This window comes from Camelina sativa, chromosome 2 (genome assembly GCF_030686135.1).
Source record: "Camelina sativa cultivar CO46 ecotype springtype chromosome 2, ASM3068613v1".
Taxonomy (NCBI): Eukaryota; Viridiplantae; Streptophyta; class Magnoliopsida; order Brassicales; family Brassicaceae; genus Camelina; species Camelina sativa.
Window position 1 is genome coordinate 2,003,832 of NC_141881.1, and position 449,379 is coordinate 2,453,210.

Here is a 449,379-nt window from a genome sequence, read left to right on the forward strand (position 1 = left end):
AAACAAAAACATTTTCTCTGCAATGAATTGAATGATAGAAGACAGTAACGACATTACAGGATTTTGCAATTTGTTATGAAGCTATTTTGCTCAAGTTCTAATGAATGAAACTTTATATAGTTAGATAGATACGAAAAAAATGTCATACAGACAAGACAAGCGAATTAAGTTGTTAACAGACATTCCAAACATACAAACAAAATAATGCTAAGGCTAAGCGACCGGTTTGAGTTCGATCAATATCCCAAATCAATAGAGACAGTCATCATACATCTCCATATCCTTCCAGAGATCTTCAGATTTAGTCACGAAATCATATAATTGATCAAGATCAAACTCTTGATTGCAGCCATTGAAGCTCCCAAGTATACCGTCGTTGTTTGCTAAGGTTTGTTCTTCATCAGTATTGTTTTGAAACCCTTGGAGATTCACAGTTAAATCATCATCCATCTCCAAATTTTCCCATAGAACTTCAGGTCTCGTCTCACGATCAAAGATTTGATCATCAACATCGAAGGTCCCACAAACAGCTAGGGTTTGTTGTTCTTCATTCACAGATACATCATCTACTACTTCAATGCACAGACTTGAAGAACAGGGTTGCTGATTTAGTGTTTGCTCCTGATGAGTTACGTGTGAACCACCCTTCTCATTCTCCTCAACGTCAATGGAGAAATCAGAATCAATGGAGGGTAAGTCACTGAAGACATCAGAATTAATCGCATAATCAATTAATTGATCAAAGTCCTCAAGCCCTTGGTTGCATCCACCCACGTTTCCACTTAAAGCATTGTTGTTGTTCTCCTTCTCCTCCACTTCCACAAGATCGTTCCTTTGATGAGTTACGTGTGAAGGTCCAGCCTTTTCCTTCTCCTCCACGTAAACAGGAACCCTTTGCTTGCTTTGCAACTCCTTGAGATCGTGTAACATCTTCGTCATCGAATCAATCGCGGCACCCAATTCCTCCGGATTCTCTGAATTGGCGACACTCTCATCTTCCCACCAAAACCCTAACTTTTCATCATCATCATCATCATCCCGAGAAGGAGTCTGATCCGCGAGGAAAGCTGCAACAACACGATCGACAGAGGAGTGGCCAAAAGAGTAGAAACCGGCGTGTGAGTTAGAAGAAACCGGAGTCGCTAATCGCGATCTGACAGTCGGAGAGAAGATAAAGCTCTGAGGCTTTGTTGAAAAGACCCTTACGACGTTTTGAGAAAGCAACCGCTCGTGGATTTTTCCCATCTATCTTCTTCCCTGTATCAATCTTCCTCTTCAACCCACCCATTCTTATTATGATGTCTTTTTAATTTTCACAAATCACAAACCAAGAGAACGATCGAGACGACTCTGTGAATTTTTTTTTTTTTTCTTGTGTTTGCAAAAGAATGCGATGGAACTCACTCTGTTTCTTCTAATCATATATATAGAGACTTAAGAAACTCAGCTTCTAAATTAATCCTTGTTGTTTTCCATTTTCTGACTCCACTAATCACAGTAATTAAACGATAAGTAAAATTGTTTTCCTTTTCTGGATTCTAATTACAGAAAAATCTCCTGAGACGAACCAAGGCTGGTTTGACTAAACCATCAAATTTATTTCCTGGGATTTGGGTTTTGAAACACATGTAAACCAAAAGTAAAATAGGGTTTTGGGTTTTGGATTTTGCAAAATCGCTTGCTGGGGTTTTGAGAAGGGTTCCATCAGAGACAAAGAAGACAACTTTCGAAATTAGACTCTCTCCCTTTCAATTTGTAGAAACTAGTATTTCTCACAATGAATTTGTTTAGAAGAGAAACAAATTCAATAACAATCTCTTAAAGAATTCAGATCAAAGTAAACAAGAAAAGAAGAAATGAAATCTCTTGAGAAACAAGTTAGGTTTTACTCAAGAATAAAGAGGAATTAGGGTTTTTGTATTAATAATTGGTTTATCTTACAATGAGAGGATTGCCCTCTATTTATAGGTATTCCAAGATCTACTGAATATATTCAAATATATTAAATATATTGACTTTCCTAATTACAGGCGAACTGATTAGGAAAGTCTTTCCCTCCTTGCTAGGTCAGCCGCAGGGCGAGTTGAAGTGTCGGTTCGTCACCTCGGCAGTGGACTTCTTGGTGTTATTGGGCCTTCAGGGATGAAGTCCAAACCCAGGTCGAGTTTCCGGTTTAGATGATCGGTTCTCTTAACGGGTTTAGATCGGTATGTTGGGGGTGCTAATTCCCGAGACTAGAAGACCTACCGTAGCATTAGATCATCACCTTTTATTGCTTGTAGCTTTTTTTTTTTTTTAATATGCACCATCTTCCTTGGGCGATATACCGATGTCGAATACTCTTTGAATGTGGCGAGATGGCAGACATGAATTGAAATAACAAGTTCTTTCAGGATAAAAGGAATCTTATTATTTTTCTAGCTGTGCCCTCAAAATCTTGTAAAAGAAATCAAGGGCTGCCTACGTACCCGAAATTCGGGATCAAGCCAGTCGTAGTTCGTAGTATACATACTTTCAAAAACCAAATTTAAGCAAATGGTCTAGTAGAAGTAACGTTTGAGGTGAACCGCGTTCCAAGAGTGTTTGATCTGCTTGCCTTCCATGGTCAGGAGCTCGTACACTCCTGGGCGAATTGCCTTGGAGATGAGATACGGCCCTTCCCAGCGAGCACCGAGTTTGCCGGCGTTGATCTCTTTGGTATTCTCGTACACCTCACGCAATACCAGGTCGCCCTCATTGAATCTGCGCTGGCGGACAGCTTTGTTGTAGTATTTAGACGCGGCGTTCTGGTAATTCTGGATCCGGATGAGAGCTTGATCGCGCAGCTCCTCGGTGAAGTCAATGTTATCGAGCATCATGCTGTCGTTGAGCTTGGAATCGTCGACCAGCATAGTGCGGCGCAATGTAGGCACTCCAGCTTCGGCTGGAGCCAGAGCCTCGATACCGTATGCTAACGAAAATGGAGATTGCCCCGTAGCTCTCCGAGGGGTAGTCCGGTAGGACAAAAGCACGCCGTCGAGTTGGTCTGCCCACGCTCCTTTCTTGAGTCCGAGACGTTTCTTCAGCCCGTCTATGATGGTTTTGTTGGTTGCCTCGGCTTGGCCGTTTCCCTGAGGATACCGGGGGGTCGAGGTGCTCAAGCGTATTCCCCATTTGCCTAAGAAGCGTCTGGTGATAAGAGAGGTGAACTATGTCCCGTTGTCGGTGACGATCTCGTAAGGGAGCCCATGGAGGCAGATGATGTTCTTCCAGATAAAGTTGGTGACGTCCAGTGATTGTATTTTGTTGAACGAGTCTGCTTCCACCCATTTGGTGAAATAATCAGTCAGGACCAAGAGGAACTTCTTTGACCTCGATGGGGGTAGTGGGCCGACGAGATCCATAGCCCAACGCATGAAGGGGTATGGCGCGGTGACGGTGTTTAGCAGCTCGGGAGGTAGATGTTTCATCTGTCCGTGGCGTTGGCAAGGTTCACATTTCACCGAAAATGCCTCACAATCGGCGACCATGGTCGGCCAGTAATGACCATCTTTCTTGATTTTCAACGCTAGTGCACGCCATCCGGAGTGGTTTCCACCATCGCCTTCATGGACCTCCGTCATTATTCGTTCTGCTTCCTCTCGATCGACGCAGGTGAGAAGGACTCCGGACGAATTGCGTCGGAAGAGGCTGCCTCCCATCATGGCGTAGTGTGCGCATCGAGCTTTCAACCGGCAAGCTTGCCAGCGATCCTCCGGGACCTTGCCATCCTCGATGTACTTCTTTATTTCAAGCTGCCAATCGTCTGGCGGTTGTATTACTCCCATGGGCTCCTGGACGGGTGGATCGACACCCATTGGGTCCGCGGCGTCGCTGATGGCGTATGCCACGTCGGCGTGGTCAATGCTAGGAGCTTCGATACACTTGATCGGGATCGTTCGCCGCAGACTTGGGTCAGAACAATTTGCCAGGGCGGCGAGAGCGTCTGCTGACGCGTTTTCGCTCCTCAAGACTTTGATTAGTTCGAACGAAGCGAACTGTGCGGAGAGAGTCCGGAGTAATTGGCGATATGCCTCCATGCGCCCGTTCTTAGCGCCGTACTCCCCACTAAACTGGCTAACCACTAGCTAGGAGTCGCAGAAAACTTGGATGCTAGTTACCCCTAGACCTTGAGCTAATCGTAGTCCAGCTAGTACGCCTTCATACTCGGTCTCATTGTTTGATGCTTTGAAGCCGAGTTTTATTGCTTGCTCGAGGACTTCGCCCGTTGGAGATCGGAGTATAATCCCGACGCCAGATCCTTAGTTGGAAGAGGAGCCGTCGGTGAACAACGTCCAGGGATCCTCCTTAGGTATGGTTTCTTTGAGGTCAGGGGATAGTTCAGTGATAAAATCTGCTAGGACCTGTGACTTTAAGCTCGGGCGAGAACGATATTTGATATCGTACTCGCTTAGCTCGATTGCCCACTTCGCAATTCGCCCGGACTGAAGGGGGCTGTGAAGGACCGTCCGGAGCGGCTGGTCGGTTAACACGACAATGGAGTGCGACTGGAAGTAAGGTCTTAGCTTCCGGGCAGCGACGATTAAGGCGAGAGCGAGTTTTTCCAAGGTTGTGTAGCGTGTCTCCGCATCGTTGAGAGCCTTGCTTGTGTAGAATATTGGTCGCTGGTCACCGCGGTCATCCCGGACTAGCACCCCGCTTACCGCCGAGCCGGAAACGGAGATGTAGAGGTATAGCGTTTCTCCTTCCTCGGGCTTCACGAGCACCGGTTGATTGGTCAGGTACTGCTTAAGCTGTCCGAAGGCAGCTTCACAGGCGTCATCCCAATGAAAGTCTTTATTGCCATGAAGAAGCTGATAAAATGGGAGACACTTGTCCATCGACCGGGCGATGAAACGGTTTAGCGCGGCTACTCGACCTGTTAAGCGTTGTACCTCTCGTTTGTTGGTTGGAGATGGGAGTCCCAGCACCGCTTCGGTCTGTTTTGGGTTCGCCTCGATTCCGCGTTCTGTGACGATATATCCTAAGAATTCCCCCGAGGTAACCCCGAAAGTGCACTTGGTGGGATTTAACTTCATCTGGAATCGATCTAGGATGTCGAAGCATTCGGCGAGGTGCTGGACGTGTTGTTCTGCTATAAGGGATTTGACCAGCATATCGTCAATGTAGACTTCCATCGTTTTCTCTAACAGATCGGCGAACATCGTGTTGACCAGGCGTTGGTAGGTCGCCCCTGCGTTTTTCAGGCCGAATGGCATCACCTTGTAGCAGTAGGTTCCTCTATCCGTGATGAACGTGGTTTTCTCGCGATCGGCTGGGCTCATCGCGATCTGGTTATATCCGGAGAACGCATCCATGAACGAGAGGAGTTGGTTACCTGCTGTGGCCTCCACGAGTCGGTCGATATGAGGTAACGGGAAGCAATCCTTGGGACATGCCTTATTGAGGTCGGTGAAGTCAACGCAGACTCGCCATTTGCCGTTCTTTTTCTTGACCACCACCGGATTGGCCAGCCAGTCGGGGTACTGTACTTCCATTATCTGATCGGCTTTCAGGAGTCGCTCGACTTCGTCCTGCACTGCCTTTGCTCGATCGGTGCCAAGACGCCGTCGTTTCTCCCAAACTGGTTTGAAAGTGGGATCGACATTCAGTTTATGGCATGTGACTGACGGGTCAATGCCTACCATATCTTTAGTGGACCAGACGAACGTTGAGGATCGCGATTTCAGAAACGCTACCAGCTAGGTTTTGAGTCTTTCGTCGAGTTCGGCCCTAATTCCAACCGTCCGGGAGGGTTCTGTTCCGTCGATGTTAACTTGTATGATTCGACATCCTGTGGCCTTCAGCCGATCTTGCTCTGGTTTATGGGGATCGACGGAGTGATCCTCACCCTGTAATTGCTATACGTCGTCCTTCCGCCTTTGTATTTCTCGAGAACGGAACAAGTCCTACCCATCTTCTGGTCGCTATACAACGTATAAATTTCCGCAGCCGTTGGAAATTTTAGGCACAGATGATAGGTGGAAGGAACAGCCTGCATGGAGTAGATCCAGGGTGAGCCTAAAATGGCGTTGTAGATTGGTGGGACGTCTATGACCACGAACTTGGTCTTACGTGTTACGCCACCAGCTTGGACTTGCAGCTTTACGTCGCCCATCGACGTTTTGGCTACGCCATCGTACCCGGTCAGCGTTCTGCCTCCTCGTTTGATTTGCTCTGGTGCGATACCCATTTTCTCCAGTGTTTGCGAGAACAGGACGTTAACCGTGCTACCGGTGTCTACTAAGACACGTTCTACGTCGAACTCGCCCATCCTGACTTCCACCACTAGGGGGTCGTTATGAGGGTGATGGATCCCCTTGGCGTCTTCTGCTGTGAACGCGATGGGGTCAGTGCTTAGTGCTTCTTCTTCGGAAATCGCCCGAACGTTACAGATCTGACGCGCTCGCTTTTTCAGGGCTCAGACAGAATCCGGGCATTCATCCGTCTGACCAATGATCATAGAGATACGACCCCGAGGTGCCGCTTGATCGCTCTGCTGTCATTTTTGACGCTTGGATGGTGTTTGGGGGACTTCCACTGGCGCCGGCGTCTGCTGCTCGGTGGGAGGTGGCTGCTGCGGAGTATCTGGTGCGCTATTGGATTGGTTGGCGCCCTTCTGACCTCGGCCAGGGTTTGATCGCCCGAACCTTCCTCCTCGACCTCTTCCTCCACGGCCGCCACGAGAAGCTTTAGGTTGATACACAGCTTTGATTTTGCCGGATAGTTACTTCTCATATAAGTAATTGGATAGGTGCTTGCACTCGGCTGTTGAATAGCCGCCGAACATATGAAAATCGCAGTATAGCTCCTCTTGTGTATCGGAAGAGGCGGTGTTCTGTCCGTCATCCTCGGATATCGCGTTGAACACTCCGCGCTTGGGGTCCCTTGGGTCGTGGTGCTTCCGAGGTTCCTAATAGGTTTCCCAACTTTTTTCTTTGGCCATGGCTGGGCGAGGAGGAGGGAGCTTATTGGCTCGTTTCTCCTCGTCTTCTTCAACGTAAGCGACGCGAGATCCTCGATGAAGGGCTTCGTCCAGGTCAGTGGCTTCCCTGATATTGAAATCCACGTGCAGTCGGGAGCCGGGAATGAGTTCTTTCTTGAAGGCAGCAATCACGACGTCCTCAGCGACTGTTATGGTGGCGTACTTTTCCTTGAATCAGGTGAGGTACTTCCGAAGGGGTTCGTCGGGCTCTTGGACTATCTCCCATAGCTTGGCACTGGAAGCGTTGCGTTGTATGAATACCCGATAATTCCGTAGGAAGGCTGTCGACAGTTGTTCAAAACAGTCGATTGTGCCCGGGGGATATGGGAAAACCATATCAGTGCATTCTCTACCAAGCTGTCGACGAACAGTTGGCACTGGCCAGCGTCTTTCTGCTCCTCAGTGAACCTAGCTTTGGAGATGGTTGCCATTAACAAGGTCAGATGCTGCATTGAATCCTTCGTTCCATCGTAAGTTGGAACTCTTATCTTCACGTTCGGAACGTACGTGTCCAAGATGCGCTGGGTGAATGGAGATTGCTGCGTGGCCTCGAACATTCTATCGATCTCAGGTGCCGAACTGACAGCTCGGTGGAGGAGGGACCCCATAGCTTTGATCTTGAGGTGCATTTCCTCCAGCTCGGGGCAGGAAGGTGTGGCCGGATCTCTCTAAGAAGGTTGCCCCAGCCGAGGCTGTGCCCCTGATGCGAGTACCGATGGTACGTGCTGGTTTGGGAACCAAAAAGTCGAGGACGGCGGGTCGCTGAACAGGCGGCGGCTTAGAGGATCGTTCCTCCGAACCTCCTGTGATGGTGCCTCGTTCTCTTGATGTGGCGGGGGTGCGCTGTGCCCCATCATGTCCAGCCATTGATTTGTTGTGGAGATCGCCTGGAAGAGGTCCTTGGAGATTGTTCCGAACATGTGACAGAGATCGTCCATGGTGACGAACTGGGAAAGTTGGGCGACTTGCGCGGGCGATCCCTGTCTATCGACAGTTCCATTGACTGGTGGCACCTCGTCGGTCTTCTGGCCCCCATGGTGGGGTATCTCAACCTCCTCCACTCTGTCGGAAGGTGCTGAGGAATCATCTGCTGGATTAGCCGAAGTGCGGCGAATACCCGTCCGCGCGTAGACGCGCGTGGTGGGTGCGGCGACAGGTGAATCCGCGGCGACGTCTTGAGAGTTGGTTACCCGGTTGGTTGGGTCATCTTGCTGTGGGGCGGTTGCGTTGGTGGCACCGTTGTTGGAGATTGAAGACATGGTATTGGCTCTTGCTTCTTTGTGATGAGATCTAGAAGAGAAGTGTTTTATAGAACTTAGGACCCCTCCTTCTAGCGCCAATTGTAGAAACTGGTGTTTCTCACAATGAATTTGTTTAGAAGAGAAACAAATTCAATAACAATCTCTTAGAGAATTCAGATCAAAGTAAACAAGAAAAGAAGAAATGAAATCTCTTGAGAAACAAGTTAGGTTTTACTCAAGAACAAAGAGGAATTAGGGTTTTTGTATTAATAATTAGTTTATCTTACAATGAGAGGATTACCCTCTATTTATAGGTATTCCAAGATCTACTGAATATATTCGAATATATTAAATATATTGACTTTTCTAATTACAGGCGAACTGATTAGGAAAGTCTTTCCCTCCTTGCTAGGTCAGCCGCATGGCGAGTTGAAATGTCGGTTCGTCACCTCGACAGTGGGCTTCTTGGTGTTATTGGACCTTCAGGGATGAAGTCCAAACCCAGGTCGAGTTTCCGGTTTAGATGATCGGTTCTCTTAACGGGTTTAGATCGGTATGTTGGGGGTGCTAATTCTCGCACCAACACAATTTAACTACAATTTAACTACAAAACGCAGCATTTTAAGGAAACGTAAAACACTGCGTTTTTGGGAAAACAGAGTGTTTTGCTCCTGATGAGTTACGTGTGAATCAATGGAGGGTAAGTCACTGAATAAATCAGAATCAATGGAGGGTAAGTCATTGAAGGCATCAGAATTAATCGCATAATCAATTAATTGATCAAAGTCCTCAAGCCCTTGGTTGCATGATCCACCCACGTTTCCACTTAAAGCATTGTTGTTGTTCTCCTTCTCCTCCACTTCCACAAGATCGTTCCTTTGATGAGTTATGTGTGAAGAAGGTCCAGCCTTTTCCTTCTCCTCCACGTAAACAGGAACCCTTTGCTTGCTTTGCAACTCCTTGAGATCGTGTAACATCTTCGTCATCGAATCAATCGCGGCACCCAATTCCTCCGGATTCTCTGAATTGGCGACACTCTCATCTTCCCACCAAAACCCTAACTTTTCATCATCATCATCATCATCCCGAGAAGGAGTCTGATCCGCGAGGAAAGCTGCAACAACACGATCGACAGAGGAGTGGCCAAAAGAGTAGAAACCGGCGTGTGAGTTAGAAGAAACCGGAGTCGCTAATCGCGATCTGATAGTCGGAGAGAAGACAAAGCTCTGAGGCTTTGTTGAAAAGACCCTTACGACGTTTTGAGAAAGCAACCGCTCGTGGATTTTTCCCATCTATCTTCTTCCCTGTATCAATCTTCCTCTTCAACCCACCCATTCTTATTATGATGTCTTTTTAATTTTCACAAATCACAAACCAAGAGAACGATCGAGACGACTCTGTGAATTTTTTTTTTTTTTCTTGTGTTTGCAAAAGAATGCGATGGAACTCACTCTGTTTCTTCTAATCATATATATAGAGACTTAAGAAACTCAGCTTCTAAATTAATCCTTGTTGTTTTCCATTTTCTGACTCCACTAATCACAGTAATTAAACGATAAGTAAAATTGTTTTCCTTTTCTGGATTCTAATTACAGAAAGATCTCCTGAGACGAACCAAGGCTGGTTTGACTAAACCATCAAATTTATTTCCTTTTTTTTTTGTTTTTCTGATAACCCCCTAATAGGTTTAGTAAAAACGTCTTAATTAATTTATGGTTTTATAGCTGAATTTTGAAACACATGTAAACCAAAAGTAAACTAGGGTTTTGGGTTTTGGATTTTGCAAAATCGCTTGCTGGGGTTTTGAGAAGGTTCCATCAGAGATAAAGAAGACAACTTTCGAAATTAGACTCTCTCCCTTTCAATTTAACTACAAAACGCAGCATTTTAAGGAAACTTCAAACGCACGTTTTTGGGAAAACAGAGGGTTTCCCGCAAAGCAGAGGAGAATGAAACAGTTTTAACATATGATTAGGAGTCCTAAAACACAGCATAGCAGTCTCAAACTGAGCCACTAAAGTCAACATTATCGTTTTAAAACTTAACAAGTGGTTTCAAAAGTTAGATGTAAGAACTAAGATGGCACTTTCATCAATGGTCATGAACGTGGTGACGTTGATGCCAGGGTGAGGGTTACGTAGTATGGAACCGTAGTCGGACTCTCCACAAGGGTTGAGATCGAAAATAGCGTTTGATGGGTCAAGGTCCTCCTCGTTGTCTTTCTTGAGCAGGAAGAGTGAGTGTGTGAGTGCCATGGCAGAAGTGTAGTTTACCTCCGGGAACGGGAGCTTCAACTCGAACATTTCTTCAGAGAAGTGTTGTCTCAGTAACCACCAGGCGGTACCGGTCTTCAAGTTCGTATCAACCACATGAAAGTGTAGTCCGAAGTTTCTAGCATATTCCACAGCTTGTGCGTACGCCTCAGGGTTCCAAACTTGGTTATTCGGAAGTCCGTACTGATGTCCTGTAGGAGGGAGAACTGGGACATAACGTGCCTTATGAGGGAGGTTAGTGATGTTGACAGCGCCGAGTTGTTGAATTGCAAAAGCAAATGGTGCAACGACCACAGGTAAGTCGTCCGTGATTCCTTTTGGCCTTTTGAGGTAAGCTGAAGTGTACCTGTCAGGGAATTCAGTAACTATAAGAGCACGTAGTTTGAGATAAGTCGCAACACATGCCCCAATAGCGAGTTGATTCGAAACTTGAGTGATTCGATTGGTGATATTGTTGTTGCTAAGCTCTGTCTTCTTCGTCTGGAGTAGGTGAGTCATGGATTCGAAAATGGTGGAAACAATTCCATTGTAATACGTAGTCACGTTGAGGGTGACAGCTATCGGTCCCCGACAAGATCTGGCCCTATCAAAGAACAACCCGAGTCTGCCTTCAGCTTTTAGTTCAGCAGCAAAATCTGCATTACCCACACTTGTGTTGTTGTTGGCCACATCCAATTGAGGGAAAGCTGATGATGGCCATATAAACTGGTGCGTCATTAACCATGATTATTACTATTTCTCAAATGGTAAACAATCTAAAAATATTAGTTACCTTGGTTTGCAAGATTTCCTGCCGTCATAATCTTAACCGGAAGCGGCGGTTGTAACTGGAACAGAGATCCTGGCAGCTTCGATCGATTTCGGGAAGAGTCCGTTTATTGTAAGAAAACGGAAATCACTACTTCCTGGACAAATCCATTAGCATGACTACCAAAGTACCAAATAATGGCGAAGATTAGAAGAGGAAGACGAAACGATTCAGATTCTTGGAGAGATGGAAGATATATGACGTTTGGGAGACCTCTCTGATTAATAAAAGAAAAAAGGGGGGCCTTTGTATATATATCTATAAAACATAGATTCCCTCGTATAAGAGAATAAATAATACTATAGTGTATTATGGACTTTGGTAAACTTGCAACCACATAGTGAGGGTCTCAAACTCATTATCAGTATCCACATTGTCGTTTCCTAACTTAAAGTGGATTTATAAAGTAGTACATGTTAGAAACAAACAACTATCTGTTTTGGCACTTTTCATCAAAGGTTAAAGATGTTTTCCAACTTCAGAACTCTCTTATTAGCAGCAAATGCTCCTCCGCTATAACAAAAACTACTGGGGGTGAGGATCATGGTGAATGTAAGGTCTGGTCTTTCAGCTCTTCTAAGAAGATAACTATTACTCGTTATTGAAAAGATTAACCTGGTTTGCCAAAAATGTGAGAATCTCTTGTCAAAAGCCTGAAGATTCCTTGATCTTCTTCCTCACTCATAGACTATATAAGTCATAGTGGTTTCGTCCATCTTCGTCTTCTATGAAGCTAAAAAAGCAACAGCCAGGCTGATCCTATATCATGAATCACAGACCTCCTTCAGATTCCGAGTAAAATGCAGAAGAATCGGAGCAGGAAGCTGCGGCCATTACTGGAATAAAGATTGTCGCAGCAGATGAAGCAGTTTGAATGTTTCTTACTTTTGAAGTGATCGTGTTTCTTCGAGAATTATTAGAAAACGGATTACATGAATTCTTGGACAAATCCATTAGCATAACTACCAATTAATGGAGAAGATTAGGAGGAGGAAGACAAACTATTTAGATTCTCGGAGAGAATGAAACAATATTTGACTTTTCGGAGACCTCTCTGGATACCCCAAAAATAAAATATAAGGGCCTTTGAACTTATGTAGAGTCCACGTCGTAGTCATGCTCCTCCTCGCTGCTATTACTAGAACTCCAGAAAAGAGGGCTATCGCTGCTAGTCTTAGAAGTATAGGAAGAGCTGCCCTCGGAATATACCTCCTCTGAGCTAAGATATTACAAAAACACAACCATATAAAAATCCAATTACTTAAGGTATTAAAAAAATGAAAGCCTAATAAACACAGCTAGTTATTGATGAACCTTGATGATGATGATTGTGATTCAAATATTGCCACAAATGTTACATCTGGTCTCTGTTTTTTCAGCTCCTCGATAGGAAATCTACAACAAACAACAGTATATATATGTAAAAACAGATCAATTATGAAAAAAATCGTGGACAAAAGAAAACTTTAACAAATAAGTCAGTTACCTTGGTCCAGAAGAACTACTGCCTTCATCATCAGAGACTAAACCTTGGTTGTTAGATACGTCCTATAGAAGAAAAAAGAAGAAGACATTAATTAAGATAATGAAAATTTACTTGTGTCATACGCAAATTTATGTAAAAACTAGCAAATTTCCTATAAGAACTTACGATAAGTCGAATGGATTTGAAGTCTCCGTCGAGTAAAGAATTCAAAAACAGCAAAACTTCTCTCTGAATTCCAATGTGCGGTCAAAACTCATGACTGTGACTTTAAGAATGAAGTACAAAACTAAATAAATTAGTTGTGTTTTTACCTCCTTTAGAGAATTGCAGTTGCACAATATTAGAGTCTCCAGTGGACTATCTTTGCAGCAAAGTCCCAAACCCCTACCACCAAAATCTTAAGCCGTAAATAATTTGCTAGGAAACCCTTAATAAAGATATCATTAACATTTACTCAAAAGACATTAACCTCAAAAAGCAACCACTAATTACAGGCGATCTCGACAAATTAATGTGCTTCAGGTGACGAAAACCCTGTAAAAACATCACAAATATAATTATTCCGGGTTTGTAGAAATGTATTAGATGGTATCAAATGAAAAGAGCAGAAATAACAATAAAACCAGAGGAGCCATACCTTAATTAATTTTTGTGCTATTGCGTCATTTAGCCGAAAACATAGGAGTGATAGCGAAATTAAGTTGGGGAAATTATCCCCAAACTCTAACAAGCTTGAATCTGTTATACGGCCTATACTCCCAGTCACAAAGTAGGTAACTTTGAGCAAACACTCAAATGAAATACAAAGGAAAACTTCATAGCACAAACATTTACCTGCTGAATTATATATCTCTATGAACAGGTTCTCTATCAAGCGACAGTTTCTCGTGAGTAAACCTAACTGCTCTAGTGGATTTAACCCGCGTCCTGAAACACTAATTAATGCAAAAATATATATATATCAACAAAAAATCTACCAAAAAAAAATACTCAAAAACATAGAAGATGGCGTCTCGAGGAAAAATAAAACAAAGCAACAATGAAATGGAGAATTCCTGAAGTTCAGGGGATCCAAGCCAGCTTACAATCCAACAATCTTCAAATCAGTGAGATTTAAACAGGCTGACAACACAGGAGATAAGGACTCGCCATCCATCATTCTGAGATGGTAAAGGTGTAGACTTCTCAAATAACCCCTAGTTGAATGGAAAAAGTTAGTATCACTCAATAGATGACACAGATGTTAATTAGACACCAGTTATTCTATAAAACTGGTAAAATCCATTTTCTTTATCTAGGTGTTGCAGACAGCACAAATCAGATTAATATAACAGATTTGATACATAACATTCACTTGTATATATTGGTTATAAAGCAGATACCCAGCAAAACCCTGACTAAAAGTTAGTGGGGTAAGACAGGATCTTGTGAGCAAAGATGTAGATCCAGCTGAGGGATAAATAGAACCAAGTTTGAGGGATCTGCAAACATAAACGAAACCTGAGAGATGATTTCATAGATACATAGACCAAGCTCCACCACAATATAAGATAACCCAGGCAGAGGAAATTTCACCTGAGTTCTTTTCCTGCCCGATGGATCATTCTACACACAACTCCATTATCAACATGTTCGGCAGCGGGTGTTAGGTCGATGTGAGAGTAACATACACGATCCATGGCACACTTGTTGAACATCGTGCAGCATGCAGAAGCTTGCATGAGAGACTTTGTGTCAAGCATTGAAAATACCTGAATATGCATAAGAAAACATATTATGCGAGACATCACTCGAGAAAACACATTCCATGAACAAATTATAATTTAACTTAAGCATTCTTAATTTGTAACATGCATTATGAGATCAGGCGGGAAATACATCCCTAAAACACTGTCTACAGATTCAACAAAGCGGGTAGAGAAATAGCGCAATACTTTCAGAAGTAGATACATGATATGAGAATGTTGGAATTAGTTACCTTAATGGTTAGTTCAGGGAGGAGAGGCCACGATATGGAATTTTTAAGGGTGGCGCGTTTTCTGATGCAACGTTCTGTGGACTTGTAAAGAACCGATGCGAGTTGGAGAGTACGATCCAGGAAACGATCCTGCTCGAATTCATCATGGGAAGTTCCAGCTGCTGAGGGGATAACTTTATCAAGCACTCGATCAAAAGAGCATCCAATAGAGAGTGGTGAGGCGAACAAAGGCAAGTCCGACAATGAAAGGAAAGAAGAAATAGTCATATCGATGTTGCTTTGGTTGAAACCTTGAGCACTAGGGAGGGAACAAGGGTTTTCTAAGGATGAGGTAACCGGAGGGGCATGGCAAGGTCGCTTGGGATTGGGAGCGTCCATGACACAGAACGCAGAAAAGGAATTTCTTAGAAAGGAGTGAATGCAAGACGAAAATTTTCTATCCAAAGGCTCTAATTCATGTCTAAGCTTTCATGTAGAACGTGTTTCACTTTCACAGTAAATCTGCAACAAAGTCTTCATCCCTGAAGCAAAATCTACAAACACCAGAAATGGTAAAATACATGTCACTATCACCATTCACACCGAAAGACTAATGTTTGCTCAAAAGAAATGAAACTCAAGAAGTGATCACTGATACTGGCAGAAAGCCAAACAAGATCTACTGAATAATCAAAATAAAATAAAAAACTTCAAGCTCAGACTCCGCGAATTTCAGTTATTAGTCACAAACTTTGCACAGTCTGGATCTGATAAAGGGTTGTTCTTTGAATCTCACATATTAGGGATGCTTTCAAAATAAGGATACTAACAAGTTACAAGTAATCAATCTTCAGATCAGTGTAAGATATACGGACAAGCTAACCATTCGGGGCAGTTTATTTCTCCTCAGTAATCTACAAAGGTGTAGACTTCTCACGAGATTCCTAGTTGAATTAAACAAAGAAATTTGAAAGCCAACAGGTATTAGATGGAGAAAAGCACCAAGTCCAACTGATCTTTGCTGCATAAACGAATTCTTAAAGAAATGTCTAAAAGAGTACTAGTACGAAAGAAACAAAAAACAATAGAAGCCACTAATGTAATCAGACTTTATCCCATTACTTGAAGTTCCTACTGGATACAGTAAAATTTACAGACCATTACTTGCTACTTGCTAGCATCTAGAAGAATTGGTAAATATTAATATGCAGGTAATATGTGCAGTTAACCCAAGTGAAGTACTAACTACACGAACTCTAGCTAAACCAAGTGCATATTCCTAAACAAAAATTCTATAACGCACAAACTCATCAGCAACCTCTTCTCCATAAGACTTTGTTTAGTCCATGTGGGAGTAGCATAAACAGTCTATTTCATACTCCCTAGTCCCTATAAACACTCGAAAAGATCTGAAGTCAAAGAATCAATATAAGACTTCAAACTTATCCTCCACAGGGAAGAACAACACGCTCTTAAACATAGTCACAGTAGATTGAAAAACGCACATAACGAAATAGGTGAACAATTTTGACACCTATAAGTGGCTTACATTTATAATAACACCAGAAGAGATGAAAATTGTGAACGGAGACGCGAATCCACACCACCGTTTGCAAAATCGAGAAGCCCGCGAGCCGAATTAGCGAGGACGATTAACAAATACGGGGAAATAGCTCCGTCGAATGTGAGTCCGAAACGGAAGGAACACTCAGATAACAAGGGAGATGTTGTTCTTGTTGATTATGGCCACGGGAACCATTGGAACTTCGCTTAGGGTTTTGAATTGGAGAGAAGAACACTGAATGGGAGAAGAACACTGAACAAGATCTACTGAATAATCAAAATAAAATAAAAAACTTCAAGCTCAGACTCCGCGAATTTCAGTTATTAGTCACAAACTTTGCACAGTCTGGATCTGATAAAGGGTTGTTCTTTATATGTCACACATATTAGGGATGCTTTCAAAATAAGGATACTTACAAGTTACAAGTAAAAAATCTTCAGATCAGTGTAGGTCTGTAAGATATACGGACAAGCTAACCAATTGGGGCAGTTTATCTCTCCTCACTAATCTATAAAGATGTTGACTTCTCACGAGATTCCTAGCTGAATGAAACAAAGAAAAATAAGATCAGATGAAAAGACAGATCCTCAAGCACACAAAAACAAAAAAAATACAGTAGAGCCATTTGCTAAGAATGTTAAATCCAATATTAAGCAATAATAAGTTAGATAGGAAAGGTCACAGTAGAAATAGGTAATTAAGCGTGCATGCAGTAGTAGACACAGACAAGAAATTTGAAAGCCAACAGGTATTAGATGTAGAAAAGCACCAAGTCCAAATGATCTTTGCTGCATAAACGAAATGTCTAAGAAAGTCCTAGAACGAAAGAACCAAAAAACAATATAAGCCACCAATGTAATCATTGAAGTTCCTACTGAATACAGCAAAATATTCAGAACATTACTTGCTACTTGCTAGCATCTAGAAGAATTGGTAAATATTAATATGCAGGTAACCCAAGTGAAGTCATAACAACACGAACTCTAGCTAAACCAAGTGCATATTCCTAAACAAAAATTCCTATAACGCACAAGATCATCACCAACCTCTTCTCTATAAGACTTTGTTTAGTCTATGTGGGAGTGGGAGTAGCATAAACAGCCTATTTCATACTCCCTATAAACACTTGAAAAGATCTGAAGTCAAAGAATCAATATAAGACTTCAAACTTATCCTCCAAAACAAAGAACAACACGCTCTTAAACATAGTCACAGTAGACTGAAAAACGCACAGAACAAAGGAATAGAAATAGGTGAACGATTTTGATACCTATATAAGTGGCTTGCATTTATAATAACATCAGACGAGATGGAAATTGTGAACGGAGACGCGATTCCACACCACCGTTTGCAAAATCGAGAAGCCCGCGAGCCAAATACGGCGAAATAGCTCCGTCGAATGTGAGTCCGAAACGGAAGGAACACTCAGATAACAAGGGAGACGTTGTTCCTGTTTATTATGGCCACGGGAACCATCGGAACTTCGCTTAGGGTTTTGAATCGGAGAGAAGAACACTGATAGGGAGACGAAGATGATGTTACTGTGGGTGGGGTTTCAGGTTTGTGTTGTTGTGAGACGATGATGATCGGGGAATTTAGGATCCGAATCTTTAAACCCGACCGTTTGAAATTGAATCTTTGGGTTTAATTAGTTGGCCCACAATAATTATCTTAGCCTTAAATTTTTCTACTCAATTGGGCCTTCGAAGCCCAATACTAAACTGACGTCAATAGTCCGGTTTTCCAAAAAAATTATTTCGTTGATTTCGGTTTAAAGTTAAAGCGTTACGAATAATCACAATGTTTTTCTCAAGAGTCTCATAAGAACAACAAAAGATATCACATAGAAGAAGAAATATTAAAACATAAGATCCATTAAAAATTAACAATGAAACATAGTCATCATCACATGCACATAGTTGTTTTTATGTTTTTGATTTCACCAACTTACAAATCATAACTTTGTTTGCCAGTAAACTTAACTTCAATGGGACTAACATTTTTGCCAATAGATCTCATGTTCTGACCAACACCTTCTCTTCCCGGGTTAGCCTTCTCTGGGTAAACACCATCTTTAGGATGCAAATACTGAACCTCACCGTTGGGGAACACTCTGTAGAACTGGTACTTGATCTTGTACTTGGATCTAAGCCTTGTCCCCAAAGCTAAACACTGTTCTTTCCTAGCTAGCTTCAGCAGATTCGGACCTTCCCTCATGATCGCCGCACCTCCTGTCGGCATCTCAAAGATCTGTTCTTTCGGTGAGTTCCATGTGATCACGTAGAACTCTTCCACCTGTGCTTTCCTTAGGAGTCCACCGGTGCTTCCCGCGAAGATCGGAGACGGTGTGTTTGGGTCTAGCTCCGGTGGCGTGAATCCCACGGGAGCTTCTTTCACGGCGGGGGTGGCTGCAGCGGCGGCGGGGGCGGCGGCGGAGGAATCTTTTTTCTCGGCGCGGATCGAGGTTTTGGTGAAGGAGAGGGATTTGGGACGGTGGGTTGTCGTCGAGAAAAAGTGGAGTTTCTTGGCGCCGGAGGTTGCGGCGGTTGTTATGGCGGAGTTGAAGATCCCGGCGGCTTGAGTTGCCATGTTTTTTTTGTGTTCTTTGTTGTGTCTAATGAGCAAATTTGGGTTAATGGTATGTGTTGGATGAGAAGTAAAGAGATAATATTGTGAAATGAGAAGCTAGAGTTTGTTGGATTAAGTGGATAAGGTAACCAATAGGATTCAACCTTTAGATTTTTCTCTTACCCATCTTTATTCTCAGCCTATCTGACGTCGTTTTGTCACCTTTAGATTTCTTCTAACAAAGGTACTAGTAGTATACTACTGGTGGAGGTGTCGCACCAGATTCTTTAGACTTCTTGTTTTTCCTTTTTCTTTTTTGTTTGGGTCAATTTTAATTCAAAGCCCTGAAGCTAATCCGACACATCATTGACCATTTATATGTGTTGGGCCATGGGCTTACATAACTGGAAATTTGGGCTCATCTTGTTATAAGACTTGTTTCAGGAAGTACATGATATAGAGGTATTTGAATTTCTCTCGTATACTAACATCTTGTAGCAAAAATGAAAAAAGAAAAAAAAAGGCTGCTCATTAACGTTATGGGCAATTTATTAGAACTTCAATTTTCATATATTGTTTGTTGATATCTTCAAATCTCAATCGTATTGATGTTGTTGTAAGCTTGCAATAACTTAAGGATAAAGATAAATATATTTATTAGGAGAATCTAAATATACATGAGATAAGGATTAATATATTTTGGGAGAATCTAAAATATATTTTAGTTGTACTAATCCTATTGGGTTTTCGTTTTGTGTTTTTCTCTATATAAGGAGGTGCTAGTTTGTAGCACAACTTATGAGTTTTTGAGCTTAAAGTTTTGAGCTATTTTCCTTAAGATTAATAAAAGAGTAATTCTTATTATAGCACTTGTGTTCTGTCCTTGTTTCTACACGTGGTATCAGAGCAAGAAACAATGGCGGGAGAAGATGTGAAAGCGTTGACAGAAGGTGGAGAAGACAAGACTTTGATAACAAGAAAGGATGACAACCTCGGTTCATCTGAAGGAGGAGGATCTTCGTCTATCAAGTGCCCTATGCTAAACTCAAGCAATTACACAGTATGGGCTATGAAGATGAAGATCTGTCTCAGAGTTCACAAATCTTGGGAAGTTATTGAGAAAGGAAACATCGATGAGACTAAGAATGATTTAGCAAAGGAGATGTGGGAAGCTATACAGTCAAGACATGTAGGAGCTGATATGGTGAAAGAGGTGAGACTACAGACACTGATGGCAGAGTTTGATCGTCTAAGGATGAGAGAAACTGAGAAGATTGATGAGTTTGTCGAAAAACTTTCTGGAATTTCGACAAAATCTGCAGCTTTAGGCAAGGAGTTAGCAGAACCTGTACTTGTTAAGAAGTTTATGTCGAGTCTCCCTCGAAAGAAGTTCATCCATATAGTGGCTTCTCTTGAGCAAGTGCTCAATTTAAACAAGACAAGTTTCGAGAACATAGTAGGACGCCTAAAAGCCTATGAAGAAAGAATTGGAGAAGAGGAAGCAGACCAAGATGATGACCAAGGCAAACTCATGTTTGTCAATACAAACTCGTTTGGAGGATACAGAGGAAGGGGACGAGGAGGTCGTTCTTTCAGAGGTAGAGGATGTGGCAGGTTCGGTTTTCAGCAGAAGGATAAAGAACAGGATCTGTCTCATATCACTTGTTTTCGCTGTGACAAGCAAGGTCATTATGCCTCGGACTGTCCAGATAGGCTACTCAAGCTTCAAGAGATAGTGGAGAAAAATGATGAATGAAGTAGTCTATCTGCAGGAAGACAAGGTGAAGCCGAGTAATTTTGAAACTGATATTGATACCGACAATATATGGTACCTTGATAATGGAGCAAGTAACCACATGAGTGGAAACAGAAGGTTTTTCTATGAGCTCAGTGAGGATGTTACAGGAAAGGTTCGGTTTGGAGATGATTCTCGGGTTGACATAAAGGGTAAGGGGTCCATAAGGTTCTTGCTTGAGAATGGTGAGAAGAAAGCTTTGCATAACATATACTATATATCAGATCTAAAAAGCAATATAGTGAGTCTAGGCCAAGCCACTGAAGCAGGTTGTGAGGTACGAATGTTAGATGATAAGTTGATGCTTTATGATCGAACAGGTAGACTTATTGTAAGAACAACAAGGTCCAAAAACCGACTTTACAAAGTAGTGATGGAAGTCGAGAGTGTCGAATGTCTACAATTGGTTTCGACATATCAACACACACACGATGAAGCTAATGATAAACAGAGATTTAGTTACTGGCATACTGAATATTAAAGTTGAAAGACAGACATGTATGTCATGTTTACTCGGTAAGCAAGTGAGGGATCCTTTCCCGAAGGCATCTTCGTATAGAGCTAAGCAGACTCTGGAGCTCATACACGGTGACCTCTGTGGGCCTATCACACTGTGTACGCTAGCTCAGAAAAGGTATATCTTCGTGTAAATAGATGATTATTCACGCTACATGTGGACAGTTATGTTGAAAGAGAAGAGTGAAGCATTGGATAAGTTCAAGAAATTTAAAAGAATAGCAAAACAAGAGACTAAGTGTGTGATCAAGGCGTTCAGAACCGATAGGGGTGGTGAGTTCACCTCAACTGAGTTCAACTCGTTTTGTGAGCAAAATGGAATCATTCGGCAGTTGACAGCTCCGTATTCACCTCAACAAAACGGAGTTGTTGAGAGGAGAAACAGAACGCTCTTAGGGATGTCAAGAAGTATTTTGAAACATATGGACTTACCAAATTATCTGTGGGGAGAAACCGTAAGGCACTCAACTTACCTGATCAACAGAATTGCGACAAGGTCATTGGTAGATAAGACCCCGTATGAGATGCTGAAAGGCGTGAAACCAAACCTTGATCACTTAAGAACTTTTGGTTGCATCGTGTTTGCAAAAACAGAGTCTGTGGGAAGAAGAAAGCTGGATGACAGGTCGAGACTTCTGGTAAATCTGGGAACTGAACCAGGCTCAAAAGCCTATCGTTTACTCGATCCGTCAAGTAAGAGAATCATTGTGAGTAGGGACGTGCGGTTTTATGAAAGCAAAGGTTGGGATTGGACAAAAGTCAAAAAAGAGAAACATGAGGACTCTACAGACATCTCTGTTAAGTTCGGTGAATATGGGAACAGAGGAGTTCGGTTCTTAGACCAAGCTAGCGAAGACGAAGTTGATGGTAATGATGATCAAAAGTTCACAGAAACAGAACAGTGTCAAGATCTTGATGCAGACAAAGATAGCGATGAGTCGAATGATGAGGACAATGTTCAACTGCAGTCGAATTCGACGCAAGGAAGACCTTCAAGAATTAAGTCACATCCGAAGTACTTATCTGATTATGTCACACATGATGAAGACCTTGATCGTCTTCTTCTGTCCATTAACGAAGAGCCCTGGGACTTCGTAGAAGCCTTTGTTTCGGATGTTTGGATAAAAGCGTGTGAAGATGAACTCACGTCAATTGAGAAGAACAATACATGGAACCTAGTTGAGCTACCTTCTGGAGTAAAGCCTATTGGACTAAAATGGGTTTTCAAGATAAAGAGAAACTCCAATGGAAGCATAAACAAGTACAAAGCAAGATTAGTGGCTAAGGGATATGTTCAAAAACATGGGATTGACTATGATGAAGTCTTCGCTCATGTGGCTCGAATGGAAACAATCAGGTTCATCATTGCTTACTCAGCTTCAAACGGATGGAAGATACATCATTTAGATGTAAAGACGGCGTTCTTGTATGGTGATCTTAAGGAGCGAGTATTTGTTCATCAACTGGAAGGTTTGTGGTCAAGGGAAGTGAAAGAAAGGTTTATAAGTTGCATAAAGCTCTCTATGGCCTAAAAAAAGCACCAAGAGTGTGGAATGATAAGCTGAACAAAACTCTGATCGAAATGAGATGCTCTAAGGAGCCTTCCTTGTACTATAAGAAGGTACAATATGAACTTTTGTTGGTAGCAGTATATGTGGATGACCTGCTAGTCACTGGTTCTTCTCAAGCTTCGATTCTCGAGTTTAAGAAAGCAATGGCTGAGAAATTCGAAATGAGTGATCTTGGATTGCTTACGTACTATCTAGGAATTGAAGTGAGACAGCTTGAAGAGGGAATTGTTCTGAAGCAAGAGAGATATGCTCTTAGGATTTTGGAGGAGACTGGAATGGGAGAGTGCAATCCTACTCATATACCGATGGATATGAATTTGAAACTGTCTAAGTCGCAAGGAGAACTTGCCATTGACGAACAAAAGTATCGAAGAAGCATAGGCTGTCTACGATATCTGATTCACACACGACCGGATCTTGCCTACAGTGTTGGTGTTTTGAGTAAGTATATGCAGGAGCCTAAGGTTTCACATGGAGCAAGTTTGAAACAGGTTCTTAGGTATCTTCAAGGAACAAGCTCTTTTGGTCTGTTTTACAAACGCACGAATGAGGTACGGCTTGTGGGTTACAGTGATAGCTCTTATAATGTTGATGTTGATGATGGGAAAAGCACCACGGGTCATATGTTTTATCTTGGTGAGTCACCGATTACTTGGTGTTCACAAAAGCAAGAGATTGTTGCCTTGTCCTCTTGTGAAGCAGAATTTATGGTAGCTACTGAAGCAGCCAAACAAGCAATTTGGCTTCAAGAACTACTCGATGAGGTAACTGGACAAAGAAGCGAGAAAGTGGTCATTCGGGTCGACAACAAGTCAACTATTGCGCTCACCAAGAACCATGTGTTTCACGGCCGCAGCAAACACATATACACTCGGTTCCACTTCATACGAGAGTGTGTCAATAATGAGCAGGTTAGTGTTGAGCATGTTCCTGGCAGTCAACAAAGGGCGGACGTTCTGACCAAGGCTCTTGGAAGGATGAAGTTTAAAGAGATGAGAGCACTTATGGGAGTGTATGAAGTAAGTGAAGATGATAATTCCAAGCTTAGGGGGGAAAATATTGTTGTAAGCTTGCAATAACTTGAGGATAAAGCCAAGTAAGTGAAGATGATGATTCCAAGCTTAGGGGGGAAAATGTTGTTGTAAGCTTGCAATAACTTGAGGATAAAGCCAAGTATATTTAGGAGAATCTAAATATACATGAGATAAGGATTAATATGTTTTGGGAGAATCTAAAATATATTTTGGTTGTACTATCCTATTGGGTTTTGGTTTTGTGTTTTCCTCTATATAAGGAGGTGCTAGTTTGTAGCACAATTTATGAGTTTTTGAGCTTAAGGTTTTGAACTATTTTCCTTAAGATTAATAAGAGAGTAATTCTTATTATAGCACTTGTGTTCTGTCCTTGTTTCTACAATTGATTCACGTATCCTTCACATTTACGGTTGAAACGATTCATTTTGTTTTTTACTTCAGGATTAACCATTTTCGAATCAGGAAATAGGGAATTCAAGATTCTAAGATTTTTGAATGTTGAACAGTTTGTGTGACCTGATCTGTGCATTTTGCGTAGATTAGGAATTGTTGAGTGTCAATCAAGTTTTGACGTCGTCGTGTAATAATATGATTAAACAAGTCCTAAGATTGTTTAAGTACTAATAAAGAAGTATGTGGTTTTGCATATCTTTTTCGAAGTATTTCTCCATTCTAGTTATTTGACTAAGACTATATGTCTATATGCTTTAGTTAAGTGGTTAATAATGGGCTGAGGCGTTAAGTAATGAATGAATATAAAAAAATGAACTAGATCCTAACTAAACCTTTTAAAGAGTTAACTTGTGGAGCAAGAAAGGCAGTATACATGGTAATTGTTAGGCAAACAAAGTATATTGTTGAAACTGCAATGGGAAGGACCTACATGTGAATTGTTCAAGAATGTGAAATGGATGAAACTGATGTATTAATCTGGATTTAGTGTTCTGTATGGAACATCAGTTCATGATTGGGAACGTGTTTAGATATATTTTGCTTAGATTCCATCATCTTGACGACCTTGACGAGACAATGCTAGACTCGGAATTTGCTCCCTAAGCATCACTGCATCAGATAATGCTGCATTATGTTGATTTTGATTAATTCAAACTAAGCAAAATTATTCAACCGTAAATATTTTTCATTTAAATTTGGTGTCTTCTTTCTTCTACAACACCTAAATCGACCTAATTTTTACTTATTTCGAAATGTAATGATTGAAAGCATTTATTTGATGGAGTCTCTCTCTCAAAACACTTAACTTTCAATATCGCTAATTCGTTTTTTTCTTGCAGTCTCAAATTAACTAGCCACCATTATTATGACGTCTTGCAAGCCTTAAACACTCTGCTTCACCAACTTTTTACACAAATAGTTAAAGTACTCTACTCTTTAGTGTCGAGTATTTGGTGTATGGCCGTACGTTAATAGGGTTTAAAGTTTAAGGTATTAGGTGTATATGGCCAAATCACATTATATTTGCATATATCATGGGTGCAGCAGGATGACGAGTATAATAGTACTTTTCATGAAAGATTTTTAAAAAACATTGTTTGGTCAGGGAAAAAACATGTTATCTGTGCGATGTGGCTCAAAAAACATTTTTGATCCCACATGTAATATTCTTACTTAGATGAAGATCAAAAATCAAAAACTTAATTTATTATAGTTACTTTCATAATTCCAATTAAATACAAAACATTTCATGGTGACCTAGGAAAAAAAAACGTACGTTATTATACGCGAAATAAATGAATAATGGCTGAGAAGATAAAGTCCAAAACTACTTCATCAGTTTCAAAGAAAAACAAAAACAAAAAAGTCCAAAACTGATATAATTTCGAAATGTAAAAATTATGTGTGTAATGTCTCTCCATTTATGTATTGGCCCATACTTTTGCTATATTTGACCATCAACTCCAAATTGCTTTACACTCTTTGCCTATTACCTAACTTTTTTTAGCTTTGTCTCTTGGGGTCCCAATTCAAACCAAACATGTCAATCGCACTATGTCGAGTAATTCGGTTTGGAATTTATTTATGATTACTAATTTATCCGTTATCACAAATTGTTCAGAAAAAAATATATACAGGTTATTAGGGCAGGGGGTGTTCGATTCAAATTTAACTAAATAAATCAATCTTACTTTACCTTAACACCATTTTGGATTCTGCTTATATTTTTACCAGTTGAAGAAATTTTTTCTCCTGATTTTTATTTTATTTTGGTTTCAATGTTAAGTCAAACATTTTGTTTCTTTCTTACGCTAATACTGTTTATAAGCAGGCATAATGTTTTTTTTTTTTCATAGTTGTCTAAAGGCAAAATTACTTTAGTCCAACATCAAGACTCTCATTCGTTACTTTTAAGCTCAATATCCTTCCCACAAAATTAGTAGTCCCCTCCCCAAAGTGATTATATATTATTTCAGCCCAACGAGAGAATCTATCTACATAGATATCACAGTGTCTTAATAAGTTGAGTGTTTGATGTCCAAAGAAAAGAGAACAAAACCTAGTCATGATCAAGATCATGTGTTCTAAAGTGGAGCTTGTCTCTGCCACACTAAAATTCCTTTTCAAAGGCATGCAAGCCACGACAAACGAAAAAAAACACACACACACACAACCAAAAACAAAAGTAAATTAATTAATCTCTAGAAAAGTGAGAGGTCTTTTTGACATGACAAGTGCATGAGTCTTTGGCTCTTATTAACAAACCCCACTATAATCACTTCCTATGTTTCTTCAGCAAATTAAATCACATTAATTTAGATTATGGCCACTCATATATAACTATTTCTCTAGAGTTACAAAAAATTCCAATACTTTTATAACAAGAAATAAGATTACATATATACCACTACAAAGGAAATCATAACTTTTGAGCTCATATTCATAGGTCAAATTCTGGTGAATCTTTAATTTATAACTTTTTTTTACTATAAAAAAATATAGATGGTGCATTCTTTTCAATCTTGCCCAAGACTTATAAAACGTTGGACCACTCTAAACTAGTATTTAAACTATATATAAAAGTCTGAAACTGATCAAAGCAAAATGAAGAAGTCAGACTTTAGATCATACGTTGCATCTTAGAGTCTATATTAAGTAACACAATATATAAAAGAAGAGGTTGGGCTATTAATTCATATATGTATAAAAAAATGGAGCCGAATAGGTACTCCAAGGTTTCATTTGTACTGTACATATGATCTAATTTTTTCCTCCTTCTCTACATGAATATAACTCAGTTTTCATGCATCTATGAATACACTAATCCACTGATTAAATTAGTGAATAGATGATGATGATGATGTTACAAGACTTTTTGAAACAAGACTTTGGAGATGTGAGTTTGGAGATGATCGCCACAGGTAGCAGAGTAGTAAAATGCTTTTGCTACATCAAGAAACGTGATGCCGACGTCACGGAATGTGTCACTCTCCGACAATGCTAACTCAACCATTTGCTCCATCTCCTTCTCCATACTCTTTATTATTGTCTTCTCCTTCTCATCGTTTCCCCTTGACTGCATTAAGACAATTAATAATTGATTAGACTCTAACCGATAACATCGAATGGATCATCAATAATGAACCAGTAACATCGAGTAGACCAATCCTTCCAATTGATAATTTGTTGGTCCGGTCCACCGCACAAGGAAACAGAAAGTTGTGGATGTGTATTATTCTATTTAATTATTCGACCGAATTTTAGAAGAAAAAAAAAAACCGAAAGTAATCAATTAAAGGAATTAAAATATATAAAATGAGTAAACATTTTACTATCACAATTATTTCAAATAACTTATATGTTTGAAGTTTAAAGTTAAATTACTAACATAACCATTACTAACCTTAAAGTATTGGCGAGGAAGACAGATACGATTGATGATTTCCGCGAGACGAACGAAGTGAGGATGAGAGAAGAAGCTAGTTTGGTCATTGCTGTTCATTAGAATTACCATCTTCACCATGAGCTCTCCTACTTCTCCTTCATCTCCATTTATTTTCCATTTCTCCATCCACTCTCCCCACTATACATAGTAAGTTAACTGATAAATTAATCATACACTTAATATTTATAGATGCATAAATATCGAACATTTTTTTTTTGTCATAATGATATACCCTAGGCCCTAGATATACTCTTCTATTTGCTTAATTTTTTATATATTTTATTTTAAAAATACACTAACCTAAAATATGAGAGAAAAAAAAAGAGAGCGAGACGTACCGATTGATAAAGGAGATTGCTAGCGTCACGGCCATGAGACATGAAAAGATCAAAAGACATTTGATTCAAAGTTCCGATTAAGATTCCGACGACAAGTCGACTCGCATGAACCCTTCCTGGTCGGTCCAATCTCATGCTCCTGATTTTACATCCATTTATAATATAGACAAATTAGTCAATCAGCTGTTTCTACCAGAGCTTTCTTTCTTCTCTAAACTTCCCTTCAATTTTAATTTTTTTGAAAGATATCTATTTTTTTTTTGCTAAAAGGAAAATATTATATTCTACACACATAAATCTCAATTTTACTTTTTCGTTCGTGGTATTGGAACTTTCAAATCTTACAGTTTCGAGCCTTTCGGCCTCCAGATGTTTTTTGTTTTGTTGTTATACACGTCACCTATTTTGATCCTTATCGAATGAGAGAATTGATATCTTTAATCCTAACCAATAAAAAATAAATATATTCTAGTGAAGTTATATATCTATTTGGCAGAAAATGCCATATATACTGAAAAAAATTGTCTGCACATCACCAGTGCGATGAAACTGACAGTTTTATTTCTTCTAAATTAGGTTAAATGAACTTATCTTTTTTTTTTAAATAATAATTAACTGACGATTGTTTTTTTTTTGTTCCACAGCTTGGTTTTTTCTGCCGCAAAACAAACAGTAACCTAACGAATAGGGTTAAACGTAAAACCACTAGAGTTAAAAATTTGCAATAGCTGCTCAGTGGTTTTACGCTACTACAAATTTTTTTTATTCACATTGATATATATATATATATATATATATATATATATATGTGTGTGTGTGTGATCCTAGCTAAGCTATATTATTAAAAATAATTAAGTAAGAGAAAATATGTAATTTACGTACCTGTCATTGAAGTGATGATCACTTCGTCGAGCATTGGCAATATATTTATGAAACTGGTCGGAGAAGCTTCTTCTGGAGTCGGAGGATTTTCCAAAAGAAGAAGAAATGGCTTTAACCAATACACTTGACTTAGCCCAAATCATTCTCTCATGTGACCTTTCTGATTCAAAGATAGTTGCAGCCGCTAAGTAGTAACACTCGAGAAGCTCACTCCTGCTCACCCCACACTCATTTAACATATTATCTTCATACCACCTGCGTACAAATTTACACTATATTATATATATATATATATATATATGAAGATGAAAAATAATATAAATGTGTGTGGTTTCTATTGAAGATACGTTTACGTGTTTTCAGCCACTATTCAAATTGACATTTTATAAAAAAATATTGCAGTATCAGGCAAATCAGTGTGCATTGTTGTTCCAATTTATTAACGTAATACTTAGCAAAAAACAAAAAAAATTAACAAACTAATTAACAATATATCCAACAACCATTTAGAGCCATACTTATCAGAAAAAAATGAAGAGTGAAGATGGTATTACTTTTGGAATGTGTCCCATTCGAGCTGATGCAGAGCTTGGCAATTGTTGTAATCTTGTTTTGCTAATTCCAGATATTCATTATTGTTCACGTATGGCATCCTACATTGTCCACCATCGTTATTGATTAGATTAATGTATCTAGCTCATAGTTAAATAAGAAACAAAATAAAGATTACAACTACCGAATTTTTTTTGTTAAATACAGAAAAAACACACCAACATGTAAGTTAGATATTTGCAATTGATTTGCTTCATATCCAGATTAAACTCACCTAGGTCTTTTAAAAAAGCAGATGACCAGAATACCCTTATGTCCCAAAAATATACATGGTCAGCTCATGCATGCATTTTAACATTTAGTGCAACTGTGCAATGCATTTTGTTTTGGATTCATATGGTCCATATATGCAAAATTATTTAGTTTTTCCAAAATCTAAAAATAAGAAGTACTGTACCTATAGAGGGTCTTGCCAATCCAAACGTCGTTTTCTCCACCATATTGATCAATATAGAATCTCGTCTCTACTCGAGGCAAGCTTGCGTACCATGGAATCTCTAAGGCAAGCCCAATCTATCAGGCAAAAGAAAAAGAAAAAATATCAAGATAAGAAAACCAAATAAGCAAAAAAGGCCAAACACGCTTTGTCGTATTGCGTCTCCATCAGACGAACCCAAAACGGCATGCAGTGCGTATGTGTTAATATTAATGTTTTTTGGAATCATTAGTAATATAATGTGTGTTTTGGTCTTATATTACATGTACGTACCTCGCCTGGTAGGTCTTTCATTATAATCCACTTATCAAGCAACTCGTCTCTCTCTCGTTTATCTTGTAGATAATTATAAGAGAATTCTTTGGCGTTTTTCAATATCTCATCCCTTGGAAACGCCAATTGCGATGCCCGGTACAGATTGAACATACCGGTCACCGCTTGGTTTGATTGCCCCACAAAGCAGAAAAACTCTCCTTCTTTCTCGAAGTTCTTGAATACATCTAAAATTCAACTTTTGTCAGGAATTTCACATTATGAAATAACGTTAATTTGTCTTGGTTAAGAATAAATAACCAATTAAAAAATATGAGTTTTTACCTGCGGAAACTTGGTATCCATGAAGTCTTAAGAGCCTAAATGCCATGGCTGTATCGTCGATGTCTTGGACATGGGAACATCTAGCCCAACATATGCCTTCGTCTGTCCAATATCTGATATTTTAATAATCATCATCATTAGAGTTAAATAGTTTGGTATACAAATGAAGTTATATATATTTATACGAATAACGTTTTTAAAACCTGTGAACATAGTCAAGACACTCTTTAATCTCTTCTTCAAAGTATCTCGATATCCCTAACCGTTGTAGCCGATCCACTATCCATATGTGCTCGAAAAGATCCACGGGGAAGACATTGGGAACTGAACAAAATAAAAGAATAATTTAAATATAAGTAGTAATAAAAAAGTTTACATTATGCTGTACCATGCGCGCACGACATACTACTGTAAAGTAGATAACTTCATAGATAATAATAGGACTAGTTAACAAACCTCCTCCATTGAAACGTTTGACGGCATTTCGTAAATACCCGAGGCAGTTACTGTCTCGGGTCTGCATGAATGCGAAAGCCGTAGAAGAAGGAGAGAAGAGGAAAGACCCGTCTTGAGATTGAAGTTTTAAGAGCTTCTCCCAATCTAAGTCACACATACCCTCCAAACTATGCAACAATGTTGTTGGTATCTTGTGCATTATCTCTTTTGGTATCCTACAAAAAGATCTCACACGTATGTCCAAAATCAATTCATATCCATATATATATATATATATATATATATATATATATTACGTATACAAATATATTATCGTATAATTCCTTTTTGGCGTTGAGTGAAGTACATTGGACCCATATATAATATACTCTCAAATATATTCATAAAAAAATAGAATGTTCAATTCATATATATTTTTTTTGATAATAATTCATATATATTTTTGGGGTAACACACGAACCTTGTTAGCTTTAGCTCTTTCTTGGCGTATATATCTTTTAAGACGGGAGAATCGTACGGTACATCAATGTCTAATTCTCGAGCTATCTCAAGTAACGATGGGAATGCTACTTCGAATCCGATAGGCATATGCTCATCGTCTTCTTCTTCGAGCTTCCCGATATTATCCCGAAAAAACGTGATTCCTGAACTAGCCATTGATTATATATACATCAAAACCATGCATAGTTAATATAAAAAAAAATGTCAAATAAGTTGCAACCTAATATTTTTGAAAGTTTAAAGGAAAAAGAAAAAAAAACCTTTCAACAAAAGATTGATGTTATAACTCGACTTAACTTATAGCTATTTAAACAACAACGTATACTTTCTTTTTAGGCCACTACAAAAAAGTTTGATTTTTGCATAAAGTGAAGATTTTTTATCTTCTTTTTTTTTGTGTGTTTCTTGTATTTCGAAAAAAAAAAAAAAATTTAACCTTTGTGGCATTGACGAGGAAAGAGATTCCATGATCTTAGAGCAACGACGCATGCAAGTGTATTGATGAGACGATCATGATAAGAGAAGAGATAAGGATCACCCCAAGATCCATCAGAGAGTTGGTTACCGGCGATCCATTTCACGGCAGAGGGAAATGCCGGAGTTTTATCTCCGGCGTCTATTAATGCAACCCAAGCTGTATCATAAGCCGATATCGTAATTTCACCGTCATTTAAGTTTCTCAAAATAGATTTCACACTCTTCACTGTTTCTTCGATTGCATTATTCTTACTTCCAATAATAATCTACAATTTCAAATTCAAGAAAGAAAGAAAAAAGAAGTAATCAGCGCATACTATATATCATGACAGTCTTTGAATTCAAACCATAATATGAATAATTTCATGCGTGTATATATATATAGTTTGTCGGTGAAAACATAAGAACTATTTTTTGATGGAATATAAAGCCATAACTCGGGGTAAAATGTATAAATCAAGGTAAAAATGAATAGATAATTAAGAATTTAGCAAAATTCATTAATGTGGTTGTTTGTAATTATTAGTGACAAGAACACTATAGCAAAAGAAAAATGATATTACCTGAGGAGCATCTCCTTCTTGAATCTCTTGCCACTGTATTAGAGGTAGATCATGTTGAACCTCCTGATAATGAACGTATTCTAGACACACATACAAAAAAAAAAAAAAACATATAGTTTTAAGTTTCTTATATAAAAAGACTAGTATTAAAAAAAACTTGAGATTTTATAAAAAGTAGACCTTGAGTTCGAAGGTTTGAAGTTGAAGAATATATAGAACCGCTTCTGGTTTTGTTTCTAGCGACATTGAGAGGAGACCCTGTTCAAAGTCAGGAGGTCAGAAAGAAAAAAAAAAGTATTAATTAATAAAATAATTTGCTTACTACTACTATGTTAAAAAAAAAATATATATATATATATAACTAGTTTGGTCGTGAAAACATTAGTTTATTTAGGCTTCCAAAGGAGATCTTTGTGTGTATGTGTTGGCTATAATAATAAATAATAAGATACGAGGTCAATCCATTCGCTAATGAGTACTACTAGATTCTCTAAACGTACGTTCTTTATAGTATAATAGTAAATTAATTCATATTGAAAAGCTTCTTATATCATCATCATATAATATAAAACAGAGTAACACACATAAATAGGAAAATTGTACATTCTTTCGAAAAAACCAAAATGATATTGTTTTGTTTTTGTAAAAGATTTACTTATTTTTTGTAAAAACAGAGAAAAGGCCCCATTTTCGTATTTGAGTCAAAGAACCCCAAATTTCGAAGAAAAAAAACAAATCGAATTTTTGGGAAACAAAGAAAAAAAAAACAGAGAGAATTTTGGAGAGTAGTTAATGATTCTATAATGCTTTGGAGAAAGAGAAAAGAGAGAAGAGGAGAGTTCATTGATGATGATGATGATGATGATGATGAGACATACCTCACGCGTGTGTACTAAGACAGAACATAAAAACAGAGTCATCACTCTCTCTATATTTGTTTTGTTCTCTAGGGAAAACCAAAAAAAAAAGGCCCGAAATCAAAACTTTTTTTTTGTTTTATCGAAAACTCAGTCAAAGAACGGATCATGATTAAACCCACAAGTGAAAATTTTGATTACTAAACTCATCAGTAGATAACAAAAGTTTGAGACTTGGATGATAGATAACATATATAAAAACGAAAAAGAAAACTCTGTTTTTGTGCGTGTGTGATGATCGTACGTGACTACTACTGACAAGAGAGAGAGAGAGAGAGAGAGATGACTCACCTGAGATCTTAAGGAAACAAGAAGAGAGCGAAGACCAAGTAGAAGATATTGTTGTTGTGTTACTTGGAAGAGAGTTAAGAGCATGATACTGATGAAGAGACGACATACTCTTCCCTCTGTTTCTCTCAACAGACTTAGTGATGAAGAAGAAGAAGAAGAGAAAACTTAAGTGATATAGATGAAAAGAAGAAATTGAGATACTACTAGAGAGAAGAAAAAAAAAGATTATTGTAGTATATTGGTGAGAGAGAAGGAAGTCTTGATTGGGTTATATATATATAGGGACAGAACCGACTTCCCATCAGAGATTGTGTTTGATTTTTAAAGTCTTGAGAAAGAGAAGAGAGAGATTTTGTCCAAAAAAAGAGAAAAAAAAAAAAGAGAAGATAGAGTATTACCAAATATTAATTATAGTTTAGGACACATATTACAGTATTACCAATGAAAATGCTCTAATGCATGGAATGTGTTTTTGTGGGATAATCTTTCCATATCTATGGCCTTGAAGGGCAAACTTGGCTTTTTTCTTTTAGATCCCATTCTCTTGTATTGTATGTATATCAGTATATACTTTTTTTTTCTTCTTTTAAAATGGTATTATTATAGGTCGACATCTTCCAAAGTACACATACGAAGTGCTTGTCAATCATATCATATCACACAAATTATATTTTTTAAGTAACAATATAAGTTTCTATTTGCAAGAAAAAGCTGAGTATATTTTTCGTATGACAGATATAATGTTTTATAAATGGTAATTATCTTGATAATAACAAACAAAAAAAATGGTATTTGTCTCGGTGTCAAGGATAATAAAAAGAGAAGCTTTGGTACTTATCTCACTCGTGTCGAACGGTGTTAATCTTATTTGTAGTTTCCTATTTTTGTCAAGTTCAAGTTACCTACGTTTCAAGTACCCTTAATCTCACGATTTTTTTTTTTCCTTTTTTCACATCTTAAGATTCTATTTTCTCTCTACATTTTTTTCAAATATTCCTTACTTGTTTATCATTTATAGGATAAAAATGTTGATAAGAGCAACAATTTCCCTCTATTTGAATTTTGATCAACAATATTCAGATAGAATATTCTCGGTTACGTGACACGTAAGATTTACATTTGCTACATATGTTTAACTTTCATTACTTTCATCAAATTTTGAAAACAACAATAGATAACCAAGATAATAGTCATACTAATCATTAAACTATACTGATATACATAACTAAATTACTAATTTAATTTATCAGTCTTGGTTAGTAACCTAGAATATTCTTCATAACACTGATGAACATTTTAGAATATATACTTAGTGATAGATTCTATCACATTTTACTTAATATGTTTATATTCTTCTAGAATATAACTATATTTTTATCCATAAACAGTAGGGGGTGTTATATATTATCAAGATAAAATAGGTAGAAATAGATCATGTCTAATATGAACATAATTAACACGTATCTAAATTCTAACATCTTATAATTTGTTTTTGAGAAAACAACAACTTATATTAATATTTAAATGTAATTAAACTTATCACAAATTAATTTACTAATCTTGGTTAGTAACCTAGAATATTCTTTATAACACTGATGATGAACATTTTAGAATATACTTAGTGATAGATTCTATCACATTTTACTTAATATATTTAGAATATACTTAGTGATAGATTCTATCACATTTTACTTAATATATTTAGAATATACTTAGTGATAGATTCTATCACATTTTACTTAATATATTTAATTAATATTTTTCTACAATATAACTATATTTTTATCCATAAACAGTAGGGATATTATATATTATTAAGATAAAATAGGTAGAAATAGATCATGTCTAATATGAACATAATTAACACGTATCTAAATTCTAACATCTTATAATTTGTCTTTGAGAAAACAACAACTTATATTAATATTTAAATGTAATGAAACTTATTATTTTAGTTTGGTGCGTAACGAACATGTCTAATAATAATGAATAATAATTTAGTACCGTATGTTCATAAAATATAATACTACTGTATATGTATACTATCTTGCATAAGATTTTTGACATATAACTATATATAAGCATGGCAAATAGCAGTAAAAAACAGGTAAATATAACGTTTGTAAATGTTTCAACCTTTTCAAACACCATTTGCGAATTGATAAAGTATCATAAAAGTAACCATCTGATTCGGCTACACTTATTAACTTCATGCATTTACAGTTTAAAAATGAAAAAAATCGACAACTCTCTTTGTAAAATTGCGAAAACTTTTTAGCAGGGATTATTGGTTTGTGATTTTAATAGAATATTAAAAACTTCAAATGTTATGTAAAATCTGTTGTTATTAAATCAAAATTTTGTGTTATTAGTTTGTGATTTGTAAAAATTCATTTAAAATCTAAACAATTTTGGGTTATTGGATTCAGACTTTTATAAAGTCAATAAGAGTTTTGTGTTATTCAGTTAAAATAAAATAATCTAAGATTATTAATGAATTCAATTATTATATTATTAGTTCATGATTTTATATATTTTTTTCTACAAAATAAAGTCATAAAAAGTATTACAAAAATACAGAAATTATTTAAATTACTCAAACTATAAAATACTCTCTAGCCATCTTTAAAAATCTTTCGTTTATTTACTTCTGATAATTTTGTCGAAGTTTTTAAAATTCGGTCTAAGCCTTTTAGATTATTGGGCCCTAAGAGTCTATTAAAGCCCATGAGATGTCATCGTAATAGCTACAGATAGATATCTAAAAAGGGGATAAGGGGTTTTAGAATTTTTAATTTCGTAATTTAACTTTTTGTTTCTGTATCGGAGAGTTCATCAGTGATGTTTGCACAGTTAGCGCCATCGCCGTCTCCTTCTCCGGCGAACCTAAGCCACTTCGTTCAAGGTCGAAGCTTCCGGAAATGTACTTACGCCGTCTCCGCTTCTCTTCCCACTGCAAATTCTTCTCGTCCACCACCAATTCAGGCAAAAAAACATACTCCAATTCAATTGTACCTTCGTGCTCTCTTCTTCCTTATCTGAAATGAAATTGAGAAAATTTGGAAACTTTGGTTTACAGATTGTTGGAGGAAAAGATTCGAATTTGGATGTTACAAGAAAGGATGATTCATCTGGGTTCAAATTAGAAGCAAATGAGGATGAAATTGATTGGTTGAATCTAGAATCTGATATTCGTCTATGGACTAGAGCATTACGTCCTGTTCAGGTATTATTATTATATCGAAAAGTTTTGTTCTTTTTGGAAGTGTGAATTCGTTGGATTGTTGTTGTTTACTCTGTGTGTGTGTGTGTGTGGCTGTTGATTTTAACAGTGGTATCCAGGACACATAATGAAAACTGAAAAGGAACTTAGGGAACAGCTTAAGCTTATGGATGTTGTGATTGAAGTTCGAGATGCTAGGATTCCTTTATCTACCACTCATCCAAAGGTTAGTGTCTTCGATCCGGTTTTTACTTTTTAGAGTATGTTTGTTTTGCTAGTTATCTTGCTTCTTGTGGTGGGAAAGCTAGAACATGTACACTTATATTGGTTAAGCATTGTTTTCTTGAGTGTTTCAGTAGTGGAGAGAAGCGGATACTTGAGTGTTTTCTTAAGAGCGGAAGTAAAAGAATTTTGTGTCTCCCTACGAGAAGCTTTCATTGGAATAGTGTTTTATAGGAGCAAGTTAAGTCTGTGACTAAACATTTGTGTGCCTACTTTTGGGGTTATATTTTGTAGATGGATGCGTGGCTTGGGAATAGGAAGCGGATATTGGTATTAAATAGAGAAGATATGATATCGAACGATGATCGAAATGATTGGGCGAGATACTTTGCAAGGCAAGGAATAAAGGTCATTTTCACAAATGGCAAACTTGGGATGGTATGGTTTCTATAAGTTTAATCTTTGCTTTGGGATTGGGATTGATCATTTTTTTTTCTTGGCACTGTTGGTTACATAATCTCTGAGTGATGGTTACAGGGAGCTATGAAGCTAGGTCGGTTGGCAAAAAGTTTAGCAGGTGATGTAAATGGGAAACGTCGAGAAAAGGGACTTCTCCCTAGATCAGTGAGTAAAGTGTATCATGATCCGTTTTTCTCTGTTGCAACATTTATGATTTCAATTTAAAGTTTATATATCAAATGATGCAGGTTAGAGCTGGAATTATTGGATACCCTAATGTTGGAAAATCATCTTTGATTAATCGTCTATTGAAGCGCAAAATTTGCGCAGCAGCTCCTAGACCAGGTGTAACTAGAGAAATGAAGTAAGAATGTCTTTTAAAAAGCTTGTGAGACTCAGTTTTCCAGACACATTCAAGATCCTTATCCTAATCTCTGTCACTGGTCATTTTTCTTGTCTTACTGGAAACAGATGGGTCAAGCTTGGGAAAGATCTTGATCTTTTAGATTCACCTGGAATGCTTCCTATGCGTATCGATGATCAAGCAGCTGCTATAAAGCTTGCAATTTGTGATGACATTGGAGAGAAAGCTTATGACTTCACTGATGTTGCTGGAATCCTTGTGCAGATGTTAGCACGGATTCCAGAAGTAGGTCAGTTTCTGAATATTACCAGTTTTTTTCTATATACTTTTCTGTGCTTTTCTAGTCAAAGATGAAAAACTCAACATTCTCGTCTTTGCTTTTCGTCTTGAACAAATAGGCGCAAAGGCTCTTTACAACAGATACAAGATCCAGCTAGAAGGAAGCTGCGGTAAAAAGTAATGATTTTTATTTTGCAACCACTCATTTCTTTGGGCAAACACCACTGTTACTTCATGGATTGTTATTGAAATCTCTGGTCTCTCTCTATCCCTTTGGCAGATTTGTGAAGACGCTTGGGCTTAACTTGTTTGGTGGAGATAGTCATCAAGCTGCATTTAGAATACTGACGGATTTTCGCAAAGGTAAATTCGGGTATTACTCGTTGGAGAGACCTCCACTCTGATAAACTCAGTAAGAGACTACCATAAACATGTGTTAATTAATATGTATCATCATGTATGCATATTTGTGTATTTCGTTGGGTGCGTAGAGAGGACATGTTAAATCCTAGATATAGAGAAACCGGATTAAAATCCTACAACAACATCAGTGTCAGTCTCGAGCTCTCGCTAACCATTGTGCTCTTTGGCCCAAATGTATGAAATATATTCGTTTATGTAAAAATACGAGTTTAATTTTTTTGTCTGTATATTCAAAAAGCTTCTAATTATATTAAGATGTCAGCTTTGTTGTTGTTGCAAATCTTATAAAAGTAAAATGTATTGACATTCCACTCTTGTTAGAGAATCAACGGATAGTTTTGATTATCAGATTAGTGCATTAAACCACCTAAGAATGGATAGTGTTTTGATATCTCACGATTTGTTGAATCTTTTAAGTCACATTTTTTTTGACAATCCTTTTAAGTCACATTTGTTTCCATATGTTTACTAAAACTGGAGAGATTATTATAGTAAGAGTTTTTGAGAAACGACCGTTGGATAAGAGAAAGTGGGACCTAGTGATCCATCCATCCCTAGAAACTGTAGAGATACTTTTTGGGATGCAGTGAAGAAGTCGTCGGACCAAAGTCCCACTTCTAGATCTACACTTTTGTCTCTTTTTTAATTTGATCAAAAAAAAAAAATAGACAAGACGAGTTATAGAGAAATCAGAACGTTGGGCCAGAGAGTTTCACAATCCTATTTAAAAGTCTCCTTCTTTCCATAAATCTCTCATCTTTAATAAACTAGCCGTTACACATCTCTCTCTCTCTCTCTCCGTCTCTCTCTCTCTTTCTTTCTCTAAACCTTCATCAATGGCTGCTTCTGTTGAAACTCAATCACCTAATCATACTAACCAGGTAACTTCTTCTTCTTCTTCTATTCCGATTGGGTTCGGTTCGATTCAAAGTTGAAAATTTCGTTGAAACTGTTTTTTTTTTTCTTTTCTTTTAAATAGGAAGGAACAAGCTTGAACATGGTTTCTGCAACTTGTTTTGGTTCTTCTCCATCGATTGTTAGTCCATCTTCAGACAAGCGTTTATGGAGTAATCTTCGTAACAGGATAGATGTTCTTCTCGAAGAAAAGAGCAGAGATCACAAACCCATCGCCAATTCGATTACTACGGGAGAATCAGAGAGATCAAAGAGGTTTAAGAACGATTCGATGCTTCTGCTTAAAGGGTTTGATTCGGTTTCTCATACTCTTTCTCTGCTTTCTAGTAACCTCGACAATGCCCTTCAGGTAAACAAAAAAAATCTAAATTCTGATCTGAAAATTAGGTTTTGTCCATCCTTCATGGTTGATGATACAAAAGTGTTTATTGTAAAATCAGGGAGTAAGAGAATTAGCTAAACCACCTACGTTATCTGAGATACTCCACTCGAATCTTCAAGCTGATCAGATACAACGACAACAGAAAGAAGAAGAAGAAGAAGAAGAAGAAGAAGAGAGTAAAGGGACGAAGAGGAAACACGAATCTGACGTTGAAGAAAAAGATGATTCTTCGAATGAAGAAGAGAAGAGACCAAAAGATAGGAAAATCATGAAGAGGGCTAAGAACGTATGTGTCTTTAAAGTCTTTGTTTTTTTCTACTTTTATGTTTGAATCTGTCATAAAGTTTCAATCTTTATTTCTTGCAGATTGCGATATCCATGGCAGCGAAAGCGAATTCACTTGCAAGAGAGCTTAAATCCATAAAATCTGACCTGAGTTTTATCCAAGAACGTTGTGGTTTGCTTGAAGAAGAGAACAAGAGACTCAGAGATGGGTTTGTGAAAGGTGTTAGACCTGAAGAAGATGATTTGGTATGTTCAATACTCAAAAACTGTTCTGTTTCTGCTCTGTTATGCTCTGTTCTCTATCTTATGAATTTTGATTTTATGAGAAACAGGTGAGGCTACAATTGGAGGTGTTGCTTACGGAGAAAGCTAGACTAGCGAGTGAAAACGCGAATCTGGTTAGAGAAAATCAGTGTCTTAACCAGATGGTTGAGTACCATCAGATCACATCTCAAGATCTATCTCCTTCATATGAACAAGTCGTTCAAGGTTTATGCTTAGATTTCTCATCCCCTGTTCCTCAATTCGATGATGATGAAGAAGAAGAGGATGAATCAAGATCTCATCATGTCTCGAAAGCTCTCAACGAAAGCTTTGAGAAAACAGAAGAAGAAGAAGAAGAACAACATTGATCAAGACAAGTTTTTAGATTTTCTGTGTTTCGTTCTAAATTTTTCCATAATTGATGATTAGGTTTTGTGTGTTTCGTTTTGACTAGTCTCTTGGTCTCTAAGGCATAAAGTTGTAACACCCCACTGTTTGTTGTAATAATTTGGTCACATATTACGTTAGATAAAATCGCTAATGGTGGATAAAATCGCTAAAGGAACTTGACGATTCGCTTAAGGCTTAAGCTACCACCAGGCACCAGTTTCACGAATCTGAAAGACGAGGCCGCGGTTTGGAGCTTGAATACATGCAGTTTCATAGTCTTAAGTTAAATACATGCAGTTTCATAGTCTCTAAGATATAAAATTGTAAACATCCCACATTCCCCCACAGCTTGTTGTAACAATTTGGTCAGGTATGAAGTAAATCAAACAGGCTTAATATGCTTTTGATCCTCTTAGCTGGTTACTGAGACTAACTAGTACTGCTCCTAACAACTGCTTTGTGCTTGTTTTTGGACATTATACGTGAACAACTTATGTTTTTGTTACTAATCCGAGATGTCCCTTTACTCCCTTAATTTGACATTAAAGATATAATAGGTTTCTTTAATCTAAAGAAAAACCATATACGACTTTATTTCCTAAAAAGAATAGTTCTCTAATCCAGAATTTGCAGAATAAAGTCTTACTTAGTGCTTACCATTAGATTATCAATATAACGACCGTGATTAGTTTTTCTAATTGAATTCACAACTTTCAGCTAATTGACATGTCTCCTTGATGACCCAATCTTTAGTGTTGTTAAAACATACGGATGAGAGATAGTCAAAAGTTAGAGAAAAGAATATTCTCAGTTGACATGTTTGTGTAAACATGTTAGCGATTCCTCCTTACTTTGTTTGTACTAAAAGGTTATTAAAGCTGAATAAAGACTTAAGAAAATAACACAAAATTTTCTGAAGGATCTTAGCTTTTGATTTCTCCTTTGCATTATAATTTTTCAGGTCAGCAGTGGAATGTTGATGATGCAAAAGAATCCTCCTCTTCTTTTCTCTGATTGGGTTGGACAAATCTATAAAACACCAATAGAAACAAAAAGATTTAAAAGTAGAGATTGGCGAATGCGACATTCCAACGGTTTATGGCTCATTGGAGAGAGGAAGAGAATGGTATATATTCTTCTTAGCTTTTATTTTTATACTTACTTAGCATATCTATTAATCCATTTACTCAGCTTTTAAAACCATTAATATATACTAAAACCGCTGTTTGTGTAACACATAGTCTTTCAAAAGTTTTCTTCACTTAAATTAGAAACTTCTTTTGCCATAATATAGTTTCTTATTAAATCCAACTAGTTACGTCGACATGATCATTACTATAATATATACTTTCTCATAAATGCATTAAGTGTTTTAATAGGCGTTGGTTCAATATCTAATACTAGTGTACAATTTTATTTTTAATTGTTGTTACATATATAAGCCAGACTTTGCAGAATAAAGTCTTACTTAGTGCTTAACACTAGATTATCAATGTAACTTACGTTCTAATTGTTCTTAAAAAATAAAACATACTCCCTCCGTTCTAGTTTAACTGTCATTTAAGGTTTTTGCACACAAATTAAGAAAATTATTAAATTTTATGTTTTGCTCTTCATTAATATATTTTATAATTTTTTCATTGGTTGAAACTTTAAAACAGCAGGGATAACACTACAAAAAAAATGCTTATTAATAGCACATTAGGATAGCACTATTTTCGTAACTGCTATAAATGATAGATTTTTGATTTTGGTTAGTATTAATAGCACTAGGAAAAAGCTATGATAAAAATTCATTAAAATGTAAACCTAAAATCATTTATTTTGTCTATACTAAAAAGAAAAACTTCACTTGAGCCTTGTTCGTATCTAAAAGTTTTAATTACCCCTATATTCTTTTCCCTTCTCTATACGATGAACAAGAAAAAAAAATCCCCAAACTGAAATCTAGGTCTTCAGTCTTCTCGACTCCACCACAGACTCCACCGTGAAGCTCGTCGCCGGCCTCATTTCGCATCCATTATATCAACTCCGAGCCTAAGACTGAAGACGCCAATGGAGACAACACCAATTGGGACAAAGATCGAGACTGAGATTGAGATGGGGACCGAGTACGTGACCGCGACTGGGAGAATGATAGGGGTGAGATCGAGATTGCGATAGGAATAGAGACAGAGAGAGAGAGAGAGACCGTGAGCGTGAATGCGTAGGTTCGGATTTTGTGAAACAATCAAGAGTTTTATGTTCTTCTTATTCGTCCAAGTGCACCCGCCAGGTGTTTGCTTTTATTTCTTACTCACAATTTAAAATTTTAATTAATCGAGCTTAAAAATTTCTTAGCTTTGGATGTTTGTCTGAATTTAAGATTGTTTTGTTCTTTTGGTTATTAATCGAGCTTGGATGTTAGTCTAAATTGAAGGTTGGATGCTAGTTTGAAATGAAGGTTGTTCTGTTCTTCAATTCTTCTTTTCTATTTAGTTCTTTTGAAGAGGACTTTGAAACTTTGAAATTTGGTTTTCCTAATCCGTTCTCCTGTTACTGTGCTATGTTGGGGGTAACTATTAGATTGTGTATCCATAAAACCCTGAGGTATTTTTGATGAGTTGGTTGCAGATTGGTTCTACTACGATTGAAGTAAAGACAAAAGAGGGAGATGTTCTTGCAGTCATGAAGCGTAAGGAGATAATAAGAAGGTTTGAGAACTAAGTCTTTTTGTGAATTTTTTGTTTATCATTTTCATGTTTGGATGTTCTCTAAACATTTTGAATCTCATATAAGAAAGAAGAAGGCTGTTCACAAGACCATTACAACCAATGACAAGTTTTGTTGTCCCTTCTTTCGATCTCCCTTGCTCAAACTTTGTTTTCGTTGAGCTATTGTTTTTATTCTCATTTTTTTTGTATAGAAAGGAGATAAGAGAGCCAGTCAGCCAGAAATTCTAGGCCACAAGGTTAGATTTTTCGCTGTTATATTGTGTTACTGTTACTAAACAAGACCTTGACACTTTTGGTTACAGAGTCCACTTCCTACCAATTTGTATTGCTGCATTTGGTCTGACATTTACTTGAATGTGCAAGTTTCTAAAATACTTTCATGACTAGCAATTCATCTAGTGTCTTGTCTTTTTTCTGTCCATTACTAGTTTTCTCTGTGAGTCTTTCTCTCTTTGCCTCTATGATCTAGTTCTTAAACTATATGTTTTTTTTTCACTTCGTGTGATTCTTGTCTCTTGAAATCTGTTATAGTGTCTCATTCTCTTATTCATTTGTGTTTTGGTTATAGGCTGAAAAACAGATGATAAAGTTATATCCTTACTTTTAGACTTCAACTTATGTGCTTTGTGTGAGAGCTTGCTTATAAACACTTATAATCTTTCTTGTTTCTGTAGTGTGTGACTGTTTGGAGTTTCCAACATGAATAAAGAGTCTGGCGCCTGAGCAGAGGTAACATAAGAAATTATTTTCAGTAGAACCCTCCTGCAAAGATTGTGGAATAGCCTGAATCTGGTGAGAAGCCCATACAGAGGTAATTATATATATCTTATTACCTTTCCATTAGTGGATGTTGCATGTTTAGTTGGATGTTACCCCATCTATTATCATTCTTATTTGCACCATTGTATGGATAAGCTGTGATAGCTGTTTAAGAAGGGTGAATGCTTTGTTTTGATTATCAGAATGGTGAATGCTTTGTTTATCTGATTCTCTACTTGTTTTATAGAAAACCTTAATGTTGATTCTACTCATCCATAAGTCTCTCATATTTGAGTTTGAGCTAAAATGTCTTTATACTATCTGTCAATGTTTTGGATTCGTGAATATCTTTCTTTACTTTACCACAAAAGCACCTTAGTTTTGTGGATACACATGATTACAGGGAATATGGATGGGAATGCTAACCGGAACAGTTCTTCAGACATGTGTACTGCTTTTGATGGGAAGGCGAAATAGATAGAGGAGAAGAGACAGAAGATATCGCAAGTTTGTCTCAATCCTTATAAGTTTTAATGTTAGTTTTTTTGGATAAAACTTGGCAGCATAGTACAAGACTTGTATGATATGTAAGATTTGTTTAAATTAATGTTATGTATGTTGATGATATTTATGAAATAATTTTTTTTTATATCAATCCATTTAAATAAGTCTGCAAAACTGGGGTCAAATATATAAATTATAAAAATCAAATTAAAATTAAAATTTCTCCATATAGCAAAATAAAAATGCTATGACATAATATAAAATGGTACAAAATATGTGTTACGGAAAACTATATTATATCATTTGATTAGTGCTATAAAAGAATGACATATAATAGCACATGTCAAAAACGCTATAATAAAGGTGATACCTAAGATAGTTGCCGATAACATAGTATTTATGAAAACGCTATTAAACACATACGATAGCATTTATCATGTGCTATGAATATTGATTTTTCTTGTAGTGTAAGATTGAAATATTCATCAAACATCTGCATTGAAAATCTAAAACGACAACTAATATGAAACAAAAATTAAATCCTAGAACGACAACTAAATTAGAACGGAGGGAGTATATATAATCATTAAAAAAAAATCAAAAAGGAAAAAAAAACGTTCTGCCCCAGCTTTTTTGTTTTCGTGTTTGAAATTATTGATTAACTAATTGTAGTCTTCATCTCACAAATTTGATGTACTTACAAAACCCAAAAAAAACATATCGAAGTTTTAAATTGTTTGGACTCGTCGTTGTTCAAAGTCTTTCTTCGATGTATAGAGGTTTGTTTAATTCTTGTATGACTCAACTCTCACGAAACAAATTAAAGGCTGTAAAAATTCTCATGTATATCCAATAAAGAATAATATATACGCGATCTTTTATGCTCACAATTCTTGTCCTTGATCGAATATGAGACTTGAAAGTATCGATCTGATCATTCCATGAAATTTGTGGACTTTGAACTCTTGTGGTATCTTGACTTGATCAATTATAAGATAAATATTTACTAATTTACGTATTACCAGAACATTTTTTTGGAGTCCAGCTATGTTATGGGGTCAAAATAAAAATAAAAAAAAATAATTACAGGCGTCAATTTTTTTATCAGGCAGCGGTCAATTTTTTATATATATAAAAGTTTAACTAATTTTGAAAATGTGATCAGGGTCAATTGTGTGGTTGTTCATTTCATTTCTCCCTGACTCCAGCTAGCTAGCTAGATACAACATCTTCTTTCTTAATGTACTCAAAGAAATTAGATAGATATTGTATTTGAATCTATACAACCAAATAAACTTGTAAATATATTCTTTAATAACTTAATAAACCATTATTTGTAATTGTGACTTGTGAGTAAGGATCTCTTGAAAAACATTTTTTTCATCTTATATACAGCATACTCAAAAATTATTTGTAACTTTTTAAAAAGAATAAAGGGACAATTTCTTCTATATATGGTTTAAATAGAACCAAAATCCAATCTACGTCCGGCGAGTGTTAAACTTCAAAGACGTCGATGCATGAACTACTTTTTTTTTAGTCTGGCATCTACCAAGAACATTATTGGCTGGTTCTTGTTTATTTTCCTTATATAGAAAGTTATTCTAATTATAGACAATGAGAAAGTGCTTTCTTTTTATATTTTATTCATGTGAGCCACTACAATACTAGTTAACATTTTTTTTCTTGTGTTTTTCTTATAATAGCATATTCTATTATTCAACTATTTATTTAACATATCGTTGACTACCACTTTTAATTAATTCATTTATTTATTTATTTTGATATATATATATATATATATATATATTTGATTTGTATGTTAATTAAGAATGAATAAGAGGGTAGTTCTTCACATTCATCTTTCCAAAAATTGGATATATATATATATATATGCGTAATATATAAAATATGTGGTTAGGACTTATGAGAATGATCATGAGAGAAAGACAAATTAACAAAAGAAGAATCCTTTTGATCAATTGATCTATAGCAAAATAAGTTAGATTGTGGTTCAAAGTTTATGTTTTATTTGGTGTGGAGCTTTTGATTGGACCAAAAAAAAGTAAAGGATAATTTGGAAAACAGAGTATTATTAGTCCACGGTGCTATATTGCTAATTAGACGAATATTCGTCCCTACCTTTACTTTTTGTTCTAATTAACCAATATTAAATATTAATAATTCGTTGACATAACAAGTTCTTTTTCTTAAATTTTTTTTTTTTGAACCAACGGATCAACCGGTCGACACGATTACATTAGGGTAGTCATGCTCTAAAGTCTAAACTCACTATAATAGAGCACTTAAATATATATATTTTAACAGTACTTGTTTGGATGACCAAACTTTTAGTTGTTTGTAGAGGTGTGTTACTGTACCTCCACTCAAGTTGAAACTAGACTCGCAGTATAAATACACACCCTACTCATCCTTTCTAGCTCCCCTTCATCATATTCATCCCATCGTTCTCTTCCTCTCTCTTCTTCTCTCAGTACTCACTCTTCTTTTTGTTCTCTATACATAACACAAAAATGTCCGCAATATTTGGCCAAGCTTACCAACATCTCCCCAAGAAGCAAGTAAGCCAAAATGCTGACTCTGGTGGATGGAGTTTCCTACAATGTCTCTCTGAAACCAAAGGCATTTTCCAAAACAGAGAAGACGACGTCACAAAGAAAACAGCTTACGTCCACCCAATCGAGAAGCGTTCCGTAGCTAAACTGAGCCTTGAGATGTGCACAGAGAGCCTTGGGACAGAGAATGGGAGTGATAGTGGAGATGAGATCTCGTTACTTGCATTTGAAGGCACCAATACTTCAATAATGAGTCCTCATACTGCGAAGCCTCAGAAAGAAACCAACCTTATAGTGACCCGTGAAAACAGTTTTCCTCCACCTTTAAAGTCCGTCAACGGATTCAACAATAGGCGTATGGTGAGGTCATATAAAGAAGACGGTCGTCTTGTTGTTCAAGCGATTAGGGTTTGTCCACCACCTCGTTGCTTTGTATCTGAACGTTGTGAAGGAAGGCTACGTCTCTGTTTATCAGAGAATTCATCACTTAGCCATGATGGAGATGAAGATCAGTTTGAAGAAAATGAATCTGACATCGAAGCTCATGAAGAAGATGAAGATGAAGAGAAAGGAGAAGAAGACTATGCAGAGGATGAAGAAGAAGAGCAAGAGGAAGAGGAGGGCATTATGGGGAATAATGACAACTTTGAGGTTAAAACTGGAAAGAAAAAGTTTAGTAGAAGGCCAAAAAGGAGATGCCATGAGAATGGATGTGAGCCAACAACGATGCTTAACTGGAAGCCGAACCAATTTTGGGTGACCACTTAATAATGGGCAAACTCGACGACTCACCAAATAAATTTATTTCTAAGACAATAATAATTAGTATTCTGGCTTTTTTTTTTTTTTTTTTTTTTTTTATTTTATTTATGTTATGGCAGAGAAGTGTTTTCTTAGTCCCATTGTATGACTACGGCTTCTAATTATATTTATAAACGAAAGCGTGACTTATTGCATAAACATAGGTATATTTAAACCTTCGATTCATATTTCTAGTACAAACTTATGCGAAGATTGTTTACACACACCAATACTTACATACACATAATACATAACTGCTTTTTTTGAATCTGGTAATATGCAAAAACATTCATTGACTAACTCGTTAAATTCTGTTTTTATAAAATCTGAAAAGTGAGGTCCGATTTTAGAGACTCTATGACAGATCAGTAATATAGTGCAACCAAACAGAAGTAACTATAATACATAATCATAATTTGTATTTGAACATTCTTCTCAGGAACTACAATAAATATCCAATATTATACATTCATAATAATTAAAAAGACTTTGATGTATATAGGCGACAAATTCCAACCTGCACGACCACCAAAGCTATTGAACATGACCTTTGTGGCTTCACCTTTGACAATGAACAACAGAGCCGGAGCAAACGAATCCGGCAATCGTGTTAGAATCAACAATGCCTATGATTAACAATGCTTCCAACCCGCCATATATACTCACTTAATTATCATAAGAAACCATTCCATTTTAAAATAGTAGTCAAACTAACTAGAAGAATAAAGTGATAAAAACCAAAAAGAAAAAGAAACAATGATAAAGTGAACCAATTATATAACTTAATTACTCTGTTAAAACGAAAATGGAGTCCAGCCCTTATCATAAAACGAATTTTAAATCTGAAACCTAGGGGTTTTTATTTAACGATTCAATATGTTAGATCAATACATTTATTCAACCATGAGTCCATGACAATGTCAAATTATTTTAAAGAAGAACTAAATATTGAGTATGAGTACGAGTAAGCTTTACACTATTATTGCAGACCAAAATCTTTGTCACGTGTGCATAAAAGTAATAGGAACAAAAAAACTTTGTATGTCCTTTAATTTGTACACGATAGATATCTCTATACTAATTTCACGATATTCTTCCCCTCTGTCCTCGACCAAATTCGTACTATTATAAATCTCGGAATGATATCAAAATAGATTGCAAGTATATGATTGAGCCAATGAGAAGCAGACAACAATACGAAGTATAGTGTCCAATCTTACAAATCTGAAGAGCCATACACTCACTTTGTTCTCTCTGCAAAACGAATAGATGATGAGGATTCTCTACATATGATCCACTTGACTCCGCTTATTATTGACCGAGATCTTTAGGAAATCTCTTCATGTACCCATCCTTTTTGGTATATATATATACATATCAATCATTCATATATATATATATATATATATGTTCGAAAATTATGATATTATATATTTGTATTGAAATACTAATTAGTGACAATATGAAATTAATTTCATTTATATATGTATGATTTGTGATCTTAAATATCATTTTATCAATTTATCTTTTGTTTTCCAAACAGTGTCGTTTGCTATCTAAAAAAATTTATATACTTTTTGTAAATACATGAAATAATTTTCTGTGTATGATTAGTAAAGTGAAGTTTTATTATATAAAGTTTGATGTCAAAATTACTAATTAACAAGATTGTGATATGTGTCAATTGTATCATTCAGATGTTGACACATGTCAATTTTAAATTTATTAAAATTATAAAAAATAAAAATGTTAAAATTCAAAACCTACCATAAAAATATTTTATATAAAAGTAAAATAGAAAAGAAAACCCAACTTTATTTAAAATATGTAAACAGTTTTAACATTTAGAATAAAACCATTATAAGGAAATTATATATATATATATATATATCATAAAATTCGAAAGTATAATATTTTTTACTTATTTTAATTTTAAGTTGCTAATTTTACAAGAAATAATATTACTTTTTATATAAGAAAAAAATGATTGTGAAAATTATACAATTAATTACTGTTTCTAAACAAATGTAAATACTCACCTTTACACAAAGAAAAATATTGTTGAAAAGAAAACGTAAAAAAAATAGATTGTCTCATATTTTTTTCACCAATCAAATCTATATTAACATTTTTGAAGTATATTTTGTGTTACGTTGCTTATTTTAATTTTTCTTTACAACATTAACCCCTAAAAAAATTCCACAAATAACATTGCAGAGAAACTCAAATACTAAACTTTCTTAAATTGACCAACATTTGTTACCTTTATTGCCATAAAATCTTAACAATATTTATACATTCCGATTTTTCCAAAAACAACTCTACCCATGGAAGTTTTAATCCCATAAAATCACCAAAACTATCTTTAGAGATTTTGTTTGTATAGACTTTCTATATAAATTTTTGCTTTACATATTTTGATTGTAAAATGTAGATTTAATTATCTACATTATTTGATTTGAGGTACTTAGGGGTTGATTCCTCATATTTCTCACATTAAAATAAATAAAACTAAATAATTATCCCGTGGTGTTTCTTTAAGTTATACTTATTTACAAAGTTAATCCTTAAAAATTGCACATACAAACAGAATCAATTAGATTCCTAAAATGTCTCTACAAATTTGGTTTATAACTTCCTAAAATAATTTATATATTAAGAAATTTATTACACTTAATAACATATGCCAAAAATATCTATACAATATTTTCTTATTTTAAAAACTCTAATATTCAGTAATAACTATATTGTTTCATATGAACAATTAAAACTTTAATGGTTATTAATATGCTGATAAAAAATGCAAAAATTATTATTTCACGAGTTAAATCTAATAAATTAGAGTATTTATAATATAAATTAATATGTGGTATACTGCATAATAACTTTTATGGATATAATTCTTTCACGGGTTAAATCTAAATAACTTCAAACTTACGGATTAAATTTAAAAACACTAAAAAATTAAAAATATATTAATATAAGAATAATTTTTTCACGGGTTAAATCTAAAAAGCAGTAAAAATTTATATATTTATAACCATAAGAAATTCGATACGGTACAAATGTAACACTAGTATAAATAAAACTAATTAATTGTCGCGTGTTTGCGGTATACAACTGATCAAATTTTATAATTAACAGTTAAAATACAATTATACAATCTTAAACACTAAACAAAATAAACAAAATTAACAAACAAATACAATTTTTTAAAATTTAACTTTTTTTTTGTTGTAAATATTGTCCCGCGGTGTACCGCGGGTTAAAATCTAGTAACATATATAAATTGATTGCTCTAGGAACATTTTCAATTTTCAAAATTCAAAGTTCAAACTCTTTTTTGCTGATGTCAATTTTATTTTATTTCTTGTAAACGTAATTGGGTTCTATATTTAAAAGTGGGCCGAGACTAGGCCCAACACAACTGGCTCTCATCATGCCAACAGAGTAAGCTAATGACTATACTCCGAAAGGCTGGTCATGTGAACACTCAGCTCTACAATTCTTTATTACGTACTTACGCTAAAGCAGGCGAAATGGCACTCATAGTTGAAGAGCGTATGGCAAAGGATAATGTAGAATTAGATGAAGAGACTAAGGAGCTCATAAGACTAACCAGTCAAATGCGTGTGACTGACATCTCCTCCACCATTTCCTAGCCTAAACGCTGCAGAGTTAGTTTCGGTCTGCAATTTCCACAAACCGAGGAATACAGAAAACATATCTGGAGTGATCCATGTTGTTCTTTTGGCAGTATTGAGAGAGGAGAGCTGATCTGTTTGAAGAATAACGTTCTCTCAAGTCCTGACCAATCTAGATACTTGGCTTGAAGCAGTAATATTCCACTTGCTCGGAGAATTATAGCTTGAAGAGAGTAATCTGCCCAAAAGCTGCAAATGAATGAAGTTGCTTGCAAAGGTCACTGTGAGTTATTCCTTTGTTTTTTGTATTATGTTTTCTCAATTTAATATGACTAAAAACTATTTTGTATTGTGCCAATTTTATATTCTTGGTTCTCTAAAGTAGTGATGATGTCAAATGATCTTTGAGAGGTTGACTAACTGAAAAACCTACTTCAACTCGTCTTGTTGGGTAGTTATGACTTGTGTAAGCTTCAAAGACTTGTGTCCAAAGTGGATTTGTTCAGCTCCAAACAGTTAGTCAACTATTTTAACCATAAACCCATATCCATATAGTTGCAAGTAGGAGCTACAAATCTTAATATTTTTTTTCTAAATTTTGATCTTCTACCTAAATATGATTAGTATAGGACTCTAGCATTTATTAAGCTGGTAGGTAAACTACATTTGTGTACCCATAAAACCTTAGACTTGGGATGTGTTTGAATCTGATTCCTCTGTTTATTTTTAATTGAAGTACATGGTTAATTGTAAAACTATGATTGGCAGGTTAGAGCTAGCAGAATTAATAATTACTTAAACTTATCTCCAAGATTAGTCATGTAGTCTCACGACTAATCTTGATATAGAGCCCACTTGAGGTAAAAGATCATCGTAAAAGAAATTCGAAGAACTTGGGATGGTTGGTGAAGGTTGTTAAGAAGAAGTGGCGCCGTTGGTCATTTGATTTTCCTAACTTTTCATTATATAAAGATATGGATTATGGGATAGTAGATGACTTATAAATGATAAAAAAAAAAAAAGTCATTACTTTTTCTTCTGCCCATTTTTATAACATACTATAGTTTGCTCTGAGCTCTTTAAATACAAAATTTAACGCATAAAATTGGCTTCAATCTTGTGGTTTAGGTTTCTTAACAAAAGAAAAAAAATGGAAAGTAAATCTGTAAATGGGCGCCTATAAATAAGGCGATGATGAGATGTACAAGAACAAGTAATGCGAAACAAAAAATCACAAAGAAATGATAAATATATTAGTTTGTAGTTTAAGTAAAACCCTTGTTTATTAAGGAACAGTTTGAATTAGATCATTAAACATTAAAAATCGAGGGTAGGCGTTTACTTAATACAACTCAACCCACTCCCCGACATGACCTCCTCAATCTTTCTTAGAAACTATATAATAATTTAACAATATAACAAATACTAATATAAATTACTTATGCGCTCGGTTTTAAAAGTTAACTCTAAATGGAAATTAAATAATTAATAGTAATAAATATTTTGTAATCTAGTAATTATCTATTAATGCTAACGTGTTACCCCACGGTTACAACGCGATTTATGTGAATAATCGACCCAAAAAAAGGGCTTTCCAATCCAAAGTAGGAAACCGATAATGATAAATTTGTTTTGGTTTGAAAATTTGAAACGAAAGCGTGTGTGTAACTCTCGTTTTAAACCTCGTCGTAGTAATGATGAAACCCAAATTCAAACAATTTCGTCTTTGTGATGTCAACGTAATAATTAGTTTTCTATAAATAAGAAAAATTGAAATGGCGGCATTAAAATGATCTTTCTTATTATAAAATAATTAGCATTGCAACCAATTCGTCATCATCGTCTGTTCCTCTACTTTGCTAACCCCGTAGTGAGTAATATTTATAGTTAAGATTCAGGTCAGAAGTTGGGGGAAAAAATCAAAACCTCTTCTCTTCTTTTTTCTTTTTTTTTTTCTTTCTCAACAAAGAAAACTTTTCCATTGAGACTCTTCCTTAATCTTCTTCTTCTTCTAAGATTGATTCAAAGTGATTAGTATATTCGACAATTTCAAATGGGTGAAATCATCGGTCACAAGGATAGGCAAATATGGTCACCCTCTCATGTTCTTCAAGATCCTTTATTTGATCATTCCAACAAACATCAGGTTTGTATATATATCCTCTAATGGATTATTATCATGTTAACTTTTGTTCTCATTTGTATATATGAAAGTTGATGGTAACATTTTCATATAGTTGCACAAATCTGTCAAGAACCATCACCACTACCACAACCACAACCACGGTAACGGTGGATTCCGCCTGCCCGGCGCACCTCCTCTTAGAGAAACCTTTTCTAAGGTAATTTTTTTGGATTTTTTTTTTTCCCAAGCGATTTGGAGAAATATCATTATTGAAAATTTAGAACTAAAATAATGTGTAAATATTTTGTGTGTGTGTTTGAAGAACTATAACTCAAGACAAAAGCAACAAAGTAATTGGCAAAGGAGCAAAGGAGAGGACCGTATGCAAGCATTTTTCTTGGTTTCCCCTGGCCGTACAACTTCCGGTACCGGAGTTTTTCTTCCGGCCACTGCTTCTCATCCCCCTACAAAAAAGAAATCAGGTTATTTATTAATTAATCAACAGTAATTATCTATGAACAAAATAGTGCATATTGTTTTCCAAGAGTATTAAAAAATTTTACCATCCCGAGGTCTTCAACATTTTTTTTGATTTAAACTCATTAAAACATGATTTGGTGTTACAAAATTTTGAGTAATATTGACAATAAAAATGAAATGGTCACAGCTTGTTCGCCTGTGCTTCTCCCGACGCGTGTAGTTCAAGCACTCAACCTCAACATTCACAACAATGGCATCCATATCTCTCCTCCTCATTCAGGTTTTTTCTACTGACCATTAACTTTTTTTTTTTTTTACTTTTTTCCTCAATGCCATATAACCTTATAGTTTTGAAATGCATTATCTGTTGAAATTGTAACAATTTGTTCTCTTGTTGTTTGAATGTAGTAGATATTCGAGAAAATAATTTGAAGAAGAAGAGGGAAATGTTGGTAATGCCTATGAAAATTGAAGTTGAAACTCCGATTGACTCGCCGGAGAAACTTCTACCGGATGAATGGATTTATTGATGACCCGAACCAATCGAGCCTAGCGTGGTGTGCCATTGACCAACTTTACTTACTAATGTGAACAAAGTAGAATCAAACAAAACAAAATGAATAAATATCATTGGATTATTATGTGCAGTGTGCTGTATGCTTTGTTACCATTGGATTAGTGATAATATCCAAATAAGATCAACCCGTTTTGTTACTGTGCATATCCTCCCTTCTATTTACCCTTAATAAACTTGCACAATTTAGTTAGTCACACACAATTTCTAATGGAGTTGAATACAAAACAATTTGTTTGACAAAAACAAAGAGGAATACTAAAAAATTTTAGATTGACATTATTCAAAAAATGTGATTGTTAAAAAAAAAAGTGATGCTAAGATTTCAAATCAAATTATTCAAGTTATTAAGAGGTGAAAAAAAAGTTTTTCTTCTCTTTAGGGTTGTTTTTGTTGAATAAAAAAGTTGAGAAGGATGTTTTCGTTAATTTAAAAAGAACCGGGGGTGTAACCAAACATTTTGAGAAATAAGAGACCGTCGGTGTTAAAAGAATAATCTCTATAATAATTAGTAATTTTAGTTAAAACATAAAAAAAAATCCCCAATTCCTTGCTTTCTCTTCCTCCCGCTCTCTCGCTTCTTTTCGCCATTGCTCTTTTCCTCAAAGCCCTAATTTGCGTCTCTTCATCGTTCTACTCTCACCATGAAGCTCGTCAGGTACGATTCCTCCTTCTTTACTCTGTGATTCTCTCTTTCTTCGGTTTTGATTTGACTTTTGCTTCGAAACTTTTGAGTGTTTCCTTTGTTTCCTTCGCTGTTTGATTTTGGTATCGGGGGGTTTTTGTTTTTTCGCAGGTTTTTGATGAAATTGAACAACGAAACAGTTTCTATTGAGCTTAAGAACGGAACCATTGTTCATGGTACCATTACAGGTACGTTTCTTCTTTACTCCCATAGCTCTATTTAGGGTTTTGCTTAGAAAAATCTGCGATTTTGCTTCTTGTAACATGGACCTTTATTCACAACTTCTGAGGTGTAATTTTGAGTTTAGCCAGAGTGTTTGTGCCCTAGTTATGATTTGTTGGTGTTAACCGGAGTGAGACTTGGTTGAGTCAGATGCAGATGAATACACTAGATCTTCCTTTGGAGTTGAGGTTTATGACTTTTGTTTTAGTTCTTCTTCAAACTTTGATTACCCATGAGCTATTTTAGTTTCTCCTTTGATGGTTTTAACTACTGGAGTTCACGAATTTACAAATTCTGAGGTGTTGTTCTGTTATTAGTGATAATGCCTGACGAATTTGAGTTACGCCGAGTCTTGATTTTTGACCTGGAGATGCACTGTGGGTGTTGACTCTCTTGTTTGCAAGAACTGAATGATACTGGTCTAGTGAGTTGCAGATGATACATTAGATGCTGCTTTTATAGTTTAGGTGTATGAAAATGCTTGGTTCGTCTGAAACTATGGTCACTCCTAAGCAGCTTTATCCCAGAAGAAACATGATCAATGTGTAAACTTAAGATATATCAAAGTCGATGGGAAGGAGTTTTAGCACTTGAGAGGCCCTCTTCTTTTTTTCTTTCCTTGTAAAATTGTCTCGGAATCTTTCCAAAACAGTTATGCTCTGGCTTTTTTCATCTTCTCATTTAGTCTCATCAACTGGTTGATTTCCTTGTCCAATACAAGTGTTATGTCGTGTTAATTGTTTTTTTCGTATCCTTCTCTGCCATCATTTTGTATAGAATGCAATTATCAGTCACCACTAACCGGTGTTATATCTACTTGTGATGATTTAATGCAGGTGTTGATGTTAGTATGAACACTCATTTAAAGGCTGTGAAACTCACTTTGAAAGGGAAGAATCCAGTTACATTAGACCACTTAAGTGTCAGGGGAAACAACATTCGCTATTATATTCTTCCAGACAGTTTGAATCTCGAGACTTTGCTGGTTGAAGACACTCCAAGAATCAAACCCAAAAAGCCAACTGCAGGTAGCAAAACATTTCTGTCTCTAAACTATATGCATGTGTTTTCTTTTGCCTATAGACTCTCATATATTTTATTGTTCGCTTTGGTATCAGGGAAGATCCCAGCTGGTCGAGGACGTGGGCGTGGAAGAGGTCGTGGACGTGGCCGTGGTGGACCTGGTGGTCGTTGAGCATTTTGCAGTTACCAAAAGCTGGGTCTTCTTTTTTTTTTTTGTAACATCAGGATTGTAAAAGATCTATCTTGTAGTGAGATGTGGTGTCATGAAGACAGTTTCTTGCTATCTCCAAAGTTTTCATGATTTTGAGATTTGATACGTTATTGCCAAACTTACAGCACTCAGTTCGTTTTATTATTGACTCTCATCATCACTTTATTACAACACTTAGGGAGTTCGAGAAATCAAACAGCCAAAGGTTAAACTAAGATAGAGCCTTTCATGACAGTCACAGCTTTCCCGGTGAGCGAGACTCTCTGCTTCTCCTTATCATAATGAACCTTAAGTGTTCCACTTCTTCTTGAAGCCTAAAAAACAAATTTGTTGATTCAGTAAAATATGTGTTGCTTCTTCACTTCAAAATATTAGGTACTTTCAGAGTTAGAGGAATTACCGCATAAGCTACGAAATCACACTTGTTCATCTTGATGCTCCAGTAATGTGCTAATGAACAGTGTGCACTTCCACATACAGAGTCCTGGAGGAACATAAGCACCACAGCAAAAGAGGTATAAGTTTAAGACGTTGGTGTTATGTCTGCGGCTACGACAAGGAGAGTTGATCTCATGAAATAGCAGATTAGTTTCTTAACCTCATTGAGTCCTAATTTTGGAGCAAAGAGTCGACTGCAGAAATCAAACGGAGATCCTTGGGGAGCAGCAGCGGTAACAATCATCACTTTGCCAGGGCATTTCATTAAATCATCCACTCTTGGCTTCAACTCAATGACAGATTCCCAAGATGAAAGCACAACCTGTAATCAGATTCTATAAAGAACAAGCATATAATATAAAGTTCAAAAAAGTAAAAATAAAATATGAAATGCATACCATGATTTGATCTGTTGAAGTTGTTTTGGAAGCTCCTTTCAAGGGTTTAAATGTGAGTTTATCTGTTTTAGTGTCTCGAACATCGACGATGGTAGCTCCGTCCAAGACTTTAGAGAAGATGGAGACATCACTGGAGCTGTACTCAAAAGTTGTGATCACAGGGAAGTTCACTTCGATCAAGAAAGATCTTCTTGCATCACAATCAGAGAGCCTTTTAGCAGTTAGAATCCCCGCGTGGGTCGAAAACTCGACCGTATTAGAAGAACTAGCCAAACTGTTTGAGAAGATACTGTGAGCAGATGCTAATGTTGCATGACCACATATATCCATCTGTAAAAAATCAAATAAAGTAAAAATAAAACATCTTATAATATGAAACAGAGGGAGGAGTAGTGTAATAATATGCAAGACATACCTCAGCTACAGAAGTGAACCACCGGAGAAGAAAGCGTGGTGGACTGGAGCCGATGATCGAAGTAAGAAAACAAGTCAAGGGAAGGTCAAACTCAGCAGCCAGAGACTGAAGCCATGCATCGTCTTTCTCATGCTCCTCTTCAAGAAAACACACTGCGGCTTGGTTCCCCTTGAAGGCTAACTCAGTGAATGCATCGACCTGTGTTTAGCAATATTCACTAATAAAGTTACCAAAAGAACATTCATTGATAACACAAAGAAGGAAGAAAGATACAAATACCACAAAGTACTTCACAGGCAAATTCATTGCCATTGATGTTTTTGTGTCTGTTTTTCCCATTGATGTTTTTGTACGACCAAAGCTACAAATTTATAACATTTTTAAAGGTTACAAATTCCTAATGTCACTTTATCATTTTGGAGTAAACAAAATCTTGGAAAAGCGAAATCATTAAACTTTTTTTCTGTTTAATTACTGTTACATATCTTGGCTAACAGTTGAATTGGACTCGATCATTATGGAAATCTGCATAATTTCAAAACTTCAATTTTATAATGAGGAAAAGACAGATCACTAATAAAGTGACTACACTAAAAAATAAGAGCACTTAAGTATGGCATGTTGATGGTTTATTTCATTATTCTTATGCTAATTGTTATATTAGATATAGGCAAATAGACTTAAGTTGTTGTCAACAACTACAAAAAGAAATGAAAGCTGAAAATTATGTGACGCTACTAGATGCCAAGCTTACCACTCATTACTCATGGTTCATGTGTTCCACGTCCCATCTACAGAATCTATTCCAAAAGGAGTTGGAGACCGAAAAGGTAAAAATAATTGATTGGTAAAAATAATGTGGGAATACAACTTTTTCTTTCAATATACCCATACCTTTCTCCTTTGTCAACTCATCAACAACAAATGTCTTGTCTATGAGAGGTGGTCAAGGCAAAGACGCGGCACCAGAGAACGGTTAGATCATTGGATACATCGGTTTTTGACCTTTTTGCGTTAAGATGCAGTTGTACTCTTACCTCATTTATCTTAATCTAGGCTCTAGTGATGTGCCAATGCACAATGTTGCAGATCACATCAATCCACCTACAAAAAAAGAAGTGATATTTTTTCCATTGAATGATGAGGAGAGCAATTGAAGTATTAAAGAATGATGCAAGACCTCGATGAAGCAAGTATGAACCACGGGAAATAGAGAGTATTGGAGCTGGTGATCGTAACGAGAAAACAAGTCATGGTAAGGTTGAACTCGGCAGCGCAAGGGACTGAAGTCAGGCGGCGTCTTTCTTACTTTCATCATCAAGAAAGAACACTACTGCAGGTTTCCCCTTGAAGGATGAATCGATGAATGCAACCGGATGGTGATAAATCCTACATTAACGTACATCTATACCTCTTCTTTTATTCCAAGTTGTTATAATGTCCATGTGGATAGCCTAACTAAAAAGGCTAGCACACGGGAGCCTATTCTCTTAAAGCTTAATATACCCATACCTTTCTCCTTTGTCAACTCATCAACAGCAAATGTCTTGTCTATGAGAGGTGGTCAAGACAAAGACGCGGCACCAGAGAACGGTTAGATCATTGGGTAAATCGGTTTTGTCCGTTAAGATGCATTTATACTCTTACCTCACTAATCCTAATTGAGGCTCTAATGTGCCAATACCAATGTTGCAGACTTGCAGATAACATAAATCCACCTGTAGAAAAAAGGAAGTGATATTTTTTCCATTGATTGGTCAACATTCACAGGCTATTATAATACAGCTTACAGATTTACAAGACTGACATGATTAAGCAGAATTACAAGTACAAATATGAAAGCGTCCACAAATTAATTGGCAAGTTTCAACACATTAGATAATCTCAGATCAGACCAAGACATGACCTTCCATCACAGTCACGGATTTGCCTCTAAGGAGAACCCTCTGCTTCTCCTTGTCTAGATGAATCCTAACTGTTCCACTCCTACGCGAAGCCTAAAGCAAAATTTCCAAAAACTCAAAATCATTCACAAGGAAGCACTACTAAACGCTACACAAAAATTTAAAGAGATAAGAGAGATTACTTGGTAGGCTAAGAAATCACACTTGTCCATCTTGAGGCTCCAGTAATGTGCCAATGCACAATGTGCACTTCCACAAACAGGGTCCTGTACAACATTCAACACAGTTCAGTCACAAACGAAATCATATCCTTTGGTGTTTTGTTTACTCGTACGATGCAGCTACTCTTTCACCTCATCAACTCCGAACTTGGGAGCAAAGTATCGACTGTAAAAATCATAGGCCGATCCTGCAGAACCAGCAGCTGTAACAATTATGCCATCACAGGGGCATTTCAATATATCATCCATTCTTGGTTGCAAATCAGTTACAGATTCCATAGATGGAAGCACAACCTGCAAGCAAGTTGCATAAAAGAGTAAATCAAAAAGTCATACACAGATATTACAACGCAATGCTCGAAGTAGAATAGGGAAAGCTTACGAGGAGGTTGTTAGTTGCAGTAAGTTTTATATCAACAATGGTAGCACCGTTCAAGGCCTTAGTGATCATGGAAGAGGAGACATCACTGAGATTGACATCACAAGTTGGAACCACAGGGAAGTTCAACTCGATGAAAAAGGATCCTCCTTTCACTTCACAATCACTGAGCTCTGAAGTAGTATCATCCAAAATACGCTTAGCAGTAAGAATCCCTGATCTTGTGACAAACTCAACCTTGTCTGTGTCAACTAAACCATCGGAGAAGAGACAATGAGCAGATGCCAAAGTAGCATGACCACAAAGATCCACCTAAAATTAAAAAAAAAAACAGCAACTGATAAAATAAGCCTTTGTAATCATCACAATTAGAAGAATCAAGATAGACACAAATCAAAAGGGTCTCTCAAACATTGAGTGAGCAATCTGAAGTTATTAAAAAAATTAAAACTTTGAAAAGGTCAACCTCGGCTAAAGGGGTAAACCAGCGGAGACTGAAGCGAGTGGTGGTGATGGGAGTAAGAAAACAAGTTTCGGAGATGTTGAACTCGGCAGCGAGAGACTGAAGCCACGTGTCGTCTCTCTCGTTGTTGTCGTCGAGGAAACAAACCGCAGCTGGGTTCCCTTTGAAAGCCAAATCAGTGAAAGCATCCACCTTTATTTTTTTTATTTTGTATAAGAAAAAAAAAACAGTTCTTTCATCAGTGAAGTGAAGAAGAATCTGAAAAAAAAAAATACAAAATTGGAGAATTGAGAAGAGAATAATAAAGTAAGTACCACGAAGTACTTGACAGCTTTCTTCTTCTTCCCCATGTTATTTTCAGAAGAGACCCGTAGAGTTTTTTTCCTTTCTCAAAATCAATTCTTAACAACAAGTCATATGCTGTATCTGTAATTTATTATTTTTAATAAGGCCCATTTATAAATTAGGCCCATATTTTAAACCCAAAAATATGGGCCTAATAATCCAAATAAACGTCGGTCTAAACTGAATAAACAAAAAAATTGCCTTCTACGAAAATACCGAAAGTACCCTTATTGTTACTTAGCATCGTAAGTTTCCGTCTTGTTGCTCTGCTTTCTTTATTATATTGGTTTTTGGTTTGGGTCCTCTCTCTCTCTCTCTCCAAAGAAACAAACTCTCACAATTCCCGAAAACGAAAAAATATCTCTCAATCCGAATTTGCGACTTTTCCGCTACCTTTTGCTCTGTCAAAAACGTAAAAATCTCTGAAAGGTTCGTTCGTTCGTTCTTCTCTGATCTTTTATTCCTTCTTTTCGATTCTTAAGATTTGAGAAAAACAAACCCATCACTGACACCCTCGAGGTTAATTTTGATCAAAAAAACCTCTTCTTCTTTCTTGTTCTGTTCTGTTCTGTTCTGTTCTGTGTTGTTATGTTTCGATTCCCAAATCTTTTTCACGTGATTCTTATGGTGTCGTGTGTGTATATATATCTCTGGATCAAAATTAGGGTTTTAGTGTCATTGTTAAATCCTAAAAAACGCAAAATTGATTCTTTGATGCAAAATATGCAATCAATATTCTCTAGTGTCTCCAAGTAATCCTTTTGGGGTTTTTTTTTTTGGCATTAGTGTTGTGTGATGATACTTCTCTTAAAAGTTATTGTCTTTTTCCTTTTTCTTTCTGTATTAACGTAAGACAACCCAGTAGCTGTTGTGCCATTATAACGCAGGAGGCATAATCGTTTGTTTGTTTTTTTTTTTGCTTTTTTTTTGCAGATTTAATTGATCTTGTTCAGTGATGGGTTACAAAGAGGTTTATTCAGCTCTTGCGGAATTGTTTCCACAGGTTAAAGCTCTTATCTTTATCTCCTCTCACTCTCAATTTGACTCGTGGTTTGTGATTTTTGGTTATGATATTTTCATTAATAAGCAATTGTGTTTTATAAAGTTAAGACACCAGTTGTTTTGTTTTGTTTTGTTATGCCATGATTGATCAAGTACTCTTTTTACTCGGTAGTTTTGTTTTGGAACCAACTTGTATCTTTATCTAAAATCTGATTTTTCTACAGATTGATGCAAGGCTTTTAAAAGCTGTTGCTATTGAACACCCAAAGGATGCTGATGAAGCTGCAGCTGTTGTTGTTTCTGAGATTGTTCCTCTCTTTTACCCTAATTTGGCTGATGATACTTCTACACCACCTGACAACAATTCACCCGCTCATGTCCCCAACAAAGGTACTTGTTCTTTGATATGATCAATCAGATTTTTCCTGTTCTGTTATTTGGACTTTTTGTACATTCGTTGTTTGATGTGCTGATGAAGTGGCTGCTGTTAATGCAGTAGAACGTGATATGCAAAATGGTGCGGTGACTGTTTCAGAGTCTGGTGCTTCGTCTTCAGGAACCATTTCTCTGGCTGTTCATTGTGACCATGAAACAAGGGCATCAGTCACTGAATTTTATTCTAGTAGGAACCAGTTAGAAAGTGTGTTTCCAATTGGTGATCTTGATTTTCATAGCAAAGCAAGGATCGGGTTGAGCGGATCGGTTGAGCCTAGAGTGGTTCCTTCAGAAACCCCTGCCTTTGTTCAGGTGGGAGACAAATTGACTAGCGATGGTTGCCAAGGTGTTGAGTTTCACCTTACAGGTAATCAAGCAGAAGCTAGCACAAGCCGGGATGCAGACGATACTATGCATAAGCTGATTTTGGAGATGACACAATCACCTCGTTTTCAAAGTAGAACTGGGAGTTCACTTGACTTGAACGAGGCATCAAGTGGTTCATTGGCTGTTGAAAATAGTGATGCAGAGTTGAGTGGTTCAAATCTCGTGGACGAGACATCAAAGGGCGCTTTGGCAGTCGGAAATGGTGAGCTAGAGCTGGGGGGTTCTTTTAGCTCTGTTGTTAGCAGATCAACTCACGGATGCAACATTGCCCACCTTGAGCAGATCATTGAAGATGCCAAAAGTAACAAGGTATGCTATTGTGTATTTTGGACATTTTATAATTTCAGGGAAATAGATTATTATGAGGTTATATTTGCTGTGGGGGTGTTTGCTTTTGCGATATTTTAGTATCATGCTTTTCTTTTTGATTTTGTGATGATGTAGAGAACCCTGTTCACTGTGATGGAGTCGATTATGAACCTGATGAGAGAAGTTGAACTTCAAGAAAAGGAGGCAGAAAAGGCGAAGGAAGATGCTGCTAGAGGAGGCTTTGATACTCTTGACAAGGTTGAGGAGCTGAAGAAAATGCTGGAACGTGCGAAGGAGGCAAATGACATGGTGACTTTGTGTTACTTATATTGTACTGATACGTGCTTGTTAATGTGCTCAGATTTTTAATAGCGAACTAATCATCTTTATGTCACAGGATGCTGGAGAAGTTTATGGGGAGAGGTCGATTTTGACCACTGAAGTTAATGAGCTTGAAAATCGCCTGCTCAACTTGTCAGAAGAACGTGACAAGTCTCTTTCTGTTCTTGATGAGGTACATGCTCGTCACACGATTTAGATCCAACTTGATTTACTCAGTATTTCTATTTTGTTAATTTGCAATTCCATCAATCCTTCTTAACAATACACTGTTAACATCCGTTGTTTCATACTGTAAGATTTTGCTGATTGTCTTATTATTTGGGGTACTTTTAGATGCGTGGAGAACTTGAAACAAGACTAGCGACAGCGCTGGAGATAAAAAATGCTGCTGAGCAAGAAAAACAGGAAAAAGAAGGTTCTGCACGCAAGGCATTTGCTGAACAAGAAGCGATCATGGAGAAAGTTGTTCAAGAATCAAAGCTTCTGCAGCAGGAGGCAGAGGAAAATTCAAAGGTAACATCACTGCCTTGAGGTTCATGGTTCTGAATTTGAAGTCACAATGTTATTAACTTATCTTGATCTATTTCTGCAGCTGCGGGAGTTCCTTATGGAGCATGGTCGGATTGTTGATTCCTTACAGTAAGTCTGTTTTCCTGACCAATAAGGCACATCGTTTGGAATCTGTTATATATTTGCTGTTTAAATGTTCATAACCTCATGGTGAATCTTGTCTGGTTAAATGATTTTAACTATTCTTTAATCTCTTTGTACTTTGCTTGAACAGAGGAGAAATCTCAGTGATCTGTCAAGACATCAGACACTTGAAAGAGAAGTTCGACAACCGAGTGCCATTGAGCCAATCAATCTCCTCAAGCCAGACTAGCTGTAAACTGGCTTCTTCCGCATCATCCATGAGAAGCTTATTACTGGAGAAGCCATTGGAGGCATCTTATGAAACACCCGAAGCCTCGATCAGCGACGACGAGAGGCTAAAAGCTTTGGTTGATGATGATAAGAAAGACGAACGTAAGGAGCTGCTGGAAGATGGCTGGGACATCTTTGACAAAGAGCTAGAACTCTAAATGTCTTGTCTCTAGAGAAGATTCAATCTCTTTATAGAAATAAAAAAAATCGGTGTTAAGAATAAAAGAGATATGAAAGAGCTTTTGGATTCTGCGTCTATTGTCTTCTATATAGAGTAAAGCTTGGATCTTTGAGCTTAACCTAGCAGTAGTCTAAACATCTATTGAGCTTTCTTTTAAACTCTTCTCAGTGTACAGTTTGCTTTTGGTGTTTTCTTGAACTCTCTCTAATACTCCAAACTCAAAAGTTTTGTCATAGAATTTTGAGACTTTATCAGTACTAGTAGTATTCAGGTTCACAATCTTATTATCTGACTGACTTAATGACTTGATAGACAATATACATACACTCTTCTTTTCTATTTCGAGAGAGAAGCAGAAAAATTCGGAGAATAAGATGAAAATGTCGTTGGAGAAGGAGAAGGAGAAGAAGAAGAATGACAAGAATGTCCTATTGTATTCTTCTTCTTCTTCTTCTTCTTTCTCGAGACCGTTGGTTGATTCAGTGATATGAGTTCGTTCACAGAAACCTTCAAGGCGCCATATTCTCTCGTCTTCTCCTCTTTTCTCGGAAAATTTCAGTTTCTCACAGTCAATCGCCAATTCCATTTTCCCTGGAAACTGTCAGAACCAAAAAAAAAAGAAAAAACAAATCTTTTTCTCCCTCTCTCAGGTAGCTTTCCCTGAGATTTCATCTTCTTTTGAATGTAATGCTACAAAATTGAAAAAGAAAGATTAAATTTTTTTACTTTTTTTTTGTTATCTCGTTAACAACAGGATTGAGAACGTTTAACAGAAGATGGCTTCTATACAAGATATTGGACTCTCTGCAGCTATCAATCTCATGTCTGCATTTGCTTTCTTGTTTGCCTTTGCTATGCTGAGGCTTCAGCCTGTTAACGATAGAGTTTACTTCCCGAAATGGTACCTCAAAGGGATACGAGGAAGTCCAACTCGTTCTAGAGGAATCATGAACAGATTTGTGAATTTGGATTGGACTACTTATGTAAAGTTTCTTAATTGGATGCCTGCTGCGCTTCAGATGCCTGAACCCGAGCTTATCGAACATGCAGGGCTTGATTCTGCTGTCTATATCCGCATTTATCTTCTTGGGTATGTATGCCATTGATCTTGAACACGTTCTCGTGAGGCACAAGCATGTTTTGAATCGTGCTTCACGCTAATATTTTGTTCTTGTGTTGCAATGCAGTTTGAAAATGTTCGTCCCAATAACACTACTTGCTTTTGGAGTTTTGGTTCCTGTCAATTGGACAGGAGAAACGCTAGAAAATATCGATGATTTGACATTCAGTAACGTCGACAAGCTGTCAATATCGAATGTTCCACCAGGATCACCGAGGTATTTAAGTGACATGTTTTCACATATTTCAGTAGTGCTTCCTTTCAGCTCAGGGCATATATATGTTAGCACCTTACCAAGTTTATATCAAGTGGACTGTTTTCATCTAAAAAGTGTTTATTTTTCATCGAAGTGTTGACAATAATGCTTTCTTTTTTACAAAGTGTGTGATGGTATCAACTAAGACGCCTGGAAGTTTCTTGGTTCCAGGTTTTGGGCACATATAACTATGACATACGTGTTTACACTCTGGACTTGCTACACATTATATATGGAGTATAAGGCTGTGGCTATTATGAGACTGAGACATCTAGCAGCAGAAAGTCGTCGCCCTGATCAACTCACGGTGAGTTATTCTATCTATTGCACTTATCTTTACTGTTCTGTAGAAACTTACTTCTCTTTTCCTTGCTAGCTTCACCACTCCTCAAATACAGCTTTGAACAAAGATCTTGAAAACATATTATATAAAGCATAATGTCTTCTATGTATGCTTTATGGAAAATGGTTCTTAGTGTTCTTAACATTAACAGCTAGGGCCAGCGTTTTACATACCCCATAGGACCTGCTTTTTGCTACTCCTGTTTGTTCTTTGAAGTATTGCCATCTACGCTTTTGCAGGTACTCGTGAGAAATGTTCCTCCAGATCCTGATGAATCAGTAAACGAGCATGTGGAGCACTTCTTTTGTGTAAATCATCCAGATCATTATCTTTGTCATCAGGTACGTTTCTTTAGCTGGCATGAATGGTAAAGTCATCAACAATAAGTCGAAAACCAATTAAAAAAACTATATGGTTTCTTCCCTTGAGTATGTCATGCGTTTTCTTATTTGATGTTCCCAGGTAGTGTACAATGCAAATGACCTTGCAAAACTAGTCGCACAGAGAAAAGCTTTGCAAAATTGGTTGACTTACTACGAGAATAAATACGAGAGGAAGCCAACAAATAGACCAACAACAAAGGTACCTCTGTTGCAAGACTATTTTTAACCTTTGAACACATAGCTATGGTGTAACGTTTCAGCAAAATGACTCTTTTGAATTTCATGATTTGAATTCTCGTCGGTAGTTATTTAATGTATTATATAGACAGGTTATGGAGGTTTTTGGGGAACAACAGTTGATGCAATTGACTTCTATACTTCAAAGATGGAGGTTCTGGCTGAGAAAGTATGTACTCTCACACCTTTAGAAGTACTCTTCATACCATTTACATCTTTACTAGAAGTGCATTCGTAAATCTTTTACATACACACAGGAAGCTGCAGAAAGAGAAAAGATCATGAACGATCCAAAGGCTATCATGCCAGCAGCATTTGTTTCCTTCAAATCACGGTGGGGAACAGCTGTTTGTGCTCAAACGCAGCAATGCCACAATCCAACAATATGGTTGACGGAATGGGCTCCCGAACCACGAGATGTTTTCTGGGATAACCTCGCTATTCCATACGTTGAGCTCTCTATAAGAAGATTGCTCACAACAGTTGCACTGTTTTTTCTTATTTTCTGCTTCATGATTCCTATAGCATTTGTTCAGTCTCTTGCCAACCTTGAAGGGATCCAAAAAGTTCTCCCTTTCTTGAAGCCCGTTATAGAAATGTTAGTCCCCATTTCTTTGTTCTTGACCGTTGCCTTGGAACTTTGATCTCTCATGCCATTCATTTATTGACTGCTTAATATATGCAGGAAGACTGTGAAGTCTGTAATCCAAGGGTTTCTTCCAGGAATAGCGTTAAAGATTTTTCTCATCATACTTCCGACTATACTGATGACAATGTCACAAATAGAAGGATATACATCGGTTTCCTATTTAGATAGAAGATCAGCTGAAAAGTATTTCTGGTTCATTATTGTCAATGTCTTTCTTGGAAGCATCATTACCGGGACAGCGTTTCAGCAGCTTAAATCTTTCCTTGAGCAACCACCAACAGAGTAAGTACTTTGGTGAGATGTTCCCATTGTGTCAAATTTCCAACCTGATAAACACAACAACGACTGATCTCCACTTTTCTTTACTTAGGATTCCAAAAACAGTTGGTGTGTCAATCCCAATGAAGGCCACATTTTTCATCACTTATATCATGGTCGATGGTTGGGCTGGCATTGCAGCTGAGATACTCAGAGTGGTTCCATTAGTCGTTTTTCATTTGAAAAACACGTTTTTGGTAAAGACAGAACAAGACAGGCAGCAAGCAATGGATCCAGGTCATCTTGACTTTGCAACATCTGAACCACGGATTCAGTTCTACTTCTTGCTAGGCCTTGTATACGCTGCGGTTGCGCCCATTCTTCTTCCATTCATTATCGTTTTCTTTGCTTTCTCCTACGTTGTTTTCCGGCATCAGGTACCTTAAAAGTATTATAGTATTCTTCTTGTAAAGCATACCTACAATATATGTCATTATGTCTTATCTTCTGGTGCAAGGTTATAAACGTCTACGACCAGAAATATGAGAGCGGGGCTAGATACTGGCCAGATGTGCATAGACGTTTGATCATATGTCTAATAATATCACAGCTTCTGATGATGGGTTTGCTCAGCACAAAGAAGCTGGCAAAAGTAACAGCTCTGCTTCTCCCTCAGCCTATCTTAACCTTTTGGTTTAACAGATACTGCGCAGGACGGTTTGAATCGGCCTTCTCAAAATTTCCCTTACAGGTGATTAAGTCAAAAACTCTTGAAAAAGGAGACCATTTTCATATAACTGTTTTAACTGACTTTTGGGACCTGGCTGCATTAACAGGAAGCAATGGTGAAGGATACACTAGAAAAAGCAACGGAACCAAACCTAAACCTAAAGGAATATCTGAAAGATGCTTACGTGCATCCGGTTTTTAAAGGCAAGGACTTTGACCGACCACGAGTAGTTGATGAGGAAGAAAGCAATCCTCTAGTACCAACGAGGAGGACTTCTCAAGTTACAAGCCGATACAACTCAGAAGCTAGTAGCTCTAATACAGCCACTCCAGTAGCCAACAAGCACACTGGCTCTCCCGGGTCAATGTAGCGAGCTGTGCTTCGGCTCTTTTCACTGTTGTAACGGTTCAGACATTTTTGTTATATGATGTTAGAAAAGATAGAAAGCTTCATTGTTGTAGATGTTGGGGGAAAAAATTGGTTCCTTCGGAAATGTAATTGTTGTTTTATACATATTTGATTAAACAAACTCTCAAGACTTGTGCTTCTCGTGTGTACAGTTTCAGAGCTTAATATACACAAATACGTCGACGTTTTATCAGATAATCTTGTATACAGTAGATTCAAAACGAAGAAAAAGAAAACTTTAATTAGTTAAGAAGTCAAAAGAAAATATATAGAGCTACTCAACTTAAGCAAAGTACATTAGCGTAAAAATGTTAATGTACAAAAAAGAAGCAAAATTTTTTTAATTTATATTTGCATTTCTAAATAGTAGTTAACATAAATAAGTATTTAAAACTCTAAAATTCAGTAATTACAATTGGTTGACTATATTATATTATTATATATTTATGCAAAATTGAATATTAATAAGTAATTTTTTAGATTATATACTATGAACAAATTTTTTATTGCAGAAAGAAATAAATTATATTAAAAATGTGAGAAAAGCACAAATTTTAGTTTTATCCACAATTTTTAGACGATAAAAATTATCTAATTGTTAATTATATACAAGAGAATAATTATGGGACATAAATTTTTTTCTAAAAATGGCTAAATCAACTGCTCCTCCAGAATGACTGGTAATACCACTTAAGGGACGAGATATCTTTGTCATTCTAAAATAGTTACGCGTTGGTTTAATATGTGCAATTGTCCAAACTAAAACTAAATTAAAATCTGATATTTGCATTTAGTATCTTTAAGCATACGACTATCGTTTAAAAACTGCAAAACGATCATTTTATATCTATTAGCGTACAAAAGATTAACGATGTCTAAAAAATGTACTTATCTAAATATATTTTTACATTTACCATGTAAGTAAACCAAATATATTATTCAACACTATTTAAAATTTTAAAATTATAAAAAATACATAAATCAAAATATTTGATGCATTCAAAATATAAATATATTAATTACAATATGTGTCATCTCGTTATGTATCACCTAGTTAGCGTATTATTTTGCAAACCTTTACAAAAAAAAGTGATTCTTGTAAAAAAAAAACAATTACACCATATATAATATATCTGTTATAATTTTCAAAAAAAAAAATTGGAAACTAATACTTTTTCAAGAGATAAGATATTTTTAAAAACTTTTAGTTGTCAATGATATATTTTCAAAAAATAATAAGATTTTCAATTTTTTTTTAAAAGAATACATTTTAGTGTAGATAAATACTTGGGGGTATAATTTATTTTTGATATTTGTTTAGTCGACATATAATATATCTGTTAGTAATTTTCAAAAAAAAAAAATGGAAACTAACACTTTTTCATGAGATAAGATATTTTTAGAAACTTAGTTGTCATTTTCAGAAATTAATATAATATTTCAATTTTTTAAAAAGAACACATTTAAGTGTAGATAAATACGAAATACTTGGGGGTATAATTTATTTTTGATATATTTTTGAGTCGACATAATAAAGGGCGTCAAAGTAGTTTTGGTATTTGTTTCTTTGGGTCGACATAGAGTCGTCGGGTATAAGTTATTTGTTAAGTGCCTAATTGGAATAAATCTAAGCCTCACAAAAAATCTTAAGAATTCTCAGCTGTCTTCTTCTTTGGTCCCTGCCAAAAATCCAGAAGATTCTTAAATCTCGTTTCTGCGGCGTAGGTGAAGTCTTAGCGATAAGCTTTTTTGTATCTTCATTACATTACTTACCCATACCCCCATCAATGGCTTTCTGACGAAGAAGAGAAGAGAAGAGAAGGACCCAAGTTTCCTTCGAAAGGATTAAACTTTTGTTTCTTTCTCTTCACTTCATCTGCAACCAACCAACAACAACAACAATGATCAAGCTTTGCTTTATGAATTCTCATGGCTACTCAATCCCTGGCCTTGGTCTTCCTCATGAGCTCTGTAACACCGAAATCATCAAGGTAAACTAATTTTCATTCTTCACAAGTCATCATTTGAATTTCGTATTTGATTTGATAAGTTGGTTGCTTCAGTTTATCTGGGTTCGTGTTAATTTGATGTGGGTTCGTGTAAAAATTGTGTCTTTCGTCTACATCTTGGTGGATTTGATGATTTGTATGCTTCAGTTTATCTGGGTTCATGTTAAGTTAGCATCTTTGATTCGCTTTTGGTGTCTGCATCTTCGATGACCCTGGTTTTGATTATGTTATTGTGATTGAATAAAGCAGAATAGCAGGTCTTAGCTTGTGAATCCCGGAGCAAGACAAGAGATCATACCTGGAAGCTCCTTCAAGCTGAATCCAGAACCCTTGGAACCATGGAAACCGGCTTCTTCTTCATTTAGCCAATTCGTGGAGATTGACTCTGCCATGATGAGACCTTTGCTCATGGATGTTCATGGTAAGCTCTATTGCTTCTGATTTATTTCAAGTTGGTGGTTAATGGACTTTACTGTCATCAAATTTACATGAACTTTGTTTTATGGTTGATGCAGAGACGGCACCAGAATCTCTGGTTTTAAGCTTTGGAATCGCTGACAAGTTTGCAAGACAAGAAAAGGTGATGGAGTTTCTTCTGTCTCGGTCAGAGGAGTTTAAAGAAAAAGGATTCGACATGTCTTTGCTTAACGAATTGATGGAGTTAGATGCTATGAGATCCTGTTCTCAGCTACGACCGTATGATACTTCCTCTGTTCTTTACTTGAATCAAGAGTTAGGGAAACCGGTTTTGGATCTTGTTAGGGATATGGTTGATAATCCAGAGTTCTCTGTGCGGTCGAATGGTCACGTTCTGTTCTCTTCGAATAGCAATCCTGAGTTGAATGATCTACTTTCTATTGCTTCCGAGTTCAATTTGTCAAGGAATTCAACAAGATGGAGACAGCTCTCACCGCTCATCCCACACTTTCAGAGGTAAGATCTATCGTACAGACTCTACGTTCATTTGTGTGTGTTTTCATTTCTTGGTGTTACATGCTTTCCCTATTTCTTTTAAGCAGGTTTGAAAGTGAAGTATTAGCACCGGCTAAGCTGAAAGCAGTTACAGTGCTAGCACCTTTGAAGAGGTAACCTAATCTCATCTTTACTTGCTTCTATAACTACTTCACTTTTGTGTTGTTAGTGTTCTCATATTCGTATTCTTTTTGTTTTGGTTCGAACAAGTCCTGAGAAAACTAGGCTCAAGTCACCAAGGAAACACAACACGAAGCGAAATGCTAAAGAGAGGGACCTGTACAAAAGAAACCATCTCCACGCTTACGAGAGCCTTCTGTCATTAATGATAGGCAATGATCATCAGCACAAACACGCAACAGTAGTCTCTTTACAGAAATCATGCGGAGAGCTCTCAGAACTTCTGACTCAGTTTTCAATCAGTGTTGCTGGGACTGGAATCGCTGTGCTCTTCTCTGTCGCATGTAGCCTTGCTTCAAGGCGTGTACCCTTTTGCGCAAACAAGTTTTTCGACACTGGGCTTGGTTTCAGTTTGGTAATACTAGCATGGGCTGTGAATAGACTCAGGGAGGTGATTGTTCGTGCCAACAGGAAAGCAAACAAGCCCTGTTCAAGTTTGAAAGATGACGAAATCATAAACAGTGTGGAGAAAAGCATCAAGGAGGTTTACTTCAGAGCTGCCACGGTAATCGCTGTGTTTGCGCTTAGGTTTGCATGTTGAAAAACTCACGATGAGAGGTTAAAATCTTGATTTACTACTTCCATGGGAAGCTTAAAAGGTCGTTTGTAAATGACTAAAACTTGTGTTAGTACCGAGCTGTAAATGTGAAGATGATATTGTGTTGTAGAACCTAAGATTTAAGTAAGAGGTCACGAGTTTTGAAGAGAATAAATGTTCTGCAAGAATGTGTTTGATAATCTGCCTTGACGGATTCCGATTCAACAATTAAAACTAATCAGGAGAGCTTTTGCATAGGCTCCAGTAGTCATATTCTGAAAGGTTTAAGTGATTCACTAATCAGAAAATCAGAATTCTGATTCAATAAATGACAAATAAAACACATTTAATCATAACTAGGTTTAGCCCCACGCACAAAATCCTCCTTTTCTCGCCATAATGCGTGTGAACCTCGTCTGTGCGAAACCGGCCGAAGGGTAAAGGTAGAGCCTTGGATCAGCGTTTCAATACCGTTAGTTAACAAACACGAGTAGACCCGAGTAAGCAATCATGGCTCCATTGTGGATACAGTAGCGGTCATCCGTTGCAAATATCTTACCGTCACGTTCAGAGCACATACATATATAGTCCTCAATCCTCATCATGTCACCCATAATTATAGCGAGTGCTCGTTACACCGGACACCACCAACTATCAAAACTTGTCACAATGCGCCATTGCTCATTCCGTAATCTCAACCAACGTTCGCAAACAACTTCATAATTGTATCAATGGTGCTTCAAGATCAATGAAAGACTGTTGAAGAAGAGAGAAACTGATGACTTGGAAAGAAAGGTTCCTCACAAATCGGTTTTGATTATTTTTATATCATTTGATTTCACGCATTTATCAGATCGATGAGAATCTATACTATACTATATAAAAGGAGAAGGGGCTCTCTTCTGGCCAGACAGGTCATCCCCTTTCCAAGCCACATCATCCTAAATTCAACTGAAAAATGGACATGTTGCATTTCCATTTTAGACTGCAATATATAAGCTCCTCAAACAAACTATTGGGTACACAGATATATCTCCTTTATTCTTGCATTTTAAGTTGATAATATTCATCTTCTCGCCATTGCAATAAACATTTTGCTTTTTCTTTTTTTGGCTTATCTTATGTAGGACATAGGAGAGACATCGTAATTATCTAGGATACAGAACAGATGAGAAGGCATCGAAAAGAGGTGTTTTCTAAGCAAAAATGGAGAATGAGCAATATTTCTCTACGTCTCAGATTATATAAATTAAGGAATCAGGTAAGACAATCTTATATAATATGAGAAGGTTTTTTTTTTTACTTTGACTTACATTGCGACATTTGGCACTCTCTTTTGGTGACACATGTTCTCATTTATTTTCATTTAGATTTTTTTTTTTTCAATGCATAAGTTTTACAAAATTATGTTAATATTAATTCCAAAAACACTAATTTTGGTACATTTGACATGTTATTTTAAATCTAATTTTCTATATAAGTTCTTTTTACCGAAAATATTATCCATTTAGTATTGCATAATTGATATAAAAAATTCCGCACAATTTTTCTACATTGTATTTGATTTGCTTTTCATTATATAAAGTTACAAAATTATCTGACTATTTTATAATAAAATTTACTATCACATAATTGATACATCTAATTAACATTTAAAACATCAAAAAGTTTTGTAATTTTTATAAACATTAATTTTAACACATCTGTAAATCATAGAACCTTTCCTTTCATTAATTGAGCAGATAATTCAATTAGTCAGCTCCATTAAAATCTTTTTAATTTAAGAAATTAATAAAATATTAATTATGAAATAATATCATGCACTAAACTCTTAGTAACTTAACTCATTTGTTTTAAACAGTATTTTTTTTTTTAATCCATAAGTTTTACAAAATTATGCTAAATATTCATTCCAAAAACACTAATGCTGGTACATTTGACATGTATTTTTAAATCTAATTTTTTATGTAAGTTCTTTTACCGAAAACATCATCCATTTTCTAAAATCAAAACCATTGAAATTAAAGAAAAAAAAAACATAAAAGATCCATTGATGTAAATTGACTGACTTTGAAAATGAAAACTTCTAGAAAAACTAAACAAAATTATGTTTGATGAGTGAGGCTGGTGAGAATGAAATTTTTTCATTTGGTACAACTTGATATTCTATTTGTATTAAATTTAATCAGTACCACAAATTATTTCTATTCATTAACATTTTTAACATTATATACACATCAAAACTGTCTTAACAATTAAATATGCTAATGAATTAATCAGTTCCGTCGTGAAATTTTATCCATTTAATACACATTTTACATTTTACACACTAAGTTTAAAAAAACCAAACAAATGAAATTGAAGAATAAAAACCGTAAAATATCCATTAATGTGAATTGACTGACTTTGAAAATGAAAACTTCTAAAAAAACTAAACAAAATTATGTTTGATGAGAATGAAAATTTATCATTTGGTACAAGTTGATATTCTTTTTTATTGAATTTAATCATGACCAAAAACACTAATGCTGGTACATTTGACATGTATTTTTAAATCTAATTTTTTATGTAAGTTCTTTTACCGAAAACATCATCCATTTTCTAAAATCAAAACCATTGAAATTAAAGAAAAAAAAAACATAAAAGATCCATTGATGTAAATTGACTGACTTTGAAAATGAAAACTTCTAGAAAAACTAAACAAAATTATGTTTGATGAGTGAGGCTGGTGAGAATGAAATTTTTTCATTTGGTACAACTTGATATTCTATTTGTATTAAATTTAATCAGTACCACAAATTATTTCTATTCATTAACATTTTTAACATTATATACACATCAAAACTGTCTTAACAATTAAATATGCTAATGAATTAATCAGTTCCGTCGTGAAATTTTATCCATTTAATACACATTTTACATTTTACACACTAAGTTTAAAAAAACCAAACAAATGAAATTGAAGAATAAAAACCGTAAAATATCCATTAATGTGAATTGACTGACTTTGAAAATGAAAACTTCTAAAAAAACTAAACAAAATTATGTTTGATGAGAATGAAAATTTATCATTTGGTACAAGTTGATATTCTTTTTTATTGAATTTAATCATGACCACAAATTATTTATATTCTGTTACATTTTCAACATTATATACACATTAAAACAGGCTTAACAGTTAAATAGATGATGTTTAACAAGAATGTGCAAACAATTAAAGATGATGGTGTTTAACAAAATTGTGCAAACAATTAAATATGATGAATCCTAATTTTATTATTAATTATATATGAAAAAATTAGTTGTTCTTAGTACTTGGAAATAATTTTTATTGGAATCTTTTCTTTTTAAAATAATTCCAGATTTTAATATATAAACTTATTTACTTATATCAAACAAATTGAAACCCTGAGGCTATTTTTATCAGTGAAATATAGAGGTTCATAAATTATTTCGAGAAAATAGTATTTGATATATATCTAGACAAAATAAAGGTTTGTGCATATTTAAGAAAAAGTATATACATATATCTAAAATATATTATAAATTGTAAAGTGCATTGAGAACTTTTAATTTTCAAGAGTCTTTCTCACCTTTCATAATTTATAATCATGTAAACAAATAACTTAAATTGTTTTCAAAAAATTTATTACCAATTGTATGTACATTTCATATATAATTATATATTCAAAATTAATATTGCATGCATAATCCATGCATCGCATGGACGATTTTCTAGTATATATATATATATGAATGAATCTTAAAACTTCTCAGTTATTAAATAAAAATAGAAGCAAATGGTTTAGAAACTAAACCAAATGAAAATACGTTCTTCAAAAGATATTCTAAGCCAACCACTTCCACAGTTGTTTTTGCCCTAAGCCAAGTACCTTAACGTCTCAGGATTCTCCATGTCCCTCTCCAAATAACCATTTTCTATTAATCTCTCCATACCTTTCTTGATCGCTTTATTATCAGGCTGCAACAAAATCATAAGAATCCACAATTGGTTTCATAACCTCAATCACTACAAGCATCCTCAAATGTGTATGTACTTAATTTACCTTGAAGCTTCGTTTAGTTTCCTCAACGCACTCAGAAATAAGTTGTTGATATCCCAATACTTCCCTGCTCTTCGTTTAGACAATCTTATATAATATGAGAAGGTTTTTTTTTTACTTTGACTTACATTGCGACATTTGGCACTCTCTTTTGGTGACACATGTTCTCATTTATTTTCATTTAGGTTTTTTTTTTTTCAATGCATAAGTTTTACAAAATTATGTTAATATTAATTCCAAAAACACTAATTTTGGTACATTTGACATGTTATTTTAAATCTAATTTTCTATATAAGTTCTTTTTACCGAAAATATTATCCATTTAGTATTGCATAATTGATATAAAAAATTCCGCACAATTTTTCTACATTGTATTTGATTTGCTTTTCATTATATAAAGTTACAAAATTATCTGACTATTTTATAATAAAATTTACTATCACATAATTGATACATCTAATTAACATTTAAAACATCAAAAAGTTTTGTAATTTTTATAAACATTAATTTTAACACATCTGTAAATCATAGAACCTTTCCTTTCATTAATTGAGCAGATAATTCAATTAGTCAGCTCCATTAAAATCTTTTTAATTTAAGAAATTAATAAAATATTAATTATGAAATAATATCATGCACTAAACTCTTAGTAACTTAACTCATTTGTTTTAAACAGTATTTTTTTTTTTTAATCCATAAGTTTTACAAAATTATGCTAAATATTCATTCCAAAAACACTAATGCTGGTACATTTGACATGTATTTTTAAATCTAATTTTTTATGTAAGTTCTTTTACCGAAAACATCATCCATTTTCTAAAATCAAAACCATTGAAATTAAAGAAAAAAAAAACATAAAAGATCCATTGATGTAAATTGACTGACTTTGAAAATGAAAACTTCTAGAAAAACTAAACAAAATTATGTTTGATGAGTGAGGCTGGTGAGAATGAAATTTTTTCATTTGGTACAACTTGATATTCTATTTGTATTAAATTTAATCAGTACCACAAATTATTTCTATTCATTAACATTTTTAACATTATATACACATCAAAACTGTCTTAACAATTAAATATGCTAATGAATTAATCAGTTCCGTCGTGAAATTTTATCCATTTAATACACATTTTACATTTTACACACTAAGTTTAAAAAAACCAAACAAATGAAATTGAAGAATAAAAACCGTAAAATATCCATTAATGTGAATTGACTGACTTTGAAAATGAAAACTTCTAAAAAAACTAAACAAAATTATGTTTGATGAGAATGAAAATTTATCATTTGGTACAAGTTGATATTCTTTTTTATTGAATTTAATCATGACCAAAAACACTAATGCTGGTACATTTGACATGTATTTTTAAATCTAATTTTTTATGTAAGTTCTTTTACCGAAAACATCATCCATTTTCTAAAATCAAAACCATTGAAATTAAAGAAAAAAAAAACATAAAAGATCCATTGATGTAAATTGACTGACTTTGAAAATGAAAACTTCTAGAAAAACTAAACAAAATTATGTTTGATGAGTGAGGCTGGTGAGAATGAAATTTTTTCATTTGGTACAACTTGATATTCTATTTGTATTAAATTTAATCAGTACCACAAATTATTTCTATTCATTAACATTTTTAACATTATATACACATCAAAACTGTCTTAACAATTAAATATGCTAATGAATTAATCAGTTCCGTCGTGAAATTTTATCCATTTAATACACATTTTACATTTTACACACTAAGTTTAAAAAAACCAAACAAATGAAATTGAAGAATAAAAACCGTAAAATATCCATTAATGTGAATTGACTGACTTTGAAAATGAAAACTTCTAAAAAAACTAAACAAAATTATGTTTGATGAGAATGAAAATTTATCATTTGGTACAAGTTGATATTCTTTTTTATTGAATTTAATCATGACCACAAATTATTTATATTCTGTTACATTTTCAACATTATATACACATTAAAACAGGCTTAACAGTTAAATAGATGATGTTTAACAAGAATGTGCAAACAATTAAAGATGATGGTGTTTAACAAAATTGTGCAAACAATTAAATATGATGAATCCTAATTTTATTATTAATTATATATGAAAAAATTAGTTGTTCTTAGTACTTGGAAATAATTTTTATTGGAATCTTTTCTTTTTAAAATAATTCCAGATTTTAATATATAAACTTATTTACTTATATCAAACAAATTGAAACCCTGAGGCTATTTTTATCAGTGAAATATAGAGGTTCATAAATTATTTCGAGAAAATAGTATTTGATATATATCTAGACAAAATAAAGGTTTGTGCATATTTAAGAAAAAGTATATACATATATCTAAAATATATTATAAATTGTAAAGTGCATTGAGAACTTTTAATTTTCAAGAGTCTTTCTCACCTTTCATAATTTATAATCATGTAAACAAATAACTTAAATTGTTTTCAAAAAATTTATTACCAATTGTATGTACATTTCATATATAATTATATATTCAAAATTAATATTGCATGCATAATCCATGCATCGCATGGACGATTTTCTAGTATATATATATATGAATGAATCTTAAAACTTCTCAGTTATTAAATAAAAATAGAAGCAAATGGTTTAGAAACTAAACCAAATGAAAATACGTTCTTCAAAAGATATTCTAAGCCAACCACTTCCACAGTTGTTTTTGCCCTAAGCCAAGTACCTTAACGTCTCAGGATTCTCCATGTCCCTCTCCAAATAACCATTTTCTATTAATCTCTCCATACCTTTCTTGATCGCTTTATTATCAGGCTGCAACAAAATCATAAGAATCCACAATTGGTTTCATAACCTCAATCACTACAAGCATCCTCAAATGTGTATGTACTTAATTTACCTTGAAGCTTCGTTTAGTTTCCTCAACGCACTCAGAAATAAGTTGTTGATATCCCAATACTTCCCTGCTCTTCATGATTCTGACAATGGCAACTTCAATTTCACGGCTTCTGTGTTTCTGGATAAATTCAGCGACTTTCTTCTCATCAACTGGTGGAGGAGGAGGGATCTGTGATGCAAAACACCGAAGTTGATGTTAGTGATTAACAAATATGTAAAAGAAGAGATGTGGATTGACAAGAGATTTGCGTAATAACATTAATGTCACAAACCCTGATTCTGCACATTCTATCGGTGAATTTGGAGTTGAACTCGACGACATCACTGTGGGAGATAGTCTTGGTGCTTGGCTCCTTGAGGAGAATCTTGTACTTATCACATGACAAAGAATGAAGCAACCTTTCTAAATCTCCATGCCTTTGGTCCAGTTGAGTCAAGATTTCGGTGTAACTCAATTTGTCAGTTGCGTTGAAGAGTAGAAGCACAGCAGCCTAAAAAAGATAGAGAATGTGGCATCAGAAGCCAATTAAAGATTTAAATAAAATAATCACCAGCATTTCTGAGAAACAAACGGCACCTGGTAAGTAGACATAATTAACTCGATGGGCTTCTCATCAAACATCCCGTTGATGTGACAAGTTCCTAGTGAATGGATCCAGGTAAGCTTCCTGCGTTCTGTTTTCGTTTGATAAAACCCTTTGAAGACTTTGATACGTGATCATGGTTAGGTAGATTAGCGTATGGTTAGGTAGATTAGCGTATGGTTTAAGTATTTTCCATTTATGCATTAGGGTTTTGATTAAGTTGTATCAAGACCTATATAATGGTATTTATTGATTAATGAGAAACGAAGCCCCAAGAATTAACCTTAATCTCTAAGAGAGAATTAGGGTTAAGAGGGAGCTAAGCTTTCATATCTTCCTTAATTCACAAGCAAATAGTTGGTTCATAACAGACTTCAACACACTTGATCTGAAACAAAGAATAAACGAATTTAGATCTATCTGGAGCAACGTCCTTTTTCATTTCCAAGAAAATAAGAAAAACAATAGAGCATTTACCATTTCACTAGGTAGTTTTATGTGGAGTGATTTTTTAATTGGCCATAAACAAGTCTTAAGAACAGTGACGGTCAAGTCAATCCCTGGGTTTGCAGCAGGGTTTTTGCCTAGATATTCCTCGAAACTGTTTTGGTCTTCTCTTGCCAATGTCAAATCCGTAACCTGTAACCAACAGATTAAATAATATAGAAAGCATAAACAATCAGAGCAAGTACAACTTAGCTAAGAAACACAGGGAAACTAACCATGCCCTCCATCTTAGAAGTAAACTTTCCACCATATTGTTGCTTAAGTTTTGTAAGGATACTTCTCTCGTGATCACTAGTAGCACTGCGATCAGACAAGAGTCTACGGGATAGCATCTTCCTGCAATCAACCATTAATAAAACAGCTTGCAATTCAGTAATCCAACTTTATGTCAATCTAATACTATGTTGTTGGTAGGCATTTCCACAAAAACGTAGTATAAACAAAAAAAATTTGCAAAACAAAGATCAGAAGCCAAAAAGCCGGATTTACAGATCAATCAAGACTGGAATGGGAGATAAACCTGTAGAACTCGGCAAAAATATCCTTGTCACTTATATAAGCGAGCAATTTGACAACCTGTAACAACATAATAAAATTCAGGACCGATTTCAGGGGAGCAGAAAATAGATTAGCAAAAACAGTTTGACACAAGGTATACCTTCTCAAGCGTATCTTCAATAGCTTCATCACTCAGCTTTTCACTTCCCCCCTTCTTGAGAATATTGTGGCAAAATGTTGCAAGTAATTTAGCACTTGAACCTTCAGCGACTGTTTTGTTACAGAAAATCTCAAATGCCTCTCTCAAAGCCTATAATATGTTTCCAAAACCTTGGTTAATTACACAACATAAACTTGAATAAGATAGACAGATACATAGAAACTACATCAGACCTCATCGAAGAGGGTATGGCTCTGGAAACACTCGGTGACATAGACCATGTATTTATCATGAAGTTCAATCACTTTTCTGATGAGAACCTCCTGGATACAGTGAGAAGATAAGTGATAGTAAACAGTTTTATCCCCCTCCAAAAACAAAAAAATGAACGACCAAATTCCCAAATATCTAAACTACTTTATCAGTTTCTAGTTTTACCTGTTTTTGGACGCTAGTAGTATTTGCAGCCTGTGGAATAAAAAAGATCTCAGCACTCACAAGTGAGGCAGACAAAAACAGAAGAGTTATCTGAATGTAACAAGTAAAATAATATGAACCTGATTAGCTGCTGCGTCTTGGACTTGTTTTATAAGGGCATTGCCTTCTGCAGTCATATGCTGTCATGTAGCAAAGTAAAAATGAGAACCAAAATTTATGTCATGAAGAAAATTAACTAGTAATAAAAACCTGCGAGAATATGTCTGAAAAAGCTTCCAGCCGGTCTGGAATTTCATGATAAAGATTGTACAATCTGGAGAGATCATCCACCTGAAAGTATATAGCAATGATCCGTTGAAAAGGGAATTTGAGATAATAATCGGTTAACAATATACTTATAACACACAAAAACTGGCTTTCCTTGTTATTTTTTAGCAATGCAAGACACCCTGAGTGCTCTTCTTCTTGAAGCTCTTTCGGAGCCATAACCAACAATTGATTTAGTAGTACCTGCATCATTCAGAAATAAACAAGCAAGCCAATCACTATCAGTGCTAATTATGAAATACGCTTGTATCCCGTTCAAAGTACTGTCAGAAAATAAACATATATTCTAAGTTAAAAGGCTGAAATTTTCAGCAAACATTGTAGATAACGTATTATAACTAACCTGAACTAGCTTGGGCACAGTGCTAAAATGAAGGTAGTGAATGGCTCTCTCGCTCTCCTTCTTAAGGCACTCCTCAGTCTGCATTATAAAATTACTCACATTAATAAAAACATACTTTCCTGACATCAAATGAAAACACAATCCTGGAGACTTGCCTTTAGCATGTAATTAGGGAAAGAATGTTCCTGGTCTTTGATCCAGCTTCTCGCCTTTTCAGAATAGCAGTACGCTGAAGGAAGAAGCGCTCAAAATCCTGTCTATATCTGTCCATCTTTCCCATCCCAATCTCACATCTAACCCGTCTTTCAGAAGTGCCCTGTCCATCTGTTTGTCCTCGCGTTCTTTACGAATCTGATGATACAAATTGTGTTAGATAGAAACTGAATCTGGTAGAACCAGAGTTATTCAATTAATTGCATCACAGATACCATACACTTACAAGAGTTAGTACAGCTTTTGTAGCCTTTTTCTGTATCTTATCGTAAACCTGAAGCAAAAAATAATTGCAGGGACTGTTATAAAATACTTTGAGGCAATGCAAAACAAAGAGCTGCAGAGATGCATGACAACAAACCCGGTCACGGAAGGATGCCATGCCAACTTCCCTCACCCTTGGAAGGGGTTTCCTTGCAATACAGTGCTGGTCCAAATAGGAGAGGAAACGGTATAACCCGTTAACCTTAACTTTGTGAGTAGACCACTTCAGAACAAGGTCTTTCAGGAGATTTTCACCCTCTTTCTCAATTACAGAGGGCAACACCTAACCAGAGTGAACATGAGTCCTTGAAGAATAAGGCCAAACGCAAAACATTGACAATTGTTGAAAAAATCTAATAACTGACCGTTTTGGTACAATGATCTTTCATTGCTTTGCAGTACCAGTCATACAGCTCCTGTGAGTAATCATTAGGAGGATCTTGGTTGCACATATTGTAGATACTCCTGTAAATCACATAAGAACCACAAGTATTTTGTACAGAAATGTTGTAAAACAATCAATACTATATAAAAAAAACTTACGTGTAGAGACTCAGATGCTGTTCCAAGTGATGTTGTGGTTGAGGATCTCCATCAACAATCTTTTTTAGCTCAGTAAAGATGGACTCCATATTGAGATAATCCTTTTCCCCAAGTGATGTTGTGGTTGAGTCCATCTTTTTTAGCTCAGTAAAGATGGACTCCAGCTTCTTGCCTTTTCAGAATAGTAAAGTTCGGTACGCTGAAGGAAGGAGCGCTCAAAATCCTGTCTGTATCTGTCCATCTTTCCCATCCCAATCTGAACATAGACATCTAACACGTCTTTTATAAGTGCCCTATCGATCTGTTTGTCCAATAGGTTCTCACACCCATCAAGTATCAACACTTGAAGTTGGATTTGGCTAATCAGTTCTCCACTAACAAGATAGCCCACAGCCAGAAAAAAAAAAAAAAAAAAAAAAGCAAAAAAGAATTAGAAACTTCTATTAAGAGGGAACAGCTGAAACTATATAGATGATAAGAAAACTCACTTTAGAAAGCTCCTAGTAAAAGTATATGATCTGGAGAGATTGAGGCATGCAAGATCTTGCATTTCTTGCTGTGTACCAGATCTGTGCACATATGGATATTCCTCTCTAACGTGTTTTAAAAGATATTTTTGCTTGAAGCAAGATGGACATACATTAAAACAAAGTTAAAAAGAATAAATAAATTATTTTAACATAGTTTTCATTAGATATGAATTGTATTTATTGTTGTAATATAATATTTTCTTATTGTAAGTAAGTACACAAAACCTTAAAAGAATAATGAACTTTAAAAAAGATAGCAATTTGTGATGTGTATTAGTATAGTTCTACGTGTTTTATTTTAATGAATGTAGTAATATGAGAAAAAAAATAGAAAAATTAGTTTGTAGGAATGATTTTTTGGTTAATTCATGAAAATTGACATAAATATTACTTATGAAATGACAACATATAGAAAAATAATATTTTGGATATTCTTGGATTTCCAAAAATTTTGTGGATGTGTTAATTGATTTTTTTACTGATTATTTTTCTATTGTTAAATTAAAAATACTAAACAATATACATATCATCTCATATGATGCTCATATTATTTTTTTTATTAAATTTTAACTCTAATCCATGAAGAATTGAATTAAAATACGATTTTACGATGAAATAGATAGTTAAATGTGATTATCAAATTGAATATCTAACAATGAAATTTATTAGTAAAATCATTTAAAAATATTAATAATTTTTATATTTGATTTTATAAATTTCAATACATGTATTTTTGTAATGCATACGTCAAAACATAAATTATATTTTAATAAGAATAAATCTTCATTTTTTTTATGAGAATGTCTCTATATCTTTATATATGTTTTTATTTTAAATAATGTTGATTCATTTTTTGCTAAATATGTTTTGTTAATTTTTATTTTTATTTTCAATTTTAACAATGATATAGATTTGATATGATGTATTAATTGTGTTTGGTATAAAATATTTAGTTCTATGCATTAAGATGTAAAACTTAAAATATGGTTTATTATGATGGTATAGATATTTAAATTGTATTTCCTCTGTCCCATTTTATAAAAGTTTTGGATTAAAGCACAAAGAGTGATAAACAATAAATATTTTGTCATTTATAAAACTTCAACAAATAGAAAAATATATTGCATAATTCAAATAATCATAAATTGTTAAATTAATAAAAAAAAATTGTGTATAAAATTTTGAGAAGTACCAAGTCTTCTCAATATTAATAAAAATTCAATATATTTATTAATTTTGCAAGGACCAAGTCTTGACCCAAAAACACTGTTATTTGATCTACCCGAAATTTCAAAGAAGTGAAAACATTAAAAAAAAAAAAAAAACATCTTATCATTCCTAGAGAAAAAAGGTTGAACAAAGGAGTAGAATGTGCTTTTTGAGTAATTTAGCTGTCACTTTTGATACAACACCAGCTCCAACTGTTCTACCTCCTTCCCTTAGGGCAAATCTTTGACCTGTTTCACAAGATTAAAAAAATAATGTGAAGAAAAATCGGAAAGAACTTGTTATAAGTACCAAAAGAGAGTGTCTGTAAGATTGGGACATTCAAAATCGGAAAGAACTTGTTATAATGTGTTCCACAATTGGGACGACCTCTTATCTTGGATTAGGGGGTCCTCTTGTACCGCGCCATCTGCTCTACGGAAACTTGTGTCGCAGGAAGTCATTTACCAAACTTGGAAGCAAAGGAATAATGTGTTTCGCAACTCTCAGCTGACTCCTCCGGAGACTATATTCAAGATCATCGATCGCCACATCCTTAACTCAATTCACGCAAGAAGGCGTCCAAGAAAATTTAAGGACCTTATGATCCTTTGGATGCGTTGAAGGTGTCTGTTTGTATCATCTGTTACTTCCTTGTCTTTTCTCTTTTTTTCGCCAAGGAACTAAGCTTTAGGTAATCAATATGTAAATCATAAACTCTTTCATTTATATGATAAAAAAAAAAAAAAAGCAAAGCCTTTCTCTATGAGCTTCAGAGATTCCACTACTGTTCCAGTTGCAGCACATGCTTGAGAGTTAAAATAAAGGTTCAATATATTTATTGCAAGAACCAAGTTTTGAGCCAAAAACATTGTTATTTGATCTACCCGAAATCTCAAAGCAGTAAAAAAAAAGAAGCATGATGGATTCCTAGAGAAAAAAGCTTGAACAAAAGAGAAGAATGTGATTTTTGAGTAATTTAGCTCATCACTTTTGATACAACACCAGCTCCAACTGTTCTACCTCCTTCCCTTAAGGCAAATCTTTGACCTGTTTCACAATATTAAAAAAATAATGTGAAGAAAAATCGGAAAGAAGTTGTTATAAGTACCAAAAGAGAGTGTCTCTAAGATTGTTTTTACCTGTTTCGAGTGGGACAGGCATGATTAGCTCGAAAACAGCTGTGACATTGTCACCAGGCATAACCATCTTCACGTTTTCGGGTAACTCTACTTTGCCAGTGATATCAGCAGTCCTCAAGTAAAACTGAGGCCTATAGTTAGAGAAAAAAGCAGTGTGACGTCCTCCTTCGTCCTTTGTGAGCACGTAAATCTCTGCTTCAAACTTCTTATACGTCTTGCATGAACCAGGCTTAGCAATCACCTAATACATAACCGTAGAGGAGTTAACTTCAGTAAAGTTGGTTTTTGGTGTTATTATTCAATCATCCAGTAGTCATAAGGATGCCTAAGCTTACCATTCCACGCTGAATGTCTTCTCTCTTCAGCCCACGCAACAGAAGTCCTACATTATCACCAGCCTAGCAAAATAGAAGCCATGGGTTGGGTTTAATCAGTCTCTCACATGACCAGAACTTGTCTTTGTAATCTCTCGATATTGGCTTTACCTGTCCATTATCCAAAATCTTCTTGAACATCTCAACCCCAGTTACAGTCGATTTCATTGGAGGTCCCTAAAAATCAAATCCGCAGATTATGGTTTAGAAAATGCTTAATAATAATAGCCCTCAGTAATCACCATGTTGGCAGTACAAACACAATTTTTATGCACACTTACATCTTTTAAACCCAATATCTCAACTTCTTCTCCCACTTTAATGACTCCCTGTTCAATACGACCGGTTGCCACTGTTCCACGTCCCTTTAAGAAAAAGGAAAAGTATTATAACTGATTCTCCAAATAATACAAATATTGACTTAACAAAAATAACAACAAAGATGTAGAGTAGTATACTTGAATTGAGAAAACATCTTCAATTGGCATCAAGAAAGCTTTGTCAAGCACACGAACAGGGTCAGGTATGTATTCATCAACAGCATCCATTAGCTTTAATATAGCTTGCCTTCCAATTTCATCGTTGGTGCCCTGCAATGCAGACAGAGCAGATCCCCGGATGATGGGAATATCATCCCCAGGAAACTTGTAGAAGCTGAGAAGTTCTGGATGGAGACAAGAGCTGATGTCAGAAAGCTTGTACATATTTCATATGCTGAAAGAAAGAATTTTTGTGACATTAAAAATGTACAAACCACGTAGTTCCATCTCGACAAGCTCCAATAGCTCAGGGTCATCCACCACATCAACTTTGTTCAAGAAGCACACAAGTGATGGAACGCCAACCTGTGGTACATCACATAGTTCAAATTGTAGCAGATAACCTTACTCAACTAAGTAGCTTCAAGTGTTCATATTGTCATAATACGAACCTGGCGTGCAAGTAGAATATGTTCCTTTGTCTGTGGCATGGGTCCATCTGGACCTGAAACCACAAGAATTCCACCATCCATTTGTGCAGCTCCAGTAATCATATTCTGAAAGTTAGTGACTCCAGCAGTGAGGCTCAACGGTTTATCAAAGTATTTCTAAGGAAATCCGTATACTGATGCATGTTACTCCATGCATATGTACTAGAGTATATACTAGAGTATGATGCATTTCTAGAGAATAATCCTTCTAGTAATAATAGTTCAAAACCGTGATCAAATAAGTAATGTCTGATCAACATGCAAATGTGTAATGCAATTGGGGTCAGAGTCATGCAAATGTGTAACTAAGTAATGTCTGCAGCGTTAAGATGTAATATACCAAGGAGCATACTACTATACTGTTAGCAACACCTATACGGCTATACCATATCAAATAAAAAGAATGTTGGCATCTTACTTTAACATAATCAGCGTGCCCAGGGCAATCAACATGAGCATAGTGACGCTTGGCAGTCTCATACTCCACATGAGCCTACAAGAGAAGAACACGGTAAAGTAAAAAGACTAGTAAAAAAAATATTGACTTGGAAACCTACTAAGTAGGTATGATACGAAGAAGATAACACAAACCGTGGCAATAGTAATTCCTCTCTTTTTCTCTTCAGGAGCTTTATCGATTTCATCAAAGGCAATAGCTTTAGCTTTGCCCTCCTCAGCAAGAACCTAAACATAAGTAGGATCACAAAAAAAATATCAACTTTAAAAAACAGGTTCTTTAACAACAATTTTGGAAGTTTCATGTGACCAAAAATACAAAAAAAAAGGAAGCACCTTTGTGATAGCAGCAGTGAGAGTGGTCTTCCCATGATCAACATGCCCAATTGTTCCAACATTTACATGAGGTTTACTGCCACAAAGAGCAACAACATACTATTAAGGTAAGCATAGAATCAGAAATCAGTCACATTCACCAAACAAATTTTTCAATTTTCCGATCTGAAGAGCGATAGATTAAAGAAAGGGGAAGAAAAAAAAAACTAACTTTCGAGTAAAAGTGGCCATGGATCTCCAGAAGGAGGTACCGAAGCTAGTAGAGGAAGAGAGATCATCACCACCGATTGAATGAGAGATCGAGTAAGAGGAAGAAATGGAAGCACCGCAACGAGAGTAGATCTGGGAAGTGAAAGGAACAAGGCGCTTCGAGTTAGGGTTTCGAAGAACAACGGACGCCATTTTGACTTGCACAAGAGAGAGAGAGAGAGAGAGATGGCGAAAATGAGATTTGGGGTTTTAGTCGCCTGAGCTGAATCAGTAAGGGTTTCTGTTGTAAACCTCGACCCTCATTTTTTAACCCGACCCGACCCGGAGTAAGCCCATTTAGTATTTTGCTATTATTGGGCCTTAGTTCAGTAAAGCCCACCTTCTTCATCAAATTGCTTCATAAGTGTTTTTAAGAGTAAATATAATGGGATCCAAACTACAATTAATAATATACAAATAATCTAGATGGTATTTTAACTGACCATAGATCTATAATCTAACTTTTTTTACTAAAATATACAAATTTTGTCAATGACATGTATCATGCATATATGAGTACGAGTGGTGACACAATGGCGGCACTATTATGAACAGTTATATTATAAGTTATGGTTCTTTTTATATATATGCTCATCTAATTTTTTTAGAAGATTATTTTCTCTAGTTAAATTTAAAATAAACTAGTGTAACATCAAGATCTGATTAGCTCAATCAATTTTAAATTAATGCTTTGATTGTTTGGTAATACTGGCTCTAATACCGAAGACAACTACATTTTGAAGAAAATATGTATTGAAATTATGATTCTGAAAATTTTTATATCAAAAAGTGTAGAACTCCCTAAGAGATTCTACTTTTTATTAAGTAATATAGAGTGTACAAGTTGTCTACAACTATATAGATTGAAAGAGGTCCAAAATATGATTAACTTGCGTTGTCTTGATAGACATTTATGTCGGGAGAGAAGTTATAAATCTTTGTCAAAACCATCTAAAATGTCACAGATATATTAATGTGTGTTACACAATTTCTTTGTAATTTAATTGATGTCTCTCTTATAGTCTTATGCTTTCGGAAGTAACGGTTCCCACTGATCCACGTCGTTGCATGATAGTGGTTCCTATAATCACATGCGTTGCCGTGGACCGTCTTGCTTTATTTCTTGATATATATATAGTCTATATCAATCCTATTATTTTCTTGACAATATTTATTTATTTATTTTTAATATTTCAGCCAAGAGTAACACAAGATGCCATTAACGATGATGAAGCCTTTTTACATGAAAGTTTTGAAGATCACGATTCTCCACCGGCTTATCAAAATATCATCAGCAAAGCATGAAAGCTTTTACGTCTCGAGAATAAAGTTTTGCTCTGAAACTCAAGTTCTGAAACCAAAAGTTTGATCATTTGACTAACAAAATATGAATTCACTTAAAACTCATATAATTTAGATTAGTAAATTTATGAACATATAACCCGTGATTTTAAATATATGAAATGTAATTAATAAAATCATACTATATAAAATTCCGGTGCATTAGTCACTCACAAATCTGTTTCATAGATACATAATAACTTTTTATAATGATCTATGTCAATTTCTTGTAAAAATTTTTTAACGGAAAATGCTTGTTTTAGCAATGTTAGTATTGAAAAACTTACTTGACCAAAATGAATTGTATATACTGTATTGAATACAACTTCAACGATTTTAGTTTACCATTCCGTGACTCAACTAAAATATTAAGAGCACTAAATATTGATGTGACCAACTGACCAACAAAAAATATTAGGCAATCGAGATAAACATTCTATGATTTTTGGGCTTTTTTGTTTGATGTTTTAAATACATGAAAACTTAACCTTCGAAAGCACGAAACAAATTATGATCACTAAAAATTGTTAAAAAAAAAAAAAACATGACTATAAATAGTAAGTTTTTTGACAAAAATACTATAAATAGTAAGTTTTTTGACAAAAATACTATAAATAGTAAGTTGAGGATAAACGATTAATGTATAGTATTTGATTTGATATGTGTATGTGAGATGTTTTCTCTAACTATGTTTATGAACATACATAGTACAGAATTTGAGTGTTAACCCGTCACAGGGTATATAGAAGTTCGAGATTATTACAACTTACAAGTACCATCAATGGACTAAAACTATAGACACTTTCAATCTATTTTTCATAATCTATTTGACTATATACGGTATTTATATGTTTACGTACGTTTGCAACATAGAGAATACTACACAGTTGCTGATAAATATTCCAAAAAAAAAAATAAAGGGAACTTTTGTTTTCCGGACCACATGGGAATGTGTTACCAACTATCTCCTTACTTTGACATGTAAGATATGTTAGAATCTTCTTAAGGCTTTGAGGCTCAGAAGACGAGAGCATATTTTCCATTTATCGTACCTTTTGACGGCAAAGAATATAACTTTTTCAACTTTAATTGGTTTATTACATATCATTATATCGCTAAATGCATGTTTTTTAATTAATTTTGCTATAACTGAAGTTTTGTGACTAAAAGCCGAATTTTGGAGGATTATATCCAGTAATATCATCGTACGTTAAACTATGTATATCAGTTATATATATGGTTAAAATGGGTTCTGCAGGATACAACAAATTATATTTATCATAGAATCTAAAAATTATAAAACTTTTCACACCCAAAAAAGGAAAGAAATTAAAAAACACCTAAATTTATAAACAATTATTTAACATGCATAATATATGAAGTTAACTGTTGTCCGATCTATAACTACAAGAGATTATACATGATCGTACTCAAATATGCAACACATTCCAAATACATTTGCACTCAAGATATACAAAAAAGTTTACATAATAAATTATAAATCACAAATTAATGTTTCTTTGCACCACAAAGGTTAGTGTGTAGAGTTTATAATAAATATCTATAGTTATATGCTGTAGAAAAGCTCGATACATAATTTATAAAGTCATTGGTTTTTATTCCTCATTCTCGAGATAAAGTATTCTTAGCCAATTTACAAAAAGCGAGAAACTAACTATTCTTCTATATTTTCTTCTTGTAGAGCCGATGGCTCATATTCCATGAATAATATATAATTATAAGCTTTACGCCAATCAATACTTAATGATTCATAATATGAATTATTGTGTATGTATGTAAAGGTTCATAATAAACAAATATATAAGCTAGCTTTTTTACTTGGTTGGACCATTTTCTCACATGGAAGGAGTATCTCTATATATCGATATTCTATACACGAATAATGCGGTATTTACATTTACATATTCGACATGTTTAAAATATTTATATTATATGTAGCAATAATATATTAATGGGGGAAAAAGGCTACTTTAAAGACTTACTTCGTTTAGATAGCTATCTCCTAAAACGTCATTACAAGTCCAAACCATGTAACAATATTCTCTTAGAAAAAGAACTTTATTTCCTAAAAAGTGAATGTTTCATTTTCTTAGACGTACGTATATGTGCTGATCGTATTCCTCATAGCGTTGTAAATTTTATTAGAACAAAATAAAAATACATGTCCAACAAATTCAAACGACCTAAATTTTGAAAAATTCAGGAAACTGTCAACAAAAAATCACGGAAAAGAAAATAACAAATCGTTATACAAGTTAGAAAATGTTGGTTAGATAGTTATATATCTTATTTTTATTAAAAATTACCAAAATTTGACTATATTATATCGATAAATTAAACAATTCTGTATGGGGATATTGTAAGACAATTTATCATTCATTTGTGTGTATTTGTCGCTGTCCCAACAATTGAATCTTTTGCCCACTTACACCAACTCGACTAATTCACTACAAAGAAGTTAAAAGTCACAACATACACATACACATACACTCACACACACAATTTCCCATTTCTTTTTCATTTTGTACATTACAAATTGAATGCTTCTAAAGCTTCACTTGATAACATTATTTATAATGAATACGATCATTTAAAATTATAGTATTGTGAAGATAGAAAGAATTAAAAACAATTATAATAGTAAACAAATGGAAATTATAAATTAAAAGAGGGGAAAAAAACTTGTCAATTTTCTGCCGTGAGAAAAATAGAAAATGAAAAAAATATATTTTAAAATTAAATTCTAATGTTCAGAGGGTAATAATACAGACACAGTTAATGATGCACTAATTTGGACAAATACTCAAAAAGAGAAAAGAAAAATATAGCAGCGAATGCTTTTTTGTAGCTACACTAGATTTGAACCCGCAGTACACTGCGCGACTATTTTTGTTTTTATTCTGTTTCTAAAACATTTAAATATTTTAGTAAATATATGTACATTTATTTTTGAAATAATTATCAATAATATTAGTTATTTTTTTCTTTAAATATTTTATAAGTTAAAAGATTTATACCATTAAAAATTAATAAAATGTATATACTAAAACGGTTGCGGACATGTATATACTTTCGCGGGTTTCGTAGGATAGTTAATTATTTTGTGAGTTAAAAATCTATAATATATGAAATAAATTAATATTTTTAGTGTTAGTTCAAACCCGTAATATCAGGTCAGTTCTGGAACATATTTTTTTACTTTAACCCGCAAAAAAATATTCTGCAAAATCCATGGCCCCATGGGAGTATATAGTCTGCACCCATATGTCCCGCTTGAGTTTATAGGATTAGGATATGTGAACATTTTACTAATTCAATTCTTCTAGTTTTGTTTTAATGGTGAAAATGTGATAATATGTGTTAACCCGGCATGTGAGATCTGACCCGCAACAGATTTAATGATTTTAATCCGCAAAAATATTATTACATTGATTAAGAAGATTTTTTAAAAAAAATTTAAGGAAAATTATATTTATTTAATTAATTATCAAATTAGTATTTAATGCAAATAGTAGTAGTTCCGATTTTTTGGAAAGTTGGGATTATGGGAGAAATATTGTTTACAAAAATTGAAAATCTTATTATAATTTAATAAATTGTAAATTATAAAATATAAATATTTAATGCTAATGGCAGTCTTGTAAATAGGTAGTAACTTCAGGATTTATTTGCTAAATGTACTTGTAAAATGTATATATAGATATACAAATTTAGTTCGTGAACTTGCGTGATAAACTGATAATTTACCAGCATAAAGTTCATATCTATCTACATATAAGATCCGAATAACAAAACGTTAGTTAGCATTTCTTCATAGATCATGATTAGAACCTTTCTTATGATCACGAAAAACAATGAGCGACACTTTTATGGGTCACTACTAAGGGTTCGTGAGTTAACCCCATGCCTCTTTTGTGTGTGTGCCATAGGTAGTGGAAAAGGGAATCTACTGATGTTAGAGGGTGGAGGTGTTCCTGCGACCCACAAATCTGGCCGATGTAGGCCCTAATTTCACCTCACCCCACCATTTTGTAGACTTTTCAATCGGGTTCCACAATTTTACATTTCGTCGGTCTAACCTATCATTCATTTGTTCTAACCTCTTTTTTGACAAGGCTACATAACCTTTTGCTCTTTATGGATTTGTGATAATTAGAGTCACACCATAAATTCAAAAAAGAAAAAAAATGGTCAACACCATCTTGTTCAAGTTTTTTTTCAACGCTAATTAATATGAGAATACATATATTTTTGGATTTATCACTAAATATTCAAGTTTTGTCGAAAGTTTTCAACAAAAAGAAAAAATCATGCATGCAAAACAACACTTGGATCAAAACCTACTAATCATGTATGAGCATCGTCTCTCTTTTTATATCTTGTAACTGTCATAACTAAATGTTTTAATTATTAACATAGAAGGGATCCTTTTAACTATTAGTCGATTGACTTGTAAACAAAAGGAGAAGTCAAATGAGAACAACGACAATATTAGAAGGTCTTAGACTAATTAATATCTTCGAGATACAAATTTGATTGTTATTTTTATTTTTACACGTCATCTCTTAGATCATCTTCCACGGGCCTCATGGATATGGACATTGACATCATGACTCATGAGTTTGGTTGGTGTAAAGTTCAAACAGAAAAAAATACAATCAATTTATTAATTACATACATTTCTACGTATAATAACAGTTACTAAATAGTAAACGGAATAAAATATATTAGCTGCATATACCAATAATGACGAGAATAATAATAGCAAAACAAAAAATATATGGAATGCGATCCAAAATGGATAATAATATGGTGTATATAAGTTAATTCTTAATATGGAAAGAAAGAACGAGGCATAGTATAAACAACAAATATTAGTACAGTAGTATATATTACCTTTTCTATTTAATAGCAATTTTGAAAAAGTACTGCATAACAAAAATATATATGGAATGCGATCCAAAATGGATAATAATATGGTGTATATAAGTTAATTCTTAATATGGAAAGAAAGAACGAGGAATAGTATAAACAACAAATATTAGTACAGTATATATTAATTTCCCTTTTTCTATTTAATAGCAAATTTTGAAAAAGTACTGTATATTTTATTCATAAATGACCTCATTAAAATTTTAGATTAATGGTTAAACATCAGAGTCTTTATACACATAAAGATTCGTTGAAAAAGTTTAGGTATGCAACTAATTTATGGGCGTTTAGTGTTTGAAATGTTTGGAGCTATTGTTCAAATCAGTCCCACCGTATTTTCAATCCAACGTAATATACTAAGGGTTAGATTGAATTCATCTTACTTTAGAATCATTTGGTTACACATATATAGAAAACAATACTATAGAACCTTTCAAAATCAGAATAGATACATAACTAGAAGGTCATTTTATGCAATACGGCAAGATAACTCTCTCTTTTGTTCAGCGCCGTCCTTTTGTTGTCCGAAGGAACTATTGTGCGTAACATCAACCCAAAAAAAAGTAGACCATATCACAACTTTTTGAAAGGGCTAAAAAAAACTGACCTATACTTAAAACGAAGTGAATATAACAGAGCTTTATAACAAAACACTTAATTGCACTGCTAATTCATGCTTTGAACAAATGTAAAACATATCCCGTCGGATTCTGTCTTCTCTCTACATAAAATATAAAGTTTTAGTGGTTTATTTATATTTTTAACTATTCAACGTGTTGCATAAAAGTAATTTATAATTATATAGTTTTTTCTTTTAATTATAGTTGTCATGTGTTTTCATTCAATAACAATATCAATATCATATGTTCTTTATATAATGAAATAACAAACATCATATTTTGAACAAAAAAAATACATTACTACCTAGATTACATGGAAATGGAAACAGATACACATAAGCGAAACGTTTCAGAAATGGGAAACAAGTTTTTTTAGAAATTAGGAAATAGAATCGTTTTGGATACATATATATATATACACCAAACATAAAAAACATATTAAAAATAATATTTGTAACAACAAAAATTTTAAAAATAAATATTAAATAGTTGAACTAAAACACTATTAATATTATACATTTATATGTATAATAAAATTTTAAATTCCTAAATTATCAATTTATTAACTTTCCAACCTAAAAAAAAGTTTATGTCGTGTTTCCAAAACAAATACGGAGTTTCTATCGTATTTCCAAACAAAATTTCTTGGAATCGTGTTTATGTGCATTGTTTCCATGTTTATACAAGTTTCCGTTTCCGAAATTTTTCGGAAATGGGAAACAAACCTCAAAAAAAGTTTCATGCAACATACATTTACTAGTAACATTGTACTCCCTCCGTTCTAGTTTAACTGTCGTTTAAGATTTTTGCACACAAATTAAGAAAACTATTAAATTTTATGTTTTACCCTTCATTAATATATTTTATAATTTTTCATTGGTTGAAACTTTAATACAACAAGGATAAGATGATTGGAATATTCATCAAACATCTGCATTGAAAATCTAAAACGACAACTAATATGAAACAAAAATTAAATCCTAAAACGACAACTAAATTAGAACGGAGGGAGTACTAATTTCAGATAAATTTGAAATAGTACCATCACAACAAAATCACATAATTAAACCCTTTTTTTTTTGTTTTGTCCAAAAAAAAAAAAGGTGGAATAGTAAGAAACGGGCAAAAGAGGGCCAGAAGTTAAGCCACGTCAGCCACAAGAAAGAGCCACGTCATCTCCATAAGTCTCTCCCACCTGTACGGATCCTCCTCCCCACGGCTGCCCCCAATATATATAATTTGGGAGAGAGGAGAAGGAACCAAAAACCAAACCTCTAACAAAAACCTTCTCTCATTACACCTGCATGTGCTGCTGACCCGTCCCCAAACCCGACCCGACCCATATTTCTCAACCCGTTTTTGCCTTTTTTTTCCTCTGTTTTTAGCCGCCGTCGTTAAATCGTAGAAACACACACCGATCTCGAGTGACTGAATCTTCGCCGGAGTTTTAACGCCGATGACGATTGCGTCAGCGCCAGCACGCCAGACAGATCGATCAGCAGCCACTGGTTTCGCTACGACGACGGCGAAGGCGGTGGTGACCGTTCCCGTTCAGGTTCCGCCGGGGACTGTTGTTTCCGAAGGCTTAGGGAAAGATGCGTTGATCTCGTGGTTCAGAGGCGAGTTCGCGGCGGCGAACGCTATAATCGACGCCATGTGCTCGCATCTAAGAGTAACAACCGAAGAAGCAGTTTCCTCCGGATCGGAATACGAAGCTGTTTTCGCCGCGATCCATCGCCGGCGTCTGAACTGGATCCCTGTTCTCCAGATGCAGAAGTATCATTCCATCGCTGAGGTCGCGATCGAGCTCCAGAAAGTTGCGGCTAAGAAAACGGAGGATCTCAAACTGAAGAAAACAGAGGAGGTTGAGCAAGATCTGAAAGAAGCGGCGGCGGAGGAGAAGGAGGAGAAGAAGGATGATTGTATTGACGGCGAGAAAGTAACGGAAAATGAGATTAACGGAGATGTTGAAGACGTTGAAGATGATTCTCCGACTAGTGATATCACTGATTCAGGTAAGTAACACATACTTTACGTAATTTTCAAAAAACTACAAATTTTAAAATATATAATTTATTTTCTTGGATCCAGAATTTTTTCATAATATCGATTTTTTTCATAATTTGTTTTTTTTTTTTGTTAACATTATTGGTTTTTTTTTTTTTGGTTGAAACTTTTTAATAGTTAAGCATATTCGTTGAAGTTTGGTCATTTGATTCTCTCTCTGTTCACTGTGTAAACTGGCTCTCTGTGGTTGGTGACGATACCCAAAAAAGAAAAGAAAAAAAAAAATGACAACGATTTTTTTTTAAAAATATTTGTTTTTCAAAGAGGGAAAAAAAAATATTTAGTATAGTAAGAAATACTAATATACAGATTACAGACTAATTCAAGTTTCAAGATTTAAGTACGTGTTTCCCTCTACTGGATCCGAGATGTATTCTTAAACAATTTTGACTTTTGCATTCTTAATTTGTAAATTTTTTTTTTCCTTTTTTTTAATATATATATATATTTTTATTGTATCATTATGTCACAGATTCGATTTTTAAAAACAAATTTACTAAAAATAACCAGATTCTCTTTCTTAAGAAATAAATCTTTTTTTTTTTGGTTCTATAAACTTAATCACTCTCACGTCCTGATTTATTTTCATTTTTGAAACATTATTAATTATATCTTTTGTAATAGAAAATTAATATTTAGTTTAAGACGAATATTCAACTGAAAGCTAAGCATTCAGTATAGTTTAATTTATTTTGGGTTACTTTTAACGTGTTTGAAAGAGAATATTATACTATACTAGAAATACTTTTTTTATTGCCGGCTATTTAGTGGTTTTTTATAATAATATGAATAAAGTATACTTTTTTTTTTGTTAACTATAGTAGTAGTAAAGTAACTTTTGAAAAAATTAATTTTATCGTAAACTATTACATGAGTTTTGCAAGGATACATTAAAAATAAAAAATCGTACTACCTAACCCAGTGTTCAAGACCTTATTATTTACTAAAAACAAAAAAACAAAAACAAAATATTAACACAAACTTTCATGAAAATCGTACATAAGTACAAAATCTCTTGTAGTTGTGTTGTAAAAAGCACGATCAGAAAAAGTCACTCTGACTCTTTCTCTAACAAGGTTAAAAAAAAAAAAACTGAAAAGACCAGAAACGTCACGACGACGTCGTTTAGATTACAAGATATAGGGGGATTCCATTTCTCAATGTAGAGAGAGTTGGGTGTGTGTTACTACTATTTTAGCAACAAGTTTTGTTGCCTTGTGCTTTAGTTGATGATGTAACGAGTTGTAAAACGCATCAAAATGGGGTGGTGGTATCACAATCTCACATTGATTCGCGTGTGATGATATTTTTTTATTGCAATTCTCTTTCTCTTGTTTAAAAGAATGGTGGGTGAGCTCACAGCAGCCGTTGGATTTAACCAGAAACCTAGTCGTCATCAATCATGGTCCCCCACGATTTTTGCCGTGCCGCCCTTTATTTTTTTTTTCTTTTCTTCTCGTCCCGAATGTTCGAATCCCTCACGCCTCACGAGCACATTTTTTTTTTTAAATAACTTTTTAGCTTTTTGTTCACGGCCATAAAATGAGTCAGAAGTCTATAAAGATTACTAGTAAACTTTTTTTGTGAAGGATAGTCTTGATGTGTGTGTAAGTTAATTCACTTGTGTTAATAAAAGTCCAAGTATTAGGTAGAGACACGTGGACGAAGACATTAGACTTTGTTGTAGTCTTGTCTTCTAACATTGAAAGTCTCTCTGACTTTCTCTGATACATTTTACAAGGAAACTATAGGTTCTTTAACCTCTTTAGAATGGTCCATGAGAATCAAATCAAAGATCACATTGAATTGCCATTACTTTAATGAATCGATGTGTTTCTCTCTAAACCCAAAGAATCGAATCTCACATTAATTAGTTGATTTTTATTTTAAAAAAAAACACTTTACAACTAATATTGTGTGTAATGCAAGTATATGGCCAATTTTAAACATTATGATTTTAATGGGTTTTTAATAGGTTCTCATCAGGATGTTCACCAAACTGCTGCTGCGGATACTGCACATCAGATTATATGTCAGAGCCATGAAGATTGCGATGCACGTTCATCTGAGATCAAACCTATCAAAGGTTTCCAAGCCAAAGAGCAAGTGAAAGGCCACACTGTGAGTAATGTGTTGGATTTTGAGGGACGCATATGCATATATGATTTTATTACTTATAAATTTAATGTTGTGATGTTAGGTTAATGTTGTGAAAGGACTAAAGCTGTATGAAGAATTACTTAAAGAAGATGAGATATCTAAATTGATAGACTTTGTGGCAGAACTTCGAGAAGCTGGCATAAACGGGAAGCTTGCAGGTGACTATTTTTTCTTACGCTAAACACACATCATAGGGCTTTAAGAGTGTTTTCCGGTGCTTACACAAGATGAATGCAGGTGAGACCTTTATACTGTTCAACAAGCAGATTAAAGGGAACAAGAGAGAGCTGATCCAGCTTGGTGTCCCCATCTTTGGCCATGTTAAGGCAGATGACTCGAACGACAGCAACAACTCTGGTAAGGAATCGCTCTGATCCGCCAGGATTCAGTCTAAATGGTTTGATGCATGTGGATGGCTTTGACCGGGAGACTTTATTGGTTTGTAGTTAACATCGAGCCAATTCCACCACTTCTTGAGAGTGTCATTGATCACTTTGTCACATGGAGACTCATCCCAGAATACAAGAGACCAAACGGTTGTGTCATCAACTTCTTCGAAGAGGTATGTACATTTCCATGAGTCACCATTCCTTTACGTTTACGCTTTTCTTTTAACCTTCAAGATTACCTCTCTTTTGCAGGGTGAATACTCACAGCCTTTCCTCAAACCACCACACTTAGAACAACCAATCTCCACTCTTGTCCTCTCTGAATCAACCATGGCCTTTGGACGTATTCTCTCAAGTGACAACGAAGGCAACTTCAGAGGACCTTTAACTCTGTCTCTCAAACAAGGGTATATAACATCATAACCTTTTCCCTTAACTCTGAGACAATGTTGATGTCTCTTTATTAACGTCCCTCGGTTCTGATCTTTATAGGTCTATGTTGGTGATGAGAGGGAACAGTGCAGACATGGCAAGACATGTAATGTGCCCATCACAAACCAAAAGAGTAAGCATCACGTTCTTTCGTATTCGACCTGAAACATATCATAACCATTCACGACCCACAAGTCCTCACAACGACGGTGTAATGACAATGTGGCAACCCTACCAAATGGCACCAACTCCATTCCTCAATGGTTATGATCACTCAGTTGACATGATGCCAAAACTTGGAGTCCTACGTCCTCCAATGGTCATGATGGCACCACCACCAATTCAACCAATGGTATTACCAAGTCCAAATGTGATGGGAACTGGTGGTACAGGCGTCTTCTTACCATGGGCTTCTGTTAATAGCTCAAGAAAACATGTGAAGCATTTGCCTCCTCGCGCGCAGAAGAAGCGATTACTACCGCTTCCTCCTGCTGCTTCTTCTTCTCCAGCTGGAGGATCCACCTCTGAGCCTGTGATCAGTGTAAATTGATCATAATCCTTTCGACTTCTTCAGCAATACAAGCTTTGATCATCTGGTCCGTGTCTAAGGCGTGCTCTGTTTCTGTCTTCTCTCTTGAGTCTCTTTTGTTCCTGTTTCTTTTTTTCTTTTTCCAAATTCAGTTTAGGTTAACTCAGGGTTTATAGATAGAAGAATTAAGTTTGTTACATCCCCAGAGGCATGTGTTTTCTATTTTGTGTACGATTTTTATTATCAGTATATTTCTCAAAATGTTACATTTCTTTGCCATTTAAAAAAAAAAGAGATTAGAGTACAAATTGTTAGTTCATATTATCACATTTATAATACAGTACCAGAACCCAAATTTTGCATTGGTTATATTGCAAAACTGAAAAATACTAAAGATTGTAAAAATCTCTTTCAAAAATAGTAAATCGAGTTTGAAATAAAGAAAAAGAAAAAGAGAGCAAAATCATAACAATCAAGAAGAATCCATGGAAATAGGTCATTTGGTTAACGCATTATGAGGAAACTTTGGTTGCAACAAGTCCCAAGTTGACATATCTATATTCACTCTTCATCAGTCTCCATTGATTCACATATGGATGTGTACGTAGAGACTCAAAGAGGCTCACCATTCTCCATTGAAGTGGGTTACTTCGATACAGTTTTAGAGATCAAAAAGAAGATCGAGAAGTATCAACGTATCCCTATCTCGAAACAAACCCTTTTCTTCCAAGGCAAGGTTCTTCAAGATGATCTTGATATCGAACAATGTCAGATCCTCAACAACTCTCGTCTCCAACTCTTCCTCTCCTCTCCCGGTAACAACAACGACCAAATGCGCAATCAGAACCGTAACAATCAGGTGTTCCAAACCGAGCAAGATTCTCCACCATCAAACTCAACAGAACAGATCAATAACGGTCATCCTCAAGATTCGACAATGCTAATGATGTCGGGGAGTAACAACAACAGCAACAATCCCCTGAAGAAGCTGAGAGTAATGGTGCTGCCTAAATGCGGGACTAGGAAGATTCCAGTGGAGGTGAACGCAGGTGATAACGTTGGAGAGCTGAGGAAAGAGCTGGCTAAGATTCAACAGAGGTTTCAGTTAAATCTGCCTCAAGATGACTATTTCTTTATATACAAACAGAATGTAATGGATGATGACCGGTCTTTCCGGTGGCACCGTGTTGATCACGGCGATACAATTGAGATTTTCAATGGAAGTGTTTCCGGTGGCTCTTAATTTTTTGGATTAAGATTTTTTTTTTTGGCTAATTTTATTCCTAATTTCACATAATTTAGAAAAAAAGAACCTATGGTACATTATTGTTCAAATCTAATAAACAAACCTGTTCAAGACCAATCTCCAAGTAAGCTAAAATCTTAATCTAAGGGACACAAAAGCATCATACCTTCTTTTAACTCTCTGCAATGTCTTTATTGAAGTTTCTTGCTTAACACAAATTATACACTTCGGAAGATCTTAAAAGCTACTACTAAAGGGAAAAATATTTTAGATAATTCTTTTTTCTTAATGTGATCAGGTTCAGGGTCTTCAAATGGACTAAAACGCTGCGTTTTCAACCCGTTTCAAGAATGCTTAATGTAACCGTTGGATCAAATTAGTAAGGAGAGAAATTGACGGTTAAGATCAACTCAGTAAGTGATATTTAAACCAACTTAACGAGTAAACACTTTGGTCACAAATCATCACTTTCTGATCTCTCAGTATCTTCTTCTCTTCTTCACCAATCTCCACTGATCTTGAAACACCATTGATACGATTATGAAGTTGCTCATCGATACTGAAAGTGACTCATCGTTCTCCATTGATGTTGATTTGGTGGATACACTGTTAGTCATAAAACAGAAGATCGAGAAGGCTCAAGGTATCCCTGTTTGCAAACAAACCCTTTTCTTCCAAGGCGATGTTCTTCAAGAACACTTTAAGATACGAATTTGCCATATCCTAGGAAACTCTCGTCTCTTTCTCTACATCTCTCCGGACGACAACCCTAATCAGAACAACCACGATCAAACCGAGCAATCTCCATCACATCCAATTCATGGATACGTTAACAATCAAGATTTGCCTGTTGTGAGCAACAAAGACTCAATGAAAGGGTTCCTTGGGATTCAAGATTCGCCGCAGGGTAAGAACAACCAACTGTTCCATCAGACAGAGCAATCTCGATTACCGTCAAACTCATTTGGAGAGAGCAGTTACGGTGGGGATAGAGCTTTGCCGCCTAGGGAACAGGTCTGCAAGAAGAGCCAACATGATCGCCCTGTCCAAAGGATCATGGCAAGGAGAATCGATAACGGATCATCACGACCGTCGTATTCACTTGATGAGTTACTTGCCCCTCAAGATTTGCCGCCTGTGACGTTTGTTGGAAGCAAAAGAAACAGGAATCAAGAAGTGGTTCAAACCGAGCAATCTTCAACGTCAGACTCAGTCAAAGAGGTCATGAACATTCAAGTGCCTGTGAAGAAGATGATCAAGACCAGCCCAATGAAGCTAACAGTGATGGTGCAGCTACCATATGAGGAAACCAGAAAAATTCGAATGGAGGTTAACGCAAATGATAGAATTAAAGAACTGAGGAAAGAGCTGGCTGAGATGCAAAATAGGGGTGAGTTAGATCTGCCTCAAGGGTATTTCTTTGTTCACAAACAGAAACCATTGGCCGAAACTAGGACATTCTTCTGGTACGGTGTTGCTGAGGGCGATACAATTGAGATTTCTCGCTCAGTTGTTTATTCTTGACCTCTTTCTCTTTGATCATTAATGGAGCTTAAACTCTCTGCTGCAGTTTCCTACTTTTCTTATAGCTTTAATGTTTTCTTGCTTCGTTCAAAGTTTACAGCTTTCTGCAAATATGCTAAGACATGTATGTAATTACCAAGAAGAGAAACTAGTCCTTGTTGAGTTAGTTTAAGCTCTGTGCATTCGAATGGTCTGATACTTTAAAGATCTATGCATTACAGAAACAAGTTTAAAGATCAGATGTTGATTCTTTGTTGACAAAACAGGGCAAAAGACAGTAAAGTTTCTCGCTTTACTTATAAACTAAAACCCAAAACACTCTGCAACTTGGGCTATAAGGCCATCTTTATAGGCATAACACCAAGGGTGTTCTTAGTCCAAAAAAATTAGAAAAATAATGAATAGTGGCATAAGAACATCAAGATCAGTTCTTAATGTAGAACTGTTCTTGGTTCAGTTCTAAGCTGATGTGGCAAGCTGTGAATGAATACTATTTTTTGTAAACAATTCTTCACAAATTAAAAGAGGATTTGATTGAGAATATATAGAATAAATTTAGACATTAAACTATATATTAATTAAATAAAATGTTTGTGTGCTTTAATTAAGTAATATGTTTGTTTTTTTTAATGTTTTTTTGTTTCATAAAATTTTGGTATTGTATTCTGAATTTTAGTAAAAGTTTTATAAGTTTGCAATTTAAATGTTATTTTATAAGTTTTTATAATTATAATATGTTTAACATTATTATATTATTAAATCTTATGATCTTAAACATGTTCCCCCAATAACTAACTTTTTAACAAAAGATCTTAACTACTGATCTTACATTATTTTCATAATATATTTACTCTAAGAACACCCAAAATAGTTCCCCCTATAAAGATGCCCTAACACATTGCTCTCTGCAGTCTCCTCTATTTCTACAGTCATTTTGCTTTCTTCGAAGTTTGATCCTCTTAAAGCATTAAAAGCTGTAAATTAAAAAGAGGGGGACAAAAAAATGGTGGTTCAGCTGAGGTCGAACCAAGTGGCCATAGTGATTCTGGGCGGCGCGAGCTGTGATCCATCCACTGCTGTAAGCGGGGAGTAGTCGCTGCTCTGTGAAACCAGCCTCACGCATTGCCCTCCGACTTTATAACCCGCCTGAGCCAAGCCTTCGCTCAACCCACACGGACTACTCACAGCTTGGACTGGGCAGCTCAGAAACATGCCAACACCAGAACCGACCAGAGGAAACGAATCAGTGTCCCACCATCTTATAGTCCCCACTTGGGTTACAAGCTCTCGTTACTTAGCTCGACGAAACATACTCCATTTCGTGTCATATATAAACAAACACAAAATGAGTAGAGTGACCGATGTGGGACAAAAGACTTACATTAGTATAATAGTATTGATTCATGACTCATCATTTTTGGTAGGCCCAAAGCCTAATAAAAAGGCCCAATAGTGAAATTGAAGTGATGAAAAGAGCAAATGAAACAAACTTAATTTCAAGCTTTCTATATTCTCCTCAAAGGTTTCCACTTTCTAATGAAAATGAAAATTGAAACGTTTTGATAATCTGGCATATATATAAGAAGATGTACATAAGATCTAATTGTCTTCAATCACATGTCAATTTTTTGTTGCATAAAAAATGCAAAAACTTGTTTATGCCACCTACCAAGATTTGGGCGTCTCTATGTGGCATCAAAGGAGGATGCATCTTTTACTTTTTTTTTATAGAAGAAAAATAAATATAATCCTCTTGCAATATCAATAACAATAGGCATCTGTAACTATGGTACTTTGTTTAATATTATAGGAATATAGAAAGTGTATATATTAGTCATCTCATATTCAATTCACGCATAGAATTAGGAGCTATTAATCGTGTATATTGTTAATCTCCTTCAAGGTGGCTATTTCTTCTGGATGATATATGATCAGTCTTTCTGGTGGCACTTTGTTGATCACAACGATACAATTACCAAACAAAAGCACCATTACTTTTCACGAGCCATTCCGTCACATGAAGAATAGTGACGTACCATATAATTACATATGTCTATGGAATTATGATAAAATTGGTTAAACAATTAAAACGTATGTCAATAAAGCTTTTGTATTTGTGGATATGTTTTGGATAAAAGAAGCTGGAAGATGAAATTACCAATTTTGATTATGTTGAACGTTGAAATTTTTTGGTAATTTTCCCGTTAAAAATATGCTACGTAACAGGTATTTTCTTATATGTTACTTCTCTCTTTTTTTTTTTCTTTTTTTTTTGTTGTCTAGAATCTTTCATCTGTTGATGTAGTGTATGACTGTGCATTAAGCTCAAAAGGATAGTTTAAAGTTTGGTTATTAGGTAGCAACGTGTACTAGAGTCGGAGGGTTTTGATTGTTGAACTAACCTTAATAAAAATCCATGGATTGACAATATAATCTTTAAAAATAACAATAAGTTGAACTAACAAAAGCTCAAGCCAACCATACAGAAACCATAAAATACACCTACCAAAAACCATATATTTGTAATCCTGCCACTATATAAACTCAATCGCACATCTTTAAATTTCTCATCAGCACAAAGCAATACAAGTGAAGCATTTAGCCATAATCAGAGAGTTCATTAACACACCCAAAATGGTATCATACAAGTTCTTTCTCATTGCTTTTTTAGTGAGTCTCTTTTTCTTTAATACGATCAACACTTGCTCGGCCTCGCGAAAGCTTCTCCAGCAACAACCTCTTCCTCAAATTCCAAATCTGCCTCTCCCGACAATGGGACTACCTCCATTGCCGTCAACATTGCCACAACCAACACTAGTACCAACTCTTCCCACAATGCCATCAAGTTTGCCACAACCAAACTTTCCCACAATTCCCACTGCAATGCCTCCAATGCCAACTTTACCTTCATTTCCGACAGTAATTCCTTCTCTTCCAACTAATATCCCATCCATTAATATTCCATTCTTCTCCCCTCCGCCTTCTACAACTACATCGAGTCCTTGAATTATCACTCCATGTGATTGATGTATCTTTTATTATATTATTGTTGTAATGAGTTGTTTCACTATTCTTGTGTCTTTTGGTTTGGTTAGTTACTCATACCGCTGCTTGATGCTTTGTAGTTGTACCTTTAATTTTTGTTGTATTTTGTAATGTTTTGTGTGAAAGCATATATATATATATAACCATTCAAGGTAATTTGTTTGTTTCAGAAAAGATCGGTTGAGTAAATGAACCGAAAAGATTATGAACCAATCATAATTTCCCATTGCTTTCATTTAACCAAAGCTTCCTAGTGTGGTTGGACATACTTATATGATTAGTGGGGGTTACTTCCCAAAATTATTTTATTAAAAAGTAATAAAAAATACAAAAAAGAGAGAGAAAGGAAGAGAAACTTTTCTCAAGTTACTAGGGGAAGTAACGTTTCTCTCTCTTTTTCTACACGTGTCAATCTGTTATTAATTACATATTAATTTTTTTTTTTTGAGCAATGGTGGACGGTTCTCCACTAATGATGCTCTTAGCTCAAGATTTACATAAATATACTGTAATATAACATTTTTAAACCTTTAAACTTATAATATTTAAAATACATATTTGTTACACATAAATAATAATGTACTGTATATCTCAAACCCTAGCAACAAGGCTGCGGAAAAAAAAACAGGAGAAAGAAAACGTGATCATTGTGATCAATACCATATTAATGCGTAAAATTTTGTACTTTTCTCGTAACGTAGAAGCAGCCCATCAACTTCCACTCCCACAACGTGTCATGATTTTGCTATTCCAAGCTGAAATCGAAAGATTCGGCCACCAAAAGATATGTCTTCAATATAGCCCTATCCAACTTCCTAACATGTTTTATGCTGACAATATAAACAGCTTAAAATTTTCCAAAAATGGGAGAAACAAAAAAAGACTAGCCGTATAATAAAAATGGTAACAAAAACGCAAGTGTAATATTGTTTGAAATCCTCTCGGCCATTTTCTATTATATATAGATAGATGCACCCATCATCGAGTCAGGTGACATTGGCATCTATATATATCTAAAGTTGAAAGTATTTTAAGTCAATGTTAGCTTCATTGGGCTGGTCTTGATCCTCTTCTTCACATGGCAGTTGAATGTTGATGACCTCTTTGGCTGAGTCTGACGTTTGCTCGGTTTGAACCACTTCTTGATTCCAACAAACGTCACAGGCGGCAAATCTTGAGGGCCAAGTAACTCATCAAGTGAATACGACGGTCGTGATGATCCATTATCGATTTTCCTTGCCATGATCCTTTGGATTTTCACAGGCCGATAATGTTCTTCTTGCAGAGACCTGTTCTCTTTTGCATGTGGGTAGTTTATAACGGAAGTATTTCCGGTGGCTCTTAATATAGCTTTCATTTTTCATGACGAAAAGAGCGTTTAAAGATTCTGTAATGATCCAAATATTCTATTATTGCATGCATTATCATTATCTCGTTTAATCGTAACTTCTTCCCGTTTTTACATCAATTTTTTCTTTCAAAATGGCTAAAATATATGTGCCACATCTTCTTACATATTGATTTTTTTCCCTTCTTTTAGGCATATCATGTATTATTTTCTTGGTTACATTTATTTTAAAAAATTGTTCTTACATATATATATATATATATATATATATATATATTTAAAGTCAAGTTGAAACACAGCCACTAATCAAGTTATACTATACATTTTTCATAAATAAAGATTATAAAATATTGAAAAGGTTAAATAGATGAACTAAAACTAAGGCCATGGTTGTTGGTTTTTAAATAGTTTTTAGATTATGATTTTGGTTTTTTGATTTTTTGGTTTTTAGTTTTTACAATAGATATTAGTTTTTGATTTTTTGTTTCTATTTATAAAAGAAACAAAGAAATAGAGAAGAATAGTCAGTATTTTCGTAAAATCTCAAAATAAGTGGATTTTGGTTTTTTTTTTTTTTTTTTTTTTCGTCGAAAAGTGAATTATATTGACGAATTAATATAGTCTGAATACAATTGTTGCAGTAGCCAAGCAGGTGGTCTAAAGCATTCAAAATAAAAAATACAATGAATACATCCAAATTTAGCCAAAAGATGAGGAACAACATTGCATGATCTCTTACAAAAGTTATAGTGGATTTTGGTTTCTATTAAGAATTTTTAAGAAAACCTAAAAACTAGTTTTCCTATTTTTAATTTAGAAAATCTATTTAGTTTAAAATCAATGGAGAAAAATTAGGTCTTTGAAAAAAAAAAAACTATTGTAGAATGTACTAACATTCAAGACGTCCGTACCTTCAAATGGAGCAACTACATGGGCGGAAACTAATATTTTTAATCAAAACGCTGATTTTAAACCGATTTCAAGAATGCTTAAACTAACCGTTAGATCATATCAGTAAGGAGATTAATCGACGGTTGAGGTTAATTGACTAGAGGATTTTAAGTGACATTGAAACGAAGTAACGAACTTACGAATAAACCACTTTGGTCACAAATCATCACTTTCTAATCTCTTTGATCTTCTCTTCTTCACCAATCTCTACTGATCTTGAAACACCATTGATACGATTATGAAGTTGCTCATCGATACTGAAAGTGACTCATCGTTCTCCATTGATGTTGATTTCTTGGATACACTGTTAGTCATAAAACAGAAGATCGAGAAGGCTCAAGGTATCCCTGTTTGCAAACAAACCCTTTTTTTCCAAGGCAATGCTCTTCAAGACGAATTTAAGATACGATTATGCCATATCATAGAAAACTCTCGTCTCTTTCTCTACATATCTCCGGACGACAACCCTAATCAGAACGTCAACGACGATCGAGTGCCTCAAACTCCATCAAATCCGATTCATGGGTTCGTTAACCATAAAGATTTTCCTGTGATGAGCAACAAAGACTCAATGAAAGGGTTCCTTGGGATTCAAGATTCGTCGCAGGGCAAAAACAATCAAGTGCTTCATCAAACAGGGCAATCAAGTGCTTCATCAAACTCATTTGAAGAGACCAGTTACGGTGGGGATCGAGATTTGACGATGGAACAGGTCTGTAAGACGAAGCAACATGATCGGCCTGTGACAGTCCAAAGGATCATGGCGAGGAGAATCGACAGTGGATCATCACTACAGTCATATTCACTTGATGAGTTACTTGGACCTCAAGATTTGGTGCCTGTGCAGGTTGGAAGCAGAAGAAACATGAATCAGGTGGTTCAAACCGAGATATATTCACCGTCAGACTCAGTAAAAGAGTTCCTTAGAATTTTAGATTCTCCTGTGACGAAGAAGATCAAGACCATCCCGAGGAACCTGACAGTATTTGTGCAGCCATTTCAAGAGACCAGGATGATTCCAGTGGTGGTTAACGCAAATGATAAAGTTGAAGAACTGAGGAAAGAGCTGGTTAAGTTGCAAGAGAAGGGTGAGTTAAATCTGCCTCAGGAAGGGTATTACTTTGTAATCAGAGAGCTAACATTGACCGAAACTGAGTCATTCATGTGGAACCTTGTTGTTGACGGCGATATCATTGAGATAATCCGTATTAATCAGGCTTAAACTCTTTGGCAGTCTCCTCTGTTTCCTTGTAGCTCTTAGTCTTTCTTGAAGCCCTTGTACCAAACTGCCAATATTGTCTTCTTATACATAGAACAATAACACTATATGGTACTTTGTTGAAACCTATTATACCACATTTTTGTTACAGCTTTCAGTATTTTTCTTGAAGTTATGGGTTCAAAAGTTCTCATTTGTTAGGATGTTTCCAGAGCCATGAAGACTACGATGCACGTTCATGTGAGTTTTAAGTCTATCAAAGGTTTCCAAGCCAAATAGCAAGTGAAATGCTATCCTTAAATGAGTTCTCCTCATGGATATATGTGTATATGACTTTTTGTGAAAGAACTGAAGCTATATAGCAAAAACGTACGTACCTATGATTTGATTCTGTTTTTGCTCTGTTCCTCGGGATATGATTTTAAAAGCTCTGTCTTTTTGCGATTCTTGGACGCATGCATTGCAGTAGTTTGTGGATGAACAGAGATGTTTATAATATCAGCAAGCAATTCTTGAACAAAGATGTTTACATACACTTTTATAGGCGGCCGATATGATAAATAACCAACATGTGCAGGTCCTCATGGTCGGTGATTATATATATGAGCTAGTTTTATATGATAACCACCCAAAATAGTTTTTAGCAGAAGATAAAATAGCAATCTTTCTCAGGTTTCTATGGATATACGTACAACGTTTGTGAAAAAGGTCGGTCGTCTAATAATTGTTTGTAGATGTGACATAATTATGGAAGATATTATAGAATGATTAACTAAAATCTAAAAGTAATGATTTTGGAACATTTGTGCACACAATTATTAGCACTCTTTTTGTCCTATTAAGGAACATTTGTGCACACGAAATCAGTTGAGAATAAAAAGTACTTCACACAACTGCAAATTAGAATGATTAACTAAAATCTAAAAGTATATTTTTTGAGCTAAGAAGAGAAGCTTGTGTGTTATTTGACTGACCTCATGACAAAAAGAGTGCTTAAAGATTTCATAATGATAATGACCCAAATATTATATAATCGATCTATGCCTTTGACCCCATGAAATGCATAATCATTTTTTCATGTAATCTTAACTATTTACTATTTTTAGTTCATTTTTTTTCTTTCAAAATGGCTAAGAAAAAAAAGTATAGATAAACACAACCACTAATCAATACCCACGGTATAATATACATTTTTTTTTAATAAAAAGTTGATAATAAAACGTACTTAATACAAGTGAAAACAAGAATGATGAACTAAAAATATATTTTTTTTTAGATAGTGAAGAATTTTAAAAACTGCATATAGAAAACAATATAGTTTGATTATTTGGTTTTAAAATTTTTATGGTTTATTTGCAACTATGTTACCATTCTGATGTTGAAAAAAAAAACAATGTAGTTTCGTTTTAGGTGAAAAAACTTAAATGTTTTTACAATATATATATATCAAGCTCTTCAAATGATATTTTTAATCAAAAAACGCCGCGTTTTTAATCCAGTGGTTAATCTAACCGTTGGATCATATCAGGAAGGAGAGCAATCGACGGTTAAGATTCGTCAACTCTGTATATAAAAACTCAACTTTACGGTTAAACACTCTCGTCACAAATCATCATTCTCTGTATCTCTCTTCTTTGCTCCATTGATCTTGAAACAACAACGTTGATACGATTATGAAGTTGACTATCGAAACTAAAAGTGGCTCACCGTTCTCCATTTTTGTTGGTTTCTTGGATACAGTGTTAATGGTGAAACAGAAGATCGAGACGTCTCAAGGTATCCCTGTTCGCAAACAAAACCTTTTCTTCGAAGGCAAGTATCTTCATGACCAATCTGAGATACGATTACGCCATATCGGAGACAACTCTCTTCTCTTTCTCGACGTCTCTCCTGACGAGAAGCCTAATCAGAAGAACAACGATCAAACCAAGCAATCTCCATCAAAGCCTATTCATGGGTTCGTTAACAAACCATTCCAAAAGATCACGGCGACGAGAATCGACGACGGATCATCACGACCGTCTTATTCACTTGTTGAGTTACTTGCCCCTCAAGATTTGCCTCCTGTGACGGTTGAAACTGGAAGCAGCACAAGAAACAGGAATCAAGAAGTGGTTCAAACCAAGATATGTTCATCGTCAGACTCAGTCAAAGAGGCCGTCATCAACATTACTCCAGATTGGCCTTTGAGGAAGAAGAGAAAGATCATACCGTCGATAAAGATGACAGTATTTGTGAAGACAATTGACGAGACCAGGATGATTCCGGTGGAGGTTAACGCAAATGATAAAGTTGAAGAACTGAGGAAAGAGCTGGGTAACTTGCAAGACAAGGGTGAGTTGAATCTGCCTCAGGAAGGGTATTACTTTATACTCAGAGGGCGAACAATGATTGAAACTGAGACATTCATGTGGAACCTTGTTGCTGACGGCGATACAATTCAGCTCAAACTCTTTGTAGCCTCCTCTTACTATCTCAGTAATTGATTAAGATCACTCTGCAAAGAGTAAACACTGAGTGTGTATTAAGGTATGAACAAAAAGTTCTTATTAAGATGTTGTATCAAACTGGTGCTGCGGATACTTGACAAGTTCTCATTAGGGTTCAACTCTCTGCAGTCTTCTCTTTCTTATAATCTTTTGCTTTGTTCAAAGTTTGCTATCTGTTTCATAGCTTTTGGTCATTGTATGTGTTCTCTCTTAACGCATAAACCCTAACCAATCCCAAAACAAAAAGCATAATTGTGAATGGCTTAAAACGATGTAAATTTAAAAGAGGGGGAAAAAAAATGGTGGTTCAGCTGAGGTCGAACCAGCAGGCCATAGTGGTTCTGGGCGGCGCTGAGCTGTAATCCGTCCACTGCTGTAAGCGGGAAGTAATCGCTGCTCTGTGAAGCCAGCCTCACGCATTGCCCTCCAACTTTAGAACCCGCCTGAGCCAAGCCTTCGCTCAACCCACACGGACTACTCACAGCTTGGACTGGGCAGCTCAGAAACATGCCAACACCAGGACCGACCTGAGGAACCGAACTAGTGTCCCACCATCTTATAGTCCCCACTTGGGTTACAAGCTCTCGTTACTTAGCTCGACGGTATGCACTCCATTTGGTGTCATATATAAACAAACACAAAATGAGTAGAGTGACCGATGTGGGACAAAAGACCTACATTTCGTTTTAATTATATGACTTGTGAGTTAATGTGGGCCAAATCCAGAAAAAAAATTGTGTGTTACTGACTTACCTCATGACGAAAAGAGCAATCAATCAAACTTCTTCAGTTCAAGCTCTCTCTCTATTCTCCACAAAGCTTTAATTACAATAAGATTAAGATTATCAAAATAAAAAAATTTGAAACGCCTTCATTATCCTTGATTGATCTTATATAAGAAGATGTGCGTATATAAGATCAAATGTCAAAATTTTGTTGCATAAAAATACATAAACCTGTTCATGCCAAGCAAGAGAACTCACATTCCAAACACATTGGATGTCTATGTGGCATCAAAAGAGGATGCATCTTTTACTTTTCTAGGAGAAAAATAAATATTATGGAAATGCTGTAATCTGTAAGTAGAAATTTCCACATCTTCACTAAATAAGTAGATATAAATAAAAAAACCCTTTGCAGTCTCCTCAATAAAATACTTTTGTTCATTAATATCTCATACGGAGGGCTCAACTCTCTCCAATCTTTTACTTCCTTAGACCATCCGCATCCCAGCAACGATGAATCGTTGTATCGTTGCGCAACATAATATATTTTAATATTATTATATATTTAAATAAGAAATCTAAAAAAAAAAAATTAACTTATTAAATGCTGCCATCTGTCCAGAGTAACGATTCTTCATTTCCATGGGAAGCAACGTTACTTAGTTTTTTTCCTTTTTATTATTATTTTTAAGTTTTTAATTAAGAGAATCTCTAAGAAAACCACCACTAATGGTGCTCTTAGGACTGGGAGTTGCTGAACAAATTTCTAATAAATAAAAAAAGAAATATATTAAAAAAGTAAGAAAGAGAATGTAAAAGCATTATGTAAATCCTTGATTGAGAAACGGTTCCTACATTATTTGTACAGGTGGCCGTTTATTAGTGGTCTAATTTTAATAAAAAATGAAAATATTGTTATATAATTAAAATATTTTTACTTTTCTTTTTTTTTAAAGAAATCTTCCCATTTCCACCATTGGAGAAGGCCTTATAGCTACCACTTTTTATTAATCATTTCTTGCTCTTTTCAAAAACATCTTCTATATATTAAAAGAGAAACATTTTGGAGAAAAAGCTGACATGTCATCGCCAGAGAACTCCGTAGCCAATTTATTGTTTACCCTTAGTATTCCATAAATAAAACTGTGACTGCTATGTATATTTCTTTTGTCAACTGCCACTGATATTCAATTTATTTATATACACAATATTTTGCTCATATAAACTGGCAAATATTGTTCAGAAATTGATAAATATTATCTCTTACATATTTTCAAAATTACATTAATTTTATTGTGTATTGTAATATAATAATATAATTATATTATGAGATGTAAAAAAATATATAACTAAGGTGAAATAATAATACCTTTCTAATAATTTTATAAAGCTCTAATGGTGAAGTAATCGAAAATCATTAAATATATAGGGGATTTATATTAAATTTTCATTAGTATAACTAATGAATATTTCATTCAATATTTGAAAGAAATCTATACTATTAATTGGGGAATACACTTAAGAGTTAAAAAAAATTATATCAAATATCCATGCTGCCAAAATGATCCAATTTACATATTAAGAAGAAGATTAAACAACAGATTTATTATATTTTAGGATATCCTTCAAATTAGTTCCATAATAATCATGTTATAAGAATTTTGTGTGGGTATATTCATGTATGGCAAAATACAGGACGAGAATTTTGTGTGAGTATCTCATTCTAAAATATATACATCTAGGTTAAAAACATGAAATAAATGAAACTGAAACTGAATCCAAACTTGATTTAACATACTTAAACAAACAGTTGGAAATGTAACGGGTAATAATTTGGGTGTAACGGGTCGAGTAACGAGCCATATAGTAAAAAATCAATCCCCGATGCTAGGTTTTTACCACAAGTAAATGAATATAGTATTTATACATTTATTAGTATTATTATTCTTCAAAATGGTTAAATACCGATAACAGGTACACTAAAATCATTTTAATACATTAATATAAATTCACACATTTGCTAAGCAAATACAACCACTAAAAAACATGTCTATAATTTTAAACTATATGAATAATAATGTGAAATAAACTGATTACAAAATTATATTGTAAATTTTAAAAATGAATAAACTAAAAATTATTATTGCAATAAAATAAATTTATCATGCGGTGTACTACGGGTTCCAATCAATTTATTAATTTGTAACTAAAATAATGAGTAAATATAAGTAACTAACATATATAATTTTTAAACAATATCCACTAATAATAGTATTAAAATCGTAACATATTATTAAAATCACATAAATGGTATCAAAATTAATAAACAAACTCTTAAGTAAAGAACATGAAAAACAAAAAATATAATCTATAAATTTTTGTCCCATGGTGTACCGCGGGTTCAAACTTAGTTTTAATATATTTAGCATGACGTATACAGAACAAGACGAGTATCTCATTCTAAAATATATACATCTAGGTTAAAAACATGAAATAAATGAAACTGAAACTGAATCCAAACTTGATTTAACATACTTAAACAAACAGTTGGAAATGTAACGGGTAATAATTTGGGTGTAACGGGTCGAGTAACGAGCCATATAGTAAAAAATCAATCCCCGATGCTAGGTTTTTACCATGAGTAAATGAATATAGTATTTATACATTTATTAGTATTATTATTCTTCAAAATGGTTAAATACGGATAACAGGTACACTAAAATCATTTTAATACATTAATATAAATTCACACATTTGCTAAGCAAATACAACCACTAAAAAACATGTCTATAATTTTAAACTATATGAATAATAATGTGAAATAAACTGATTACAAAATTATATTGTAAATTTTAAAAATGAATAAACTAAAAATTATTATTGCAATAAAATAAATTTATCATGCGGTGTACTACGGGTTCCAATCAATTTATTAATTTGTAACTAAAATAATGAGTAAATATAAGTAACTAACATATATAATTTTTAAACAATATCCACTAATAATAGTATTAAAATCGTAACATATTATTAAAATCACATAAATGGTATCAAAATTAATAAACAAACTCTTAAGTAAAGAACATGAAAAACAAAAAATATAATCTATAAATTTTTGTCCCGTGGTGTACCGCGGGTTCAAACTTAGTTTTAATATATTTAGCATGACGTATACAGAACAAGACGAGTATCTCATTCTAAAATATATACATCTAGGTTAAAAACGTGAAATAAATGAAACTGAAACTGAATCAAACTTGATTTAACATACTTAAACAAACAGTTGGAAATATTTGGATTACATTTAGAATAATATAGACGTAATATCACGTATCTAAATTATATCTTGATTTTTTCTTATATATATCATTTATGCAGGTTTACATGAAATTTTTTTATTTTTATTATTAAAATTATGCAAAAATAACCTCCACATATGTGCGGGTCCGAACCTAGTATATACTTAAGAAGATATAAGACATGTAATTACCTATTTATAATAATAACAACTTTGCACCCCATGTAATCATTTTTTCCATTTTTTCCCAAAATGGCTCAACTTTTATTTTCTTGTACTACCTTTTTATTAAAAAAAAAGTTCTTAAATTGTATATTAATCTTTTTTTTTAAAGTCAATATAAACACAAACCACTAATCAATCTCCACAATATACTATACATTTGGATTTTTAAAAAAGGATAATATGAAAAATAAGAAGATGAACTAAAAGTATATTTAATTTGGAAAGTGAAACATTTAAAAAACTACATATAGAAAACAATTTAGTTTTTTTAGGTAAAAGAAACTAAGGGGCTGTTTATTGGAGAAGTAATTTCTAAATCTATATAAAATTGTAAATCATGAAAATCAAAACACATGAATTTTGAAATAACATTTTTCATCTTTGGACTTGAATCTTTTTATTTTACACTTTTAAATCCATTCAAATCCATTTAATATATGAAGTGGATTTTTGAAATCTAAAAATAAATCATTAAATAATTAATATGAGATTTTAACAAGTATTTGTAAATCATAGAACCAATAACACATAATTTTATTTTAAAATTAATAATTGAATAACACATGATTTGGTTTAGATTTCCAAATCTATTAAAATCATAAAACCAATAACTCTCTCTTAAATGTTATTAAAAATAAATGATCAAGGTGTTTAAATGGAGCAAGTTAATGTGCCGGATCTATTATTTTTAGTCCAGACGTTGCGTTTTCAACCCATTTCAAAAATGTTTGATCTAACCGTTGGATCATATGAGTAAGGAGAGCAACCGACGGTTAAGATTCTTCGACCATAGGCTTTTTAATTTTACCGATATTTGAACCAACAACTTAGGAATAAAAACTTTCGTCACAAATCATATCTTCTTCACCAGTCTCCACGGATCTTGAAACACCATTGATACGATTATGAAGTTGCTCATAGATACTCAAAGTGGCTCATCATTCTTCATTGATGTTCATTTCTTGGATACAGTGTTAAGGATGAAAGAGAAGATCGAGGAGTCTCAAGGGATCCCTGTTTGCATACAAACCCTTTTCTTCCAAGGCAAGGTTCTTCAAGACCCTCTTCATTACTTTGAATGCCGTATCCCAGAAAACTCTCGTCTCTTTCTCTCCATCTCTCCTTTCCACAACCCTAATCTGAACAGCAACGATCTAGTGCCTCAAACCGAGCAATCTCCACCAAATCCAATTCATGGGTTCGTTCACAATCAAGATTTCCCTGTGATGATGAGCAACAAATATCAAGTGCCTGGGAGAATCCAAAAGGTCATGGCGAGGAGGATCGACAACGGATCATCACGACCGTCGTATTCACTTGATGAGTTACTTGCCCCTCAAGATTTGCCGCCTGTGACTGTTGGTAGCACAAGAAACAGGTATCAAGAAGTGGTTCAACCCGAGCAATGTTCATCGTCAGACTCAGTCAAAGAGGTCATCAACATTCCAGATTCGCCTGTGAGGAGCAAGACCATCCCATCGATAAAGCTGACAGTATTTGTGAAGCCATTTGAAGAGACCAGGATGATTCCAGTGGAGGTTAACGCAGGTGATGACGTTGAAGAACTGATGAAAGAGCTGGTTAAGATGAAAGAGAGGGGTGAGTTAAATCTGCCTCTCGAATGGTATTACTTTATACTCAGAGGGCGAATACTGTTGGAAACTAAGTCATTCATGTGGAACCATGTTGCTGACGGCGATACAATTGAGCTTAAACTCTTTGCAGCCTCCTCTTACTTTGTATAGCTCCCTTAGTCTTTCTTGCAGCCTTGTACCAAAATTGTCTTCTTATAGATAAAAGGCGAACAATAACTATAACTGCTGCTGCCGATACTTGACAAGTTATATAAGCCAGAGCCATGATTCACTCTGTTTTTGCTCTGTTTTGGCCTCGGGTTTTGATTTAAAGCTCTGTCTTCTAGGGATTATTGGACGCATTGCAGCAGTGTATGGATAGGAGGAACAGTCTATTGATATCATGTTAATACATAAGACATGTAAGCAAACAGTCTATTGATATCATGTTAATACATAAGACATGTAAGCAATTTTAAGGAAAATACTATGCGTTGCTTTTGTGTGCATACGAAATCAGATGTTATAGCTAAATCCGTAATTTAAATAGACAAAGAAACATTATACAGTATTTTTAGCTGATGATGCTTGAACCGAGCTTAACTCTCTGCAATCTCCTCCTTCCTTATAACGTTGAGTCTTTCTTGAAGTTCCTTGCTTTTATTGAAATTGTCTTTTTCGTCTCACAGCTCTCTGTAAATAAGAACAACTTTGTTCAAAACGAGGCCTTTGATTAACTTAAACAACAAGTAACCAACAAGGTTGAAATTGTGCCAGGCCCAAACCTGACCCATTTGATACGTGAATCAAATGATATCTAAACCAAATTGTGAGGAGAAGTTTTCGTTACAAATCAGCACACTCTCTCTCTCTCTCTCTCTCTCTATCTCTCTTCACTTTCTTCTTCACGCATTGATCTTGAAACACCATTGATACAAGTATGAAGGTGACCGTCAAGAATCATGGTAATGAAGTCTGCGTTATCGAAGTGTTTAACTTTGATACAGTGTTAGCTATCAAAGAGAAGATAGAGAGGAATTTAGGTATTCCTGTTTCCAAACAAACCCTTTTCTTTAAAGGCAAGCTTCTTCTTCAAGACCACCTTAATGCTGCACAATGTAAGATCGTCAACAAATCTAGTCTCGAACTATTCTCCTCTTCTTACCGTTATAACCCTAATCACAACAACAACGATCAAGTTCTTCGTCAAACCCAGCAATCTCCAGCACCGTCAAACTTAACCCAACAGATCATTCACGGTCATCAAGATTGGCCGGTGATGGTGAGGAGCGACACCAATGAATCATCACTGCCGTCAAATCTGAGTGGAGAGTTACTTGGTAGTCAAGATGTTTTGCCGCCTGTGACGGTTGGGAGCAGCAGAAACAGGAATGAAGCTGTTCGAACCGAGAAATCTCCAGTGACATCAGATTCAGTTGAAGAGCTCCTTGGTCAAGATTGGTCTAAGATAACCCTAAAGAAAAACAACAATGAACCACTATCGTTACGTGAAATGGAAGAGTTACTTGGCGTTCAAGATACTTTGCCGCCTGTGCAATCTTCAACGTCAGACTCAGTCAAGGAGATCATTAACATTACAGATTCTCCTGTGAAGAAGAAGATCAAGATCATCCCGTTCCCGTCGATAAAGCTGACAGTATTCGTGCAGCCATTTGAAGAGACCAGAAAGATTCGAATGGAGGTTAACGCAAATGATAGAATTAAAGAACTGAGGAAAGAGCTGGTTGGGATGCAAAATAGGGGTGAGTTAGATCTGCCTCGCCAAGGGTATTTCTTTGTTCACAAACAGAAACCATTGGCCGAAACTATGACATTCTTCTGGTACGGTGTTGCTGAGGGCGATACAATTGAGATTTCCCGCACAGCTGTTTAACCATGATCTCCTTGTGGTGCATGGTCTCCTCTTTTCTTATAGCCTTTAATTTGTCTTTCTTCGTCCAAAGTTTACAGCTTTCTGCAATATGGTATGGCATGTAAATTACAAAAAATATGATGAGGTGAAAGAATAGAAACTAGTCCTTGTAGAGTTACATCTTGTCGAAATCAGCTATCAAGCTTCACTTTAGGCTCTTGTGCATTCGGATGGTCTGTTAATTGACATTTTTTTGTTGTTTTGATATTAGTTAATGATCTGGCATTACAAAAAGACAGTAAATTTTCTTACTTTTATTCAAAAACTAAAACCAAAAAAATCACAATACTTAATTGCTTAAAATACCCAGCCGAGAGATGTCCAAAACAAGATAAAGACTAGTTTTGGTACTCCTAAACCAGTTTCTGAATCAAGACTAGGATTTTACTGCGTGATGAGATTTCTAATCTTGATTTGGGTAAATACTAGAGAATATCTGGGACATATATTTTTGGGTTCTCATGGTTTGGGTCATAGATGGGAATTGTTACAGTGGAACATATAGGTGAAATGGTAGCCGATGTGAGATGCAGATGATGATGTTGACAAGGACAAGAGTGCATGTATGAGATAGAGCATGAGATACATAAAGCATGTATTACGTATTATGTTGCATGATCCATAACACATACAAAGCAACATAATACATAATACATAAATCATGTATTATGTATTATGTTGCATGATCCATAACACAGACAAAGCAACATAATACATAAAGCATGTATTATCCCCTACCAAAAAAAAAAAAAAAACGTGTATTATGTATTACTAGAAGTCATTCCGTGCTACGCACGGATTTAGCTTACATTTTTTTTTGTCAACGGATTTAGCTTACATTGTTGTTCAATTTTAGTAATTTGAATATTATTAGTTTTTATTTGTTTATTCAGTAATGGTTATTTTTGTGATTTTAAAAATATACTGATCATATTAATTTTTTTGGGTTCATTTGTTTGATGTTACATGAATTTTCCTTTTATATATAATACTATTAGAGTACTTTAACGCATAGTAGAGTGTTTATGGTTTTTTCACCCTTTTGATTTTCAATACATATTAGAGCATGTGCATTCTGAAAGACCCATTGAGTTTCTCATCATATAATATTATTGTTTTAATATAGAGAAATTTAGGAGCTTCTTTCTAATATGAGAATTTGTTAGAAATGCCATTTTTGAGATACTGTTTTTTAAAAATATATTTTTTCAACATTTTTATTTTTGTCCTCTTTTACAAAGATTACAATATGTTAAATTAATTTTAAGATTTTTTTTTTTAGATTAGGATTCTCTATTTTACATTTAGGATACAATTTTAATGGAGTAGGGTTTAGTATTTGGAGTTTATAATTTAGAATTTAGTCATTTTATACATAGAAAATATGTATTTTAAAAAATGAACAACATGAAAGTGTATTATTGAAAAGTGACATAAGAAAAGGGGTTTTTTGAAAATGTGCTATTTGATATTAAGATTCCTAAAAATATATGATACCAATATACCATGAGTATATACTACTCAAAACTATAGAAGTCAAATTAATCATATATAGTATAGAAATATGCAACTCATATCGTACCATGAGCTAAAAAGGCATCACAAGCTTAACAACATGGGTTTTTAGTAACATACAATTTTCTTTTTTTTATAATAGTTTAAAATACGTTTTTTTCTTAAAGATGAAGACTAATAAGAAACTAAATTTACAATGGAGAGACTCATATGCATCATCCAATACGAAAAAGTTTAAGCCTGCTTTACCACATGAATGCCCAAAAGAAAAAAAAATAGAGATTCTAAAATATAAGAAAGGAACAAAACTAACATGCTCAACATACTAAATCATGATAGTTCATTTTTTTCATGATGTAGTAATAGTAACACAACCAACAAACACGACAATTTGAAGTAAAAATAAAACATGGTTCAAGGTCCGACCTATAGTCCAAGCAAGTGAAGCCAAGGATTAGGGTATCAATTTTTCTGGTGCATATTTTAGGTTAAAAGTTTTAGGTCTTCTATGTAGGATAAAATAAATTATAAGTTCAGTTATTAGTCTTTTTTAATAATTTCGACAAATTTAGAACTTCAATTTTGTATAAGAAAACAGTATACTATTCATGTAGATATATCCAACTTACGTATGAAATTTTATTAGGTTTATGTGAAAACCTATTTCATCTTTTGAATTGTTGGAGAATGAGCATTAGATTAATGTTAATTAAACTTGTTGTTATTGAGATTTAAAGTGAAATTTAACTTAGAAAAAAAAATGTGAAACTCTAATAAAAAAAATTCCATATTCGAAAAGTTTGAAAACAATAATGAGTTATTAGGCAGTATAATATTTTTTTTTTATAAATGTTTAAATAAAAATGAAAACATTAAAAAGACATAGAAAAATGTGAGCAAGCAAAACAAACTACAATATGGAAATAATGAAAATAATTTTTTTATATTACTATTTTTATAATTTTACTTACAATAATAAAAAAGATTTTTTTTAAAAACATTGACGTATGGCATCCAAAATTGTCAAACATTTTCAAACATACATAAACACTCTGATCAATAAATACATTTGTCAAACATTTTCACATAATTTTTTTTTTGTAGTATTAATGCGAATAAGAAACATGATAACCTGCAAAAAAAAAATTCAAACTACTGAAGAATACCTATTAAAATTTGGAAAAATATATAAAAATAATAGAATTCTACATAAGAACCTAATGACTGAAATTAAATAATAGTGACTGAAAATTTGTGTTACAAAAAGAGTAATTAGGGATTGAATTCTAATTTATGGAAAACGGAATGAATTCTAATTTTATGGAAAAAGAATTGGTAAGATCTAATGAGGAATAAATAAGTAGGTAATTATCAAATTACTTACGAAACATCCCACCATTAGATTGTATAAGATTAAAGGCATAAACTAAGCAAGAATGGAAACCCAAAATCTTATATAATATGACAAGGTTTTTTCCAACTTTGCCTATCGATGCGACATTTGGCTTTCTATTTTTGCGATACATGAACTTTACATTAAATTGAAGTTTGATCTGTTAAATTTATTTATTTAGAAAAGTTTTTATTTCTTTTATCTTCATCTACCAAATCTTTAATTATTTTTGATCTTTTAATATTATTTCATAGCAAGAATCTATATAGTTTATTTTAGTAAAAAAAATGTTTTACAAGAATATATTTCGTCTGATTTAATTTATACGATTTGTAAATTCCTCACTAATGTTCCTTTTAAATTTCTTTACTTTTTGTCTACCAAATCTTTAATCATTTTTTTGTTTTTAATTTAGTGTTATTTTATAGTAAAAATCTCTATAGTTTATTTTTGTTAAAAAAAAGTGATCTATTTTACAAAATATATTAATTCTATTTTGTTTTTACAATTTCTAAAATTTTCACTTATTTTTTATCACAACCGTAACTTTATTACTTAACTATTTTTATCGGTTTCACATGTCAATATTTACTATATATTAAACTATAATAAAGTAGAGTTGTGAGAAATTGTCATTTGGCACCACTCTATTTTTTTAACATGTGTCATTTTTATCAATTTTAATTAAATAAAAAGACACATTATTGCTAATCTAACTAAAACTGTCTACACACATTTTTTAATTTGGGATATTTCATTTGTTCAATTTATTTAGATTACATTTACTTCTCTCAATGAGTTACCTTTATGACATTATCGGTTGACGTTTTCTTTTGTTCACATTTTGCAATAATGCATATGAACAAATTAATTACAATTACTATGTTTTATAACTGTATTTATTGCCATGAATGTGATTACTCAGAATAATATGTCAATGGAATTCCTTACAAACTCCAAACAATGTTTAGTGTATTATATAAGATTCAATGCTCACATGACTAATAACGAAGAAAACAATCACTCACCATATGTCTTTCTTTTCCCATCATTTCCCATGGTATTTTTTATTTCATTTTTTCTTATGAAGTTTTTTTAAAAAAACATGATGTCTTGCAGTATGATGATTAACATATTAATTTATCTATGACTATTTGAAGAAATCGTTTAAAAAGCCATGTCAATGTTTTTTTTTTTTTTGTATTAGAGTCTTGTCAATATTTATTAGCCTCTTTCAAAGGATTATGTTTTATGATAGTCATGATTTAAGGTTTTTGCATTGTTTTGTAATGTAGTTTTTTTAACTTTCAAACTATAGTTGGAAGTCTTAAGTGATGAAGATGAGCCTAATGCTTGATTCCTAAAGCACAATCTCTTTGGCTTTGAACATTCACTCATAATAACATAGTTGTAAGTCCCTTAGATTTCTCCTCTTAAGTCCTCTGATCTTCAGCTACAATATATTTCTAAGTTTATGTTTTGTACAAAAGCAAAACTACTTTTATATCGCATTGGTATTGTTTGAGTTACCAATCATACCTCATGTCTATTTTCCTGTAACCCTTACTCCATCCGTCATTATGCTGAAAGAAGCTTACACCATTTCCAATGGTTATCTATATTTTTTTGGTTTCAATTTTACTAATTATATTTTTTATAATTTTACTTACAATAATAAAAAAGATTTTTTTTAAAAACATTGACGTATGGCATCCAAAATTGTCAAACATTTTCAAACATACATAAACACTCTGATCAATAAATACATTTGTCAAACATTTTCACATAATTTTTTTTTTGTAGTATTAATGCGAATAAGAAACATGATAACCTGCAAAAAAAAAATTCAAACTACTGAAGAATACCTATTAAAATTTGGAAAAATATATAAAAATAATAGAATTCTACATAAGAACCTAATGACTGAAATTAAATAATAGTGACTGAAAATTTGTGTTACAAAAAGAGTAATTAGGGATTGAATTCTAATTTATGGAAAACGGAATGAATTCTAATTTTATGGAAAAAGAATTGGTAAGATCTAATGAGGAATAAATAAGTAGGTAATTATCAAATTACTTACGAAACATCCCACCATTAGATTGTATAAGATTAAAGGCATAAACTAAGCAAGAATGGAAACCCAAAATTTAAACTTTGAGCCAAAAATTTATGAATTGATAAGAGAATTTTGAGAACACTTAAACATCCCACAATCTAACATGATCTAGAATTCTTTCTTGCCTATGAATCCTTTATAAGATTGAAATCCAGAAGTAAAATTTATGCATAATTTAGAATCTGTTGTTGCCCCTGAATCATAAATAAGATTGAAACTCATATTTATCACTTCAAAATAAACTATCATCAGTTCTTTCCTAGGATGAAACCAGAAATTGATAAATTGTGGTTTTAGATCAGAAAGGGCCTACAATTGGTTCTTATTGAAGAAGGGAAAAAAGAAATGTTGAATTTTTTTTTGTTTGTTTTATGGGCCAATAGTTATTTAGATCCAAAGTACAAATGAGTTTAGTTAATTAGGTTCAAACAACAAAATAAGACAGGTGTTAGATAAATAATATGCCAAATGTCATCTCCTTAGCAAAAGTTGAGAAAAACCTTCTCATATTATATAAGATGTTGCTTTGTACATGCTTTGTATGTGTTATGACTCGTTTTCCCGAGAAACAAGTCTGGGATTGGTGAGTATGAGATACAAAGCATGAGTCCATCACAATATTAATGAACCATAGAAGCACTCAGATATGGATCATGAAAACACGTCTGGGATTGGTGAGTATGAGATGTTTCTAAACCGGTACACATTTGATTACTTAATATTATATAGTTTCCTTCTTTTGTCAAAATTTCTTTATACATATCAAAATATTTTTTATTAAATCTGAACCGCTCAACATTTTAAACCTAACTAAGAAACCTTATCAATCAAGAAACCACATCTCTCTGTTTCAATTCAAGAAACCATGGCTTCTTCGAAGCGTTTGTTGCGGTTTTTGCCATTTGAGCTAATAGAAGAAATACTAGTCAGGACTCCTGCTGAGTCTTTGAACCGATTCAAGTCGACGTGCAAGCAATGGTACGATCTCATCACCGACAAGAGATTCATGTACAATCACTTGGATCGCTCTCCCGAACGTTTCTTAAGGATCGATGATGGTCAGACGGTTCAAATCATGGATCCGGTGACCGGAATCCATAAAGATTCACCAGTCCCAGACGTGTTTCGCTTTCCATATTCGTTTGATTCTATGGTTCACTGTGATGGACTCATGCTGTGTTTGTGTAGTGACTCGAGTTACGCACGAGAAACAGACGCCAATCTCGCAGTTTGGAATCCGGTAACGAGGAATATCAAATGGATCGAACCGTTGGTCTGTTACTCTGAAACTGATTACTTTGGGATTGGATACGACAATACGTGTCGCCACAACTACAAGATCTTGAGGTTTTCTGGTCCTGTGTCTTTTGATGATCCAGAGGAGTGTGAGATATATGAATTCAAGTCTGATTCGTGGAGAACTCTTGATGCTAAGTTCGATTGGTGTGTTGATCCTACGTGCAAAGGTGTGCCAGTGAAGGGTAATATGTATTGGGTTACTGATCCTGCATATAATCAAAAGCAAGAGTTTATTCTAAGTTTTGATTTCACCATGGAAACGTTCAAGAACGTATGTGTTTGTCCTCGTACCCGGGAGACTAAACGATTAGGCTGTTTCAGTGGAGATAGGCTCTCTTTATTTCTACAAGATGTACAACATGGTGACGAAGAAGTATCAACTGAGATTGAGGTGTGGGTGACAAACAAGTTGAGTGATGGAGTTGTTTCGTTTACCAAATATTTTAATGTCACTATCCCTCAGCTTCCGTTGTTACAGTACCATACTGATATGGCTTGTCCGGGATACTCCATTGGAAATCACAATATTATCATGGTATGGTGCGAAGGATATGCCAAGGAAGATGATGATAAGTGGTTTGCTTGCATCACTTTTTACCAAATTGATCAAGGTGGGATCAGAAAACAAATCGAGACAGGACGACATGGATCTCACTACCGTGACCCGTTTATTTGTAGCTATGTGTTCGTTCCAAGTCTGATTCCGGTTCCAGACTAAGAAGGTTGCTTGGTGTTCTTAAAATTCTGTTTTTTTCTCTTCCTCTTTGTGTTGTTTATTGTTGATCAAGGATCATCCTTCTGTAGAACCAAGAACAGAACACAAGTGCTTTAATAAGAATTACTCTCTTATTAATCTTAAGGAAAATATTTCAAAACCTTAAGCTCAAAAACTCATAAGTTGTGCTACACACTAGCACCTCCTTATATAGAAGAAAAACACTAAAACCCAAAACCCAATAGGATTAGTACAACCAAATATATTTTAGATTCTCCCAAAACATATCAATCTTTATCTCATGTATATTTAGATTCTCCTAAATATACTTTGGCTTTATCCTCAAGTTATTGCAAGCTTACAACATTTTCCCCCCTAAGCTTGGAATCATCATCTTCACTCAACTCATACACTCCCATAAGTGCTCTCATCTCTTTAAACTTCATCCTTCCTAAAGCTTTGGTCAGAACGTCCGCTCTCTGTAGACTGCCAGGAACATGCTCAACACTGACCTGCTCATTCTCGACACATTCTCGTATGAAGTGGAACCGAGTGTGTATGTGCTTGCTGCGGCCGTGAAACACAGGGTTCTTGGTAAGTGCAATAGTTGATTTGTTGTCGACCCGAATGACCACTTTCTCACTTCTATGTCCAGTTACCTCATCGAGTAGTTCTTGAAGCCAGATTGCTTGTTTGGCTGCTTCCGTAGCTGCCATAAATTCTGCTTCACAAGAGGACAAGGCAACAATCTCTTGCTTTTGTGAACACCAGGTAATAGGTGACTCACCAAGATAAAACATATGACCTGTGGTGCTCTTTCCATCATCAACATCAACATTATAAGAACTATCACTGTAACCCACAAGCCGTACCTCATTAGTGCGTTTGTAAAACAGACCAAAAGAGCTTGTTCCTTGAAGATACCTAAGAACCTGTTTCAAGCTTGCTCCATGCGAAACCTTAGGCTCCTGCATATACTTACTCAGAACACCAACACTGTAGGCAAGATCCGGTCGTGTGTGAATCAGATATCGCAAACAGCCTATGCTTCTTCGATATTTTTGTTCTTCAATAGCTAGTTCTCCTTGTGATTTAGACAGCTTCAAGTTCATATCCATCGGTATATGAGTAGGATTGCACTCTCCCATTCCAGTTTCCTCCAAAATCCTACGAGCATATCTCTCTTGCTTTAAAACAATTCCTTCTTCAAGCTGTCTTACTTCAATCCCTAGATAAAATGTAAGCAATCCGAGATCACTCATTTCGAATTTCTCAGCCATTGCTTTCTTAAACTCGAGAATCGATGCTTGAGAAGAACCAGTGACAAGCAGGTCATCCACATATACTGCAACCAACAGAAGCTCATCTTTCATCTTCTTATAGTACAAAGAAGGCTCCTTAGAGCATCTCTGGAACCTCATTTCAATCAGAGTTTTGTTCAGCTTATCATTCCATGCTCTTGGTGCTTGTTTCAGGCCATAGAGAGCTTTATGCAACCTGTAAACCTTTCTTTCACTTCCCTTGATCACAAAACCTTCCGGTTGATGAACAAACACTCGCTCCTTAAGATCACCATACAAGAACGCCGTCTTTACATCTAAATGATGTATCTTCCATCCGTTTGAGGCTGAGTAAGCAATGATGAACCTGATTGTTTCCATTCGAGCCACAGGAGCGAAGACTTCATCATAGTCAATTCCATGTTTTTGAACATACCCCTTAGCAACTAATCTTGCTTTATACTTGTTTATGCTGCCATCGGAGTTCCTCTTTATCTTGAAAACCTATTTTAGTCCAATAGGTTTTACTCCAGAAGGTAGCTCAACTAGGTTCCAGGTATTGTTCTTCTCAATCGACCTGAGTTCATCCTCACACGCTTTTATCCAAACATCTGAAACAGAGGCTTCTGCGAAGTCCCAGGGCTCTTCATTAATGGACAGAAGAAGACGATCAAGTTCTTCATCATGCGTGACATAATCAGACAAATACCTCGGCTGTGACTTAATTCTTGAAGGTCTTCCTTGCTTCGTGTTCGACTACAGTTGAACATTGTCCTCATCATTCGATTCATCGCTATGGTCGTCTTCATCAAGATCATGAGACTGTTCTGTTTCTGCGAATGTTTGATCATTCTTACCATCTTCTTCTTCGCTAGCTTGATCTAAAAATCGAACTCCTCTGTTCCCATATTCACCGAACTTAACAAAGAGTTCTGCAGAATCCTCATGTTTCTCTGTTTCAGCTTTTGTCCAGTCCCAACCTTTGCTTTCATCAAAACGTACGTCCCTGCTCACAATGATCCTCTTACTTGACGGATCAAGTAAACGGTAGGCTTTTGAGCCTGGTTCAGTTCCCAGATTTACCAACATTCTCGACCTGTCGTCCAGCTTTCTTCTTCCCACTGACTCTGTTTTTGCAAACACGATGCAACCAAAGGTTCTTAAGTGATCAAGATTTGGTTTCACGCCTTTCAGCATCTCATACGGGGTCTTATCTATCAATGACCTGGTGGCAATTCTGTTGATGAGGTAAGTTGAGTGCCTTACAGCTTCTCCCCACAGATAATTTGGTAAGTTCATATGTTTCAAAACACTTCTTGACATCCTTAAGAGAGTTATGTTTCTCCTCTCAACAACTCCGTTTTGTTGAGGTGAATACGGAGCTGTCAATTGCCGAATAATTCCGTTTTGCTCACAAAAAGAGTTGAACTCAGTTGATGTGAACTCACCACCCCTATCGGTTCTGAACGCCTTGATCACACATTTAGTCTCTTGTTCTGCTATTCTTTTGAATTTCTTGAACTTATCCAATGCTTCGCTCTTCTCTTTCAACAGAACTGTCCACATGTAGCGTGAATAGTCATCTATTAACACGAAGATATACCTTTTCTGAGCTAGCGTACATGGTGTGATAGGCCCACAGAGGTCACCATGTATGAGTTCCAGAGTCTGCTTAGCTCTATACGAAGATGCCTTCGGGAAAGGATCCCTTGCTTGCTTACCGAGTAGACATGACATACATGTTTGTCTGTCAACTTTAATATTCGGTATGCCAGTAACTAACTCTCTGTTGATCATCAGCTTCATCGTGTCTGTGTTGATATGACCCAATCGAGCATGCCATGTACTCGATGGTGAGTTTACTGAAACCAGATGAAGACATTCAACACTCTCAACTTCCATCACCACTTTGTAAAGTCGATTCTTGGACCTTGTTGTTCTTACAATAAGCTTACCTGTTCGATCATAGAGCATCAACTTATCATCCAACATTCGCACCTCACAACCTGCTTCAGTGGCTTGGCCTAGACTCACTATATTGCTTCTCAAATCGGGTATGTAGTATATGTTATGCAAAGCTTTCTTCTCACCATTCTCAAGCAAGAACCTTATGGATCCCTTACCTTTAATGTCAACCCGAGAATCATCTCCGAACCGAACTTTTCCTGTAACATCCTCACTGAGCTCATAGAAAAACCTTATGTTTCCACTCATGTGGTTACTTGCTCCATTGTCAAGGTACTATATATTGTCAGTATCAATAGCAGCTTCAAAATTACTCGGTTTCACCTTGTCTTCCTGCAAATAGACTACTTCATTCATCATCAACTCATCAGCTATATGAGTTTCTTCATCCTTTTTCTCCACTATCTCTTGAAGCTTGAGTAGCCTATCTGGACAATCCAAGGCATAATGACCTTGCTTATCACAGCGAAAGCAAGTAATATGAGACAGATCTTGTTCTTTGTCCTTCTGTTGAAAACCGAACCTGCCGCGTCCTCTACCTCTGGAAGAACGACCTCCTCGTCCCCTTCCTCTGTATCCTCCAAACGGGTTTGTATTGACAAACATAAGTTTGCCCTGATCATCATCATGGTCTGCTTCCTCTTCTCCAATCCTTTCTTCATAGGCTTTTAGGCGTCCTACTATGTTCTCGAAACTTGTCTTGTTTAAGTCGAGCACTTGCTCAAGAGAAGCCACTATGTAGATGAACTTCTTTCGAGGGAGACTCGACATAAACTTCTTAACAAGCACGGGTTCTGCTAACTCCTTGCCTAAAGCTGCAGATTTTGTTGAAATTGCAGAATGTTTTTCAACAAACTCGTCGATCTTCTCAGTTTCTCTCATCCTTAGACGATCAAACTCTGCCATCAGCGTCTGTAGCCTCGCTTCTTTCACCATATCAGCTCCTATGTGTCTTGATCGTATAGCTTCCCACATCTCCTTTGCTGTTTCCTGAGCACCAATCTGGAGGGTAAGAGAGTCGGGAATAGACTGAACAATCAAAGCAATAGCTAAATCGTTTTTAGTCTCATCAATGTTTCCCTTCTCAATAACTTCCCAAGATTTGTGAACTCTGAGACAAATCTTCATCTTCATAGCCCATACTGTGTAATTGCTTGAGCTCAGCATAGGGCACTTGATCGACGAGGATCCTCCTCCTTCAGATGAACCGAGGTTGTCATCTTTTCTTGTTACCAAAGTCTTATCTTCTCCACCTTCTGTCAACGATTTCACATCTTCTCCCGCCATTGTTTCTTGCTCTGATACCACGTGTAGAACCAAGAACAGAACACAAGTGCTTTAATAAGAATTACTCTCTTATTAATCTTAAGGAAAATAGCTCAAAACCTTAAGCTCAAAAACTCATAAGTTGTGCTACACACTAGCACCTCCTTATATAGAAGAAAAACACTAAAACCCAAAACCCAATAGGATTAGTACAACCAAATATATTTTAGATTCTCCCAAAACATATCAATCCTTATCTCATGTATATTTAGATTCTCCTAAATATACTTTGGCTTTATCCTCAAGTTATTGCAAGCTTACAACACCTTCTACCATGTATTTTGACATCAACTATGTTATTATACTGCAGATGTTATTGACATAGACTAGTTTTGGATTCTCTGTAGTGAGCTTGACAAGTTTTACGTTATGGTCCATGTGTATCAGAATCACTCAAAACAGACATGTAAACTATTTGATAAAAAAACAAACTTCCTACTGAGTTTGGAAACCAATAATATAAAACTCGTCTAACTTTTTCTGGATTGGTACAGAGCAAGTCAATGTTCTCAAATGGTGAAAAACTAATTATCACAGTTGAGATCATACAAGTTAAACAATACAATGGGAAGTCTCTTTGCACTCTTGTCCTCATCATCATCATCTGCATCTCACATCGGCTACAAAATGGCGAATCCGAGGAGCATACCATTTCACCTTCTCTATATGTTCCACTGTAACTTCCCATCTATGACCTAAACCATAAAAACTAGTTATTCTCTAGTATTTACCCAGATCAAGATTAGAAATCTCATCACACAGTAAAATCCTAGTCTTGATTCATAAACTTGTTTAGGAGTACCAAAACTGAATTAAGTATTGTGATTTAATTTGATACCGTTGGATCATTTTAGTAAATTGGTAAAAAGATAGCTATCAACGGTTAAGATTCTCATCGATTTGATGATACTCGTGAATATAAAAACCGATTCCTGAGGAAACTTTCTTTACAAGTCATCAGTTTCTTTCTCTATTTCTCTTCTTCAACAGTCTCCTTCATTGATTTGACACCATTGATATAGTTATGAAGCTGTTCGTTGAGACTCAGAGTGGCTCATTGTTCGAGATTGAAGTGGATCACAAAGATACACTGTCAGAGGTCAAACAAAAGATCGAGAAGTCTCAACGTATCCTTGTTTCCAAACAAACCCTTCTCTTCGACGGCATGGTTCTTCAAGACGATCTTGACATCGAACAATGCCAGATCGTCCACGAATCTCGTCTCCAACTCTTCGTTTCTCCTGACCACAACCAAACCGAGCAATCTCCTCCACCGTCAAACTCAACAGAAGAACAGATCATCGACGGTCATGATCAAGATTTAACGACTGTGACGGTTCAAAACGATCAATCTCCACTGCCAAACACAACAGAAAATGTCATCGACCCTTATCAAGATTCGACTGTGCCGACTCAAGTGCCTCAAACCGAGCAATCTCCATCGTCAAACTCAGTCGAAGAGATGATCACTAACATTCAAGATTCGTCTGTGAAGGAGAGGATCCGGAACAAGAGGATTGTTGTATACGTTTCGCCGTATTCAGGTGAGAGTAAAGCTGCCAAGGAGATTCCGGTGGCTGTGAGTGTGAAGATGAACGATGACGTGAAAGAACTGAGGAACGAGTTGATTAAGATTGAAGAGAGGGGTGAGTTGATTCTGCCGGAAGAAGGTTATTTTCTTATACACAAAAACAGAGTATTGAACGAGAATCTCTCATTCTGGGTGGTTGGTGTTGATCACGAAGATACAATTCAGATCCTCCCTACACATCTTACTCGTGGCTCTTTTAACCTTGACTCTTAATTCACAATTCTTGGGGTGGCAAAAATTGTATTTCCATACATAGAAAAAATGGATATGGTACATTGTATAACCTATTGAAGGTTCAGCTCTCTGCAGTCTCCTCTTTCTTAAAGTCTCTTGATTTGGTGTCTGTTTCATAGCTTTGGTCATTGCACAAACTGAGTTTGTGTGTTCCCTCAAATCCCTCTTAACGCATGATCCCTAGACAAGCTCAAAACAAAAAGCTTAGTTTTTATGTGACTAGGCTAAAAACGATGTAAATTACAAAAGAGGGGAATAAAAAATGGTGGTTCAGCTGAGGTCGAACCACGAGGTCATAGTGGCTCTGGGCGGCGCTGAGCTGTAATCCGTCCACTGCTGTAAGCGAGAAGTAATCGCTGCTCTGTGAAGCCAGCCTCACGCATTGCCCTCCGACTTTAGAACCCGCCTGAGCCAAGCCTTCGCTCAACCCACACGGACTACTCACAGCTTGGACTGGGCAGCTCAGAAACATGCCGACACCAGAACCGACCTGAGGAACCGAACCAGTGTTCCACCATCTTATAGTCCCCACTTGGGTTACAAGCTCTCGTTACTTAGCTCGACGGTATACACTTCATTTTGTGTCATATATAAACAAACACAAAATGTTTAGAGTGACCGATGTGGGACAAAAGACTCTTACATTAGTTTAGATTCATGAATTTATCATTTGTGTAGGCCAAAGCCTAATAAAAAGGCCCAATAGTGAAATTGAAGTAATGAGACTTTAAAACAAGTATTTGAACCAATTCTGCCACTACTAGAGTGGCACTGATAACTTTCACACATGGAGTCTCATCAGTCATCACAGAGTACAAGGGACAAAACAAAACAAACGGTTGAATCACCAATTTATTTGAAGAGGTGTATATATCAAGACACATAAAGCTTTACATGATTTCGATCTCTAGTCGTCTTCCATGTCCCAAGTTAGGTCTTCAACTTCCATCTTTTGGGTGATACCTTTGTGTTAATCACAATGTGATTGGTGAAATCATTATTACTCCGAAAATTACAAACAATAACCAAGATGTAATGCTTCAAGGCGTTTACATATTTGGCCAATTGGATTTAGAAAGAAAATGTAAAAGTGAAACTCTTTTTTTTTTTTCAACCGCAATCAAGATGAGCACAATTACATATTTTCATGACCAATAAGACTCACTTGACTCGAGAATATCAAAGACTGAACATTCAATTACTTGCTGGTAACATCATTCATGTAAATTTCTTGTCAATTTACCAGCATCAACGTGTAGTGTCACAAAACCTTAACTATGATCTTACTATCTAAAGATTGTGCTAAGTTTTGGCCTCGGACATCATAGCTTTAAAGCTCGTCTTTTTGCGATTCTTGAAGGCATTGCTCATCCCAATAGTAAGGGAACTTCAACCTCGCAGCAGTGTGTGGCATAAACCAGTCATCATAGGTGAAGCTGTTTAAAAAATCGAGTGTCCATATGATTAGTAAAAGGACAGTAACATAAAATATTTATCTATAAGCCAATTTTGGGAGATGTTACATACACTTTAATAGGCGGCCGAGATATAATAACCAACACTTGCAGGTCCTCGTGACCCGTGTTCTTGACCTGTAAGAACCGTAGTAGATGATTGTGAGCTAGTTTCCCTATGATAAACCTAATAGAGTTTCTAGCATAAGAAAAAGCCACCTTTCTCTGATCTATATTCGTCTGTGACAAAGGTGTTCTTCTAATAGTGACATAAGACATTCAGCACATCTAATACACTTGAACCGTCTTAGGGAAATTACAATGAGTTGCTTTTATTTGATCAAATGTTATGTTAAGTTAACATCTGTGCATTCGACAGTGGACTATTAAAGGTCAAACAAACTAGGATATCAAAGTCTAAGACTCAAGGAAAGAGCCAAATCATCTGAAATGATGTGTGGGAGGTGGAAAGACATACCTGATGAGCATCATTAATGGGAATATGAAGAGTACTGTTAGCAAAGATAGGAAATTCAATTGGTTTCCCAGGGAAATTTCCATGTGTTTCAGCGAGATACAGAGTACCATTACCCTTCAGGACAAGAAAAACCTCTTCACAGGAGTGCCTGTGAATTGGCGTCTCTGAACCTGGTGCAAATGTTTGAAGCCATATCTCCACCTGTAAATCAGTTGCGCGATTCAGTGTTACTGTTTCCAACAATGGAAAAAAAAACAACAAAACGGAAACAGGAGTGGATACTAACGGACATAGTTTAAAAAAACAGCAATGGCTTTGATCATTCATTACCTCTTTCATTCCATGTAATACGGAACCAGCAATAGTCATGTGAGAAAGACCAGGTCTTCCATAGCTATCCTGAGGAAGGTCACTAATGTTCCTCAAGATTGGCAAGCCTAGATTCCACCATTCAACAGTCAAGAACCAATATCATAGAGGATTCAGTTCACCACTCAACAGTGAATAAGAAAACATCAGAATTTCTAAGTGTCTAAAAGCTACAGATCGATGAAATTGCAATTTCCAATATAGGTCGTGATAAGTACTAGAAGCAATTTTATGACGAGTAGAGGAGAAAAAACCGCGAAACTTACCATTGATGGGACAAGGAGCTCCTAGAGTAGTATCAGAGAAGTAGAACAGAAGAAGCGCGGCGGAGAATACGGCGGCGATCGAAGATGACGAAGCGGAACCAAACGAAAGTACGATCATTTTCTCGATGCTTCATCCAACGAAGCCTCACAACTGCTAAAATGAATTGAGATACTTCGAAATAGTCCCGCATCTTTGTATTTTGTCTTTAGAAACCCCCAAAACTATTAAAAGTATCATAATTGATCGCGGACGTATGGGTTAATGAGAACATTTCAGATAATTCGGGGATATAATGGGAACTATTAGAAAATAAGGGGCTTAGAGTGTCTATAATTCGGATAAATCATTTCAATGGAGAGTGATGAGGAATCTTTTATTTCTCCTGTGAAAAAAAAAAAAAACCTTACCCGCTCCTCTAAAACCCTCGTCTCCGGTGAGACTTCACTGTCAATTTCAATCGTACGTTACTCCAATTCTTCTTCTTCTTCTCTCGATTGATATAGTTTATGTTGCTTGCTTCTAATTAGGTTTTATGTGTTTTTGGTTCGTTGATGTTAACTACTCCTGAATTGTTTGAATTGATCCTGTTCAGGTTTCTGGGTTAGTACGAATTGGTATGATTTAGTGTGTTCTTCCGTTTTTTTGTAGGTGAAGGATGAAGATTAGGTTCTGTAGCGGCTTCACAAAACCTGGGTTTTTGCTAGTTCATTTTGAGCCACCGTCGTTTTTTCCCGTTAGATCTCGTTCGCTCTCTGATTCCACTTTTGGAAACTTATGTAACCACAAGAAGAGACCTGGAATTGGAATTGGTCTAACAGTTCAATGCGCTATTGCGAATCGGAGATTCTCTTCACGTTCTGTAGATTCACCGAGAAGAGAAAGGTCGTCTCGTTCTTCGGGAAGGGATAGGGATAATAAGGATAAGGATAAGGGAAGAGGTTCTCAGTCTTTGTATAGTCGTCCTAGTTTGTTAGATATGAATAAAGATAAAGCTGCTAACCGTGCTAAGGTTTATGAGTTCTTGCGTGGGATTGGGATTGTTCCTGATGAGCTTGATGGTCTTGAACTCCCTGTTACAGCTGATGTAATGAAAGAGCGTGTGGAGTTTCTTCACAAGTTGGGACTTACTATTGAAGATATCAACAATTACCCTCTTGTTCTTGGTTGTAGCGTGAAGAAGAACATGGTTCCGGTTTTAGATTATCTCGGGAAACTAGGTGTGAGGAAATCGACGTTCACTGAGTTTCTTAGAAGATACCCGCAGGTTCTTCACGCTAGTGTTGTTATAGATCTTGCACCGGTGGTTAAGTATCTTCAAGGACTGGATATTAAACCGACTGATGTACCTAGGGTGCTTGAGAGGTATCCTGAAGTTTTAGGCTTTAAGCTGGAAGGGACTATGAGCACATCAGTCGCTTATTTGGTTGGTATAGGTGTAGCTAGGAGGGAGATTGGCGGTGTTTTAACTCGGTACCCTGAGATCTTGGGAATGAGGGTAGCTCGGATAATTAAGCCTCTCGTGGAGTATCTCGAGGGTCTTGGTATTCCAAAACTAGCTGTAGCTAGGTTGATTGAGAAGCGGCCTCACATTCTTGGGTTTGAGTTAGCTGATACGGTGAAACCAAACGTGCAAATCTTGCAAGATTTCAATGTTAGGGAAACATGTCTTCCTTCTATAATTGCACAGTATCCTGAAATCATAGGAATCGACCTGAAACCTAAGCTTGAGACGCAAAAGAAGCTACTTTGTTCAGCCATTGATCTAAACCCGGAGGATATCGGCTCTTTGATCGAGAGAATGCCGCAGTTTGTTAGTCTCAGCGAGTCTCCAATGTTAAAGCACATTGATTTCCTTACCAAGTGTGGGTTTTCAAACGACCAAACGAGGGAAATGGTAGTCGGGTGTCCTCAGGTTCTGGCTTTGAACCTCGGGATAATGAAACTGAGCTTTGAATACTTCAAAAAGGAAATGAGAAGACCACTTCAAGATCTGGTGGATTTCCCCGCGTTCTTTACCTATGGACTTGAGTCTACTGTAAAGCCGAGGCACAAGAAGATCATCAAGAAGGGCATAAAATGTTCATTGGCTTGGATGCTTAACTGTTCAGACGACAAGTTCGAACAGAGAATGAGCTACGACACAATAGATATAGAAGAGGTGGAATCTGATCCATCTTCTTCTTCTTCTTTTGACATGAGTACATTGATGCAACCTGAAAGAGAGGAACCTGATTCTGATTCCGAGTACGACGAAGAAGAAGAAGATGATGACGACGAGGAGTTTGCGTAAAACCGGATTGAAGGAATATTATTATATCATCTGTATACTTTTGTATTGATTGATTCATTTTTGATCATGTTTAGTTGATGATGATGATAGATAGCAGAACAAAATGGACCAGAAGATGTAATGACGAAATTACCCTCAGGGGCAAATCAGTAATATTGAGTCTTTTCAACACCAACCCTTTTTGTAAAAAAAAACTCACGATCAATTTTGGTGAGCTCCTTCATCTTCTAGCCACGCACTTCTTCTTCTTCTTCTTCCTCCTTCCTTCACAGTGCCCTCTCGCTCTCTGCAACACTCTTATATTTATTTATTATTTATATTCATCGATCCTTCTCTCTCTCTTTGATCCTCTTCCGATCGTCTTTTTTTCCCGCGGTTTCGCCTTCCACCGTTTCCGGTCAGTTCACGACTCCGTGATTTTGTTTTTTTTTTTGTTGAATGATCAAATGGTTTTAGTATTAATCCAGATTCGATTGCATTCCGATTGAGCTGCTATGTTTGATCAAATCTTATCAGTCTCCGTGGGGGGAATTGGGTTGATTTGTTCTGGGGAATTTGGAACGATTGTATTGTAATTTGGGAATAATCGTCTCTGTGCCTTTGCATTATCACAAAGCTTCCTTGATTGTTTTATTGAATCTGTCACAAAGGATATGGTGTATGAACACTAATCGTTTTTGTTATAATCTCAGGATCTTATTGCTTAATGGTGGTTGTTGAGAAGCAAGAAGAAGAAATGAATGAGTGTGGTGTTCTCAATGGTGGCAAAGTGGTGACGTCTTCAGTGTCGTCACCACCACAAGAGAAAGGAAGGAAGAACAAGAGAAAGTTAGCTGATCCTTCTCCACAACAAACTGCTGGTTCCTTAACTGAGTTCCCTCGTTATGAGTTACATTCACTCAAGTCTCAAAACTCTTTATGTGAAAACGACTCCAACGGGCAGCTGAAAGTTGAAGAGTCTGAGTCTTTAGGATGGGATGATCCGTTTGCTTGTCAGCTCGAACAGCTTTTATCATCGAATTTGCATAACCTTTTCCGTAATGCAATGAATCAGATTATGGACTGTGGGTATAGTGAGGATGTTGTTCTCAAAGCTATTTCAAGCAGTAGGCTCTACTGTGGAGGAAATGATCTCGTGTCAAACATTGTTAATGATACATTGAGTTTTCTAAAGAGTGGGAAAAAAGTTGCTGGTTCGAGAGACTATGTGTTTGAGGATTTACAACAGCTTGTTGCGTATACGTTGGTTGAGAAGATTAGTCTTGTTAGGGAAGTTAGGCCATCGCTTTCAACAGTTGAAGCTATGTGGAGGCTGTTGATGTGTGACTTGAATGTTTTGCAAGCATTTGAAGTGGAAGGAGAAGGATTTGAGGGCTCTTCAGGTTCCAATGCGAATAAAACATCGGAAACTCAAGGTGCCGAGGGTATTCCTCCAAAATCTACTGACTCAGATAACTCAAAGTCCCCAGTGTCCAATACTCAGTGCAGTCACAGTGATCCAGTCAAATTTGGGAACTTCCCAAATGTAAACAACTCCAAAAATCCTCATGCTAGTGGAGGAGCAACACCTGGAAAAGAGGTATTTTCTGTTACCACTGCTTCTGCTGAAGGCACTAAAAGTGCATCCCTGACTTCTGTTTCTGATGAAAAATTAGTATCTTGTCGAAAAGGCCGCACCAAAAAAGAATTGGCCATGCTCCGGCAGAAATCATGCGTGGAGAAGATTAGAACTTATAGCAAAGGTGGTGGCTATAAGACGGCAAAGTTTGGTGGTTTCCTTGTGGAGAAGAGAAGCAAAGCAGCTTCTGATTTACTGTCCGCACAAGCAAGAAATTCTTCATCAAAGATTACAACAACAGAGGTTGTGAAAATTCCTTTAGCTGAGAGTAGTGGTAGCAGCACTCTCTCAACTAGTAACAGTACTAAGTCAGATACGCCTGCATTAGATGTGAAGGAGTATGTTACTGCATTACCTGCTAATAATGCTCCAGCAATAGTAGCTTCAGAAAAGAAGTCCAGTTCTCAGCCTGAAGAAAAAGCTTCTGTATCTACAAAGCCAGCACCAGATTACTATGCTGCGATCCCGTATGATGCATCTCTGGGAATATATGTTCCCCGAAATAAAAGAGATGAATTGATTCTAAAGCTAGTTCCCCGAATGAAAGATCTGCAGAAAGAATTGCAGGACTGGACTGACTGGGCTAATCAGAAAGTAAAGCAGGCTACTGTTAGACTTCTTAAGGACCAACCAGAGCTTAAGGCACTAAGAAAAGAGAAAGAAGAGGCAGAAGAGTTCAGGAAAGAGAAGCAATTACTGGAAGAAAACACTATGAAAAGGAGGTCTGAAATGGAGTTGGCCTTGAATAACGCGACCAACCAGATTGAAAGAGCTAACAACGCAGTTCGCAGGCTCGAGCTGGAACAATCTCTGTTAAAGAGAGAGAGGGATGCTGCTAATATAAGAGCTGCCGAGTCCGCTGAGAGCTGTAGAGAAGCAAAGGAGAGAGTGCAAAGATCGTTGAAAAATGCTCAGTCGTGGGAAGGGCAAAAGGTTTTGTTGCAGGAAGAGCTCAAGAGTCAGAGAAACAAGGTGGCAGAGCTGCAGCAAGAAGTTGCCAAGGCAAAAACCCGCCAAAACCAAATTGAGGTTAGCTCCTTGTGTAGACAAAAAAGCCTTTGCACGTTTTAGGTCTTCTCGTCTTCGGAGCTGTAATTTATTGTATGGTAACTGATCATATCCTTTCCTCTACAATTAATTTTTTCAGGTAACCATTTCATTCTTTTGGCTGGAATATTCACATTTTGGGGTTTTCCCAATGGTTTTCATTGTTTCAAAGGAATTAAGAGAAATTGGAGGAATAATATGTTCACATCCGAGATTTTGTCTTTTACATACATCTTGTGCCGTGTTCTTTAAATCAAGAATTAACCTTGGTATTGTAGTAGATACTATGTTTCTGATTAACAATGTAGTCGGTATGAAAAAAGATTGTATGGAAGTATTGATGAAGAAAACTAATGAAAACTCAATTGCAGGCTACTTGGAAACAAGAAAAGGCAGCGAAGGGGAAACTCGCTGCTCAAGCGGCTGCATTAAAGAAAGAGAGAGTGAAACTGGAAGAATTCGGAAAAGCAGAAGAAGAGCGGATCAAAACAAAAGCAGAGAACGACGTGAAATACTACATTGAGAACATCAAAAGACTTGGGAGTGAGATCTCAAAGCTGGAACTCAAGTCAGACGGCTTGAAGATAGCTGCATTGAAAAAAGGCATAGACGGTAACAAGAGCGGAATGAATCATACGACAACAACAAAGGCCAACACGATGGCAGGAGCAAAAGTATGGGAGAATAATCACGGGGAAGAGTCGAAAATCAAAAGAGAGAGGGAATGTGTGATGTGTTTGTGTGAAGAGATGAGTGTGATATTCTTGCCTTGTGCCCATCAGGTTCTTTGCTCTAAATGTAACCAGCTTCATGAGAAGGAAGCCATGGAAGACTGTCCGTCTTGTCGGGCCAAAATCCAGAGGAGGATCCAGGCTCGTTTTGCTCGCGGGTAAAAAGCTTTTTCTCCGCTCTGGTTTTTAATCCATATGGCAATGAAGGTTTTGTTTTGGTTTTGTTTTATCTTTGGACTGCTCTATTTTACATCCAAGTTATACACATCTTGTAAAGAGTGACTTCACAATTTGCTCATTTTCTATATATCCCTCAAGAATAAATGGAGGAAGCTCTTCCAACTTTCTTCTCTATCAACATCGTTGATTATTAATCGTCTGAAATTTTCATAAACCACCTAACACATGTTTCTCTGAATTTGCTTTGATTATAAGACTTTGACTTTTTGTCGGCATCCTTTCGTGAACCATTGCGTCTCCCTCTTCTCAGTTCTCACCACCTTTTAGTTGTGTTTCTTGGTCGTCATAATATACCTTATTGAATTTGTAATCTTCCTTTTTTTTTCATTGATCTACAATGCAAATCCTCCTCTAAAGCCTCTCTGAACAAAAAAAAAAATTGAAACCAAGATCTTTGGAGATTCCTTTTCCCGCAACGTCATAGTCTTTTTCTATTTCCACTGAGCCAGCGACCCTTCAATTCTCTACTCCCGCCGACGCTTCAATCGATCTTTGGTAAGTTTTGATGCGTTGGTCTCTTTTTTTTAGGATACAATTGTAGCTTAGATAGTGCTAGTATTTATAACGTCAAAAGAGATTTTGGTTCACTTGTGAAGTCTTGGCCGTTTGAGATGACAGGCGTGTGTATTATAGAGATAGCTCTGTATTAGATGTGCAATGAAAAAAATTCCAACATTAATAAGGTCAAAAGAGATTAGATTTACTCCTAAACTTTGGTCTTCCTCGTGACATAAAAATACAGCAGACTAAGATTACACAACTTCTTCATCATCAGTCAAAGACTCTCTAATCCTAAAGGCTTGTGCATCGGAGATATAATAGGTGAAGAGGCTCGATTCCAATATGGACATCTTTATAAGGGAATGAATCAAAATATCCAGCAAATCCTGGTTTTGGTGAGTTATGTATGATACTATGATCCCAGTAGACTCAGTTTCAGGTTAATGAGAAATGGAGATTTTAAAGATCCCATTAACAAGCAAAAAAAAAGACTAGGAAAAAAAAAAGCGTACCATGCACCGAAGCTGAGCCAGAGCCGATTGGTAGATTGAACTGTAGCGTTGGTTGTTGGATTTTATTGAGAAGTTTGGGTGAGTAAATGTGAAAACCTAATTAAGATATACATGCAATGAGAAGATGGACCAAAAGAAAACCTGAAAAGAAATTATACATCATGCAATGAGATCAACATGAGATGAGATGATATAAGAAACTTAATTGGAAGCATATAAGTTTTCAGATATTGAGAGAAACAGAACACAAAACCTTAACGGTGTATGAGTGAGGATCAAGTTTGGAGACAAGATGGGCCCACTCAATTGTCCCCCAAACCTCGCCTTCAGGGTTTCTCTTTAAGGAAATCTCAGCGCACCAAAGCTCCAACCTCTTAGTACCAGTGATAAGAAACTTGTGATGACTAGGAAATCTGTTCTCTTCGATTCTAGGGAGATACACCTTCCAGAAGACCACAATGTTCCCACGAGAGTTGCTGGTCACTCTGCTGAAACCAAAATCGGTCCAGTAAAGCTTCCACGCGGTATTAACGTTCTCAACACACAATTTGCCATTTAAACCAAATTTACACCAGTGATAAACATCCAAACCCATTACCTTCTTCCAATCCAACTCATCTGGCTCACACCACATTAAACTCCCGCGAGTACCTGTACAGTACAAGAGCCCCCCTAGGGCACACCAGTCTCTTCTGTTTCCCCGCTTCGAATCCCGATTACCTCTTCTCCATATACCTTCACGCGGCAGGTAATAGATGGTTTGGTCATCCTCGTCCACCGCATAAACTTTGTCTTCCATGACCACACTTTTGTCCATCCTACTTGTGTTCCTGAGTATCTCCGGATCCTCAGGTAACGGCAAAGTGTCCCAAGTTTGAGTCTTTGGATCAAAAACCTCTGCCCATTTGGAGGAATCAACTTCCTCGCAGCCTCCGAACACGTAAATCTTACCGTCTACCACGTTCGCCGCTGGGGAAGCGCGAGCTACTCTCATGGACCGGATGCGGCGCCACGAGTGAGAGAGACAATTGAGGAGCAAGACATCAGAAGTGGGGTTTCCGTGTATGATTCCACCGATTACATAGATCCCATAATCCAGCACCACGAAAGAGGATGATTCCGGAGGCTGATAAGGGTAGGATGGGATCGGTCTTAGCCTACGACTCACAGACTTGTTGGTGTCATCATCTCCACGAGTACGGCGGCGGAGGATGAACCAGCGTGGAGTTGAGTAAGGAGGTATGCTTAAGCAAACATACCAGTACTCGTCGGAACTAAAACCCATCAGCTGACGCGTGCGGTAGAGATCAGGCGAAACCACGAGAGAGCGGAGGCTCTTGGAGGTCATAGACAAGACCGCTCTGTCAAATCTCGAGAGGCGGGACAAGCAGTTCAGAGCAACATCGTGTGGTAGCAACGATAACCTAGACAGAGACAGAGACAGAGACGTCTCCTTCTTCTGCCTTTTATTGTGCGGCCGACCGGCGTAACTGGACATCCTTCCTTACAAATTTCACAAAGGACACTTTTCTGGTTGATTGATTGATCTCCTTAATTCAGATTTCAGTGTGTTTTTTTTGTTTTTTTTGGTTATCGTGTAAAACAAGAAAGGTTTAAGACAAGAAGCTCTTTTATAACTGTTTTTCAGATCCTAGACCGACTTTGATTTAAAACAAAACTTTAGTCTCGTACGTTCCTTTTACTAATCTCTTTGTGATTCTTTTTTACAATTCCCACCACGATATATATGGATTTCGTGAAACATAATCCTCCAAATTTATTAAGTATATCTTTTTGTATTTTGTATGCTAGTATTATCATCATATTCATATACAGTATATCTTATGGCTATATTTTGTAAAAATCTCAATTTGTAGAAAAATCATAATCAGCCATGCATCACTCATGTTAAATCCACTTGAAAACATTTACAGATTTTGCACCGTCCAACCACTACCAAGTACAAAACTAATTTTACATGATTCAACTACTTCTCCCACATTATTTAATTATCCTCTTATTTATACATTACTATCCGACGACACTAGAAAAATGTGTTTCATTCCTCATCTTTTCTTGACTTAAGAAAATTTTGAGGGTTCTCTTATTATTCTTCCATGGAAACCACCAAACACCTCGTAAATATAATAGGGATTATGTTTAATTTCAACTTTTTTATTTTTTTATTTGATATGTATTGTTGAATACGATCAATACACTAATGATTATGGTATTAACGTATCTTTTATTTATCTATATACCTTTAAACTTACATTTTAGCAACAAGTATACAGTATACTCTTTGAGTTTTAGCCACTATGACATTTTATATGACCAATTAATTATCCATCGGTGCTTTAAGATATGATTTTTGATTAATGATTTTTCCAATGGCAATGACTTCTATACACTCATTTTAGAGTTCGATAGTACTCTTTCTTTGTGTGTTTGGCCGAAAAGCAGGCAAAACGCATTATTCACGACATAAAATTACATTATTATAAGAGACGTATGTGACGCTTTTTATCATCACTACGTGTGGATGAATCAACCTTTTTAATAATTTTTCCTTTGTCAAAATACACAAATGGTTAAATTTTAATGCATGGGTTCATTAGCCTCGTAGGCATATGATTAGCCATTGAATTAAATGGTACAACCATGATGAAATATAGGATTTCATGAATAATATGTATTCTAAGCTGAAAATTTACTCCAATTCAAGAATTAATCATTTTAACTATATCGTTGTGATAATAATAACAACTAATACCTATAGGTCAAATTTGCACTCATTGTATAGCTAATCATTAGAAGCCGTAGTTTTTTTTTTTGGTTATGTATAACTATGGAGCATATAAAGAAATGAACAAGCAGATGGAGTGAAAATGACTAGTGATAGAGCATCACTAAAACATTCATCTCTATCACCACCATCATTATCAACAAGACAAACAACACCAACGTCAAAGATCTATTAGTTATAAAAACATTTTTTTTTTTGACAACTTTGGTGAGCACATCGGTGCAAATGTGATCATGACCACTGAGAGGGATACAAAAATACAACAAAACACACATTCCAACAGGTGTGCAAATTCTGTTTCGGTGGAAGTTATGGGACCATAATTTTGGAAGAGCTTATAACAATTTCTTCTTTGGCTTTGATCACTTGGAATTATCTCTCTTGGCTTCCTCTTATAGAATTAGAGATCCACCTATAATCGAAATGATCTAATACGATACAATAGCATATGGAAATTAAATTTAACTTATTACTGTTAAGTAATTAACTTGTGGTTGGAAAAAAAAAACAAAAAAAAAAACGGACGTGTCAACGGACAAAAAGCCTAAAGTACACACATGTCATGTGAGTTACGAACCCATCACCAGGAGTCAACAGAACCACTTTAGGCTCCTCTTACTTCCGAAGCTGCTGATCTGTCACTCCAAAGCTAAAGGCTCGGACAGCCGTTTTACCTGTTGCATATTCCCGACATAAAATTACATTTTCTTTTATTTTCTGACTGACACAAAAACGAATCACAAAATGTAAAAACCCACTTCTCTCACTCTTGTTGTAGCATTCATTTATGACTCTTTTCTTCTTTCTTCACAAACCCACCCAAAAAAAAAGTAATCTCAGAAACAAAAAGTAAGACGAAGAAGAAGAAGAAGAAGAAAGTTTTATTCCAGCGCTCTTGATTTCGCTTCCTTCTTAAGCCATTTTGATTACCTCTTTTTGTCTCTCTCACTTCTCTTCAAAGATACCTTCACTTCTTTATATATATATTCCTTAAAATTTCCCTCTTTTTTTCAAGTCATTTGATCGTCACCACTAGTATCAAAATCCTCCATTGAAGCTCTTAGTTTCAACCACATTACCTTCTTCTTTCTAACTCACTCTCACTACCCATTTGGAAGCTTTGTTGCGTTTTTTTTTTTGTTTATAAAAAAGTTTCTGTTTTTTTTTTTTAATAATAAAGCTGTAACGGCTACTATGAGATTTGCTACTCTGTTTTATGTTCTGTTTCTTCTTCTTCGATTCGGTTTAATCGTTGATGCGATCATCGTCCCAGTTGATTTCTTGGCTCTTCAAGCGATTCGTAAGTCGTTAGATGATTTACCAGGTTCTAATTTCTTCGATTCTTGGGATTTCACCTCAGACCCTTGCAGCTTCGCCGGTGTTTTCTGCGACGGTGATAAAGTAACCGCGCTTAACCTCGGCGATCAAAAAGCCGGTTCACCCGGTTTATCTGGTCGGATTGATCCGGCTATTGGAAAACTCTCTGCTTTAACTGAGCTCTCAATCGTACCGGGTCGGATCATGGGCTCGCTACCGCACACGATCTCCCAGTCGAAGAATCTACGGTTCCTCGCTATCAGTCGGAATTTTCTCTCCGGCGAGATTCCGGCGAGTCTCGGCGAGCTTACGGGACTCAAAACACTCGATCTGAGTTATAATCAGCTAACCGGGTCGATCCCTCCGTCAATCGGATCCTTACCGGAGCTATCCAATCTGATTCTATGTCACAACCACTTGAACGGATCGATTCCTCAGTTCCTCTCGCAAACGTTGACCCGAATCGATCTCAAACGGAACAATCTCACCGGCGTTATTTCTCCGACGTCTCTTCCTCCGTCGATGCAATACCTCTCACTCGCTTGGAACCAGCTAACCGGAAGAGTAGACCGGGTTTTACTCAGATTAAACCAGCTCAATTACCTCGATCTCAGCTTAAACCGGTTCACCGGCGCAATCCCCGGTCAGATCTTCACCTTCCCGATAACCAACCTCCAATTACAACGCAATTACTTCTACGGCGCGATTCAACCGGCGAATGAGGTAACGATTCCGAACGTCGATTTAAGCTACAACAGATTCTCCGGCGAGCTTTCGCCGCTTCTCTCCAACGTACAGAACCTATACCTGAACAATAACCGGTTCACCGGTCAAGTCCCGGTTAGCTTCGTGGATCGGTTATTGGCAGCGAATATACAAACACTCTACCTCCAACACAACTTCTTCACGGGGATACAGATTAGTCCGGCGGCGGATATTCCGGTGAGCAGCTCGCTGTGTCTGCAATACAACTGTATGGTGCTACCGGTACAGACGCCGTGTCCGGTTAAGGCCGGTTCGCAGAAAACCAGACCCACAACGCAATGCAACGAGTGGCGAGGGTAGAAACGTAATTTAGGCATTTATTTATCTTCGGTTCTTTTCTCTCCGGTTATTTTGTTATAACTCTTTTCGAGTTTCGGTCGTCGCAAAAAAAAAAAACGATTTGTTTATTCGTTGGTGACTTTGTGAATGTGGCGTAAATGATAATGATGATGGTTCGAATAAAATGAGTAACGCCTATATTATCATGCATGCATTATATTTTTGTTGGGTGGCTAAAACTAATTATTTTAGTTGGGAAGTGTAATAATGCCTTATAATGTAATGAATAAAAAATACATAATTTTAACTCTATAAAGTAATGTATGTAACCAAACCATGACAAAAGTGTATATAATTATTACTACATTTGCATACCATTCGAAACACATATATAACCTTTTAAAAATGGTTGGAGAAGAGAATGGTGTTTGTCACACACAACAAGACACTGTCCACACGCACACCAAAGCCTTTTTTTTCTAACTTAAAAGCCTTATTTGATGATTCTTACTTTGTGTTTATATTGTTTATCATCATCTTCTTCTCTACAGTTTTATATATATGACTTACAGAGACGATGTGTATGTGTAGATATAGATGCATCAGTAGTAGAAATGTCTCCTCCGAACCCTCTTCTTACTCATGATCGGTGCCTCACCACTTCCCGGAAATTCCCATCTCACAAGATCTCCGTCCCACGAAGAGCTTATAAGCGTTGGGTAATGCGGATGCCAATTACAGTCTCTTACAGGTGAGGTATGGTGCTTTAGCACTGCCACTTTATCTCCACTTACCTAAGACCAGATAATGAATCCAAGTTTGGTCAAAATAGAGTTGATAGAGACTCAGCACACACCAATTAGTATCAAACATAAACCATAGGGTGCTACACTTTTCATGTTATTGTCTCTAAAATGTGTTTATGAGGATTTATGGTTTACCAAGTCGTATATGTAGACAGAACTGTCGTTGGATCCTGTGTAGATGTACTTTTGGCCAGTACTGTAAAAAAAAAAGCCAAAACAAGAATTAGAGAAATATGTGAAGAGACTTATCCTTTCTCAGGCTTGGGATATTATGGAACTACAAAGAGACTGACCTATGCGCTGGAGAGAAGTAGCAACGGATGAGAGTACGCAACACTGAGTGACCTTTATATGTCGACACTGACTGATCAGATGGATGCTTTAGATCTCTTGCTTCAGTAGGATAATCCATCCATCTGTAATCCCATTCATAGTTTCTTAGCACCTCATGCCTGAAAAAAAAGAACAATCAGTTCCATCAACGAATTCCTTGTGAAACACCAAAAAAACAAGATGCGACCAACAAATGCTACAGGCTGTATACAGTTTTATGACGAAAATTGTTACCTTGCAGGTACACCTGAGGACATTTTTCTGATATCCCACAGTTTGATGGTTTGGTCTTTGCCATTTGATATGAAATAACGACCATCTCCACGGCTATCGATAAAGGTAACACCTTCGAGGTGACCCACTAAAACACCAGCTGGCTTATCTCTCCCAATGAAACAACGCCTATCCCACACCTATTCGTGTAATGAATTATGAACAAGATCCTGTTACAACTTTGCTAATAAAGGCCAGAAACTTATTGTACTATTGCAGCAACAAAAACAATCACCTTGCAGAGATTATCATCACTTCCAGATAAAATCAGGTGTCCACTTTCATCAGCAAAGCACACAGTATTTACATCAGACTGCATAAATGGAGAAAATGCTATCAGTGCTAAAACTATAACATCACCACTACTAATACACAGGTACAAATCTTAGGAGAAATTGACCCAACCGATAAAGAAATTTTACCGTGTGTGCAACTGTCCGGAGTGAAACTCGATTTGCTTCGAGATCATAAACATAGATGGAATCATCACTGCTCCCAGCAACAAGTTCTCGTCCATCAGTCGAAAATTTCACAGAGAATATTCCAAAAGAGTACCCTCCATCTTCATCAGAAGAGAAGTCTAATCCATCATGGATCTCCTGCAAAAGACATGGCCCTCAAAATTAAATTAACCACATTGATAAGATGTTGAAAACAGAAACTAAACATGTGAAACAATATCAAGCAGGGATCTGATCCCATAATAAAAACATTTCCCCTATCTAAACACTTCCTGTGGTTCCATACCGTAACATTTGCATGAGACTCGGTTGTGCCAGACCCAACATCAACAATGTGAACAATAGGTGACATGCTTGCGTAAACCTGCAATATCGAAACAATTCATTATTCTTTATTTTGGCAGATAAGCATAGAGTTTTGATCTAAACAAGAGACCATATAAAGATTAAACAAACCAACTTACTCTGTACCACTATAAAAGATATGGTCTGAATCGAGGTCAAACTTTTCATTTAAATCATATGGGAAAATTTAATCAAACATGAGCAAGTTGTAGTTGAAAGATACAAAAACTTGTAGTTGAAAGATACAAAAACTTGCCAGATTTCGTTGATCAGGAGATAGAGAAGTATCAGTAACGGTCCAACGCAAACTTTTCGCAAGAATATCCTTTTGAACTTTCCATCCCTTCTCTACATTATAAATCCGAATATGGCTTCCCTGAAAAATATGATTTGATTAATGCAAGGTATGCAGATTGATTCATCCAGCTTCTCGACTCAGGAAATGGAAAAAAAAAGGGACATGCCTAGACTCTAGAGACGTATCATCTGTTCCTGTACCCTAAACTAACAAACAATAATTACAAGGATGAAGGATTAACCTGAAACCCCGCAATAAAGAGAGAACCATCAGTTGAAAACTGAGAGACATATGCTCTGCTGTTCATTTGATCAACAAGCCAAGGACCTTTTACAGGCAAATATCTGCTAAGCATATGGCAACAATCAGCGGCGGAGAACCTTCCTCTTCCAGAGAAATTACTTTCTCGACCAGCCAACATCCTCACAGTAGACACAGGTAACTGATGTCTCCCAGGGACTTCACGGCTAAACCGTTGATGAGGACTAGATCTCAATTTAGTAACCTGACTGATTTCATGGTCTAAATCTGGCAGATGTTCACTTGATCTTTGACTACCACTACTACTACCAACTCCACAAAAGTCTTTCCCAGCATCACAAAAATCGGCTTCTATCTCAAGTCTACTCATTGCATAACCCATTTCATCAGCATCAATCTCACTTGGTCCAAAATACATTATAGAAGATAACTACCATTGATATTCTCTTCAAACCACAGTTTCATTCACAGTCACCTTGAACCATAGCTTGCCTGCAAAATGTTCAAGTTTCATCAATAAACACATTCACACACTAAACCCCTCTTTGCCATTTAAACCCAGTTATGCAAAATAACTAAATCAAAGAAAAACAATCTGAAGATCACGATACTACTACAACTTCATCAATCATCAATTTAACAATCAAAATATCGGAAATAACAAAAAACCCAATTCAAAAAAAGAATCAAAGTCATCGTCTTTATCTGAAACAGCATCAACCCTAATTGTTCAAGCATCGAATTAGAAATGCATACAAAAGTTGAAATCACCAGAGACATGGAACGATCGAAAGAGCCCAGAAACAGTATCACTCCCCCCAATTTGAGAGCTTTGACCCTAAATCGGATCGCGAATTTGCACAGCTAACAAAAAAAAAAAAAGGTCAGGTTTTTAAGCTGATTACCCCGTACTACGCAAAAATGTTGAATTTGTCGAAAAAACTTTTCGCCTTTTTCAATAAAAACTTTGATGAGCGGATATGGTTTCTTCGTCGACGTGTGTGTAAATGAAGCGTGCAAAGCTGTGTTGCCACGTTTGACTTTGTACTACATTGGGTTAGTAGTGTGGTCACTTCCTTAATCATTGAGTATAATACTCCTATTTTTTAGTGTATCTTGTTTGATCAACCTTCAAAATCTCATCTTAAATGTTTTAATACAGTTAACCACCAATGGAAAAATGATTTACACCTCATCACATGGCCACAATATATGTGGTACCACTCAATTCTGTGAACAAGTATGCAAATGCTACAATGACACATTACATACTACTTCTAGCTTCAATGTGTGGTCTGTATAATACAAACAAACACATCAATGTTTCGGTGATCAAATGGTAAGAGACTGTCTTGTCTGGTTCTATGATCACACTTGCTTACGGTCGGAAACTGTCTTTTATTATAACCAAATCTTTATATAAAAGAATAGTGAAGTTATTGCAGAATCTGTTGTTAAGATTCACAGTCAAAAAGAGATTCCAAAAGTCTTGGATTTGGATAGTATATGGGAAAACTTAACTTGAACTGAGAGAGTAGAAAAAGAGAACCTGCAAATGTTGCATTGTTTTGCAGCTAGAGCAATTTTATACAAAGCCATATTATAGTTTGTATTTACAATATAACAGAGAATACCCAAACATCTTTTTTTTTTTTTTTCAACCTGTACACAGATAATGTGGGAAGGATATGTATGCATACGGCAAAAGAAACAGACACGATACTAAACATCATCAGAGCTCACACCATGAACAAACAAATTTTATTCTAGACGATGTGATGAGAGTTTTTTTATAACACCTACTACAATCGGATGGTGCACATAACCGTGGTCCTTAAATCGAGTTGATGATTAAACGGTGGCTTTGTGACAACTGATCTCCAAGTTTTCTTCTTAGGATCATAGATATGAATCATCAACGAACCAGCATTCCTGTGTTGTCTAGTACCACCCCTTGTGTCCATCAAGTTATACCCATCCAAAAGAATCATAACATGTAGTTCACCGTTGAGCGCAACGAAACCAACTGGTTCGTCATAAAGAGCTTTCTTAGGCACACTTGACTCTCTTCTCCACCGATTCGAACCAATCTCATACCTAAGAATCCGATCCTTATCCAACATGAAAAACACCGGCTTAATACCACAATCAACAGCAACAATCTTCCCTAGCTTAGGTCTCTCTTCTTCTCCCCACATATCTCCAACAAGCCTCCATTTCTCACCACTCAGATCCATCACTGCAGCGTCTCTATAGTACTCATCAACAGGGAGAATCCCAGAAACAGTCCTTGATCTGCCATATCCACCCATCACCCAAAACTCTCTCTCTTTCTCCTTCTCCTTCTCATTCCCAACCAAGAAACCAACACATCCTGCTCTAAACCTAGGCAACTCATCCATCTCTCTCCACTCATCTTTCTCAACATCATACATCTCAACCGAACTCATTCTACTTCCCGCAGCACCAAACAACGTGTGCCGTGATCCTCCTCCCGCCACAATGATCCGATTATTAGACAAACCAGTCACCGCAGCACAAGCGAAGCTTCCTCTTGGAGACAACATCGGAGAGAGACGTTCCCAAATCGATTTCACGAAACTGTAACGGAACACAGTCGAAGTAGGCAAAGGCACATCGAGAGGATAAGACCTAGTATCGAAAGCAGAGCCGCCGAGAACGTAAACGCAGGGACCAATCGCGACGGCTACGAAATTGCAGAGACCGTAAACGTGAGGGTTACAAGGCAAGAGAGGAAGCGGTTTCCATGAAAGAGTGACGGGATCGAAGAGAAACGGAGGCGAAATCGAAGGATCTTGAGGGAAGATACAGAGGAGATGCGAGAGATTGTTGTTGTTTTCGCCGTCTGTGTTGTCTCGGCGGCTATGGCGGAGTGAAATTAGGGTTTTGGAAGAGAGGAAAGCGTACCATGATTTACAAGTGGATTTGAGACGAGAGATGTGAGGGTAAGGGACGAAGGAGAGGATCAGCCTCGCGACGTCGTTTGATAAGCCTGGAATCAAAGTCAAGCTAGGATCAATACGACGCTTAGGCCGAGGAAACGAAGACGACGACGACGAACACTGTAACCGTGACGAGAATATAGGTAGAGGCATGGTTGGAGAAGAAACTCCGGCGAGATTTGTTAATGGAATGATCGATTCAATGATGAGTGAGACAGAATCATCATCATCGGAAATGAGTAAAAAGACTGAATTCTGATTCTTCTTCTTCGGCTGAGGAAGAAAAAAAAAAAAAAAAGCAAATCTGATTTTAATTTTCAAGTTTGAAGGATCTCTCTCTCTCTCTCTCTCTCTCTCTCTCTCTCTCTCTCTCTCTCTCTCTCTCTCTCTCTCTCTCTCTCTCTTGTCTTTGTTTACTTTTCTATTATTTATTATTCCACGTGGATTTGTGTGATTGGTTAAAATATAGAGAAGTTAATTACAAACAATTACTGTAATAATTACTCTAATAGTTAAAACGTCAATGCAAAGATTTGTAATTAATTAAATGAATTGGAAAGCTCATTTATTCAACTTCGAAAATGCGTTAATTCAACAGTTCGAAATGTATTTAACATTTTGAATGATTGAATATCATAATCTGGTCGAATGTGATTAATGGGCCTAAGTTGGGCTTTTCTACGTAATAAATTAAAGTCCTTTTGGCTGTAGGTTTTTATATCGGGTGCAAAATTGGTGGTAAGTTAACAATTTTTCTCATACGATAACTATAGAATGATCTAATTGGTGAAATGAACGCAGTCTTGGACTTGAAGTTGGGTCTACGTCATACCAATAACAACATCGTACATCACAATACTTTTATCAGCATCATACCAAAAGTTACGAGAGGCGAGAAGTGAAGAGTCAAAAGCCATCTCTTAGGATTCTTTTTCCTACCAAAAAAAAAAAAAAATCTTAGGATTCTTTTTCATCCTTTTGGTTTATATGTGAGTAATCCCCTTTTACTTGATTAATTTGGCAATAGACAGAGTCACACAAGCATAGGGATTATTGCAAATATTTTCTATTGACTTAATATATAGATCAAGTTTCATTCAGGTTTTACTATGGCATTTTTATAAAGAGCGCACGGCAAAATAGATCAAGATTTCTAATTCAACCTGTATACCAGAAAAACCGATCCGGTTAACCAGCAAAAAAAAAACATATTTGGCCGGATCTACTTCCATCATTTTTCTATTAATATAATTAGTCTTATATGCATGAACTATTTTGGCATAGACCTAGATTTTTTCATGATTTTAAATCAAGTCCGATCCGTCCGTAACATCTTTATACAATATGGAGATGGATAATCCAGTTTACAGTTTAGTTCTTTCAGTTTTCTGGTTACAATAAATCTTAATTATAAAATGATCATGTACTTTGTTGATGTTGTGTTGAGATCTTTAATTGAAATGCAGGTCATGATCTTATTCAAGATCTGTTTTGTGTGATTGACTATCGGTTTAGAACTTGATTTTGAGTGTTTAGAGAGAGCATAATAAAAATAAAGCTTACTTCATTTTCCATGCTAAAACTGATTAAACATCCTTCTATTTTACCACAAGAGAGCTAAAACCATAATTAGCTCTAATTTATTGTCTAATTTTCACAAGTTAAGCAAAAGTGACTAAACTATAGTTACCACCAACTTCCTAATTAGCTTCCAAGAACTTGTTATTTTTTTTTGCTTCTTCGAATCCCTTTAGTGGTTTGACCACTTAAATGAGCATCGGTCAACATGTTCCCATGCCCTTTTGAATGGTTGATTGCCTCCTCCATGTCATGGAGTCATGTTAACCTGATAGGACGCAACATACTCAGCAGCACTAATTGTTTTAAGTCCCGAAAGTAGGTCAAATATTAAATTCACCTAAAGAACTCGTCGATGACGAGAATTTACTACTGTTCAAACCATCTTATACCACGATCAAGACAATTATTGGCTGAATTAATCCCGTGAGAACATTTAAGAGAAGTTCATTGGTATTTTTTATTCTAAAGCAGATTTACTTCGGTTCTTGAATTATCCGATCCACATCACTTCTATTGTTATTGTAACAACATAGAATCATAGATTCTCTTTTTATCTCGAAAAGGCCCCTCTCAATAATTGTGATTTTAGCGTATGGACAAAATACTTTCTAGCTCGTCCATACATTATCTTCGTGTGGTTGAGGTTTAGAGGAAAGACAAGGACGATGAAGATCACGACGAAGACTGTGACCGAACTTATTTATTACATTATTTTACATTTTCACGCTTTCATGATTAATCATACATACAATGATAATCCCTGAAAACATACACACACACACCTTATTATACAAACATAAACTCAACTAATCAAAAAGCCTTATTTCGTATATTACATAGTTTTTGATCCCAGTTGAAAACACGAAATGATCACACCAAGCATTTTTTATAAGCGGACGCATTTATTCCCCAGAGACGGCACAAAAAGCCTGAAGAGTAGATTGAGCTTTACGACCAGCTTCTGAGAGATAGAAGCTCTTAAAGTCGATATACTCAAAGGGTTTGTAGACTCGTGGATGCTTCTAGTCAACAAGTTCTTTTGGTGTATCTATGGTATAACCTTCTTTTGGAATCCCGAACAATCCTGCTGTGTATCTCGTCTTCTTTTTCTCTGTTACCCTAACTCGGTGATATGGAGAATGGATTCTACCATTCATAAGTGCCTGCAACATCACCAGGACCATGAAGATATTCTTTTTTCTTTTTTCTTTTTTAATCTAATAATTTAGGATAATGTTATTGATATGGCTCTGTTCCAATCATGATAGAAGAAAAAGAAACCTTATAAGTGAAGTGGGCCGGGGATGGGGAACATTGAAAATGATTGTTGCAAATTAAATCATAAATAATTTTTAAGGTTTGGTTTCAAGATAGAAAAAGCATTAAAATGATTGAAATAGACTTTGGTTGGTGATAGAGATGAAATGTCTTAAGCTAAATTAAAAATTACTAAAACCAATAGAAAAGTGGCATGTACGTAAAGAGTGTCTTTAGAGATGTCTTGAATGTTTTCCTCTAGACATTTTTTTCTTATCAAGAGGGTCTCAAATTTATGTAAAATAAAAATATTAAAGACATTCATAACATACCAATGGAGGTGGTCTTAGTGAGTTAAATTTTCTAGTTTAATTGAACATACTTACTATTTTTATTATTCTCACTTGTTTTCTTCTATTTTAAATCTATTTATGTTTTTTAAACGTAGTTTTACTTTTAAATATTCTATCAGTTTCCTAGATCATTTCACTATTTTTAGTAAAAAATTATGTAAACATACTTAACCATATTACGACCTTAAAACCTTTGTAAAGGTTACAAGTAGTATGATAGTTAGAAACTGAATATCATTAGTTCATAACTATATATTTAAATACTGCATGGATTGATTTCTTAAAAATCATATAATAATTCAGAAGACCTATTATTGCTTTCTTTGAAATATAAAGGTAAGAAAAATAATATTTAATTTGTTTTTTATTTGATTTATTATTAGGGCATAAAAGGACTAAAGTACTGTTTAAGATATAGATCCACATAAGTTATACCCTCGGATCTACTTTTCAGGACCATACGTCTGCAGAGCCACATGGTCAGATTATACTATAGTACTGAATTATGAATAAGAAAGAGTGTAAATATTTTTACTTGCCAAGTAAAATAAAGAAAAATTAAAACTTACACATAGAGAATCTCCCGCCATAACAATGAGAGTATCAGGAGCTGGTTTGACTCTAATCCACTTATCATCTTTGGTCTTCACCTCCAAACCTTCAATTTGATGCTGGTAAAGTATTGTGAGAAGGCTTTTATCAGTATGACAAGGTAAGCCTAACTTCGCCTCCTCAGCATCAACATTCTTGTCAACACCATCACTTATACCAATACCAGTATTAGCGTCAACATCACCATCAACAACAACACCAGCATCAACGTTAGCATTAACACCATCACTGGCATCAATATTAGCATCACCATTAATTTTAATACCATCAGTGGCAGCAACAATTAAATCGACACTAACACCAACATCAACATTATGATCACTAGCATTGTCATGAACATCATGAACAACATCGACATTAACACCAATACTAGTACCATCAGCCTTAGCATTAGCATCACCATCTGCATTATCTTTAGCCCCATCATCCTTATTGGCACCAACAGTAGCATTACCACCATCTTCAGGTGGTGCTATATACTTCATCAGTCGCAGACGATAATTCGTTGAATCTAAATGTTCATCAATGTGTTTTTCTATCCCATAGCTTTCCATCACCAATCTTCTCACCATCACATCCAATTCTGCTAATTTCTCAGCAAACGATTGGACCTTCTTACTATTTGTAACCCCAAAAAAAAAAAACTTGTAAGAACTCTCAAATAAAAATGATGGAAACGATATAAAAATGCATACCTGCCATAGTTGATTGGATTTATACGATATGAGTGAAATAACGCTTTCGAACAATTAATAATTAAATGTAAGTTATCTTCTTTAATTATTTGTACACAAATGTAGAAATAGAGTCACATGTCCAAGCTAGAAAAACAATGTAAGTTGTCGTTTGATTTTATGTACAAAAATAGAAATAGAGGGTCCAAGCCACCAAAACAATGCTGAATTTGAGCTTAAAAAATAGCATGCTCATTAGCAAGAACTCAAGAACTGTATGTTTTTTAAAAACTAATTATTAGTAGATTATACGACCAATGTATTTTTAAAAGTAGAGTTTTCACATATATATACCTGATACTCATGTTACCCTTTGGCCATAGTTGTAGAGTAAATTCGTAAGCACTCTCCAAAATATTAGCATCCTTGATCCCGAAACTCTCGGAGAGATCATTATGAGTTAAATATCCAACAAAAGGTTTCGTCCCCACATTTCTTTGTTTTGTTTCTGTTGGCAATGCGAAAAGCTCTTCCATGGCCTCTAAAAGCGACTCCTGATGCTCCATTGACACTTGATCACATTGTGCTTCGAAACAACCGTATTCTTCTAGAGCTTTACGCACATCACTCCTCACTTTAACCCTCTTTGAGCTTCCTGGTTTTAGGGTTTGCAGGTCCGAGAGACAGATGACTGGAAGTTTAGGACTGCATGAATTCATTTTCTTCTTTCTTTTTTTGGTGCAAACGAAATATATTGCAGATGTTAGATTTAGCAATAGATACAAAGAAAAAAAAAACAATCAAAACCTCATAAGAAACTTACCTTTGGAACAATTCAGTTGGTTTTTTTTTTTTAAATGTATTTTTCTTCCGTGCTGAAAAAAGAATGATGAAGGGTCACATTTATAGAGAAATGTAGTCACTTTTACCCGTGAGTTGTGTCTTTGCTTTTCAGTTTCTTTTGCTCTTTCCTTAATTTAGAGATTTTTTGTGAATTTAAACTTTAACTATATATATATAATTAAAAACGAAATTTAAAATTTGATAAATTAATTAACAGTGTAAACTAACAAATATTTTGGTTTTGAATTAGAAAAAGAAATTACAAACTGAAAAAGTCTGATAAGATTGTAAATTCATAATTTAAGAAACTCTAGATATATAAATATATGATTCCATTAACGTATATATATATATATATATATCATAACTAATAATTATATGAAATTATTAAATCAAAACTAGAATAATATAGCGAAATATGATTTTAGTTTTTTTTTTTAATTGCAATATTTTATTAGATGATCTATTATTGCATCAAAAATTTGTGATGTAACCGTCTCGAATTGCAACAAAAGTTGTGAAGATCTTAAATTTGTACACACGTAATGAACGATTATACACGTAAGATATTAACTATGTATATTACGTACCTCTAGTTAGAGTTTTTTAACCATTTCAATTATAAAATTTGTTGACAAGAAAGTAGTTGTAAAGATTTTTTCAACATGATAATTGTTTTCTTAAGTGTTTCTTCAGTTAAATCAAAGTAATGAGCCAGTTTTGACATACATAATAACATAATGCAAATTTACACGCATTCCGTACGTGCAAGCTTATTAGCTCGTCTGAAAATAAATAATATCTTTAATGTCGGCCACTCGTTTGAGGAAGTAACATAAACTAGCATTTTGTTGCTCATATGAGCTTTGTTTTTTTTTTTTTTCCATTTCTGTATGCAAATGCAATGTGGTAAGACTACATCGAAACTTGCTAATTAAGTACTAGTGCGTCGTCCTAAAAACAACAATATGTATCTTGGATTTCCAATAAGTTCTTCCTTTAAAAACGTTAGAAAACATTGAATCTAAGACAATGATTAGCCGCATAATTTTTTTTTCTAGTAAAGCGGTATAAAAATTATCAACGCTTACATTCACATATATTTAAAGGTGTCATAATCTCGTACTCTTAAGTTTAATTAAAATACAAGATAATACAGTCATAATTAAGTACTTCTTCTAAAAAGTAAAAATAGTTAATCTGCTCAACATGTATCAGTATCATTGTTGTTAAATCAATGACTCAGAGTATGGTGTAGACATTATTACTTTATAAAAAGTTTATTGTAGTAGGCAGAGAAGAAGGAAAGTTGGTGAATCCTTTATGCATAAGTTTAAATCATTTTAGTTAATTGGAGCATGTGAACGAGTCTCTCACCACCAGTCAGCAATATAAATAACCACGTGAGAATTGGAGAGCAACAGCAATGATGAAGATGACCCATGCAAAAAAGTTGGAAAGGACAATTTTTTATATGTTTTAGATTTATATATGGGCTCTGTACATGTCCAAACTAATATGTTGTTTATAAGCCTACACGTCGAAATGTTTCTGGAGAATAATTCAAGAGAGATAGGAAGTGGAAGATAAATAGATGATATGCAACGTCCTTTTATACCTTTTCCGATGATGAATCAACTTCGAAGTTGAACAACAACAACAACAACAACAACAACAACAAATAGGAAGATGAATCAATCAACTTCCGCAATCTATCAAAATTTATCACAACATATTATTACAACGTAAAAAAAAAATGGTTATATTATAAATTTATAAATACGAGAGATGAACTCTTTTAACTGTATTTTTTTTCTTTTGGTAAATTGTAAGGAACTCTAGCTCTTAATCTAAAATGGAAAAAAAAAATTAATTAATGATTATCTTCCATGACATTTTTCTTCTAATAGAATTTTTAGATTAAAATATATAGAATATTGGCGCTATTATACAGCAGGAACACCTTTCTAAGAAATCTGGCGAGATAGCTGTTGATTGTACCGAATCGTGTTGTTAGCCGTGAGGGTGGTGCTCTGTGTTAAAAGTGTATATGTTCTCATGGATTTCTTCCAGTGTGATGGGAACATTTTTCCCATTCACCATCTCGATTATAATAAGGGCTCGGCCGAAGTCATCACAAAAACTAGCCGTGACTATATTGTGCATTTAATTCGTGATGTGCTTTTGACATTGTACATGTTTGAGTTGTTTGATGTGGGCCATGTGACGGCTTATCGTAGGTAGGTACGTGCAATAAGAACTAACCAAACCTCTTTTGTAATGCTTATTACATGCTTATACTGATGAATTGGATACTGAGATTGAGGGAGCTAGAGAGAGCCAATGATAACACTGGTATACCGATTTTTAGAACAAGGGTTATTTATTATATTTTTGCATAATAGTTGCTAGTCAGCTAATATCTGTCATCACATACTACAGTGCCAGTAGAATTCGATTCCACCAAAGATTTTTTTGGTATTACAAAAACAAAAGAAACCCCAAAATTAATTCACAAAATCAAGAAATGGATTCAGACTCTGTTCTTCCACTTGCTATTTCTTTTCAGCTCCTAGTTATCGATTTCTCAGACAAAACCCTAAAACCCGTAAGCTCAAAGTGGGATGAAGTGAAGATTAATTGTTTCGAAGCTTCCTTTGATTAGGTGTTAGTGGAGCTTAAGAAGTCTGTTTTTAAAGCCATGGAAGAGATTTCGAAAGCTGCCGATTCAAACCAAACAGTGTGAAACGTGTCTTCGAAACCCTTCCCATGGCCATCGGTATCGTTCTCACAGTCTTTAGAAGAGTTTTTGGGATGTTTTGGACCTAATCAAAAGTGGACCTTTTGGGGAAGAGATTTTGCTACAGGAACAAATAAGAATCTTGGTTTACTTTTATAATTTCCGGTTAAGTTTGGTACAATTACAATGACATCAACCCACTAGGGTTATGATGTGATGCGCCGTATATGTAAGGCATTTTGCCATTTCTGGAATAATTAATCTAAGAACACATTTCCTAAAATCTCTCTCTTTACTCTATCATCTAAATATCATCATCCACCTGAATCCAGTAGCCTCGAGGTGATTTTCTTACATTCATATCATCTACTAGCCTGTATTCACCCTTATCTTGTCTTCTCGGTGAAGATCGATTTGGGATTTATCTGACCAACACTTTTACGGTTTCATTGGTATCAGAGCAGATTTCCTGAGGAACTATGGCCGACGGAGCACACACGCGACAAATGACACTCATCGAGATGACCCAACAGCTCGACGAGATGCGTCTGAAACAAACAGAGCTGCGGGAGGACATCGGAGAAAAGTTCTCGGAGATGAAGACAGAGTTGATGGGTATCCTCAAGGGAGCTTTCAAGCAACCGATTCCCGTGAGCCCCTCACCGTCAGCTTCACAACCGTCAAACGTCTCCCAGACACCCATTCTGTCGACGCCTAATCCACCAGATCCACCGGATACCCAGAGGTTTAACCAAGGATCTAAGATCCAGGTCACTCAAGAGGAAGAAGATGACGAAAGTCTCCCTAACGGTCTGTCCTCAAGGCTGACAAAGGTGGGTTTTCCAACGTTCAATGGTTTCCGGTTAAACGAGTGGGTCTACAGACGCGAGCAGTTCTTCGCTCTAGATAACACACCGGCAAACAAGAAGGTTCGTATGGCATCCATATACCTAGAAGGGAAGGCGTTGCAGTGGCATCACAACTATGTCCATGACAGGTTTGGTCGCTTACCCTCCTGGACCCAATACGTGGTAGATCTTTCAGCTAGGTTTGGAGAGTTAGTAAATGATCCTTTGGCTGAGCTGGTCAACCTTAAGCAAGCGGGAGACCCCGTGGAAGACTATCTCAAAAGGTTTGAGGATGCTTTGACTCGGATGTCGCTCCCAGAGACACACGCGTTGAGTATCTTCCTGGCCAACATGGATCCCCACTTAGCGCTGCATACTCGCCAGTTCAATGTCACTTCCATCCCCTCTGCCGCGCGCATAGCCAGACTACACGAATCTGCTCTACAACTCACACCCCACAAATATCAAAGAGCTCCCTTCAGTCCCAACCCCAAACAGTTACCTCAAATACAGTACAAAACCTCGAACTCTAACCCAATCATAACCACACCAAATACCCCAAAAACACCATCCACAAAACCCACCTACATACCTAAGACCAACACTGATAAAACCCCGAGAAAGTTTACCTATGAGGAGATGCAAGAAAGGAAGAGTAGAGGCTTATGCATGTTTTGCGATGAACCATTTACCCCTGGTCATCAGTTAAAACACAAGAAGGCCCAGATATACATGCTTGACCACGAGGATGATGAGTTTGAGGAGTACGAGGAACCTATGGAGGTGTTGGTGATGAAAGATACCCCTGAGATTGACGAGAAGAAACCTGTTGTGTCAATCCACGCCCTAAATGGTTCGACTACCTTCAACTGCATGAGGTTGATTGGTCATTCTGGGAAGAAGAAGCTACACATCTTGGTCGATCCAGGTAGCACTCACAACTGGATAGATTTGAGAATGGCGAAAGAAATGGGTTGTTCGTTAGAACCAATCAAAGTGATGTCGGTAGAAGCAGCTAATGGGACGCTCATTTCCAACTACAAATGCAGAGAGCTGAAGTGGAGAGTGCAGGGTTATGAGTTCACCGCAGAGTTTAGAACCCTGCCCTTGGATTGTTACGACCTGATATTGGGGGTACAATGGCTCGTTACACTTGGGCCGATCCTCTAGGATTTCCTCAACCTCAAAATGGAGTTCACGCTGGGAAAGATTAAGCATCTGCTTCGAGGAATAACCAAATCAGGGTGTAAGGTGATCAAAGGCAACAATCTTAACAAACTACTAGCTCAAGGTCCCCAAGTAGCGTTCCTCCAAGCTTTACCGGAAGAACCACAGTCAGCAGAGCTCTCCATGTTATCCCACATCTCTGTAAGCGGCTTTGAGTACTCCAATGATTCGGACCTCCAAGTTCTGTTGAGCTCATTTGCGGACATCTTCATGGAACCTACTGAGCTACCTCCTTTCAGAGAAGGTTTTGACCATCAGATTCCCCTCATAACAGGCGCCAACCCTATCAATCAACGTCCCTACAGGTACAACTCTCTCCAGAAGGATGTTATTGATAAAATGGTGAAGGAGATGTTGGATCAGGGGATAATTCAATATAGCTCTAGCCCCTACGCATCGCCTATTGTCTTGGTGAAGAAGAAAGACGGTTTCTGGCGTTTATGTGTAGACTACAGGGGGTTGAACAAGCAAACGGTGAAGGACAAGTACCCTATCCCACTGTTGGAAGACCTGTTAGATGAGTTGGGGGGCTCAGCGTATTTCTCTAAACTCGATCTCAGGGCAGGGTTCCATCAACTGCGAATGTCCCCGCCGGATGTGTACAAAACCGCTTTCAAAACTCATGCGGGCCATTACGAATACCTGGTTATGCCAATTGGCTTGACTAACGCTCCATGTACATTTCAGGGCCTGATGAACCACATATTCCAACATATCGCTCGCAAGTTCCTACTGGTATTCTTCGACGATATATTGGTATACAGCCTTAACTGGGAAATACATTTGACGCATTTGGAGGAAGTTTTCTCAGTCCTTAGGAGTCAACAGCTTTACCTAAAACCCTCCAAATGTACTTTTGGAGCGACGGTAATCGAATACCTAGGCCATTTCATCTCTGCAGAAGGAGTGAGCACTGATCCGGCCAAGATTACCGCAATGAAGGAGTGGCCTACACCAGTGTCACAAAAGCAACTTCGCAGCTTCCTGGGCTTAGCTAATTATTACAGACACTTCATCCGAGGTTACAGTGTCATTGCTCGGCCACTTTCAAACCTGCTGAAGAAGGATAACTTTGGTTGGGGTCCAGAAGCAGATGATGCGTTTAACCAACTGAAACATGCTCTTACGATGGCACCAGTTCTTGCCCTTCCTGACTTCAACAAGGATTTCATCATTGAGACTGACGCTTCCAATACAGGGATCGGAGCTGTTTTGATGCAAGATGGGCACCGTATCTGTTACATCAGCAGAGCCCTCGGTCCAAAGCATCAAAGTCTTTCGGTCTACGAGAAAGAGTTGTTGGCAGTAGTACATGCTGTTCAGACCTGGAGCTCCTACCTCACTCACAGACCATTCATCATCAAAACCGACCAGGAAAGCCTCAAGTATCTACTGAACCAAAAGGTAACCACCCCTTTTCAACACATGTGGCTTTCAAAACTGATGGGGTATACGTATGAGATCCAGTACAAACAAGGCAAGGAAAACCACGCGGCTGATGCTCTATCAAGAGTCACGGGCTCCCAGCTTTTGCACATATCACTGTCACAAGCACATGAGGGATTACTCGACTCTCTGAAACTGCTATGGCTAACCGACAAACATTTGCAGAAGATCATCTCGGACATCCAATCTAACCCCAGCTCTCACCCCGCTTTCTCATTCGTAGATGGTGAGTTGCGTCGCAAAGGGAAACTGGTTGTGGGGACTGATCCGGAGGTCAAACTACACATCCTCAAATGGCTCCATGATTCAGCTGTTGGCGGTCACTCAGGAAGGGATGCCACACTCCATCGTATCAAATCCCTTTTCTACTGGCCTAAAATGAGTTTGGAGGTATAGAATTATGTCAGGAACTGTTCAATATGTCAGCGGAGTAAGAATGATTTAGCTGCCAAGCCAGGTCTACTTCAACCTCTACCTGTGCCTAATGGTGTGTGGGAATCCATTAGCATGGACTTTATTGAAGGTCTACCTCCGTCGGACGGTAAACATTGCATTCTCGTGGTAATTGACAGGCTGAGCAAGAATGCACACTTCCTTGCACTATCTCACCCCTATACGGCTCTCGAGGTAGCTCAACTGTACCTTGATAATATTTTCAAGCTTCATGGGATGCCCAAGGATATAGTGAGCGATAGAGACCCTACCTTCTTGAGTGAGGTCTGGAAAGAGTTGTTCAGAGTTCACGGCGTCGATCTAAGATTCTCCACCGCCTATCATCTTCAAAGCGACGGGCAAACAGAGGTAACCAACAAAACTCTAGAAACTTACCTCCGCTGCATGACCTCTGATGCTCCTCAAACATGGAGTAAGTGGCTACCATTAGCCGAGTGGTGGTATAATACTACCTTCCATACGGCCATCAAAAGTACTCCCTACGAGATCGTCTATGGTCAGCCTCCTCCTATCCATTTACCTTACCTTCCGGGAGAAAGCCCCTCTGCTACGGTGGATCGAAGCCTACAAGCGAGAGAAGAGGTTATTAACATGCTGAAGTTTCATATCCTTCGAGCCCAGAACAGGATGAAACAGTACGCTGACTCTCACAGATCAACTCGAGAATTCAAACTTGGTGATTTCGTCTATCTTAAGCTCCAACCTTACAGACAGAACTCCCTCAAAGGCAAAAAGGTACCTCACAAACTCTCACCTCGTTTTTATGGCCCCTTTTGCATTCTGGATCGTGTTGGCACTGTCGCATACAAGCTAGCCTTACCTGATGGAGCCGCAGTACACAATGTGTTTCACGTGAGCCAACTAAAGCTATGCCCGAACCCCCCTTCAACACCCGCTACACTACCTCAATACTTGGCTGAAACTGGCACAACTAAAGATCCGGAAGCCATCCTCGATAAGAAAATGGTTAAGCGATAGAACAGAGCTGTTACTAAGGTTTTGGTTCAGTGGAAGGGTCAAACTCCAGAACAAGCTACTTGGGAGTTCTATCAAGACTTCATCGCCAAGCATCCGACATTCCATCCTTGAGGACAAGGACGCTTTCAAGCGGGGAGTATTGCTACAGGAACAAATAAGAATCTTGGTTTACTTTTATAATTTCCAGTTAAGTAATAATTCCGGTTAAGTTTGGTACAATTACAATGACATCAACCCACTAGGGTTATGATGTGATGCGCCGTATATGTAAGGCATTTTGCCATTTCTGGAATAATTAATCTAAGAACACATTTTCTAAAATCTCTCTCTTTACTCTATCATCTAAATATCATCATCCACCTGAATCCAGTAGCCTCGAGGTGATTTTCTTACATTCATATCATCTCCTAGCCTGTATTCACCCTTATCTTGTCTTCTCGGTGAAGATCGATTTGAGATTTATCTGACCAACACTTTTATGGTTTCAGATTTGAGTGGTCTCGATGATGTTAGGAGGTTGAAGATGAGCCATGGTGTTATGTGATTGAGCTTTGAGGAATGAGGAAATGAGTTCCTTTGTTTTATAAAGGAACGTGTTGTGTTGTCTTGAACCCACCGGGCAAGTGAAGAAAGCATATACAAACCTGTGAAGTGTTTAATTTGATCAGACTCTCTCTCTCTCATGGGCCCCAACCTCCACAACCAGCCAACCATCTTTATGTTTGATAAAAAAAAACATTTTTATTGGGCCTTTAATTATGATATGAAATTTTAATTGTGTATATGTATTTGTTTTTTCAAGGTAAAAATGTAAAATACTGAGAATTTAAAAGCCTAATAAAAAACATAATAAAGACCCAATAAAAATGTTTTTTAATCAAACATAATCTCTATTATACTCCCTCCGTTTTAAAATATAGGATGTTTTAGTGGAAACACGCAAATTAATAAATAGTTACTTTTAAAAAGTTTAACCAATAATAAACAAGTCTGCATAATAGAAAATATAAATTTAATACTAAAGTTACATAGAAAGTTGGAAACATCATATATTATGAAACAAAAATAATTCTCTAAACATCCTATATTATGAAACGGATGGAGTATTATTTAAGCAATGTTCTAAACAATTAACCCTACTCCCATGTGGTATATTACACAAAATACCACTGTATTTAATTATAAAATATAATAACAAAATCTTATTATTAATTTTTTGTAACCAGAAAATAGTTACCCAAAAAAATAGTCATTGAATAAATACATATTTGAGAATCAAAAATAAAATTATACAAATTGTTATACAAAAAATATTCCAGCTAAAAAAGATATCACCAAGAGATGCTCAGATTTTTTAAATATGCCAAATCTATAGATTAATACAGTTATTTTTTTAGTGTTTATTAATTGTTTTTTAAAAAAAATCAACTTAAAAAATCAGAAAAAATCTTAGTTTTTCAACAAATACGGGGATTGATGACCATAAATATTTTATAATTTTTTTCAACAATATTTTAGAACAATAATAAATCTTATAAACCAATTTTGTTTTTTATAGCCCAATATTTTTGAAATTATTTAATCAAAATTATTTTAACAGATTCCATCTATTGTTTCAGAAATCTTATGAAACAATAATAAACTATTTAGAACAATTATAAAACTAAGATTAAATATATGCATACCTAAATTGTTTAATAATGACATATATATTTTAAAACTAAAGATACAATATTGCTTCTATTTTAAAAATATAAAATATTATATCTAATTTATTAAATATTTGCTTGTACTGCACATTAACGCAGTGACATTTTATTAAAATCTAAAAAATCATAAATATTTTATTTTATTTTATATATAATATATATAACTAAAAAATAAATCAAAAAGTAAAATCTCGATTTCTAAACATGATTGCTTCAATACAGGTTTTGTTTTGTTTTTCAGATTTTACCAAATTTATGATTCACGGATTTGAACATTGTAATATATAGCAAAGACGGGTTAAAATCAGAGTATGAAACTAAGGGCATCTCCAATGGTCCTCTATTTTTGCCTCTATACTCTATTATAGAGTAATTTTTGTTCCAATGATACTCTATTTTTCCTCTATAAATAGAGGTGAACTATTTTATTTACAAAGTAGTCCTCTTAATCTTTAACTTCTTTTATTTATGACCAAAATAAATAAAATAAGTATTTTTAAGAACTAATAATATAAATTTAAGTATAAATATTTATTCTAAAATATTGAGACTACCATTTGCAAAAGATAATTTTATAAAAGTGTTACAAAGTTTAAAATAAAATGGGTTAGTTTGTAATTTTATAAATAAAAGGTGTTAATTGTAAAATAAAATTAGTATCTATTTAGAATATTATTTCATAGAGGAATAAATAGAGAAAACTATTGGAGTAAAACTCATCTCTATTATCGAGATCCTCTGTTATAGAAGAAAAAATAGGGAAAACCATTGGAGATGGTCTAAGTAAATTAGATGTAAAAGATTATAAGATGTATAGCACGGGTAACTATCTATACATTTCCATTTGCTAACTTTCTAGAATGAAATATTCTTCAATCAAGATATACTCAGATTTTTATACATGCGGGTTCTACAGATTAATGTAGTTGCTTTTTTAATTGTTTTATTTTTATTTTTCAACAATAATTTATATAATCTATTAAGAATTGTTTAAATTTTAAATAATGAAGAGGCTTAAATCATGATATAAACTGATTTTTTCCTTTTTTAAATAATGAAGAGGATTTGATATATATAATTTAAAATAATAAAATAATTAAGAAATCCACTAAATTCTCTATCATAAGAGAGATAATATATTGTCATGTCACACTATTCAAAACATATATATAAATTTTACGGGTTAACTTGGTTGATACTTATAAATATTCAAATTTTATGATTTTGCACTATGCTCGATGAGTTTTAGTAACCAATATATTTTGTTATACCTCATTCTACATCCCACTCATATAACTTACATGCACCTTAATTTATTTTTTACGTTGACTCAATACCGCTACAACTAGTAAATCGGTGTATACCCAAAACTTAATAATGGTAAGTCGTTAAGTTTATTGTACCGACTATAATCAAAACCGGATGAATTAAATTTATAAATGATAAAATATATAGAATAAATCAAATAAAGCAACTATTATTTTGTAACTAATAAATCAAAATTTACGTAAATTATCATCTAGTGCTACGTATAAAAATAGGCTTGGCAGTTGGCATACATAGATTAATGTTCATGTATCTTGTGCAGAACCGTGCTTATGGGCAAAAAAAGAGGCGTTTGTCTCAATCCGCACACCCCCTCCCCAAATATAAATGAATTTTAGGGCCCCCATATCTAAAAATATGGTGTACTACAATAGTTTACAGAGATTTTTTATTTCATGAATAACATTAGTTCGATGCAAAATGGATCTCCTGGATCTCTACTTGCTTAGATTCAGTCTCTTACGCTTTCCTCATCAATGGAAACCCTCAGGGTCAAGTTAAGCCTACTCGGGGACTGAGACAAGGGGACCCTCTTTCCCCTTATCTCTTTATACTGTGTGCTGAGGTGCTTTCTGGATTATGCTCAAAGGCTCAATCACAAGGACTATTGCCTGGTATCAAAGTCAGCAGAGCGAACCCTCCGGTCAATCACCTTCTTTTTGCCGACGACACTATGTTCTTTTGTAAATCCAGTGTGGCATGTTGCGAGACTCTTACTCAAATTTTGAGCAAATACGAAAAGGCCTCAGGACAGTCCATCAATCTTACCAAATCGTCTATCACGTTCTCTTCCAAGACCCCGGCTGAAGCTAAGGTCAGAGTAAAAAGCAGCCATGGTATCTCCCAAGAAGGAGGGCTTGGAAAGTACCTTGGTTTGCCGGAGAATTTTGGTCGAAAGAAAAGGGATATCTTTGCGGACATTGTGGATAAAGTTCACCAACGAGCGCATAGGTGGCCTACTCGATTCTTGTCGGGTGCTGGAAAACAAGTGCTCCTCAAATCTGTCCTCACTGCCCTCCCCATCTATCCAATGTCCTGTTTCAAACTTCCTGTTTCCATGTGTAAACAGATACAATCCATTCTTACTCGCTTTTGGTGGGATGACATGGTTGACAAAAAGAAAATCTGTTGGGTGGCTTAGGAGACTCTGACACAACCAAAATATGCAGGAGGGCTTGGTTTCCGTGATATAGAGCTTTTCAATGATGCACTCTTGGCAAAAACTGCGTGGAAACTCATCAACCAACCCTCCTCCCTGCTTGCACGTGTCTTACTAGGTAAATACTGTAACTCCTCTAGCTTTTTGGAATGGTCAGGTTCACCTAGAGTGGCATCTCATGGCTGGCGTAGTATTCTTGTTGGCCGGAGCTTACTTCTCAAGGGTGTAGGATGGGTGGTGGGAAATGGGTAAAGCATTAACGTGTGGAGTGATCCATGGTTATCCCTTTCTCAACCCAAATCCCCCTTTGGCCCCTCCGCTGCATCAACAACAGACCTGAAAGTCAAAGATCTCTTATGTCCTGAATCAAACGATTGGAATGTGGAGATTATCCGACAAGTCTTACCTCAGTATGAGGGTGAAATCAGAAAGATTCTTACCAGCTCAACCCCATCAGGGGACTCTCTGTTTGGTTACCTGAAAAATCAGGCTCTTACTCGACAAAATCGGGCTATGCACTAGCAAAAACTTTCCCCCACAAGGACGACTGCAACGAGTTCGATTGGCAGAAGTTCGTGTGGCAACCAAAACTGATTCCTAAACTGAACCACTTTCTCTGGAAATTGGTATCTGGGGCGTTACCGGTTGGATCAAACCTAGCTAAAAGAGGCATTCTTGGAGCCTCTACTTGCAAACGGTGTGGAGAGTTTGAAGACGAAGTTCATATCTTCTTGACGTGTGGTTTTGCAGGTGTAGTTTGGCGAATAGCCCCCTTTGCGACCAAACCCGACCATCGTGTGATCACCTCTATTAAAACGCTCCTGCACAATATTGTTAGAATGCCTTGCCTCCCCCCAGTTGGAGTCTCTCACACTCCTCTAACCCCGTGGATTTTATGGAACTTATGGACTGCTAGAAACGGTTATCTCTTTGAAGACCACCTTTACACTGCAAAAGATGCACTACTTAAAGCTATCCAAGATGCACGACAATGGCAAGATGCCCAACTGGAAATCACTAAACCTCACCCTCGAACCCTGACTCCTCGAACCATGGTTAGCTCCCCTGAAATTTATTCATGCTTTGTGGATGCTGCATGGTGTCTGATCTCAGGTATGAGTGGTGCAGGCTGGATTCTCCAAGACCCAGGTGGACAGATACTCGCTCAAGCGACTGCATCACGTCCCTATGTGCCTTCTGCAATTGTTGCAGAGGCGTTGGCGATCAGAAGTGCTCTGTTTTACATCACCTCGTTCGCTCATCTCTTTCCAATCTGATCCCTGAGGATCTTATCTGACTCCCAAGTTCTTGTCAAGCTGATTGAGACGGCTGGGAGCCTTAAGGAGTTAAAAGGTGTTCTTCATAACATTTACTGTCTCAAGAATTCTTTCTCTTCTATCTCTCTCTGTTTTATCCCTCGTTTAGATAACTCAGCAGCAGATATGCTTGCTAAAAACGCTCATCTTTGTGTGTTTTCAATTCTTCTGTTGGTGGAGTGTAACTGAATTCTGGTTTTATTATATAATCGATGAGGTTGAACAAAAGAAAAAGAATAACATTAGTTCGATTTTTTTGCTTTGACTTTTTAACATTAAAAAAATGTATTCCTCTTAAAATTGACAATTCAGTTTTAAACTCTTTTGTTTATTTACTTCTTTCCTTTAAAACCTGTTTTAGTGCTTCTAAATCTTGATTAATATACTAATTCATCTAACTTTGTTTATGAATTATGATTGTGAATTTGTGATGATTTGATATATTGTTTTTTCTTTAATCTTTAGAACCTAGATTATTAGCATTTAGTGAAAAAGTTTATTGTATAAGGAAGAAAGAATATGCTTTATTTTTTTTAGACTATTATATTGTTTTATTTTTTATTAATTTATATCATTTTGAAATTATTTTACATTTCTTAATTTAAATTTGTTTTAAGGAATATCCCAATTTCAATCTAGTCTTAAGCTCCGATTAATCTGGGCTCGGCACTGATGTTGGGATAAGGGATTATAGAACAATTCTTGTTCACTCGAGGACATATAGCATATATGATTGATGTTAATAATGTTAATGGGTACTCAAGGTTGATGCTATATATTATCGCTCGTAATTAATCAGAGGAAATGCATAAACGGTAATTAAAAAAAACACAAAAACTTTAAGAGTTCAGGCCTCCTATGTGGAAACCCTACATCTCGCCAAGGATTTTTATCCCGGAAAATCTACTATATCTCCTTCACCCGAGTTAAATAATAAAATACAACACCATATGCATATTTAGTATCCTTTCTCCTATATATCCTCAACATCGATTACATCAACTTTTTAATCCGCTTAATTATACTTGTATCTCCACCGGTTTGTGACGAATCCTTCACTAACCTCTAGTTGCTAGATCAATAAACTCAAAATTCCCCAACGCTTGAGCATTATTAGGATTGTCCACCATCATCATCGTATCATCTTCTTGATCCACGAGTTGACTCCAATCTTGAGCTTGATAAATCGGTAGCAGCAGTTGAAATCGCTCTTCTTGTTCGGTGACGTCTTCGCCTTCGTTATCTGTCATTAGGAATTCCTCAATGTCAAACAATTCTTGCCTCCACTTCATCATGACGTCGTCGTTGTTGTTGTTTTGCATCGGAGGAGGATTCGGTATCACTTCTTCTAGTTTTTTTTGTTGCTGCTGAGTAAATTCACGTTCTTCTTGTCCCCCTAGCCTCATCATGATGTCGTTGTATTTGTTGTTGTTGTTTTGCATCGGAGGAGAAGTCGGTATCACTTCATTGTTGCCGCTCTGCGTCGGAGGAGAGATCAGCATATCTTCGTATAACTGTTGTTGTTGCATTTGAATAACACGATATTTTTCTCCCTCTCGCATCTGCATCAGCATATCAAGCTCATTAGCAAGACCGGCTAAACCAGCCTCTTCTTGCACTTGTTGATTCGACGTCATGACTTTGTTGTTGCTGTCGTGGATTTGCGCCAGATGATGAATCGGTATCTCTTCTTCTCCGAGTTGTTCAGTAGCGTCACCATCTCCCTCTAGCATTATCGTTATGTCGACACTGCTCGGCTTCCTCTCCACCATGTTGCGAAGGTGAGACCTCACCAGCCCTAGATCATTGGGTACAAAACGTGATCCAACCGGATGATGATACGGTTTTCTCATATCGTGGATTTGAATAAGACCTAAGGTATATAATTCCTAGGTTAATTTCGCTATATATATGTATTGACCACATTATGGGCCTTCTACGGAAATTCTTTTTGTGGGTGATCAGTGAAATTAATCAAACATTGTAATGACATTATCTGATAATTTGATAATTGAGATATGTACATAGATAAAGTTAGAACCTAGAAGATATATCAAGATTGAAATCGATAAAAAGGAAAAATAAAAGAAAGATATGAGATATAATGCATGCATGCATGAAGCGTATAGGGCTAACTTCATCTTCTTCTTTTTTCCTAACACACACACACACACTTCTTAATTAATTCTGAGAATAAGCAATAATATCCTTGTTAATGTTGCAAGGCACTTTTGAATGGTCGAGTGTTTTGTCCATATCACCGAGTCATGATGATGGGAAAGAAGACAAGGTATTCGACTGCGCTGTTCTCAGTTCCAAAATCAGAAGTCATCATAGATTCACCAGAAGAGCTTGTCGACGAAGAACATCCGCGTATATTCAAACCCAATGAATACAAGGAGTTTCTTCACTTCTTGAGCACAGAAGCTGGAGGTAGCGCTAAATCAACTCTTCATGCTTTTGCTGCCCTCTGAAGCATAACTTCGTGTTTGTTTTTGCGGGGTTATAGACTAATTTATACCAATCCCGGCCAAAAAAAAGAACAAATTTTTATGTTTACTATTTTTTTTGGCTATCCTTACTCAATATGTCTTCACATGCATACTCAAGAAATTTTTTTTGGCTTATCGTCACTATAAAGAGTATTTTTTCTTTTAAGAAGAAAGCAACGAGGGAAAAAAATAAAAATACCATTCTCATTCTCTGGTGTTATAACGGGTTATATACTTATATATATTACACATGTGTGGCAGAGGATATGAACACTGCAAATTCTGAAACATAAAATCATGCTATACTTGTATAGAGTTGTACCAAAATCCAATGGTTGTGTTACTTTCATGAATTGGAAGCAGAAACCGGGAACACAATCAGATTCAAATGTATGCAAGCGAGCTTCTGTCAAAATCTGGCTGTGGCCTGCCTCTTGTTTTTAGATTGAACCTAACCGAATATATGGTCTCGTACATTTGTCCAAATTAATATGTTGCTTTTATGAGCCTACACGCCGAAATGTTATTGGAGAATAATTCATGAGGGATGACTGAACGTGGAAGATGAATAGATGATGCAACGTCTTTTATACCTTTTCCGATGATGAATCAACTTCGGAGTTGAATAATGAACTACAACAACAAAAAAAGATGAATAATCAACTTCGGCAATCAAATTTTTTATCACAACGTATGGTTATGAAATATTTACTACATAGTAAAACAAAAAACCTGGTTATATTACAAACTAGAAGTTGCTCCGTGCTACGGACAGAGCCGTCTCTGAAAATTTTAAGGCCACAAGCCCATTTTTTTGGTGGGGCCAATAGTACATTATCATTTTTTTTTAAAAAATTTGAAAACACACAAAGAAGACTTTAAACAGTTTGAACCATTGACCTTTGGTACTATTATCCTATCTTTTCACCAGTAGAACCAATGAAGTTTTTGTGGAAAAAGGGCCGAATATTAACTATATTATTTGAGGCCACAAGCATGTGCTTCACCTGCCTGTGTCAAGGGCCGGCTCTGCGCACGGATTTGTCTTCGTATTTTTCAGTAACTTTAGTTTTTAGAATATAATTATCATTTGTTTCATTGGTAATTTCATTTTTTACGTTAGATTTTCATATTTTTTTTTAATTGGGATTCTTTTTCTATTGATTAAAATGGTTTATTTTTATGGAAAGAGTCATGTATCTTAAGTAACTAAAACTACATCCTCATGTATAATGAATATCATTAATCATGTTTACTTTATCTAATAACAACATGTTTACAAGCTTAGACTGATTCTCTTCTGTAATTAGGACGTGTTGTTTTGCGGTGTAACCACTTTACAATACATTCATGGCAAAATTTGTGATTACAAAATAGATGATTTATGTAATGTATTTATAAACATTAAAATGATATTAAACATTAAATTGGTCGATCAATATTTATCCAACTTCGAGAAAATTTAAATAAAATAATTTTAAATAATATTTTAAGGTTTATTCATGTGTCTTTACTCTCTAATTCACCAAGAATTCAAACTTCAATAGTATTTTTTATTTAGATTTAATTAAAATCCAAAAAAAAATTGAGATTCCATAAAGAATATTTTCCTATATTTTCCGTATTTTAACAATATGTAAAATGCTATAATATTTATTTTTATTCACTGATGTAACTGTAACCATAAGTAGTAGTCTATTAAAAATGACCATTGTAAAGATATGGAATTGAAGTGATGATTATCCCTTTTGGAAGTACAATACTTGTTATACCATAATTATCCCTAATATCACAAGCACATTTTTTGTCCTGTCAACAAAAGACGAAAAATGATATGAATCCTTCCTAGCCTATTTAGTGGCTTTAAACAAATTTTAAAAAAAATAAAGATCACCTTTTGGTGATTTTATTCACTTCGACATTATTAAAGGAAATCCTCATCATCTTTGTCTTGTTGTTAAGTGAAAACATAAGCGAAAATTGAAATTAAAGTCCCATATCACAAGTTAACTGAAGTCAATTACAAATCACCTGGTAAATAAAAGGTTTTTCTTCAATGTCTTTCTTTCCACATGTATTAGAGATCTGATCATCTGTTTTAAGCTTTGAGTCTCCCTATCCGTAGTAGTAATCTTTAAAAATATCCTAGTTAGAATAACAGCCTAAATAAAAGAATTTATAATTAAATTTTAAACTCAAAAAATTCATTTTCTAAAGCAATTATACCTCTGTCCGGGATACATCTTAATTAGGCTAAGTTGCATTGTTTATTTTTGATAGATGTCATCGTGAAACTCTGGTAAAATCTCTGTGAAATTGTAGAACGGAAAGAATTCTTCCCTGTCAAGAAAAAATATTACAGATTCCTTTGACTTTATAAATATGTCGTAGTGTACATGCACGTAGGCTTCATTGTGTCTTCATGTCGTAATTAACCTTTACGAACTCGTTGAGCTAAAACAGACAAATGTCATTACACCTTACTCAATATGTTGTGAGGAAAAAGCTTAAGAGGAGAAAATCAGAGTAACTAAATTTTTTAATTGATTATTTGGTCATTCCGTAAAGGTTTTCTCCACCCCCTAACCACAAGTCCAGACTACTACTTTACATGCTTGCATAAACTTCAATTCCTTGTCCGAGATCTTGAATCCTCCGTTTTCATTTTAAAAAGAATTGTGCAATGAGCAGTTTCATTTACTTGATCTAAAGAAAAAAAGTTTCAGAGACATGAGACTTTCCTAGAATCATGACAATAATTTGGGTACGAAATAGAATACAATCACATCAAAAACATATTAAGGAACCAGCCAGTCAGCAACTAACTATAGTACGTAGGACAATTTGCCGGTTTTAAATTAATGGGACTCTACAGAATTTTAGATGAAGAAAATAAGAGATAAGAATATATATTTATGACTAAACAATTTATAAATGTATAAATGTAAACTAATTTATTGGGATTTAAAGGTGATAATGGGACGTTACTAAATATTGTTTCAATACACCAATCTCTTAGCCTTACACGGTTTATTGATCGACGATAAAGAAGTCAATATTAACCATGTTCTAATTTTGTAATTGTGAAGAATACATATGGCCCATTAGTAACATTAATTCAGTCGTAGGTCCATATATATTGGGTTTTTTAACACACTAAAACATTAACCAATTTATGGAAAGCAGAAGGTTGAAAACAATACATTTACTAAAGAGGGAACATGTGTCAAAAAAACAAAGTGCCACATGTCAGCTCGAAAGGAAAAGTTAAGTGAAACCTTGTCATATTATGTAAGATTTATGAATTGATAAGATAATTTTGAGAACACATAAACATCCTACAATCTAACATAATCTAGAATTCTTTATTGCTCATGAATCATTTATAAGATTAAACCCATAAATCAATTTTTTATATAATTTAGAATCTGTTCTTGCCCCTGAATCATACATAAGATTGAAACTCATATTTATCATTTCAAAATAAACTATGATCATTTTTTCCTAGGATTAAACCACAAACTGATAAATGGTAGTTTTAAATCAGCAGAGGCCTACAAATGGTTTTTATTGAAAAAGGAGAAAAGGAAATGTTGAGAGTTTTTTTGTTGTTTTTTTTATGGGCCAATAGTTACTTAGGTCCAAAGTACAAATAAATTTAGTTAATTAAATCTAAACAACAAAAGAAAACATGTGTTAGATAGATAAGATGCCAAATGTCATCTCCTTAGCAAGCTGAAAAAAACCATCTCATATTATATAAGATACGAGAAATGAACTCTTTTAACTGTTTTTTTTATTTTTTTTTTATTTTGATGAAATGTAAAGAAAACTCTTATTTACAAGGGAAATGAAAAAACAAACCAAATAATGATTATCGTTCATGACATTTCTTCTGATAGGACTTTCAAAGTAATTAAATAAGTAACATCTTTCATCACATAATGCAGTGCAGTACTAGTTATAGAATTCGATTCCACCAAATAATTTTTTTGGTATTAAAAAAAGCAAAAAAAAATACCCTCAAAATTAATTCTCAGAATCAAGAAATGGATTCAGACTCTTGTTCTTCCTCTTGCTATTTCGTTTCAGCTTTTAGTTATTGATTTCTCAGACAAAACCCTAAAACCCGGAAGCTCAAAGTGGGATGAAGTGAAGATTAATTGTCCGTATAAAGCTCTAAAAGACTATGATTATTTGAAAATGTTGATGATGAAAATGTTATCTAATCTCCGGTAGAGATTTCACATACCAAGGAATATATGGAGAAATAATCAATGATGAAATATTACTCCTGAAAGATGGAGAAATCAGATTGTACAAGATCAGATATTTCATGAAATTTCTTGAGGTTACAGATTTGACATCTGATGAAAGAGATGTTATTTCAGGATGCTTATATCATCTTACGTAGAAAAATGGTCTTGTAGTATCTTACCAAGAAGAAAAGTTGAAAGAGAAAGTTTTACAAGAAGATTATGAATAATAACTCCTATGTATAAGGTGATTGTTTGGAAGATTGTATGTAAAAGAAGATTTGGACTTAAATTCAAATAGATCTTCTATATGAAAGGGGTTCAAATGACTTGAAGTTCAATGACCCAGTAGATATGATCATATGATTTTGTACCTGAAAACGCTGTTTATAACAGTTCAGAAAAGATGATATATATGATCATAATGAATAACCTGAAAATGATGCTTTCACGGGGAGAAATATGATCATGTGCGTGGTTGTACTCTTTTTCTCTTATCATGGTTTTTATCTCATTGGGTTTTTCCATTAAAGGTTTTTAACGAGACAACAAAAAAACACGCGAAAGATAAACACCTGAAGAGGAATATTATGATTCCAATGGTGAAAGACTATCATCTTCAAAGTCTTTGACATATATTGATGAGATCGTGAGAGACGAAAAATAATGATCAAGATGAGTCATTTAAGAGACCAATATCCTGTTGAAGAATGGTGATGTACAATGATATATATGTCCTACAAATTTGTTCAAGTGAAGATTTGGCGAATCATTTACCAAGACGTTTCCAACCACTACTTTCAAGAAGCTACTTCATTATATTGGTTCGGTCATCTCGAAGATTTTTCAAGTGATGTACTCAAGAGGGGGAGTAAAAGCGCGCTAACTCTTTTTCCCTTAACCATGGTTTTTTCCACTGGGTTTTTCTGGTAAAGTTTTTAATGAGGCAGCATCTCACATGCGCATTGATACTACATTTTTATAATGGTTATCCAAGGGGGAGTGTTATGAATGATTATATTGTTGTATGGATGCACATTGTCGGTCCATTAGTATAAACCCTAAACCCTAATATTGTATCCCTATATATATGTTGTATCATATGCAATAAAGGAATAATACAAGAGAACAATTCCCTAAACTTATAGTTATAACAAGTATAACATTTTTTGAATTATTGAATTTTTAAATATGGTTGAATGTGATTCATGGGCCTAAGTTAGGCTTTTCTATTATGTAACAATTTAAGTACATTGGGCTGTAGTATATCTACTTCGAGTCCAAAATCCAAAATTGTGGGTAATAACTAAAAAGAATGAGTGGGAAAATAAATAGTTACGACTTAAAGAGTAATTAAGGCCGATCGATGAAACATATTATACCAATATTGTTTCCAAAATTGTTGGTAAAAGAATGAGTGGAACAGAGTCGTTCTCAGTTGAAATATACAAATCTTGGTTGAACGTTATAAGAAGACAATTTAAACGTACAAAAAGAATCTCAGAGTTGATATCATTAAGCCATATATATACACACATATACCTTGCAAGCAGCTGCGTAACGGTTGTTAATTGGTATATATGGTGGCCATATATGACAACACACGCAATAATTGCATAATTTATTAACAAGTGTATTGCATAATACTATATAGCTAGTCAGTCAGCTAACAACTGTCATCACATTCTAACTACAACACTAGTTAAAGAATTACGTTTCCTCAGGCCAATTTGGTATTTATGCAACGCAAAAGAACCCCTAAAAAAATATCAGAATCAAGAAATGGATTCATCACTCTGTTCTTCCTCTTGCTGTTTCCGTTCATCTCCCAGTTATCGATTTCTCAGACAAAACCCTAAAACCAGGAAGCTCGAAGTGGGATGAAGTGAAGATTGATGTCCGTAAAGCTCTAGAAGACTACGGTTGTTTCCAAGCTTCCTTTGACAAAGTGTCAGCGGAGCTTAAGAAGACTGTTTTTGAAGCCGTGGAAGAGCTCTTCAAGTTGCCGATTCAGACCAGACAGAGAAACGTGTCTACGAAACCCTTCCATGGGTATCTTTCTCACAATCTTTACCAGAGTTTTGGGATCGATGACGCTAATGTTTTGGACAAGGTCAACGGCTTTACTCAACAGTTATGGCCTGATCATGGGAACAAGAATATTAGGTATGAATGTGAAGTCAACCTTTTTATTATTTATTTATTTTGGCATAATAATAACATATTGATTCATAAACGCAATAATTCTCGAATATTTGTGTTACTGAAATAGCGAGACGTTACACCAGTTCTCGGAGAAATTATCGGAATTGGATGTAATGGTGAGAAGAATGATAATGGAGAGTTTTGGGATAGAGAAATACATTGATGGACATCTTAATTCTACATATAATACTCTTCGAATGATGGAGTATACAACACCTCCTCTTCTTGATGCTGATGACGAGGAGTCAAAGGTAGGTTTACGTGCTCATACCGATAAGAACATGATCACGATACTTCATCAGCACCAAGTTGATGGTCTCGAAGTGAAGACCAAAGACGAAAAATGGATCAAAGTGAAACCATCTCAAGATCATTTCCTTGTTATGGTTGGAGATTCTCTATGTGTAAGTCCTAACTTCATCTTTTTTTTTTTTACACACGCACACACTTCTTAATTAAATTAATTCGAGAATAAGCGTCTCATATCCTTGTTAATGTTGCAAGGCACTTTTGAATGGTCGAGTGTTTTGTCCATATCACCGAGTCATGATGATGGGAAAGAAGACAAGGTATTCGACTGCGCTGTTCTCAGTTCCAAAATCAGAAGTCATCATAGAGTCACCAGAAGAGCTTGTCGACGAAGAACATCCGCGTATATTCAAAACCTATGAATACAAGGAGTTTCTTCACTTCTTGACCACAGAAGCTGGACGTAGCGCTCAATCAGCTCTTCATGCTTTTGCTGCCCTCTGAAACACTTGATTTATCAGAAATAATCAATAATTTTACGAGTGCATAACTTCGTGTTTGTTATGCGGGGTTAGAGACTAATTTATACCAATCCCAAAAGAAAAAACATATTTTATGTTTACTATTTTTTTTTTTGGCTATCCTTACATGCATACATACACAAGAAATTTAATAACTCATCGTCATTATGAAGATTATTTTTTTTTCAAGAAGAAAAGCAACGGGGAAAAATATTAAAAATAAATAGTACTATACCATTCTCATTCGCTGGTGTTATAACGGGTTTATATTACACATGTGCGGCAGAGGATATGAACACTGCAAATTCTGAAACATAAAATCATGCTATACTTGTATAGAGTTGGTACCAAAATCCAATGGTTGTTACTTTCATGAACTGGAAGCAGAAACCGGGAACACAATCAGATTCAAATGTACGCAAGCGAGCTTCTGTCAAAATCTGGCTGTGGCCTGCCTCTTGTTGGAGTCGGCGGTCTCTGGATATTCAGCTCCTGCAACAGATTAAAATTGTGCACTTATTATGGGTTCAGTGTCTGGTTCTTAGCTACATAAACTAACTCTACTAGGACTGTCACGCAAAAAAAAGTGAAGATTTTTGGGGACTTTTTTAGTATCTGTGGATCACATAACTAACTACCAACTACGACTGAGTTGCTCAGTTAGTGGCCGAAACAAAGACATTATGCTACACTTGTACATACTAGGAAAATGCCTTTTACTGTTCCAGAACTATATGTGTTTCTCGTTTAGGCCAAATGTTTCTAGGAACAAGACAAAGACAGTCTCCTACACTAAGGTTTGTGGCTGAATCAAGTTTCAAGGCTTTTTGGGTGAATGTGTTCTTTGCGATGGTAGTCAAGGTGTTGATGTATGGATCTGAATTTACTTGGAACAGAATAAGTAGTCAAAGTGCTGTTACCTGCATCCAAGCATCGTCTCCAGAATGTTCTGGAGAATTCTCTGGAGATAATATGGGAGGTGGAAGAGGATGAATTAACTTAGGAACAATCACCAATCCTCTGCCAACCACCAATATAGCTCCCGCATTGTTCGCAGTTCCTGTTTAGAAAAAGTATCACAATGTTTTATTTCTTGCCTATCCAAGAATACAAACATAGATACAAGGTGAAGTTTTTGACGGGTTTTGTTTCTCCTCACCGCAGTAATTTGTGGCGGAGAAAAGCGTAATCAATTGTCCCTGTGCAAATCTTTCAAATCCATCCATTACGCATTCATGAGCCCTAATAATTAGCTGCAGTTTATTCTTCTTACAGAATTCTGTGACTCTATCAGGCTGCAATATAAAGACTACGCCATCAGTGACTGTCCCCCAATTATAATATTAATGTAAAACGACAATAAGAGCGAATAGTTTTTTTTACCCCAAACGTGACGAGACCAGGTCCTCTGGCATTTGGTCTTAAACCCTCGATACTATCGTTCTCTGTAGGATCAGACCTGTACTTGGAAAAATGATAGTATGACTCAGGGATGTAAGAAATAGTGATCCATATGAAAGCAGGACCAGATAGGGTGGATTACCATAATAAATCCATTAATACAAGGGATCCAGCGTCCATCGTTATGGGCCTTTCAATCTTCTCGATCTGTTCCACTGAACTGATTGACCTCCCAATTCCACCATGCATACATATAATTTTATTCTCAATAAGTGCAGCGAGAGGGAGATAATTGAAAAGTTGATTAAATCTTGTCCATGCCCAGATGCCATCATTCTCTCCCTGGTAAAAAAGAATAGAGCAGGCTTAGTCTAAGCAGAATAGCTAGCGACATAGAAATTGTATATTTCTACAGAGAGGCAAGTACCATTCTTTCTATGCATTCAAGACGGAAACCAAATAGTGCATTAATGTCAGCAGCCTCGTGATTTCCACGAATCAAGTGAACATTCTCCGGGTATTCAATCTGCACGGGAATATTTCAGAACAATAAAACCAAAAAGCACAATCTGACTGACACTAGTAATATGGGTGATGTGAAATTTGGCACCGTCTTGCCTTCAATGCAAGCAGCAAAGTTATCGTTTCCAGGCTGTGTTGTCCTCGGTCAACGTAATCTCCCAAAAATAAATAGTCAATATACCTGAAACAAGCACGTTTAAATGGTTCAGTGACTATTTTTGAGCAAAACTCCACATTGTTCAAATCATTTGCTTAGACTTACGTGATATCACCAGCTGTTGAGGGAAATCCATATTCATCAAACAACCGCATTAAATCACCAAATTGCCCATGGAGATCTCCGAAGACTTTAATAGGAGCTTTTAGCTGAAGAACCGTTTGTTCATGCATAAATATTTGTTCAGCAGCATAACAGAGTTCGCCAACTTCGTAAGAATCCAAGAAAAACTTCCTATTGCCAGGAGGTTTCCAGTTTCGAGGTCTCAACAAAGCAGAAATGACCTACAAACAACAACATATTAGTAGGTATCAACTGTGACAGTGTCTAGGTTGATGATAAGAGTGATACCTTTTTATGTAGGCCTTGAGGAGACTTTTGTCTAGTGAACTTCTTGGTGGGTTGTGGCACATCGCTATTATTCATGGGAACCATCCGCCGGCTCTCATTCTGAAACTGATCCAAGCTTAACTGTCTTACCATACCGCCCAGACTGCCAACTGTCTCTTTTGCTACCACAACCTATAAAAATGAGATACTTTGGTAATCAAATAGGTAAAAGACTAGATATAATCATATAACAGTTATTAAAGCATTCACTATGTTGGAAAGTATTTCGAACTAAGCAACCAATATGTGTAAGCCATAAAACAAACATTCCATAAGAAAATAAAATAAACACAAAGACAGAAATATAATTTTAGGGAATAACGTACAGCTCTTGGATGAAGCCTGACATCTCCTTCAGTTTCAGTACCATCGGTAGTAGATTCTACAGTTGGCGAGTTGGCATCAGAGGTAGAGGGTTCTTCATCCAGAATACCAGATCCTAATTGTGCAGCTCGCCAAACAGAGCTAGCAACCTCTGCTTCAGCTGCAGAAGCCTCCGTCAATTTCTCCAATGAATTTTCGTCCAAGCTGATATTGTTAAGGAGAAACGAAAGATAAGTCATGCTCAAACAACTAGACACAGATAAGCACAAACCAAAAAGAGTGTAAGAAATTGGATAGACCTCAGTCCCTCAGACATGGGGGTGGCTGATTCAAAGCCGGTAGGAGGTCGTGCAGCATAAGAAAACCTAGGAGTAGAGCTTTGTTGGGTTCTATCAGATGCTAGCAAAGGAGAACTGATGTCTGACTGGAATGTTGAATTTTCAGCGACTAGAAAATCGTCAAGCAACACATCTGTGCGGAAAGAAAATTACAGCAATCATCATATACTGAGAAATAGTTAGATGACTTAAGGAATTAACTTAAACTATGAGAAATGTAAGTGTACCAAAGAATCAATTTCACCAAGTTAGGAATCTTGAAACAACAAGACTATATGTACCGCAATAAACTTACGCATCTTGTTATTTTAAAAGAAAAATATCAGGCTAACCTCCTCTAAGACCACCATGCACATAAATACGGATGCCAACTGATGCGGCGCCATGGCGACAGCGTCGCATAAGTTCAAAAGACGGATCTTGATCGATTTGTCCCTTGTTGCCGCGTGCAGAAGTAACTTGCCCATTTCTATCCAACCATACACCGGCTGCAGTATCAAGCACTGGGAGAAGAAAGATTCCAAAACAGTTAGAAAGAGCAAAAATGGAGAACAGGGACCCTCATCTCCGGAAAAGGCTTGTGAAACAAAATCCACACAAAACAGCCATTGAGCATTACCAGCAACAGATGATTCAGCGTCTATTACACGGCCTCCTCTCAGAACACCTCCACTAACATGTAATCTTGCACCTACAAAAACCTGATAAGAAAAGCAATCAAGGAACTCATTGCAATGGCATTGTAAATGAAAATCAAACGTCTCATCAATCATTTCTTTTAGATGGAAAAACAACAGTCAACTCAGTTTCTAAAGCTACATTTGCAGTCCTCTATGATACTACAGTTGATCAACACTTCAGAAGTTAGTTTTCCATATGTTTCAAAACTAAAGCAAGATTTGGTTTACCGCTGCATGCTGATATCTTGGAGAAGGAGCTACACCTGGAGCCAGAGTCCATTCCCACTGACCATTTCTATGCATTAGTAGCCCATAAGCATCTCCCAGTGGCTGCACACACAGGAACTCATAAGGGAATATACCAGAATCATTAAAAAAAGAAATTGAGAACATAACATCTTAGCATTAATGCTCAAAGCAAACATAGGCAAAGCGCTTGGATTCGGGATTTATTTAGCTCTATGTTGGAAATAAAGAAAGTCTACGAATTTCTGCACAAGAGATTAATGGAGGATAAAAGTATACCGCTCCCAAGGTGTCTCTTCCACCGCAGAGCAAAAACATGCCATCAGAACGAGCACTGCCAGAAGCATACCTATGCAGAATATCAAATATGAAAAATCAGCAAAAGAAGAGATGTTCTGCAATAGCCATTCAAATCATTTTAATGACTAACATTCTAGCACTTGGTCGGTCACCGTCTGGGTTCAATCTCTGCCATACATAAGGTTTCTGAGCTGTATCCAGTGCCCAAGCGTCAGAAAGAGCTCGTTTCCCTGTTCCACAGACAGAAGGAAAAAAATTTGTTAGGAATTTTTGATTCTTTAAGAAACAAACAGAAGAGTGAAAAGTAAAAGTTTCCATATAGAAACAGAATAATGAAAACAGACATAGTCTTACCATCATTTCCAGTGACTGTAACAAGATACCTTTGAGAAACTAAATCCATAACATGGCCATAACGAGGGCCTGGACCCTCCCCTTGAACCACCACCCTGAATACGCATTAAAACGAAATAATTTTTTGACATAAATAACATAGATGATAGCAAAGAGAGACGGAACTAGGGAAATTTGCAAAGGATCTCTCACCTGTGCCACTTGAACTTATCATTAGTCATGTCAAGAACATAAAGATCATCAGTAGAATGCCCGGCCGGGCCAATGCCACCCTGTGTTAATAAGACAAACATAAGCACTCCCATAGTACAGTGACAACTTACCATAAACCTATATCACATTTACGCATTGCCAGAAATAATAACCTGAAAAACGACCATGGTACCAACTGCAGCTGCGGCGTGAGCAGCCCTAGGAGAGGGAGGCTCACCAGCCGGTTTAAGCCTACACAATTCCGGAAAGAGTCAATCTTTATGGAAACCAATGTGGATTTTGCAAGAAAACAGTAAAACCAAACACAACACTGAATCTGTTTTTTTTTTTTACCTTGTCCACCTCCTAGTCAGAACATCATAAGAATGCACGGAATTGGTAACGCCAGCTAACCCTAGAAAAACAGAACAACCCAAATTAGCAAAACAGCATCAGGCAACTCCAGATCAAGGCCAAAAAAGGGAAAAATTCAAAATTCAATTAGGGAAACTTACTGATCCCAGGAACGGAAGAAGTACTGCCACCTTCAATAGCGGTGGCGCCGCCAAAGAGAATAAGGCGAGGACCGTGAGTCTTGGTAGCAGCAACGGAGGTAAGAGTATGAGCGCATCTAGGACCAGGAGCATCTTCTTCATCATCCCAAAAGGTTTCTAGGGTTTTATACTGAGGAGCTGGATGTAGCCACGGTTTCGACCCCATGGAAACCAACAGGAACGACCAGAAAAAGAAAAAAAAAAACGAAAACCTAGAAAAGCGAAATCAAAAAAGGAAAGAGAGAATACGGCACTGATGAAAGAACTTGAGAGTAGAAAACTTTCAGATCGGACACGGAGGAATAAGAGACTTCACGGCGGACAACGGTGGCGAGTTACGACGGACTCTCTCTCTGTCTGTCTTCTCCCCAAGTAAAAACCTTTCTTTTTTTTTTCTATATATTTTTTTTTTGTTTGAATTAAATGAAAAAAAAAAAGAAATCTCCGGCGATTTAGTTTTCTTCGGATAGGAAAAGAAAGGGCGTCTGCGCTGAGCTGTTGTACTCTTTTTACTCTTCTCTTCTTTAGTCAACGGCTTTTTATGTGTTCATGAATTGATCACTCAGATTTCTTCTTGTACTAGTAGTGTTATACTTAACGTCTCTATTAGTAAATCTGAATATCTCAAATTTTTAAAATCTACAGAAAATTTCAAGAAAAAAAAAAACATTTCTATATTTTGGAACATTTTATTGAACTTTTAAAGTTTGAATTTTTTTTCTTTTTTCTTTTTCTTTTAGAAGAACATTTTATGAACTTTTCAAAAATTGTGTACTAAATTATAGTAAAAATTTGGAATTTACGTTAGCTTTAACTTTTTTTGGAAGATTTATAAATCAAAAGTACAAAAACTCAATTTCCAAAGAATTTTTTGTGGTAGTCGTTAACGAAAAAAACAGAAATCACAAACTTTTACGTTACATGCATGAGTCAAATTGTTTGAACAAAAGATAAATAAAGACTTAGTTTTTTCGTAACGTAAAAACAAAATTTGAAATTAACTAAATTATAGTATAAATTCTAGTAAAAATTAAAATTTATAAATTAAAAAATGTATATATACAAAAACTCAATTCCCAAAGAAATATTTGTGGCAGCCGTTAGCATAAACGACATAAATCACAAATTTTAACACTATATGAGTTAAACTGTTTGAACAAAAGATAAGTAGAGACTTAGTTTTTTTGTAACATAACGTATAAACAAAAAGAGACCACGTGGATCGCGAACCATTATTCAAGTGAACCACAACTGCTCATAGGAACTTGAAGTATATTTTAAAATCATCTAAAGACTTTCCGACACTTAAATTATATATATCAAAAAAACGGTGATACGAATACTCGACGAACTAGAATATATCAAGAAAAACACACTCAAGTATATGACATTACCCCAATAACAACATAGTAAAGATTTGTTGGTGGGTTTGTGGTGATACTATACTCATGAAAGACAATGAATGGTAGTATGTATCAGTTCAAAAAGAACCCCATACTATACTCACGCTCTTTCTCGAAAAAGTCGCAAAGACTTATGGGAAAGTCTACCATTTCTGGCAAGTGGATTTGGGGCATCAGCTCCCCATTGGCTTGCCTAATATCATGATGGCCGTAACTCGAGACCACCAAACAAACACCAGCGTTATACCGTCAATGATGACGTGGCCAAATAAGAGTGGACGTTCACATAAACCCCAGCCCGCGGCCGTTACTATAAACTTCTATTTTCCAAAATATACCCTCGATCTTACGAAGACGTTCGAGGATAGCATAGGTAATGTATAAATACGGATATAGCTTCTGGTCTAGAAAAGAGACTTGCTGGCTCAGTCGACGTGATTGTGGTGAATCCACCTTATGTGCCAACACCCGAATATGAAGTTTGAATGGAACTATGGAAGGTATTGCCTCTGCTTGGGCTGGAGGGGTAAATGGCAGGACCGTTATAGACTTATAGATAAAATCAGGACCGTTATAGATGTTTTGCTGTCAGAGAAAAGTTGGTTCGACTTAGTGACATTAACCTCAAATTTCCGAGCAGAGATTTGTCTGATGATGAGAAAAAAGGGTTACTCATCGAGAATTGTAGTTCAGAGATCAACGGAAGAGGAGAATCTCTTAATCCTCAAGTTCTGGAGAGACAAGGATGAAGAGAGCCAGGACAAGGAGATACCATCATCATCGTTTGTGTCACAGTTTTCAAATTTTATATCATCGCTTATGGAGAAACAATGGCGATGATAAGAGCATACTTCGTGTCAACTAAATGAGATAAAAGTCAAAGTCTTTCTTCTGTTATCATCTGCACTATTTAGTATTTACCCTCAAAGTCTCAACCTTTGTACCAGAGGGAGAGAGAGAAAGAGAGAGAAAGCCATAAATTAATAATCATTCAAATAAAGGACCCAACAGAGAATCTCTAAACAGTTAAATAAAAAAGAAAAAGCTACTGATCAAATTCACTGCAACTTAGTCTGATACTGAAGCTTACTCACATCCCAAGCCACTCTCATAACTCCAAACTTCAACGTCGCCTCTCCGAAAGTCCTCCCAACATCATCAGATCCATAAGGGATGATCATTTTGCTCCAATCATATGACCCACTAAGCTCCAATACATCAACTACGCAAACCTGGCTTGTCTCCAGGCTTAAACCATACCATTCACCGTCAGTTCTCTGCACCATTCCTTTCCCAATCTCGTCTCCTCTCTCGTCCATAAGCCTTACTTCTTGCCCTTGCTTTATCCTTTCTTCTGATGACGATGATGATTTCATCACATTCTCTCCTGTTTTCGGGTTTTGTGCAGTTTGATCTTGTAAGGAGGCTAATGGTTTCTCCTGCCAAGTGTTGTTTTCATCTCCAGGACTCTCTGGTAAATCCCCTGAGCTGTTATTGTCACGAGCTGGGCCTGTTTGCTTGTTTGCTCGAGCTAGTTTCGCTTTTCGGTTATTCAGCCTGAAAATAAACCCATCAATCAATGTCAGATAACGAGTAGTGATTACGAGATTCTCTTTGCAGTTGACAGAGAGAACCAAAAAAAAAAAGCAAGTACCAGTTTTTCAGCTGCGAAGATGTAATAACCTCCGAACCCTGCACATTGGCGTAAATCAACAAATGAGCGTTTGTAATATCAGTTGGAAACTAAAAAGAGCATAGTTCTTGAACTCACATTTTGACTTAATTTATCAGCCCAAAACTGTATCAAAGCTGAATTCCGCTGCATATCAGGCTCCTCAGCAAGCGCCTTCTCTATCATCACCATTTGATTGTCATTCATAATACTACGCTTCCGTTTCGCCCTCTGCTTCTCAAAGACCAGGAAGTTTTCAGCTTTCTCATCCTCCTTCAGCTCTCCTGACGCACTGCCTTGCAACAGCTGGCTCATTTTCTGAACCAACTCTCCATCTTCAAGCCGATCAACCAGACTCTTCCCTCTATTAGAGCTTGTATCTGAACCACTGGTCTCATGATTGCTTGCATCTGCATCGCTCTCTTTCAACTGTTCGACTGTTTCTATCTCCTCGTTCACACCTTGCTTTGTTATCACACCTTCAACTCTGACATCACAATTCTCTGATGCTCCTTCATTATTAAGATTCAGCGACTCTTTTCTCTCCTGCTTACCAGATAAATTTCCTCCCTTACCTTCAATATCCTAGAGCAACAACATTTGAAGGTTAGAAAAAGACTCGCCCTTCGTAGCAATTCGACATACAATGGAATTATATAAAACTTTGTTACAGCTACTTGTATCAGTGTAACTAAACAGATAATCGTAAACAAAACCAGATATTTGTAAAAGCAAAGTAGAAGAGAGCAACAAGCCTTTTCACCTTCACCTGTACTTGACTTTCCTCAAACTCGGAATGGATTAGCGGCTGCAACTGGTCACAAAACACCCTGCACAAGCAATATCCCGAAAAAATATATATCAATGGCGACATAAAAATGACAGCTTGAGAACTACAAATCTTCAATATAGTCATAGGTGAAATGTAGAATGAAAAAAGAGGCTTTCTGTTACCTCAAAAGCAGGAAGTCTTCCTCGTTGAGGGAACTAGGGATCAAGGATTCCGCATGGCGCAACAGAGAACCTACATATTAACAAATATCCATCCAACGAAATCAGCAAAACCTGTATATATAAGATATAAGTGTCTCGGGATAGAGATAAATACCTAGGTTTTTGCAAACACCAGTGCCTCTCTGTGCCACAGGAGTATATGAAGAGCCTGGTAACATCTTAATTAATATGCTTGAAGGATCTTTTCGCAATCCACTCATAACATTCTGAACGAAACGGTTCCTATCCTGTTCTGCGGATATTAACAGCAAATAATACACATAGTAAAACAAGAATTTAAACCAACGATATGAGACAGGAAAATGAAGAAGGCAGAGGCGGAAAAAAAATCACCTTGGCAGATGTTGGGAACGAAACAGTGAAGATTTGCGATCATTTTAATAAATAAGGATGTTCGTTGATGTGCATATGAAGACATGGTAAGGTTATTTTGTAAACTGAGCTTGAATTGAGGTATGACTGCTTGCCCAGAAGATGATAATAAACTTAAAACCCATCCGACTGACATAAACAGATCGTAATCAACATTTGCATCGTCCTCCCTTGAAGAAAGATCAGAAGAGCAGAACATCTTCAAGAAATCTCCATGAGAGAGACACAATACCGCACTGAGAACCATGCTCTGGAGATACGATTTAACATCCGTCACACATCAAATTACAGAATTTAAGAACTGCAAATAAATTATAACCATTCGAATGACAGGACAGCTCATAGATTGTACCCTGGATAAGGAATCATATGAATCATAAAGTTGATACTTACAAAATGTTCGGTGAAAAAAGATCGAAAATTTGAGTCATCCGTAAGCACATCAGCCAAGCGCATAGCGTTAAGTAGGACAAAACCCATCGGATAGTCAGGAGAAGCAGTAGCCATGGAAGCTTTAGAAAGGCCAAGCCTCAATAATATAAGAACCTACATTACAGATATATCGTCACTGAATAGGTCAACACTAATTTCACATAGATATACTTTCCAAGAGAAAATTAAGGAACAGAAAAGTACAATTTTGTCACTTTAACAACATATGCCAGTTAGGAAACTGTAGGTTTAAACTCTAGAGCAGTGGTGGTTATCACTATGTCAACATGAGCCTTTTGCTATGAGGCTTTTTTTATGACTAGTTACAACGTATCAAAACCCGTAAGATTTTCAAATTCTATAAGTAGCAGTGTCACCCAGTGATAAACCTTTGAAATCAAAAAGGAAAACATCCTATCGATTTTGGAAGCAGAGCTAGGACTAACCTCTGAGGCAATAGTTTTGGCTAAATGCAAGTTTCCTGCGTTTGCAACCTCGTCAAGGAATGAGACACTTTCCGCCTCAAACAAAAGCTGCAACTGCAGGAACATGAACTTTGGTATCAGTTGCAGACAGTAAATAGAGAAAACTTTGCTAAATTTTACTAGACTTACAATTGAAAGGACTTTTGCTTTCATTCTAGATGTGGAAGCTATAGTAATGGTTGCTCCAACAAATTCAGGTGTAATAGTTAGTGATAGTATCGATTGAGCTAGCATAAGGACGCCACCTTTTCCACATAGTTCCTGAAAGAAGAGTACCAGAAAACCTCATTCTGAGAATAGTCCTCCATAAATTTATCAATTTAGCAAAACAAATTAAGAACAACTCGTGATTATTGTACAAGTGACTAGAAAATCTAAAATTGATGCATCACAAGATTTAAACACTAAGCATTAGAGAAACCTTGTTCTTAGCGACACGTTCTCTAAACGGTTTTTGTTGGCATAGAGAATGAAGGAACTGCAAAGCAGCTTCAGCTTGTTGGCAGTGGAAGTTAACCTCCCCTAGAGAACTCGGACCCAACTTTTTTGGGGAATCAGTTCGTTGATACATCAACTTCGCTTTCAAAGACATCACAACACCGAGAACAGCTCCAAAAGCAGTGTCTAAAAACATATCAACCTAGATGAGAAAGACAAGAATCACATCAAACTTTCCCCAAGGCAATACAACCCAGATCTCAAAGCATAAGCATAACTTCTTTTCCTTTCTTTCTTTTTGCCTATCAAGAGTAATTTCATATGATCTATCCTTTCCTGACATTGGCAGTTCAAAGCAAATTATGATAAGGTCATAGTTTCATACCTTCGGGTGGGCAAGAAAGACGTGAACAAGATCTTGGGAGGAAGGAGAGATAAACACATGAAACAGGTGGAGAGCAGAAGCCACCAATGTGGCTTCTACTAATGAATCTTTATCTGGATTAACGCTTTCCTGGAAGAAAAAAAAGCAACATACATACATGAATCACAGCTCTAAAGAGAAACGGAGGGAAGAGACACAAAAGAGGATATTTAAGAAACGAACCTTTCTATAACGAGGAAGAGTTATCATCACAAAGATCAGCAGATCCATCATCTGTGCTGACAATTGCACATCCTCAAGCAAGAGCTATCACAAAATATGCAGCAACACAAAATAAGAAACAGACAGACATTCTCCTAAATACTGTTCCATAGAGACTTAAAAACACATAAAGAAGATGGAAGGAACCTGCTCGAGTCTAGCGTGACGAGATGTTAAGTCGCACAGCGTATGCAACAGTCTGATCCCACACAATATATATCGAGACTTGCCTTCTTTGTTAGGATTCATAAGCAACACCATGAGGTGCCTAGGTAACATTGTCACCATTTTCTCAACACTAATCTACAAGAGCTCCAAAAGAAAAATCAGTACTTTACACTACAAAAAACAAATTAAAACCCAAAAGAAGCAAATTGGGAATACCTTTTGCCGTAACCCAGCACCATCTTTAATGAAAAGAGAGAAATCTTCTCCATTATCTTTAAGCAACTTGTGTAATTCCACAGGCTTTCGCCAATGCAAATCTTTCACAGCCGCTACCATGACTTCAGGTTGCAAGTATCGAGGCATGGTACTCCTCTGCAAGCAACAACAGTGACCAAAAGCTTAAATTTTTCTTGGTGAAATCAGCGGACTAAGAATTGTGTGTCGCTGTGATCCCTAAGCGTTACAATATATGGGAAGGAGGAGAAGATAAGATAATCCAAGTGTACGGTGAAGAGAGGAGTGAAATCTATCTCAAGGGATTGTGGCATGACCGTAATTATGTAGTAACGGTAAGGTCAATTTCGTTGACGACACTGAGAGTTTGTTCATAGGAAAACTCAGCTATGTACTCTCTACTCTATAAGCTTTTCTCAGATAAATTATTTGGTTCCAGTGGACCGACGGACGATTTCAAACCCTAACATTACTTTTTCTTCCAAATGTCGAAACGATGAAGACAATCACGTGACAGAACACGTGACTTTTTTTATTTGGTCAAAAGTCGTTTTTTTATCAAAGCCCAATGCAGTTTTTTTCTTTTAAGAAAAGCCCAAATAAATTATATATACTCGGCCCAAACTCTTGGGAAAATTACTTACTTCATTTTGAGATGTTGGTTGCTCGTTTCTTTGAGGAACATGTATTGATGATGATGATGCTCTTTTTTCAGCTCTAGACATTGATCGAGTTATTCTTCGAACATCAGGTACCGATGATGGTGATGCTGATGGTAATGTTGATAGTAACGGTGATGATGATGATGGTGCTTTTTTTCCATTCTTGTTCAATCGTGACTAAAACCAAAAACATTATAAACCAAAATCATAATAAGAACCCACCCTACATTGCTGCACTGAAGAGATGTTCGGCACTTTCATCTTCAAGCATGCAAATAAAAACAGAATTTGTTAGTAAGTAAAGAAAATTAAGATCAAATTTTGACCATAACATTTAAATACTGCAAAGTGTTAAACATATTAGTTCTAATTAATAAACTCAATTTTGAAGATATGGTACCGATGATGGTGACGGTGACGGTGACGGTAATGTTGATAATAATGGTGATGGTGATGATGATGCTTTTCTTTCATTTCTGTTCTATCGGGACAATAATTAAATTCATAAAAAAATAAGAAAATAAAAAACTTGTTGATTAGTTAAGAAAAAATTAGATCACACCACAACATTCATATATTGCATGTCATTTTCAAACATATCTGTTATACTTAATAACTCAAAATCAAGATATAGTGAAGCATGAATCTATATCTAGATAACTAAATCAATCTTTTATACATTTATCCACTGGAATATCTAGTAAGCCACTACTATTTATCACCAACCAGCAATTTTAGATCTATGGTGATTTAGTAATTGAAATTTGAGGTTGATGACATGAATCTACCAGCTAAATTACCTCAAAAATCTAAACAGTTTATTTTACACCACTGCTATACAGAAATGATAGACAGATCTTTTGAATTGGGTAAGTAACTGAAAACAAATACAATCCATAAAAGATCTAATAAATTAACATAGTTTTAAGTTCATTATGAAATGTAAACAAAACAAACAGCTCACCGGAAGAGAAGATCTTGAAGGCGGCGACTTCATCGCACAACATACAACGAAAACCCTAGCGGCGGAGAACCTAAATGTTCTTTTTAGTGTGTGGTTATTATATACTTATCACAAATTTTTGTTAAACCGGTTTTGCTAATGAACTTTTGGTTCACCATTTTCACTAAAGATAAGAAAGGGAAAAAAAAACAAATCCACGTACCATAATATAATTGGTCATTTATATTACATGATGAAGGATTTTATCCTAACAGCACATTTTCCTATAAAAAGTTTGGTTTATTATTATATTTACTTTTCCAATATATTTTTTTTTTATTTATTACAATAGAAGAGAAATTATTAAAAGAAAAACAAAGCTAATCTTTCATTCTTGTTCAATCGAGACTATAATCAAATTCATTAAAAAAAGAACCGTTGATTAGTTAAGAAAAATTTAGATCAGACCACAACATTCATATATTGCATGTCCTTTTCAAACATATTTGTTCTAATTAATAAACCCAAAATCAGGATATAGTGAAGTATGAATATATATCTAGATAATGAAATCTTGAATCTTTTATACATTTACTCACTATAATATCTGGTAAGCCACTAATATTTATTACCAACCAACAATTTTAGATCTATGGTGATTTAGTGATTGAAACTTGAGATTGATGATATGAATCCACTGGCTATATTACCTCGAAAATCTAAACAGTTGATTTTACGCCACTGCTCTACAAAAATGATAGACAAATCTTTTGAATTGAAAAAGTAATTGAAAACAAACACAATCCATAAAATATCTAATAATTTAACATAGTTTTCACTCTATGAAATGTAAGAAAACAAACAGCTCACCGGAAGAGAAGATCTTGAAGGCGGCGACTTCATCGCACAACATACAACGAAAACCCTAGCGGCGTAGAACCTAAACGTTTTTTTTAGTGTGTGGTTATTATATACTTATCACAAATCTTTGTTAAACCGGTTTTGCTAATGAACTTTTGGTTCACCATTTTCACTAAAGATAAGAAAGGGAAAAAAAAAACAAATCCACGTATCATAATATAATTGGTCATTTATATTACATGATGAAGGATTTTATCCTAACAGCACATTTTCCTATAAAAAGTTTGGTTTATTATTATATTTACTTTTCCAATATATTTTTTTTTTATTATTATAATAGAAGAGAAATTATTAAAAGAAAAACAAAGCTAATCTTTCATTCTTGTTCAATCGAGACTATAATCAAATTCATTAAAAAAAGAACCGTTGATTAGTTAAGAAAAATTTAGATCAGACCACAACATTCATCTATTGCATGTCATTTTCAAACATATTTGTTCTAATTAATAAACTCAAAATCAGGATATAGTGAAGTATGAATATATATCTAGATAATGAAATCTTGAATCTTTTATACATTTACTCACTATAATATCTGGTAAGCCACTAATATTTATTACCAACCAACAATTTTATATCTATGGTGATTTAGTGATTGAAACTTGAGATTGATGATATAAATCCACCGGCTATATTACCTCGAAAATCTAAACAGTTGATTTTACGCCACTGCTCTACAAAAATGATAGACAAATCTTTTGAATTGAAAAAGTAATTGAAAACAAACACAATCCATAAAATATCTAATAATTTAACATAGTTTTCACTCTATGAAATGTAAGAAAACAAACAGCTCACCGGAAGAGAAGATCTTGAAGGCGGCGACTTCATCGCACAACATACAACGAAAACCCTAGCGGCGGAGAACCTAAACGTTTTTTTTAGTGTGTGGTTATTATATACTTATCACAAATCTTTGTTAAACCGGTTTTGCTAATGAACTTTTGGTTCACCATTTTCACTAAAGATAAGAAAGGGAAAAAAAAAACAAATCCACGTATCCTAATATAATTGGTCATTTATATTACATGATGAAGGATTTTATCCTAACAGCACATTTTCCTATAAAAAGTTTGGTTTATTATTATATTTACTTTTCCAATATAATTTTTTTTATTTATTATAATAGAAGAGAAATTATTAAAAGAAAAACAAAGCTAATCTTTCATTCTTGTTCAATCGAGACTATAATCAAATTCATTAAAAAAAGAACCGTTGATTAGTTAAGAAAAATTTAGATCAGACCACAACATTCATCTATTGCATGTCATTTTCAAACATATTTGTTCTAATTAATAAACTCAAAATCAGGATATAGTGAAGTATGAATCTATATCTAGATAATGAAATCTTGAATCTTTTATACATTTACTCACTATAATATCTGGTAAGCCACTAATATTTATTACCAACCAACAATTTTAGATCTATGGTGATTTAGTGATTGAAACTTGAGATTGATGATATGAATCCACCGGCTATATTACCTCGAAAATCTAAACAGTTGATTTTACGCCACTGCTCTACAAAAATGATAGACAAATCTTTTGAATTGAAAAAGTAATTGAAAACAAACACAATCCATAAAATATCTAATAATTTAACATAGTTTTCACTCTATGAAATGTAAGAAAACAAACAGCTCACCGGAAGAGAAGATCTTGAAGGCGGCGACTTCATCGCACAACATACAACGAAAACCCTAGCGGCGGAGAACCTAAACGTTTTTTTTAGTGTGTGGTTATTATATACTTATCACAAATCTTTGTTAAACCGGTTTTGCTAATGAACTTTTGGTTCACCATTTTCACTAAAGATAAGAAAGGGAAAAAAAAACAAATCCACGTATCCTAATATAATTGGTCATTTATATTACATGATGAAGGATTTTATCCTAACAGCACATTTTCCTATAAAAAGTTTGGTTTATTATTATATTTACTTTTCCAATATAATTTTTTTTATTTATTATAATAGAAGAGAAATTATTAAAAGAAAAACAAAGCTAATCTTTCATTCTTGTTCAATCGAGACTATAATCAAATTCATTAAAAAAAAGAACCGTTGATTAGTTAAGAAAAAATTAGATCAGACCACAACATTCATATATTGCATGTCATTTTCAAACATATTTGTTCTAATTAATAAACCCAAAATCAGGATATAGTGAAGTATGAATATATATCTAGATAATGAAATCTTGAATCTTTTATACATTTACTCACTATAATATCTGGTAAGCCACTAATATTTATTACCAACCAACAATTTTAGATCTATGGTGATTTAGTGATTGAAACTTGAGATTGATGATATGAATCCACCGGCTATATTACCTCGAAAATCTAAACAGTTGATTTTACGCCACTGCTCTACAAAAATGATAGACAAATCTTTTGAATTGAAAAAGTAATTGAAAATAAACACAATCCATAAAATATCTAATAATTTAACATAGTTTTCACTCTATGAAATGTAAGAAAACAAACAGCTCACCGGAAGAGAAGATCTTGAAGGCGGCGACTTCATCGCACAACATACAACGAAAACCCTAGCGGCGGAGAACCTAAACGTTTTTTTTAGTGTGTTGTTATTATATACTTATCACAAATCTTTGTTAAACCGGTTTTGCTAATGAACTTTTGGTTCACCATTTTCACTAAAGATAAGAAAGGGAAAAAAAAACAAATCCACGTATCCTAATATAATTGGTCATTTATATTACATGATGAAGGATTTTATCCTAACAGCACAATTTCCTATAAAAAGTTTAGTTTATTATTATATTTACTTTTCCAATATAATTTTTTATTTATTATAATAAAAGAAAAATTATTAAAAGAAAAACAAAGCTAATCTTTCATTCTTGTTCAATCGGGACTATAATCAAATTCATTAAAAAAGAACCGTTGATTAGTTAAGAAAAAATTAGATCAGACCACAACATTCATATATTGCATGTCATTTTCAAACATATTTGTTCTAATTAATAGACCTAAAATCAGGATACAGTGAAGTATGAATCTATATCTAGATAATGAAATCTTGAATCTTTTATACATTTACTCGCTATAATATCTAGTAAACCACCACTATATATTACCAACCAACAATTTTAGATCTATGGTGATTTAGTGATTGAAATTTGATATTGATGACAAGAATCCACTGGCTAAATTACCTCAAAAATCTAAACAGTTGATTTTACGCCACTGCTATACAGAAATGATAAATAGATCTTTTGAATTGGGTAAGTAATTGAAAACAAATACAATCTATAAAAGATCTAATAATTTAACATAGTTTTCACTCTATTATGAAATGAGAAAAAACAGTCAACTCACCGGAAGAGAAGATCTTGAAGGCGACGACTTCATCGCACAACATAAAATGAAAACCCTAGTGGCGAAGAATCTAGATGTTTTTTTAGTGTGTGATTATTATATATCACAAATTTAAACTTTTGGTTCACCATTTTGTTAATGAACTTTTGTTTCACCATTTTCACTAAAGATAAAATAGAAAAAAAAAAGAATCAAATCCACATATCATAATATAATTGGTCATTTACATTACATTACATGACGAAGGTTTTTATCCTAACAACACGTTTTTTCAAAAAAAAGTTTGTTTTATTATTATATTTACTTTTCCAATATAATTTTTTAATTTTTATTTTAATAAAAGAGGAATCATTAGAAGAAAAAGAAAGCTAATCTTTTTATTGCCAATCCAACAATATGTGCTATCAAACCTTGCATTCTTAGTTTTTTTTTGTTTTTTGTTTTTTTTTGGATCAAACTCTTAGTTTCTTTTTGTTATGAAATACAAAATGAGAGTATGTGGAAACAATGAAGTGACAATAAGAAATCCAAAAGCAAAATGTCAATTTGAAAAAAATCTAGGTGATCCATAAGTGAAACGCCACGTCAACAAGGATGAACCAATCAAATAGAGTGGCATTATAGTAGATTCAGAGAAGTTATCAGGGTAAAACGTGATTCCCATTAAAGCTCACATTAGATACATTAAAAAAATAATATAATAGAGGGAGAAAAAATTTGAAATGAATGGACCGTTGGTTTGAATTCCAACCAAAAAGACAAAAATTTCAAAAAAAAATAATTAAAATAAAATAAATAAATAAAAAGAATAAACCTTTTCGAGAATTTCAAAATCAAATTCACATCCAAAGAGAGAGAAGAAGAAGAAGAAGAAGAAGCACAAAGCCCAGAGTCAGACTGAGAGAGAGAGAGAGAGAGAGAGACTGCGAAATCCTTAATTGTTCTTTTATTTCTCGATGACGGGGCTTGTGATGATGACTAAAGGCGGAGGTTGCGGCGGCGGCGGCGGAGGAAAAGGAGGAAGGAGAAAATCGATGGCGGAGGTGGAAGAAGAAGAGGAAGAGCAGAATCAGCAACAACTATCTCTCGTTGAGTTTCTCTTAACAGCGCTTCGTAAATCCGTTGTATCTTGCCGTGTAGACAACCGGCAAGACGACGGCGGAGTCGGAGGCGGAGGCGGAGGGATTTCTTCCTCCACCGTTCATCACATGGAGATCGGATGGCCAACAAACGTTCGACACATCGCTCATGTTACCTTCGATCGATTCCAAGGCTTCCTTGGTCTCCCTCACGAGCTTCAAGTTGAGATCCCTTGTCGAGTCCCTAGCGCAAGGTAACTTAACTGTTCAATTGTTAAAATTTTAAATGCTTTTAGAAATCTGAAAACTAGATCTGATTTAAATTGCAGTGTGAGCGTGTTTGGTGTATCTGCGGAATCAATGCAATGTTCATATGACGAGAAAGGGAACAGTGTTCCAACTATTCTATTACTAATGCAAGAACGGCTTTATTCTCAGGAAGGTCTTAAGGTAATTTGGAAAATTGAAAATCAAAATTAACGATTTTGTTTTGATTTAGAGTAGTTTTTGAATTTGATTTGATGTTGTTGTTATAGGCTGAAGGGATATTTAGGATAAACCCTGAGAACAGTCAAGAGGAGCAAGTAAGAGACCAACTTAACAGAGGTATTGTTCCTGACAACATTGATGTGCATTGCTTGGCTGGTCTTATTAAAGCTTGGTTTAGAGAGTTACCTTGTGGAGTCCTTGATGGTCTTTCTCCTGAGGAAGTTCTTAATTGCAACACCGAGGAAGAATCTGTTGAACTTATAAAACAGCTTAAGCCAACTGAGTCTGCTTTGCTTAATTGGGCTGTTGATCTTATGGCTGATGTTGTTGAAGAAGAGGAAACCAACAAAATGAATGCTAGGAATATAGCCATGGTTTTTGCTCCTAATATGACTCAGGTAAAAATGTAAACAAACATAATATCGTCTAGTGTTTTTTACTTACTGAAGTTACTAACGTTTTGATTCTTGCTTGCTTTTTAACTATTATAGATGACAGATCCATTAACGGCTCTTATGCATGCTGTTCAAGTGATGAACTTGCTTAAGACTCTCATCACAAGAACACTAGCTGAACGGGAAGAAAATGCAACTGGATCAGAAGGATATTCTCCATCCCACTCATCCAATTCCCAAACTGACTCTGATTCTGACAATGCACAAGACATGGAAGTCAGCTGTGAATCACAAGGCACTGATTCGGAATGCGGAGAACTAGAAGGAGAAGGAGAAGAAGAAGAAGAAGAACATCTCAACCGCCGCTCTACCCATGAAGAAGAAACCGAGATTGGATCACTAAGCTCGATAGAGAAATGCTTCTTGAATCAGCTCAACAGCAATGCTCGAGTTTCAAACACCAGTATCACTGAAGACTGGAGCCCTAAAGGCTCTCCACTAGTATCATTCACAGATAACAAAAACAACACTTTGAGTTCAAGCACAAGCGACTAAGATGAAGCAAAATGATCGTCTAATTCAAAGCCTGATCTTCATTTTCCACGTTTTCACCGGTGAACAACCTCATTTCTATGTAGCTCTTTCCTTTTCTTTCTGCTTAATCTGCTTCTGCAGAGAACAAACAAGAAGGAAGAAAACTGGTTGTGTCTGTAAATCAAATACAGAGATTATTGTCCAATTTGATAGGGTCTTTAGGGTTTGTTTGGTGAGAAGTCTGATTTTAGGGTTCAACAAGGGCTGAACCTGTCTCTTGACTGTTGTTTGTAGTCCCTCTCCATGTTTGTGTCTGTGTCTGTTTGTGTTTGTTGTGCTGTTTGGGCTTTGTAGCAAAGATAATCTGATCTTTTTTTCTCTTTGATTTTACAACATTTATTCTAAAGACAACATCAGATCATTAACAAAATGATAGAAGAAAAATTCAATGAATTTAATGTTAATAGATCATAAATGACTACATGAATTTCAATTGATACGCATAAATTACAAATTGTTATTTGCAGAAGAAGAAAAAAATGATTAAAAAAAAAAAAGATGATTCAGTTTGCAGCTATGAGTTGATGGGACATTTTGACCCACAATGAGATTTGGATTTTATACAGATGCATCCAATTCAAGATCGACCCAAATCTTGAACCGGGTCAACCCATTAGCCAGAATGTTTTTTCTTTTTTTTTTTCTTTTTCTTTCTGTTATGAACTTTGAAGTTGAAGAGAGAAGATGGACTTCAGCGTCTTTAGCCTTTTAGGAGTTCAAGGAAGGATTACTACTCTGCTGGCCATTGTTATTGTCTCTCTTAAGCTGGACTTTCAATTTCTTACCGCCTAAATGACGACCATTCATCATGTTAATAGCGTTCTGAGCGGCTGCTTGTGAGTCGTAACTAACAAAACCTGCAACCAAAAGCAACAAAACAACAAAGGAATGATTTCGTTTCTACCTTCAGAATAGAACCAGTCTTGAAGAACAAAAAACCAGACAAAAGAGAGCTTACCGAAACATTTGCTTACACCAGTGGCTTTGTCTACAAAAACCTTGGCGCTAATAACGATACCGAAAGGTTGAAATGCAGCCGCGAGTTCTTGATCACCATATTCCCGAGGTATGTTATAGATAAACAGATTCGCACCTTCCGGGCCTGAAGAAACCAAAACAACGTTTTCAGGTCTAAAAGAATCAGAGAGAAGAGAGATGATAAGGTAGGTTATAACACTAACCTTCGGCTTGAACCACGGAACTCAAACCAATGCCTAAAGGTGTTGTTGACATGCCAGTGTTGCCAATGCCAGGTGATATAGATCCAGGGGAGCTACCTAGAGGGCGAGGACTAACAATACCTCTGGGATAAGCCAATGGAAAAGGATGACCTCGTACAGCAGGATAACCAGATCCCATGTAGTTTGCAGGAGGCATTGGAAAGTTTCTACGGGCCAAACGAGGTGGCACGGAGTCAGGCGATGTTCCTTGCAATGCGTTGTTATTGGGAAATGCAGCTTGGTTCTGAATTGGTGGTAGCATGTAACCATAAGTTCCAGGAGGCTGCTAAAGAAATAGAAACGAAAATATTATAAATTACAAGATTGATGAAGACAACTCCTATACAGCTTTGGACTAATGAAGTGTTATTAGGGTTTGCTTACATGATAACCATATCCATTATATGGTGGAACATAACCCATGGGTAAGGCTCCAAACAATGAGGGATTTGTTGGATCACCATTCCCTAGTCGAGCGATGTGAGATTGAGCCTTTTGAAGTCTTCTTGTGTGTCTTTCTCGTTCTGTGTCTGCCCATTTGACTACTAAAGGAACAGTCGAACCCTAAGAAGAGAAGATGATGAAATTTTTAACACTACACACAAGTCTGTGTTACAAATGGCAAGTTTTAAAACTAGCAAAAAGCAAATTAGTACCTCCATTTTATGTTTTCCGTTGATGGATTCCATGGCAGAAACAGCTTGTTCTTTAGTCTCATACTTGAGAAAAGCACAGCCTAACAACAACAACAACAACCAAAAAGGTCAAAACTTGATAAAAGCAGTACTAACAAAAACTAAAGATAACAGAGATGGATGTAAAACCTTTGCTTGTTTGTTGAGCACCTCTTAAAATCTGTAGATCCCTTATGGTCCCATACTTGGAGAATAAAGATTGAACTTCAGCTTCAGAGACATTCTTTGGAAGCATACCAACAAAAAGCTTATGTTCTGAATTGCATATTACAGTAAACAAATACATCCATCAATTGTGATGATAACAAAGGGTCAAAAATAGAGAAATACAGAAGCACTTGAAATCACTATATACCTAGCCTTTCCAACTCGCCATCTGCATACTTTACTTGCAATAGACTAGATGCCTGAGCAAAAACATTAAAAAGTTAGTCAGAAACAAGCAAGGATCTAAGCATCCTGAAAACGTTATCGACAAAAGACCGAAGAAAAAATCGAAACACCAATGTTCAAGATGTTAAAACATACACACACACACACACGACACACAGAGAGAAGTCATCCTAATAAAAGCCACACTCTCAACGTCGCAATTTTTCCCAAGATTTTTCAGGTTTTCATAAGAAACAAGTATCAACCTAACACTTTTGCTTCAATGTAAGTGTTTTTCTCTAGAGTTTACGCATTGATCACATTTCACCATTGATCGCAGTTTCTTGGGTTTGAAGGTAACATTACAAAACAATGTTCATAAAGATTCCAACAAAACTTGACTGTCAAATCAAAAGATTAGTAGATTCTGATTCGACCTAAAGGAAAAAAAATTAATGTTCACCTAAATAGAAAAGAAACGCTTCTTTCAAAACATGTATCGAAATCACAATTTGCCTATTCTGGAATTAAACAGAAACGAAGACAAGTACATATAATGCAGCACCAAAAATCAGATTAGTACTAATAGTAATCATTTTTAAATTTTTTTTTTCCTTTGAGAAAACCTCGAGATTCTAAAACCTGACTTGAAAACAAATGTTGAAAATTCAATTATTAGAGAAAACACTACAGAAACATCAATCACATTCAAGCATCTGAGAAAATAAAATTAAAATTCCAAAAAAAAAAAAAATGTCAGAGAAATTATTATTAAAAAAAAAAAGAAAAAAAGAGTTACCCCAGGCAATGTCTTCTTGTTATGGCAAGCATTGACCAACTTATCTGCTTCATCTCTCGATGGACATAGCAGAAAACAACATCCTATCCCCAAAGAAAAAACAAAACACAAAAATTAGGGTTTTCGAAATAAATTTCACGACGAATCACGCGGAATCAAACACCACATTCTCGAATTTTTTTCTTTAAAAAAAAAAAAAAAAAAAAAAGCTTCTAAAAAAAAAAAGAAAAAAAGAGAGAGAGAGAGAAACCTCGAGAGGCGCGTGTGATCTTATCCTTGATGATATTGACCTCGTCAACGACAGCGAACTCTTGAAACAATGTTAAGAGCTGAGATTCCGACATATGTTTCGGTATCTGTCCGACGAAAAGCTTTACGCTCTCTTCTTCTTCCCCTCTATTCTCCTCCTTCCCTTCCGCCATTGTTGTCTCCGTCTTCTCTTCTCCTTTCTCTCTCTCTATTGACAAATATGAGGGGTCGTCTCTTCGTCGTCTTCTCTGAGTTTCTCTCTCTATACCAATTTCTTTTTTTTTTTTGGGGTTTCTAAAAAATTTATTTATTTAGTTGAAAGAAGAAAAAAATCAATTATGGAGGAAGAAGGAAAATGGTGGAAATATGAGAAGTTGGGGAGAGAATTAAATTAAAAATGTTGACAATAATGGCCCATTCTGTTACGGTTTATTTACGGTATTTGCCATTTTACAGCTGTACATATTTTGGCAATGTGAGAGAAAAAAAAAAAAAGCTTTTACGATGCGAGGAGGGGGGGGGAACACTTCCGATTGTTTTGTCTCGTTATGGCAATACTTCCATCCTAAATGTCTATTTTACCCGCGTCTTATTTTCTGCTCTGTGTTTTTTTTTATTTATAATTCGAAAAATGTGTATTTTTTGCCAATCTTCTCTCAGATTTGTTTTGATAAAAATGGAAAGCTGTCAGGTTAATACATAATAATAAATTAGTGATGATTAGGCTAAGATTTTCAAACCTCTTAGAATTAATAACTAATTATAAACTAACAACAATATGAGGTGTTTGGGACTAAAAACATCCCATCATCTACTTATAGATTAAAAATTGTTTAGTAGTAATAGGTTAATAAGTGTGTTCAAAACTTAGTTGCCTTCTTCGTATATTGTGAATTATTTGTTTTTTTTGTTTATCAACATATATTTCATAACATAACACATGAGAAACTAAAAATGAAATATTAAAAAAAACTTTTTTCGTATATAATATACATAAAAATGTAACATAGTTTTTATCGATGTCTTATTCGAACTCGACAAATTCATTTAAGAGAACCGTTTCTTTACGTTTTCTTAGTAAATAATCAAAAAATTTCATTTGCTGGTCGTCGGATTCTTTTAGCCTTTAGATTTTACCATATTTGTCGGTTACACCATAAATATTAGTTTATAAAATAAGTACTTTTAGCCAACTGGTTAAAAGTCTTTTCTGCAGCTTTTTCCATCAAATCTCGACTTTGATAGATTACGTTACACGGCACATTATATGAATTGAGTTTAAAAAATTATTTCCAACATATATAAAAAAAATCATACAAAATGTTCTCTCATTTGTAATATTTCCATATGTTTTGATTTTTAAGTGTTTTCATAATTTTAAATATATATATATATATTTAAAAATAGAATATACTGTATTCTCAAACTTTGTAACATACATCAGAATTATAACCTAAAACACAGTGAAGCTTAAAATAAAAAAAGAACATTTAGCTTACCACGAGAATTTTCAACAGTGTTGTTAAATTTCTAGTTTTAAACACTATCACATGGAGTACAAAATATATATACACAAGACAAGAGACAGCTGAATAACGCTAATAACAATCAACTTCCACATTGCATTTGCATTATGTATCGGGTAGACCAGTCAAACCCTAGTATACTTGGCAAGCCAACTCTTTATAGCGTGTACTTATTAAATCTTCTACTAGTTAAGAAACCAACCTTTTTAAAAGTGAAAAAGAAACTCGTTTAGAAAACACATTACTAATAAATTAGGAAACATTAAAAGACTTTTTGTAAAATGGATAAACACGAAAAGAGTTTGACCATAGGATCGATCTATCAAATTCAAAACAAACAACGAAAGAGAAGCACAACCGAGAGGTCACTGTCTAATGGCAAAATGGTCAGATAAAAGATTGAATGGCAAAAAAAACCGTAAATAAGAGCGAAAACAGAGGGGCAAACATTAAGCATGACAGACTGTCCCGCCAACGCGACCATAGAAACAACAAAGACTCGAAGCAGCTCCCAACTTGCTCCTTTCTCTCCAACGCCACAAATTTTAATTCTTTTTTTTTTTTTTCTCTTTCAATTCTATTTCCAACAAATAGACCCCCTGAATTTTACTGTATTCAACTTTTATGTTTCGTCCCTACAAGTTTTTTTTTTTTTTTTTAACGTGCATGATTCATGAATGAATATTTACGGTCAAAAAGACTCAAAGCGTATTCTTGTCTACAACCAACTTCCACTATAACTAATCAGATCTAGTAAGACTTACTATTTGTTTTGGATAATTGGTTTTAATATTCAATTATATGAATAAAACCATTTGTATTCTTCGTGATGGAGACTAGTATAATTATTAGAGTGACACACACACAGACACTTTGAAATATACAAGTGATTTCGACATAACCACTACGTATATATAAGTATATATTATTTGGATAAATGTCACTTCAATTCAATGCCTATCCAATCTAATCAACAAAAAAGGCTCGTTTACATTACACTCGGATCTAGATGACAATCAGAACATAACAACTATAAGAGTACTTTTTTTTTTGTTTATATTAAAATTGATGAATCTAATTTCTTACTAATAGCAAAACCATACCAAAAACTTAATTCAATTGAAAAAATGTTGAATTACATCATATGGTTTTTCTATTCCTTGTCATAAAATGAGAGAATGATGAAATCATAGAGAATAAATTGGGAAAAATTGTACAGCAGATAGAAATTCTAACACTACCAAATCAATAATGAATAAACATTTTATTAGAAAAATCTCATCTAGTGTGAATTATTTTCAAAAAAAACAAAAGAATGGACAAGAACTTATCTGGAACCGGGCTAGCTTGGAACGAACCGGTTAGTGACTACATTGTGTGAAGTCCAGCGAGTGATCTTAGCTTCTCGCATAGTATGAACGTGATCATTGTTTGTGGCCCGAGTCGTGCGAATATGGCAAAGCCTCTGTATCCAGTACAAAAAATAACCAAGGAACGTTATTCAATTTATTTGTGTATTACGAACTATATGAATATATATCCTCAAGAGCTAGAAAGGGGTTTCTCTTTCTCACCCTTTGTAAAGTGCTAGAGGTCCTTCTTTCCGAACGACCTGAAGAATCATTACCCATTAACGTTCAGCAAAAGCAAACAAGCAATGTCCAGTAAAAATGTATAAAAGAAGGACTAGATCACATTACCTTGTAACCGCAGTGAAACCCGTTTCTGTAGATTCTGGTGCTTTCGGAACCTTGCTGCAACATCAAGCGGGTTTTAATCATGTCCATGGGCGCGGTTATCAGAGTGCTTACTACACCTGCAACCACACTTGAGCTTCATTCCTCAAGTGCTAGATTGAGTAAGTTTTGGTGCATCAATTGATTTTGCCAGACAAAGAAACAGTAATAAATGGCTGTTAAACTTTTACCACAAATGAAGATGAAACCCTTCTTCTAAAGAAGTTTGTTTAACCAGAATCTGCAATTACAATAAACTTTAGAAGCTGGAATGTTAGAAAGCAGCACCTTTATTTGAATCAATAAATAGTAGTCTTAGAACATTTACCCGTTTGGCTTCATCATATGTTGCAAGTTGTGAGGCAGTTAGTGCTGCAGCTCTGGCCATGGCAGGACCAACTCCTTTCCATAAAGCTCCTATGCCTTCTTTAGAGACTATTTCCCGCACTTCTGCAATGGGAACTGCGTTCGGATTCATCTGCAACCTAACCTAACGAAAGGCAAACTGATATGTGTCTTAAAAAACCAAAAAAAGAGATCTAGTACACAGAATCAAAACCGATAATTGAGGTTTCATCTTACCTTCACAACTTCAACAGGGTTAGTTAAAGCTGTAGCAAATGCCCCAGCGAATGCGCCTGACGCTATCTTGACCAAGACATTGGTAGACCCAAATGCCCAATCGAAAGAAATCTTAGTGGGTTCATATAATCCTAATCTGAGACCTCCGTAAAGCACTGATCTAGTGAGAGCAGGAGTCAACCCCAAGTATAACGACCTAGGCCCTTCATTCTTTATTAGTTGAAGAAAGGTTCCAGTCTGAACAAACAAACATTTTACAGAATTCAAACCAAGTTTACATTAACATCCCCAAAAACATCAAGAGGAGAATTATTACCATTCCAATCAAAGGAGCTCTTTGGCCAACATGCTGCATCTGCAATCTTACTTTCAGTACATCTAGATAACCAAAACAACGAGAAGAAGACATTTTTAAGAATAGTATGAAACAAATGCCACATTATAATACCACAGTAGTAGTTAAGCAGAGACTTATACATACACTAACCAACTACATACTGCTACATTATCCAAAGATCACTATGGAAGAACTCTCCTATGCAAATTGATGTGGAGCCAAATGGTTCTAGTTTCCGAAATTGGAGTCATAAAAACTTATGAGTGAAAGAAGAAGGCATCAAGGATCTAACCGAGAGGATGAGTCACGCCGGTGGCTAACGCGACGGAGACTCCGCTTGTGCCAAAGTGAGAAACAACCTTCGAAAACGGCGGAAGAATATTCTGACGCTTCTCCGATTCTTCATTCCCTTCGACAACTACAATAATCTCGGCGACAAAAATCAGTCAATAATTATCGAAAGATAATTCTCGATTCAAGTCAGAATTGGCGAAATCAATAGCTTCATGTTTAGACTATGCACATACAAAGCAAAGATTCGAAGAAGCTGTGGTTGAAAATTGCAAACAGCATAAATATACGACGAACCTGGGATTGAAGCTACCGGCGGGGAGACATCTCCGATCATTATTAGTTTTTTTTTTTCCTTCGTTCTTTTTTCCGATGTAAGTTCTTAAATCCGTCGTGCGAAACGACGTCGCTTTATCAGGGATACTTCTTCGGTTATTATTACCCGTTAGATATCTCGAACGAATCTGGGCCGTTAAATGAAAAATCATCATCTTTTTTTATTTATTAAAATTAGGCAAAAATAAAAAATTCGACTCTCTCTCTCTCGCACTTTCTCTTCTTCTTCCGAAAAGCTTCCGTCGTCTCTCTCACTAACTCGCAGGGTTCTTTGGAATCTTCTGAACGATGCCGAGGTATAGGGTTTTAGATCTTCGACGTTATATTGATACATAGATACTAATTCAGTTCGAGATTTAGGTTTTAATTTACTTGTTTGATTTTGATTTTTTCGCAGGTATTACTGTGATTACTGCGATACTTATCTCACTCACGATTCTGTAAGTCTGAATCTAAATCTTCTTCTTGTTTTGTTTCTATTCTTTTGTAGTAATTGAGAACTTTTTAGTAGTCGCTGGTGAATTGAAGTTTCGGCTTTATTAAAAATCAATCTTCGATTTCGGCGGTGTCAATTAGGTTTCCGATTTGGATTTCAGTTTAAAACCAGTATGCTATTTACATCTAGTACATGTTTATGTCGCACTGGCTTGGCTCAATTAATTGGTGTTGATTGAGAATCTAATCATGTTTCAAGGATTGTACATGTTTTCTCTTATCAGTATAGTCTTATATTTTGTCTATTTGCAGCCATCAGTGAGGAAGCAGCACAATGCTGGTTACAAACACAAGGTACATAAAGAGTCCATAATGATCTTTTGTGTTGTGTATACATGATTTTTCTTTTTTATGTGTTAAGAGTTTGATGAATTTCAGGCGAATGTGAGGATATACTATCAACAATTCGAGGAACAACAAACCCAAAGTTTGATTGATCAGAGAATTAAGGAACATCTAATTCATGGCCAAGCTGGAGGATATCCCCCACAGGTTGGTGCTGTGTTTAATCAGCATATGCTCGCTAGACCTCGCCCTCCAATGATGCTACCACCTGGAAGTATGCCTATGGGTATGCGACCTCCTGTTCTCCCTAGACCAATGATGCCTGGTCAAGGTAATATCTCTTTACTATAATTCTTCCCTGCTTGCTGCGTTAGAAAGTTTTAGTAGATAACTTTCATAGTAATATTTTGAAAAAGCCTGAAGATAAAAAAAAAGAGTATCATAAAGAACTTCATCCTGATAGGTGCTTTGAGATTCTCGACATGGCACCAAACTTTGTGTTAAATTGCACAGCTGATCAATATGATATTTGATTTGTCACTTGTTTTGCATTTCATGACTCCTCAGACTCTTACGAATAGTTTCCATTCAATTACACCTTGACCGAACATCTTACAATTAGTATGAAGTGAAATGTAATATTGTACCTTTGCAGGTTACATGCCGCCACCAGGAGTACCGCAGATGATGGCACCGCCTGGTGCTCCTCTACCTCCACCTCCACAAAACGGTATTCTAAGGCCACCAGGAATGGCTCCCTTACCAGGTCAAGGTGGCGGACCACCTCCCAATTATAATGGACCACCACCTCCTCCTCCTCCTTATCATACAAATCCAGCTGCTGCACCAAGTGGTAGTAGCTTCAACAATCCAAACCCCGGTGCTGAATCTCCTGAAAGCAATGAGTAGAGTTAGGTCTGATGGGTCATTTTTCTCTTGCCAAACATTCTCAGAGCTCTTGTTTGACACAGTATGTTACCTTTTCTAATTCAATTTACATGAAGAGCTTTAGAATTAATGTATGTGAAATGTGTCATTTTTATGTGGGAGATTTTTGTTTCCGTAGAATGTAAGTTAGAAAAGATCTTTCTTTCGGTTCTCTTGAAAAACAAGCAGGGTTTTATGAAAGATTGAATTAAAAGGCCTCACTACATGCACCAACCAGTATATCAGTAAGCGAACGTATTGCTGTAAACTTTGTGACGCTTTGGTTCCTTTTGTGTGCAATTTAGAAGAGACGATGCCTGCAACAACAACAAAGAACTGTTATGAGATTTGCGTTTGACCTATTTCTACTGTTCACACAAACTAGTATTATAAATTTATAACTTCCAAACCTGGCATATTCCAATTTCTGAATCACGATTCCATTCAGCAATAGCTCAGATGTGTAAACTACAGCTCCTGCATTACAAGTTTTTATGGGGAGAGTACAACTATTAAACCTTCTTTTTTGGGGACAAAAGAGTACAAATTAACATGAAAAGTTTTCTTTACTAATAATTCTGAAAAGTGTGAAAGTAGCATAGCTGTTACCATGCTTAATGAAAGGAAGACAGACTTCTTGATCGTCTTCACAAGAAAGAATCAATAGATCTTCTGGAAAGTTTCTATCCTCTGCAGCAATTATCTCACTTATCTCCACTACCTGATAAGTAACTCATAACCATTCTGAAGAAGTGCCAAGATGTCTATAGAACAAAATCTCTTAATCGAAGTGAGTTGTTCTTACCTGCCCTTGAGTCAACTTCACTAAGTCAGCAATCATACCCCTGCTTGGTTTAATGTTGGGAGTGATACAGACTTTTAACCCCTATGAATAAAAATGCGACTTATAAGATCGCGGATATATGTGTGAAGGATTTAATGAAGCTCTAATAAAGGCTCAAATGAGATAAATTGTGACCTTAAGAAGGGCATGCTGCTTCGCACGGGCCAAAGATGTAGGCATGCAGAACCCGTCCTTTTCCCTTTTGCTATCCCTTAAGATGTAATTCTTCTCATCTATCAAGAATCTTGTTTGTCCACAGCTCTCCAGCCATAGAGGTGTAACAACAGGTTTACCAAGGGCTATGGCTTCCAGCATATTCCTTGTCCGAGAAAATCTATCTGCTATGAAGTGTGTTGAATCTGATGAGGAAGATGCTGGAGAAATTCCAAGTCGAAGCATAATCTATGGAAGCAAAAAGCGTAATCCTGATAACCAATACGGTACATATAGATACGCTATTCAAAACTGATAAAAGGAACGGTATGAATTAAAACCTTCTTCTGCTGCTTGATTGTCTCATCATCCAGATGCTGGCTGAATAACACTCGAACATATGCCAAGTTTCTTCGTCTCCTTAGGTCTTTCCACACGAAGTCACCTAATTTTCCAGGTCCTCCAAGCCTCGTAGGATGCTCCTTACGAAGGAATAACCTAGGAAGATCTTTCTTGCAAGGGCTTTCATGACTTCGGTCATATATTTTCTTTGGAGATGCATGATTTGCAACATCCACGTCAATGACTCTTGATTGGCAAGAAGAGGCTTGTCTTGTCCCACTTAATGATACACGTAACCTGCTTGACAACATGTTGGTTTCGTTTATGTCTTTAACTGAACTAGCACCCCAAGATCTCCTTAATGGGGCGTGATGCCTCTGCATAAGACGCGATCTTTTGCCCCTGGGATGCGTCCATTCACATAATTTACGAAGACATGTCATGGCAGAGACATTTGTTCCGGTTCTCTCTTCCTTGGTGAATTTTCTCTTCTTCTTAGAGTTTCTTTCCATGTGTGGAGCACTAAGCGGACCACTCCAGTTGTCTCTATCAGATCCACTCTCAATGGTGTCATTGTTCCTTCTAGAAAGATTGCTAACTTGATACCTCATTTCTGATATCCTCCCTGGAATTGGGTATGGTTCACAAGCATCTTCTGTAGTGCAGGGAGTATACACTAAAGAACTCATTGCTTCAGCAGCAATTTGAGTGTTAACACCAATATCAATAAAGTCTTCCTCGGGTTCCGAGTGCTCCTTTGATCCCTTATCCTGCAACTGAGCATCATTCTGTGAGACAAACATTATTCCCTGATTCAAACCCGATGCTTGTTCCATCTTGTGAGGTTTTGCAGAACTGTTCTGCATAAGTCTTTGTGTAGAATGTGTTGAGACTTTTCTACTCGCACACAGATCCACCATAAATCCTTTCTTACCTCCAGGATCATCATCTGTAACATGTTCTTCTCTTTTCTTGTAGCATGTACTGTTTGCACGAGTGACCAGAGAGTATTGAGGGTCACGCACATCACACTGGTCACTAGTCCAATCAAAGACACTCATTTTCCTTGCTGGACTTCTGCTCTTGAGTCTCTTGGCTAGAGATTGACATCCTTTTGCAACTGATACAGGAGGTGACTTCCTTCTCCAACTATTTTCCCGTATAACCACTGGAGACAAATTAAGATCTTTGTCCATCAGAAAGTGGTCCACAAAACCAAGGGCATTTTCTTGTGATGCCTCTCCTGGTTCCTGAGAATCCAAAAAATCCAGCCCTGGACCATGACTATCAGCACTAATTCGAGAAAAACCTTGAGCTCCGGCCACAGTATCACAATTTGATTCTCGCTTTCCTTAAAAGGAAGAGATAGACTAATATTAATCTGAGTTGATACAATACAAAGAAGAAGATAGGTGCATCATAACAACACAAAGATATGTTTACCTATCTGACATTCGTGATCATTCGATCCATCAGACTCCAAAAGTATATTTGCAGCTATGGGGCTTCGTTCAAGCATACATGTTGTCAGCTCATCAGCAGCAACATCACCCGATCCTTCATCTTCATCCTCACTATCAACCACCAATTCATCGTCACCTACGACCTCCGTATCATCGTAGAGATTTTGTAATGGGGTTTCAAGCAAGGAGCTATCAAGTACTACCATTGCTTCATCAATCGGCTCAGTATCTTCAATTTCCCCATTAACCTCAAACCCTAAGAGAATCCAGAAACGAAATTCGAACAATAAATCTATTGAAACCTCAAAATCTACGATAATCCGGAAAAACAAAACAGAATTCGCAAGGGAGAATAAAGGAATCGTAATCTCAAAACTCACTATGATCCGAAGAAGCTGAAGGAGACTGCGAATCGGAGGCGAAAACTTCGGTTTCTATAAAATTGACCATCGGAACTCGAAATTACGAAGCTGTCTACGAAGAATCGAATTCGCAAGAAGCGCTGCCCAGTTCGTGTACGAATCAGAATCGGAGAAGAAACCCTAGAAGCTCCTCCATTGACGATGACTGGTGGTTTTTTTTACTTTTTAGTCGAGCTGATTGGCGGGAGAGAGACGAGTCGAGAGAGCTGTGCCGAGTGGTTTTGAAAAGCACAATTCTGAAAACCACACGATATACGTTGATATATATTGTTATAACGTGAGAGAAATATCAAAAATGGGCGTTTGGTCTAGTGGTATGATTCTCGCTTAGGGTGCGAGAGGTCCCGAGTTCAATTCTCGGAACGCCCCATCTTTTTTTCTTTTGCTTTTTTGCCTTACTTTTCATATTTCTTCTCAGTTCTTCGACTGTATTCTTCTCCCTTTAATCTTTCAATTCACCTATATTTAAGCAAAAAAACAGAGGAATATATATATTATGGCTTCTAATTTTCTAGAAGGAAACAAAACTAGGTTATTCGACACCTCATACATTTTTTTTGTTTTTGGACACCTCATACATGTTACACAATCTAATAGAAACTTTGTTATTTTACTACTCTTTTATATGCGATTGGGCGAAGAATCTTCATGTAAAAAACCATTAAAGAATGTCACGATTTATAGAACATATATGTCAAAGATTTGGCAAACACAATTTAGGTCTTACCAACAAAAAGATACGTACACGTCTTATTACGTACGTGGAACCACTCGGTAGGTAACAAATGAAGATAAATCGGTCGCCCTATGCAAATTAATGTCTACTGGATAATAGTAACGTTTGTCTACTACTGGATAATATATATCATAATGATAAATTATTAGCTTCCTGTCGGCATATGAAGAATGGTATTGGTAGGTACGTTCGTTGTATATAAGGTGAATATGCAATCATATTATACATTAATAGACAGCTCATAATAAGCACCAACACATGCCACCACAACAAGGCACAAGCATTAAGAGGTTTTTTAAAAAGTCCTTTGACGTCCCCATAAACTTTTTTATAGGTTGTAAACTAAAATCTTTCATTTAATCTAATAACAATCAGGGTTTATCAGAAAATATATATTATGGAAACATCAATCAATTATTATGATGTAACATATTTTAGATTTTATATTGAAGAATACATTCAGCCTATTAGGCTATAGCAATCTTGTTTTGGGAACAAATCACCACATGCTTAACTTTCTATGTTCCTTTTTGTCTTCATTATTTTTTTCTTTTTTAAAAAATATCTGATTTTACAAAAACACCTTTGCATGCTAGCTACTAGTAAGCTTCTGGTTCAATCACAGCCCCATTAGATTCTCTCTCTAAAGACCACACCTTTTTGTGTACCCTCCTCATATCTATTTAAGACGCAAACAACATGGAGCTTCAAAGACGATAAATTAGAAGTTAGAAAACGACAAGGACCGATCTATCTCTCGGAGCAATACACAAGCATGTTTCAGATTGGGTCAAGATCCTTCTCTATGCTTCTTCATTTTCTGCAGATTTAACAATGAACACTCTTAGTTCTAACTTTTCTATTTATGCATCTGAAATAGAAAAAACGCATTGTTCAAGAATGTGAGCAAGAACTTCCTTAACAAAGGAATCTCCTCATCCGCATCATCTTGTTCAAGTTCAAGGCAAGTCCCATCTCTTAATCCCACTCTCTTTAAATATTAGTAAACCAAAATCTGAATTTTGTAGAATCTAAACTAATACAGTAACAGATTAATATTAAAAACTTTTTGAGAAAGTTGAAAAGAGAAAACAAGAATATGCCCTTTTAAAGTCCATCATGTGTTGAAGAAAATATGATATTTAATTCAGCCAAAATATATTAACATTTGGAAAATATTGTTTTCTTCATTTCTTAAACATCTTGCAAAAACTCCATACAAAATTAATATGAGTTGTTTATAATTTAAAAATGAATATCCATGAATAAAGTTTTGTATTTTGTTGTGTTCATTGTGAGTTGGGACTTGGGACTTGGGATAAACGATTTAAACAAAGGCCATATTGTGCTTATATATATACGTCTACATGTGAATGACATATATAGAATAATTTGATATTACAAGTTGGGTTGCTTTTATTTGCCTTCTTCGACGAATCTTATCTTGAAGTTAGAAAAAGCATTTACTCTTTCTACCACTAAGAAATGTCAAATGTGTTATCAGAAACAGAAAAAAATAGAACGTGAGACAAAAATTATCTTCTAAAGCCACTAATTTTTTAAGTTCTATACTTTAAAATTATCACATTAAAGAATTTATAAATATGAGAAGTCTTATCTAATAGACTAATACAAAGGCCTAATCTTATAGCTTTTGATGTAAAAGGAAGTTAGAAGGCAAAGTAGCCCTCATCACAGGAGGAGCAAGTGGGATTGGCAAAGCAACAGCCGGAAAATTCATCAGCCATGGAGCCAAAGTTATCATTGCCGATATACAACCGCAGTTCGGGAAAGAAACCGCACAAGAACTTGGTCCAAATGCTGCTTATGTCCAGTGCGATGTGACCAAAGAATCAGACATTGCTAACGCAGTTGATTTCTCTGTCTCCCTCCATACAAAGCTAGACATAATGTACAACAATGCTGGTATCCCCTGCAAAACGCCTCCTAGTATCGTGGATCTTGATCTCAATGTTTTCGATAAGGTACTGATCTATAAGAACGTTTGCAAGAAAGGCTTTGGGAACAGTTATTAGTTTCATCTGATTTTTATAATGTTCTGTAGGTAATCAACACAAACGTCCGTGGAGTCATTGCAGGAATCAAACACGCTGCTCGTGTGATGATCCCTCGTAATACCGGATCCATCATTTGTGCAGGGAGTGTCACGGGGATGATGGGCGGTTTAGCACAACATACTTACAGCGTCTCAAAATCAGCTGTCATCGGGATCGTGAGATCAACAGCTTCAGAACTATGCAAGCACAGGATCAGAGTAAACTGCATTTCTCCTTTTGCAATCACAACATCATTCGTGATGGATGAGATGCGACAGATTTACCCCGGTGTTGATGACTCAAGGCTGATCCAAATAGTGCAGAGCACAGGAGTGTTAGATGGAGAGGTTTGTGAACCGACCGATGTAGCTAATGCAGCGGTTTACCTCGCATCAGATGATTCAAAGTATGTAAATGGGCATAACCTAGTGGTAGATGGAGGATTCACAACTGTAAAGACTTTAGACTTCCCTGCACCTGATCAAGTGAAATAACAAAACTCAAATTCATAATATACAAAGACACTGTTCTTGAAACCTTAAACTAAACTATACTAGATTAGAGTATGCCGGTTTCTACTCTATCAACAATCAGATTTATAGCTGCATTTGCGGATGTGAAAGCTCCATGGAAGCTTTCTTTGTATGAAATAGAGGTTAAATCTTGAGCCATCTTCATCAAAATCTCTCCCACGTCAGTTTCTTTCTCTAGCAATGAACTGTAGTAAGACTTTGCAGCTACTTCACTGATCTCTACATTGGTTGGCTCAGGGCAATACTCATCATCCAACCATTTGTGCAAAGTTACTCTCAACCACTCAGATTCCTAATCAAAACACTTCAAGATCAGCAATCCAACGAAGCATTGTAAGATCATAGATACTACACAACTTAATGAGAAAACAGAGAAGCTAATATCAGCAATCAAGCAAGCAACTTTATAAACGAGAAACAGAGAAGCCCTAAATTAGCATTCGAGCAAGCAATGTTGGGGAAGGTTTGAAATTGCAAACACACGCAAAATTCAATTGCTTGAAAAAGACGTTTGATGGAAGTAAGTGAGAAAAGCACCTCAATGGCCCTAGAAGGGAGCAACCACTCGTCTGGAATCGTGAGGGCTTGTACGAATGATTCTGGGTCTTCTTCACCTTCATGGGTAGACGATTGAGACCTTTGGAGTTTCAAAGACGGAAATTTCGGCGCATATGTTACCGGAAAGCTGACGGTTCTTCTCTGAACCGTCGCCGGGAAAATAAGGTGTTTGGTTAGTGAGAAAGGACGTGAGTAATCGGCGATTGCGACGTTTCGAGTCACGTAAGAGCAAACCCATGAGCTCATTCTTCGTTTCACGGTCTAATTGCTTCACTTCACACACAGACTATCTCAAAAAGGCTCTCAATTTTGGTGGCTACGACTGAATTGAGCTGAAGAAGATAAGATGACGTCATTGTTTACATTCAAACGCTTCTCGTGACGTGGCTTTCTTATACGACGGCGTTTTAGATGTTTAAAGTTAAAACCAAAATAATCTTTTTTTTTTCTTTTGAATCTTACTTTAACATTGCATTTTGATAATAACGAGTCTTTTTCTTTTAACGCCTTAAAAACTTTATTAATATGAAACAGAATACACAATATTATCAAGATTACAAATACAACCAAAGGTTTGTGTAACGAAAAACGATAAAGCAAATTAAGCTATGTTTTCTTAGTCAAAAACTCCATCGTCTTCGTTATTTCCATCAATTTGGTGTGATTTTCTTGCTTGGGAATCATTTTTTTTTTACTGATGAAATACCGCAAAATTTCCAATTGGTCGAAATTCTCTTATATAAAGAGATGTCATTGATCTTGGTTGCACTTAAAACCCATTTTTGTTGATAACGTTGCATTTTGAGCTTATAACGTTGTAATCATCTTTTGAATCTTAACATTGCATTTTGATAACGAGACTCTTATATTATAAAACCTGTAGATAATAATGTGTTACTCTATGTGTTGATGACATATAGTAACAAGAAACCTACCTTTGAGCTTCATGAACTCAAATGGATTCCAGGTTTGTTTATTTTGAGTGTCTTCTCCATATTATTGATTCCAGGTATGAAAATGAAGTTAAGTAAAGCATATGAAGAGTGAAGACTAATATTCGATGATACTGAAGACTGAAAAATAAAGGACAGATTTATTAATCTTCCAAATAAGAGAAGATGATCTCTTAAGAATTAAAATTTGTTTGACTAGATATAACTTCCTTATATGTGAGATAATGATGCATGAGATTTGCTCCATTCTAGTATATATCAAATACAGTGTTTTAAAAACTTTGAATCAAGAAACCAATTACAATTTGCTAAGTTTATGTGAACCTCATTAGATCAGGCTAGGATCATAGACGGGTGTGTACACACATTCATAACTAAATCCTTGAATTTTGGGAAACATACATGGTTTATTCATGTGTGACTCCAAAGAGTTGAGATAGATAATACGAAATCTCTTGTTCATTTTATTTGTTAATCACTAGAATGTAACATATAAAGGCCTTATGAGCCTTGTTCATACACAATGGCAACCCAAAAAACTACGATATAAATCATAGAATGCAAAGAAAATGGTAAACAAAAGCGCAAAAGAAGAGAACAAAATATTTCCCAATAGCAACGGAAGCAAAAGGAACCTTGACTAAATCTGTAAACAGCCAAGCCAATTCTCTCTTCTCTTTGTAGACTCTGTTTTCTTCTCCCAGTATCGCTAACTCTTCCTTCATAGTCTCACCATCATCGGCAAATACAACAATTTGGTCTTCTTCACCATCATCCACTTCAGACTCCGTTTCTTCACTCGGATTCAGAGAAGAGGTTTTGATCAACAGATCATGCTTCTGCGCCAAGGAGCGGTGCGAACGGTACAAATCTTCGATCATGGCAACGAGTTCTGGCTTTTTCTCGTGATAAATCTTAGCTCGTTTCACAAAGGAATCTGCTTCATCATCAACCTCATCAATCACTCTCATCACCTCCTTCGTCTTTGCATCAAGCTCTGTCACATGTTAATTACCAACAACAAAGTTCATCACTGACAATATGTATAGTTACGTACAGAGGAAACCAAAACGAGAGAAGTGACTTGGTTACGTACCAGAGAGAGTAGAGTTAAGCCAAGGAGATGAATTTGATGTGTTGTGATTTCTACCAATCCACCACCATTTTGATGTCCCCTCCATCGTCTTCACTCGTTCTTTGAGATTTGTGACAACTCTCAGTGCTAGCAGAGTTTTATATGGTGTTGTATCACTCCTTTTTTTTTTTTTCTCTAGACCTAAGTCACCTATCTGTCTTTTGTGGTTTAAAAGTGGTGTTTTCAAGTTGTAGAACAATGTAATAGGATCACTTTTTTTTTTGAAGGATTTTTGTTTAGTAAATTGCATACAAATGAGAGGGTATGATTTATTTATTTGAATACAAAACCATAAACAAATTCATAAGAAATTTACCTATATATCCTTAGTATAATCTTAACCGTTGATGCTTGAGCGGCGTAAAAGTTTTTGTAATTATAAAATTAGGGGTTTGACACACAGACTCGTATAAAATTTACGTAAATACCCATAGTAGAATCTGAATAGTAATACTGTAGTAGCATACAAACTTTTATCATTGTGAAACTAAAGATACACTTTACAAACTCATATAAAATTTACATATATACTCCAAATAATATTTGAACCGATAAATGTTGTTGCGACATAAAACTTTTATCACTTTGAAATAAGAGATTCACTATACAACTTCATTTAGAAATTATGTTTATATTAGAATCTGAACTGTTGATGTTGTGGTATCAATGTAATTTTTTTCTCTTTTCATTTCAAGTTTTATAAATGGAACAAAATCATCCAATGTGTCTTCTGATTTCTAACCATTTTACGTAATTATCTTTATTCGTTAGAACTTTGAATTGGTAACTAGAAGTTTATACAAGGTATTCTTCAAAATTTCATGCATTAACCTATTCGTTTTTTCGTTATTCAAAGTACTCACTTGCATTAATTACTAGATTACAAAAATAATACAACGATAACAATACAATTATTGATTCGTTAGATTTTGTTCAATATTCTCTCGATTTTTTTTTTTTTTTTTTTTTTAAAACCAAACATTTAAATAAATTAAAATGAGACTCCAGAATTAGTTGCCCAATTTCTCTCGATTTTAAATTAGTTTCTTTAAAAATGTTTGATGTCGTCTAGTAGTGTGGTGCTTTTTCGTAATTATAAGTATCTACAGTGGTTTTCTGCCAAAAAAGATAAAACTATAAGGGTATAGTAGCAATTTTAATAAAGTGTGCAACTCCCACTTCTCAAACTTCAGAGTCGCCGCAAATTACAATTAGGGTTTCGTACGTTCTTCCCCCTTTCTGGCAACTCGCTCAAATCCCACGGAGAAATCAGGAGGAGTTTCATAGATTGAAGAATCTCGGCGAACAATGAAGAAATTTCATCAAAGAGATGAACATGAGACTGATAGCTCTAAGGCGGCGGAGACGAAGAGGAGGAAGAACATGAAGAGATTAGGAGGCGGTGGTCTTTCTCTCCAAACTTTTGCTAACATGAAATCGAATAAAAATGGCTATAACCCTGCTTTGATCAGTAAGTGATTCCATTCTCTTCTAACCCAATTCGAAAAATCTTTCCTTTTTTAATTGTAACTTGGATTAGGATGCTACAAAGCGTTGTGAGAATCAGACTAGGCTATAGAACTTAAGATTGAATGAGTTTACTTTAGCTCTGTTCTTTAACTTTGCCCAATTCGAAAAATCTTTCCGTTTTTAATTGTAACTTCTCATCCTTCATTAGCTTGTGTTTGAGGATTAGGATGATGTTAGGAATGTTACAATGCAGCTAGGCTTGAACTAAGATTGAATTAGTTTACTTTGGCTCTGTTCTATAACTTTGCCCTTTTGTGTATTCTCTTTTGTTTTTTAGAAAAGCAAAAAGAGTTCTATAAGAATGCAAAGTATGTGAGCAAGTTTAGGAAGTCGATGAAGCAGCAGAACGTTTATGATAAGAATGAGATTGGAGAGAGTAGTAAGGTAGATGATAATGATGGTGGTGATGATGATGATGATGATAAGCAGAAGGTTAAATCTAATAAGAGAATCGGTTTAGAGGATGTATACAAACAGACGAAAGAAGAGATGGAGAAAGCAAGGATGGAGAGAGAGGCGATGTTTCAGGCGAAGAAGGAAGCTAAAGAAGAGGCTGAATCACGGAGGAAAGTAGCAAAGGGTAAAATGATGAGAAAGACTCGACATGGTCAGCCTGTAATGAAATACAGAATAGAGCATCTTCTTGATTCCATCAAGAAATCTGCTGGAATTGATGGAAGCGCATGACTAGTGTAGGTAGATACAGTGCAGATGAACAACTCTTCCAGTTTTTGCAGTTGCTGGTGTTGTGGAAGCTCGAAGCACAAGCCTTATTTTCATCTCAGATACTGACCTTTTATTACTACTGGTGTTTGTCACTTATAGAGATGCTTTGAGGCAACATTTGTAGTTTTTTTTGGCTAGGTCTTACTCTTTAGCTCATGAATTTTGCTGTTTGTTTACAATCTTTAATAAACTATAAATCTTATAAACTGAGAACTTTTATTCCAAACTTTAGTACAAACAGAAGGTTTTGTTTTAACAGAGTACAAGCTAGAAATGCTTCTATCACTGATATTCTAACATCTTAGTGAAAACAATATAAAAGAGAACAAATGGGAGGTGAATCTCCCTCAACAATGTCTGCAAAAGCTCAAGATGAAAAGGACAAAAAAAGATGACTGAAGCAGCAAGTTTACTTTATGGCTAATTTTGAAACTCCAATCTCGGGATTCTTGTGTAGCGTCCACACAAATTCAGGCGTATCCATTCTCGGTCCGGCGACTGTTCTATATATGTATATCCTTTCAACTGGAGAGCTCTCAGGTCTTGTCTTTGGAGGATGTTCATCAATGACTTCGACATTGAGCCTTGGCATTTTCTGACTCAGAAGCTTGCAAGCACCAAAACTCACAAAGCACGACGACATCCAAAGGGATCGCATGGTCTCTAGTTTGGCAGCGTTCTCCAGTAGTGCAGTGTCTCCAAAAGGGCAATCTCTTATCTCAAGCTTCTTTAAACTCTCACAGCCTGACAACAAGTGATGGAGCATCAGATCACTGTCCCCAGCGAATGCTATTGATAGCATCCTAACCTTCTTGGCATGTTTCCCAATGTATTTAAAGGCCTTGTCAGAGAGGAGACCAGAGACTGAGAGCCGTCGAAGGTCCTTGCACCCCTCAGCTATGGCTTTGAATCCTTTATCAAGTGGCTCATTTGTTTTGTAATCAGGAGCGAATGGCTCTATCACGCAGAGACGGAAGCACTTGAGATTCGGACGTTTTCTTGCTATAGTGATCAAAGCTGCGTTTGTGAACTGGACACAGAAGTAGAGAACAGACTCAAGCTTTCGACAGCCTTTAGACACATAGACCAGGCCTTGTTCCGTAACAGGTATGTTGGTTGCATCAAGATCTGGCTCAGATGGAAACACCCTCAGTTCTCGAAGTTCCTTACAGTAGGAGGCAACAGCTTCAAGACCTTTGTCCTCTATCAAGTCCATCACCTGCAAAATATGTCTCATTAGTAAAGAACCCACATATATAAATGGGATACTCAAATGAGACTTGAAAAATGCAAATACTCACCCATAGCTTCTGTAGTTTCGAGCATCGCCTAAGAAGCTCAACAAGATCAGGCATTCGGACAGTAGCATAGCTCAAGTTCAACGAGGTAAGACCAGGACAAACAGAATAAAGAGCTGGAAGATATTCAGGGAGAACATCCCAAAGACCAGATAAACTCTGAAGTTGCTTACAGTTTGAAAAAGCTTTTGATAACTTTGTAAACGCTTCTGGTTTCAGTTCAGCAGCGAAAGAACCTGTGCCGAGCTCAGTCAGCTGTGGAGCACGACGAAGTATGCTAACGAGCCCATCAAGAGTCACAGCTGGATTCAACTTCAGAGACTTCAGGTTCGGAGATCTGCTCACGAGACGCTCTAAGTCGGAGATTTTAACCTCAGAGTCTAAACAAGAGAAGTCAAGAGAGACCAGAGATGTTGAAGTCTCTGGGAAATAACTAAGCCAATCTCCTCCTAGATCTTCAACGATGCACTCTCGTAGTTCCAACACTCTCAAGTTTCTGTTTCGTAAATCACAAAACAACATTAAAAAACCTAACTTACTATGAGGTGTAACTTATAAAAACAGAGTATTTTCTTTGTTAGAACTTATAAGTTAGAAACAGAACCTGCAAGTTGATGCAATAGCAGCGATACCATCAGTGGAGAAACCTTCACAAGAAGTCAACACAAGGACTTTGAAATTCTTAAACGAAGCAGCGATCCTTTCTAAGCAATCATCAGTCACAACCATCCTCTTCAACCTTATCTCTTCAAGGTACGGGCTTTTAGCCGCCATGGATTCAATCCAGGGGCAAGCGTAACCACCCCAACCATCAGGAACCAAGTTATAGTCGGCGAAGTGTGGCTTCCCTTTCAAAGTCAGAGATCTCATCGCTGGGAACCGTCGTGCAACAGCAGCAGGGGTCACCGCGTAACAGTTTCCGACAAAGACACGTTTCCTAGTTTTACGCTCTGTTTCGAACCATGACTTGCAGACCAGAGAAACAGAGTTACGGTCCTCGTTGGAATCAATGAAGGAGAGGATATGTTTTAAAACCTTAGATGGTAACCGGAGAGCCATGAGAAGAGAGAGAGAGAGAGAGAAGGGAAGAAAAGGTTTGAGATTTGGTTCAGTATGAGTGATCTAAATGGAAAGAATGAAGCTTTTGATATATATAAACCGTGCGCAAGTGGAAGACAAGGGTATGAAAAGACAACGGAATCGAAGGAGACAATGTCCATGTGAGACCATTAATAAAGTTGAGCTTGCACCCATGTGAGCCTACTGTGGTAGCTCACTAATATAAATTAGGTGCCCTTAATCATAATTAGATTACTGATCATCCACATGTAGTCTGTGTGATATAATTCATGGATCTAATCATTTATGGAATACACAGTTCACACATGATGTCAGATTGGTTAACTATTAATTTACTTAGGCCTGTAGTCTTAAAGTAAAAATCTTTTTTTTTTTAACTTAGATGCTCTTAGTATAAAGGATTATCATAGTGATATTTACTACCAATAGAACCACCATCTCTTAAAGTATCAACCTTTTTAGACTTGAAATACAAATTTATTACCTCAATAAAAAAATTTGTAGCATACAATATGTAAACTAGACTATACAAAGGTAGTTTTACAATTTGATTCAAGCGATATTGACAACAGCTGTGCAGGAACAATCTGGGGTTGACCTTTGCTCCAACCTCTAACTTAAGCAGTGGATAACATTAGAAAACTCCTCATCACATTTGAAGAAGTTACTGAAGTTGTACTTTCGAGAAGGATATATGAATATAGTATTAACATTAACCAATAGAGTAGTAGCAAAGAAGTTTACATCCCGGTTTAATGTATTGGTTAGATTCTTTTATGTGAGGTTTTGAAAAAGCCATACTATAATTGAAAGAATATTTGGGTTAATGAGAAGTTGAAGTTTGAGCCAGCAAAAAAAGATATTCAGAAACTAAGCCATCTTCTTATTTTGTCTTATTCACACGTGTCAGATACTGAACAGATCCAACAAGTGAAAGATGTGTCTGAAGCTCCCACGCTCGCATGGCGAATGGTCTAGACCTTTGAATTCGTTTAGCCAATCTCAATAAAGCATGAATACGCCGTCGTATTGTCTAGTTCAAATCAATCAGCAGCAATGCTGATGAAAAGTCTTCAGTTGTTGTCTTCCTCATCAATCCTCCGCTTTGCTTCTCGCAGCATCGCGTCTCTGTCTTCTTTACCCAGACGAAGAAATCGTGTCCGTACTCATAACCCTTCGTTTTATTGCCCTTTCCCGCCGGTTCTCTATAGACCCATTTCCTCAGGCAAGGTCTTAGCCATGGCGGATGAGACTACTTCTTCGTCGACCTCGTCAACGTCTCAGAAACATACCAACCGTTTAGCCGCTGAGCACAGTCCTTATCTTCTTCAACACGCACATAATCCGGTAATTAGTTCATCTCTCTCTCTTTTACGAATCAAAGTTTTCATCTTTTTTCACATAAGGATCCTATAGATAAAGGAAACACCTTTGGTTTTCAATTTAGGGAACTTTTGTTGCAATTAGTTAAGTCATAACTGGTTTAGATTGTACTTTTGGTTCTTAGCTCAAAAGCATGGAACTTTTTATTCTCTGGATTGATTTCATGGTTTAATGGCATCCATGGTTTATGTGAAATTAGGTTGATTGGTATCCATGGGGAGAAGAAGCTTTTGAAGAAGCAAGGAAGAGAGACGTGCCTATCTTCTTATCAAGTTGTTTACTTTATCCTTTATTATTCGTTTTTATTGATGCTGGATTAGATGTCCTTAGTTGCTTTACCTTTGTGAGACTAATATGGCTCCCTTTTGTTTTCAAAATCTTTTTTTTTTATATGGAATCTTGAAGTTGGATACAGTACCTGTCACTGGTGAGACTTTGAGTATATTTTTGGTTTTTGAGTTTGACATCTTCTTTTACTGAGTTGAAAAGGATTAAGAGTATGAATATACTGTTTAAATGATTAAGAGTATGATTCATACTGTATGAACTACAGAGTAAAAAACTCTAGATTTATTAGTATTATTACTGTTCTTTCCTCGTAGGTGTAATCCTAATAAAGATTTTAAGGAATTTGTAAATATAAGGTTGAGAAAACTTGTAGTCTAAGAACTCGAGTTCTTGTCTGGTATACAGAGAAGCACTGCAATTTTTCTAATTTGGGAATGTATGTTTCAGTACCGTTATCTCTTTTTTCAGGTGTCATGTTATGGAAGTTGAGTCATTTGAAGATGAAGAAGTTGCAAAACTCTTGAATTATTCGTTCGTTAGTATCAAGGTTAGTGTTTAAGGAGGAAATTTTTCTTCTGGATGTGGATTTTAAAATGATGTTCTGAGGCACAATTTTTGAGCTGAGTGTTGTTGAAATGCTTTGCCAACTTCTTGTTTAACATTCTGTGCAACAGGTTGATCGAGAGGAGCGGCCTGATGTCGATAAGGTATATTACTATCTACAGCCACTAGTCATATATTAACTAACTAGATTTCTTGAATAAACGCCCTTGGAATTTAAAATATCATTCATCTCTCTGAATTGAATGCTTAGTCTCAGAAATATCTTTTACATTTGTTCAATGATGCCGTGGTGGAATAAGTAGCTGTCTTACTTTGTTGGAGCATATCTGCGTGTTGGGTTAACTTAAGTGAGAGATGCAGAACCGTAGTAAACGTGTATTGAATTAGTCTAGCTGTATTAGTTTCTATATGGAAAAGGTAAATCTGGAGTTTCAGGGAGTTGACTTTGATGCTTTTATTTGGCACTTTTAGGTTTATATGTCGTTCGTCCAGGCTCTGTATGGTGGAGGAGGTTGGCCACTGTCTGTCTTCCTATCACCTGATTTAAAGCCGTTGATGGGTGGAACCTACTTTCCTCCAAATGACAATTATGGACGACCAGGATTCAAGACTCTCCTTAAGTAAGGAAACCCCTTATTGTACAGTAGCATTTGAGGCTCATACTGCTGCAATTGGTCTTGCTTTCTGTAAAGATTAGAGTATGTATGTAGAAAAATGGGCTCTTGGCGAAGACTATATAGTTGATTCGACAATATGTTTCTTTGGTTTGGTTCAGGAAGGTGAAAGATGCGTGGGACACTAAGAGGGATACACTTGTGAAGAGTGGTACGTATGCTATCGAAGAACTGTCAAAAGCTTTATCTGCAAATGCTGGAGCCGAAAAATTGTCAGATGAGATTTCTCGGACGGCTGTGAGTATATGTGCAAAACAAGTATGGTTCGACTCTTCTGTAATCTTTAAAACAATATGTCTGATTGACACATCAACATGAAAAGGTCTTCTAATACTGAGTGTTTGTGTTCAAGTTTTCTCGGAGCTATGATTCGGAATTCGGTGGGTTTGGATCTGCACCAAAGTTCCCGAGGCCTGTCGAGATCCAGCTGATGCTTTATCATTCCAAAAAGTTGAAGGAATCGGGGAAAACTAGCGAGGCTGATGAAAACCAAAGTATGATTTTATTCAGCTTACAAGGCATGGCAAATGGAGGGATGCATGATCACATTGGAGGCGGGTTTCATAGATACAGTGTTGATGAATGTTGGCACGGTGAGACTTCAAACAGTATCTTGTTGTATCAAGCAGATGATTGTCTTTTTTTTTTCCTGAAAGCATTTTGCTTCCTATTTGTCTGGTGCAGTTCCACATTTCGAGAAAATGCTGTATGATCAAGGGCAACTAGCCAACATCTACCTTGATGGTTTTATCATTACCAAGGATGTTATGTATTCTTATGTGGCAAGAGACATCCTTGATTATCTGAGAAGAGACATGATTGCACCTGAAGGTGGAATATTCTCAGCTGAAGACGCCGATAGCTTTGAATTCGAGGGGGCAAAGGGAAAGAAAGAAGGAGCTTTCTACATATGGACCAGCGATGAGGTTCTTCTCTCTGATATATTCACCAGTTGAATGAGCTTTCCCTTTGTATACCGACATTCTATTTATTGTTTGTGTGTTTTGTTTCAAGATTGATGAAGTCCTTGGGGAGAATGCAGATCTTTTCAAGGAGCATTACTATGTTAAGAAATCAGGTAACTGCGACCTTTCAAGCAGAAGTGACCCGCACAATGAATTCGCTGGGAGGAACGTGCTGATCGAAAGAAATGAGCTGTCTGCCATGGCATCAAAGTTTAGCATCTCCACTGAGAAGTATCAGGAGATTTTGGGTGAATGCCGAAGAAAGCTTTTCGATGTTAGACTGAAGCGACCTAAGCCGCATCTAGATGATAAGGTAAGAATCTTCTTGTAAATCTTTTGTTGTCTTCTTCTACTGTTTTTTTTTTTTCAGTTTTGTTTACATGTTTTATGATTTCTTTTATTAGATAATCGTCTCTTGGAACGGGCTTGTTATCTCGTCTTTCGCACGAGCTTCCAAGATTCTCAAGGCAGAGCCTGAAAGCACCAAATACTATTTCCCTGTGGTGAATAGTCAGGTAATGAATGCTACACCTCTCCATTTGTTATCTTCTCTTTATGGTTGATTTTGCTTATTTGGATTCTCATTTTACAGCCAGAGGATTACTTAGAAGTTGCAGAGAAAGCAGCTTTGTTTATCAGAGAGAATCTCTATGATGAGCAGTCTTGCAGATTACAACACAGTTATAGACAGGGACCATCCAAAGCTCCTGCCTTCTTAGACGATTATGCTTTCTTGATCTCTGGCTTGCTCGATCTTTATGAGAATGGAGGTGGGGTCACATGGCTTAAATGGGCCATTGAACTTCAAGAAACCCAGGCAAGTGAGATCCTTACTAGCTCAATTTGTTAGAGTCTGTACTTTTGGCTGTAACAGTGAAATGCATTTTTTAGGATGAGTTATATCTCGACCGAGAAGGAGGAGCATACTTCAATACTCAAGGACAAGACCCATCGGTTCTTCTCCGTGTAAAAGAAGATCACGATGGTGCAGAACCTTCAGGGAACTCTGTTTCTGCTATTAACCTTGTGAGACTAGCTTCCATAGTCGCCGGAGATAAAGCTGAATCCTACCTAAACACCGCACAGCGTCTCCTGGTAAACAAAACAAACAACTAACTCCATTTGATATTTATCGTTACGCATTGAGGCTCTTTAGTCGAAGGTTATTGATTAAGTCTCTTTGTTGTTTGTTTCTGCAGGCAGTCTTTGAGTTGAGGTTAAGGGAACTGGCGGTGGCAGTGCCGTTAATGTGCTGCGCTGCAGACATGATCTCTGTTCCATCGAGGAAACAAGTTGTTTTGGTTGGTTCTAAGTCTTGTGCAGAGCTTAACACCATGCTTTCTGCAGCACATTCAGTCTATGATCCTAATAAAACGGTAAGGTCTTAAAATAATCCAAACTTCCAGGTTTAAGATTTGTGATATTTGGCTGTTTTCACTGAGCAGGTGATTCACATAGATCCTTCGAGTTCTGATGAAATGGAGTTTTGGGAAGAGCATAACAGTAATGTAGCTGAGATGGCGAAGAAGAACAGAAACTCAGAGAAAGTGGTGGCTCTTGTTTGTCAAAACTTCACTTGTAGTCCTCCTGTCTTTGACTCTTCTGCTCTCACTCGCTTACTATCCAAGTGAGAGAAAACAAGAGGGTTCCATGTTTAATGAATGCTTGTGCTGTACGGAACAAATACAACGTTGTTCCTAAATAAAAAAAGAAGACTAAACCGGTTTTGGTATGAGATTTTTCTTTGGTTTAAAACGTAACCGGAAATAACCGGTTTGATGATTCCTTATCATATCATCTTTTATCTTCGGCGAAAGCTGAAAACTTTGATTCGATCGATCGCCGAAAATGGCGTCTCACTCATCGACTCTTTTCGCTTCTCCTTCTTCCTTCAATCTCTTATCCTCTCACCGTCTCAATCCTTCTCCGAAGTACTTCAACCTCCGCTTTCCTCGTCCCGTAAAGACACGACATTTCGATTTACGATGTTCTGTCTCAATCGAGAAAGAAGTTCCCGAAACCGAAAGACCTTTCACTTTCCTCAGAGACTCTGATGGTGGTGGTACTCAATCTTCTTCTTCTTCTTCTTCTTCGGTTAGGGCTCGTTTCGAGACAATGATAAGAACTGCTCAAGATAAAGTCTGTGAAGCTATTGAAGCAGTTGAAGGAGGTCCTAAATTCAAGGAAGATGTTTGGTCTCGACCAGGTGGAGGTGGTGGGATTAGCCGTGTTTTGCAAGATGGAAATGTATGGGAGAAAGCTGGAGTTAATGTCTCTGTGGTTTATGGTGTTATGCCTCCTGAAGCTTACAGAGCTGCTAAAGGCACCGCCACGTCTGATCAAAAACCAGGTCCAGTTCCGTTCTTTGCTGCTGGAATCAGCTCGGTATGTTCTCTCTCTATCTCACATTTGTTGGCATTGCTGTTGAATTTGGTCTTTGTATTCTTCGATTGAAGCTTGATCGCACATTCGTGTCATGTTCCAGGTTTTGCATCCTAAAAACCCTTTTGCTCCGACTCTGCATTTCAATTACCGTTATTTCGAGACTGATGCTCCAAAGGGTAAAAGCTTTTAGATTTCTCTTTGAGAATTGTAAAGTTTCAGTTTTTTTTGGTTGGATGAAGCATTTGATTGCTCTTGTAGATGTTCCTGGAGCTCCAAGGCAATGGTGGTTCGGTGGTGGGACTGATTTCACACCTGCTTACATCTTCGAAGAGGACGTCAAGCACTTTCACTCGGTCTTTAAACATGATCTCTTTTGTTCTTAAAGTTTGAAGCTTTGTGATTATGGAGTTGCTGACTGAAAAATATCTTTCTTTGTGTAGGTTCAAAAGCAAGCCTGCGACAAATTCGATCCGTCCTTCTACCCTCGGTTCAAGAAATGGTGTGATGACTACTTTTACATTAAGGTCTGCAGTTTTTTTTTAACGCCATTGCAATTGTCTTTGTGAGATCTTAGCACTTTGTGAAACTAAAGACCTTAGCTTTAGAGTTATGTATCAATCAATGTATGTGTAGGGATGGATTTAGAGCCTCACGGTTTGGTAAGGTTGACATTGTGATAAGTTGTCACATATTGTTTGAAAGTACTAAGAAAGTTAATGGTCTTGCCTGCAGCACCGGAACGAGAGGAGAGGGCTAGGAGGGATATTTTTTGATGATTTGAATGACTTTGATCAGGAGATGCTTCTGTCATTTGCCACTGGTAGTGACCAAGATCAAAGCTTGTGATATCTTGTCTTTATAAACTTCCTTCTTGGCTTATTTGAATTCTGAGGTAATTTTTGCAGAATGTGCAAGCTCAGTGATACCAGCATATATACCCATAATAGAGAAACGCAAAGATACACCATTCAACGATCAGCATAAGGCGTGGCAACAACTGAGAAGGGGGCGATATGTTGAGTTCAACTTGGTAATTAGATACTACTAGCTTTTTTTTTTTTTCTTTCTGTTTGATATCTCTTGTAACCACTTGTTATGGTTTGTTACTGATGGTGAAAAATAAAGGTTTATGACCGCGGAACAACATTTGGTCTGAAGACAGGAGGGCGAATTGAGAGTATTCTTGTCTCTCTTCCGCTATCTGCAAGATGGGAATATGACCATGTAAAGTTCCCTATCATGTTATCCACATCAAGAAACTAAAACCTTGATTCATATTTGCTACAAAAACCAAAACCAAGTACTAATGGTTTGTTGTGGATGCAGAAACCAGAAGAAGGAACCGAGGAATGGAAGCTATTGGATGCTTGTATAAATCCAAAAGAGTGGCTTTAGTTGATATTAATTGTGGTTATTCCACCATTAGCTCTTTTCGTTCATTTTTGTCTTTAAAGCCTTCAAAGGGTAAGAGGCTAATGAAGCGTGAGTGGGAAAGAGAATGTGTAATTTGGTGTCATCTCATCATGAGTTACTGACAAACGAAGGTCATGATGAGTGATGATGGAGTATATAGTACCAATCGTGATGATGATGATAAAAAGTAGTAGTAGTAGTAAACTTTAACAAAAAAAATTTACTGACAGTTAAAAAGCATGAGTCTGAAATAAGAGCCGTTGGCTCAAGGAATCGAGCCTCTCGATGCACGCACGCACGCATGCGCGTGATTATAAGTGAAGCCACTTGCTCTGCTCGGTAAATGTTAACGAGGAGGAACAAAAACAACACTCCTCTCTTATTATTAGTGATAACATTGAATCTGATGATTTGATTTTCTTTAGTTAAAAAAAAAACACGTTTCAAGTTTCAACCAATGGGGTCTTGTGTTAGGTTAAACATTTTAGGATTAAGTATACGTCACTGTCTCCCATTTGTCCTAATCCAAGAAACGCCCGTGATTTTCAAACCTCCCCAAAAAACGTGGTCGTTTTCCATGTCTCTAGTGGCGACAAAGAAACAACTTAGTCCCCGGATACACACACATACAAATACATGGTGTACTAGTGCATACACTACACTACAGTGACTACCCTACACAACTTACAAGATACTTCCTCTGTTTCAAAATATAAGATGTTTTGGAGAAGTTTGGTGTTTCATAATATAGGATGTTTTCAAATTTCAATGCAATTTTTAGATTAGTTTAGTATTTTATATTATGCAGTATTGTTTCTGATTGGTTGAACTTGTTAAAAGCGAAGATTTCTTAATTTGCGTGCTTTGCTTAAAATATTCTATATTTTGAAACGGAGGGGGTATTTTTTAAAATTTAACCAAACCAAACGCAAAGATATTTTTTATTGTGTGTTACACAATTGACGTCACATCTGCCATATCTAATCCATGTCTGCAACACAAAAACAAAAAATTGAATTCCCCCAAAAAGTGAGGAGAGAGAGAGAGAGAGATAAAGACTGTGTACCAATCAATATCTTTTTTTTTGTATGAGAGAGAAGAAGTAAAGATTTTTAAAATGTGAGCCTCTCTCTGACACCAAAGGAGCCAAATGTATAGCTGGATCCAATCGAATGCAATGAAAACATCTTAGCTGTAAAATGGTCCCATCTCTCTTCTTCTCTTTTCTTCTACATTATTACACCCCCCAAAGAATCAAATTATACTATTCACTTATCTCTCTCTCTCTAGAAAAAGCAATAAAGTCTCTATTTTTGTGCTCAAAGAGAGTTTTTTATTTAGACAGAGAAGCATAAATTCTTGTCCTCTGTGTAGTACAAAAGTGGAGCCCCACTGAGTTAGTGATGCCTCTCACCACAGTAACGGCTACATTTCCCAACTCTTTTATCTCTCTTGTTTTGAGTGATATTTTTTCTATCTTTACGAAGATGGGTTTTTTTGTCCACTTATTACTGTCCTGAATCACACGTCGAATCCAACGTGGCCTCTCTCTCCACTGTCTGCCAGCTCACTCACACTCAACTCACTCACCCTCCCCGCCTTTATAAAGCCTTACCTCTCTCTCTTGTCTCCTTCATTGCGTCTTGTAAGTGTGTGTGATAGACTGTAGACTGAAGTTTTTAATTAAGAGAGAGAGAGAATAGGATAAAATTTTTAAAATGGTGGGTATGGATTGGTTTAAGTGTGTGATGATAATGATGATGGTGTGGGTTCTCTTTTGTGGTGAAGCTGTTTCAGCAGCTAAGTTCGAGGAGCTTTACCGCTCAAGCTGGGCTATGGATCATTGTGTCAACGAAGGCGAAGTCACAAAACTCAAGCTTGACAATTTCTCTGGTACGTATAAACAAACCCATCTCTGTTTTTTTGCTCTGTTTTGTTTTGTGGGTTCATCAAGATTCAAGATTGATGATGTTTGATTGCTTTTTTCAGGAGCTGGGTTTGAATCTAGAAACAAATACTTGTTTGGTAAAGTCTCTATCCAGATCAAGCTCGTCGAGGGTGACTCAGCAGGAACCGTCACTGCTTTCTACGTATGCTCTGTTTTTATTGAACCTAGATGATTGTTTTATTATGTCTCAAATCTTGAACTGTTTTTACAATGTTTTTCAGATGTCTTCCGATGGTCCTAACCACAACGAATTCGACTTCGAGTTTTTGGGGAACTCCACCGGTGAGCCTTATCTAGTCCAGACCAACGTATACGTGAATGGAGTAGGAAACAGAGAACAAAGACTCGGTCTTTGGTTCGATCCCACCACCGAGTTTCACACTTACTCAATCCTCTGGAGTAAACGCAGTGTTGTGTAAGTTCTTTTAAAACAAAGTCTCTACCTTTCTTATCAATAATGAGATTAAGCATCCGTACTAATGACCCCTTTTGTTTAATTGCGAAAACAGATTCATGGTAGATGAAACTCCAATCAGAGTCCACAAGAATCTTGAAGATAAAGGTATCCCATTTGCTAAAGACCAAGCAATGGGAGTATACAGCTCGATTTGGAATGCAGATGATTGGGCTACTCAAGGAGGACTTGTCAAAACTGATTGGAGTCACGCTCCTTTCGTTGCTTCTTACAAAGAATTCCAAATCGATGCTTGTGAGATTCCGATGACTTCTGATCTAAGCAAGTGTAACGGAGACCAGAAGTTTTGGTGGGATGAGCCAACTGTGTCTGAGCTAAGCCTTCATCAGAATCATCAGCTTATTTGGGTTCGAGCTAATCATATGATTTATGATTATTGTTATGATGCTACTAGGTTTCCTGTTACTCCTCTTGAGTGCCAACACCATCGTCATTTGTAGTTTAGTCTAGTAAGAAATTTGGATCAAGAGAACGAACATGTTGTGGCTCTTTGATGATTCTGTTGTTATGTATAAATAATCAATTTTCTATTGATTTCGATGAATCTTTAATTTGGTCTTTTTAACAGAACTTGCGAGATTTGTGGAAACTAACTCTACGCACTTATCGTTATAGTTACGATATTAAGGGTTTGGTTTGTTTTGAATGTTTCAAACCCTAATTACGAACCATAAACAAAAATGCAAAAGCTTTGATTAAGAAACACTCTTTTTAACAATGGAGACAAGATCTGTGAAGCGGAGGAAGAAGAAGAGAGAAGAAGCAAATGTACAAGAGATTATCAAAGTAGATAGAATCAGTGACCTTCCTGATTCTCTCCTTCATCAGATTCTGCTTCTGCTTCCTCTTATATCCGCAGCGAAGACAAGCTCACTTTCGAAAAGATGGAGATCTCTCTTCCTCTCATTGCCTGATCTTGATTTCACCACCATTAGCGACCTTGGCAAACCAAAATCTTTCTCTTCTAACTCCATTTACAAAGTGCTATCTCTTCGTAACCACCGTGATTCCAATAACAATCTTAGATCACTTCGTTTTCGTGCTACCGTCACATTCACAAGTCTCAATTCCTTGATTCGTTTAGCTGTTACTCATCAGGTTCAAGATCTTGACATTGAAGTCACTACAAAGGACTACTTTAACTTCCCTCGTTGGATTGTGACCTCTCAAGATTTAAGAGCTTTGAGTCTGAAATCAGCTTACCCTGGTTTTAGATTACCTACATCATCATCAATCCTTGGAGGGTTTCAAAAACTTACTTCACTCTCTTTATCTCTTTTGATTCTAGACAACCAACCTCGTCTCTCAGATTTCTTCACTGATCCAAGCTTTCCTCTTTTAGAGAAACTAACCCTTGAAAGTTGCTTTGGACTCAAGGAACTTAAGGTTAGTTGCCGTCTTCTCCAAGAGTTTTCTCTAAAGAACTCTTTACAGCTTGAGGGCTTAGAGGTTTCGTGTAGTAAGCTTCAGAAACTAAAGGTTGTGAATTGCTTCCTAACATACTCAGAAAAGAGCTTTGTGAAGATCAACACACCGAATCTCAAAACTTTCCTTTGGAATTTAAACGCAGTCACTACTAGTTTTCATTTCTTGGACAAGTTGGTTTGTCTGAGAAAAGCTTTCGTTAAAGTGTTTTGGCTTCATCAACATCTCAATTCACAGACACAGAGCTTATTTACTCTCTTGTCAGGTCTCTGTAATTCCTATAAACTACAACTTGGAAACCAATCCGTAGAGGTATATATAAATACACACTTGCACATACTTACACCTTTTTCTTCTGCAGTTTGCTCTTTTGCTTCACATTTTTACTACTGTTGTGACAGATTTTGTCAAGCAAGAAGGGACTATTAAAGAATCATCTTCTACCGTTTCACAACATGAGATCCTTGGAACTGCAAACGCATTTCAACAGACACAATGTTCAAACACTGTCATGTCTGTTCAAGAGCTGTCCACTGCTAAATATACTTATCCTCAAAATCATTAATGACCAAACAAGTGAAAGAAGGGTAGGTATTGAAAGAAAGAAAGCTTCCTTTAGTCTATCTCGGTTTTAAACAGAATTGTCTCTGATGTTGCTTATGTTTTCAGCAATGGAATAAGGATTTGTGGGATAGGTCTAACTCAGAGATTCAGTACTGGGAGTCTCAAACCTATGAATTGGAATCTTTCTTGAACCACTTGGAATTTGTGGAGATTCACGGATTCTTAGAGTGTGAGAACGAAATGAGCCTCGCAATGTTTCTGTTGAGACATGGAAAGGCTTTGATCAAGATGACTCTTCGATCTAGTTACCTCTGTAGAGACTCTCTCCGGAGACAAATGTTAAGGTCACAGCTAACGGGATTCTCCATGGCTTCTTCTAAAGCCAAAATCTCATTCCAATGACAGTTTCTGCATAATCTATGTTTCAGGACTCAGTTCATTAGCTATTACAGTTTTTTTTTTCTATTGAAATCTTATGCTTATTGACAAGAAATACAAAAAAAAAAGTAGCTACTGGCTCAAATGAATGTTTAGAGCTATTATTATCTTCCATCTTCAAGAGTTATGGTCAGCTCATTTTCAGAGCAAGTTTCTGGCTTGATTTATGAAGAAGCTTTGCTTGATGAAGGGCAACGTCTAAGGACAAAAGCCGGTGGTCTTGGATTTGGAAGAGTAGCAGCTTCGCTGCTTCCGAGCATGAAAACAACATTTGACATTGTAGGACGATCACTAGGATCTTCTTGTACACAAAGCAGTCCTACGTTCAAGCACTTTAGGAATTCCTCGGTTTGGCATGTTTCTTGTAAAGCATGATCCAATAACTCAATCCCTCTTTCTGCTTTCCAGAGATCCCACGCCTGCACAATTATATATGTGTTTCTCGGTCAAGTTTTTAAACAAGTAATGTGCATAACAAGTTATAAACCTCAGATCAGATCTCTCACATGGCCTAGAAGGCTTAAAGATTTCTCAGGTTCATAAAACCCGGTGTTACGCTTCCCGCTGATAGTTTCAATCACAACCACGCCGAAACTAAATACGTCTGATTTGAATGAGAAGAGACCTTCTAGAGCATACTCTGGAGACATGTATCCACTGCGATACAAAGACACCAAAAAGTTTTAAATAAATGCCAAAGAATGGACTGTCAAGGCTAATTGACGTGTTAAGAACTTACTAGGTTCTAACAACTCGATTAGTATTGGCTGAAGTTTCACTGCCTCCAAATATTCTAGCCAAACCAAAGTCAGAAATCTTGGGATTCATGTCCTCATCTAACAGAATGTTGCTTGTTTTCAGATCCCTGTGGATGATTCTCAGTCTAGAGTCTTGATGTAGATAAAGAAGTCCCCGGGCGATTCCTAAAATGATATTATACCGCATTTTCCAATCTAATCGCTGGCACTGCTTCCGGTCTGACCAAGAAGATCTTTTGTATTAAGAACTGAACTGAAGAATAAGTTATTAAAGAAGAGACAAAAAGGCTATCTGCTTACCAAAAATGAAGAAGTCTAAGCTCTTGTGTGGCATGTATTCATACAGTAACAGTTTTTCTTCTCCAGCAACACAGTAACCAAGAAGTCGAACAAGATTCCGGTGTTGGAGCTTGGCAATCAAAACCACTTCATTCTTGAATTCCTCCAGTCCTTGACCGGAGCAGCGAGATAGCCTCTTCACGGCAATCTCTTGATCTCCAGGAAACATGCCCTGAGTCACACAAGCCACAAATATATTAAGTATCTACTACTAAAGAGACTAAAATTAAAATCAGATCAAAAGATGAAAAACACATTTCAACCTTATAAACCGGTCCAAACCCTCCTTGGCCTAGCTTGTTTGCATTTGAGAAGTTGGATGTTGCAAATAGAATGGTCTCGAGCTCAAAAGAAGGAACATCTATGCCTTGACTATCATCTTGTTTGAACCTTCCCGATTCAATCAAATCTTTGATATGTCTCTCACTATCACATAAATGAACTCCTCTTGGTATGCTTCCTAGTTCCTTGTTTACTTTTCTTCTTTGTAAGTACACATAAGAAGCAGTGCTTGACAGAACAACCAGAATGGCTGCACTTGTAAAAGTCACCACAACGATCAAAACCACCGGTGTTTTAGCTTCCCCGTCTCTTCCACGAGCTCGTTCTACATGAGAGCCTTCATTTAAAAAACTGATACATCTTTCCACTACAATTTTGAAATGAGTTTTGTCGTCATAACTTTACCTTGCGTGCAGTTTAGACTGAATCCATCCCACTTAAAATCATGATTGCAGAAGCACCGCTTCTTCCCGTCTCCAGATTTACTGCAAGATGAATTAGGCCAGTCTTTACAGTCTTTAGATAAAGAACAAGTTGGCTCAAGCGGAGGATCCCAACGAATCTCAAGTTCAGTTCCACCAGTAACCATGTCTGCATTGCACTTCCCCGTGAGATGAAAAGGCGAAGATAGCTTTAACTCTGATATTCTCCCCATATGATTTTCAGTAGTACTGCAGTTTACTACTGCATCTTTTATTTTGATTAAGAATCTGTGAGTATCCGGATTAATACTTGTAACATTGTATGAGCTGTTAGATCCTTTGAAAATGACTTGACCAGTCGACATATTGCAGTTGAAACTAAGGTAGCTACTGTCGCCACATTCAGGAGCCGTGCTCAAAGGATAAGGAATAATATTTGTGCCACAGGTCACACAATCTCTACTGGTCGACTCTGCAGAATTTAACCATCAACAGTTATATATCCTAATGCATTTTGAAAAGCATTTTCATATGTTTTGAAAACAATAGAGATTGTTTACCTATATCGGGAACTGCGACGCGAATGAATACGTTGCGGCTACCTAAATAGCCTTCCTTGAGGTTGTTGAGATCTTCCAACCAAATCCAGCACTTGGTATTGCTTTGAAGTGTATCAACTTCCTCATATGAGTAAGCTTGGCATTGACAATTGTTCAAACACTCTGCTCTGCATTCTTTTTCATTATGTGCATCGAATTGTGAATCAGGACTTCCTACTTCAACCACACTCAGATTCAAGAACATGTCTCCCACCATAACACCTTCTTTACCACATATCCTTGACTCTCTGGAACATCCACCAGAAAAATCTCCCTTGACCCATTTCTCAAGGAAATTAGGCCTAAAACCTGGCAAACACTTGCACATTTCCTCGTTCTTGCTGTTACAGCTACCGAAATTTCCACAAGCATTGTAGACAATACATTCATCTCTAGGCTCAGCCCAAATCTGTGCCCAGAACTTTCCTCCGTCTAAGCTGAAGTACTGAGCTTGACCAGTGGAGCTCATGGTAAACCTTGTATTGGTATACAAAGATGTAAAGAGAGGAGGCACAGAGGCATTGTGCACAGTCACAGTCTCTGTGAAATTGGAAAGAAAGTAAGAAATTGCATAAGGCATCTCGTCGGATCCTATGAATTTACCTGAAATTCCTGATTTCCAGTATCTCATTGATCTTTTCCAAATGATGAACTGCTTGTCTTCTTCTTGATCCATCTCAAAGGTGAAATTTCCAGGTGATGGATCGTTGAAGCTCCTCCATGATGATAAAGTCATGTTTTCATCCATGCTCATCCCTGGGAGAAACGTATCGGTAGGATTCTGAAAACTTTGCCAAACCACATTTGCTTCATCTCCATCTCTCATCAACACAAGATTACCATTATCCATCAGCTTTACCGTTCTTTGAACAGAGACTGGGGAAGGTTGAACATTGGTGTCCCAATACACTCTTCCCTTTGAATCAGTAACTTCAAGATTTCCATCTTTAGAGATAGTGAAAATGCCGGAATGGCCAAGAACCGGAGATTCACGATTTGCAACCCAGACAACAGTCAGTGGATGTAAATCGTAGAACCAAATTCCTAAGTACCTTCTTTCATTGGAGCTTCCATTAGGAGTGAAGAACCCAAGCTCGAATCTCTGACCAGCTGAAACAAGAGTGTCTCCGTGGCTGTCATTGATCAATGTTGAACCTTTGAACAATGTTGTGAAGTCTTGAACTGCAACAAAGCAATCTAATCGACAAACATGCAGCAAAAACAGATAGAAGTAGACAGAAAAACTCATCCTCTGACCAGTACTGACCATGTCTTATTCATCTGGTATCTCCATTATGTCTTCTTAAGAACCCAAAATGCCTCCAAAGAAGAAAAGAAAAAGGTTTGCCTCAACGTCAACGAAAGACCCACCTGAAAAGTAAATATGTGGAACGCAGCTAATCATGTGTTTTAAGATGTTTCCAAGAAAAAACAGAACAAGTCTCACTTGAGCATCTGAACCAAAAGCCATATAAAAGTAGTAGTTACTACTTTAAGCTCACTTAGCCACTGTATGTAGATACACATGTGATCAATTCACGCAGTGTGCCAACTTTTTCGGCGATGGATCTATAAATAGTTAAAAAGGATCCAACTTTTTTTTGTATTGTTTTACAGTAAAGACAAAGAAGGTACCTAAAGGTGAATTATTGGAAAAAGGGGACAATGGTGCTGAAGAAGTCAATCTTTTGTCCCTTATTGGTGCTTTTGAAAGAGTGGAGATTGACCCTGCCAACTTTCTTCCGGAACTTTTTGAGAGATTCGAGGAGTTTTGACAAACACAGGACTCTTGTCTTTGATAAAAAAATGTATTGATTCAAAACGCGTACAAGATAGCTTCAGCTCTGATTAAACAAAGAGAGTTGTAACCAGGTCACTATGAGACATTACTGTTCAAAGTAGATTCACAAACATTAATCGGGTTTCACACTGAAACAACTTTGTCCTGTGCCTTGTTTGTTTATTCCTCTGGATGTTACATAGAGGTTATAGTAGTTTCAAGTTCCTAGATGAAATCCCTTCGTTCACAGATATTGTGTATAACCTTCTTCTTTATGAGAGTTGGATCGGTTCACCACAGAGATTCTCTAACTCCTCTTCCAGGAGTTTATGCAACTTTGCTTCAGTTCGCCGGTAAATCCACGCATTAGCATCACGGTCCCAATCGAATCTAGAAGGCCCACTGCACCAAAACAATACAAAAACAAGGAAGAATAAAGATAAACATCAATGTGAATCTAAGATGAACATCAATGTGAATCTAAGATGAACATCAATGTGAATCTAAGATGTTGCTGCACAAAGCCAAGAGCATCAATATAAAGTCATACACAGTTTCATTTCTCCACAGATTACAAATACAATAACCAGAAGATACAGCAGAACATGATGATCCAGATGTGAAATTCCATTTAGACATCTAAAGTTAGCAGCTTTCAAGAGGAAAGCAAGAATCAATCTTCACCTGTGAGGTAAAGATTGATGTGCAAGCAAAAAGCCAAGAGAAACAAATAATATAAATTCATAAAAGGTTTCATTTCTCCACAGATTATGAGTATACAATAACCAAAGATACAGCAGAACATGATGATCCAGATGCCAAATTCCATTTAGACATCTAAAGTTAGCAACTTTCAAGAGGAAAAGCAAGAATCAGTCTTTACCTCACAGGTGAAGACATCCAGATTTGTCGATTTGGAGTTTGCTTATTCAGCACATATGTGCCTAACGATCCAAGCTTAAGGGTAAGAACTTCATTCTATAGGAAAACATCAAAACAACTGACTTTAATAAGCACACATGGACTTCAAAACTAGGAACAAGATCTTAAATGCTTAAAAAGAGTTTATCTTTACCCCATAGTCAATGTCGAAACCATCAATCTGAACATCATCACCATAATCCTGAACCACAATCATGTAAGTATACACATAGTATAAGCTACAGCAAGAAGGTCATTTACAGTAAAGGCTCCAGCTTTATTTTAAATACCTCAATTTTCGCAAGAAGGTCATTTATAGTGAAGTTAGCTAATTTGTGAAACTCATCCTCCTGCAAAACCGAACTGTTTTCTTCTTCCCGTTTGTTACAAAAATTTTCATGAAATTAGCGAAATCAGATTCAAAAAATGAGGAATTTAAAGTACCTGTAATCGACAGAAGCAGGACCTTGAGAAGAGGAGAAGCTTCTTGTAGTTGAATAATCATTGCGGATTCGAGATCCTATTCGCCCGAAGGAATCCAACGGCTTTAAGGAATCTTGAATCAGATTGCTTGAAAATCTTACGCCATTGCTACGGAGAAGGGTTGGAGAAAGCTTGAGAAACCTCGGCAATTTTCGTAGAAACCTTGAAGCTGTAGCCATGGCTGCTTCCGTCCCAACAAAAAAAAAAAAAAACATTCGACGCCTCTCTCTTCTTCTTATTCTTTCCTTGTCCAATTTAGGCCCATTAAGGCCCAAATTGTCGTCCTCTCTTACTCTACATACCCGTATCAAGTCGTTCTCGTTCCGGTTTACCAGAATCAGTCCGGTTTACTGAAATCAGTCCGGTTTTGTAAAGAGACTTGTCTGCAAAGATGAGTTTTTCTTTTCTTCTTCTTCTCCTCGAATGAGAAAATCAGAATTTTGAAGAAAGAAAATAAAAATCTGGTTTTTAAGGGTTGATTAGGTTTTGTTCAATCTCTGGGAATTCTCAATTTGACTTATGAACTCAGGTATAATTTCGTTTCTTCATCTTCTTTCAATTGTTTTCTTCTTGTTTCCTGCGAGTTTACGTGAGAGAATAGTTTTTAAATGATCCCCGAGTTCGTTAAATTACAATGCAGCTCCCATGGCATTGGAAAGTTTGAGCCTTTTTTTTTTTTAAATGATGGTGTTTATATTATCAAAGCTAAGAAATTTCGAAGCTTTCGTTCGTTTTGATTGGGTTTAGAGGTGTATTTTGGCTGATATGAGAGAAGAAAGGTCATAATTGCTGAAAATTAAACCCCTTTTTTATGTGAAACTTGTGTAGATTTTGTTACCTCAATTGCCAAACTACTTACAGCATTTCTGGAAACACAAAGCATTATTCAATTGTGTCCATGCGTTACATATCTTTGGTTGTTTGATAGAGAAAGGAAGGTGTCCAAGTTTCACCATTTTTAAATGTGCTCTTTCTTGACAGATTCAGGCGAGGCACCCGCTGATGGGGATAAAGCGTCTACAGAAAACAGCAAAAAACGGAAGCTTAAGACTCCTATCCAAGTTATGACGCTGGAGAATTTCTACAATGGTAATTTATGGCTTTGTTATTTGCATATGTTCCTTTATGCCAAGGTTTATATATGTGCTTTACATGTGTGTGATTTGTTTTTTGTTCTACAGAGCATAAGTATCCAACGGAAGAAATGAAGGGTAAGTTGGCAGAGGAAATAGGATTAACTGAGAAGCAAGTTTCTGGTTGGTTCTGTCATAGAAGGTTAAAAGACAAACGTTCTGTGAAAGAAGATGGGACCAACATCGGGAGCCAAGATAGGTCAAGCATTGTTCTTCAGGATCGTGGAAGCGGGCTTCGACAGGATTCATGTGGTAGCACTAAGCAAACGGATTATTGGAACACGAAACCTAGGGAAGTTGAAAGTCAAAGGCTTTATGGGGGATCTTACATGGGAAATGCTGATGGTGAAGATAGTACATCTTCTGAACGTAGCTCATCATTACACAAGAATCTTGTCTCTAGCAAAGATGGAATCCGCGATGTGGAAAGTTCTAGATATGTTACGCATAATGACGTTATCCAGCATCCTCATGTTATGAGAAGCTATGAGTATAAGAAGCCTTCGGGATACTTGAAAGTGAAGAGAGCGAGTGAGAATGTTTCTATCACAGCTGTAAAGAGACAATTAGGAAGACAATACCAAGAGGATGGTCCACCTCTGGGGATTCAATTTGATCCTCTTCCTCCTGGTGCATTTGAGCCTCAAACTAATGCTATAGTTCAAGGTGAGTCATGATAAAATCTTTCAACTTTACCTTAGATCTTTTGGTTAATGATGTTATGAGTATTGAGTGAGTGCTTCAGAAAAAGCTAAAATCATCTTCTTCGTGTGTCAGATTGTGAATGCCTTTACCCATGTCCAGTCGGATTTGATTGCTTTTTCTATCAACTGTTTTGTCAGAGCCAATCTATGTTGGGAATCAAAGACGGCCTCACCCTCCACATTTACTTGGAACGAGGAAGAGCTTTAATCCTGGTCCTGTAAGTGAACTTTTAGAAGCTTTCTTCTTATATATTACACACCCATAGAGATAAGAAACTAGAATATAAATCTGCCTTCACATTCTCTGAGGTATTAATATTGTATTCTAATACTTTTCTGTATCTCTCTATAGAGCTATGAGTTAACTCGTAAACTGAAGATGCATTCGCCAGATCCAGATTCGGAGGAGGAGGAGGAGGATGATGACAACATAATGATTGGAATGGAGCCTGGTCTAAGAGACAGAAAGAGTCTTGGGGAACCAAGACTGAAATCCCCTTCTCCCAGTTTCTATAATACTGTCCCTAACCACAAACCCTTTCAAGAGACATTCAATGGTTCACCACGAGAACTCCCGGTAACTAACAACAAGAAGGGTCGAATAAGCTCCAAAAGTTGGGCTGAAGGTTCGAGAAACAATATGATTGCCAACTTCGATAATCTTCCTGGAAACAATATTAAAACCAATCAAACTCATAATTACGATAAAAAGATTTTCAACGGTGGACACAAGACCGGATATCTAACTAAATCTTCAAAGCTGTTGCCTCCGAGTAGAAGCCGATCCCCTGACTCTATAGATAGAGGTCCATCTTCTGTGATGGTAAATATTTCTCTAAGAGTTCCATGTCTATTAGGCTCCTTTTATGCCCTTTTTATGGAAATATGAGTTGTGTGTTTGTGTGATATCTCTTTCTAAAGGCGGGAAAGTTTCACGGAGAGAGGAATCAAACGATTACACATAGAGAGAAATTGCATTCGACTGATGAACCGCTGGTGAGTTTGATGGTTAAACTATTTAACGAAGTGTGAAGGCTCTGCCAAGTTCTTGGTCTGACTTTTTTAAACACTTGTTAATAGGTTACAAAGCGAGTGAAAGATGGCTATCTTCAGCAAGATTATGCACCAAAATCATCATACAGCGAGATTCTAGAAAGAGAAGGCCAGATAAATGGGTTAGTAAAACCATTGTAAATGCATTTTTGTTGTCCCAAAGAGAGATCAGATTGGCTTATTATATATACCCTACTTTTATATCTTTGTAGGTCTGGCGTGGAATTGGCCTCTAGTTTAAGTGGGGACGATGATGAGACAGACGAATCTAGTAGCTCTTCTATGGATTGAGTTTAAGGTACAAAAGCGAAGATTAGGAGATTCCGGTTTGTATAGATATATGATGAAACCGGTTTAGGATGTGAAAAGAAAAAGTTACATGGTGTAATTTGGTAAAAGAAAAGTTAGAGCTCCCTTCATTTTGGTAACTAATATATATGGTCCCCAAAGAGAGAACACAGCGTGACCAGCATTGAGCAGTAATCTAATGGCCGTTACCTGTTTGACAGGATTGATCGAGTTTGTGTATTACAAAATAAACAAAAGCAAGGCCCATTTATTATTTTAAAAAGCTCAAATTAGGCCCAAAATATTTTTTGATAAGCCGGTTTAGAAGGACTATTAAGAATAAAAAATAAAAACGAGTGACTAGGAGTTTTTCGTCACATGAGAAAAAATCAGAGCCGTTGACTAGTTTTGTGGGTGTTACAATTTTTTGATTCGGCCAAAAAAGGTTCCTTTTTAGGGTTAGCGTAGCTTTGCCTCAAAGTTTGAAGATAATAACTTTTTTTTTGTTTTGGTTTCTCTGCAAAAACTGATTTTGAATCTTTTCGCTTAATCAATCAATCAATCCTCTCTCAATCCGTTTCCTCTGTGGTGAGAATCTCTTTCTTCTTCTTCTTCTTCGTCTCTCTCTCTGTCTGTCTCTATCTATCCCGATTCCACTGTTCTCCGATTCTGTGTGTATGTTCTGACGACGGTTACGTATCTGATGCTATATTTATCACTCGTTCGTGTTTCGTTATTGCGGATTTTCTTGTTGTTCTGTGAACTTGTTGACCTTAATTTCGTGCAACGGTTGTTGATTTGATTTTTGTCGGTATGTCTTAAAAAGTTGATCTTTATGTATAATATGTTTTTCCTTTTTCTTTGCTCTATAACCTTTTTGTTCCAACATCGTGTTTTGTAATCTGAATTGCAAGATCTTAGCTTTGTGTTAAAAAAATTTGATCTTTTTTTGTTTCATCAGGTGGGTGACGTAACTCTAATTGGGGAATTCAAAAGGAGTGGGCTTTCTTAAGCTCGAAAACAATTGTTCTTCACTCTGGCCGCTTCTGCAAAGACGTGTGCTTCTCGCACCTCTGCGCAGGTGTGGGGTGGCCTTGAAGTGGTGACTTCACTCTCTCTTCCAAGGATTTCTCTAGCATCAATCATTTGGAGACTCCGTCGTGTTTCTGAGGGTCTTACCCTTGATTACGGCTAACGTTACTACGCCCGCCCACATGAACCTCTAAAAGCTTACAGCAACCTTCTCTTATTTGTGCCAAAAAAAATAAAAAAAAGAAAAAACATAACTTGATCTTTTTTGTTCTAGTTGTGGTTGTAAATTAAAGAACGGTTTTTTTTGTGGTTTGGTTTTGGTTTTTTTTTTGTTTGTGTTGGTTTTAACGGGTGATGTAGTTCGATGTTATTAAGTTTGACACAATGGTCAGGTTTTCATGCTTCAACGCTCACATCAACCGCCATAAACCTAAGGTAAGTTGTAGCATCGTCGCCTTTTTGTCTTTAGAACGGTTGTATTACATTCTCAGGACAAGATTGCTTTGTTCGATAAGAGAAAGCTAATCTGTTCCTATGTTCTGGTGATGCAGAAATCTGTTGAAGGGTTTTCAGAACGACTGATCAGAGAAGATGGGTCTAAATCGAAAGGACTGAGCTCAATCTTATTTGGGAGAAACATTGCTTCTGCTAGTGAAAACAGCAAGCCAGCTGCTGGTTCTGCTGCTGTTGAGCGTGTTTGGAAATCTGAGGAAATTAAGCCCAGTGGCATTCTTGAGCATGAGATTGGGGCACAGCAGGTACAGCAACTAAAAAAGAGTCAGTCTCATGGAAATGAACTATACTTGGATGGGAGGGATGCCACAGAGAATGGAACAGATGATGGAACTGATCGGATTACTTCTCCGAATTCTCTTGAACAACAGTCTCATGAGGCAGGGAGCAGCAAGCGTGTAGAAGGAAGTCCTAATTTGCATGAGAAAGCTCCTCCAGCTTCAGTTTCTGCTTACCAGGGTTCCAATCAAGCACTCAATGGATCTATCTTCTCGGTTGGAGATCTTCATCATACTGATAAAGACAGCCGTCAGCTCGATGATACCTCCTTATATGGTGAGCAGATGGACAACTCAAACAGCCAAACACCTCATGGTTCACCTTTGATGGTGAGGTCGAACTCAATGCCTAATATTGCTGACTCTGCGTCAGAGAAATCTTCAGCTTTCAAATATTCTTCTCATCACTCTAGATCCTCCGATGACCTCCGAGCTCTAGAAATGCGCCAAACAGATAAATCTGTCCATGAGACTGATGAAGAGGTTAAGCAAGAGCAAGAGCAAGATCGGGACTATGATATGCATAAATCTGGAGATGACAACAACAAGGAAAATCTCAGGGAAGATGGATATGATGATGCATATGATTATTCTTCTTTGGCTAAAGATTGGATAGTACCACCTACAGATGAGCTAAATTTAACGAAGTTCCTTGAAGGAGAGACATCAAACCAGCAAGCAGAATATCCAGTAAAGGATTCTAAGTTCAAGCGTATTGAGGATTGGGTCAATGACCTGCAGCATGTAAACTTGTCTGAGGAAGCTGATGAGATAACAGGGTATGACGATGAGTTGCCAAGAGAAGCTGTCGTGTTGAATGAGCCGGCAACAGCATCTGCTAAAGTAGATGCCATCAAGTTAACTCCTGGAATGGAAGCTGCGAAAAAGTATATATCCTCTCTAAGTGCATCTGCAACCACAGCCCAGCTAGTTAGTCATGGCCTGGTTGTGATACCATTCCTCAGTGCATTTGTTGGTCTGAGAGTTCTCAATCTCTCAGGAAATGCAATAGGTAGCTATATTTTCCCCTTTTGCTAATCTTCTTCACACACTGATTTTTTTTATAATTTTGTTGCTTCTATTTTACTGATCTCAATACATTTTCCAGTTAGGATAACCGCTGGTGCTCTTCCTCGAGGACTACATGCATTGAATTTGTCGAAGAACAGCATCTCGGTGATTGAGGGCCTACGTGAACTCACTCGGCTACGAGTATTAGATTTGAGTTACAACCGTATACTGAGACTTGGTCATGGTATGGCCTGGACCTTTGCTCATCTACATTCTCTACTTATCTGCTTTTATATGAAAACCATGTTTGATGTATAATGTATTTCACTTTTCTTTCCTCTTTGTTGACTTAGGTCTGGCTTCTTGTTCCTCTCTGAAGGAACTATACCTAGCTGGGAACAAAATCAGCGAAATTGAGGGTCTTCATCGCCTCTTGAAGTTGACGGTCTTGGATTTACGCTTTAATAAGTTTTCAACCACCAAGTGTCTTGGTCAGCTGGCTGCAAATTACAGTTCTCTTCAGGCTATAAGCTTGGAAGGTAACCCTGCACAGAAGAATGTTGGTGATGAACAGCTGAGAAAATACCTTTTGGGGCTCCTTCCAAATTTGGTATACTATAACAGACAAGGCACTAAAGATGCTCGTCTCGGTACGAGCTCTCATCAGCTGGACCGAGGTCTCAGGTCAGAGCTCAAAAACAGTAGCCGGAAGAGTAGCCATGGTGCATCCAGTTCTCACAAACCTGGATCCTCCACAGCTCGTAAATCATCAGCTTTGCCAAAAAGGTCAAAGGAGAGAAGCAGCCGTCTACCACCTGTGGGACACAAAGTATCTCCAGCTGCTTACGAGAGTTATTATCACGTTGCTACTGGCGATAGATTGTCTAGTCTGAGGTCTGATCTCTCTATGCGAAGAAGTCGAAGTGAAGGAACTCTCGGACCTATCTGATCACTTGGACCGTATATGGATCTGTTGTTCTCTTCCGTTGGCTGCGATTTCCTTTGCTGAGGTAAACAATGAAGATGCTATATATACATATATAATATCTTCTTCCCTTTTATGTCATCATCTTCAGCTTTGTGTTTTGTTGTTGTTGTGCATTATCAATTTTACATCAGAAGCTTTTGATTCTTTCTTTTAGCTTCTCAATAAATGTCTGAAATTGGAAACCATGTTATACATTCTTTACAGCACTGTCTGAGATATATTGCAAACAGACTTTTGTGAATCTGTCGTCTCTTTGAGAAAAAATCTTGAACGTGTTGTTATGTCTAGCAGAAAGTCCAATCGGTTTTCGGTACAATTTTGGGTTTGGGTAAACCGGATGGTCATCTCTAATGTTGGAATTTGTTTCTACTAATGGGCTTGACTTGTTCTTATATGGGTTAGTAGTAATATGGGAGGGATTGATTTACACAGTAGGGGAGCAAAAGCAATTGAATGATTTGAAAGACTGTAAAAAAAAGTGGTCCAGAGGGGGTATCATATTGCCTGCCTGCGTGCCTGCAACAGAGATACTGGCAACTGGATCCATATAACTCGGATAACGAAGTCTCATAAGACAAAATCTTATTCCTGTGTAGTAAATTGAATCCTACATTTTTCACTCGTGACCACCATTATTCAATATATAGATTGATATAACATAAACCATAGGTTATATATACTAGACAAGAACAATATTTATTGATTATTCCTCTCACCCCCACCCCAAGTGAAACAACTTTTTACTCCAACAAACCAAAACTGTAAAATACAGAACATGATATAGATTAAGTAGTAGACAGGTAGATAGATAACTACTACAGATTTGATTATTTTGAGTTTTGTGTGTGTTTTGTGGTCCAAAGGAACAAGAAATGGAACGGAACCCGAGATTTCGTCTTTGATCATTCATCACTACTCTCTCTTGTCTTCCCATGGCTTATTATGAATGAAGCAGAAGATGAAGGATGGAGAAAGGAAAGAAGCAAGTGTCGTTTTCATATAGGGGACCAGAAGAAGTGGTTCGTTTTTTAAGTAGCCAAGTGATATTGAATCATCTGGGGTTATGTTTGACCATAAACCGCCTTTTTCAGCTTAACATCGACGAGTAATACTACTAGTCTTCCTCCTCTTAGGTGAGGAAGCTATGATTGTGATGCTCTTATCGCTTTCACAGCTCGAGAATTGCTGATCAAGCACATTTACTGCTGTCTCATTGCTTCCTTCGTTTTCTTCAACTATATGATCTCTCTCTTGTATTGCTTTGTAACACTCCATTAACTCATCCTGCAAAACATGTTTAATGCCTCGCTCAGCATCGACATGAGATCATTTTTTTTACTTTCGGTAAATAACTTTAATTACCTTATTTACATATGTGCATTGGCAGATTCTGTTACTGAAACATGGAAACTGTAGAGGACAGAGCTGGAAAGAAGCAAAGAGAAGTGCTGCCCCTGCAACCACCGATGGTTTAAACTCGAGGAATCTTATATCTGCATTGTTTTTTTCAAACAAGAGTTTTAGACACATTCATGAGAGACGTGATTTGTGACTGAAGAAAACAGTCAGTTTAGTTTATACCTTGTTGAAGATTGAAAGTGAGATCAATGGCTTGAGATTTGAGGGAATGTTTTGTTACTAAAGAATCTTCTTCTTTGAGCTCAAAGAGACTGATGAAAAAGGCGAAAAAGGAGAAAGGAGTAACAGAGCGCATTCTCCATTTAAGAGCTCCTAAAACGACATTCTCCATTCTCTCTATCATCTGAGCATAAAAAAACTCACCTTCTTCCACCTGAAAAAATTCACAGTGAGACACAAAAAAAAAAACATTCACAATGTAAAAGATTCTTCAGTCTTTTTAAAAGTTACCGGAAGATGAGAAACAGACATGTCTGGCTTCCTCATTTTGGCAGACAAAGAGACACAAGAAAGAGAGATAAGCTTGAGAATCCAGGGCTTTGGTTGCTGTTTTTAACATATAATAAAGAAACATGTTTAAGTCAAATTCTAAGATGACACAGATTCTGTCGGAAGATACTGTTTTTTGTTTACCGGCATATCTTCACTAGACAAGAACCTATCTAGATAATTCACAGCAAGATACGTCAGAGATGGGTCGTCGAATTTTCTTGAATACTGCGATTCATTTTTCCAAATAAAGTTTAGTTTTTTTCAGAAAATTACAGAGTAAAGTTAGAATCTTGAGAAGAAAGAACCTGAATGATTGAAGAAATGGAGTGGTTTCGATTAGAGAGAAGAAAAGCAGAGGACTTGAGGGTATGGAAGTAATGAGAAGAAGGCATGTGTTGAAACTCGACGAGGAACAAAGAGTGTGGTAAAGTTTCATCGTCTGTGTCGTCGTCGTTTGATGAGTTACTGTGGTGAGAAGAATGTGAGAGCGGGTGCTCAAGATGAAACTCCATTTTTGAATCTATTTTGATTTGATGATGAGTCTCTCAAGCTTCCTCCTTTATTGTGTTAGAAGAAGAAGAAGAAGAAGAAGAAGATGAACCAGAGAGAGACAGAGAGACAATTAAAAGAGAGAAGTTGTCTTTATTGCGACTCAGAGAGAGAGAGATGGTTTTGGTCTTTTGAGGGATATTTTACTCATTTATTTATTATCATCACTTCGGGTAATTAACTTATGATATTATTATGATTATGGTCTCTTTATAATTATTCGATTTTTTTTCTCATTAATAAGAGTTAGTAGATTCTAACAAAGATAAATTTAAATCTTTTTCAACTTAAAGTAGATTCTTCTTTCTAGGTTTTATTATAGATTAAAAAAACTTATCAAAAATTATCTGTATTAATATTATCTGTTTGCATTATAACCATATACTACATATGCAAGTTTTAGAAAACAAAAAATGTTTTAAAAATATATTTTTTAAGTTTTATATGCTTTTTTATAAGTTAATGATGATAAATCATAAACTTCAAAAAGAAAATTGAATATTAGTAATTTAGAGTTATAAAACAATTGTAAATCTCAAAAGTTACTTTGGGGGTGTATTTTCAACTTGACGTTTAAAGTTATTCGTGTAAAATTTAAAAATCCTATGTCATTGAATCATGATTTTAAAAAGTTTCATAAAATCCACGGTTATTGAACTAATAATTTAAAATTTATCTTAAAATCCACTATTATTCAAAACAGTTTGTGGGTTTAAACTTTAATAATTTTTAGGGATTTTGGGAGATGATTCTTTAGTTAAAAATACAGAAATCCAAATTTCATGGTTTTAGATGGGATTTGAAAGTTTTTTACAATAAATCATATCAACTTCCCTAAAATCATCAAAATTATTTAAAATCTCATAAAAACTAAAATCCATCAGATTGAATATACACCTCTAAAAGTCATGTGGGTGTGGAAGTTTCAGAGACCTAGTTATTTATAGAATTATAAAGCAATTTTAAATATAGCTACATTTTATTAAAGTTTAAATCATCTATATATATATATATATAGTTTAGAACATGATGCACATAGCTTATTTTCTATGAATTTAGTAAATACCAAACCTTATATCTTCCAAATGAATGATTCTTAATCTAATGTCCTAAAGTTCTATTGTAAGTTTACTTGTAATTTTTTCTTTCTTCACAACATTTTACCGCTTGACGTTGTCATTACTCATTAATAGAGCTTATGTACATACTACATAGTAGGTGTATAGTTTTATTCATAAAAAACCCCATTAAAAGATTCGTCACTTTAGAATCTCAGTTAAAAACATTGATTAACTTTTGAAATCTAAGTCTTTGTTTTTTTTAATCGTCATATAGTCTCATACATTGTTAATTAGGTTGTGACAGCTTGTTTTTTTCCTTGTCCTTAAGTCTTTGTACTAACCTTTTGTTAGGTTTTGAATTTCCCAACATATATATTTATCGATTAAATTTTCAAGTCAATAAAGAAAAAAATTGAGAAGTCAATGAACAAACTGCCATGTGAAAACGCCACTTGAACAACTTTGTTTTTTTTTTTTTTACTTTTATCTTTTACTGTCTATTTGTAGACGAGATAACAATGAAAACATTGGAATATATTTGAAAATCTAGATGTGAACGAAATGAAAAAGAAAGCATTGACTGACCTAACAAACATACATACATGTAAGGAGGAAAAAAAAAGCTGGTAACGTAAGATAAAAAAGCTTATTAGTTTTGGCTTTTGGGAGTATTATTAGCTAGTAAACAACAGAAAATTATTGTATTATGATACTAATATATTAAAAAAATCTTTTAACAACATGCATTTACAAGTTTTAAATCCGGTTGATGATGATACACTTGTAGTTTTAGCTTAGGAAATTGCAAAAGAATTAAGAAGAGTTAATTATTGAATGAAATTAGTGAAGATTCAAAGAGTATAACACCCAAAATCTCAAGGGCCACATGTACTTTGTTTGAACTTTAATAGTATGATACTTCTTTGCTTTGTTTTTATTTTCTTACTTTCCGATCCATACATTACACAATAATGCAACTGCAAATTAAACAATAATGGAAGAAAGTAACAATAAGGATCATAGTCTCTTTGAATTGTTTGTACGTAATTAACCTAGCTAGATCAGAATGGATTACACTGGATACTCTTTGTTTTAAAACCACTTCCCTATTTCATTGGTGATTTTCTATTTTGTGATGATTAATTGGTTCGTACGTAGCTACCAAAAACAAAACAAAAAAAGTCTAAGCAACAGAGAAGTACACCCATCCCAAACATATATATCGACAACAATAAAGATACGAAATACAATTTTAATTCCCTGCTAAAATGTGTGGAACAGAGTGAGATGCAAAGACCAAATCATCATGACATTACGTTACAAAGTTTTCAATTACATGACTAGTTAATGTATATGTTATCCAATTAATATATATGCTAGTATTACATTTCGACTAATACGTGTCAATAATAAGTTGATTATCATTGGAAACCTTTCTGTAGATTAGAGAGATTTGCATTGACCGGTCATCTAATAGCCACAAGGATTCATCATGATCAACACAAGAAAGGTTTAAACTAAGAAAACCTTAATGATATACTATGTTGCAACTTGCACGAGTTTCTAATCTCTCTCTATGTATGTAGTTACCAAATGTATAAAGAAGAGAGGTGGTTTGTTTATTGTAATATGAATGATTGAATCCGATGAGTTTTGTAATTTCCCGTGGAATCCAAAGCTTCGACATACATACATATAGTAAAGATTATATGTTGATAACGGAGATTGCAAGTAACTGATAGTTAATTGTGAAATTGACTAATGGAGAGGGGGTTGATAAATTCAAGATTATTAGTTTATCTTTTGTCGTTAACAACTTTGATTATTATCTATTTTAGACATAATCCGTGGATTTATGTATAGTTTTCTCTCTAAACTTCGTATGACTCAAAACTGCAATAGTATATACTTGTGTCATGTGTGTGTACATATAATTATAAAGCATGGGAGGTGCTTTTTCCTTTTAATTTACCCATTTAATAATTTGAAACATAACGAAAGATAAAAAGGAGAGCAGACGAATATTTAGGAGAAGCCTCAGTGACTTTATGAGCTCAGTTCTTTGCCTTGGGGTGCCTTGCTTCAACATTGCGCCATCTTTTTATATATATATGGTTTTTATGTTTATACTATTATTCATCTTTCTATATATGCATAATATCATATCATAGGTAAACTATTTCCAAGTATACTAATTGTAGCAGGATATATAAATTTCAAATATTCCGAACTAGGATATGAATATGAGTAGTTTCATCTCAAATCCAAATGATAAATACCTTAAAATTTTATAAAATTTGTGATGATCCATTAATATGTGTCTAGTATATCTTGCAATTTGTCTTATGATTTTTTTTTATATATATAAAGTATGCACACCAAAGAAATAATGTTTCATAGAAAGGAAATAAATTACAAAAATAAAGATTAATTCTAAAATTTGATGCTTATGCTTATGGAATACAAGGGGCATGCTTTTTAGTAAGCTTTTCATATAATCCTACTATATTAAAAAAAAAATTCTTTAAGGTATACTCTAATCCAGGAAAACCATGAGAGAAGACTTAATGCAGAATAAAATCAAATTTTACCTATTACTTAGTGAAATGCTATGTACCATAAATTAGTGTCAATATGTGAACTAAGTCCAAGTAAAAACTATAAAATCTAAGTAAAACTATAAAAAATCTAAATTATGATACAATCTTACTTTAAATAAGGTCTGCGTCTGAGATACGATGCATTGTTGGAAAGAGGACAAGAAAGATAGAATGCATTGGATAAAGGGAAAGCCTCAAAGCACTCCGCAATTAAAATTTTCATTTTCATTTCTTTAAAAGTTTTGTATGTATAACACATTACTGTATTCCTTTTCCGTGAAAAAACTATTTAAAAAGAACATTCGAATGCTATGCTTTTTTAAACCATTACCAAAATAGAGCCGACCAAAAAAGTCATTATTAACCATTTTAATTGGTATAAAACGAATTTTCAATAAAAAAAAAAAAACGAATTTTCAATAGTATTACTTTACAAATTTATTTTGTCCGATTGTTTGTTATATAGTATCAGTTATGTCGATCATTTTAAAAGCACTAGTCTCGTACACTTTTGTTTGTATGTAATAAACGCAATAGCTATATGCAAGTTTTATTTTTGCAGCCATTAACTCTAAATCATATGAATAGAAAAGATAACATTTTTTCCAATAATTTTTTCATAAATATTAAACCGGTATTATTAGGATGCATGCATTTATTATATTGGACCTAAACCCGAGACTTTAAACATAATAAATGGGTCAAAAAGCTTATGAATGTTTTTCTCCATAATACATTTCCATCATCTTGCTATGAGAACTTGAGAACTATACGTGTATATATTATACATGATATATTTGCATGTAAGTACGAACTTTGTGATCATCAAAAGACACTATAATCTTATAAATATATGATTAAATTTGAAATATAAACATTGGACTATTAAATCTAATACTCCTAGTAGCTAGTGAAAGATTCAAGGCAAGAATTGCACCGGATCGATATGAGGAGATTTTCATATTTTACGTACCTAATAATTAATAATGTGAAACTGATTAGGCGATTCACAAAGAAAATAATGTATTGGGGGATCATCTATTTGAAATGAACTAAGGAATAAACAAAACGAAAAGAGAGAAAGCAAAGAGACACACATGCAAGCACGTGATGAGTGCATGTCTCGCAGAGTCTCACGCCATGCACAACATTTCATCATATCATCTTAATTTGCTTCGTTGACTCCGATCCCTCTGTCTCTCTCTTTACCTTTTCCCTCTTGTTTAATCAAATACTCCTACAGTACTACTAATACTACATATATCTTTTAAATTTCATATGGGCTGATGCCCACTAAAGATAAAATTATACCTAGGTCTATTTTACATAACTTAGAAATTGTAAGAACTAGATGAGTACATGTGTATACACTCAAACATCTTTTATGTTTTCCATCTGAAGTGTAGATATATTACCCTTTACAAGCAACCTTGCAATATGGCAATGGCTAAGGCTAAGATATGTAAACAAGAACATATTGGTTAAACAAGAGAAATATATTCTGCTATGTAAAGTAACAATACCCAAGCCATGACGCAAGAACCATGCACATCCTCCTAGACTGTTATGTTGAGTTTATGAAACAATACATTTGATCACTAATTCAATTCCGGAGGCTTGGGTAGATAGAGAAACCATTGAGAATATAGGCCCTAATAGATAGCTGCTAATAACCCATTAAGTTTCTCTATTGGGCCGTTAAAAGCCCATTAACAAGCACCATTATCAAGAAATCCAAAATCTGAAAGGATGTGGCTATGTGGAAGCAGAGGCTGGCGCGTGCCTTATCTGCTTCTCTCTCTTCAGTGGTCTTAAATCTCTCTGTGTGATCCCACTTGTCATCCTCCTCCACAACATCAAAACCTCCGGACCGAAACCCTTTTATCATTTTTTTGCCTAAAGCTTTCGATGAATACATCAATGGCGTCCTCCTCCCTTTCCCCTGCTACTCAGGTTCATTCTTTTGATCATTCAAATCGAAACAATCGGGAGAATTTACGAGTTTTAGAGTGATGGGTTTTTAAAAGATTTGTTTTTTTTTTTGGGGTGCAGCTTGGTTCGAGCAGAAGCGCTTTGATGGCGGCGATGTCGCGTGGGTTGTACGTGAAGCCAACGAAGACGAATCATCAAATGGTAAAAAAGGAGAAGACTGGGTTGAGAATTGCTTGTCAAGCGTCGAGTATTCCAGCAGACAGAGTTCCAGATATGGAAAAGAGAAAGCTTTTGAATCTTCTTCTTGTTGGAGCTCTTTCTCTCCCTACTGGCTACATGCTTGTCCCTTACGGTTCCTTCTTTGTTCCTCCTGGGTGAGTTCACCACTTTTACTCTGTTCCTCGATTTTGTTTAGGATGAGTCTTTGTTATTATGTTTTGTTTTGGTAAAGTTTACATTTTTGCTCTTTCTTAAGAGTATATATATATATATCTTTTGAAGATTGACTGCATTGGGTTCAAAATCTAGGCTCTTTGTATAGTGGTGAAGTTTGAATTTGCTTTTGTATGTTGCTAGCTTTTGGTTCAATCCAATATGTAGCTATGAATCACTGGATGGCTTCTTTGGTGTTACTGAGATGTCAGGGCAATGAAGTTTTATAGAGAGTTTCTTTTAATTCATTGTTTTTGATTCCAATCTCTACGTTTCTTTGAAAAATGTAGTACCGGAGGTGGGGGTGGTGGTACTCCAGCCAAGGATGCACTTGGTAACGATGTACTTGCAACGGAATGGCTTAAGACTCATGGTCCCGGTGATAGAACCCTCACCCAAGGATTGAAGGTAAAAAGAAGTCCATTAGTACTATAAGAAGATGAACAGGATATTTAGCCTTACTTGAAACACTGCTTCATGATCTTAGTAAAAGTTATTGCATCTCAATGGGTGTGGATTTTATGATGTTTTAGGGAGATCCGACTTACCTAGTTGTGGAGAACGACAAGACTCTAGCAACATACGGTATCAATGCAGTGTGCACTCATCTTGGATGTGTTGTCCCATGGAACAAAGCTGAGAACAAGTTTCTATGTCCTTGCCATGGTTCCCAATACAACGCCCAAGGCAGAGTCGTTAGAGGTCCAGCGCCATTGGTCAGTCAAATGAATTACATTTCTCTCTTTCTGCGTATCTCTAAAATGAACCTTCTAAACTAAACTTATTTTCATGGAGCAGTCGCTAGCGTTGGCTCACGCTGACATAGATGATACTGGGAAGGTTCTTTTTGTTCCATGGGTGGAAACTGACTTTAGGACCGGTGATGCTCCATGGTGGTCTTAAGTCAAGACTCTTCAACGATCTTCAACAAGAGAAGAAGAAAGATTTGGTCTTTTTGTGTAAGACTTGTTCGGATGTTCTTATAATGTAAAAGCTGTCTGTAATCATACATTTCTTGGCATTACTCTGTGAATTCTTGCCTCTTATATGAAATATTATGTTCAGTCACTTCCCCAAGTTTCTTGTTTAATATCACTTTTTCTTTTTTATTCAAACTGTCAAACATATTACACTTATATCAATACTACTGGGAACACCACGGAATTCTAATTCTAATCCAAAGAATCATCTGACGGAATGATGCTATCATCCTTGTACATCCTGCAATGTTAATTAGAATGTTAATTCAAGAACAGTAACTATTCTAACAAGTGCGGAAGGGCATAAAAATTTACCGCAAATAAACATATGAAGCTACAACAGGGACAAGAGCAATCAAAATTAGGCATCGTCATAGGTTGGCTACCAGAAGCAACGAGGAAAAACTCAGTTCTTATGATTGATTGCTACTACAAGGAAATCAAGAAGTCAAATGGAAATACGTAAAGTACGTACTTTGACTTATGAACATCACCCTTCCCATATGCCTTCTGAAACTCATTTTGAACCTGAAAAACAATTCAACAGAATAAGATCATTACGAGAATAAATAAATATGGACTAATCCAGTAAAGAACATAGCAATCCCACCTGAAGGGCCATAACACCGCTAGCAAATAGTGTTATTGGATGAGCTCTGGAAGGCAGATCATCTATAGCTTTGTAAACATAATCTGCAACGTATACATTGCAACTCTAAACAGTGTTTTAACTAGTTTCTCAGTCTTCACCCACCTGAACCAGTACAGCAAAATCAGTTAGTCTGTTTGAATTGTAAAGACAATTTCAAGAAGCCTTAAGAGTACAGTGACAGAACCACACACTCATTTTGACGTCAAAGTAAGAAGACTTGAGATCTTGGAGAGCCTGCATAACACAGAATGTCTCGCTGCCACCTGAAAACCCAAAAGGAAGGTATAAGATTAACTAAGACAACAGGGTAATCACTAAATTTCCACGATGATAAGTACAAACACCAAGGCTCTTCTTGAGAACCTTCTCTCACACCAAGCCTCTTCTTGAGAGCCTTATCATCGTGGAAATTTCCCAGGCTTGCAGCAGCATCTTTAGTGTTCTTAGTGTAGAATTTAGGTGTCGAACTGACTTGGTTTTATTAACTTATGAACTTTGGTATAAATACAAGAGACCCCTTTAAACAGGATAAGGCTAAGACTCCTAAAAATATACAACTCGTCCTTTTCACAAGGAGATTGGGACTTATCACAAACAATACGGACTTATCCCGTAATACTTTGTCTTTTGTCATGGACTTCTTCTATGCCTTGACGCTGTAGAGGAAACTGAAGCTGAAGATGGAGATGCTACGGTACGGTTCTCTACATAAACAAGGATCAAAAAGAGGATTTTAGTATACAATTAATGCCTTAACAAATTTAGTGAAGCAATCAATCCTAATACAGAAGCATACATATCACTTAAGAATCTATCAATCACCTTCCACATTTAGATTCAAATTAAAAGAAGAGAAAGAAGCAAGACAGATACCTTATTCCTAGACTCGAACACCAAAAATATCAACACCAGTGATGCCAGAAACAAGCAAAACATACATTAATAGATAAGTCAAAATCCAGTCAAGTAAAAAAAGAAAGAGGAGGACAAACCACATGTCGATCCTTGTGCATCAGAGGAGCCCAGACTTAGCAGCCTTGTGCAAAATGTAAAACGAGCATTGAGATGAAAGACAAAGAGAGAGAGAGAGAGTTAAAAAAAAAAAAAGAAGGGAAGTACCCATTCAATGCACCACCTGAGAGCACACAAAATGAAAAAGTCTTTTTATCGGTCAAGTCTTGGCCTTGCTTCAACAGCTTGTAGCTATCAAGCATGGAGAGACCACGATTGAGGTTCCCTGCAGAAAAATGAAAAAACAGAACACACAAGTATTTGATGTGAGTTGATTAAGTTTGGATGAAATGTCTGAGAGAGGCTCCTCTCACCGCCGTGTACATTGTAGTCAAGCATCTGCAAAGAGATGCACCAAATCAGCAGAAACGAAATGATCAAAGATTCTGATTCAAATTAAAAAATGAAAGTGATTCGAGGGAATATACTCATTCAAGCCAATGGCAGGAGTCGTGAGTGAATTCAAATGAAGATCTTGAAGCAGGTCAGAACAATACTCGTTTCCCTGCAGTTAGTGATACAATAACCATATGAAGAAACACATATTACAAGAGAGGAACGCGAGACCACATTTGGGTATCAAAATGGTTTGTTAAGAATGTCACTTATGACTTACCTTTTCACACGTTTCTGATGATTGGTTTTCTGGCCAAAGTGCAATATAGCTCCAACAAAAAACATTATTTTCAAGCATACCAGGTCGGTAGAGCTCTGCATTTGAAGCTTATCTGAATTGCTGAGAAAGATCGTTGTCCCTGGTTACATAGATCAGATAACCAATCTATTATCATCAAACACGAGAGAAGCCCCCTCAAAGTGTATACCCTGAAATAATGAAAACAAATGGTTGTATCAAGTCAACACACTTAGAACGGGAAGAATGAGGACTTGATATATTCAAAATGTAGGATCTCTAACCAAGTAATTATAACTATAAAGAAAGATCAGTTATCAGTACCTCATATGGATCAAGAAATGAGGTTTCTCATAGCAATCCAGTCATGCCTCTCATCTTGCATCTTGAAGAAAAAAGGCACAAAAATCTGAAGTAAATCAGCAATTACAGAACATAGAGAAACATAAACTGGTAAGACAAGTGTTTGAAACTGTGACCTGAGCTATAATGTCAAACAAAGCAGCAGACACAATCTCCTTGTATGGTTCTAGCTTCATACGCAAACCATTCACTTTCACAATGTTTCTTTCTTCTCTTCAAACCCTCACACACATTAATCTCGATGCTCTGCATCAAAGAAACAGAGATATGTAATGTCACTTATATAGAAAAAAAAATCGATTAAGAGGAAGAAGACTACCTGAAGATGTAGGGCAGAGAAGACAAGGATCCATCAGAACCATCACCCACAGAGCAAATCATCCTCCACAATCTAAAATAACAGATCCAAGAGGCAAAAAATTACATGAAGATAATAACAAGATCAAACACTAGAAATATGTGCAGCATGAAAGATTCAGAGAAAAAAAGGGGGAAGAGACATGGCGTTGTGCATCAGGTTACTAAAGGGGACGGCATCAAATTACTAAAGGGAAAGAGGATCGCAAACCTGAATAATAAAACCACATGTCCAGCCAGCCATGTGCATCAGAGGAGCTCAAACTTAAGCATACCACCCAAAAAAAAGTCATCGAATGATCATGTGAATGTGAATACATCTAAGAGAATCTAAAAAAACACAATAAGACACAGGAGAAATCATACGTAAACCATTCACTTCTACAATGTTTTTTCTTCTCTTCAAACCCTCCAATACATTAATCTCGGTGTCTCGATGGTCTGCATCAAAGAAACAGAGATATGTAATTTGACTTGAACATAAAAAGATCAAACAAGGATCATCAAACGCTAAAGATATGTGCACGTTGAAAGATACAGAGAAAAAAGGGGAAAGAGAAAGAGGAACGCAATACCTGAATGATTAAACCACATCAGAGGAGCTTAGGCTTTTTTTTTTGTAAAAAAAGACATTGAATGATCATATGAATGTGGAAACTGAACAAATCATACCTCACAATAGCAAATCTCATAAAGTCATTAGAAGATGTAGCAATTAGAAGACACGAACCAAGACGAGGAGATAAGATTCAAAGAGCAATCCCACAGTGCATGGACCACCACCACGATCTGCATCAGAGAGAGAAGATATATTTTGTTAGCTTTATATACAACAACCAAAAAAAAAGTAGTATTAAGAACTGTAGGAATTAAAAATGCAAAGATAAAACCTACCAAACAAAAGAGAAGACGCACGCTTGACAACGACACAATCAAACGAGCAAATCACTGATCAATCGTAATATAAAATCCTCCGGAAACCTAAAATCAACAAAAAAAAAAAAAAAAACAAAGTGAAAATTAATATGAGAGAGAGCAAAGTTGAGTCAAATAAATCAATCATTGAAGGCGTGTCTGATTTTAGACAGTGGTTGGGCGAGAATAAATCGCAATGGAGAAAGTCACCTGCATATAGCACAAACACAAGTAAGTGAGCATTTATTGAACTACAAGGCAACGCCAAAAGAAAACCCAATTCGCCAAAATAACATGAAAACCTGAAAAACTCATCAAAAAGAAAATTAGCAGTGGTAACTATGGTTGTAATATGGAAGAGATGAGTTTTAGAGCAAGGAACCTGTGAGAACGCTTGAAGACAATATAGCATGGATTAGTAATACGTGATGATTTGATCATGGTTTGCTTCCAAAAGACCTGCAAAAACGAAGACAGAAACATTAAGGAACAAAACAAAACAAGAAAAGAAGTAAAAAGACGTGGTGTTAAGAGGAAGAACAAAACCCTAGAAGACGTTAGCAGAGAAGAAGAAGCGTGTCCATCAAAGCCATTACTCTCATAGTCTCATCTATAAGAGAGAAGCATCCAAAACCTGAAACAACATAACAACAAGTTAATAGCATGTGTTAGAAACCAAACCCTAGAAAAGAAACAAAAGAAAACAGAGACTGAGTGTTAGAAGAAGAAGAAGAAGAAGAAGAAGTGTTAGGTGTAAGAACGAAACCCCTGAAGACGTTACAACACCATGGCCACCCTGGAAAACTCTGCAAGACAAATGTTTATTTAAAGTTTCCTGGCAACATTCATAATGCAAAGCTTTTAGTCATTAACTATACAATGGTTTAAGTTATGGCCTGCCGTGATTAGCATGCAATACAAATCACAAATGGTCTATTTCTCTCAGCTTTCATTTCAGAACATGTAAGCTTTTCGAAAGGCTGAACTGAATTTGGTTTACCTTGCCATTGTTTAACGTTTTCCAGACATAATCTTTTAGCTGTTCCTTTGATATACTTTCTCCATATTCCTCGAAAACTCATTTGATCCACAGAAAAACTTTCTGTAGCAAGACCATGCAAAAATAAACAGACTAAGATTTCAAAATATTTAGCTGAACATCATAAATTTAGCAGTTTATAAGAGTCATTCTTCGAACTCTCACTTGTAGTTTCAAACAATAGAAGATTCATTTAGGAGATAATTAGAGGGGTTACCTGATTAGCCAAGCCATGGAGTGTCTCAGCAAAACCATTTAATCCAGCTGCAAATGAAAGATATGGATCCGAAAGTGCACTCCCAACCTTCATGTAAAACCATCATAAGCCAAAAACAGAACCATCAGACATGTCTATAAAAGAAACAGTTGGAGTAGAAACTAAGAGTGTTACACTATCATGTATCAAGACCAAAAAAAAAATGCACTTGATGGCAAGATCATGTAGCAATACATACCAGGTGACCAGCGTGAGCACTAACACTTCCACCTTCATGATCACTAAAACAACAACAGCAACAAAAAAAACCTTAATCATGCTAAGATGGTAAAAGAAAAGAAAATCATAAAACACATGTTGAAACAGAGAAACTAGAAAAAACCTATGGATGGTGACATAAAGCCTCATGATCTCTTTTATCCGAGGACTATCATATCCCCGCATGTGTGAACAATTTGCACCATAATCCAAAGAATCATCTGACGGAATGATGCTATCATCCTTGTACATCCTGCAATGTTAATTAGAATGTTAATTCAAGAACAGTAACTATTCTAACAAGTGCCGAAGGGCATAAAAATTTACCGCAAATAAACATATGAAGCTACAACAGGGACAAGAGCAATCAAAATTAGGCATCGTCATAGGTTGGCTACCAGAAGCAACGAGGAAAAACTCAGTTCTTATGATTGATTGCTACTACAAGGAAATCAAGAAGTCAAATGGAAATACGTAAAGTACGTACTTTGACTTATGAACATCACCCTTCCCATATGCCTTCTGAAACGCACTTTGAACCTGAAAAACAATTCAACAGAATAAGATCATTACGAGAATAAATAAATATGGACTAATCCAGTAAAGAACATAGCAATTCCACCTGAAGGGCCATAACACCGCTAGCAAATAGTGTTATTGGATGAGCTCTGGAAGGCAGATCATCTATAGCTTTGTAAACATAATCTGCAACGTATACATTGCAACTCTAAACAGTGTTTTAACTAGTTTCTCAGTCTTCACCCACCTGAACCAGTACAGCAAAATCAGTTAGTCTGTTTGAATTGTAAAGACAATTTCAAGAAGCCTTAAGAGTACAGTGACAGAACCACACACCCATTTTGACGTCAAAGTAAGAAGACTTGAGATATAAGATTAACCCAAAAGGAAGGTATAAGATTAACTAAGACAACAGGGTAATCACTAAATTTCCACGATAATAAGTACAAACACCAAGGCTCTTCTTGAGAGCCTTCTCTCACACCAAGCCTCTTCTTGAGAGCCTTATCATCGTGGAAATTTCCCAGGCTTGCAGCAGCATCTTTAGTGTTCTTAGTGTAGAATTTAGGTGTCGAACTGACTTGGTTTTATTAACTTATGAACTTTGGTATAAATACAAGAGACCCCTTTAAACAGGATAAGGCTAAACTCCTAAAAATATACAACTCGTCCTTTTCACAAGGAGATTGGGACTTATCACAAACAATACGGACTTATCCCGTAATACTTTGTCTTTTGTCATGGACTTCTTCTATGCCTTGACGCTGTAGAGGAAACTGAAGCTGAAGATGGAGATGTTACGGTACGGTTCTCTACATAAACAAGGATCAAAAAGAGGATTTTAGTATACAATTAATGCCTTAACAAATTTAGTGAAGCAATCAATCCTAATACAGAAGCATACATATCACTTAAGAATCTATCAATCACCTTCCACATTTAGATTCAAATTAAAAGAAGAGAAAGAAGCAAGACAGATACCTTATTCCTGGACTCGAACACCTAAAATATCAACACCAGTGATGCCAGAAACAAGCAAAACATACATTAATAGATAAGTCAAAATCCAGTCAAGTAAAAAAAGAAAGAGGAGGACAAACCACATGTCGATCCTTGTGCATCAGAGGAGCCCAGACTTAGCAGCCTTGTGCAAAATGTAAAACGAGCATTGAGATGAAAGACAAAGAGAGAGAGAGAGAGAGAGTTAAAAAAAAAAGAAGGGAATTACCCATTCAATGCACCACCTGAGAGCACACAAAATGAAAAAGTCTTTTTATCGGTCAAGTCTTGGCCTTGCTTCAACAGCTTGTAGCTATCAACCATGGAGAGACCACGATTGAGGTTCCCTGCAGAAAAATGAAAAAACAGAACACACAAGTATTTGATGTGAGTTGATTAAGTTTGGATAAAATGTCTGAGAGAGGCTCCTCTCACCGCCGTGTACATTGTTGTCAAGCATCTGCAAAGAGATGCACCAAATCAGCAGAAACGAAATGATCAAAGATTCTGATTCAAATTAAAAAATGAAAGTGATTCGAGGGAATATACTCATTCAAGCCAATGGCAGGAGTCGTGAGTGAATTCAAATGAAGATCTTGAAGCAGGTCAGAACAATACTCGTTTCCCTGCAGTTAGTGATACAATAACCATATGAAGAAACACATATTACAAGAGAGGAACGCGAGACCACATTTGGGTATCAAAATGGTTTGTTAAGAATGTCACTTATGACTTACCTTTTCACACGTTTCTGATGATTGGTTTTCTGGCCAAAGTGCAATATAGCTCCAACAAAAAACATTATTTTCAAGCATACCAGGTCGGTAGAGCTCTGCATTTGAAGCTTATCTGAATTGCTGAGAAAGATCGTTGTCCCTGGTTACATAGATCTATATCGTTGTCACTTATGACTTACCTTTTCACACGTTTCTGATGATTGGTTTTCTGGCCAAAGTGCAATATAGCTCCAACAAAAAACATTATTTTCAAGCATACCAGGTCGGTAGAGCTCTGCATTTGAAGCTTATCTGAATTGCTGAGAAAGATCGTTGTCCCTGGTTACATAGATCAGATAACCAATCTATTATCATCAAACACGAGACAAGCCCCCTCAAAGTGTATACCCTGAAATAATGAAAACAAATGGTTGTATCAAGTCAACACACTTAGAACGGGAAGAATGAGGACTTGATATATTCAAAATGTAGGATCTCTAACCAAGTAATTATAACTATAAAGAAAGATCAGTTATCAGTACCTCATATGGATCAAGAAATGAGGTTTCTCAAAGCAATCCAGTCATACCTCTCATCTTGCATCTTGAAGAAAAAAGGCACAAAAATCTGAAGTAAATCAGCAATTACATAACATAGAGAAACATAAACTGGTAAGAAAAGTGTTTGAAACTGTGACCTGAGCTATAATGTCAAACAAAGCAGCAGACACAATCTCCCTGTATGGTTCTAGCTTCATACGCAAACCATTCACTTTCACAATGTTTCTTTCTTCTCTTCAAACCCTCACACACATTAATCTCGATGCTCTGCATCAAATTACTAAAGGGAAAGAGGATCGCAAACCTGAATAATAAAACCACATGTCCAGCCAGCCATGTGCATCAGAGGAGCTCAAACTTAAGCATACCACCCAAAAAAAAGTCATCGAATGATCATGTGAATGTGAATACATCTAAGAGAATCTAAAAAAACACAATAAGACACAGGAGAAATCATACGTAAACCATTCACTTCTACAATGTTTTTTCTTCTCTTCAAACCCTCCAATACATTAATCTCGGTGTCTCGATGGTCTGCATCAAAGAAACAGAGATATGTAATTTGACTTGAACATAAAAAGATCAAACAAGGATCATCAAACGCTAAAGATATGTGCACGTTGAAAGATACAGAGAAAAAAGGGGAAAGAGAAAGAGGAACGCAATACCTGAATGATTAAACAACATCAGAGGAGCTTAGGCTTTTTTTTTTGTAAAAAAAGACATTGAATGATCATATGAATGTGGAAACTGAACAAATCATACCTCACAATAGCAAATCTCATAAAGTCATTAGAAGATGTAGCAATTAGAAGACACGAACCAAGACGAGGAGATAAGATTCAAAGAGCAATCCCACAGTGCATGGACCACCACCACGATCTGCATCAGAGAGAGAAGATATATTTTGTTAGCTTTATATACAACAACCAAAAAAAAAGTAGTATTAAGAACTGTAGGAATTAAAAATGCAAAGATAAAACCTACCAAACAAAAGAGAAGACGCACGCTTGACAACGACACAATCAAACGAGCAAATCACTGATCAATCGTAATATAAAATCCTCCGGAAACCTAAAATCAACAAAAAAAAAAAAAAACAAAGTGAAAATTAATATGAGAGAGAGCAAAGTTGAGTCAAATAAATCAATCATTGAAGGCGTGTCTGATTTTAGACAGTGGTTGGGCGAGAATAAATCGCAATGGAGAAAGTCACCTGCATATAGCACAAACACAAGTAAGTGAGCATTTATTGAACTACAAGGCAACGCCAAAAGAAAACCCAATTCGCCAAAATAACATGAAAACCTGAAAAACTCATCAAAAAGAAAATTAGCAGTGGTAACTATGGTTGTAATATGGAAGAGATGAGTTTTAGAGCAAGGAACCTGTGAGAACGCTTGAAGACAATATAGCATGGATTAGTAATACGTGATGATTTGATCATGGTTTGCTTCCAAAAGACCTGCAAAAACGAAGACAGAAACATTAAGGAACAAAACAAAACAAGAAAAGAAGTAAAAAGACGTGGTGTTAAGAGGAAGAACAAAACCCTAGAAGACGTTAGCAGAGAAGAAGAAGCGTGTCCATCAAAGCCATTACTCTCATAGTCTCATCTATAAGAGAGAAGCATCCAAAACCTGAAACAACATAACAACAAGTTAATAGCATGTGTTAGAAACCAAACCCTAGAAAAGAAACAACAGAAAACAGAGACTGAGTGTTAGAAGAAGAAGAAGAAGAAGAAGTGTTAGGAGTAAGAACGAAACCCCTGAAGACGTTACAACACCATGGCCATACCCTGGAAAAATCTGCAAGACAAATGTTTATTTAAAGTTTCCTGGCAACATTCATAATGCAAAGCTTTTAGTCATTAACTATACAATGGTTTAAGTTATGGCCTGCCGTGATTAGCATGCAATACAAATTACAAACGGTCTATTTCTCTCAGCTTTCATTTCAGAACATGTAAGCTTTTCAAAAGGCTGAACTGAATTTGGTTTACCTTGCCATTGTTTAACGTTTTCCAGACATAATCTTTTAGCTGTTCCTTTGATATACTTTCTCCATATTCCTCGAAAACTCATTTGATCCACAGAAAAACTTTCTGTAGCAAGACCATGCAAAAACAAAAAATAAACAGACTAAGATTTCAAAATATTTAGCTGAACATCATAAATTTAGCAGTTTATAAGAGTCATTCTTCGAACTCTCACTTGTAGTTTCAAACAATAGAAGATTCATTTAGGAGATAAATAAGAGGGGTTACCTGATTAGCCAAGCCATGGAGTGTCTCAGCAAAACCATTTAATCCAGCTGCAAATGAAAGATATGGATCCGAAAGTGCACTCCCAACCTTCATGTAAAAACATCATAAGCCAAAAACAGAACCATCAGACATGTCTATAAAAGAAACAGTTGGAGTAGAAACTAAGAGTGTTACACTATCATGTATCAAGACCAAAAAAAAAATGCACTTGATGGCAAGATCATGTAGCAATACATACCAGGTGACCAGCGTGAGCACTAACACTTCCACCTTCATGATCACTAAAACAACAACAGCAACAAAAAAAACCTTGATCATGCGGAGATGGTAAAAGAAAAGAAAATCATAAAACACATGTTGAAACAGAGAAACTAGAAAAAACCTATGGATGGTGACATAAAGCCTCATGATCTCTTTTATCCGAGGACTATCATATTTCCGCATGTGTGAATAATCCAAAGAATCATCTGACGGAATGATGCTACCATCCTTGTACATCCTGCAATGTAAATTCAAGAACAGTAACTATTCTAACAAGTCCCGAAGGACATAAAAATTTACCTCAAATAAACATATGAAGCTACAACAGGGACACGAGCAATCAAGTTTAGGCATCATCATAGGTTGGCTCCCAGAATCAAGGAGGAGAAACTCAGTTCTTATGATTGACTGCTACTACAAGGCAATCAAGAAATCAAATGGAAATACGTAAAGTACGTACTTTGACTTATGAACATCACCCTTCCCATATGCCTTCTGACACTCACTTTGAACCTGAAAAACAATTCAACAGAATAATATCATTAAGAGAATAAATAAACATGGACCAATCCCACCTGAAGGGCCATAACACCGCTAGCAAATAGAGTCATTGGATGAGCTGTGAAAGGCAGATAATCAATAGCTTTGTAAACATAATCTGCAATGTAAAGTTAGGCATAAGCAAGAGCTAAGTTACCATCAACGAGACTCCTCGAAGATAGATCTTCAAACCTGTTTCAAAAGAAAAAAACCCATCAATCAAAAAAAATACAAAGAAAAGGATTTAGAGTGATCACTTAAACAAATGAAAAAAAGGATGTTATACTACTGTTGCCTGTTGGGTCATAATGCAATATGCATCATCATCTTCAAACGTGCGAAGAAAATAAACCCTTATATAGATATCGTCAATCTAAAGAAGCAATCCCACACAAACATCTTAATAAATTGTTAGCAAAAAAAAAAGAGAAAACTTTATGAAGCAAATCCAACTCACTCTGTGACAAAGAAGACGTAATTGATTGATTAGGGGAAGACCATAACTGTCTTCTTGAAACCATCCACGTACGAGACTCGAAAACACCTGTTAAAACCCATCAAATCAGAAGAAAGAAAATACAAACTTTAAATCAGGACACAAAGAAAACAAAACTAAATACACTATTGTTGCCTGTTGGGTCATAATACATCATCGTCATCATCATCTATCTTCAAACCTGCGAAGAAAATAAACCCTTATATAGATATCGTCAATCTAGAGAAGCAACAACAAGACCAAAGTTTCAGTCTTTATCCCACTACTATTGCCTGTTGGGTCATAATACATCATCGTCATCACCATCTTCAAACCTGCGAAGAAAATAAAACCTTATATAGGTATCGTCAATCTAAAAAAGCAACAGCGAGACCAAAGTTTCAGTCTTTATCCCACACACACACATCTGGCATCTAATTAAATTGTTATATAAAAAAAAAGAGGAAACTTTATAAGCAAATCCGACTCACTCTGTGACAAGGAAGATGTAATTGATTGATTAGGGGAAGACCATCAATGTCTTCTTCAAACCATCTACGGACGAGACTCGAAAACACCTGTTGAAACCATCAAATCAGAAAAAGATACAAACTTTAAATCTGGACACAAATTTAAAAAAAAAAAAGTAAAATCAAATCGAAGAAGAAGAAAAAAAACCTCTGCTTTGTTCATATACGTCTCGCCCTTACTAACACGGCTCTCTCTATCTCTCTCTTCTCTGGTCTCGTCGCCCTTAAAACTCTATCTTTGCCTCTCTCTCTCTCTCTCTCTCACAAAATTACTTATCTCGACGAAGGAAGAGTGGATTCTCCCTTCTTTGATCTCGTCGCCGCCATTAGAGAACTCTCTTTCTCTCTCTCTTTCTCTATTTCTCTCTCTCTCTCGGAAAAAGAGCGTCTCTGAGTGTGGAAGCAGAAACGTCTTCAGATTATTTATTTAGAGAAGGATCCAAAGCCATTGGATGATGCATTTAGGATTTTACATCCAACGGTCGAAACTTATTAGCCGTTTTTTTTTTTCTGTCAACCTTATTAGCCGTTAATTAGGAGAAGGAAATTAATGATAGATTTGGGAATATCTATCATTAATGCACAATCCACACCGCTTTTTTTTTTTCAAGTTTTTTCCTTTTTATTTTATTTTTCAGTTAAATGTTAAAAACAAAAACAAAAGAAAACTGTTTTTTTCCTTCTAAAACCATACTTTGACAAATAAGTAAATTATGATTAATGGACATTGATCTGAGACACAAATTTTTTTTGTAAACAAGAAAAGTTTGCTTTAGATTGGATGTGAGTGAACATCTAAATAAAGGCCCCTAAATAAATTACAGAAACAAGAAAAAGGAAAAGGTTGGGTTGTGTTGACGACGTGGACAATCGACGTTGAGTAATTTATTATCTTCAATAAATCGGAGCTACAAACATATTTCGATCGAGCAGTCAAATCGTTGATGTACAACAGTTGCTTCATAAAAATAGCAAAGTTCAACATGAGAATAAAAGTCTTGTTAAAGTAAGAGATTTTACGGGAAAAGCTTCTCTTATTCCATTGACATAATATAGTATATATAGGGATACATCTTGGTGTACAAGTAATAGATTAAGGTTAATGGACCTCTAATGGGCATACATTAAATCATTCATAACAAGTCTCTATTAATTCAATTTTTATGCGAAAGCTTCCCAATAAATATAATAGACAGACAACAGCATCTCACAGCTTCCTCATGAGTAGAAAGAGCCTCTGGTCAAGTTCAAAGTGAGAAATGTGAGCCGGATCTCCCTGTAGCAACATCAGCAGCCTGCCGAACGAAACATATAGCTCTCTGGAAACATGCACATAATTTCAAGAAAGAAACCAAAACATGATGGTTAGCTGATCTGTAAGTTAAACTGGATCTATTTGGGAAAGGACTGATTAAAAACGTTCGTTTTATGTTGGTCAGATGTATATGGGATTCTTACGCTTTTGGAGTTTTGCCGTCACGCTCAGAGATCTTGTAAAGCTTCCCGTGCATAATGTATTCATACTTATCCGCAAGTGTTTTCTTTTCTCCCTGTAATAGAGCGAGATGGAAACTAAATCAGATGAACAAACATTCTTGGTTTTCAAAGATTCAAGACACTAAAGTCTTGCTCAAGTTTATTTATGGGTTTATGGGTTTATGGGTGGGCGAAAAGAGTGTTTATGGGTTTTTTTATGTTGGTCAGTTTATTTACATATATGATCCCTATAGTTTTGAATTTCTTTTAGATATTCCCTGTATATTTTGCGTCTTACGTAAGCTGCCTGTAGTTTTATTTATTATAATTGGGTCCTTTTAATAGAGATGAGCTGCTTTATAGTATAACGTCAACAACAACAAAAATCTACAATTTCGCCATATCTATAGGTCAATCTTGTTGTAGTTTCGGACAAATATCAAAAGTCAAATAACTGTAAAATCTAGACGGAATTTAAATAAGCTAGAGTGTATACTAATCTCAATACATGACTCTTTATTCATTACAAGAGAACTACAACATAGCATAATACAGAATTTCATTTTTTCAAGAGTCGCTTTGGGTGCAATTTAGTGTTTGTTAACTATAATGAGAAAACTTAATAATTGTAGATATATAACTATTTTACTGTGTAATTAAACAAAAGCCCGTATAGCTCAGTGGTAGAGCGTCAGTCTTGTAAACTGAAGGTCCGTAGTTCGATCCTGCGTGTGGGCACTTTTTAATCTATTGCTTTATTATGTATTGGCTCAATTTTGCTATAATTTGTTTTTTTTTTTTTAATTCATAACACATGGGATGATTAAAGTGAGTTTGAACATATATCATTTGACCGGGGTATTAATAAATTATTATTTATCTTTGAAAAATCTTCTTTTGTATAATTATACTCAAAAGACTTCACATAGTTGGGACAGTATCACATAGTGGCTCACCACTCCAAAGTTCAAAGGATTTGGTCTTTTGCCGGCTGTTTGGGTAAGTTAAGTTAAAAATATTTAGAACTATGATAAATTATAATAGTACCTTGGTTCGAAATTGATGTTTACTTGTTTAGGATCTTTGTTTGTTCGGCTATGAAAAACGTTTGTAAATTTAATTATTTTGACTATTTAATGATAAATATGAATTAACTAAAAATACAATTTTATGGAACCGATCAACTTTTTTTACAAGACTTCGATGGGTACCAATGCCACAAGTCTCCTTTAAAAGAAGCAACATTTCCTCTCAACCAACAATAAGACAAAGCTTTCTCTATCTCTCTCCTATTTTAGTCCGTATTTACATGTTATTACCTCGAGCTTTTGGCTAAGATTTTTCACCAATTCTCTTGAGTCTTGAACATTCTCCTTAGTTTCTGAAACTACCCTCATCGGGTCTCCAAGAGGCCAAGAAAGGACCTCTTTCTCGGCTTCTCGGAGTCTCATCATTCTCTTTTTTTTTATTCACATTTTCTTCCTCCACACGCAACCTCCGAAGAAAAACCCCTAAATTTTATTTTAAAAAACAAATGGATTCCACGGAGATAAAACGTGTGTTCCAAATGTTCGACAAGGACGGAGACGGATAGATCACTACAAAGGAGCTCAGCGAGTCATTAAAGAACCTCGGGATCATGATACCCGAAAGCGAGCTAACGCAGATTATCCAAAAGATCGATGTCAATGGTGACGGTTGTGTTGACATCGAAGAGTTTGGAGAGCTCTACAAGACGATAATGGTGGGAGACGAGGACGAGGTAGGAGAAGAAGATATGAAGGAAGCGTTCAACGTGTTCGACCGAAACGGAGACGGGTTTATCACGGTGGAAGAATTGAAAGCGGTTCTATCTTCCTTGGGACTCAAGCAAGGCAAGACCTTGGAGGAATGTAGGAAGATGATAATGCAAGTGGACGTTGACGGTGATGGTAGGGTTAATTACATGGAGTTTAGACAAATGATGAAAAAGGGTCGCTTTTTTAGCTCAGTGAGCTGATATTAACTTTTCATTTTTTCATTTTTTTTAACTTTCATTTGGTTTTAATTTTTGTTAATTTATTTGATCATTGCGGTCTGAAAGGAATCATAAACGAAATATATAACCATTTAGAACTTGCAAGAGAACCTTGTAAAAATATTGTAGATGCGTCTGTTTATAATGTGATGAGTGATGATGAAACCTTCTTCAACATTGATTTTGTTTATATTAAGAAAAAACGTAATATGATGTTTTATATGAGATTCTTAATTCGTAATAGGATTCTAGTCTGAACATTCACAGGGCATTCGTAAAGTTCTGAAACTAAAGCAATGTTGACATTACCATGTTTGTACACTTTCTTATTATCATATCGCCATCATGTTTTGTTTTCCTCGGGCAAAAACGTTAACAAAGTAAATTTTATTTTTATTTAATTTAAAGAGAGGGGAATACTCAGACAGCCAAGGGTTGTTTCTTCAAATTCTGGGTGAAGAGCCCAGATCTGAAACTCTAGTCCACGAAATATTCGTTTCATCACCATATCCCCCCTCTCTTTACAAAGAGATTTATTGAACTTACTTATTCACCATTACTTGGTCCATAATTTCATGTTTTGGTCAAAATTAAAATACTACATAGTAAATGATATAGATGAAAAAAAGGCCTCAGTAAGAATCCATATAGCTTCATAGAAATTACAGTTTCTGCCAAGGGGTTCTCCCTGAAAACAGGGTCTCAGCTCCACTGCACCTCGTCAATTGGATTATATCCTCATCGGCAACCAATTTGAAATAAAACAAAGGTTTCAATCAATCAATCTACAGTCGTTTAAATTGGCTTTACAATTGCATAGAATTGTGTAATTTAGATCACTAAACATATTTTCAGACCAAAACAATCACCAAACAAACAAACAAAAACAAGATACAGAAAAACAAAAGCCTCAGTAAGAATCCATAAATCTTCATAGAAATTGCAGTTTCTGCCAAGGGGTTCTCCCTGAAAACAGGGTCTCAGCTCCACTGCACCTCGTTAAACAGATTATATCCTCATCGGCAACCAAATAAAAAACATAAAGAGCTCAGATTTTATATACAGCTTCTTCTATCAAGAATTTTCTGAAGCAGAACTGGCGTAAAGCTGTTAGATTTAATCATCAGTGCTCTCTCTCCTCAAAACCAAACAAACACAAATCAATACAAAAACTTTGATTTAGAGGCTCATATTAAGAAATTCAACCATTGTTTACCGTATATACTTCATAGACCAAAATCTCAGAAGCGCGGATAATTTTGTAATCATAGCCCCCAAAATAACAACTAATAAACGAATCAAAATTATATATATATATAGACATTGCTTTGACACAGTTAAGCCGGATTCAAAAAGACAAGACAGAACTGCAACACGAATGACATCAATCTAGCAGGAGCTTTGGGGCTTATGTCTTCATGTAATTATATTACTCAGAGTAGCCCGGGGGCTCCTGCGAAATCGTAATTATATTAATATCAATAAACCTAGATCTAAGTAAATAAAAAAACACTGAAGAACCCTAATTTATAAATCGATCGTCTTGAGTCTGATGTTGTGAATGATTTGATTAGGTTTCAACGCGGCTGTTGTTATATAGAGGTTTCGTTTTCAAAACCCTTAGCCCTAAAACGCCGTTTACGAAAAGTCGAAAGTACCCCCCGCTAATTGACTTTCCTTTCCGTTGCTGTCGGTTTAATGTTAAAAGTATTTGGGCTTTGTATATAAGCCCATATTCAGATTTGAATAGCCCGAAAGGTTCGTTTAATTAAATGTCGGAACTATCCCCCGCTAATTTGATTGGTCTTATTCGTAATCGGTACAATGTAAACCGGGCTTGGTTATACAGTACGTATATAACTTTGAAACCCTAATTAATACCTCGAACGCTCTTTCGCCGGCGACGAAATTATGGCGACAACCACCGATCATGTCACTCTTGCATTCCTCGCTCCAAGGGTTTAACTCATTTTTCTCTTTTTTTTCCGATTTGGATTTTTTCCTTTGATTAAATGAATAATGATTAGATCAATGTTTGCAACATGTTACTAAATACTGTGTGTTTGTACTTTTGTGGTCACAAATTTTATAAAGCAGGGTTGATCAGAGAGTGCATATCTAAAGAGATACATGAAACAACCAAGAGTCGTCTGTTTCCCCAACTTTGGTTCATTCCCAAATTCAAGTTTGACAAGAATCTCCGGTTTGCAAAGAAAGATTGCCGTTCCTCTTCTATGTGATAATAATCTATTGACAATATTGAAGAACTTTGAATCATCATCATCATCATCATCATCATTATTCAACAATATATTTGTTCATGACGGGAGACTAACAAAGCATGTGAGTACTGTGAGACGACTGAGAGCATCTAAAGATGAAAACTCCATCCCAGCTGGAGCAGCAAACGAATTTCTAAAGAGGCTTTTTATGGTATATCGTGGCTTGATGTCCATCTTAAGTCACTTGTCGACTTCTACCAAAATTATGGGAATGATTCTGCTCGAAAGCGAATTCTCCCCATTGGTTCGACTCAATGAGCTGTCAAATATGCTTTATATGATGTTGTTGGGGTTTAGCTTCACATGGAGCCTTGTTCACAGTTTATTTTGCATAATAGCAGGAAGCTATCGTCTGGTTCGCTTAATCATTGCCAGTGCCACGTTCAATTGGCCGGGTTCGAGAACGTGGCTCCACTGCTTATTCATTCTTTTGAAAGAACTATTTGTTTTTTATTGTAAGCTAAAAATTTGCGAATTGTGGTTGTTCACTATTATTTATATCGATGACGTACTTCTTCGTGGTTTGAAAAAGTAAAATTTATAAGAGATTTCGGATTTTTTAAATATATATATATGTCCAATCTATTGATTATTCTTAATAATACACTATTTGGTTCAGGAAAAAAAAAATTTTAAAAAGAAAATTTCCTTAATTATTACCGATATCTTTAATGGGAAACAAATATTTTTTTTAAAAAGACAGAACATATCAAATAATATAATATGCCATCTTGTCAAAGTTTCTTGCACATGAAGATACGAAACCTATTGGCGAAATTATGCAGGGTTTGGCGGCGACCACTGACCGTGGCACTCTTACATATCTAGCTTCCAGGTTCTTTTTTTACTCTCTCTCTCTCTCTCTCTCTCTTTTTTAATCACCCTGCCTTTTCGTTTTCGTTTTCGTTGATTTTGATTTCATGCACGACTTATTCATATGATTCTTCGATCACTACGGATATATATTTCTATATGTTGATTCTCACCCTTTGAAGAAAAACTTTTAATCGTCTATTCAATAGGAATTCGAACTCAATTGTCGCATATTGGCTACCAAAACCATGTGGTTTCGATTTATTCCTAATACAGGGAATGACCTTAATTGACCTCGGGAACTCTATTTTACCTAGAATATATTTCCTCTTTGCTATTTGTATCATGTGATTCTCTGTTATATCCAGATTATTTTTGGTTTTCATTTTAAATTCTTGAAAATTTTGTAGAGTCCTCTTAAATAAATATATAGTGTTTCACATACACAGATTGATAGGTCCATGTATTTGTGTGGTCATAATATATAATTTCATAAAGCAGGGGTCAGAGCCCATATCTAAAGAAATACGTGAAACCTACAAGAGTTTATTTCTCCAACTTTGGTCCATTCCCCAAATTAATCTCAAGTCGTCCACAAAGACAGATTGTTCCTCTTTTAGGTATGCTATGTTATCATATTACTGATGAATCTTGATTTTAAAAACTTGTATAACTCTTCACCTTGAAAACTAATTAATTCCCCAAATCTACAGCAAATGCGCATGTGGACTTTGCATCATCATCCAACCAGCTCTTTGGTCATGGTTTGCCACCGTTGGCTGATCTTGGTACGAGAAGAAACCTGAGACCAAGAAAGCCTGTGGCTGTGAAAGCATATTATAAAGATGAGAACATTTCAAGATTCAGATTACCAAAATCCGAAGAGAGACCTGAATGGTTCTGGATGATCATGGCTTGTGTACCTTATTTGATATCCCTCAAAATGTCTGAAATAGGTTTCTACATGAAACCTTTCCTTCAGCAGCACGGCGGCGCCATTGGAGAAACGGTCATAAACTTGCTCCCAGGAGCAGCTCAAAACTTGCAACACAAGTTCTTCGTGGTGTATTGCGTCTTAGGGTTCGCGTGGGTGGTGAAGAACAGAAACTTGCCTCACTACTTTAGGTATCACATGATTATGGGAATTCTTGTGGAATCAGCAATGCAGATCATATGGCGCACGAGCGAGTTCTTCCCGTTGATCAACTTCAATGGACGGTTGGCCATACATTACCATATGGTGATGGGGTTTAGCTTCCTTTGTGTTCTTCTTGAGTGCTTACGATGCGCATTGGCTGGAACCTATGCTCAGATTCCAATCCTTAGCGATGCTGCTTACATCCACACGCGGTTGAATTTGGCAGATTGGCCCGAGCCTTTGAGATTTCTCAAGCATAAACCAAGACGTTCTACTACTTGATAGTAGATAACTATATTACTTCTAGACATTTTCACGTTTGGTTTTATTATTGTTTCATATAGTGACCCTCTCTAATTTTAAGCCTCTTCGTTAAAAACAGGCCTAGTTTTGAGATAAATGGGCTTTTATTGAAAGCCCAATAAGGTGGAGTATTTCACTTAAACCGACCTAAATAAAAAAATAGCCACCTTTGTCAGAATCAGGTGGCTTCATATTTCTTGCACGTAAAGTTTACTCTCTACTCCTCGCCAATTTTGTTTTTTCTGATTTTTGATTTTTTTTTTTTAAATATCGAAACCCTAAAGCTCCGAAGGTTCTCGCCGGAGAAAAAAAAAATATGCAGGGTTTTGCGGCTACTACCACCAACCGTGGCTCTCTCACCTTCCTCGCTCCCAGGTGGCTTAATTAATCAACTCATGATTTCGTTCGATCTCTCTGCGTTTTTTTTGGTTCTTCTCCCTTCTCCGATTTTGGAGTTCCTCATTCCTTTGATGAGTTGTATTGCATCGGTTGATTCTAATAGAGTATTCGATTTGCTATGATCTTTTACATGTTTAATTTTCGCTGTGCACTGTTTGAATCGTTAATTCCAATGAAAATTCGAAATTAGTTTGTCTACGATTTCGATTAGTTTTGCTGGTGGAGGAATTTGGGATTGGGGTTTAGAATGTTAAAGTTTGAATTTTTCTGTGTCTTTGTTTCTTGCATATGCCCTTCTTGGATGCCCTCACGTAGATTTGATGTTGTGCTTACCTTTTCGTGATCATCATGATGTCTTAATCAGGAACCATAGTCCAATTTTGAAGAATGTTGTGAATCCAAGGGTGATCTTCCCCAACGTCGATTCATCTGCAAAGTTAAGATTTTCAGCAAGCTCAGTTTCACAGAGATGTCCCCGAGAGATTGCTCCTCTTAAAGGTATTAATTTGGATTCAAGTTAAGTCTTTTTCATCATGTATGAATATGATGAGCTCCTCTTACAGAACCCACCAGACATGGTAACTTAACTTGTCATGTACCATGGCTTTGAGACTTGAGATCTAATTGCTGTGCTCTTTGTGATTCAACTGATCCCGAATGTTAATTTCCTGCAGCAACTGCATCTGTGGACTTTGGAGCAGGAGCAGCAACATCATCCAACCAGCTGTTTGCTCATGGCTTGCCATCATTAGCTCCTGGTTTGAGAAGACACAGGAGACCAATAGAGCCTGCAAGAGTGGCCAAAGATGATTTCTTTAAAATCAAACTGCCTAGAATTGCAGAGAGACCTGAATGGTGGTGGAGGACATTGGCTTGTGTTCCTTATTTGATATCCCTCCAAATATCTGATGTTGGGTTTTACCTCCAACCGTTTCTTGAAAAGTATGACACAATTGGAGACATGATATATTTCATCCCGGGAGCTATAAACAGATGGCCGACCTGGTTCTTTATGGTCTACTGCTACTTGGGTTATATGTGGGTGGTGAAGAACAAAGAGCTGCCTCATTACTTGAGGTTTCACATGATGATGGGTATGCTTCTTGAAACAGCTATTCAGGTTATATGGTGCACGAGTAATTTCTTCCCGCTGATTCATTTCAAAGGAAAGTTTGGGATGTATTATTGGATGGTCGTCGGATTCACCTACATATGTCTGCTTCTTGAATGCATACGGTGCGCTCTTGCTGGTGTCTATGCTCAGATTCCTTTCATGACCGATGCTGCTTCCATTCACACACTCTTCAACTTGGGAGGTTTCCAGAGACCACTCAGGTGAGAAAGGTGAAAAGCTGGTCCATTTGGTGTTACATACTTGGAATAGAAACGAGTCTTATTCTTTTTCTCCATAAAAAGGTTTTTGTGTCTTACCGAGTCAGTCTTATGTGAAATCATTTAGCTTAGTGTCAGTGTCCATGTGTAAAACAGAACTCTCTTACGAGAGTAGCTTGAATCAATGATTTTACAGCAGAATAATCTTGTGGTCGGACTTGTCCGTGATTTTAATGTATGTCTAGTTTGGTTAATCTAGAAATCTTCTTAGTTAAAAGTTACAAGAAAGCTGGAATATGCAGATGCAAATTCAGCTCTATCTTAATGAAATTACAGGTTTGGTTGGTTTGCAAATTTAAATACTTTTAACAGGCTTTTGTTCTTGTTTTGTTGATTTCTTCAATCCTAAGCCTATTAGACAAATTGGTACATCATAACTCATAAAAGCCTTAAGGTCCACCGGTTTAATTACATTGAAAATTTTGGGTTAAGTGGGCTCCATGTTTCCACAGAACTTTGATTGGTAATGGAGACCACGTCTCTGCAACATGGTACCAACCAAATCATAATGTCGTGATTACATTCCATATTCTTAACAAAGTCTTCCTTAGTCTTTAGACCCTCTTGACTGGTTCTAAAGCACACAGCTCATACAATGCCTATTTAGTATTTTTTCGCATTCGTTTTCAGACAGCTCTTAAAAGGTCTCTCTAGCTTAATGTCAACCATCTTAACCACCATAATGTTCCTCTGTCCATTTTCAAGAAATTAAAAAACCACTTTTTCTCTGATTTCTTGATCGTCGCCATGAACGATCTAATCTCAAGCTCATTCAAGAGATACACAGACTTGAACCATCAAGTCCAACTCGATGACATCGAATCTCAAAACGCGTCTCTCGATTCAGGAAACCTCGATGAGTTCTTCGGATATGTCGAGAGTGTTAAAGAAGACATGAAAGCTGTCGATGAGATTCACAAGCGTCTCCAAGACGCTAACGAAGAGTCCAAGACCGTACATGACTCCAAGGCTGTTAAAAAGCTTCGTGCTCGTATGGATTCGAGTGTTACAGAGGTCTTGAAACGTGTCAAGATGATAAAGTCAAAGCTTGTGGCTTTGGAGAAATCAAATGCCGCGCAGAGGAAAGTTTCTGGCTGTGGTCCTGGATCGTCTGCTGATCGGACCAGAACATCGGTCGTTAGTGGATTGGGGAAGAAGCTTAAAGACATGATGGATGATTTTCAGAGACTACGTACCAAAATGGCTTCTGAGTATAAAGAAACAGTCGAGAGACGGTAAGTTTTATATGATCTTACTTCTCTTTCTTTCATTTGGGTAGTACTCTGAATAAACAAAGATCAAATCCTTAATGATTGAACAAAGATCAAATCTTTCGAACTAGGAGATGGTAAATTTTTGTGTGTTTCGGTTGAATCTTTTAAGGTACTTCACTGTAACGGGGCAAAAAGCAGATGAAGAGACGGTCGAGAAGCTAATATCAAGCGGAGAGAGCGAACGGTTTCTCCAAAAAGCAATACAAGAGCAAGGTCGTGGACAGATCATGGACACATTATCAGAGATTCAAGAACGACACGACACGGTTAAGGAGATAGAACGGAGCCTGTTAGAGCTGCACCAAGTGTTCCTCGACATGGCTGCTCTTGTGGAAGCTCAAGGGAATATGCTCAATGACATCGAATCAAATGTCTCAAAGGCGAGCTCTTTCGTCATGAGAGGGACTGATCAATTGCAAGGAGCTAAAGTACTTCAGAAGAACTCGAGGAAGTGGACTTGTATTGCCATTATCCTCGCTATCGTACTTGTTATTCTGATTCTTTTCCCTATCCTCTTTACAACTGTACTTAAACCTTGATTTCAAAAGGAAACATATTGTTTTCTTCAAACTCTTTTTTGTTAGAGCCCTTTCAATTCCTTGTATTGAATCCAGTGCTGAAGCAAGAGTTCAATTTTGAAGCTCTATCAATATATTCTTGCTATTGTAATTGCTTTATATCGAAAAAAAATTTGGCGACCTGGATCGTTTTGTATGACCTATGAGTAGAACTAAAACACAATGAATGTACAATTTTGTTTAGCTTGATACATTACCTCTCTCATGTACATTGTTTTCTTCTGAACTCATCAGATAAAAGTGTATGAACAAGCTCCTTTAATCTCTCAGCACCAGGGCCTGGTTTCAAAACCGTGTCATCACCCCGAACAGAGCAAGGATCAGCGCCGTTATCCGAGCTACCAATGCACCAAGCTCCTGATGAAAACCGGTGAGTGCGGCCTAAGAGCTCTCTATCGATCTTGTCTAATACAGGATCGTTCTTGTGGAACTTTCGAGCAAAAGAGGCATTGCTTTTGACCATGTTGTCGAAATCCTTCATTGATAGAGAATTCGGGTGTTGCTTTGGAGGATAGTCCCAAGCAATGTAGTGCAGGTCATGCCCTATCGCTGTGCTCTTGAACTCTTCGGTGTTGCATATGAGTGTGTGGAAATATCCTTCTGGTGAGGATACAAAGTTGGCGTAGTACATTAAGATTGTCCTTGGGAAATTATCCCATCCCAAGATTGAGTATTCAAGAAAGGACCGGCTCAGAACTACCCACGCTGAGCCTGCAAGATTAAAGACAAGACACATAAATAAATAAACCATCTCTCTCATTCATCCATAAGACCTGTTTATGTAATGTAGAGTAGCTAACCTGTGAACAGCTTGAAAGATGTAGGAATTGAACGGTGTTGAGTAGTCCAAGCAATTTCAGTTTTCTTCGACAGATATAAGCCAGGATCAACAATGATTGATTTGGCCCTCTGGTTCCTACAAAAAAAACCATGAGAAGCAAATCTTACGTCTCTGTATCAGTGATCTTTATTTAGTAAGTTACTATATCAGTTTCTACTTACAGTTTCCACCCGGTAAGCTTCATATGTTCAATGAAATTGACACTCCGAGACAAATTTGAGAAGACATACAACAAATCTGCAAGAAAAAAACACCAATACTAATATATCAAAGACCAAAACAGCATAATCACTAATTCAGGAGGATAAAGGCATTTGAGTTAACTAACTAACCATCTTGTGTAACCAGAGGATAATCCGAGGCACTAAGGTTGATGAACCAATCCCAATCCAAGCTATCTTTAAGCAAAATCGCCACAGCCTGAAGCGTACAAGCAATCATCGTAGGGCCTTTATAAGTAACAAGATTAGACTGAGACATAACACGAACGTTCTCCACTTCACGAAAAGTCACATCACTCTTCACAGACATTGCAAGCTCAAGCCTTTCCTTAGGCGGAGCTTCAAGATCCAAATGCAGAACATACTGATTTCTCGGATGATACACAGCTTGTAAAGTCCTCATCATCCTATGACTATCACCTTTCGTACCCGAGATCAGATAAGCTAACCTAGGAACCTCTGAAGAATTCGAATCATCATCCCTCGTCGGATTCAAAGACTTTCTAAAATGTGATTCTACAAAGTAATCATTTGATTCTTCAGAGACGTTATCAAAAGACAATGACGGCTCCTCTTCCAGAAAAGAACTGTCGAACTGACCATAAAGAACAGACATTAAGAGAGTAACCGACAAAACCAAGCTTGCTAGAAACGGGAACATCCATTTCCTATCTCTGAATACCCTAAACCCTGAATGTAAACTAAAGTGTCTCTTCACCCTTGTTAATGGGTCTCTGATCCAAATCAGCTTCCTATACACTTTCTTCATTCCCCCTCCAGAAGTCTAACTTGATTCAGACAAAGGAGAATCAAATCCAAAGTCTTAATCTTTAGTACAAATAAAGACACTAAAGAGTTGATAGAAATTACCAGAATTTTCGGAAACCGGACCCAATAGAGATATTGCAGCAAAGTTTTCAGGATTTGGGCAACTCACAACGAAAGTGACAAAACCAGAATAGCTAATTAATAGAAGACGAAAGTTGATAAGAACACCAACAACCAATGCACCAACCGAATAAAAAGAAAAGCTTTTTTACTACTACTGTTTATTGCTTTTGGCATGGCAGCGATAAAAAAGCTTGTTTAGTCTTAAGCTGAGGTCAGATCTAATGACTTTAAAACCGGAGTTTCAAGAACAGAACAATCAACTATGCTTAAAGTTTAAGTCTTTGTGGATCCTTTTAATAAAAAACATAACAAGACAAAGTCCTTTGGACTAAGACAGATGATGCTGCAGATCAAATTAGAGAGTTGTAAGGTTTTTTTTTGCAGACAAAAGACAGAAAAGGAGAAAGATTTCAATTTCTTCGAAAAAAGAAATTGATTAATGGTTAGATTCGGAACTGTCGGAAGAGAGAAAATGAGAAACCGAAGCGTTGGTAACAGAGACGAAGAATCAAAAAAGTGATTAATTTTAAAATTCAGTGTTTTCCGTAGAGAGATGAATGATGGAGTAGCTTATTTTGTTGGCAATATCAATCTGATTATTCTATTAATTATCATGTCTTTTTTTTTTTATCGCTTTTAATTATGGGATTAGCTTAATCTTGAATCTTTAATGTAATTAATCAGAAAGCGCGTGACCGTACACTCGCTTGAAACTATCGCCGTGTTTAGTAGCTGGACCGGTGGAATTGTTTGACGATAGCACAAGCGCACGACCGCACACGAGAGTGGACAAAGTTAAAAGAGAATCTTGAACAAGTACTGAATCTTTTTCACTTTAAAAGTCTTCAAAACTGAATATATTTGCTAAGTATAAAAATTCTTCAAAACGTTTATAGAAACTTTGAATAAAAAGTCATATACCAAAGTTGGAACTGTGGAACTTGGAAATCATGTTAATCTTGACCTTGGTCAGAAGACAGTCCAGCATTAAACCCCTGAGATATGTTTTGCCTATAAGACTGAAAGTTACATCATTTGTTCGTTGATTGAGCTAAGGCCATGGTGTTTCTGCCTATTGCATTGGGAGAAGCGGGGTGAATCAATTTATGGGGAGGCTCAAGTGTTGTTGCTGGTTGAACTAGCTCGGATTTACAGCAAACGTTCATGGCTGACTTGGTCTTATTGACAACATCTGAACACTCATGAATTGTTGCTGCCGGTAGTACATCATTGAAGCTAGACTTGGGGGTATACAGGGAAATAATTGCCCATTTGAATCTTCTGATTGGTTTCAGGTTTCATGGACTTACTGCAATTCACCTAAATAACAAGGCTAAACCACAATCTTAAGACTCATTAGAGGATAGTAGATATCTTTATAACTGTATTACAATAACTAAATATAATCATTGGAGACTGAAACAGAGTCAAGCTCCTAGTTTACTTAAATAACAGAGTAAACCACAGTTGAGACAAGTAGCCTCACGTCATCTTTTTCAAGTAGAACATCATCTTTGATGATTCAAAGACCTTATGTAATGTGATTCTACAAAAGTAATCATTTGATTCTTCTTACCTTAAAGCTGTAACATTTATCTAAGGACAACTGATCGACACTACATAAGAAGAAGTGAACATCAATTGTCTCTGAAACTTGTTTCTGCACCCTCCCTCTTGTGTCTTTGATCCAAACCAGCTTTCTATGCATTTTCCACATTCTCTAAAACCCTATTACCATTGTATCAGATAAGTGCAAAAAAATTTCAGAAAGAAGATTCAAATTTGTCTTTATAACACCTAACCGACATTATAGTTGCTAAGAGATTGGCCAAAACCAATTTGAGGGTTGACAGAATTTCGAAAACTCAAGAGTCTCCAAACCTGAAAAGGTGAGACCAAATAGAGTTTTTTGCTGCAAGCCTGTAGGATAAACTAGAAGTGTAGGATAAACTAGAAGAGCATAAGAGTTTTAAAAGGGAACCACACACATTAGACAACGAACGAACATCAAAGCCTGCAACAACAGAGGTTTGATCATCAGAAATTAGAGGAAAAAAAAAATTTGGACCATTTCTCGATTTGTGCGTGTCATCCTTGCGCAGGGGCCATGCTAATCTTCTCTGTATCGTTCCAATTTTATCGGAGACAATCATATACTCGTCTCTAACCTTATTTAAGCACAGCTCTCTCTCTTCACCTAAGAGACAATTTTCTATCTCTGCACCTGAGTGAATCTAATCCCTTCATTGTTTTGAAAATTTGGTTTATGGATATGGAGAAGACTCAGGATTCTACTGAATTGCAAAGACGCATTGAATGAGAAGTTCAGTTCTCAGTCACAACAACAACAACGGGAAACTCAAGCAAAGACATAAAAAAGAGTCACAGATATGAGCTTTAAGTTGATTCTGCAGCAAAAAGAAAGAAAGGCTTTTTTTGTGTGTTCCCGGTTGCTTGTGAATTGGCTCTAGAGGAGAAGAAAATTTAATGTGCGTGCTTTCAATTGGTGGGGAGATTTAGTTTTCAGCCTTGTAATCTTTGTAAAGTTCCTTCTACTGTAACAGACTCATTTAGTTCACCAATGGATTGTGGAGAGACGTTCAGTTTCTCTCAGTCACAACAACAAAGGGGAACTAAAAGCAAAGACATAAAAAGAGTCACAACCTTAGGATATGAGCTTTAGATGTGAAAACTACATAATTACCATTTACCAATTAGTGAGGTTCAATAAACCAGACTATAGGACAAAGTAGAAGATCATAAGAGAACAAACACATCAAAGCCTGCAACAACAGAGATCTATCTATGGTCTCATCATTAGAGGAAAAAAAAAATTTGGACCATTTCTCGATTTGTGCGTGTCATCCTTGCGCAGGGGCCATGCTAATCTTCTCTGTATCGTTCCAATTTTATCGGATGTCCCCGAAGGGACAATCATATACTCGTCTCTAACCTTATTTAAGCACAGCTCTCTCTCTTCACCTAAACGATGTGGGATTTTTGATATAGTTAACAGCTTTAATGGGCCTTTTGTGATTCTTTTCAGGCCCATCAACATTGCTTTCTGAGGTGCACGATCCGTCGGATGACGTACACGTAGCAATATCAACGGGGAAGAATAGTACTCAAATTTTGGCTGTGACTTTACCGAAATTAACAATTTTATCAGAGACGTTAACAGTAAAAAGAAATCCCCAAATTCAAAACCATCAAATCCCTAAATCAACAAAACCCAGACTGTGTAAGCGTAGAACATAACCGATCCTTCTCTCAGCTCTCTCTCTCTCTCAGATTTTTTGAAACCATCAAATCTCTCTCTCTCGTGGCTTTGTCAGCTCTGTTTTTTTTTTCCTTCTCACAAATCCTTCGATATCTCTCTGAGTTCTCAATTCGATATAACACAAAACAGGGCATTGTAAAAAAGATAATCTTTATGAATACTAGATTGAGCTTTCACTGAAAAGGATTGAAATTGGCTCCCTTTTTCTTATTTTGGAGATGAGAAACGAATTGCTAAACTACACGATTGAGAAGAGTATAGCTTTCTTCATCTGCAATTTTCATTTTGTTTTCCACACTTTTGATTAGATCTTTGACTACACAGTTGATCAACGTTTCTGAGTCCTAGGGAGATTACACAAAATGGGGCATTCTAAAAAAGACAACTTTTTCAGACTAGTAGAGTGAACTTTTTAGTATCATAACAATGGTATCACTCTTTGCTTGTTCGAGACTTTTTCAATACTAAACCAATCTGAGAGAGTTTTTGGTAGAAAAGAAAAACTTGGAAAACATGTCAAACTGTCAAGAATCGTTTTACCTAGGCTGCTGCTGCTGATCTCCACCTTGTTCAGAAGACGCAGGACCGTCAACCTCCTGAGACTGATGCTGATCTAGTTCAGAAGATGCCGGACCGTCAACCTCCTGAGACTGCTGCTGATCTCCACCTTGTTCAGAAGCTGCAGGACCGTCAACCTCCTCAGACAGCGTTGGCTGTTGCGCTTGATTATGAAGTTGCACCATACGATGCACCTCAGCCAGTGGTGCTCTCACATATACAGCATCTATGTACACGACAGTGCGTTGTTGTGGGTTGAAATGGTTCCGAACTATAACAAATGTTCTTCGCTGTCCATCTGGTGTCATTGTAGTAAACACTTCGTCACTTCTGAATTGCGCCAATCTCAGGTTCTGCCGGTTAGCCTCTGGATGTTGATATGGGTGCAGATATGGGAGCATTACTGGATCCTGTCTTGGCCTCATTCCCCTACTGATCAATCTTTGTTCAATTACATAGCCACTATCCCTCGCAGCCAGCACTGGAGACATGATTGGCCTCATTGGCAATGGGCTGTCCAGCTGTTTAAATACATGCCATGGCATAAAATTCTGAATCCCCATGGAATCCTGTTGATATGTGATCTGAACCCTCCATGTTTCAGGTGCAGGCCCTGGATTAAACATCTGAGTTTGCATTGGGACTACATTGGGAATCTGGTTAGCCATCGGATGCTGCTGATATGTGTTCTGTAGTCCCCGTGGTGCAGGTGCAAGCCATGGCTTAAACATCTGAGGTTGCATTGGGACTACATTTGGAATCTGGTTAGCCATCGGATGCTGTTGATATGTGTTCTGTGGTCCCAATGGTGCAGGTACAAGCCCTGGATTAAACATCTGAGGAGGTTGCATTGGGACTACATTTGGAATCTGGTTAGCCATCGGATGCTGATGATATGTGTTCTGTGGTCCCCATGGTGCAGGTGCATGCCCTGGATTAAACATCTGAGTTTGCATTGGGACTAGATTGGGAAACTGGTTAGCCATCGGATGCTGCTGCATACCAAGAGGTTGCCTGAAATTGTTCTGATAACTTGCATCCAATGCTGATCCACGGTTTGGTCTTTTGTGTTGCTGCTGTGGGTTCATCGTTTGACCAATCCTAGCAATCTGATCAACCCTTGGATTCTGATGTGAAGGCTGAGTAACAAGACTACTGAATCCAACATTTTCTCGAGGAGGATTCATCAGTGGAGAGGTATCATAGACAGAACGATGAGGCTGAGTACCTAATCCAACAATTACTTCAGGAGGCTGAGTAACAAGACTACTGGTTTCTTCATCGCTCTGCATTTGTAACCAAGATTCCACATTTAAGCATCTATCTTACATACTTGCATATCAAGTAAACTCGAAATATTATCTACGCAATTCGTATTTACCTTGGACTCATATTCTTCGTCATCACCATCACTGCGATCATCTTCTTCAGCTACCATTGTTGTCACGCCAGTTTCACTACTTTCACCGTTTCTTGAAGAAGGAGAAGAATCTGTTTTCATGCTGGATTCAGAGTTTTCCACTTGTGATTCCTGAGCGAGAGCACCATCATCATAAAGCTCCGGATTCGAGCCTTCTTGAAGATTCATATCTTCCATCTTGGGATCATCACCATCATTGCGATCGTCTTCTTTATCTACCATCTCTGTCTCGCCAGTTTCACAACCGTCACGGTTTCTTGAAGAAGAAGCATCTGTTTTATTGCTGGCTTCAGTAATGGCGGAACAAGAAGCAGGCGCAGCAGAGACAACTTGCGTAAAATCTTCAGACTCTTGCACTCTTTCTTCTCGAAGATTCAAATCTTCCATCATGGGATTACCTTGATCGATAAACTCAGACATGTCGCAAGAGAAACAGAGGAATTAGCGAAGATAGTAAAATGAAAAGAATTTAACAAAGCATTTTAGTATTTAAAGCCCGACTCCTCTCTCTCCACTTGCGTTTCCAACTCTACGTGTGTAAAAGTACAATTACATTAAACCGGAATCGTTTGGTTCGGTTAAGTCCGGTTTGTTGGACCTCACTTTAATTGGTAAATTATAAAGTTTTCAAACGAAATGAATTACAAAGCTTCAAAGCTTCAAAGCATTACAAACACAGAGAGCTAAGTTTTACATTTTTTAAAGTACAAACAAATTCAAAGAATCTTGTAAACACACCATGTCTACAATAGAAGGAACATTTCAAAGAACAAAGATTACAAAGCTGAAAACTAAAAATCTCCCCAGCAAGTGAAAGCAAGCACTTTAATCTTCTTCTCCAACTCACAAGCAACCGGGAAACACAAAAAGCCTTTCTTTCCTTTTGCTCAGAATCAACTTAAAAGCTCATATCCTAAGGTTGTGACTCTTTTTATGTCTTTGCTTTTAGTTTCTCTTTGTTGTTGTTGTGACTGAAAACTGAACTTCCCCATCACTGCTTCTTAGCAATTCAGTAGATTCCTGAGTCTGCTCCATATCCATAAGAGGCTAGCTAGTAGTTGTCCTGATAAATGGAGTTAGTTTTTTTTGGGATCCTGAAGACTGAAAATGTGAAACTACAAGAACCAAGCTCTTTGGGTTTAAGCAGGTTTACCTAAGACAAGAACACTCTGATTCTGTCAATTCAAATGCAAGAAGTTAATGGCTCTCATGTCAATTTACACCATAAACGTGTATCTTCACCCTCGCTAAAGGGTCTCTAATTTACACCAGCTTCCTGTAAACTTTCCTCATTTCCTAAAACCAAAATTTCAAAACAATGAAGGGGTTAAATTCACTCAGGTGCAGAAATAAAGTCTTCATCTTTAAACACTGTTAAGAGATCAACCAAAACCATTTCACAAGGGTTTACAAGATTACCAAAGTTTCAGAAACGTTAAGAGTCTTCAAAAACCAAAAAGGAAATGGACCCAACAGTAAACCACAGTCTGAGTCTGAGACAAGTACGCTCAGGTCATCAATTTCAACTAGAACATTGGAAAACTTCCTTGGATGATTCAAAGACCTTATGGAATGTGATTCTACAACGTAACCATTTGATATCTTCTGAGCTTTAAAGCTCTTACATTTAGCTAACGCAATTGATCCACACCACATAAGAAACATCCAGTAAAATTGCCAAAACTTTCTAGAAACGGTGAACATCAATTGTCTCAGTAAACCTAAACACTAAACATGTCTCTTCAACCTCCCTCTTGTGTCTTTGATCCAAACCAGCTTTCTATTCATTTACCTCATTCCCTACAAGGCTAAAACCCTATTCCCATCCAAACGAATAAAACTGATTCAGACAGGTGCATAAAATTTCAGAAAACAGATGTTAACCAGCACTAAAGTCTTGATCTTTTTGGTACACATAAACACAGGACATTGCTAAAAGGGGTTAATATCTTGCCAATATACCTCTAATCATTTTTTAACTCTAAACACTTGTGTCCCTGATCCAGACCAGTTTTCTAGTTCATTTTCCACATGACCACATTCCTTAAAACTCTATTCACATCCAATGAGAAATTGACTCAGACAGGTGCAGAAAATTTATGAAAAGAGAAAAAATTGTATCTTTAACACCTAACCAGTATTAAAGTCTTGATAATGTTTGTACACACAACACAGGACATTGCTAAGAGATTGACTAAAACCAATTCAAAGGGGTCGAGAGGACTACCAGAATTGCAGAAACTCATAGCCTTCAGAACCTGAAAAGGAAATGGACACAATAGAGAAGCATTGGGGAAAATTCAACCAAAATTTCATGCTTGAAACTCCCAATAGCTAAGTAGAATAGAAGATAAAAGCTAATAAGAGAATAAAAAACCATTTCACCAACCGCAACAACACGTGTTTACTCGTAAACTGAATCAAATGGTGAATTGAGGACGAAGACTCATTATTCGTTAATAAAAAACTTGAAGTGGAGAAGTCCTTCAAAAACAATCAATTGTGTATAAGAGTTTTAAGCTTTAACTAGAACAGAGATGGGAACAAAACCGTTTAACAACGAACATTAGAACTGAAACAGCAAAAATTGGGAACTCTAAGGTTTCAAAATCGAGCTGTAAAATTAACAGAGATCTATCTAGGGTTTGATCATCAGAAATTAGAGGTAAAAAAAAATTTGGACCATTTCTCGATTTGTGCGTGTCATCCTTGCGCAGGGGCCATGCTAATCTTCTCTGTATCGTTCCAATTTTATCGGATGTCCCCGAAGGGACAACCATATACTCGACTCTAACCATTTATAAACTTTGCTTCTTTTCTTGTTCTAAGCGATGTGGGAGTTTTTGATACAGTTAACAGCTTAAATGGGCCTTTTCTGATTCTTTTTAGGCCCATCAACATTGCTTTCTGAGGTTCACGAACCGTGGGATGGCGTACACGTAACAATATCAACGGAGAAGAACATAACTCAAATTTTGGCTGTGGTTTAGCGAAATTAACAGTTTCATACTTTTATCAGAAACGTTAACAGTAGTGTATAATTGTAAATAACGTCGTCGTCAGACGTCAGGTACTTTATATAAGTTTAAGACTTATTAGAGCATGTTTATAGGTGGATTTGAGTAAGGGGAGTTCATAAATTTTTTATGAATTAATTGTGTACTATTTGGAATATAATAATCCATGATCTCTTACATAAAATTTTCTCATTTATTGGTAGGTTCTTATTTTGGGTGTCTTATTTTTGGAAATATTGTTTTTTAAAATTTTAAAATTTTAGATTTTATAGAATTAGAAAATATTAAGATTTTATAGAATTAGAAAATATTCCATTTTTATTAATTTTCAAACATACAAAACATACTAAAACATTAATACATATTACAACAGAAGTGCAATTTATAAATGGAGAGAATGATTAATTTTAATACTGATTAGGTCCAAATTTTGCCCAAATATTCTCAATTAAATCATTTTGCAAGCATTTATTTTTTTTCTTATCATGAACATCCTTACATACCACCGATAAACATGGTCTTATGGTTTGAACTTTGAAGAAAAAAAACAAAAGACTTTGGGATGTTGCTAAATGTTACTGTTATGGAGAGAGAACTTACAGGTAAATCTAACTAAACACTCAACGTTTATAATTACAGTTTTATCAGAAAAAATCGAAGCTTTTGCAAGAAATGTCTCCAAAATCATGTCAAGAATAAGCTCTACTAAGACTGCTCCTTTGGACCTCTACTAAGTACCACACGCACTGACCCTCTAACCACAAAGTTGAGGCTGCGTCTGCTATTGCGGATACGTTTGGAGATATAGGTTCAGAAAAACTTGAGAAGCAAGAAGATTGAATCAAGATGAGGACAACATTGGTGTAATGGGAAAATGATATTGCTGCCGAATAACTTGACAAAACTCACTCTAAATGAATATTATTCCTGCCCGTTCAATCATATGATTCGACCGGTGAATCTAACCTTATATATTATTGGATAACGATGATGATATTGGACGGCAACGTTTCTTCTTCTAATCTTGTCGGAGTAGGGATGTTAAAAGTGGGTAATAATCCATCGGGTACCTGAAACCTGTTTAAAAGATAGGGTAAAAAGACCTGTTTTTTTTATAAAAAAAAATTGGGTTTAAGTCGGGCGGGTACCCGTATTGATAGAGTCTTATTCGGGTTTACCCTAATAAGACTTTGGGTACCCATGGTTTTTTTTTCTGAACTCCAATATACTAAACGACGGCGTTTCAATTTTTTAATTCTAAAAAATAAAAACATTAAACCATCTCTCTTCTTTCATCGATGCCGCTGTTCATGGCTCTTCTTTGTTGAGGCACAAAGCCACAATTCTCGATGTCAACTTCTTACTTATCCATTCTTACTTTAATTTTCAGATTAAGGTTTTTCCCCAATTCAAATTATAACCCAGAAATCAAAATTAAGTTTTTAGCTTTTTAATTCTCTCTCTTTCTCAAATCGAGAAAGTGGTTTTGGTGTGAGTTGCTTCTCGTTTCATCTAGGATATAGGCTTTTTGATTTATTTTAGTCTTAGGATAAGTCTTCCACTATGTAAACGATTTTATCAAAACGATTTTTATCAAACCAAATCAAAATTTTGTTTTTTGTATAAATCGATACACATGAATAAATCTAGGGATGTTGTGGTAAAACCATTAACCCGTGACTGGTTTCAATTTTATGGTTTCAATTATGTATTTTTCATTAAACCGTAATTTGGTTGGATAAAAATCGGGTACCCACGGGTTACCCATAAAACAAAAAAACCTGTTTGGGTTTACCCACAAGATTTAAAACCTATTTGGGTTTTGTGAATTCAGGCTTTTTCTGGGCAGGCTTTTTTCGGGTTCGGGCCAGGCTGGGTTTTTTTACCCACCACAACATCCCTATGTCGGAGGCACTCACTCTGTTTTTTGTACCAGTACTACTTGTTTCTTGTGCGACAAGTTTTCATTTGTTAACGTTTTCATTTATTGACTTGTATTCATTCTTCTCTTCTGCATTTGAACTGTTCTTGACTATTGACTAAACGATATATCCAACGTTTCATAATCTCTAAGAAACTACACAATATTGGGAATTCTAAAAAAAGAATCTTTAAGACTAGAGTGAACTTTTAGTCTTCAAGTGAAAAGTATTGAAAATTAACTAACTAGCAGTTGCATAATGAAGTCTTAGAAAACAAACTCTTCCTTGTTCCTCCACACTTTTGACTAAACAGTCATCACCACCAATTCAATTACAGTTACTAAAAATCAACCCGAGAGACTTCTAGTGAAAAAGAAAAACTTGAAAACCCATAGAAAATATCGTTTCACATAGGCTGCTACTGATCTTGACCTTGTTCAGAAGGTGGTCTAGCGTTAAACCCTTGAGACTGCCTTGGCTGCTGCGTTTGAGGCACACGTAGCATCATTTGTTGATCCAGATGAGGCCGTGCTTGTCGTGGGTTGTAATAGTTCTGACCTCTACCAAATGATCTTGGCTGTCCTCTAGCTACATTCCTGAACTGCAGCATTCTCGGGTCAACCATGGGATAGTGATATGGGTACATGTACATCTGGTCAGCCTCTGGATGTTGATATGGGTACATCTGGTTAGCCACTGGATGTTGATATGGGTACCTCTGGTTAGCCACTGGATGTTGATATGGGTACCTCTGGTAAGCCTCTGGATGTTGATACGGGTACATCATCTGATCCTGGCTCATTGGCGGAATATATAACTGATTCGGCCTTGGCATCTGGTTAGCAACTGGATGCTGCTCATATGTGTTCTGAAGTCTCCATGATGCTGCCCTGGGAGAGAGTTGACTCTGCATACCAAGAGTTTGGCTGATATTGGTTCGATCGCTTGTAGAAGATGTTGATCCATGGTATGGTCCTCTGAGTTGCTGCTGCGGGTTCATGGTTTCTTCGTCGATCTGTATTTCTCTGTTCTCAGCTTCTTCTCTATGGTCTGAGAGCCCAAGAAATCTATCATAATACCTTTCGATTTCAGGATATCTCTTTTTCAGATCACTTTCATTATCAGATTCCTGCCAAGATTTAAAAACCCAGATTTCACATTTAAGCATCTATCTTCCTACTTACTTGCAAATCAAGTAAACTTAGGAATAGTGTTTTACCTCGGGCGTATCACCATCATTGCGATCCTTTTCTTTATCAACCCTCCTTATCTCGCCAGTTTCACGGTTTCTTGAAGAAGAAGAAGCATCTGTTTCCTTGTTGGATTCATTAATGGCGGAAGAAGAAGCAGAAGCAGAGCCTTTTACTTGTGGTTCTTGAGCGGCACCATCATCACAAAGATCGAGATTTATCTTAGTTGACTCTTCTTGAAGACTCAAATCTCTGTTATCTCCTGGAGTAGATTCGAAACATATATGGGTGACATCATAATCAAGAAAGCCCTTCTCAGAGTTTTTCATATTCTCGGGATCATCGCGTGGTGATCGCTCAGCCATGTCGCAAGAGAAAAATAGTCAGTGAGAGACAGAGGAAGAGAAAGCGAGAGAGAGAGATGAGGGAGAAGAAGAACCAACGAATAAGAGAAATTGAAAGAAATATAAAAAGGCGCCATGGTTTTATACTCAAGAAATTAATACACTAATCACACATAGTCGTATCCAATTTGGTTTACTTCGGTTTATTGGACCTTACTACAACAATATCTTATAAACAACGCCCAAATTTACAGAATCTAGGAAACTATATAAACACAGAGAGAAGGTTCTTTAAACTTTTTAAATAGAAAAAATGTTTGTCAGCTACTTGAATACTTGAAGTATACGCCAACACATAACCATATATACAAACAATATAAATATTTTGTTATCTACGTCAACTATTGTCATCACATAAGGACATTCATAAACAAACATAGGTTATGTGTACAACACCATAAACATCCAACTCCAGTGGTTGGTTGGCCGGAATCCGACATTGACAAGTGTTAACCGGCGTTGACCAGTATTGACCGGCGTTGACCAAAAAAAAATATTAATTTTTCCTAAAAATAATACTTTTTTTGTTTTCATATATTTTTGATAAATAAATAAAAAGATAAATGATTTGTATAATTTACAAAAACAAAATATAACAACAAAAAATTATACAACAAAAAAATACAAGACAAATATATACCAAAAAAATAAATTATATGACAAACAAAATTTGTGGTATATCTAGTAACTAATTTTGTTAATACAGAAAATATACAAAAAATAATCTAATAAAACTATACCACCAAAATTTTATGTGTAGTAGATTTTTTTCATAAAATTATAACAAATATATACCTTTTCCTTTCAAAAATCAGTTTTTATTTTGTATTTTCAAAGGTGGGGATTTTAAATATATATATATATATATATATATACTTATTTATAAGATTATGTCATTTAAAATATATCCAAGACATTGCCAACTATTTCTTTATTTGTAATAAGAAAAATAAAGGAAGAAAATAATGAAAATTCTATTTATTTACATGAAAGACATATATCTAGAAGATAATTAAAAAACAAAATTTGATTTTGTAAAATCAAAGGTTGGTCTTGTAAAATCAAAGAAATAGTTGGCAATGCCTTGGATATATTTCAAATGACATAATCTTATAAATAAGTAAAAGAAGAAAAAAAATATTTAAAATCCCCACCTTTGAAAATACAAAACAAAAAATGATTGTTAAAAGGAAAAAGTATATACAATATTTGTTATAGTTTTATGAAAAAATCTACTACACATAAATTTTGTTGTATAACTTTTTGTTGTTATATTTTGTTTTTGTAAATTATACAAATCATTTATCTTTTTTATTTATTTATCAAAAATACATGAAAAACAATTATTATTTTCAGGAAAAATATATATAATTTTTTTTAATATTTTTCTGGTCAATGCCGGTCAACACTGGTCAATACCGGTTAAAAGTGGTCAATGTCGGTCAACATTGGTCAACACCGGACTCCGGCCAACCAACCACCGGAGTTGAATGTTTATGGTGTTGTACACATAACCTATGTTTGTTTATGGATATTCTTATGTGATGACAATAGTTGACGTAATTAACAAGACATTTATATTGTTTATATGTGGCTATGTGTTGGCGTATATTTCAAGTAGCTGACAAACATTTTTCCTTTTAAATACAAACAACGTATTCAAAGGTTCGATTAAACATACACCATTTTACAGTAGACGACGTTTTGAACTAACAAAGGTTACAAAACAGAGACTAATGCAAGATTCACAAAAACTGAAACTATAGAAGAGAGACTAGGTGATACCCCGTGCTACAACACGGGATTATATATTTTGTTAGTTACTTTTTTGTAATTTGTATTTTTGTAATGTAGTTTTTTATTTTGACTTATTTTCTTTGTTTATGTAGTGTTTATTTATATATTTTGGGGTTATACAGTAAATTGGAAATTCTAATAGAGTAAGTAGTTTGTAGAATGTAGCTTTTCACGGAAACAGACACACCGCAATATTGGATAGTAGTTTTGTAGTAAAATGCATTTGCTTGATAGGTGGCCGGTAATACACAACAAAATCAGCCGTAATAGCTCAATAATTTTGATCAAGCTAGGGATGCAATGGTTAATAACCAATTTTCATTGCATAAGTTGTATAAAACTCTAAATTTCAGAAATGTAAACTGATTGTTGCTGGAAAAAAAAAACAAAAAATTGATTGTTGCTGAATAAAATAACTTATAGTATATAAGAATGTAGTTTGGATATAGGAGAGTATAGCGTAAATCAATAACTTAATTAATGAAATAAATAATCCTTACAATCAAAACATAGTTTGAGCGAACGTATTAGAAAAGTAAAAAAAACAAAAATGATTATAATTAAAATTTTCTGCTTGTGTGTTTCACTTTTTTGGTGTTATGAGCTCTGGTGAATGAGCAGTATTTATAGACTTATAAAGAGATCCTAGGGTTGTAGGAGAGTGATTAGCAATATATGGAATACGCGAGTAATATACCAATGATTAAGAATATGCAATATTGGTTTCTATTTGCTATTAATTATATGATTTCCAGTTTCCATATAATCTAAATCGAAGATGTAATTAAGATATTCTAGTTTCTATAATTTTAAAATATTGAATGTTGTTTGATTTGTTTAATTAGCATTGAAGATCGAGATAATTTTGGGAATAAAGATATGGAAAGATTATCCTGATTTATGCTTTATTTAGGATACTATTATGGTTCTTAGAATCACAAAATATTCTTTTTTAAAGATTACTAGGTAGTAACCCGTGCTACAGCACGGGCCAAAATATTTATTATAACTTGAAATTAATAATACTGTCTCTGTTTTTTCAGATTATTTCGCCGTTTTCAATCATTGTGAAATTAGTATATGTACTTATTTATTACATTTGACTGCAGTGAGCACGATATTGATTCTGACACAGTCTACCTTCCATTCCTTTATTACCACACCTCTGGCCTCTATCCTCTCTTCGGGAGACTCTTCACCCTTTGGTACTGTAACCTACTGTATTAGGTGTAGTCTTATTATTTTGTTTTTATAAATGTGTATATAAAATTATAGTTTATTTAATATATAAAAATTTTGGAATGCAGGTTTTGTAAATATTTATAACGTATATAATGACTGTACTGAATTATTCAGGTTCTCTAATATTATAGGGATATATTATAATAATTATATTATAATTGTAATTAATATAGTAGTAGAAATTGGAATTTAATAAAGATGTGAAATATATTAAATAAACGAAATTCAATATGTCTATATCAGAAAAAACAAAATTGGTGGAGTACATAAATAATAAATTTTGTGAAATTTATTTGATGGGTGAAAATGTAAAAGTAAACCTGCCAAAAAAAATATATATATGATCAAAAATTGTAAACGACGAACAAAGCTATAAAATTTGAAATAATAAAGACAGAGTAAAAATAGAATCTTACGAAGGTATGCATGAATCAGGATCAAATGTTTTGGAAAACCTCTTTGAAGACGACATTTCTTGTTTTCTTTTGAGGTTTTCCTTTTGGGTCAGTAATGAGGATTTTCAATCCTGATTTACTGCTTACACGGGACATAGCTACATATAGCTGGCCATGAGAGAAAACAGGTCTAGGCAAGTATAAACCAACATTTGAGAGGAGCATAGAGTGAAGACAAAAGTAAGGAGCATGAGTAGAAATAATATAAGTTAGACATCTAGGGTTTGTGTGATAATAAATAATAATACACCACAATTAATCTTTTTGGTAGAAATAATATTCTCTGAAATATTCTCGTTGTATAAGTAAATCTTAAGATACAAATAAGCAAAGTAGTTGTTTACAATTAAGGACGAAATCTCGAAGTATAATTAAATCTTAACAACCATATAAGCAAAGTAGTCGTTTCCTATAGAAATGACATAGTAAATATTACTTTGGTAGTATTTTTGTAATTAATTTAAAATTATATAAATTTAATAGTATTCTTTTTATGTAAATTGTATTTAAAAAAGTAAATAAAATATACCAAAAGAACAATATCAAATTGATTTATTGAGATTGAGCTACTTTGTTTGTATTTGGTTAAAAAGAATAATTGTCGGGATTTCTTTGATTTTTTTTTACACATTTTAACCTTTCCCGATTTTTATAAAGAAATCAAAGTGTATTTAACAAATTAAATGGGTGATTTCTACATCACCATAAAAGAAACATAAAAAACAAACATACCAACATAAGGCAATTACAAAAGAAGGAAATACAATTGTTATCATCAAAAGTCATAGTTGTCATCATCAGGATCTCTGTTGAAAGATATTCTAAAAAAATAAGCAAATACAATTGTTAGTAATAAGTATATTATAAAAAAAATTGAAATCTAATTTCATGGCAGTAATAAGATACTTGTTTCTAAAATCATAGACTTTTGTATATGGTGGATCAATTAGAATAGTAGACATTGCAGGAACACTTTCAAGTTCGATTTTCTCACCTACAATTTGAATAAATTATTATGTTTCGTTATTAAGCAATCATGTAAATTGACATCATGGATTCAAAAAATATACCATTTGCAGAATTCTTTTGGCTTCCAGAAACGCAGTACACCTATAATAGGAATTGTGAAGCTTCGAACCCAGTTACGTCTAAAATAGTCAGCATGTTCATTGTAAGCTAGACAATGAATCTCTTCGTCGCTACAAAATAATAGATTTGAGTTACTATCAAATTTAAAACAGTATCTGTATATATTATTTTCTTAAAAACTTGTGTATTTGTAGAATTATTACTTTTCATTAATAAGATAAAAACGTATCACCCTGTCCATCCCATTAAATTGAATAGAAGATTCTTCGTCGAGATACCTAATAGGCTGCACACGGACTATTCGACCCATAATCTCTGCAAGTGATAAGTTTAGAAGGTCAAAAATTAAACCAAAGAATTCCAATACAGTATACAAATCATTATTAATATATAGTAATACCTAAGCATTTGTTTTCTGTCGGCATGATAACCATCAAAAAATGTATCCCATGAAACATAGTCGATGAAATTATTGGTGGTCCTTGGTTCAGTGTATTCAACTCTCGTTTCTTCCTTGAATAGTATGCGAAGAGTAATATAGGGTAAACTGATAAACCTTCTGGTGTTGACCACTTGGAAAGTAGTTATGATTTTCCAAGCATCTTCTTCAAATTGATCAGAGAAATTTTGGATCAAGTGATTTGGAATGGTTGCGAACATTTTATCACCCTGATGAATATAAATATAGAAAACGAAGAAGAAAATGTTAGAACAGAGAGAAATATACATAGATTTGAAAATTACAGTAATTTTTAAAAAGCATAATACTTTTACTTACAAAGATATCACAAACAATCATTTCAATACAGTCATCTTCTTCATCTCTCTTTCGCCATTTACGAAGAATCTTCACACAAATATGACCATAAGAATCCCATGTATACATGTTACGTAGTCGATCAAAGCCGAGATTCATGATATCAGTTAAAGAAGGGAACTAAAATTTTCTTTTTAGGAAAGAAGTTAAATAAGTATGCGCAAGATGAATATCGAGTATTGCAAAGAGGAATTTATATATAGGGTTGAAAATGCCTATTGAGATATTGAGATTAACCTAATTTGATCGTATTTCATTAAAAGCGTAATTATCAGGATTATATTACGTGTATTATGTAAAAAATGTCATTAAAGGTGGGTTGCATGAACGTAAGATTCTTTCTAGCTTACAATGTCATTAGAGATGTGTATACATTGAATGTGTTTTTTCAAATTATACACAAAATCATGTACTGATTGAAACTTACATTGTTACAAAGATCATATTTAACATAATTTTATATATTAAATCAATAGAAGATAGAAATGATAAATCTTAATTATAATTTTAATGAATATAAAAATACCATAAACCATAACCAATGTTGAAATTCAAAATACTCAAAATAGATAATAAAATCAAAGGAAATTACTTCAACAATTGATCTAGTTCCTTAGAAACAGCATCAACATTAAGAGCTTCAGAATTAACCAACTTAGAACAATGTTTTTTGGATGTAGATGATTGGTCATCTCCTTCAATTTCGTTTGATGAACCTCTTTTTGATGATGGTGTGGAAGAGGTTGAAGCATCGATATCAAATGGCTCACCCCCATCAGTAAGCATTAAAGAACCCTATTTACATTAAAATTACAGTTATAAATCAATATGGATCTTTGACTCTATATTTTAGAGATACAAAATAAATCTTGGAAATTGAATTTATATAAGATATTGATACCTGACCACCAGATAGCATTGAGGAAGGATCTACATATGTGTCTGAAGGTACAATCTGGGGGTCAAATTTATTTCCGTCAGAGCACAATGCAGCCACATTGTAAGTAGTGGAGTTCCCCCTAATATGCTTCGACTCGATAGAAAGGAGGAACTCGAATGTCTGGCCTTGTAAAGCTTTAACTTCGAGAGGAATAGAATCAGGATCTTCTAGCTGATTTATATAAGCAAAATAGACCAAGAAAAACTATCTAAGGATTGGACTAAAAACAAATCAAACAGTTAATACATCTATAAACATGCATAATTACCAAATCATATCTATTGTTTAAGAGGTCTAAAGCTTGCATTCCAACCATATCGGCAGCGAAGGTGTTAAATACCATACATTTCATTTCTCCAGTATCGTCTTTGACTTTTAGATAAATCCAGAACCTTAACATTATTTGATGGGAAATCATTTGATTTACTGTTAGTGTTATATAATACTATATAACTAACATATATATTAATTTAGGTGTAAAATTTAAATAAGAAACTTACTTGGGAGAGACATTTGCTGTGTACTCTTTGCAATAATCACAAAAAAACTTTGGTGATGGCTTTTGCTTTTCATCTTCCAACTGAATGTCTTGCTCAACTATAGTCTTTTTATTGCATTTTTTACATGCAATGTAGACCCAAGCATAGTCTCTATCAACTTCAAATACTGTACAAACAGTGCGACACATCCCTACCTATAAAGTTTTTTTTTTTTGAATTATTAAATTTTAAATAATTAAAAGATAAAAGATTGTAATATAATAAGTATACCTCAAAGGCATGTAGGACTTCTTGGATGGTTTTCAGCGGGTATTCTTCTATTTCTTCCTTTTTAGGTTTTCCCCAAAATACTTTCTTTTGCAATGAATCCATGATAGTTAATTGCAAGCCATCATTGGAAAGTCAAAATTCAAGGTGCAAAGGTTATAAAATTTTCTCAACAGACGAAATTAGATATAAAAGTATATGATGGGAAAGAAACTAACAGATGTCTTAGTTCTTCAACTTCAGGGATTACTGGATTGATTATAACTTGTGACCAGTCCCACTGATTTTGAACACTCCAGACATCTGCAAAAATGCTTGGTTAAATAAAATATATAATAATATATAATAATTATTTAATAGACTATAAATAAGTAGGAGGAATGATAAATACGTACCGTTGTAAAAATTGACTTTAGCAAATCTTATTAAGCAGAAAACAATACCATTGGTAGACTCGTGGCAAGCTTTACTTATTATTTGGGAGCAAATACCCCAAAGAGTACACAAAACACGTGTATCCCTGTTTTAAAAAGATGTTGTAAGAAAAGGTTGGTGTAGTTTTGCAATATTTTACAGATGATAGATAAATTGTAAAACAAATGTTAGTCAGAAAAAACTTACTCAGAATTTCTCAGGTGGAAATCGATTTTGGTTGTTGGTTTGTTCGTTGAAGTTATTTCTTTAATTTCACCACAGTCGACAACTTGACCAAAGAAATCTGAGGTAAAACTTTCTTGGTTAGTTTATTAGTAAAAAGTAGGACATATTAATCTTTAATGATAGACGTACCAAATAAAAAACTTTTGTCTTGCTTCCCGGCCAGAACATTTTCATAAGATGCTAATGAAAGAAACATATCATCAGATATGTTATCAGAAGGGTTAACTACTGTTCTCGATGTGAAGACAATCTTCCATTTCAATTCAGATAGCTTGACAGCACCATAAATAGGAGACAAATTAAAAGTTGAAATAAAGATCCAACTCCCTTCTTTGAGTTTCCCTTCAAACGATCTGATTTGATCCCTTCTCACAGTAGCAGCTATCTTATCACCCTACAAAAATAAAAATATAATTCAAAATAAGGAAATAATAGTGATAAATATGCATGATGAGAATGATACTAATGATTTCTACCGCAGCATCTGCTAAAAACATTTCAATGGCTTCTCCGATTTTGACGTTGTAATGCCTCCACAGATGCAAAATCCTTACTTGTATAAGCCAGTTCTGACGATAGGGCCTCAGTGACTTAAGAGGGGAAATGGGGAGAGGTGAGGCTAACATTTTCTTTTGTTAAGCAAATGGTTGTGTATGAAAATATGTGGTCTTTGTACAATGAGTATGTTCTTATAAATATAATTTTTATGATGGTGTAGCGAATATTCACACCGATAATGAAGGAGGTATTGATTTAATGATCCGATAATATCTAAAGGAATAAAGATCTCTATACTGAAAGAGTTAAGGTATATTCAATATTCTGATAGAATATCGGTTACCATATATTGTTAGAATTTAAAGCAAAATCATGGATTTATATGGTAACTATAGTAGTCGGTTTAGATATTTTTGGAATATATTTAAAAGTTCTATATATTGAGGACGCTAAATTAACTACGAAAGCGAGATTTTTTATTAGTACGATATCTAAGAAATATTAATAACGATAGATTTGAGATAATTATGGAATTGATTTAATGGTATTATATGTCGAGCAAGAAAAATTACATAGAATGCGGGATTTTAGAATACTAAGATCTGGTGGTCAAAATTGGTTAGTGATAAATTTGCTTAATTTATCCGTAAATTTGATTAGTTTGTTAATATGGCCGGCAGACCCAATAACTTTGTCTCGTTTGTTAATATGGGCCGGCAGACCCAATATGTATAAGTGAACGAATACTTTTTAACTTAACGGTTATGATGTATATTCTTGAACGGTCAGGATTTAAGTATAAGATCCGAATTCTTAAAGCGGGTCGTATAGGATCCGTGTGTTTATCAGTTTAGAGGGGGTGTGAAATTTCGTCGTTACCCTTTAAAAAAATCGAATATTTGGTCATATCTCCAATGGCATACTCTTGTAATTTCTTACAAAACGAAGGTTTAGTCCATAAACTGTGTTTCAAAATAATAGTAGGGATTTGTTAAGATCGAATCTCGGTAATTAAGGAAATATCTGAATTTTTGGTAATTAAAATTTATGGTTTTCATTTAAATAGCTTAAAAGAAAATGAAATCAGAGTGTTTGCCTATAACGAATAACTCTGTTTGGGATCTTAAATAACTAATCTTGAATGAAATAATCTGGAGTACAAACAGATCCGCGGGTTTTTTTCCTTCTGTTGTCGGATATTTTAGGATCCGCGTCCCGACCCATAATTTTTTAAGTGATCGATCGAGGGCATAATGGTCATTTATCAAAAACGAAACTATAGGTTAATTAGATTAAATTTTGTGATTCTCTAATCATTTTTAATGAAAAACCTACCAAAACCAAGTCATGGTCCATTTTGAATCTAGGCAGTACTTCTGCTTTAATTGTATAGATATACCTTAGGGACTAATGTGTAATTAGTTATTACAAAACCCTTATGCTAAACACTATATATATTGTAATCATTCACATGTATTTTCCTTACATGGTATCAGAGCCATAAGATCCAAAAACCTTAGTTTTTATTTTCTTACTCGCCGCCTCCTCTCTCCCTCTTTTTCTTCTTCGATCTTTCCTTCTTCTTCATATTTCTTTGTCATGGCTGCTTCAACTGCTTCACCAAATGACATCATTGACATATCGGTTCCAACCCAACTTCATAACGTCAACATGTCGAACGTGACTAAACTCACGGCTTCAAACTTCTTGATGTGGGATCGTCATTCGTCAAGTTCGTGCATTATCTCAATGGCACCATCGCTGCTCCGGAACCCACCGTCCTCGTTGATGGTGTCTCCATCGAAAACCCTAAATACGTTCTCTGGCAGAGACAAGATCAACTTCTCTACTCTAGTCTCTTGGGCGCCATCTCCATTTCAAAAGAGTACTAGTATGCCTCTAATCTTTTGAAAGCCTACTTTAGCAAAAGATACGTTGCCTCCAATCTCATTTGGTTTCGGAAAAGGACTTGATCAGAAGTTCGTAGAACCATCACAAGGTGGATGGATGGTTGCAACGAGGGAAAGTGATTGAAACAAATCAGCCAACTCTCTCCAAAGGCATCACCATTTTAACCTCAGAGGACATGTCAGAGTACAAATCTTTTTGACTCTGAAACGTCTCAAGTGATGATGTCTCGTGGAGAAGATGCTGGATCAGGGAGTCTTGTTACTCAGCCTTCACATCAAAATCCAAGGCTTAATCAAACTGTAAGGATTGGTCCAACGACGAAGCCGCACCAGCAACTCAGAGGACCAAACCATGGATCAACATCTTCTACAAGTGATTGGACCAAATGTTCACTCTAGTCTTAGATTCTGCTTTTAGTATTCCCATTTTGTGTGATTTCTTAAAGCCTATGAAACGATGGATAAATAGTTTATTAGTCAAGAGTCAAGAACTATTCAAATGCAGAAGAGAAGTTTGAGTACAAGTCCATAAATGAAAACTTGTCGCACAAGAAACAAATAGTATTGGTACAAAACCAGAGTGAGTGCCTCCGAAAAGATCAGAAGCAGAAACCTTGCCAATGCATCAGTCTTCAAAATCAATATCATCATCGTTATCCAAGCAAATATCAGGTTTTTTACCGGCCGAATCATTTGATTGGACGAGCAGAAATAATGTTCTACCAAAAGCCTTTAGTTACATTTGTAGGGCACAGCCGCACAGTGAGTTTTCTCAAGCTATTCACAACAATATTCTTCTCCCAATGCACCAGTGTCCCCATCACGATCTCAATCTAAACGTTGAGTGTTTTAGTATGGTACGTAGGAGAGGTCCAAGGAGCAGTCTTAGTAGAGCAGCTCTACTAGAGCTTATTCTTGACATGATTTTGGAGACAGTTCTTGCAAACGTTTCGAGTCTTTCTGATATAACAGTAAATCTAAAGGTTGAGTGTTTAAGTTATACTACCCCCATAGGTTCTCGCTAAATCAGATACCAGTAAACTTCAAACCACAAGTCATTAGCTTTAACAAATTTAAAGCTAACGTAACAAAACCAACGGCGTCATTTTCCTCAATCTCTAAGAATAATAATCAGAAATAGGCCTTTCTATCAAACGAGCCCTTTTAAGCTTTAATCGATAACAAAAATACCACATCGCATAGAACATAGGACAAAAGCTGCGTTTAAATAATGTTAAAGTCAAGTAAGTGATTGTCACCTTCGGGGACATCTGATAAAATTGGAACGATACAGAGAAGATTAGCATGGCCCCTGCGCAAGGATGACACGCATAAATCGAGAAATGGTCAAAAAAAAATATTTCCCTCAATTTTCTGATGATGAAACCCTAGATAGATTCTCTGTTGTTGCAGACTAGCTGCTTTGATGATGTTCATTGTCTAATGTGTGTGTTCCCCTCTACAACTCTTGTTCTCTTCTATTTTATCCTACAGGCTTGCAGCAAAATCTCTATTTGGACATTTGGTCCCCCTTTCAGGTTGGCAGACTCTTGAGTTTTTGAAGTTCTGTCAGCCCTTAAAGACAAATTTTGATATTCTATCTGAACTGAATCAATGGAATAGGGGAAGGGTGCAGAGACATTGATGTTCACCCGTTTTTAGCAGTTTTGGCAATTTTACTTTTCTTATGTAGTGTATGTCAGTTGTCCTTAGATACATGTTACAGATTTAAGCTAAGAAGAATCAAATGATTACTTTGTAGAATCACATTCCATAAGGTCTTTGAATCATCGAAGATGATGATGATGTTCTAGTTGAAAAAGATGACCTGAGTCTGCTTGTGTCTGACTCTGGTTAACTCTATTAATTTAAATAAACTAGGAGCTTGACTTTGTTTCAGTCTTCAACGTGTGCCTCAACGCAACAGCCAAGGCAGTCTTAAGGATTTAACGCTAGACCATCTTCTGAACAAGGTCAAGATCAGTACCAGCCTTTGTGAAACGATTTTTTCTATTGTTTTCAAGTTTTTTTTTCTTTTTCACTAAATTAAACTTTCTCGGGTTAATTTTTGGTAACTGTAATTGAATTGGTGGTGATGACTGGTTAGTCAAAAGATCTATTCTCAAGTGTGGTGGAGCAATGAAGAGTTCTCTTCTACGTCTTCATTATCCAACTCCTAGTTAATTTTCAATACTTTTCACTGATGACTAAAAGTTCACTATAGTCTTAATTAAAGACTAGGTGATACCCCGTGCTACAGCACGGGATTATATATTTTGTTAGTTACTTTTTTGTAATTTGTATTTTTGTAATGTAGTTTTTTATTTTGACTTATTTTCTTTGTTTATATAGTGTTTATTTATATATTTGGTGTTATACAGTAAATTGGAAATTCTAATAGAGTAAGTAGTTTGTAGAATGTAGCTTGTCACGGAAACAGACACACCGCAATATTAGATAGTAGTTTTGTAGTAAAATGCATTTGCTTGATAGGTGGCCGGTAATACACAACAAAATCAGCCATAATAGCTCAATAATTTTGATCAAGCTAGGTATGCAATGGTTAATAACCAATTTTCATTGCATAAGTTGTATAAAACTCTAAATTTCAGAAATGTAAACTGATTGTTGCTGGAAAAAAACAAAAAATTGATTGTTGCTGAATAAAATAACTCATAGTATATAAGAGTGTAATTGGATATAGGAGAGTATAGCGTAAATCAATAACTTAATTAATGAAATAAATAATCTTTACAATCACAACATAGTTTGAGCGAACGTATTAGAAAAGTAAAAAAAAAATGATTATAATTAAAATTTTCTGCTTGTGTGTTTCACTTTTTTGGTGTGATGAGCTCTGGTGAATGAGCAGTATATATAGATTTATAAGGAAATCCTAGGGTTGTAGGTGACTGATTAGCAATATATGGAATATGCGAGTAATATACCAATGATTAAGAATATTCAATATTGGTTTCCATTTGCTATTAATTATATGATTTCCAGTTTTCATATAATGTAAATCGAAGATGTAATTAAGATATTCTAGTTTCTATAATCTTAAAATATTGAATGTTGTTTGATTTGTTTAATTAGCAGTGAAGATCGAGATAATTTTGGGAACAAAGATATGGAAAGATTATCCTGATTTATGCTTTATTTAGGATACTATTATGGTTCTTAGAATCACAAAATATTCCTTTTTTAAAGATTATTTGTTAAGATCGAATCTCGGTAATTAAGGAAATATCCGAATTTTTGGTAATTAAAATTTATGGTTTTCATTTAAATACCTTAAAGGAAAATGAAATCAGAGTGTTTGCCTATAACGAATAACTCTGTTTGGGATCTTCTAATCTTGAATGAAATAATATACTGGATCCGAAATAGATTATTCTAGAGTACAAACAGATCCGTGGGTTTTTTTCCTTCTGTAGTCGGATATTTTAGGATCCGCGTCCTGACCCATATTTTTTTAAATGATCGACCGAGGGTATTTTTGTCATTTAAAGAAATCGAAACTATAGGTTATTTGATTAAATTTTTTGATTCTCTAATCATTTTTAATGAAAAACCTACCAAAACCAAGTCATGGTCCATTTTGAATCTAGAGAGTACTTCTGCTTTAATAGTATAGATTCGCTTTTTAGAATTCCCAATTTTGTGTAGTTCTTAAAGATTATGAAACGTTGGATAAATTGTTTAGTCAATCTTTTACCAAAAAAATAAAAATTGTTAGTGAAGAGTCAAGAACTACTGTATTCAAATGCAGAAGAGTAGAATGAATACAAGTCACTGAAAGAAAACTTGTCGCACAAGAAACAAGTAGTAAACGTTGCCGTCCGATATCATCATCATTATCCTATAAAATATCAGGTTATATTCACTGGTCGGATCATATGATTGGACGGGCAGGAATAATATTTTTTTAGAGTGAGTTTTGTCAAGTTATTCGGCAGCAATATCATTCTCCCAATATACCATTGTTGTCCCCATCTCGATTCAATCTTCTTGCTTCTCAAGTTTTTCTGAACCTACATCTCCAAACGTATCTGCAATAGCAGACGCAGCCTCAACTTTGTGGTTAGAGGGTCAGTGCGTGTGGTACTTAGTAGAGGTCCAAAGGAGCAGTCTTAGTAGAGCTTATTCTTGACATGATTTTGGAGACATTTCTTGCAAAAGCTTCGATTTTTCTGATAAAACTGTAAATAAAAGCGTTGAGTGTTTAGTTAGATTACCCGCAAGTTCTCTCTCCATTACAGATATGAGATATTAGTAACATTTAGCATTATCCCAAAGTCTATTGTTTTTTTTTTTTCAAAGTTCAAAAAAGTTCAAACCATAAGTCTTTAACTTATATAAGTTCCAAAAAACATATAACTGACGTTATTTACATTTACACACTACTGATAACGTTTCTGATAAAGGTATGAAACTGTTAATTTCGCTAAACCACAGCCAAAATTTGAGTTCTATTCTTCACCGTTGATATTGCTTACCTGTACGTCATCCGACGGATCGTGCACCTCAGAAAGCAATATTGATGGGCCTAAAAAGAATCAGAAAAGGCCCATTAAAGCTGTTAACTATATCAAGAATCCCACATCGTTTAGCTGAAGAGACAGAGCTGTGTTTAAGTAAGGCTAGAGTCGAGTATATGATTGTCCCTTCGGGGACATCCGATAAAATTGGAACGATACAGAGAAGATTAGCATGGCCCCTGCGCAAGGATGACACGCACAAATCGAGAAATGGTCCAAATTTTTTTTCCCCCTCAATTGTCTAATGATGAAACCCTATACAAATCTCTGTTGTTGTAGGCTTTGATTTGATGTTCGTTCGTTTTCGAATGTGTGTGTTACAACTCTTATGCTCTTCTCGCAAACAAATTAGAGTTTTCAATTTTTGCTGTTGCCGTTCTTAACTTCTAATGTTCTTTGTTAAACGGTTTTGTTCCCATCTGTTCTAGTTAAAGCTGAAAACTCTTATGCAGGCATTGGTTGTTTTCGAAGGACCAATACACTTAAGTTTTTTATTAACGAATAATGAGTTAAACTCTATGCATGTCTTCGTCCTCAATTCACCTTTAAGTCACTACATTTGATTCAGTTTACGAGTAAACACGTTTTATTGCGGTTGGTGCATTGGTATTTTTGTTCTCTTAGCTATTGTGTCCATTTCCTTTTCAGGTTTTGAAGGCTACGAGTTTCTGAAATTTGGGTAGTCCTCTCGACCCCTTGAATTGGTTTTAGTCAATTTTTAGCAATGTCCTGTGTTGTGTGTACAAAAAAGTTCAAGACTTTAATACTAGTCAGTTGTTAAAGGTACAATTTTTTCTTTATCTATTTTCATAAATTTTCTGCACCTGTCTGAGTCAATTTCATTCATTGGATGGGAATAGGGTTTTAAGGAATGTGGTCATGTGGAAATTGAACTAGAAAGCTGGGTCAATTCATTCGTTTGGGAAGATATTAACCCCTTGCATTGGTTTTATTTTTAGTCAATCCTTTTAGCCGTGTCCTGTGTTTATGTGTACCAAAAAAAAGATAAAGACTACGAATGCTGGTTAACATCTCTTTTCTGAAATTTTATGCACCTGTCTGAATCAATTCATTCGTTTGGATGGGAATAGGGTTTTAGCCTTGTAGGGAATGAGGTAAATGTATAGAAAGCTGGTTTGGATCAAAGACACAAGAGGGAGGTTGAAGAGACATGTTTAGTGTTTAGGTTTACAGAGACATTTGATGTTCACCGTTTCTAGAAAGTTTTGGCAATTTTACTGTTTGTTTCTTATGTGGTGTGGATCAAGCCTACTTTAGCAAAAGATACGTTGCCTCCAATCTCATTTGATTTTGGAAAAGGACTTGGTCAGAAGTTTATATACAACCATCAAAAGGTGGATGGTCAAAAAAAAAATTTTCCCCAAAATCCCCAAATTTTGATGAACCCTAGAGAATCCAATAATGTTCGTTGTTGCAGAGTTTTGTTGTTCTTTAGTCCAATGGATTTGCTTCCATTTCTGGTAAGTTTTTTCGAACTCCTATGCTTTCTAACTTGCATTGGTCGTTCTGCTTGTGTTAGTTTTATCTTGATGCTTAGAAGAGTGAGACTTTAAGCATTATCTTTGTTCTCAGTTCGGTTCTTCAACTCGATTATGTCATTACATTTGATTAAGTGTAGGACTTAAGTAACAAGCTCTTTTCCTTTTCGGCTGGTGCATTGGTTTTTGATCATTGGATCAACTTTAAAATTGATTTACTATTACTTTGCAACTAGGTCTCAGCAAATAGATTTATAGTATATATAGTCTTGTAATAAGCATCAAATGGTATTAATTTTGAGGGTTTCGCCTATCCGTTTTCCATGTAATTTGATCTTGATGTTCAATTTAGCTTCCCTTTTAATTTCTTCATTTTTATTGCACTAAACAAAGCTCCCATAAACCCCATTTGAGCATGAATCTATATCTTTTCTTGGAACTGTACTACTCACACCTAGAAAATATATGATCTCTTTCTAGTTTAAATTAACTATTTCACACCACCATGAATTCTATTTTTAGTATAGCAATAGTAATTATTAAAAATATATATTGTTGGCAACATTATATTTATATGAAAAACTGATGTCAGTGAAAGTGATTGAAGACCCGAAACTTGTAAGCCACGTTCGGAGTTTGATTCGTTTGTGTGGTGGAGCGGCTTTTTCTCGGTCTCGTATTAACAGAGAATATCATCACTTCACAAAATATTAGTATATGGTTACAACAATAATATACATTATTACTATGATTGTCTACTTAGTTTGCATGTTTTATACGTGTATACCCTGTGATCAGAGTTTGAGATTAACACATCAAACTGTTCGTTAATTTATTTTTATTTTATATCGACAACTAATTGGAGGAAACTTCGGAACAAGTAAAATATTATTTTATTCTTCTTATCATTCCTATAAACAGAGCTAACGAAAGAAGCTTATAAGACAACTTCTCATCGGCTTTATCGCTTACGATTGAATCAAAAGCAACAAAAGAAATACAAAATGAAATTTGAGCTTATCTTCGTACCGTATCCTGTTATAGGTCATCTCAGATCAACTGTGGAGATGGCGAAGCTACTAGTGGAGCGAGAAACTCGCCTCTCTATCTCCGTTATCATCCTTCCTCTTCTTTCAGTTGACGATATCAGTACTTCCGCTTATATCTCAGCCCTCGTCGCCGCATCCAACGACCGCCTTCACTACGAAGTGATCTCCTGCGAAGATCAAACAACCACTGAGTTACATGTCGAGAACCACATCCCGAGGGTGAAACGTGCCGTTGCAAAACTCGTCGATGGCTATTCAAGGCTACCGGACTTGCCTAGGCTCGCTGGTTTAGTCGTGGACATGTTCTGTACCTCGGTGATAGACGTGGCTAACGAGTTTGGTGTTCCGTGTTACTTGTTTTACACCTCGAACGTTGGGGTTCTCGCACTTGGACTTCACGTCCAGATGTTGTACGATAAAAAGGAATACAATGCCACCGAAACTGATTTTGAAGACTCGGAAGCCTTGTTGGACGTTCCGAGTTTGTCTCGTCCTTATCCTGTGAAGTGTCTTCCTTACGGTTTGGGAACGAAAGAGTGGCTTCCTATGTTTGTAAACCAAGCGAGAAGGTTCCGGGAGATGAAAGGCTTTTTGGTAAACACTTTTGCTGAGCTTGAACCTTATGCGTTGGAGTCTCTCCTCTCGAGTGGTGATACTCCTCGTGCTTACACAGTGGGACCAATATTGCATCTCGAGAACAAAGTTGGCAGTTCCAAAGAAGAGAAAAGTTCGGAGATGTTACGGTGGCTTGACGAGCAACCACCTAGGTCGGTAGTGTTCCTCTGTTTCGGAAGCATAGGAGGCTTTCGTGAGGAACAAGCAAGAGAAATCGCTATCGCCCTTGAGCGAAGTGGTCACCGTTTCTTGTGGTCTCTCCGCCGTGCATCTCCCGATATAGAAAAGGAACTTCCCGGAGAATTCAAGAATCTTGAAGAGATTCTCCCGGAAGGATTCTTTGACCGGACAAAGGATATAGGAAAGGTGATTGGATGGGCGCCACAGGTGGCCGTGCTAGCTAAGCCGGCGATCGGAGGTTTTGTTACTCACGGCGGGTGGAACTCGATCCTCGAGAGTCTTTGGTTCGGTGTTCCGATGGCACCATGGCCGTTATACGCAGAGCAAAAATTCAACGCTTTCATGATGGTCGAGGAGCTTGGTTTGGCGGTGAGGATAAGAAAGTATTGGCGAGGCGATCAGTTAGTGGGAGCTGCGACGGTCATGGTGACGGCAGAGGAGATAGAGAGAGGAATCAGATGTCTGATGGAGCAGGATAGTAACGTGAGGAAGAGAGTGATGGAGATGAGTGAGAAGTGTCACGTGGCGTTATCGGATGGTGGATCGTCTCAATCTGCTTTGAAATTATTTTTCCAAGACGTTACGAAGAATGTTGTTTGATAAAAGTTGAAACTAGCTAATAAACCGGAGCATGCAACGCTCTTGGGAATGGCATTGTGGCATGTCTCTTACGTGTGTTGCATTTATTTTAATGATCATGAGATAATAATACCAAATCTTTCAATATTGGGTCGAAAACTTTATATACTGAAATAAGAATATACTACATGATATTATAGATTTTTTGGAAATTTACATGAATGATTATAGCTATTATTAAAATTAGAGTTATATCGTAACTCGGTCAAAGCATATAAACTAATATTCCAATAATAAATTATGTGATTCGTTTCAATAGTTATATTAATAATAATACTAATAATTAAATATTTCAAAATAAAGGTACAAATACTCTCCAATGTGCAAGTTGTATAAAAGGTTCTAGAAGAGGTTTGAAAAAGTATATGTAGCAGAGATGCATCATTTGTCTTATGTGGCAGCTTCAGTGTTGTGGTGGGTGATTAAAATGATTGGCACTTGTAAAAAAGTGTTTTTTTCTGTCTCTATAAAATACACGTTATTTTATCAAAACATAAAAACACAAGTTCATAACCCGATAAATGAAATTCATTTTACAATTTGTATATTCTCTACTAAAAAAAATAATACTATGGTGTCAAAAAAAAAATCCTCATTTTAATAAACGGAAGTACACAACATTATTTGGTAGACTATATAATTTTAATAGTCGGTTACAAATAGTTTATAAAGATGTTATACAAAAAGTGATATATTAATTGGTTATAAATAGGTAATACAAAAATTGATATATTAACTGGTTATAATTTTAATATGGTAGGTGCAACGTTAATTCATTTTCAGAAGATTTTAGGAATAAATCAGTTGCTTCCAAAAATCTTAAAAAGAATATTCTTAATTGGTTTAGACCAAAATATATTCTCCAAAGATTTTATTGCTACATCATGTTCTTTCCAAAAACAATAAAACACAATATTAACCAACTTACTAAAGAGTATAAAAAAATTAGTAGATTAAGACATGTACTAGAGCATTAACAATATTATTTTAAAGTATAAAATATACAATATTTTGTATAAAATAAAATTTAACCAGTGTTATAGCACGAGTACTTATCTAGAATCATTAACAATATAAAACTTACAAAATCTGTGTCTTTTTTTCAAGCCATATTTAGCATATTATTTTATTGCATAATGTTTTCTCCAAAAAACTTTTAAAAACAATCATATAATAATATTTTATATAAAAATTACAATATAAATAAAATGAATTTTAACCCGTGCTCTAGTACGGATCTTAATCTAGTTTACTACTCCCTCTGTTCCACAAAGAATTTCATTTTACATTTCCAATGAGTGTTTTAATGCTAAATTTTCTTTTTTGCCCCTAAACCGAAAGCTATTTTTATTGAATTTAGATCATTAATCACTTATTAAATAGGGTAAATATGTATAATTCAAACTTTTCTTAATTTATGTGAAATATGTCAAATGACACTTTTTGTGAAATAGACACTTTTTGTGAAATAGAAAGAGTATATTAAATTTAGAACATCATATGTGTTTATTTTGATCTCGCAATTAGTAAAAACGAATGTAGATGATATATAAATTTTATATTTGACCAATTGACTAGTTCAACTCAACTAAAAACAACCATAGTACCGAAGTGACGTTCAATAAGTGGAGAAACTCATTTTGATTTTACATATGACGACAATGATATCTACTCACTACTGACCATATCCATCAAAAATCAAAAAGTCTTAAAAAGTTGAAACCATAGAAATTACTAAATTAGTGACTTATTCGGCTCAAACAATAGTGCTAAACATAAGAAGCCAAAACTCGTTACTATTTAATTAGTAGAGCTTCATCATCTCGATGACTCAGACAAAGCACAAAAAAAAAAAAAAGAGGAGACAGAAGAAGAAAAAAAATAATCATGAAAGTTGAGCTTGTCTTCATCCCTTTTATTGGAACCGGTCATCTCAGATCAGCCGTGGAGATGGCGAAGCTATAATTTGGGATCTTGATCACCATGTCCGTACAAGTCAACGTCCGTACAAGTCAACGACCGTTCTCTCTCATCGGGCCAACCATACCATCTCGTGTAAAAGCCCACTTGAAGTCTTCTAAGGCTTGTATGAGACAACCAAGTCTCTAGATCCTTCTCCTACCGACCGTTGGAGTTTGTGTGCAAGTGGGAAGATATTTCAACTCACAAGTCACATGTTATGTTAAGAAGGAAGGATGTCACTTTCAGTCATGTAAAGCGTGTATAGGATCCCATAGGAATATGCTGTTTACTTTGTCTATAATTAGGATGTATCTAGGTTCTTTTTCAAGTAAGAAGTTTGATTCTTCTTCTATACTCTCTCTCTTACACTTCCATACTCTCTTCTACTCTCTCGTGCGAACACTCTCAAACTCACTCGATCTCTACACTCTCTCGTTTCTAAACTTACAGAAGCTACTAGTTGCGAGAGAGACCCGCCTCTCTATCTCCATAATCATCCTTCCCGGAGGCGAAGTGGGTGCTCTTTCCGCCCCACCTAACGACCGCCTCCGCTACGAAGTCATTACCGACAAAGATCAACCAACCTTCGATCCGGCTAGGCCTGAGTTCAGTATAGAATACCACGTGCCAAAGGTGAGATCCGTCGTTGCGAAACTCGTCAACGACTACTCAACGAAACCGGGTTCACCGAGGGTCGCTGGGGTGGTCGTCGACATGTTTTGCACGTCGATGGTAGATGTAGCTAACCAGTTTGGTGTTCCGAGCTACTTATTTTACACGTCTAGCGCAGGGGTTCTCGCACTTCAACTTCACATCCAGATGTTGTACGATGACAATAAGTACGATATAAGTGAAAGTGATTTTGAAGAGTCAGAAGCTGTGCTGGACATTCCTAGCTTGACTCGTCCTTATCCGGTAAAGTGCCTTCCTCACGCTTACGCATCTAAACAATGGCTTCCGACGTTTGTTAACCAAGCTAGAAAATTTAAAGAGATGAAGGGTATTTTGATTAATACGGTTGCTGAGTTAGAACCGTATGCGTTAAAGTTTCTATCTAGTTATTGTGAGACTCCTCCTCCTTATCCAGTAGGACCACTGCTGCAACTCGAGAACGGAGTTGGAGTTGGTGATTCCAAGGACGAGAAGCAATCAGAGATTTTAGGGTGGCTTGACAAGCAACCAAACAGATCAGTAGTGTTCCTCTGCTTCGGAAGCATGGGAGGCTTACGTGAGGAACAAGCAAGAGAAATCGCCATTGCGTTGGAACGAACCGGCCACCGTTTCTTGTGGTCTCTCCGTCGTGCATCTCCGAATATATTCAAAGAACCTCCAAGAGAGTTTACAAATCTTGAAGAAGTTCTCCCGGAGGGGTTCTTTTATCGGACAAAGGAGAGAGGGAAAGTGATCGGATGGGCTCCGCAGGTGGACGTGCTAGCTAATCCGGCGGTTGGAGGTTTCGTCACTCACGGCGGTTGGAATTCGATCCTCGAGAGTCTTTGGTTCGGTGTTCCCACGGCGCCATGGCCGTTATACGCGGAACAGAAGTTCAATGCTTTCGAGATGGAGGACGAGCTTGGACTAGCTGTGGAGATAAGAAAGTATTGGCGAGGTGATCTTATTGTGGGATTGGGAAAGGATACGGTTTTGGTGACGGCAGAGGAAATAGAGAGAGGAATCATGTGTCTGATGGAACAGGATAGTGAAGTGAGGAAGAGAGTGAAGGAGATGAGCGAGAGCTGTCACGTAGCCTTAATGGATGGTGGATCGTCTCAAACTGCGTTGCAAACGTTTATTCAAGACGTTATGAAAAATATGTGCTTAACATGATCATAGCTAGCTAGGGAAATGGCTCATGCAATGCTTTTGAATGATAGGCATGTGTTTTATGAACGGTCATGATAAAAATAATGTTTCTAGAGTTTGTGATTTCTTATGTGTTCAGTAAGAATGCACTTGAATGATTTAGATCTTTATTGAAATTAGATCTAAGTTGAGTCAGTATTAAAATAGTACAAACAACTCAATATGTCAAATATTTACTTTTGCACAAAAAAAAAAAAAAAAAAAAATACTATTTATCTCAGTTACGTTGCTTGATATTAAAACTTCACATTTACTTCTCGGAGAGCAACATAAAACTAATAATGTGTTTGGGTATTGGAGTACTCTCTGTGATTATTCATACACTATGTCAACCTTTGCCTTGACTGAGCTACGACATGAATTTTTACCACAAAAATAATGCAAAAACACCCATTACGCAAACGTTCGTCAAAATGTCTCGACGTGGCGTACATGCGCTACAATGTAACATGCTCCTACATCACCATGTGATTGCTTGTTTCAGATGCGTTTAAAGATTCGCAAGTAAAAAACCAAAATCTTATCTTGGGGCACAAGAAGTCAAGAACCTATTTTCATGGTCACTTGTCTGACGCAACATTTAGGCGCGCGTCAATTGTCATGGTTTGATAATATTTCGACAAAAAAAAAGATGAACAAACAATTAAAGAAAATTAACAATCACACTAAACAGATAAATAAGTAGCTACATGTTTTACTTATTCGTTTTATTTTACTAATACTACAATAGAAGTGTGTAACTTTCATACAATTTAATCCTCCTCTGTGTTAGTGAAATATGATTGATTGTGACTTGTGTGAAACAGATTTTAGTTTGTGTGAGTTCTGAGTTGGTGAAATGTGTTAAAGCTTTTCATCTACGAGTTTTGTGTGAAATGTGTTCACATTGTTCAATAGAAGTCTGTCTGTATGGATTGAAGTAGCCTCACTCTTTTTTTCTGTAATTTTAAGGGAGTATGTGCGAAGTGCTGGCGTTTGGAGGAAGACGTCCTTATCATAGACTGCAAGTGCCGTGTGTGTATTCGTTGGAAAAACGGCTTTTGCATACCTGGACAATTACAATATGTTTAATTCATACATCGGACTATTGGGTATGCGGAAACATACATTGACTGTTAAAATATTTGAATTACATACCTGAACTTTTGATTTTGTGCTTAAATATACAAAAACGTGATTCTTATTAACTCTGTTAATTTTTGAGTTATTTAACAAAAATGCCATGAACAGTAACTTTTTTAAGTCAAAATGCCACTTTTTTCTTTTCTTTTCCACAATGCCACAACCTTCACTTAAAAAGACATAAATGTCTTTCGATTAAAACTATGATGTTGATAGACAAGATACGGATGATGGACAAAATGAGGATGATAGACAAGATGTAGATGATAAACAATATTCGGATGATAGACAAGATGAGGATGATGGACAAGATGTGAATGATAGATAAGATGCCGATGATCAACAAGATGCGGATGATAGACAATATGCGAATGATAGACAAGATGTGGATGATGGACAAGATGGGAATGATGGTAGCGATAAACCCAATCCTCCATATCATCTATTGGTCCACCGTCATCCACATCATCCTCTTTTGGTCTATCATCTTCGACATCTTCTTTTGGTCCACCATCTTCTTATAGTCCACCATCTTCTTATTTTGACAACTTTATCCTTTTTGTCTAATTATCTCTCATAGACAACTTATCTTTAATATTATGGATAACTAATTTGAACTCGTGGACAACTTCGTTATTATAATTCTCGTAGACAAGTTATAAAAATGAAATTCATGGACAAGTCTATGACTTCCTCTAATAACTTGTCCATCAGATCTCGTCCACGACAATCAGTCTCTCATAGACAACTTATCTTTAATAATATGAATAACTAATTTGAACTCGTGGACAACTTTGTTATTACAATTCTCGTAGACAAGTTATAAAAATAAAATTCGTGGACAAGTCTATGACTTCCTCTAATAACTTGTCCATCAGATCTTGTCCACGACAATCACTCTCATTGATACAAGGGTATTTTCGTCTTTTAAATATATGTGAACAGTAAAAATGTGGCATTTTTAGAAAGATGAAGAAAATGTGGCATTCCCCAAAACTTTTATTAAAAATGTGGCATATTTGGCAAAAATCCCAATTTTTCTGTGAAGCTAATCTGACGTGGATTCCACGTGTGCAAAGAACGCAAAACGACGTCGTTTTATTCTTCAAAAAAATTATAATACCTTGTCATGTGCTAGGTTCGAACACGCAACAACAGAGTCGACGCAATAATTAACTTAAACCAGTCGGACATGTCATATAACTGTGAATTAGTAAACAAACATTTAATATATCTTTCAATTCAGTATTCTTCCTCATCTTTCAATTCAGTATTATTCAGTAGGGCTTCTTTTTTCTCTCTAACCCAGAAAGATGGATTTTCTCGTTGGGTAGGATAGCTAAACATCATCAAATTATGCAAACGAGAATTCATAGAAGATTAGATTTGGGATCTGAGTCATCTTTACAAAAAATAGAAGATTAGATTGAATCTTGATTCGATTTAGCCTAATCGGAAGAACCCTAGATTTCTAATTTAGGGAAGGTTGAGATTTGAGAGAAAGAGAGAAGGAAGAAGAAACATATATGTACATCTAACATAATCCAGAAAAATAGAAACGATTAAGGGTGGTTTCTCAGCTTCATATATTCATTGTTTCTCAAGCTGATTTGTAATTGTATTAGTAATTTATCAATTTTGTGTTTAAATTTCTGGGTTTTGTTCTGTCCCTCGTAATTTTTTACAGAGGGGAGAAGGAAGAAGATGAAAGCAAATATATAGAAGTTTTGTTCACCAAATCCCATTTATATGATATGTCCGACTGGTTAAAGAGGTATTTGCATCTTCGACTCTCAAGGTCTCAGTTTCGAGCCTAGCAAACGACAATATATCTTTTTTTATGACGTGTATGTACACGTGGAATCCACGTGAAATAGGCTTAACGGAAAAATAAACAGAGTTAATAAAAATCACGTTTTGTATATTTAAACACAAAATTGTAATTCCAGGTATGTAATTCAAATATTTTAATAGTCAATGTATGTTTCCGCATACCCAATAGTCCGATGTATGAATCGAACATATTGTAATTGTTCAAGTATGCAAAAGCCGTTTTTCCTATTGTTTGTCTCAACAATCATGTCTCGATGTCTGTTCACTAGGGAGATGTGGCTCCTCTTTGTCCGGTGTGCCATAATCTATATACTTATTTAAGCAACCCTTTAAATAAATAACCCTACTTCATGTAAAATATTACATAAAATGCCACTGTATTTTAATACAAAATATAATAAAAGAATCTTAATATTAATTTGTTATAAGCTGAAAATGATTATCCAAAAAATAGTAATTATTAATTTATAAGATTACAAGATATCATTAATAAAAAATCGAAATTATTTAATAAAATAATAATAAAATTATTTCGAAATTATGTAATAAAATAACTAAACAGATTCTATTTATTGTTTCAGAAATCTTAGGAAACAATAACAAACTATTTAGAAAAACTATAAAACTTAAATTTATTTATAAGACTAAGATTAAACATTTACATATCTAAATTATTTAATAATAACAAATATATATTAAAATTAAGATACAACATTGTTTATATTTTTAAAATATATCTATATACTTATTTAAGCTATGTTGTTAAAAATTTAATCAGTTCTAATGTGACATATTATGAAAATGCTATAATATTTTAATTATTCTAATAACTAACAAAAGAAAAGTTTAGATTTGTTTACAAAATAATAAAACTCTATTTATTGTTTCATAAATCTTCGGAAATAATAACAAACTATTTAATTGGCTAAAACTTAATTGTTTATACACAATATTCACTATATAAATAATACTAACTGTATAATGTTGATAATATACATAACCTAATTGTAATTTTCACCTATAAAATTAATATATAACATGTTATACCAATAACTTTAATTTGTAAATTTGGTATATTAAGATCTCTAAACACGATCACATCAATTTGTAATACCAAATCACGGGTCAATACATATTTTGTTGGATTTTTTAGCTTTATCGAATGTATAATTAACGAATTTGATATTGCACCAAACCAAAATAGTAGTACCAACTACGGGTCAAAATCAGAGTATGACCTTAACTAGTTAAATATATGATTTTATAAAATGTATAGAATTAATAAATTTTTGACTATTATTTTGTAACAAACAAATCCAAATTTACATAGATATTTTGTCACACTGGTAACATTGTTCTACAAACTATTAACGTGTATTTATGAGTACCTGTAATAAAACGGATAATGAGACGGGTAACGGGACGCTCAAAAATTAAATTAATATCCAATACTCGATCTATTTCACGGATAATATAATTATTATACTTTTCATTCGACTCTAAAGTTGTAGGTACCTTTTTCGGGACGGATACAAACCGAAAAACGGGTCGAATACGAGTATTGGTAGTAGTTCCAGGCCTACCTATTAGTAGGTTAATATGAATTAAAACTCACCATATAGTACTATATTATATAACATGTAAATAAATGATACAACATAAATATAATATTCACAAATAACAAAATAAAATAAAATTTTCCCGCGCTAACAGCGCGGGCCATTATCTAGTTTCTTCTTAAACCCAGAACTGTTAGCGACGAGGTTGGGTGAGAGAGCAATAGATGAGTGGTACATGCTTTGTACAACAAGTTTCTTCTCAGGAGAAAACCAAAAGATGATGGCGAGAGGTGTGTTTCTCATCTCTCTCTCTTTTATAATGACTAGGATGTCGGCCCGTGCGTTGTCGCACGGAAAAGTAAAAACTTGAAATGACTAACATTGTTAATTTCACATTTTGAGTGGAAACTTTATGGTAATTTTTTATTTGTGTAGTATAAAATTCAGAAATAACGACTAAGATGAATCAACCAAATTAATTAAATAATTTTTTTGTTGTATATATAAAAATCAATTCAGTGGCAATAAGAGAATAATGTTAAAATATATGAATTAAAGCTTGCTGAATCATACTTATATAATCAATTTTGAACAATATTCACATAAAACAAAATTTAAATGATTATTCTATAGAAATTTACAAAAAATAATAAGAGAAGCAGGGAGAAAGAGCTCATAGCTGCAAGCCTGCAACCAACCAAATTGACTAAAAAGATAAATCTATGAAAAATTTGAAATCATAATCAGTTACCTACTTTATACTTGGAAGGTATGATCGATGTGCATATTAGATGAAAAATGACACCAAACAAAAGTTAGATCATGAATGAATCAATAAATAAAACAATCCAAATTTTATTAACGAATACTGAATCAATGTTGGTTAATAAATTGAAAGAAAATAATAATCAGAATTTTTAAATTTGGAGGTGTTATCAAAGAACAAAAACTCTATTCAAAGTTCATAAAAATATGTATATATATATATAAAAACAAAGAAGTGTGAAAACAAAGAGGTGTGAAATAAAAAAGTGTAAAACAAAAAAGTTTGAAAACTAACAAGTGCAAATATTGAAAGGTAGGGGTACAACGAAGAAATATAACTGTTGGATCAAAACATTGCAATTTTTGAGATCATTAACAAATCTAAACTGTTAGATGATACAATAAAAAACAATCTCATCCGTTAGATTTAAATTGACCCATAAAAGTGGGTTTGCTATTATATATAAATTTTTTTTTTAAAAAACACTCCAATAAATCAATCTTTGATTTTATTTATTAACTTGTAAGTTTAAAATTAAAATAATACTCAGAAAACAATAAAATCAAAACTTGTTTTAATAGTCCATAAAAATCTATATACAATAAACAAAGATGTGTAAAATACAGAGTTGTAAAACGTAGAGGTGTGCAACAAAAATGTGTAAAAATAAATAGGTGCGATTTTTGAAAGATGGAGGTACGACGAAAAAAAAATCTTGCAACTGTTGGGATCATTAATAATTCTAAACCATTAGATGAGATAATAGAAATAATCTCATCCGTTAGGTTAAAGTTAACCCCCAAAAATGGGTTTATTAGAAATAAAACAATACAAAAATGAATAAAATAAACTTTGTATGCCTAAAGGTTTATGTCTTTATAGTTTATAGATCATTAATGTTATACTCTTTCCAAACTATATAATAATAATATTCTAACATAGAAGAAATTAACTTTATTTGTATTTAACCAAATGAACACTAACAAGTTCATAAGTAGACACTAACGAGTTAATTTGTAAGCTTTTGTCATTGGTTCGGTGAGTATCATAAATCTATCTATATCTATTACAATGCAACACAAATATAAAAATACCTTGAATTGAAGATTGATACAGGTTAATTAAAAAACACTGCAATCAAACAATTCTTTGATTTTATTTATTAACTTGTAAGTTTAAAAATACTCAGAAAACAATAAATTCGAAACTTATTTTTGTAGTCCATAAAAGTTTATATATAATAAACAAAGAGGTGTAAAATATAAAGGTGTAAAACATAGAGGTGTGAAACAAAAAGATGCAAAAATTAATATGTGTGATTTTTTAAAAATGGGGTAAGACGAAGAGATGCAAAAATTAATAGATGCGATTTTTGAAAGATAGGAGTGTGACAAAGAGACACAATTATTTGGAGGAAATAAAACTTGCAACTGTTGGAATCATTATCAATTTTAGATCGTTAGATGGAATAAAAAAACTAATCACATTCGTTAGATTAAAGTTGACAAAAAAAGGGTTTGCTATTATATATAGATTGAGAGTTTTGTAATTTCCGTTGAATTTGCAACATACCCTTTTGGGTTTTGAAGACTTAAGTTTCTGAAATTATGGTAATCTTGTAACCCTTGAACTGGTTGTTGTTAATCTCACAGTGCCCTTTGTTTAAAGATGAAGACTTTAATGCTTGGTTAAAGAGACAATTTTTTATCTCTTCTCTGAAATTTCTGCACCTGAGTGAATTTAATCCCTTCACTGTAAAAGATTGACTAAACGATTTATCCAACGACGTTTCATAATCTTTAAGAAACTACACAAAATTGGAAATTCTAAAAAGTGAATCTTTAAGACTAGAGTGAACTTCTAGTCTTCAGTGAAAAGTAATGAAAATTAACTAGGAGTTAGATAATGAAGACTTAGAAAAGAACTCTTCATTGTTCCACGAGAATTGAGAATAGATCTTTTGACTAAACAGTCATCACCACCAATTCAATTACAGTCACCAAAAATAAACCCGAGAGAGTTTAATTTAGTGAAAAAGAAAGAAAAAAAAGTTGAAAACCCTAGAAAATATCGTTTTTTTTTTTTTTTGAAAATAATGTTAAATTATATTCAAAGGAAAAATACTGTTGTACAACTAGTGCATCAGGTTTTTGAGAATTTTATATAAGGAGTACAAAATTTTGAATCAATATCTGGTTCCGAGCCAAAGAAGGAGTCCGTCCTTGTAGTGACTATCTCCCTTTAGCCCGAGTGCCAAAAGGTGGTCCCTCATGTGTTTGTCGATGATTTGAATAAGCTGAAGAGGCTGCTTCGGGGTGTCCTCATGTTTCCTTCCATTTCGCTCTTGCCAGAGTGTGTATAGCGTTGTGTGCATAACAGAGGATGCCAAAAATCTCAGAGTCAGATCCCTCCAAGTGTTGTTGATAGAAGTAAGAATCGAAGACTAGGTAGTAGAGTAACTTGTCCCAAAGATTCGCGAAGCAAGATTTCCCCATATCTCCGAGCTATAGGCACAGGAGAAAAACAAGTGGTCACGGGTTCCAGGAGCATTGTTGCAGAGGACACATACCCCTGTATCACCGCTGGACCATTGTGCCATCCGGTCACCCGTGGAGAGTTTATTACGGACGGCGAGCCATGTGCAGAACGAGAACTTGGATATTGAATGGGAGAACCATACACAGTCGTACCATGAGACTTCAGCAGCAGTGGTACGAACCTGATTCCAAGTGTCCTTGGTGGAGAAGCGTGGATAATACTTATCATTCTTCCCCTTCCAAAGGGCCTCATTCTCCATAGAGGATCTGTATTGATATTTCTGAGAAAGTTCAGCTTCCATTAAAGTATAGTAATGCAAGCGGTAAGTCATGCGATAACGTCTACTCCAAGCTTCCGCAACGGTCATAGAATTACTAATCCCCATATCAATGATGCCTCTATCCCCTGCAACATCCACAAGACGGCCCATGGTAGACCAATTGTCGTACCAAAAAGAAGTTCCTGAACCATTGTTAACTGCTTTCCTGCAAAACTGAGCTGCTAACCCTCGATATTTGAGAATTTTTCTCCACATCCAAGAACCTGCAGCTGTTGATTTAATTCCCCAAAAGCTCTCCTGTTTGAGCAATGTGTTTTCCACCCATTTCACCCACAAAGAATCTCCTGAAGAAACAATCCTCCAGATCAACTTTAGACAACATACGTCATTCATTTCCTTGAGAGATCTTAAAGCCAGACCTCCTTTTGTTTTAGGCTTGCAGATGTCCTCCCAAGTGACCTTAGCTTTATGAGGGTTTAGTTCCGGTCCAGACCAGAGGAATGCCGAACATAGACTATCAATCTCGCGAGTACATTGGCGTGGCAGTCGAAAGGCAGAGCACCAGAAATTACAAACACTCCATAGGACAGATTGGATCAAGTTTAAACGACCAGCAAAAGAGAGGAAACGGGCTGTCCAGGAACCTATTCTCTTCTTCAGCTGTTCAATGAGTGGTGCACAATCAGAGAGTGAGAGTCGCTTGGTGACTAGAGGCAAGCCAAGGTAACGAACCGGTAACTGTCCTACTTCAAAACTGAAACTGTTTTCCACCTCCTGTCAAGACGAATCCGACAACCCCCCTAATTAGACTGTGAACTTCTCCATACTTATCCTCAAACCTGAGTATCTTGCGAATTGATCAAAAAACCCCACAATGCCTTCAATGGATCTGACCTTGCCATCAGATAGAACCATTAAGTCATCCGCAAAGCTCAAATGAGTAATTCCAAGATTCTTACATTTAGGATGATAGCCGAATGTGTGTCCAACTGCTTTATCTAGCATCTTTGAGAGAACGTCCATAATGATGACAAAGAGATAAGGAGAGAGCGAACAACCCTGTCGTAGGCCCCTGGAGTTTTGAAAGAACCCCGCTAACTCACCATTCATTTGAACAGAGAAGGAGGCTGTTGTCACACAAAGCATAATCCAATGCACGAAAACAGGCGGGAGATCCAATGTCTCGAGGACATTTCTCAGAAACGGCCACTGAACCGAATCAAAAGCCTTTGAGATATCTATCTTGATTGCACATCTGCTTGATATTGAGTCTTTATGATAGTCCTTAACTAGCTCCGTAGCTAGAAGAACATTCTCAATGAGAAGACGGTCCTTAACAAAAGCTGACTGGTTCCCAGCAATGAACTGTGGCAGAAGCAGCTTCAACCTGTTAGCTAAAATCTTGGAGATTACTTTGTAAATTACATTACAACAGGATATTGGACGATAATCCTTCATTTCGCGAGACTCTAGCTTTTTAGGAATCAGAGCAAGGATGGTTGAATTTGCCCCTTTGGGAAGAAAACCTTTCTCAAAAAAAGATTGAACAACAATCACAAATTCCACACCGATGATATCCCATGCCGCTTTAAAAAACTCTGAAGTGTAACCATCTGATCCTGGGGATTTATTTGAGGGCATGGCAAACAGAACCGCCTTTATCTCCAAGGCTGAGACCGGGCGAATAAGGCGATCCTTGTCGGCCGAAGAACAACGGAAAGAGAGTAGACCCTGCAACTCTACAGGTGTAGCTCCTTCAAAATCGGGTGGAATGAGCTGGAGAAATTCGCGAAAATGTCGCTCTGCTTCGGTTTTAATACCTGCCTCGTCCGAGACTACACTCCCATCAGGTTTTAAGATTTCACGAATGACATTTTGAGCTGCTCTAGTCTGAACAGCGCGATGAAAGGTTTTGTTATTCCGGTCCCCCACCTGTAAGCAGTGAAGCTTGGACTTCTGCTTCAGATATTTCTCTTCGAGGCTAGCAAGGAAACTCCAGCGATCATACGCACGTTTTTCGGCCTCCATGGCAACTGCAGACGGGTGTGAAAGATTTAACTCCTGAGCCTCACAAAGAGAAGTGTATGCCTCTTTTGTTTTTGCCACCAAGTGATCAACCTTACTCCTTGCTAAGGACTTTAGCTGCGGTTTGAGAGCCTTAAGCTTCTTTGTGAAACGGAACAAGGAAGATGAGGACATATGAATCACTTCTGTATCCCCCCAAAACTCCTCCACCAATGGCCTAAACTCAGGCATTTCCACCATAGCATTAACAAACTTAAAAGGCTTCCTACGCCTCCTGTATTCCCCGTGATTAACAAGGTTGATCCGACAATGTGAGTGGTCCGAACATCCACCAGCCTCAAAAATAGTATATGACTGCGGATAAACCGCGAGCCAAGCCTCATTAATCAAAACACGATCCAACTTCTTAGAGATAAGGTCATTCTCCCTTTTGTTGCGCCAAGTGAACAAGGGGCCTTGAGACACCAAATCAGACAGAGAACAATAGTCAACAGCGGACTAAAAATCACCCATTCCGTCCGTGATACCTGGACCATTAGCCCCACAAGAATGCTCCTCAAGAGCCAGTGTTTCATTAAAGTCGCCAAAGATAATCCAAGGTTTATCCCGCATAAGTGGAGAGTCCCTATGGGTTCGCAAATCCTCCCACAAGACTTTTCTCTCATCTACCAAGTTCGAAGCATAAACAAAAGAACTGAAAAACTCTGTGTCCTCTTCCTCTAATTTAACCGAACAGGTTATCAGCTGTCCTGTTTTGTAAACCGGAGTGAGGCAAACATTATTCCTCCAGACCACCCAGATACGTCCACGAGCATTGTGCTCATAGTTTGATAAGACTGACCAGTCTTTAAACAACTTTGCACCTAACCACGATGCATTACGTTCCTTAACTCGTGTCTCTAAAAGACAACCAAACCTCAACCTCTGATCACCAACCCACTTCTTTATGATTGAATGTTTTGAAGTTCGATTCAAACCTCGAACATTTCAAAAGAAGCCCGACATTAACAACGTTTGGAAGAGTTCCTCTTACTCTGATCCCTAAGGGTTTTAGGGGGTTGAGTAGAAGGGTTTGAAATAATCTTGTGAGCAGTTTTTGAACCTCGGGGCAGACTTGGACGTAACTGAGGTATAAGAGAAGTCCCCAACTCTGTTGGCAGTGTCTCCTCCTTTGCCTCTGCATAATCCTCTGTTTTCGCATCTTCAACATCATTTGGAATTTCATCCTCCACTTCCTCCTTATCACTAAGTGCAGAGAAAGCGTTGGAGAGAATAGATGGACTAGTAGGTGGAATCACATTAGCTTGGTGTTTTCCTGGACTTCGTGTTGATTTTGGTGTAGTCCAGTCCTCAACCTCCTCAACAACCGCTTCCTTACTGAGGACGGTAAGAGCAACGGTGGAAACAACTTCAGAGTCCTCTGTTTGAACAGGGGCAGCAATCACAGTTATCGGAGATGATGGAGCAACAGGTGGAACAGACTGTGCCTCATGAGCAGGGGAGATGATCTTTTGTGGTGTAGCAGACGGAGCTAAACAAGTCGCCTTGTGATGGCCCCATTTACCACATACTTCACATTTCGGTGGCAGCCAAGGGTAAGAGTACTTGATGAAAACATCAAGCTCCCCCTCCTCTTCCCCGGTGAAAACGAAATCTCGTGAGAGAGATTTAGTTAAATCAGCCTCCACTAGAATCTGAGCAACATCAAAACTGGTACAGGCATCTATTTTCGGGTGCAAACGTATTTGCTTGCCTACAGCACTGGCCAAGAACTGTAAACCCTTGTGGGTAAACATGGAGGGTGGAACATCAGTTAGAGTAACCCACAGGGGTATCGACTTCAAAGCAGGCTGAGTTTCCTCTGCATATGGAGACCATTTCGTTATCACCATTGGAATATCCATTATATTCCACATACCTTTGTTCAACACTCGACGTCTCATGGTCTCACTTCTGATTCAAAATTTGATAGTGGTTTCATTTACTTCAAAGACATCAATTTGAGTAGATGTATCGCCTAATCTCCAGATTTTATTAACGATCATATGGATCTTGCCAGTATGCGGAGCCTTAGTGCTCAAAAACTTACCAAGCAGAAAATCCTCCCATAGAGGTTTAGCCCCAAGCAAAACCTCCTTCGGAACCGTGACACGCTGTTTGCCATCTACTTCCACGACTTCGAAAGGTTGCTTAGTGAATACATGCTTGCGGGTTACGTTGGCGTAAGATCGCTTAGGTTTAGAAACATCTCCCTGTTCTAGATCGGTCTGTTTAGATCCCTCCTCAAGGACCTTCAACGGAGCCGAGACACCCTCCTCATGAGAATCAACATCCACCGGAGTGGAAACACTCGTGTCCGGCGCCTGAGACGCCCCTCCTAGGGTCGGAGAAGCCGCCGGCGGCATATTCTTGCGTTTTTTTTTTCCCTTTTCCTCAATTTTTTCCTCACAAAAAATTAATGTTAGAAAATATCGTTTCACAAAGGCTGCTACTGATCTTGACCTTGTTCAGAAGATGGTCAAGCGTTAAATCCTTGAGACTGCCTTGGCTGTTGCGTTTGAGGCACACGTTGAACCATTTGTTGATTCATCTGAGGCCGTGCTTGTCGTGGGTTGTAATAGTTCTGACCTCTACCAAATGATCTTGGCTGTCCTCTAGCTACATTCCTGAACTGCGGCATTCTCGGGTCAACCATGGGATAGTGATACACGTTCTGCTGGCTAGCCACTTGATCATGTTGATATAAGTTATGCTGGTTAGGCACTAGATATTGATATGGGTACATGTACATCTGGCTAGCCTCTGGATGTTGATATGGGTACATCTGGTTAGCAACTGGATGTTGGTACGGGTAAGCCTCTGGATGTTGATACGGGTACATCTGGTTAGCAACTGGATGATGATACGGGTACATCTGGTGGTTAGCCACTAGATGATGATACGGGTACATCTGGTGGTTAGCCACTGGATCTTGATACGGGTACATGTGTTCTGAAGTCCATGTACACTGGATCCTGTCTCATTGGCGGAATATATAACTGATTCGGCCTTGGCATCTGGTTAGCTACTGGATGCTGCTGATATGTGTTCTGAAGTCTCCATGATGCTGCCCTGGGAGAGAGTTGACTCTGCATTCCAAGAGTTTGGCTGATATTGGTTCGATCGCTTGTAGATCCATGGTTTGGTCCTTTGAGTTGCTGCTGCTGGTTCATGTTCTCCTCGTCGATCTGTATTTCTCTGTTCTCAGCTTCTTCTCTATGGTCTGAGAGCCCAAGAAATCTATCATAATACCTGTCGATTTCACGATATCTCTTTTTCATTATCTTACTACTTACTTGCAAATCAAGTAAACTTAGGAATAGTATTTACCTCGGGCGTATCACCATCATTGCGATCCTTTTCTTTATCAACCCTCCTTATCTCGCCAGTTTCACGGTTTCTTGAAGAGGAAGAAGCATCTGTTTCCTTGTCGGCTTCATTAATGGCGGAAGAAGAAGCAGAAGCAGAGCCTTTCACTTGTGGTTCTTGAGCGGCACCATCATCACAAAGATCGAGATTTATCTTAGTTGACTCTTCTTGAAGATTCAAATCTCTGTTATCTCCTGGAGTAAATTCAACAAAACATATACCGGTGACATCATAATCAAGAAAGCCCTTCTCAGAGTTTTTCATATTCTCGGGATCATCGGTTGGTGATCGCTCAGCCATGTCGCAAGAGAAAAAATAGAGAGACAGAGACGAGAGAGCGAGAGGGAGAAGAAGAATTAACGAAGAGGAGAAAATGAAAGAAATTTAAAAAGACGCCTTGGTTTTTATACTCAAGAGAGGAAATACATTAATCACATATAATCGTATCCAATTTGGTTTACTCCGGTTTATTGGACGTTACTACAACAATCAATACTATAAAAACAGAATGCGTTTATCTCCAGGGCTTGACACCTCAGCCTTAACTGTTAACCTGGTATTGACACATCAGTTAAAATCATTAGCCAATAAAATTATAACAAATAATACAGATCAGCTTCTTCTTTGCCAAGTCACATAATTATCTTTTACTTAGTAACTCGTGACGATTTTAAACTAAAGATCTAAACCTTTTTTTTTGGCTAATCTCTTCTCTCGTCGATCTCTCTGAAACTCGATTGGAAACCCCTCAAACTCGATCCCAAATTTGTTTGTCTTATCATTCATTTTCGATCCCTCTCAGTCTCAGTTAATCCCTCTTAGTCATTATCCCTCTGAGTCAGATTCATCGACGATCTACAACATCCTCTCATAGTGAGGAGTAACATGCATCAATCCAAATCGAATTGGTGAGCTCGAAATTGACACAGAAGGGTAAAATATAATTTTGGGTGTTCGTTATTTGCAGTGATTTAGTGTTTAAATCATGTTGGGTTCGATCCGTTTAGTTGTTTCGCTCTATTGCAGGAAGATTTCAGTTTCAGTAGTTCTACTTTCAATTTGGGTTTTGGATTGATGCTTTTTTGAGTTGATTTTTCTGATGATAATTGTGTATTTCTGATAAACTGCATACCGCCGCCGAGCCCGAGCCTAGGGAAAACGGGATCGTTTGGTCGGTAGAGAAAGACGTGACCAGGTATCACATTTTGGTTTTGGTGAAGAGTCGATTTATTCAGTGTAACCGATTTCTAATTGATATGTCTTTGACTGTTCTTGCAGTTGAATTTTGCACCTATTAGAAGAACTAACATGTATATGATAAATTTAAGTTGGAAGCAGTGGATACTGTGAGTCTGGTGTTTGTTTTAGATTTAAGTTCTCCCCTGACTCTTCTTTTCTTGAGCTTTAGATTTTGTCACTTATTTTGCTGTTCTATAATTTGTCATCAGTATGGTGAGACTCCATTGCACATGGCAGCCGAGGACGGTTGGCCGGTTGAAATGAAGCTGCAAAATTACTCCTTCAGAGTGGTGATTATTGAAGCCAAAGCCAGCGTAATTTCCCAATTCTTTATAGTTATTTGTCTTCCCTTTTTGTAATGTGAAATTTTTGCAGCTCTACTTCATTGACAACAGCTTGGACTAATTTGTTTTTTGGTTTTGGTTACTTTATTCCTCGTTTCGATTAGATTTAGCAATTTTGTTCCATTTCAGTGTTTAGATGATCGAGTTTTGCTGTTGATATATGTGAATGGTAAGACTTATGTTTCTTTTTGACAAAATGGTAAGACTTCTATTTCTTTTTGACAAAAGTTTGACAAAAAGTTTTACATTACTACTTGCTATTGAGATTCAAACTTAACACATTTTTCTTTTTATACACTTGCAGGTGTAGTCATATTTTCAGTTTTATGTACAAGTGAAATTAATAATTTATGTTATTTATTTCCTGAGGTTACTTAACGAATTGAAATGTAAGCTAATGCATATCTTTTGCCAAGTTGCACGGTTTGGAAGAAGATATTGCAGATGAACTTCCGCAGTTTTGGATCAGCCATAGTGAAGGGAAAAAATCCAAATTCTCAAGATGTCGTTGACTATATAATACTATAAATATTTTTTTTTTCTTGTATATATTTTCAAAATGTCGTTATTTTCTTCGGTATCTTTATTTTGTAAATAAAATTTTATCAATATTTATGTAAAAAGAATGATTGGCACTTGTGAAAAATACTACATATTCGTAATTAGCCTTTAACCAAAAAATCATTAAAATTAACAAGTCTTTGAAGTTTACTAATCGTATAATATACACTATACCTTACTACATATTTGATGGGCTATTTTTCTCTCCTTCGTCAATTTAGAGTGAATAACTTGGATTTGTTAAAATCCTATTGATTGATGAAATGTTTAAATTTTCTATTGTTAAAAAAAACAACAACCAAGATAGTTCTGTAGCTTTGACATATATATATATATATATATAAAGTAACAATGGAATAAATTAATGTATTAATATATATATATATATATATATATATATATTAATGCCTCATATGTTCATAATTCATAAATAAAATTTAAGTAAAAAGTTTTAAATGTTTTTTTTTTGTATATTAATTTGTTATTTGAAAAATAGTGAAATGTGTTTCAAGATTTCATGGTTTAGGGTTTAAAGTTCAATATTAAGACGTATTTTATTATTTATAAATTAACAAAATAAAATGAAACTAAAAATTATTTTGTAATTATAATAACATACAATAGGAATAATTATAATATTACAAATATACAAATTAATTATAAAAATTGTTTAGTTGTAAGCCTTCTTTCATTAATAGTTTACATTGTGTTTTATGGTTTTATTTGTAAAAAATACTTATAAATTGAAATCTTTGTTAAAAAAAAATTATGATCATATTCTCATTATTATAACACATTTCCATTTGATAATAGTATTTTAAAATATTTTAAATTAAGAAAAGGAGATTTAAATGGAATAAAAATATACATAAAACGAGAGCTAATGGGAAGAGATCATTCAGATAGCTGACATGGCGTATTTTCAAACCGTAGGATCTGAGTGAATCCAAAGTACACAAATTCTAACCTCTCTTCATTATTTCATTGGCTAGACATTAAGAACTAAAACATTATCAATAAACACCATCAAAAACTATGTTTACTCACAATTTTTTATTACAAACAACATATAAAATTATTTTTTCAAAAACATAAAAAATAAAAATATTCAAAAATAAATAAATAAAAAACAATTCCGCTGCGTAGCGCGGATATCAATCAAGTTGTTTGTTTATTTTTGTTGCAGTTGCATATAGAGTATATTCCAAGAATGGTTACTTTTTAACAGTGATTTGTGTTCATTATCTATATAAGGAATGGCTGTTTAAATTTCTTCCTATACATGTCGCTATATTTGGAAATTTAGGATTAGTTATAATAATTCATAGGTTTTATGAGCTATGATGAGAAAGCTAACACTAATAATGGTGCTTTAATGCATCATAGTACAAGAAAAAACAAAATTAATTTTAGTCTATAATTTCATTACAATAATAAAATAAAAAATAACGAGAAACAAATAATAACAAAAACCTAAAAATAAAATATTCCTAATAGAACATCATATAAAAATTATTTTAAAAATAATTAAAAAAAAAATACAGAAAACAACCCACAGCGTAGCGCGGGTACTATCCTAGTATCTTGTAACAAGTCCAAACTTAAAGAATCTAGGAAACTATATAAACACAAAGCGTTCTTTGAACTTTTAAAATACAAAACGTATTCAAAAGTTCGATTAAACATACACCATTTTACAGTAGACGACGTTTTCAACTAACAAAGGTTACACAAATAGAGACTAATCACAACAACTGAAACTCCCCACTATTTGAAAGCAACTACATTGACAAACGAGTACTCTTCCTTAAAGTAGGCTTTCAAAAGATTGGAGCAAACGAGTACTCTTTCAAGTACATTAATTAGTTCTTTCACTGACGAAGTATTTCAAGTACAAATCTTTTTGACTCTGAAACGTCTCAAGTGATGATGCCTCCTGGAGAATATGCTGGATCAGGTAGTCTTGTTACTCAGCCTTCACATCAGAATTAAAGGCTTAATCAAACTGTTAGGAGTGGTCCAACGACGAACCCGCACCAGCAACTTAGAGGACCAAACCATGGATCAACATTTTCTACAAGTGATTGGACCAAATGTTCACTCTAGTCTTAAAGATTATTTTGTGTTATTTCTTAAAGCCTATGAAACGATGGATAAATATTTTATTAGTCAAGAGTCAAGAACTATTCAAATGCGGAAGAGAAGAATGAGTACAAGTCCATAAATGAAAACTTGTCGCACAAGAAACAAATAGTACTAGTACAAAACCAGAGTGAGTGCCTCCGACAAGATCAGAAGCAGAAACGTATATAGCGAATGCATCAGTCTTCAAAATCAATATCATCATCGTTATCCAAGAAAATATTGGGTTTTTTTTTCCGGCCGAATCATTTGATTGGACGTGCAGAAATAATGCTCTTTCAAAAGCCTTTAGTTACATTTGTAGGGGACAGTGAGTTTTCTCAAGCTATTCACAACAATATTCTTCTCCCAATGCACCAATGTCCCCATCACGATCTCAATATAAAACGTTGAGTGTTTTATTAGTATGGTACGTAGGAGAGGTCCAAAGGAGCAGTCTTAGTAGAGCTTATTCTTGACATGATTTTGGAGACAGTTCTTGCAAACGTTTCGAGTTTTTCTGATATAACAGTAAATCTAAAGGTTGAGTGTTTTCCATAGGTTCTCGCTAAATCAGATACCAGTAACATTTAGCAACATCCCATAGTCTTTTTTTTTTCTCAAACTTCAAATCACAAGTTAGCTTTAACAAAATTAAAGCTAACGTTACAAAACCAACGGCGTCGTTTTCCTCAATCTCTAAGAATAATAATCAGAAATAGGCCTTTTACTTATCTTAATGGCCCTTTTTATCAAACGAGCCCTTGTAAGCTATAACCGATGACAAAAATACCACATCGCATAGAACAGAGGACAAAAGCTGCGTTTAAATAATCTTAAAGTCGAGTAACTGATTGTCACCTTCGATTACATCTGATAAAATTGGAACGATACAGAGAAGATTAGCATGGCCCCTGCGCAAGGATGACACGCATAAATCGAGAAATGGTCCAAATTTTTTTTTCCCTCTAATTTCTGATGATGAAGCCCTAGATCTCTGTTGTTACAGGCTTGCTCCTTTTGATGATGTTCGTTCATTGTCTAATGTGTTAGTTCCCCTTTACAACTCTTGTGCTCTTCTTGTTTATCCTACAGGCTTGCAGCAAAAACTCTATTTGGACATTTGGTCCCCCTTTCAGGTTGGCAGACTCTTGAGTTTTTGAAGTTCTGTCAGCCCTTAAATTAGTTTTGGTCAATCTCTTAACAATATATTGTGTTAATGTGTTTAAAAAGAAGATCAAGACTTTGATATAAAGACAATTTTTGATCTTCTGTCTGAACTGAATCAATGGAATAGGGTTTTAGGGAATGTGGAAAATGCATAGCAAGCTGGTTTGGATCAAAGACAGAAAAGTTAGGGTGCAGAGACATTGATGTTCACCGTTTTTAGCAGTTTTGGCAATTTTACTTCTTCTTATGTAGTGCGGATCAATTGTCCTTAGATAAATGTTACAGCTTTAAGCTAAGAAGAATCAAATGATTACTTTGTAGAATCACATTCCATAAGGTCTTTGAATCATCGAAGATGAAGATGATGTTCTAGTTGAAAAAGATGACCTGAGTCTACTTGTCTCCGACTGTGGTTAACGCTGTTAATTTAAGTAAACTAGGAGTTTGACTTTGTTTCAGTCTTCAACGTGTGCCTCAACGCAACAGGGAAGGCAGTCTCAAGGATTTAACGCTAGACCATCTTCTGAACAAGGTCAAGATCAGTAGCAGGCTAGCAGCCTTTGTGAAACGATTTTTTCTATGGTTTTCAAGTTTTTTTTTTCTTTTTCACTATATTAAATTTTTGGTATCTGTAATTGAATCGGTGGCGATGACTGTTAAGTCAAAAGATCTATTCTCAAGTGTGGTGGAACAATGAAGAGTTCTCTTCTACGTCTTCATTATCCAACTCCTAGTTAATTTTCAATACTTTTCACTGATGACTAAAAGTTCACTCTAGTCTTAAAGATTCGCTTTTTAGAATTCCCAATTTTGTGTAGTTTCTTAAAGATTATGAAACGTTGGATGAATAGTTTAGTCAATCTTTTACCAGAAAAGTATAAATTGTTTAGTCAAGAGTCAAGAACTACTGTATTCAAATGCAGAAGAGTAGAATGAATACAAGTCACTGAAAGAAAACTTCTCGCACAAGAAACAAGTAGTAAACCTTGCCGTCCGATATCATCATCACTATCCAATAAAATATCAGGTTATCTTCACGGGTCGGATCATATGATTTGACGGGCAGGAATAATATTGTTTTAGAGTGAATTTTCTCAAGTAATTTAGCAGAAATATCCTTCTCCCAATACACCAATGTCCCCATCTCGATCTCAATCTTCTTGCTTCTCAAGTTTTTGTGCACCTACATTTCCAAACGCATCCGCAATCGCAGACGCAGCCTCCACTTGGTAGTTAGAGGGTCAGTGCGTGTGGTCGTGTGGACGTATGGTACTTAGTAGAGGCCCAAAGGAGCAGTCTTAGTAGAGTTTAATTTATTCTTGGAGACATTTCTTGCAAACGTTTCGAATTTTTCTTATAAAACTGTAAATCTAAACGCTGAATGTTTAATTTTTAGATTACACCCATATGTTCTCTCGCCAAATCAGTTATTAGTAACACTTGGCAACATCCCAAAGTCTTTTGTTTTTTTTTTTCAAACTTCAAACCAAAAGTATAACTTAAACAAGTGCTCATTAACAAATTTAAAGATAACGTTGACAAAATCAACGGCGTTGTTTCCCTCAATCTCTATGAATAATAACCAGAAAGAAGCCTTGTACTTATCTTAATAGGCCTTTTTACCAAACGAGCCCATTTAAGCTGTCACCGATATCAAAAACTCCCACATCGCTTTGAGCAGGAGACAAAAGATGTGTTTAAATAAGGTTAGAGTCGAGTATATGATTGTCCCTTCGGGGACATCCGATAAAATTGGAACGATACAGAGAAGATTAGCATGGCCCCTGCGCAAGGATGACACGCACAAATCGAGAAATGGTCCAAATTTTTTTTTCCCCCTAAATTCTGATTATGAAGCCCTAGATATTGTTGCAGGCTTTGATTTAATGTTCGTTCGTTGTAACAAATGGTGAACTAAATGCTTCTTTATTATTCAGTCTGCAACAAATGGTTCTTGTTGTGACTGATTCGAATTCTGGTGCTCCATATCATCCATAAGAAGCTGGCAGTTGGTCCTGATATATGATGATAAAAAAAAGGAGTTAGTTTTTTTTTGGATCTAGAAGACTCAAAAGGTGAAACTATAAGAATCAAGAGAATGTTCAGATCTTCGTCAAGTAAGACACTGGCTAGCTTTTTTATTGCTAGTTTCAAGTTTGTAATTTTGGTTGAATTTTCCCCACATTTCTCTGCATTGTGCCCATTTCCTTTTCGGGTTATGAAGGCTCAGAGTTTCTGAAATACTGGTAGTCCTCTCAACCCCTATAATTGGTTCTAGTCAATCTCTTAGCAATGTCATATGTCAATGTGTATACCAATAGATCAAGATTTTAATGCTTGTTAGGTGGTAGAGAGACAAATTTTCATCTCTTCTCTTCTGACCAAGTCCTTATCCGAAATCAAATGAGATTGGAGCTAGGCAACGTATCTTAAACGAGTACTCTTTAATTCTTTCACTGACGAGGTATTTTAATAAAATTATAAAATCATCAAACTAATAATAAAACATGGGTTTCAAAAAGTCATTTAAAAATTGAACGTTGTGTGCAACGGTAACTTTTATTAACAGTAAGGGAACCCAACACCCTCTTTAAATACGTACGGCCCTTGCTTCTTCATTAAGATATCAAAAAACTCATTCTGAGGAGAAAGATAAAAAAGAAGAAACCCTAGAATCCTCTTTACTACTTTGAAACCTATTTCTTAATCGATCAATGGTTCAGAGAATCTCTTACAGTACAATTATGGTTAAGTTCTAATAGATTAGTTCGGAGGTCGTCGGCGTGACGAAGACATATTTGAAACGAAGACTAAAAGTTCACTCTAGCTAGGCTTAAAGATTCGCTTTTTAGAATTCCCAATTTTGTGTAATTTCTTACAAGATTATGAAATGATGGATAAATAGTTTATTAGTCAAGAGTCAAGAACTATTCAAATGCAGAAGAGAAGAATGAGTACAAGTCCATAAATGAAAACTTGTCGCACAAGAAACAAATAGTACTGGTACAAAAACAGATTGAGTGCCTCTGACAAGATCAGAAGCAGAAACGTTGCCGTGTCACCAGTTCTCAAAACCAATATCATCATCATTATCCAATAAAATATCAGGTTATTCACCGGTCGAATCATTTGATTGGACGCGCAGTGAATATTCTAAAGTTATTCACAGCAATATTATTCCCCCAGTGCACCAATGTCCCCATCTAGATCTCAATTTTCTTGCTTCTCAAGTTTTTCTGCACGTGCAATTCCAAACAAATCCGCAGTCGCAAATGCAGACACAGCATCCACTTGGTGGTAGAGGGTCAGTATGGTACATAGGAGAGCTCCAAAGGAGTAATCTTACGATATAGTTCTAGTAAATGTTTCGATTTTTTCTGATATAACTGTAAATCTAGAGGTTGACTGTTTTATATAACTGTAAATTTCGAGGTTGACTGTTTTAGTTAGATTACCCCCCATAGGTTCTCGCCAAATCAAATCAGATATGTAGTAGTAACATTTAGCAACATCCAAAAGTCTCTTTTTTTTTTTTCTTTCCAAACTTCAAACCACAAGTCACTCAGATTTAAATTTTGTTACAAAACCAACGGCGTCGTTTGCCTCGTAGGTTACATTATTTAAACTTCAAACCAACGGCGTCGTTTTCCAAAATACCACATCGCGTAGAAGAGAAGACAAAAGCTGAGTTTAAATAATGTAAGAGTCGAGTAAGAGATTGTCACCTTCGGGGACATCTGATAAAATTGGAACGATACAGAGAAGATTAGCATGGCCCCTGCGCAAGGATGACATGCACAAATCGAGAAATGGTCCAAATTTTTTTGTTTTCCCAAAATCCCCAAATTGTGATGAACCCTAGAGAATCCAATAATGTTCGTTGTTGCAGAGTTTTGTTGTTCTTTAATCCAATGGAGTTGCTTCCATTTCTGGTAAGTTTTTTTTTGAATTCCTATGCTTTCTAACTTGCATTGGTCGTTCGCAAAGGGCTTGTCTGCTTGTGTTAGTTAGTCGTTCTCTTGACGCTTTAAAGACTGAGACTTTAAGCATTATCTTTGTTCTCAGTTCGGTTCTTCAACTCGATTATGTCATTACATTTGATTAAGTGTAAGAATAATTGAATAAACAGCTCTTTTCGTTTGCGGCCGGTGCATTGGTTTTTGATTAACTTTGAAATTAATTTCTATTACTTAGCAATTGGGAGTTTTGTAATTTCCGTTGAATTTTTCTCAACTCTGCAACAAAACCTCAATTGGATTTCGTTTTTGGGTTTTGAACGATCTAAGTTTCTGAAATTATGGTAATTTTGTAAAACCTTGAATTGGTTTTGGTTAATCTCTTCACAGTGTTCTGTGTTTAAAGATGAAGGTTTTAGTGCTGGTTAGGTGTTAAAGAGACAATTTTCTATCTCTGCACCTGAGTGAATCTAATCCCTTCATTGTTTTGAAAATTTGGTTTATGGATATGGAGAAGACTCAGGATTCTACTGAATTGCAAAGACGCATTGAATGAGAAGTTCAGTTCTCAGTCACAACAACAACAACGGGAAACTCAAGCAAAGACATAAAAAAGAGTCACAGATATGAGCTTTAAGTTGATTCTGCAGCAAAAAGAAAGAAAGGCTTTTTTTGTGTGTTCCCGGTTGCTTGTGAATTGGCTCTAGAGGAGAAGAAAATTTAATGTGCGTGCTTTCAATTGGTGGGGAGATTTAGTTTTCAGCCTTGTAATCTTTGTAAAGTTCCTTCTACTGTAACAGACTCATTTAGTTCACCAATGGATTGTGGAGAGACGTTCAGTTTCTCTCAGTCACAACAACAAAGGGGAACTAAAAGCAAAGACATAAAAAGAGTCACAACCTTAGGATATGAGCTTTAGATGTGAAAACTACATAATTACCATTTACCAATTAGTGAGGTTCAATAAACCAGACTATAGGACAAAGTAGAAGATCATAAGAGAACAAACACATCAAAGCCTGCAACAACAGAGATCTATCTATGGTCTCATCATTAGAGGAAAAAAAAAATTTGGACCATTTCTCGATTTGTGCGTGTCATCCTTGCGCAGGGGCCATGCTAATCTTCTCTGTATCGTTCCAATTTTATCAGATGTCCCCGAAGGTGACAATCTCTTACTCGACTCTTACATTATTTAAACTCAGCTTTTGTCTTCTCTTCTACGTTTCCTGCTCAAAGCGATGTGGGAGTTTTTGATATCGGTGACAGGACAGCTTAAATGGGCTCATTTTTTAAAAAGGCCCATCAACTGTTTCTAATTTTTTGTTTGTATAGATTGACGAAACCGTTTTACAGAAACAAAAAAACAAGCTAACGGCGCGTCGATTTGTCTGATTAGGGTTTGTATCTTACAACGTCCGCCGGAATCTGAGATGGCTAAGGACAAGGAGAAGAAGAAGAGTGATATTAGGGTCGATTCTGTGGGAACCGCAGTAGAAGTAGTTCCCGATCACAGTTCTATGAAGAAGAAGAAGCAAAACCGAGAGACTAAGGATGGGCGTGAAAGAGATAAATTGGGTGACGACGTTGTAGTTAAGACGAAATCAAAGAAGCGAATGATTGATTCTGAAGCGGAAGATGATGGGAAAATGAAAAATAAGGAGAAAAGGGTTGATTCTGAATCTGAGGATGGTGGAAAGAAGAAGAAGAAGAAGAAGAGCAAGAAAAAATCTGAGGGTGATGTTGGAAACAGTGAAAGCTCCAAAGTTGATGAAGGGATTGAAGGGGACGAGAAACCACTTGATGATGTTGACATGAATAAGCTGGATGAGATTGATCTGGGAGCTCAAGAAAACGCAGACAGTAAGATGAAGAGAAAAAGTAAGAAGAAGACAAAACAGAGTGTGGATTCAGAAGTTGAAGATGACAACTTGAACTCTACAAAACAGAGTGTGGATTCAGAAGTTCAGGACAACAACTTGAACTCTACGAAAGCTGCAAAAAAGAGACGCAAGGAGAAGAAACAAAGTGTGGATACAGAGGCTGAGGAAAATGATTTGAGCTCTACTATAGATGCAAAGAAGAAAAGGAAGGAAAAGAAGAAGAAGAAGAAGCGAAGTGAAGTTTCAGAGGCTGAAGAAAGCAACAATCATGGTAAAAATGCAAAGAAGAAAAGGAAGAGGCAAGAGTCTGGTGAGAGTGATAAAGATGTGACCACCCCATCAAGTAAAAGCTCAAAAAAGGTGAAGTTCTCCGACCAAGTGGAAATATTTCAGTCTGAGGATGAAGAAACGGATGAGGAAGTGGAAGTGGAAGAAGTTAAGCTGGTGAGGGGTAAGCGTTTTACAAAGGAAGAAGATGAGCTGATTAAAAAAGCTGTATATGACTACATTGATAACCATGCTTTAGGAGATGAAGGGTTGAAAATGGTTATGGACTGCAAGTCACACAAACAAGTTAAAGGCTGTTGGAAAGAAATTGAGTCTGCTTTACCTTGGAGACCACGGTTTAGTGTGTACCATCGTGCCCACAATTTATTTGAAGAAGGATCCAAAGGGGTATGGACTAAAGAGGATTTGGAACTCGTCAAACAGTTTCAAGCCAAACACGGGAATGATTGGAAGACACTTGCTGATGCCATGGGTAAACACAGGGTCCATGTGAAAGACGCTTGGAGGAGAATAAGATTGAATATGAATAAAGGACATTGGTCTAGAGAGGAGTATCAAAGTCTCTATGATCTTGTCAACAAAGACCTTAGAATGAAAGCATTCCAAGAGAAGCACTCAAAACATGGTATGCTCCGAGATAACATCCCTTGGATGGCTATAAGCGACGTACTTGGAACACGGGACCATGTGACTTGCTGCAATAAATGGTATGATCAGTTGATATCACCAATGGTAGTTAATGGAACATGGGCTAATGTAGATGACTATAGACTCATGGAAGAGCTTTTGAAACTGGATGCTGCTTGTATCGACGATGTTGATTGGGATTATCTTTTGGAGAATCGAGATGGGGAAGCTTGTAGAAAACGGTGGAACCAGATGATCCGTCATATTGGTATACCAACATCCAAAACATTTGCAGAACAAGTTGAGATACTGTCTGGCAGGTATTGCCCTGAGTTAGCTCAGGACAGAGAAGATTTTGACAACAGACCATATGATCCTGAAGATTAAGTTTGGAAACATAGATGAAGATGTTTACTGTCACTTTTTAATCTTCTACTTTCATGTCATGTTATGTTAGTGAGTTGTAATCCTTTGCGAGAATTATAACTCACCATTACGTGTTTTAGTTTTTAGCCATCTGATCTCCCTGTTTTTGACCATCTCTCTTCTTCACCTCCGTTTCATTGAATCCACCGGAAAACAAGAAACAGGCGAGACACAAATGGCTCACAACAACATGACGTAAAGAGCTGATGGAATTGAACGTTTTTTAAAAAAAAAAGATCAAGAGGCTCATCGGAAGTTTTCACCTTGGTATCATTTTGATCAGATGGTTCATAGCTTACTTTAAGTTTTTAGTAACATAAACACAAGATAGTGCTAAAAGGTTAAACAAAAATCAATCCAAGAAAATGACCCAACAGAGATTTTGGGGCAATTTTAACAAAATATGACAAATAAATCAAAGATGACTTAATAAGTTGATAAAGAACATCAAAACAAACCAAATTATTTGCTGATCTTGACTAAAGAGTCATGAAAGTTTTAGTAGTGATTATTTTGTGAGAAAATGCCAGTAAGAAGAAAGGTTCAAAATCATGTCGGAAGTCGTTTTACTTAGGCTCCGGCTAGTATCGACCTGTCCCACGTCCTCCGGCTATACCGTTATGCTGATCTTGACCTCTCCCACCACTTCTTCCACGGTAAGAAGATGTTCCAGCAATAAACACTTGAGGCTGCATTGTGGGCTGTGTTTGGGGATTGGGATTTATCTCCGGCTATGGTTCAGGCAAGCCAGTCTGTTGTTGGTTGGAATAGTTCTGATTTACCGAAAATGATCCTAACTGTCTATCTTGCAGCACTTTCGAGATCTGTTCACTCAAATATTGCTGCAAGTACAACACCACATCACTTACTATCATTGTTAGAGCTTGATTTTGGATTGGTTGCTGCTCTTGTTGGTATGTCATTGGCATCATTGGAGCTTGGGTGTGGACTAGATTAGGAACACTGCCCATTTGGACTAGATTAGGAACACTACTACCCATTTGGTTATACTGATTAGTCTCAGGTCTCATGAATTGATATTCTTGCTGGTACATCATTGGTTGATACTGCATAGAATCACGTTGGTTGAAATTGTCTTGTGCCCCACCGTTTGGTTCAGTGTTTTGACGGCTCCGAAAATGCTGATATTGAAGTTGAGGAGCATGAGCCATTTGAGAGACATAATAATTTGAAGGCCTTACCGATTGGTTGCTCTCACCTTCTACTTCTTCCTCAAAGTAGTCAGACACATATCCGGTTGGATGATGAAATCTTTTGTATAGATCCTCAACATCAATATGTTGTGTAAATTCGTCGACGAACGAGAGACCTGTACCTTGAGGGGTGAGCATCTCTGAATCCACCTATCTCACAACATAGTGAGGATTCGTTACAGATCCAAAGAAGTACCCATCCACACGACCAAATAAAACTCTTGTTTCAATGATGAAGAGTATAGTACCTACGTTCAAGGGCTTGTGATCTCCATGGTTCTTAACTACCACATGTGTATATAATAAATTTGAATTAAACTCAAGCATGGAATTGCTTAGACAAGTAAAAGAAAAAAAATTCTATTGAGATTACCATATTCACAACTCTGGCTTGAGGAATAGCGATATGGAGAAGATAAAGCTGTATATAGCTCTCGTAGTCACGATAATATATGATTTTTTACATGCATCTCTTAGTACTTATCCTCGTAGATCTTCTTAGATTCTATTGAATCATGCATCTCCGTTTTGTTTAATTGGTTTAGTCCGGTTTGGTACGAATTATTGGACATCAGTTGATTAGATAAGTAAGAGCATCCACATTGCACATCTTTGCCTCTTCAACAATATTAAAAAAAAATAATACTCTAAAAATATGAATAATTAAATAGAGAGAGTGTCATTATATTAGAGACATTCTACTCAAAATATCACTACCAAAAAATTAAAACATATTGTGTCCTCAATTTAAAAACACTTAAATATTAAAATAATAATTGTTTTGTTACATATTATATTTTACTAGATTAAGACCCGCCCGATGTGCGGGTTTTAAATTTTATAAATTAAATTAAATTTAAAAAAATATATTAAATTTGTTGTACGTTATTTAAATTTTATTTCTGCTATAATACACTGATTTATATCTATTTACAAATATTTTATGTATGTTACTATTAAAAGTGTATTTTTATAAACTTAAATATATTATATGTTACAAATATATTCTTTATCACCACCTAGAAAATGTCTATATGAATACAATAAGTCAACTATTTTACTTTCACTTTTGCATAGTTTTTTAATTACAAAAATTGTTGGCTCAAAAAATATTTTGAATAAAACATATATTACATAATATACTAATCAATTATGTACCATCATAATAATGTATCATGGAGAAAACCACGACTCTGCCCTCATCCCTTATAGAGAGAACCTTGCGTCGAACCTCCTTCACCACCGAGAAAACTTTGGCTCTGCCTTCCTCCCTTGGGGATATAACATTGCGTCCAACCTCCTCCACCTTCCTCACTTAGGGAGATAACCTTGTGTGCAACCTTCTCCACTATATAAAGAACTTCGGCTTTGCCCTCCTCCTGTGTGGAGAGAACATGTTCACGTCTTTTTGCTATCTCAAAATGGCTTGCTCCGACAACCAATGAAAGTAAAAACCTTTGTCTAACGTCACAAAATCTTTTGATAGTAACTAATGTTAAATTTCCCAATGTATTTGTGGAAGTGTCTTTGACACACCATGATGTAGCTCTGTCTCTGTAACACCTCAACCGCCACTTTGCTTAGTGAGCCCATGTCCACTCTCAGTCTATAGGCCCACCTTCCTAAGTGGGCCGTACATCTATCCCCGGCCTGTAGACCCACCCATATTCGATGGCCGGTTTGTTACGTTTGAGAGGCTTTAAAAACTCGTTTACCAATCCTACAAATCTACAAATGATATTTTTCCTGTGTTTTGTCCTCACTCGCACAGTTCCGACAATCACTTCCAGGAAGGTCACCAATCATAAAGTTCTCTTAGTACCCTTGACCGAAAAAATAAATGCATTTTTATAACATATGTGGCCAAATCAATTCTTTTATACCTTTTCCACAATAAGGATGTCACAGTCTTTGAGCTCATATGTATCTATCAACAACAATTTATGTTTTTCCAATCTATCTATATATGTTTGTTGTAAGCTTGTGTTTGATTAGTATATTTTATCCATCCATTAGGTTGATGAGCTTCTACTCGTTATCTCCCTTTGGGATTAAATGAATAAAAAAAAGTTTATGACCAACCAATCAAGGTTGAGAAATTAAAAGAAAAATATAAACTAAATAAAAAAATCTAAAAATACTATAATAAATTTTAAAATATAGTATTAGGAAACGAAGATGCATATATTAGTCTTTTTTTTTGGGTTAACATATTAATTTTACCTATTCCCAACTGAAAAAGGAGAAAGTATGAGAAAATTTTGGTTTAAAAGAATAAGAAAAAATTACCTTCCCATTAAAAAAAAAATTTCTAATTAAATAAAGTTGAAATCAGTGTTTTTGAATAAATTATTTAATTATGAGACGATCTATCTTATTATATAATCTCCTTCTTATTATTTAAAAGACCTTTGTATTTTTTTTTTATAAATTCTGTAATTTTTGATAATTATCTTTTTACATTATTAATATTTTCTAAAACAAAATATTTTATTTTTGTTGTAATCATATTTCTCTTATTAAATATTAACTTTTATACATGTCAAAATCTGAGATTGATAACTTGACACATGTCAAAATCTGAGATTGATAACTTGACAAATGTCAAAATCTTGTTAATGACTAACTTTCAAAACCCAACTTTATATAATAAAATTTGTGGGAAGCCATACACTAAACATGAATACGGCATCTTCAAAATTGTATCCTTCACATGGCAAATAAGATTCTCATTATATGAGGAATGAAGATGGTCTAAGTACCAAGTACCAAGTATCAAGTATATGTTACAGGAATACATGCACAAATACACATAGTCACAGTCACATACATACTAAAAGAATACAAAATACAGGGTAAGACGTATGAGATTTAGGTAAAACAAATTCCAAAAATCGAGTAAACACACCATTTTACAGTAGATGTCTTACGAATATTATGATTATATATTTTTACTTAAAATAACAAACCAAACTAAAGTTACTAAACACAGCAAAAATTATTTAATTTAAAATTTTAAAAAATTGTCACGATAACCGCAGGTAAAAAAAAATCTAGAGTGGATGTTGGGACACAAAATAATAAGTTAAAATTATGTTCGACGTTATCACTAATCCTTGTATACTAAACATGTCATATAACTGACTTATAAACTTATAGAAGAGAAAGAAGAAATACCATTTTCTTTTGATATGTAAAATTCAAGACTCCATGTTTCCATGTTTCCATGTTTCAAAAAAAAAAAAAAAAAAAAAAAAAAAAAAAGACTCCATGTTTCTGATAAAAGAAGAAAAAAAAAACCTACTTGGTCAAATATACTATAGATCTTTTGTAAAAGACATGAATTGGCGACAAATAAAGAAGAAGAGATGAACTTATAAAGAGTTAAGTTGATTGATAAGTTGCATCAATTTCTGGTGAGTACGTATTTGAAGCAACTGTTTATCAAAAGTAGTGATGTTTGATTGATTTGCAATTCATTAGCTTAATCAATTTATTTAATTTAAAGAATCTATAATCGTTCATACTCTAATAAAAAATAACTCAAATTACGATATAAAATCAACAATTATAACTAACCTTTAGTGAGTGACATAGATTTTACCCATCATATGAGAAGATATAGGATAGTAATCATCGGAAGTTTTCTGATGACAGAACCGGCTTTAATCCCCGTAATTCTAAATTTCGGAACTTATCTCTCTAAGGACCAGAATTCAATGTTTCTTTTGAGAGTGTTTACATATCTTTTCTATCTTAGCTTCTCAATTTTTTTTGGGAGCAATGCGACAACCCTTTATGCGCCGATGAGAGAACTCCTCGATGCGATTTTGACAGAGAGAAAAAGACTTGTTTTGTTTTAGTTGTTATCTATATCATATATGATGTGTTTATATAAAATAAAATAAAGAAAACAAAAGAAAAATCAAATTACAAGATAAGACTATTTTTTTAAAAAAAAATTGAGGAAATATACTATTTTCAAATGTCGGGTTTAGATTTCAGGTTTAATTTATTCATTTTTTGGGTTTGTTTAAAGTATTAGGCTATAAAGTTAAATAATTACGGTTTAGGGGGTTTAGTTTTAGACTATTTAAATATCTTCTTATGATTTTTTTGTCAACAATTTTTTTAAACTGACTCAAAAGTGTTATTTATTTACTTTATTTATTTTTACTCAAAAGTGTTATTTAGTCAACTAATTTAAATATAAATCCAAAATTAGCTATTTAGTTAGTACCAATCAAGAAAACATTGTTACAAATTCATTGTAGTCAACAAACTACAATAGGAATTAGTCTGGCTGTTCTTTTTCTTGACTCAAACTATTCTTTAAAGTGATAATAATTAAAAATATAAATTTAGCACACTTTAATATTTTTTTTCACTTGCTAGGAAAAATCATTAGAAAGAAAGTTTTTACTATTAAAGTACTTATAATAGAATATTTTTTTATTTTTTATTATTAAAACCATTTTTAATTTTTGGAATAGCAATTTTGTGATAGTTATAATATTATAAAAGAAAAAGTTTTAGTAACTCATATGCTTAGATAGCTCAGTTCCATATAATGTGTTCAACATAATGGAGAGATGAGAGTACACAAAAATTTTAACAAAAACCACAATAAATCAAAATTAGATATTAATATGTTAAATTCATTAATTTTTATTTCGAAATAAAAATATATATTTTTCTAATATATACAAATAATCTTAAAATATACATTTTATAATAAAATATGGTATGTTGTTGTTTTTTATTTATACTTTAGTTGTAACATATAATTTTGCCAAAGTGAATTTGTAATCAATTTTAAAATTAAACTTTTTTAGACAGTCAAATAAAAGTTTGTAATTGTATGGTGTTTTCTTTATTGGTACTAACTAAATAGCTAAGTTTGGATTTATATTAAAATTAGTTGACTAAATAACACTTTTGAGTAAAAAAATAAATAAAGTAAATAAATAACACTTTTGAGTCAGTTTAAAAAAATTGTTGACAAAAAAAAAAATCATAAGAAGATATTAAATAGTCTAAAACTAAACCCCCTAAACCGTAATTATTTAACTTTATAGCCTAATACTTTAAACAAACCCCAAAAATGAGAAAAAAATTAAACCTGAAATCTAAACCGGACATTCGAAAATAGTATATTTCCTCAATTTTTTTAAAAAATTAGTCTTATCTTGTAATTTGATTTTTTTTGTTTTCTTTATTTTATTTTATATAAACACATCATATATGATATAGATAACAACTAAAACAAAACAAGTCTTTTTCTCTCTGTCAAAACTGCATCGAGGAGTTCTCCCATCGGCGCTTTAAGGGTTGTCGCATTGCTCCCAAAAAAAAAATTGAGAAGCCAAGATAGAAAAGTTATGTAAACACTCTCAAAAGAAACATTGAATTCCGGTCGTTAGAGAGATAAGTTCCAAAATTTGGATTTACGGGAATTAAAGCCGGTTCTGTCATCAGAAAACTTCCGATGATTACTATCCTATATCTTCTCATATGATGGGTGAAATCTATGTCACACACTAAAGGTTAGTTATAATTGTTGATTTTATATAGTAATTTGAGTTATTTTTTATTAGAGTATGAACGATTATAAATTCTTTAAATTAAACAAATTGATTAAGCTAATAAATTGCAAATCAATCAAACATCACTACTTTTGATAAACAATTGCTTCAAATACGTACTCACCAGAAATTGATGCAACTTATCAATCAACTTAACTCTTTATAAGTTCATCTCTTCTTCTTTATTTGTCGCCAATTCATGTCTTTCACAAACGATCTATAGTATATTTGACCAAGTAGGTTTTTTTTTCTTCTTTTATCATAAATGTGGAGTCTTGAATTTTACATATCAAAAGAAAATGGTGTTTCTTCTTTCTCTACTATAAGTTTATAAGTCAGTTATATGACATGTTGAGTTATACAAGGATTAGTGATAACGTCGAACATAACACTATGTAAATACCATTTTAAGAAGAAACTCTCAATGTTGACAAACAAGGATATCTACAATCACCAAGGAACTTCAAGAAGAAACTGTCCTTGGTGATTGTAGATAACCTTGTTTGTCAACATTATCAGTTCAGTTAAGTAACCAATCTTGTCATTGTGATCCGAATCTTGAAGAAGTAAAGCATCTTCCAGTTTATCAAACAAGGGCATCTTCAAATCCATTGGAAGTCCATCAGTGTTGGAATCAACGTTCAAGAATCTTCTGATTTTTTCCCCAGCTTTGTTGTGCTTCAGAAACTCAGGAAAGGTAACATCAAGAATATTAAAAACCTCCTTCATGCTGTTTTGATATAGTGTCCCAGTAAGTAAAATCTTATTTGGCGTCTAGATAAGCGCAAAAAAACTTAAGAAAACTCATCATCTCATTCCTAGGGTCAGTTCCTCTATCAAAAATAACGAGTGAAGGAATGTTTATGAGAAGATCTCTACAAAGATATGCAGCTTCTTTACCATTGTTATCAACAACTATATTGGAAAATTGTTTGGCGCCTAAGAAGATAATCCTAGAAGGAGGGTAGGCCTATAGACTGGAATTGAAAATGGGGCTACTGAAAATTGGCAGTCGGAACATTACAGTAAGATATTTTGTATCGAGTATAATAATATACTGAAATGACTATGTTGACTTGGAAGTTAGAAGAAAAGACGTGAAAACAAAATGTAACGCTTATCATAAATAAACATTTACTTACAATTCTTTAAACGTCCAATGCATGTTCTAATTAGCTGGCCTAAAAAAATATATGAAGACAAAACGTAACGCTTATTACAAATGTAGATTTAAACTTATTGAAATTCTTGCTTATTTTCTAATTTCTAGTTTAATGAAAATTTCTTAAATATTTTTCTTCTAAAATTTATATCAACTTTATATTATTTCTTCATACATCAGAAAAAAATAATTATAACGATTTCTCAAAATTTAGATCAAATTTTTGCAGCTATTTTAGTTTTCTTATATTTAAACTAGGAAAATGTTTGTAATAAACTGAAAATATGAATTTGGGTTTACTCATATTCATTTTGGACACACACATAATACAAAAGTAAATATTCAATTGTAACAGATTTTGTATCTAGTGTAATATGTCATAAAAAATATAGGTGTTATATTTACACTTTGTCTGTCTTCATATACCAAAGAAAGAAAAGTTTTTATTACAAGGGAAGCAAAAAAATGTGTCTTAGACTTGGAAGTTAGAAGAAAAGAATTGAAGACAAAATGTAACGCTTATCAAAAATAGACATTTACTTACAATTTTATCTTTTTCTTAAATCGGCCAATGCATGTTACAATTAGCTGGCATAAACAATATATGAAGACAAAATGTAACGCTTATCACAAATTGAGAATATTTGAAGACAAAATGTAAATGTAACTCTTATCTTCTCTTGAAACGTCTTATGCATGTTGTAAGTAGCTGGAATAAAAAATAGTTTTATACAAAAGAAAAAAAACGTGTATTGGATGCCAGCTAATTGTAACATGCATTGGCCGATTTAAGAAAAAGATAAAATTGTAAGTAAATGTTTATTTTTGATAAACGTTATATTTTGTCTTCACTTCTTTTCTTCTAACTTCTAAGTTTAAGACACATTTTTTTTGCTTCCCTTGTAGAAAAACTTTTCTTTCTTTGGTATATGAAGACAGACAAAATGTAAATATAACGCCTATATTTTTTATGACATATTACACTAGATACAAAATCTTTTACAATTGAATATTTACTTTTGTATTATGTGTGTGTCTAAAATGAATATGAGTAAACCCAAATTCAAGTTTTCAGTTTACTACAAACACTTTCCTTTTAAATATATGAAAACTAAAATAACCGCAAAAATTTGATCTAAATTTTGAAAAATCGTTATAATTATTTTTTCTGATGCATGAAGAAATAATATAAAGTTGATATAAATTTTAGAAGAAAATTATTTAAGAAAATTTCATTAAACTAGAAATTAGAAAATAAACAAGAATTTCAATAAGTTTAAATCTCCATTTGTGATAAGCGTTACATTTTGTCTTTGTATATTTTTTTTAGGCCAGGTAACTGGAACATGTATTGGACGTTTAAAGAAAAAAAATTGTAAGTAAATATTTGTGATAAGCGTTACATTTTGTTTTCACGTTTTTTCTTCTAACTTCCAAGTCAATATAGTCATTTCAGTATATTATTACACTCTATACAAAATCTCTTACTGTAACGTTCCGACTGGCAATTTTCAGTAGTCCCATATCCAATCCGAGTCCATAGGCCCACCCTCTTTCTAGGATTATCTTCTTAGGCGCCAAACATTTTTCCAATATAGTTTCTGATAACAATGGTATAGAAGCTGCATATCTTTGTAGAGATCTTCTCATAAACATTTCTTCACTCGTTATTTTCGATAGAGGAACTGACCCTATGAATGAGATGATGAGTTTTCTTAAGTTTGTTGCGCTTATCAAGACGCCAAGTAAGATTTTACTTACTGGGACTCTATATCAAAACAGCATGAAGGAGGTTTTTAATATTCTTGATGTTGCCTTTCCTGAGTGTCTGAAGCACAACAAAGCTGGGGAAAAAATCAGAAGAATCTTGAACGTTGATTCCAACACTGATGGACTTCCAATAGATTTGAAGATGCCCTTGTTTGATAAACTGGAAGATGCTTTACTTCGTCAAGATTGGGATCACGGCGACAAGATTGGTTACTTAACTGAACTGAAAATGTTGACAAACAAGGTTATCTACAATCACCAAGGACAGTTTCTTCTTGAAGTTCCGCGATTCATGAACTTTACGGTGGTCTTAAAACCGACGTCAAGCCAAAAGTCAGCATGGGATATTGAAAAAAACTCGAAAGGGAAGGGTTGCAAAACATACTCCACCCTGAGTGGAATCACGCTTCACCCGGTGCTATGTACCTTCTCGGACCGGGTAAAAGGTCTTCCTGCCCCAAATGAGGATGAGATAGATGAGATTGTCAAAAGTATTGACGTAGCAGATGGCGTTAAAACAAAATTCTTCACGGGTCTAGTTAAGTTATGCGATTATACAAATTATGAGAAGATTCTTGTAGTAAGCCAATATGTCATCCCACTGATATTCCTCCAAAGACTCGTGGCTCAGATTAATGGTTGGAAAGACAGCAAAGAAACTTTCATGATTAAAGGTGATACCAGCCTTTCTGCTCGACAAGTCTCAGTTCATCAGTTCAACAACTCACATGATGCCAAAATCTTCTTTGCATCGATCAAAGCGTGTAATGAGCATATCAATCTCACGGGTGCAACAAGGGTTTAAATGCTCGACATCATCGCCAACCCTTGTATGGCTAGACAAGCCATAGAGCTGGCGTATCATGCAGGACAGCAAAAAGAAGTTTTTTCCTATAGGCTGGTGGCTGCATGCAGACACTTCAGAAGAAGACCAAGACAGAATCGCAGCTGGAAAGGAGATAATTTCTGGAATATGGTTTGATGGGAAGACTAAAAGGTTTAAAAGAGAAACTTCAAATATAAAGAACAACTTCCTTTATTTATGTGTTTAGAAAATATCCTCTCAAAACTAAACACTCCTAAAGCTCTCTCTTAATCTCATATCAATGTCACAACTCAACAATTGATATATATAGAGGCTCTTACTTATTCCTATTCTTATTAGGATTATAGAACTAGATAACTCCTAATTCTATTCAAGTCTATCTAAATCTTCTCTCTTATTCTTAACAGTCCTTTGTAAGAATAACTTGGGCCTTAAGGTTCAAAGCTTATCCAACAATCTCCCTCTTAAGCTTTGAATCTTCTTTTGTAACATCATAAACTCCTAACAAGCTTCTCATCTCCACAAACTGAATCCTTGCTAATGCCTTTGTCAATATATCTGCCTTCTGATCAGCTCCAGGGATGTGATCAACGTAAATGAGCTCCCTCTCAACACATTCACGAATGAAGTGAAATCCCTTGTGAATGTGTTTGCTCTTACCGTGAAATACATGGTTCCTTGCGAGAGCAATAGCAGCTTTGTTGACGACATACAACATGATCTGCTTGCTTCTCCATCCTGTAACTTCACTTAAGAGATCCTGAAGCCAAATCGCTTGCTTAGCTCCCTCTGTTGCAGCCATAAACTCGGCCTCACATGATGACATCGCAACAGTGTCCTGTTTCTACGAACACCAAGTAACAGGGGTGCTTCCAAAGAAGAACACATGACCAGTTGTGCTCCTCCCATCATCCTGATCAACATTGTGACTACTGTCACTGAATCCTACAAGCTCCTTTGATCCTCCTCGCTTGTACTTCAGTCCGTATGAAGCTGTTCCTCTAAGATAACGCAGGATTTGCTTCATGACTTCACCATGCGACTTGCGTGGACTCTGCATATACCTGCTAATAATTCCAACAGCAAACGCAAGGTCGGGGCGAGTGTGTACCAAATACCTTAATCAGCCAACAAATCTTCTATAACGAGTGGAATTAATCTAAGCTTCATCGAGGGATTTTGACACATGCAGTCCGAACTCCATCGGTATCAAGGTCGGATTGCAGCTTTCTAATCCAGCCTCTAGTAATATCCTTCTCGCATATCCTTCTTGCTTGATAGTAATCCCATCTTTTTCTTGTTTCACTTCAATACCAAGGTAATACGTAAGTTTACCAAGGTCTGTCATCTCAAACTTTGTAGACATACCCTTCTTGAACTCGATTATAGCCATAAGATTGTTTCCTGTCACGAACAAGTCGTCAACATACACCGCAACTAAGAGTAGATCCTTATCAATTGATCTCCGATACACAGAGGTTTCTTTAACACATATCTTGAAACCCATCTCTTTCAAGATCTGGTCCAGCTTTGTATTCCAAGCTCGAGGAGCCTGTCTCAGGCCATACAAAGCTTTTGACAATTTATAGACCTTGTGCTCTTCACCTTTGATCTCAAAACCTTCAGGCTGATCTACGTACACGTCCTCCTTTAGTTCACCGTGTAAGAAGGCTGTCTTCACATCCAAGTGATGGATTTCCCATCCATCTGTCGCAGCTAAAGCAATCAAGAGTCGAATGGTCTCTAAGCGTGCCACTGGAGCGAATGCTTCACCAAAATCTACACCACTCTCTTGCACATAACCCTTTGCCACAAGCCTGGCTTTGTGTTTGCTTATAGAACCATCAGCATTCCTTTTAATTTTAAAAACCCACTAAAGACCAATTACCTTCACTCCTCTTGGCCTATCAACAAGATTCCATGTCTTGTTTTTGTTGATGGAATCTATTTCCTCTCTGCACGCAATTCTCCATACTTGTTGATCTTTAGCTTCCTTGTAATATCTTGGTTCATTGTTTATCAATAACAGAAGTGTCTCACTCTTGATTGTCGCTAACATGACATAGTCTTTGAACCGTTTTGGCTTATGAGACTGACGAGTAGTCCTCTTTAAAGGCTGCTGCTGAATCTCTTGTAGGACATCACCCTTATGATCGTCTATATTCTCTTGTGATGTAACACTCTCTGTTTCATCACCCCCTGCATCCTCTGCATTGTTTTCTGTTACAACGAGACCTTCTCCAGCATCCTCAACATTGCCCCATCGCATGTGAAACATTCCAGGTTCCCTATTAGTTTCATCTTTTGATGAACTCCAAGACCACTTATCCTTTTCACTAAAGACTACATCACGGCTTACAATAATTCTTCGAGTAGAAGGATTAAACAGCCTGTAAGCCTTAGATCCTGGTTCAATCCTGAGATGTAGTAGTGGTTGTGACCTATCATCAAGCTTCTTTAGGAGTGCATTGTCAATCTTTGCAAACGAAACACAACCAAATACCCTTAAGTGCTCGATATTTGGCTTTCTTCCTCGCAATTTCTCATATGGTGTCATGTTGTTAAGAGCTTTGGTAGGCACCCTGTTTATCAAATATGTAGCATGACGAACTCCTTCTCCCCAAAGATAGTTAGGAACCTCCATACCTTTAAGAAGACTTCTTGTCATCTCCATTAGAGTTCTGTTTCTCCTCTCTACCACACTATTTTGTTGAGGGGTGTAAGGAGCCGTTAAATGTCTTGAAATCCCAGCATAAACACAGAAATCATTAAACTCTCTTGATGTAAACTCTCCCCCTCTACCAGTTCTCAGGGTCTTGATAAGACTTCCAAGCTCTTTCTCTACTACATTCTTAAAACCTTTGAAGCTTCCAAAAGCTTCTCTCTTCTCCTTTATCAAAATAGACCACATGTACCTTGAGTAGTCATCAATAATCACAAAAACGTACCTGTTATTTGTGAGTGTTGCAGGAGAAATTGGACCACACAGATCCGCATGTAGTAGTTCAAGTGGTTTAGAGGCTCGAAACTGAGTGGCTTTCGGAAATACATGTCATGTCTGCTTGCCAACTAAACAGGATTCACATAGTAACTTTTCATCTCTCACATCAGTTAAACCGAGAACCATTTTCTGCAGATACATTGCCTTAATCGTTTTGAAACTAATGTGACCAAGTCTTGCGTGCCACTTCCAGGTGTTGTCCTCAAGGCGAGATAGCAATGATGTCGGTCTTCCTATCTTGAGACTGATCTTATACAGTTGATTTGCAGAACGCATGACTCTAACCAGAAGTCTATCACTTGGGTCATGAACTGTCAGATAGTCTCTTCTCATTCGAACATCGCAACCTATCTCAGTTGCTTGTCCTAGACTTAGTATGTTGCTCTTGAGGTCAGGGATAAAATATATACCAGATACCAGAATCTCTTCTCCATTCTTGCTTTCAAATAATATTGAACCTTTTCCTTTAATCTCCACACATGATCCATCACCGAATTTAACTTTTCCTTTTATGTTCTTGTTAAGTTCAGAAAAATACGTCTCATGACCAGTCATGTGATTAGACGCTCCATTGTCTTAATACCACATACCTTCTTCTTTACTATAGTTCTTAGGGATAAGCTTATTTTCATTCAAGAAGACAACTTCATGCATATACAGGGTCTGATCAGCCTTCTCTGTTTCCTCTGTTTCGACCTTATTTGCTTCCTACAACTTTTGAAACTTCTCGGGACAAGCAGAAGCATAATGTCCGACCTTGTCGCATCTAAAACAGGTTATAGACTTTTCTTTCTTCTCTTGAGTTTGGTTCTGATTTGTGTGGCAATCAGTTCGATCTTGTCCATTAAACCTTCCTCTGCCTCGTCCTCTACCACGACCTCTGTAGCCTCTTCCTCCTCGACCACAACCTCGACCTCGAAAATTGTTAGAATTCGAGTTGTAGGTCGACTGCGGCTGATAGTCATTGGAGTTACTGAACAACAATTTCCCTTGGTTTTCTTCTTGCTTTTCTTCTCCTTGTATTCTCTCTTCATAAGCTTTGAGTCTTCCAACTATTTCTTGGAAGCTAGTAGTATTGAGATTCAATACTTGTTCTAGAGAGGCAACAAGGTGAAGAAACTTATTCCTTGGCACACTGTTTAATAGCTTCTTCACCATCCTAGGTTCATCAATCGTCTGTCCAAGTGACGTTGCTTGTGTCGCAATTTCAGATAACTTCCCTGTAAAGCTATCAACCTTGTCTGATTCTCCCATCCTTAGCTTCTCGAAATCAGACATCAGAGTCTGCAAGCGTGCCTCCTTGACATGATCAGCTCCCATGTTCCTAGATTTTATCGAGTCCCAAATATCTTTTGGTGAAGGTAAATCACCAACTTGTAATATTAGAGATTCTGGGATCGACTGTAACAACAAAGCAGTCGCAACATCATTCTTCTCTCCATCTGTTGAACCTGGTTCTATTGTCTCCCAAACCTTCCGTATTCTCAAAATCACCTTCATCTTCATAGACCATACGGTATAATTTGTAGCGGTGAGTTGAGGGCACTGAATGGAGACCGACTTGTCCATATCCTTCGGACGAGTTCCAGTTGCTAATTCACTCATGGTTTGTATCAAATCCGATCCTTTGGATTGATCAAACTTACCTCGCTCTGATACCAAATAAAAGGTTTAAAAGAGAAACTTAAAATATAAAGAACAACTTCCTTTATTTATGTGTTTAGAAAATTGATACTAAGATTTTTGTGTGTCTCCTAGTAGGTTCAATTAACATTATGTGTTGTAGTACTTAAGGTGTCAATCCAAATGAGATGTTGCTAACAATCAAGATGCAATCAAGCAATCACAAGTCAAGCCAATTCAAGAAGAGTGTTTGTCTAACAATCCTAGAATGGTCAAAATGTAAAACGAAAATGAGTTACAGAACTAGAAACGAGATTGCATGACAAGAAGCGGAAATGAATAGAAACTTAAACGAGTCTAAGCATGAACTACAAGAAAACGAGGAACAAAATAGTCTCGGGAATGTAATAAAAATCAGAAAGATAAACGTCCTAAGGATGGGAGTAATTGATGTCGGTGGAGTATCCTAGTCTACAGAGTGTTTAACATGCCACAAGCAATCTATCCCTAAACAATGAACATCACAACTTAGCTAATCCAATCTCTTGGTAAAAGCTATTCAGACTCAACCACTTCCATACCTAGCCCTCGCTAGAGAAATGTGGTCGAGCAGGCATGACAAACAAGTTCATTCATGTCAACAAACATCCTAGACAACTAATCTCTTAGGCTAGGAACGTAAGTCTCTGGCACTAGTTGGTCTGACATTTCATCGAACACCTTTTGGGTGTGGAAATGACTCGAACCTAGTTCCAATTGATCAGAGAGAAACTAGTAAATCTAACTCTAGTCCAGAAGGGAATCATACAAATCAAGCTTAAACACCCTACATCCTAAGATCCTCCACCTAATCTATCCCATCCTCAAGAACTAACGCACTACTCAGATCCGGAAATCATCATCAACAATACAAACTCAGAAAACATTGAAACAAGCATTCTTAGATAGGTAAAAATGAGAAAAACAAGTTTGTAAAGAATCAAATGCAAATACTCAATGTATTAAAAGATATCTGGATACAAAGTCTGAGAACGGTTTTTGGTGGCTAAGGAAACCTTACAAAATAAAAATGAGATAAAAACTAAGATGATGTCGCAAAGACTTAACAAAACATATTTATAGTAAAGACATAAAATCCCTAAAACTTAAAACGACAAGATGAAGAGTCGGTTTGGGAATCTCCTGAAGCGTGCAAGATGGAACGTCTTCCTGACATGTGCGTTGATGGCGTTGGCTCGAGTAGCGCGACTTGAACGGCACGACAGTGCGACTCGAACAGCACGACTCGAACGACACGACATTGCGACTCGAACGGCACGACTCGAATGGCATGACAGCGTGACTCGAACGGCACGACTCGAACGGCACGACAGCGCGACTCGAGCTGGATGTATACGCTTCCACTAAAACGATGATAAATTTTGAACCACAGCTCCGATTGGCTTGAAATAAACGGCATTGGAAAGATGACTCAATTCTCTACAACTTTGATGAAGACGTCGAAATCTGAATCCCCCGACCGATGGCTCGAAGGACGACTCGAATGGCGACTCGATCGACGGTCAAGGTGTTGCTCGAGTGGGTGACTCAAACGACGTCGAACAGCGACTCGAACGGCGATGCTGAGCGATATTTTCCCAACGTCTCCTAGATACCTGAAATACTCCAAAATGCACAATGTATGCAAGGACAATGCAAGAACTACCTAGACATGCAAATTGTATAGAAAAGACTAGAAAATGTTGCAAAACAATCAGTTGTCCTAGCTAAATGCATGATAAACATATGCTAAAAGGAGACAAAATATAGACATATTAACTCCCCCAAACTTATTCTTTGGTTGCCCTCAAGCAAACGATCAAGAACAACGTATGGAGAAGAGGTGTGAAAATGGGGTCTCAGAACCTAAAACATGCTGAATAGAGTAGTTAGAATCAAGGTCCTTGTTTTTAGTTCTATGATGCATGGTGAAGGAACTCTATTTAAAAAATTTAGACAAGCTCATCTCAACCTGAAACGATTTCGAACCTTAGTCTACGCATGCCATCATTTCTATCATTCCCTTTAACATTCATTAACAAAGAACCATGAATCAAGCTATGCAATGTCATCAAACTCATTTGGCTGGGGTGAATCGGTAGAGACAAAAATTGGTCTTCTTTGCAAGTGGTTTTAACAATATAGAACAGGGATCTCTCGCGAAAATGAGTTGAGCTTAAGAGAAGGCTAAAAGTTGAAACCAACTGATACATACAAGAGCAGTGCCCCGTCTACCCAAAGGTCCCAAGGAAACTTAGCTCTAACTTTCTAATCCAGAAGTTGGTCCTATCTCTATCCCTCGTCGATATCTCTCCTAAAACCCATGCTCTCATTATTTTAACTTAGCCTTAGGAGGAGGTTACTTCATTTCAATCTAGCGGATGGGAAACTTTTTATCACTATGGTTCTTTTTCTTTTCTTCTTAGAATTCTAGACTTCTTAAGCGTTTTGCCTTTTTTTTTTTCTTCCTTGTCTAAACTTCTCTTTCTATGCCCAGAACCAATAATTTTTTTACATTGCACAACCAACATCCTTTACTAGACTTGTAAACCTTGAAAACGCATTGCCCCTCCTAAAGACACTTTACCCATTTTTTTCTTTCTTTTTTCAGAACAAATCCAATCCCAAAGCCCAAAATCGAGTTCTCACCTAGTCCTACTAGTCCGGATAGCGCGAACTAGAACTACACAGGATCCTACTCTTGTCGGCTAGAACCTAACACTTTCTAACAAGCTCAACTCGGAAAAGACCTCACACACAAGAATACAATTGGCTTGAAAGAATGGTTGGTTAAGGATGCGGGAAACTGTTCCAAAGATGGGAATCAGCTAATTGGATTATTAAGGGTGGTAAAACGGAGAAAGAAAATCCAAGTATGTATGTGGTATCCATGAGTTCAACTTCAATGCATAACATGATAATTGCAAGTCAGGATTAGGTTCAGGTAGATAGGGAATGATGTCAATTCAAAACAGGCTTCAATCAAGACTAGAATGCAATTTCGAGAATTCAAAACCTGGTTCAGTCTTACATTTCAAGTTCAATCAACATGCATCAAAGAACTAATAACAAGGGCCTGGATCCTATCCTATTGAATTCAGCATGTTAACAAGGTTACAATCATCATCAACCCCTATGCTAAATGCAACATTCCTAAATGAACAACACTAGACTCAATCCTATTATGCAAATGCAAACTACATGAACACTCTGTTTTTGTGGAAATTTTTGATTTTTTTCAAATTTTTATGGCTTTTCTATGCAAATAGATGAATGCAGATTCAAACATGATATGATGCAAAAATTTGAAATAAGAATCACAGAAAACACGATCAGATACATCATCTCAAACCCTCCCCCAAACTTAAATTACACAGTCTCCTGTGTAAGAAAAATTTGCAGGAGAAGTTAAGAATCACAACAGAAACAATGCACAAATGAAATGGTATATACAAGGGAAGGTAGGAGTACCTCAGTAGTAGAAGAAGGAGTCGGAGCTCGCCCAAGGAGTTGGTGCGTGGTACTGGCTCTGTCCTTCATCGTGTTCGGGATCCGCAGTAGTGCTCTCACCTGGTTGGTCGACTTGTTGCTCAACCACTTGCGTGTTCTGATACTATTCGGCTGCTTGTCATACTGCATGTTATCGACTTGGGTTAGATGGTCCGGTCGAGTCGCAACGTCGTGATCATACGCGAGTGGATCTTCGTGCAGGTCGTGTGGAGAGCAGGTCGATGTGGGTCGAGTGTACGCACGTTGACTCGAGCGAGGTGGATGATCCGGTAGTCGAGTCGTTCAGCTCGTGTTGTGTAACAACGAGGGTCGAGTCGAAGGGTGAGAAATGCGTGTTTGTTCTCCGGGACTGCGACTAAAGCTTCGGAAGGATCAAGTCAGAACTGGTCGTGGGTGACAAACAGCAGCGATGACGGGACGTGTGTTGAGCTTGTCGGTCGAGTGGGATATGGTCGACTCGAGTGGGATACTTCGGAACAGAGGATTGAGTTGTGTCGGTTGAGTCGTGTAACGAGCTGGGATCACCGGATGGGTAGAGTCGCACGGTGCCGACTCGAGTGGTGGTGAACGGTAGCGATGGAAGTGATACTTGCGTTGAGCTTGTACTCCCTTCTGTAGATTCCTGAACACAATAAAACTAAAAACGAAAATCAAAAACACAAGGATCCTAAAAAATATTTACAGTGATACCTTTGGGACTTCCTCCCAAGTGAGCTTGTTTAAAGTCTCTAGCTTGACTTTGCATACTCCTTATGCTTTGGGCGGGTCATAGAGAGGTGGTGAGCTCCCCTCTGGTATGTCTTGTCTAGCCAGATACTCTTTAACATTCTGCCCAGGTTCAACAACAAATGAACTGCTCTTCTTCATTATCCCAAACCTCCACCTTAATTTCCTTGCAGGAGAACTTCTCATTGTACCTTGGAGCTTCTTGATTTGCCCACTCATCTCCTTCACCATAGCTGTTAACTCTCTCACTGAATCCCCTAGAATCTTGGTAGTTTGGAGTTCAGACAAACTATCAAGCGCGGGAGGACTTGTCTCTTGCGGTTGGTGAAGTTTAGGAAGCAGGTCATGACGCTTAGGGAGAGCAACAACTGCACTCGAGTTGGAACACGGTTGAGTGCCCCTTCGAGTTTTTTCTTTGGTTACCCAAACTCTTGTTTCTGCCTCATTGACACCCTCAAAGATGTCAAACCCAGCTTTCTGATCTTTCTCTTCAATCACGAAGGTCTGCCCATTAATAGTTGGCTTCTTCTTAGCATCCTTGATATCAAATTTCATCTTGAAATTCTTACCCAGATTGAGATCAATCATCCCCTTCTTGACATCAATGACTGCTCCAGCTGTAGCTAAGAAAGGCCTTCCCAAGATTAGTGGATCTTTAGGCTCTTCATCCATTCCCAGCACCACAAAGTCAGTAGGAATCTCAGCTTGTCCAATTTTGATGGGCAGGTTCTCTAATAGATCATGAGGCAATCTAGTAGTCCTATCAGCCAATATTAAGCGGAGGTTACATGACTTGTATTCGTTGAATCCTAGCCTCTGAGCTACAGAGAGTGGCATGAGGCTTACTGAAGCACCAAAGGTCGCATAGACACTTTTTGAAGGCCAATGGACCTAGAGAACAAGGAAAGGTGAAAGAACCAGGGTCCTCTAGCTTCTTTGGGATAATCATCTTCTGAATAACAGCCTTGCATTCCTATGTCATGCACTACCCTCGCATCTTCCAGAGCCTTAGCTTGGGCTCCTTTAGCTATCTCCTCCTTCTCGTTGGTCTTTTCGGTTACCAAGTCAGTTAAAAACTTTTGATATTGAGGCACAAGTGCAAATGCATCAAGCAAAGGCATCCTAAGTTCAATTTCCTTGACTTGTTTTTCGAACAGAGCTTTATATTTCTCAGTAAGCTGCTTCTTAAACCTCACTGGAAATGGTAAAGGTGGCTTGTATGGTGGAGGAATGAATCTCACAGGTTTATCCTTGGGAACAGCGGGTTCTTTAGTAGCTTGAGGATCAGATTGCTTGGCTGACTTAATTGGATCCTTCAGCACCTTGACGGGATCTTTTATCTGAACTTCATCTTGAAGAAAGTCCTCCCCATCTAAACTCTCATTGTCCTCAGTGAGCCGTACATCTACAGCTTGGGTGGTGATAGCATGGATAGTAGCATAGTCCTTGGGGTTTTGAACTGCTTTTCCAGGTAGTTGGCCAGGTGTTGGGGTAGAAGCAGTCTTGCCTTCCATGTACTTCAGCTTCGAGTTAAGAGCTTCAAACTTGACATTAAGATCATTGTATGAACACTCCATTCGCTGACTGAGTTCAGCAAACTTCTTAGCAGTATCCAAAGATCCGCTAGCTTGACCCTGAAGAAGTTGTTGCATCATTTGCTTCATTTCTTGATCTGGGGTTGGAGTAGGCTGAACTGGTTGAGGGCGGAATCCTGGTGGTGGTCCTGAGGGAGCTTGGTATCCTTGCTGAAACTGTTGTTTAGGGACGAATCCCTGATTGTAAGGCACAAAAGGTTGTTTTTGACCTTGTTGTTGCTGCTGAGGAGGGTACACCTGATCCTGTGGATTTGCAACGTTGGTGCTCCGGTAAGACAAATTGGGGTTTGTCTGATAGGGGTTGTAACCCTTGTTGTATCCACCTTGATTCTGGACGTAGTTGATCTCCTCAGACTGCTCACCCTCCCCATCTTGGACGTGAAAATGTTCACCCTCAGATACGAAGTGGATGCTCTTTTGGTTGTTGAGCAAGAGGCGATCAAGCTTCTCATTGATATTCTTGAGGTCTCTCTTGTACTTCTCCTCAGAGCCAGCATCTCCTCTAACTGTGCAATCATAGTCGTCATGGTAGTTGCCATCAGACTGGGCGAGATTTTCGACAAGTTGCCAACCTTCATCTACGTCTTTGTTCAAGAAGTTGCCATTTGAAGCAGTGTCAAGCAGCATGCATATCTTTGGAAGTACACCACGGTAGAGAGTGCTCAGTAGTGACTCGTTACTGAATCCATGGTGTGGGCATTGGCTATGGTAACTCTTGAAACGCTCCCAGGTTTCGCAGAATGATTCTGAGTTCTTCTGAGTGAAACTGGAGATATCATTCCTGAGACATGCTGTTCTAGAGTTGGAGAAGAACTTGGCCAAGAAAGCTTTCTTGCATTCGTCCCAAGTGTTGATGGTTCCCTTGGGAACGTTTTTCTCCCATTGATGAGCTTTGTCTCCCAGGGAGAATGGAAAGAGGCGTAACTTGTAACCATCCTCACTCACGCCGTTGATCTTAGTGAGACTGCACAGACGGTCAAACTCGTCCAAGTGGTCGAGTGGATCCTCCATAGGCAACCCGTGAAACTTGTTTCCTTGGATCATGGAGATCAGACCACTTTTGATTTCGAAGTTGTTGTTCTGCACGGTGGGAGGGACGATTCCAGCACGCTGAGTATGAGTGTTCGGTGCATCGCCAGCACCAATGTTTCGCGATCTCGGATTTGGTCCGTTAGGTTGTTCCATAGTGATTGGTGCGGGATGATCAGTGAATTGACGAGCTTGTTGTGGTCTTTGTAACCGATTGATGTCGTCGATAGCAGGGAGGAGATTCTGATGTCCTCTTGATCTGGTGTGCATGCAATGCTGCAATCAACAGGTTCCTGAGATGCAAAACAAACAAGCAAACAACCAAAACAAGTCAGTACTCAGAATGATAAGTTTAACAGAACTTAATCTTGCAAAACTTGAAATCTCAAATGTAGCAAAACGAATCCCAAATGGCAACGGCGCCAAATTGATACTAAGATTTTTGTGTGTCTCCTAGTAGGTTCAATTAACCTTATGTGTTGTAGTACTTAAGGTGTCAATCCAAATGAGATGTTGCTAACAATCAAGATGCAATCAAGCAATCACAAGTCAAGCCAATTCAAGAAGAGTGTTTGTCTAACAATCCTAGAATGGTCAAAATGCAAAACGAAAATGAGTTACAGAACTAGAAATGAGATTGCATGACAAGAAGCGGAAATGAATAGAAACTTAAACTAGTCTAAGCATGAACTACAAGAAAACGAGGAACGAAATAGTCTCGGGAATGTAATAAAAATCAGAAAGATAAACGTCCTAAGGATGGGAGTAATTGATGTCGGTGGAGTATCCTAGTCTACAGAGTGTTTAACATGCCACAAGCAATCTATCCCTAAACAATGAACATCACAACTTAGCTAATCCAATCTCTTGGTAAAAGCTACTCAGACTCAACCACTTCCATACCTAGCTCTGCTAGAGAAACGTGGTCGAGTAGGCATGACAAACAAGTTCATTCATGTCAACAAACATCCTAGACAACTAATCTCTTAGGCTAGGAACGTAAGTCTCTGGCACTAGTTGGTCTGACATTTCATCGAACACCTTTTGGGTGTGGAAATGTCTCGAACCTAGTTCCAATTGATCAGAGAGAAACTAGTAATTCTAACTCTAGTCCAGAAGGGAATCATACAAATCAAGCTTAAACACCCTACATCCTAAGATCCTCCACCTAATCTATCCCATCCTCAAGAACTAACGCACTACTCAGATCCGGAAATCATCATCAACAATACAAACTCAGAAAACATTGAAACAAGCATTCTTAGATAGGTAAAAATGAGATAAACAAGTTTGTAGAAGAAATCAAATGCAAATACTCAATGTATTAAAAGATATCTGGATACAAAGTCTGAGAACGGTTTTTGGTGGCTAGGGAAACCTTACAAAATAAAAACGAGATAAAAACTAAGATGATGTCGCAAAGACTTAACAAAACGTATTTATAGTAAAGACACAAAATCCCTAAAACTTAAAACAACAAGATGAAGAGTCGGTTTGGGAATCTCCTCAAGCGTGTAAGATGGAACGTCTTCCTGACATGTGCGAAAGAGTAATGGCTCGAGTGAGTGATGGCGTTGGCTCGAGTAGCGCGACTCGAACGGCACGACAGCGCGACTCGAACGGCACGACTCGAACGGCACGACAGCATGACTCAAGCTGGATGTATACGCTTCCACTAAAACGATGATAACTTTTGAACCACAGCTCCGATTGGCTTGAAATAAACGGCATTGGAAAGATGACTCAATTCTCTACAACTTTGATGAAGACATCGAAATCTGAATCCCCCGACCGATGGCTCGAAGGACGACTCGAATGGCGACTCTATCGACGGTCAAGGTGTTGCTCGAGTGGGTGACTCGAACGACGTCGAACAGCGACTCGAACGGCGATGCTGAGCGATGTGTTCCCAACGTCTCCTAGATACCTGGAATACTTCAAAATGCACAATGTATGCAAGGATGATGCAAGAACTACCTAGACATACAAAGTGTATAGAAAAGACTAGAAAATGTTGCAAAACAATCAGTTGTCCTAGCTAAATGCATGATAAACATATGCTAAAAGGAGACAAAATATAGACATATCAAAAATATCCTCTCAAAACTTAAACACTCCTGAAGCTCTCTCTTAATCTCATATCAATGTCACAACTCAACAATTGATATATATAGATGCTTTTACTTATTCCTATTCTTATTAGGATTATAGAACTAGATAACTCCTAATTCTATTCAAGTCTATCTAAATCTTCTCTCTTATTCTTAACAGTCCTTTGTAAAAATAATTTGGGCCTTAAGTTTCAAAGCTTATCTAACAAAGACATATCCGTGGATGGAAAATTTTGTATTCCGACCATTGATAGAAACTACAGCACTGATCACTTTCTTGGATCTTCATATATGAGGGAAGACATCAAAACCATATACAAAAGGTTCGCTTTGGGTTGGTTTTTTATCTATTTGGATGTATTTGTATAACCAATATTTGATTTGCTTTCTATTTCTTTTTGTTTCGAGCGAGCTCCTTGATGAAGTTACAAGTCAACACTGACTCTTTCTATTTTATATTGATTTATTTTATGCGTAAATTATAACAGACGAAGTGCTGTATTTATGTCGATAAAACTTCTCTTTTTCTTTTACTCAAATCGAGTACCTAACAAAAATGAATACTCAAATATTTTTGGTATTTTTAAGTAATGGCTCAAAAGAATCATTTTGAATATGGATTGTCGATTTTTTTTTTTTTTTTTTTTCGACGATTGTCGATTTATTTTTGTAAGAAATCATATATAATTCAGCATCATTAGCTGAAAGAATATAAGATTAAATAAATGTATATTGATATGTAAAATACGATATAACTAGGGATGTTGTTGTGGCCTGGTGGGTAAAAAAACCCAGCCCGGCCACGAATAGGTTCCTGATTCGAATCATCAAACCATTACTTGAAAGTCATTTACTTGAAAGAGTACTAGTTTGCCTCTAATATTTTGAAAGCCTACTTTAGCAAAAGATACGTTGCCTCCAATCTCATTTGGTTTCGGAAAAGGATTTGATCAGAACTTCATAGAACCATTACAAGGCGGATGGATGGTTACAACGAGGGAAAGTGATCGAAACAAATCAGCCAACTCTCTCCAAAGGCATTACCATTTTAACCTCAGAGGACATGTCAGAATACAAATCTTTTTGACTCTGAAACGTCTCAAGTGATGATGCCTCGTGGAGAAGATGCTGGATCAGGTAGTCTTGTTACTCAGCCTTCACATCAGAATCCAAGGCTTAATCAAACTGTAAGGATTGTTCCAACGACGAAGCCGCACCAGCAACTCAGAGGACCAAACCATGGATCAACATCTTCTACAAGTGATTGGACCAAATGTTCACTCTAGTCTTAAAGATTCTGTTTTTAGTATTCCCATTTTGTGTAATTTCTTAAAGCCTATGAAACGATGGATAAATAGTTTATTAGTCAAGAGTCAAGAACTATTCAAATGGAGAAGAGAAGAATGAGTACAAGTCCACAAATGAAAACTTGTCGCATAAGAAACAAATAGTACTGGTACAAAACCAGAGTGAGTGCCTCCGACAAGATCAGAAGCAGAAACGTTGCCAATGCATCAGTCTTCAAAATCAATATCATCATCGTTATCCAAGAAAATATCAGGTTTTTTACCGGCCGAATCATTTGATTGGACGCGCAGAAATAAAGCTCTTTCAAAAGCCTTTAGTTACATTTGTAGGGCACAGTGAGTTTTCTCAAGCTATTTGTAACATCCCCAAATTCTTTAAGTGTGGGCCACTTTGAGTTCCAGTCTATTAACGGCCCAATTGGAGAAAAGTCTCAAAATCGACAAAGGGTTTTGAGCGTGTGTGTATGTGTGTTTATATCTTCGTGGAAGCCGTAAAAGGGAAACGCAAATCGAAACCCTAAGAACATAGCAACTTGATCCTTGTGTCTTGAGCAGAAGTGGACGTGCTCTTGTTTTGTTGTTATTGGAAAGAGAGAGGAGGAGAAAAGAGAGTCGTGAGGAGAAAAGAAGAGAGAGAGAGAATGGGATGTGTGGAGAGGGGAGAGAAGTAGACGTCATGATCATGGAGGTTGTGGGAACACTGGTGGGGTCTGTTTATTCATGTCGTGGCCGTGGAAATCCTCGGTGGTGGTGGAGGAGCAACGCCGGAGTAAATGAAAGGTGGAGAAAAGAAGAACAGGAAAGAGTTAAGACGGAAATAAGAAAAGTTTGAAGAGGCGACTTTGGAGGCTCGTCGGACACCGGATTTGTTATCGTTTTATCAATCTAAAATCACCAGCGCGTTCACTATCAAGCCATGAGCTCGTAGCAATTGACGGAAGTCCGATCGGAGTGATTCAAGAAGTTATGTGGGTTGCTTTCTGCGCAAGAAATATCTGAAACAGTCCGAACCTGCAACAATAGAAATCAGATTCGAGGTTATCTCATTGGAACAGCGTTTGGTGGTCCAAAACTTACCTGATCGAGCTGAGATTTGGTGGGAAGCTTCACGGTACTATAAACTAAATATTCAACGGTGCGATTGTGATTTTAACGGTTAGTTAAGGTTTTACTCTTGTGTTTCTAAGGCTCGTTTGTAGAATAAATGGTGACATTATGATGTTTGGTTTGGCAACGAGGTTGGATGGAGCTGGTGTTCTTGAATATTGGGTCTGACATGGGAATGGAGAAATGAGTTTTAACATCTAAGTGGCAAAGGTGAGGGTGGTAATCGCGGAAACACAATGGTTACTTTCTAAGCATGTTCTTCATGAATTGCTTGTATAGACTTGGAAGCTGTGTGATTGGATATGTCTATTGTTTGATAATGTATACTTTAATATGATGATTAGATGTATGATTATAATGAATGATGACATGATATGATGATATGATGAGTTGATGTGTAACATGATGATCGTTGTGTGGTGATATGAAATGAGATTGTGTGTTGGGGACACAAACATGAGATTTGTTTTGTGTCTCGTGATGGGAACATGGGATTTGTTTCGTACCTGGTAATTGAACGAACATGAGATTTGTTTCGTACCTGGTGATTGGACGAACATGCAATTTGTTTCGTGCCATGCTAAGCTGATGAGATTTCGGTTTAGCGATGTTGATGAATGTGTGTATCGATGAATGCATTTGTGTTTAAATATGGTTTAAGTAATTTTATGACTATATGGTAGATTAAATATTATGTGAAACCGTTATGCTTCTTGGATGTATGTCAAAAATGTTGAGTCTGATTCTATGCTACGCACTGATTGTTGAATGTGATTAGAATGTCGTCATTGTGTTCACCATTTTATCTTTTCCCTCAGGTTAAACGCTTTATGAGACGTGGAGCAAGTTTTATGATTGAAGAGTTTTATTTTTAAGAAAGAAGCTTTTTGGCGGGGCCATTTGAATAACACCTTGTCTTGGCCGACGGGTGTTACACTATTCGCAACAATATTCTTCTCCCAAATGCACCAATGTCCCCATCACGATCTCAATATAAAACGTTGAGTGTTTTATTAGTATGGTACGTAGGAGAGGTCCAAAGGAGCAGTCTTAGTAGAGCTTATTCTTGAGATGATTTTGGAGACAGTTCTTGCAAACGTTTCGAGTTTTTCTGATATAACAGTAAATCTAAAGGTTGAGTGTTTAAGTTATACTACCCCCATAGGTTCTCGGTAAATCAGATACCAGTAACATTTAGCAACATCACATAGTCTTGTTTTTTCAAACTTCAAACCACAAGTCATTTAGCTTTAACAAATTAAAGCTAACGTTACAAAACCAACGGCGTCGTTTTCCTTAATCTCTAAGAATTAATAATCAGAAATAGGCCTTTTACTTATCTTAATGGCCATTTTTTTTATTAAACGAGCCCTTTTAAGCTTTAACCGAAAACAAAAATACCACATCGCATAGAACAGAGGACAAAAGCTGAGTTTAAATAATGTAAGAGTCGAGTACGTGATTGTCACCTTCGAGGACATCTAATAAAACTGGAACGATACCGAGAAGATTAGCATGGCCCCTGCCCAAGGATACAGAAAAGATTAGCATGGCCCCTGCACAAGGATGACAAGCACAAATATGAGAAATGGTCCAAAATTTTTTTTCCCTCTGATGATGAAACCCTAGATAGATCTTTTGGTGCATTGGTTTTTAATTGTCTTGTAGAAAACGGTGGAACCAGATGATCCGTCATATTGGTATACCAAAATCCAAAACATTTGCATAACAAGTTGAGATACTGTCTGGCAGGATAGAGAAGATTTTGACAACAGACCATATGATCCTGAAGATTAAGTTTGGAAACATAGATAAAGATGTTTATTGTTACTTTTTAATCTACTTTGATGTCATGTTATATTAGTGAGTTGTAATCATTTGCGAAAATTATAACTCACCAATAGGTGTTGTAGTTTTTAGCCATCTGATCTCCCTGTTTTTGATCATCTATCTTCTTTCACCTCCGTTTGATTGAAATCCACCGGAAAACAAGAAACAGGCGAGACACAAAAGGCTCACAACAACATGACTTAAAGAGCTGATGGAATTGAACCTTTTTTAAAAAATAGATCAAGAGGCTCATCGGAAGTTTTTTCACCTTGGTATCATTTTGATCAGAAACAACGCACTGATGGTTCATCCACCACATCAAGAGACAAGAGGTGTGGAGCTCACTTTAAGTTTTTAGTAACATAAACACAAGATAGTGCTAAAAGGTTAAACAAAAATTATTCCAATAAAATGACCCAACAGAGATTTTGCTACGTTAATGGGGCAAGCTTAACAAAATATGACAAATAAATAAAAAAATGACTTAATAAGTTGATAAAGAACATAAAACAAACCAAATTATCTGCTGATCCTGAGTAAAGAGTCATGAACGTTTTATTAATGATTATTTTGTGAGAAAATGCCAGTAAAAAGAAAGGTTCAAAATCATGTCAGAAGTCGTTTTACTTAGGCTCCCGCTAGTATCGACCTGTCCCACGTCCTCTGGCTATACCATTATGTTGATCTTGACCTCTCCCACCACTTCTTCCACGGTAAGAAGATGTTCCAGCAATAAACACTTGAGGCTGCATTGTGGGCTGTGTTTGGGGATTGGAATTTATCTCCGGCTGTGGTTCAGGCAAGCCAGTCTGTTGTTGGTTGGAATAGTTCTGATCTACAGAAAATGATCCTAACTGTCTATCGTGCAGCACTTTCGAGATCTGTTCACTCAAATATTGCTGCAAGTACACCACCACATCACCTACTATCATTGTTAGAGCTTGATTTTGGATTGGTGCTTGACTTGGGAAAAGATTGGGAACAATGCTCATTTGGTTCTGCTGATTGGTGTCAGGTCTCACGAATTGCTGGTCTTGTTGGTATGTCATTGGCATCATTGGAGCTTGATTGCGGACTAGATTGGGAACATTTCTCATTTGGTTATGCAGATTAGGAACATTATGCTGATTAGTCTCAGGTCTCATGAATTGATGTTCTAGCTGGTACATCATTGGTTGATACTGCATACAAAAACGTTGGTTGACATTGTCTTGTGCCCCACCGTTCGGTTCAGTGTTTTGACGGCTCCTAAAATGCTGATATTGAAGTTGAGGAGCATGAGCCATTTGAGAGACATAATAGTTTGAAGGCCTTACCGATTGGTTGCTCTCACCTTCTACTTCTTCCTCAACGTAGTCAAACTCATATCCGGTTGGATGATGAAATCTTTTGTATAGATCCTCAACATCAATATGTTGTGTAAATTCCTCGACGAACGAGAGACCTGTACCTTGAGGGGTGAGCATCTCTGAATCCACCAATCTCACAACATAGTGGGGATTCGTTACAGATCCAAAGAAGTACCCATCCACACGACCAAATAAAGCTCTGGTTTCAATGATGAAGAGTATAGTACCTACGTTCAAGGGTTTGTGATCTCCATGGTTCTTAACTATCACATGTGTATATAGTACCTGTAATGATAAATTTGAATTAAACTCAATCATGGAACTGCTAACACAATATTAGTAAAAGAAAAAGTTTTCTATTGAGATTACCATATTCACAACTCTGGCTTGAGGAAATAGCGATATGGATAATAAAGTTGTATATAGCCCTCTCACGATTATTATATATGATGTTTTACATAGCATCTTTTAGTACTTATCCTCGTAGATCTTCTTAGATTCTATTGAATCATGTAAACTAACAATGACAGTTTCGTTTTGTTTAATTGGTTTAGTCCGGTTTGGTACGAATTATTTGACATCACTTGATTAGATTAAGTAAGGCCATCCTTAATGGGATAACTTTCCACCTGTTCTAAGCCCAATAAATAATAAAAATAAGAAACAGTGGGCTTAGATCAATATTTTTGATCTTGGTTCAGAACTGATCCAAAGGGTGTTCTAATATTTTTCCTCTCCTCTGATTGGTCGAAAAAATGAGGGAGAGAAGGTTAATTTTTTCATTTCTTTCATTCGCAGCAAATCGTGTCTAGGGTTTCTTTCTCTTCTGGAAAAGGCGACAGCTTCGTTCTCGCCATCCTTGCCGCCGAAGCTCCATTTTCCGGCAATATAAACACCAAAATCGAAAGGATCTTAGCTAGTTCCGTCCTATTCCTTCCTTGTCTCCGTCGTTGTCTCTGTCGTTTCCGTTGTCCGGCTTTTGGCAAATCGAAACCAAATCTCGATCGAAATCAAAATCAAAATCGACTCGCCTTTGTCTCCTCCTCTCCTTTGTCGGGCAAATCTCCGGTCATACAAAGAAGGTTTGTCACAGTCGTTTCCTCTTTCAATCTTTGAATTAGGTTTTATCGATTTAGGGTTAATCTCAAATCTGTAAGATTTCGGTTTAGGGTAAACGATTAGGTTTCAGTGTAGTACAGGATTTGGGATTAATCATTATACGATTATAGTATAGGATTTGGGATTAATCTATATCTATCTATGATTGAATTCCGAGAGTTGTATTTAGATTTTTGTATCAACAATAAAACTGATGAATTAAACTTGAAATTTCTTTGTCTCGGAGTTTGTAGGTGAGGTCAACAAGTGGAAACTACACCGGATTCTTCAAGAAATCTGCGTTTGCTCGAAAGATAAAGGTTAGTCGCAAGGTTGGATTCTTGAATTGAGTTGTGATATTAGTGTTTATTCTGTGATTATAATTGGTTATGGTTTGGTTTTGTGGTGTCGGATGTTAGACATTGTTGTTGTCAAGTAAGTGTCTCTTTGTTTTGGTCTTTATGTCTCACCATATTTGTTTTGGTTTGGTATTGGTTTCATTTTGTGGTGTCGGATGTTAGACATAGTTACTGTCAAGTAAGTGTTTCTTTGTTTTGGTATGTCTGTCTCACCATCTTTGTTTTGGTCTGTTTTTGGTTTCGTTTTGTGGTGTCGGATGTTTTATCATTTGGTTTGTTTGTATGTCTCTTAGTTTTGGTTAGATTTGACTTGTCGTTGTGATTGTAGTTTTGTTCTGTAGGTTTGAGTGTGTGTAAGGACTTGTGAAACTGTCTGCTATTTGTAAAACTGTCAAAAATTTGAAAAATTTTCAAACTTGTGAAACTGAAAAAAATATTCAAACTTGTGATAGGTTTGAAACTTATTAATGCTTCACCAAATATAGTTGAGTAGTTAACAAATCTTTGAATGATTTACTTAGAAAAAATAGTAAATGACTTTTATTTACTACTGATTTGATTGAAGTAGGTTGTTGTTATTTACAATTAAAACTCCCTAACAACTCCTAACTTTTGATTAAATGATGGCTTCTTAACTTCTCTATATTTTCGTCAAACCGCTTTGCTTCTTAAGTCCATCTTGTTTTATTTCTCTTCTATCATCCTTCTTTTTGGCTCTTTCTTCCAATCTATCATAACTTTTACTTCTCTTCTAACATCTACCTTCGAACAATATCTTTTCTTTGTTTAATTCTGATTGCTATGGAATCAAACAATACTCCTAACAATCAGTCTCAACCCTACTTTAGCCTTCTTAACTTCCCATATGATAGCTTTGCTCCCAATGTAAACATTGGTTCCTCTCAAATTCCTTATTTTAGTTCACAACCAAGTTCACTTCCGAGTGAACAGCCAAGTTCACAACCAAGTTCACAGCCGAGTGAAGCTCCTAGTCAAATAGAAGAGACAGCAGAACAGCGAAGGGAGAGAAGGCTATGGTCCAGCCAAGATGACTTAGTCCTAATAAGCGGCTGGTTAAACACATCGAAGGATGCAGTTGTTGGGAATGGGCAAAAGTCAGGGTCCTTTTGGATCCGTATAGGAGACTACTACGAAACAAGTAATCATGTCCGTGATGGTGCTGAGCCTAGGCGCCCTGACCATTGTAGACAAAGGTGGCAAAAAATCAGTAAGGATGTGAGCAAGTTCTGTGGAGCTTTTGCAGAGGCAGAGAGTGAGAGAGCTAGTGGGATGAACGATCTAGATGTTTTACAAAATGCTCACCAAATCTACACTAACCGGTACAAGAAGAAGTTCAGTATGGAGTATGCTTGGAATGTTCTACGCTATGAACAGAAATGGACAAGTCTTGAGGCTATGAACCCCACTCCGAAGACAACCAGTTCTAGCAAGAGAAAAGCTGATGAAGCTACACCATCTACGGGTTCTGTCGTTGGTGAGCATGAGAGCAGATCCGCGGGCATCAAGGCAACGAAAAGAGTGAGGAACAAAGGCAAAGAGAAGGCTGCACCATCTGAACAGTTTAGTCACATGTGGGAGATAAAACAGAAGGATTTAGAGGGCATGAAACAACTCCAAAAGATGTCCATTCTTGACACTCTCATTGCCAAGAATGAAACCCTAGACGAAGATGAAAAAGCATTGAAAAAGAAACTAATGGCGGAACTGTTTTAATATGCTATGTTTAGTTATGTATGCGCCCTGACTATCTTGTTTGTTGTCTAAGCGAATCTATGTTTTTAATGAATCCATTTTCTTTGTTTATGCTAAATGTTTTTCATGAATGTGTATGTTTTATATGTGATTCAATGTTTAGAATGGATCAATGTTTATGTTTGTTGTTCACTGTTTTAATATGCTGTATGCTATATGAACCCATGTTTAACTGTTTTAATATGCTATATGCTTCGGTTTCAGGTTGAACGAAGAAATGGACCGTGATTATGACTATGGTATAAACAGCCCATTAGACTATAGTACTGAGTCATCAGAGGAGGCTGAGACTTGTCACTATCCTCCGGAACCAGCTCCTGCAATTGGATTCACAAGCCTCCGGAACCAGGTCAACGTACCAGCTCCTGCGATTGATCCAGCTCAACTGAACCTGCTCAACGTACCAGCTCCTGCGATTGATCCAGCTCAACTGAATCTGCTCAACGAACAGGTGATCCAGCTCAACGACCAAATGATCCACCTCAAGGTACTTGTGATCCAGCTGAAGGATCAAGTGATCCAGCTCCAACACCAAGTGATACAGCTGACTGACCACGTGAACCAGCTCAAGTAATGTCTCGGATGTGTGGTTGTTGTTTGTTTTCGGATGTGTGGATGTTGTTTGTTTTCGGATGTGTGTATGTCTACCCGTGAATGTTGTTGTGTGGATGTTGTTTGTTTTCGGATGTGTGTATGTGAACCCGTGAATGTTGATGTGTGGATGTTGTTTGGATTTTTGTTTAGACTAGTTTGATAGTATGTGAACCCGTGAATGTTGATGTGTGTATGTGAACCCGTGATGTTTAGTATCATTTTGTTTCTTTGGATTTTAGTTTCATCACTTGTATATATGAGATGAGAAGAGCACAATGTTTTTTCATCAAAAACAAACATTTGCTCCTTGCACCAAAATAAACATTTCTTCCTTGCTCCTTCCTCCTTGCTTCTCTCTACAACAACAAATAATTCTTTTTCTTCTTTATTGCTATGGCTTCTTCTTCCAACAATTTTAACAAATTTCACTATCATTATGATCCAAATAATGATAGTATGAACCAATTTTTCCAAGAGCAATATAATAATCAATTTGAAGCTGCTGAAGAGCAAATTCCGGAGGAAAAGACTACACGTACGCATATCGATAGACAACGGGAAGAAGGCCACGAACGTTTGTGGAACGATTATTTTAGTGATAATCCGACTTACACGACGAAGCAATTTCGCCGACGGTTTCGCATGAACAAGTCATTGTTCTTGCGTATTGTCAATCGTCTCAGTGAAGAAGTTCCATATTTTAAACCAAAAAAGGATGCAACTTTCCGGAATGGTTTCTCACCGATACAACAATGTACTGCTGCAATTCGATTACTAGCATATGGGCTTGGGGCGGACTCGGTTGACGAATATCTACGTATGTCTGAATCGACTTCTCGTAAATGTTTGGAACATTTCGTCGTCGGAATAGTTGACTTGTTTGGCGCTGAATACCTACGCCAACCCACACAAGTAGATCTTCAAAGGCTACTCTTTTACGGAGAACTGCGGGGTTTTCCCGGGATGGTTGGGAGCATCGACTGTATGCATTGGAAGTGGAAAAATTGCCCAACCGCCTGGAAAGGAATGTATTCACGAGGCACCAGTAAACCAACAATAGTTTTGGAGGCGGTAGCTTCACAAGATCTCTGGATATGGCACGCATTTTTTGGAGCTCCAGGTACTTGTAACGATTTAAATGTTCTTGATCAATCACCAGTATTTAATGACATTATTTACGGTCGAGCTCCCGAAGTTACGTACTATGTCAACGGAAATGAATATAATTTGGCTTACTATCTGACGGATGGTATTTACCCGGAATGGGCGACATTTGTTAAATCCATCCCACAACCACAACATCCGAAACATCGTTTGTTTGCAGAAAAACAAGAAGGTGCACGAAAAGATGTTGAGCGTGCATTTGGAGTCCTACAATCTAGATTCGCCATGATTAAAAATCCATCTCTTTTATGGTCAAAGGGTAAGATTGCATATATTATGAGAGCATGTCTCATACTCCATAATATGATTGTCGAAGATGAACGAGATTCATACACACTCTATGACGCACATGAATTCCAACAAGATGATGGAACCAGAAATATTCCGGATCTTTCGTTTTCAGTTAATATGTCTACAAATCTTGAGGGTTTAGGTGATGGCCATACAATAGTTCGTGATCGACAAGCACATCAGAAATTAAAGGAGGATTTGATAGAGCATATCTGGAATAAATTTGGTAATATGTAATATGTTAGTTTTTTTAACATTTTATTTTCAAGTTTATAAGTAAGCAATTTAAATGTTATTTTATAAGTTTTTATAATTTGTGAAATATTTATGAATATTATATTATTAAATCTTATGATCTTAAACATGTTCTCCCAATAACTAGCTTTTTAACAAAAGATCTTAACTACTGATCTTACATTATTTCACTTTATATTTATTCTAAGAACACCATAATTAGTTTCCCCATTTTTTTTCTCTATGATCTTAACATCTGATCTTAGATTATTTACACAATATATTTAATCTAAGAACATGAAAAATAGTTCTCCCATTAAGGATGCCCTAAGAGCATCCACACTGCACATCTTTGTGTTTTCAACAATACTATAATATTTTAAAATAATTATTATTCAGAAAGATATATATTGATTTACCAAATAATTTGAATATTAAGTAAATACTATCTCAAACAAAATAATTTTTTTTTTAAATATAATAAATTTTTTATTACTATATTTTGAAAAACAATGTTGATATATACTTTATAACACGGGATATATCATTGTTAATAATTAAATGGAGAGGGTGCTTTTTTTTTTTTGTGTGTCAAGGAGAGATTGTCTTTACATAGAGACATTCTACTCAAAATATATGTACCAAAAAATTAAACACATTGTGTCTCCAATTTTAAAATAGTTAAACATTAAAATAATAATTCTTTTGTTACAGATTATATTTAATTTGTGGGAAGACATTGTCATTAACTCATTATACGCGGAATAGAGATAGTATCATTACATGCACAAATACACAGTCACAGTCACATAAATAGAAAAAGAATACAATACAGTGTAAGATCTATGAGATATAGGTAAAACAAATTCATTGAGAACCTGAACATTGCAGAGGTGGAATGGTAGAGTGCCTCCGTAGTGTCCCAAAAAGATTGAACCATGGGGAGAAAACTCTGATCAGAGGCTAGAACATTTGTAAACTTGAAGGGTTTACGAATGAGGGGTTTATCCGCACCAATTTTCACTCGACAGCGGAGATGGTTTGAGACACCACCTGCATCAAAAACACCATAATCATCATTAGCCAGCACATGATCCAGCTTTTTTACAAATAAGGCCGTCAGTATCTCGCTTGTTACACCAAGTGAAACAGGGACCTTGATACTGCAAGTCACTAAAAGAGCAATATGCTACAACATCCTGGAAGTCCCGCATGCCAAGAGGTGCATAAGGATCCGTATCATAACAGGAGTGCTCCTCGCCCCTCAAAATTTCATTAAAGTCACCATATACCATCCAGGGCTTATCCTTAAACAGAGGAGAATCACGATGATTTCGCAAATCTTCCCATAAGGTCTTCTGTCAGCGGCTAAGTTGGAAGCATAGACAAAGGAGACAAAGAACTCATTTGCCAACCCGTCCAGCAGAATAGAGCAAGTAATCATTTGAGTACTTGTAAAACACGGCGTTATACGAACTCGCGGACTCCAAACCACCCATATCTTTCCCAACCGATGGGAAGCATAATTTGAAATAAAAGACCAACCCGTAAAAACAGATTCAACTATTCTCCCTGCTTTCCTTTCCTTCAACCTCGTCTCAATAATACAGCCAAACTGCAAACCATGCTGCATTATCCAACTCCGAACCACAGAATGTTTATAATCTTTGTTATAACCGCAAACATTCCAAAAGAAGCTAGACATAAGAGTTTAGTGGGAGGACCTCTTACTCTGTTCCCATTTTTGACAGTTGCTACACCATGGAGCTTTAAAACCTGGCATTAAACAACTGAGTAAGTCTCGGTTAAGCAGTTTGACACAAAAAACGAGGGAAGCATATGAGAACCTTTGTAATCTGCAGTATGCAGTTCTTTTGAATCCAACGGGTGTAGCGATGCAAAGGGAGTCTGAAGCCTATCATAGGTGGACACATTTGTCGGGACAGGAAGAAAAGTTTCTAAAACAACGTTCTAAGCAACACTGGTTAAAGGTTGGGGATGGTAATAACAGAATGTTTCACAGGGCCGCCAAGATTAGAGAGGTCAGGAATGCCATCAAGGAAATTTGGTGTTCGGATGGCTCTGTACTTGACACCCAGGAGGGACTAAAAGTAGAGACAGAGTGTTTTTTCCGTGAGTTCCTATCTCACAAGCCATAATGTTACCAAGGTCCTTTGATGGATGAGCTTAATTCGTTGTTGTCCTATCACTGCTCAGAGGAAGATAAGGCTCAACTTGTTCAAGAGGTTACCGCAGACGAGATTTGTGAAGTCCTTTTTTCTATGCCCAAGGATAAAAGTTCGGGTCCTGATGTCTACACAGTGGAGTTCCTCCGCAAGACATTGCTAATAGTGAAACAAGATTTTGTGGTTGCTATTCAGTCGTTTTGTAGGTATGGTTTTATCCCAAAGGGGGTGATTACCGCCATCCTTGCTCTGATACCAAAGAAAGAGGAAGCTATAAAGATGAAGGATTACCGCCCTATCTCTTGTTGTAATGTGTTTTACAAGGTAATATCAATGATTCTTGCAAACAGACTGAAGCTTATTCTCCCGGCTTTTATTTCTTCTAATCAATCGGCGTTCGTCAAGGATAGGCTACTGATGGAGAATGTGTTGCTAGCTTCTGAGGTTGTGAAAGATTATCAAAAGGAGTCTGTTTCCTCTCGTTGTGCTTTAAAGATAGACATCACGAAAGCTTTTGATTCGATACAATGGCCTTTCTTCTCTCTATTTTGTCAACTATAGACCTCCCAGACCTGTTCATTCAGTGGATTAAGCTCTGCATCACTACTCCATCTTTCTCAGTCCAAGTTAATGGTGAGTTAGCCGATTTATTTTCTAGCAAGAGAGGTCTAAGACAAGGTTGCTCCCTATCTCCCTATTTTTTCATTATCTGTATGCAAGTTATATCACAACAGCTTGACAGAGCTGCAGTGGAGAAGAGAATAGGCTACCACCCGCGGTGTGAACAGCTGCACCTCACACATTTGTGTTTTGCTGATGAAATGTTGGTGTTTAAGATGGGACTAAAAGATCTATTGAGGGTTTCTACATGTTTTTGACCATTTTGCTGCAATCTCAGGATTAACAATCAGTCTTGAAAAGTCTACGCTGTATATGGCAGGTGTAGTGACCCGTGTTAAGGAGTTTAAGGCCAAATAAAAATCTGCCGGAACGCGAGCCAGAAATAACTCAGAAAGAGGGGAAAATTGAAATGAAGAGGAATTTCCGAAGGATGTCCAAAGAAATATCAAGTAGTCGGCAAATCGAACAGATGGCCAACGCAGGATTTATGAGCCAACGTACTGAGAGACTAGCGTACCTGGCCGAGAGACGAACATACGCGGTACCATCGACCGTCCGACCATCCAGCCGTTGACCCTTACCGTGTATGTGCCATTGACCATACTGTTGACCTGTACCATTGACTCGTATCGTCCCTGTGCTGTTGACCGTACCGTGACCCATACCGTTGATCGTACCGTTGACCCGCACACTAGCGGAGCAGAACCACTGTGTATTATTTTATTGCAGCATTGCATTAGTGGGAATATTTTAATCAAGTGATGGTGTTAGTGAGAAGGAACCCACTAAAACAATATTTTATGAGGAAAATCGCACTAAGTGGAAGGACTCCACTGAAGAATATTTTATTCATGAAGGGGGAAACAAAAATGATAAGTTTTGGGTGGATTATTTAATTCTCGCCAAGTGTTAGCTGGATTAATGTCAAGATGACACCTCGCCTAGGTATGTGGCAAAGGTAACTCGCCCTAAACTCTCTATATAAACTCACTCTCCACTTCATTTTTGGAGAAGAGAAAAGAGGAGAGACGCCCAGAGGCTGTTCGAAGGAGAAGAGAGAGAGAGAGTTTTCTTTCAAGAAAAATTTGAAGGAGAGAGTTGAAATGATGTCCAATGATCGAGAATCTTGTCGAGATGCTGTCCAAATTTCTGAGGGAATTGATCCTTGCCGAGTGTTGCCAAGGTTAGATCCGCAAACTTGTTTCTCATCTTGAGTACTATGTTCAAGGAAAAGAAAAATCTGGTTTCAATCAAAGCAAGGGAGGTTATGGTGCGAGAAGAGGAAGAAGGAAGGCTAGTTCTTCCAACTGATACCAGATCAAGACGTAGTACTAAGGAGAAGTGTTGCATGTTCAAGATGGCCGAGGTTCAGTATCCGGAAGCGTTGCATGTCCGCAAGCAAATAATCTCTAGCCAAAATCTGTGAGTCTCGATGCATGTGATATTACACATGAGTAAAAGGGGGTTTTTGCTTGAATCTATATTTTCATGCATAATTCCTTAGCTTATTTGCTGGTTTGCTTGCATGCATGATAATTTGTGGTTGTTTTCTTGCTTGCATGTTATTGGATTGCTTCCTACGTATCTTGATATGCTTAGGCAATCATGGAGCAGCTGCCTGTTGGCTGTGTGCGTTTTTCTTGCATGTTAGAGTCTTGCATGTTAGATTCGCTTATCATTATATGAATAACTTGAATCTTATGCAGGATTGAGTGGTACCAAATCATGAACGTGATATTGAGATCCGTTCTAATATGATTTTGTACATGTGTAGGTGGTTGTGCATGCATGTGATTCTATGGGTTAGGTCTAACCATAGGTCTCATTGCATGTTAATTGTTATGAACCTTTGTATGCAGTACTCGTGACTTAATGTCCAGTGCCATTTGCATACTAAATTAGGGATATGTCTGACCTTCCCTTCGGTGAAAATGTCAAGTAAGCCTGTTCCCAAGTGGACACTTACAAAATTCTGACATATCCGGTACCTAGGCCGGATGCTGCATGACGATGCATTTGGGGGTGACTCTTATTAGTATCCTTTGTGGGTTCAATTTGAGATATAAAAGCGTGATAAGGGAGGAAGGAAGGCAGCATATCAGGGCCCTAGGAGATGAGATGAAATGGGGTCTAGATTGAGTCTAGAAATTTGCATGCATAGCTATTTATTAAGTTACTCGGACAAGTTCCGAGTAAGTATGCATATTGTGATTGCTTGTTGGTTTGTGTGATTGCTTCCGCACGCGTTCTCTGATTTACTTGCATTCTTGTGTGTTTGCTTGTTATCGTTTATGCTTATTGTGATTGGGGATGGGTTTAAGACTAACGTTGTTGTTAGGTTTCTGACCTCACTGAGTAATATTAGATTACTCATGACTCCATAATTTGTGTTGCAGGAAACCTTAGCGAGAACCATTAAAGGGAGTTCGGGACTTAGGAAGGCCGGTGTAGAGTTGTTGCTTTCGTAAAACTATCATGGGTCCAATCTTGATTTTGTTTTAGAAACGATTTGTATTCGAAGTTTATTTGAATTAAACGTGTGTTTTCTCTTAAGTGTGTTGTCTCATTTGACATTTGGCATTGTCTGGGCCAACACAACGTTCTAGGCCACGAGGGTTGAAAAGCCTAAGTTGTATCAGAATGGGGAAATTGTGCTAGGGAAGACTGGTTGGGAAGCGACGGCTTCTATCCCTCGATCGGACCACCTTGGTGCAGTTTCCATAGTGGTGTTCCGTGGCTGTCTGTTGGCTACTCCGGCCATAGGACGGTTCGGAGGCGTTAAAGCGGGGGTGAGTCAACTCCTTTGGGCCAATATACAACAATCTTTCCCATTTACATCTGGTAGCTTACCTGTCCGCTATCTTGGTCTCCCTCTATTAACAAAGAAAATGACAACCAATGACTATGCTCCTTTGCTTGATCGAATTCGTGACCGTATCAGAAGTTGGAACGCACGGAATCTCTCCTTTGCTGGCCGTCTACAACTTATTTCTTCAGTAATTCATAGTCTCACCAACTTCTGGATGTCCGCTTTTCGTCTGTCTATCGCTTGCATTAAAGAGACAGATGCTCTCTGTTCTGCATTTCTTTGTTCTAGTCCTAGCCTAAATACTAAGAAAGCTAAGGTGAAGTGGTCTGATGTCTGCTTTCCTAAGGAGGAAGGAGGTCTGTGACTTAGGTCTTTAAAGGAGGCAAACAACGTTAGTTGTTTAAAGCTTATTTGGTGATTGTTGTCGTCAAATTATTTGTGGGTGCAATGGCTACGAGTATACTTGTTGAAGAAGGGGTCTTTTTGGTCCGTTATAGAGAATACTAATCTTGGTTCTTGGACGTGGAAAAAACTTCTTAAGTATCGGAGGATAGCTTCAGCTTTTATCAAATATGAAGTTTGCAATGGACTGAGTGTTTCATTCTGGCATGATAACTGGTCGGACCTGGGGTGTTTGATTGATATCATATGCCCGAGAGGATGCATTGACATGGGTATTGGTCTTCATGTGAGTGTAGCCGATGCTGTGCTCTGCCATCGGCGACGGCCGCACCGCACATCTCTCTTAAACTCAGGTGGAGAATTGATGTAGCGGAATAGAACACCTTGACGGGCCTTTCCTGGTGTTGCGTACCCATCAAGCAAGAGTCGGTTTTGGTTTTGATTTGTCGTTATCTTCTTTCGTTATGATAAGTTTTGTTTCATTCGTTTTTATCTTCTATTCCTAGGATAAGTTTCATGAGTCTTTACACAACTATATAAATGGAGATATTGATCACCTATGTATTCCACCTTTGATTTTGAATAAGAAAAACCCAAAAAAAAAGAGGCAATTTAAATTGCCCACCAAGATCTTGCCTTGCGTAAGACCTGAGAGGAGGACTCTCATATCTATCCTTTCTTCTCCTTTGCCCCTTGTTTCTGCGACTTTGCTCTGTTTTTCTATCACAAAACAGAGTAACATTCCTTTTTACGGCTCCGTCTCGTTTCATCTCCACCGTTCCATCTCTTCCCCGCTTGACCATTTTCGCTCCGCATCATTTGGTATCAGATTTACACCGGTCCTGTCGACGTTATTATGGCTCCTCCGCCTAAGCCCAACACCACCGAGACTGATGAGAAACCCCAACCACTCGCGGATCCGACTGATCTCGCCTCGTGATAACATGATTTTTACCCAGAGTATCAATTCCCTATGCAGTTGTAGTACAAAGGGTTATCAATCCAAATGGTTGTTATGCTAGCAGATAAGATTTGATCAGAAGCAAGCAAGTCAAGCCAAGCAATAGTTGGGGTTTGATCTAACAATCCTAAAATAATTAAAATAAAATAAATAAACAAGAACCACACGACCTAAGCACTCCGATGCAAGCATTCGGGTACAAGATCGGGTGGAGTGATCGGGTAAATAAGAAGAGTATGAACAGCTCGAAGGTGTACATGAAGCTGGTGATCGAGTACCAGTTCGGGTATAGGGTCCGGTTATGAAAAGACGCAAACAATCAAGATGCAAAAGCTCCTAAGGATGGGATAATCGACTCTTAAGTGTTCCTGACCACTATGAATGTCCTACATGCCTCAAGAAAATATTCCCTAAATAATGAATCTCTAAAATCTTGTTAAAACACTCTCGTGATGGAAACAATCAACCTTGATCACTCCCCTACCCAACTCTCGTTGGATAAACATGACCAAGCAGGCAATACAAACCGATTCATTATTGTCAATAAACTCCTTACACATCTAATATTTTAGGCAAAGTGAGTAAATCTCTAGCATTGATTGATTCAAGCATTTCAACATCTCTCGATGGCAAAACACCCTAGATCTACTCTCAACCTCTCTGTCTGAAAATAGCATTAAGAACACCAATATAGAAAGGAATTTATATAACATAAACAACCAAGCTAAGATATCCTAACCGATCAAGAACACATATTTGTCTATCCCATCCCTAGAAACTTTGTTTCACTACTCATATCTCATTGCAGAAAACATAAAAACACAGATAAACGAAAATTGCATTGTATTGAAAATAAGATGAAAGTAAAAGAGTACAAAATCGAAATCTAAAAGGATAGCAAAAGAAATGTAAAATAAAATCCTAACAAAGTGGAAAAAGTGTTTTAGTCGCTCAAGATCTCTCTCAGAAACTCTCGCTCTCTGTTATGAGTGTCTACGGCGTGCTAGGGCGAGAGGAAGAAGAGGGGGGTTTATATAAGGAAACCCTTTTAACCTAGCTTCCCATTCCTGCCCGAGGGTCTGCTCGATGGGGTGCACGAAGATATGGTCGGGTTGTTCCTCGGGTAGGGCTTCGGGTTGTTTTTCTTTCTCTTGGATCTTCCTCGATCAGGTTGGGGTTTGGACTGTTCTTCCTGCTCAATAGATTCTTCGGGTATATGCTCGGATTTGACCTTGTTTCTCCCTATTTTAGGCTCTAAAGCACATGTTTTCATCCAAAATGTGAAAATGCAAGAATGCAACACCCTAAATGGCCTAAATGGCTAAATGCGAATTCCTACAGTTAATGACCTAAAAATGCTAAGGTTAGGGTAAAAATAATGCAAAATATGGACAAAAAATGATGCTTAAAACATGTAAATTAGAGAGTTATCACACCCCCAAACTTAAATCTTGCTAGTCCTCTAGCAAGGAAGTAGGAGGATAAGGATTAAAAATGGGGACATAAGGATTCAAGCTATAGTCCTTAAAGATAGTTTAATGGTGCTAAGATCAATCAACATACTTACAAATATTTTTCTATGCTTATTACCATGCATCGATCTAGTTCAACCTCCAACAATAGTAAAGACTTGCAATTCCAAAGAACATCTCTTTCACATTCATTTAAGTGCTTGGCGAATTATTGCAAATGGGAAGTGAATCAAGCTCAATCGGATTCAAGGTAGGGCTTTTTGGTAGGGTGGTTTCAAACAATGTCTTTGGGTGGTTTTCTCTCAAAAGATGAAATGCTAGACAAAATGTGAAAACTATCTAAGATTGAGAACAATTAGGGCATGCAAAGCTTAACTCTTGATAAACTACCCTTTCGTCATTCACTCTTTTTTTTTTATCAAACCACCTAGAGTAGAACTACCCATAACCTTGATTTTAACTTTTTTTTTTTTTTTACAATCACTAAGGTTTAAACTTTAAACATCTAGCTCTTTACTTTTTTTTTTAATCTTTCTTTGCTAAACTCTTAATAATATTTCTATATCATTTTCTTTCCAGGAGACTATAGCAAGATCTTTATTCTCTTTTTTTTTTTACTTAGAGACTTAGAGCTAATTAAACCGAACCTTAGGGACTTTTCTCTTTAATTTCTCTTTTATTCCTCAACCCAACCCCAAATAATTATGCTAACCACCTATCTTTCAAAACTGATTCTATTAGCTAGTCCAAATGATTCCAACTTAGCTAAATCAAGAGCCAGTTCTTTGTCGTTCTCAATACTCTCAAGGTTTCACAACCTATAACACAATGAAAAGGTCTCACTCAACAATTCACAGCAAGGTTTGAAAGAAAGAATTGGGTTCAAGGGTAGGGAAAAACAAATCATTGTCTCCTAAGATACATATGCAACAATCCTATATGAAGCAATCTAAACTCAATCCTAATAATGTAAATGCAACTACATGAACACTCTTTTTAAAAAAAAAAAAAATTTCAAAAAAAATTATGGGTTTTTTTTTTTTTTTTTGAATGCAAATAGATGCAGACTCAAATGAATAAAACTAGTATGCAAAAATTTGAAATAAGAAAATAAGAAAATAAAACACAATTTTATATACATTCTTAGACCCTCCCCCCAAACTTAAATCACACAGTCCACTGTGTAAATAAAAGTCTGAGAATCACACAAAGTGAAACAAAAGAAAATGCAATGGTATAGACAATGGTTTGGATGAAAGTTGTACCTCATGGGTTGGTGAAGAAGGAGGTTGCAGCAGTCTCCATGCTCGCCAACGTGTAGCCAGGATCGTCACCGGCTTCAGCAGGTGCCAGGATTCGCTCATCAGAGAGCTCGGTTATGTGCAAGGACGACTTGCTCGAACCAGCATCCGAGGGATTGTTCGGCTAAGGCATCGCGTAGGGCATTGGGTAATACGATGGGTATGGTGGGAGAGGTCCAGAATGCTCACCCATGTAGCTGCTCGCAGGATGCATCGAGTACGGCATCGTGTATGGCATCTGATAGGTCGGAGGGAATGGACCCGAGTGTTCATCCGAATGTGTACTCGATGGAGCCAAACGAGGATCAAGTGTTGCGTTGATCAGTCCGTAATGCTCTACGTTGTTATACCTGCGGCAAACCAGGGCATCGTCAGATAGCGTGTCCCAATCAGCCTAAACGAGGACTTCTTGCTGATATAGAAGACCTTGACGACAACAACGATGATGTTAGCCTTGCTGACGAAGAAGCACAGTTCACTTCTGGTGACAAGGGGAAGATGCTGGTTGCTCATCACATGTGTCTCACTCCTCAGCAGCAGGAATCTCACTGGCTTCACACCAATATTTTTTGATCTACTTGTACCATTCGTGGGCGGATTTGTACTTTCCTCATCGACTCAGGTTGCTGTCAAAATCTTGTCTCCGAATCTGCTGTTAAGAAATTGGCCCTACCCGTGGAAGTTCATCCCACTCCATATACCTTGTCATGGATGCAAGATGGTGTTGCTGCTCTTGTTACTCACAGGTCATTTGTTCCATTCTCTATTGGTCCTTTTTACAAGGATCGTTGCTACTTTGATATCGCAAAAATGGATGTGAGCCATCTCATTCTTGGACGTCCCTGGGAGTACGACCGCAAGATCATCCATGATGGAGTCAAGGATACATATGAGTTCATTTGGGAGACGCACAAAAATTTTTTGCTACCGTCACGAGAACCATCGCTAGCACCAGCTCCAACTACTACACCTAAGGACTTACCGCCATGATAAACAGGTTTTCACCAGGGTATCAATTCCCTATGTAGTTGTAGTACAACGGGTTATCAATCCAAATGGTTGTTTATGCTAGCAGGAAGGATGCAATCAGAACTATTCAAGTCAAGCCAAGCAGTTAAGGCTTTTGATCTAACAGTCCTAAAATAAATAAATAAAAAGAATATAAACAAAGAAACCACACGACCTAAGCACTCGATGCAAGCATTCGAGTACTGGATCGGGTGGGGTGATCGAGTAAGCAAAGATGATATGAACAACTCGAGGGGTTACTCGATGCAGGTTATCGTGTACCTGATCGGGTAAGAGATCGAGTAATGAATGGAAATGCAAGCAATTAAAATACAAAAGCTTCTAAGGATGGGGTAATCGAATCCTAAGTGTTCCTAACCAGTACAGATGTCTTACATGCCTCAAGCAAATATTTCCTAGACAATGAATCTCTAAATCTTGTTAAAACACTCTCGTGATAGAAACAATCAAACTTGATCACTCCCCTACCCAACTCTCGTTGGAGAAACATGACCAAGTAGGCATTAAGATCCGATTCATTATTGTCAATAAACCCCTTACTCATCTAATCTGTTAGGCTAAGTGAGTAAACCTCTAGCATTGGTTGATTCAAGCATCTCATCTACACCTCTCGGTGGTAAAACACCTTAGATCTAATATCACCCTCTCGGTTTGTTGACAGCATTAAGAACACCAATCTAGAAGGAAATCTATTAAATATATACAATCAACTAAGACATCCTAACCGATCAAGAACATAAAATCATCTATCCCATCCCTAGAAACTTTACTACACTACTCGGAAATCATAGCAAGAAACATAACAACAAATATGAACAAAAATTGCATTATATTAAACGATAAAGTAGAGGGATAAGAGTAGAAGATAAAAATCTAAAGGAATGATAAAAAAGTTATGAAATAAAATCTAAAACAAAAGGAAAAAGTGTTTAACTCGCTCAGTTCTCTCACAGAAGCTCTCGCTCTCTGGTTTGAGGGTCTGCGGCGTGCTCGTTTGCGAGGAAGGAGAGGAGGGGTTTATATATGGAAACCCCTTTGACCTAGCTTCCCAGACCTGCCCGATGGTCTACGCGATGGGGTACACGAGGATGAAGTAGGGTTACTCCTCGGGTAGATCTTTGGGTTGTTCTTCCGGCTCTTGGATCCTCCTCGATCGTGTTGGGGTTCGGACTTGTTCTTCCAGCTTGATGGCTCCTTCGGGTACATGCTCGAGTTTGTCCTTGTTTTCCCCCATTTTAGGCTCTTAAGCACATGTTTTCATCCAAAACATGTAAATGCAAAAATGCAACACCCTAAATGGCCTAAAAGTGAATTCCTACAATTAATGACCTAAAAATGCTAAGTTAAGGGTATGAACAATGCAAAATATGGACAAAAAATGATGCTAAAAACATGTAAATTAGAGAGTTATCAGACCCCCAAACTTAAATCTTGCTAGTCCTCTAGAAAGGAAGTAGGAGGGTGTGGTTTGAAAACGGGGACTCATAACCTTTATATGCTAAGCGAAGGATTCAAGCTATAGTCCTTAAAGATAGTTTAATGGTGCTAAGATCAATCAACATACTTACAAATATTTTTCTATGCTTATTACCATGTATCGATCTAGTTCAACCTTCAACTAAAAGTAAAGAACATCTCTTTCACATTCAATTAAGTGTTTGGCGAATTCTTGCAAATGGAAGGTGAATCAAGCTCAATCGGTTTTAAGGGCAAGGCTTTTTAGTAAGGTGGTTTCAAAACAAATTCTTTGGGTGGCTTTCTCTCAAAAGAAGGAATGCTAGACAGTTGTGAAAACTATCTAAGATTGAGAACATTTTGGGCATACAAAACTTAACTCTTGATAATCTCTACCCTTTTCTCATTCACTTTTTTTTTTTAATATATCAAACCGTAAGAATTACACTACCCACATCCTTGATTTTAACTCTTTTTTTTACTCCCTAAAGTTTAAACTTTAAACTTCTAGCTCTCTTCTCTTTTTTTTTTTTCTTTCTTTGCTAAACTCCTAATATGTATATATTTTTTTTTCTTTCTTTCTAGGAGACTATAGCAAGATCTTTTCTCTTTTTTTTTTTTTACTTAGAGACTTAGAGCTAATTGATTCTAACCATAGGGACTTCTTTTTTTTTATTCCTCAACCCAACCCCAAATAAACATACTAACCACTTATCTTTCAAACCGAATCTATTAGCTAGTTCAAATTCTAACTTAGCTAAATCAAGAGGCAGTTCTTTGTCGTTCTCAATACTCTCAAGGTTTCACAACCTATAGCACAATGGAAAAGGCCTCACTCAACAATTCACAACAAGGTTTGAAAGAAAGGTTTGGGTTCATGGGTAAGAAAAATGAATCGGGTTAAACGAAAAAGATTGGTAAAAATGGAGTGTTAACCCGAATTTAGAGTTACAATGAGCAAGTATTCAAGTTCCATAAGCAAGACAATTAAAGTTCAAATTAAATCCAAAAATATAGAGATGTTCCAATGTTCAAAAAAGTGGAGGAAACATTCAAACGACACAAGGATTTAAGCAAAGATTTTTCATTTTTTTTCCAAAGAGTGATCTAGCAACAATGAACTGTGATTAAGGGCTATAGCTTCAATCCTAAGGTTTGATTTTAAACAAGGTATTTTTAATCATTGTCCCCTAAGATGCATATGCAACAATCCTATATGAAACAAACTAGACTCAATCCTAATATGTAAGTGCAACTACATGAACATTCTTTTTTATTATTTTTTAGAAATTTTTCAATTTTTTTTGGGTTCTTCAATGCACATAGATGCAGACTCAAATGAATAAAACTAGCATGCAAAAATTAGAAATAAGAAAATTAAGAAAATAAAATACAAATTTAAAAATATTCTGGACCCTCCCCAAAACTTAAATTACACAGTCTCTGTGTAAATTAAAGTTGGAAAAAGAATCCAAGAATCACACAAAATGAAATAAACTAAATGCAATGTTATTTACAAAGATCGGATGAAAGTGGTACCTCATGGGTTGGTCAAGAAGGATGTTGCAGCAGCCTCCATACTCGCCAACGTGTAGCCAGGGTTGTCTCCAGCTTCAGCAGGTGCCGGTGTTTGCTTGTCAGAGAGCTCGGTGATATGCACGGACGGCTTACTCGGACCAGCATCCGAGGGATTGATCGAGGGGGGGTATCGCATAGCTCATCGGGTAGGGCATTGGGTAGTACGTTGGGTATGGCGGAAGAGGTCCAGAATGATCACCCGTATAGCCACTCGCAGGGTGTATCGCATACGGCATCGTGTATGGCATTTGGTAAGGAGGAGGAAAGAGTCTCGAGTAATCACCCGATTGTGTACTCGATGGGTGCATCGGATAAGGCATCGTGTATCCCATCGAGTTAGGCGTCAAATAGGCGCTGAATGGCTTCTCCGCGATGCTTCAGGTCGTGTGATGTTCTCCTCAGTCTGGGGTTTGTAGGATGATGCTCTGTAAGGTTCTGGAGGTGGCAGTCCTCGAGTTCCTCCTAGCGGTCCACTTCTCCCATCCAAGTTGGTGCGTGTGCCAAGGTAGGAGCTGAGGCACAGCTTGCCTTGTCTTGCAGCTCCTTGATCTGACCTCCCATAGTCTTCACCGAACAGGTGAGATCCTTTACCTTCCTCACCAAAAACTTGTTCATCCTCTTCAGCCATCTGATCCTCTTGTGGGCTTCCCTCACTCCAACCGGTTGCTTTTGAGAGCACACATACTTCTCAAAATCGAAATCTTCCGAGCTATCTCACTGTCTTTGCCCGGTTGCCTCTCTCTTCTCAGCCTCGAACTCCTCCTCCGGATTGTACAGCTCCTCCAAAGGTGGTGCAAAGTCGATGTTGTCTCCCAGCCGAACCTTGGTGCACATTACATTGGGTAAGATCATCTGGGCAGCTCCGGCGGTTGGATGGACGAACTTGAAAAGCATCATGTCGTTAGGCCTCTCATAGGCCAAAAATCTTGCCAGCACGAGGTAGACGACGTCCAACCATCTCGGATCGTGTACCACTCCCTTCAAGGGTACATCGCAAGCCACCAAGATCGGTGTGACCAGTCCTCCAATGGAGATCTCTCCGCCTCCTTCTCTTCTCTTAATAGCCCATGACTTGAGGTAGAGGAACTGATCGAGCAGCACAAAAACCATACTAGTATCCGCAACATCTCCAACTAGTGGTGTACCATCCCTAGCATTATCCAAAACTCCACCCAATGCAATGTCTAACAGCTGGAGCTCATGATCATTCACATTCCCAGTCTCCTTTCTAGCAAAAAGAGTGCATGCGAGGGACTTGTGAAAATACATCAAGACAGGACTCTTTATTTGAGCGGATTTGGAGCTTGTGGACTTGTAGGGGAACTTGTCTCCTATTGTCAGCCACAGGGAACTCGTTTCCTCCTTGCTAACCTCCATTCCTTCTCCACTACCAACTTTGAAACCGTACAGCTTCTCCATCTCCTTGAAAGTGAGCCGGTACTCTTTGTTCCTCACGGAGAAGGTGATGAACCCGATCCCCCCATCGGGTAGTAGGGTAGGGTGGTCCTCAAAGTAGTGCAACTTCAAAGTTGAGAGAAAGTGGACCGTCTCCTCCTCATAGGCTTCAAGGTGAGCTCGCATCATATGGCCCAGGTGGCACATGTCGAACAGGAACTCAACATCTCTAGCGATGCCCAACTGCTTCATTGTCTCACGGTGAGGGTATCAGGTACCAACGAAGCTCATCTTCCGGAAAACCTTGAAGAGTTTTGCCGGAGTCTCCACCTCCTTCTGCTTCAGCCTCCGCGAGGCTTGGCGTGTTCTTTCTCTCTGCTTCTCCTCTCGCTCATGGTTCTCCTCCTCTTTATCTTGATCCTCTTCCTCAGCTGCTCTCTCAGCTACCTTCTCAGCCTTCTCTGAAGCTGGCCTCTTCCCTCTTGCAACCGCAGCTCTGCTCCTTGACCGAGATGTTTGGATCTCCTCTTGCTCTCCTTCACCAGCATCAGAATCGACCTCCATAGGGTCGGTAACAGTTCTTTCAGACGTAGACAGGTCCCTACGTCGAGGAGAGCAGCAAACAGCACTCGGCATTGGACTCGGTGAGCGAACTCGGTGGTCCACACGATCGGTTGCTCGAGCACCAGATCGGGTGACGGATCGGGTTGAGCATCGGGTTGGGGAAGCAAAATGTCCAGCCAGCGGTTGGGAATGTGAAACGTTTCCTCTTCCATGGGATTCTCGAGGTTCGACGGCATCACCTCCGGTTGTAGCAGCGGTGGAAGTTGATCTTCTTCCCTTCCTTTGGTAGGTTTTCGTGTGTGACTCCATTGTCGAATCCTTGAGAAGAAAAAGCTAAGCTTCGAGGTTAATAGGGTTAGTTCCCAAAGAAAATCGAAAATCACTTGAGTTTGAGAGAGAATAGAAAGTATGGAAACTAAAAACTCTAGGGTTGAAAGAAACTTATCGGTGCTGCTGAGGGAGAAGAGTTTCGAAACCCTTAAATAAGCTAGCGTTGGTGGGTTGGGCTTCACTGAGAGTGGGCTTGCTTGTGGAATTCGGACTCCACTCGCCACCCGAGCAGGGACACGATCAGGCGCGTCGAGTACGGTGTCGGATTGAGCCTCGGGTTCCCCAATTTTCCTTTTTCAATTTTTTTTGTTTTTTCTATAAATAATGCAAAAATAGACAAATAAATTAAACAAATAAATCAGAATTAAACGATACCTTTGGGACTTCCTCCCAAGTGAGCTTTTTTAAAGTCACTAAGCTTGACTCTTCATGCTCCTTAAGCATGGGATCTTTGAGGGAGAGGTTTTGGAATCCTCTCCATTGTAGCAGACTTGTTCAACTAATTCTCCATATTTTGTCCAGGTTCCAAGGCAAATTTGGTGTTGACTTCCTCAAGATGTTTGACTTTCCTCAGCTTTGTCTTAGTGGAAAAAGCTTGAGCATCAATGGTTGGCCTCTTAATCTCCTTCTTCACATCAAACTCCATCTTGAAGTGCTCTCCATGCTCTATTCTGATCTTGCCTTGCTTTACCTCAATCACATCACCTTCTGTCGCCAAGAATGGTCTTCCTAGGATCAGTGGATCGTCTGGTTCCTTATCCATATTAAGGATCATGAAATCAGTAGGGACTTCCACCCTTCCAATCTTGAGAGGCAAATTTTCCAGGATCCCAATCGGATGTCTAATTGTTCTATCAGCTAGAACCAAATACAAACTACTTGGTTTAAAACTGGTGAATCCCATCTTGTTGGCTACTGACAGCGGCATAATGCTAACTGAAGCTCCAAGGTCGCACAAACAATTCTTGAAAATCCGAAGTCCTATCGAGCATGGCAAAGTAAAGGAGCCAGGATCCTCCAATTTTTCTTCAATTTGCAGCTCAGGATCTAAGCACACTCCACTCCTGAGAATCTCAAACCCAATCTCCTCGACAGCCTCCTTAACCTCATTCTCCAGCCGAGCTGCCTCCTTGGCAGATTCCTCTTGAAGTTTGTGTGGTGGCAAAAGCTTAGGAGGTGGAGCTTTACGCTTGGCCTTACGCTCTGCAAGTGCCTCTAGTTGGATGTCAAGTGCAGCATTGAACCTTTCCTCTAGTTCCCCTTTGCTGCTACAGGTAGTTGAGGCTGATCTCTCGTTTCAACATCTACTCAATGTATCATCCGATCACCATCATCGGGTAGGTCATCGGGTTCAGCTTCGGGTGGTTCTTCGATTTGTGTTTCTCGAACCAGTGCTCGATCATCAACTCGATCAGTCTCCTCAGGTGAAGGCTTGGGTTCATACTCGGATATGTAGTATTTGGCCTCATTTATCATTGAGTGATCCATATCTTCCCTATCTTGAACATCAATGTCCTCAGTGAGGTAATCCTCATAGTCATCATCAAGGAAGATGGCTTGGGCAGTGGCATACTCCTTAGGGTTTTGAACAACTTTACCTGGGAGTTGGTTGATATTTGGAGCTGGTTGGTTGTTGTGGTGGCCTTCTAGGTATCTAACCTTGCTATTGAGCGATTCGTACTTGGCGTTCAAATCATGTATCCTGAGTCGATCTTGTTGCTCATCTCTGCAAACCGTTTTGCGATGTCCATAGCTGCTGAAGCCTGATTCTGAATCATTTGCTGAAGTAGTCCGCGTAACTCAGCCTCTTGTGATTGGTTCTGCGGGCCTTGATGTTGTTGGAATCCAGGTGGTTGGTTGTAGTTTCCAGAGTACTGCTGCTTAGGTGCATAGTCTTGATTGTACTGGACAAAAGGCTTTTGTTGGACCTGGTTTCCTTGAACTGCAGATGGGTAAGTTTGGTCCTGAGGATTTGCAACATTCAGGTTCCGGTAGGACAGATTTGGATTCGGCTTGTAGTTGTTGTAACCTTTGTTTTACCGTCCTTGGTTCTTGATGTAGTTAACATCCTCTATTTGTACAGTCTCCCCATCTTGTTGTAAAAACTGCTCATCCTCTAATATTGCATGAACATGCTGCTGCTGGTTGAGTAGTTTATCGAGCTTGTCATTGAGGGCTTTCATGTCCCTCTTGTACTTGACATCTTCCTCTCCTGTAGATCGCACATTGCGATCATACTCCTCATTGTAATTCCCATCAGATTGAGCCAACTTCTCCACTAGGTCCCAACCTTCATCAACATCCTTGTTGAGGAAGTTACCATTGCTTGCGGTGTCCAGCAACATCCGTATCTTGGGGACCACTCCTCTGTAAAGTGTACTCAGCAATGAAGCATTGTTGAAGCCATGATGAGGGAATCGGGTAGTGTATCCCATGAAACGTTCCCAAGCTTCACTGAATGTTTCATTGTTCTTCTGAACAAAGCTGGAAATATCATTTCGCAGCCTTGCGGTTCTGGAGTTGGAGAAGAATTTGGCCAGGAATTCCTTCTTGCACGCTTCCCAAGTGGTGATGGACTCCTTGGGGAGTGATTTCTCCCAGATGTGTGCTTTGTCTCCCAAAGAGAATAGGAAAAGCCGGAGTTTGAATCCATCCTTACTAACTCCATTTATCTTGGTGAGGCTACAGAGCCTATCAAATTCATCCAGATCATCCAATGGGTCCTCCATTCGCAATCCATGAAAAGTGTTGCTATGTATCATCTGGATGAAACTACTCTTTATCTCAAAATTGTTGATCTGGACAGCAGGTGGCACAATGCCATTCCTTTGAGTGTGAGTAGATGGAGCATCTCCTTCTCCTATGTTGGTCCTTGGTTGAGGAGCTGGTGGACCGTTCTGATTATTCATTGTCTCCTCAATGATTGCTGGTTGCGGTTGAACTTGTTGTTGTCTGAGTAGCCTTGGTCTGTCGATGTTGTCGATGAAAGGACTCAGGTTCTGGCTACCGCTGGATCGTGTTTGCATGCACAGGTAGGTGACCGAGTGTGTACACGAGGGTCCACTCGATCCAGGTGATCGAGTGACGGGTCGGGTGGGTGCTCGGGTTGTACCTAAGATTCAAAACAAACAAGAACGAAAGCAAACAAGTCAGATTTCGAACCAATATAAACAAAAGAACTTGATCTAGCAAGTGCTGAAATCCTAAACGTAGCAAAATAAATACAACCAAATGGCAACGGCGCCAAATTGATAAACAGGTTTTCACCAGGGTATCAATTCCCTATGCAGTTGTAGTACAAAGGGTTATCAATCCAAATGGTTGTTTATGCTAGCAGGAAGGATGCAATCAGAACTATGCAAGTCAAGCCAAGCAATTAAGACTTAGTATAATGACTTAGTATGGCATTATACTAAGTCAGGGAAGTATTCGGTGAAACCCGGCTATTGGTTAGCACGGGAATTAATTACAGAAGTTGAAATTGGACCTACGTGTATGGCTCTTCGAGCCCAAGCTTGGAAACTTGAGGTTCCCTCCAAGGTTCAACATTTTTTCTGGCATATCGCTTCTGATACTCTTCCTGCATTGGAACGGCTTGCGCATTGAGGTGTCCGATGTGATACCTTGTGTAAATGGTGTGGTCTGGAATCAGAGACCATCAACCACGCTCTTTTTGAGTGTCCGCGTTCGCAGAGTATTTGGGAGCTGTCTCCTTTATCGCTAGATGCAGAAGGCTTTCCATATGCTTCAATCTATGCTAATCTGGATTTTATATATTGGCGGGCGGCATCGCATTCGGGGATTTATGATATTACTCTTCGTCTTCCCTGGATACTTTGGTCAGTCTGGAAAGATAGGAATAAAAAGGTTTTTCAGGGTATGGAGGCAAAGCCGATAGATATTTTAAATCAGGCGACAAATGACAAATTATTGTGGGATGATGCCAAATCTTTTACCGGGAGTTATTTAAATCCTGCGGATTCTTTGGATGTTAGGGAGTCTTCTCCTCGTTATCAGATTGATGGTTCTTGGAAAAATTCGGATGTTCTACAGGGCTTGGGGTGGTGGTTTTGCAGTGGTGATGATTTGACGCTTCTCTTGGGAGCCCGGAGTCAGCGACGCGGTCTTACTCCCTTACATGTGGAGCTTCAAGCCCTGATCTGGGCTATGGAGTCTATATTGGCGGCAAGAGTGGATTGTCAAGCTTTTGAGACGGATTGTGCAGAGTTACTCGCGATGGTGCAGAAGCCCGATGATTGGCATGCCTTTTCGATCCTACTGGAGGACTTTTCTATGATCAGATCATCTTTCCCTTGCTTCACCCTGGACAGGATCCCTCGTGAGTCTAATGCAAGGGCAGATTGTTTAGCCCGGTCGTCAAGAACCTTAGTTTCTGAAATTTCTTTTGTAAACTCTTTTTCTCCCGTTTGGGCAACCAACCTTGGAGTTCTCTTTTAATTTATTAATGTTTGGTTGAAAAAAAAAATATATAATAAAATTATTGTTATATTGTTTTAAGAAGTTATTTTGTTTGAGACCGTATTTACTTAATAATACAATTCTTTGGTAAATCTACATATATCTTTCTGAATACTAATTATTTTAGAATATTTTAGTATTTTAATTTGTTTGATGTATATTACAATTTTATATTTTTTTGTTTGTTGTATTTGCATCGTTATTTATGAAATATTTTAAAGTATTAATGATAATATTATTATTGTAGCAAATAAAATTTATTAATTTATCAACCACATAAATTTAGTTTTACCAACCCACCGATGTGGAACATTAAAACACAATTTTTTTTCTTCATAGATTGAGTAATATATCTTTGTTTTTAAAAATTCAAATTATGTAAAGAAAACTATACATATTTATTTATCATATGTATTATTTGATAATTAAAAAAAATTATAAATAAAATAAAAGAAAGATGATAGGAGAATCACAATTTAAAATCTTAATAAAATCTTCCAAATATAATTATCAAAAATAATCATATTGTATACTTAGATATAAAATTTTACTTTTTAAAATTCTGATTGATTTATATTTTTTTATAATTTTTGTCCATAATATTTTTTTAATTATTTTGTCGTCTCATAGTACAAAGATAGGAAACTAAAGGATAAAGTTCAGTACAGAAAAAATGAAAATAAAAACCCAATAGTAGAAAACTGTAAGTGCCTGATAGTGAAGCCATAAAGCTCTCAGACACTAAATTTGGTCAAGCACATACTGACAATTAGAAACTGTAATGAGATGCTTGTGATTGTGTTTGCTTGACCAATTTTTTTTTTCTCTTTTCTTCTTTTCTACTCTGAACCAGAATTCGGACCATTGATGTCTGAAGTTGTTCAAGATCTACTAGATATGATCAGAAGAGAGCGCCATGGTTCAGGCGAACCTAGTGCAGACTAGGAATTTTGTAACGAAGCATTTGATATTGGATCATCTCTGTGAATTCGTGGAAACAAGAGATGTTCAGTTTTCAGAAACAACAACATAGGGAACTAAATCAGACACGTAAAAAAAAAAATCAAAGCCTCAGGAGGAGGCTTAAGCTGATTCTAGAAGAGGCTTATTTCATGTTAATTGTCTCAAGGAAAAGGATCAATGTGCTTGCTTCCGAGCAGCGATTATTCAATTGGTGGGGAGTTTCTTTTTGTGAATCTTCATCTGTGTTAGTAATATTTGTTCGTTGAAGACCTCTACTGTAAAAGGGTGTGTGTTACTCGATTCTTTGAACTTATTTTACTTTAAAGCTCATATATCTTACTCTGTATTGTATTCTTTTTAGTAGGTATGTGAGTGGACTGTGTGTATTTGTAGCTGGAACATATACTTGGTACTTACTACAACTGAGGTCCAATAAATTATACCAAACCGGACTAAACCAATTATACAAAACGGAAATGACATTGTTAGTTTACATGATTCAATAGAATCTAAGAAGATCTTGGAGGATAAGCACTTAGAAATACTAGGGTAAATATCAAATAATCGTAATTAAGAGAGATATATACCACTTTATCTTTTCCATATCGCTATCGTGTTCTTGTTGGAGTTGTGAATATGGTAATCTCAAGAGAAAACACTATAGTTAAGAACCATGGAGATCACAAACCCTTGAACGTAGGTACTATACTCTTCATCATTGAAACAAGAGCTATATTTGGTCGTGTGGATGGGTACTTCTTTGGATCTGTAACGAATCCTCACTATGTTGTGAGATTGGTGGATCCAGAGATGCTCACCCCTCAAGGTACAGGTCTCTCCTTCGTCGAGGAATTTACACAACATATTGATGTTGAGGATCTGTACAAAAGATTTCATTATCCAACCGGATATGAGTTTGACTTCTTTGAGGAAGAATCCGAGGGAAGGACTTCCAATTATTATGTCTCTCACATGGCTCATGTTCCTCAGCTTCAATATCAACATTTCGGGGGCCATCAGAACACTGAACCAAACCGTGGGGCACAAGACAATTTCAACCAACGTTTTTGTATGCAGTATCATCAACCAATGATGTACCAGCAAGAACATCAATTCATGAGACCCGAGACTAATCTGCATAACCAAATGGGCAGTAGAGTCCATAGTCAAGCTCCAATGATATACCAGCAAGAGAAGCAGTTTATGAGCCCTGAGACTGATCAGCAAAACAAAATGGGAAGTCTTCCCAATCTAGTCCACAGTCAAGCTCCAATGATGCCAATGACGTACCAGCAAGAATTCGTGAGACCTGAGACCAATCAGCAGAACCAAATGGGCAGTGTTCCCAATCTTTTCCCAAGTCAAGCTCTTACAATGACTGTAGCTGATGTGGTAATGCACCTGCATCAGTATTTGAGTGATCAGATCTCGAAAATACTGCAAGATAGAGAGTCAGGATCATTTTCTGTGAATCAGAACTATTCCAACCAACAACAGTTTGGCTTTCCCGAACCACGGCCGGAGATGAATCTCAATCCCCAAAGGCTGCCCACAACGCATTCTCAGCTGTTTAATGTGGACCATCTTCTTACCACGGAAGAGGAGGTGGGGGAGGTCGAGACTAGCAAAAAGCTAAAGTAAAACGATTCTTGACATACATAATTTTGAGCTTTTTTTTTTCTATTCTCACATGACTAGTGTTCTGTCAAGATCAGCTGAAGCTTTGTTTGTTGATGCTCATATTCAACTTTTAAAGTTTTTTTTTTTAAATGAGCTATCATTTTTGGTTGAACTTGTTCCAATTCTGTAGCAAAATCTCTAACTCTCTGTTGGTCATTTTCTTGCAGTGATCTGTTTTCTTAGGGTGGTTATAGAATTTGCTTTATGTTGTTTTATTTTTAGTGTAACTTCCATACAAACATCCTGCAGCTATTGAGTTTAAAGTTGTCAAACCCTTATATGACTACTAGAGTACTAGTCCTGCAGTTGGAAACATGTGTTTTACAAAACTAAAAAGAGTTAACTTAGGGCCAATTCATTTGTGTGATAACCAAAATGATAAATAAAATAAAGAATATAGCATATAATTTGAAAACAATTAGGAACATAGGATTAGAGATAGTTAAAATTACAGTTTTAGTGTTTTGATGGTAGTGGTGGTAGAAAAGGATGGTGCTGGCCAGCAGTGGCCGGCAGCCGAAGGTAGCGGTGGTGGGCGGTGGCCGGTGGTCGGAGGTGGTGGAGGTGGAGAAGATGAGAGTAAATTTGGCAATAATACATAATACACATAAAATATGATAGATATGTGGTTAGTATGGTTAATTTTTGAATTAAAGATTTTTTTTGGTTGTACGTTGCAATTTCTCTATATATTAACCCTTTTATATATATATATATATATATATATATATATAGATTTTATATATGAAAGCCAAAATTATATTCATAATATAAAAATTCAAGAAATAGATTTATATAAAACATAGAATACCTAATTAAACTTATTAATTTTAAGAGGTGTGAAATATTTGGTTATAAACAATAAATCTTTTGAATTACAAATTAAATATATTTCATTCTGGTAAATATATATTAATTTTATGAGAATTTGATGTGATAATCTATATATAATAGCAAACCCACTTTTTTATGTCAACTTTTAATCCAACGGATGAGATTAATTTCACTTTTAATCCAATGGTTTAAAATTATTAATCTTGTCTTTTCGTCGCACCCCCATCTTTCAAAAATCACACCTCTTAATTTTTCCATATCTTTGTTGTACCTCCTGGTTTCAAAAATCACATCCATTAATTTTTACACCTTTTTATTTCACACCTCTATGTGTTACACCTCTTTGTTGTACCTCCATGTTTCACATCTATTAATTTTTACACCTTTACATTTCACACATCTATGTCTTACACCTCTTTGTTTATTATATATAAATTTTTCTGACATAAACAAGTTTCAAAAAATTGTTTTCTGAGTACAAAATAAGGTCAACTTTAATCTAACGGATGAGATTGTTTCTATTATCTCATATAACGGTTTAAAATTATTAATGATCCCAATAGTTGCAAGTTTTTTTTCTTCCAATAATCGTGTTTCTTCGTCGTACCCCCATCTTTTAAAAATCACACCTATTAAACCCTTTGTTAATGATCAAAAAAATTGCAATGTTTCGGTCCAACAATTGTGTTTCTTCGTTGCACCCCCCAACTTTCAATGTTGGCACCCGTTAGTTTTCACATCCCTTTGTTTTAGACCTCTTTGTTTATATAAAGTTGCAATGTTTTGATCCAATGTAACACCCATGAACAAAAATCCCGGTTTAGGTTCTGCGTCGGTCGATGCAAGTTGTGCATCGGTCGATGCAAGGTTGTTCCTGTGCGTTTTTGACTTAAGTCAAACGCTGCGTTTTGGGTTAGGGAAAAACCCTTAAGTCGACTTTTTGTTCCATTAGTGTTGTTTGGCCGTTTTTTGAGAGAAAACGAAAGAGAGGAAAAGTTCTTGAGAGTTTCTGGAGATTTCTTGGAGTTTTGGTGCGTTCCTGTAGAGATCTGTAGCTGGGATCGTTGTAGGAGCTTCCTAGAGGCTTGTTCTTGCTTGTTTATTGTTCAGATTCGTCTTGGCACAGGTAAGTGCATGACCATGGCTTATCTAAGCTAGAGGAACCTTTAACTTGCCTGTTTGGTGTTGTTAGATGTGTTAGATCGTAGTTAAGGACGTTAGGAAGCTTTCTTGTGGCTTGGGAATGAGTTTATGTGGTTGTAGGAACGAGATCCGGCGAGAAGCTTCGGGGAAATCACGGTGCTCGACGTTGCGTCGATAGATGCATTGCTTGCGTCGGTCGATGCAAGTGCGAGGACGGCGCGACAAACTTTAGGGTTTTTGTGTTGCGTCGAGCATGCGTCGGTCGATGCAGACTGGGTATTGGTCGATGCAAGTTGCACTTGCATCGGTCGATGCAGCTTCTGCGTCGATCGATGCTTCCTCAGTTGGCATCGGTCGATGCTGAATCCTGGTTCGTTGATCGTTGTGTGTTGATTGTGGTGTGTGGTTATTGGTTACTCTATTGCTTGTGTGTATAGCCCAGTAGATGGGAGGATTGCCTTACTGAGTGTTTATAAAATACTCATGCATTGCAATATGTGTTTGTGGTGCAGGTAAAGGCAAAGTGTGATTGTGGAATCAAGGCGATGAGGAAGGGATGTTCTAGAGGCTTGATTGATTGCGATCTAGCTATTGTTAGGTTGCTAGATTAAGTCAACGGAACATTGTAGGATGTTAGTTGTTGGCTATTTCTTTATTGGATTATGGTATTGGTTATTGTTTTGGGATTGTTGGAATTTTATTGGTTTAATGGAAGTTGCTATTTGATTATCCGCGGTTGTTGATTGTTGATAGGATGTTAGTGGGTATGGGACCACTAGTAAATTAAGGTATTAAAACAAAAAAAAACAAAAAAACGGGAAGGGTTGTTTCATTTTGGTATCAGATCCCTTACGGTTCTAGGTCTAGGGTTCATTGTGCTTTTGCTGTTGATGTTTAGGATTCCATGCTAAGATTGATTGTGTGAGTGGGTCAATTGTGTGTGGCATGAAGTCCTAGAACATCTCCTTCGAGCCTGTTTGTGATTCCACGGTGAGTTGTGTTTTGTGTATTAGAATTATTGTTCGCTTAGCCTTCTGTTCTTGGATGACACAGATGGTTAGAGGTGAGGATGCTGTTGGTCGCGGTCGTGGTCGTGGGCGTGGTCGTGGTCGTGGTCGGGGACGAGGTCAGGTTCCTGAGGCCAGTGTGAGTGTAGCCCAGAGCATGGCCAGTGAGAAGGTGGCGGAGTCACAGGTTCATCCTAGTGTGTCTGGAGACCAGGCTGGTTTGGGTGACGGCAGGGCGGATGGGCCCGGTGTCGGTCACGGTGTTGCCCCGGGTGTGGGGGTTGCAGCAGGAGGTGCTCCAGGCAGAGAGGATGTCTTGATGGACTTGCTAGCTCAGGTTTTGCAGCGACTTCCAGCAGTAGTGCCGCCAGTGGGTGGTGGTCAGGGTCGAGTGGTGCCGCCAGTGGTTGGTGGGCAGGTTCCAGTAGTGCCGCCAGGGGTTGGTGGGCAGGTTCCAGAGGTGCAGCCTGCGGCGGGTTTGCAGGCAGGTGTGCAGCCGGGGGCCGAGGTTGTGGATGCTCAGTATGTGCGGATGATGGAGCAGCTGCGGCATGTGGGAGCAGGGTATTTCTCAGGAAGTACCGATCCGAGTGTAGCGGATGAGTGGAGAGAGCGGATGGAGGATATTTTCCTTTCGCTTAGGTGTCCCGACCAGTACAGGGTGGATCTGGCAGTGTTTTACTTGTCAGGAGATGCACGTGTGTGGTGGAGGTCGGTGACAGCACGGAGGGTGCAGCGGGGTATGTCTTGGGGAGATTTTGTGGGGGAGTTTAACTCCAAGTATTTTCCTCAGGAGGCTCTTGATCGCATGGAGGCACGGTTCTTGGGGTTGACTCAGGGAGACCGTACAGTGCGGGAGCAGGATGCAGAGTTCAGTCGGCTTGTGGGGTACGCAGGCAGGGCTTGGGAGCCAGAGTCGGCTAAGGTGCGGAGGTTTTTGTTGGCTCTGCGGGATGATTTGAGGACTCGGTGCAGAGTGAGGAGTTATGCTACGAGAGCGGAGTTGGTTGAGGTTGCAGCTGGGATAGAGGATGACTTGAGGGCACAGGTTGTTGTGGTCAGTCCTTCAGTGCAGCCACAGCAGTCTCAGCCGTTTTCTGTTCCTAGCAAGGGCGGCAAGCCTGCGCAAGGGCAGAAACATAAGTTTGATGTTATGCAGAGGTCGAGGCACGGTGGTGCGAGATGCTTTGGGTGTGGTAGCAGGGACCACAAGGTGACTAGCTGTCCACAGAGAGGTGAGCAGCGGGCAGTGACAGAGCAGCGGGCGGTGACGGAGCGGATAGATACTCGAGTGTGTTACTACTGCAGAGAGACGGGGCACATCAAGCCTCGTTGCCCCAAGTTGCAGCAGAGAGCAGTAGCAGTGTTGCAGGCTGGAGCTCAGCCAGGGGTGCAGCAAGTTGTGCAGCACGGTGTGCAGCCGGTGGGTTGGATCGAGCCGACGTCTCAGGTGTACGCGACTCAGGAGCCCGGTGGCACTAGTGCAGGAGCGATTACAGGTATAACTTCTGAGATTCGAACTTAGTCAATTCAAAAGTTCATATTATATTTGTTTTTATTTGTGGTCAAGTGTTAGGTTCTCAACACATGAGGTTTGTGTAGGGACCTTGTTGGTGGGCGGGTTTAAGTCCCATGTTATGTTTGATTCTGGAGCTTCTCATAGCTTCATTACTCCGGGGTGTGCCGAGAGTGCGGGGATCAGAGGGGATTCTGGAGAGCGTTCAGGAGTTGTCAGAGTTGCCGGAGGCAAGTTTCTGAGGGTTATTGGACAAGCTGGAGGAGTTGATATTCAGATCGCAGGAGAGTCGTGGCCAGCGGATTTGCTTATCAGTCCAGTGGAGTTGTATGATGTTATTCTGGGTATGGATTGGTTGCATCGGTATAAGGTGCATTTGGATTGCTATCGGGGTAGAGTGGAGTTTGAGCGTCCAGGAGGGAAGTTGGTTTTTCAGGGTATTAGACCGACTTCAGGGAGTCTCGTGATCTCAGCCGTTCAGGCAGGGAAGATGATCAAGAAGGGCCGTGAGGCCTATCTGGTTACCATATCTATGCCAGAGTCAGTGGGGAAGTCTACGGTTAGCGGTATTCCGATTGTGGAGGACTTTGAGGATGTGTTCCAGTCATTGCAGGGATTACCACCATCTCGGTCGGATCCTTTTACTATTGAACTGGAACCGGGAACGATGCCGTTATCCAAGGCTCCTTACAGGATGGCTCCAGCAGAGATGGCAGAGCTGAAGAAGCAGCTGGAGGATTTGTTGGGCAAGGGTTTTATCCGTCCTAGTTGTTCACTGTGGGGAGCTCCGGTGTTGTTTGTTAAGAAGAAGGATGGGAGTTTTCGGTTGTGTATTGACTATCGGGGTTTGAACCGAGTTACTGTGAAGAACAAGTACCCTCTCCCGAGGATTGATGAGTTGTTGGATCAGTTGAGGGGTGCTACTTGGTTCTCCAAGATCGACTTGGCTTCAGGTTATCATCAGATTCCTATTCATGAGGCAGATGTGAGGAAGACAGCCTTCAGGACGAGATATGGGCACTATGAGTTTGTGGTGATGCCGTTTGGGTTGACAAATGCGCCAGCTGCGTTTATGAGATTGATGAACAGCGTGTTCCAGGAGTTTCTGGACGTGTCAGTCATCATTTTCATCGACGACATCCTGGTATATTCTAAGAGTCCTGAGGAGCATGCAGTACATTTGAGAGCAGTGTTGGAGAAGTTGCGGGAGCAGAAGTTGTTTGCCAAGCTGAGTAAGTGCAGTTTCTGGCAGCGTGAGATGGGGTTCTTAGGACACATTGTTTCTGCAGAGGGAGTTTCAGTGGATCCAGAGAAGATTCAGTCCATCAGGGAGTGGCCGAGGCCGCAGAGTGCCACTGAGATTCGGAGTTTCCTGGGGTTAGCAGGTTACTACAGGAGGTTTGTTCGGGGTTTTGCGAGTATGGCTCAGCCGATGACTAAGCTTACAGGGAAGGATGTCCCGTTTGTGTGGTCACCAGAGTGTGAGGCAAGTTTTGCAAGTCTCAAGCAGATGTTGACTACCACGCCGGTGTTAGCATTGCCTGAGCAGGACGAGCCTTATGTTGTGTATACAGACGCTTCTAGAGTGGGGTTGGGTTGTGTACTTATGCAGCAGGGGAAGGTTATAGCCTATGCTTCGCGGCAGTTGCGGAAGCATGAAACTAATTACCCTACTCATGATTTGGAGATGGCAGCAGTGATCTTTGCTCTTAAGATTTAGAGATCCTATCTGTATGGTGGGAAGGTGCAGGTATTTACAGATCACAAGAGTCTGAAGTACATTTTTACTCAGCCTGAGCTGAATTTGAGGCAGAGGCGTTGGATGGAGTTGGTAGCGGATTATGATCTGGATATAGCTTACCATCCTGGTAAAGCTAATTTGGTTGCAGATGCCTTGAGTCGGAAGAGGGTGGCTTCGGCTCAGGAGCAGGATATGGAGGCATTGATAGGTGAGATTAGTGCATTGAGTTTGTGTGCTATCTCACAGGAACCTCTGGGTTTGGAGGCAGCTGATAGAGCGGATTTGTTGAGCAGAGTGAGGTTAGCTCAGGAGAGCGATGAGGGGCTGATGAATGCCTCTAAGGCTGCGGGTGCAGAGTATCAGGTTTCTGCTAATGGTACTATCCTTGTGCATGGTCGGATCTGTGTGCCCAAAGGTGAGGATTTGAGGCAGGAGATACTGAGAGAGGCTCATTCGAGCAAGTTCTCTATTCATCCAGGGGCGACCAAGATGTACCGTGACCTCAAGCGGTATTATCACTGGGTCGGGATGAAGAAGGACGTAGCTGACTGGGTGGCGAAGTGTGATACTTGCCAACTGGTGAAGGCAGAGCATCAGGTTCCTGGAGGATTACTTCAGAGTTTGCCCATTCCTGAGTGGAAGTGGGATTTGATCACGATGGACTTCGTGGTAGGTTTGCCTGTGTCGAGGACGTTTGATGCTATTTGGGTCATTGTGGACCGTTTGACTAAGTCCGCGCATTTTCTGGCCATCAAGAAAACTGATGGAGCAGCGGTTTTGGCCAAGAAGTATGTGAGGGAGATAGTCAGATTGCATGGTGTGCCTGCTAGTATTGTGTCTGATAGAGATTCCAAGTTCACTTCGGTGTTCTGGAGGGCATTTCAGGCGGAGATGGGCACGAAGGTGCATATGAGTACAGCCTATCATCCTCAGACGGACGGTCAGTCAGAGAGGACGATCCAGATTTTGGAGGATTTATTGAGGATGTGTGTGCTGGATTGGGGTGGTCATTGGGCAGATCATTTGAGCTTGGTGGAGTTTGGTTATAACAACAGTTACCAGGCTAGTATTGGGATGGCTCCTTATGAGGCTTTATATGGGAGGCCGTGTCGTACACCTTTGTGTTGGACTCAGGTGGGGGAGAGGAGCATTTTTGGTGCAGATTTTGTTCAGGAGACCTCGGAGAAGATTCGGGTTTTGAGACTGAACATGAAGGAGGCTCAGGATCGGCAGAAGAGCTATGCTGATAGGAGGAGAAAGGATCTTGAGTTTCAGGTTGGTGATAGAGTGTACCTCAAGATGGCCATGTTGCAGGGTCCGAACAGGTCATTGACAGAGACTAAGTTGAGTCCGAGGTACATGGGTCCGTTCAGAGTGGTTGAGCGGGTGGGACCAGTGGCATATAGGCTGGAGTTGCCTAAGGTTATGCGTGCGTTCCACAAGGTATTTCATGTGTCGATGCTGAGGAAGTGTCTTCACGAGGGTGATCAGTGGTTGGCTAAGATTCCTGAGGATCTTCAGCCTAACATGACTTTAGAGGCGAGACCATTGAGGGTGCTCGAGAGGAGAGTCAAGGAACTTCGGAAGAAGAAGATTCCTTTGATGAGAGTCCTGTGGGACTGTGACGGAGTAGAGGAGCAGACTTGGGAGCCCGAGGCGAGGATGAAGGCAAGGTTTAAGAAGTGGTTTGAGAAGCAGACCACGACTTGAGTTGTCTAGCCGGGTACGGAGTATTCCAGCCCATCTCTCTTGATTTTTGGTCGCTTAAGGGTGGTTGGTTGTGCGACTAAGTATCAAGATGAGGTGGTGCTCGGGATGCGGGTTGTTGGCTCCGGTTGTTGTATTTTTGGCTTTTTATGATGTATTTTCGTTGAGATTGTAACGATTATGACATTTTTGAGATTAATAAGATAAGTATCTTTTTTTTTTTTTTTTTTTCTTTGTGTTTGACTGTTATTGTCATGGGAAAAGAGAAATAGTTCGGGTTCTATTTTTGGAAGTTTCCATAAATAGAAAGTTTCCACAAAAGAAAAGTTTCCAGAATTAGAAAGTTTTCTAGAAAGGAAAGTTTTGTGGAAAGGATGAGGTAGATCTAGTCGGGAAATACTCGTTGGCATCAGTATTTGTTTTGCTCAAGGCCGTGTGGGCCCAACTCACGTGATACCGATAGCTCGATGGACTTTGTGGCCAGAGAGTGGGAGTGGTATGTTGCTTCGGATGACGATCCGAGAGCGCGCTTGAGGGTGACGACCCAAGAGCGGGATATGTGGGGCTCCCTGGATACCGTAGCTGTGAGCCAAGGCTCGGCAGTGAGCCGGTATGTCTCGAGGGTTGCGACCCGAGAGCGGGGGGAGTGTGTGTGAGTGACTTCCTGGATGCTGTAGCTAAAGGCGGTTGGCCTGATAGCGAGCCGGCATGATTCGTTGGTTGCGACCACGAACGGGGGAAGCAATGAGTTGTGAGCAAATAGTGTTATGATGCGAGTATATTGGCTAGTGGGAGACCTCGAGGGTCAGTCGGAGGTGTGCGGGCTGTTGCGACAGTGGCACGGGAAACCTTGGCTGACGGTGTTGGTCCGGTCTAGGGACGTGCGGGCCGTGTTGACGGTGGCACGGAGGTCCTTGGAGGATGGACGGTATTGCGGGATTCGGGGACGAATCCTTATTGGTGGGGGAGAATTGTAACACCCGTGAACCAAAATCCCGGTTTAAGTTCTGCGTCGGTCGATGCAAGTTGTGCATCGGTCGATGCAAGGTTGTTCCTGTGCGTTTTTGACTTAAGTCAAACGCTGCGTTTTGGGTTAGGGAAAAACCCTTAAGTCGACTTTTTGTTCCATTAGTGTTGTTTGGCCGTTTTTGAGAGAAAACGAAAGAGAGGAAAAGTTTTTGAGAGTTTCTGGAGATTTCTTGGAGTTTTGGTGCGTTCCTGTAGAGATCTGTAGCTGGGATCGTTGTAGGAGCTTCCTAGAGGCTTGTTCTTGCTTGTTTATTGTTCAGATTCGTCTTGGCACAGGTAAGTGCATGACCATGGCTTATCTAAGCTAGAGGAACCTTTAACTTGCCTGTTTGGTGTTGTTAGATGTGTTTTCGTAGTTAAGGACGTTAGGAAGCTTTCTTGTGGCTTGGGAATGAGTTTCTGTGGTTGTAGGAACGAGATCCGGCGAGAAGCTTCGGGGAAATCACGGTGCTCGACGTTGCGTCGATCGATGCATTGCTTGCGTCGGTCGATGCAAGTGCGAGGACGGCGCGACAAACTTTAGGGTTTTCGTGTTGCGTCGAGCATGCGTCGGTCGATGCAGACTGGGTATTGGTCGATGCAAGTTGCACTTGCATCGGTCGATGCAGCTTCTGCGTCGATCGATGCTTCCTCAGTTGGCATCGGTCGATGCATATTGGCATCGGTCGATGCTGAGTCCTGGTTCGTTGATCGTTGTGTGTTGATTGTGGTGTGTGGTTATTGGTTACTCTATTGCTTGTGTGTATAGCCCAGTAGATGGGAGGATTGCCTTACTGAGTGTTTATAAAATACTCATGCATTGCAATATGTGTTTGTGGTGCAGGTAAAGGCAAAGTGTGATCGTGGAATCAAGGCGATGAGGAAGGGATGTTCTAGAGGCTTGATTGATTGCGATCTAGCTATTGTTAGGTTGCTAGATTAAGTCAACGGAACATTGTAGGATGTTAGTTGTTGGCTATTTCTTTATTGGATTATGGTACTGGTTATTGTTTTGGGATTGTTGGAATTTTATTGGTTTAATGGAAGTTGCTATTTGATTATCCGCGGTTGTTGATTGTTGATAGGATGTTAGTGGGTATGGGACCACTAGTAAATTAAGGTATTAAAAAAAAAAAAAAAAAACAACGGGAAGGATTGTTTCATCCAACAATTGTGTTTCTTCGTCGTACACCTAGCTTTCAATGGTTTCACTTGTTAGTTTTCACACCTTTTTGTGTCTCACCTCTTTGTTTTCACACTCTCTGTTTTTATATATTTACAGATTATAGATTTTTATGGACTTTGAAAAGAGTTTATGTTCTTTGAGTATTATTAATGATCTCACCCTTTGTTAATGATCTCAAAGTTGCAAAGTTTTGGTCCAACAATTGCGTTTCTTCGTTGCACCTTCAGCTTTCCATGTTGGCACCCGTTAGTTTTCACACCCTTTTGTTTTACACCTCTTTTTTTATATAAAGTTGCAATGTTTTGATCCAACAATTGTGTTTCTTCGTTGTACCCCTAGCTTTCAATGGTTGCACTTGTTAGTTTTTGCACCTTTTTGTTTCACTATCTATTTGTTTTCACACTCTTTGTTTTTATATATATACAGATTTTTATAGACTTTGAAAAGAGTTTTTGTTCTTTGAGTATTATTAATGATCTCACCCTTTGTTAATGATCTCAAATTTGCAAAGTTTTGGTCCAACAATTGTGTTTCTTCGTTGTACCCCCCCCCCCCCGGTTTTCTATGTTGGCACCCGTTAGTTTTCACACCCTTTTGTTTTACACCTCTTTGTTTATATAAAGTTGTAATGTTTTAATCCAACAATTGTGTTTTTTCGTTGTACCCCTAGCTTTCAATGGTTTCACTTGTTAGTTTTCACACATTTTTGTTTCACACCTCTTTGTTTTTACACTCTTTGTTTTTATATATATACAGATTTTTATGGACTTTGAAAAGAGTTTTTGTTCTTTTAGTATTATTAATGATCTCACCCTTTGTTAATGATCTCAAATTTGCAAAGTTTTGGTCCAACAATTGTGTTTCTTCGTTGCACCTCCAGCTTTCCATGTTGGCACCTGTTAGTTTTCACACCCTTTTGTTTTACACCTCTTTGTTTATATAAAGTTACAATGTTTTGATCCAACAATTGTGTTTCTTCGTTGTATCCCTAGCTTTCAATGGTTTCACTTGTTAGTTTTCGGACCTTTTTGTTTCACACCTCTTTGTTTTCACACTCTTTGTTTTTATATATATACATATTTTTATGGACTTTGAAAAGAGTTTTTGTTCTTTGAATATGATTAATGATCTCACCCTTTGTTAATGATCTCAAAAGTTGCAAAGTTTCGGTCCAACAATTGTGTTTCTTCATTGCACCTCCAGCTTTCTATGTTTCCATTAGTTTTCACACCCTTTTGTTTTACACCTCTTTGTTTATATAAAGTTGCAGTGATTTGATCCAACAATTGTGTTTCTTCGTCGTACCTCTTGATTTCAATGTTTGCACTTGTTAGTTTTTGCATCTTTTTGTTTCACACCTTTTTGTTTCACACGTCTTTATTTTCATATTTTTGCATCTTTTCGTCGTAACCCCATCTTCAAAAATCGCACCTATTAATTTTTTCACATTTTTTTTCACCCCTCTATGTTTTACACCTTTACATTTTACACCTCTTTGTTTATTATATATAAAATTTTATGGAATACAAAAACAAGTTTCGAATTTATTGTTTTCTAGGTATTTCGTAAACTTACAAGTTAATAAATAAAATCATAGATTTATATGTTTATATATTATAGCAAACTCACTTTTAGGGGTCAATTTAAATATAACGGATGAGATTATTTTTATTATCTTATCTAACTGTTTAGATTTGTTAATGATCTTAAAAGTTGCAATATTTTGATCCAACAATTGTGTTTCTTCGTCGTACGCCCAGCTTTCAATATTCATATTTGTTAGTTTTCGCACATTTTTATTTCACACCTCTTTGTTTATATATATATATATATATTATAAATTTCAATATATATATATATATATATTATTTTGTATGGACCTTGAAAAGAGTTTTTGTTATTTGACTATTGTTTAATACCTCCAAATTTTAAAATTATGAGTATTATTTTCTTTCAATTTATTAATCAACATTAATTCACTCATCTTTGTTAGAAAATTGGATTGTTTTATTTATTGATTCATTCATCTAACTTTTGTTTGGTGTCATTTTCCATTTAACTGTATTGATCATCTCTTTCAAGTATTAATTTAAGTAATTAATGGTGATTTCTTATTTTTCATAGATTTATATTTTTAGTCAATTTGGTTGGTTGCAGTTGCAGCTATGAGTTCTTTCTCCCTAATTCCCTTATTATTTTTTATAAATTTTGATAGAATAATAATTCAAATTGATTATCTGAGTATGATTCAGTAAACCTAAATTTACATATCTTTGATATTATTCTCTTATTGTCACTGAATCGATTTTTCATTTTTATATATAACAAATATTTTATTTAGCTAATTCATCGTAGTCTTTATTTATGACTTTATATTATACATTTAAAAAATTACCAAAAATATTTCACTCAAAATGTGAAACTAACAATGTTAATCATTTCAAGTTTTCACTTTCCCGTGCGGTAACGCACTGGCCGACATCCTAGTATTAAATAAAAAGAAATCAAATGTTATGCTAATTCTTTTTTGTAAATTTTTATTGACATTTAAGAATTATAAAAAAGTATTTAGAATTGGGAGAATTACTAGTTTGACCTAAATTGAGCAGTTAATTGTTAGATTAGCTCCTAAAATTTGAGGGTCAATTGGGTTAGTTTCTTACCGAAAATACCCTTTTTTGCTTTGTTAGGAAAAAAAAGTCAATAATACCCTTGGTAAAAAATTCCTGCAATTTCGTTTTTTTTTTTTTTATAAAAATCTGCCATACATGTAATGGCAGATTAATTTTTTTTTTTTTTTGTCAACGGCAGATTAATTTGTAAGTGGCAGATTTATTGTCGATGACAGTTTTTTTTTTGCAGACATATTTTAGATGGCAGATTAATTTGCAGAATTTGACGGCAGATTTGTTTTCTATGGCAGATTTATTTGAAGTGTGTAACGACAGATTTTTTGTGGACAGCAGATTTTCTTAACGCGACAGACTTATTTATAAAGTCATGACAGAATTTCATTGTTTTAGTCAAATTTCTAGGAATTTTGTGGCAGATTTTTTATGATTGTTGTAACAGTTTTATTTTTCACTTAAAAAATATGTCACATTGCGACAGATTTATAAACGTAAAAATAATTGCTAGTTTGACATCTAGTGGTGACAGATTTTTTTTAAGTTATGACTAATTTTTGGATTGAAGGAAAAATCTGTTGTTTGGTAACAGATTTTCGAAAGTCTTTTTAAAATTGATATATTGACCCACATGCACAATATACGTTATGGCAGATTTTCTTATGTTATGACAGTTTTTTTTTTCCTACTAAAAAGTCTGCTGCTTAATAACAGATTTATTATACATGAATACAATGATAACAAATTTGTTTTTTGTTGATATAGTGACAGCAGATTTGTTATCTGTAATGACAAATCTATTATTTCGCGTTTGATAACAGATTTTTTATAACAATTTTTTTTCAGGGTAATGACAGATTTATTAGTGCCTTTTGTGACAGATTTTTTTTAAGTTAAGCGACAGACTTTTGTAGCAGTTGCCATATATGGCGAGAATCTAGGATTTACCCTTTTTTTCTCTTTTGTATCGTGCCTCCCCTCTCCCTATATCGACTGAAATTTTTTTCTCTTTTGGGTTCATCTTATTTTTCCATAAATTCCTTCTTCCTCCTCTCCAATGTGGATTTAATCATGCTTTCTTCCTTTTGGGGTTCATAATCGACTTCTCTATTATTTTCCTTTTAAGGTGTTTTTTTTTCATCCCTTCCTTCACGTTTTAGAGTGATTCATATACAACCAAGAGAATATGAAGCAGGTGTTCTCGTTTGTGGTAATTGGATCTTTGACAACAACAAATGGTTGTTTGTTGTTGATAATGAAAGGGGTTCACGAATTCTACAATGTCACGATCAAAGCAGATTTGATGATTGCATTGGAATGGTATATGAGGATTACATGCTGGATAACAAGGTATTTGATGTTGTCTTGAGTTACAAGATCTCGAAGAGGTTATTGCAGGATTTACCCGGTGATACACCACCAGTTATTATTGATAATTCTCGTCAGTTGCAAACTTTTTTAGGACAATTGGAAAGGGATACAGGTCGACTTTGTGTTGAAGTGAAGAAGAAAATACAGACTGATTGGAATCACATAGGTAAGAAACGAGGAAGAGATGAAAATGATCAGGTTGGAGAAGAGTATCTTGATATGGCCAGCGACACAAATGAAGAAGAGATGGATGAAGATGATAGTAGATTTGATTATTGTGACGATTCTGACGGAACAGATTCTGATGATGAGAATTTTACCCTGTATGGAATTCCACCAGAAGAAGAGGATCATAAATTGCCAATGAAGAAAAGGAGTTCATCTTTTTATATTGAAGAAAATAAGGAACCTGTTGATGTCTCAAAGGTAGACTTGTCTTCTGTGAATTTGGCTGTTGGGCAAATGTATGATACAAAGGAGCACCTAGAAACACGGTTGAAGATACTAACCTTGGTACAAAGGTTTGATTATTTTGTTTACAAATCGAGACCAACACTATTGATTGTCAAGTGTTGGGTTAAAGGATGCAAGTGGAAGGTAAGAGCTGCAACATTAAATCACTTTCCAAAGTTTGAGGTGCGTGTGTTTATTTCAGCACATACATGTTCTGTAACAGAGCGCTCTACACGTGCCCGACAAGCAGATCATCATATTCTAGGAGAGTTGTACAAAGATTTTGTTGGTTGAATTGGTCCCAAGGTACTGCCAATGCATGTTGCTGAAGTGTTAGATAAACGCTTTCGAATCAAGGTATAATTTTTCCCATTTATTTAGCATTATTTCGATTATTTTGTTTAGCATTAGCATTATTCCGTTTTTGTTTTTACACAACAATGAAAAAAAATATTTGTTGATGATAGATGGATTATTGGAAAGCATATCGAACGTTAAGGCATGCTCGCGAGTTGGTCAGGGGTAGTCTAGAGAGTGGTTATGAGCAGCTTCCTACATATTTGTATATGATAAAAAGGGCAAATCCTGGAACTTTTACACAGCTCGATGTTCATGATGCTCAAAGATTTAAGTACTGTTTTCTAGCATTTGGTGCAAGCATACAGAGATTTCCGTTTTTGAGGAAAGTGGTTGTTGTGGATGGTACTTTTTTACAGGGAAAATACTTAGGGACACTTCTGACAGCAACAGCTCAAGATGGCAATTTTCAGATTTTTTCCAATTGCTTTCACCGTGGTTGATACAGAGAATGATGAATCATGGGAATGGTTTTTCAAGCAACTCAGCTGTGTGATACCAGATGATGAAAGCCTTTCCATTATTTCTGATAGGCATCAATCAATTGGGAAAGCTATTAAAAAGGTCTATCCGAAGTCTAGTAGGGGAATATGTACATACCATATGTACAAGAATATTTTGGTCCGGTTTAAAGGTCGAGCAGAATTCGCTTTGGTTAAAAAGGCGGTGAATGCTTTTAGACTTATCGACTTTCAAACCACATTTGATCAGATAGAAGCCATGAATCCAGCACTACATGAGTACCTCGTGAGGGCTGATGTGCGTATGTGGACTTGTGTACATTTCCCAGGTGATAGGTACAACTTGCTTACAAGCAACATTGCAGAATCAATGAATAAGGTCATGTCACATGCTAGGAGCTTTCCTATTGTACAACTATTGGAAGAAATAAGGTCCATGATGACTAGGTGGTTTTTAGATAGAAGGACTGATGCATTGAAGATGACAACAGACTTGACTCGTGGTGTAGAGAAAATTCTCCAGGTCTGTTCGTTTTCATCCTTTCTTAGCAAGTGTGTATGTTATACAACTAAGTTTCTAATATAATGTAGCTATTATTTTATAGGGCCGTGTGGACTATGCTAAGTTACTTACTGTCCAAGACATCGATGCACACCAAGTACAAGTAACAAGTGGAACATCTCTGCATGTTGTCAATTTGAAAGATAAAAAGTGTACGTGTCGCAGGTTTGACTTGGAGAAACTCCCTTGTGCACATGCAATTACGGCCGGTGAATTCAGAAACATTTCTCGCATTTCAATGAGTCATCCTTATTATCGGAAACACTACGTTTACGCTTCCTACGAGAATGCCATCATGCCAAGGGCGCTTGATAAATCTGTTCCTGGACATGTGATAACGAAGGTATGTAGACCACCGATTCCAAAACAACAAGCAGGTAGACCAAAGAATTCAAAAATCAAATCGGCATTGGAAATTGCAATGGAAAAGAATAAGCCAAGAAAACAATACACATGTGGTAATTGCAACCAAGTAGGACATAATCGCAAGACATGTACTCTATAATTTCCTAGTTTTTGTTATCTTCCCAAGTTCTCTTTAGATTTTTGTTGAAAATGACGCTGCTTTCATTGACATAGAACTCTTTTTAGTTCAAAGTTCTTTTATATTCTCCCATTCTTTTGTTAGTAACAATTTAAAATTTAAAATGAGTATATGCTTTACTCGTGGGAAAAATAAGAGTATATTATGATCATTCACGTTGTTCATTCACGTTCTTTTGTTTATATAATTATGAGAAGAAAAAAATATTATGATCATTCATGTTGTTCATTCGCGTGAGTATATGCTTTATTCTTTTGTTTATATAATTATGAGAAGAAAAAAATCCAAGAAGAAATAGTCTACAAGTTATATTATGATCATTCACGTTCAAATTCACATGTAAAAGAAGAATAGTCTACAATGATAATGTTATTACAAAACATAAGGCAATGAAACAAAATAGTCTACAAGGACTCATCAACTAGGGAAGGGATGATAATAGCTTTAGCTCGAGGATATGAATCAGTCATATTAGCTGGTATGGCTAATTCTCTGACTTCGTCGTATAATTCCGCTGCAAGCTTAATCCGAAGAGCCAACATGTTCTCATCGCAAAGCCCATCAAATGATTTCCCAAGAGCTAAACATTCAATGTACTTAAGAGCATACACACCACAATCACCTGGATTTTCTTTCCGAGGAACATTTTTCTTCACCCTTCTCAATTCCAACATTGCTCTACTCTTCTTACGGATCGTCTCAGGAATCATGTCACTTAACATCGCTGGAATCATTCGCCTTAAAGGCAAACACTCAATGGCCATTTGATCGTCACTCACCATGGTTGGTATGCTATCATAGATGTGAATCTTCTTACCCCGCAAGTCAATATCCAAATCCACCCAATGGTTCTCATTGACAAAAAGACAAGCGTATAAGTTATCTACATCAATCCACCACTTCTTGTTCTTAGCTGACTCCTCAGGATATTCACCAAAAACGTGTTTCACATAGGAATCCCGGAACACAAAATTCTTAGGCCCCATATCAAACTGCATGTAGTCTTTCTTCAATGTAGTGATCAGATCTTGGTCTAAGAAAGCTATGCGTTGTTTAGGATACGGACAAGGCTCACGCATATATCTTCGCCGGAACATAGCCATAGCACAACCCATGTGCTACATTCAAAAAAAAATAAAAACTTGAATAAGCGAAAATATAGTATTGAATAAACGCTTATACTAAATTATCAAAAATAAACTTACATGGTCTGTCAACCATCCATAGTCAAAGCTTGGCCAATTTTCCCTTGGAGTCATAATTTTCCAATAGAATCTCACAGCTGCGTTGCTGGTGCTAAGTGGCTCTTCCCTGTGAATATAAGAAAGAGTTAGTACATATATAGATAATAATAGTAACTTTTATAAACTATTCAGAGTTGTTGATGTATACTTATCAAGGCTGAGAAAATTCAAAAGTCTCTGATGTTTCTCATCATCTGCAGGCTTAAGATGGTCGCCTAACACATTATCACCCTCTGTAATGATCCGCTTGACTGTCGAGTTACCAAGGTAAGGATACTTCTGCGATTCTGCCAACTGGGGCACGCGTCTAGAAGTCTTCGAAGGTCCAGGTCCATCCAACTTCGTCAAAGCCTCTCCAAGGCGGTTTAGTGTCACCTCAAGTTTTTTATGTACCAACTGATCCTCCTTGTTTGACCATGTATCTTCAGAACTGGAAGCTATTTTCAATTTAGCTTTATGAACTTGGGTAGTAATATCCTCAACATCGTCAGAAGCAAGAGCAGTTATCTTCTTTTTCTTGGAAGTTTCCTTCTTCTCAACCTTCACAGATTCCTTCTTTTCAAAGAGAGGAAGTTTCTCTGATATCTCATCTTCTTCTTTCTTCTTATTCTTGACAGTGTAAACCTTCCTCACCACCCTTTGAACTCGAAATTCATCTTGTGATGTCTGCTTCATCTCAACAATCCATGACTGCAACCAAAAGCAAAAAAAAGAACATGAGAAGTAACGAAACATGATAAACAGAACATGAGAAGTAAAAAAATAAACAGAACATGAGAAGTTTTAAAAAAACAGAACATGAGAAGTTTTAAAAAAAGAATATGAGAAGTTTTAAAAATTCAGAACATGAGAAGCTTTAAAAAAACAAAACATGGGAAGTTAAAAAAAACGAAAATGATAAGGTTTTAAAAAACATAACATGAGAAGTTTGATATTAAGATGAGAACCGTATAAGTTTAAAACAAAAAAAAAGAACATGAGAAGTAACGAAACATGATAAACAGAACATGAGAAGTAAAAAAATAAACAGAACATGAGAAGTAAAAAAAATAAACAGAACATGAGAAGTTTTAAAAAAAACAGAACATGAGAAGTTTTAAAAAAGCAGAACATGAGAAGTTTTAAAAAATCAGAACACGAGAAGCTTAAAAAGAACAGAACATGAGAAGTAAAAAAATAAACAGAACATGAGAAGTTTTAAAAAAAATAGAACATGAGAAGTTTAAAAAAAAACAGAACATGAGAAGTTTTAAAAATTCAGAACATGAGAAGCTTTAAAAAAACAGAACATGAGAATTTTAAAAAACCAGAAAATGAGAAGTAAAAAAATAAAACGACGTGGTAAGCTTTTTTAAAAACAGAACATGAGAAGTACAAAAACAACAACAGAACATGAGAAGTAAAGGAAAATGTAACTTACAGGTGCTTTACTTGTTCCCTCATCATCGTTAATGGTGTGCGAAGTGGCATCATTCCGTACATCAGTGTCTTTTGGCTCTTTTCTTTCTTTCTCCAATGCTTTAATCCTCTCACCCATCTCCTCTTTGAACACCGTCATTTTTTTTTCAACGAATGTTTCAAATTTACTCTCCAAAGCATCTATTCGACTGTTGAGTGTTTTGCCCAAGTCAGAAATAGTCTCAGTCATATCAATCGCCCTCCAAATATCCAAAGAAATTGACTTGTCATCCTTACCATCCTACAATAACATGTTCATTAATATCATAATAGAGAAGACAAAAAATGTTAATCAGTTACGGTAAAGGAAAACGAAACCTTACCTCCATGTTGGTTACATTTTCTCCTTGTTCACATTTAGGATCACTATCTGTCCATCTTTTTTTCTTAGGATTGCACCCTTTGTTGTCATTCACCTTATCAGCTTCAGCACTTCTTTTCTTCTTTTTTGAACTTGTACCAACTGTCTTGCCACAACTCCAAGCATCTAGAGATAAATGGTTATGAATGAGATCTTTAATTAGCGTCTAGGTGTGGATCCGTATGCTCATCTGAGTCAGACCATAGAGGATACATGTCTTCCTCTGAAACATGAATCATATGCCTAACACGAACCTACAAGCAATGAATAAAGTAAGTTTAAATTCACACTAATTATTTGTTCATGTCAAAAAATAATTTTTTAAACAAATAGTAACAAACTACTAACCTGTCCGTGTAAATCCTTCTCTTTTTTGATGAAGTTTGTGAAGTTGATATGTTTTCGTGATGATCGCCAATCAAGAAGTGGAACACCACTCGCTTCTGTCTTTCTAAACCCATAACTTTCTCCAATTCCAGTAACACTCTCATACAGCCAAATCAACATAGCATGAACACAGCCGTGTATGGTGTATGAATCTCCGTCATAGTCAACCATCTTAACATAATTCACTAAACTACTAAAAGCCACCGACCCCATGGATGTTTTTCAAAAGCAACTGGATCTGACACTCTTAGCGGTCGCCAACAGGATTCTAGATGTATGATGAATTCCATGTACGCATACCGACAACAGACATAACCTACCAACCATCATCCTCTTATCAAAATCCCATGTTTTGTTAGAATCAATCACCTTTACCAACTCACTCCACATAGGACCATCAAGGGTTGTTGGTATTTTCATTTCTTTCCAGAAATCATAGTGATCAACATCAAAGTTCTCTAAAGGGTCAAATGCATCACAATTTAACCTTGTTATCTCTGCAAACTCATTTAAAGAAAATCTAATTGGCCTATCATCAATCAAAGACCAAACCTCATGGATGTTGTTGATTCTCAGCTGATGTGTGAGTAGAAAGTGAACTCTCTGCGCAGCCCAGGTGTATTCCAATTAAGCAAACTTTATAAATACTCCAAGAGATGATTCCTTGAGTTTATACCACACATCCACCCCTAATCCTTCTCTCAAAAATCCAATTTTGGACACAAAACAATTGTGGTTCGTGTTCCTATGTTGGAGAGGCGATTTTCCATCTTCATAAAGTAGAGGAGGATATTTGATGCTATTGCTTGAAGATGCCATTCCTAAAGATACAAAAAAAAAAAAATCAAATGGTAAGAAAAGGTAGCAAACAAGATGATAAATACTAAATTTTGAACCCATAGATGAAACAAATATCTCATTTATAGAAATCAAACACCACAAAGTACAATGCATCGTTTACCATGTGAATTCTTATTATATATTACTGATGAAAAAAAACAGAAAAGAACAGCATCCCAAATAAAAAAGCCCAGAAATAAATTAGACCTGAAAATCAGAAGCTGGATGAATTCTCAAATGGGTTTCCTCTAAATAATGCTTGGAACCGAAGACCTGAATCATCATAAATACAATATAGAACTTAAACAGTGGATAAAAACATATATGATGAATGAAACAATGTGAGGGGGAGGAGGGAGAGAATTGAAAACATACCGCCGGTTGAGTTTGGAGATGAAAGAGAGACGTGGAAGAAGGAGAAGGATCATGGAAGAGAGACAAGTGTTTGGCAATGGCTGCCATGAAAGAATTCAAAGAATCCGATAAGCAATAGACACAAATCGACACACACAATGATAATTATATACTTTTATCTTCACACAGATATGCATAGACACAAGAACCATTCAGAGACTACAAATGCTTCTACTTATCTTTTTGAATAATCAAGAATTGGCATAACACAATAGTGCCGAGAAGCACAATAATACCTATCTAATTAGCAAAGACATTCGCTGGTTTGCAATTTTAAAAAGTATCAAACATATATGAATTATCTACAATTGACGAACAGAGAAATATTGACACAAAATTGAAAAAATATTGCAAAGACATTCGCTGGTTTGCAATTTTAAAAAGTATCAAACATATATGAATTATCTACAAATGACGAACAGAGAGATTGGTGCAGGATTAACTTCTCAATTTTTAATTGTACCAAATCACTCTGACCAAACTAATTAAACTATAAATTAACAAATTGTAAAGTGCTAATAAATCATTAAGGGGAAGGGAGGACATGTGATTTCGTCTGAGTTTTTTGGAGAAATTAAGCCAAGAGGCAACAAAAATGAAAGTATACCTCAAAGGATGTAACAATGGCGAGGGCTTCAAGAACACCGGCGCCGGATCCAAAAATCAATCACCACCGAAGCCACTAGGGATCTTATTTCGCCGCGGGAACAACGACCCACCGGTGAAGACAATTTCGCTGCCGGAACAGCGAACAACGATCAAGTTTTTTTCTGGACTGTAAAACCTTCTTTGCCGGCGGAAGAAACAAAGTTGAATTGAAAAAACGATTGTCGGCTTCTTCTTTTTTCTTGCGTTTTGATATAAGATTGTCGGGTTCTTTTTTTGTGTTTTGATATAAAAATTTTAGTTTTTATTTTATTTTATCACTTTCCTATTTCAGTTTTAGTTGACCTTTTGGTAATTTAAACATAACATTGTGTCAGTTTAGTTTTCCTGTAAAGGAGGGTGTCAATCTAGCAATATTTTTTTAATTTTGTGTCAATCTGGTCCATTTTCACTTTAGAATATTGTTTTAGCTATCCGCTACTTCACTGCAAACATTTTCCATTACAACAAACACTCCCAGGATAAAAAATTGTAAATTTTAAACAAAACAAAAAAAACACGCCATGCAATATACCGCAAGTTATCATCTATTTTAGAATATTATTTTAGCTATCTGCTATTGACTGCAAACATCTTCCATTACAATTACAACAAACAGTTCTGAGGTAAAAAATTTATAAATTTTAAACCGTTTTGAAACAATACAAAAAGAGTATATATAAAGTTGACGTGAATATTCTTAAAACAATATAATCAAAAACCAAAATTAACCTTTTTGCCAAAAAAAAAAAGAAAACTCACGTACTAATCAAATTAGTAATAAACTATCACCGCTCTCATTGACTCGTCACTCATCCAATAAAGCGTATCTAACCGGACTAAACCGTATCAAATAGATCCTTTTTCAGCAACGTATACTGAGCCAATTCTTTCCCGCTTTCTCCTTCGTCTCGATATCTCACCTTCGTCTCTCAATTTCTCCTTCGTGTCTCGTCTCTATCTTTCAGTTTCTCCGAGGATTGCCATGGATGGGTTCGGCTAAGAACTTTTGGGACCATAACACAAAAACAAAAAGCAAACACCCTACTTTATCGATCTATCGGTTTCTAAACAAGAACAAGGATGAACAACAATAAGAACACGATGAACAAGAGATAACTTAAGCGATCTAATAAGAACACTACGCATAAAACAAATTAAACCAAACGCTCTAACGAAACAAGAGGGAAATAAACGAAGACTACTAGAAACACTCAAGATTAAAACTTTAAACAAATAAAAGAGAGTCTTGGGTTTCAGACAGATACAACCTTTAGGTAGAACCTTTTAGCTCTGATACCAGCTGATGTGAGCACCGGTTGACTCGCGGTACGGACAGAAGGTCGCATCTTCAGCTCGGTCAGTGTAGGGGCAACTTTCCTTGGACCAAATGTTGGCGAATGGTTGTAGAGGACAAACGAACGACGGAAACGAGTTTTGGTGAAGAACGAACGAGTGGAACGCGAGATCAAATGATGGTCACGACTTCAGGCGTACAGACGGTCCGATGCGGTATCGGTTCAGAATGGCTGTCGAGAACGGAAAGCGGCCGAGTTGATTGAATGACGACACACGAGTGTTTGCTCTACTCGTGATACGGCCGGGCTAGAAGATTACAAACCCGATTCGTGAATCGACTAGGGTTTCTCGATAGTTAGTCCTGGACTATGGCTAAAGAGAGAAGTGAGACAAGAAACAAAGATTTGCTCTTTGGGAAAATTATATTCATTCAAGTCTGCGTTTTACAAAAGAGAGAAGGGTTTAAATAGTGTGAGGGTTTAGAGGGAACCAAGGACACGCGGACTCGCTATGGTCCGCGCACGTTTTCCCTTGACGTGTTTTCTTTGATGGAGAACACGTCGCCCTCTAAGTGGTTTAAACAGGACCACACACATCACACTACTCTAACGTTACAAAAGAAAGTTCTAGACAAAGTTCAAAACACAACGCTCAAACAAAAGATAACACGTCCTTGGGCTTTGACGCGGGAACCACGTCATCGGCTTCAAAACGTGGAGGTTTGCGTTAGGACTCGTCGCCTCATTAAAACCTTCTCCGGTAAACCTCGTGGGACAAACCCGGAGTGAGGAAAAAGAGTACGGGTCATGATACTTGGGTAAGGATGAAGGCCGTGCGAACGGTCTCCACTTGAATGGCTTCGACCGAGTTGTCTTCTTGAACAAAGGCTTGTACGAACCGGTTGATCTTCTGTCTTGCGGCCTTAGACGAGCTCTTTGATTGCGTAGTAGCTCCCGGAGTTATCCTTGGTGCATAGGCCTGATGTTGTCCCGCGGGTAATGCAAGTGTCTCGGCCGCGTCCTGGGCGTCCTGGTCCGGTACGAGTGTTCCTGGCCGCGTGTCCGGTTTTGTGCTCACATCAAGGAGGGTGTCGGTCGACACCAGTAAGTGAGCATCGGTCGACACTGGTGGGTAGTCTCGATCGACACCAAGAGCCAGTGTCGGTCGACACTTGGCTGGTGTCGGTCGACACCTCCCTTCCAGCGGGACTATGTTTGCTTCCTGGTTTGTTTGCTTTGTTTTGTTGATTGTTTGGACATTGATATCTCAGTTGCTTGTGTGTATAGCCCAGTAGATGGGAGGATTGCCTCACTGAGTGTTTTTAAAATACTCATGCATCTCAATTTGTGTTTGTGGTGCAGGTAAAGGCAAAGTGTGATCGTGGAATCAAGGCAATGAAGAGGAGGATGTTCTAGGGACTCGATTGGTTGTTGTCTGGCATTGCTAGGTTGCTATAGTTGGATCATTAGAAACATTGGTAGGTTGCTGGTTCTATGATTCTTGTTGGTTGAATTTTAGATATTGTTATGTTATAATTATTGGATTATTATTGGTTATTTATTGGATATTGATATTGGTTATTTCCGCTGTTGATTGTGATTGTGGTTAGGTGGCTAGTGGATATGAGACCACTAGTTGTAGTTTATTTAATATTATTATATTTATTTTTATTACTAATTATTTTATTTTTTTTTTTTTAAAAGGTCGGGTCCTTTCAATTTGGTATCAGAGCCCTTACGGTTCTAGGTTTGGTTTCACTAGGCTCTGTGTTGTAGATGTTTGGGATTTGCATGCTTTGATTGATTATGTGAGTTAGTCAATTGTCTGTGGAATGGAGTCCTAGAACATTCTCTTCGAGCCTACAGTGTGATTCCATGGTAAGGTTATGTTATTTTGTTATGTTAAGATTGCTTGTTAGCCTCTATTCTTGGAAGTGAAGTGGTTAGTGGTGTTTGAGTTGTTGGTCGTGGATGGGGACGTGGTCGCTGTCATGGTCAGGCGGGTCCCGAGGCCAGGGAGTGTGTGGTCCAGAGTTCCACGAGGAGGTACGTCAGAGGGTCGCAAGTGTATCAGGAGAGACCAGAGAGGGTTAGCCGGTGAGAATGCCAGGGGTGCTGGGAACCCAAGTGTGGGGTTGCAGCAGGTGGAGCTCAGGGTCGAGATGATCGCTTGGCGGATCTGTTGGCGTGCTGTTGGAGTGGTTACCGAGAGGGGTACCAGTGCAGGCTCCAGTTGTACCGCATGTGGCGAGGTGCTGCCGAGGGCTTCGGATGTTGAGGAGTTTCCATCTTATGTTAAGAGGATGAGCAGTTGTAGATGACCGGTATGAGATTATTCTCAAGAGATATCGGACCTAGAGAGGCGGATAGGTGGACATATGCAGTTGGAGAAGATATTTCTCTGTTTGGTGGTTAATCCAGTTGGATATTAGAAGTTGAGTGGGCAGGTGTAACATTGCAATGTTATACTCGGACCAAAAGAGGTACTTTTTGTCGAGAGATGTTTATAGTCGTTAGGGATTGTTGCTCCTAAGGGGATGGTGATTCCCCTGAATACCGATAGCTTGAGGGGCTGGGGGCTCCGAGAGTGGCGGAGGGGATGATGTTCTTTGAGGGGATGAGTAGTTCCCCTGATACCGAGATCTTGACGATTGTGGTCCAAGAGTGAGACGGCATAACTCGAAGATGGTGATCTCTGAGTGAGATCGGTATGGCTCGAAGGTTGCGACCTAAGGGTGGAGGAGTTGGGAGCAAGCAGTGCCTGGACGTGAGTATAAACATAATGACAGGATGTAGACCTCGAGAATTGATGGTGGTTTAATCTTGGATTTTAGTTGTGTTGGCCGGTGGGCCAAGATTTTATGACTGGTGCTAATGTGAGCACATGACCGGAGCCTGACCGAGATGCATCGATCGTGACCGAGACATAGGACCTAGACACGCCGAGCACGACCAAGGTTCCAGCGATCCTCCCAGGAGCCATGACAAGGTCAAGGAGCTCCGCCAAGGCGACCAAGCAGAGGATCAAACTCTTTGTTCAAGCGTTCGTCCAGCATCACCCGACCAAAGAAGACCTTGAAGAATCAGTTCGCATGGTCTTCACCCTTACCTAAGGGTGAAGACAACCAAGTCATTGTAAGTGAGGAATCGTACTCTTTTTCCTCACTCCGGGTTTTTTCCAAGTGGTTTACCGGAGGAGGTTTTAACGAGGCGAGGAGCTTCAATGCACAACATCCGAATCCAAGTCGTTTCCCGCGTCAAGGCCGAAGACGGTTATCTTTCTTTCCTTTTGCTGTGCGTTTTGATTTGAACTCTAGAATATTCCCTTTTGAACGTTAAGAGTGTTTTGTGGCTAAGTTTGAATGTAAAAGGGAGCGATGTGTTCTAATACATAGAGAACACGTCAAAGGACAAGTGTGCGGACCAATGCTAGTCCGCGTGTCCTTAAGCCCCTCTCTTAACCTAGCTATTTAAACTCTCTCTTAGCCCTTTGTAGACTTCAGACTTGAATGAAATTAAAAACATTTCTCAAAGAGAGATTCTTTGATCTTGTCTCACTCCTTTCTTTAGCTTCAATCCGGGATTGACTATCGAGAGAAACCTAGCAAACCTCGAACCGGGTTTGTCGCTTGCTAGTGACCGTATCGAGTGGCGAGCCAAACCACTCGTGTCGTCGTTCGATCCACCTTCGTTAACCATTGTCGTTCCATCGCAACCGCTCGAGTCCACCGTCGTTCCGCATCGCATCATCTCGAGTCCACCGTTGTTCCGCATCGCATCCTCTCGTGTCCACCGTTGTTCCGCATTGCAACCGACCAAAACCTCTCGCAGCGCTTGAAGCCTCTCGTAACCTCTCGGTCACAACGAGGTCAAAGCCAGATCTTTCAACCCACTTGTTCCTTTGCTTCCATATTCTGTTTCCACCGTTCCTTTCCTCCATAAAGACGAACCACCGAGCCTTGTCCGAGGAAAGTCGCTCGTAGCTCGACTTGACCGAGAGCGCCCGAATCTGACCGATCCGCAGGGCGTCCGACGATCACATCAGGTGCGGTCATGAATGTGTGGCTGATGCGCCAGGATCGTGTGGCTGGTGGTGCTGGAGTCCCGCGAAAGAGAGCTGCAGTAGGTATGAGCCGGCAAGGGCATGGTTGCCAGGTACATAAGATTTACGAGAAGCCTTCATGGCAGGATAAACTAATTGTCGCTGTTCATTGGAGATGGACAGGGTTGCGAGATTCAAGGTTTTGGTAAGCTTGCTGGGGAAAAACAAGTCAAGTAGGTTGAGTTGGCGGCTTGCAAAGCATATGACACGGAGAATCAGAATATGCGAACGCATGGTACTTGTTTGTTTTATTACGCTCGTATTGATGATTTTCTGTGGAGGATTGCTAAGTGGAAAAGCCATTTCTGGAATAAGCTATCTTGTGGAAGTTTCCCTAAGAGTCAAGTTACAAGAGATTCTTGGACGAAAAAGAAGGTTGATATTCAGGTGGCGGTGAATTATTGTCGGCATACTTGATTATTTGTCTAGTAGTGCTGGAGACACAGCTAGAGAATCTACCGAGCAGGGATTCATTCGTCTTATTACTTTACTGTGGGTGTGTCGGTGTGGTTGTCAAGTAGAAAGACGAGGTGTGGGTTTACAAGATCGTGGTGATGCCCAATAGTGACGTGTCAGTGTTTTATTCTTGAGTTTACCTAAACCTACCTGTCTTTTTCTTTGGGTATGGCAAGGGGTGAGGTCATCTTCGGCTGTAACGGCTCAGATATTTTCCACGCCAAGTACCAATAATACCCTTGGAAGTTTAGCAAAGGAAATACAAAAGGGAGACATGGGGAAGGGGGGTAGGTTCGTAATTGGGAGAGCAACGGAGGTTCCAACGAGTAGAAGATGATGTGCCACGGGTCACTTTATCGACCCACCCTTTGCCTCTTCTCTGGTTCCCCATATGGCCACTAGTCTAGTGAGTGATTTTTCCCGCTTCAGCGTCTCTCTCACTCTCTCTCTCTCTCTCACTCTCTCTCTCTCTCTCGGCTTTATCCCCCTCTTCTCTTCTCTTCTCCTCTGATTTTTTTTTTATATTCAAAAGCTTCGTTTACTCCGCTTCTATGGAATAAGCTTAAAATCTCTCTCTCACTTCTTCTAATTCCCTTGATTGAGCCTTATTTATTCTGAGAAGCAAAAGGCAACATGGCCCTTGGTGGCTTGATTTCAAACCGGAACTTTGGTTCCTTCATCGGCTCAGGTATCTTGCTCCTCTTTCACTTTATTAGGGTTCCTGGTTGTTTATCGGATTATATATATATATTAGTGGAATCGATAGGCTTTGAGACCCTAGCAAAATCTCGCTAGCTAGTTACTCTATATACAGAGGCGATATCATTAATGTGTGCATTGCTTTGGTTTTTGTTGAAGAAATTTCTCAGTGAAGAAGAATTTTAGTATAACTTTCTTTAAGTCTTGTGCAAACATTCACAATTGATTCTCTCATCTACCTTTGGTATCCAAAATCATTGGTGTTTTGGAATCCCAAGTTTTGCTGCATTTTATTACTTTGTAGGCAATGGTTGTCAGAGATTAGGCAAAACTTGTGCAGTGGTTTCCAACAGATTTATGGTAGCAGGACCGTGTAAGTACTATGTCCTGCTTATTTTTGTACGAATTTGAAGGGTGTATACTTTTACTATACTTTGTCTTTACTTAATGGAAATGCTTGTGGTAGGTGAACATGAGCATTGCCATTCTTCCCATGTCACAAGAATATAACTGGAGCAGTGCAACTGTTGGCTTAATTCAGTCCTCTTTCTTCTGGGGCTATTTACTTACTCAGGTCAGTTCTATATTACAATCACTCTATGTAACATGTGATTTGTTATTATACCGTGCTCATCTTCTCTTGAATATAGATTCTGGGAGGTATTTGGGCAGACAAGTTTGGCGGAAAGGTGGTTTTAGGTTTTGGTGTTGTCTGGTGGTCCTTTGCCACAATTATGACTCCTATCGCTGCGAGACTTGGTCTCCCTTTTTTGCTTGTCGTGCGGGCGTTCATGGGCATTGGCGAGGTTGGCCTCTTTCTGTATCTCTTTTCTCTTCCTAGACTTGTCTCAGACCTGTACAACTTCTCACTGGCTGGTTCTGTCTACCTTTGTTCCAGGGTGTTGCTATGCCTGCTATGAACAACATGCTTTCTAAATGGATCCCTGTCTCAGAGAGAAGCAGATCGCTTGCACTTGTCTATAGTGGCATGTATCTCGGTTCTGTTAGAGGATTGGCATTCTCTCCTCTGCTAATCCACAAGTTCGGATGGCGATCTGTTTTCTATTCGTTTGGCTCCCTTGGAAGTATATGGTTTATGCTATGGCTTAAATATGTATGAAATTTCTCCCCAAGATTCTGATATCTACGAACTTCCAAGAGAACTATTTATTAAAACACTTGTATGCTCTCCCAAGGATGACCCGGACCTAAGTGCAGAAGAAAAGAAGGTCATACTCGGAGGTAGCAAACCACGGGAACCTGTTACTGTTATTCCATGGAAGCTAATACTGTCTGAACCCCCTGTCTGGGCTCTCATATTTTCCCACTTCTGCCATAATTGGGGAACTTTCATACTATTGACATGGATGCCTACATATTACAATCAGGCGTGGATCTCAACTTCACTTATATTCTTACGTTTTAATATGATTAAGAACAAGTGAAAAGAATCTTGTCTTCTATTGTTGGTCTTTGGTCACGTTGCAGGTCTTGAAGTTCAACCTCACTGAATCTGGGCTCCTATGCGTCTTGCCATGGCTAACCATGGCTATTTTCGCTAATATTAGATGTTGGATTGCTGATACTCTAGTGAGCAGAGGTTTATCAATTACAAACGTTCGAAAGGTAAGAAATACACTCTTCTACTAACTCAAAGGCCAGACTTGTTATGCTGCTTTCAGTTATAGGAGTGACAACAAAGGCTTTATAACAATAGACTATTATTATTTTCATGAATCAATCAAGGCTATTCCAATTGTTACTTACTGCTAATAAACTGTTCAATGTCGCAGATTATGCAATCAATTGGTTTTCTGGGTCCTGCCTTCTTCCTGAGTCAGCTGAGCCATGTCAAAACTCCAGCAATGGCGGTTCTCTGCATGGCATGCAGTCAGGTATTGGTGTCAAAATATCATATGGTTTGGAACTGTTAAAAACATGTTTGCGGTTTTTGATTTCACACCGGCCGTGCCGACACAAAGATTATTCTTCAGAGAGTACAACTATAATTTAACATAACATAAATGCAATGTCGGGCAACTAAAACAGACAGTTGTCTCTTCCTTGAAAAACCTTATCATGAGTTGTGTAGAGCTCTGACATAAAGACTCTCATGTTGTCCCCGACAGGGCTCGGATGCATTCTCTCAGTCGGGTCTCTACTCTAATCATCAAGACATTGGCCCACGATACGCTGTGAGATAACATCAAAATTCTCTCTCTGTTAATACTTTGTCAACAAACTTGTTCGACTTCATTAACTATGCCTTGGATCGCAGGGTATGCTCTTAGGACTTTCACACACAGCAGGTGTCCTCACTGGTGTCTTTGGCACTGCAGCTACTGCTTACATCCTCTAACGAGATATTTTTTAAAAATCTATATCCACATTCTTGCCAATCATACAGACACAGATTTGGGCCTATGATTATGATCTAGGGTGGACGTTGTGTGGATATTGTGATTTCTTTTGTGATTATTATGATCCGTTGAATATCCTGTCTACTATTATTAACCAACGACTTGCTTTTTTTTTGTACCAAAATATTTAGGCTCATGGGATGATGTGTTCAAAGTAGCAGAGGCACTGTATCTAATTGGAACTCTGGTCTGGAACTTGTTCGCTACCGGAGAGAAGATTCTCGACTAGACCTGACCGCGAACCAAGTTTATCAAATTAGCTGCAGTGAAATCGTGTGAGCAAAGCTTTATATATATTTTTTTATTTATTTCTCTGCTATACATTTGATCTGTGATAGCGAGGTCAAATGTGTGAAAATGGTTCGCTGGTCTGTTTCATAAAGTAGCAAGTTTCTTCTACAAAATGTTCCGGTTTATAAGTTATCTAGACTCTAGACTAGTACGTCGCTGGGTTCTCCCGGTTTAATTGGTGCCAATTGCCAATTGGTTGTTGATGAGCCAATTAGTTCCGGTTGATGATGAGTAATAATAATTCTATTGTAGATATTGGCACCACTCCCAATCGGATTTGCAGTGTTCTTGGTACACTTGGCGACAATTCCAATAACCGGAACCGGAACCGGAATCAACCCAGCTAGAAGCCTTGGAGCCGCAATTGTCAACAACAAGGACCACACTCATGGGACGACGACCATGTGAGTACACTCTTCCTCTTCTTACAACACATATAAAAAGGACCACTCACTCTTTTTTTTTTTTTTGAACATATAAAAAGGACCACTCACTCAAAAACATAATATTTGATATATATTCTAATTTTTTTGGATTTTGTTTTGTGTGGCTGGTTGGTTGCAGTGGATATTCTGGGTTGGACCATTCATTGGAGCAGCTCTAGCAGCGCTCTATCACCAGCTCGTCATCAGGGCGATTCCTTTCAAGAGCAAGAGCTGAACATGAGATTCCCACATGTCCAGATTTGTTCTTCTTTAGTTTCCCTGTAATTCCTATGCTTCTTCATCTATGTAGTAGCTCTTTTGTTTTTCATGAAAACGACAACATTTGGGATTTGTGATTACTCTAATGTGTCTGTTTAATGTAAAAACTATGGTTAATTTTCTTTAAGCTGTTTAATTATTTCTGGGTCTCCCATCACAACCTTGTGTACTTGTTTCCTTATCTATGCATGAATTTATATTCCAGTTTACGTTGAAAGTCCACTTAAGGCCGCCAAGAGAGAGAGAGAGAGAGAGAGAGAAGAAAGAGAGAATACCGAATCCTTTTAAGAGGCGTTTAACTGTTTAAGTGTATGTATAGTAGTACTTAAAAGGTTTCTCATAGTTTCATAACATAAAAAGGCAAGTCAAAAAGCAATGCAAGTTTAGGCAAGTCAAAAAGCAATGCAAGTTTAAGTCATAAAGCTTTCCCCACAACTTTGTATACATGAGCAACAAAAGAGAAATCGAAAACAGTTGCTAGTAAGCGAACGCCTTCATCAGTTTCGTTGCCTAGCGTTTGCTCAAAAGCCACTTCATCTTCCTCAGTTTCGTTGAACTTAACTGGAGCTTCTTAAATATTCTCAAGTTCCTGCAAGGTCAGGTAAGAACATAAGCTCCCCTAAAACAGACATCATCCATCATCATAAAGTAGACATCATCCACCATCATATCCAGCCACAGTTACCTTTCACAAGTCTTCTTGTTCTTCTTGTTGGTATTGGATCCCCAGATACATACAGCAACTCTACGACAACTATGAGATGATGCCACAAAGTACTTGTTGTACCATTTGATGAGATCTTCTTTCTGGATCTTAATAAGTTCAGCTTGTTCTTTCTTGTGCCATTTGAATTTGTACCTGGAAATCAAGATCAGTTATTAGAGATTTCACTCTCACGCTGCAAAAGTATTAGTTGATCAGTTAATGACTTCACGCTGCAAACGTATTACCTTTGGCAAACAATCTCATTCCATGTAGACTCTAGGCCGTCAAACAACTTAAAACTAGTACTAACTATGTAGTCTTCGAATATTTCTTCTTCCATGTTTTCCTATAAGTTTAACACCATCTGAGATGATATACCAAGCAAAAACAAATAGATAGCAGTTTCTTTCTTATACGAGCTTACCAGGAAGGACCTAATGTTAGTTACGAAGTTATATATCCGCCTCAATAGATGATTGGGATTGAATCTTGAAGACACAACATAAATATAAAATCCACAAACTCCACCCGTCAAGTCCGTATCGCAAGTAAGTTCATAACCAAGGTGCTCCTGTGTCCTAAAGACAGTACATTTGAAGTTATTAATGCAAATAACCTCAAAACTATGAAGCTAGTACAGTTTTGGGACTAACCTCAGCTGATCAAATAGTAAATCATCTACGATACTGTCGAAGAGAGCCAACATTGCACCTAGTTCCTCATTTAGGTCTTTTTTCCTACCGATTCTGAAGTAAACCTGCAAAGAGAAATTCATTTAGGACTACAAAAAATACATAGTATAGTCCAAAATTTTCAATTACTCTCCACAAGGCAATAGTAGTTGAATATGTTATACCTTGGCAATAGAGTTATTTGCAGACTTTCTTATCGCGTTCGCATCTCTTCTAAATCTCACACGATGCGGAACACAGACTATGCGCCTTTTCTTTCCTACTTTTGGAGGGGTTGGCCCTTCCAACGTTCTTTCAATAAACTCTGAAATCTCAACGGCTTCCTTTTCTAGCACATCACCATAACAGAGACCTTCAATGGATACCTGCTGCAAAGGAACAATAAACAAAGTTTTGTAGTCAAATTCCTCAATCAATAAAGCAAAGCACGAACACAAAGCACATCTCATCCTAAAATGTCTCGAATTACCTGGGAACACAAAGCACGAATGAAACTTTCCAGATGGTCAAAAGTAATTTGGGCCAGGGCATTCAACTTCTCATGCACACCATATGAACCTTCGTATAAGTTTGGCAATAACAAATGTTCAGATTGAGTTTTGATATCCATGTTGTTAAGTTCACTTGCCACCTGCTCTTTGATAATCTGACAAAAAAGCTTTTTAGTTTTCCATTGGTTCTCATAAAGATACATTAATGCAAAATGTCAGAACAAAATATGGGGTGATGTTGTAAAGTGGCGGTATAAAACATACCTCAAACCTTTTAGACTTTGGAGAGAAAGACTTGAACTTCTTCCAAAGTTCCGAGAAGAAGACATGTAATTTTTCTCTATAGCCCTTAACTTGAAACATCAGTCTATTGTCAGAGATTGACAATGAGCTAGAAATTTTTGCTTTCTTGCCCTGCATACAAAGATGTAAACGTGTTATAGACCAATTTCCCAATACAATATTGAAGACAACTGTACAAAACCATCTCTCCACTCACCTCGAATATGAGCTGGTCTAAGTCGTCCCTTAAAAGTTCTGTAAATAGGTCCATCATAAGTTGATCCCCGACACTATATTTCCCACCATTCAGATTTATGCACAAGTAGACATATGATAGGTCTAGTCCATTACATTTGTGCCACATCTTTATCAATGAGTTATCCACGATACACTTAGGAACAGAAGCTGCGGTCACTCTAAGCTTGATGGCACTTGGAATGAACTGGTTTTCTGAAGTACTTAGCTTCAGAGACGTGGAAGTTTCAGGAGCTTCATTCCACATTTGTATGAACTCAAGTGGAATTTGTTCTTCTATGAAACGTGATTTGAACCAGGGTTCAGTTCGACACTCTGAAAGAAAAAAAGATACAGTAAGAAAATTTCAGTCATAAAAAAATATGAACAAGAAGGGATATTTATTGTACCTGCTGCCTTGAATGAACTTGAAATAAGGTCAATCCTCATATTTTGTGGAGTGAGCTCTTTTATAAGATTTCGGATTGTTCCTGGGCAGAAACAACACACTGCACGGGATACTTCAGCATTTTAACTGCACAAAGAATACTTTTGGTTAGGCTCTGGAAAACTAAGATGTTAGACCATCTTTACTCCAGCAACTCTATTAAGTTGCTCAAATATAAACTAATCATATATTTAATACTAAACTAATTAAAGCAATCCACTTATAACCTAAGCAAAATTTCCCTTCCACTAGAGAACCCCAACACACAATTGCTTAAGTCAAAACAGAGAAGTTTTTTTGTTTGTTGCAGCAAAAAAACAGAGCATAGAGAAATTAGAGAAAAGAGTAGAGAAGAAGATGGTTTATTTACCTTAAATCAGAGGAGAAGATCGAGAGATCGAGGAAGAAACAAGAACCAAGACGATGAGGATTTGTCTCGCTCTCTCTCTCCGAACTCTCTCTTTCTTGTCACTGGAAAGTACAACGGCCGATGAAGAGCTGAAGACGACGAAACAACTCAAAGAGGGGAAAGTGTAAAATTGGTGTCAAAAATCAATTGATTCAAGGGAAGAATCGCCTATTTCCGTCAAGAGAGTGAGAGAGAGAGAGTCGCAAAAAAGAAGAAGAAAATGGGAAAAAAAAAATTGTCTTTTCTATTTTCTCATTACCCAACCAGAGCTTGACACGTATGACTTTTATGGGTTGCTTCCGGGTTGCTTCCGATCCCTCCTACAGCAACGGTTCTATGTTAAATGGTCATATTTAAAGGTTTTTGATTTATTTTTGAACCACAAAAATACTGAGCAACCCATTGAGCAACACCAGTAAAGATGCTCTTAGGCGGTTCTGAAAATTTAAGAGGTACTTAACCCCAAAAGTGTTTATACTTTTATTGTACTTAACCCAGAAGTACTTATATTGTATATAATCTAGAGTGGATGTTGGGACCAAAAAAAAAAACAAAAATAGATAAAGTGGATGGATTAATTTAAAATGTTAAAAAAATGTGGGATGCATTCATAGATAAGAATATAAGACATTTCCTTTAGTTTCCTATCTTTGTACTATGAGACGACAAAAAATTAAAACAAATTATGGACAAAAATTACTAATTAATTTTAATATATTATAAATCAATCAGAATTTTAAAAAGTAAAATTTTATATCTAAGTATAAAATATGATTATTTTTAATAACTATATTTGGAAGATTTTGTTAAGATTTTCAATTGTGATTCTCTTATCATCTTTCTTTTATTTCATTTACAAATTGTTTTGAATTATCAAATAATACATATGATAAATAAATATGTATAGTTTTTTCTGCATAATTTGAATTTTTAAAAACGAAGATATATTACTCAATCTATGAAGAAAAAATGTGTGTTTAATGTTCCACATCGGTGGGCTGGTAAAACTAAATTTATATAGTTGATAAATTAATAAATTTTATTTGCTTACAATTATGATATTATCATTAATACTTTAAAATATTTCATAAAATAACGATGCAAATACAACAAACAAAAAAAATTGTAATATACATCAAACAAAGTAAAATACTAAAATATTTTAAAATAATTAGTATTGAGAAAGATAGATGTATATTTACCAAAGAATTGTAATATTAAGTAAATACTGTCTCAAACAAAATAACTTCTTAAAACAATTTAACAATGATTATATCCTTTAACAAAAAAAAAAACAATATAAAAATAATTTTATTATTATATTATAATTTTTGGAAAAATGTTGATTCATGCTTTATAGCACGGGATACATCCTAGTTAATAATTAAATGGAGAAAGTGTTTCTCTACCAAGAAATTAAACACATCGTGTCTTCAATTTAAAAACACTTAAATATTGAAATAATAATTATTTTGTTACATTACATATTATATTTTGTTTGTGGAAAGACATTGTCATTAATTATATGAAGGATTGAGATGGTCTAAGTAGTATCAAATATGTGTTACGGGCACAAATACACATAGTCACAGTCACATACATACTAAAAGAATACAATACAGAGTAAGATCTATGACTATGAGCTTTATGTAAAACAAATTCAAAGAATCAAGTAAACACAGCATTTTACAGTAGATGTCTTATGAATATTACGATTATATATTTTTACATAATCTTTCTTTTAGTTACGATTATATATATATGACTAGATTTTTTACGTGCGGTTACCAGCACAATTTTTTTTAAAAATAAATTAAATATTTTTCTTGTGTTGTGTTGTGTTGTGTTTTTGTGTTTTGTAATCTTAATTTGGTTTGTTATTTGAGAATTTTTGAGAAATACCATTTTTGGTGTACCCGTTTTCAAAAATACCCTTTTCATCTATCAATTTTCAAAAATACCCCTTTTTAAATATGAAAAATCATAAAGTTTTATATGGGTCACAAGGTACTTCTAGATAATAACTACTACCCTATAGACTAGATCCAAATATTTATGAAGTTTTAAAACATTTTAAAAGGTTTTTACAAAGTTTTTAAAAGGTTTACAAGATTTTTAAAACATTTTTAAACAGTTTTTAAAAGGTTTTTTTATAAAATATAAAAAAACAATTACATACATATAAAGGTAATTTGTGTAGATATATATAATAAGCTTACACAAAATTTTTGAAAATTTACAAATTTTTAGTGGTTTTTTTGGTAAAATTTGGAAGATGGGCTATTTTTGAAAAATGGTATTGTAAAAGAGGTATTTTTGAAATTCTCTCTTGTTAGTTTAAGTACTTATATTGTATATAATCTAGAGTGGATGTTGGGACCAAAAAAAAAAAAAAAATTAGATAAAGTGGATGGATTAATTTAAAATGTTAAAAAAATGTGGGATGCATTCATAAATAAGAATATAAGACATTTCATCCTTTTCTAAAAATTGTTTGGTAACTTTGTCAATTATTTTAAACAGACAATATTAACATAACATACAATATGGATTTACAACATGAGTGAAAGCCCATTCACCGATACCACCAACACCAAGAGTCAGGTGGCAAAGACAATGGAAATCGTAACACTTTTCTCCAAGAAGCACGTGTTCTAATCGATACGTTATCAATTTGTTCTTGTTTTCTGTGGCACATGACGTGATGTTGGTAAAAGAACCAACTCACTGTGTGATTGACGTTCATGAAGAAGAATCATATGGTGCCGCAGCCTCTAAGTCGACAGCTCAAATATGTTGCGCACTAAGTGTTTGCTTTAATACCACTGTGGAAAAAAACCATATACTTGTGGTACAAGTTCAAACATAGAGGAGCCACAAGAGTTTTAGTTTCAGAGGAAAAGACAGTTGTGGGTTGGTTATACAAGGGCACGTTGTCTCGATATCTTTTCCAAAGGTGTATGAGAAACTTTTGTTACAACCTAGACCATCATAAGAGCTTTCAGGGTATGAAGTTAGCTTAACAGGGGATGTTGTGCTCGGCATAGCTTCGACAGATCGTGCTACATTACTAATACAGCTTACTATTGGCGATGTAAAGTTCCAAGTGAAGCACAAGTGGAGACTTAAACAGCGATTGATGGCACAAATGAACGAGAAGCATCTCAAATTGATCATGAAACAGAGCGATGTGAATTCAAGAGGCGATTTTGCACCAGAGTTACAGGTTGTTGCCGCTAGTGTTTCTTATCCGGTGAAGTTTCTGGCGAAGGTGACACCATTCCACCGTTTGCAGTTTTTGGAACAGTTTCTCTTTTCTCAGCTTAGATGGAACTTAGCATTACGGGAAGAGATTCCAAGAACATGACATTGTTTCTCTGTAGTGTTGTCAAATACCAGCTATGGCACATATGGCAATCTAAGCACATACATACACTTCCAAGAAAATCTGCAACTCTTTCGTCTATGTTGTTTACTATACTAGTATATTCAATGCCTAAGATTGGTGATATTGAAATGGAGATTGAGCTGGATTCTATGCTTCAAAGAGAACTGGAGCAGATCATACAACAACAACTCTCATGTTCTGCATCATACTCCATTTGCAGATACTCTGAGTGTGATGATGAAGGCTGTTTTTGTGCTTTGCTTGAGTGGTATACATCTCTATTTTACATATTTATGGCAGGGAAATTTCAGAAAATACTGGTGGTTTAGGTTCAAACACAGCCTACAGAGGATTAAGACCAGGCAGTATATTAGTTTCTTCTCACCCCAATTCGTCCAACAAATGGGCTCCATAACGTTTTTGTGGTGGTGGCTTCAAATTGAAAGCAAGGTGAAGTGGCATATCAGAGTATTCACGAAGGTGATTGATATTTTTGGGGAGTTAAAAAGGGTTCTGGCCAGCAATGAAATCATCTATATTTTTCCCTATGGCAATCATTGTTACAAGCTGTCATGGCATTTTAAGCTCAACTATTGCCAAAAAAGAACAAGGAAAGAAAGAATATCATCATTAGATCTCAGAGTCAGTTTCCTTAATGCATGTATGTTCATAAATGCAAAAGCTCCATGGTGCATACGCAACGTCGCAGGAGCTTTGCTTTTATGAAGGAATCACATCGCGTTGGAATGGTGTCATTTTGGTTTTACAACTTGATATCATTCGTTACACTTTTAGTGGAATGCTCATTGAATAAAGGGTAAGCTTGAAGACCATGAACAAAAATGAATTGTCAGATACTTTCATGGCTGAAATTGTCTTTCGGAAGTTTGCATCATAAACCATGCTAAAGAAGAAGAGAGAGTCTAAGCAAATCAACAGACCATCTTAATCAATCACGGCATCACACAAAAAGTTTTACATTAAGCGGAAAGTATAGAACAACTCCCTCCCCCCCACCCCCACAACATACCATTTATTATTGAGTTTACAAATAATGGGGTTATTGGTGAAGGTCGGTGTTAATAATGGTCACTATGCCCTGAGTTTGCTAACTTTCCTCTCAAGTTCTTCCTTTTTGGCTCCAATGATCCTTTCAATCTCTTTACCACTTTTCACCAGCACAAAGGTTGGCATTGCCGTCACATTAAACTCTTTAGCCACATCCTGGCAACATTATTAAGTCATGCAGTAAGTTTAAATTGTTTGTTTCTCAATACAATTCAAATAACCACCAGAAGCAGAAAACGCTGAACCTAACTTCAACAAAACAGAAAACAGAATCCTAGTGATTTGCAGTTTTAGACAGCTCGCAGATTAGCATTACAAAACAAAGATGAAGACTTTTTGATATATAGAGAGAGATACTTACAGGAAGTTCATCGACATCTAACTTGACGAAATCAACATCAGTAAACTTATCAGCCATGGCATGAATCGTAGGCTCAATCATTCTACATGGTCCACACCACGAAGCCGAGAAATCAACCACCAGCTTATTAATCAATTCACAGAGAACCAAAAATCTCAATCAAAATCCCAAATTGATTGTATTACACATAAAAACACTGAATCGAATCTGAGTCAGAGACATACCAGTTTGTTTGATTCTTTGATCTCGTTGTAATGAAGCTGCCACCGAGCTGAAGAGCTAAACTTGAAGAGGCGACTTGGCTCAGATTCAGTCCCTGTAGCAACTGCATCTTCTCCACTTCCAAACACAGATGATAGAACTCCTCCCATTCTCTTCTCTCTTCTCTCTTCTCTCTTCTCTGCTTAACAACGACGCTCCTTTCTTTGGTCCAAGGATCGTGTCGTTGTTTTACATTTAAACAGTGTGTCGTTTACTTAAAAGTTAAAACTATCTTGGTCAACTATGATTAAAGGTGGATAATAACAAACCGGCCCAAACCAAATCAGGCCAAACCGAAATGGTGATACCAAAAATCGATATATAAAGTTACCGATAATTTATCATGTTTAATAAACCGCAATACCAAAGCGGAATTCGAATTAAAACTGATTTTCATATTTACCGAACCAATAACAATTTTATTGATAAAAATATTTTATTTTACAGCCATGGATTGTTGTAGATTTTGTCTACTACAAATTTTTTTAGATTCTTTTTTCTTAGCCTTTCGATTTTCGATTTTTATTTTTTATTTTGTTGTAAGATTTTTTAAATCTTTGTTTCAGAAATCTCACAGAAAGTTTTTTGAAATTTAATTATAAATGTGTTGTAATCTGTCATTGTTGAATATATAATATGCTAAATTCATTGGTGGAGGGGGATCATTATTGAACATTACTGTAGTTATGATATGGTTTGTTTGTTTTTATATATCTCATTTGAACTAAATAAATCAAACAAAGAAATCATGTTTTTGGTATCCCCATTTGAACTAAGTAAATCAAGTAAATAAATCATTTTTTTGTAGCATTGTCATCTTACTAATTATGTGGTTTATTTAGTGCTTTTAAATCTAAATGACAAGAGAAGACAATGTGTTAATAACACCATCACCATAAATAAACCGGACAAGAGCAAGTATTATTTTTTCTTGTGCATGTTTTCATTTGTTAATATTCTTTTTTGAAAATTGATGTCAAGATTTGTATAGCAAATAAATAGCTATAAATAATAACAAAGAATAGTGCAAAGGATATTTCAGCCTTACCATAGCCGAATCCGCATTAAAACTAATTTTAATATATACCGAACCAATAACAATTAATGAAGTTTATTAAAAAATATTCATATATCTTTTATTCTAACTATAAATCTATAATTAAATAATATGAAGTAAAAATTATATTATTATATCTAGATTGAGCCAAATAAAAAGTTTGTTTAGTAAAAGTTCTTTAAGTAATTTTTTTCTTTTTTTTTTTAGTTAATTTTTTTAGAATTTAAAGAGTATATGGAAGACAATGTTTTTATAAAAAAAAAATCATTCATCAATCGACTCTTTCAACTTTCGACCGGATAAAATCATAAAACTCATCAAATTAGTTTTTCATATATAAATTGTATCTCCAACTAGTGCAAATATTTCTTTCTCTGTTTTT

At 36.5% G+C, this 449,379-nt stretch overlaps 72 protein-coding genes, 8 long non-coding RNA genes, 19 other non-coding genes and 19 pseudogenes across 179 annotated transcripts; 62 read left to right on the top strand and 56 right to left on the bottom strand.

Annotated features, from left to right (window-relative positions):
• Positions 1 to 203: 203 nt before the first annotated feature.
• Positions 204 to 1,288, bottom strand: LOC147948108 (agamous-like MADS-box protein AGL97; annotated as a pseudogene).
• Positions 1,289 to 5,821: 4,533 nt separating this feature from the next.
• Positions 5,822 to 6,292, bottom strand: LOC147948109 (uncharacterized). Its single transcript, XM_087493174.1, has one exon. The coding sequence runs from the start codon at positions 6,290 to 6,292 to the stop codon at positions 5,822 to 5,824; it is 471 nt and encodes a 156-aa protein (XP_087349300.1).
• A 2,497-nt stretch (positions 6,293 to 8,789) lies between these two features.
• On the bottom strand, positions 8,790 to 9,579 carry LOC104747181 (agamous-like MADS-box protein AGL97). The gene is made up of 3 exons (XM_087493177.1): positions 9,426 to 9,579; positions 8,928 to 9,358; positions 8,790 to 8,837 (listed from the first exon to the last, which is right to left on the bottom strand). The coding sequence occupies exons 1-3, from the start codon at positions 9,577 to 9,579 to the stop codon at positions 8,790 to 8,792; spliced, it is 633 nt and encodes a 210-aa protein (XP_087349303.1).
• Positions 9,580 to 10,192: 613 nt separating this feature from the next.
• Positions 10,193 to 11,551, bottom strand: LOC147948110 (capsid-like protein). The gene is made up of 2 exons (XM_087464778.1): positions 11,290 to 11,551; positions 10,193 to 11,203 (listed from the first exon to the last, which is right to left on the bottom strand). Exons 1-2 carry the CDS (start codon positions 11,315 to 11,317, stop codon positions 10,299 to 10,301), a joined length of 933 nt encoding a protein of 310 aa, XP_087320904.1. The 5' UTR covers positions 11,318 to 11,551; the 3' UTR covers positions 10,193 to 10,298.
• Positions 11,552 to 12,202: 651 nt separating this feature from the next.
• On the bottom strand, positions 12,203 to 18,064 carry LOC104714591 (F-box protein At4g02760). Of its 8 annotated transcripts, none has more exons than XM_087464760.1 (16): positions 17,603 to 17,916; positions 17,379 to 17,468; positions 16,749 to 16,874; positions 16,318 to 16,598; positions 14,790 to 15,322; positions 14,387 to 14,562; positions 14,194 to 14,292; positions 13,897 to 14,007; positions 13,646 to 13,746; positions 13,449 to 13,561; positions 13,281 to 13,345; positions 13,123 to 13,195; positions 12,977 to 13,039; positions 12,812 to 12,873; positions 12,640 to 12,720; positions 12,203 to 12,544 (listed from the first exon to the last, which is right to left on the bottom strand). In XM_087464760.1, exons 5-16 carry the CDS (start codon positions 15,165 to 15,167, stop codon positions 12,418 to 12,420), a joined length of 1,449 nt encoding a protein of 482 aa, XP_087320886.1. In that variant the 5' UTR covers positions 15,168 to 15,322; positions 16,318 to 16,598; positions 16,749 to 16,874; positions 17,379 to 17,468; positions 17,603 to 17,916; the 3' UTR covers positions 12,203 to 12,417. The 8 variants fall into 8 exon arrangements, with proteins under 8 accessions (XP_087320886.1, XP_087320899.1, XP_087320893.1 ...); XM_087464773.1 differs by having other exon boundaries at positions 16,318 to 16,595; positions 17,603 to 17,913; XM_087464767.1 differs by having other exon boundaries at positions 16,318 to 16,874; positions 17,603 to 18,064.
• Positions 18,065 to 18,188: 124 nt separating this feature from the next.
• LOC104714583 (photosystem I reaction center subunit II-1, chloroplastic pseudogene) lies at positions 18,189 to 18,921 on the bottom strand (annotated as a pseudogene). The gene has a single exon (XR_015566002.1). The product of XR_015566002.1 is annotated as a photosystem I reaction center subunit II-1, chloroplastic pseudogene (transcript).
• An 895-nt stretch (positions 18,922 to 19,816) lies between these two features.
• On the top strand, positions 19,817 to 20,656 carry LOC147948111 (uncharacterized). The gene has a single exon (XM_087493183.1). It carries the CDS (start codon positions 19,817 to 19,819, stop codon positions 20,654 to 20,656), a length of 840 nt encoding a protein of 279 aa, XP_087349309.1.
• Positions 20,657 to 26,937: 6,281 nt separating this feature from the next.
• On the bottom strand, positions 26,938 to 34,503 carry LOC104714573 (ent-copalyl diphosphate synthase, chloroplastic-like). Its single transcript, XM_010431989.2, has 15 exons — positions 33,785 to 34,503; positions 32,757 to 32,834; positions 32,577 to 32,656; positions 31,973 to 32,279; positions 31,496 to 31,679; positions 31,036 to 31,250; positions 30,783 to 30,903; positions 30,580 to 30,692; positions 30,256 to 30,482; positions 29,944 to 30,059; positions 29,489 to 29,587; positions 28,935 to 29,189; positions 28,053 to 28,191; positions 27,673 to 27,852; positions 26,938 to 27,345 (listed from the first exon to the last, which is right to left on the bottom strand). The coding sequence occupies exons 1-15, from the start codon at positions 33,888 to 33,890 to the stop codon at positions 27,133 to 27,135; spliced, it is 2,433 nt and encodes an 810-aa protein (XP_010430291.2). The 5' UTR covers positions 33,891 to 34,503; the 3' UTR covers positions 26,938 to 27,132.
• A 2,035-nt stretch (positions 34,504 to 36,538) lies between these two features.
• Positions 36,539 to 38,969, top strand: LOC104714631 (DAR GTPase 3, chloroplastic). The gene is made up of 9 exons (XM_010432066.3): positions 36,539 to 36,769; positions 36,864 to 37,010; positions 37,117 to 37,233; positions 37,524 to 37,667; positions 37,767 to 37,853; positions 37,937 to 38,052; positions 38,160 to 38,341; positions 38,451 to 38,508; positions 38,612 to 38,969. Exons 1-9 carry the CDS (start codon positions 36,626 to 36,628, stop codon positions 38,733 to 38,735), a joined length of 1,119 nt encoding a protein of 372 aa, XP_010430368.1. The 5' UTR covers positions 36,539 to 36,625; the 3' UTR covers positions 38,736 to 38,969.
• A 356-nt stretch (positions 38,970 to 39,325) lies between these two features.
• On the top strand, positions 39,326 to 41,134 carry LOC104714643 (uncharacterized). Its single transcript, XM_010432076.3, has 5 exons — positions 39,326 to 39,635; positions 39,734 to 40,018; positions 40,110 to 40,337; positions 40,418 to 40,582; positions 40,669 to 41,134. Exons 1-5 carry the CDS (start codon positions 39,591 to 39,593, stop codon positions 40,966 to 40,968), a joined length of 1,023 nt encoding a protein of 340 aa, XP_010430378.2. The 5' UTR covers positions 39,326 to 39,590; the 3' UTR covers positions 40,969 to 41,134.
• A 1,647-nt stretch (positions 41,135 to 42,781) lies between these two features.
• LOC104714654 (uncharacterized) lies at positions 42,782 to 45,118 on the top strand. Of its 3 annotated transcripts, none has more exons than XR_015575367.1 (6): positions 42,845 to 43,265; positions 43,604 to 43,683; positions 43,769 to 43,810; positions 43,896 to 43,940; positions 44,379 to 44,515; positions 44,867 to 45,118. It is a non-coding gene; the product is annotated as an uncharacterized LOC104714654 (long non-coding RNA). The 3 variants fall into 3 exon arrangements; XR_015575369.1 differs by having other exon boundaries at positions 43,773 to 43,810; XR_755882.3 differs by lacking the exon at positions 43,769 to 43,810 and having other exon boundaries at positions 42,782 to 43,265.
• Positions 45,119 to 47,423: 2,305 nt separating this feature from the next.
• Positions 47,424 to 48,503, top strand: LOC104714663 (protein FANTASTIC FOUR 1 pseudogene; annotated as a pseudogene). Its single transcript, XR_015566009.1, has one exon. The product of XR_015566009.1 is annotated as a protein FANTASTIC FOUR 1 pseudogene (transcript).
• Positions 48,504 to 53,823: 5,320 nt separating this feature from the next.
• Positions 53,824 to 55,307, top strand: LOC104714683 (uncharacterized). 2 transcript variants are annotated; one of them, XM_010432119.2, is made up of 5 exons: positions 53,824 to 54,134; positions 54,226 to 54,330; positions 54,436 to 54,595; positions 54,781 to 54,873; positions 55,002 to 55,307. In XM_010432119.2, the coding sequence occupies exons 1-5, from the start codon at positions 54,042 to 54,044 to the stop codon at positions 55,121 to 55,123; spliced, it is 573 nt and encodes a 190-aa protein (XP_010430421.1). In that variant the 5' UTR covers positions 53,824 to 54,041; the 3' UTR covers positions 55,124 to 55,307. The 2 variants fall into 2 exon arrangements, with proteins under 2 accessions (XP_010430421.1, XP_010430429.1); XM_010432127.2 differs by having other exon boundaries at positions 53,887 to 54,134; positions 55,005 to 55,307.
• A 373-nt stretch (positions 55,308 to 55,680) lies between these two features.
• Positions 55,681 to 57,449, top strand: LOC104714718 (small nuclear ribonucleoprotein SmD1b). The gene is made up of 4 exons (XM_010432171.2): positions 55,681 to 55,825; positions 55,964 to 56,040; positions 56,911 to 57,102; positions 57,193 to 57,449. Exons 1-4 carry the CDS (start codon positions 55,812 to 55,814, stop codon positions 57,267 to 57,269), a joined length of 360 nt encoding a protein of 119 aa, XP_010430473.1. The 5' UTR covers positions 55,681 to 55,811; the 3' UTR covers positions 57,270 to 57,449.
• LOC104714704 (uncharacterized) lies at positions 57,371 to 59,878 on the bottom strand. Of its 2 annotated transcripts, XM_010432153.3 has the most exons (10): positions 59,740 to 59,878; positions 59,597 to 59,663; positions 59,454 to 59,492; positions 59,314 to 59,359; positions 58,839 to 58,920; positions 58,560 to 58,757; positions 58,145 to 58,474; positions 57,907 to 58,068; positions 57,709 to 57,792; positions 57,371 to 57,622 (listed from the first exon to the last, which is right to left on the bottom strand). In XM_010432153.3, the coding sequence occupies exons 4-10, from the start codon at positions 59,325 to 59,327 to the stop codon at positions 57,515 to 57,517; spliced, it is 978 nt and encodes a 325-aa protein (XP_010430455.2). In that variant the 5' UTR covers positions 59,328 to 59,359; positions 59,454 to 59,492; positions 59,597 to 59,663; positions 59,740 to 59,878; the 3' UTR covers positions 57,371 to 57,514. The 2 variants fall into 2 exon arrangements, with proteins under 2 accessions (XP_010430455.2, XP_087335844.1); XM_087479718.1 differs by lacking the exon at positions 58,839 to 58,920 and having other exon boundaries at positions 59,454 to 59,663.
• On the bottom strand, positions 59,852 to 61,936 carry LOC104714698 (uncharacterized). 2 transcript variants are annotated; one of them, XM_019233481.2, is made up of 9 exons: positions 61,841 to 61,933; positions 61,530 to 61,718; positions 61,067 to 61,375; positions 60,817 to 60,978; positions 60,646 to 60,729; positions 60,466 to 60,556; positions 60,207 to 60,277; positions 60,072 to 60,110; positions 59,852 to 59,964 (listed from the first exon to the last, which is right to left on the bottom strand). In XM_019233481.2, exons 1-8 carry the CDS (start codon positions 61,874 to 61,876, stop codon positions 60,084 to 60,086), a joined length of 969 nt encoding a protein of 322 aa, XP_019089026.1. In that variant the 5' UTR covers positions 61,877 to 61,933; the 3' UTR covers positions 59,852 to 59,964; positions 60,072 to 60,083. The 2 variants fall into 2 exon arrangements, with proteins under 2 accessions (XP_019089026.1, XP_010430441.1); XM_010432139.2 differs by lacking the exons at positions 59,852 to 59,964; positions 60,072 to 60,110; positions 60,207 to 60,277 and having other exon boundaries at positions 60,281 to 60,556; positions 61,841 to 61,936.
• A 195-nt stretch (positions 61,937 to 62,131) lies between these two features.
• LOC104714727 (uncharacterized) lies at positions 62,132 to 65,689 on the top strand. Of its 4 annotated transcripts, none has more exons than XM_010432183.3 (9): positions 62,132 to 62,300; positions 62,805 to 62,874; positions 63,098 to 63,263; positions 63,370 to 64,004; positions 64,140 to 64,313; positions 64,402 to 64,518; positions 64,680 to 64,859; positions 64,939 to 64,985; positions 65,131 to 65,689. In XM_010432183.3, the coding sequence occupies exons 2-9, from the start codon at positions 62,827 to 62,829 to the stop codon at positions 65,426 to 65,428; spliced, it is 1,665 nt and encodes a 554-aa protein (XP_010430485.1). In that variant the 5' UTR covers positions 62,132 to 62,300; positions 62,805 to 62,826; the 3' UTR covers positions 65,429 to 65,689. The 4 variants fall into 4 exon arrangements, with proteins under 4 accessions (XP_010430485.1, XP_010430491.1, XP_019089040.1 ...); XM_010432189.3 differs by having other exon boundaries at positions 63,373 to 64,004; XM_019233495.2 differs by having other exon boundaries at positions 62,152 to 62,390.
• A 165-nt stretch (positions 65,690 to 65,854) lies between these two features.
• On the top strand, positions 65,855 to 69,956 carry LOC104714740 (hyperosmolality-gated Ca2+ permeable channel 1.7). Its single transcript, XM_019231589.2, has 12 exons — positions 65,855 to 66,101; positions 66,206 to 66,541; positions 66,639 to 66,788; positions 66,999 to 67,134; positions 67,410 to 67,511; positions 67,633 to 67,752; positions 67,879 to 67,959; positions 68,048 to 68,388; positions 68,476 to 68,721; positions 68,810 to 69,134; positions 69,215 to 69,448; positions 69,534 to 69,956. The coding sequence occupies exons 2-12, from the start codon at positions 66,228 to 66,230 to the stop codon at positions 69,795 to 69,797; spliced, it is 2,313 nt and encodes a 770-aa protein (XP_019087134.2). The 5' UTR covers positions 65,855 to 66,101; positions 66,206 to 66,227; the 3' UTR covers positions 69,798 to 69,956.
• A 2,137-nt stretch (positions 69,957 to 72,093) lies between these two features.
• Positions 72,094 to 73,709, top strand: LOC104714750 (uncharacterized). Its single transcript, XM_019233501.2, has 4 exons — positions 72,094 to 72,265; positions 72,360 to 72,777; positions 72,864 to 72,929; positions 73,027 to 73,709. Exons 1-4 carry the CDS (start codon positions 72,235 to 72,237, stop codon positions 73,535 to 73,537), a joined length of 1,026 nt encoding a protein of 341 aa, XP_019089046.1. The 5' UTR covers positions 72,094 to 72,234; the 3' UTR covers positions 73,538 to 73,709.
• A 3,584-nt stretch (positions 73,710 to 77,293) lies between these two features.
• Positions 77,294 to 77,687, bottom strand: LOC147948112 (uncharacterized). Its single transcript, XR_015573741.1, has 2 exons — positions 77,602 to 77,687; positions 77,294 to 77,516 (listed from the first exon to the last, which is right to left on the bottom strand). It is a non-coding gene; the product is annotated as an uncharacterized LOC147948112 (long non-coding RNA).
• Positions 77,688 to 80,171: 2,484 nt separating this feature from the next.
• Positions 80,172 to 84,624, bottom strand: LOC104714761 (cullin-1-like; annotated as a pseudogene). The gene is made up of 20 exons (XR_015566023.1): positions 84,356 to 84,624; positions 84,178 to 84,277; positions 83,910 to 84,095; positions 83,775 to 83,822; positions 83,491 to 83,686; positions 83,336 to 83,413; positions 83,085 to 83,175; positions 82,915 to 82,994; positions 82,785 to 82,844; positions 82,666 to 82,695; positions 82,461 to 82,550; positions 82,228 to 82,377; positions 82,090 to 82,145; positions 81,785 to 81,905; positions 81,540 to 81,701; positions 81,432 to 81,450; positions 81,056 to 81,183; positions 80,751 to 80,969; positions 80,480 to 80,647; positions 80,172 to 80,394 (listed from the first exon to the last, which is right to left on the bottom strand). The product of XR_015566023.1 is annotated as a cullin-1-like (transcript).
• Positions 84,625 to 86,907: 2,283 nt separating this feature from the next.
• On the bottom strand, positions 86,908 to 89,853 carry LOC104714771 (elongation factor Tu, mitochondrial). The gene is made up of 12 exons (XM_010432229.3): positions 89,581 to 89,853; positions 89,370 to 89,445; positions 89,169 to 89,261; positions 88,996 to 89,070; positions 88,539 to 88,643; positions 88,362 to 88,452; positions 88,066 to 88,271; positions 87,889 to 87,972; positions 87,719 to 87,784; positions 87,569 to 87,631; positions 87,234 to 87,474; positions 86,908 to 87,141 (listed from the first exon to the last, which is right to left on the bottom strand). The coding sequence occupies exons 1-12, from the start codon at positions 89,769 to 89,771 to the stop codon at positions 87,071 to 87,073; spliced, it is 1,362 nt and encodes a 453-aa protein (XP_010430531.2). The 5' UTR covers positions 89,772 to 89,853; the 3' UTR covers positions 86,908 to 87,070.
• Positions 89,854 to 97,742: 7,889 nt separating this feature from the next.
• Positions 97,743 to 102,417, top strand: LOC104714781 (RNA demethylase ALKBH10B). The gene is made up of 7 exons (XM_010432242.3): positions 97,743 to 98,547; positions 100,575 to 100,720; positions 100,800 to 100,917; positions 100,997 to 101,116; positions 101,206 to 101,321; positions 101,401 to 101,555; positions 101,641 to 102,417. Exons 1-7 carry the CDS (start codon positions 97,989 to 97,991, stop codon positions 102,128 to 102,130), a joined length of 1,704 nt encoding a protein of 567 aa, XP_010430544.2. The 5' UTR covers positions 97,743 to 97,988; the 3' UTR covers positions 102,131 to 102,417.
• Positions 102,418 to 102,622: 205 nt separating this feature from the next.
• On the top strand, positions 102,623 to 103,352 carry LOC104714790 (ubiquitin domain-containing protein 7SL RNA1-like). Its single transcript, XM_010432254.2, has one exon. The coding sequence runs from the start codon at positions 102,702 to 102,704 to the stop codon at positions 103,350 to 103,352; it is 651 nt and encodes a 216-aa protein (XP_010430556.1). The 5' UTR covers positions 102,623 to 102,701.
• A 543-nt stretch (positions 103,353 to 103,895) lies between these two features.
• On the top strand, positions 103,896 to 106,183 carry LOC104747226 (ubiquitin domain-containing protein 7SL RNA2-like; annotated as a pseudogene).
• LOC147948113 (signal recognition particle RNA) lies at positions 105,879 to 106,183 on the bottom strand. Its single transcript, XR_015586484.1, has one exon.
• A 4,278-nt stretch (positions 106,184 to 110,461) lies between these two features.
• LOC104747235 (ubiquitin domain-containing protein 7SL RNA2 pseudogene) lies at positions 110,462 to 111,445 on the top strand (annotated as a pseudogene).
• Positions 111,446 to 113,080: 1,635 nt separating this feature from the next.
• LOC104747245 (ubiquitin domain-containing protein 7SL RNA2 pseudogene) lies at positions 113,081 to 113,928 on the top strand (annotated as a pseudogene).
• A 298-nt stretch (positions 113,929 to 114,226) lies between these two features.
• LOC147948114 (signal recognition particle RNA) lies at positions 114,227 to 114,532 on the bottom strand. The gene has a single exon (XR_015586483.1).
• A 4,420-nt stretch (positions 114,533 to 118,952) lies between these two features.
• Positions 118,953 to 120,132, top strand: LOC104747253 (ubiquitin domain-containing protein 7SL RNA2 pseudogene; annotated as a pseudogene).
• A 561-nt stretch (positions 120,133 to 120,693) lies between these two features.
• LOC104747263 (ubiquitin domain-containing protein 7SL RNA2-like) lies at positions 120,694 to 121,647 on the top strand. Its single transcript, XM_010468871.2, has one exon. It carries the CDS (start codon positions 120,694 to 120,696, stop codon positions 121,645 to 121,647), a length of 954 nt encoding a protein of 317 aa, XP_010467173.2.
• A 5,931-nt stretch (positions 121,648 to 127,578) lies between these two features.
• LOC104714799 (putative F-box only protein 15) lies at positions 127,579 to 128,730 on the top strand. Its single transcript, XM_010432266.1, has one exon. It carries the CDS (start codon positions 127,579 to 127,581, stop codon positions 128,728 to 128,730), a length of 1,152 nt encoding a protein of 383 aa, XP_010430568.1.
• Positions 128,731 to 132,248: 3,518 nt separating this feature from the next.
• LOC147948115 (uncharacterized) lies at positions 132,249 to 133,259 on the bottom strand. Its single transcript, XM_087493208.1, has one exon. The coding sequence runs from the start codon at positions 133,257 to 133,259 to the stop codon at positions 132,249 to 132,251; it is 1,011 nt and encodes a 336-aa protein (XP_087349334.1).
• A 1,063-nt stretch (positions 133,260 to 134,322) lies between these two features.
• Positions 134,323 to 135,102, top strand: LOC104747278 (ubiquitin domain-containing protein 7SL RNA1-like). Its single transcript, XM_087477196.1, has 2 exons — positions 134,323 to 134,630; positions 134,721 to 135,102. Exons 1-2 carry the CDS (start codon positions 134,323 to 134,325, stop codon positions 135,100 to 135,102), a joined length of 690 nt encoding a protein of 229 aa, XP_087333322.1.
• A 279-nt stretch (positions 135,103 to 135,381) lies between these two features.
• On the bottom strand, positions 135,382 to 135,687 carry LOC147948116 (signal recognition particle RNA). Its single transcript, XR_015586482.1, has one exon.
• Positions 135,688 to 136,208: 521 nt separating this feature from the next.
• On the bottom strand, positions 136,209 to 138,074 carry ABP1 (endoplasmic reticulum auxin binding protein 1). Its single transcript, XM_010432278.3, has 5 exons — positions 137,691 to 138,074; positions 137,386 to 137,492; positions 137,056 to 137,256; positions 136,651 to 136,715; positions 136,209 to 136,559 (listed from the first exon to the last, which is right to left on the bottom strand). The coding sequence occupies exons 1-5, from the start codon at positions 137,806 to 137,808 to the stop codon at positions 136,454 to 136,456; spliced, it is 597 nt and encodes a 198-aa protein (XP_010430580.2). The 5' UTR covers positions 137,809 to 138,074; the 3' UTR covers positions 136,209 to 136,453.
• Positions 138,075 to 138,346: 272 nt separating this feature from the next.
• LOC104714816 (transcription termination factor MTERF4, chloroplastic) lies at positions 138,347 to 140,156 on the top strand. The gene has a single exon (XM_010432290.2). The coding sequence runs from the start codon at positions 138,347 to 138,349 to the stop codon at positions 139,979 to 139,981; it is 1,635 nt and encodes a 544-aa protein (XP_010430592.1). The 3' UTR covers positions 139,982 to 140,156.
• On the top strand, positions 139,124 to 143,729 carry LOC104714824 (putative E3 ubiquitin-protein ligase RF298). Of its 5 annotated transcripts, XM_087464864.1 has the most exons (5): positions 140,179 to 140,378; positions 140,674 to 141,560; positions 141,637 to 142,628; positions 142,747 to 142,915; positions 143,018 to 143,729. In XM_087464864.1, the coding sequence occupies exons 3-5, from the start codon at positions 141,675 to 141,677 to the stop codon at positions 143,167 to 143,169; spliced, it is 1,275 nt and encodes a 424-aa protein (XP_087320990.1). In that variant the 5' UTR covers positions 140,179 to 140,378; positions 140,674 to 141,560; positions 141,637 to 141,674; the 3' UTR covers positions 143,170 to 143,729. The 5 variants fall into 5 exon arrangements, 4 of the variants coding, with proteins under 4 accessions (XP_010430601.2, XP_087320990.1, XP_010430617.2 ...); XM_010432315.3 differs by having other exon boundaries at positions 140,674 to 142,628; XM_087464859.1 differs by lacking the exon at positions 142,747 to 142,915.
• A 166-nt stretch (positions 143,730 to 143,895) lies between these two features.
• Positions 143,896 to 146,922, bottom strand: LOC104747286 (putative F-box/kelch-repeat protein At3g24610). The gene is made up of 4 exons (XM_087464875.1): positions 145,229 to 146,922; positions 144,884 to 145,115; positions 144,631 to 144,771; positions 143,896 to 144,258 (listed from the first exon to the last, which is right to left on the bottom strand). The coding sequence occupies exons 1-2, from the start codon at positions 146,126 to 146,128 to the stop codon at positions 145,059 to 145,061; spliced, it is 957 nt and encodes a 318-aa protein (XP_087321001.1). The 5' UTR covers positions 146,129 to 146,922; the 3' UTR covers positions 143,896 to 144,258; positions 144,631 to 144,771; positions 144,884 to 145,058.
• Positions 146,923 to 148,142: 1,220 nt separating this feature from the next.
• Positions 148,143 to 149,982, top strand: LOC147948117 (RNI-like superfamily protein). Its single transcript, XM_087479747.1, has one exon. The coding sequence runs from the start codon at positions 148,631 to 148,633 to the stop codon at positions 149,816 to 149,818; it is 1,188 nt and encodes a 395-aa protein (XP_087335873.1). The 5' UTR covers positions 148,143 to 148,630; the 3' UTR covers positions 149,819 to 149,982.
• Positions 149,983 to 150,134: 152 nt separating this feature from the next.
• LOC104714862 (LEC14B protein) lies at positions 150,135 to 153,820 on the bottom strand. Of its 4 annotated transcripts, none has more exons than XM_019233522.2 (10): positions 153,480 to 153,820; positions 152,555 to 153,066; positions 152,272 to 152,391; positions 151,957 to 152,034; positions 151,632 to 151,808; positions 151,445 to 151,522; positions 151,171 to 151,349; positions 150,897 to 151,055; positions 150,739 to 150,799; positions 150,135 to 150,591 (listed from the first exon to the last, which is right to left on the bottom strand). In XM_019233522.2, the coding sequence occupies exons 2-10, from the start codon at positions 152,990 to 152,992 to the stop codon at positions 150,400 to 150,402; spliced, it is 1,482 nt and encodes a 493-aa protein (XP_019089067.1). In that variant the 5' UTR covers positions 152,993 to 153,066; positions 153,480 to 153,820; the 3' UTR covers positions 150,135 to 150,399. The 4 variants fall into 4 exon arrangements, with proteins under 4 accessions (XP_019089067.1, XP_087335868.1, XP_087335870.1 ...); XM_087479742.1 differs by having other exon boundaries at positions 153,346 to 153,738; XM_087479744.1 differs by having other exon boundaries at positions 153,331 to 153,696.
• A 337-nt stretch (positions 153,821 to 154,157) lies between these two features.
• Positions 154,158 to 155,894, bottom strand: LOC104714887 (F-box/kelch-repeat protein OR23). Its single transcript, XM_010432359.2, has one exon. The coding sequence runs from the start codon at positions 155,688 to 155,690 to the stop codon at positions 154,377 to 154,379; it is 1,314 nt and encodes a 437-aa protein (XP_010430661.1). The 5' UTR covers positions 155,691 to 155,894; the 3' UTR covers positions 154,158 to 154,376.
• Positions 155,895 to 157,779: 1,885 nt separating this feature from the next.
• On the bottom strand, positions 157,780 to 160,999 carry AOP3 (2-oxoglutarate-dependent dioxygenase). The gene is made up of 4 exons (XM_087464885.1): positions 160,838 to 160,999; positions 160,369 to 160,743; positions 159,298 to 159,958; positions 157,780 to 158,281 (listed from the first exon to the last, which is right to left on the bottom strand). The coding sequence occupies exons 2-4, from the start codon at positions 160,731 to 160,733 to the stop codon at positions 158,141 to 158,143; spliced, it is 1,167 nt and encodes a 388-aa protein (XP_087321011.1). The 5' UTR covers positions 160,734 to 160,743; positions 160,838 to 160,999; the 3' UTR covers positions 157,780 to 158,140.
• Positions 161,000 to 171,850: 10,851 nt separating this feature from the next.
• LOC147948118 (uncharacterized) lies at positions 171,851 to 174,293 on the top strand. The gene is made up of 2 exons (XR_015575409.1): positions 171,851 to 173,798; positions 173,872 to 174,293. It is a non-coding gene; the product is annotated as an uncharacterized LOC147948118 (long non-coding RNA).
• A 2,646-nt stretch (positions 174,294 to 176,939) lies between these two features.
• LOC104747316 (putative 2-oxoglutarate-dependent dioxygenase AOP1.2) lies at positions 176,940 to 183,956 on the top strand. Its single transcript, XM_019233533.2, has 4 exons — positions 176,940 to 177,022; positions 182,581 to 182,973; positions 183,080 to 183,416; positions 183,517 to 183,956. Exons 1-4 carry the CDS (start codon positions 176,940 to 176,942, stop codon positions 183,763 to 183,765), a joined length of 1,062 nt encoding a protein of 353 aa, XP_019089078.2. The 3' UTR covers positions 183,766 to 183,956.
• Positions 183,957 to 184,087: 131 nt separating this feature from the next.
• Positions 184,088 to 190,106, bottom strand: LOC104714893 (serine/threonine-protein phosphatase BSL1-like). Its single transcript, XM_010432366.3, has 21 exons — positions 189,262 to 190,106; positions 189,101 to 189,161; positions 188,920 to 188,998; positions 188,747 to 188,826; positions 188,555 to 188,649; positions 188,331 to 188,430; positions 188,180 to 188,249; positions 187,883 to 187,984; positions 187,594 to 187,675; positions 187,307 to 187,477; positions 186,936 to 187,107; positions 186,639 to 186,840; positions 186,274 to 186,444; positions 185,968 to 186,206; positions 185,802 to 185,886; positions 185,611 to 185,709; positions 185,326 to 185,525; positions 185,166 to 185,241; positions 184,942 to 185,077; positions 184,703 to 184,842; positions 184,088 to 184,274 (listed from the first exon to the last, which is right to left on the bottom strand). Exons 1-21 carry the CDS (start codon positions 189,464 to 189,466, stop codon positions 184,191 to 184,193), a joined length of 2,649 nt encoding a protein of 882 aa, XP_010430668.1. The 5' UTR covers positions 189,467 to 190,106; the 3' UTR covers positions 184,088 to 184,190.
• Positions 190,107 to 191,177: 1,071 nt separating this feature from the next.
• Positions 191,178 to 191,543, top strand: LOC147948119 (uncharacterized). The gene has a single exon (XM_087493224.1). It carries the CDS (start codon positions 191,178 to 191,180, stop codon positions 191,541 to 191,543), a length of 366 nt encoding a protein of 121 aa, XP_087349350.1.
• Positions 191,544 to 191,665: 122 nt separating this feature from the next.
• Positions 191,666 to 202,174, bottom strand: LOC104714903 (sequence-specific DNA binding transcription factor ATNDX). 11 transcript variants are annotated; one of them, XM_087464889.1, is made up of 26 exons: positions 202,035 to 202,174; positions 201,187 to 201,256; positions 201,027 to 201,057; positions 200,338 to 200,407; positions 199,489 to 199,558; positions 199,329 to 199,364; positions 198,640 to 198,709; positions 198,480 to 198,515; positions 197,791 to 197,860; positions 197,227 to 197,307; positions 196,809 to 197,003; positions 196,147 to 196,302; positions 195,910 to 196,065; positions 195,724 to 195,807; positions 195,502 to 195,630; positions 195,100 to 195,318; positions 194,808 to 194,939; positions 194,640 to 194,732; positions 194,155 to 194,307; positions 193,723 to 194,011; positions 193,484 to 193,621; positions 193,330 to 193,399; positions 193,139 to 193,205; positions 192,475 to 192,960; positions 192,358 to 192,395; positions 191,666 to 192,260 (listed from the first exon to the last, which is right to left on the bottom strand). In XM_087464889.1, exons 9-26 carry the CDS (start codon positions 197,821 to 197,823, stop codon positions 191,762 to 191,764), a joined length of 3,018 nt encoding a protein of 1,005 aa, XP_087321015.1. In that variant the 5' UTR covers positions 197,824 to 197,860; positions 198,480 to 198,515; positions 198,640 to 198,709; positions 199,329 to 199,364; positions 199,489 to 199,558; positions 200,338 to 200,407; positions 201,027 to 201,057; positions 201,187 to 201,256; positions 202,035 to 202,174; the 3' UTR covers positions 191,666 to 191,761. The 11 variants fall into 11 exon arrangements, with proteins under 11 accessions (XP_087321015.1, XP_087321037.1, XP_087321034.1 ...); XM_087464911.1 differs by lacking the exons at positions 199,329 to 199,364; positions 199,489 to 199,558; positions 200,338 to 200,407; ... (1 more) ...; positions 201,187 to 201,256; positions 202,035 to 202,174 and having other exon boundaries at positions 196,809 to 197,087; positions 197,227 to 197,302; positions 198,480 to 198,510; positions 198,640 to 198,711; XM_087464908.1 differs by lacking the exons at positions 197,227 to 197,307; positions 199,329 to 199,364; positions 199,489 to 199,558; ... (2 more) ...; positions 201,187 to 201,256; positions 202,035 to 202,174 and having other exon boundaries at positions 193,145 to 193,205; positions 198,640 to 198,779.
• A 612-nt stretch (positions 202,175 to 202,786) lies between these two features.
• Positions 202,787 to 204,911, top strand: LOC104714924 (rho GTPase-activating protein 2). Its single transcript, XM_010432393.3, has 4 exons — positions 202,787 to 203,367; positions 203,443 to 203,563; positions 203,650 to 204,000; positions 204,094 to 204,911. The coding sequence occupies exons 1-4, from the start codon at positions 202,991 to 202,993 to the stop codon at positions 204,550 to 204,552; spliced, it is 1,308 nt and encodes a 435-aa protein (XP_010430695.1). The 5' UTR covers positions 202,787 to 202,990; the 3' UTR covers positions 204,553 to 204,911.
• Positions 204,912 to 204,997: 86 nt separating this feature from the next.
• Positions 204,998 to 208,485, bottom strand: RBP-DR1 (RNA-binding protein-defense related 1). 4 transcript variants are annotated; one of them, XM_019233543.2, is made up of 9 exons: positions 207,928 to 208,485; positions 207,678 to 207,760; positions 206,862 to 206,913; positions 206,636 to 206,761; positions 206,468 to 206,547; positions 206,196 to 206,375; positions 205,773 to 206,094; positions 205,550 to 205,693; positions 204,998 to 205,448 (listed from the first exon to the last, which is right to left on the bottom strand). In XM_019233543.2, exons 1-9 carry the CDS (start codon positions 208,097 to 208,099, stop codon positions 205,300 to 205,302), a joined length of 1,308 nt encoding a protein of 435 aa, XP_019089088.2. In that variant the 5' UTR covers positions 208,100 to 208,485; the 3' UTR covers positions 204,998 to 205,299. The 4 variants fall into 4 exon arrangements, with proteins under 4 accessions (XP_019089088.2, XP_087321051.1, XP_087321056.1 ...); XM_087464925.1 differs by having other exon boundaries at positions 205,773 to 206,097; XM_087464930.1 differs by having other exon boundaries at positions 204,998 to 205,693.
• A 2,067-nt stretch (positions 208,486 to 210,552) lies between these two features.
• On the bottom strand, positions 210,553 to 212,827 carry LOC104714934 (Mitochondrial substrate carrier family protein). 10 transcript variants are annotated; one of them, XR_015566051.1, is made up of 9 exons: positions 212,696 to 212,827; positions 212,400 to 212,525; positions 212,087 to 212,148; positions 211,771 to 212,007; positions 211,517 to 211,673; positions 211,380 to 211,429; positions 211,153 to 211,285; positions 211,027 to 211,064; positions 210,553 to 210,917 (listed from the first exon to the last, which is right to left on the bottom strand). XR_015566051.1 is itself a non-coding variant. In XM_010432400.2 (9 exons), the coding sequence occupies exons 1-9, from the start codon at positions 212,733 to 212,735 to the stop codon at positions 210,821 to 210,823; spliced, it is 945 nt and encodes a 314-aa protein (XP_010430702.1). In that variant the 5' UTR covers positions 212,736 to 212,827; the 3' UTR covers positions 210,553 to 210,820. The 10 variants fall into 10 exon arrangements, 1 of the variants encoding a protein (XP_010430702.1); XR_015566052.1 differs by having other exon boundaries at positions 211,153 to 211,301; XR_015566053.1 differs by having other exon boundaries at positions 211,380 to 211,445.
• A 70-nt stretch (positions 212,828 to 212,897) lies between these two features.
• LOC109124506 (U1 small nuclear ribonucleoprotein C-like) lies at positions 212,898 to 214,662 on the top strand. Its single transcript, XM_010432428.3, has 5 exons — positions 212,898 to 213,030; positions 213,132 to 213,174; positions 213,482 to 213,523; positions 213,608 to 213,845; positions 214,170 to 214,662. Exons 1-5 carry the CDS (start codon positions 213,023 to 213,025, stop codon positions 214,421 to 214,423), a joined length of 585 nt encoding a protein of 194 aa, XP_010430730.1. The 5' UTR covers positions 212,898 to 213,022; the 3' UTR covers positions 214,424 to 214,662.
• LOC104714954 (uncharacterized) lies at positions 213,569 to 217,903 on the bottom strand. Of its 6 annotated transcripts, none has more exons than XM_087465003.1 (10): positions 217,624 to 217,903; positions 217,224 to 217,499; positions 215,780 to 217,131; positions 215,421 to 215,687; positions 215,247 to 215,327; positions 215,051 to 215,162; positions 214,852 to 214,918; positions 214,677 to 214,758; positions 214,162 to 214,406; positions 213,569 to 213,872 (listed from the first exon to the last, which is right to left on the bottom strand). In XM_087465003.1, exons 1-8 carry the CDS (start codon positions 217,691 to 217,693, stop codon positions 214,743 to 214,745), a joined length of 2,241 nt encoding a protein of 746 aa, XP_087321129.1. In that variant the 5' UTR covers positions 217,694 to 217,903; the 3' UTR covers positions 213,569 to 213,872; positions 214,162 to 214,406; positions 214,677 to 214,742. The 6 variants fall into 6 exon arrangements, with proteins under 6 accessions (XP_087321129.1, XP_087321126.1, XP_010430725.1 ...); XM_087465000.1 differs by having other exon boundaries at positions 213,569 to 213,879; XM_010432423.2 differs by having other exon boundaries at positions 213,569 to 213,931.
• A 59-nt stretch (positions 217,904 to 217,962) lies between these two features.
• Positions 217,963 to 218,034, top strand: TRNAP-AGG (transfer RNA proline (anticodon AGG)). Its single transcript has one exon. It is a non-coding gene; the product is annotated as a tRNA-Pro (tRNA).
• Positions 218,035 to 218,875: 841 nt separating this feature from the next.
• On the top strand, positions 218,876 to 220,994 carry LOC104714981 (zerumbone synthase-like). 2 transcript variants are annotated; one of them, XM_087465107.1, is made up of 4 exons: positions 218,876 to 219,190; positions 219,282 to 219,369; positions 220,072 to 220,386; positions 220,467 to 220,994. In XM_087465107.1, the coding sequence occupies exons 1-4, from the start codon at positions 219,177 to 219,179 to the stop codon at positions 220,950 to 220,952; spliced, it is 903 nt and encodes a 300-aa protein (XP_087321233.1). In that variant the 5' UTR covers positions 218,876 to 219,176; the 3' UTR covers positions 220,953 to 220,994. The 2 variants fall into 2 exon arrangements, with proteins under 2 accessions (XP_087321233.1, XP_010430745.1); XM_010432443.3 differs by having other exon boundaries at positions 219,282 to 219,365; positions 220,068 to 220,386.
• LOC104714974 (uncharacterized) lies at positions 220,945 to 221,998 on the bottom strand. Its single transcript, XM_019233563.2, has 2 exons — positions 221,529 to 221,998; positions 220,945 to 221,283 (listed from the first exon to the last, which is right to left on the bottom strand). Exons 1-2 carry the CDS (start codon positions 221,793 to 221,795, stop codon positions 221,017 to 221,019), a joined length of 534 nt encoding a protein of 177 aa, XP_019089108.1. The 5' UTR covers positions 221,796 to 221,998; the 3' UTR covers positions 220,945 to 221,016.
• A 947-nt stretch (positions 221,999 to 222,945) lies between these two features.
• LOC104747325 (protein NETWORKED 3B-like) lies at positions 222,946 to 223,858 on the bottom strand. The gene is made up of 2 exons (XM_010468949.2): positions 223,599 to 223,858; positions 222,946 to 223,499 (listed from the first exon to the last, which is right to left on the bottom strand). Exons 1-2 carry the CDS (start codon positions 223,681 to 223,683, stop codon positions 223,054 to 223,056), a joined length of 531 nt encoding a protein of 176 aa, XP_010467251.1. The 5' UTR covers positions 223,684 to 223,858; the 3' UTR covers positions 222,946 to 223,053.
• A 940-nt stretch (positions 223,859 to 224,798) lies between these two features.
• LOC104714997 (uncharacterized) lies at positions 224,799 to 226,119 on the top strand. Its single transcript, XM_010432458.2, has 2 exons — positions 224,799 to 225,108; positions 225,445 to 226,119. The coding sequence occupies exons 1-2, from the start codon at positions 224,946 to 224,948 to the stop codon at positions 225,852 to 225,854; spliced, it is 573 nt and encodes a 190-aa protein (XP_010430760.1). The 5' UTR covers positions 224,799 to 224,945; the 3' UTR covers positions 225,855 to 226,119.
• On the bottom strand, positions 226,091 to 228,526 carry LOC104714990 (GRR1-like protein 1). The gene is made up of 3 exons (XM_010432450.3): positions 227,796 to 228,526; positions 227,195 to 227,687; positions 226,091 to 227,112 (listed from the first exon to the last, which is right to left on the bottom strand). The coding sequence occupies exons 1-3, from the start codon at positions 228,248 to 228,250 to the stop codon at positions 226,303 to 226,305; spliced, it is 1,758 nt and encodes a 585-aa protein (XP_010430752.1). The 5' UTR covers positions 228,251 to 228,526; the 3' UTR covers positions 226,091 to 226,302.
• A 489-nt stretch (positions 228,527 to 229,015) lies between these two features.
• On the top strand, positions 229,016 to 233,877 carry LOC104715002 (uncharacterized). Of its 3 annotated transcripts, XM_010432464.3 has the most exons (15): positions 229,108 to 229,618; positions 229,854 to 229,926; positions 230,060 to 230,081; positions 230,411 to 230,489; positions 230,617 to 230,649; positions 230,978 to 231,126; positions 231,282 to 231,438; positions 231,533 to 231,773; positions 231,865 to 232,106; positions 232,195 to 232,458; positions 232,550 to 232,660; positions 232,738 to 232,962; positions 233,037 to 233,240; positions 233,345 to 233,521; positions 233,591 to 233,877. In XM_010432464.3, the coding sequence occupies exons 1-15, from the start codon at positions 229,328 to 229,330 to the stop codon at positions 233,774 to 233,776; spliced, it is 2,454 nt and encodes an 817-aa protein (XP_010430766.1). In that variant the 5' UTR covers positions 229,108 to 229,327; the 3' UTR covers positions 233,777 to 233,877. The 3 variants fall into 3 exon arrangements, with proteins under 3 accessions (XP_087321174.1, XP_010430766.1, XP_087321185.1); XM_087465048.1 differs by lacking the exon at positions 230,060 to 230,081 and having other exon boundaries at positions 229,016 to 229,618; positions 229,854 to 229,952; XM_087465059.1 differs by lacking the exon at positions 230,060 to 230,081.
• On the top strand, positions 233,785 to 236,706 carry LOC104715012 (coproporphyrinogen-III oxidase 1, chloroplastic). The gene is made up of 9 exons (XM_010432473.3): positions 233,785 to 234,530; positions 234,631 to 234,706; positions 234,789 to 234,883; positions 234,971 to 235,054; positions 235,263 to 235,350; positions 235,436 to 235,560; positions 235,656 to 235,754; positions 235,857 to 236,130; positions 236,661 to 236,706. Exons 1-8 carry the CDS (start codon positions 233,994 to 233,996, stop codon positions 235,923 to 235,925), a joined length of 1,173 nt encoding a protein of 390 aa, XP_010430775.1. The 5' UTR covers positions 233,785 to 233,993; the 3' UTR covers positions 235,926 to 236,130; positions 236,661 to 236,706.
• A 503-nt stretch (positions 236,707 to 237,209) lies between these two features.
• On the top strand, positions 237,210 to 238,910 carry LOC104715017 (xyloglucan endotransglucosylase/hydrolase protein 9). Its single transcript, XM_087465111.1, has 4 exons — positions 237,210 to 237,836; positions 237,933 to 238,033; positions 238,113 to 238,306; positions 238,401 to 238,910. The coding sequence occupies exons 1-4, from the start codon at positions 237,662 to 237,664 to the stop codon at positions 238,804 to 238,806; spliced, it is 876 nt and encodes a 291-aa protein (XP_087321237.1). The 5' UTR covers positions 237,210 to 237,661; the 3' UTR covers positions 238,807 to 238,910.
• A 137-nt stretch (positions 238,911 to 239,047) lies between these two features.
• LOC104715043 (putative F-box/FBD/LRR-repeat protein At4g03220) lies at positions 239,048 to 240,898 on the top strand. The gene is made up of 3 exons (XM_010432497.3): positions 239,048 to 240,103; positions 240,193 to 240,378; positions 240,461 to 240,898. Exons 1-3 carry the CDS (start codon positions 239,084 to 239,086, stop codon positions 240,755 to 240,757), a joined length of 1,503 nt encoding a protein of 500 aa, XP_010430799.1. The 5' UTR covers positions 239,048 to 239,083; the 3' UTR covers positions 240,758 to 240,898.
• LOC104715038 (G-type lectin S-receptor-like serine/threonine-protein kinase At4g03230) lies at positions 240,716 to 244,968 on the bottom strand. Of its 3 annotated transcripts, XM_087465022.1 has the most exons (9): positions 244,829 to 244,968; positions 244,461 to 244,564; positions 243,155 to 244,375; positions 242,578 to 243,066; positions 242,154 to 242,497; positions 241,852 to 242,062; positions 241,533 to 241,770; positions 241,300 to 241,450; positions 240,716 to 241,212 (listed from the first exon to the last, which is right to left on the bottom strand). In XM_087465022.1, the coding sequence occupies exons 3-9, from the start codon at positions 244,041 to 244,043 to the stop codon at positions 240,958 to 240,960; spliced, it is 2,577 nt and encodes an 858-aa protein (XP_087321148.1). In that variant the 5' UTR covers positions 244,044 to 244,375; positions 244,461 to 244,564; positions 244,829 to 244,968; the 3' UTR covers positions 240,716 to 240,957. The 3 variants fall into 3 exon arrangements, with proteins under 3 accessions (XP_087321148.1, XP_019089127.2, XP_087321152.1); XM_019233582.2 differs by having other exon boundaries at positions 243,155 to 244,564; XM_087465026.1 differs by lacking the exons at positions 244,461 to 244,564; positions 244,829 to 244,968 and having other exon boundaries at positions 243,155 to 243,669; positions 243,797 to 244,375.
• A 14-nt stretch (positions 244,969 to 244,982) lies between these two features.
• LOC104715034 (frataxin, mitochondrial) lies at positions 244,983 to 246,644 on the bottom strand. Its single transcript, XM_010432490.3, has 5 exons — positions 246,339 to 246,644; positions 246,185 to 246,257; positions 246,049 to 246,096; positions 245,857 to 245,951; positions 244,983 to 245,375 (listed from the first exon to the last, which is right to left on the bottom strand). Exons 1-5 carry the CDS (start codon positions 246,590 to 246,592, stop codon positions 245,246 to 245,248), a joined length of 600 nt encoding a protein of 199 aa, XP_010430792.2. The 5' UTR covers positions 246,593 to 246,644; the 3' UTR covers positions 244,983 to 245,245.
• A 53-nt stretch (positions 246,645 to 246,697) lies between these two features.
• LOC104715048 (uncharacterized) lies at positions 246,698 to 249,780 on the top strand. Of its 2 annotated transcripts, none has more exons than XM_010432501.3 (8): positions 246,698 to 246,906; positions 247,359 to 247,466; positions 247,559 to 248,176; positions 248,353 to 248,432; positions 248,567 to 249,037; positions 249,136 to 249,210; positions 249,295 to 249,389; positions 249,480 to 249,780. In XM_010432501.3, the coding sequence occupies exons 1-8, from the start codon at positions 246,897 to 246,899 to the stop codon at positions 249,556 to 249,558; spliced, it is 1,536 nt and encodes a 511-aa protein (XP_010430803.1). In that variant the 5' UTR covers positions 246,698 to 246,896; the 3' UTR covers positions 249,559 to 249,780. The 2 variants fall into 2 exon arrangements, 1 of the variants encoding a protein (XP_010430803.1); XR_015566097.1 differs by having other exon boundaries at positions 246,773 to 246,906; positions 248,288 to 248,432.
• A 121-nt stretch (positions 249,781 to 249,901) lies between these two features.
• On the top strand, positions 249,902 to 255,020 carry LOC104715052 (uncharacterized). 5 transcript variants are annotated; one of them, XR_015566090.1, is made up of 7 exons: positions 249,918 to 250,143; positions 250,517 to 251,022; positions 251,139 to 252,390; positions 252,487 to 252,633; positions 252,743 to 253,399; positions 254,241 to 254,510; positions 254,765 to 255,020. XR_015566090.1 is itself a non-coding variant. In XM_010432506.2 (5 exons), exons 2-5 carry the CDS (start codon positions 250,972 to 250,974, stop codon positions 253,336 to 253,338), a joined length of 2,046 nt encoding a protein of 681 aa, XP_010430808.1. In that variant the 5' UTR covers positions 249,902 to 250,143; positions 250,517 to 250,971; the 3' UTR covers positions 253,339 to 253,618. The 5 variants fall into 5 exon arrangements, 2 of the variants coding, with proteins under 2 accessions (XP_010430808.1, XP_010430813.1); XR_015566089.1 differs by lacking the exon at positions 254,241 to 254,510; XR_015566091.1 differs by lacking the exon at positions 254,241 to 254,510 and having other exon boundaries at positions 249,947 to 250,366.
• LOC104715062 (putative cyclin-D6-1) lies at positions 254,055 to 256,021 on the bottom strand. Its single transcript, XM_010432517.3, has 6 exons — positions 255,594 to 256,021; positions 255,430 to 255,513; positions 255,247 to 255,342; positions 254,959 to 255,169; positions 254,740 to 254,870; positions 254,055 to 254,661 (listed from the first exon to the last, which is right to left on the bottom strand). Exons 1-6 carry the CDS (start codon positions 255,798 to 255,800, stop codon positions 254,470 to 254,472), a joined length of 921 nt encoding a protein of 306 aa, XP_010430819.1. The 5' UTR covers positions 255,801 to 256,021; the 3' UTR covers positions 254,055 to 254,469.
• Positions 256,022 to 261,241: 5,220 nt separating this feature from the next.
• Positions 261,242 to 262,930, top strand: LOC104715172 (cytochrome b6-f complex iron-sulfur subunit, chloroplastic). The gene is made up of 5 exons (XM_010432610.3): positions 261,242 to 261,451; positions 261,551 to 261,804; positions 262,153 to 262,270; positions 262,396 to 262,578; positions 262,661 to 262,930. The coding sequence occupies exons 1-5, from the start codon at positions 261,407 to 261,409 to the stop codon at positions 262,763 to 262,765; spliced, it is 705 nt and encodes a 234-aa protein (XP_010430912.1). The 5' UTR covers positions 261,242 to 261,406; the 3' UTR covers positions 262,766 to 262,930.
• A 1,018-nt stretch (positions 262,931 to 263,948) lies between these two features.
• LOC147948120 (citrate synthase 5, mitochondrial-like) lies at positions 263,949 to 269,278 on the bottom strand (annotated as a pseudogene). The gene is made up of 21 exons (XR_015566117.1): positions 269,144 to 269,278; positions 268,911 to 269,054; positions 268,776 to 268,828; positions 268,413 to 268,541; positions 268,269 to 268,311; positions 268,031 to 268,117; positions 267,775 to 267,876; positions 267,541 to 267,580; positions 267,321 to 267,408; positions 267,157 to 267,233; positions 266,985 to 267,076; positions 266,754 to 266,840; positions 266,071 to 266,648; positions 265,822 to 265,893; positions 265,619 to 265,748; positions 265,464 to 265,524; positions 265,122 to 265,330; positions 264,934 to 265,010; positions 264,614 to 264,844; positions 264,368 to 264,530; positions 263,949 to 264,198 (listed from the first exon to the last, which is right to left on the bottom strand). The product of XR_015566117.1 is annotated as a citrate synthase 5, mitochondrial-like (transcript).
• Positions 269,279 to 269,370: 92 nt separating this feature from the next.
• LOC147948121 (citrate synthase 5, mitochondrial-like) lies at positions 269,371 to 275,555 on the bottom strand (annotated as a pseudogene). The gene is made up of 24 exons (XR_015566115.1): positions 275,306 to 275,555; positions 275,119 to 275,205; positions 274,784 to 274,962; positions 274,610 to 274,696; positions 274,310 to 274,344; positions 274,073 to 274,125; positions 273,734 to 273,850; positions 273,590 to 273,632; positions 273,352 to 273,438; positions 273,088 to 273,189; positions 272,852 to 272,893; positions 272,635 to 272,722; positions 272,471 to 272,547; positions 272,299 to 272,390; positions 272,070 to 272,156; positions 271,220 to 271,964; positions 271,065 to 271,125; positions 270,544 to 270,931; positions 270,356 to 270,432; positions 270,242 to 270,266; positions 270,036 to 270,153; positions 269,908 to 269,951; positions 269,789 to 269,809; positions 269,371 to 269,619 (listed from the first exon to the last, which is right to left on the bottom strand). The product of XR_015566115.1 is annotated as a citrate synthase 5, mitochondrial-like (transcript).
• A 673-nt stretch (positions 275,556 to 276,228) lies between these two features.
• Positions 276,229 to 276,761, bottom strand: LOC147948122 (uncharacterized). The gene is made up of 2 exons (XR_015573495.1): positions 276,616 to 276,761; positions 276,229 to 276,476 (listed from the first exon to the last, which is right to left on the bottom strand). It is a non-coding gene; the product is annotated as an uncharacterized LOC147948122 (long non-coding RNA).
• A 538-nt stretch (positions 276,762 to 277,299) lies between these two features.
• Positions 277,300 to 277,371, top strand: TRNAT-UGU (transfer RNA threonine (anticodon UGU)). Its single transcript has one exon. It is a non-coding gene; the product is annotated as a tRNA-Thr (tRNA).
• Positions 277,372 to 277,952: 581 nt separating this feature from the next.
• LOC104715193 (calmodulin-like protein 6 pseudogene) lies at positions 277,953 to 278,827 on the top strand (annotated as a pseudogene). The gene has a single exon (XR_015575410.1). The product of XR_015575410.1 is annotated as a calmodulin-like protein 6 pseudogene (transcript).
• A 235-nt stretch (positions 278,828 to 279,062) lies between these two features.
• LOC147948123 (small nucleolar RNA Z157/R69/R10) lies at positions 279,063 to 279,164 on the bottom strand. The gene has a single exon (XR_015586385.1). It is a non-coding gene; the product is annotated as a small nucleolar RNA Z157/R69/R10 (small nucleolar RNA).
• Positions 279,165 to 279,691: 527 nt separating this feature from the next.
• LOC147948124 (small nucleolar RNA Z223) lies at positions 279,692 to 279,785 on the bottom strand. Its single transcript, XR_015585864.1, has one exon. It is a non-coding gene; the product is annotated as a small nucleolar RNA Z223 (small nucleolar RNA).
• A 48-nt stretch (positions 279,786 to 279,833) lies between these two features.
• LOC147948125 (small nucleolar RNA U36a) lies at positions 279,834 to 279,924 on the bottom strand. Its single transcript, XR_015586455.1, has one exon. It is a non-coding gene; the product is annotated as a small nucleolar RNA U36a (small nucleolar RNA).
• Positions 279,925 to 279,962: 38 nt separating this feature from the next.
• LOC147948126 (small nucleolar RNA snoR134) lies at positions 279,963 to 280,109 on the bottom strand. Its single transcript, XR_015586429.1, has one exon. It is a non-coding gene; the product is annotated as a small nucleolar RNA snoR134 (small nucleolar RNA).
• A 313-nt stretch (positions 280,110 to 280,422) lies between these two features.
• On the top strand, positions 280,423 to 281,467 carry LOC147948127 (uncharacterized). The gene is made up of 2 exons (XM_087493229.1): positions 280,423 to 280,498; positions 280,758 to 281,467. The coding sequence occupies exons 1-2, from the start codon at positions 280,423 to 280,425 to the stop codon at positions 281,465 to 281,467; spliced, it is 786 nt and encodes a 261-aa protein (XP_087349355.1).
• A 244-nt stretch (positions 281,468 to 281,711) lies between these two features.
• On the top strand, positions 281,712 to 283,165 carry LOC104747334 (protein TIC 20-IV, chloroplastic pseudogene; annotated as a pseudogene).
• A 182-nt stretch (positions 283,166 to 283,347) lies between these two features.
• LOC104715196 (protein TIC 20-IV, chloroplastic) lies at positions 283,348 to 285,171 on the top strand. The gene is made up of 3 exons (XM_010432631.3): positions 283,348 to 283,561; positions 283,950 to 284,083; positions 284,260 to 285,171. Exons 1-3 carry the CDS (start codon positions 283,503 to 283,505, stop codon positions 284,922 to 284,924), a joined length of 858 nt encoding a protein of 285 aa, XP_010430933.2. The 5' UTR covers positions 283,348 to 283,502; the 3' UTR covers positions 284,925 to 285,171.
• Positions 285,172 to 285,433: 262 nt separating this feature from the next.
• Positions 285,434 to 286,965, top strand: LOC104715213 (syntaxin-123-like). The gene is made up of 2 exons (XM_010432644.3): positions 285,434 to 286,212; positions 286,361 to 286,965. The coding sequence occupies exons 1-2, from the start codon at positions 285,725 to 285,727 to the stop codon at positions 286,788 to 286,790; spliced, it is 918 nt and encodes a 305-aa protein (XP_010430946.1). The 5' UTR covers positions 285,434 to 285,724; the 3' UTR covers positions 286,791 to 286,965.
• Positions 286,885 to 289,426, bottom strand: LOC104715206 (beta-glucuronosyltransferase GlcAT14B-like). Of its 3 annotated transcripts, none has more exons than XM_010432641.3 (5): positions 288,762 to 289,426; positions 288,003 to 288,675; positions 287,832 to 287,907; positions 287,630 to 287,745; positions 286,885 to 287,540 (listed from the first exon to the last, which is right to left on the bottom strand). In XM_010432641.3, the coding sequence occupies exons 2-5, from the start codon at positions 288,658 to 288,660 to the stop codon at positions 287,032 to 287,034; spliced, it is 1,359 nt and encodes a 452-aa protein (XP_010430943.1). In that variant the 5' UTR covers positions 288,661 to 288,675; positions 288,762 to 289,426; the 3' UTR covers positions 286,885 to 287,031. The 3 variants fall into 3 exon arrangements, with proteins under 3 accessions (XP_010430943.1, XP_087321287.1, XP_010430941.1); XM_087465161.1 differs by having other exon boundaries at positions 288,003 to 288,679; positions 288,762 to 289,349; XM_010432639.3 differs by having other exon boundaries at positions 288,003 to 289,420.
• A 1,412-nt stretch (positions 289,427 to 290,838) lies between these two features.
• LOC147948128 (U6 spliceosomal RNA) lies at positions 290,839 to 290,943 on the bottom strand. The gene has a single exon (XR_015586477.1). It is a non-coding gene; the product is annotated as a U6 spliceosomal RNA (small nuclear RNA).
• Positions 290,944 to 291,611: 668 nt separating this feature from the next.
• On the bottom strand, positions 291,612 to 291,714 carry LOC147948129 (U6 spliceosomal RNA). Its single transcript, XR_015586280.1, has one exon. It is a non-coding gene; the product is annotated as a U6 spliceosomal RNA (small nuclear RNA).
• A 270-nt stretch (positions 291,715 to 291,984) lies between these two features.
• LOC147948130 (uncharacterized) lies at positions 291,985 to 294,708 on the bottom strand. Its single transcript, XM_087465171.1, has one exon. It carries the CDS (start codon positions 293,910 to 293,912, stop codon positions 292,599 to 292,601), a length of 1,314 nt encoding a protein of 437 aa, XP_087321297.1. The 5' UTR covers positions 293,913 to 294,708; the 3' UTR covers positions 291,985 to 292,598.
• A 2,003-nt stretch (positions 294,709 to 296,711) lies between these two features.
• Positions 296,712 to 296,814, bottom strand: LOC104715224 (U6 spliceosomal RNA). Its single transcript, XR_755912.3, has one exon. It is a non-coding gene; the product is annotated as a U6 spliceosomal RNA (small nuclear RNA).
• A 2,583-nt stretch (positions 296,815 to 299,397) lies between these two features.
• On the bottom strand, positions 299,398 to 300,534 carry LOC147948131 (uncharacterized). The gene is made up of 2 exons (XM_087493233.1): positions 300,219 to 300,534; positions 299,398 to 300,110 (listed from the first exon to the last, which is right to left on the bottom strand). Exons 1-2 carry the CDS (start codon positions 300,532 to 300,534, stop codon positions 299,398 to 299,400), a joined length of 1,029 nt encoding a protein of 342 aa, XP_087349359.1.
• A 4,308-nt stretch (positions 300,535 to 304,842) lies between these two features.
• LOC147948132 (uncharacterized) lies at positions 304,843 to 306,072 on the bottom strand. The gene is made up of 6 exons (XM_087493238.1): positions 305,935 to 306,072; positions 305,588 to 305,825; positions 305,360 to 305,471; positions 305,214 to 305,266; positions 304,974 to 305,061; positions 304,843 to 304,888 (listed from the first exon to the last, which is right to left on the bottom strand). Exons 1-6 carry the CDS (start codon positions 306,070 to 306,072, stop codon positions 304,843 to 304,845), a joined length of 675 nt encoding a protein of 224 aa, XP_087349364.1.
• Positions 306,073 to 306,561: 489 nt separating this feature from the next.
• On the bottom strand, positions 306,562 to 308,966 carry LOC147948133 (uncharacterized). Its single transcript, XM_087493241.1, has 6 exons — positions 308,817 to 308,966; positions 308,470 to 308,734; positions 307,414 to 307,579; positions 307,182 to 307,305; positions 306,875 to 307,084; positions 306,562 to 306,768 (listed from the first exon to the last, which is right to left on the bottom strand). Exons 1-6 carry the CDS (start codon positions 308,964 to 308,966, stop codon positions 306,562 to 306,564), a joined length of 1,122 nt encoding a protein of 373 aa, XP_087349367.1.
• Positions 308,967 to 312,002: 3,036 nt separating this feature from the next.
• On the top strand, positions 312,003 to 312,111 carry LOC147948134 (U6 spliceosomal RNA; annotated as a pseudogene).
• A 3,300-nt stretch (positions 312,112 to 315,411) lies between these two features.
• LOC147948135 (U6 spliceosomal RNA) lies at positions 315,412 to 315,514 on the top strand. Its single transcript, XR_015586346.1, has one exon. It is a non-coding gene; the product is annotated as a U6 spliceosomal RNA (small nuclear RNA).
• A 2,139-nt stretch (positions 315,515 to 317,653) lies between these two features.
• LOC104715235 (UDP-glycosyltransferase 71B8) lies at positions 317,654 to 319,358 on the top strand. The gene has a single exon (XM_010432661.3). It carries the CDS (start codon positions 317,793 to 317,795, stop codon positions 319,230 to 319,232), a length of 1,440 nt encoding a protein of 479 aa, XP_010430963.2. The 5' UTR covers positions 317,654 to 317,792; the 3' UTR covers positions 319,233 to 319,358.
• A 1,685-nt stretch (positions 319,359 to 321,043) lies between these two features.
• LOC104715242 (UDP-glycosyltransferase 71B7 pseudogene) lies at positions 321,044 to 323,194 on the top strand (annotated as a pseudogene). Its single transcript, XR_015566139.1, has one exon. The product of XR_015566139.1 is annotated as a UDP-glycosyltransferase 71B7 pseudogene (transcript).
• A 7,367-nt stretch (positions 323,195 to 330,561) lies between these two features.
• LOC104747378 (uncharacterized) lies at positions 330,562 to 335,624 on the bottom strand (annotated as a pseudogene).
• Positions 335,625 to 336,176: 552 nt separating this feature from the next.
• On the bottom strand, positions 336,177 to 336,927 carry LOC147948136 (uncharacterized). The gene is made up of 2 exons (XM_087493246.1): positions 336,589 to 336,927; positions 336,177 to 336,542 (listed from the first exon to the last, which is right to left on the bottom strand). Exons 1-2 carry the CDS (start codon positions 336,925 to 336,927, stop codon positions 336,177 to 336,179), a joined length of 705 nt encoding a protein of 234 aa, XP_087349372.1.
• Positions 336,928 to 337,645: 718 nt separating this feature from the next.
• Positions 337,646 to 338,856, top strand: LOC104715246 (uncharacterized). 5 transcript variants are annotated; one of them, XR_015566142.1, is made up of 5 exons: positions 337,646 to 337,822; positions 337,906 to 337,973; positions 338,076 to 338,180; positions 338,315 to 338,379; positions 338,515 to 338,856. It is a non-coding gene; the product is annotated as an uncharacterized LOC104715246 (long non-coding RNA). The 5 variants fall into 5 exon arrangements; XR_015566140.1 differs by having other exon boundaries at positions 337,660 to 337,822; positions 338,315 to 338,409; XR_015566141.1 differs by having other exon boundaries at positions 337,660 to 337,822; positions 338,340 to 338,409; positions 338,515 to 338,659.
• Positions 338,857 to 341,748: 2,892 nt separating this feature from the next.
• Positions 341,749 to 341,852, top strand: LOC147948137 (U6 spliceosomal RNA). The gene has a single exon (XR_015586473.1). It is a non-coding gene; the product is annotated as a U6 spliceosomal RNA (small nuclear RNA).
• A 1,937-nt stretch (positions 341,853 to 343,789) lies between these two features.
• On the top strand, positions 343,790 to 343,892 carry LOC147948138 (U6 spliceosomal RNA). Its single transcript, XR_015586383.1, has one exon. It is a non-coding gene; the product is annotated as a U6 spliceosomal RNA (small nuclear RNA).
• A 1,878-nt stretch (positions 343,893 to 345,770) lies between these two features.
• Positions 345,771 to 346,881, top strand: LOC147948139 (uncharacterized). The gene is made up of 2 exons (XR_015566144.1): positions 345,771 to 345,994; positions 346,536 to 346,881. It is a non-coding gene; the product is annotated as an uncharacterized LOC147948139 (long non-coding RNA).
• Positions 345,783 to 345,886, top strand: LOC147948140 (U6 spliceosomal RNA). The gene has a single exon (XR_015586467.1). It is a non-coding gene; the product is annotated as a U6 spliceosomal RNA (small nuclear RNA).
• A 202-nt stretch (positions 346,882 to 347,083) lies between the features above and the next one.
• On the bottom strand, positions 347,084 to 347,187 carry LOC147948141 (U6 spliceosomal RNA). Its single transcript, XR_015586466.1, has one exon. It is a non-coding gene; the product is annotated as a U6 spliceosomal RNA (small nuclear RNA).
• A 185-nt stretch (positions 347,188 to 347,372) lies between these two features.
• LOC104715255 (uncharacterized) lies at positions 347,373 to 349,332 on the top strand. Its single transcript, XM_010432677.3, has one exon. It carries the CDS (start codon positions 347,452 to 347,454, stop codon positions 349,201 to 349,203), a length of 1,752 nt encoding a protein of 583 aa, XP_010430979.1. The 5' UTR covers positions 347,373 to 347,451; the 3' UTR covers positions 349,204 to 349,332.
• Positions 349,333 to 349,722: 390 nt separating this feature from the next.
• Positions 349,723 to 350,873, bottom strand: LOC104715261 (uncharacterized; annotated as a pseudogene).
• Positions 350,874 to 355,705: 4,832 nt separating this feature from the next.
• LOC104715264 (uncharacterized) lies at positions 355,706 to 357,187 on the top strand. Of its 2 annotated transcripts, none has more exons than XR_015573393.1 (3): positions 355,706 to 356,002; positions 356,606 to 356,738; positions 356,870 to 357,187. It is a non-coding gene; the product is annotated as an uncharacterized LOC104715264 (long non-coding RNA). The 2 variants fall into 2 exon arrangements; XR_755921.3 differs by having other exon boundaries at positions 355,724 to 356,002; positions 356,864 to 357,187.
• A 1,574-nt stretch (positions 357,188 to 358,761) lies between these two features.
• On the top strand, positions 358,762 to 360,119 carry LOC104747388 (protein CHROMATIN REMODELING 35 pseudogene; annotated as a pseudogene).
• Positions 360,120 to 363,508: 3,389 nt separating this feature from the next.
• LOC147948142 (uncharacterized) lies at positions 363,509 to 364,405 on the bottom strand. Its single transcript, XM_087493254.1, has one exon. It carries the CDS (start codon positions 364,403 to 364,405, stop codon positions 363,509 to 363,511), a length of 897 nt encoding a protein of 298 aa, XP_087349380.1.
• Positions 364,406 to 370,975: 6,570 nt separating this feature from the next.
• On the top strand, positions 370,976 to 371,082 carry LOC147948143 (small nucleolar RNA R71). The gene has a single exon (XR_015586105.1). It is a non-coding gene; the product is annotated as a small nucleolar RNA R71 (small nucleolar RNA).
• Positions 371,083 to 377,311: 6,229 nt separating this feature from the next.
• Positions 377,312 to 377,450, top strand: LOC147948144 (U6 spliceosomal RNA; annotated as a pseudogene).
• Positions 377,451 to 378,235: 785 nt separating this feature from the next.
• LOC147948145 (uncharacterized) lies at positions 378,236 to 385,834 on the bottom strand. The gene is made up of 4 exons (XM_087493262.1): positions 385,696 to 385,834; positions 385,418 to 385,592; positions 383,593 to 383,866; positions 378,236 to 379,284 (listed from the first exon to the last, which is right to left on the bottom strand). The coding sequence occupies exons 1-4, from the start codon at positions 385,832 to 385,834 to the stop codon at positions 378,316 to 378,318; spliced, it is 1,557 nt and encodes a 518-aa protein (XP_087349388.1). The 3' UTR covers positions 378,236 to 378,315.
• A 2,517-nt stretch (positions 385,835 to 388,351) lies between these two features.
• LOC104747434 (uncharacterized) lies at positions 388,352 to 391,346 on the top strand. The gene is made up of 2 exons (XR_002034483.2): positions 388,352 to 388,768; positions 389,743 to 391,346. It is a non-coding gene; the product is annotated as an uncharacterized LOC104747434 (long non-coding RNA).
• An 11,696-nt stretch (positions 391,347 to 403,042) lies between these two features.
• On the top strand, positions 403,043 to 403,149 carry LOC147948146 (small nucleolar RNA R71). The gene has a single exon (XR_015585961.1). It is a non-coding gene; the product is annotated as a small nucleolar RNA R71 (small nucleolar RNA).
• A 5,082-nt stretch (positions 403,150 to 408,231) lies between these two features.
• Positions 408,232 to 422,694, top strand: LOC147948147 (uncharacterized; annotated as a pseudogene).
• Positions 422,695 to 422,824: 130 nt separating this feature from the next.
• On the top strand, positions 422,825 to 424,242 carry LOC147948148 (uncharacterized). Its single transcript, XM_087493272.1, has 3 exons — positions 422,825 to 423,059; positions 423,163 to 423,698; positions 423,781 to 424,242. Exons 1-3 carry the CDS (start codon positions 422,825 to 422,827, stop codon positions 424,240 to 424,242), a joined length of 1,233 nt encoding a protein of 410 aa, XP_087349398.1.
• A 443-nt stretch (positions 424,243 to 424,685) lies between these two features.
• On the bottom strand, positions 424,686 to 425,943 carry LOC147948149 (uncharacterized). The gene is made up of 4 exons (XM_087493277.1): positions 425,919 to 425,943; positions 425,674 to 425,812; positions 425,487 to 425,592; positions 424,686 to 425,399 (listed from the first exon to the last, which is right to left on the bottom strand). The coding sequence occupies exons 1-4, from the start codon at positions 425,941 to 425,943 to the stop codon at positions 424,686 to 424,688; spliced, it is 984 nt and encodes a 327-aa protein (XP_087349403.1).
• A 9,804-nt stretch (positions 425,944 to 435,747) lies between these two features.
• LOC104715269 (ascorbate transporter, chloroplastic) lies at positions 435,748 to 439,757 on the top strand. 7 transcript variants are annotated; one of them, XM_010432699.3, is made up of 13 exons: positions 435,748 to 436,174; positions 436,490 to 436,558; positions 436,652 to 436,759; positions 436,836 to 436,991; positions 437,084 to 437,299; positions 437,382 to 437,573; positions 437,674 to 437,811; positions 437,979 to 438,080; positions 438,315 to 438,380; positions 438,464 to 438,494; positions 438,737 to 438,880; positions 439,149 to 439,300; positions 439,461 to 439,757. In XM_010432699.3, the coding sequence occupies exons 3-11, from the start codon at positions 436,658 to 436,660 to the stop codon at positions 438,832 to 438,834; spliced, it is 1,101 nt and encodes a 366-aa protein (XP_010431001.1). In that variant the 5' UTR covers positions 435,748 to 436,174; positions 436,490 to 436,558; positions 436,652 to 436,657; the 3' UTR covers positions 438,835 to 438,880; positions 439,149 to 439,300; positions 439,461 to 439,757. The 7 variants fall into 7 exon arrangements, with proteins under 7 accessions (XP_010431001.1, XP_010430995.1, XP_019089201.1 ...); XM_010432693.3 differs by having other exon boundaries at positions 435,782 to 436,174; positions 436,464 to 436,558; XM_019233656.2 differs by having other exon boundaries at positions 435,782 to 436,558; positions 438,464 to 438,630.
• Positions 439,758 to 439,900: 143 nt separating this feature from the next.
• LOC104715299 (nardilysin-like) lies at positions 439,901 to 443,291 on the bottom strand. 2 transcript variants are annotated; one of them, XM_010432720.3, is made up of 11 exons: positions 442,824 to 443,291; positions 442,416 to 442,540; positions 441,989 to 442,341; positions 441,754 to 441,903; positions 441,468 to 441,644; positions 441,163 to 441,366; positions 440,960 to 441,063; positions 440,731 to 440,884; positions 440,552 to 440,652; positions 440,286 to 440,459; positions 439,901 to 440,189 (listed from the first exon to the last, which is right to left on the bottom strand). In XM_010432720.3, exons 2-11 carry the CDS (start codon positions 442,453 to 442,455, stop codon positions 440,111 to 440,113), a joined length of 1,536 nt encoding a protein of 511 aa, XP_010431022.1. In that variant the 5' UTR covers positions 442,456 to 442,540; positions 442,824 to 443,291; the 3' UTR covers positions 439,901 to 440,110. The 2 variants fall into 2 exon arrangements, with proteins under 2 accessions (XP_010431022.1, XP_010431028.1); XM_010432726.2 differs by having other exon boundaries at positions 441,163 to 441,363; positions 442,824 to 443,189.
• A 3,883-nt stretch (positions 443,292 to 447,174) lies between these two features.
• Positions 447,175 to 448,181, bottom strand: LOC104715315 (thioredoxin H2). Its single transcript, XM_010432733.3, has 3 exons — positions 447,904 to 448,181; positions 447,680 to 447,802; positions 447,175 to 447,474 (listed from the first exon to the last, which is right to left on the bottom strand). Exons 1-3 carry the CDS (start codon positions 448,048 to 448,050, stop codon positions 447,343 to 447,345), a joined length of 402 nt encoding a protein of 133 aa, XP_010431035.1. The 5' UTR covers positions 448,051 to 448,181; the 3' UTR covers positions 447,175 to 447,342.
• Positions 448,182 to 449,379: the final 1,198 nt, after the last annotated feature.

Excerpts from the sequence above, each read along its gene's own strand:
- LOC104714573 (XM_010431989.2), bottom strand. The coding sequence starts at position 33,890 with ATGTCGTCTCTTCATCAGTATCATGCTCTTAACTCTCTTCCAAGTAAC. Across the intron at positions 30,060-30,255 it reads TGAAAGACCTACCAGGCGAG|ATTGGGCTTGCCTTAGAGAT; the intron begins GTACGTACATGT and ends TTTGCCTGATAG. Across the intron at positions 29,190-29,488 it reads GAATGGGACACATTCCAAAA|GTGGTATGAAGATAATATGT; the intron begins GTAATACCATCT and ends ATTTGTACGCAG.
- LOC104715062 (XM_010432517.3), bottom strand. The coding sequence starts at position 255,800 with ATGGAGTTTCATCTTGAGCACCCGCTCTCACATTCTTCTCACCACAGT. Across the intron at positions 255,514-255,593 it reads CCATTTCTTCAATCATTCAG|TATTCAAGAAAATTCGACGA; the intron begins GTTCTTTCTTCT and ends AATGAATCGCAG. Across the intron at positions 255,170-255,246 it reads TGTCTGTTTCTCATCTTCCG|GTGGAAGAAGGTGAGTTTTT; the intron begins GTAACTTTTAAA and ends GAATTTTTTCAG.
- LOC147948111 (XM_087493183.1), top strand. The coding sequence starts at position 19,817 with ATGGCGGGAGAAGATGTGAAAGCGTTGACAGAAGGTGGAGAAGACAAG.
- LOC104714816 (XM_010432290.2), top strand. The coding sequence starts at position 138,347 with ATGAAGATTAGGTTCTGTAGCGGCTTCACAAAACCTGGGTTTTTGCTA.
- LOC104714903 (XM_087464889.1), bottom strand. The coding sequence starts at position 197,823 with ATGAAGTCGCCGCCTTCAAGATCTTCTCTTCCG. Across the intron at positions 194,733-194,807 it reads AAGCAAAAGTCCTTTCAATT|TTGCAGCTTTTGTTTGAGGC; the intron begins GTAAGTCTAGTA and ends ATGTTCCTGCAG. Across the intron at positions 194,308-194,639 it reads CCAAAACTATTGCCTCAGAG|GTTCTTATATTATTGAGGCT; the intron begins GTTAGTCCTAGC and ends TCTGTAATGTAG.
- LOC104715172 (XM_010432610.3), top strand. The coding sequence starts at position 261,407 with ATGAATACATCAATGGCGTCCTCCTCCCTTTCCCCTGCTACTCAG. Across the intron at positions 261,805-262,152 it reads TCCTTCTTTGTTCCTCCTGG|TACCGGAGGTGGGGGTGGTG; the intron begins GTGAGTTCACCA and ends TGAAAAATGTAG. Across the intron at positions 262,579-262,660 it reads TTAGAGGTCCAGCGCCATTG|TCGCTAGCGTTGGCTCACGC; the intron begins GTCAGTCAAATG and ends TTCATGGAGCAG.
- LOC104714704 (XM_010432153.3), bottom strand. Across the intron at positions 58,758-58,838 it reads TGCCTGTGAAGTACTTTGTG|GTCGATGCATTCACTGAGTT; the intron begins GTATTTGTATCT and ends TGCTAAACACAG. Across the intron at positions 57,793-57,906 it reads CAAAATTAGGACTCAATGAG|GACTCTGTATGTGGAAGTGC; the intron begins GTTAAGAAACTA and ends ATGTTCCTCCAG.
- LOC104714799 (XM_010432266.1), top strand. The coding sequence starts at position 127,579 with ATGGCTTCTTCGAAGCGTTTGTTGCGGTTTTTGCCATTTGAGCTAATA.
- LOC104714974 (XM_019233563.2), bottom strand. The coding sequence starts at position 221,795 with ATGAGCTCATGGGTTTGCTCTTACGTGACTCGAAACGTCGCAATCGCC. Across the intron at positions 221,284-221,528 it reads TCCCTTCTAGGGCCATTGAG|GAATCTGAGTGGTTGAGAGT; the intron begins GTGCTTTTCTCA and ends TGTTTTGATTAG.
- LOC104715038 (XM_019233582.2), bottom strand. The coding sequence starts at position 244,463 with ATGGTCAGTACTGGTCAGAGGATGAGTTTTTCTGTCTACTTCTATCTG. Across the intron at positions 243,067-243,154 it reads CGTCGCAGTTCCCGATATAG|AGTCGACCAGTAGAGATTGT; the intron begins GTAAACAATCTC and ends TAAATTCTGCAG. Across the intron at positions 242,498-242,577 it reads CAGTCTAAACTGCACGCAAG|AACGAGCTCGTGGAAGAGAC; the intron begins GTAAAGTTATGA and ends GCTCTCATGTAG.
- LOC104714997 (XM_010432458.2), top strand. The coding sequence starts at position 224,946 with ATGAAGAAATTTCATCAAAGAGATGAACATGAGACTGATAGCTCTAAG. Across the intron at positions 225,109-225,444 it reads CTATAACCCTGCTTTGATCA|AAAAGCAAAAAGAGTTCTAT; the intron begins GTAAGTGATTCC and ends TTTGTTTTTTAG.
- AOP3 (XM_087464885.1), bottom strand. The coding sequence starts at position 160,733 with ATGAATTCATGCAGTCCTAAACTTCCAGTCATCTGTCTCTCGGACCTG. Across the intron at positions 159,959-160,368 it reads AAGGGTAACATGAGTATCAG|TAAGAAGGTCCAATCGTTTG; the intron begins GTATATATATGT and ends GGTTACAAATAG. Across the intron at positions 158,282-159,297 it reads TGGCGGGAGATTCTCTATGT|GCACTTATGAATGGTAGAAT; the intron begins GTAAGTTTTAAT and ends GTGATGTTGCAG.
- LOC104715034 (XM_010432490.3), bottom strand. The coding sequence starts at position 246,592 with ATGTTTTTTTTTTTTTTTGTTGGGACGGAAGCAGCCATGGCTACAGCT. Across the intron at positions 246,097-246,184 it reads ACCTTCTTGCGAAAATTGAG|GATTATGGTGATGATGTTCA; the intron begins GTATTTAAAATA and ends ATTGTGGTTCAG. Across the intron at positions 245,376-245,856 it reads TGGATGTCTTCACCTGTGAG|TGGGCCTTCTAGATTCGATT; the intron begins GTAAAGACTGAT and ends GTTTTGGTGCAG.
- LOC104714924 (XM_010432393.3), top strand. The coding sequence starts at position 202,991 with ATGACGGGGCTTGTGATGATGACTAAAGGCGGAGGTTGCGGCGGCGGC. Across the intron at positions 203,564-203,649 it reads ATTCTCAGGAAGGTCTTAAG|GCTGAAGGGATATTTAGGAT; the intron begins GTAATTTGGAAA and ends TTGTTGTTATAG. Across the intron at positions 204,001-204,093 it reads TTGCTCCTAATATGACTCAG|ATGACAGATCCATTAACGGC; the intron begins GTAAAAATGTAA and ends TAACTATTATAG.
- LOC104714718 (XM_010432171.2), top strand. Across the intron at positions 56,041-56,910 it reads TGTTCATGGTACCATTACAG|GTGTTGATGTTAGTATGAAC; the intron begins GTACGTTTCTTC and ends GATTTAATGCAG. Across the intron at positions 57,103-57,192 it reads ACCCAAAAAGCCAACTGCAG|GGAAGATCCCAGCTGGTCGA; the intron begins GTAGCAAAACAT and ends CTTTGGTATCAG.
- LOC104747325 (XM_010468949.2), bottom strand. The coding sequence starts at position 223,683 with ATGGAGGGGACATCAAAATGGTGGTGGATTGGTAGAAATCACAACACA. Across the intron at positions 223,500-223,598 it reads GCTTAACTCTACTCTCTCTG|AGCTTGATGCAAAGACGAAG; the intron begins GTACGTAACCAA and ends AACATGTGACAG.
- LOC104715012 (XM_010432473.3), top strand. The coding sequence starts at position 233,994 with ATGGCGTCTCACTCATCGACTCTTTTCGCTTCTCCTTCTTCCTTCAAT. Across the intron at positions 234,707-234,788 it reads CGAGACTGATGCTCCAAAGG|ATGTTCCTGGAGCTCCAAGG; the intron begins GTAAAAGCTTTT and ends TTGCTCTTGTAG. Across the intron at positions 235,351-235,435 it reads GCTTCTGTCATTTGCCACTG|AATGTGCAAGCTCAGTGATA; the intron begins GTAGTGACCAAG and ends TAATTTTTGCAG.
- LOC104714727 (XM_010432183.3), top strand. The coding sequence starts at position 62,827 with ATGGGTTACAAAGAGGTTTATTCAGCTCTTGCGGAATTGTTTCCACAG. Across the intron at positions 62,875-63,097 it reads TTGCGGAATTGTTTCCACAG|ATTGATGCAAGGCTTTTAAA; the intron begins GTTAAAGCTCTT and ends ATTTTTCTACAG. Across the intron at positions 64,005-64,139 it reads AAGATGCCAAAAGTAACAAG|AGAACCCTGTTCACTGTGAT; the intron begins GTATGCTATTGT and ends GTGATGATGTAG.
- LOC104714781 (XM_010432242.3), top strand. The coding sequence starts at position 97,989 with ATGACGATTGCGTCAGCGCCAGCACGCCAGACAGATCGATCAGCAGCC. Across the intron at positions 100,721-100,799 it reads AGCAAGTGAAAGGCCACACT|GTTAATGTTGTGAAAGGACT; the intron begins GTGAGTAATGTG and ends TTGTGATGTTAG. Across the intron at positions 101,117-101,205 it reads GAACGACAGCAACAACTCTG|TTAACATCGAGCCAATTCCA; the intron begins GTAAGGAATCGC and ends ATTGGTTTGTAG.
- LOC147948110 (XM_087464778.1), bottom strand. The coding sequence starts at position 11,317 with ATGACGGCAGGAAATCTTGCAAACCAAG. Across the intron at positions 11,204-11,289 it reads AGGAAATCTTGCAAACCAAG|CTTTCCCTCAATTGGATGTG; the intron begins GTAACTAATATT and ends GGCCATCATCAG.
- LOC104715213 (XM_010432644.3), top strand. The coding sequence starts at position 285,725 with ATGAACGATCTAATCTCAAGCTCATTCAAGAGATACACAGACTTGAAC. Across the intron at positions 286,213-286,360 it reads AAAGAAACAGTCGAGAGACG|GTACTTCACTGTAACGGGGC; the intron begins GTAAGTTTTATA and ends GAATCTTTTAAG.
- LOC104715315 (XM_010432733.3), bottom strand. The coding sequence starts at position 448,050 with ATGGGAGGAGTTCTATCATCTGTGTTTGGAAGTGGAGAAGATGCAGTT. Across the intron at positions 447,803-447,903 it reads TCAAAGAATCAAACAAACTG|CTGGTGGTTGATTTCTCGGC; the intron begins GTATGTCTCTGA and ends TTGATTAATAAG. Across the intron at positions 447,475-447,679 it reads TAGATGTCGATGAACTTCCT|GATGTGGCTAAAGAGTTTAA; the intron begins GTAAGTATCTCT and ends TAATGTTGCCAG.
- RBP-DR1 (XM_087464924.1), bottom strand. The coding sequence starts at position 208,099 with ATGGCGGAAGGGAAGGAGGAGAATAGAGGGGAAGAAGAAGAGAGCGTA. Across the intron at positions 206,914-207,677 it reads ACAAGAAGACATTGCCTGGG|GCATCTAGTCTATTGCAAGT; the intron begins GTAACTCTTTTT and ends GTTTTTGCTCAG. Across the intron at positions 206,098-206,195 it reads ATAATGGATATGGTTATCAT|CAGCCTCCTGGAACTTATGG; the intron begins GTAAGCAAACCC and ends CTATTTCTTTAG.
- LOC104747316 (XM_019233533.2), top strand. The coding sequence starts at position 176,940 with ATGTATGCAAGCGAGCTTCTGTCAAAATCTGGCTGTGGCCTGCCTCTT. Across the intron at positions 182,974-183,079 it reads CATGGGAACAAGAATATTAG|CGAGACGTTACACCAGTTCT; the intron begins GTATGAATGTGA and ends TTACTGAAATAG. Across the intron at positions 183,417-183,516 it reads TGGTTGGAGATTCTCTATGT|GCACTTTTGAATGGTCGAGT; the intron begins GTAAGTCCTAAC and ends TAATGTTGCAAG.
- LOC104714954 (XM_087465003.1), bottom strand. The coding sequence starts at position 217,693 with ATGGTCAATTTTATAGAAACCGAAGTTTTCGCCTCCGATTCGCAGTCT. Across the intron at positions 217,500-217,623 it reads TTCAGCTTCTTCGGATCATA|GGTTTGAGGTTAATGGGGAA; the intron begins GTGAGTTTTGAG and ends GGATTCTCTTAG. Across the intron at positions 215,328-215,420 it reads AGCAGCATGCCCTTCTTAAG|GGGTTAAAAGTCTGTATCAC; the intron begins GTCACAATTTAT and ends TTTTATTCATAG.
- LOC104714981 (XM_087465107.1), top strand. Across the intron at positions 219,370-220,071 it reads CTTGTTCAAGTTCAAGGCAA|TTAGAAGGCAAAGTAGCCCT; the intron begins GTCCCATCTCTT and ends TGTAAAAGGAAG. Across the intron at positions 220,387-220,466 it reads ATCTCAATGTTTTCGATAAG|GTAATCAACACAAACGTCCG; the intron begins GTACTGATCTAT and ends AATGTTCTGTAG.
- LOC104714771 (XM_010432229.3), bottom strand. The coding sequence starts at position 89,771 with ATGGCGTCCGTTGTTCTTCGAAACCCTAACTCGAAGCGCCTTGTTCCT. Across the intron at positions 88,453-88,538 it reads ATATTCTACTTGCACGCCAG|GTTGGCGTTCCATCACTTGT; the intron begins GTTCGTATTATG and ends GATGTACCACAG. Across the intron at positions 87,973-88,065 it reads AAGATGTTTTCTCAATTCAA|GGACGTGGAACAGTGGCAAC; the intron begins GTATACTACTCT and ends TTTTTCTTAAAG.
- LOC147948132 (XM_087493238.1), bottom strand. The coding sequence starts at position 306,072 with ATGAATCTCGGCTTTGATCGACTACGTAACATGTATACATGGGATTCT. Across the intron at positions 305,826-305,934 it reads TGATTGTTTGTGATATCTTT|GGTGATAAAATGTTCGCAAC; the intron begins GTAAGTAAAAGT and ends TATATTCATCAG. Across the intron at positions 305,267-305,359 it reads TTTTATCTTATTAATGAAAA|CGACGAAGAGATTCATTGTC; the intron begins GTAATAATTCTA and ends ATTATTTTGTAG.
- LOC147948119 (XM_087493224.1), top strand. The coding sequence starts at position 191,178 with ATGAAGTTTGAATGGAACTATGGAAGGTATTGCCTCTGCTTGGGCTGG.
- LOC104715052 (XM_010432506.2), top strand. The coding sequence starts at position 250,972 with ATGGTCAGGTTTTCATGCTTCAACGCTCACATCAACCGCCATAAACCT. Across the intron at positions 251,023-251,138 it reads TCAACCGCCATAAACCTAAG|AAATCTGTTGAAGGGTTTTC; the intron begins GTAAGTTGTAGC and ends CTGGTGATGCAG. Across the intron at positions 252,391-252,486 it reads TCTCTCAGGAAATGCAATAG|TTAGGATAACCGCTGGTGCT; the intron begins GTAGCTATATTT and ends TACATTTTCCAG.
- LOC147948133 (XM_087493241.1), bottom strand. The coding sequence starts at position 308,966 with ATGTTAGCCTCACCTCTCCCCATTTCCCCTCTTAAGTCACTGAGGCCC. Across the intron at positions 308,735-308,816 it reads TGTTTTTAGCAGATGCTGCG|GGTGATAAGATAGCTGCTAC; the intron begins GTAGAAATCATT and ends TTATTTTTGTAG. Across the intron at positions 307,306-307,413 it reads ACAGCAAATGTCTCTCCCAA|GTTCTGGATTTATCTAAAAG; the intron begins GTAAGTTTCTTA and ends AATAATGTTAAG.
- LOC104714643 (XM_010432076.3), top strand. The coding sequence starts at position 39,591 with ATGGCTGCTTCTGTTGAAACTCAATCACCTAATCATACTAACCAG. Across the intron at positions 39,636-39,733 it reads CACCTAATCATACTAACCAG|GAAGGAACAAGCTTGAACAT; the intron begins GTAACTTCTTCT and ends TCTTTTAAATAG. Across the intron at positions 40,583-40,668 it reads GACCTGAAGAAGATGATTTG|GTGAGGCTACAATTGGAGGT; the intron begins GTATGTTCAATA and ends TATGAGAAACAG.
- LOC147948136 (XM_087493246.1), bottom strand. The coding sequence starts at position 336,927 with ATGGCTGAGCGATCACCAACCGATGATCCCGAGAATATGAAAAACTCT. Across the intron at positions 336,543-336,588 it reads ATGATGGTGATACGCCCGAG|ATAATGAAAAAGAGATATCG; the intron begins GTAAATACTATT and ends GTAAGTAGTAAG.
- LOC104715002 (XM_010432464.3), top strand. The coding sequence starts at position 229,328 with ATGCTGATGAAAAGTCTTCAGTTGTTGTCTTCCTCATCAATCCTCCGC. Across the intron at positions 232,459-232,549 it reads AGCCGCATCTAGATGATAAG|ATAATCGTCTCTTGGAACGG; the intron begins GTAAGAATCTTC and ends TTCTTTTATTAG. Across the intron at positions 232,963-233,036 it reads TTGAACTTCAAGAAACCCAG|GATGAGTTATATCTCGACCG; the intron begins GCAAGTGAGATC and ends TGCATTTTTTAG.
- LOC104715017 (XM_087465111.1), top strand. The coding sequence starts at position 237,662 with ATGGTGGGTATGGATTGGTTTAAGTGTGTGATGATAATGATGATGGTG. Across the intron at positions 238,034-238,112 it reads GAACCGTCACTGCTTTCTAC|ATGTCTTCCGATGGTCCTAA; the intron begins GTATGCTCTGTT and ends AATGTTTTTCAG. Across the intron at positions 238,307-238,400 it reads TGGAGTAAACGCAGTGTTGT|ATTCATGGTAGATGAAACTC; the intron begins GTAAGTTCTTTT and ends TTGCGAAAACAG.
- LOC104715299 (XM_010432720.3), bottom strand. The coding sequence starts at position 442,455 with ATGAGGATTGACCTTATTTCAAGTTCATTCAAGGCAGCAG. Across the intron at positions 441,064-441,162 it reads CAAATAACTCTATTGCCAAG|GTTTACTTCAGAATCGGTAG; the intron begins GTATAACATATT and ends TTCTCTTTGCAG. Across the intron at positions 440,190-440,285 it reads AACAAGAAGACTTGTGAAAG|GAACTTGAGAATATTTAAGA; the intron begins GTAACTGTGGCT and ends CTGACCTTGCAG.
- LOC104714990 (XM_010432450.3), bottom strand. The coding sequence starts at position 228,250 with ATGGCTCTCCGGTTACCATCTAAGGTTTTAAAACATATCCTCTCCTTC. Across the intron at positions 227,688-227,795 it reads GCTATTGCATCAACTTGCAG|AAACTTGAGAGTGTTGGAAC; the intron begins GTTCTGTTTCTA and ends TTTACGAAACAG. Across the intron at positions 227,113-227,194 it reads CGAAACTACAGAAGCTATGG|GTGATGGACTTGATAGAGGA; the intron begins GTGAGTATTTGC and ends CATATTTTGCAG.
- LOC104747286 (XM_087464875.1), bottom strand. The coding sequence starts at position 146,128 with ATGTCCAGTTACGCCGGTCGGCCGCACAATAAAAGGCAGAAGAAGGAG. Across the intron at positions 145,116-145,228 it reads ATGAGTTGGATTGGAAGAAG|AGTGACCAGCAACTCTCGTG; the intron begins GTAATGGGTTTG and ends TGGTTTCAGCAG.
- LOC104715269 (XM_010432699.3), top strand. The coding sequence starts at position 436,658 with ATGAGCATTGCCATTCTTCCCATGTCACAAGAATATAACTGGAGCAGT. Across the intron at positions 436,760-436,835 it reads GGGGCTATTTACTTACTCAG|ATTCTGGGAGGTATTTGGGC; the intron begins GTCAGTTCTATA and ends TCTTGAATATAG. Across the intron at positions 437,574-437,673 it reads TGCCTACATATTACAATCAG|GTCTTGAAGTTCAACCTCAC; the intron begins GCGTGGATCTCA and ends GTCACGTTGCAG.
- LOC104747278 (XM_087477196.1), top strand. The coding sequence starts at position 134,323 with ATGAAGCTGTTCGTTGAGACTCAGAGTGGCTCATTGTTCGAGATTGAA. Across the intron at positions 134,631-134,720 it reads GATCAAGATTTAACGACTGT|TCAAACCGAGCAATCTCCAT; the intron begins GACGGTTCAAAA and ends GACTCAAGTGCC.
- LOC104715196 (XM_010432631.3), top strand. The coding sequence starts at position 283,503 with ATGCAGGGTTTTGCGGCTACTACCACCAACCGTGGCTCTCTCACCTTC. Across the intron at positions 283,562-283,949 it reads CTCACCTTCCTCGCTCCCAG|GAACCATAGTCCAATTTTGA; the intron begins GTGGCTTAATTA and ends TGTCTTAATCAG. Across the intron at positions 284,084-284,259 it reads AGAGATTGCTCCTCTTAAAG|CAACTGCATCTGTGGACTTT; the intron begins GTATTAATTTGG and ends AATTTCCTGCAG.
- LOC104715235 (XM_010432661.3), top strand. The coding sequence starts at position 317,793 with ATGAAATTTGAGCTTATCTTCGTACCGTATCCTGTTATAGGTCATCTC.
- LOC147948131 (XM_087493233.1), bottom strand. The coding sequence starts at position 300,534 with ATGGCTGAGCGATCACCACGCGATGATCCCGAGAATATGAAAAACTCT. Across the intron at positions 300,111-300,218 it reads TGATAAAGAAAAGGATCGCA|AGGAATCTGATAATGAAAGT; the intron begins ATGATGGTGATA and ends TTAAATCTTGGC.
- LOC109124506 (XM_010432428.3), top strand. Across the intron at positions 213,175-213,481 it reads CTTATCTCACTCACGATTCT|CCATCAGTGAGGAAGCAGCA; the intron begins GTAAGTCTGAAT and ends GTCTATTTGCAG. Across the intron at positions 213,524-213,607 it reads ATGCTGGTTACAAACACAAG|GCGAATGTGAGGATATACTA; the intron begins GTACATAAAGAG and ends GATGAATTTCAG.
- LOC104715048 (XM_010432501.3), top strand. Across the intron at positions 248,433-248,566 it reads AGAGCTTTAATCCTGGTCCT|AGCTATGAGTTAACTCGTAA; the intron begins GTAAGTGAACTT and ends ATCTCTCTATAG. Across the intron at positions 249,211-249,294 it reads ATTCGACTGATGAACCGCTG|GTTACAAAGCGAGTGAAAGA; the intron begins GTGAGTTTGATG and ends ACTTGTTAATAG.
- LOC104715255 (XM_010432677.3), top strand. The coding sequence starts at position 347,452 with ATGGCTAAGGACAAGGAGAAGAAGAAGAGTGATATTAGGGTCGATTCT.
- LOC104714683 (XM_010432119.2), top strand. The coding sequence starts at position 54,042 with ATGGGTGAAATCATCGGTCACAAGGATAGGCAAATATGGTCACCCTCT. Across the intron at positions 54,331-54,435 it reads TTAGAGAAACCTTTTCTAAG|AACTATAACTCAAGACAAAA; the intron begins GTAATTTTTTTG and ends GTGTGTTTGAAG. Across the intron at positions 54,874-55,001 it reads TATCTCTCCTCCTCATTCAG|TAGATATTCGAGAAAATAAT; the intron begins GTTTTTTCTACT and ends GTTTGAATGTAG.
- LOC147948149 (XM_087493277.1), bottom strand. The coding sequence starts at position 425,943 with ATGGTCAAACAAGGAGGATCAGTTG. Across the intron at positions 425,813-425,918 it reads CAAACAAGGAGGATCAGTTG|AATCGCAGAAGTATCCTTAC; the intron begins GTACATAAAAAA and ends CCCAGTTGGCAG. Across the intron at positions 425,593-425,673 it reads AATTTTCTCAGCCTTGATAA|GGAAGAGCCACTTAGCACCA; the intron begins GTATACATCAAC and ends TTATATTCACAG.
- ABP1 (XM_010432278.3), bottom strand. The coding sequence starts at position 137,808 with ATGATCGTACTTTCGTTTGGTTCCGCTTCGTCATCTTCGATCGCCGCC. Across the intron at positions 137,257-137,385 it reads TATTACATGGAATGAAAGAG|GTGGAGATATGGCTTCAAAC; the intron begins GTAATGAATGAT and ends ACTGATTTACAG. Across the intron at positions 136,716-137,055 it reads CCATTAATGATGCTCATCAG|GTCAAGAACACGGGTCACGA; the intron begins GTATGTCTTTCC and ends CGGTTCTTACAG.
- LOC147948145 (XM_087493262.1), bottom strand. The coding sequence starts at position 385,834 with ATGGTATATGGTGACTTTAATGAAATTTTGAGGGGCGAGGAGCACTCC. Across the intron at positions 385,593-385,695 it reads TAGTGACTTGCAGTATCAAG|GTGGTGTCTCAAACCATCTC; the intron begins GTCCCTGTTTCA and ends TTTTTGATGCAG. Across the intron at positions 383,867-385,417 it reads TCCACCTCTGCAATGTTCAG|GCGGTTGGGCAATTTTTCCA; the intron begins GTTCTCAATGAA and ends ATTCCTTTCCAG.
- LOC147948115 (XM_087493208.1), bottom strand. The coding sequence starts at position 133,259 with ATGGCGGGAGAAGATGTGAAATCGTTGACAGAAGGTGGAGAAGATAAG.
- LOC147948117 (XM_087479747.1), top strand. The coding sequence starts at position 148,631 with ATGAGATTTGCTACTCTGTTTTATGTTCTGTTTCTTCTTCTTCGATTC.
- LOC104714740 (XM_019231589.2), top strand. The coding sequence starts at position 66,228 with ATGGCTTCTATACAAGATATTGGACTCTCTGCAGCTATCAATCTCATG. Across the intron at positions 67,135-67,409 it reads GTCGCCCTGATCAACTCACG|GTACTCGTGAGAAATGTTCC; the intron begins GTGAGTTATTCT and ends ACGCTTTTGCAG. Across the intron at positions 68,389-68,475 it reads TTGAAGCCCGTTATAGAAAT|GAAGACTGTGAAGTCTGTAA; the intron begins GTTAGTCCCCAT and ends TAATATATGCAG.
- LOC104747181 (XM_087493177.1), bottom strand. The coding sequence starts at position 9,579 with ATGGGTGGGTTGAAGAGGAAGATTGATACAGGGAAGAAGATAGATGGG. Across the intron at positions 9,359-9,425 it reads GATCGCGATTAGCGACTCCG|CTTTCCTCGCGGATCAGACT; the intron begins GTTTCTTCTAAC and ends GTGTTGTTGCAG. Across the intron at positions 8,838-8,927 it reads TACCCTCCATTGATTCACAC|TTAAATTGTGTTGGTGCGAG; the intron begins GTAACTCATCAG and ends GTTAAATTGTAG.
- LOC104714631 (XM_010432066.3), top strand. The coding sequence starts at position 36,626 with ATGTTTGCACAGTTAGCGCCATCGCCGTCTCCTTCTCCGGCGAACCTA. Across the intron at positions 37,011-37,116 it reads GAGCATTACGTCCTGTTCAG|TGGTATCCAGGACACATAAT; the intron begins GTATTATTATTA and ends TGATTTTAACAG. Across the intron at positions 38,342-38,450 it reads AGCACGGATTCCAGAAGTAG|GCGCAAAGGCTCTTTACAAC; the intron begins GTCAGTTTCTGA and ends TTGAACAAATAG.
- LOC104714750 (XM_019233501.2), top strand. The coding sequence starts at position 72,235 with ATGATGAGACCTTTGCTCATGGATGTTCATG. Across the intron at positions 72,778-72,863 it reads CTCATCCCACACTTTCAGAG|GTTTGAAAGTGAAGTATTAG; the intron begins GTAAGATCTATC and ends TCTTTTAAGCAG. Across the intron at positions 72,930-73,026 it reads GTGCTAGCACCTTTGAAGAG|TCCTGAGAAAACTAGGCTCA; the intron begins GTAACCTAATCT and ends GGTTCGAACAAG.
- LOC147948148 (XM_087493272.1), top strand. The coding sequence starts at position 422,825 with ATGGATTATTGGAAAGCATATCGAACGTTAAGGCATGCTCGCGAGTTG. Across the intron at positions 423,060-423,162 it reads GAAAGTGGTTGTTGTGGATG|AGAATGATGAATCATGGGAA; the intron begins GTACTTTTTTAC and ends TGGTTGATACAG. Across the intron at positions 423,699-423,780 it reads GTGTAGAGAAAATTCTCCAG|GGCCGTGTGGACTATGCTAA; the intron begins GTCTGTTCGTTT and ends ATTATTTTATAG.
- LOC147948127 (XM_087493229.1), top strand. The coding sequence starts at position 280,423 with ATGTCGGAACTATCCCCCGCTAATTTGATTGGTCTTATTCGTAATCGG. Across the intron at positions 280,499-280,757 it reads AAACCGGGCTTGGTTATACA|AGAGTGCATATCTAAAGAGA; the intron begins GTACGTATATAA and ends AGGGTTGATCAG.
- LOC147948142 (XM_087493254.1), bottom strand. The coding sequence starts at position 364,405 with ATGAGTGAATTAGCAACTGGAACTCGTCCGAAGGATATGGACAAGTCG.
- LOC104714893 (XM_010432366.3), bottom strand. The coding sequence starts at position 189,466 with ATGGGGTCGAAACCGTGGCTACATCCAGCTCCTCAGTATAAAACCCTA. Across the intron at positions 187,108-187,306 it reads GCATGGTGGTCTTAGAGGAG|ATGTGTTGCTTGACGATTTT; the intron begins GTTAGCCTGATA and ends CTTTCCGCACAG. Across the intron at positions 185,710-185,801 it reads CTTTGCTGCTTGCATTGAAG|ATTGAATACCCGGAGAATGT; the intron begins GCAAGACGGTGC and ends ATTCCCGTGCAG.
- LOC104714862 (XM_019233522.2), bottom strand. The coding sequence starts at position 152,992 with ATGTATTTTGGACCAAGTGAGATTGATGCTGATGAAATGGGTTATGCA. Across the intron at positions 151,523-151,631 it reads TCCGGACAGTTGCACACACG|TCTGATGTAAATACTGTGTG; the intron begins GTAAAATTTCTT and ends CCATTTATGCAG. Across the intron at positions 150,800-150,896 it reads TACTTCTCTCCAGCGCATAG|TACTGGCCAAAAGTACATCT; the intron begins GTCAGTCTCTTT and ends TTTTTTTTACAG.
- LOC104714698 (XM_019233481.2), bottom strand. The coding sequence starts at position 61,876 with ATGGGGAAGAAGAAGAAAGCTGTCAAGTACTTCGTG. Across the intron at positions 60,979-61,066 it reads CTGCAACTAACAACCTCCTC|GTTGTGCTTCCATCTATGGA; the intron begins GTAAGCTTTCCC and ends ACTTGCTTGCAG. Across the intron at positions 60,730-60,816 it reads CCAAGTTCGGAGTTGATGAG|GACCCTGTTTGTGGAAGTGC; the intron begins GTGAAAGAGTAG and ends AATGTTGTACAG.
- LOC104715043 (XM_010432497.3), top strand. The coding sequence starts at position 239,084 with ATGGAGACAAGATCTGTGAAGCGGAGGAAGAAGAAGAGAGAAGAAGCA. Across the intron at positions 240,104-240,192 it reads TTGGAAACCAATCCGTAGAG|ATTTTGTCAAGCAAGAAGGG; the intron begins GTATATATAAAT and ends CTGTTGTGACAG. Across the intron at positions 240,379-240,460 it reads ACCAAACAAGTGAAAGAAGG|CAATGGAATAAGGATTTGTG; the intron begins GTAGGTATTGAA and ends TTATGTTTTCAG.
- LOC104714591 (XM_087464767.1), bottom strand. The coding sequence starts at position 15,167 with ATGGACGCTCCCAATCCCAAGCGACCTTGCCATGCCCCTCCGGTTACC. Across the intron at positions 14,563-14,789 it reads TCCCTGAACTAACCATTAAG|GTATTTTCAATGCTTGACAC; the intron begins GTAACTAATTCC and ends ATGCATATTCAG. Across the intron at positions 12,874-12,976 it reads TCAAATCCATTCGACTTATC|GACGTATCTAACAACCAAGG; the intron begins GTAAGTTCTTAT and ends TTTCTTCTATAG.
- LOC104714887 (XM_010432359.2), bottom strand. The coding sequence starts at position 155,690 with ATGCCTCTACCTATATTCTCGTCACGGTTACAGTGTTCGTCGTCGTCG.
- LOC104714934 (XM_010432400.2), bottom strand. The coding sequence starts at position 212,735 with ATGATCGGAGATGTCTCCCCGCCGGTAGCTTCAATCCCAG. Across the intron at positions 211,679-211,770 it reads ACCCTGTTGAAGTTGTGAAG|GTTAGGTTGCAGATGAATCC; the intron begins GTAAGATGAAAC and ends GCCTTTCGTTAG. Across the intron at positions 210,918-211,026 it reads CCTCTAGCACTTTACAAAGG|AGGCTTTGCCATATTCGCAC; the intron begins GTGAGAAAGAGA and ends TACTGGATACAG.
- LOC104715206 (XM_010432641.3), bottom strand. The coding sequence starts at position 288,660 with ATGAAGAAAGTGTATAGGAAGCTGATTTGGATCAGAGACCCATTAACA. Across the intron at positions 287,908-288,002 it reads TCCTCTGGTTACACAAGATG|ATTTGTTGTATGTCTTCTCA; the intron begins GTTAGTTAGTTA and ends TTTTTCTTGCAG. Across the intron at positions 287,541-287,629 it reads ATCTTTCAAGCTGTTCACAG|GCTCAGCGTGGGTAGTTCTG; the intron begins GTTAGCTACTCT and ends TTAATCTTGCAG.
- LOC104714790 (XM_010432254.2), top strand. The coding sequence starts at position 102,702 with ATGGATGTGTACGTAGAGACTCAAAGAGGCTCACCATTCTCCATTGAA.
- LOC104714824 (XM_010432299.3), top strand. The coding sequence starts at position 140,688 with ATGGTGGTTGTTGAGAAGCAAGAAGAAGAAATGAATGAGTGTGGTGTT. Across the intron at positions 142,629-143,017 it reads CCCGCCAAAACCAAATTGAG|GCTACTTGGAAACAAGAAAA; the intron begins GTTAGCTCCTTG and ends ACTCAATTGCAG.
- LOC104747263 (XM_010468871.2), top strand. The coding sequence starts at position 120,694 with ATGAAGGTGACCGTCAAGAATCATGGTAATGAAGTCTGCGTTATCGAA.
- LOC147948130 (XM_087465171.1), bottom strand. The coding sequence starts at position 293,912 with ATGCAGAGCGATGAAGAAACCAGTAGTCTTGTTACTCAGCCTCCTGAA.
- LOC147948109 (XM_087493174.1), bottom strand. The coding sequence starts at position 6,292 with ATGGGCGAGTTCGACGTAGAACGTGTCTTAGTAGACACCGGTAGCACG.